The sequence below is a fragment of the Gopherus evgoodei genome, chromosome 13 (assembly GCF_007399415.2).
Source record: "Gopherus evgoodei ecotype Sinaloan lineage chromosome 13, rGopEvg1_v1.p, whole genome shotgun sequence".
Taxonomy (NCBI): Eukaryota; Metazoa; Chordata; order Testudines; family Testudinidae; genus Gopherus; species Gopherus evgoodei.
The window spans coordinates 6,012,330-6,579,485 of NC_044334.1; the positions used below are offsets into that span (position 1 = coordinate 6,012,330).

The following is a 567,156-nucleotide window of genomic DNA, read 5'->3' on the forward strand; positions in this document are numbered from 1 at the left end:
GAGTTTGCTTTTTGTTGGGATCACCCGGGGCATCAGGGACCCCGGTGCGGTCCTTGCTCCTGCAGCGCGTGTCTATGGACGAGCCCCGTGCCTAGGAGAGACACGCTGCATTCCCCCGGGCTGCTGCTTGCTGGCTGCAGGGATCGTGCAGGGCACTCGGCTGGAGGCACTGCTGCCTCTCACCCCGGGGTGCATTGGGCTGTACTGCCCTGCTGGGGGCGGGAGGCGGCTAACGCACCCAAGCGGCAGCATCTCTCCGTGCAGCCGGGGGTGCTTGCACAGAGCGGATCCGGCTGGAGCTGCAGGGCTGTAACACCAGGCTAGAGGTGGCGCCTGGTCTCGAACTGGTTTGCCTTTTGCATGGGAAGACGGGCAGTTTCGATGCCAAGGCTCGTGGTGCACTGTGCCTGTTGCCAATAATCCATATGTATCCTTCAGGCGAAGGTTGGCATATCAGGCAGGCGCTGATCCTGTGCAGCACAGGGGAGAGAGCATTAGAGCTGCATCCGTTTTGTTGTGTTCTCGGAAGATCCATCATTAAAAGAAAAAAGTAGATTATTTGATGGGGAATTATATTTTAGGATCAGCCAGCGGCAGTTACATCATTCGTGCATGGGGACGATAGACCCAGGCAATGCTTACTAAAAGGATAAAGTTCATAAGAGTTATAAAGCTAACAAATTACTGATGTTTTCTATGCCCTCCTCCCTAAGCTTTATGCCCGGGTGGAAGGAGGTCTAGGTTATCACCTGTTTTTAAGCTATTTACAAAGTTTGTTAATGTCATGCAAATAAATGGTTGATCATCTCTTTGATGCTGGATTGTCTGAAGGTTTAATTCTGAATCATTCAGTCTGTATATTGATTTAATAGACAATACAAATTTTCCCCTACTAACTTTACATGCCTTTCCATGGGCAGGGCTAAAATGTCATTTATCAAGACACAGCCAGCCCTTCTTTTCAGTCGGGTTCCCTAGAATTTGCAGACAGTAATGATTTTAAACTTAGTAAGAAAATTCAAATTGCACTGGTTTTTCTAATAAAGACTATGATGGGTTGGTGCTTTTAAAAAAATTCTTAGCTCCAGCCAAGTTCACAGTTACATTTCCATCTCCCCTGGACAAAATTAATTTATGTAGGTTTCATAGATGTGTGGCATTACAATGTGTCTACTTACAAGCCTTCCTATAAGCACTTGAAATAACTGTGGCTTTTTTATAGCCCTATAAGAGACAGTTGTAAAATCTGATATGTGTATATGATCTTGCAGAGTAATTTAATTTATTTTTAAACAAATCAATGTAAAAAGGTGACTTGCTTTCGGTTAGCTGCTAAAGAGTAGACTGCTTCCAGACAAAGCTTTTTCAGACAGCCAGTAAACTTTTTCAGATTTTCAAACTGACATGTCCTGCACCTTTGACCCTAATGAGAATTACCACAGCAAACATGCTTACAGCAGAGCAGCAAGAAAAATCCAATAATTCAGATTCTTTTAAGGCTGATATTTTTAAAACACTTTAATGCAACTATTCTCTGAAGTATTCACACAACTTTAATGCCAGAAAGTGGCAGTGCAGCTAAAGCTGATACATTAAAAAAAAAAAATCAGTGTGATAGTCTGTTTTTGCTGAAACATATTAGCTTTGTTCATTGCCTTTTTTTGTTGGTGCTGTTAGAGGATTTTCAAATATCTGCTCCAGATATTTTAGTACAAACACAATTGTAGAGCAGCTTGTTGTACTGAACGATATTGCATGTGAAGAGTCTTTGAACATTACATTTCTGTTTCACTATGTGTAAATAATAAATTAAAGTTCTAGGAAAACATACCCATCTTTATACTGAAAAGATATTATTGATGGTGGTTGTGTCAGGAAGATTGTTTGCATGTGTAAAGAAAAGTGCTAAATTGTTATTTTATCAGAATATTTTTTCCCTTGACATTAACAAAAGTGAACAAGTTTTTAGTATCCAAGGGCACTAGTTTGCGCATGAGACATAGGATCTGTATCTATTTTTAAGAGAACTAACAGTGTCCACACCCACAGGTAACAATGTATGTGTAAAAGAAAGAAATCATTAAATTTAATTTAAGTTACAAAGAAAATTCAGGGCAAAAATGAAGCGTATACAGGCCAGGGAGGAGTGCTAAGGATAGAGTTAACACACATGTAGGCTTAAGTAAACATGCCTTTAGAAAATTCACAGGCTTGCACAAAGATGTTCTGAGATAATGGCAGGTCCTTAACCACAAACATAATGATATGCGAATTCCCCTGCATCAAAGGCGAAACAAAAGAAAAATGTCACCCAGGAACACTATGCAGCCCCAGACAGGCCGCCAGAAGCCTGGCTACATGATACACAACTCCAAAGCCTCCAACTGAATTCATTGTGAAGTCACAAGACCAGAATGGAAGTGTATTTTCCATACGATAACACACAGGTATGCCTCAGACAGCTGCTATCTAAAGAGGAGGTGGTGACAATTATGTATCTGATTTGGAGCAAGAAGTAGAAGCTGAAAATAAACATCACAAAGAAAGAATAGCTGCAGCCTTGTTTTGTTCTGGGATCCTTAGCCCACCCCTCCCATCAGACGGTATGCCATCCCAAATTGCACATATCTCCCACTAGGATCTGCCCTCCTCACCCCAGCGAGCTTGTAAAGTGATTATTTTTTCTAAACAGGGAAGATGCATATAGGAAGCTTCGCGTGCGTTGCTACTTCAGCATGTGGCCTCTAAGCAGCAGAACACACTTTGCACCTTAAACTACACAAAAAAAGTCTCAAAGGGCCAATTTTTGTGGCCCTTAAGCAGAATGCCCATGAAAGTCAGTGAGAATTTAACTTGCACAATGATGGAAGTTTGGCCCATATGCTTGGTTCCCACTGGGGTGATGTGATCACTAGACCAGACTACTTAGCGGTGCACAATGGCTGTAACATTTACCTATGTCCTGGTAAATTTCAGTTTAAATTATTCTGCAAAGAGAGCAGTGTTCAGAAATGGAAGCCTCCAGTGGAGGATCTCACTCCAGCCTCTGGAGTTAAGCAGCATTTGGTCTGAAGATGTCTCCTTAAGGGTTTGCATGTTGGCAGAATCAGGGCCCCAAGATATTTCCTGGTCATCCCTCACTGCAGTATATTGATGCCAAATACCTGATAGTAGAGAATTCACCTTCCCACTTTAGAACCAGCCGAGCAGCTCGATCTAGAACAGAACTCCCAGCTTTTGGAGTTTCGTGTTCCATTGGGCTCGGCAAGAAATGTGAGTTCTAGGCTGCTGTAGGATTTACAAGGATAGTTTGATTGCACTTGGTCGCTCCAGCAGCAGTGCAGGAATTACTGTCAGGCCAGAGTTGTTTTTATTTGCATTTCAAGGGGTTCTGCTTGGTGTGAAAAGCAGGATTTTTTATTACATTTCCAATGAAAAGCAGTGGTTTAAATTAAAAGGACAACTTGAAATGGAGTCCATTTTTTAAAATGGAGTTAAATGTAGTTTTAAACCTTCCACTTGCCTTCCCTCCCCCAGACCCCTGGCCAATTTTTGTGGTTTTACCATCAAGTGTTTCCTCTTTCCTGTTACACCACTTACACAAGGGAGACCAAAAATCACAAGCCTCATGATCAAGTCAGGCAAGTTGGCAACAGCACATGGGAGATTTGCCATTGACCTAATGGCGGGCAGTAACAGGCCCCAAGCCCTGATCACCCAGTGAGGTGCTTAAGTAAGGTAACTGTGACCTAAATCAGAGCATATCACACGCAAGTAATAGGTGCATCTCCATCTGAACTAATTCTAGATCCTGTTTGTGCCCCGCTTAGCCCTGAAAACTTGCAGTAAAAGTGATGGAAGTTGCACACCCAAGGTTTAGGGGAGCCTGGAAATAAACGGGGGGAGGTGGGGATGAGTGTCTGTACCATCACCCTGACGTAGAGGTTGGGGGTTTATAGGGTTTTTGTCCTTTTAAGTGTAAAAGATTTTGGTTCCATCCTCCCCCTGCAGTCATGTTCATGAGGTCAAGCTAGATGCTATGGTGCCTCCATGGCAGTGAATTGGTGCACTAGGAATATCTGACAGATGCAAGTCCATCAGTACAGCTTAGCTCTCTCCACTTCAGGGCCACTTACTCTCCTCTACACCTCCCACTGATCTCAATCCACCAGTATAACCAAATACCTTGGGGGCCAGATCCTCTGCGGCTGTAAATCAACCTACTTCTGCTGCAGCCCAAGCACCTACTCTGATTTACGCCAGCTGAGGATCTAGCACTACGTGTTTATATCGCACTCGACACCCTGGCTTTCAAATCGCATACAGCGTCAGCAACAGCTTTGCTTCCCTCCCATCCTAGCGAGCGGAGGGTAACTGGAGGCAATAGAAGTTTTGCAGGAGTAAGGCCGATGGATTCAGGCCCTACATACAAGCTAGTGCAATTAGGTTGGTTTGTTTTAACTTTTAGTCTTTTGCAAAAGTCCGTCTCCCCACAGGGACAACTTGGTGACTGGGCAGAAAAAAAAAACCTTCCATCTCTCGCCCCACAGGGCTGGTGCTGGCTCCTTCCCTCTTTGACATCCTAGCTTATGGCCAGAGCAACCAGGCACCACAAACATTAGGAATATGGCAGCTAGAGAAGAACCCAACATAGATTTCAATTGCCCCATGGTCTGTTTTCACAATGGAGAGAGATCAAGAGTTGGAGTCCCCAAGGATCTGTACTGGGACCTGTGCAATTCAACATATTCATAAGTGAGCTGGAAAAAGTGGTGAAAAGTCAGGCAGCCAAATTTGCTGACAATACAAAATGACTCAAAGATAGTGAAGGCCAAAGCTGATTACGAGGAGTCCCAAAGGGACCGCACAAAACTGGGTGACAAAATGGCAGATGAAATTCAATGTTGATAAGTGGAAAGTGATGAACATTGGAAAACATTATCCCAGTTCCACATACAAAATGACGGGGTCTAATTTAGCTATTGCCACTCAAGAAAGATCTCTGAATCATTGGGGATAGTTCTCTGAAAACATCCAGTCACTGTGCAGTGGCAGTCAGAAAAGCGACCAGTGTTGGGAACCATTAAGAAAGGGATAGATAATAAGAAAAAAAACATAATACACTATATAAATCCAGGGTACACCCCCATCTTGAGGGCTGTGTGCGGTTCTCACTCATCTAAAAAAAAAAAAAGATACATTAGAATTGGAAAAGCTGCAGAGACTGGCAATTAACATAATTAGAGATATGGAACATCTTCTATATAAGGAAAATTTGAAGACTGGGAATGTTCATCTTAGAAAAGAGACAATTAAGCGGGGGGAACATGATAGAGGTCTATCAACTCATGAATGATGTGGAGAAAAAGTGTTATTTACCCTGGCACATAACACAAGAACCAGAGGGTCACCCAATGAAATAAATAAGAGGCAGGTTTAAAAAAAAAAAAGAGGAAGTATTTTTTCACTCAACACATAGTCAACCTGTGGAACTCCTTGCCAGGGGATGTTGTGAAGGCCAAAAATATAACTGGGTTCAAAAAAATAATTAGATAAGCTCATGAAGAATAGAGCCACCAATGACTATTAGCCGAGATGGCCAGGGACACAACTCCATGCTCCAGGTGTCCCTAGATCTCCAACTGTGAGACGCTGGGACTGGACAACAGGGGATGGGTCACTTGAAATTACCATGTTTATTCCCTCTGAAGCATCTGCCACTGGCCACTGCCAGAGACAGGACACTGGGCGAGATGGACCATTGGTCTGACCCAGCATGGCCATTCTTATGTTAATAGTTTTGGTTAGGCCAAGGCTATCCCAGCCATGGCAGACCCCGGCCACATGACCCTGGGCACGTCTGACCCCCTCACCCCATGCCCTCTTTGAAACCATATAACCCCATCACTTACTATTAGGGGTTAGAATGACTCCATCTGCCTATCGCAGCGTTCTGACACCTTCCTCTGACACATCTGGAGCTGGCCACTAAGAGACACAACACTGGCCTAGGTGGGCTTTGGGTCTGGTCCAGTCTAGCAATGCCTATGCTCCTAAATAGTGCCTTCCACCATTCTACGGTCCCACATTTCCACCTAGACAGAGATTCCCTCTCCAGTGAAGCAAGGGAGATGTGTTGCTCAGGCACATGCTTCTTGATTCTGCTGTCAGATCTAGCACGCGCTCTGTAAGGGACCGGGACGCAGGCAGTCTGGCCTAGCAGTCACAGCTGGCCAGGATGGCCATGACGCAGTAGTCAATGAGCAAATATCAGAGTAATCGCTAGAGCCGGGATCAATAAGCAAGTGCCACGTTGGGGTCAGAGACCAGGCTGCAGTCAGGAGGCCAGAGTCAGGGTCAGACTCAGGCTGGGGCAGAGATTGGAGATCAGAACAAGGTCTGGAGTCATCACAAGCCAGAATTCTGTACGATGGTCCAGGAAGCTTCCTGGGCCACTCTCCAAGCTTAAATAGTGAGCATGGGCCAATCACAAGGCCACAGCGTGCTGTCACTCTGGACCCTTGGGGTGGTACTTCCTGCAGTTCCTAATCTCCACAGGGCTCCTTGAAAGTAGCTCTCCATGCCCGCCCCCTCCCAGTAGCAATGTGGGAACATCAGCTAGCCCCAACCCCACAGACCTGGGTCACAGTTCCACACATCCTTCAGCTCCCTGGGTGACTTTGGACAAGTCACTGTCCTGCTCTGGGCCTTGGGTCCCCCCACCCCAATCAGCAAAATGAAGAGAATAATTTCTCCCCCATGTCTTTAGAATGTCAGCTCTCCCCCACAGGAACTCTTACTACACCGGTGGCCAGTGCTAGCCCCCCTAGGTCTTGGCTAGGGGCACTAGGTGATACCAGACTCACTCAAATTTTTCTTGGTGCCCCCATTGAGAGGCCAGGGGGAACATATTTCCTCCCCAACCCCCATTGCTTGTATAAACCTTAAAGCCCCAGAAATGGACTATTTGCTGGAATTAGTATTCCGTTAACTTAACCTAAAATAGTTCCTAGTAAAATGGTAGCACTAGACAAGGCATAAACTCTGCCCAAGGGTTGGTGGAAGATTAGCAAGATACTGATGTTCCAACAGGCATTGCGAAGTGTCTCCCTATCCACAGCCCCTATTTTACCTGCATTAACAAGGATTTCAGAACAAAGGCCCTAATCCTGTAATCAGCCTGTATGGACAGAACCCTGGCCACACTAGGCCTGGTTGCAGGTTCAGGGCTTTGCCTATGCAGATCCAAGTGCAGGATTGGGGCTGAAGTGAGTTTCTCAGTATAGATCAGACCTTGAGTGCAGTTATGGTTAGAGAAGTGACATGTCCTAACTTGGGGTGTTCTCCATGTGCCTTCGAATCCTACATTTACCTGACTGATTAACACCAAACTGTGTTTCCTGTAGCCCCACAGAGCTGGTTCAGGCACAGGAGAGCAGGAGGGATTCTATTTGTTAGCAAGATAGTCAACAGAGTTAAAAAACAAACAGCAAAACCCGGTGGCAACTGAAGATGCAGCCAGTGCCCAGCCTGACTCTCAGATCCTAGCTGGTATTTGCAGTGCTGGCTGTCAGAAACAAACAGTGTCATCTGACAGGTAGGCAGAGCACATTTGATCCTGGCTTGTGGGCGGGGGAGAAAGCATGGAAGCCTTACAAAGGAATTGTTTTTACAGTCCCTCTTCCGAGCTGCAGCCTATGCCGATTTTTCCCTTCGATCCCGAGGGGTCTCTCACCCCACGTGGTGCAGGCCCTTAGCTACCTGGAACCCTTGGAGTCGCACACAGCAAAATTCTTTGTTCCTCCAAGTTTTCACTTTGACAAAGATCAGCAGTTCCCTCCACAAGCTGAAGGAAAACCCAGTCCTTACAGCCAGATGTTTTAGCAGAGTCACATGTGCACTGATTGCCTAGGCAGGGCAAGGCCAGCGTGCGGAGGAGCTTCTCCCCATCCTGAGTGGTCATCTCACCTGTGAAATTCAGGGAAGAGGTCTGAGTGTCACTAGATCAAGCAGAACAATGCGTGCGCCCTGTACTCTGTGGGCTGCTGGTAGATTTAGAGCCTTGGTGAGGTTTTGGATCAACTTGTGCCAGAGAAAATGAAAGACGTACACGTGGGTAGCGGAAGAAAGCACTGATGAGCAGAAAGGAGCTTGTCAAAAGCAGCAATGGACAGTCCAGCACGGGGACTGGGTCTTGGCTTTCCTGGAACTTAGGCCTTGTGGACACACAAACCAACACTAGTTCATGGGGCGGTTTGGAGTCAGTTCAGTCAAACTGATGCAGATTTGGCTGTAGACAAGGCTTCGGAGCCGAATCCTACGGCCAGGCAAGACGTCTCTTGAAGATGGCCTTTGGGATCATGCCCTGCGCTCCCACTGGCTGCTGGGGGAGCTGCATTTACCCCAGAGAGCCCTGCAGGATGTGGTATTTAGTCTGTGGCAGGGAGTGGGGAGGGAAGAAAGTCCCCCCAGGAGATCCATCGGCAGCATTGCAATTGGATATGAGCCAGTGGGAAATCCTCCCATGTTCCAGTTAAGAACCAAATCAGTCCTGTATAAGTAAACCGTCTCCCCAGTATCCCAAACACTCCAGGCTCATTCTGGGAATGAGAGACACTGTCGCCGCATGCCAATCACAACCGTCTAACTACCTGGCCTTCTCGGTGCATGCAGAGGAATGTTTGTTTGGCCGAGTCACAGTAAATCAGCAGTCGCCATAAGGCGTAGGGCTGATGGTACTTTAGAGGCCATGGGAGAGGGCTGTAGAACTGGGAAGCAAGAGGCTTGAGTTCCGTTCCCCACTCCACCAGCGAAAGTGCACAGAAACACTCGTTTCAGACCAGGCAGGTTCTAACCCTGCTCAAAAGAATGCTGCAACATGCAAGTTAATAAATCAGTTTGTCTCCAGACTGATGCTCTTTGTGTGACTGACAATGGCCCATTGTAACTGGCAACCCTTTGCCTTCTCTTTTGAAAGGCTTTTTATTAAAATATGGAAGGGACTTTTCTGCCTGATTTAAACAAATGTTCCCTGCTCCCATGTACGGCATTAATTTATTCTCCCTTCCCTGCTACTGGAGATCCACCTGATAACTCCTCCTTTGGAGAATGATCAAAGTGCCTTCCTATGACATGGAGGGGAGCAGTTTGTAGGAAGTGCCTAAAAAGCCAGGGACAGACCTCCCCCTGCAACTTATAAATGCCTACTGTCATAAACAGATAGCTAAGGGTTAATGTCTCTTTCACCTGAAACACCTGACCAGAGAACCAATCAGGAAACCGGATTTTTTCAACCTTGGGTGGAGGGAAGTGTGTCTCTGAGTCTTTTGTCTGCCTGCCTGCTTCTCTGAGCTTTGGAGAAGTACTTCCTACTTTCTAGTCTTCTGTTTCTAAGAGTAAGGACAAAGAGATCAGATAGTAAGTTATATGGTTTCTTTTCTTTGGTATTTGCATGAATATAAGTGCTGGGTGCTTTGATTTGTATTCTTTTTGAATAAGGCTGTTTATTCAATATTCTTTTAAGCAATTGACCCTGTGTTGTATCATCTTAATTCAGAGAGAACATTTGTATTTTTTCTTTCGTTTTTATATAAAGTTTTCTTTTAAGACCTGTTGGAGTTTTTCTTTACTTCAGGGAAATTAAGTCTGTACTCACCAGGGAATTGGTGGGAGGAAGAAATCAGGGGAAAGCTGTGTGTTGGATTGCTAGCCTGATTTTGCATTTCCTCTGGGTGAAGAGGAAAGTGCTTTTGTTCCAGGATTGGGAACGGAGAGGGGACTCACTCTGCGTAGTTTCACAGAGCTTGTGTCTGTGTATCTCTCCAGGAGCACCTGGAGGGGGGAAGGGAATCAGGATTATTTCCCTTTGTTGTGAGACTCAAGGGATTTGGGTCTTGTGGTCCCCAGGGAAGGTTTTTCAGGGGGACCAGAGTGCCCCAAAACACTCTAAATTTTTGGGTGGTGGCAGCAGTACCAGGTCCAAGCTGGTAACTAAGCTTGGAGGTTTTCATGCTAACCCCCAAATTTTGGACGCTAAGGTCCAGAATCTGGGAATAAGGTTATGTCATGGTGGCAGTGGCGGGATATAGACAGAATCCAGAAGCCAGTAGGAATATTATATTTTTCTTTTCTCTGCTAAGGGCTTTTTAGCAGAGAGAAACAGTTTGGTTTTAAAAGGGAACCAGAGAGAATTTTTTTTTTTCTCTGCTCTCTCTAGCAGTTTGTGGCTTGCATAGTAAGCAAGAAGCCATTAGCAGACTATTGACAGTCTATTGTCACACAATAGCACTCCCATTGAGAGTCATACCAGCACTCTATATGCATGCAAATAAAGTGGTTTTTCTGGTTTCCCTTCATTGAACATTAGCTAGAGAGAAAAGGAAAAAAGCACTGTTGCTAGGCAGACTTCAGGAGGCAACAGAGAGCCTGCAGTTCAGAAAATAAACACCGGAGGGCACCCCAACACAAGAAAACAGGAACCATGACTTCTAAGGCAAAGATTGACGCCGAAGAACAAATCAAAGACGCTGAACACAGGCGACAGATGGAGATGAAAGAAAAGGAAGAAAGCCTCAAACTGGCAGCCTTCCAAAGAGAACAGGCAGCCCAAGAGGCAGCACACAAAAGAAAACTAGAAGAAGAAGAGGTGGCCCACCGAAGGAAGCAAGAAGAAGAAGAGGTGGCCCACCGCCGAGAAATGGAAAAACAACAAAAAGAAAATGAAGAGAAGGAAAAACAGAGAAAACATGAACTGGAGATGGCAAAAGCTGGGCTGCATGTGCCAGCCAACCCTAACAACCCGGCGCCAATTATTGCTCCACAGCACAGGAAATTTCCCACCTACAAGGCAGGTGATGACACCGAGGCCTTCTTGGAAAATTTTGAAAGAGCCTGTCTTGGGTACAGCATCCCCGAAGACCAGTACATGGTAGAATTAAGGCCACACCTCAGTGGACCTTTAGCAGAGGTGGCAGCTGAAATGCCCAAGCCGCAAATGAATGACTATAAACTTTTTCAAACCAAGGCCAGATACAGGATGGGGATAACCCCAGATCATGCCCGTCGGCGCTTCAGAACCCAAAAATGGAAACCAGAGGTGTCATTTCCCAAACACGCCTACTACATTGCAAAAAACTATGAGGCCTGGTTAACAGGAAACAACATTCAAACCTTGGAAGAAGTGAACCTCCTCATACAAATGGAGCAGTTCTTGGATGGTGTTCCTGAAGACATCACACGGTACATACAAAATAGAAATCCCAAAACTATCGCTGAGGCGGGGGAGATTGGAGCCAAATGGATGGAACTGGCAGAAAGCAAAAAAGCTACTGTCAAGGGGAACAATTACCCCAGGGGGCACACAGACCATAAACCCTACAACCGAGGACAGCCAAAGACCCTCCATACCACCCAAGTAAAGCCACAGATACCCTACTCTTCAACCTCACCAGTCTCCAGTAACTCCCCTCGGCCCAGTGAACCATCAGATGGAAGATGCTTTAAGTGTAATGAACCGGGACATATCAAGGCCAACTGTCCCAAGAACACCATGCGAGTGCAATTCATTACACCACCATCACACCAAAGATCCCCAGGCCCAGATGCCTCTCAAATACCCTTGGAGCGAAAGGAAAATTTGAGAGTGGGCGGAAAGAAGGTTACTGCGTGGAGAGACACGGGGGCACAAGTGTCAGCTATCCACCAATCCTTCGTTGACCCCAAATTCATCAACCCAAAGGCCAAAGTTACAATTTACCCCTTCATGTCACAAGCTGTAGACTTGCCTACAGCTCAACTGCCTGTCCAGTACAAAGGCTGGTCAGCAATGTGGACTTTTGCAGTCTATGACAATTATCCTATCCCCATGCTACTGGGGGAAGACTTGGCCAACCAGGTGAGGCGGGCCAAGAGAGTGGGAATGGTTACCCGTAGCCAAACCAGGCAAGCTTCCAGACCCATTCCTGTTCCTGAGCCGTCCACAGAGGCCCCGTCTGTGTTACCAGAGACCCAGACAGAGGTAGTGGACCCGGATTCCATGCCTACCACTGAAACAGCCACAGCATCTCCAGTCCCAGGCCCGGAACTGGAACAGCAACCAGCACCAGCAAGTGCAACCACATCTTCAAACTCAACGCCAGAGGGCGCCAGCGAGCCAGAACTGGCAGAAGCAAAAGACAGCCATACCCAAAAGGCTCAGCCAGAGCCTGAAATACCCTCAGGTGCACCAGCGGAGAGCGGTTCACCAGCAACGGAAACAACCCCATCACCTACATCGCTTCCAGAGGGACCAAGCCCAAGTCCACAGTCTGAGGAAGAACTGGTGACCCCAGCCTCAAGGGAACAGTTCCAGGCTGAGCAGGAAGCAGATGACAGCCTTCAGGAAGCGTGGGCGGCGGCACGGAGCACCCCACCGCCTCTCAGCTCTTCTAATCGATCCCGGTTTGTTATAGACCAAGGACTTTTATACAAGGAAATTCTTTCTGGTGGACACCGGGAAGAATGGCAGCCGCAAAAACAGTTGGTGGTTCCAACTAAGTACCGGGAGAAGCTCTTAAGCTTAGCCCATGATCATCCCAGTGGCCATGCTGGGGTGAACAGAACCAAGGACCGGTTGGGGAAGTCCTTCCACTGGGAGGGGATGGGCAAGGATGTTGCCAAGTATGTCCGGTCTTGTGAGGTATGCCAAAGAGTGGGTAAGCCTCAAGACCAGGTCAAGGCCCCTCTCCAGCCACTCCCCATAATTGAGGTCCCATTTCAGCGAGTAGCTGTGGATATTCTGGGCCCTTTCCCAAAAAAGACGCCCAGAGGAAAGCAGTACGTACTGACTTTAGTGGACTTTGCTACCCGATGGCCAGAAGCAGTAGCTCTAGGCAACACCAGGGCTAACACTGTGTGCCTGGCCCTAACAGACATTTTTGCCAGGGTAGGTTGGCCCTCTGACATCCTTACAGATTCAGGGTCTAATTTCCTGGCAGGGACCATGGAAAAACTGTGGGAAACTCATGGAGTGAATCACTTGGTTGCCACCCCGTACCACCATCAAACCAATGGCCTGGTGCAAAGGTTCAATGGAACTTTGGGGGCCATGATACGAAAATTCATCAATGAATTCTCCAATAATTGGGACCTAGTGTTGCAGCAGTTGCTGTTTGCCTACAGGGCTGTACCACATCCCATTTTAGTGTTTTCACCATTTGAACTTGTGTATGGTCACGAGGTTAAGGGGCCATTACAGTTGGTGAAGCAGCAATGGGAGGGGTTTACGCCTTCTCCAGGAACTAACATTCTGGACTTTGTAAGCAACCTACAAAGCACCCTCCGACACTCTTTAGCCCTTGCTAGAGAGAACCTAAAGGATGCTCAAGAAGAGCAAAAGGCCTGGTATGACAGACATGCCAGAGAACGTTCCTTCAAGGTAGGAGACCAGGTTATGGTCTTGAAGGCGCAACAGGCCCATAAGATGGAAGCATCATGGGAAGGGCCATTCACGGTCCAAGAGCGCCTGGGAGCTGTAAACTACCTCATAGCATTTCCCAATTCCTCACTAAAGCCTAAAGTGTACCATGTTAATTCTCTCAAGCCTTTCTATTCCAGAGACTTACAGGTTTGTCAGTTTACAGTCCAGGGAGATGATGCTGAGTGGCCTGACGGTGTCTACTACGATGGAAAAAAAGACGGTGGCGTGGAAGAGGTGAACCTCTCAACCACCCTGGAACGTCTGCAGCGGCAACAAATCAAGGAGCTGTGCACTAGCTTCGCCCCATTGTTCTCAGCCACCCCAGGACGGACTGAACGGGCATACCACTCCATTGATACAGGTAACGCTCACCCAATCAGAACCCCACCCTACCGGGTGTCTCCTCATGCCCAAGCTGCTATAGAACGGAAGATCCAAAACATGCTACAGATGGGTATAATCCGCCCATCTACCAGTGCATGGGCATCTCCAGTGGTTCTGGTACCCAAACCAGATGGGGAAATACGCTTTTGCGTGGACTACCGTAAGCTAAATGCTGTAACTCGTCCGGACAACTATCCAATGCCACGTACCGATGAGCTATTGCAAAAGTTGGGACGTGCCCAGTTCATCTCTACAATAGACTTAACCAAGGGGTACTGGCAAGTACCGCTAGATGAACCTGCCAAGGAGAGGTCAGCATTCGTCACCCATGCGGGGGTGTATGAATTCAATGTCCTTCCTTTCGGCCTTCGAAATGCACCCGCCACCTTCCAGAGGCTGGTAGATGGTCTACTAGCTGGACTGGGAGAATTCGCAGTTGCCTACCTCGATGATGTGGCCATTTTTTCAGACTCCTGGCCCGAACACCTACTACACCTGGAAAAGGTCTTTGAGCGCATCAGGCAGGCAGGACTAACTGTTAAGGCCAAAAAGTGTCAAATAGGCCAAAACAGAGTGACGTACCTGGGGCACCAGGTGGGTCGAGGAACCATAAACCCCCTACAGGCCAAGGTGGATGCTATCCAAAAGTGGCCTGTCCCAAGGTCAAAGAAACAAGTCCAATCCTTCTTAGGCTTGGCCGGATACTACAGGCGATTTGTACCACACTACAGCCAAATCGCTGCCCCATTGACCGACCTGACCAAAAAGACCCAGCCAAATGCCGTTAAGTGGACTGATGAGTGTCAAAAAGCCTTTACCCAGCTTAAGGCAACGCTCATGTCGGACCCTGTGCTCAGGGCCCCGGACTTTGACAAGCCATTCCTAGTAACCACAGATGCATCTGAGCGTGGTATAGGAGCAGTGCTCATGCAGGAAGCAACAGATCACAACTTCCATCCTGTCGTGTTTCTCAGCAAGAAACTGTCTGAGAGGGAAAGTCACTGGTCACTCAGTGAAAAGGAATGCTATGCCATTGTGTACGCCCTGGAAAAGCTACGCCCATATGTTTGGGGACGGCGGTTCCAACTACAAACTGACCATGCTGCACTAAAGTGGCTTCATACTGCCAAGGGGAACAACAAGAAACTTCTTCGGTGGAGTTTAGCTCTCCAAGATTTTGATTTTGAAATTCAACACATCACAGGAGCTTCTAACAAAGTTGCTGATGCACTCTCCCGTGAGAGTTTCCCAGAATCCAGTAGTTAAAAAGTGTTCTTAACATGTAAAAGTCTGTTAGTTATATACTTAGTAGTATATGTAAAGGTGCATGTGTTGTATTAATCTGTTTATTTTCAAGTTCTAGAAGGAAATTGCCGCCAGTGAGCTTCCCCACTGCCTGCAATTTGGGGGGCGTGTCATAAACAGATAGCTAAGGGTTAATGTCTCTTTCACCTGAAACACCTGACCAGAGAACCAATCAGGAAACCGGATTTTTTCAACCTTGGGTGGAGGGAAGTGTGTCTCTGAGTCTTTTGTCTGCCTGCCTGCTTCTCTGAGCTTTGGAGAAGTACTTCCTACTTTCTAGTCTTCTGTTTCTAAGAGTAAGGACAAAGAGATCAGATAGTAAGTTATATGGTTTCTTTTCTTTGGTATTTGCATGAATATAAGTGCTGGGTGCTTTGATTTGTATTCTTTTTGAATAAGGCTGTTTATTCAATATTCTTTTAAGCAATTGACCCTGTGTTGTATCATCTTAATTCAGAGAGAACATTTGTATTTTTTCTTTCGTTTTTATATAAAGTTTTCTTTTAAGACCTGTTGGAGTTTTTCTTTACTTCAGGGAAATTAAGTCTGTACTCACCAGGGAATTGGTGGGAGGAAGAAATCAGGGGAAAGCTGTGTGTTGGATTGCTAGCCTGATTTTGCATTTCCTCTGGGTGAAGAGGAAAGTGCTTTTGTTCCAGGATTGGGAACGGAGAGGGGGACTCACTCTGCGTAGTTTCACAGAGCTTGTGTCTGTGTATCTCTCCAGGAGCACCTGGAGGGGGGAAGGGAATCAGGATTATTTCCCTTTGTTGTGAGACTCAAGGGATTTGGGTCTTGTGGTCCCCAGGGAAGGTTTTTCAGGGGGACCAGAGTGCCCCAAAACACTCTAAATTTTTGGGTGGTGGCAGCAGTACCAGGTCCAAGCTGGTAACTAAGCTTGGAGGTTTTCATGCTAACCCCCAAATTTTGGACGCTAAGGTCCAGAATCTGGGAATAAGGTTATGTCACCTACGTGCCCCTCAGGTAGAACTCTGTGGGAGGCATCTGGAACAGTGTCGCGTGGTGCTGCATGAAGTGTGAGCATGAGCAGGGTGGGCAATGTCAGCCAGCCGGAGCCGTGGGATGTACGCCACATGCACCCTGCCCAAACCGTATGGGATCTACGTAAGGGGAAGGTGTGAAATGGACCCATCCTGGCAAAGATTGAATGGCAGCCCAGCAAGGGATCAAACCGCAGTGTTGGCACCAGGACAGAGTACAGAGGACAACACCCCACTGCTATCCACACCACAGCACCCATTCACACCAAGAGCTGACTGTGGAACCCATTAGGTCTGCGCTCCCCAGGGTGTCCCTACGGCTTTTATACAATGGTGCAGCCTTCACATGAACACTGCTTCTTCCTCTTACTGGTACGTTCAGCCCATGGATTGATCTGATGCCAAATCTCTCCTTCCCCTTCTGCTGGTACATACATGGACAGTCATCCCTGAGTGTACTTCTCAGGCTAGAGCTCATAGCACAGGGCTGGGAGTCAGATCAGCTGCTTCCTGGGCCCAGCTTTGTCCCTGATTGGCGAGATGCCCTTGGGCAAGTCATGTCCCTGCGGTGTGCCTCAGTTTCCCCATCAGAACAAAGGTGTCTGAGGGTGCTGTGAGGCCAAATTGCTTGGTGTCTGAAGAGCACTTTGAGAGAGGCTGGGGAAGAGCAGAGAATGTTACTGTGCTTTTGTCCTTCACACCTGCCGACTTCATTAAATAATTAAATAAGCTCCTTGCTAGGACATCACAGGCGCTTGCCTGGCGGTGAATTAAGATTTCCCAATGGGTTGTGCCCTAACCCAATGAACCACGCAGGGGGGAAGGTTGCCTGCAACTTGGGCACTTTCTGCATGGCAACAAGCACCTGCGATCAGCAACGGTGGGAACTCAGGGTATGGCTACACTTACAGTTGTACAGCGCTGGGAGTTACAGCTGTCTTCGTACAGCTGTGTAGGGAAAGCGCTGCAGTGTGGCCACACTGACAGCTACCAGCACTGCAGTGTGGCCACATTTGCAGCGCTGTTGGGAGTGGTGCACTGTGGGCAGCTACCCCAGCATTCAAGTGGCTGCAACGTGCTTTTCAAAACGGGGGTGGGGTGGAGTGTGACAGGGAGTGTGGGGGAGACAGAGAGAGTGGATTTTTGGAGCTGACACTGTTCTCAGCTCCCTGCCTTGCAAGTTCTAAGGACTGGAAGATACACAGCACCTACCTTGAATCATTTTAAAAGTTTTGACCCCTTCCCCCACCCATCTCTTATTCACTAAATGCAAATTATGCACTCCTAAATAGCCTTCAGACCACATAAGCAGCTGCTCAACACGGACTCCCCTCTCTCCTCAAGCAAACAGCTGTGAACGTTCCAAAGCAATTCCCCTGCCTCCGCTCGTCGCTCACTGGAGCAAAGAGCAGCTGTGTTTGTTTTTTAGAGAAGCAGCTCAGGGGAGCTCGGAGTTCAGCCATTCTTCCGGTTTGTTGTGGACAGGAATTCTGGGATACCTCCTAATACCCTGGAGGCCAATAACAGGACTTTGGTGGCCACACTTGACGAGCAGCACTGCATCACCAGCGCTGCAATCGTTACACCCCAAGCAGACCAGGTGTACAGCCAGCGCTGCAGCCAGGGAGTTGCAGTGCTGGATGTGCCTTGCAGGTGTGGACAGTTACTAAGTTGCAGCGCTGTAAACCCACCACCAGCGCTGCAACTCTCCAGTGTAGCCAAGCCCACAGGCGAGGAGAGCAGGCCAAGAGGAGGAGATGGGCAGAGCATGCTCAGTTGAGGGGATCCAGCTCTAGAACAACCTGGAGAAGATCAGGTGGATCCAGTCTGACCGGCGTTAGGGACCGTCGCAAAACCTTCCTCTGAGAACGCCTTTCCAACGTAAGCAATGCACCGTCCAGTCCCAAACCTCTGCCAACCCCCCATAACAAACACCCAAACCCTACCCCAAACAGAGTTTTGGGCCCCAGGAACGGAGATGTGCCAGAGCTTCCTTGCCCTGCACGTTACACAGAAAGCACTTTGCCCCTGCAGTGATCGGCAGCAGTATAAAACTGAGCCAGCAGCATGATCACCCAGAAGTTTATAGTGCAAGAGGGCCTGTGTCATGTTGCCGGCAGGGCCGGCGCTTCCATTTAGGCAACCTTGGCAGTTGCCTAGGGCATCAGGATTTGGGAGGGTGGCAGATTGCTCCGGTGGACCTCCCGCAGGCATGCCTGTGGACGGTCCGCTGGTCCCGCGGCTCCAGTGGACCTCCCGCAGGCGTTCCTGCAGACTGTCCGCTGGTCCCCAGCCGCCGCGGGACCAGCGGACCGTCCACAGGCACGCCTGCGGGAGGTCCACCTGAGCCGTGGGACCGGTGAGCCGGCCCTGCACCTAGGGCGCCAAAAACCCTGGCACTGCTCCTGGTTGCCGGTGCTCCCACAAGGACTGCTGGCTCTATCTCCACCAGCCTGCAGTAAATCCTGGAGATTCCTGGGGTAGGCCCTGCAGAGGAGAGGGTAAGAAGGGCCATGGGCATCTGGTCTTTTGCTTTCCCAGGTAAACAGCACCTGCTTTCTCAGAGCCCAGGAAAGAGGCAGCACCACTTGCTAAACAAACAGCTGGGAGGGGCTGTGTACGGGAATTGTGTGCTTTGGGCCTGGAACTTGTCTGGAGCCCATGCAATAGCACAGAAGGAACCTTTTGTCAATTGCGGGGGGGAGGAGGAGAGATCCTACTGGGGGATTCTATGAAAATACTGGTCATTGGGTGCAATCTGCTTGTGCCCAAGACAAAAATATTTAGAGCCAATTTCTCAGCTGGTGTAAAGTCAGTTTGCTCCCGCTGAGAATCTGAGACCAGCTCGTCATTGTCCTAAATGACAATGGAATAGACCCAGCTTTGCTGGCCAGAAGGAGTTTTTGGCATCTTCTCGGGCAGGGCTGATTTAGCTGAATCTAGAGAATCAGGAATGTGAGATCACCCCAAACTCCTATTCACTTGGGGGCAGAATTTTACTCAGGAGCACCTAAGCTAGCTGCCTCCAGCACATCACTGCCCCCGCTAGAGGAGACTGCAAACTATTTAAAGGACAGTGGGCCTGACTTTTCTCTCCCAGCCTGCTCCCTGTGCTGACTTCACTGGAAGGACTCTGATTGACTCAGCTAGAGGGCAGGAAGGACATGGATCTAAAGGGAGCAGGCTGCCACTTTGGAGACCTGCTCTGCTATAGAGCATGTGACTAACATTTCCCAAGCTGGGTTTCTCACCTAAAGTGCCTTGATGTTCAAAGTCAAGGGCAGTGTCCAGTGCACCATGCCACTGGGTGTAAAAAAACCCACCACCACGCACCTACACATATACACATCCTTCATCTAGCAGGCTAAATTACAGAGTTAAGGGACTGTTTGCAAACATTGGCATAAGTCAATTTCAACTGCAGCCCATTTAATTTCCCCATCCTAATCTCATCTCTAGCAACTTCCTTGCAATCCTGTCAACTTTTCCTGCTTCTATTTCACTAAGGGGACAAGCATTCAAGGGGACTTTCTCTCTTTTTTTGAAGGAGCAGGGCAAAGTTGGGCTCCATCTGAAAGACTGCCTGGGATTCAATGACATCAGATATCCCAGGAAAACACAAACCATTTCCCTGTGAGCGTTATTAAATGATTTAAATCTGTTTTTCACGTTCTCATTAATGATTTAAATTGTTGCTTGTTAACGTCTAAACCTATTACAGCAGGTGATTTAGTTTACATCTTCGGACTCCACTCATCTCTGCAAGTTGAGTTCCCCCCACACAAATTCATAACTTCAAGAACTACACAAATAATTGAATACAGGTGCTTGCCTTCCTCGGTATTATTACAACTAATGTGGCACATTGGACAAAGACACCATCTGGTGGAAATCATGGGGAATTACAGTGAGTGCACAGCACACAACTGTTAACTCATTACAGCAAAAGGGCGAAATTCTGCAGCACTCCATTGTCAGTTTTCTGGGATCCTGGAGTCCTATGAACTTTTACTGGGTGGGTGCTTTGCTCCGAAGGCATGCAGGGCTCATGTAAAAGGTACTCCTCAAATCAGGCATTTTCTATTACAGCAGAGTCCTGCTGATTCCATAGTTTTCCAACACAGAAGATAGTTCTTAAAAGGTGCCTCTCTTTGTTTTTCCATTGTATTATAAATGTACAAAGAATTTAATAGACTCTAAAGCCTGAGGGACCAGACAGGATGCCTGGTCTCAGATTCAAAGATTGGAGAATCTTCTTTTCTTCCTGAGTCAGTGGATTGGGTATCAGATGCTAGATGTTTACATGGTATGCATCCCTCCAGGCAGGGAGAATTGAGTCACTGCTTTCCTGTCCAGTATGGATGAGGCAATTCCAACACAATAAAACATTTGTGGGATATACAATCAGCTGCCCATTTACTAGAAAAAAAATGGAGACAGAGAAGCAAACCCAGCTGTTTCCATAGGCCCTTCCTACTGGATCCTGGGTAGCTAAGAGAAGTGTCTTCTATACAGTCCCTAGGCAGTTGGAGTCTAACTAGGACACACAAGAAGCTGCCCCTAGACTGCAGGCCAGGGGGCTTGGTTCAAGGTATAGTTAGTGGCAGGTACTGGTTTGGATTCACTCCCTTCCTGCAGTCTGACAAAGGCAGAGTTTGTTAACTGCGAGGTACGCTGCAAGCTGTCACTGCAGTTCAGGGGCAACTGATACTGCTCCTTTTTATGAATTATTGTGTTCCAGAGCCAACAGTCAGTGCCTGCATCAACCAGATACAATAATACAGCGCTTGCATCTTGTAGGGCCAAGAGCAGAACAGTGTCGCCAGCGCAGTGTCCTCACTCATACTACTGCCATCCTACAACGACAATCCATGAACAGAACTAGCTCATGTTCCTTGTCCTCCACCAACTGGGCCTCTAACCAGAAGGGTCCAGTTCCAAGAGGAGACAAGTGATGCCCCCACCACCACTTGGCAGGCAAGAAAACACCCACCCAAAGAGGAGAGAGCCTTGCCTTGGGTGCTGAAGGTCGCCAGGGCCTTTCCCCGCAATCTGCCCAAGAAAGCTGAAAGGTCCCTGACTGAGTGTCACCTGCTCTCAGGTTACTGGGCAAACATTCTGTCCAGCTCCACTCGCTAACCATGGGCATGTCTCACCTAATTACTGCAGGGGCCTGGAGCGTGGGTAGCACATTGGTCATGCCTGGAGCACATGATGGTTGAGTCTCCTGAGGAATGAAATGCTGAAGTCTCTGGGCTCAATGTAAGGGCCTCTGGATGACATTTAAGGTAGGTTGTCACTGCAATTAAGACACTCGTGGCTGGCCCGTGCCAGCTGACTCAGGCTCAGGCCACGGGGCTGGTTAACTGCCATGTAGACATTCTAAGCTGCAGCCAGAGCTCTGGGACTCTCCCACCTCACAGGGTCCTCGAGTCTGGACTCCAGGCCGAACCCGGATGCCTACACTGCAATTAAAGAGCCCTGCAGCCCAAGCCAGCTGTCACAGGCCAGCCACGGGTGTCTAATTGCAGGAGACATGCCCTTACGGGCCTGTTCTATTCAGGAGGTCAGACTGGATGATCCAATAGTCCCTTCTGGTCTTATTAAAAATAAAAATAAAAATAAAAATCTATGGAAGCATTTGCTTCCAGATCCAATGTGGAATGGACGTGATCTTCCACTGGCGTCCGCATAACCCTCAGCCCCTCCACTTGCTGTCCTGCCCCAGCTGCTGCTGGCCTGGCGGATCCCAGCACCTTCCTGCCCTTTACCAGCATTGGGCAGATGCAATTTCTCTTTATGTCACAGGGCTTCCCTGCTACCATTAGCACATGCTCTTTAATTCGTTTTATTCTTTTACTGTGTTGGGGATTATCTGAGCTATGGAGCGCTTCAACACGTGCACGGCCCCCTCACTTATGGCTTCCTCACACGGACACACGCACCCCTCCCCCTGCCACTTGAGGAGCCCAGATCTAAAAATTTTATTGAAGTAAATGTTTGAAATTAAATATACACAGGCTGAGAGGGAAGGGACTGTACATCTGGGGTCAGGCTTGGGTTATGGGGGGTTACAGATATCGTTTGCAAGGATGAAAAGATACATACATATCGCATAACCGTACTGCAGCAGGCCCCGATCCTGTGTGGCATCGTCAATAGGAGCGGAGAGCATTCAGCCCTCTCTTCGAGGGGCCCGATGCTGCATTCCTGCCACAGCCCAAACTCCTAGCACCAGACTCAGCCCTGTGGGAAGTGGACTCAACTCCCTCAATAGCAGAGGAAGTACATCCACCTGCAGAAAATCTGAACTTGGGTCCAGCCATGCAGGAATGGGCCTTTCCTGACTCAGGCCATGTCTACATCTAAAATTTTGCAGCGCTGGTTGTTACAGCTGTATTAGTACAGCTGTATAGGGCCAGCGCTGCAGAGTGGCCACACTTACAGCAACCAGCGCTGCAAGTGGTGTTAGATGTGGCCACACTGCAGCGCTGTTGGGCGGCTTCAAGGGGGGTTCCGGGACGAGAGAGCAAACCGGGAAAGGAAACCAGCTTCCCCGCGGTTTGCTCTCTCGGTCCCGGAGCCAGCCAGCAAACCGCAGGGAAGGAGACCTGCTTGCTCGGGGTTCCGGGACCGAGAGAGCAAACCGGGAACGCCGCGGTTTGCTCTCTCGGTCCCGGAGCCAGCCAGCAAACCGCAGGGAAGGAGACCTGCTTGCTCGGGGTTCCGGGACCGAGAGAGCAAACCGGGAACGCCGCGGTTTGCTCTCTCGGTCCCGGAGCCAGCCAGCAAACCGCAGGGAAGGAGACCTGCTTGCTCGGGGTTCCGGGACCGAGAGAGCAAACCGGGAACGCCGCGGTTTGCTCTCTCGGTCCCGGAGCCAGCCAGCAAACCGCAGGGAAGGAGACCTGCTTGCTCGGGGTTCCGGGACCGAGAGAGCAAACCGGGAACGCCGCGGTTTGCTCTCTCGGTCCCGGAGCCAGCCAGCAAACCGCAGGGAAGGAGACCTGCTTGCTCGGGGTTCCGGGACCGAGAGAGCAAACCGCGGCGAAGCTGGTTTCCTTTCCCGGTTTGCTCTCTCGGTCCCGGAACCCCGAGCAAGCAGGTCTCCTTCCCTGCGGTTTGCTGGCTGGCTCCGGGAACGCGAGAGCAAACCGCGGCGAAGCGGGTCTCCTTTCCCGGTTTGCTCTCTCGGTCCCGGAACCCCGAGCAAGCAGGTCTCCTTCCCTGCGGTTTGCTGGGTGGCTCCGGGACCGAGAGAGCAAACCGGGAAAGGAAACCAGCTTGATTACCAGAGGCTTCCTCCTTCCACGGAGGTCAAGAAAAGCGCTGGTAACTGTCTACATTGGATTACCAGCGCTGGATCACTAGCGCTGGATCCTCTACACCCGAGACAAAACGGGAGTACGGCCAGCGCTGCAAACAGGGAGTTGCAGCGCTGGTGATGCCCTGCAGATGTGGACACTCTCAAAGTTGCAGCGCTGTAACTCCCTCACCAGCGCTGCAACTTTCTGATGTAGACAAGCCCTGACTGTGGAGAGCAGTTAGGATTTGTGCAGAAGATGCCTAGGGAGATGCAAATATTCCTTTTCACTGCAAAGTGATCTTCGTTTGCATGACAATGGAACTCAGCCAGGTGTAGCTCAGGCACTAGACTCAGCCCTCAGGTGTTAACACTGCCACCTCATGGAAATGGACTGAAAAACCCATTTTACATTGCATGGGACAATGGCTGGGCCTAAACGGGACCTTTATTCCCCAAGAGGCAGGTGGGGTCCAAACTAACATGTCAGGGATCCAGAAAAACCCAGCACTTCTGAGCAAAAGCCACCTGCCCCTTAGCCAGCAGCAACTTGCCCATGCCAGGCCTGAGAGCCTACAGCAATCAAGGCATTCATTTTCAGGGGAAAATATGTTTAGCAGCCCTGCTCCTCTTCATCACAGAATCTCAAGGCTGGAAGGGATCTCAGGAGACCATCTTGTAACCCCCTACTCAAAGCAGGACAAATTCCCAGGCAGATTTTTTTCTACCCCAGTTCCCAAAATGATCCCCTCAAGGATTGAACTCACAACTCTAGGTTTAGCAGGCCACTGTTCAAAGCACTAAGCTATCCCTCCCCCCATCAGCTCCAAACTCAGGAGAATGAGTTTAGAATTCGGTCTGCAAAACACAGCTCTGTACTAAACTATGCAGAGATTCACAAGTATTTCCATGCAAGCACTCAACGCTCATTTTGCACTGGCTCCAAAGCCAGCTACGTCAGTCTCATGGACTCCAGAGGGCTTTGAGATCAGGCCTTGTATGTGTAAACTGCTTCAGACTCACAGAGCTCTCTGGGTAAGTGTGTTACGTCAGGCTCGTGTGGTGGGGTGGATGGTCGTAGGCAGCTGGCACACATCCAGCCTGGGGTTTGCACGACTGAACTGGGCCTGCTCAATAGTGTACGTGCATTTGGTGCAAACAAGCGTTGTGAATTGGGATGAGGGGTTAAAGTCTAGGTTGCAGATACTGCAGAGCAGCATTTGGGCCGCCATAATGCTATTAAAGCTGGTATATAAGCTGAGAGAGGAAGAGTTAAAGAAAAGATCCACTTGGAAGCAAAAGCTGTGAAGAGCACAGTCAAGGGGAGCGTTACCTCCTGTCAGTGCATGTGCCATCAGACCCTAGAAAAAACAACATGGACTGCTAGTAAAACAGAGCGAGGGCCCAAGCCTGGGGGCCTTCCAGAGGCAGAACTTCCAGGGCAGTTGCTGGGGTTTCTGCGCACGGAATTGTGCAGAGGAGCCTGAAAAATCCTACTGGGGCCTAACGAGGTGTCACAGGCAATGCAAGAGCAGGTGGAATAAGAAATTAAATAAGGAAGCAAAGACAAGCGCCGGGGCAGGGGGATTTTGCCAGCTCTTTGTCTGTGTTTAGAAACAGGTTCAGATGGAGTTTTAAAAACGATACGTGAACTGTCCCCAGCAACCAAGGCCCCTTCCCTTGCTCCGGAGAGAGCCACTCTCCTGTGTTCTAGTTTTGTGCTTCCCCAAGGGGGTCTGTAAGCAGGTGGGGTCTCCGCTCACCTGGCAGCGGCCTGGTTTGCCCTGGAGAGAACTCCCCTACTCATTGGAGCGGGAGCCAGGAGCCCAGAGTAGATGTAGTTTCCCTCTGCAGCTTTGGGAGTGTCGTTAGCTGGAAGAACAGAGGCTCCTATTAAGAACTATTAATGCTAGAAGCAATAACTAGCTAATGCAGCACAGACCAAGTCTATTTCTTCCACAATTCAGCTCGGAAGCAGCATGTGGCGATCCAGCATTGGCCCCTCCCAGGAGTGTCCCAGTACCAGGGAGCCGGGTACCCTTGACCACAAGCTCCCACCAGCACCAGCTGCTGCAGCAAGTCTCTAAATGAAGCTGCCATAAACAGAGTAAAGACAAAATCCTGAAAGGAATAAACCAGGGGGCTTGTTAATGCCCTTGCCCTGCAGGCATGTCGTCCACCCACATCCGCAATGGAAGTTAACTCTCACCTTCTTGGAGGCTGATCAGTTTTGGCCTGTAAAGTGTTCTCCAGCTTTTCTCTTGGAAAGATGAGACTTAATCGGGGTGCCGAAACGGGGGTGGGGGGAGAAGGGGGCCATGACCCCCCATCACTTTATACCAGCCATAAGGGCGAGTGACAGGGGGAAGGAGGCTGAGAGGAGTGACGGGGGGTGGGGCCTTAGGGGAAGAGGTGGTCTGGATGAGCAGGGCCATTATTTGGGTACTAATGGCCCTCACACTTTTAGGGACCTTCTGCTACTCCTGGACCTCATCCCCCTGTGGGAGCTCCTGCTCAATGCCTGTCTCTAAAGCAGAGGTCCCCAAACTGTGGGGTGTGCCCCCTTAGTGGGGAGTGGAGGAAAGTTGGGTGGGGTGCAGCTGGGGCCCAGGCCAGCCCCCAGGTAGAGCAGGGAGGGAGTGCCACTCAGCTCCATGCCTGTGACCCTGCTCTCCCTGCTCCTGGCCCTGCCCCCCCCACAGCCTCAGCCCCCTTACTCCTGTCCATGTACCACCCTCCTGGCCCTGGGGGTGGGCATGGACAGGGGTAAGCGGGGCACAAGGTAAAGTATTTTGGGACCACTGCTCTAGAGAGACCTGGTGATCATGATCTCACATTCACTGCGTTCTCTCTCTGGTCGTCTGTACTAGATAGATGGAGAGTGAGCAGCAGACAATGAGCTGGAAGGATGGCAACCGAATCCAATCTGATGTGAAGCCTGGTCTCCTATTGCTGTAGTGCCCAGTGGTTCCACTTAGTACCAGGACCCCAGTGATTCCACCCACCCCACTCTCTCTCTGCCCCCAGAGAGCTTCCTGCCCAATCAGGATGAGATCCAGGTCTCTTGTGAAGTCCACAGCTGTGGGAAGACTGGCTAGGCCCCCCCGCAGCAACTTTCAGACTTGGATTTCTTCATATTCCCCCCTCCCCCAACACAGAGGTGCTCAGAACCACAGGACACTGCTTGAGACACCATCACTTACATGGCATCCCACATCCATTGAATTCAAAGTGCTTCACCAAGAAAGGCAACTATTGTAATGTTAGTCCCAATGTATAGAGGGCGCCAAGCGGCAACTGGACCTGGTCAAAGTAACACAGCAGTTCAGCGCCGGTCAGGTATAGAACCCAGCTCCTAACTCCCAATCCAGTATTCTACCCACTGGATCTCGCTGCCTCTACCACCGCTAGCAAGTGGGAATTCTCTCTTTTTAATACAGTTTAAGGGCCAAATTCTGCTCTCGGGTACAGTGGAGGAAATCCAGAGTAATTCTATAAAAATCTCTAACCCCAGGGGTAGGGTGGGGAGGTTACGAGAGACCCAGCCATAACCAGCACTCAGATCACAAGAGCAGCACGCAATACAGTATAGAAATCCATCTTTGCAGCAGCTTTTTCCTTTTAAAAATCATTACCAATAAAAAACAAAATATACCAGCCACGGTATATAAGCACCAAATTAAGTAGCTACATGCATTTGTTATATTTGCTGTAGCTTGGTTAACTGAAAATCCTGGGTTTGGAATATGTATTGATTTCAGCAAACATTTTATTGTAAGTACCAGCATCTGTTGTAGTTAATATACAATTGTTTAATTTTAAATGCATGAAGTTTTTTTAAAAAATGCATTGAATAGAATTGCATTAGCTTCAATAAAAACATTCAATTTCATAAATATTATCCAGTGTTAAAATGCATTAATTTCCAGGGAAAGTGCATTGGTTAAAGGTAATTTACATTAGTCTGAATGGGAATGGATAACTTTCTATATATACTTATTAGTTTAGTCAAATGTATCTGATTTAAAAAAAAACAACAACAAATAATCTATATATTGGTTAGAGCAAGATACTATTCATAAAAAGTAAAACAATAGTTTTGAACAAACACCCCATAGGCTGATTTCAGAAAAATCCTGTTGTCTCTAGTGTTAGGCCAACAAAAGGGTTAATTCTAATAAAATACATTGGGCTGAGCCTGAACCATCTGATTTCAGCTTCTGTTTAGACCCAGATGGGCCAACTTGCACCCCATTTCATGTCGCCAGCAACTCCGTTGCATTCAGCTGGTTCTCCTGGTGCTCCAGGCCCTGATCCTGCCTCCCACGGTGTTGAGAGTCTGGTTTTGCAGTTTCACATTGGCATTGTACTCGACAGATGCTCCATGCAGATGCATGGCAATTGGACGGGTCAGCTTCTGATTCCAATTACAACAGCAACAACGCAGAGAAAAGCTGGAGTGCTGGAAGCAGGTGTGGTCTCCAGCCCAGGCCAGGCTGCATGAGCAGCAGGTGAACCTGGAAACTCGGGGAGATGCTGGAAAAACTGGGCTCCTTTAAACAAAGCAAAGCTTTCAAGTAAACAGAGCCTTGAGGCCGCATGGCTGCGGCACAGCGACTGGATGGAAGGGAATAACGGAGCAGCACTGGAACTGCAGAATCCAGTATCTTCCCCCCTTATCTGCAGAGGAGCCTGTGTTTTACATGAAAAAGCCTTTCTAATTAATAGGCCGGCCCCTCTTGAGTGTGATAAAACCACAGTCAAAGGGGTTGGATTAACCTGCACTCTTGTCAATTTGGCGTGTTCTGCCTGAGTGAGACGAGTGGCCAGAAACACAGCCAAGCCCGGCTCGGCCTGGCAAGGGGCGATAACGTTCTTCCCTTTGTTACATGGCAGCTTAGCCCTCTGCCTCTGCGGAGCGAGAATCCACACCAGAGCCTGCACACACCCGCTGCAAGGGGAGCCAGCGGGGGGGCTCGCTGGGTCATTTACCCTTCTGGAATAGGAGCCCTTGCAAACCAACCCACCCTCCCCTCCAAACGTATTAATCCCCAGGCCAGGCCTGGGGCGGAATGATGGGGAAGGCAGGGCTGGGGCCTCGGGGGTCTGGTTGCCAGCAGTTAGAAAGCTGGCAGCCCCTAGCTGAGTCTCCTTAGGATCGTTTCCCAGTGAATTGTGGGAGAACATTTTCTGTCCTTCTGGGCATTGTGGGAAGGTGCTGAGGACTATCAGCGCTCGAGTGATTTCATCTGCGTCGTCACTGCACAGTGGGACCTGGGTTTAACCCACACTCCCAGCTGGGTCAGCTAGCCCGGGTTGGTAGCATCATCACTTGTGGTGAGGGGTGTGGATATAGGAGGGGGATTTAGGGGCAACACCCAACTAAGAGCCCCAGTTAACTGCAGTGAAGACAGACCCCAAGGGACTGCTGGGCTGTCTACAATGCAGCTGGATGGACGCAGACACAGACACGGACATAGACACAGACCCCTATTTGTAATGTGCTGGTTCCAGCCCTGTTAGCAAGAGCCTGTCTAACTGGCCTGAGGCTCACTCCCAGCCACAGGGTAGACTGGAATTGGTTTCACCTGGTCTGCAAGCGGCAGCTGGTTGCTGGCTCCAGGATTTGGAATGGGCTACGGAGCTGTCTGCCTCTAGGGCTGGATTTGAACAAGCCCCCAAGCCAGTGAGGACTGGAAAATTCTTCCCATCTGAGTTCCCAGGGAGCAGATTCTCACAAACCGCCGCATCAGCTCTAATGGCCACATTGCTCAGGCCCAGGACTGGATGGGCCTTGGAGACTCAAGTCACCTCTGCATAGCTTGGAGCAGGTTGTGTTGCAAGCTTGTCCCATGCTGCCCCACTCATGTCCACGCTGGAGAAGCTGAGTGGATCAGGGAAGGCCGGCACCATCCCCAACAGGAAACTCCCCTGGGCGGGACATAAGTGAAAGGCCTGTCTGCGAAGCAGAGAGGAGACCTTAGGGAACCGCGTGGGAGCACTCCAGCTGCTGTCAGAAGTACTAGTGCAGGTCTCTGTTGCAGAGACCCACCGGGACCGGTGCACACGCCTCACCCTGCTCCAGCCTCCCGAACACTTCACCAGGGAAGGACTTCTGAGCTCCCTGGCACCCAGCCTCACTTCTCCACCCGGCGTGATAACACAACACTCGGGCTGCTGTCTGACTGCTGAGAAATGAGCAACAGAGCAGATGTACTGTCTTACAAATTACCATGGAATTATACATAGCCATCTGCACCCTACCACCAGCCAGAATTGTAATGCTGCACCGGGGCTCTCCCATATGTAGTCATATGTTTTTAGGATCCGAACCATCCTGTCAACATCTTGTAATCCATCAGAGAGGACGTGAGATGCAAGGCCACAAATCTAGTGCTGCCATAGGCATCTGTTTCTGACAAGAGGGTAACAGGGTGCCCTGCACTTCGAGAGCATCTTTCATCCTCTGACTCCATGCGTTTTACAAATTCCAATTAATACAGCCTCAGAGAGAGAAACTGAAGCACAAGCCACCAACATGGCTTGCCCAGGATGTCATGGTAAGCGTGGCAGAGCAGAGGCTAGAAGTCATAGGCCTGATAGTCTCCCCAGATGCACACACGCAGCTCCCCCTGAAGTCTACTGCTCACTCATATTGCCATTAGCTGCCAGGAGTTCAGACTGCCAGTCCGCAGCTACCACCAACTCCCTGTGCAATCTTGAGCAAGTCACTTCACTTCTCTTTGCCTCAATTTCTCCATCTTTACAATGGGGAGAACAGCACTGCTCTGCCTCACAGGCTGTCACATAAGTTAATTGAAGATTGTGATGTGCTTTGAGATCTGCTGCTAAGCCATTTGTAAAGAACTAGGATTCAGAAGTATGTATAAGAGTGTCTCGGCAAGTTATCTATGGGCACTGAGCCTGGGAATCTAAGAGCATGAGCCTCTACTGCTTTATCTAGGGCACCAGGTCTGTGCCACCAGTCGGCTCTCAGTGGAAGGTGCTGCAGTCTCTCCAGAGACCTAGAACCATGGAGATTCAGCTTCCTGCTGGTGCTCCTCCCACATAGTCAAGCCCCGATGGGGGACGCTTGCACTGCCCATGCCAAGCCTAGCCTAGGGCCAGGGATTCAGCCCCAGGTTGGTCACCCCAGCAGGACATCCACCGCTCCAGTTCATGCAGCGCTACAGCCAGGCTTGGGCAGCGGCCCCAAAACCCAGGCCACACACTGCAGATTTACTGCTTGCTGGCTGCTCAGGCCACAAACCAGTCTCACCAGAGGCCATTCTCATCTGGCCCCAGAAAAATGATACAACGGACTCCAGTCGGTGCCTGGCGCAGGGCAGATGAAGGCTGGGGAGAGTCACATAAAAGCCTCACCTGTGTCACCAATCACAATCTACAATTCCTCTGGCCCTCGTTCTGCCAGCTGACCCCAGCGGGGCGATCGCTGCACCCATATGGCACAGGGCTCGACCCACTAGAGGAGGCCTTGATCATACAGCTGTGGTCACCCTTAGGAAAAGCAAAGGGGGGGCCGCGTGGGAAGACGGGCTTAAGCACTAAGAAGGGAGTGCTCACTAGGGCCTGATTTAATAGCTCACTGGTAGCTCAAGAGGCTGGGAAACCTAAAGCCCTGATGCTGCAAACCCTCAGGCCTGTGGCAGCTCCAACGGGACCACTCAACAGCATGAAGTTAAACATTTGCCCAAGTGTTGGCAAGATCGGGGCTAAAACTCCACTTGAGGGTTACGGTTACAGATTTTTAAATGGCTTTCATCAGATGCCAAGTCATTGACATTCCTGTCCACCCTAGGCACTCAGCTCCTGCAGGGTGGGACTGACCACGCTGGCGCCTCCTGCTGGCCATCTTGGGGATTGGTTCTGCAGGTTGGTATGCCCTCCCCCGATGGTGCCTGGCCCACCGTCACTTCTGCTCCTGGACCCACATCACTCCAAGGACCACGGCGTCCTCTTCATGACACAGCCCTCCATCCATGTCACAATCTGTGCTCCCCCCTTCTGGGGGCCATGCAGTCCACTGTTAATCCACTCCCCCAGTGGTGAGCGGGGGAGTGACCCAGGCCCACTCTATGATGGGTTCCCCCTGGGATGTCACCTGGAACTGGGGTATCACTGAGCCCCCCCAATCCACCAGCCTGATCTCCCTTTACACCGTACTGCTGTGACCAGCCTGCCAAGCCCTCTTCCAGGCTCCAGCACACACACAGATAGGGACACTCAGATGCAGTCACATACAGATGCTGTGATCAGCTCTGCGTGGGGAGGCTACAACTAAGGAATTACCCAAGTGCACACATCCTCCTACCCAGCAGTGTACACCCAAAATGATACCATCTTGCGCTGCACAGAGATCTGTACAGTGTAAGCTCATGAAATTCACCCCCTCCCTCAAGGGGGAGAGGAAATGGGGCAATAAGGTGTTGTCTAAGTTATGACTCCCACACACTGGTTTGTGATAAAGCAAAAACTGTATTAGTGAATAAAGATCCATATTAAGTGCTAAGGGATAGCAAGCAGATCCAAGCAGATTACCTAGCAAATAAACACAAATGCAATCTAAGCTTAATATGCTAAGAGGATTGGGTATGAGTAGCAAATTCTCACCCTAAATGATGATTTAAGCAGGCTGCAGAGATTCTGAAGAGGCCAGCTGCACTTGCTTGCAGCTTAAAAACCCCAGGTGTCCCTTTCACAAGCTAAAGATTCCTTTAGCCTGGTCCAGCACTTCCCCCAGTTCAGTCCTCGTTCCTCAGCTGTTTCCCAGAGTCTCCTTTAGGCAGGGAGTCCATGAAAAACCCCAGTTATGTCACTCCCCTGCCTTAAATAGGTTTTGCATATAGTGGGAACCCTTTGTCTCCAAGCTTGGTTGCTAGCCAGTGGAAAAACACTGGTATTCCAAGATGGAGTCCAGTACCAGGTGACCTGGTCACATAGTAGGGTACTAGCAGTCATGAGTCAGAGGCTGTTTACAGAGTCCTCAGGGAGGCTCCCTGGTGGGAGATTAGCATCTTCCTGACCTATTGTTTTCTCCTAATGGCTCATTGACCTGAATAGGCCCTTCCCAGCCAGCCATCTAGGCAGAGTGTCTTTTGCCTAGTGGGCATTCCCCAGATGTAAACACATTTGTAACAGAGACCTAGAAAATATTCCTAACTTCAGATACAAAAATGATACCTGTATACAAGTAGGATAATCATACTCAGTAAATCATAACCTTTTCAGTGATATCTGACATGACTCATCTTGCATAAAATACATCAGTTATGCCAATATCATATCATAATAATATCCCTGCCCAGGGACCCTGTAGATCAGGGGTGGGCAAACTACAGCCCACGGGCCAGATCTGGCCCATCAGGGCTCTGGATCTGGCCCACGAGATTGCCACCCCTATGGTGCTGCGGGCCCTGCACCACTCCTGGAAGTGGCCAGCACCACATCCCTACAGCCCCTGGGGGAGGGGGAGCCAGAGGGTGTGGAGTATGGTAGGGGGCTCAGGGCAGGGGGTTAGGGGCCCTGCACCACTCCTGGAAGTGGCTGGCACAATGTCGCTGTGGCTCCTGGGGTAAGGGGGTGGGCAGAAGGCTCCACGTGCTGCCCTCACCTGTGGGTACCTCCCCCATAGCTCCCATTGGCTGAGAACAGGAAACCGCGGCCAATGGGAGCTTCGGATTGAGACGTCTCATCAGCCAGTCCTCAGTCCAAGGGCAAACCAAGGCATTTCCTTGTGGCAGAACGGAGCCCAGTGCTCACACTGCATGGTATGTTTAGCCAGGTGCATGGTCACCGTGCTCAGCTCTAGAGCCCAACTTCGCCGCTGGGGGTTCTCTCTGGAACAGGCCTGATCCAGAAGTCCAAGACTGAAAACCAACCCTCCCCCATACTCTGGTGAACGCTGGTTTGGATCCGAATCAAGACTGGAACACCCCAGCTCCAGCTCCAGTTTCTATCCCAGCACCTGTTCATACTTGACTGCAAAGGGGTCTCTCACTGGCACCAGAAAAGTGGAGATCACAAGAACTAACTGCCCAGCTCAGGGAAAATCAAGCCCAGGAAAAAGAAGCCAAAACACCACTTGAGCTGCAGACAGTGGAAGCCCGGATGCTGTAGGAACTGGCAACATTCCTGAGGCTCTGGGCAGTCCGTGTGCCTGAGTCATGGTAACTTAGCTCTGAGGTAGCACTTTACAAATACCAGCACCTTCCCACCAGCGGAGGGGCACATAGCTGTGACGACGGTTTTCTGTGCACTGTGCCTCTAAATTTCTGAGGGAGCTGTCCATCTGCAAGGCAGCTGCCATTTAGCCAGGCAGAGGGGGTGCAGCATGCCGCAGGCAGCTGCACACCCTGGGCTCGCTCCTGGAGAAAGGGTTCAGCTCCTTTTTGCTGTTTCCTGTTTGCCTTATGCTAAAATCCAAGCCATTCTGAATGAAAGTCTGCAGAATGAAAGAACGTAAGCCCTCTGTGAGCCTCAGTGTTGGCCAATGGAGCCCCACAGCACCCTGTGAGGTAGAAAGAGAAGGGCTATTGGTACACCTGACAAGTGGGGAAACTGAGGCAAAGTGACTTTAAGTAGGACTTTTACCACTCACTCCGTAATGTCAGTCTAACATGGGGGCTGGGGTTTGCCCGCCTATGAAGCAGCAGAAGCTGGTCTGGAGACTGGATACCAGGCTCACTGTTAGAGTGGGGTGAGAAATGGTTTTCCTGTCCCATGAGAATTTGGAATTTTAAATTTTCCTGACCCAAATCATGACGAAAAGTTGAAATCTCAAAAATGTCCATGATCTCAAAATCTGAAGACCATTTCCGATCAGGTCAATCAAAGTGTTTTGATTCGATTTAGTCCCTTTGAACATTGCCTTAACCTTAAATTAACGTTTAATTTCTAAATGAAAAGCCATTTGGAACCAAAAGAGGGGTGGGCTGGAGAGGAGTCATGACAGGAGTTCCCAGACGGCTCTGGGAGAAGAAGACAGGACGGGTGAGAGGAAACAGGAATTAGAGCAGCGATGAGTTATTAAGAGTGCCAGGTAGCAGCTCGGCTTGAGCCCTGGTTTGTCTGATTTCAAGCCCAGATGAGGCCGTTACAGAGCTTGCAATCCAGCCAGGACAGACTGAGGAAAGCGGCAGAGGTGAGGAAAGAAGAACTGGAAAGGAAAGACACTTGCAGGGCCATCTGTATCGTGGAAAGGGCATGCACTGGGCCAGGCCTGGTTCCCTTTTGCTAGAAACACGCACAAGGGGTGTCAGGCTGCATCACCCAGTGTAGGAGGGGAGCTGAAATTCTAGGGGAGCGGCTCAAACACCAAGTACCGGTAGTTTTATGAACCCACAAGCAGTTCAACGATGTGAGAAACTCCCAATCCTTTGAGCTTCCTTCAGCCCGGACTTGACCCGCTGCTGAACAGAAGGCCCCAGCCTGAGGACTCAGCTGAAGCCGCTGCGTGCTGCCCTCTGACATTTATAGATTTTACCTAATGCTGCAAATGAAGGTGATTGCACGTGGGGCCACTTAAGGTCTCTGAACTCTGGAGGAGAGGCTGCATCAGAACTTTGATTAGATATAAAGCTTTCTGAGCTCACCCCATCCCATCTACGCCATGTGAGAGCTGCCAGGGACCTGGGTTCCAATGTCTTACCCAAAATGTGCATGCCCATCGCATCTGCAAATTTCTGCCTGGGGCACTCAAACTGAGCATTGCTCTGACGCTAAAGAATGAATGGCCCAGTCATTTCCTCCCACACCAGATAAAATCTCAATTAACCCAAAAAACTCAATTAACTTGACAGTACCTGGGATAAAACCACAGTACAGTGGAACTGGTGCAGTCTAAATATATCGGCTAATGTTGGGACTGCACTTTGAAGGCGGAAGGTTCTGTTACTAGATGAGATTGCACAGGGCTAGGAGTCAGGACTCCTGGGTTTTATTCCTGACTCTGCCACCGACTCACTGAGTGACCCTGGCCAAGAAGTCTCTGCCCCTTTCTATGCCTCTGGTTCCCCAGCTGTAAAATGGGATTAATGACCCTGGCCTCAGAGAGTCACATGGAGACTGAATTCCTTAGGCTTTGTAAATTGCATCAAGATCCTCTGCTTGGAGCTGGGCAGAGGCTGCTACCCTTGCGTGTTTCCAAGATGACTGATTCATGTCAGGGCCTGGGACACTATTTCAGAGGGGAGGGGAGCAAAACCCAGGCCGAATGGGTCAGAGGGTGCAGAACGGGGAGGGAACCAGCTACTCCCCAACATCCACAGAAGCCCCTCCATGGGTGCATGGGGACGCTTGGAGGCAGCGCGTTGGGGCTGCATCAGGAAAACAGCCTCTGAGCCTCAGCAGAAGCCTGCCTGAGAGTTAACAAGCTGAGAACTGTACCTGCTTGGAGGGAGTGGGGTGAACACGTGCTGGGGCTGGGGGAGCGTGAGCCAATGGCAGCTCATCTACCGAGGCAGCTGGATTGTCATTGGGCAAAGAAGAGAGGAGAGATCCTCCACCTCTCTGCAGGCAGCTTGGCCCCTATTCCACAGGGTCTCCAGGCTGCAATCCTTAGAAACCCTCCCCACTCAATACACCCAGGGGAAGGCCCTCTCCCCTCCTGTGGGCTGTATCATAGGCAGGGAGAGCAGGCCCTGACTGCTGAAGAGTTGCAAGGTTAACAAGCCCGGCCATGATCGAACCCTGACCGAAGACCGTTCCCCTGGGACACTGAGTCCCTGCTTGCCAGCAGCCCCCACATACTGGGAACATGCCCTCCATTCACATGGAGCCTTGGCAGACAGCTCGTGGCACACAACAATCTGGGCTGCCTTCCAGGAAGGGCCTCCATGCCCAATGGGATGGAGCTCTCATGTTTTACCAACAGAGGGCCCCCGAAGAGCAGGGATGGGATCAAGAATTTGCTTTTGCTGTCATTGTTTGCTGGGAATATAGATAGTCCTGCTGCCCTTCTGCTATCACCGCTGAGATTCATTCTAGCACTGGGATTTTAACCCTTTCCTGAACACAACGTGCAGAGCGGAGGTGGGAGTGACAGCGCGCCTTGCTCAGAGCCTTTCGTGTGTTATGCGCACGAGGGAATTACAATGTCGTGTGCCCTGGTTTGTCATAGTCAGAACCCGTCTCTGTCTCTTCTCTCTCTTTTTACGCTAAAATCCTGACAATAAATCTGAACTCCAACCTGCTTTTCACGGGAGAAGTCAGCTGTTGGTCCAAAGCTTTGAGCCAGGTGCATATGTATTAACAAGGAAAAGAGACAGAATCCAGCACCACTTTAGGAACTATTCTCCCTCCTTGAGCCAGGATGTGTCTTCACCTGATTTCTGTACTGTTGTTATTTGAAACAGCTGGGCTATGAACTGTTTTTTATGAACCTATTTCTGCTGGGGCCATCAAACACACAGACTAACTCTGAAAAGGAAAACATCAGTTCGGAAGCCTCGGAGGGCCAAAGTCACTTTAAAGGGAGGTTCTGGACATAGCAAACTGGTGACTGTCACAGTTTAAATAATTCACTTCCTTGTGTAAAGTTTCTGCACCCTGTGTTCTGACTCCTGACCTTCGCTGGCACCCCTGCCCCGGCCTGAACTATAAATGTGTTCCTGTTGACACAGAGGGGTTACTTCCCCCATGCACTAGCTGATCGGACAAGACAAGAACGTCAGTTTCTTATACCTGATGGGCAAAATGAAATCCCCACATATATGCCATGCATGCACCTGTTGGTTAGCGCTAGCGGGAAAATGGTGACATAATACTGCCCTCTCCTGGGCTTCAGGGGTAATACAGCCCGAAGGCTGGTGGGGGGGACTCCAGAGTTCCAAAAGCGAGGCAGGTTCCACGTGGCATTTTTCTACATGCCATTCACACCCTAGGTGCATGCAGGGAGGGGCCAGGCCTGGAGGCCTTTCCCCAAACCTCTCAAAGTGCAGGGGTCTGGATGAAATGGGACTCAGAGCCGAACTCCCCCAGCCTCCCCTGAAAAGTGATATCTTTGTAAAATCAATGAGATTTTTGCATCGATGGAGATTCAAACAACCCTAGAAACTTGCCCAGAGCCCACCGATCTCAGTGCAGGAGGCGCTGACAAGGCCAAGAACCACACCAGTTCCTGCAGCAACTGCAGGGCTCACCAGAAGTCACTTTCCCAAAGAGGGGAATTTAGGGATGCAGAGAGGGAGGTGAGCTGGATTGCCCTTGGAACTGTGCTAAATGCCATGGACTCCACAAGGACGGCGGAAAATGCACTTGCCAGTACCCGTGAGGAGCTGAAAATGGTTCACCGTGTTTCTCATAGGCCTTCCCTTCAGTCACCACGGGAGGGCTCTGAGCAGACGTGGGCGGGGTCCAGATCCTGAGCTCAGGCTCTGCTGCCCAGGGCATGGGCTGATTCCTGCAAAACGTGAAACCGAAACTTTATCAGCCACAAGTCCTTGGTTGGCCGTGGTATCGCCCCTTGACCAGCACAGCCCCTCTCACCACATGGGGGTATTGGTTCAGTACCAAGTCAAAGGGAAGATCGTCACCTACTGGATCCCCAGCACCACTTCCAGTAGCATTCACGCTTTTCCCTGTTGGTCTCCCAATCCTACTTAGCTTATAAAATCTCACAGATCACAGCCAATTGGTGTATGGCTGTGGCAGAAGAAGGATAGTCCGGTCATTAAGGTTCGGGATTTGAAAAAACCCAGGTTCAGTTCCCATCTCTGCCACAGACTTCCAGTGTGATCACGGGTAAATCACTTAGTCATGCTCTGCCTCAGTTTCCCCATCTATAAAATAGGGATAATAGCATTGCCCTACCTCACAGAGGTGTTGTGAGGATAAATATGTTAAAGGCTGTGAGATATTCAACTACTGCTGTAATGGTGAGCCTGACATATTTGCATGCAGGTGAGTCACATGGAAACAGATAAACTATCCTCTATATGGCAAGATTCTGCACTAGTGGCTTTGTTTGGAATGAGTGTATCTATAATAGCTGGCAAGAGTTTGTTCTTTTACAGATTCTCATCATTATCATAGCAGAGGCTGGGGGCACAGGTCTGGGGCCTGCGATAGTACATTTTCCTGACAGATTTGCTTTAATGAGGGTCCTGAATTTGCCCTGCTCCTCTGTGACTTATACAGTGCCAGCTGCAGACACTTTGTAGACTTGGCTCTTACTTCTGATCTTTCTCCCCTTCTCTTTCATCCTCATAGTCACCCCAAAAAAACAGGGCAAGTCGTTAAATCCTGACACACGATCAGACGTTGGTGGGAGTTCTGCCCAAATAAGGGCTGAATATCGACTTAAGGACTCGGCCCAAACGCCCCATTTAAGAGTTTATTCTTATACCATCTCTTTGTCTTACTTGGTTAGCCTCTTAGCTATTTAAATCTCTTTTCCAGTGCCCTGGCTCAGGGCCAGAATAGCTCCTATGTTAGTACTGCTCTTCAGTCCACAAGCCCCCTATTCCATAAACGAAAGGGGACACTGTCCATTTTGCTTTAGCCGTTTGACTTTTCTCATGGAATGCGGTTCTGTCTTCTGGTTTTCTCCCGTTCACCACGGTGGGGACCAGATTTCACCTGTACTGACCCAGCTTCTTCCCTGGGTCTTTTCTGAGCCCTTCATTATGTTCGGCTCTGTCAACTGACCATATAACAAATGCCATCTTGGAATAAGTGGAATAGCATGCAAGGCCTTTAAAGCCAATGTGCATTGTGAGCTAGCTTGCAGAGGCAGCCAGGCAGAGGAAGGTGTCATTGAGAAGCGGCTGTCAGGGTATGAAAAACGATATTCAAAGCCTTTTGGCAAACTAGGACAGTCTTGCAATCAAGAAGCTAGCTCATCTTACCACAGTCCTTGAACTCCAGGGGATCTGGTTTCTCAAGTGCTTATTAAATACTGTTCCCTTTTGTTTCCAAAAGCGTTGTAACCTTCTAGCTTCCCTGGGGGAGGAGTGTTCCCTAAGCAGTATGCCACTGGAAGGGAAGGCTGCAGTACCACCTATCGCCTCTGGAGATCTGGATGTAACTAGACTAGGTCTCCCATCAGGGTAGGTCATAAATAACATCACTGAAGTGAGTGAACTTCAACTCCATTAAGTCACCTGAAAGGTGCCGCCATTCAGCGGAATTACTGTTCTCATTAAGCGACAGTCATTGCTGACAAGACTCTTTAGGTCAGTTCCCTAGTACATACCCCAATTTAAATGCAGCCCACCATAAAAAAGTGTTCAGCTCTGTAGGCTTTCTCCCCAGAAGGCTTGACAGTATCCCATACCGTGTATCACTAATATAGACTCAATGCAAGTTCTAAAACAATAATCTGGGAAGAACATTATTCATTCTCTGGTACCACAGAGCATAGTCATGTTGTTAAAGATTTAAATGCAGAAGCTTATCCCTTCCCTCCTCCCCGCCCCTACCTCTCCCTCCCGTGTATCTGGCTGTCGGAGGGCGTGTCAGAAAATGTACAGTAAAGTTGTCACAGTGGGACACCTAGTGACACCTTATTTTAACATGACATTCAAACAGCATTTTAATCTCGAATCACGGACTAGCCACCAAAACAGCCATTTCTTACACAGTAGAAACAATTCAATTCTTCTCTGACTAGGGTGACCAGATGTCCTGATTTTATAGGGACAGTCCTGGTTTTTGGGGCTTTGTTTTATATAGGCACCTATTACCCCCTGCCCCAGTCACAGTTTTTCACACTTGCTGTCTGGTCACCCTGTCTCTGACTGCCGAAATCTTCTCTCCCATCTCCCTTCCTCTCCAGGCTGCCAAAACCTTGTAACACCAAGAACAGCCTGGGCAGCTTGCCGGAGATCCAGGGCGTCACCTGCTTTTAGACATAAATATTGATACATTATTTAATGAAAACTGAGTGCCCGTCATTGTGATAGCTGCTTGTACTTGACAGATGAAGAGAAATTGCTTGCTGGTGAGTTTCCCAAGCAATGAGACCTGCAATTGATCAGCTCTGGCCTCACTCTGAAGTTGCAGGGAAAACAGCGGGTGGGCACAGCCTGCATTTTAGTACACTACAAGCCCCATTTGGCCCTTCAGCTACACCCTGGAAGATCTCTGCCTTAACCCTGCATTTGCCAGCAGCGGAAAGAGAATTTCAGTTGCAACATTTCGCTGCAGCAATTTACATTTGTAGTACAGCTAATTGGGAAAATGTGGATTTCAGTGTATTATGCTATATTACAAAATATGTTAATTTTTAAAGGCAGGGAGCTTGTTCTCAATGTCTAGGGAGTCCTAAATCCTGAGACACCTAGAAAATTCCCTGTTAAATGTTCATAACATGAAGGAAAATAAGGAATTCCCCACACTCTGGGGAATATCTCAGAATGCAATAAAAACAGGTTTGCTAGATAGCTTTATATTCTTTCCCATGGAAAACAACAAAATCAGAGATTTGTGATGATTGTCTGAATAGATCACTCAGGTTTGGGTTTCTTAGTGAGAGAGAGAGAGAGAGAGAGAAAGTGTGCGTGCGTGTGTGTGTGTGCGTGCGTGCGTGCGCGCAGGTATCTGGATGGGAATCGTAGAATATCAGGGTTGGAAGGGACCTCAGGAGGTATCTAGTCCCACCCCCTGCTCAAAGCAGGACCAACCCCAACTAAATCATCCCAGCCTGGACTTCGCCAGGCCTGACCTTGAAAACCTCTAACGAAGGCGATTCCACCACCTCCCTGGGTAACCCATCTTTAGTTAACCTGCTGTAGTTTGCACTCCCTGGTTTCAGACAGGATGGGAAGCACACGCAGACTCGACAGGAGAGGCTGACCCCAGGAAGCCCTGGAAACCCGCGAGGAACCTCTCTCTTTACACTGGCACCCCATTCATTCAGAGACTTTTGAATGGTCTGAGCTCGGCAACCAAACAGACCTGAACCTCCATGTCTTTGAGACTGGCCAGACACTAGCTTGTGTGCTTCTCTCTTTGTGGCCCCGGACCCCACCTCGGCCCCTTTTTCACACTATAGCCATATGTTCTACATGCACCTCGAACAGCTTGGGTAAAACCACCAACCAGCTGTGAACTGCCTCCCCATGGGGACCAACGGGCCAAAGGCAGCGTTCCTCATTCAGGCAATTCCAGCCGGAGCTGGGCAAGCTTTGAGGTTCCAGCTGACTTTAGGCACTTCCCAGGGGTCTGGGAGCATGGAGAAGCACGTCCGCCCATTTCTCCAGTCCTTCCCTATTCACAATGTCTCCAACAAACCGACGAGTGTTGAAAGCAACTTTGCCAGGGTGTCTGGCGTCCAGTGGATGGCAAAGTGAAAAGCTCTGGCCTTTATATAGCCCCAGGGTCTTAGGACTCTTGACAAACAGGTTCAGCTGTAACAATGCCATTTTCACAGGGCAGCACAGGGGACACCAGAGTAGCAGCTGTTGTTTGCATCTTAGATCCTGTAAGAAAAGAATCTGCCGGGGCGGCTAAGACAGCTGAGAGCCGGGAGGGGATCTGCAGGGCATTATTTAACCAAGAGTGTCATTTCAACTCCATTGTACAAGTATGTCTGCATCACATGATGGACTTCATGGGGTGGGGAGGAGATCAAATTTACAGGCTAAATATATGAAGAGGGGAAAAAATGGTTAGCGATGAGTTCAGCTTTGTGAGTCGATGGCTCCTTGGGCTAGTGAGACCCAGACGAGATGTAGCCTGTCCAGCTGGGAGGAGGATCCATCATCTCTCACCTTCAGTAGCCTCTGCTACAGCTGTCTGTTCTTCCAGGACAAATCAATTGTAGCAGCAAAGTGCAGCCACGTCTGGGGTGAAACATAGGAACTATTCAACAGCCCACTGCAACGCTAGCTGAAAATGAACGGAAGGCAGTGGGTTAATAACTGCACTGCAGTATGCTGGAGTTAAAGTCATAGTAGGCGTGCAGCATAACTGGGTAGCAGGTGGGTGCCCATCAATAAGGATCAGTAAGAGGGCATGGAAGGGCACTGTCCCATTCATGGCTCTGAGGATCAGCGCTGCACAGCCTCGAGAGGGCTGCCCTAACCTGTGTGGGGCCAAACCAACCCCCAGCAGCTCCAGGATGGGGGAGGCATGAGCCACCTCCCCAGGGTCTTATGCCAGGCACCTGTGCAGGGCTGAATCTGGCCCAGCGGCTCTTTGGAAGTGTGGCTGCTTTGTTATGGTCCTTCACTGCAGCTGTGCCTGTTCATGGCCCACCTAGGAACATAATCCCAGCTGCACTGGCTGGGCCAGGCTCCACCCTCACTGACAGCCAAGCATTGACCTCAGCAGCTCCGAAATAGGACCATGAGATGGGGCCTATCAGGACAGTGATCCCTGGGGGCAACCGGCGGGGAAGCAGGAGGGAGCAAGCCCCCTTCCATCAGGGAGACCAGAGACAGCAGCAGCTGGAACTTGGGGTCCCTCATCACCATCAGGCAGATGGGTGGGGCAGGAGCTCCTCAGCCCCTCAGCAAGGATCCAGTTGAGAAAGCACCTACCCCTCCACCCCAAACAAAGGGCTCTGGCCCACCCCACCCTGCTGGTGCCAAGCAAAGGGCTACCTCAGCTGGCGCAATGGCAGCTCACACCGCCTGGGCCGTGGGGGCCTTTGGGCAGAGATGGATAGGGTTGTGTGATTGCTGTGCTGTGACAGCTGCCACATTCCATCCCAGAGGAGGCTGCATTTGTGTAGTGGGTGCTGAGAATCCCAACATGTGTGTGGTTGGTGAAGCACTCTGGGATCTCCCAGGTTGGAAGGTGCTATCTCAGAGGCAGATCTGGGTGAGCAGACTGATGTATCTCACTGTGCACAGAGGTCCCCCCTAGCTCTATAATGAAGCAAAACAAAACCCTCCATCTGAATACTCCTGGAGTGCAGGGAGGGGGATGAAGTTCAAACCCTGGTTCAGATCTGACATTCACTGCACAGAACCTTCTTGATCTGCAGGCCAGATCTTCAGCTGCTGTAAATCAGCACAGCTCTGTACGTCTGTATAGACAGAGATCCCTAGCTACCAGAATATATTGCTTCTAGTGTGCTTATCTCACCCCCAGCAATCCATTGACAAACACAGGTGTCACTCATTCTGCACAAGTTGCGCAGCACGACTCGTGTCAACATCTTCAAAGTGGCAGCCACACAGCCTGCTAGCATTTCGCTAACCTTGAAAACCTCTGTGTCTCACATGTCACACAGTGACAACGAGCTGTTATTCAAGATGAGGGCGAGACAAAGACAGACAGACAACAGGGCTGGGGGTGGCGGAGGTGGCAGCTAACTTACCTATTACAGCCAAAAGTGGGCATGCGTTTATTTTTAAACTGCACTGGGCTGTATTTATTGTTTCAGCGCAGAGCGGCCTGGGGGATTGTCTTTTGAATTCCTCTTGCAGGAACATCAGGGGCCGTGCAAAGCAACTCCGGTGATGGTGAGTAACGCGAGTGGGCAGCTGCGGGAATGACAGTCAGCGGTAGGATTCTTTACTAGGCGCATCTCTAGCAATCAGTGAGAGAGAGACGCTTTAGTGCCCTAATGGCACTCACGTGCTTTATAGCTCCTGGTCTAGGGGTATTTAATTCACTGGTGGCACACAAATAGCAGTAGCAGAGTGGAGGGTTTTTGTTTTCTGGGTTAACTGCTGCCCTGTCTTCAAATCAAGAATTAAACAGAGCTTGCAAGATGGGACTGAGCACCTTTTAAGGTCAAATTGGAATTCTTTCCCCTCATCCATGCACCTTCTAGGAAGTACATCTCCAGCCCTCTATTTAAATCTTGTTATTATTATTATTTGTATTTTGTAGTACCTAGGAATACCAGACACAGACTCTCTCCATGGGGTCGCTTACAAATCTGTGATTTTTATTTAAAAGACAAAGATCATAGCAGATCACGTGTGCCGCTAAGGTAGAAAGGATCAGAAGTTCTCAAGAAGGTAGAAACTGTAACACGTGTCAAAACATTTCCTGTTTAAACCACAAGAATCAGAATCAACTAAATTCTGGATTTCATCTTCTTTGATGTAGGAAAGGGCAGATTTTAGAGCGTTTTAATGAGTAGCCGTTGCAGTAACATCATTCTTAACAAAACGTGTGAAAGGGTGGTAAAGCTCAGAATAGCTACAGCCATTGCATGAAATCTCCAAGATGTGCTTAACTATCTTTTCCACTCCCAGGAGTCCTGAATGTCTATTGTTACAAGCGGAGATTTCTTTGCTTTTACTTCTCAGCCAAATGTCATTTGAACCGCGGCAGACATCACACTCTAGTGTGGCTAGTCATTTTTCATGTCGCTTCCCCACTAATCAATTTTGTGAAAAGCATGAGGAGCCCAAGAAACTGAGCTCTCCCCTACCTTGTGAGAAGAAATAATAACTCCCATCACTAAGGAACAGTATGTACTTCTTCTGAGCTGAGAAACAGCGGATCAGTTCAAGAACTAAAGTGCACCAGTAGGCAGCAGCCCTTAGCTATTCATAAAGATTTAGGAATAAATTCAGGGTAGTTTAAATTTATTCCACATTGAAAAATACAGTGAGTTAATGATAGCATGCTTGAACTCCCCAAGGCACCCAAGAAAGCTAAGAAGAGAGCAGAGGGAGCTAATTCCAATGTCTTCTCTATGTTCGAACAAACACAGATCCAGGAATTCAAAGAGGTAGGTGGCCTTTGTTGCAATGACCATGAAGGGTAAAGCCAAGAACCACCAATGGGGTGATATCATCAAACTTTTCCTAAATGCTTTTAGCTTCGGCGATGTTGGATTTGGAACAAGAGTCCTAGAAGCTCATTTAAAAGATAACTGCTTTATTGGGGGGGGGGAAACTTAATTCAACTACATAATCAAATATGGAGTCTTCTCTCAACTTCACGATACTGCACCCCCAACAGAAGAGTGAGTGACAAGACACTCAGCCAATGGCACGCAAGACAGCAGCCCTGTATAATCTGAGCAAATTCTCATTGGCTGAGCTGTGACTATGAGGCAGGGCATTCTTACCGAGAACTGGTTAACCCTTTCCTGGGTGTTACTCACATGGTTACACATTTTCAGGTCTTAAAAGTTACTCACTGAGAGTCTTTGGACATGATGATAACGTGGGGCCTTCTCTAGCTGAGTGTATCCATGTTCTTCCGAGTACGATAACCGAGGACAAGGCAGTGACCAAAACTGAACTCCTGCATGCCGGGGAGTGTGGGAGCCAGTTGGGGCAGGTGACCTCATGCAAGGGAACTCCGCAACCCCTGTGCTCCACAACGCCTTCTCCTGGCTGATTCCTTCCCCCCCAGCCCCACTCGCTGGGCTCATCTATAAGGTGCCACAGGACTCTTTGTCGCCCTACACAATGTCATCGTTACCCTAACCCTTGGCTGCCGGCAGAGTGGTTAGACAGCTCCAGGCCTACTGGGGAGGCTTCTATTAAACTAGAGAATAGCTACCATGTGGGCGAGATCATCTCTCTCCCTCCCTCCCCCACCCACACGAGGACTCCTACAGAAGGAATTCTCCTACCTCTAGTGACACCTTAGGGATAATCTCCCACCCCATGGGTCCTGCTCCCTGGCTGAGCTTTTGGACAGGGAAATCTGCTCTCTTCTAGCTGATTGGCTGCAAGGTCCATCCCCTGCTAGCATTCTCAGTGAATCTTCTAATGTCATTTTCATGAGCACAGTTGTCAGCTGGGCTCCAAAGACATTACCAATTGATCACATTAGGGTGAGGAGGTTGGGTGGAGACACCTGCTCTGGATGGGGGGCAATTTTGGGCGGTTGAGTAATGCCTCAGCCCACGTCACGCAACCACTCCCAAAGGGGCTCAGAGAGCAGCCTCCAGCCCTGCACCACTGGGGCCCCTAACAAATGTTGCTGAACAAGAGGGGCCCTTTGGGCCCAATCCTGAACGCTGCTGGAAGACCTCGCCTCTGCTCCCACTGGCGTAAATCACTGCGAGAGGCAGGTGCAGGTACAGCTGTGAACAAACAGTTAAAGTCGTGGCTTATGTCCCTTGACACACCACAGTTCCTAGCCAGAGGGAGCAATATTACACTCTGGGGGAGCTGTGGGTTATTGTTCGGCATGCTGCCATTCCCCTTCCTCCCCTTTCCAGGCATTCACCATCATGGATCAGAACCGGGACGGCTTTATTGACAAGGCAGATCTGAGAGATACGTTTGCTGCAGTGGGTAAGCCTGTACCTTAGAACACCCCTCCTTCCCCCCAGAAAAGGGTTTGATCGCGTTAGACTAATTATTAGATGAGAAATCAACGACTCTGCTTTCCATTTCATTCAATCCCTGGTTAATTGGATCTTTCCTCTGCTCAAAACCACGGGACCCAAAATCATTTCTATTACAAAGAGCAGAATGTTTTACCTTCAGAACATTTTTTATCACTGTGGATCATTTTTTAGGCTGACATTGTTAAATAATTTAGGTCCTGGCTAGAGAAAATGGTTATTAAATTAATTAGGGCCCAATTCCGCCAGCCTTACTGCTGTTGAGTAATACCTCACTCTATGAGTAATCTTGCTGGATTACGTGATTTATGAGAATTATGCACCTCCTTGGAGAAACATAAGGCCTGGTGTGACTGCATTGTAATCCAAAGAGGATCAGGCTCTGTTTTTGTAGCTCTATGGATGACAATATGCAAGCGTTTGGTTCTGTTCATTTTACTGACAAAATGTAGGTGGGAACTAATTCAACAAGTACCGTGGTGGAGTTCTGTGATGTTCCCTAGACTCATAGAAAGCAGCGCTGGAAATACCTCAGTCGGTGCAGGACTCTTCCCTATGATACATTTTCTAGTGCTTTATCTGGTCCAGTTCTCTTTCTCTCCAAGGATGGAGCGTTCACTACTTCCCTAGGGAGACTATTCCCATGGTAGAAAACGTACCTTTTCTATGTCTTTTAACTCATCCAGAGGCTCGGTTGTGCATGAAATGGGCTCATGTACCTTGAGATCTGCATAAAGTTTAATCCACGTCCCAGGTGATTTGTCTTTTTGTTTCTCGTCTAGGTCGTTTGAATGTAAAAAATGAAGAACTCGATGAAATGATAAAGGAGGCTCCTGGACCAATTAACTTTACCGTATTCCTGAGCATGTTTGGAGAAAAGCTCAAGGGTGAGATGAGGAAGGGGAACGACATGAGTGGAAGGATGGTCTGGTGGCTGTTACAGGGCTTGTAGGGGCAAGAGATCTGGGCTGTATACCTGGGCAGTGCCACAGACTCCCTGTGTGACTTGAGCAAGTCACTTAACCTTTCTGTGCCACAGTGGCCCATCTGTAAAACAGGGATAATGACCCTGCCCTGCCTCACAAGGGATGCTAAGACTTAGCGTGTTGAGATCCTCAAAATGAAGATGCTAGGAAAGGGCAATGTATATTAAAGCATAAAGCAGCTTTATTTGCAGTTGCTTCCCAAGGACCTGATTCTGTGCTCAGTGGGCACTTTTGCATGTATTTAAGGGGGCTTTGGCTCAGGACCTAGGAGTGAAATCACCCTCTCCCCCCCAGACAAGTACAGAAGGTGAAAATGTCCCAAAGCCATTCCTTGAGGTTTCTCCTGCATCCTTCCCTCAGCCTTGTGGGGCAGACAATGGCAAAGACAGGGTGATGGAGTGTTGCCAGTCAAAGGCTCATACACGGGATATCCCCAGCAATCTGTGCACCTAGGTGTAATGTACACAGCAATTGCTTCTATTAATTTTCAGCCTCCTCTACACTACACTATTCCCAGTTCTGCCCCTAGCCAAGGTTGGGTGACCTTGAGCAAGTCACCACTGCTCTGTGCCTCAGTTTCCCCATCTGTCAAATAGAGATAGCAATGCTTACATCTTTGGGAAGCACCCTGGGGCCTCCAGATGAGACATGCTCTCTAACAGCTGCCCACGCCACTCGTGCCACATGCTTTGGTGCCACAGATTCCAGGCGTGCTGATGTGAACTATTGTGGCTATTTGCTGCCTAAGTCCTGACAGGTTTTCAGGAGAGGATGTTCCCTAGAGCAGCAGCTTGTCTGTGACTCTGAGTCCCTCCCGCCCAGCAGCCATATCCCCTCACCCATTGTGCAACCCGAGCTATGTGACGTGGGTGCAGAATTCCTTCAGGCCACAGAGCCCCTTGGTCCTCTGACACTGGCATGCTATAAATACACTGGGTAGATTAGCTACATATTGAGAGTGGGGAGGGGCAACATGAATGTGCATCTGTTCCTCTCTGTGCCATGGTGGTCCTGAAAGCAGGGGGTGAGTAGAGATACATCAGTCGTTGCTGTGCATGGTGGTGGCAGGACAGGGCACACTGATCTGCAGACACCTCTCTGCAGGGAATGAGCTTTCTCGCCCACACAGCCTCTGTTTCCTGGGGGATGTCACAGGATCTGCCATCCCCTCCCCAAAGGGAATGCTACTTTCCGGTGCTGCCCGCTGCAGGGACAATCCCTGCTCCGTGCCAGCAGCGATTGCATGTGCTCCCCATTGCAGGTGCTGATCCAGAGGAGACGATCCTGAACGCGTTCAAGGTGTTTGACCCTGAGGGCAAAGGCCTGAAATCTGACTAGTAAGTGCAGAGCAGCGATAGGGGTGTGCGTGGGGCCGGGGGTGGGGGAGAACTGCTCTGGTTTCCTCACACCGTCCCTCCCTCATTCTGACAACATGCTCTTTCATTTGCAGCATTAAAGAAATGCTGATGACCCAGGGAGAGAGGTTCTCCCAGGAAGAGGTATGCATAGGGCTCCTTTTCACCTCCATCCTTATACAAGGTGCACCATTCAGCAATGTCTAGCACTGATTTGTTTACTGCACATGCACGGAAAGCAGGCTCAGGCTGTAACAGGTCGGCTTACCGTTCCAGTGTAGAGCACAGGTCCGTGCCTCAGTTTCCTTGCTGTGCCTAAGTTTCCACATTGGTCTGCAGTCTCCCTTTTGTGGTTGGGTGATCTAGTGCTTTGGGCAAGGGGATGAAGCAAGAGCCCTCCCTTATGGGGCAATCACAAGAGTTCAAATGAAACAGTCCTTCCCCTGCCCTGGACTGAACAGTGCTTCAGTGTTTCCCATAGGGGAGTCTCCTCACCTCATGGGGACAATAGGGGAGCCCATGTCCGGCCCTGGGACCCCGCTGCAACCCTAAGATCATCCTGTGGCACAATTCCCACTGCCACTTCCTACCACTACCCATACAAATTCTCTCCAGGGCTCACCAAAAAGTCTTCTACAGCCCTTTTCTTACCTTTGCTCAGGGTCCTCTCACTGTTCCCCGCAGCCCTCCTGGGTAGCCCCCCCAGCTCCCCTGCTCCGGGTCTTGCCATGTCCCTGGCCACTCCCACGCTGCCCACAGACAGTCCTTTGATTGTCTGGCCCTCACGTGATGTTTGGGCTGGGGGCACTGAGCCCAGGTCAGAGCCATGACATGGGAGTCCATCACATCAGGCCATTGCACAAAGTAACAACAATTAAACGAAGCAAATCAGTCTATTGCAACACAGCCCATCTCCCACAGCCAGCCCCACCCTACATCCTGAGGCCCAATAGCACTGGGGCTTTGGAGGAGTCTGGGAGGTAAATTTCATAGCAGGCCCCTCTTTCCATAACCGGTCAAACTCAACTCCCTGGATACAAACACCCCCAAAAGGTGAGAATTCAAACCCGGCCTGGATCCACATGTCACCATCTCTGTGATGGTCAGGACCAAGCCATCTCTGAATTGTGTCAAGCAGCACCCAGAGCTGGTCGTGGACCCAACACTGAGCTATAGTGATAAGCGATGGACTGCCATCAGAGCTTCACACGGCACCACGCGTCGCGGTATAGGAGTGGACGGGCAAGAGCCTTCAATGAAGCTGGGGGTCAGGGCACAGAATTAGTGTAGATCAGGGGCCTTGCAGTTAAGGGAGTGCTAGAGACTTTCCTTTACCTCCCACATTCCCATTGCTCGGTTAACAAGCTAGTGAAATAAGGGCCGGCAGCCACAACAGCAGCCTCCAAGTCCCATCCTGCTTCCAGTGACGCCAATGGCAGAACTTCCAGTGATTTCAAACACCTCCCAGCCCCCTCTTTCAGATCTGTGACCTGAATACCAACCATTCTCTTTAACCCTCTCCCTTCTGGGCCCGTTTACATTGCAGATCAACCAGATGTTTGCAGCTTTCCCCCCAGACATCACTGGAAATTTAGACTACAAAAACCTCGTCCACATCATCACACATGGAGAAGAGAAGGATTGAGAACCGGGGTTGCGCTAATTCCTCAGGCACAGTAACGGGGATGGTACCTTGCGACGCTTGCTTCTGCCCATGGTTCTGGCTGGGTTTGGCCTTGGTCCCATTTTTGTCTGTTTTTCTATGCAGGAAAATCTTACTGTAACTGGGGAAATGCAGACCTGAATCGTGTCCAAATTAAATGATACATTTTGCAGGAGGAAATCCAGCTTCCTATGTCAATAGTGATAAGGGTCTGTAAAATAAATGCTCTGTGTGTGTGTGTGTGTGTGTGTGTGTGTGTGTGTGTGTGTGTTAGAGAGAGAAATCTCCCCAGCTGTGGGCTGAGTCACACAAGACTCAGTGAGCCAGATCTAGACAAGGTCACCACCGAAAAATCCCTGCGACTGAATTTCTGAGGACGAGACTCGGTTACAGGGAAGGCGACGAAGGCTTGTCCGAGATGGGTTCTGCAGCTCGGGCTAGAGTGGCACATGGTGCTGCCCTCCAGTGATACCGTTCTCAGTTTGCAGACATCAAACAGCAGAAGCCCAGCATGGAGGAAATTGGATCATACTGCGTGGCTCGCTGTCAAACTGCCGCTAATCTAATGGTGCACGGTACATCACTGGCATTAGTAAACTTCTCTTACTGGCCAGCATACGCAGACCACTAAAGCTTCTCTTTCTCTCTCTGTGATGGGGATCATGCAAGGCATGGGGTGCTTAAAAGACAAAATAACTAAGGCTCAATTGTGCTTTTGATGGCAATGCAGGGCTACCGTGCCCCCTTTTCCAACAGCTACATGACTACCGCTGTTATGACAAGGTTGCTGCCTTGAGAGCACAAAGACATGCAGTGATTTTACCCTCTCAAACCCACTGGAGCAGGCTCCCTTCATTCATACCCCTCTGGAAACCCCCCCGCTTCTGCAAAGCGCACAACACTGCTGTCCCACGTGTCTACAAAACCAACACACCCAAAGTGAGAAATCTTTCCAAGCTACCGCCACCTCTCTGGATCTCCCAGGCATCTTGTCAGAGTCTCCTCTGTCCTTGGAACAGGAACTGTCAGTGAGATCTTCAAAAGCATCTAAGGGTATCAGTGTCTGTTTCACACTGGAAGATCAAGCAGTAGGTAGCAGCCAGGCTGTTTGCTTCCACTTTTGAGCTTTTTTATAGTGATAACAACGCCACATAGTTCTTATACAGAGCTTTTCATGAGTAGATCTCAAAGCACTTTACAAAGGAGGTCAGTAGCCTTATCCCCAGGGCCGGCTTTAGGAAGTGCGGGGCCCAATTTGAACAGTTTTGATGGGGCCTGGCAGGGATGACTCTAAAAAAAACAAAAAACAAAAAAACAATCCCACACATGTAAAAAAACACGTGGGGCTTGTACTCACCGGGCAGTGCTCCGAGTCTTCGGCGGCACGTCGGTGGCAGGTCCTTCACTCGCTCCAGATCTTCAGCAGCACTGAAGGACCCGCTGCCGAAGTGCTGCCGAAGACCCAGAGTGAGTGAAGGACTCGCCGCCAAAGTGCCGCTGAAGACCCGGAGTGCCGCCAGGTGAGTAAAATTAAAAAGGCACGTCTAGCCAGGGAAGGGATTCTCACTGGGCATGGGGCCCTCTTAGGCGCAGGGCCCAATTCGGAGGAATTGGTGGAATAGGCCTAAAGCTGGCCCTGCTTATCCCCATTTTACAGATGGGGAAACTGAGGCACAGAGCCATGGCCGTGAGTTGCCTAAGGTGACTCAACAGGCCAGTGGCAGAGCTAGGATTAGAGCCCAGCTGTCCAGAGTCCCGCTCAAATGCTTGATCCTCTCCTGCTCTCTAGTTTCCCCCCTCATGTCTAGTTCTCTGGGATTCTCGCCAGTGTTTGTCTACAGACAGAATATTTGTTAACTGAAAAAAAACAAAACCCACAGACATGTTAAAAACCAGGTACTAGATCCTCAGCTGGGGTAAATCAGCTCTATTGAATTCAATGGTGCTCTACTGATTTACACGAGCCGAGGAGCCAGCCTCACCTACTAAGAGGCGAGAGGCAGTCACGGTCCAACAGAAGAATCATCTCAGGTCTGAAACACCTGGAAGTGCAGCACTAACTCAGGCCTCCATCCTTTGATTTATTCTGTGGGGACTTTAAGCAGGGGCCTGCCTGCTCTGTGCAGATGTTGAAGAGCCCATGGCAATTTGCTCAGGCAGAGGAGATGGAGAAGTGAGCTCATGCCCACCTGTGGCTATTAAATGCCCATGCACTTCGTGCACCAGCATTTTGCAACACAGAGGACGTTAGTCCCAGTGCCGCGGTAAACTGTTGTGAACTATTGTTAGGTGGCTGCTGCCCTCCTTTCCACCCCAGAAATGGTTGCATTTCATTACGTGTGATGCCTGCCTATAATCTGTAGGGATTTGTTTCAAGTTTGTAAAAGGCTTTGGGATCCTGCCAGATGGCAACGGCTATTGTAAATACAAGACAGTACTCGCAATCCAGAGACTTAAAGTTAGCTGTGTTTAAATTAAGCACAGAGTCAGATTTTGATTTCTAGTGAATTAAGAACCTATTATTTATACCCAGTGTATTTGCTTTTCCCCGTCTATAAAATTATCCCTCTCTTCTTCTCTTTGTCCAGCGAGATCCCACTAGATTTTTCCTTCTCGAAGTTCTCAATAATCAGGCTGCGCAAACTGCCATGGTCCAAAGGCCCATCAACTGTTTCAAAAGAAATTAGGATTATTAGGGGGAAAAATCTCTCCAGAGCTTCAGTTAAAGTCCTAACTTGTCACTGGGCTTGCTGCAAACCCACACTTCTGGATAACTGTATCAGAAGGCTGCTAACACCATCTCATTAATAATATGCAAATCCAGGGGCCCACTCACATTTGTGTTAAATATGGCCCCAGCTCTGCTATGGCATTTCATCCCAACAGCTATCTGAGTATAACGTTTCTAAGTCCCTAGACTGTCAGAAATTTGCCCACTCTAATAAAGCAGTGAACCAAATCCTGGGTAGGCACCGAGCACATACATCTCCCATTGACTCCAGCAGGAACTGCAGGCCCTAGGGAACTCCCAGCATTTGGTCCCATCTTAGAAACGATGGGGCCTGATTCTGTGACTCCACTCCCACGCTAGAGGCAGGGGTGGAGGTGACTTTTAGCCACCTTTGCTTCCCTATATTTTAGGGCTATGAAGGATCCCGTTTTGTCCCTGGTTTAATTTAGAGCAGCCCCAGGGCTGCTCTTATGCTTCACTTCCCCTGGCCACTATGAGCCCTGGGAAGCAGAGAACAGCCAGAGTGCAGTGCACTCCAGCCATCCCATCACAGGAGCTGGGAGCAGGGCTGGCGCAGAGCCCTTATGCCCACTGGGGCAGCCCCCTCCACAGGGGATATTCTCATAGCATCCTTTCCACCCGTGTTATGGCTTCTTTATGTCAGAGCAATGTAAAAGGGCCTTGGCATAGTTGAGAACCAGGCCCAGTTAGATCTTTTAGAACAAGCTCCCACCATCACTAGAGCCATTTCAAGCCAGGCTAGATGGAACACAAGCCAAGATGGGAACATATTGGCAAGTGAGTGGGGGGAGATGGTTATAATCCCAGGAGTCTTTTCCACCTCTGACTGCTATGATCCTGCCATTTGATTCACATTCCCCATTTTGTTCCTTTTGCAGTCTCCTTGCTCTGCCCCAGCCAGGCCTCTGCGGTTCTATTCCTGTGTGTGATAGGAGGCGTTTGGATGCAAGTGAGGCTGGGTGAGAAGATGTGAGTACTTACAGTCCTCTATGTTCTCTGCCATGTGCTCTATGGTAGGGGAAGATGGGGGTAATTTCGCTGCATCTGTACTCTTAAGGAGTCCTGTGCCACCCAAAAATGGATTCAATAAAGGGAGCGAATCCTGCTCTCCCTCGACCTCCTTATAGCACAGAAAGGATTCAATGAGCAGGAGATCATTGGTTTTCTTTTCTATGATGCCTGTGGGGGACAAGTTGAAACCAATGACCCCCCCAGATTAGGCTTGCCAATTTTCTAATCACACAAAACCGAACACAGCCTGCCTTAGCCGTAGGCCCCCTCTGTACCACCGACCAGACTTTTAATAGCCCGGTCGGTGGTGCCAACCAGAGCTGCCAGGGTCCCTTTTCGACCGGGCATTCTAGTCGAAAACTGGATGCTTAGCAACCCTACCTAAGATCCAGGCTTAAGATACCATCCATTCCGAGACCACTTCTGGCAAAAGCCCCACTGGGAGGCAGGAACCTGGGTTCTACTTCAAGCTCTTGTGTGACATAGGTTATCACTGGCTACGTGAGGCCTTGGGTTTGTGGGGCCCTATACAAAACAGACTAGACCCTATGGTCCCCCCCTAGAGACAAGAACAGAACTCAAGAGTCCTGGTCCCCAGGCCGCTGCTCTAACTAGTCAGCAACACTTCTTTCCAGAGCGAAGAACAGAATCCAGGCTCCCCAGACCCACTCCAACCACTGGAGTGCTGTACAAAATAGGCCAGACCTCACATTCCCCCCCAAAGTCAAGAATAAAACTCCGCAGTCCTGATCCCCAAACCCTGCTCCAGCCCCGAGACCCCACATTCCCATCTAGAGCCAAGAAGAGAACTCAGAAGTCCAAGAGTCCTTTGGTCTAGCTACTAGACCCACGTTCACTCCCACCATAAATGTGTGAGTGACTCACTTCTCTTTCAGTGAGTTTCTCTGAAATAGTTTGGGGTTGGTTTTTTTTGGAGTGTTAGGAAAATTCAGGCAAAGGAAAAATAACTAACAACTCACCAAAATACTGCATCAGGTTCAGATCCGTGATCTCCCCACTCTCACCAAGCTGCTCCATTATCTTGGTGTCTTCGCAGTGTATTTGTTTAAACAGAAAGTCCACAGCGGATTTGAGCTGGTCCAGAACCTTGCTGCTCTCTTTACAGGTGTGCTCGTACAGGTTGGCCTCTTCAGTGGTTTTCTTCAGCTTCTCCTGTCAGCACAAAGTAAAGCCATCCCAAGAGTTATCTAAGCTACAGGGCTTGTACCATGTACAAGAGATGGGCCCAAAGCAACTCTCCCCCCGGCAAACTGTGCCCCATCTGAATACCCCAAACTCTGTTTGCAGCTCAGGCCCAATTTCAGTTTAGGGTTGGAGAAGCATCTCCACACAGAAGGTGAGTGTGAAAGACACTGAGCACAAACCAGTGTGGAAAGGTTTTGGACTGATCTCATCCCTGCTGTAATTCTACTGATGCCATGTGTCTGGGGGGACTAGCCCCCTCCTGGCAGCCCCTTGAGGATGACAGACTCATAGGACTGGAAGGGAACTTGAGAGGTCTTCTAATCCAGTCCCCTACTCTCCAGGCAGGACATCACCACCAAGTGTCCCCTGAAAGATCATGGAGCAGGAGATACTCAGCACTTTAGAGATAGGCTAACAACACCCCATTTCCCCCAAGTAATCTCAATAAGTTGGGAGGCCCCAGGTGGCTAGGAAGGGCCACTTGCGGGGAAGAATGAGCCAAGGGCTCCATGAATTGCATAGACTGGTCCTGGGGTGACTGACAGGGCTACACTCTGAGCCCATCTGACCTGCAGGGTGATCAGGGTTGGTGTGCAGTTCCCAGTCACAAGGTGAGGCCTGCACTCGCAGAGCCCGCTCCAGCATCCAGAGCCGGTGGGATTTCAGACAGGGTCTGAGAGAAAGGGCTGGCAAAAGCCAAAGCAGGGTCCTCTGCTCAGATCAGCCAACCATTGCCCCCTCGGCACACATTGGTATCAAAGCTGACAGGAGGGGAGCGAAGGGACACCCACTGTCGTCAAGGAGGGTCTAGAACTAAGGGCTCTGGAAGGGGCAAGGGCTAGATCGGAGGACCCTGAACAGTGGATCTACAGCCCTGCCCACTACAGAGCTCTGAACCCCACTGGGCAGAGGTTTTCAGGGGTGGCCTGGAGGCAAAGGGGCAGAGCAGGACCAATGGAGGGCAATGGCCATTCTCCTCCATAGAAGGGTAGCATTCAGCCTCAGAGGCTGCAGCACTGGCAGTGGAATAGCTCCTTCTGCCAATGCCTATGCAGAGAAATCCCAGTGCCTGGCCAGGCCATGCAGACAGCATCTAAGACCCAGAATCTAGCCCATACAGTACATACTGTACAGCCAGGGGGCAAGTCACGGTCTACTGAGGCTCTCCCCGCACAGCTCCTTACCTCCATCTCCTTGAGGCTGGTGTTGCTTTTGTCATCAGCAAACTTCTGTTGGGATTTTAAGTGAAGAATTTCATTCTACATAAGATATAAGCACATAAAACTAATGATTAGGGCTGCCCCTACACTGCTGAGCAAACCATATCCTGGCAGTTTGTATGTAGTAGAGTCATTGATTCAGCTGATAAAGTGTTTTCTTCTTTAGTGCCACACAAACAAGAGGCAGTATTGGGAGGTAAAGCCTTGGAACTAATTCCTTCATTCCAGGGGACAATTAACTATCAATGACAGGTAACACAGAGACTTCTATCTCTAGGTCACTGATTCACATCCAGGTCAGCAGTAACAGAAAGGTGTTACCAGCTGATGGATGTTTGGGGATATCAGTCCAAACCCCCAGGGGAACAAATGTCCATATCACCAAATTCTCTGCTAGACTGACTCCACTGTGGAAATTTCCACAGAGCAGTGAAGGACCAATTGGGCCATAAAGACAGAACATCCTTCTGCCCCGTAAGAGTGGTCCCTCCAGATCTGGGATAAGGCACAGGTAGAGCAGCTGGCACTGCCTATGCTATACCCTGTTCAGCAGGGGAACACACCTCTTCTTTACTGCCATCCTAAAAGCTTTCCCAAGCACTAAATCCTCATAGAAGATACATTTTAAAGCCCAGCTTATGTAGAGAAAGAAAGACAAAGAGATCGGTTGCTTTGCCACGGGGAGGAATTCTGCTGTGTTCAACCACAGACCATCAGCAGCCTCTCCCTACAGTCCTACTCTCTTTGGCTGTGCAGAAGATGGACCCACCAGCATCCTTCCCCTAAAGATCTCAGCAGCAGAGCCTGGTGGAATAATAATTCTAGGCCCATTCTGCTCAAATACAGGCCAGAGAGTAATAAAGTCCTCATATTTTAGGGGTCCAGCAGGTAATTGCTGGATACACTGGGCCACGTTCCTCTCGGCGGCACAGAAGTCAGTGTGGCTAAACTGAGGAGCGTTTGGCCAGCTATTCTCAGCCATGCATCTCTACTAACAGGAGAGGCTGTAGCCACTGGGGAAAACCTGAACAGCTGAGTGTTAAGGCCTATCCTGAGTCTCTGGGAGACCCCCGGCCAGCTATGTGCAGTATGGGGCTCAATTTTCTCCTGAAAACAATCCTTTGTAGCAAAGTAAAACCTTTTCTGAAAGGCTTCATGCTTCCACCCTCCCCCCACGCCTTACCTGTCCATTTAATGGGTCCCTTCCCGGCTCCCTGTCCTTGGTAGGCTAAGAGTGTCCCATGGTATCCCTCCCAGCTGATCCTGCTTTGATTTAACCAGACTGCACAAAGGCTGCAGTCCGCAACAGTAATGGACAGCAGGTAAAGCATATGAATTAGAGCATCATGCCATGGCTGCAAGGAGGCCGCGGAACACTCCATTTACCCGTCAAACAAGCCAGAGCTGTGCAGTGACGGCCACTAAAAAAATCTGGGGATCCAGGCACTAGGAGCTGAAGTGTGCTGCCTGTTCAGTTCGAGTTTGGATTTGATGAAAATGTTATGGCAGGACGGGAGCCAGGTTCCCGGGCAGGACAGAAATAGCTTTCCACTGACAGAGGTAAAAATACTGCTTTCTACCACCAAAACCTCAAACCAGGGGCCAAATCCTGAAGTCCTCCAGCACTCACCTCTCTTGCAACACGCTTGATCTCACACAGGAGAATTTTTTGCACTATTTGCTGTCACATTTCTGTGCACATTTCCAGTGACGGCCACTAAAAATAAGTGGCCAGCATCTCATGCAGCAAACACCCTCAGCTCTGCACAGTTACTGAGCAACACTCTCCTGCAGTACCTCCTCTGGGTACAAGATGGCAGCAATGAGATGATGATTCTGTCTCCTAGACTAGAGTTCTTTTTTTGGATACCCCATTTATGTTCTAAAAGTCACACGCCTGCGGTGGGATCGGCAGCTGAGGCCCTAGCGTGGGCGGCAACAGCTGCAAGAGCGGAAAGAAAAAACCCTCAGTCTAAAAGCAAAACGGAAGGGTGTAGAAAAGCAGCCAGGACTAACCTGAATGTCCTGTGTCTTCTTCTGCAGCCTCTCCATTTCGTTGTTCAACTCGGTGACATAGCTGAAATACGCAAAGTTCTTCTCCTCTTTCTCGATGAAATCTGCCACCAGCTGGCCAATGTCCCCATCCTCGCTCAGCTTCAGCAGGCGCATGTAAGCCACCTCGTAGCTCTCAAAGCTTTCGCCTTTGCTCTTTCTGGCCCGCTTGCTTGCCTTGAGGGCTGGAAGAGACCAACGGCAACGTGCAAGTGCCGGGCCAGCGAACTACCTCCATTTCTTGTCATTTCATCCATGCCCATCGCTGGGCAAACTCAAAAGAATTCACCTGAAAACACTGAGGATTAAATTCATGCCCACCTAGAGCGGGTGGGCATGGAATGCAAACTCAAGAAGGCCAACAAAATGGAGAGCAGGGTTGGAGAATGGGACATATCAGAGAGACCAAGGGAGCTGATTTATAGAGACTAAGGGTACATCAACACAGCAGCTGAGAGTTGCAATAGCACTTAAATATAGCAGCATGGTTGAGCGCCTCGTGTGAACTCCTGCCCGACACCCTGGCTACGTACCTAGGGTGGCTAGCCCAAGCCACTAGCCAGGCCGCCCTGGCCACACTGCTATGTCTTGAGCAGACCTAAAGCACGTACATCTACCCGACCTGGGATTACACCTCCCAGCTGCTGTGTAGACACAGAATAAGAAAACCCAGGGTGGTGCACGTGGCCCATAAACACCTGCAAGGAAACAGTACAAGTGGCGGATGGGAATTTCTCCCTGAGGATGGCAGGACAAATGACCTCTGCCCTCAGTCCCATCCATGCCACCTCACTGAATTCAGCTGAGGTGAAACAATAAATGATTAGCCCCCTCTAGTGTACACTGACACTAAAGCCTGTTTCCCCTCCCTCACCAACACCTCTCTTCAGGGCCTCTCCCCCTCCTGCTGCTGCAAGGTCCCATAGAATCATAGACATGTAGGCCTGGAAGGGACCCCTGACACTGGCTGCCCAGTTACACAGCTCACTGAAGGCTGCCTGGTTTAAATCAGGAGTAACACCATGGAAGTCAATGAAGTTATCCTGGAGTGAGTGGAGAATCCAGACCATGGTGTCTCCGTAGCGTGGACCATATCCTAGCGTCCCTAAAGCCAATGGGATTTTTGCCAATACTTCAGCACTAGCAGGATTTAGTCCTCTGTCCACAGATGCCCAAATGGCCTTTCACATCATCATTACTTTTATGCATAATGCCACCCATTCTGTGGGAGAGGGTAGGGGCATTCCCTGGTCCCCCATGGGCAGGGGTTAACCCCAGCTCAGCGTCCCCATCCCCTCACACCCAGATTGAGTGCTGGGTTATCGGAGTAAGAGACACAGGGGTGAGGATCATTCTGGGAAGGTCAGGACTAGGCTGGACCCCAATCTGAGAGTATTCTGTCTTCTTGTTATGAACATTCTCCTCAGAGGACAAGACCCAGCTGACTGTGACCACGAGGTTTTATGCTGAGTCACACACCAGCTTCTTCCATATGGGGGATGGGGGGCGGGGGGTTATTATCCCATATGGTACCTTCTTCCCTTTTGGCCTGTTCCTCAAAGTCTGAGCGATCCACTAATTTGATGAGCATAAAGGCTTTCAGCTTGGTCTCGTGGTCAAAGACACGCTCCAGTTCCCTGAATTCCACATTATACTGTGTGATGTCTTTGCAGCGCCTTTCCTTCATGGCGGAAATCCGTGCCAGTGCCTCCACCCTAGACCCAGCCAGAAATCACACAACATGCCCCGTTAACTAGTTAGCCTTTCCTGTGTGATAATCCACACGTATCATTCCAGACACTGGTTCAACAATTAACTAGCAGCACGGACAGACTGTGGCTCCTCAACAGCACAACTCAGGAGAATGGGGTATAGAGTATTTCCTCTTAAGGATGTTGGCTAGACTATAGCCCAGGTTAGTAGTCATCAAGTGCTGTGCCAGCTTAGCTGCTGTTTGGTGGTGCATGGGAAATGACTTGGTGTGGTTCAGTTTGCATAGGACAGAAGTTCACCACCCCATAAACCACCACAGCAATGGGCACTGATAGACCCCCTAGTCTTAGCTACGAGGCCAAGTGTTTGATTGGGCCATCCCTACACGGTCCCGTTTGAGGTCTAATGGTAGTGGGCAGTTGGGTGAAGACCACCCTACTCTGCCTGTCCTATGGATGAGCAGAGGAGCTCAGATTCTAGGCCCATCAATCAGGAATCTTTCCTGGGCACTAAAAAACCCATCTAGGCTCATGTTTTCACAGTGGATTTTAACTCTGCTTTTGGTGCCAAGTTTTGGACATTTAGGGCCTGATTTTCACAGGTGCTGAGCACCCACAGCTCCAGCTGAAGTCAATGGGAGCTGCCAAAGATCAAGCCTTCTGAAAATCAAGTCCCGAGTATTTAACGTTGAGCACCCAGAATTGGTGGGCACTTCTTAAAATCTGATCCTAGGTCGATATTTATTAATGACTAAAATGGGCATTTATGCCCTGGAAAGCAATACAAATTTACTGCCAAGAGCTAGCGCGGCCTGTGCCTTTTTCTCTCCCATTTACCGCTGTTCGTATGCTTGGCTGGACTGCTCAATTGCATTGTCCATTGTTTTCTTTTGCTGATCTAGTTTTTTATGAAGTTTTGAATAAAAGTTGTCAAAAATAGCTTTCTGACATCGCAGGTTTTCAATCTCTTCTCTGAGTGTGGCATTTGTGGTCAGGATGGTGTCGAAGTGGACAGTGACCTGGGAAAACAGGTTTCAAATGAAAAGTCTGTAAGGGAGGCAGAACAGGAAGGAGGAGCCCAGCTATTACGGGTCAAACAACACATAACAGGGCTAGGACAAACACATCCCACGGAAGTCTTAAGTGGGCCCTCTGGCCACCCTTGTTTTAATACAGCAGCACAGCCCATTGAACCTACAGGAGAGACCACTTGGATCACGATGGAGCTGGGATCTGTGGCTATTGAAGTCCACCCGCCCCGTATCAAAGATGATTGGCTGCAATCAGCTTCATTTTGCTGCAAAGTAGGTGTAGCCCTTGGAGCTCCTGGGAAATTGCAAACATTGCTCTTGGATGGACAGAACCTTGGATGTGAAATATACCGCAAGAGTGAGTGGGTCAATGAAGACAGGAAAATCCCTTTGCGTTGCTTGGGTGAACCAGCAGTGCTTGAATTTTTAAATTATCTTGATAATAGAAAAACATCTTGCAAACACTCCACATACAGGTAGCCAGCTAGTCAAGAAGCTGCAGTGCAAAACATATCAACAGCATGGTCAAGCAATTTCTTACATGGTTTAGGCGATTCTCCAGCATCTGAATCTGCTTTTGCAGCCATTTGCTATCATTCACTTGTTTCACTTTTGCTACAACCAATTTTTGGGTTTTGATCTTTTTTTCCATCTCCATTACCTAAAAAAAAAAAAAAAATCTATCTTTACATTCTGGATTTTTGTCGGTGTGTTTAGCCAATGTAAATACCCATGTGTTGACCTGAACTACAGTAATCCATGTCAGTAATAATCTTAAATTTATAGAGCAGCTTTTATTCCAACCGATCCCTCTTCATAGACAATGAAGTACAAACTACAAACAGCAGTCACTTTATTTTTATGTCACCACTGAAATACGGCTACCTCTGGGGTGTAACAGCAGCTGTTTAGGGCACAACAGACACAGCAACACTATGCAACAGAGTAGAACAGAAAATGAAGACTATTTTATCATGGTACCTTTTGTGCCATGGTCCACGAGCCACCTACGGTTGGTGGAGGACTTCCTGAAGGTGCGTATAATGAAATGTTTGGAGAAATGGGGAGTTGGAAGAAACTCTCAACACAAAGTGGTCAGAAGAGTGAAACAGTTGGAAGATCCCCTGAAACTGACTCCTACTAGCATGATGGTCAATGATTCCGTATTGACTCACAAGGGAAGGTGCCACCCACTGAGTCTCCCAAATCACTTCTGCAGCATTTGGGTGTTCCTTGGTCTCCTCTAAAAATACTGGCCAAACCCAACTCTGCTGAGCCTATAAGAGCTGAGGATATTTATATTGTGCGTATTTGGTTGTTTTACTTAAATGTCAAGTCTCAGCGCACATAAATTAATGTAACAAAAAACACTGTTTTGCCGCTTTTCCAAGAAAAACAATGAGAGCAAGCGTGGGATAGGGAATAGGGAATATTCCCCAGCAAATCCCACACTCCCTTTTCCCCATCCAGACCACCCCCTCAAACCAAACTGGTGTACAGGAACACAGGGACCAGAGTCAAACCCAAAGTCACTGGGCAAACTTCCACTGACTGGAACAGGAACAGATTAGGTGGCCCATAATGTCTTCAAATCATGTGGTCTTTTGCTCGAGAGGTGACATTATATTCCAAGGCCTGAGCTGACACATTTTATATACAAATACTTCAAACACAAGATTCCCCCGCAAACAAACTGCAGACAGGCCAGGTTTTTCCCCTTAAGATTTTAATTATTTGATTCGGGGCTTTATCCCCTTTGGCTACTTCATGCCATGATATTGCCATTGTGGTGTTCAAACTTATTAGGTCATAATCCTTTGAGTTACGTTGTCAGTTAGAGCAGAAACCTGAAAACGTATAGCCAGTTCAGGGTCTGATCCCAAGATACTTGCCTGCGTAGTCCTTACTTACGCAAGAAGTCACACTTACTTCACTGGCACTACTCAGGTAGGACTTACTCAGGTGTGTAATGGATGCAGTACCAGGAACCTTGGCAGCAATCATTGAATTGCTCTTTTGACAAGCTATGAAATGTGAAGGCACCTGAAGCTGCACAGCTGCAAAGCCAAGAAAGAGCTACCATCCCACTTGTGACAGATAGGAGGGCGTCGTTCGTTTTGTGGCTTTGCTAATGTATATCATGTTTATCCATTTAGCTGTTCAGATACTCTACCTTCTCGTCAAGTTCAGCTATCAGGGCTTTTGTTGCTCTAATCAGAGAATCATATTCCTCTTTGGTCTGTAAAAGAAATTTAAGCTCCATACAATTTCTGTCATCTAACATCATGTTTCTCTGTGACTTTGTAAGGCTCAAGAGTAATGCAATCTCTTCATGTTCCTGCTTCAGTGAACATATTTCTTTTCTGCAGAAAAATGATAAAAATAATATTTGGCACTTAGCATCTTCAAAGCGCCGTGCAAACGATTTAACCCTTGCAATTTCAGCTTCTAGTAAGGGAAAAATTAGTTTAGACAAATTATTTTAAAAGACATTCCCCCCAACCAAAAAAATTAAGAGTTTTTCCAAAAATGTATATACTTTATAGCCTAATCCAGCTGTCCTCTTGCATTTAAAACTCCCACTGATTTCAAAGGGAGTTCTGCATAAGGGAGGATCAGGACCTAAATAAAGGGTCTCTAATTATTCTAAGCAAATAGATTAATTCTGTGAAAGCAGGAAATTCAAAAGGTTATCAAGAGAATAGTATCACATAAAGAACCCAATCCTGTATTTCTTGTGCATCCAATATTCCCAGTGGACGAACCTGGCCTGGAGGATTGGGCCCAAAGCCCATAAATGTGTGCTTTTCGGAACTCCAGTATCATGTAGTATGCAAAACACAGAGGGTCATATTCCCAGCTGGTGCACTTTGGCATAGTTCTGTTGCAGTCAATGCAGCTACACTGTTTTACACTAGCTGAGGACCTGGCTCAGAGTGATTTTAATGTAACTGCTCCTGGCATAAGTAAGAGCAGACACAGGCCCACAGAGGACATGTGCGGCCCAAATTTGAAGGTGTCTTTTCTTATTCAGTCGCAGACTAGCAAAATGAAGCTGCCCTTACTCCTGGTGGTACATTTCCTGTTGAGCCTTGACACCAAAAGACTTCCGTCTTTCTACCATGATCCGAAACTGCTGCTGCAGCTTCTGGAGCTCGATCTCAGCCATCTTCTCCTTCTCCCTCTCGGTGAATTCCGAAGGGTCACTCCTGGACTGCGACTCTTTCCACCGCTGGGGAAATGGTACAGTTTTGTCAAAATCTTAATAAGTTGCTTAAGAAAGTTAAATACTAACACTTAGTGCCTATATAAAGTAACATCTTAACATTAACTAGTTTAGCCTCTTAGCCGTGCTGAGAGCTCGGGAAGTAGTCCTATCCCTGTGTTACAGAGGGGAAACTGAGGGACAGAGAGGGCTCTGTTGTGGCTTTAAAAGCCAAAACAGCATTAGACTGTGTCCTGCAGCTGACAGAGGTAGGCAAAAAGTCTGCAGGGTCTCCAGGGAAACACATGCAGGAGCAGCAATTGCTACACTCTTGTAACAGGTGCAGCATTGTCCGCATGCCTGACTTTAGAAGTTATTGTGTACAGGGGTAGGGTGTGGTCATGGCTGTGATACCCCCATGGGCTGCCGAACACCACAGGAGGCACTAACACTGCTTCACACCTGGAAGTCCACATCTCAGGAAGCTGGCAGCCCCCAGGACAGAAGCACAAAGATGTGGGGCAAGGACTTGCAGCACCTTCTTCCCCCGGTTCCACAAAGCCACCACAACAACTTGATGACAAAGGATCGTGCCACAGCACTGCCTGGCTCCCAGGCCACTGCTCTGATCACTAGATAGTCCTTCCTTTCTAAGCCAGCATTTATTCATATGAGTTGAAATCCTGGCCCCTGGGAGTTCTGCCACTGACTTCAATGAGGCCAGATTCACAACCATGATCTTCTTGACAGCCGTAGGAAACAGTTTGTGCAGTTTTGCTCATAACCTTTCCTATAGTCTCTGATGTTGGCTTTGGGGATTTTTTACCTGCGAACCCTTCATTGTTTCCTGTTGACGTCAGCCTTCAGTTCTGGGCAGATACTGCGATACGGTAAACGTAGCGAACCCGCCTCCAGAGAAGCTCTGTTCTTAAAGAAAAAACATAGAATTAACCGGCTATGTCAGCAGATTCCCTGCACTGATTCGGGATCCAGTCTGTCTCCACGCCCCAGCCCCAAACCCCCTTTATTATCTTTGGCAGATGAGCAGATAATCACAGATGGTTGCACGCTGAATAAAAGAAGAACATTTGTAGTGATGTCACTGTGAAACATGTTCCTCCTATCCAGTTTATAATTAGGGGAAGAACAGATGGTTCCAGCCTATTCCAACCCATTCAGTATCTGAGTTTCCATAGAAATCATAGAAAGAGCTCATGTCTGCAGAGCAGCTGCATGAACCATACAGCAGGCACGGGGATGAAGGGGTTAAAAGAAGATTGGGGAATCAGATTCTGCCCTCAGCTATGGGCACAGAACTCCTACTGGCTTCAGCAGGAGACGTGAAGGTGGACGTGAGGGCAGAAGTTAGCCCCAGGATTTCCAACCCCTCTTCAAATAAAGCCCGGACAGTCATTAGTCATCAGTATGGGATGAATCCTGCCATCCTTCCTCTCCCACTGGCTGCAGTGAGAGTTTGCACTGTGCCAGGACTGAAGGCCAGATTAAGCCGGACCTTTCTGCAGGGGTGCAAAGGAGCCAAGGTACAAGGGGACTTCTCTCTCTTCCCTTGCGGCATCTGCATCAGGGGCTGACCCTGCACTCTGCTCCTTCCCTACTCCTCCAGGGTCACCTGAAGGGGACAGGGATGAGGTAGGGCCATGAATCTGCGCCCCACTCCACACAACAGGGCTGCAAGTGGCCCTCTGTATAAGAGATGGCATATAAGGAACACTTCCCTGGCAAGTTCAGGTCAGGGATGCCACCTGCTTACTAGGGCTTGTGCTGAGTGGGATAGCTCTGTCTGTCCCTTCTTCTGGGCTGCTAAATTGTGCTGCTATAGAAGCCCACAGGCTTGCAATTAGGGCCAGATTTTTCAAAGAGCTCGACACATTGGATGCTGAGTGCCTCTGAAAATCTGGCCTGGATCAGGGTGCCTAAATGGGAGCTGAGCTGCTGTAGAAATCTGTTGCCATTTGTGGGTGCTGAGCACTTGAAAACCTGGCCCTGTGCTCTTTTGAAAATCTGAACCTGGCAAACAAATCATAAGTGCTTATGAGAGAACCCTGCACATCAACGGGTCAGTATCCAACCTACCCTTTCTGTCCACTACTGTCTGCTCTGTGCAAGGACTGTAAGTATATTGTGGTAACTAGAAGGCTCTGTCTATGCTTGGATCTTTTACAGATACCCAGTAACAGTTAAAACTTGACAGTTAATTCAGATTAAGGTAGATGTAAATATAGAGCACAATAGCTATTCCTGAATAACTCCATATGTAGACAAGCCTTTACACTTAACCCGTAACTTTATTGGTGGGTTTTACATTTTAAAAAAGAGTGCACCTGCTAAAGAAAATTGAAGTAATGAGAAACTATTTGTCCAATAACTTGGTAAGAACCTCAAGGAGGGTAGAACTCTCTGAGCAGTTGTGGATTAAAGTTTTTTCAGTATTTACGCACTTGTCTTTGGGATACATGCAGGAGCACACACCCATACCCACACTGACACCCTCACATCCCACTAGTAGAGGAAACTTGTCACAAATCTAAAACTCAGGCCCAGTCCTTGCAGAAAGGGTCTAAAAAACTAGCCATTAAATTAAGGGCCAGACCCAAAGCCCACAGGAGTCAATGGAAGTCTTTCTACAGACTTTCGTGGGCTTTGGATCAGATCTGAACACTTTTCTCATCGGATACCATCTTTATACAACCACAAGGCTTCAAAGCAGGTTCAACTGGGAGGAGGCGGGGGCTGTCCAGCCTCTGTAAAGGGTGCAAAGGTTTCCTGCCCCAGGAAAGCTGTTTTTAATAGATGACATTTAGAGCCTCAGGGTGTTTTCCCAAGGGGAACATCAGCTCCTGCTTTCTGAGCCGGGGCCAGCCGATTTGCCGAGGGAGGGAAAGAAAAGGGCCCCAGCCCCATCCCACCGCCCCGTGCACCTCCCCGGCCCTGCAGGGGCGGCCCCAGCTGGCAGCCAGCCGCTAGGGCAGGACCCCGCCCTGCTGCCCCCCGCCCCCGCCGGGCAGAGGCCGCCTACGCGGAGTGCGGGCTGCCGGAGCCGGGCCGGGGCGCTGCTCTCCTGCGCTCCGCAGCCCGTAACGGAACGCGCCGGGCCGGGGGTTCCCTGCACAAACGGGGCCCCTTTGTGACGCGGCCGCCTGCCATTGGCTGCCCTGGCAGTCGCACCCCGGGGAGGGGGACACACTCCAGGGTCTGCAGGCTCCTGCCCCGCTCCCCCCCTTTATTCTTTCGTTCCCCTCCTCCCCCCCATGCCCTCCGGCCGCTCGCTGCGCGGTCTGACCCCTGCTCGCCAGGGCACAGCTCGCTGCAAAGTGCCTCGTGGGAAGACAGGAGTTCCTGGAGCCCCCGGGTCACTCCGGAGCTCCTGCAGCGACCCTCAAGGCAGAGCAGTTCGCTGCTAGCCCGGGGTCCCCGGGTCTCCTCTCCTTTCTGCTTTCCACGGCCTAGGCCAGGGGTTCTCAAAGTGGGGTCAGGGGGTTCTTACATGGGGGGGTGAGCTGTCAGCCTCCAAACCCCACTTTGCCTTCAGCTTTATAACGGTGTTAAATATATAAAAAGTGTTTTTAATGTATGGCGGGGGGGGGGGTTGCACTCAGAGGCGTGCTATGTGAAAGGGGTCCCCAGTACAAAAGTTTGAGAACCACTGGCCTAGACTGAAGGGCATATTAATCAGGAGCAGTGCCAGGGTTTCTGGTGCCCTAGGCAGAATTCGGGGGGCGGCATTTTGTGCGCTCCCCATGGGGCGCAAGGGAGATTCCAGTTCTGCTCCCATCGTGCCACTGAAGGAGGACCCTATGCCGAAATGCCGCAGGCGACAGTGGCAGTCATTGAGCTGCTCAATTGCCTGCGGCTGTTTTCCGCGGCACATCGGCAGAAGGTCCTTCTTCGGCGGCGTGAGGGGAGCGGAACTGGAAGCTCCCATGGGGAGCTCATGAAATGCCGCCCCCTGAATCCTGGTGCCCTAGACGACCGCCTAGGGTCGCCTAATGGAAGCGCCGGCCCTGATATTGATGGATCCGCACGTTCTGTGATTTGAGAAGGGTTTTGAAGCGCGAGTGGGGTTTTGTCCTCGTGTGTCTCGGGCCAGTGCTCTTATTGTTCCGCAAGAGGGTTGTAAATCACGACTCCCTAGTTCCACACTGTGCTTGAAGAGATTGATGTATTTGCCTGCATCCTTTCTCCGTTAGATTTGGATGGAACGATGTTATTAGATATTTTTATTCTCAACATTCTATTTAGATCAGATTGGTATAGCTGGAAATTTGGATTTTATTTCTGAGTTCAGAAGACAGCTCCAGTTATATAATCCAGCTGATTTACACACTGTATGTGGATGGATGGATGGATGCACTGAGATAATGAGAACTTGATTACAGAGCCCAGAGGAAGACGATGCATGTTTTCCCGTTCAGATATTCACAACTAAGGGAGCCTATGATGATATCTCTGACCTAACATCTGCTTGAGTTCACTTCCCTTATTTGCAATGGTACTTTTTTGCAGAGTGGGTGAGGTCATATCTTTCGTTGAACTAACTTCTATTGGTGAAAGAGACAAGTTTTCCAGCTTACACAGAATTCTCTCACCAACAGAAGTTAGGCCAATAAAAGATATGACCTCACTCACCTTGTCTTTCTAATACCCTGGAATCAACACTGCAAACAAACTTTATGTACATTCATTTGGTTTATAGCTAATGGCATTTCAAATTTTGCATTTGAAAATGTAGTTTCAGTCTTTGTGGCGAATCCATCCCCCAAATATTAGCACAAATAACAATGTCAGACTGTTACTGCTTACTGTAGCCTTAGAAAGTAAGCAGTGAAGGACTCTGTTCTAGTGGTCGCCAGCGAGTCAAGCAAGTTTCTGGGGTCTTTTCCCAGTTCGGTCATTAACTTGCTGTGTTCTTGGGTAGGTCGCTCTGGGTATGTCTCCCAGTCTGCATCAATGGACTCACGCTAGCATGCTAAAATAGCTGTGCTGATTTTGCAGCTCTGGCGGATATTCAGGCTGGCCAAATGAGCTCAAGCCCACCCAACCCCCTAGTGACACTGACCTATCTCACAGGGGTTTTGAGAGGATCATTAATGTTTGTGAAATGTTTTGACCTCCTTGTGTGAGAGGTGCTATAAAAAGGCAAAGTACCATAATTAAATAACCTAACTGGCGAGTTACTGCAGTACCTGAACAGTACTCCAGTCCCCATGAAGTCCCTATTTTGTACTGGTTATATTGCTTACTTAGCTCTGGAATAAATGGAACTACAGGTTCATTGCTGGCAAGACAAAGGCATTTACACTCCATTTCATATGGCCAAGGTTAGCACAGCTGGTTTGAGAAAGTGAGGAAAAAAACCCACAAAAAATTCATGGCTCTTAGGCCTGGTTTGCCCAGTTACCCTAAAGACCTTAATGATCTAAAGACTCAATGATCAAGTTTCAAGCTAACGCAAAGCCAGATACACGCTGGTCATTTATTTAATTGAAGACGACTTTTGCTGAGGAAAATGGAATGTGGCAATAGATAAACGCCAGCAGAAAATAAGGAGCCTCGGGGAGGGATGATCTCAACAAAGCAGCCAAACCTGCAGCCACATTTGATCCTGGCTTGCCACCAAGGCTAATGAGAGATTTGCCGGTCTTGGTTTCAGTGCTGTGTGGTGCAGAGTCTGATCTGCATCCTACTGACTGAGAGCTCTGTGGAATTGGGCTCCCTCCTTTTTAGACACTCCTGACTGGGGCACATTGCTGTTCCCCCTTCCTCCTGTTTAACAGGCAACTTCATCCATTCTTCCCACCCATGGAAGTAGGAGCAGTACCTGCAGCTGACAGTAATGGTGCCACTGCAGTGTTTGGGCCTAACGTCTCATAAACGTTGTAGTTGGAAGACCCAATCAAATGGCTTCTAAGAGGTCCTGGATTTCCTTGGACTGTTCCTGCTCTGCAGAATACACTTCAGCTTAAAAATACTGGTCGTATTGTTCCTTGCATCCATATTCCATGGGCCTATTCTCAATTGTTTAGCAATCACCAAAGCGGTACATTAAATTGTCGAGAAGGGAATTGATTTGGTAGCGTCTGTGTCTGTCCCTCTACCGCAGAAGCATTTACATCAGCAAAAGGGACATATGTTTTTTACCCAAACAATGAACAACTGTCAGGCTTTTCTTGGATGAATGTGACTTTATTGTCTGAATGGACTCTTATGCTCCTGCTCAGCAAAATGGTAATCAGAGTGGGAAAAGATCAACAGTAACATCTGAATCCAGCAGCAGCTCTGTTTACTGGTACATCCAGAAAAGGAATTAATCTGTATAGAATTTCCATGTTATCTAGCCCTCTTGAGTGCTAGTTTTAATCCTCTTTAAAGCTATGTGCCCTGATTTAGCTGATACACATAACGCTGATTGACATGGAGGAATTATTTCAATTGCAGCTATTTAGACTAATTAAAATGACTTTTGCTCCTTCGGGACCAGATTCTGAACTTGGGAACTCTGGTGTAAATCCAGAGCAACTCACAGACTTCAACAAAATTACTCCAGCATTACACCAGTTTACCGGAGAGCACACTCTAGCCTATCTAGATGGTGTCTACAGAGGGCTGTGACCACCAGTGATACTGGGCCTGGTTCTGGTCTCATGTGCACTGGCATAACTGCACTTGCTTCAAAGGAGATTGCTTCCGATTTACATTAGTCCAAGTGAGAAGAGAATCAGGCCCATGTTTTTAATGCAAATTTAATAAATTCATGTTACTTAATCCCTATTTATAACAAATCCAAAACTTAATTCTACTTAACCAATCTTCAGTCTTTGACACATGAAATCTGTGAGTCAGAGGGCTATATATGGAACTGTCAGAAGTTTCTTTTTTGCCTGGGTTAAATCATATTCAAACTCAGATCAGCTCTCGCAGCATCACTGGGCGATCCATGAAAAGAATGACAACCAGTAAGGGATACGCTATGGTGGGAGGAATATTCCCAGTTAAGAGTCAAAAGGCAAAACCTAAAAGTCAGGTTCTGATCTCAGATATTCCTCAGGTACTGAGGTAGCCTGACAAGTCTGCTCCTGTGCTCATGCCAGAGACATGGTTCATGTAGATTTATATTTTTGGCCTATAGTCAATGGCTTAATTAGTTCTCTGGCTTGTGTGCACAAGCTGAGCTTGTCTCCATTGGACAATCTTAGTCCTGATGTAAGTGGGTGCCACTCCAAAGACATAGCTGGATTGGCATGCTTTTACAGTGGGCTGAATCTTGCCTCTTGTGGGTGCTGTGTAAAAGTCAAAACGTTGCTTTATAAAAATACCGCACAAAACCCACAAACGCTGAAAAACCCACTCCATGGAATTCCAGTGCCATTCTTCTCTCTGCCTTTCCTTGGTTAATAAAAGGTGCTAAGTAGTCCAATGGTGCAAGCAACTATTATCATTGTAATTAGTTAATATTTGTATGGCAACACCACCTTGCCACCCCAGTCAGGATATAAAGGAAGGCAGGCAGGCCTTACCCCCAAAACTTATAGGACACAAAGTAACAAACTAGTATTACCAAACCAGAAAAACAGTGCTTAACTCCCCCCTCTCTGGAGGTTTTCCTAGACAGTCTATAACAGCAGCTGACACTATGCTTTAGATATCAGAAGCGAATAGATACTTCTCTGCCAAGGAGGTTAAGTTTCACATCTTAGTAGTAATTTTTTCTAAGAACCTTTTCTGGATCTCATCTTGTGCATCAATAATTCCTTTTCACTGGAAATCTCCACTTATCTGCCTCATGTTCCCGTTCATGTTCTCTGTGTGTGTATATATATATATATATATCTTCCTACTGTATTTTCCACTGCATGCATCCGATGAAGTGGGCTATAGCCCATGAAAGCTTCTGCTCAAATAAATTTGTTAGTCTTTAAGGTGCCACAAGTACTCCTGTCCTTTTTATCTGCCTCTGAATTTCTAATTGTAAATTCCCTACAAACAGGTTTCCTCTGAATTATTAATAACCAACAACATGGAATTTCATGCAGTGGACAGACTCCTTTGGGGTCTGATGATTTTATGTGGTATTTTTAAAAGGAATATTTGGGGACTCATCCTATAGTCTTCAGATCTCTGTCAGGCAGTGTAAACCTAATGGTATAGATTAGTTTCGTCCCATTCTGCTAACTGACATGCTACTTAGGCTGTGGCAGATATTCGGCTTATGATGTTGAATTGAACTGGTGTGAGTCAGCAGGGATTTGTGAAAGGGAAATCATGTCAGGCAGACTTGATTCCTTTTTTAGGAAATAGCTGTTGGTCTAGAAAAAGGGAAGCAGTAAGATTTAATATGCCTGCACATTCAGAAAGTTAAACCAAGTGTAAGGTTTCACATGATGAATTACTGTATAAACACTGTAAATATGGATTAGGCCATTTATTTTTAAGACAGATACAGATATGGGGCGTGATCCAGAACTATTTGAAGTCAATAGAAAGATGCCCATTGACTTCAGTGGGCTTAGGATCAGGGCCCTGGTTAGATAGCAGTAGGCACTCAGACATGGCAATGATAGAGATCACATAAGTATTTAGACACTCAGAGAAACAGATAGAGAGCAGATAACTGGAATTAAAGGCAAGAACTTTTTGTGAAAGCTGTGGAGTCATGGGGTCCTGCAAGGTTGTATATTGGGATCAGTGCTTTGAAATGTTTTTCTTCATGATTTAGACAAAGCTGTAAGAACTTAACACCATCAGTGGAGGGATGATACCAAAAGAGAAAGAGTGATTAAGTCTCAGAGGGATGTAGCTGTTTTACAGGCTAAAATTGGTAGCTTAGGCAAACCAGCCCAAAGGTGGAATATGAAGTGCAATGTGTCTGAGTGTAAAGTGATGGCACTTGGCTAGAAATGTTAAAAATAAGTACAGTTTTAATAATAATAATAATTAATAATTAATATCTTACATAGCATTTGTCATAATGGAATTGAATTAGCTAATACAGCAGAGGAAGGGGTTTAGGTCTGTTGAGAGAGAATGGAAATGCTGGTCCTATCCAATGTATTGCAGCAAGAACGCCAGTGAGATGTTATCTTGTATCAGAGAAATAAACTAATTGCAATGAGTATCAGAAAGGAAAATCTCTCCCTCTACCCCTAATACACAGTTGGCTCCATGCATTAGATGAGCAGATGGAGATGGGGAATACTTCACTTTCCTTTGAAGCATCAGCAAAGATTACAGTTAGATTGACCATGGCCTGACTTGGGATGGCAACTCCGATGCTCTTATTTCCTCACAAAAATGTTTAACAGTCAGAGGGCCAAATTCATTGCTGGTGTAAGTCGGCTTAACACCATTGAAGTCAATGGAGTTGTGCCCATTTCTGCCAACACTGAATTTGACCAACGGTCTTTAAGCCTGTCATCTCCCCAAAAGTTATCTGAACACCATGAGCCAAATTCTAACCCCACATTGGTTAAACTTTTGCATGTGTGGTTCTGTTGATGCAAATGGAGTTTCTCCTGTTTTTTATTGCTGTGAGATCAGAACCAGGTCCAGACTGTGTTTACTGAATTGTTCTAACTTACAACATTGAAAGCAATACAAATATAGTGGCCAAGACTTGTTGATGCCCACCTTGCCAAGCACTTTCCTTCAGGCTTAATAGCAGTGAAACAACCACAGACAAGGGAGACTTCCCTGTGAGGCACTAAACTGCATGGCCAGGCCTGAGCAGAGCTAACCTGGGTAAGATTAACAGTGCTTTCCCCAGGTGAAAATGCAGGGCTAAGAGATTGGTTGCAGCTTGTGTATGTTGCAGCAGAAAGTCAGAGAAGCAGTGGTAACCATGACCCTGCGTAGAAGCAAAGTCAGAGCTCCTTGAATACAGAGCTTGCTAGAATGGCAGACTTGGGGATTTCTGAGCAAGGAAACTGCCTGCTGGTTTCTAGTGTGTTCAGGAAAACAGGACACTGTGTACACATTTTTTTAAACAAAGATTACACCGAAAATTCCCTTGACTCATGGCCTCAATTTCTCCTCCTAACAGAAACAACCTTGTAAAGCCCCAGTTAACCACTTGGGCCAAAGAGGAAACAATATGTAGCTAGGCCATGCACATTGTATACAGTTAATACATACAATCATTTTGACCCCACTGTGCCTGTGTGGTTCCTTCATCTTCCATTTATTGTGTAAAGAGCAAAGAACACAACAAAGCCATCAGGGAACTTAGAGATAAGTGATTCTACTGAAGTGATCAACTCACACATTTTTTTTGAGTCATCAAATAATTGGACCATCTCTACTTTGAAATTTTACTCCCGCTTCCATTTTTCTGAACAGACATTTCAGTTTTTCATTCCAAAGAACAGAAGTTTTCCCAGCCTCCTTTTAACGTTATTCCTCTCCAATAAAAGGAACAGATTGTTCAGAACATTCTGGTCCATTTGCTGTTTATGCTTGCTGGCTGGATTTGCTGTTTGTCACCACATGCTCAGCCACTGAGCTTTTGCAAGATCACAATTATTGGTCACCTCTTCTCCCATAATCCTTTGGTTTTTGCCTTCTCCTTTTGGCTGCAAGAATTTCAAGAGTGAGGTTGCTGTTTGTTGGCAATTGTCTGATGTTACTCAATAATTTATTTAAATAAAAACTTTAAAAAATTCCAAGAGTTTGAGATGCATATTTTTCTGGACAGCGTGAACCCAGTTCTGAACTAATTTATATCAGTGTAAATCAGAAATCACTCCATAGAGACAAAAATATAACTCCAGTGAAAGCGGGATTGTAATCAGGATCACTGTATGTTTTGTTTGACATGTTAGTATGCATGTTTCTGGTGGCTAGCTCAAAGGGAGGCTGCATGAGTTGAAGGAATAACACAGGTCTTGGAAGCAAAATCCTGAATTCTAATCCTGTTTTTGCTACTGATTGGCTTCATATCTATGGGTAAATCAGTTAAGTGACTTGACCAAGGTCACACAGGAAATCTGTGGCAGAGTCAGCAACAGAGACCCAATCTCCAGAGTCCCAGGGCAGTGAAGAAACCACAAGACCATTCTTTCCCTCATCAATTACATGTATTTAATATCATTAACAATCTTCTGGTTTACCTTCAGTATAGGACCTCCTGTACAAAAAATACAGATCAGGTTTTGGATCGCTGGCAGGGCGGTATGGATTGGCCACGTAGACAAGTTCAATAGGCAGCAGAACTGTAGCAGTTGCCTAGCAACTTGAATGCAAATTTTCATCCTGTCAGAAAACATTTCTTTCAGCAACTTGGACTAGATTCACAAAAGGAGGATCAGGCCTAGCTAATCAGATGGGTTACAAAAATAACACACACAACCTAGGGGTGCTCTGGATCTAATTTATCTGATCTTCAGGAAAGCTGCCATCCACAGGGCTGCACAAACAGACCAAACTAAAAAAGGCATCAGTTAGTGCTGAATGGATGGGGAGGCGAACCACTGGCAGAACTGGTTTGGAGAATGTAGACAAAAAGTGCCCTGGAGTGGGATGAGGATTACAGCCATCTCAGAGAAGTGAAAGGTCTGCCAGAATTTCATTAATTCATAAAGGCTGAGGTTGAGATTTTGTAAGTGCACTGGGGATTTTGACACAGTTCCCAGTGATGGAAGCTATGCATCTAAATCCCCTAGGTGGCTTTGAAAATCTCAGCCAAAAGGAATAACAATCCTTTGTTCTTGTGGCCATGACAACAACCCTCCTACAAGGCCCTTTCAGCAGCATTTTAGGGACCTCCAGACACTTTGAATCCACTTACTAGAGTAAAAATTGAACTGGGAGTGGTTCACTATCCTAGATTTAGGGTTGAATTGTCCCTGGATCTGCAGGGCCAGGGGCACAGAAGGGGGAGCACCACCCCGTGGCGTTGGTTCTTCCCACACACCTCATCTTCATGATAACCCATCTGTGGGTGTGCAGTGAGGCTTGAGATCTGCCTAAGGAGGGAGGCAGAGAACTCACACCACACATGGATTCCTCAACTAAGTTGATACTTCTTGGGCCAGCATTAGCAGGTGAGCTCCCTGCTGTTCTTCCAGCTCCAGGGGCAGCAGTGGGTTGGCAAATCCACAGTTTCAAAGGAAGGCTGTACATGGCCATTTTTGAATGGCTGTAGGCAGGAGGCGAAAGCCCTGTGCCTCACCACACACTGAAGGCGTGCACGCCACTAGCCTTGTAATTGACTCTCTCCTGGTTTATTTCTCTATCAGTTACAATTATTAAAAGCACACCCGTCATTTTGCATCACAGAAATGACATCCAGGGTGCGGATCGCTGGCATGGAATCACTGTCTCCGTATCTGAAAACAAACAGACATTGCCTTAGCGCTTTGGACGTAGCAGGTGACAATTATCCCACGGCTGTGGTCCGTTCCTTTGAAACAAACTCTGAAGTATACGCCATTATAACAGTTTAAACAAGGCAGAGGAGCAATACTCATGGTGACATGCCCAAAAGTACACAAGGCAGTATGGCATTTGACTTGTTTGGAATTATTTAGCCCTGATCAATATTTGTCACTTGCATGCAACGCCATGTGGCATATACAGAAGTTGGAAGAAATTACCTGATGCTTGTCCTGAAAGGAAATTTAAACTAAATCATGACTTTCTGGATGAGAGGGCTATATTTTCTAGCTGACTGGAGAAGAATAGCAAAGACTCACACTGACATAACCAGGGCCGGCTCCAGGTTTTCTGCCGCCCCAAGTGATGGGGGGGGGGGGAAAGCCAGTCGGCGGCACTTCCATGCCAGCTCAATCATGCCGTTCCATTCTTTGACAGCAGTTCAGCAGGTGGGTCCTTCACTCCCTCACCTCTTCGGCACCCCTTTGTATTGGCCGCGCCAAGCACCTGCTTCCTTAGCTGATGCCTGGAGCTGGCCGTGGACACAACCACCTTTCATCCAACAGGACTTCAACGCACTTTAGTATAGAATTAACTACAGTAACGCTTCACTTAACAGTGTAGTTATGTTCCTGAAAAATGAGACTTTAAGCGAAACGATGTTAAGCGAATCCAATTGCCCCATAAGAATTAATGTAAATGAAGGGGTTAGGTTCCAGGGAATTTTTTTTCACAAGACAAAAGACTATATTTTATACACACACACACACACACACACACACACACACGCAATACAAGTTTTAAACAAACAATTTAATACTGGTACACAGTGATGATGATTGTGAAGCTTGGTTGAGGTGGAAGAGTCAGAGGGTGGGATATTTCCCAGGGAATGCCTTACTGCTAAATGAACTAGCAAGTGACTGAACCCTCAAGGGTTAACTCTCATGACACTATACAAGGCAGCAGAAAAGGAGGGAGGGCAGACAGAAACACACACACCCTGTGTGAGAGAAAAAATGTGCATTTCCCCTTTAAGTAGCTGACCCCAGGCTTAAGTACACTGCCTTGTAATTAAATCAGCTTGCTGAGACCTGAGACCCACAGCTACTGCCTAGAAGCTCCCTCGTCCCACCCTGCTCTATGGAAGAAGGGGTAAGTGAGGTGCAGGAGCAGGGCGGAGGGGGAGACACCCTGACATTAGTCCCCCTCCCCCTGTACAGCAAGCAGGAGTCTCTGGGAGCAGCTCCAAGGCAGAGGGCAGGGGCAGCACATGGCTGTGGGGGGAGGGACAACTGCTGCACAGGGAACTTAGGAGAGTGGGAAGCTGATGGGGGGCTGCTGGTCCACCCTGGTTCCAACCACCCACCAGCCTGCTGCAATGAGCTCCTCTTCTCCCAAGCGGTGGACAAAACAGGTGGCTGCCAAAGACTTTAAAAGGAAGCATTTCACAACTTTAAACGAGCATGTTCCCTAACTGATCATCAACTTAACATAAAAACAACCGTTAACCGGGGAGGACTTTAAGTAAGGAGTTCCTGTAGCTAGTGTGTAGGTATACTGCTGCTGCCTGCTGGACACAAGCAGAACTGCTAATCTGCATGTTAGGCCCTACATGGCTCACAGCTCAGGAGATTCTCCTTTAATTCAAGGATGCTTTTGTGGAAGAGAAGCTGAGATACGACTGAGCTTTATGGAGTTATCAGGGGCCTTGGTGTGTGTCATAATGACAACCATGAAGTCCTATGTGGCCACAGATTTGTTACATTATGGGCCAGCTCCCCAGTTCGTGTAACTCCACACAACCCCATGGGTCCTCACTATTTATTTATTTATCCACTTACAGTTGAAACGTGGCCACTTCTGGGATGGAACACAGCAGCTGCTAGTGCACAGCAACACAGTACAATAGTTTAGAATGGGAAGTGTCTAATACTGGATCCAGCAGGAACTTTTGGTAATTACCCAAATGGGACTTTTGGTCAAAAGGACATAGGGGTTAATACTTTTACTCCTGGGAAAGGTGCCATAAGGCCTTTAATGATCCTAAGTGGTCATGTCTGCCATTTCCTCCTCAGAAAGTTGGCATCTCCAGAAACAGAGTGCAGCCAGCAGTGTTGATTCACTATTGATTCAGAGGACAGGTCTCCTACTTCATCAGCAGTGTTTGCAGCACCCAAAGCCTGGTCTCCCAGCCCACACGTGGCCCTGTTCAGTTTCTGGGAATCTGATAATATCATAACCTAAGCAAGTACAGCTGCAGGAGAAGAGTGATTTCTGCAAGTGAAAAATGTCTGTGCAATAGGAGTGAACCTGATGCCTTTGTGGCTTGGAAGCTGTATCAATTATCTGCCATTCTCTCTCTCTTTTTCTGTTATATCTTAATTAGGCCTGCACCGCAAGTATATGGTGGTTGTCATGGATCAGCTCTGAGTGACGCTGCTGGCAATTCAATCAAGCAGAAGTCGGAACTGGCCCATGTGTATTAACTGAAGTGCTAGCACTTTCCTGGCGAGCCTCCCTCAACCGAAGAGTGCACATTTAAACTCAGGGTTGAACTGCCTATATGTTTACAGCTGCAGCTGTGCATCAGAAAAGAAACCACATTGCCCTTGATCTGGGTGGGGAAATAGTCGACTAATATTTGTGTCTTCTGAGAAATCACCACATTTTGACTTAACTTGGGCCTGATCCAAACCCCATTGATATCAATGTCAGTCTTTCCATTGACTTCAACAGGCTTTGGATCAGGCCCTCAGTCTATATCCAGACTGTTTTATGCCTTACATTTGGGGCTGCTCTCTCATAGACACACAGGCAGATGCAGACCTGGTGTAAGCAACTGCAGCTCCATGGAGGTCTTTGGACCATTTTCAGGGAGGATGTAAACAGTGGTGGAAGTCAAATACCAGTTGGAAATTGGTCAGGAAATGACTGCAAGTGAGGATTGTTTATTTTAGCTCTTTTCTGACTAAATCCCCGGTATCCAATATCTTGTTTTACAAACACTGGGTCAGAATCTGATTTCACTCACACCACCATAAGTCTGGAGTAAGAGCTAAATCCTGGTTTAAATTAAGCTCATAGGACTTTTCCCTTCAATTAAATGGGATCAGGATTTGTAGCTGACTCCATTGACCGCAGTGGAGTTACTCTAGATTTTGGGGCAGGGATGACTCTTTGTTCTGTGTTTGTGCAGCACCTAGCACAATGGGTCTGGGCCATTGCTGGGGTTCCTAGGGTTGTGGCAATTTTAATCATGAATAATCATAATACACCACTATAACAAAGAAGATTGAAATCTGAATCTCAGTCTCATCCATTTACATGGAAAACAGAACAGGGGATATATATGGAATGGAATACTGCTGGGATCAGAACTCACTTTGATTAACCCGTCTGGGTTTGTGTAGGGTAGGTCATTGTGTACAGAAATACAGTTCAAGGAAGGGGACCAAGGAAATGCAAACTGGCTCTGTATGAACCATTCTCTAGCATTCAGCAGGTGTCTGAACACACAGTGTCTCTCTAGGTTTATGTTTCACTTGTTTCATTGCACCTTGCGTTTTCATAGCAGCACACTTGCCGATAGCAACTGATTGGCATTATGTTCTGAAATGTTTAGCTAAAAACCTGAAAGCAGTTCCTGCTGCTCCAGTAAATATCCAACGTTCCAAAGTCTCAGTTCATCAGGTTTGTTATAGGTGTGAATATTTCCAGAAGGGAAAGACAAATGAATGATCAAAAATCTCTGCTGGGCTACTGCATATTTTGCAATTAGCTGGTTTGTCAGTTAGCCAGAACTAACACTGTTCATTTTAGTTGGAGCTAATCAAGGACTGAATTTTCACCATGTCTTGATTTGTAGAAAGTGAGACATAAAGAACAGGATGACAGAGGTCTTGGCTTTTTTTCTCTAAAGATTTTTCTCAGAGGTATTGGGCAAAATTTTCCTCTGGATTACACTGATACAACCCCGTCTACCTCAGTGGGATTGCTCCAATGTGAGAGGAGAATTTGGCTCACTGATACTTTACATGAAACTTACATCAGGATAATAGTTTACTATCTGGCACTTCTAGAGAATCTTAAGGTTACTTTGCAAACATTCATTAACCTTTACAACACAGCTGTAAGAGAATGAAATATTATTGTCTCCATTTTAAAGAGAGGCAAAAACTGAGGCAGAGAGAGAATAAATGAATTTCCCAAAGTCACATAGCAAATTAGTGGGAGAGATGGAAATAGAATCCAGTGGTGCTGAAGCTAAGTCCCTCGCTCTCACATACCCTCCCAAGCGAAGCAATGCTGTAGCATCATTTTATATTAGCGCGCAATCGCTCTCTCTTTTATATTTAGCTACCAAGTACTGTAAAGAGACATTATATAACACCCCTTAAGTATGGCGTTTTATAATTTACAAGGTCTATTTGTGATGCTTCTAGAAACACTCCTTTGGAGTTTATTCCATTGCACTGCCCAAATTCCTCTGTTTCCTTTTGATCAGATACAAGTGTGCACAGGGCAGTTGTGTATCTTTCTGTACATACCAGCTATAAAACCCCCATTATTCTGTCTCTCCTGCTATTAGCACCATTGTCAGCTAAATTCTAATTGTAGAACCTTTAATATTGACAGTGCTGCAAGAGACAGGAGAGTCAATTGAACATTCTGTTCTCCCAGGGAGCTTGTCGCTTTGGCAGATAGAAAAATCCTCTTTTGGATGGGAAGCTGATCAAGTGACCTCTGAAATCAGGAAGGAGACATAAAGAGGGAAGCCCCAGGTTGGCACTTCTCAGAATCGGAAAGCCTTGTGTTAACAACATCCATATATTAGCTGGCTGCAGTCCTGGTAACTGTACATTATGCATAGCTCCATATTTCAGCCATAATTAAGCAGCTGGGTCTCCAAGTCACACATTGCTACAAACCTCTGTGCTTTCCCGAAAGGAAAGGAACTGCTGCATCATGGCACGGTGTAAGAAGTGCAGCTGTATGACTCCTGGAACTTTTTGCAAATTAAGATAAATGCCTGTTAGTCGTGGCTACAATGAAAGAACCATTCTAGCTGTCTAAATCCCAGGCATGGGGAGGAAGGGAGCAGCAAGGGGGCCCATCCCAACCTGCCCAGAGGGCAGCCATCTGACATTTGAGCACCCTGAACAAGGTCAAGGGAGTTTTCTACTCCACAGTGGCCCCTTTGCACCAGGTTAGCTTCCCTCTGCAGAGAAGACTGGGGGCTGACAAGAAGGAAGAGTGAATTAAGTACAAATTAAGGCAGCCTGTGCTGGGAGCCAAACCAGCCTCCATCAGTCCCAAAATAGGGGAGATATAAGCCACCTCTCCTCTGTCCCTGCACTGGTGCCCAGATGAATTTGGCCCATTGGCTTGGGTAGTCACAGCACCAGCAACAGTGCTAAACACTATATCCCTGCCCCAACTCTCTATGGGGTCTGGTGCTCTACCATGCAGTCATTCTGTGAAAGGGATCCCACCCTTTCAGTAAAAACTCAGTCTCCCTGCTAAGTACAATGGGTCAAATTCTACCCGAGTCTTGCTTCTGTTGACTACACTGGGGTTCACTCATGAGCATCCAAGGGAAAAATAAGCCTTGTCAGATGGAAAGCCCAATGGTACAGTATTTTGAGCAGCAGTGAGGCCGTGGAGCTTCAGCTTGGAAGGATTCTGCTGCAGAGATCAAAGCGTAATCCACCGTGTTGTAATGCTGCTAAGAAAAAAGCCCCAGCAGCAGCGCTGTGGCTTTGATGTTCAGAGCTTCTGACAGATTGTCTTGTCTGCTCTGAATCTAGTTCTGCAGTTCAGCTCTGGAGAGCAATGTATGCATTAAGGGATTTAATAGCAGAAAGTGCTTGGTGTTTTTGAAGGGCAGCATTTTACAAGAGGGGGTCCTCCCTCCTGAATACACATATCCTCTTTCTGTGACTGATGGGAGCAATTAAGCACAGATACACCTGTTTGTACAGGAACATCCTAGGGTATTGTAAAGAGTACGGTTGCATAAGAACCAGATCTAGTGCACTCCCTCTCTATGCCTCAAGCAAGTTGGGTGTTCCTGCTTCTGTAGAGTTTGCATTTACAACAACAATTTCTTCTCTGCTCTCCCAGTACAGAAATTTCTACACAGTGCACCCAGTTCAGCCTTCGTGTAACTCCACCAAAGCTAGTGAAGTTATAGCAGGACTGCACTTGGCCTAGCATCTCCAAGGTAACTCCAGCATGTGTATCTTGGTTTTTATCAGGGATTGAACCAAGGACCAATTCTTCTCTAGTCAATATAGATATTTATACCACACTTATCACCATAGCATATGACATCCAGAGCTAAACCACTAAAATACAGATTTTTCAAAAAGCTCAGATCTCATTTAGGCACCCAAATAAGTGTCCCATGTTACTAAAAGTTCTCAGCATGCTGGGTGCACGTTGGATGCTGAACACTTTTGAAAATCTGGCCGAAGTTGTGGGGGCTGGTCACTTAAAAACCTGGCCCTGAGCTCCTTTGAAAATCTGGTTTTAAGTCCTATGGCCTCTATTCATATCCTTTGTGCACGAAACACAGAGCGGATCATGTAACACCTGCTGAACAGGGGGTTCTTACATAGGCACATTCAAGGCATCTTTTGGTAGCTATCAACTTCCAGACTTCGCTGCACCGCTGGAATCCTCAACATGTGCTGGTCCTTGGGGTGGAAGCACAGAGCGGGAAGCCAGATTGACAGGTGTGTGGCTATTCTCACCTGCAGTTTGGAAAGTAAAGACGGAAGCCACATCAAAAGATGTTTGTGGAGGTGGCGGTGACAGAGAGAGAGAACACTTTCCTGAGTAACTTAATCCAAAGCTGGGCTCCTCCATGACTCAAAAAGAAGACATGGAAAAATTATATTTAAACATAGGCCAAACACAACAGCAAAGCTGAGCCTCCACTATGTTTTTCACCTTGAATTTGTATTATGTCCACACAGGGCAGCTCAACTGCGTTACAACCTGTTTGTGGAGCAACTGCATTGGAGCCATATTTAAACACAGTTCTGTGGGCATGGTTGCTAAAGCAAGCACTGGAAATTGGCCAAAGGTCTTGAACAGATAATGAGAGGCTGCTTTCTGAATAATAAACTCAGCATCAGTGAGAGGCTACCAGTGAGACGTCATATTAGTGAGCCCTTTTGTCCAAGAAAGAGAGAATGTGTGTGTGTTTGAGAATACATATGGTTCAACACTTGTTTTACAATCCCTTATATTTTTTGGACATACTTAGCCATTAATTTCTGTCAGACTTATAAGTAACCGTTTTCCATTTCCCATGAGCCTGCTGTTTATACTCTAAGGAACTGTAATGCTCTGCATGCTTTACTTGTACTGAAAAGCCCTTACAAACTCAAGCAGTTCCCATAGTTGTCAGTGTATTAGCTTGCTTTTTAGGGTCCATCTGGCCACTATGCAAAACTTTTTCAACACTGCAAAAACTGTACACTTGGGGGATTTTCACTGTATTATTTCCATTAACAATTTAATTTTGATATGTTTGCTTTCATGCTGTGTGTATGTTTTATTTGTTTTAACAAGGCTTGGCAGAATTCAATTTTTATTTTTTTCTAATTTTGACAGATAATATCAATGTTTATTTTCAAGCTTTTTTCTATTTTCACCTGTTTAAATTTTCACAGTGGCAGGAAGTTATGGAGGAAGGGGGTCAGCCAATAACTATTTAATGATAGTAGACATTGAGATTCAAAAAGTTAAAGCTTTATAACCATTAAAACACAAGTTGTCCTAATCATATTTCAAAATATGCAAAGTAACTATCCTTAAATCAAACTGTGATAAGTTCTCAAGAAACATTTTTTCTACTTTGCCCGTCTGTGCATTTTGATTATTATTGCTGGAAATATTTGTTCACCAGTTTGTGTGCGTATGGTGAAATCAATATTTACTGATAAAACTCTGATACTTCCCAGCCTATTTTTAACCTAAAATCAATAATCCTATTTATATCATATAATGACCTGGCACCTTCTTAGTAACTAATCTTCAACCCTGGCGTATGGTACCTCCCCTTGCAATGTAGCATTGTTTTAGACTTTGTTTGGATCAAAGTATCCTAGAAGTTTTGTTGTTATCTGTGACATCCAGCTTTTGGAGACCCTCAAGGCCAAAATTAGCACAACAGTCTGGTTGTGGGGTTATTTGCGTAAGCACTGCTTATTGTGAGTAAAGGCTGCAGAATCAGACATTAAATAGTGAAGGATGAAATCTAATGCAACTGGTTTTGAAATACATGACTATAAAGTTATAAAGTGGCCAGGATGACAACCTTTAATCTTGAGAAATATACAAACAAAATAGGTTTATTTAGTGATTGTTTCATTTTCCATTTAAAAGTCAAATACAAAATTCCCTGCAGGAACCTGCTAGTTCAATGCACAACAAAAATCCAAGGTTGTTTTAATCTGTGAATCCGGAAAAATAACCGCCACAAACAGTAAGTCTTGTATAAAAACTGGAAGTGCAATAAAAGTATAAATCGAACATGTTTCAATACAGGCATTTTTTATCATCCTTTGAGGTGTATTAATTTTTTTTACTAACAAGACTATAACTTTATCATCAAGAAAGGTGAAACTGAAGAGCATAGCATAAATAATCTCTTAAAGATATGGCGCTCAAAATCTTTTATCACATGAACCCAGAGCATACCAACGAGAGGCATTAAATGCTATTTTTCTGAACCACACCTGCTTTACAGATAAATTATGCTGGCTTTGTCTGAGGAATTCATCAACCTGAAGGTCAAATTCCAAAATATAATAATAGTCACATAAAAACATCTTTCCCAGACCTGCAGAAGAGCTCTGTGGAGCTCGAAAGCTCGTCTCTTTCACCAACGGGAGTCACCCACCTTGTCTCACATAAAATTATAGACATTTCAGTTGCAGATTTCAGTCACGTGTTACAATGTTTATACTAATCAACTAGTGCTGCTAAAGCACTGATGACTGAGGCAAACAGCAGTGGGCTAGTTGACTTGGTCAGCTCTTCTGCTGCATGAGAGACTGGGCGAGTTCTTGTTATCCTGGCTGCTTACACCCAAACTATTATTACAGCTCTCTCCTATTGCCCTGGTTTCAGGGTACAGCAAATAACAGCAGAGTTATTACAGTTTCACCAAGTGACTCACTACATTTGCTTTTAGATTTGATTTCCTCATCACCTCTCTGTTTCTCATGCAAATATTATGGCTGGCAGCTGCTGTATTGCAGCTGACTGGGAACATTCCTAGCCCTGCATGCAACTTTGATCAACAAAATTCTCGCTACAGTTAGAGAAAGCTTGCCCACCAAAGATGGCCTGAGCTATCTTAAATAACTATGAGTAGCAAGTGGCTGCAGTATGCATCAAACCAAAAGATACCAAAGAATTTGATATTAACATATGTTTGATATTTAGTAACTTTCATCCTAAAGAATTGCACATCTTATGTACATACAGCCTCTTTGAAATGCAGCCAGCCAGCCTTCTGGGGTGGTGGGCTGCAGCCAGAAAGCCAATACTGGAGCAGAGGAATTATTTGGCCAGTGACACCTCTTCCTAAACAAAAGGTGCTCTACATGAAGTGGGTAGGATTTAGAGGGGTTAATCTTATTCTAATGATCCCCACACATTAGACTACATGCTGCTCATTTTAGTTAATTATTTCAGGAGGATAAAGGCTAGGGTGAACCCTTCTGGAATATGATCTTGCAATACTACAAGAGCATAGGTATTCCAAGATCCAAGCAGAGATCTCTAAGCTCCGTTAGCTGTAAGGTTCAGTTCAAGTCAAATAAGCATATTTGGAAAAAGCAGTGTGCATATGACTGAATGATGAGTCATTGAACCTTCTATACCCAGTGTGTTTAAGGCAGATGGTGGGTTTTTCCAAAGTGAGACACACTGGAAAAAACAGGGAAGCCACACAGGCATCAAAGGGGGTGTTGGGACATGCAAACCAGGCTCAGAAGACAGGACGGACACTGCAGCAAAAGCACAGAGAGGACCAGGAGCCACTGGGCATGGGAGGGAAGTAGAGCAAGACCTACAAAAGGTCCTTATAGCTTCTGCAACGAAATGAGCCACAGACAAAATCATTTGGGAAAATGTATTTTTTTTCTGTATTGTCCAACTGGCACATCATGCAATTTAGTGTCAAAAAGGATTCCAAGGTAGCAAGATGATCAAACGATTCAGAAAGCATATAAGACACTAGTTCCGCAAACAGCATATATTTGAAAAGTGGGTTCTAATTTCAGTGGCCTCCCTCTTTTGAGTGGCTGCTGGAAGCTGCACTCAGCACTTCTGCATATCAGATCCTAAATGTCTCAAGTTGGTCACCCGAAAACTGGGACACCCAACATTAGAGGCCACTGTTGAAAACGGATGCATTAAGGCAGATGAGCCTGTAAAATGGGATGGTAATACCTACCTCCGTCAGAGGGGGACTGTGGGACTGTATTCACTTCTGCTACATTCTTTGAGATTTCAGAAGGAAGGAACTTGGGACATGCTAATTATTTATTTTTATTATCTTCATCTCCATATTCAGTCAGTGACAAAACCATCTCCTTACAGGTCTATTTTTACATCCCGTATGGAGTCCTCTAACCCTTTCTGAGATGTTTGTCCTTCAGCCAGTCACTTTTGTATTGCCTCGCTCTAAATTTACGTTGTCTTATATTAGCTTTAATATACATTTTATTTGTCCTATATATATTTTATTCCAAATCATTGTCTAGAGCATTGAATGACTTTCTGGGCTTGCAGGTGGAATGGCTGCCATGCCAGCAGATTCAGAAATCCATTGAGTGCAAAGCAATAACCCCTACAAGCTCATGGGCATTGACATTAACAATGGTTAATCTGTAAGGTCAAGTGGCAGACAAAGAAAAAGAGACATTTCAACTGAAAATATAGATGATCTTTTCATGAAGGAATACAGGCTCCTTAAATTTTGACTGAGCCACTCAAAAACAAATGCAACTGGGACCTTGTTGAACCTTTTTCATTTTTGTTCCTTTAAAAAATGATGCTGGCAACAATATTGTACTGGGAAAGACATTTAATTACAACCACGCAGAAGGAAGTCAGCCTTAGCTTCTACTGCCTCCAGAAAGCTTGATGCACAAACAGATTCAAAATTAAGGATTGACTGTCAGCTGGTGGGTCCCTAAGGCTGTCTGGTGACCTACATGGTACTGAGGGGGAAATAAACCCCACAGAAGTAGCCTACAGTGACAAAGGTGGATGAAATTCGTTGGCAGAATGCAGTATGTTTGTATGAGAGGTGAATACTGCAGGTATGTTGTATTCTGCTGAAGTGAAGACACCTAATTGTCCCCTTCATGCATGGCTAAAGCTGCTGTCAAAGGGATACAGCCAAGTAGCTGCAGAGCTGTAAACTGAAAAAAAAAAAAGTTTAGAGCCCTAATGTGGTCCCCTATAACAGCAGGGGTGGGGAAACATAAGGATGATTTTTACTTTTGTGTGGAGGACTAAAACAAGGTTTAGGGACCAAGTGCTATCACTTAAGCATTTCAGATAGGAATTGAGTGGTCCAGGAAACAGGAGAGGACCTAACAGGGAAAAGTCCCCTCCTTTTCACTCTAGCAACTCTGGCAAAGCCTCCAAGCCCTAACATAAACCTCAGACATTTCAGGAGCACCATCACTTGCTTTTATATATGTTACTACATTGACTTAATTGGCAATGAATTCACTCCTGTTAGGAATTTCTAGTGCAGACAAACCCTGGTAATTCTAACCTAGATAAACCCTCAGGGGCCAGAGAAAGCTGTTAGCAGAGCTTCTTCGCAGCTATTTTCTCCTCTCCTATTGGGGAGTAGCTGTAGCCAGACTGGTTCCTTTTCACGGTGCATCTTTCTAGGAGCAGCTGCAGCAAGGCTATGCCCTAGAAATTTCTTCTTCCCCATCTCCACATGAGGTAGTGGCAACTTCCTTCTCCTCTATTGCTCTGCCAAGGATCCCTTGGGAATGCAGCACACATGCCTAGTCACAATTGTTGAATTCAAAGAGCAGGGGGAGTGTCAACCCAGTGGAATCCATTTATGGCAGAGGGAGACTTCATTGGAAGTGAGAGGCAGCTTTACTGAACGGAGTGAAATCCATTGAAATGTACTGAGCTGTTTCAAAGGCTTTCACTGTAACCAAGACCACTGTAAGTACATTCCGACTATGGCTGTCGCTGCGTTAGACACTCTGGGAAATCTATCATTGCCCTAACATTGGTGCAGTCTGGCAACCCATTTTGCAGCATTATCCAGCACTGATTAGGTAAAGTTGAGATTCGCTGTCGACAATTGAAAAATGTCACCGGCAGTTGCTAACAATGGTCATTTCACCTCAGAGTATACAATATCTCCGTCTGAAACATGGGTGTCAAAGTCCTAAAAACCTCTTTGTCAGGATTTCCTCATATCTTTTACTGCCCCTTTTCCTTTGCTGTTAGTACAAATAACCCATTGGAAATGTAATGCTTAAACCTGTTTACAAAGGAATTTTAATTTCATGTAGGCACCTGGCTATTTTATTATCAGCTGCCGTGTTAAAATAGATGCTCTACTCATTGTGCGTTTTGCCTTGGATTTTTTGATTACGTTCCCCTTTTAGGAGGCCCAGTCCTGCTCCTATTGAAATCAATGGGACACTTGCCTGAGTATAGTCTGGGGGTCACGTTCACGGCTACGCTGAGGGCCTAAACCAGCGCTATCCCATTTAGGCCCTCCAGTGAGGATGTAAGTGGTGTTGGGGATTTGTGTTGTCTCTGTGCACAGGAGTGTATTCCACCTGGAATAAACACGTGTTGAAGGCTTTGAGATGGGGCCTGTAGCGTCAATGACAGTTACATCGCAGCTTTCCCTCAGAAGGATCCTGAAGTCCTTGTCTTTATGTGGCGGAGCAGATCCCACACCTCAGTCAGGAAGGCGTTAAAGAGCTCGTCTCTGCTCTGTGCCCCTGTAAGCGTTGTCAAGCCTGGAGATGGGCAGGTCCTGGAAAAGGAGGATCCCGGCCAAGTACAGGGTGGCAGGATTGTAAATCAGCCTTCCCTGTAGTAATGCCAATTCAGATATTTCAGGGGAGGAAATTCTGGTCCCCACCTCTGCCAGCTGGGACCCCAATCTGGTCCCCACTCGTCTCCCCTCCTGGGTCTCAATCAGCCCGGGAGTCTCCCCTCTCTCTAACCTACACAATGCATGAGACAATGCTGCTAGGAATTTACTTCTCAGTGGTCTCCCCTGTGCTCTGCTGTGTAGGAACAGACTCCCCACGCAGCAGGTTGTGACACCATTTGGCCTGGACATCCTTCCACCCGCACAGAGGGGCAGTCAGGTCAATTTCAGTGGCTTTGTGACCCCGTGCACCGGGTTGCAACATCACTCACGGAAATTTGGCCCTGCTGCCCCCGTCAGTAGGGAGGGGTGGCCAGATCAAATTTCAGTGGCATTGTGACCACACAGCTGGGGGTTGCTGACTGGAGAAACAGCCTGAGCCCCTTGGCTGCCCAGGGCCTCTCAGAAGGGAGAAGGGCTGGTACGTTTCTCTCTTTTCTGGCTTCCCAAAGGCCCACGACTGCTTTTTGTGGGTGAGAGAAGCATCCTAACTTCTGGTGTGGGCTACTTTAACTCCACCCTGATGGGTGCAGACGCCCTGAATAGCCCAGCTGGAGGGCTGTGCCCAGAACTGCCTGCCCTCTCCCCAAGGGGGCACTAGAGAAGTATAGCCAACTGTCTCCATGCATCTGAAGAAGTGGGGTTTTTTACCCACAAAAGCTTATGCCCAAATAAATCTGTTAGTCTTGAAGGTGCTACCAGACTCCTTGTTGTTTTTGTAACCTACTGCAGCTTACCTAACTCAAATGAAGCCACCTCAGGGGTGAAGTGGCCTGTTTGGTAATACCACCCGCGGGATCACAGCAGGATTTATCGTTCTGCAACGACCAGGCAAGCTGATAGGACCCTTATTCAGATGGAAGAGTGTGGCCTACTGAGTCACCTGCCATTTCCCTGGAGATTTTTTCATTTTTCTCCTCTGTCAGTGGGATGCAGAGATGCTTCCTTTTGTAAATAACTGTATTAGAGAGATCCAACTCTCTTAATCTGGGGTGAAGTAGGTGGTTGCTGAGCATGGCAGCTCTCTCAGGAGACAGATACAGCACATGTTGCACTTGATGAATACTTCTGACAGCCTGATCCTACAAAAGGCAAGATCCAAAATCTGAAAGACGTCATCCTATGGCATTACTGCTGGATTCCAGGCAATTCCAGGGCAAAGAAACAGCCTGCAATGGCATGTCCAAGGCATCTGAATGAATTCAGAGGGCTCAGTGATTCAAAATTGGCTTGAGCCACCCATTCCTCTGAATTCATTCATATACCTTTTGGTGTAACATTATGTAATAACAGCTTAGCTCCCGAAAATCTGCCAGTTTACACTAAGAGAAGAGCTGAAAGGAGGAGGTGAGAATGAAAACAAACAAACACGCATAAACAAAATAAAGGCAGCTACCTACATAAGGCCAGGTTCTAAGATCATGTATGGTAGTGGAAATCCAAGGTAACTGATTGAAGTCAATAGAGTGACTATGGACTGACACCAGTATGAGTGAGATCAGAATCTGGTCCACAGACAGGAAAGCAGGGAAAGGGAACAGTGATTTCACATCCCCTTAACTATGGTCATCTAACTTCAGCATGGGGAATAGCTTGACTGTATTGAGATTCCTGCCTTCAGTAGCTCAGTGAGCGCTCATGCAGTCCCATCTTGCATTTCATTGGAGCCAGTGCTAATTTTGGATGCATATAAATGGATGGTCAGGCCCCTTTCAATTGTCTTTTTGGCAGCCTAAACGCATGACTGTGTCTCTGGCTGGCATTGCACTTACTGTACTCACAAATTGTTATGCCCCTTTGTTCAATGTTTAGGGATTTCCCCCTCACCTCGATGTTTTGTTGCCCCAGTTTTGGTCTCTGGTTTCTTGTAACTCATTGTTTTGTTCTTTCAAGTGCCTCAGCTGGCTTGTTCCAGACTGACTTTTTTCATTCTTGTGCAAGGCTGCCCAGAGGGGGAGGCAAGTGGGGCAATCTGCCCCAGGCCCCAGGCCCTGCAGGGGCCCCCACAAGAATATAGTATTCTATAGTATTGCAACTTTTTTTTATGGAAGGGAAATTGCTTTGCCCCAGGCCCCCTGAATCCTCTGGGTGGCCCTGTTCTTGTGCCTCCTCTTGTTCCATGGTGTTTTTTCCACTGTAGAGTACAAAGGAGCTCTGCCCCCCTTGAAACCAGGAGAACAAAACTCAAGGTAAAATGTACCTTCATCCTAACTCTATACATTGCTCTTCTTCATAGCCCTTCCAGACAAATGTCCAGAGAGCCTGATTTTCCTCTCACACTGGTGTGAATCAGGAATAAATCCACTGAAGTTAGTTGTTTTCACTGGTGTAAAATCAGTGTGAGTGGAGAAACGGGTCATGTTTCAGGACAGCCACTCTATTGTCCCAGTTGCATAGTGCACATTTCATTGGGGGGCTGCAAAGCAACTGCACGGTTTTCCTGAACAACCAGGCCACAGCATTAAGACATCTAGGAGCACTTCATTAAGTGCTTTCATCAATTCATATGAAACTAATGCAACATACAGTGCCACACCTACATTTTTGAGCTAGAGCTGCCACTGCGCCTGTTTCAGCATATGATCTGGGCTTTTCACTGGGGGAAATCAGTTCCCTATGCTACAAAGCACATAAGTTCATATGTTGAGAAGTTCTTGGATGCAAAATGATCACTGACTGACCAACTTGTTAAAGTGAAGGTGTGTGCTTAAAATGCTTTCCTTTGCGACCAACAGCGTGAGCAGAATTGGTCAGAAATTTTCCAGTGGGATGCTTTTCTGTCAGAAAATACTGGTTCATTGAAACAAACTTCCTGTGGGAACATGTCAATTTTTACAAAATTTAATTTAGAGAAAATATCGAAAAAAGCGTTTTGATTAGATCAAAATCTTCCTCTGAGATTTTCAGAATAGAACATTTCACTTTTTTCGTTTTGAAACAACATTTTGTTTTTAAATTTCTTGTATTTGATATTGGTAAAAAAATGTTGAATTTGAAACAAAATGTTTCAACTGACCTGAAGTAAATAGTTTTCAAACATGTCACATTGTGGGAAATTTCAAAATAATAACAAATGTCAAAACCGTGGCATTTCATACAACGTGAAAATTCTGATTCCTGCACAGCGCTAGACAGGAACAGCTCAGCCCCGTCTAGTGCAAAACAACTGCATGCAAAGGAAAGGGCTGATGCCTCAACCCAGTATGAGACCTTTTCAGTTCAGAAGGAAAATGTGGCGCTTATGTGCTTTCCTAGGTTTCCTACATAGGGGCTGAGGGCTCAAACAGAACTATGTATTAAGCATTAGGAGAGAGAACTTAGTGTGGTTTCTGGAAGGAAGCAGACTACACATGTTTGACTATGGACTCATCTACATTCATTTTTTGCACCAATTAAATGGAGGGGGCAGAGGCTCAAGCTAGTTGGTTCTAGGAACAGGGCAGTGGTTTCTTACTTTGGATTTCTGCACAGGGAGCTAGATTGTAAATTCAGTCCTTGAGGGGGCCATGTAGGGCTCTGGGGCAAAATCAGTACCTGGTCCTGCTAGTGAAGACAGGGGGTTGGACTCAATGACCTTTTGGGGTCCCTTCTAGTTCCAGGAGATAGGTATATCTCCATATATTATTTATTTTAAACATCTGAGGCTTCTGGGTCAGCAAACTTCTTTCAGACATCAAGATTGAATAAAATGTGGGGAAATTTTCCCTAGATGGAAATGGCAGGATAACTAGCTGTAAACAATAGGAGCCATGGAAACACACAAGCCATGTTTGAAAGTCTAGCTTGGGAAAGCCAACACTGTTTTATTTTTAGAATGTTTGCAAAATCCAGGCAATTCTTCATTTAAAACACATGGAATTTCGTAGATTTAGCAAATATGTAACCTAAGTCAATGGGGACTGTGGATAATTCACATTTCTTATGATCGACCTATTCATGGCAATAAAAAAGAGCATTCATTAAAAACAATTAGCCCCAACAGCCCAGATTTAGACAGTCTGCTACAAATAATGCAGTTTATATGCTTGTAATGGAGGAGAAAAATGTGTAGGAAAAGGCATTTCATATTCAGGCTTCCAAGGAGTTCTAAACCAGTGATTTATTTATGGGATAAATAAATCACTGGTTTAGTTCCTAGAGGAGAGGGAGGAAGCAACCCAAAGGTCTTGAAGCTGTGGAGCGAGACAAATAGCATGTCATCATGTATTTAACAAACTATAATGAAAACCTCAGAAAAATAGAGAGGAGGGGAGATGTATGTTCTCTAGGCTGGAAAGTTATTGAATACTTGAAACCAGCAAGCTGAGAGTTTAAAGGATGGAGGAATTTCCCTGCCTCTTTCTCCTGCAAACACCCTGAAGCAAATAACGGGGAAATAAATTAAAACTATTAAAAATACTTTGGCTGTGCCCTTTTTTTAAAGCAACGACGTTGTTGCCAAGTGATACCTGCTATTTTCTGCAAAGAACAATTAGTAGATTTCAGAAAAATTCATTTTAAGATGTCACAGTAATAACTGTGGTTTGCAAACAATGTATTTTATGGATATGAATTGTTAATTAGGGTTAGAACAGTCAGCGTATACGTAGCACGGTCAGTGTACATAGTGCTTTGCAAAAAAGGGCCTGATCCTAAATAGGGTGCAGAGCACTCTCAACCCCTGAGGAGGCCACTGAGAATTGTTAGTCCTCTGCAGTTTGCATGATCAGATTCAGAGCAAGGCATATTCCCTGCCCAGAAGAGTTTATGTTCTAAAAACCAGTCCTGCTTCATGCAAGTAACTTCACACAGGTAAGTGGTCCCACTGATATCTTTGCTGTCAAGATTGAACCCTAAAGGCCTGATTCTGCAAGGTGCTGAGCCCTTCCAACTCCTACAGAAATCAACAGAAGTTTAAAGTACTCAGCACCTCACAGGAGATGCTTTGGACCTTGCAGGATTAGGCCTCTAAGAGAAACAAGATGTGGAACAGCAGTTGAAATATGAGAGCGGATGGAGACCTTATTGGCAAGGAGAACAAGACATGAAAGATTCCTTGGAAACGGGGCCAGATTCTCTGCTGATGTAACTCTACTGAGTTCAATGGAGTCAGCTGGCAGAGAAGTTGACCCATGGAATTAAAGGAGAAATTTAAAAGAGAGAAAGGGTGTTCGGTGGGCAAGAACTGGGAAATTGTTCCAAGGGAAGAGGCAGCATGAAAACAGATGCAAAGCTGTAGATGGAAGATGGAGACAAACAGAGCACTAAGAAGAAGGACGAAGTGTAGGGAGTGAAGGAGGAGTAGGTGGAAATGAGGTTTGAATTTAAACACACACCTTTGGAAGATACAAAAGTTGAGTTTCTCATAGCAACTCATTGCACGTGGCTGGCCAGATCCTGATCTCAGTCACATTGAAGACAATAAAGTTACTCCTGATTTACATCAGTGGGGGGTTACTTTGGATTTACACTGGTGTTCTGAGATTAGCATTTGACTCTGGGGTATCTGGGGTATCCATTAGGAGAGACATTCACTCCAGAGCTAAATTTTGAAGGTGCATTTTGTAATCAGCAAATGCCTGTGGTTAGCTATGGTCTCTACATCTATCTCCTTTCAACTGCTTCTCCGCTATTGGCTCTAAAATGTACTGAGATTGCAAGTTTCTTCCTTCATCACCATGATCACCCTGAACTCTGCTGTGGCCCCACCATGATAATGAGTTGTTATGATTACACTGCTCTACAGCCAAAATGCTTCTGAAATAAATGTAGTCCAACTTTACTAATTCTGGGTCACTGAGAAAGAAAATGCTTAAAATTGTTGATTGGCTCTAGTTTTCAAGATATGCTATTGGGTCAGTATATATGACCCTTTAATTGGGAATGACGGAGGATAAGTGAGTTATAAAGGGAAGGGATCTCAATTTAAACCAGAAATGACTAAAATACATCTTTGACTGGATCTATGAATAAATCTATGACTGGGTTTGGACAGTACTTGCTTTTTAGGCAAAACAATGAATGATGCAATCTGAAGCTGGTATTGCGTCATACATGATATGAATTGCATCATGTTATTCCTAGAAGTCATGGATGGTGCAATCATAACGAAGCTTACATCACTCTGCTGAACAAATTGCCCTATATCAGCTCTAGAAATCATACAGTGTCCTGCTCTCTTATTTGTCAGTGTTTGATTTTGCAAAGGGACACATTTCTGTTTAGCCAAAGTGAGCAGAGATGCCTCGTACTTGTGTGAACAGTGCAGACAACTTCTGCTATGTTTGTGGTGAAGTGACTTTTGCATCACAAAAGCGCAGTATAACCACTATGGTTAAGAAAGCCTATCACCTTTATTTTGGCTCCAAAATTGGAGATCAGGACAAGAGGTGGGCCCCACACATATGCTGCAACACTTGTGCAACAAATCTTCGCCAGTGGTTGAACAGGAAAAGGAAATCTATGCCTTTTGCAGTGCCAATGATTTGGAGAGAGCCAACAGATCATACCAGCAATTGTTACTTCTGCATGATGCCTCCAGTTGGGAAAGGTGTGTCAAAGAAGAAAAAGTGGACTGTGCATTATCCAAACATTCTATCAGCTATACGCCCAGTACCCCACGGAGAAGGACTGCTGGTTCCTGATGCACCAGAATCATTCTCACTTGAGTCAGACGAGGAAGAGGAAGAGGATGAAACTTCTGGTCCTGAACCATCAATGTCACAGGACCCACATTTTCTCCCATCCTCCTCCTCTGAACCACACCTCATAACACAAGGTGAACTGAATGACCTTGTTAGGGATTTGGAACTACCCAAGAGTAAGGCAGAGCTGTTGGGCTCCAGACTACAGCAGTGGAATCTCCTGGCAGGTGATGTTAGGGTTTCCATGTTCCATGACTGTCAAAAGGATCTTGTCTCATTCTTCTTCATGGAAGGTGATCTTGTAGCCTGCAACAACATCGATGGTGTGATGGCAGCCCTCAACATCGTTCACAATCCAGATGAGTGGAGACTGTTCATTGATTCATCGAAGACGAATCTTAAAGCTGTTTTGCGGCATAATGGCAATGTTTTGCCATCAATTCCAGTTGGTCATGCAGTCCATATGAAGGAAACCTATGACAATATGAAACAACTTTTGAGGTGCATAAATTATGACCAACATCAGTGGCAACTTTGTGGCGATTTGAAGGTTGTTGCTCTCTTGCTTGGTCTGCAGACTGGATACACAAAGTACTGCTGTTTTCTCTGCGAATGGGATAGTCGTGCAAGAGATTCCCACTACATCAAGAAAGATTGGCCACTCCGACAGTCATTGGAGCCTGGGAGGAAAAGTGTTCAGCATCCACCACTTGTTGAATCAAGGAAGATTTTGTTACCACCCTTACGCATCAAGCTGGGTCTGATGAAGAGCTTTGTCAAGGCCATTGACAAAACACAAGCAGCTTTCAAGTACCTCCATGGAAAATTTCCAAGGTTAAGTGAAGCTAAGATAAAGGAAGGTGTCTTTGTTGGTCCTCAGATTCGTGAACTTCTTCGAGATGATGCATTTGACCATGCACTGCGTGGCAAGGAAAAGACGGCATGGAATGCCTACCAGTTAGTGGCAATAAGTTTTCTCGGAAACAACAAGGCAGACAACTACAGGTTGTTGGTGGAAAACCTCCTAAAGGCATACAAAAGCCTTGGTTGCAACATGTCATTAAAGATACATTTTTTGCACTCTCATCTAGATTTTTTTCCACCAAACTGCGGAGCAGTGAGTGACGAGCAGGGCGAGCGATTTCACCAGGACATTGCAATAATGGAGAAACGCTATCAGGGCAAATGGAGCCCATCAATGCTTGCAGACTATTGCTGGACAGTGCCAAGAGATCCTCCATTTAATGAATACAAGAGACAAGCCAAGAAGCGCCGAGTAGACACTGAATAGGACTAAACTATGTACATAATAGTTTTTTGCCTTTTGTTTCATAATAAATTTTATTTATATAACCCTTTTGCTGATTTTTAAAGTGTTACATAAACAGGACAGGTGAAATATTATCATGTAAAGCAACCATAAACACATGAAAAGACCTAGGTTTACAATTTATGATTGAAACTGTACTATCTACACAATATACATAGACATAAAATGTAAAAACTTAAATATCTTAGAAACAGTAGCCAATCAGTTGTTTTAATTGTCATATTTGAATTCAGCACATCAAAATACATAATAAATAGCACATTTTATCTCTGAAGCAGACGACTTCTCAAAAATTGTAGCCCAGTGTTATTATATAACTGCTGTGTGAAGAATGGAGCATATGTACAGTGGAAGCAATTTATCTTGGAGAGGGGAGGAGGAAACTGGATTGGCAGAGATATCCCTGCAAATTAAACTAGGAGTAAATAAACCCATTAAACAATATTCAATCATACATGCAAAGCAGTGAGCAATAGTAAAGGCCAGCACAGACCAGCTCACTGCCAAAGCAATTTAATTTGTCAGAAACTCAGCTGATTTTAATTGTTTTTGACTTTCCCTCGAATGTGTTTCTACTACATATAGAATAAAATAGTTTTAAATATGGATTAAAATAAAATATTTTTAAAAGGATATGCTAATGTCTTGTGACTTCCTACAAGAATTTCAAAGCACTTAACAAACATCCTGGAAATAACTACAGGCACACGGAGACTCGCATGCATAGTTACTCATCTGCAGAAGCATTGGCAGGATTGAGGCCATTACTGAATTAAGTTTCAGATCACCTCTGGGAGGTAGGTCAGTATGATTTACCCCATTTTATTGATGGAGCAACTGAGACCCCAACCATGCCATGGGAGCCCCATGGCCACACCCCTACACCCTTATAGAGTTCATTGGAGGATAAGGGTTTGAGAAACAGAGAAATTGACTTCCCCAACACTACACTGTGAGTCATTGCCAAAGCCAGGATTAGAATCTGTGGACCCAATTGTTCAATATGCTCTGCACAGTCAGAGCCCTGCACCCATGCAGAGCCCTGCTGAAGACACAGGAGCTCCATTTGGGGTTCATTCATGTTGGGCACCTTGCAGGACCAGGACTTTAATCTCTTGAGGCTCTAGTCTGTGCTCTAACCAGCTAGGGCGGCCAGACAGCAAATGTGAAAAATTGTGATGGGGTGGGGGCTGGGGGGCGTAATAGGAGCCTATATAAGAAAAAGACCCAAAAATCGGGAGTGTCCCTATAAAATCGGGACATCTGGTCACCCTATAACCAACATACCAGGTTTCTTACACAAACTTCCCACGTCTGTGGTTGTCAGACAGCTGTTTTCCAGGGTAAACCCAGATGTTCTAAGTGGTTGGGCAGGTCTGTTTAAAAGAAAAAAGTGGGAACCTTTAAGCAACAGAGCAAATAGTCTCAAAATCTGATGTACAAATAACAGCACTTAATAATCACTTGACATAGTTATCGATCATTTTTCAGTTAGCATTGTTATCAATGGCAAATTACAATTGATATTAATGTTATATGTATTATACTGATGGATTGTTAATTATTATTGGTTCTATTAATTATGCAGGATTGACAGTAATAATGATCTTCGCTCTTACTGGCTTCATCTAGTCGATTAGGAAGTAGATTTGCACGCCTGGGGACTCTGGCTGCGAGGGGGCTTTCCGAGCACGGGCACATGCTGGCTTTAAAACTCAGGTCGGATCTATTTCCCTGCTCCCGCCCCCTCGCGGCGGAAGGATTCCGTGAGTGCGGGACGCTGGTAAAGCGAACCCGCTCTCGGTGCTCTGTGTGTAAAGAGTTCCCGGCTGCCGCGCCGTCGCACTTAGTGTTCATGCGCCACCAAAGCTTCCTGAGAGGGGACGGCGGCGGCCATTTTGTGCGGTGCTGGGTCGCTGCTGAGAGCGGCGGGCGGGAGGCAGGCGAGCGCCGGGCCGGCGGGCGACTCGGGTGCGGGTCCGCATTGCCGCTGAGAGGCGATGGCGGATATAGACAAGCTCAACATCGACAGCATCATCCAACGGCTGCTGGAGGGTGAGGGAGCGGGGGGACCCTGACGGGAGCGCGGGGCCTGGGGGTAAGCACGGCGGGGTCCCCGAGGGGATGCGCTCGGCCCCGCCGGCTGCAGCAGAGGGAGGGTCCGGTGGGGCTGGAGCCTGTGGGAGGCGAGGCGCGAGGCGGGGACGCCGGGGCCGGCGCGGTGTGTGTGGGGCCTCTGGTGTGCGCCCCGCTCGCCCGTGCCCGTGCCCGGCCCTGCTCGAACAGGGCTGGCCGCAGCGGAGAGGCGCTTTGTGTGCCCCGGTGACCCCCGGGCTTTGCCTGGCCGGCCTCCGCGTGTTAACGCCGGGTTTTCCTTCAGCGCCTGCCCGAGGGAAAACCAGGCTCCTGGATGGAGCTGCTGGGTGCCTTCCCCTCCCCCCACCCTCTTTGCAAGCGGGGGGCGATTTTGGGGGCGTGGGGGAGCAGAGAGAGGTTGAGAGGCTGGGTGTCCGGCAGCCTGCCCGCCGCGCACATGCGCAGTGGGTGAATGCTTGGCAAGGGGGGGTGTGGAAGTGCCGCTTGTCTCTGTATAAAGCCCTGGTTCTCGACCAGGGCTCTGCTGTCCCTTGGGGGGCCACGAGCAGGTTTCAGGGGATCTGCCGAGCAGGGCCGACATTAGACTTGCTCAGTCACGGGCAGAAAGCCGAAACCCGAAACCCAACCGTATGGGGTAGAAACCCAGGCCCCAAGACCCGCCATCCAGGGCTGAAGCCGAAGTAACGTAGCTTTGTGGGGTCCCCTGTGGCATGAGACCCATGGCAGTTGCCCCGCTTGCTACCCACTAATGCATCCCTTTGCTTTTGTATGCAGAAAAACGGTGGTTGTGGCACAAGTGGGCCGTTAAGTGTTTATTGCCTTTTTTGAGGGGGGGATTTGCTCAGAAAGAAAAAGGTTGAAAACCCCCGGTCTAAAGGACAGAGACTGAGTCTGTTGTGGCAGCCTTTTTTAGCATAATCTGGGAGATCTGTTCAGGTGGGAAAGGTTATAATTTTTAATTAAAACATTGTCATCAGTTGCTTGTAGGAATACAAGCCTCTGATGATGGGTGTGTAATTATAAGTTTCACTTAAAAAAATCAGATATGAGGCTTTATAAACTGTAAGTGGGCTGGTTTTGCACTTTTCAATAAAATGGCATTTATTTGGTTTGTCTTACTGTCCATCTGTATTCCATTAGAGGGTAGGCAATAGGGAGGTGCATCCAGTGTCTAGTCTTTCCTAAATAAATACAGGGGTTGTGGTGGGTTTAATTTTTTTATTTGGTCAGCATCTGATTAAAATGGTTTATTAATCTTTGACTAGGGTACAAGGTTGCAAAGTAGCCAGTGGATATTCTCTTTGGAATAGAAAGCAAAATAATTGGTTAAAGAAGAAAACTGGATTTATCTAGCCTGTCTCAGGTCTGTCCATGCACTCATATGTATGGACTTACCCTGGAAGAGCTTAGCCAGGATTTTATTTTTTTTTCCCATTTGGGACAAAGTAATCTAAGACTTTGCTTAGCCAGATGCTAGATAAATGCCTTTCATCTCTTCCTTATTGTAAGATATCTTTGACCTGGATAATGAAAGGCCAGGGCAAAGAGACAGTTGTGCTGCTATAGAAACTTAGGATTTACAAATCCAATGGATTTGGTTTGTGATTGTGCTGCGTGTGTGTGTGTGTGTATATATATATAAATGAATGAGAGAGAGAGAGATTGTCATCTCTTGTTTTTTCTCTCCCTAATATAATTGGGGACTAGATAGATATAGAGATATAGATATATACACACTTGCAGAAGTGTTCCTGAAACATCGTTGCTTTTTTGCAGGTGTCAGCTCCTTCTTTCAGTGCATTTGGTGTTTAAAAGTTGTTTGTATCGTGGCTACTTACTGTTGTTCTTGTTTGCCTTGCTATAGCATAACTATCAGTAGTTTTTTTCCAGGAAAAGAACGTAAATATGTCAAAGTTCTTAACAAGAAAAAGTACACCTCTGCCTCGATATAACGCTGTCCTCGAGAGCCAAAAAATCTTAACTGCGTTGTAGGTGAAACCACATTATACCAAATTGATTTGATCCGCTGGAGCACACAGTTCCCCCCAAGCATTGGTTTACCGCATTATATCCTAATTTGTGTTATAGCAGGTACCAAGTATCAGAGGGTAGCCGTGTTAGTCTGGATCTGTAAAAGCAGCAAAGAATCCTGTGGCACCTTATAGACTAACAGACGTTTTGGAGCATGAGCTTTCGTGGGTGAATACCCACTTCCTCAGATGCATGTAATGGAAATATCCAGGGGCAGGTATATATATGTGTGCTAGCAAGCAAGCTAGAGATAACGAGGTCAGTTCAATCAGGGAGGATGAGGCCCTGTTCTAGCAGTTGAGGTGTGAAAACCAAGAGAGGAGAAACTGGTTCTGTAATTGGCAAGCCATTCACAGTCTTTGTTCAATCCTGAGCTGATGGTGTCAAATTTGCAGATGAACTGAAGCTCAGCAGTTTCTCTTTGAAGTCTGGTCCTGAAGTTTTTTTGCTGTAGCATGGCCACCTTAAGGTCTGCTATAGTGTGGCCAGGGAGGTTGAAGTGCTCTCCTACAGGTTTTTGTATATTGCCATTCCTAATGTCTGATTTGTGTCCATTTATCCTTTTCCGTAGAGACTGTCCAGTTTGGCCGATGTACATAGCAGAGGGGCATTGCTGGCATATGATGGCGTATATTACATTGGTGGATGTGCAGGTGAATGAACCAGTGATGGTGTGGCTGATCTGGTTAGGTCCTGTGACGGTGTCGCTGGTGTAGATATGTGGGCAGAGTTGGCATCGAGGTTTGTTGCATGGATTGGTTCCTGAGCAAGAGTTATTATGATGTGGTGTGCAGTTACTGGTGAGAATATGTTTCAGGTTGGCAGGTTGTCTGTGGGCAAGGATTGGCCTGCCACCCAAGGCCTGTGAAAGTGTGGGATCATTGTCCAGGATGGGTTGTAGATCCTTGATGATGCGTTGGAGAGGTTTTAGCTGGGGGCTGTATGTGATGGCCAGTGGAGTCCTGTTGGTTTCTCTCTTGGGTTTGTCTTGCAGTAGGAGGCTTCTGGGTACACGTCTGGCTCTGTTGATCTGTTTCCTTATTTCCTCGTGCGGGTATTGTAGTTTTGAGAATGCTTGGTGGAGATTTTGTAGGTGTTGGTCTCTGTCTGAGGGGTTAGAGCAGATGCGGTTGTAGCGTTATAGCGGGTACCGTTATATAAGGGTAGAGGAGTATGTAGTTCAAATGTTAATAAGTAAAACAAGTAGTAAGATTTATTTGATATTTTATATAATGTTTGTTTGCTGTCTAAGACTTTTGGGGATTGGATGGAAATGTGAAGGTTGCTATCTTGAAATTAGGGCTGTCAAGCGATTAAAAAAAATAATCATGATTAATTGCATTGTTAAACAATAACAGAATACCATTTAAATGTTTTTGGATGTTTTCTGCATTTTCAAATATATTGATTTCAATTAAAACTCAGACTCAAAGTGTACAGGGATCACTTTATATTTTTTTTATAAATATTTGCACTGTAAAAAAAAAATATTTTTCAGTTCACCTACTACAAGTATAGTATTGCGGTCTCTTTATCATAAAAGTTGAGCTTACAAATGTAGAATTGTGTACAAAAAATAACTGTTTTATTTTTGAATGCAATGTAAAACTTTAGAGCAGGGGTAGGCAAACTATGGCATGTGTGCCGAAGGCGGCATGCAAGCTGATTTTCGGTGGCATTCACACTGTCCAGGTCCTGGCCACGAGTCTGAGGGGCTCTGCATTTTAACTTAATTTTAAATGAAGCTTCTTAAAAATTTAAAAAACCTTATTTACTTTACATACGACAATAGTTCAGTTATATATTATAGACTTCTAAAAGAGACCTTCTAAAAACGTTAAAATGTATTAGTGGCACCCAAAACCTTAAATCAGAATGAATAAATGAAGACTCAACACACCATTTCTGAAAGGTTGCTGACCCCTGTTTTAGAACCTTCCAGTCCACTAAGTCCTATTTCTTGTTCAGCCAGTTGCTTCGACAAACAAGTTTTTTTACGTTTGCAGGTGATAATGCTGTCTGCTTCTTGTTTACAATGTCACCTGGAAATGAGAACAGGTGTTCACATGGCACTCTTGCAGTCAGAATCGCAAGATATTTACATGCCAGATGTGCTAAAGATTCATATGTCCCTTCGTGTTTCATCCACCATTCCAGAAGACTTGCATCCATGCTGATGACAGGTTCTGCTTGATAATAGTCCAAAGCAGAGCGGACTGACACGTGTTCATGTTCATAATCTGTGTCAAGATGCCACCAGCAGAATTGATTTTCATTTTTGGTGGTTTGGGTTCTGTAGTTTCTGCATCAGAGTGGTCCTCTTAAGACTTCTGAAAGCATCCTCCACACCTCATCCCTCTCAGGTTTTGGAAGGCACTTGAGATTCTTAAACCTTGGGTCAATAGCCGTGGCTGTCTTTAGAAATCTCACATTGGTACCTTTTGCGTTTTGTCAAATCTGCAATGAAAATTTTCTTAAAATTAACAACATGTGCTGAGTCACTTGAGACTTCTATAACATGAAATATATGGCAGAATGCAGGTAAAACGGCCAGAGACATACAGTTCTCCCCCGAGGAGTTCAGTCACAAATTTAATTAATGCATTATTTTTTTTAATGAGCATCAGCAGCATGGAAGCATGTCCTCTGACATGGTGGCCGAATCATGAAGGGGCATATGAATGTTTAGCATATCTGGCATGTAAATTTTTGAATTAATCGCGAGTTAACTGCAATTAATTGACAAACCTACTTGAAATACTACATAAATAGTACTTCGAAGAACTCACCAACAAGATACTCAAAGGATATGGCCAAGTCACTGTACTTATCACTACAAAAATTAGCAGTATTAACTAGTGTTGCATTGATTAAATGCCAAAGCTTTAACATTGAAACTTTTATATAAAATCAAGAAATTAAAGAGAGGATTTTAAACTGCTGGGGGCAGGTATTATTTTTCTAGATTTAAATAACATATAACACTGTTTACAAATATTAACAGTTGTTCCCACAACAGCTAGTTCTGCCCCTTTATATATATTTAGTGTATTATATATTTACTCCTATTTTCAATATGAGCTATAGCAGTCAGTTGCTATATGGAGTAAAAACTTAATTTTGTTATAAATCTCAGTGATACTGGATTAATGTAGCCTTCTGTATTTAATACCATTTTTAATAAACTAAGGCCAAAGACTCATTTTTACATTCAAGTAAATAGCTATATTTTGAATAGAAGTGTTAAGTTGTGATTGTATATCTTTAAAGGGAAATAACATGTAAAACCCACTGTATTATTTTAGTTTTTACAACTTCCCAACCCTTTTTTCCAAACTTGGGAATGCCGACATCTCCATTAACTATGCAGGTAACATTTTAAAAGTTAACTTGAACAGATGCATTTGATCTAAATACAAAAATATCTTTATGCTCAAATTCTCTTAAAGTGTATTTCATCCCAAAAGCCTCATCACCATTCTTTTCTTCTTCCACTCAGTAAATGTTCTTTGGGCTTTGCTGAGCAAACTTGAGAGAGTGAAACCCAAATGATGATTTCTGGATTATAACTCTTCTAAAAAGAGGCCCTGGATAAAGCTCCTTCTCAACCATTACTACAGCAGCACTGGTAGCATGACCAAATTTTACTTCCATGAAAATGTGCTAATATTTAGGTGTGCGCACATGCATATATCTGAAACTATTGCATAATTTTCATATAATTATATCTCAATCAAATTCCCCTCAAATGAATAACACTTCAGACTGGGTTCTCCATTGATTAAAAGTTTGTTCCGATGGATTACCACATCTCTCAAACTTAATCCTAAAACCCTTTAGTGAAGGCTTAATCTTTCGAGTTATCTTGTATTTCAGTACACCTGTCCTTAGAAACTACATACTCCTGCATTTTGTAGGTAATAGTCATTCTAAATGTTTTGCTAATAAAATTAAAGCATCCGGACAGGTAATTAGGTTTTGTTAGCTCCAAATATCAATGGAAATATCTTTGTGAAACACTTCAAATCAATGAGAAGGTGTTGGGGTTTAAACATTGCTTCATTATTTATAACACAGTTTTTAGTCTTGTGCTCTTTGCGGAAGACTCAAAGTGAAAATCTGTTTTCATTGTCCACTCAGAATGAAGTGATTTAATGGTAAAGAGTAAATTACTTTGTTTTAATAATAGAAGGTTAATGTAATTGAATTTTCATAAAAAGGATAAAAGTTATGTTAAAAATTCAGTGTAGAAATTTAATATAGTGATTGTGCAGTTACCTGTAACTTTTAATGTCAGATTATAGTCACACATTCAAAATATAAAGGAAAAGACTGCGGTTGACAAAACATGGATTCACATGTAAAACAGAAATATACTTTAGTCTTGAGTATCCAACTCTTAATACTCATTTGAAGCATCACATTAATATGGTACCTAGGAAAGATTCAGTGTGAAATGTGTTAAACTCAAATCTAAACAGATTATGGTTAATTTCAGTTAAAATTTGTAGTTCTTGAGCTGAAATTTTTAAAGACCAGTTAAAAAAAAAAAAGTTACTGTTATACCACCTCCCCCTTTTTTTTTAAATGTAATCTAGCCCATGTTTTTCAAACCATAGAAATGTAGTGATGGAAGGGACCTCAGAGTCATCAAGTCCAGCCCTCTGTGTTGAGGCAGCACCAAGTAAACCTGACTGATTTATGTCTAAGCTCTTCTTACAAACCTCCAGTGATGGGGATTCCCCAACCTCCCTTGGAAGTTTATTGCAGAGCTTGACTACTCATACAGTTAGAAAAATTTTCCTAATATCTAACCTAAATCTCCCTTGCTGCAGATTAAGGCCATACTACTTGTTTTACCTTCAGTGAACTTGGAGAACAATTGATCAGTCCTCTTTAAAACAGCCCTTAACATATTTGAAGACACTTATTGATTCCATTCCCATCCTCTTTCTTTTCTCAAGAATTAAACATGCCCCAGACTTTTTAACCTTCCTCATAGTGCCAGTTTTCTAAATCTTTTATCATTGTTGCTACCTTCTGGAGTCACTCCAGTTTGTCCACATCTTTCCTAGAGTGTGGTACCCAGAACTGGACACGATACACCAGCTGAGACTTCTCCAGTGTTGAACAGAGTGGGATGAATGCTACCTGTGTTTTACATACAGCACTTCTATTGATACACTTTGGAATATTAACCTTTTTTGCATCTGCATGACACTGACTCGTATTCAATTTGTGATCCAGTATAACCCCCAGATCCTTTTAAGCAGTCCTACTACTTATTCCCCATTTAGTAGTTTGATATTTCCTTCCTACGTGCAAAGTAGTTCACTTGTCTGTCTGAAATTTTCTTACTGATTTCAGACCAATTCTCCAGATTGTCAAGTTCTTTTTGAATTGTAATCCTGTCCTCCAAAGTGCATGCAAACCCTCCCATCTTGTGTCATCCACAGGTTTTATAAGCATACTCTCCACTCTATTATCCAAGCTATTAATTAAAATATTGAATAGTGCTGGACCCAGAACTGACCCCTGTAGTGCCCTACTAGATTGAAGAAACCATTGATAACTACTTGAGTACAAAGTTTAACAAGTTGTACACCCACAGTATAGTAGAGTTTCATGGAGACCACATTTCAAAGTAGCTGACACTTTAAAAAATGAATCTGTATGATTGGATTTTAAAGACTTGCACAAGCACTTTAAACTTTCTTCTCATTGTAGTGTAAATATTTGATGCTTCCTTTATTCCTCCAAACATGTATAGTGCAAAGCCATTTGACTGGTCAGAACCTTAAAGAACAATTCAATGAAAACATAATACCTATTTTATAGATAATTCTGCCTGTAATCTACTCTTTATTTCTCTTCCCTTGTTCTGAGGGCACTTAGAGTTTATATACTGTTGCTGCTTATTCTCTTTTGCAGAATGTTTCAGTAACTTTCACAGCATACATATACAGATGGACAGTAAGACAAACCAAATAAATGCCATTTTATTGAAAAGTGCAAAACCAGCCCACTTACAGTTTATAAAGCCTCATATCTGATTTTTTTAAGTGAAACTTATAATTACACACCCATCATCAGAGGCTTGTATTCCTACAAGCAACTGATGACAATGTTTTAATTAAAAATTATAACCTTTCCCACCTGAACAGATCTCCCAGATTATGCTAAAAAAGGCTGCCACAACAGACTCAGTCTCTGTCCTTTAGACCGGGGGTTTTCAACCTTTTTCTTTCTGAGCAAATCCCCCCCTCAAAAAAGGCAATACATTGAGACTTGAAGTGGGGAGTAACAGGAACACTGTATGGAAGAAAAGTTTCTTAAAATTCCCCTTAGTAATAGAATGAGATGTACAAAAATATGGTCAGCAATACCTGAGCATATACCCGCTTTATAAGAATAAGAAAGGAGATTTAGTCAGCTTCTGAAATTGCCACTTCAAGGTTGCAGTTACCTGTCTGTAAAATTAAAAGGGCTAGTTACAAGAACGTTGCTAGGAAAGATGCCTCTGAGAGAATGACCTCTACACTGGGTTGTCAGTACTGATCAAACAGCCATGAAAAGGGGTTTTAGGAAATGCCTAAACTGCCATTCTCAAGGCCAGAGATTTTTAATCAAGACCTTCCAGGGTTTTTAAAGCTGAAGCATGGCTTTGAAATACCAGTCTTCGTGCACTTCTGATATTGTTTTTATAACTTTAGCCTTCTAACTGCTTTCTGCATTTAGTGCACATCACTAACCTTACTACATACAATATAAAAGTAGATGCTGATCAAAAAGGCAACTTCATAGTTTGTGTTGACAGTTTCTAAATCAAATACAATATTTTTTTGATTCAAAATGGCTTTGTTTCAAATGTACTTGCTTTATTTTAAAAAACCGAACACCTTAAAGATTAAATGAAACTGCTTTTTTGAACAGAACATTTCATTTGACCTGGAACAAATCTTTTTACTCTTACATTTGCTGAGAAATCCAAACATTGCTTTGGGTTGACTTAGAATGAGTTTTAAATTTTATGGAATGGTCAGCGAACTGAGAGATTGGTTATTCATGCAGCTGGACTCCACAATAAGAGAATGTCTTGAAAATGAGATTGAAACTTGCTCAGCTTACTGAGGTGGCAAAAGAAAATAAAACAATCAGAGGAAAAAGGAGTAACTGACACGTTAAAACAGCTGACTAAGATCTTAAATGGGTGCCTAAAGGTAGGCTCCTAAACCTATTATAAACCATTTGTTTCTTAAAATCTTGGTCCTCTCTGTGCTAGAGCTTCCACAGCTACTACCAAAAGGGAGCTATAAATTATGCATCCCAACTTTGCCAGTGTAGGTGCAGCCAATGAAAGCTAGAACTGTATTTTTTTTGGTTTTAGAGAGTGCTGAGATCCCGGCTAATACATGAAAGACTCCAAATCATATATGCACATTTACTACACCCAGACTTCTGTTCCTAGTAATGCCTCTTACATGTTGGTTTGAGGAGACATCCATTTATCTCTGTAAATGGGGAAAGAGGATTTCCTGGGCCTTAGAAAGGGAGGCTTTAGGTGAGAGGAAATATGGATAAACTTAAATAGGCAGTGTTTATAAAGTTTTGCCTTTTTCCTGAAGCAAATAATTTGATTTTGTACATTTTTGTTGGTTTTTTTTTTTTTTCTTCTCCCTCTTTAACACTGCATCTGCTCATTCCTTAAACTTCTGGTTAGGTAGGAAGCATTTTCTAGTGGTTTGTGCATTGAGCTGGGACTTAGAGCCAGGAATTCAACCCAGCCTCCTATTACATCCTGTGTGACCTTGGGCAAGTCATTTTCCCTCTGTGCCTTGTTTCCAGCCTTCTGCTTGAATATATAATACTGCACTCCCATGTTTTGTCAATTTAGAATAAAAAGGTGTTCAGGGCATGGACTGTTTCTTGCTGTGTTTGTACAGTACCTAGCACAATATGGCCCTGGTGCTGGTTGGAGCCTCCAGGAGCTACTGTAATACATATAATAACTTACTAATTGATGTTTTAGCCTTACAAAGCACTCTAAGGTGTCTGTCTTTGGGAAGAAAACTTTTTGTGGGAAAGGAAAAGTATTAAATGGAATTCTTATTTCCTTACTCGTCCTTAGGTTAAAAAAAGGCCTTCATTTTCTAGAAGTAAGTGCAAATATTTTTCATAGTTTTTCAAAAAATTGAGTTCTAAATACTTTTGCATCTAATATTTCAAGAATTTCATTGTTTTTTGTGAAGATCCTTATAGAGTTCATGTAGTTGTGGAAATGAAAGTACAGTCTTCCTCAAAACATGCCACCAAGTTCAATCATTGTTGTATTTCACAAATACAGCCACTCCACCATGTTCTTGTAAGGAGAACCACTGCCCATGTGCTCCTGTAGCTGGTCATAATGCTAGGGATACAAGTTGAGATGGTTAGTGGTGATCACTGAAACAGGAACAGTGTTTGTGTGGAGGTGTCTCCATGTTTGCTCCATAGTCAGTCTTGTTTCACAAAGGAGCTAGCGTGGTGAAGTTGTTGAAGATGAGCTCGGAGACGTATTCTTGCCAACTAATCTTGTATTTGTAGCATTTAGGTCAGCTGCATGGAGCGCACAGGTGTTGACTTCTGAATATGAACTCATCTGTCTTTTTAAAAGTTCACTGCACTCAGATCTGGCAACTTGTTCTGAGACTTCTGGCTTTCTTTAAAATCCCATGCTGCTGACAGAATTGTAGGAGCATTTAATTAATCAAGCTATTTAAATAACCCTATTTCAAAGCTCATTGGGCAAGCCTGGTGCATGTGGTACACGTGGTGTCCCTAATTAACAAGGAGTGCTCACTAGTTTGGAAACCTGGTTTGGAATGGGTCATACCCTTTAGTGGACTACATTCTGCAGGGATGCAGCAGTGTCTAATAGAATTAGGTACTTAAAAGTTAGAAGACCTGGATTCTATTTCTACCGCTATCACTGATATGTATGGACAAGTCACTTAACCTCTACTCTGTGAATGCACATTACTACTTATAACAGTCTGAGTAAATATGACACAAAATGCTATTTTGTTTTGCCAGTCGTAGGCAAAGTACACATTTTCAATTTAGCGGTGCTACGGTGAGCTTTAGTCTTATCAAAGTTAATAGCTCTAGAATCTTCTCTCTTGGGGTATGTATACACTGCAGTGTAAGCCCAGGGTTCAAACCCGGACTCAAACCTAACCCCCTTTTTGTCTACACACAAATTGCTCAGACAAAGGGTCCCAGGACCCCATGGGGGAGGAGGGTCTGGGCCTGAGTCAGGCCAGAACCCAGAGTTCAAGCCTTCCTGTTTTGCAGTGTAGATGCTGCTCTACTGGACTCATGCTCTGGAGTCTGCCAGAAGTATTCCACAAATCTCACAAGGTGACACTTTGTCCTCTGGACAGTCAAGTTTGTTGAGCAGTTAAGTTTTCCCACATTGCACCATGAACAGAGGGCTAGAGCAGCCACATTTTTTGGGATTGTACTAGGAAGTCTGGGATATGGATGGTTGGACTTGGGCCTGCATAATGTGGTGTAGATGCTGGAGCCTCAGGTTGGGATCCACAGTTAAACAGTCCCTAACATAGGGTTATAAATGAGCATAGATGCTCATGCCCTTGGTTAACAAACCCAAGGTCTGCTAACTTGAGTTCTGCTAATCCTGGGCTTATGTTGCAGTATAGACATACCCTTAGGTTGCCTACACTGCAGTTAAAAACCCACAACTGGCCTGTGCCAGCTGATTTGGGCTCTAAGACCCTGTGAGGTGGGAGGATCCCAAAACTTGGACTGCACCCCAATTCAGAATATCTACACTACAGTTAAATAGCTATTTAGCCCAAGCTCCGTGAGCCTGAGTCATCTGGTGTCTAATTGCTGTGTATACATACCCATAGAGGCTCAAGCATCTAGGAGTAGCTTTTCAGTTCCAGTTCTGAATCTGAAATAGCCAACTCAGCAGGAGTCAGGAAGTACCTTTCCAACACATCAAGACAGAATTATCATATTGCCATCAGCAATTCAAGCAGATTATCCATATTTGCTAGTTTAGGAAGCATTAAGACTACAGAGAACTAAAATTTCCATTCTCTGGCCTGCTTTCACCTTTGGACCAAAGCATTTCAAAGGTCATGCAAAAAAAAAGTACCTCACTGAATTTCAAGAGATTTTCCCACTTCTCTCTTTCCGTCTATCATTTTATGGCAATGAGTTTAATGTGCACTGGCAACAGTATGATCAGTTTCTATTGTCAAGACAGTCAGCATCCAAAGGACTAGAAATTGCTTGTTCTTACATGAAAACAAAAGATTCTGGCATTTCAGTGGAGAGAAAAATCCCTGAAAATTTAATTCTGATTTCTGTTTCAAATTATCACCGTAACATCTAGCAAAAATAGACTCATGCCATCTTTGTTTGGTCTAGTTACAAATATAATTGAGTGCCTGTGGACAGCATATTTATTGCTCTTTCTAAGCCTTTTTAATCTCCTTACTTTTTTAGAATGTGGGATGCAGGGTTTCAGTGTAGTAGTAGTAGTACCTATAAGACTGACTAATGCAAGGTTAAATCTGTTTCCTCTCTACAGAAATTACAGACAAGACCAGACACTTGTTAAGCTTTTTAAAGCAAAGTTTAACTTTAATATTTAAATGTTAATTTTGCTCTCTTTTATAATGCAATTAACTTTGATCGCTTTTTCTATAGATTTCTGTTAACTGCTGCTGGATATTTGGCATTTTGGACAACTTGCTCAGATCAGAAAGTGTTTAGAAAATTGCTATATGGCTGAGTAGCTTCATGCTCAGTAAACTATTATGAAATAAAGATTTAACTTTCATTTCCATGCTTCATGACTTTTAACATTTTAATGGAACACTTGAAATTTAGTGTCAATTCCAGTAATGCCATATAATGTCAATGATGTATGATAATATTATAGATATGCAGTGTTATAGCCATGTTGGTGCCAGGATATTAGTGACACTGTGGGTGAGGTCAGATCTTCTGTTGGATCAATTTTGTTGGTGAGAGAGACGTGCTTTCAAGCTTAGGTAGAGCTACTCCTGGGGGAATTCTGTGCCTAAAAAATAAGCACACAATATTTTAAAATTCTACGTATTTCATTTGTCAAAATAACACCACATAATCACATCAGTTTCAATTATTTTTGGTCATTTATTTCAAAATACCTGGCAGCAAGTATGTCTGTAACAGTACAGACAACAGAAAAGATTCAGGAAATGTTTTTTTGACAAATAGATTCCTTACTAGGCATACAGAACTCTGAGTAATAATTCATTTAAACTACAATACAGAACCATTTCCCTCGCACCCCTCAGAAGCAGTGCCAAGGCTTGGGGGAGTCGGGGGTAACAGAGGAGCTATGGGAGAAGGAAGTAAATTGCTGGGAAGGAACCTGGATGTGAACTTGGAGGGTTGTTGGGTATGGGTGGGAAAAGTACAGAACATTTTTTTGTGGGGGTGGGAAGGGATTGTTAGGAAGTTTCCTCCATGCAGACCCTGGCTGACCCCTAGCCTCTCCTATTCAGTCAGGCACATCTGCCCCTGTTCCCATGTATTCCTGCACCCCCCATGTGTCTTTGCACCACCTGTCCAGATATGTTCCTTTGCTCCCACTCAGACATCCATCCCCATGTGACTCTGTCCCCCTCCCAGCTACTCCCTTGTTCTTACGTAGCTCTGCACCCCCCTGCGGCCCTGTGCCTCCACTCCCATTCAGCCTCTGCCCCAGTCTGTCCTCACTCACTAGCCCTTATGAGCCCCTGTGACCAGCACCCCATAGCTCATGTCTCCTAACCTGGCATGACAGGCGCTGTGAAGAAGGCACTACAGGCTCTTTCTCTTCCCTTGCTGGCTGGGAGCAGCTGTGTGGTTCTATTGCTGCTTTGCCCTCTGGTGGGAAAAAGGAAGAACTGTAGCAAAATTTCAGCAGAAGCTTTTTTCTACGCAAAAAAATAAAAATAGGTACACCTCTTTAATTATGTGCATATGGAGTAGCACAGAATTCCGCTGGGAGTGATAGCTCTTCTTCAGGTCTGGAAAACATGCTCAGGCCTAGTCTACTCTGGTATTGCTAAAGCGCTGCTGTGGCAGCGCTCTAATGTGGCTTGTGTGGGTGTGACGCTCTTTTAAAAACCTCCATAAGGGCATAGCTACCAGTGCTGGGAGCACTGTCTACACTGGCACTTTATAGTGCTGAAACTTGCTGCACTGTAAATTGCCAGTGTAGACAAGCCCTCAGTGTCACAGCTAAACACCAGAGTGTATCAGTTGTTTATCATACTAGCTAACGCATTTCAAAGGGCAATTCCAGGTGAAGTGGCCTGTTAGTACTGCCCATGAGGGAGAAAGGAAGATGGGCAAGGCAGCTAGGGTGGGCAGTGTGTGTGTTATAGATTGTTGTAAAATAAGCCATACATCCAGTGTGTCTATTTGGTCCATATTGTTTAGTTTCCAGCAAAGTTATGAATTTAAGCTACCAATCTCATCTTTTGAAAATGTTGTCTGGGTTTCCTTTTGAGGATGAGGACTGATAAGTCAGATACAGAGTGATGTCTTTCACCATCTGGTGATGTGGTGTTTTTGTCTTTTATCATTTTCCTGTGAGTTCATTCAAGATGTAGTGATTGTCTGGTTTCACCCACATAGTTGTTGGGACATTTAGTGCACTGGATGCGGTACACCATGTGTTGTGATAGGCATGTGTAGAACCCATGGATCTTGAAGGCTATGTTACGGGGGCTGTTGATCATTGTAGCAGTGGAGATATGTCTGCAGCTTTTGCATCTGTTCTGGCAGGGTCTGGTGCTGATTTGAGCAGATGTCTAGGTCTGTGGGGAGCTGGCTTCTGATGATGAGCTTTGAGAGGTTGGGGGGGATGTTTGAATGCCAGAAGAAAGGGTTAAGGAAAACTTTATTTCAGGATGGGGCCCTCATTGATTATAGGGAAAGCTAAGACTTTGTCATAAATATTTTTAGTAAAAGTCACAAGCGGGTCCCTGGTATACGTCTCCCCATTATCTATCGTTTCACGTATCCCATCGCTCATCAGTAGGGGAATGTATTATGATTCACATCAGTCCTGATTTGCATATTCATCGCTTCACCTCTTGCATGACTTTTCTTTGAGCCCTTTGCCCAGCATTCAGGAGGCACTGGGAAGGAGAGGGAAGAGTGGGAACACGGCATGCTTGGAGGAGGGGGCGGAACTGGGCAGGAAGAGGCGACCCAGGCCACTATTTCTTATGGGGAAAAATTCCCCGGTATCTGTCGTTTCAGTATCAAGTCATCCTTTTCAGAACGCAACCCCAACGTATACTGGGGATCCCGTGTAAAGAAAATTTCATGGAAGCCCATGACCTGTCCCAGACTTTTACTGAAAATGATAAAATGAGAAGGGACTAGGCAACTATGGCGTGGCTGGGAGCTCTGGGGCCCCCACCACCTGTTCAATTTCAGAACTTCAAAAAACTCTATTTGTGATTCTGCAGCCTTGTCTACACTAGGAAAAATTAGTACCTGTGACATCAACTGATACTACTAAACCACAAGTGTAGGCAAACCTTGTATGCTGGAATTCTGTCTACACTAGTGGTTAGGTCATTGCTACTACCATTGCGACTGTACCTGGTATGACAGTTGATGTCACACAGATGCTAATTTTTCTAGGATAGGCAAGGCTGCAGAATCACAAGTAACATACTTTAAAAGGTGTTCCGGAAAGGAATTGGGCAAGTTAGTTTTTTAAAGTTCTGAAACTGAACTTCACTATAAAATTTACAAGTCGGGTGGGGGCGCTAGGGTCAAAGAATGATATGTTTTAGTCCATTAAGAGTTAAACAGGCTGTATGTGTCTGTATAGAAAAGTGAGTATCCATATTATGCTTGCTGGCTGCTATAATATGAGTATGCTTTTCTGGTATAGGCACCTTGACTAGACTAAAAACTAAACCTTTTTTTAAATTCTTGACTTGTGCTACTTGTTTTCAAATTGGAAAACATCACACCTAAAGACTAAGCACTGTCAAATTTATTTATTAAACTTTCTGTGTTATGACACTCTAGTTCTTGGATAGTAGTTCCAATTTTAGCTTCAGTAAAAATTAATTTAAAAGTTATCTTTGTGAATACAAGGGGTTCAACAAAGCAGATTTTTTTTCTTTGCCTCTAGGTCACCATTGATGAAATAATAACCTTGTTATACTTGGATGCTTATTTGCTCTTCTATTTAAAATGTGTATATATATGGATACAGATTGGCATGCATTATTCTTTACTTGTTAATCTTATCCAACCTGTTTAAGGTGTTTGAAACTGATTTACAACTTCTCACTAAATGTTCAGGCAATGTCTAATTTGCACAAGTAGACTGCAGGATAGGTGTAATCTTACTTCAATAGTCAGAAGGAACTTTTCACTTAACTCTTGCCAAAAAGTGTACCCGCTACTTTGAGCAGTTCAGTTGAACCATGGTTATAGAACGTTTGCTACCACACTACAAGTACATGGTCTAAAACGGGACAGTGTTAAGCTCATTCAGAGGAAAGGATTTAATTCAGTTTTTAACTATAGTTGTCTGTGGTATAAATCTAGGGCTGAATACTCCCCTCAGTCACAGCAGAATGCCCAGAAATGTCACTGGGAGGCTTGCACAAAGATTATAGGTATGTACTTCTGTGTATTAATGAAACTATTGTTGGTGTGGTCCCTTTATTGTGAGACAGTATCACCTAGTAGTAAAATATGCTCATCTTTAGGCCCTCGACTGTTTCTGCATTTTGTTTCTCTTGTTCTTCCATCTGCATTTACTTTCCTACCGCAACTTCTTATCTCCCATCAGTTCTCCATTTCCTGCACTACAGTAGTCAGCAATGAGAGAGTTGATTTTCGTATCGTTGTTGGCCTTTAGAGGGAGTAGAGGAGTTTAACATCTGAGTCGCTATCTCAGGGTATGGCTACACTTGCCGGCAGTGCTTTGAAGTTTTGAGTATGGTCGCAGCGCCAGCGCTGGGAGAGAGCTCTCCCAGCGCTGCATGTACTCCGCATCCTCTACGGGTATAGCTTGCAGCGCTGGGAGCCATGCTCCCAGCGCTGCGGCACTGTTTACACCGAGGCTTTACAGTGCTGTATCTTGCAGTGCTCGGGGTGTGTTTTTTTCACACCCCTGAGCGCGAAAGTTGCAGCCCTGTAAAGCACCGGTGTAGCCATGGCCTCAGGCTGTCTGCAGTCTCGGACAATATTTGTATCAGTTTTCACTAGGTTCATGTTTGGAAGATTCCTTGCAACTGAGGGCAAAAAACTTTTAAAGAAGAACTTTACACTCTGCATAAGCTGAATGCCATGTGGGCCACAGGTGCATCAAGTGGCCTGGGTAGTTGATACCACTGATCTAGTATGTTTTGTTTAAATATTACTTCATAGTCCAATATATTAATGTCCTATTATATACAGTTGGGGACTGCATCTCAAAGTGTGTCCTCTAGTTGCTTCAGGCTCCAGTTTCTGCTACAATACTCAGTGTTGCATTGTTGAAGACAAACGTCAACAGGCACCGCTTGTTCACTAAAGACTCAGATGCTATAGGACAGCAACTCAGTCTCTTGTAAGGATTGCCTTACATACAACTTGGGCGATTTGCCAGCTGATGCATTTTTCTGCAGACTATCAGAGCTCCTAGCTACTTCCTTCTCTATGTAATGGAGGTAGATTACTACTAAGTGCCTCTCTGATTGCTCAGAAACATCACTGACATCTAGTGTTTGATCAGAGATGCTCTCACAGATGCTCTCACAGGAGAGTAGCATTTGAAGACTACTAGAGCCTTCTTCACAACTGACTACACTTGAAATTTCGCAGCGCTTTGAAGTGTGAGTGTGGTCAGAGCGCCAGCGCTGGGAGAGAGCTCTCCCAGCGCTGCACGTAAACCACATCCCTTACGGGTGTAGCTTGCAGCGCTGGGAGCCGCGCTCCCAGCGCTGCGGCACTAATTACACTGAGGCTTTACAGCGCTGTACCTTGCAGCGCTCGGGGGGGGGGGGGTTCACACCCCTGAGCGCAAAAGTTGCAGCGCTGTAAAGTGCCAGTGTAGCCAAGCCCTCAGGATTGTAATTAGTCTTTTGATGTCCATTGCTAAAAACCCACTTCTCTGTGGCCACGCTGCAGCCTAGATGAAGACGCTCTTCTATGCAAACTCTCTCTCTGCACAGATACAAATTTATATCCATGGTTATAAATCGGTATCTGTGGAACTTTGGCAGCAAAAGGAACAGAACATGGAGCCAGTGCCCCACACTGTCAGCTCCTCCAGTGTGGCTGTACTGCCCCCAACCCAGCCTGTTGGGCAGGCACCAGGCTCACTGGCAACTGTCCCTGGTCACATTCTTGTGTTCGTGCAGTGCGTGTGCCGCTGGACAGGACACTCAGACAGCTGTGTGGAAGGGATGGAGGCAGGGCTGGGGCAGGTACAGCCAGGCTGGACGAGCTGCTGGCATGGGGCACCGGCTTCTGGGAGCAGTGACCCCACGTTCTGTTCCTTTCACTGCTGCGGTTCCCAGGAGAGCCCTGCGGTTCCACAGATACTTATTTATGTCCGCAGATATAAATTTGTATCCGTGCAGGGCTGTAATTATGGTGGACAAGTTACTTCTTTGAGTTCCCTCTAATACAATTCTAGCCCCTGATAGTAGCTTTTAATTTACTGAAATTTAGGCTTTAAAAGTTTAGTCCCCATTGAGAAACTAATCCATGAAGGTTAGACTTCTTTGCCTTGATTATGTTTGGGGGTTGATCCTAACTGTGTTCACTGGTTCAGCTGAACTAGGGAAGCAATAATGTAGACAAGTTCTAATGGCGGCTTATGTTTTAGCTAAACCTACTGACTAACATAGTGATTAAAAAATTTAGAAACCATCTGAGCTTTGTCGACACTATGGAGCTGGTTTGAATGGTGGATAGGATTTTTTTTTTGGTAAACTTCTCTTTTGAAGACACAGCCTTGGATACTGCCGCTGTTAGACTTAAGGTATTTAAATCCCCAGGATACTCTGGAATGCCATTTGAGATCTGGAGGGATGGGCCTGTAATGAGTCAACTGTTGAGGTAAAACACTTTGCCTAAGGGATATTTACAGCAACACATCCTTTTTTTTCTATTTAACAGGGCAAGGAGGAGACAAATATTGTCTCCACTTTGCTGTTATTGCACAGGGCATATCCTTAGCAGGAGCTATCTTACTATCATAGTGTTATTTTAATGTTTATTTTCAAAGAGCACTGGGAGGCAGTAAAACTGAAGGGAAAGCTGAACTGGTGGCATAGTTATTCAGAACAGAATTGGACTGAGTTGAGGTTCTTACTGTTGTTAAATTAGCAAAGGTTGGGGACACCTTTTCTTTTTAACTCAACACCCTTCAATAACTGAAATATTATTTACAGACTGGGGAGGGAGCCAGTTGGGGTAGTGCAGAAATGTTGGGATTCAAGGGATGAGGAGAATATTGTTGATTACTGGAAGCTTGTAACAGAAGGGGTGGAGGATGAGGGAAAAAGCAGGAAAAGAACTGAGGATGGGATATGTGGAGCCGGTGGTAAGAAATAAGATAGTGAGAAACCCAAATCCAAAAGGGTTAGGGTGGAAGCTAGGAAAAATAATGGTATGTTATATTTTTTGTTGGTTTTTGTGTTACAGAGACGATTTTAAGAGTTTGTCTGGGCTATCAATCGTGTAGCCAAGAAGCTCAAATGGGAAGTCTAGAAAATCTGCTGTCTAAAAGAGTAGAGTAGATTCCCTCTCAAATTTAAATTGAATTCTTTGTAATCTTGAGTCTATCAGTCTTGTTCAGAATGAAACTAAGGTTTTTCAAAGTGATCATCAAAATTGTTGCCAGAATGCGTAAAATGGAGGGGGGGGGAAATGCACTGGAGGGATGCAGAGCTCTCCCTGCAGCATCGACTACAAAGGCTTCAATCCCGCAGGGCTGGGCTCTCTGCTCTGGGCATTGTGCCATGCTGCACAGGGTGACAGTGCTGCTCAGGTTTGGCCAGCCACCTCTGTCATAATGACAAGGCTAGTTGGGCCAAATCTGAGAGAGCGGTGCTGCAGTCCCATAAACCTAGTCACAATGCCACTCTGATTTGGCCTGGATGGCTCCCTCCTTAATGGGAACAGACTTAACTTGAGCAGCACTGCAGCCTTGGAGGTTAGGAGTAGGTTGGCACTTAGCAAGTCATTTGATTCATTTAACCAGTTTTTAACTTCGTCCCACAGTGAGGGGTTCAAAACCAGGTAAAAACGTCCAACTTCAAGAGAATGAAATTAGAGGACTGTGCTTGAAATCCAGAGAAATCTTTCTCAGTCAGCCTATTCTACTAGAACTTGAAGCCCCACTTAAAATATGTGGTAAGTATTGTGACTTACTGTGTATTGGTCAGTTGACACTTGGTTTTCAGTGAACAGGCATTAACTTGCAATATTTTGTTTATTACCTACTTGTCGATAGGTGTCTTAAATCTAAATACAGTACAACTAATATAAAACATCAATTGTAATCAGCCGATCTGAACAAAAGGCTATAGCACAAGGGCATGAACAAACCAATATCTGGTTAATATAAAGAATAGTAATGAAGAGGGTAGCAAATACAGAAGTAAAAAAGTGGGGGATGAGGAGCAGAAACCCCAATGACAAAGATAAGCTTGCTGAAACTAGACTACCAAAAAAGGATGGGCTACTTCTGGGTTGAGGGTCCGGGGGAGTCCCAGAACAGAAGACCTTGTGTGAAGAAAGCCCTGCCCTCAGCAGCGCCCTGATTGAATCTAGGGGTAGAACAGAGACCCATAATAGTTCTAGGCAAGGTATATGGGGCATACATTCCAAGCCTAACTAAGTAATTTATATTGTGATGAAAGGCAAAATAGAAACCACTCCAGTAAGAATATGTAACTACAGCTCTTGAATTAGGTTGTTCTTATTAAATCCTTTTCTAAAACTGAAGATTACCTCAATTTAGAGTAGAGTAATTTGTCCATTATCTCTTAACTGCACATCTGATTTAAAATCTAATAGTCTTTATGATTGTTGAGCATGCTCTGTTTTAAGAAAAAATTCTAGACCAGAAGTGAAAGTAGCATTCACTTCCAAGCCAACTTTGCAGCTAGGATTTGAATAATCTTGTTACGTTCTTGAGTGCCATTTATGGATGTGTTAAGATTTATATCTAGGAGGGATCTTCTAATACTTACATATGCAGCATTCTGAAATGCAAAGCTGCAGATGGATGCCATCGGGAGACATTAAGACCAAAATAAAGGGTCTTGATCATAGAATCTTTTCTCAGGCAAAACTCACAGTGGAGTCGAATGGGAGTTTACCTGAGTAAAGACTATAGGACTGGGCACAAAGAGCTTTAACTTTTGGGTTGAGGTATTAAAAAATATATATGGATATTCTTAAATAACAGTTCATTGGTCATTCAGCACAACTTGCTGGGTTATGTAACTTCAGCCACTCTGTATACTGCTGAATGTGCATAATTTTCATACTAATAGATGAGACCATTTGGTTCTTCAGACATCTATGGTGGGCAGCATGTAGCTTTACATGAGATATCAGAAATAGATGTAACTTTTTCTCAAGTTTTATTTGGCTAGCAAGTCAATCAGTGATTGTAGTGAAGGTCTCGCTTATGTACCACCGCTTATGAATGCTTTTGTTTTTAAGGTGACATCCATGGACAATACTATGACTTACTTCGACTCTTTGAATATGGAGGCTTTCCACCAGAAAGCAACTATCTATTTCTTGGTGACTATGTTGATAGAGGAAAACAGTCTTTAGAAACAATTTGTCTCTTGTTGGCCTACAAAATCAAATATCCTGAGAATTTTTTCCTTCTTAGAGGGAACCATGAATGTGCCAGCATTAATAGAATTTATGGATTTTATGATGAATGTAAGTAACATTTTTTTTTTTGGTGGATGGAAGGAGGAGGGTTGTTATGCACTAAATTATGCTAGGTTACAAAAATTCTCTCCCAGTCTGGTTTTATTTGAACTGTGTACTAACTTACAGCTTCTCTCTTGCATAGCTCAGGTGGCCTCTTGGAAATTTGTACCCTCAATGATCTAATTATGGTCTGATCAGCAAAATGGAAAATACTGTGTAGAATGACTGGTATAATTTTATTCCTATTTGATCACAGCTCTCAGTGCTGTACACTGTTAAAGTTCAAATTGTAAGCCTATCTAATCTTGTATTAGATAGAAATTCTAAATTGCAGCACAAAAATATTTACCTTTTCTCTGAAGTATAAAACTTGTGTGTAATTACATTGTAAATCCTTTAGCGAATAAATGGTCCTTTATCTTATACTGGTGGTCCCCAAACTTTTCGTCTGGTGGGCGCCAGACAAAGGACCGTGGCAGTGGTCGAGCATCTGCCAAAATGCAGCCAAATTTCTGCGGTATTTTGGTAGTGACGCCTCTCGATGATGCCGCTTGTCAGCAGCAAGCGGCGTCATCGAGAGGCGTTGCCACCAAAATTCGTTGGCATTTCGGTGGATGCTTGACCACCGGGCAGGATGTGGGCGCATTTAGATGCCCCCGTGGGCGCCATGGCTCTCACGGGCACCGCCTTGGGGACCCCTGTCTTATGCCCTGGATATAATAAATACAAGATTTGACTTTTTACAAAACTGTTTATATTAGAAATAGCTGATCCTTATTTCTGCTTTTCAGGAGGACCTGAATAGTGATACAGCATGATATGCAAATGGTTGGGTTTTCTTTGGTAACCATTTGTAACTAAACATAGCCTTTACACTAAATGTGATGCTTCCTTTCATGAACTAGTAGGGTATGTTATATCTATAAAAATGTATTTAAGCAATGATATAACTTAACATACATGGTGATGGTGCTGCCCACCTAATAACTTTTAGACCAGAGTACTAGCCTGGGATGAGGGAAACCCAGGTTCAATTCTCCCCCCACCATGCTCCGGAGACACTTTTGTTGTTTATCTACAGTGGAATAGAATGACTGCGGGAGCCCCACATCAGAATATCTCATAACTCACTGGTTAAAGAATTCTCCTGAGAGGTGGGAGACCCCTGTTCAAATCCTCTATCTCCTGGCAGAGAATGGGGGAATTGAATCTGGGTTTTCCACAACCCAGGCAAGTGCACTAATTATTTAGCTAAAACTTGCAAGATAGGTGCCACCTCCGTTGGCTGGATTTTTTCCTCCATCTGGATTTCGAACGAGTCCCAATCCTGTAAACAGCCTCTGAGCATGCCTACCAGATTGGGCCGTATACACGATTTAGGTGGCCAAATACCTGTCTTTACCTGGTTCAGCAATCGCTTTGGGAATTTGGCAGGCACTAGGACTCGACACCTAGAACGAGGCAGTAGTGGGCATTCCCAGAGACAGAAACAGTAAGCTCCTAGGGAACTCTTACAGCAGAAACCTAGGAGTCAAATGAATGTAGGCATCTACAGGGTTCAGCAGGAGTTTTGTGGATTGTAGTGGAGCTAAAACATACTGGGTCCAATCCTATCCTGTGTTTTTTGAGATTCAGCCTAGTAGATCTCATCCTCGCACCTATTTTTTTCATAGATTGGAAGACAAAAACAAGCTTCCCAGCTTTTTCAACTTCCAGTTGGTTTCTTAACTTCAAATGAACTAGTCATAAAACTCAATTAACAGAATAAACTGAAATGAAGGGAAAAATCTTTCTGCACCTGTAGAAGTGGCTACTGCTGTCTAAAAGCTGGTTTAGCACTTCAGTGGTATCTGGTTCCAGTTGCTTAGTCAGTGACTTCCAGCACTTTAGTGGTCTGACTTTCTTTAAAACTTGGCAGCAAATACTTAATATTTTTTGTATTTAATTTTAATAGATTATTAAATTCAAAGGTAATTTTTTTTTAAATGAACTTGTATTTAATTCAAATAAGTCCACTTTTTTAAAGTCATCAGATTTTACCCACCCTCTGCTGCCCCTCTTTTTAGAGGAGACAGAGAGGCAGCTCAGATTACGGGATTGACATGTTTCATCTCTTCCCTTTGTTGGAAGACCTTGATGTGATCTTTGGAAGACATTAAGGATCTCATACATTTCAAATATTGTATATATTTTGGAGGCAGTGGGAGAATTGAAGCTATGTTTGTGCATCCTAATGGAACAATAAATACTAAAATTGACTTGTCTTTGGCTTGCAGTTTTACTTCTAAACTAAAATTGTAACTGGCTTTCTTGTCTCCTGGTAAAAATAATCTTGCTGACAAGTGTTTATGGGAAATCTGATTGGAAAGGTTTTGATTTCACTTCACTACTGGCTTATTAAAAGAAAACTCTTAAGATTTAAATATTCATAGATTGGTAATAGAATGTAGAATCTTTCATGTCTTGTTCAGATCTATCAAACTGGCAAGTTTGATCTTGGTGGTAAATTTGGCAACCAGCAACAATACTCTTAAAAAGAATGTTCATGGAAACTACTTGAAAGTAGGATAGAAACGGTGATGTGCTTGTTGCTTTAACATTTTTCAAGTAGAACATAATCAGTAATTACACAGCCTTTCAAATGGAATTGATGAAATGAGTGCAGCTTTCCTAGTTATTGTGCCTTGTGACCTTAACTGTTGGCTGTGTGTGGACTAAAAGCACGCATAAAGATAATTTTTTTCATCTGTGCTGTCCACAATATACACATTTTATTTTTAAAGTGATATGCTATTTCAAAATATAAACTTTGCTTGGAGAACCATTACCTCCAAGTTTTAAAATCCCTTAGCCCTTTTTATACTATGAGGAGAGTAAGGATACAAATTGTGCAGAAAAGAGGGTTTTTTTTAATTTCGCCCCGCTTCATAGAGCTGGCTTCATAACTTAGATTCTTCATTATTAAAACACTTAAAGTCAAAAGAACCCCCTACTTTTGATACAATTGAGGCTTACTGGTGTCCTCTGAACTCGGAAAAAGATAATTTAGGTTTATATACCAAAATATTAGTATGACGGGAGTACCTTGTCCTATATTGTGCTGTGATCTGATTTGATATTGCATGCTGAGCAGTTTAGACAGTAAGTGTATGAATAAAAAATCTATGTGCCCCATGAAATTAGATTGCTAATTCAATAGGCGGCCTTTCTCCCTAAGTGTTGGTGTGGACCCAGTATCTCACCATGGTGTTGAGGGTAGCTTTTGGTAAACTCTGAACCACATACAGTATTGCTGTATACTGTTATCACTTGCCACTGGGAGAAAGTGTTGATTCTTATATTAATTAGGCTCTTAGGACAAAGACTATGTAAGTATACAATGTAAATATTAACATAATTCCATACACAAGTTGCCCAGCTTTAGGGGGTCAGCAAGCAAAATAAATTCTGAATATATTTGGTCTGTGCTAAGAATGTCTCTAAACAAGTGCTTGGTTAATCATAACTTTAATGTACTTAAAGTTACATTTAAAAGGCTTCTGGGGTGTAATTAAAAAAACAAAACAAAAAAACCTAACAGGCTGGATAACTTCACCTTTTTAAAGGGTTGAATGAAAATATGGGGAGAACATGTTATCTTGCCCTAAATTTGTTTGTGTTGTGGCTCATTTGCTTTGCTAGTTGCTTACGTGATACTTTTAATGCAAAATACAATAGACTTCATATGAGAGTGAGGGTCTCTTCCAACTTTAATTCATCCAAAGAATGTTCTGGATGAATCAATGAGACTTTTAAATCTTCTACATACTCACTTTGGACAGCATAGATTAGTCTTAGGTGTTTTTATATAAAACAGCATGCACCTCTATGGTGCTGCTTAGGATAACTTGTATAAACACAACTTTTTGTTGTTTTTTATGTGCTTAAATTTTAGGTCCAGGTTTTCTACTAAGCTTAGCTTCAACTGGGTACAGTAGAGTAGAGGGGTGTTATGGAGACAGTTGCAACTCTCTGATTCTCTTGGTTGTTTTGGTCAGGTACAGTCCCTGACCTGCTAGTTTAGAGTAGTCTCAAGTCTGCTCTGAACACTAGTCAACAATGGTTTCCAAGGGACAGTCTTTCAGTTATGTATTTCCAGAGTGCAGCATACTCCCTATACTGGGGCTGCATGGGGGTGGGGAGTAGGAGTTGGTTGAACTGGCCCTGTGCCTGTTTAAGAAGGTATGAGCAATGCAATGGAAGTGGAACAAGCCATAGAATCTGATTCTAATCTGTAAAAGGTCAGTCTCGTTCTACACATGGAAACTCCTACTGCTCCAAAAGAAACCTTTAAGAGCCACTTGGCTTTTCTGAATTCGCTACAGTCTGAGACCCCTTAAAACTTTTTTTCATCAGCAGTGAAATCCATTGTGTCTAAGAGGAGCTAAGAGTGTGTGTGTGTGTGTGTGTGTAGGCTTCATTTCTACACCGTGGCAAAGTTAAGACAGCAATAGTAGTATTGTAATGTTGTTGGATCCTTTCTAGTTCTCATTCGGAGACCATATTAATTGGGTTTTTTCCCCCTAAAACTTTGGTAGGTAAAAGAAGATATAATATTAAGCTGTGGAAAACATTTACAGACTGTTTCAACTGTTTACCAATTGCAGCCATTGTGGATGAGAAAATATTCTGCTGCCATGGAGGTATGTAGGGCTTCTCTAGTGGTTACTCAAGTGATTGCTAATCCCTTACCTCTAGGTGTGCTAGTTCCATGTTTGTGTTTATGCATTTTGCATAGTTGGAAAATGACTCCCTGTTGGTTTAATCCTCGTTACTGAAATTCTGGAACACCTGTTCTCCTGGGGGGAATATGGGAGGCTCAATTCATGGACTGAGCTGGATATTGAAGGGTAAGTTAAGTAAATCAACCCTAAATAGGTTGTCATGCAGGAAGTTCCAGAGCGCTTATTTTTAGGCATTGAAATACTTAATTGAGCAAGTAGTTTAGTACCATAGGGGATATATGGCTGTCTGCTTTTCCTGTTCTATAGAAGTTCATCTGTACTCACCTCTCCTTTCAAATAGAGAATCTATGTAATTTGCCAAATAGATGGACTCAGAGTCCTATATAGATTGTACAAAGGACAATAAATTCCTGGTCATTGAGGGGACCCCCAGGACATGCCAAGGAGTTAGTCGACACCTAAAAGTCAGTCTTACCCTTTCTGAAGTGTACTTAGGCTAGGTTTTTTTACAGCTGTTTATACCATTTCAATAACTGAATGGGTCTAATGTGTAAAACAGTCCCAAGTATTTCAGCAGTGACATGTGGCCTATTGCAACTCTTGGTATCTGTCTATAATTTGCAGCAATTATAGCTTACCTTGACACTACAGTGAAAAATAGTATGACTATTACTTAGTGTTACAGTAACTTAGTATATCTCCCCATCTTAGTATTTCATGTTACTATGCATGAACAATCTGACAAGTACAGTATTAGTTCTACTGTTTAAATATCTTTCAGTTTGTGTCTTAAATGCACACTTTGTAGGCATTCACAAATATTAAGCAATGAGAATGAAGTTTTGTTCTGTAAAATGTGGAAGTGACCTTTCTCATCCTTATACTTAAATATGTGAACATGCACGATAGGCCACTGTTTCTGCTAAATCATAAAGCTGTGAAAACATGTCACTTAAACCTCTTTGTGGCATGGTGTGGCCCTTCAAAGTACCCTACACTCAGTTCCCTTCCTGATTTTTTTCCCAATAATTCATTTAAAGCCTGGGATACATAAAGTAATGTCCCCCTCCTTGGAGTCTAATTTATTAAGTTGTTATACAATAGTGTATCTCTTAGCCCTTCAGACCCAACCTGTCCAGCTTGAGACTTCCAGTTCATGCTTATAGGCCACTCAGTTCCTTCCCCATAGTTAAGAAATTTTAGCCTTCCTTGTTGGGTTGTGCTGTATTTCAATAGTCAGGCTTCTCCTCACCAGGCTTTTCAACCTCTTCTTCTCTTGTTTCCCTGCCCCCCAGCAGTTGGGCTTTGTCATGTTCAAGAGTTAGTTACCTGTATAACACTTGGTGGTCATTTGCTGGCTTGCATGCCACTCTTTTGAATTTTTTTCCTTAATGAGGCCATGTCATGGAATAGGGTTGGCTGGCCCTGCACCCCACTGCTTCTTGATGGTGACAAACCACCCTGTTACAGAAAGCTTTTAAAATTGGATAAAAATCAAGAGTCACCATAAAACTTTATAGATACTAATCGCCACCAGTAAATCAACAGGATGGACTTTAAGGCTTTTTGTATCTTAATAGGTGAGTCAAAATGTTTATTAATGTGTGGAACATACTTTGAGTAAAACACTAACCATTTACACATCTTAAAACTCCTAACAGGCCTGTCGCCAGACCTTCAGTCAATGGAACAGATTCGGCGAATTATGCGCCCCACTGATGTACCAGATCAGGGTCTTCTTTGTGATCTATTATGGTCTGACCCTGACAAAGACGTCTTAGGATGGGGTGAAAATGACAGAGGAGTGTCCTTCACATTTGGTGCTGAAGTGGTTGCAAAGTTTCTCCATAAACATGATTTGGATCTTATATGTAGAGCTCATCAGGTATTTTAATTTTACAAGTACAGTCCATGGCCCTGTTCTCCCAGTGGGATCCTAGTGCCTCAGCAGAGTCCCATAATTTCATTGCTAATAGATCACACCCCAGGAGTGGGTCCTGTATCATTCCTAATTCTGTTTTGATCTACTTAGTTTAAAACTTCTGTTGTCTACGCTAGACAGTCATACCATCTTGCAGCTTTATGTGGGCTAACTTAGATGCATGTCATCTGAGAAATAATTACATGACTGCGGTAAGAAATTATTCTACTCTAATAGAGCTCATTTTCTATTAAAGGTGGTTGAAGATGGGTATGAGTTCTTTGCAAAAAGGCAATTGGTAACTCTGTTTTCTGCTCCAAATTACTGTGGAGAATTTGACAATGCTGGTGCCATGATGAGTGTGGATGAAACTCTAATGTGCTCTTTTCAGGTACAGTATCTTAAGATTTTGCCCTTTAACGAATTTGCTTTTTTATTTAAAAAAGAAAAAACACAAAAAAAACCCACTATTATAGAAATAGTTCTCACTGCAAATAGATTTTTTACAAAAGTGAGAGGTGACTGGAAAGGCTACATTCAGTTCAGTCACCCTTTCTCTTCTCAGAAAGGATTTAGGTTCTGTCCACATTGGCATAAAGTAGAGCACACTTCTCACCGTGAATTAGATTTTCCAACTGAAGTCTCGTCTGTTTCCTGACTCTTACTGTCACGTGATTCTAGATTGTCTGGTCTAGTACTAGCATAACTGTTAGGTGGGCAGGGAGCACGCTACTCCTAGCATTGAGCATGCAAAGCTGCTGGCTGACTTTACTCATCATGAATGATGTTTTTAAAAACAAATTAGCAGATGGGTTAGTTATTTGCTGGCTAAAGCACCATAGTAAATGGCTGAATTGTCTTTTCAGATTTTGAAACCTGCAGAGAAAAAGAAACCTAATGCTAGCAGACCTGTAACGCCACCAAGGGGTATGATCACAAAACAAGCGAAGAAATAGTAAATTTGGTACTGCCAAGTTGGGACTTGTATATAACCTCCATTTTTAAAACTGTAATGTGTACTGTTCGGCTTGCTCAAAATAGATAACGTGTTTGTGGTTTTTCATTTTGATTTAATGAATGGCATTTGCTGGTTGTAACAGCAAATGAAAGACTTTTCTCCCTTCCCAAGAAGAGTTTTTAAAACTTCCCTTATGTCGGTGTTACAGCTGTACACTCCACAGCATCTTATCCTGTCATTATGGGTAATTGTACAACTGACTTTTTTGAATCTGTACAATGAGTAGTGTAAATGCTTGTTTTCTTCTTTAGGAACTAAAGAGGGCACTAGTGTGCTGTGAGATTAGAAATTTGTTACTGTCTGAAGTTACATACTGTTTATACAAACCACTGTGAACTTTTTTTACTTTAAAAATTTGTTTTAAAGGGATTGTTTTTCTTTTAATGTCTTGTCATGTACACATTTAGTTTTATTGCTGTCAACATAAGAAATAACCCTCAACCTGACCAGCATCACTGGTATGATGTATATTTAATTAAAGCACACTTCCCCTCCAATATGCTTTAAATGAAAATTAAAGCCATTATTTTAAATGTTTGTGTCTCTTTCCTGAAGCCAAAGTTTCTGTTTAAAAAGCTGTGTCTACACAACACATCAAGATGAATTGGCAGGACTTTACATTCATGCCTTTCTCTTGGAGATAAAAGGAAGTTTTGACTTTCAGTAGCAAGCTGTAATGCTGTGCTGTTTGTGCTATTAATGGTAAAGGTAAAGACATTTTGTACAATTTCAATATATTCTACTGAGTGAACCTTCTTACAGTTGCAGCTGTCCTGGGGCAGCCGATTCCAGAAAGCAGTGATGTGTGGAAATGGTTCTAGATCTGCCTGAGAATTTGTCCATTTCTGGCCTAAAGACTTGCTTCTGCAAAGAAGCGTAGAAAATAACTTGCTAACCAGCCAAGCACAGGAGTTATTTCTTTTCACCAGTTTATACAAATCTGTGTCTCTCGTTTTTAAGAACAAAACTGTTTAATCTTTTTTTGAACAGATGACAGTGTACAATACCATGTAGTGAAAATAATTCACTTATTAAATGAAGAAATTGTTAAATCTTCTCAGTGTCTATTTATCAGCACAATACACCAGTGTTATCAGAAGATTTGGCTAAATTAGATCAATAAATTGATCTGGAAACCCACAAACTCAACTTGGAATTATGTCTGAACTTCACACACCTGTGATATGTTTCTAAAGGGAAGGTCTTGATATAGAGCCATCGTGCTTACATGTAAAACTTGAGTGCCTCCCAATTAAAAGTGAGATGGGAGAGTTGTGCTGTCAGACTAACTTGCTAGACACTCCTGTAGATCCAGTATAGTATAAAAGTAAATCTTAAGTTCTAAATTTGTCACTAAAAATACAGGCATCTTAAACATTTTTAATGTCTTCCATAGATCAGGATAGCTGCAACACAACTCTTAGACAGTTTTGTTCGCCTTCCACTGGAATGGGGAAAGAATGTGCTGTAAGATCTTCCTGCAGCCTTGAACTGTGCTATTTTGCTTTCCTCTCAAACTTTGATACTCTGCCCCCAGTTTCACCTTTGCAACCCAAAACTTGGCCTCATATCTTCAGTAGGCTTTACTAGTATAGTGTATTTCCATTTAGTAGCAGTATAATCTGAGAGGGAGTGGAGGTTTATAGTTAAAGCCCAAAGCTTTAAATGATAGTAAATTCCTGGCAATGAAGTTCCCAGAGAAGAATGCTAATGGGGAAAATACACCACACATTTTTTCTGAAAGACCTTGCAGAGTAGGATTTTAAAAGTAGAATAAACTAGTTTTATCCAGTACCACCAGCCTTCTTTCAAACAGCTTTGTCAGGAATAACTCTTAGCTCCTATATAAGTCTATGGTTATCTGGTTGTGTAATTACAGAACAAGTCTCCATCACTGTGAATGTTAGATTCATAGATGTTAAGGACAGAAGGCACCATTAGATCATTAGCCTGTGTTATACAAGAGTGAGACTGAAGAACTTTATTGTTACTCCAATCTGAAAGGGATTATGAGTGGGGTTGGCTGTGATAGCAGGGGACTGGGCTCAGCAGATAGGACTGAAAGGGTCCATGAACCCAATAACTTGCATTTGAGCAAAGCATATCTTTGAGAAAATCCTCTAATCTTGATTTGAAGACTCCAATAGATTGAGAATCCATCACTTCCTTCGTGGCTTGTTCCAATAGCTCATCACCCTAGCTGTTCGCAATAAGGCAAAAAATGTTAACTTTAATTTGTCTGGTTCTAACTTCTAGCCATTGACTCTTGTTCTGCCTTACAGATAGGTTAAAAATCCCTTTAGTACCAGATACTGTCTCCATATGAAGGGGAATAAAGAAGCAGTAGTGACGGTTTTTTTTTTCCCTGATCAATTTTGTATAAGAACATGCAGCAAGGCACGGTTCTTATGCCATGCCCATCATGGTACGTCTCTGCATCTGCTGAGGCACCTCTTCTCCCTGTTATGCCCATCTAAGGGGATACAGTGCAAATACTGGAGTATTATGGTGAGCACTAACTAGCTAATACAGTTAAAATATAGTCTTAAATATTGCATGTCCCTGTTGAGTATTACTCAGACTAGAGCTTGTCTCTTACTAGAGCATATGGGAACCAGGAATGGAGGCTTCTTGCTCCTATCAGACACAGCCTTACTACATCACAGATGGGAACCATTTGCCTGATATTTCCTCCAGTAGAGTTGGGTCATGTAACCCTGGCTTAATGTAAGTCAGAATGGAGGGATATCATACCATATGTGTTTTAACCTTGTAATATTTACAACTTATTTTCTACTTGCATCAAATAGGGGAGTAGAAAATAAATCCATTTTGTCTCTTTGGACAAAATTACAACTCTGATAAAGGCAGTTACGTTGATATATACATGGACGTCTTGAAGGCCTGTGACAGCATTTGTAAGACTGCTACAGGAAGACTGCAAGAATGTGGAAATAGTGGAAAAAGTTCAAAGGAGGATAACAAATGTTATCCAAGAACTGGAAAACGAGTCTTAGGAGGTGAGGCTTAAGGAGCTCAATTTATGCAGTTTACCAAAGAGAAGGTTAAGAGGTGCCTTAAGTACTGTAGGTACTGACACACGCAAGATACGTAATGGGGGGAGCTCTTCACTTGTGTTGACAGACATAACCAGGCCTACTGGCTGGGAGTTGAAGTTAGCCTTGAAATAAGACAATGTCCTAGCAGTGAGGATAATTAAACAATGGAATATTTTACAGCAGAGGTGGAGTCATCACCATCACTAGAGAGTTTTTAAAATTAGATGTACTTTCCTACAGCTTGTATGTGCAGGGGCGTGTGCTAGTCCTGCGTGTCCTTTCAGGCCATGAGGTCCTCCCCATCACCTTTCCTTCATGACCCATGGGGAAAACAGGATTGCCTGCATTGCCCTCAGTACACTTACAACACTGGCAATTCTGCATTGACAATCCCTATAATCAAAACTTAGGCTTCAGCTGGTTACCTGCAGCAGTCTTGAAAGATTTTTATTTTTTATGCATAATTGGCAACATGTATCCAGGGTGTGTGTTACGTTCCTTGAAAGAAACACATTCTCCACGGATAAAGATGTGGTGGGCCTTGCCCTGAGGTGGGTACAACAATCTTATCCTTTTATGTAGATGCTTGCCTGATGAGTCTTGCTCAGGGTGTGACCAACCTCCCCCCCCCGCCCCCCAGGGGTACTCCTAGGCAACTGTTCAAAGACTGGGGTATAGCACTGACTCTGCAAATCTGTGACAGCTCCTAAATAGTCTCTGTCTTAAACTGACTGCCAGATTTTGATTCTGGAAGAAATTTTCCCCCCATGTCAGACATAGATGTTGGCAGTTGCTTGTCTCCCTCTGGAGCATGAATTGACTGCTAGGATCATCTGGGCATATTTCACCTAATCAGTTTTCTCTGATATTGCAGGGGCCTAAGGCAATGGTGCTACCTTGGTATGAATTAGGGAACTATAACTACTGGAAACTCCAGTCCCCAAACAGTAACTTCCTGTATCTCCTGGAAATTACATTTTTTCTACTATGAACTGTTCTGTAACACCATCTGCCTGGAACTTGTCACTTGGCTCATGTTTAGTGTCTAGGCTGACTGATTGGTACTGCCACCAACAAGGAAGATAAATTATTCTTTACTACTGAAAATGAGCGAGGTGAAGAGGGAAGAAATAACCTATAAACCAGGATATATGTCAAAGCAGCAAAGAATCCTGCCCACCTTGTAGACTAACACGTTTTGGAGCATGAGCTTTCGTGGGTGAATACCCACTTCGTCAGATGCATGTAGGATATATGATGCCTAATAAGGGAATTAAAATAAGTAACAATGCTGCTTACCACATAGAGGAACAGTTTCTCCTAAAGTTCATCTTAAAGAGCAAGTATATCTGTAATGATCTAGAATGTGAGACAATCCATGTATTCTAAACATCAGTAAATGAATTTTAAAATCCTAAATTAGTTGGAGATTAAAAATACAGATTTTCTGTTCTTTGACAATGAGGGTACATGATAATGTCATTTTGTATTAAAAGTTTTTAAATGTACTTAAAGATACATATTACCACTGTTTGTGTGGGAGTTTCCTTCATCTTGGGACATTTGTGATTTCAGTGGCCCTAATTATTACAAAGTTAATTATTTCAGGATTTGCAGGTCACACTAGTGGCTTGTAATACTTACTTCCATCTACATATGCTCTAAAGGTTACCTCCTATCCAGACCTTACTATAGTTCATGCTTTTGTCAACTCCAGGCTCAATTCGTATGATTCATTCTAGTCCCAGGTGCTCTTGAAAGTTTATTTTATGCAGACTGCTATAGTCAGCTTAATCTTTGCTATTAGACTGGCTCCTGATTGTTTCTAAGAGTAGGTCAGAGTGCTGATTATCTGTAAAGCCCTGCATTTTCTGGGCATGGGAAAAGCTTCCCCTTGTATCTTGTTAATGACAGTTAAGAGTAGCTTGCAGGTTTGTGCTGTCAATTCCTGATTAAAAACTGCACTGTCTTCACTTCCTCTCGTGAAGAGGCAGTCACCAGACCAAGTGTGTTTCTACTTGACTCCTAAGCAGTTTAAGTAGCTTTGAAGTAGCAAAATAGGGAAGTTAGATGAGATACCTGCATTTGATTTCACTTGTGTACTTTCTAAAACTGTACTGTTTTGAAATAGGTCCGAAAGAAGCACTAGCATAATAATACCAAGCTCTGTCATAGCACTTTTTGTCTTTAGAGCTCAAAGCACTTTATAAGGAAGTTCTGCAACATTACCTGCATTTTACAGATGGGGTGACAGTCTTGCTTTCGTTAGTAGCAGGAGATCAGAACTGAGTCAATTTTATGACAGTTTTTATATTAGAAATTTGCATCAAAGTGCTACCTCTTCTTTCTGGAAATTTTGTAGAAGTTACTTAGTTAACTAAGAGCTGGGCTTTTTCTCCATTTCTAAGCATAATATAATAATTCCTTGCTCTTATACAGAGCTTTTCAGCAGTAGCTCTCAAGATGCTTTACAAAGAAGGTCAATATCATTATCCTCATTTTACAGATGGAGAAACTGAGGCACAGAGAGGTGACATGACTTGCGCAAGGCCTGTGGCAGAGCTGTAAATAGAACCCAGATCCTTAGTCCCCATCTAGTGCTCTATCTACTAGGTAACACTGCCTAAGTCTAATAAGGCTATTAATTTGAATAAGTTGTTATCCAGTCTAATGTTCTGTGAGAACATTTTAATCAATTCTTTGGGGTACTGTTTTGGACAATGGTGCATCATGTTTAACTTATCTGAACAAACAACAAGATGGGGTCTCTTCGTTTACACCTCATTCCAGAAATCACATTCTCTACAATGAAGCACCTTTCATTTCCTGTTTCTCTTCACCCAGACTCCTACTAAGCTATTAACAGCAGCAGGGCCTTGAATCTCAGGTTGATAATATCCTGTAACAGTTTCAAACCAAGAACTTTGCCCTTAGATATATTGTGTGCAGTGCACCTGAGGGCAGAATTTGGCCATCTGAACAATACTAAGTATAGCTGGAAATAAGGGCATTCTGGAGGCAATATCAAAAACCCTATTTGGATCTGGACTTGACTACCCAGATTGCACCTCTCCCTGAACACTACTACTGTAGCTGTGGTGCTTGAGGCATGGATACAAGGTGTTCTCATTGGAAGATCCCCAGATAGGAAACTGCTGCTTGTTTAAACTGCAGATGCAGGATGGGTAGAGACCTTGTCTTTAGAGTATCATGTACTCCTGGAATACTGTGTAAGTAACTACACATGCTGGAGGTATGCCTAGTTCAAACTTCTCTGTTCTGTTCATCCCCTCTGGGGCACCTGGCACTGGCCACTGTTGGAAGATGGGATACTGGGCTAGATGGACCTTTGGTCTGATCCAGTAGGCTGGTCTTATGTAAACTTGCTGACCCCATGATGTACGGTTTATCATTTTCTCCAAGGATTTGCTTGACCTGAGACTAAGACTAACAATTGTTCCCTGTCTTGTGAGGCTGAGAGGTTAGTACTATTACTGCCATTGCGGGGACAGTATTGGGACATATTTTGTTTTTAATGACTATGGTGTGCCTAGAGACCATGGAAATAGACATGTAGTAAATTGTTGAAAAATAGAACATACAATGTTCTGTCTAATACTTAGTGGATCTAGATAGTTCTTTTATTTTAACTGGACCAGATTTTATTTTAACTGTGTAGTAACTGAATGTGGTCTTCCTGTTCTGGTTTGGGAAAGTAAAGGTATGTATGTACCTTTAAAGGTCTAGTCTCATGGATTGAATGCAGTGGTGGGGTCAGAATCATAAGGTCAAATTCTGGCTCTGCCTCAGCTCTCTCTCTGGATTTTGGCAAGTCACTTAACTTCTCACTGCATCAGTTTCTGCATCTGTAAAATTATTATAATCATGCATATTTGCCTACTTCATAAGGGCGACATTGGGATTAATAAATGACCATGCTCTGAAAAAGTAAAGTGGTATTTTCATCAGTAGAACTGTTGATTAAGTGCAGCTAAGTCTCACATGATTAACTCCAAAAAATTAATTGCAGTTTTAATCGCACTGTTAAACAATACCAATTGAAATGTATTAAATATTTTTTGATGTTTTCTACATTTTTAAATGTATTTTTCAGTTACACAGTATAGAAAGTATACAGTGCTCGCTTTATATTTATTACAAATATTTGCACTGTAAAAATAAGAAATAGAATTTGTCAGTTACACAGTATAGAAAGTATACAGTGCTCGCTTTATATTTATTACAAATATTTGCACTGTAAAAATAAGAAATAGAATTTGTCAGTTCATCTCATACCAGTACTGCAGTGCAATCTCTTTATCATGAAAGTGCAACTTACAAATGTAGATGTTTATTACATAATTGCATTCAAAAACAAAACAATATAAAACTTTAGAGCCTACAAGTCCACTCAGTCCTACTTCTTGTTCAGCCAACTGCTAAGACAAACAAGTTTGTTTACATTTACGGGAGATAATGCTGTCCACTTCTTATTTACACTGTCACCTGAAATGAGAACAGGCATTCGCATGGCATTTTTGTAGCCGTCATCGCAAGGTATTTACATGTCAGATATGCTAAACGTTCATATGCCCCTTCATGCTTCCGCACCATTCCAGAGAACATGCTTCCATGCTGATGACGCTCTTTAAAAAAGAAATGCATTAATTAAATTTTTGACTGAACTCCTTTGGGGAGATTTGTATGTTTCCTGCTGTTTTACCCACATTCTGCCATATATTTCATGTTATAGCAGTCTCAGGTGATGACTCAGCACATTTTTATTTTAAGAACACTTTCACTGCAGATTTGATGAAATGCAAAGATGATACTAATGTGAAATTTCTAAAGATAGCTACAGCACTCGAACCAAGATTTAAGAATCGGAAGTACCTTCTAAAATCTGAGAGGGACAATGTGTGGCACATGCTTTCAGAAGTCTTAAAAGCTCAAAACACTGATGCAGAAACTACAGAACTCGAACCACGAAAAAGGAAAATCAACCTGCTGCTGCTGGCATCTGACTCAGATGATGAAAATGAACATGCGTCGGTCTGCACTGCTTTGGATTCTTATCTAGCAGAACCCATCATTAGCATGGATGCATGTCCTCTGGAATGGTGCTTGAAGCATGAAGGGACACATGAATCTTTAGCACATCTGGCATGTAAATATCTTGCAATGCCGGCTATAACAGTGCCATATGAATTCCAGTTCTCACTTTCAGGTGACATTATAAACAAGAAGTGGGCAGCATAATCTCCTGCAAAGGTAAACAAATTTGTCTGAGCCATTGGCTGAACAAGAAGTAGGACTGAGTAGACTTTCTAGGCTCTAAAATGTAACTTTGTTTTATTTTTGAATGCAGTTGTTTTTTGTACATAATTTTACATTTGTAAGTTCAACTTCCATGATAAAGGGATTGTACAACAGTACTCTTATTAGGTGAATTGAAAAATACTATCTTGTTTTTCACAGTGCAATATCTGTAATAAAAAATGAGCACTGTACACTTTGTATTCTGTGTTGTGATTGAAGTAAAAATATTTGAAAGTAGAAAACATTCAAAAATATTTAAACGGTTTTCTATTGTTTAGTAGCACAATTAATCGCAATTAATTTTTTTAATCACGGTTAGTTTTTTAATCACTTGCCAGCCCTAATTCACCAGGTGATGATAAAAGTCCAGCAGTGAATTTCCACTCTAGCAACATCTCTAAAGTGGCTCCAAATGCAGTGAATAGATTAAAAAATAAAATGCCAGCAAAAGGGATACACGTGGAAGCAAGGATTTATATACTGGCAGTTCGGTTTAAAACCAGTTAATACTGGAGACTTGTTCTCATACTTCCCCAGAAGAGAGAGGAACTGAGGAATGTCTTGCAGCAAGAAAATGTACAGTTAATGAACTTTTTATTAACAATAAGAGTTTGGATGAAGATTCCCTGCTGCATCAAAGACTTCATTTACTCCATGTGGGAGTTTAAACTGCAGGCAATATAGATGCTGGAAAAATGTTTACGATTGATTGGCTTTAGGATATGGTAGATACACTGTTAGGCTGTTGTGCTTCAGAGGCTCCAGTTTGGTTGCTATGTTTTTTTCATCTTCCATGCTCAATTATTTATGGCCTCCTTTAGCTGTCTACCCTCACTGGGGGTCTCTCATCACAAGTGTGATGGCTCTGTTCCTCCCCAGGGTTAGGATACAAATGGTCTCACTGCTCTGCTTGATGGTGCTATAAAGTTTAACAGTCAGTGGTTTGAGCACTGGCTGCTAAACCCAGGGTTGTGAGTTCAGCCCTTAAGGGGCCACTTAGGGATCTGGGGCAAAATCAGTACTTGGTCCTGCTAGTGAAGATAGGGGGATGGACTCAATGACCTTTTATGGGGGGAGGGATAGCTCAGTGGTTTGAGCATTTGCCTGCTAAACCCAGGGTTGTAAATTCAATAATTGAAGGGGCCATTTAGGGATCTGGGGCAAAAATCTGGGGATTGGTTTTGCTTTGAGCAGGGGGTTGGACTAGATGACCTCCTGAGGTCCCTTCCAACCCTGATCTTCTATGAAGACTCACACTTCATGCTCTTTCATGGACATATGGATCATGGGGTTATTCATTTATTGCATCTTCTGAAAATGGAGCCTGGGGTGTGTAATCACCCTGATAAGCTCATCACCTCAACACCTGTGCTAATAAGTGCTAGGGCCTTGTCAAATAAATCCACTCTAATTCATGATTACCCAGCTGACCCTGGACTAGATTTATCCTGTATTATAAAGACCTCTTTTAGCTCAGATCACTGTAGTGCTATCCCAGTGTTCTCATAGAGAAAAAGAAAAGGAACTGGTTAGCTGCAATTGACAGGGAGTCAGTCTTTTTCATCTCCAACTTCTGAGATTCCTTTATAAGTGTGTGGCACTCTGCACTTTGCTGTTCATAGCAGCAAAACAATAGAGCTTCCTTTCTGCACACAAGTGGGGTAAAAATGCCTAGATGGATGGAAATTCCCAGGGTGAAATCCTGTCCCATGGATTTCAGTACAGCTAGAATTTCAGCCTCAGTCTCTTCTACCCCTCCTCAGAGCTTTCTTTGTGCAAGTTGATGGTTGTGGGGCAAGGTACTACCACTCCTACCTTCTGTTGGATGGAATAATAGATTGACCCCATCACCTGGAAATAATAAGTTCTAAAACTGTTACAACTAACAGAGTCTCCTTCATCTTAAGAGGGCAGAGGCCTGTGTTTTTGGAACTGAAAGGAACTATTTTGAAACTGTAAACTAAATATTAAAATTATTTGGCAGCAAGCACTGTTTGAACATTTGTTGAACAATATTTCCAAGGAGAGGGTGAGTTTGATTTTTTCATTAGAAGTTAACTTTGTGGAGGTTTTATTTAATTTGACTAGAGAACAGCTAGAACAAAATGTGGGGAGATTTATTTTCCTTCAGTGAGACCATTTCAGATTTATTCCAATAAAGAACAGTAGACACATTCCCTTGATACCTTTCAGAGCTCAGCTGCTGCTATTCCAAAATCAGGCTGGGGGAGGGGGGTAGGACGCTCTAAGAAGAGGATTCTTCAAGACTTCTGCTGAAGCATGGGGTCTGTGAAGTGAGGTGGGTTAATCATCTCCTAATTTTATAAGGCTTACACTTGTGTAATCCTTTTGACCCCCCTCCACACCTTGGACTACTTTGTGGAATTAATCTGCACACGTTGTCTGCAGCTGAATTCTGATCGCTGCATAGACTCATGCTTTACTGTCATGCCTTGTGTGAATGTCAGTGGCATTTATGGGTTAAAGCTTGTTATCAAATCAATAAATGCCACTTAAAAGAAACAGGTGTGTTTGCATGGTACACTGTTCCACCAAATGCATGTCTGCTTAGCTAGGCTCCTTTTAATATGAAGTGATTCTTGGAGTAAAACATTTTGTGCTATGGAACTGTAGAGCCTGAAAATGAAAAATGTCAGTGATAAAAAATAAGAAAAAAGTTGGGTTGAGGGGAATGATACAGATGGTGTGATACTTAAAGACCATGGGGGAAGGAAAGAGCTAATATTTATTCAGCAGTAGAACGAAAGCTAAAGGAATCAAACTTATCTCAGCTGTTACAGACTTTCACAATAGAACTCCACTCTCCTTATCCATCCTATTACCATGAGACCAGCTTCTGCCTTAACTCTGCTAATATGGTCACCTGCTTCTTCCACACTCATCTATGTGCTGTCTCCCATGCTGACCCTTCAGTGTGCAAAGAGCTTTTGGCTGGGAGTTACCACCTTACCCTCCAGGTCAGTTGGCCTCCTCCATAATTCATATAGAAAACCCTCCTCTCAGACTGGTTAGGCAAGTGGTGAGTTGTGATTATTGCTACTGATTGACTAGAATTTGCATCTGTAAATCTTTGATGCAAACCAATCTCATTTTCTTTATTCCATCTTCCTGACTTCCTACATACCTGTTTGTCTCAGCCAACAATATAGTTGATCATTGTTCCACAGTAGAATCTAAAATGCTAGTGTAGACAAGACTAGCGGGAGCTCCGGTGACAGAGATTGTAGCTTCTATATTTGGCTCATCCCCTTTTCTGAGTGCCTTCCAGGAGTCAGTGGTTCTCAACCTTTCCTGATTACTGAACCTCTTTCAGGAGTCGGGTTTATCTTGCGCACCCCCAAGTTACACCTCACTTAAAAACTACTTGCTTACAAAATCAGAGATAAAAATGCAAAAGGGTCACAGCACATCATTACTGAAAAACTGCTGACGTTCTCATTTTTACCATATAATTATAAATCAGTTGGAATATAAATATACTTACATTTCAGTGTATAGGACATGGAGCAGTATAAGTAAGTCATAGTACAAAATTTTAGTTTGTACTGACTTTGCTGGAGCTTTTTATGTGGCCTGTTGTAAAACTTTGCAAATATCTAGATGAGTAGATGTACCCCTGGTTTTGAACCACTGCATTGAGTGACCTGATCAACATTATCATGTGTTGTTTGGTCGCTCATCCTATCCCAAGAGGGGAAACTTGAGGATCCTTTGTGGCTTATTAATTTAAAAGCTTGAACTCAGTAGCATTCATCAATTTCTAAATCGGATAGTTACCTTGACTAGCCGGTGTTCAGACAGGGAGCTCTACCAGGATTTAAATAAGAGGCGCTGGGAGTCGGAGGTAACAGATACAGTAGCTGCGGTTAGTGAATCAGCGCAGGGCAGGGAATACTGCAAATACTCCGATGTATTTATTTGCAGCTAACGTGAAGGATAGGGCACAAAAACTGGAACGGAACCGAAAAGAAGGTCGTTTTTCCTCCCACACTGGCCATAGTGACCCAACTTTTCCTCCCACGCTGGGCGTAGTCCTGATCAGTGACCAAGAATTGCGGGGAAAGTGTCAGGGATAAATTAAAAGCCATTAAAATAAATCACAAGACTATCAATGATGTTTGTATCTAAATGAAAACAGGATTTCCTTCCCCTGAACCGGCTGCAGCCCAAACAGGGCAGGGGAAGCAGCCAGTGAACCTGGCCTGGAACAGACAAGATCCTAGTCCCTGTCCTGCAGCAGGGTAAAGCGCAGACGAAGGAAGCAAACTGCATCGGGGTGAGTAATAACGGGCTAGGCACGTTCAGGTTCCCCCAGCTGCTGGCAGCGGCAGGCTGGGGACACGGTAACCCGCACAGACGCGGCACGAAGTCTCGGGGAAGTTCCCCACCTGGCTGGGGAAGGCAGAATCCACCGCAGCCGGCGGGGGTTGATGTTCCACGAGCATTAGGGACGTGGCCAGTGGCTGAGTTCCCGTGCGCCACGTGGGGAGAGGCGGGCTGCAGGATGCCAGGGGCCGAGGCAAAGTTTGCAGGGAGAATCCCCCTTCCAGGAACCGGATAACGGGAAACCGAGTCCACCCCTCAAACTTCTCTTTTCTTCGCTCTCTTGCTTGCACCAATGAGGGGGAAGGGGTGGAGGGAGGCCACGCATCCGGTGGAGGGACACTGCCAGCCCCTGGGGCGGGGGAGAGCTCAGCTCAGCTCGCTGCGGAGCCCGGCGGACGCAGGCAGCCCGCCCGGAGACACGGTACCGCTCTGCCTGGCGGGGGACTGGCTTTTCCTGGCGCTCCGCGGGCGGCCCCTGGTTCCGCTGCGCCGGCCCGGGGCTCCGCTTTGTAGGGCAGCGGGCGGGCAGGCGGTCGAGATGCCCCCGGCCCGGCAGCGGGGCTCAGCCCTCCGGCCGGGCCGGAGCCTCCCGCACCGCGGCTGGGGCATGGGGCGGGGAACGCGGGTCTCTGAGCTGGCGGACGCCGGGGCTGCTGCTTCCCCTGGCCTGGGCCAGGAGCCGAGAGACTTAATGAGTCCAGCAGACCAGCCCCGGCTCCGTGGGCACCGGCCGGGGAGGCGCTGCGCAGGCTGCCTGGGGGGCACTGTCCCAGCCTCCCCTCTGGGTCTCTGCTTAGGGCAAACGGCCTCCCCTTGTGCGCTACCCCCTGGTGCCCTCGGAGCTCCTGGGCTAACGCGGGGGGAGCAGAACCCGCGCTCCGGTGCCATGTGCAGACGGTCCCCGTGGTGTCTGTTCAGGGGGCCCATCACCATCGCCTCTGGTCTCTGAACCACACACAAACCACCAGCCGCTGCACAGCGCCCCCTGGGGGCGGGAAGCCGGAGAAATGTCTCCAAGCGGCAGAGGCTCTGCCCTGGCCACCGATGGCATCTGTATCAATACAGCCTGCTCCCTGCTAGACAGCCCCTTCCCAGGCCACCGACAATGGACTGAACAAAAGCCACCGAGTTATGCCCCTGCTCCTTATTGTCATTGATTTATATGTAGATTTAAAATAATAACGAAGCCCGTCCAAGGCTCCAGGTGCCTGTATGTAGCTAATTGTAAATATCATTAAATAGAAGCATTAAAATAAGTTCCAGGGGCACTCAGCCAGTCACCAGTCCCCTTCACCGTCTAGGCAGCGCACCCTGCACTTTCTCCAGAGATCACCTCAAACTGGCCTTCTGCACTGGGCCTGGACAGTGGGCAAAACTAGGTTATTTTGAACCAAGGAAGGAAGCAAGTTGCAGAGTCTTGGAGCCCACCCAGAGGAGGCCCCCCCAGTCACCCCTTCCCCTGTATAACAAGAGGGAACCAGCTTGAGTGCAGGTATGGTGTGGAGCCGGAAGGCTGGTCCTAGGCAGTTTGGGGCTTTAAAGGTCGTAACCAGTAGGCAGCCAGTGTACATCGTGGAACCCTGGTGTTATTTGCTCCTGTTAGAAGCCCCTCACAGCAAGCAAGCTGCTGCCTTTTGCATCAGCTTCGCTCTCCAGGGGTACATCTATGCAGCGCAGGGAACATGCCTCCCAACCCTGGTAGACAGACTGGTACTAGCTCTGCTCGCAGCGTCCATACTGCTAGTTTTAGCATGCCAGCTCAAGCAGACCCAGTGTGAATCTGTCTGCCCAGGCTGGGAGGCACAACCCCAAGTGGTTGCAAGGTGCAGCTCCACATCAATCACGTTGCAAGTCTAATCTTGAGGTGACAAAAGCATGGACAACCGTGGCCATGTGCCTTATCTTAAAGAAAAGGCACCTCCTCCTAGCCAGGTGCAGAGAGTAAAAAGGTGATGGGGAGACTGCTGTAATGTGCAGTGTAATATAATATTTAATGCTTGATCTTCATGCAGGGGCTGGCAGCAACCTCTTTGGAAGCACCTCTCACAAACTTTCAAGGATGTTTTTCTTTCAATCCATTTTAATCAATCCTGAGTTGTGATCTGTGTACAAATAAGTGTGTGGGGGTGGTGGTGGTGGAGGTAGAGTCTCAATCCTAAGAGGGATGGTGGACAGGAAGAGGTTATTGCTAACTGTTGAGCAATTTTACTAGTTAGTGGGTAAACTAGACTTGGATCTCCTGTTTATTTTACATCACTGCCAGTGATTCATGCTGAATTTAGTGCACGTTTGAAGAATATTTCAGAGTTTGCACTGTATTTATTGTAACAATTTGAGACTTGATTTTTTTTATATGTCATCTGACAACATTTTGCATTTGTTTTGTTACTGTGGCTTTATGGAGCAGTTTTTGGCATAGCATTACTTTCATTTCTTCAACACTTCCTAATTTGGCAGCTGGGTGTAAATATCTAACTTCTCTTAATGTCATGTAACGTCTGAGCATGTCTGTATAAGACATGGGGTTGAACCAGTCGCCTCAGGGCTTTGGGGAAGTTTGGACCAGCGTGAATCTAAACCACATGTCCTGTGTTTCTGGAGAAGTTTAGACCAGGATTTGATCTTTCCATGTGGACCCATCTGCTTCATACGGGCTTCACTAAAGTCAATGGAAAGACACCGCACTGGGTTCAGGCCCATGTAGAGTAATTGAGTCCAGGAAGTACAGAATAAGCAACTAACGAGGCAGATTTCTAATTGGACTTCTATTGATGAAAGTGAAGCTAAGCGAAGGATGTGCATTTAGCGATAGGGGTGGAAATGGTCCAGTAGATACAGCAGTAGACTGCTACTTGGGAAGCTGTGTTCTGTCCCTGCCCTGCCGTAGACTCCCTGTGTGATCTTTGACTAATCCCATAGTGCCTCTATGCTTGCTCTTTATAAATATATCAGAGGGATAAATATTAGGGAGGGAGAGGAATTATTTAAGCTTAGTACCAATGTGGATACAAGAACAAATGGGTATAAACTGGACACTAGGAAGTTTAGACTTGAAATTAGATGAAGGTTTCTAACCATTAGAGGAGTGAAGTTCTGGAACAGCCTTCCAAGGGGAGTAGTGGGGGCAAAAGACATATCTGGCTTCAAGACTAAGCTTGATAAGTTTATGGAAGGGATGGTATGATGAGAGCCTAATTTTGGCCACTGATTTTTGATTATCAGCAGGTGAGTATGCCCAGTGGTCTGTGATGGGATGTTAGATGGGTTGGGATCTGAGTTACTACAGAGAATTCTTTCCTGGGTGTCTGGCTGGTGAGTCTTGCCCACATGCTCGCCATATTTGGGGTCGGGAAGTAATTTTTCTCTAGGGCAGATTGGCAGAGGCCCTGGAGGTTTTTCGCCCTCCTCTGCAGCATGGGGCACGGGTCACTTGCTGGAGGATTGTCTGCAGCTTGAGGTCTTCAAAGCACAATTTGAGGACTTCAATAACTCAGACATGGGTTAGGGGATTGTTACAGGAGTGGATGGGTGAGATTATGTGGCCTGCGTTGTGCAGGAGGTCAGACTAGATGAACCCAATGACCCCTTCTGACCTTAAAGTCTACGAGTCTGTGAGTCTCTGGCTCAGTTCCCCATGTGTGAAATGGAATGGGGTGATAGCACTGCTGTACCTCACAGAAGCGCTGGGAAAATAAGTCCTATCAGCTCTTCATGGTGGGGATCAGATAAGTGTCTAACATTATGTGGAGACTAATAAAACAATGTCAGAGTGGTAGCCGTGTTAGTCTGTATCCACAAAAACAACAAGGAGTCTGGTGGCACCTTAAAGACTAGCAGATTTATTTGGGGATAAGCTTTTATGGGTAAAAAAGCCAGAGCCCTTCATGCATCTGAAGAAGTGGGGTTTTTTACCCGTGAAAGCTTATGCCCAAATAAATCTGTTAGTCTTTATGGGGCCACCAGACTCCTCGTTGATTTAATAAAACAGTGACTCCCCGACCCACCCCAGGCTGTATAACCCCCAGGACAGGCTCCTGGCTCCAGGCACCAGGGAAGGAAGCAGGTGCCTGGGGCGGCCAATGGAAAAGGGCAGCACGTCCAGGTCTGCAATGGCACTTCGGCAGTGGGTCCTTCACTCTCTCTTCCTCTTTGGCGGCCGCTCAATCGAGTTTTCCCTTTTTTTTTCCTCCTTCACCCCTTGGGGCGGCAAAAAAGCTGGAGCCGGCCCTGATAACCCCCTGACCAAAGAACAAACATTGAACTGCAGCCATCTTGCATTTTAATCTGAAAACTCCAGTGATCTCAGCACTGCCATATTTCAGGAGCTGTCTTCTTGTGAACGTCTGAAGCTGAAATGGTAAATGTTTGACTAAGGGAATTCTGACTTCTGTAAGAGGAATCTTGTTCTTCTTGTTTTAGTATTGGAAATAAAAGATTTTTCTTTTGTTTATGGGTGCAGATCTCAGCCCATTTGGTAAGATGCAAGATCAGCTAAAGAGATGGAACAAAAAACAACAAATAATAAAGTCAGGGAAATTTCTTTTCTTGCCTCTTGGAGCCACAGGGCTGTCTTTGTAGCTGCTGTTCAGAGGAGCTGGGGAGAGTCTTTGAGAAGGGTAAAGTCCTCCAAGACGTGATTTCAACTGCAATTCACGGAGCTATTTATTCCCAGCCAAAGGGGAGTCAGATGCTACAGGTTATTGCAAGGCAGGGCAGAAGATGTTTTGTAGCAGCAGAGTTGACAAAGTAACACCAGATGCAGCATCCCCATCTTATTCCATCACAGACTGGTCTAGCTGGTATTCTAGCCCAGGTTAGGGCCTGTCCCAAGTCCACGGAAGGCAATAGAAAGACTCCCTTTGACTTCAGCGGCTCTGGATTAGATCCTTAACCTGAGTTAGTTTTAGGCTTCCCTTCCTGCAGCTACAGAATCACTAGTGTTTACCTTGAACTTTCTCCTATAGCTTTTCAGCTTTTGATGGATTCTTGCAGAAGCAGGATTATCCCTAAAGCCATAACTCTGAAGTTTGCTCAGTACAATATGGAGGCCTTAGCCCTGGTGAAAATAAAATATCATCCTAGTGACAGTTTCACACAATGCACAATTAACCTGTGGAACTTACTGCCACAGGATGTTGTGAAGGCCAAAAGTATAATTGGTTTCAAAAAGTACAAGAGAGCCCCATCAATTGGTATTAGTCATGATGGTCAGGGATGTAACCCCATGCTCAGGGCGACCCTAAGCATCTGACTGCCAGAAGCCAGGAGGGGAAGACAGGTGGATCTCTCCAAAATTGCCATTCTGTTCACCCCCCACAGAAGCTCTGGCACTGGGCTAACTGAACCACTGGTCTGTCCCAGGATGGCAGTTCTTCATTCCCAGCACTAAATCTGCCTGTGTTGCTGGAATCATAGACGCTGTCCGCTCCCCCATTTATTTTAGGATAGGTTGTGCTGCTCATGGTTTTTTTTTTTTCTCCCTTCATCCTCATAGATCAGGGGTGGGCAAACTACAGCCTGGGGGCTCCATCCGGCCCACCAAATGTTTTAATATGTTCTTTGAGCTCCCGCCAAGGAGCAGGGTCCAGGGTTTGCCGTACTCCTTGTGTCTCCTGGAAGCAGCAGCATGTCCCCCCTCTGGCTCCGACACATAGGGGCAGCCAAGGGGCTCTGCATGCTGCCCCTGCCCCAAGCTCCCATTGGCTAGGAACTGCGACTAGTGGGAGCTGCAGGGGCAGCGCCTGCGGACAGGGCAGTGTGCAGAACTGCCTGGCTGCACCTCCACATAGGAGCCAGAGGGGAGGACATGCCACTACTTCCAGGAGCTGCTTGAGGTAAGCACTGCCCAGAGCCTGCACCCCAACTCCCTGCCCCAGCCCTGATCCCCCTCCCGCCCTCTGAACCCAGCCTGGAGCACCCTCCTGCACCCTTAACTCCTCATCCACAGCCCCACCCCAGAGCCATTACCCCCAGCCAGAGCCCTCATTCTCCCCACACCCCAACTCCCAATTTTGTGAGCATTCATGGCCTGCCATACCCAGATGTGGACCTCGGGCCAAAAAGTTTGTCCACCCCGTCATAGATAATGCTGTAAACCAGGAGACTTGAAAAAAACATGAGCTGTGCAACTTTTCGCTTTAGATTTTGTTGAGAAAAGTTTGACAGCCATGATTAGATCTTCCTGCACTTCTGTTTCTGATCCACTGTTACCATTCAACAAGCATGTTGTGGTCAGAGGCCTCAGTCAGGTAAAGAGTCCATTGTGGTAGGCACTGCACCAGCACAATTTTCAATTAAATTCAGTGAGACTCTTTGGCATGACATAAGCATTGCCAAAGCATAGGGAGATGACCAGACCCCCCTCAGCCATCTATCACAGGTGGGTACAACCCACCCAGGTACACACTGTGGGGGTTTGATCCCTTGTGGCCATTAGTCATTGCTGTCAGGTCTGATCAGGTGACTGATTGCTACATCGTGTGATGCCCTCTCTCCTTTCTCACAGCTCTTCTGTGTCACTTTTTGAAGAGACGTCTCTTATAGTTCCTGATTGTTTGACGAAATATTTTTCTGGCACTTCCCCATATTTGGGAGATTGAAATAGAAAATGTTTCTCTGTCTCAGTCTTTCCCTCTATCACAGTCACTTCATCCAGGACCATAGTAAATGACAGTCCCTGCTCCAAACACGTCTAGTTGTTTCTATCCTTATATGTTCTCTATGGGTTAGGTACATTCGAATTTCTACCTTTCCGGTGTTACACCGTAGCCCACCTTCTTAAAAACAAACACACTCTATTGCTCAACTGTGAGGATAGCAACGTTTGTCACAAGTGGAATGATGTCCATACCCATTCAGTGCGTGGTGGTATTAGAGAACCCTAATCAAGTTTAACTTCTAAGAGCCAATCTCCTGGTACACATAAATTAATGATAAACAATACTTATTGGAACCCTACAGAAAGCTCATCTAACATCCATGTGTTACATGTTTTACTAATTTTCCATTGTTGGTCATAGTAACTTGGTGTCTGATGGAAATGCCTCCTTTTGATGTATGAGAAGGTCAATTGGGCCTTTTATTTTTCACCACGAGGTTGTGGGTAAGTGTTGGTGTTTCATCTCTAATTTTATTATTTGTTTTTAGACATTTTGAAGTATCTAGTTAGTCTCCCTGCTGTTTGGCAATACACAAGGAACAATTCTCAGACAAGTAGTATAAACAGATTAGCTGGGCCAGGTACCTCGCCCTCTTCAGGGGAAGGGACTTCCTGGCTCTAAAAACTTCCTTAAATCCCTCGTTACCTATAGTGTTATATCAAGGGTGGTGGAGAGGCAAAGGGGTGTACAGTACCCTAGCCATGGTGGTGGAAGGGCAGGGGGGTGTACAGTCCCCTGGCCATGATGGTGGAGGGGGTGCGGTACCCTGGCCGTCATGGTGGAGGGACGGGGGGGAGGGTGCGGTACCTCGGCTGTGGTGGTGGTGGTGCGGTACCCTAGCTGTGGTGGTGAAGGGGTGGGGGAGTGCAGTAGCTATGGGTATATCTACACTACGGGATTATTCCGATTTTACATAAACTGGTTTTGTAAAACAGATTGTATAAAGTTGAGTGCACACGGCCATACTAAGCACGTTAGTTCAGTGTTGTGCGTCCATGGTCCGAGGCTAGCGTCGATTTCCGGAGCGTTGCACTGTGGGTAGCTATCCTGTAGCTATCTCATAGTTCCCACAGTCTCCCCCGCCCATTGGAATTCTGGGTTGAGATCCCAATGCAAAAACAGTGTCGCGGGTGATTCTAGGTAAATGTCGTCACTCAATCCTTCCTCCATGAAAGCAATGGCAGACAATCATTTCGCGCCCTTTTTCCCTGGATTGCCCTGGCAGATGCCATAGCACGGCAACCATGGAGCCCGTTTTGCCTTGTCACTGTCACCGTTTGTGTACTGGATGCTGCTGACAGAGGCAGTACTGCAGTGCTACACAGCAGCATTCGTTTGCCTTTGCAAGGTAGCAGAGACGGTTACCATCCCTATTGCACCGTCTGCCATTGTAAATTGGCGATGAGATGACGGTTATCAGTCATTCTGTACTGTCTGCTGCTGTCATGGGTGCTCCTGGCTGGCCTCGCTGAGGTCGGCCGGGGGCACATGGACAAAAATGGAAATAACTCCCCGGGTCATTCCCTTCTTCATGTTTTGTCTAAAAATAGTCAGTCCTGCCTAGAATATGGGGCAAGTGAACTAGAGAACCAGAGAGCACAGCTGCTCCGGGTCAGAGCCCCAGAGATCCCGCAGAAATGATGAGCTGCATCCCATTCTAGGGGGTGCCCTTGCAACAACCCCACCCGTTGCTTCCCTCCTCCCCCAACCCTCCTGGGCTACCGTGGCAGTGTACCCCCATTTGTGTGATGAAGTAATAAAGAATGCAGGAATAAGAAACACTGACTTTTTAGTGAGATAAAATGAGGGGGAGGAAGCCTCCAGCCGCTTTGATAGTCCAGGCAGGACATTAGAGGAGCCCAGCCTCCCACTGCTATGATAGTCCAGGCAGTACAGAATCATTTCTTTAGACATGAAACAGGGGGGCTGATGGAGCTCAGCCCCTAGTTGCTATGATGAGGACGGTTACCAGCCATTCTGTACCATCTGCCAGGAATGACCGGGAGTCATTCCCATTTTTACCCAGGCACCCCCGGCCGACCTCACCGAGGCCAGCCAGGAGCACTCACGGGCTGATGATGACAATGGATAGTAGTCATATTGTACTGTCTGCCACCAGGAAGGGAATGCTGGTGTGGCATGCTGCTGGTAGATGGGGTGGGCAGCACCCCGTCTACCAGCAGCATGCAGTAGACATAGAGTGACATTGAAAAAAGGCGAGAAACGTTTTTTGACAACATATACCCTGAAACACCCAGGAAAATGTTTTTGACCCTTCAGGCATTGGGAGCTCAGCCAAGAATGCAAATGCTTTTCGGAGACTGCGGGGACTGTGGGATAACTGGAGTCCTCAGTCCCCCCTCCCTCCCTCCATGAGCGTCTGTTTGATTCTTTGGCTTTCCGTTACACTTGTCACACAGCACTGTGCTGTGGACTCTGTATCACAGCCTGGAGATTTTTTCAAATGCTTTGTCATTTCGTCTTCTGTAACGGAGCTCTGATAGAACAGATTTGTCTCCCCATACAGCGATCAGATCCAGTATCTCCCATACGGTCCGTGCTGGAGCTCTTTTTGGATTTGGGACTGCATCGCCACCCGTGCTGATTAGAGCTCCACACTGGGCAAACAGGAAATGAAATTCAAAAGTTTGCGGGGCTTTTCCTGTTTACCTGGCCAGTGCATCTGAGTTCAGATTGCTTTCCAAAGCGGTCACAACGGTGCACTGTGGGATACCGCCCGGAGGCCAATACCGTCGATTTGCGGCCACACTAACCCTAATCCAACATGGCAATATTGATTTCAGCGCTACTCTCGTCAGGGAGGAGTACAGAAACCGGTTTAAAGAGCCCTTTATATCGATATAAAGGGCCTCGTTGTGTGGACGGGTGCAGGGTTAAATCAGTTTAACGCTGCTAAACTTGGTTTAAACACAGTGTAGTCCAGGTCAGTAAGTCATGTGGGTAGCTGCAGAATGGAACCATCCAGGCTGTCAAATCAGCTGCTAAAATCTTGAGATGATTCCCCCATAACCTGTGCACGCTGCTGTGCCACCACAGTAGGCAGCAACGCTCTGATCCTGCAAACGGTTCCAGCAGCGCACCGTGCTAGCGGGGGTGTTTGCCAAACAGTTACTTATAACATCAGAGCCTGAGTGCCTGGACTTCATACTCCAGTTCCTGCAGGGGGGTGGAGAGGATCTTTGCAATGATTCAGAAAGGGAGTTAATTTAACCCCTTCCCTCCTATGGCCTAGATCCTACAGTGGGTCTGCTAACTCAGACTCTCTTTCCTGTGCAGATTCCTGATCCCCCTCATCCCTTAAAGAGAGCAGAGCACTATGGAGTAGCCCTTTGGCTGCCAAGTTCTCTTGTAAGGGATTAGCTCAAGGGCTGAAAGGTTACATTCCACTGAGGTGTGTGGTAAAGGTGGGTCACACCCACAACAAACAGACATGCAATGATGATGATTATTTTAACTGTAATCTCAGTTAAAATGCTTCTCCATGTTGCATCAACAGCCAGCCCTAGGGCACTGGGTGCTGGGAAGGATATGGCAGGAAGGGAAGGAGTGGATGGATGCCCCCTATTGCAACAGAGACCTTTGATACAAAACATACTGGGGAAAGGAAAATGCACAAATTGGTCACCTTTCTTCCGTATTCTCCTGAAAAGACCCAGACAAGCAGGTACAGGGTTAAACCCACCACCTGGTAAAGCAGCCAGGTCCAGGTCAGTTAACAGAACTCTGGGAGCTGAAAGCGAATATGTCCTGGGGCACTGTCAGTGCTGTGGGAGAGGCCAGAGAACCAGACTTGCCTGTGAAGGGCAGGGAGAAAGAAGACTGCACTAGAAGCAGCAAAGCACAGAGACCAGAGCCAGAGCAATTGGGAAAAATGTGCCCCAGAAGTGAGAGGCAGAAACTTAAGTTACTGAAATAGACTGAGGCATGAAGGATACATCTGTTCCTGAAAACACGCATAAAGCCTTGGTTAAATAACCATTTGGTTCCATGGCATAATCCTAAATAGACATGAGAGCTGTTTCCACTAAAACCTGTGCTGCTTGGAGACAGATGTAAATAAAGCATTTAAATTGACTACTTTTTCTTGCACCATTTGTCCTGCTTATCTGTCCACATGCAAAAATATTTGATTTCCCTCAACCTATGACAACATGCAGGTTATGTTAAGCAAAGCAAATGACAATGTCTGTAAGCAATTTTTGATCAACAAGGTCAATCTCACGCCAGCCTACAAACTACTTGCTATCTTCTAAAAATAAGACAACACTCATGTGAACCACCCTTGTTGGGGAACTTATTTGCAAAGTATCCCTAATGGCTCACAGAGGACTATGACAAATTTGAAAACCTAGATACAATATATGTGATACCTGTAGTAAAGCATCTGTTAGATGGGAAAGCGGACCTGGGTGTTAACCAGCTGATCTTCGTAGTGTGGTTAAGAATTTGTCAAGATTTGATATTGGAATAAATCAAGCAGGAAACAGACATAAGTTTCCAATGAGTTGAGCCTCACACCCAGAGATCTGAATGTCAGTGTGGTTCTGAAACCTGAGTTGTAAGTAGATACAACATGCAAGTGTTCAAAAGGCTGTTGTTGCCCTTCCATTTCAAAGCATTGCTGAGCTGTGTTTTGGGAGGAATTCAGATTCCTGGGATGTTTCAGGGCAGTGGTTTACATTGCTGAACTAATGTTCTGACTGTGTATTCCCATAGTGTGTTTCTGCAGAGTAATGTTTGTTTAACCAAGAGCCATGTCGCTGTATCTGAAACACTTCACTGTTGTGGGAGATGACCCTGCACAGTGGGGCAATGACTACAAGAAATGGGAGGAAGAGCAGATGGAGGAGGAAGGTGGGCAGAAGCCGGAAGATTCAACGATTAACATGAATTCCTCAGTCAGACCTCGTTCCTTCCACGATGTGATGAAAAAACTCTTCAGCTCCCACAAATTTCAGGTAGGGTTACAAGCAGCCAAGAGAAACCCTGACTCACCCAAGTAGGCCTGTTGAAACAACTGCATTACAAATTCATGGGAATTAGAATTTATTATTTATTTTACATCTATTCTAACATTGAAGGGGGCCTGGGCAGAGAAGAACTCTAAAAGACTCATAATCTCCTATGTGAAAATCAGCAAATAATCTGCTGAACTAGTATATTCTTTCTAAAATCCACGACTAAGTTTGAAATGAGTCACAGCATTTCCTGAGATGCTGAGCAATGTAAAGCTCTCCTAATGCTGAGCTTTCTGTGAGGTGGAGGCTGAGTGGGAACTCACCTTGAGTTCCTATGTGAGCAGGGATTTCCTAATGAACTCCCATTGCTGAGTAAGGAGAAATCTTTGCTTGATCTGGAGGGACTTCGGCTTATTTTCAGGACTAAACGAGGTCATGTGTAAATGAAGCAATTTCATACGTTTAAACAAGACTTTGCAAATTTAGTTATAAACTACTTATTGTGGGCAGTCATCTAAACTGGAAAATCAAAGGCCAGATCCTGCAACCCTTACTAAAGCGAGTAATCCACATGATATTAATGAGATTGCTTCCATAAGTAAGGAATTACAGCACTGAGACCAGTTAAGTGTTCCTTTCTCTATCGGCGTTAGTGATGAGGGCACCTAGGGTCTCAGGCACAAATGGAAACTAATCTAAATACAATAAACCCAATCAGCCTTCCAGGGCAGCTTTTGTAACTCTGCTAGTTTTCAGGGTGAATGTCCTGATAAGATTGTACATATGCAGGCTGGATAATTTTAGCATGAATTTGTTTGTCAGTTGCTCTAAATAGTGCAAACATTAAACACAAGGGAGTATTTATTATCCTGCTGTTGTTTTCCTCTCCTCAGATATTGGTTGTTTGCATGGTCATTTTGGATGCTTTGTTGGTGCTCGCTGAATTGCTTCTGGACTTGAAAATCATCCACCCAGACAAACATGAAATAGCACCAAAGGTAAAATGCAGACAAATCTCTGAGTGAACCAGTCTCTCTCCTCCATGGCAGTTATGTCACGGAGTGTGGGGGAGTCCGACCCTGCACCCCTCTTCCTGGGACCTATAGTGACTCTTAGCCAGCCAGTAAAACAGAAGATTTATTGGACAACAGGAACACAGGTTACAGCCGAGCTTGCAGGCACAGTCAGGACCCCTCCACCGAGTCCTTCTGGGCTTTCAGGGTGCTTGGATCCTAGCTAGGATACCCTGAATTCCGCCCATCCAGCCCCAAGCCCAAACTCAAACTGCTTCCCTCTTGCCACTCCCTTCCTTTGTCCCCTTCCCGGGCAAAGGTGTTGACCTTTCCCCTCCCTTACCTGGCTCAGGTTACAGGCCCTGGCATCGTCCATCCCCTAAAGTCCTCCCCTGCTCTCCCACTCCCCACACAGACAGTCCCTACTGCATCACAGTTCAAAGCCAGGTAGCAAGATAGGGAGGCAAACAGACAGAAATCTCCTTTCTGGCAGCCACTGGGATCGGGCTATACTTATACTTAAATATGGGATTGATCTATCAAAGTGGTAGAAGTTGGAGGCCACAAAAGATGGAGATCCCTTGCAGGGCCTAAGGATGGCACCCTGGCTTCTGCAATTGAGACTGGACTAATCTTCCCTTCCCCACTCTCTGGTCTGGGTCTTGCTCTGTAGCATTTGTCTCTACAGGTACCCGAAGCTTTCCCGAGTGGTCTAGTGAAATTACTGTGATCCGTTCGTTTTATGACTGCCCACAGAGTTCTGAAAGGCGGCAGTGAAAATAGACAAGATTTTGCTCTTGGGACTGCTCAATGCAGCACAGGTCTTGTAGCTGTTTGTCTGCAGATGAAGGAAGATGACACTTAGGCCTGGTCTACGCTAGAAAATTAGGTTGGTTTAACTGTGTTGATCACGGATGTGAAAAATCCACACTCCAACCAGTGTTGTTAAGCTGACTTAAGTTCTCGTGTAGATGTCAATGGAAGAATTCTGCTGTCAACCAAGCTACTGCCTCTCGGGGAGGTGGATTACCTACACCAACAGAGGAACCCTTCCTATCCGTATATTCTCACGGAAGTGCTACATCAGCGCAGTTGTGTTTTAAGTGTAGACAAGCCCTTAGTTATCCACTGTTGTTCTCTTAGGAAATACGTGTATTTTTAATTGGTGTTAAAATAAGCAGTGTTACAATCCTAGTGAAGACAAGGCAGTTGTAGTTTTAACCCATGTTAGTGGTTGAAGTAAACTCTAGGAGGGACCTCATTTAGTATGTGTTTAAAGGCCTTGTCTACACTAGACTTTTAAAACATGTTAGCTAATGTGCTGACATCACCCCTTACATCCTAGTTTAGGTAAGGCCTTAGACCGTCCACAGATACTATGCAAACATTTGGTGGCTTCTCTTCTGTTCAGCAAGATCCTTTTGTTCCACACATTTAATCACTTTGCCTATTCGCTATTCAACCAAAGGTGCAGGAGTACGTCTAATATAATGAAGGACATGCATCAGGCTAATTTGCTAATGTTAATAGTTGTTCGGCTTCTACTTACTACCTGGCACTGTCTTTTTCCAGGTATTTCACTACCTGAGCCTTTCTATTGTAACCCTCTTTTTGGTGGAAGTTGGGTTTAAAATATTTATCTATCGCCTGGAATTCTTTCACCACAAGTTTGAAGTCCTGGATGGAATAGTGGTGGTGGTTTCGTTTATCATCGATGTCGTCCTTCTGTTTCGGGAACATGAATTTCAAGGGGCTGGACTATTGATTCTACTCCGACTGTGGCGAGTGGCCAGAATTATAAATGGTAAGTTTATGTCAGATAGTCAGTTTGTTAGTTTCAGGGAATTTGCTGGCTATTTTACTTGCTGAACCGTGTGGGGGGTGGGGGGATTTCCAAAGACGTACGCAAGAGACACATTTGCTAACCTGTGTCCTGATTTTGCAGCAAGTGCCATCTGGACACAGGTGTCTCGCCTATGCAGATTTTGTTGCAGGAGTTTAGCCTGAGTTAGTTTGTAAGATCTTTGGGATAGGGATCATCTGTTTGTTGGGGTAGCACAGCTCCTACACAGTAGGGACCTGATTTGTGGCAGAACCCAGATGCCCTAACCAAATAATACCCACATATCCAGCACGTTACTCTTAAAACATTCTTAGATTACTTACTCTTGAAGAGGGATAACATATGCTTTGGTTTTGTATTATGTGAGTGTCTTAATAACATGTCAGGGGGAATAGTGTAGTCTCTCTGTTCTTCTGGGATTCCAGTTCACTAGTAAAATATGCATTTTGCCACTTCAGCACTTCCTCTTGTCACTGTGTTTTCCAGACTGCTGCTGCTGGTGATCTGGATAACAGTCCTTGTGCTACTTAGGATCTTTTCCCAGTTGATTCTGGTTTAATTGTACAGTACTATGAAAATATGTACAAGCCTACCTCCCTGCCCTAAATATGTCACTCACAAAAAAGGATTTAGAATTGTTTACATTTTTCCTTGAGATCAGCAAAGAAAAAAATACAAGGCTGGCAGTGATATTTCTCCTCCTCCCTCCTTTCCAGCCTTTGCTGGTACTGTAACAAAACAGTACATATAAAAAACCACATACCCAGTAGCTGGAACCATTTCCTTCCTGCATCACAAAAGACCTCTTTTGGCATTAAATATGTGAAATCCTGATCTTCCCCCATTCAAGGCTAAAACCTCAGACCTACACCTGTACTGTAGCCCATGTACCCAACACCTACAAATTCACTTTACACAACTGCCCATTAGTTGACACAGTTGTAAATCACCATTTATTTAGGACAAAGTGAAGATATTTCTGTATCCATAACGTGTGGCTTGCACAGATTTAAATATAAAATGGCCAACTCAAGGAAAAAGGAAGAATAAATGAACTTTGGGAGTAGAAACAGACACTGACCTTAATCTGGAGTGAAGGTTAGAGACTATCAGTGGTCTAGAGTGAGTCTCTAATGATGCATATGTAAGTCACTGTTATCTCAGTCTTAAGATGTAATCTTAGTTGAAGCTAAACTTTTAGTCCTGTCTCAAATATTTACAAGGAAGGGGAGTTCTTATCTTTGGGGTTTTGCTTTCTCTTCGATCCAGATCTCCCTAATGGTCATAACAGGAGTCTGTTGTACAATTAAATAAATGAAGCCAGATTGCTCACATTTCCTGAATTGCTGGAGATTGTTCCTGCAACAATGCAGTCGCTGGAAGGAACAAGCTTAGACAGGGTGGGGACAGATTCTGGCTTTATCAGGATTCCATAGCTTTCAGGTTGTGTTCAGGCCAGGTGGTTGCAGTGATCAGGTGCACACACATGCCCTGGGAGGAGATGGAATCTATGCAAAAAAGCAGTGTAGATGTTTCCAGTCTCCTTTAGAGAGGCAAGAACTTGAAAATCAGGGCCGTGAAGTATGTAGAACTGGCTCCAGTACTACAGCCTGTAGCAGCAGGCATACAAAGCACAGGATGCCAACTTTTTGATTACACTGCACTGTCACCCAACAGGAGGCTCTAGAGGCTAGGAAGAATTTGGTGATGCAGTTCTTTGTAAAGAAAAGGGTGGTAAGGTAATTCTTGCCTCAGTTATGGGGGAGAAATTATATGCAATGGCTTTAGTAAAGGAAAGACACTTGTATCATGAAGGGAAATGGAATGTCCTTCTTCCAGAGGCATTTAAAGAGAAGTTAAAAGCTTTAAAGAACAATTGAAACCCTGGTCAAGGCAGCACCCCAGCCTGTGGATCTAGACTGGATGGTCAGCGTTTTATCTTCCTGTTTTAGTGGGTTCAAAGAGAGTACTTGTCTCCTTAGTTGTGCTTTAAGCTAGGTTAGGATAAGGCCAAGGCCATAACAATGGACAATCTGTGTTTAAAATAGAGGTACAAATTGTTACTCAACCACACATCCCCTTGAGTTCTGCTGAAGGACTACATTCAAAGTAGAGATTTGAATGACCAGGACCTGGTCAATGGAGGCAGAGTACCACTTCCCAGCAAGATGTTGGTGTTTGAAGTCCCTGTGGGGCTAATTTGAGAACCGTAGTACAAAAAGCACGACTTGGGGGCAGAAGCAGGGATTGAGAGGCTACATGGATATAAAACAAAAGACTTGAGCACAAACCACAGATGCTATTAACTTCCTACTGTCTGCTGCTTTACATCATAAAGCTAATCCTTGCTGCCTTGTTTCCTAGGAATAATTTTATCAGTAAAGACACGCTCTGAACAACGGGTGTTGAAGCTGAAGCAAGCAAATCTGCAACTTGCTACAAAAGTCGAACAACTTGAATACAGCTGCACAGAGAAGGTAAGAAGAGTCATAAAAATTTAAACAGCTGCATGAGCTGGACTAGTCCTTTCTAGGAGACCAATGGCCAGGTGATGCTCTGGGCTCTGTTTTGTCCCAGCAGCACGATTTGAGATGTTGCACCTTGGCCACGAAATCTACCCAGCTCCTATGCAGTAGGTACGAGCATCTTGGGGCGTCCTATAAACAAACAAAAGGTCCTATTCAAACAAGGGTAATATTTCCAGTTCCCTCTACCACTTCTTTGATGTAGGGTAGGCACATATTTGATTAGCAATGCCTTGCTGAAGAGCTGGGCTGTTTCCCTTGTCAGCAATGGGAGAAGAGCTCTCTGGTTATAGTTTGGAAAGTGTTTTAGGATATGAGCTACATTAATAAGATTTTGTTTCCAACAGGAGCAAGAAATCGAAAGGCTCAACAAGCTGTTACAACAGCATGGACTTGTCCCCCAGCCACAATAAAGGACTTGCTGTCTAGGGTGAGGGAAATCCTTCCCTGAAGAAGTTCCAGTGCAAAAAATGCTAGTTTGACCATCCCTTGTTGATCTCTATGATACTTTATATACCTCCATGCTCTCTTGTATAGTATTGTCTAGATGTAGTTTCTACTTTACTACTCGAGATTTAATCAAGAGTCTGGTTAAGGTGTTGCAAAGCTCCTGTAGTATCCAGGTAGTCTTACAACAGATTATTGACAAATTAAACAAGCATTCTCCCTTAAACAATGTAGTGCATAAATCTTGAATTGTACAGCTGTGCAGTTAATGCTGCAACACATTAAATAAAGTCGGATATTTACAAAGCTGTGAATATTGGGGGCACAACTTATTTCAAGGAGTTACTGGTTTTTGCTGCGTGTTCTTCATCTGCAATACCCAGTAGGAGTTTGCAATTCAAGAAGCCAGCTCAGCATTATTCTGTCTCTAAATCACCACCTACTCTATTCCCATTTGTCTTTGTCCGAGTAGCTTCCTTGCTAATCTTTGCTCTGGCCGTTTCATCCTGTTGCTGGGTAGCATTCACTTCCGGAGGTGCTGTTGAACTTAACTGTGCAATTAGTCCCAGGACGTGCAATTTTGAACAAGAGCAGAACCACATCAGCTACATCCAGATAAGGTAGGCGTCCTCAGCAGCAGGCTTGAATGCTTTGCAGTATATTATTTCTTCAGTTCTTGCTCTTCATTTTCATTTGTATGTGGGCTGGGGAAAAAGGGAACTGTGTAACTGAAGCTCTTAAAATAAAACATTGAAGTAGTGGTGTGTGTAAAAGTTAGTGTGCTACTGAAGAGGATTATGCTCCAAAACAACCTATCATAACAGATCATTCCAGCTAGCAGGATTGTTCTTTAGACTCAATGCAAACTTGACTAGGGTGCTGGAAAAGGCCCACTCAGTGAGTACACTCTTATTACATGTGCAGGCACAGTTTTGAAGTGTGGAAACGGATGGGTGGGATTTCAAGAGTACTTGGTGTTGGCAGAACTGCTCTCATTGATTCCTATGCAAGCAGATCAGCCAATACCAAGGACACTGGAAAATCCCCACCCTGTCTGTTTAGCTTTCTTAAAGAGTTTAATTTCAGCCTTCAGAGTCATAAGAAGCGTATTTCCTACTATCTTTAAAAGCAGGTGAGGCTGAGGGCTTTGTTCATCTAATGCTTAGTGATTACTTAGTTTAAGAAATAGAACTTGAATGGGATTTGGATGTATACTTACTTTAAACAAATGGAAAAAAAAAATCAAAGGGTAACTTGGCATCAATGGTTGGTTGAGCTTTATAGCCTGGCTCTGCTGGTGTAGAAACATCAATGAAAGTAACAGAACTTCCTATCTGAATAGTTTTTTCACTTCCAAAATTAGTCTGCAATAAAGATACAGATAAGTGTTAGGCTCACCCTGGTTTTATACAGCTGATTTTTCACTAGGAGTTAAATATTTAGCTGTCACTGGTAACATAGGTACTTGGACATCATGGAATTTCCTTTTTGAGACGTGTACAATTTCACTGGAAACTTGTTTGTAGCAAGGAGTCCACGGTTATGTTTGAATTGCAGTGAAAACTGACAGATACATTCTAACAAAGTTTTATCTTGATCTCTTTCTGACAAACTAACGCTTGTCTACACTGGCACTTTACAGCACTGCAACTTTCTCACTCAGGGGTGTGGAACCCCCCCCACCCCCAAGCGCTGTAATGTGCCAGTATAGACAGTGCACCAGTGCTGGGAGCTACGCCCCTCATGGAGGTGTTTTTTAGAGCTCTCTCCCAGCACAGTGCTGCGACTACACAAGTCACATTAAAGCACTGCTGCGGCTTTACTGCGGCCACTGAAGAACTGCCCTAAGGGAAACATAAGAGCAACAATGTTTATATAACAAGGCCTCTGTCATGCACAACTTATAGATAATGTATAATAAACTGCCACCTTTAGTGTTCTAAATAAAACACATTCTTCCACTCTTAAATCAAGCAAGTTTACCACATACCTGGGCCAGTATGGTGGTAATGACCATTGCTGAGACGTTCACGATTTTAGCTTGTGGGTTCACCAAAGATCCATATTTACTCCATTTCACTTCTATTTCAAATGATACTGGGATTTGGCATAGACCCTGAAAACATTACAAATTAGCTTATATTGATTTTTGCTTCATTCATTTTATTAAACATGTACAATAGCCAACAGCTCAATGTGGGAGTTTTGTAAATTACCAGAGTAACTCCATAGTTCCCCTCAATAGACAATGCTGCTATCCATGTGCTGTGGTACACTATTCATGCAAGTGTAAAAGCACTTGGGTCCTCACCTGATGTTAATCACTGTGGCTTCACTGACTTTACTGTGGACTTCAGTGTCCATTTACAGCAGCTGAGGACTCAAGTGTGTGGGGTGTTAAAAGAAAAATGAGTTATTTTCACCTGTTCTGAAGACTGGATGTGAGTGATTGGCACCCAATCCAATACATCTTGGGCCTGAGAATTTCCAAATGAAGCTACATATTCTGGAAAATTTTGTCCTTTCAGTACATTCAGGATGATATTGGCCAAGGGTTGACATTCTGTACTTGCAGTGATTCTTTCAGAAAAGAAAAGATCAATTTAAGTGAAATCTTGTGGGTTAGCATAGCAATTATTTCCCCTTGCTCTCATACAGTGCTGACTATAGCTGGCAATATATATACAGCTATTCCAAGACAATTCAGTTACAATACTTTTAAACTAAGTATTCAACACCCATCTCCACTACCGGTACATTGTACAAAAATTATAGCATCTGAACAGATTCTAATAGGGTAAATGGAACTATTACTAGTGGATTATAGCTTGTGAATAGATAGATAAATGCTCAATGGAAAGTTACCCTCTTACCTTAGTTTACAGCCAGATATCATATTATAACCAAATAATACTGGGGTTCTGACTCCTTCTACTGCAAGACAGTCCTGATTCGATGAGCTTTGCAAAATAGTAAGTTGACCGTATGTATTAGTACTCTGAATAATGCCAGATGTAATAGAGTGTTAAGGCACAATATTAAATATTCAGACTGTTATGAAGTAGGAATCCTTAGTAAAATCCTCAAAATGCAAGTGAAAATGCTACAATAATACAAGATACTCTGTAGGTAGTTTAGAAATGTTACTAGAATACATAATCAGAGCCTGATCCTGTTTCCTTGGAAGTCAATGGCAAAGCTCCCACTGATTATAGTGGTACAGGATGAGCCAGTGGATATTTCTGAAACATAGGCTAGCAGGAATGCATAATTTTGGGAAAAAATAATGCTATAAGCCATCCTTGACAAATAATCATAAAGATATATTAACCCAGGCACAACATCTGCTTACCTACCTTTTACTATGAAGACAGTGAATGCTTATATTTCATTCATTGATCTGAAGTACTTGCCCTAGTCAAGAAGCGCTCTCAAAGCTGCTATAAGCCACATTTAGATGTTAAAAGGATATCCAGGAGGTCTAAATCCTGCCCTCAGAGGCAATCCAATAACATAACCAGGATTTCCACTAAGCGGGACTGGCTTTGTGTTTAGCTGTAACACAAATTACACTACATTAGTTCTTATGCCTTACTTAAATATTTGGAAGACAGAGACAGTCAATTCATTTAGGATAAGCTGTCTTGAATAGTCTGAAATATCAATCCACACAAGACTTCTGCCTAAGACTACAAGAGTGTTTACTGAAATCAGAGCAACACTTTGCCTTAATTACACACAGGTGTACAGTCACCTGCTGAGCCTTCAAAAGGAAAAACATCAAAACATTTGGAGGATGTGAACATACAGCTCTGAAATTCTGCCTTGCTCATCCATCTAGTGTAAGCTGTGTTCTACTTTACTGGTAATTAGCTCTGATGAAAGTTTAATAAGGTTTGTTATTAAATTATCTTTCAGCAAATCCTCTACAATATCTTTAGACTTTACCTGAGTAAAAGTAATTTCAAAGCTTTGCTGTATTGGAAGCCTTGTATTGTTAATTGTCCCCAGGACAAAAGAAACAGCTGCAGCTGTTATTTCTCCTGCATCGGTGTATGTAATAGAATAACTCACCTGAAAACAGAGTTTTCCATATTAATTAGAACAAGTAAAAAATGAGCTCAAAACCAGACTATATAAGGAATCTTTCCACACTTCTCCCCTTCTTTAGGGATAAATGTGCTGGAAGATCACAACCACCATCATCTAGAAACTTGCACCTTCTCAGTTGCAATACCCATGTAAAGTCCCATGGCTGTAGAAAGGCAGGATTTGAATCACTAATCAATACATGGCTGATCATTTTATAGTGGCCACATATTAGAAGTCAGACATACCTACATATGGTTTTATAAAATTTTAATGGATAGGGACTGATGGAGTCTGGGGGGGAAATAACCTCTGTATTCTGGCTTTTCCCTTCATCAGGAAGGAACTTTGGGGAAAAGAGAATAAGTAGGCACTCTCTATCTTCCCATTCATCAATCGACTACAGAAGTGACCTTCAAGGAAGTAGTTGTGGTCTAGCCTAAGAGAAAAATGTGATCCTTACAAAGATGCAAAGAGAGATCAGTATCCCTCTCAATAGATGTAGGAGATAAAGGACACAAATGTAACAAATCAATACATTTGTTATCAGTGTATAGGAATAATTTAATGCTTCCCAGTTTCCTCAAAACTGATTTCCTGACACCATCTCTCCTACTCACTGTCCTATACCAACCCTCAAGTTTAGTTATTTTCAAAAAATATATAGACATGAACTAATATGCATTGTACCAACCTAACCAGCAGTTTAATCTTATTTTGTGTATTTCTTCTTCCCCCAAGCATCCTGTCTCAGATTCATCTTCGATTCTAAGCTACTGGAGACAGAGACTGTATCTTGTCTATGTAAACTGCCACACACAAATAGTAAATATTAAGTAGTAATAGATGGATTTTATCCTACGTCTACATATTGCATTAGTGTGCATTTCCAATCCAATTGCAGGATACCATGCTGTATATTGTAAGGCTCTGTTCTCTCAAAGATAAAGTTACTCTTCACCACATTTTAGCTGGAAGTGTCATGATTTGCAATAGTTTGAGAAGTAGGAGTGAAATAGGAATGATCTCATACATACATGTCTTTAATTTAGTACAAAGAGGAAAAACAATGTGTACCTACCCCAAGAACTACATTTATGCACACTTGATCATCCAAATACTTGGGGAGCAAAAGGACATCACTACTGTTAAGCAGAGTACGTGTTCCACTCAAAGACTGGATAGTTATGGTCTGGACAGTAACGTTAACCTGAAACATAAACAAGTGTCATTTCTTAATACTGGGTATAACTGAACTGTTAGGCACATGATCCTGCCTGGATAACTGATACCTTTTCTTGTTTAAAAGAAATCCAAGTGTTATAATTCAGAAATCTTAGAACAGTGGTTTCATAGAAAGTAGTAGTTTGTTTCTTACAGACAGCTACATTAGCCAGGAGCTACAAGCATTTGTCTGTACCCTTGAAGGGCATGCTCTAAAACCCTCAAGAGCTAGCCTGAGGTTTCTGTTCCAGAGGGACAGAACAATGGTCATGTTACATGAATTGCTGAATACCATCAGATGTTCTATTTTTAATAGCAAACATGAGCTAACCTAGACTCTACAATTATATTTGGGTGGGGATTCAATCACCAGAATTAATAAATCATCTCAGGCAGTAGCTCCAAGTTCTTGAGCACCCTTTCACTTATTAACTGTACCACTGCTGACAGAAGACATGCTAACTGGTTTAAAGTGCATATTTTGCTTGGATTAAACAGCAAGAGAGTGAAATCCTGGCCTCGCTGAAGGCAATGACAAAACTCCCATTGACGTCAATGAAGCAAGGATTCCATCCCAAGCCTGTCTCATCTAAGAAATAATGTTACTTACCATCTGACTTGACTTAGGTACCTAGGGGAGGGAACAAAAACAAGCTATTTCAAACAACAGCTAAATCATTAGCTAAAAAGAGCAAATAAATAAAAAGGTAAGTGGTTAAGACTTCATTGCTTTGGTATTTCTTCTCTACCAACAATTATCTAATATTACAATGGCTTTCACATCAGAGAAGTAACTAGAATACCATATATTATCCTCACTGCCAAAATTAGCTGCTACTCATGACTCAAGAGCAAAATCGTGTAGTTCTTATGGTCTGCTCCAGGGCCCGTTGAAATCAGTGGAAAAATTCCTAGATTTCAATGGGTTTTGCATCAGGCCCTAACTTTGGCTAAACTCCCACAGATAATTAATAATAATTAATAAATTCAGCAAGGAATAGGCAGATCTAAGATTTTCTTAAAAGGTTACCAACACTTGGTGTCTGCTCTTATTTTCCAGTCTTGCCTGCCTTTTTGCAACACAAACTCTGAAGATAAAGTGAGCAGGATATATCTAGGCTCCTGGCAATCGGCTCATTATGAAAGCCTAGGCATGCACATTGAAAGCAGAAACCCATGCCTCTACAGTAAGTCCACTAGCTCAGCAACAGCAATCCTAGAATCATTTACAAACTCACATCTTCCAGGCTGTCTTTTGGTTATCTAAGCCCCCAGCAAATAAGTGCTTCTCCTTTGTGAGCTTGAAAGGGGGGGGGGAGGGAATGGCTATTTCTACAAGGTATGATGGAGAAGATCTTTTCCAAATCCCTTTTAAACTCCTATATAAAAGGAAACAGTCATCATCCCACTTCCCTTAGGAAGTGGAAATTATGTAATTCTAAAGATGTGAAGAGGAGATAGGAAATAAATACCAAATGTCAACCAGCAGCTGTGTTTCAAAAGCCTACTTACTGCTAAAATGCTGGAGTTGGCGTAGAACAGCATACTAAGTGCTTGAGTGGTGTTACAATTTCCCACATTTATCATTCTACTGCATTTCACAGCCTGGTTTACTAGAAAACCTGTAAAAAAGTATTACTGAGAGAACTAAAGAAAATACCATTTATGAAAAGCAAAAGACATAAAAATCTCAAGTAAATGCAACACTGAAAGTGAATGTGAAGTAATTCTTAGACAGCTCTCAATTAAAAGATTGTCTATTAACACCTCTATACAAGCATATGACCATATCTCAGAATCAGTGCCTACTATGTGGCCTATGGTACAACTGTAGCTAAAAAGCTTTATCGCTTTTATAGTGAAAATCCTGATGTTTCAAGTTAAATTCAAAACTAAGAGTTACCTTTTCATTAAAATTTTAACGGTCATGGAGGGCAAAAAAAATAGGGAATTTGTTTTTCATTTCTTTGACATTTTGATTTTTGTTGAGAGACAGAAAAGAGAGCCACACTATTTCACATAAAGAGGATTTTCATGATTTTATTGTAGATCATTAGTTATATGCACATATGCTCATTTAGGACATGATCACATTCTTACTAAACATTATTTCCTAAAAATAGAAATTTACAACAAAATCTAGTATTAGACTTATGTCTGCATTTAGGGTTCTCAAAAGCTTATCTTTCTTCCTTTAACGAGGGAATTATCAGTTTCTTGTCCCCCATTATCTACCTTATGTCAATACTTTTATTTGCCATCTAGTATCTTCTGTAACATACACTGTCTTGTATTTATCTCTGAAGCATTTTAGGATATTGTTGGTATGAAAGATAGAAATCCAGGGCCCAACCCTACAACTCTTACTCAAGCAAGCAGAGCTTACTCATGTGAGGAACTTCCTTGGCTTCAGTGGGGACACCTTCCAAGCGTTGCAGGATTGGGCCTTGTTTCATGTAACCCCATCCCACCTTGCATTATCACCTTCACACTAGTTCTATTGCAGCCGTAAGGCCAAAGGGGCTCAGTTTCAGAAACAGAAAAGCGACCCATTAGTGGGACTCAGTGATTTATATGTGTGACTCTGAATGGCTCTGTCTACATGGAACACAGTTTCTTGTCTATGACCAAAAGGAACTAAAATAGCTAAGTACCCTTTTTATAAATGAAATTATCCAGATTTGGACAGGTAAGTGTGCTAGTTCATTTGAATCACCTACAAATTGGAGTGGCAGGAGAACAAAAGCACACACTAAAAAGAGGATAAACAGGAATTAGAATGCATTTTCCAACCTGCAGGATTAGCATCAGAGCACTGAGAGGAGACAAGAGGAGCAGGCCATCTCAGAAATGCATCAGCCGTCTGTACAGGAACACCATACTGCCAAATAGAGGGGCAAACCCAAGCTTGTAGATTTTCAGTACACAGAAAGATTAATAAAATATACAACAAATTTAACCAGAACTATTAACGTTTTGTTTGCTTCTACCATGGCTCCCAATATACCAAACTTCTCCACCCACCAATAACTCAAGCCAAGATCATGTTACCATTGTAAATTGACTGCTAAATTAAAGATCTGCTACAATCACTGGAAATTCTCCAGCTCATCTGCTGTTACAAAAATAAAACAAATCTTCTCAAAGACTATAAAGTCTATATTTTAAAAATTTGCACTGACAACTGGCTACATAAACCCTACTTGCTATATTTTAATAGTATCTTGCCATTTTCTTTTTTTCTTGCCAATAGCAGAAGTAGCATAAGGAAGCTGCATGTTTCCCAGATGTTAAAAATTCACTTCGATTTTGGAGAAGACTGAAGCCAAATGCTGCACTTTAATCTTTTGCTCTGAAATGTTTATATTTAATGAAGGACTATAATGAAGTCTGTATTTGTCAGAAAAGTAACTTTAAGTTGATGCAAACAATATTTATTCAATTATATACGGAAAGATTCGTTAGCGAGAAAGTGTTTTATGATCAAAGAAAGTACATTTAAAATATTGCAAATATAAAAAGAATCAGATTATTTTTACCTCATATCTAGCAGTTTCATTTGCATCAGAGGAATTCTGAGCATCTGATTCAGTATTCAAGAGAACATCAGATTCAGCACTGAAGGTAACACCTTCAAACTGTTTAAGCAAACTATCAAAATTTTGTGAAGTAGGCATTTCAGGAGGAATAAAGGACAGTGTTTGTTTATCTGTGAAAAAATATTTTATAAGTGAGAAAGTTTAGATAAAAGTTATAAAAATTGTGTCTAGTAACATACATTTCCATTGTGGAGACAGGAACATACCCTTAGAATTTAAAAATGGGAAGGAAAATACCAGAATAGAATGAATATTTCTCAAAGTTTTCTAGGAGGTACCAGCCGGTAGCCATAATTTGGCCCCAATTCAAAAAAGCACTTAAGCCTGTGCTCAAAATTAAGCACAGGATAAAATGCATTCCTAAATTTGGGACCTTTTAAACCAAAGTCTCTGATTTGATCATACATTCCCAGATATAACAATTAATGGATAGTGCTTAAATTACTATTTCACAGTCATGATGAGATGAAAAAATTACAGCATGAACTCTATTTCATTTATGTGAAAGCCCCCACAAGACTGACACTGGAAGAGCTGGAAAAAATTTCAACAGTTACAGCTGGAGCTAGTTAGTTCCCCCTGCAGAAAATATTGACTTTTCATCTAAAAATGTAAACAGTTTTAGTTTTCTGATTAAAAATTTTAAATTTGAGAAGCAAACATTGTCCACAATAATCTTCATTTAGTCAAAAGCCCAATTTCCCACTGAAAAAAAGTTTTGATGGAAATCTTCAACCAGCCCTAATTAGATCCCAATCCCATTCTCTCTATAGAGAGGCTCTGTATGAGGGCAAAACTCCTTTGATAAACCTGTTCGTGTTTTGTCAGGGCAAGGAGTATGACACCAGACCCCTCAGCACACAGGGATAACCAGTCTTCTTGCAAGTGTGGTTACTTGCAATTTTAGTCTTTATTTTTGCCCCAAAGAGTTTTGAAGATGACATTACATTGCTCAGCATCAGTTACAGATCTACTTACAGTTTGTAGCATGAATGCAGAAAATACTTGGATTGTTCTGATCAACTAACTTAAATATCCTTTCAGGTGGATGTGCTGCAACATTGATTGAATATATAGCTGCTTCCTGACTGCAAAGCTGGCTGTCACCTCTGCAAACAAATATACAGATCCAACAAAGTCAATCTTGACAGTGTTATTTTAAAATCTTTATATACATGTATTGTTGTAACAGAAAGAAGGCAACAGTGGGGATGGATAGCTGTAGTAAAGATTTGAAGATCATTTATGCATCCTTACAAGGTTTAACATTTTATACCGTTTATCCCAGGAACAAACAACAACAATTTGCCATTCACCAATATCTTTTCTTCATGGATTTCAAAACAGAGGGATGTGATAATAGCCACAGTTCAAAGTATGACAGCATTTGATGACAATGATATAAAAGATGACAACTCAGATGGGATCCAGTTGGCTTCAGACACCACAATGGCAGGTGTGTTAAAGACTGGGCATTCAGAAAGTGCTTTTATTCATACCAGAGAGAAGGTAGGGGATGGGTCGGAACAAGGTTGAATGTAGAGAAAGCTGCAAGAGGATCAGGAGAAAATTAGATGCATGGCCTTGAGATAGCACAGAATCATATCACTCATCTTCATAAAAAGAATATAATGAACTTCTCACAACACATAGGATATAAGGGATGGAATGAGAAACATCAAAGAAGGGAAATACTGAGTCAGTTTAGGATAGGTACAATGCGTTACCAGCATCCTCAATGAAAATCAACAAGAGAATTTGGTTTTGCAGCAGTATGGTCAATAGTGAGTGGGGTTTTCCATGCACCTCAGTGGATGGTAGATGTCACACTCTGAAGAGTACCAATCCTCCCTACATTGGCTGGTGGACTTGAATATGAGACTGTGGTTCCTCATGTGCTAGAGTGTGTGGATACTACAGACTGGTCAAAAGCAGTGCAAGGACATCATCAAAAGTAAAAGAAATTGCATATATAGAATTTACATAATCCTGAATCCTATATTTCTCTTTTATTAAGTGATGCTAGTTAGACATAATCCATTAGGTAGAGAGTTGTAAACTATTTCATAAGGTGAACCACAACTTAATAGGCCCACATCATGGACAGTATTCCTGCTCCCTCAGGATCCCACAGACTACCTCCCCTCCCATTCATAATTATAACACACCTGTAGCAACCACAGCAATTGCTTACATGAAAGTTACCATCTTTAAAATGAGATGTAAAAGTGAGATGTAAAACTTGTGGTCATTGACAGTCCCCTGACATGTCACAAGACAGCTTGAGAAAAAAAGTACAGCTTGATTCTATGCATTTCTAGTTGACAAGAATAAAATATTCATAGCAGAGGATTCAACTGTCATTCAAAACAGCTTTGATTACACCTTTCTGATAATATATATAAAAAATACCTATAAATGGGTGGCAATATGCATTGTGGCAAGAACAAAGAAATAGCAGTCCCAGGTGGCTGAATGATTCAAATTTCAAAGCACTGAGAATAAACTCTGTTATTCACATTGGGCTAATTTATGCAGGAAGTGGGTTGAAGAGCTATGCTTATTGTTCTGAGAGGTCACATTGAGCTATTTTAAATTAAGACTCTAAAATGAGCTTGCTTAACTCCTCTTTGAGAGGCTGAAGCCAATGCAAAGCTACACACTGAAACAGGTTGTAAACAGCAACAAAAAAACAATAATCCAGCATTATTACAATCATGTTATATTTTAACATGTTACTTTAGAAAGGCAAATTCCCAATGAGATGAAGAGATTCTATGCTTGTTCCTAAAAGAGAGATCAGAGGAAAGCTCCCATTATCTAATGATGACCATGATGCTGTCACGTTCCTAGTTAACATGACCAGGACTCCTTACAGCAAAGGGTTCCCAAATTAACACTGATGGACTACTGGTGGTCCATGGAAAGAGCCACCTGCTCACCTAGTGCTAACGTTCCTAAATTTCCAGCTTCTAAATTGTATTGATAGGAAGCTGCAAATATTTTACTCTTTCTCTTAAAAACAATGCCCTTAATGTCATGATAAGGCATTGAGTCAGTACTGACACAGAGGGAAAGGTGTAACCTACATCACTCCCTGCAAAACCTGTATTTTTGTTCAAGATCTCCTATCCAAGCAACAGACAGACATGGCCTTGCTTAGTTTGACAGGTCTGATGAGATTACAGTCCAAGGCACAGCACAGTGAAATTAATGTAGAAGTTCAAACATCTGTTCCAAATAGCCACTCAGTGCTATAATAAATAGATACTAAATTACCTTTGCATCTCCATGTCAAGATGTAGGCTGAAGTCATTCCTGAAGTATTAATAAGAATTTAAGTGCTGGCACTATTCTTGATGTCAGAACAATTAGAGGTTCAGCTCCACTCAAAAGTGATCTTTTACAAACTTCCAGCTCCCTTTTTTACTCCAGAAACAGTTCAGTGCAAACAGACACAGATACCATTATCAACCTCCCTTGGGACTTCTCTTCAGCTGTAAAGAGATCTCACTAAAACTAACTCCAGGCTGTGACGGGGGTATACAGACCCCACATTGGACGGGAAGGGGTTAAAAAGCAGGCATAAACTGAAGCCTCCCTGCCCTACCACGGCTGTGAGGCATTTCAAGCCTGGATGAAGAGCCTTACAAAGAAGGAAGCCCAGGCCTGTTTGGGGAGAAGCGTAAATGAGGACAAAAACTCCTCCATGACCACAGCCAGTCTGAGCAGAACTGGGCATACCTTGAAGGTCTAGTTCAGAGCTTCTGTCAGTGATTTACCTGTGAGCTTTGAACCCTTATACAGATTGCTGGAGGTCCCTTGTTTGAAGGCAGGCCTGCTGCTGTCTTTCACTAGTTTCTTTATGATAGTCCCAGAAAGGGAAGACTCTCATGGGATTCAGGTGAAGGCCTAAGTCTCCTAGGCCCTGTAGATCTGTGCTGATGACTGGATGGTGGGTGAATGCAGTGCCCTGTCACACGGCAAGGGAGTTCTGTGGGAAAACAAGCCCACGACACAGACCCTAGCCTGTATCCATTGAATTCAACAAAACTGTCAGGAACAGTACTTGGTCCTGCTAGTGAAGGCAGGGGACTGGACTCAATGGCCTTTCAAGGTCCCTTCCAGTTCTATGAGATAGGTATATCTCCATATATTTATTTAATTTTGTTACTGAATTCAGTGAGAATATGATGGGACTCCGCATCTTCAAGCTGAAAAAATAAAGTTATTCATGAACTTACGTGACAATGTGAACTGAACATGTAGTAAAGAGACTGAAATCTGCGGCACTGCAGTCTGGGTCACAGCAGCAATTTACATCACACTGTGCCACCAAGAGGTCACAGACACACAACGCAGCAACTGGAAAGAAGAAGATTTAAAATAAAATTAGGAATGATTTTTTATGCATAATAAAACTTTCTTTATATTTTTTTTCACAGTGTCCTTCTTTAACTGCAGTTAAATGTTTGTATCTAAATCCTAAGGTATTGTTGTTTTTAAAACAATGAATTAAGATACACATTTTCTCAAGCAGTGACCGTATGATGAGCAATTAACAAAATCAAGGGCATACTAGAGACCTGATTCTGCATTCCTTAGGAATCTAAAACTCCTAGTGAAATCAACAGGAATTTTGAAGATGTCAACAAAATATGATCACTACCCAATATTGATATAGAAAAAGTCATATTAATAAATGTTGTTTTATATTTATGTTAGAATCTAAATAAATAGATCATTTTGTTATAACTCCCACACAATTCCAAGGACAAGACATGCTCCGGGTATAGTAATATCATATTTTCCTGATGTTTCAATATGAGTTGATTTTTTTCAAGATGGGCATTTATTTTCTCTCTTTCCTCCTGTTTCCATATAATCTTTGCAGTTTCATGTTAAAAATTCTTCTAGTTTCAATTAATCCCCTAAAGGCTGCACCTGGAGGAAAGACAGGGTATGCTAAGGCCTAATTTGCTGATGAAGTCCAGCTTGGAGAGGAGTTGGGCTGGGCTTATAAAGCCGGGATGCTGGCAACAGAGAGTCTGGCTGTAGCACTCCTAGAGAGAAGGGAGGTGAGTTTGAGGCTATTGGGCAGAGGTTCTCAAACTGAGGGATAAGACTCCTCAGGGGGTCATGAGCTGTTAGCCTCCACCCCAAGCCCTGCTTTGCCTACAGCATTTATAATGTTGTTAAATATATATATAAAAAATTACTTATTGGGAAGGGGGGTTGCACTCAAAGGCTTGCTATGTGAAAGGGGTCACTAGTACAAAAGTTTGAGAACCACTACTATAGGGCTCTGCAGTTACTCCCTGTGAGCAGGGAGTTTGAGCTGGTACACATGGGGGAGGACCAGATGATCTAGGAAGAAGCAACAGGATCTGAGTCAGAGACCTACAGTTTGCAGGTACAAGGTCTCTCCACTGGAACAGTGGGCAGGCCCAGGTTCCCCTACTGGCCACAAGGGAAAGGGCACAATCAGGGCAATGCTGGATAAGATTCCCTGAGACCAGTTGTGCAGAAGAACTTTGGCACCTGGCTGGAAGGCTGAGTCACGAAGACAAGGCAGTAGCCCCTGAAGGAAGAGAGGAGCTACAGCTGGCAAGAGTGTGGTGGAGTGCAACCACAGAAAGGGGTGTTAGCCATTCTGAGGATTGCTTCTGTACAGCTAGGAGGGGGTGCCATCTGTGGTGTGTAGTGCACCCCATCACCTATCAATAAGATTAGTTGCTTTTTCTTTTAATTCCCATAATTTAGTGTTTCAATTAGGGCAAAACCAAAACATTCTTTGGAATATCACATTTGGAAGTGAGGGATTTTGACTGACAATATGAAATTGTCAAGTCCAGTTAGTAGTAAAATGGCCATTATTTGCACATCCATAGTAGCTTTAACAGGATTTCAAGGTGTCTAATCATTTAAGCTTTAGACATAAGCAAGCATTACTACTCTAATTTTAAAGGCAGGGAAAGCCAAGGCTTGAACGAGTCTCCAGAGAGTCGGTTGCAAAGCAAGGCATACAACTCAATAGTGTTAGCACCCAGGCCACTGCTCACTGTTGTTGTTTTTTTGCTATTTGCTGTTGTGAGTAAATGTAGACTGGAGGGAGGCACTAGAGATTTTGAGTCTGAAGCCTCTGGAATTTGGATCAGGGATGTATTTACCAATGGATTGGAAGGGCCAAAGCCTAGAACAGTAAGGGATAACAGCTGTCAGTCAGGAGACAGATGACTTCATAATCCTTTATAATTTCAATTTGTAAATTTTAAATTTCACTATGGCCCACTGGATGCTCTCTGATCACCGACACAGTGTCCAACATGCCCTCATTAATGCCTGAAGAGCTCTGTCTGCTTCAAAGTCTGTCTTACCAACAGAAGTTGTCCAATAAGATATTACCTCATCCACTGTCTCTCTCAGAAGTTCTAATAGCTGAATTTGGCACCAGACTCCTGAATTGGCTATGTAAAACAGGGATCAATTTTGAGGGACTTCTAAGTCCTCTGACATTTGGAAAGGAGTGCACAGGGGCAAACTTCTTAATCCCTCAAGTGATGTGGGGTGAGGATGGGACAGTAGTAGCTGTCAAGAGAGAGAAATCAGGAGTGAAATGCAAAACACAGCGACTAGTTGAAAGACATTGTCAGGAGAAGCCTCTCTCAGCATAAAATATTTGTACTGTAGTAGTGTCTAGGAGCCCTAGTCACGGTCCTCAACTCCATCACACTAAGTGCTGTACAAACACAAAACCAAAACACAGCCACTTCTTCAAAGAGCTTTCAGTCTAAGGAAATCCTGAACCCCCTCACAACAACCTTTAGGTGCTTCAGGGGGAAAGCAAACTCTAAAATACGTGTTTCCAGTTCCTTATAGGAAAGTGTGTGTTTGTTCTCTATGCAACACCATAAATGTAAACAGGGCTTTACGGAACATGTTAAAATAGCAGGATCCCTGACCTGGAGAATTTATAATGTACTCCTAAAAAGCAGGATGCAAGGCACAAAAGTGAAGGCAAAGGTGGTATGGGGGTTATTGCTAGCACGAAGACCTTGGATGAAGCCTTGCCCACAGAAGTGGGGCTTCACAGAAAGGATTTCCAGGATGACTAGGAGGGCAACTGGCCAGCAAGTGATTGTTCCAAGTCATAGGCAGGCATGAAGCCAGAAGAGGAGAAGAAACTGAAGGGCGTAGTTAAAAGGCAAAAACCATTTAAAATATTTTTAAATACACTCAGCAGCCCAATGCTCTAAGTGAGGATCCCTAGGAGCCACCCTGAGGGCACCCCCATGGAAATGCCACCTGGGATTTCAGAGAATTAGAGAGAGAGAAGCTACAGGTGCTGGGAGGCTTCTCCCCTCTCCTCTCTCTCCCACCCGACAGTCCTCCCCTCCGATTTTCCCCATCCCTAGCCAGCTCTCCCCCCATCGCTAGCCAGAGCCTGCAGCCCCTCTCAGCCGCGCCCCCAGCCCTAGCCTGACCCAGCTCCCATCGCCCGTCCTGAGCCGCTCGCCGGGCGGTACCCACCCTCGGTGACTGGGGCAGGCCCGCGCCCAGCCCGGGCCTCCGGAGCCGCTGCCGCAGGGGAGGCGGCGGGCGGAGCGGGGGCTTCTGGCGGCGGCGACGCCGGGGCTGGGGAGGAGCCCAGGCCGAGCCCGGGAGCTGTGGGGCTGGCGGCGGGGCGGTCCGGAGTCTCTGGAACAGAGGGGGCGGCCGGGGGCGGCGGCCCGGCAGTGGCGGAGCGGCTCTGCCCCGAGACCCCCTTAACGGCCGGGAGCGGCGGCGGCGGCGGCGGCAGCAGCAGGAGGAGGAGGATCCCGACCCCGAGTCTCAGCGCCACTGCCGCCATTCCCCCTCCTCCGGGCCCGGCTCGCTCGCGCCAGCGCCTCGGTAACCAAGGAGACGCCGCGGGGCATCATGGGAGAGGCCAAGCTGCAGCCCCGGGGCATCATGGGAAAAAGGCCAATCCCCAGTCCCGGGGCATCATGGGGGAAGTTGGAGGGAGCAGGGCCCCCAGTGTCGGACCAGTGTTTATCTCCGCACTGGAAGAAGGGAGGGTGAGATGGGGTCAGTCTGTCCATATCGTATCCTTTATTATTTGTGTTGCTGTAGGAGCTAGAAGCCCTCGCCCTGGACCCCGTTGTGCTAGGTGCTGTACACCTCAAAACCATAACAAGCTCCCAGCCCCACATAGGTGCCCAGGCCCAGAAATTCTTTAGTCTCTATAGCACCTTCCTTAGTAGGTGCTTGGGCTGTTGAGTCCTGCAGTTCACACACAGGCTAAATTCCCACTGACTTCAGCGTGGACAGGTAGATTTGGGCATATTGTACTCTTGAGGTTTTGTCTACTGGCGATATTAGCATTTCCCACCCTTGCTGCTCTATCAATGGTAATAGCTGTATTGGGCTCTCCAGTGTAGATTAGCCACTGGTATTTTAATCACCTTATCATGTACTCTACTCAGCGGGTCTACGGGACACATCAGTTAAAAAGGTGGTGACCAAGGCTGGCTCTGCCTTTTTTGCCGCCCCAAGCAAAAAAAACAAAAACCTGCGGGCCGACCTGGCACCACTCCCAGCAGGGCGCTCCCCTCCTCCGTGCTGCTGCCCCCTCCAGGGCAACCGGAGCAAAGGGGGGGAAAAACTGCAGAAATGTGGCCCCTTGGAATCTGCCACCCCAAGCACGAGCTTGCTCAGCTGGTGCTTGGAGCCGGCCCTGGTGGTGACCCATTGACACTAGCACTCCCATCACTTCTGCCACCAACAGGCTTATATCAGTGGTAGGGCAACCAGGGAAGGTCTTAAAACATAAGAATGACCATACTGGGTGAGACCAAAGGTCCATCTAGCCCAGTATCCTGTCTTCTGACAGTGGCCAATGCCAGGTGCCCCAAAGGGAATGAACAGAACAGGGAATCATCAAGTGATCCATCCCCTATCACCTGTTCCCAGCCTCCGGCAAACAGAGGCAAGTGACACCTGCCCATCCTGGCTAATAGCCATTGATGGACCTATCCTCCATGAACTTATCTAGTTCTTTTTTGAACCCTGTTGTAGTCTTGGCCTTCACAACATCCTCTGGCAAAGAGTTCCACAGACTGACTGTGTGCTGTGTGAAGACATACTTCCTTTTGTTTGTTTTAACCCTGCTGCCTATTAATTTCATTTGGTAACCCCTAGTTCTTGTGTTATGAGAAGGAGTAAATAACACTTCCTTATTTACTATCTCCACACCAGTCGTGATTTTATAGACCTCAATCATATCCCTCCTTATTCTTCTCTTTTCCAAGATGAAAAGTCCCAGTCTTATTGTTCTCTCCTCATACGTAAGCCATTCCATATCCCTAATAATTTTTGTTGCCCTTTTCTGAACCTTTTCCAAGTCCAGTATATCTTTTTTGAGATGGGGTGATCACATCTGCACGCAGTATTTAAGATGTGGGCGTACTATGAATTAATATAGAGGCAATCTGATATTTTCTGTCTTACTATCTATCCCTTTCTTAATGATTCTCAATAAGAACATTGCTAGGGTAAACGTAACTTCAGTGTTTGTGCAAAACTCCAGTGACTTCAATGGAGAACAACATACAAAATGAGGGTTGAATTTGGCCCTAAATTTGATCAAATCTCTTGATTCATAAACTGATACAAGTATTTGATGCTATCTTGAACTAAGTAATACTGAATAACTACTAAATAAACACTTAATGCATTATTGCAATTGTATTTTTTAAACTATAATTAAATATCTTTTTTTCTTAGGAAGAACTCTATGGCTTTTGGGACACTTTAATTGAATGTTTGTAATTAATTTTAACTTCACTGCATCTCTGAGATATACAAGCATTATACCCATTTTATAGTAGGGGAAACTGAGGCAAACTGGTTAATGGCTTACTGAAGTCTCAAATATCAGAGGGTCTCAAAAATATCATGAAGTCTCAAAGTTAGTTGCATAGGTCAGGAGTTGTTCTAGACCTATGTTCTGACCAATAGAAAACATTACTTTCCCAGTTAAAAGGCCGTTAATTACCACAGGCACATGATCAGTGCATATCAGCCACTCTCAAGTTTATTAAGGTAGCTATACAAACAAAGCTCCTGCAAAAAGATTCTCACTTCTGTGCATGAGTCATTAGTGGCCACTTTTCCTAGTCCCCTACGGTATGCTGCATAACTGAGGTTAGGCTGCAGGATATTTTGAAAGGTCTGAAACTTCCTCTTACTCCGTTTTGTCATAATCTGAAGATTAATGTTTTTGCAACTATTATTTTCTGCTTGTGACCTGACCCTGCATCATTATACAGTGCTTTCTTCTTTTTCTGATCAAGTTCATTCCTGTTACAGTAGAACCTCAAGAAACAAACACCAAAGTTACGAACTGACCAGTCAACCACACACCTCATTTTGAACTGGAAGTATGCAATCAGGCTGCAGAGACAAAATACAGTACAGCATAGTACTTTGTTAAATGTAAACTACTAAAAACAGGGAAAGTTTAAACAAAATTGACAAGGTAAGGAAACTGTTTCTGTGCTTGTTTAATTTAAATTAAGATGGTTAAAAGCAGCATTTTTTTCTGCATAGTAAAGTTTTAAAGCTGTATTAAGTCAATACTCAATTGTAAACTTTTGAAAGAACAACCATAATGCTTTGTTCAGAGTTATGAACATTTCACAGTTACAAACAACCTCCATTCCCGGGGGGTGTTGCAGTGTTTCTCATATGTGGCCACCAGGGGCATTTCTTCTAGCCACAGTCTCCTGGGCTGTGATTTGGGGAGGGGGGAATAGTACCCCCTCCCCCTTCCTGTTTCTCCTGGATGCACTGCACTGGTATTTGGTTGCTGGGTCCACCAGCAGTGGTTGGGCCCTACCCCCATCTGGAGTCAGCTGGGGAACAAAGCTGTAGGTGCAGGGAGCTGGTGAGTTCCCTGCCTTCCCACAGGTGGTGGGGCTCAGGCTTTGGGCTTCACTGCTGGGGTGGTGGGGTAGCAAACTCTGGTTCCAGGGCTTTGGGATCCAGCTCTGGGCTCTGGCTGCATTACTGAAGACCCCACAGTCCAGTCACTCAGCTTCGGGCTCTGTCCCTGGGCCCTGTCCTCTGGCCATGGGGTTTCAGACTCTGGCTGCAGGGCTTCAGGCTCCAGTCCCCTGCTGCCTCCCCCAGCCAACCACTCCCATCTCCCCTGGCCCCAACTGCCTCCCCTGACCTTCCATCCAGCTTAATTTGTCCCCAGGCTTGCCAGGGCAGAGTAAGTCTGCTATGAAAAGTGGTACTTGTATGTTTGTTAATATCACTTTTCACAACAGACTTAGTAGCTAGCAATAAATAAATTATAATGATTTGGATGTGTTTGTGTGTGTGTGTATTTATTTGGTTTTCCTAAAACTAATTAAATATTTTAGGAGAAAGTATGAGAGCAGCCACCAGCAAGAGTTGGTGGCCCCACACTCAGGCCATCAAACAAATTTGTCCTGAAAACCCCTGCTATCTTTATGACCACCAGAGGGCGCATTGAATTCTGTAAATAGCACATCAGAATGCTTACAGTGCCATTAACAATATCTGAATAACATAACTTCCAGGTGTAACTTTTGTGTGCAAATTCTTACATTTTGGAGAGGCTTCAGCTGTCATACTGGAGACTGAAATATTTCCATAGACTAGGTACAGCATGGGCAGCAGCAGTGCCAACTTCTTCACATTGTCCTTTGTTGACATGCTTCACACCTCATCTGGACAGACCACATGTAAAGTACCTATGGTCTGGTCAGGTTTTGACTTCTCTGCTGAGACTGCCAGCAAGAGGACTAACTCTCTTTTAAAAACAGCCCTCTATTGGTAACAACGGTCAGTCACTACTAATTTAGGCTGGATTTGAATTTACTTCTTATCATGTGACAGTTTCCTTCAGTCCTGCTCCCTAGAAATTCATGATTCTGTTAAGGACAGGATGTCTTCAATGCACTGCACTCTACCTCAAACCCCAGAGCAGCTTACTTGCTACAACTGTATCACTTGGTTAGCCCTCTAATACGGTGTTCTATTAAAATGTGTATCATCCTACTTTATTTCCTTCTATAAGCAGAGGGAGGAAAGTTAATAGACACATTTTTGGTTTTTTTGGTACTTTCATCGTTCTGGGTTTTTCTGAGTTTGATTCAATTGGTAACAAGTCTCTGCATTTCCTTTAAATTAAGTCTAAGGAAAAATCATGCTTCTTTTTATGCTTAGTCTTCACATATGGGAAAGAATGACTTAAGATATGGTGCTACTTTGGAAAGTGACTGTAAAAACTACATTAGGGGGACAACATTCTTTTTACCTCTCAGTGATTCTATACTGCATGTGCTCATTTTACAATCACTTTCGAATGGCAGCTTTCTAAGTCAGCTTTGGATCTAAATTAAATCTGTGGTTTTGTTGTTTCCCTCCACCTCCCTTCTTGTGTGTATAATAGTTGTGTGTATAATAGAAATTTGCCCTCCTTCTTTGAAGCCAATCTGGTTGCACAGGTGATCTTCACTGATACCAATGCACTCCACTCATTGGATTTACATATGTCTAATGCATTGGCACTTAGTGAACAAATCTGATGATGCACAAAGAGAAATAGAATTCAACCAATGCTCCGATAGCTGTGTTGACTCTGCAGAGTTAACCTGAGCAAAAAGCAATCACATCCTTGGTGAAATCCTGGCCCTAGTGAAGTCGATAGGAGTTGTGCCATTGAGTTCAATGAAGCCAGGATTTGTCACCTTACTTACTGGTAGTTCCTAGAGCACGTGGAACTCGGAAGACGTGCATGGAGCAGGTCTGATTAGTAAAAAGTGCCATTTTTACAGCGTCACTTTTCAGAAGAGAATCACACTTGAAAAATCTCATCAGGATGACCTTGCTGCGGAAGCAATATCTAGCTTTATTTTTATTTTTCAGTTCAATTCCTAGATTGATTATATGGAATTAGCATCTATATGTGCTTCACAGGGGGAAGCAGTCTTTATGACCTATGTATGTGACATATTAAGTAAAGGATTGTCTTATTTTCACATTTTCTGTAGACATTAATGCTCACACTGGTATTCTATATAATAGTGGATGTTGAGAAATGTGGCTGTCCAGCTGAACAATGTAATTTTGGAGGTTTTAAAGACAGTTCTTCTTCCATACATCAGAGGGGTAGCCGTGTTAGTCTGGATCTGTAAAAGCAGAAGAGAGTCCTGTGGCACCTTATAGACGAACAGACGTTTTGGAGCATGAGCTTTCGTGGGTGAATACCCACTTCATCGGATGCAAGCTCATGCTCCTATACGTCTGTTAGTCTATAAGGTGTCACAGGACTCTCTTCTGCTTCTTCCATACATAACTCTGAAACACTGTTCTGCACCTTTTCTGTTTGAAATACTGAAGACATCTATCATCACTTGTGCTGTAATGATAAAGACTTACATTTACATAGCACATTTCATCTGGAAGGATCCTAAAGTGCTTTATATTCTTTTTTATTCATCTCTATCATTGAAATGCTGCCACTTCTGAAGAGAAAATAGGGAGCTGTCTAGCACATCATGTTATACTGTGTTATCAGCTCTCTCATGATTAATATTTTCTTAAGTGTTTTACCGAGGTTTCTCTGAACCTATAGGAACTGTGACACTGACAGGCCTCTTTTTTTTTTTTAATCAAGTTGCTTTTTTTAAATCAAGCTGCTTTTTAGACCTCATTAGGTATTGGCTAAAGTGAGCAGCACTGTCCTACTAAGTGTGGGACCAGACAATTTAGTAAACTATGATATTTTTTCCCAAAGATGTATACATACATCCAATCCACAAGTAAACCATATACAGAACTAAAGATAAACACAAAGAATACAAAAAAATAAAACTTCCTCCTACACAAAACAAAGGCAAAGTCTCCCCAGACTGTAAGAGGAACAAAAATTAAAAAACCCAGCACATGTTAGACTTGAAAAGCAGGTTCCAAAAAGCATGTTTCAGAGTATATAGCAAAGACAAACCAGGCACAATAATAATATTTAGCTCCTTCACAGATGTGCTGGTAGATTAAATTATGTAATGATTATGAAGTGATCCTCACATGGAAGGTAATATAACATGCAAAATCACTGTAGATTTCAACAAATATTTTATAAAACTTGATCAAAATAAAAAACATCAAATTTAAAAATCACTTTTTTATGTGCATTTAAACATTAATTTGCAATATTTACAACCTAAACACTGCAGCATTGAGCAAGTCACATCAAAAACACTGCAACCGGAAAGTCAAACTGGCTACAGTATAAACAAAAGTTAAACTGACATCTGTTGTGTCTGCCTATGTGACCTTGGGAAAGTCACTTAGCCTGTAAAATGGGGATGATGATAGAGCTTTCCTGATGAACTGACGAAAAGTGCTATATAAGAGCTAAGTGATAGTATTAGTACCTGAAAGAAGTACAAAAAGAAAATAGCATTACTTAAAAAAATACTTCAGTTCTACCAATTTAATCTCTTATTTAATAGCATAACTAACTGTTTCATTTTTAATAATATGATTTGTAACTTAAATGTCCTTGTAAAAATATTTCTATGCATCAGAGCAAAAGATACTAAGATTCCATCAAGAGCCATTCAGTAGCACTGTTACTTAAGAGTAAATCTTGGCCTCGCTCTATGTGTTTTGGCAAAGTCAACACATTTCTTTATGCTAGGGTGAAATTGAGGAATCTTGTTAGATGGGTCAAACACTTTCCTGGCTACATCTTTAAAATTTTTTAAGGCACTTGCACTAAATTTAGAACTGGATAAGATTTATACTGATATCCATAATTTTGAGGAAGACATTAATGTGAGATAATCTTCCTATTGAATATGCCACATGAAGGACTCTTAACTAGCCTGCTAAATGTCTAGTATCCTTTTATTAGGTAAAACTTCCAGCCAGTAAGATCTACTACCATGGAATAGCCTCCCAAGGGAAGTGATGGAAGACCCATTATGGCAGACTTTTAAAATCAGAATAGACTAAACCCTAAAAAAAAAATAAAAATCAAAATAATGCAATCCTGTATTTGCATAATTCTATCTCAAACATCTATAATTCTGTTTTCACACAAGTCATGATTCCAAGTGATTCTAATGTTGACCAAAACATACTCCACCTGTGTTAAACCACCAGTTGTCCTCATTTTACAGGCAAGAAAACTGAAAGAGAAATTGTGATATGCTTAAGATCACACTGCAAGTCTATGAAGAAGCTGCAAACTGAACCTAGATCTCCTGAATGCTTTGTCCTGTGGCTTCACCAAGTCAGGTAAGTAATAATATCCCATATAACTGGTGGAGTAACTGACACCTACCAAAATTAAGTGACTTTCCCAAGGCTTCATTGAGATCTGGTAGCTGGGCTGGAATTAGAATTCAGAGATCCTGGCTCTTGGTCCAGACCATTAGACTGTGATGCCTTCCTAAATACTTCTCCAATGGAGGGGGGGGGGCTAATCCTGTTGCCATTACTCATATGAGTTTCCTCCTTGATTTAGCTACAGATAAAGATTAGATTTTTGTCTTTAACAAACTTATTTTAAACCAAACATTGTTCCCACTCTGTAATAGAAAAGTTTAACAACTCAGGTAGACAGATGGTTTTTATGCTAAATAAAAACAAGTAAAATAAACCTAAAATAAACTAAATTCTGGTCTAGCACAACATTAGCCTTTCAATAAATAGTAAGGAGCCTGGGAATGTCAGTCCCTTTCTCTGTACAGTGGATGGCATTACAGGTTATATTTATCAAACTCAAATCCCTAAAATAGCAGGGAAGCAGGATAGTGATGTCAGCTGTTCTTCAGACACAAATCAGGTTATTTTAATAGTCTGAGCTGAAAAACTACTTGCGTGTCTGACAGTTTTACACTGCATAATACCTCAGCTCTTAATTCACTGCTCAGTTTATTAATCAGGTAGAGAAAACTTCATTTTGTTTTGCAGCTTTAAATGAATGGATATGAATGAGTCTTGGACTTTGAGGTGGGAGGATTCAATCGAGCCACAGTAACCATGGGTGATATACTTTGCTCCAGTTTTTGTGCCAATTTTGTGCATTTTAGAATTGTAAGCAAATATTATTTAGTAAGGATCTAACCTTCCCTCGAGAGTAAAATTGTAGGACAGCAGGGGGCGCATTTGCCAGTACAATCAGGACATTTACTTGGAGCACCACCAGCAGGAACACTGATCAGCAGAGATCCTAATTTTTTTCCATGATTTAAAAAACCAAAATTCTCTGATTTAACAAACAAACCATAATCTGCATTTCTCTGCAATTAAAATTAAATGTTGAACTTTAGTTTCCTTAGCCAAAATATATATAGGTATCAATTTAACATGATATTTTATTGACCATATTTACAATTTTTAAGCAAGTTCAAAGCCTACCAGTTCCAGCAATCATTATAATAAAATAAAATTAATAGAATGATCCATTCGCAGTGCATTGTTTCTTTGCAGTTGTCAATAGCCCTGCTGTTTCAGCCTCTTGTTTTAGTTAATTTTCATTCAGTTTTATGTTTAGCACTTTCCATGTATTCTACAATTGTCTGCCTTTGAATGTAATCTAAAGCCTTGTTGCATACAGTAAGAACAGCACATTATCATCAATGTGAAATTTGTCCTTGCCAAACTCAGTGACATGGTATTTAGGGGTCATTTTTAAAGTTTTCAGCATCTTTCCATAACTGTAGTTATGTCAGCCCAGCCAAAGACACTTCCGGCCTGGGGTGCTGGCCAGGAGAAGCCGAGCTCTGCATGCACCAGAGCCCTGCACAGCGCTGCCACAGGGAAGCCTTTCTGCCCCTTCGCTAAGCTCTGGAGTGGTGGGGTAGGAACGGGGAGGGCGATTTCCAGCCTGTCCACAGAAGCCCTCTGGGCAGGGGCTTAGCACCCTCCTCACCTGCCCCCACTGCCTACCTTGGTCCCTGGCCCCAGGAGGTGTAGGGCTGCTATGTTCGCTAGGCGGCACCCTCAGCTGAGCCATTTCTTTGGGGGGGTTCACTGAAGCCCCTGCAGGTTCCCTGGGCCCTGGTGCACAATGCATCCTTAAGGCTTAACCCCTTCCTGCCCACACTGTAGCTGGAGGCAGCTGGGTTATGTTGGTGGCCAGCAGCAGCTTGGAGGTGTTAGTTGCCTTTTGACACTGTGCAGGCAGGAAGGGACAAGCTGCTTCTAGCCACACTGGGGAAGGGGGTAGTGGGAGAAGAGAGGAGCTCTGCAAAGATGGGCCAGGTCACCCCTCTTCGCCCCACCCCTGGAAGCAGCTCCTGTCCCTTCCCTCCCACACAGTGCTAAAAGGCTCCTGCTGGCCACATTCTAGTGTGAACCCTGGCAGAAATCTGGGGAGGGAGAGCGGGCAAGTGACCCTGCGTTGTTCTCTCCAACATGTTGTCTTGGGAAGATGTGGCACAAGGTACCGGGAGAAGTGGGTCCATCCCCGGGTCCTAGCTAGGCATGGAGTGTGGAGAGCACCAGGCAGGGATGGTCGCATAGGTCAGTCACTGCCACTATGTGAAGGAGGCGTACAGGAGTTTGTGTATGTCATCTCTCCCTGTGGGGGGGGGGGTAGGAGTGTGTGTCACCCTTCCCCATGTGAACTCTAAAGCCTTAAAGGTAAGCAGGTAAATAAAGAAGAATCCAGCTAAGCACTATTTCTTTTTAACAAGGGCTCAGTCAATTTGATGTTGATTTGAATGTTATCCCTGCATAGTTCTGACTGATTACCCTTGAACTCACTTGAATATGAGTAATTTTACAAGGTGTCCCACAGTCAGCATAAGGTCACCCTATTAATGGGCCACAACTATGGAATTACAACCTGCAGCTGCCTCCCACTTGACGCGGGGGGGGGGAGGCAGAGGGGGATGACGCCAATAAAGGTCTTAATCTGGGGGGACTACAAGATCCATCATGCCACGCTCCAGCAAGTCTCAAACAGCTACCCGTCGTTGCCTCAGAGGTGCACTTTTTTCCCGCATTGCACCTTGGGAACTGTAGTCCTAAGCCTGTTGCATACTGGGACTAGAAATCACCTTTAGAAATAGAGGTGACGGCAGCGGCAGACATATTTTTTCTTTTTATGCAAATGAGTTGAGGCCGGTAGCTAATGAGGCTGCAGCCGGGCGCCCGCCCGTGACCAGGGGTTGTGGCGAGGCCCCGGATGTTGGGGGCGTGTCCCCAGCCGGCGAGGCGGGCTTGACCTCACTCTCTCCCCGTAGTCGCGGTTGCCGTCCGGGCCTGAACCCTGCAGCACGCGAGCTGAAGATGGCGGCGGCGCGCAGCTGGGTGCGGAGGCGGCGCAGCGACCAGTGCCGGCTCTGACCGACCCACCGACTGCGAGCGGCCTCCGAGGCGGCAGAGCGGCCAGCGGGGGGGCAGGCCCCGCGGGGGGAGGAGCGGAGGCGCTGAGGGGGAAGCCTGGCTTGGCCGTGGGCAGGGCCGGCGGGGGAAGCCGGGGCGGGCTGCTGCAGCTGAGGTTCCCCTCGTGCCGGCTGCCGGGCGGCCCGCGCCATGTTCTCGGTGCTGTCCTATGGCAGGCTGGTGGCCCGGGCAGTCCTGGGCGGGCTCTCGCAGACGGACTCCCGCGATTACAGCCTGGTGACCGCCAGCTGCGGCTTCGGCAAAGACTTCCGCAAGGGCATCCTCAAGAAAGGCATGTGCTACGGGGATGACGCCTGCTTCGTGGCCAGGCACCGGTCCGCCGACGTGCTCGGTAAGTGCTCACGCTGCGCCCGGCCTCCCTCCCCACTGCCTGCAATGGGCCGCCTTTGGCACAGCCCAGGTGGGGGTCACTTGCACCATAGACACCGAAACAGCCCCCCGGCCAACCCCGTAAATGCCAAAAGAAAAGGCCTTTGCCAACCCCGCTTCCATGGGGCTGCTCCAAGCCCAGGCAAGGCCTTGGAGAAGTGGTGGACTGACTGCTGGGTGGTTAGGCCCAGCCTTTGGTATCTTACCTGTAATTGCAAGGCCTAATGTGTGTGAAAAGCAGAAAGACAACAGTTCATGCAGTGGTCTTTGCTTAAGTGGTTAAAACTTAACAGTGTTGTAAATAACTTTAACAGAAAAGGTCATTGAAACAGACACTTCCTATTTTCAATGCACAGGATGCCCTTGTCAGTTGAAAGGCAAAGTGACATTGAGACTGGTTTCGAATGTCAGATTTCACTTTCAGCACCCAGTTTACCTTGGTTACGCAGGGCAGTTTTGATTTATACATAGGACTGCTCTGATTCAAATGTCATCACCAGCAGTGAGTAAGTCTGGATAATTATCTATACACTGACAACAGTCATATTGTGGGGGGGCATGACTTTTTCCGACATTGTTGAGATTGAATTTTAATCAAAGTTCAGGGGTTCAGCTTCCCAGCAATTGAACCAACTTTGCACCATAACTTTATCGTAATGAAAAGATCTTAATGGAGTTCCAGCCTTTTTTGATTAGACCATAACAAGTGGGCTTGTGTTGGAATATATCATGGCTTTGTGATATTGGCAGTACTTCAGAATGTGGAGCTTCTGTGGTAACTTGAATACAGTGGAGACATTATTTCAGAAAAATATATAACTCGGTGATAGGAAACAATGTTGCTGTTCACCTTTAAGGGAGCTGTGGAGATGCTGTGACTGTCCAGGAGACATGGAAATCTGATCCATGTGTTCAGTACTCTGCATCTTTTCCACTGGGTCTGAGTCTTTCCCTTTTCTTTTTTTTTTTTTTTTTTTTGGTACCATAATTAGTAGCCATATCATATTTGTGTGCTGCTCTTTTCCCAGCCCATCTTGCCTTTCTGCTGAACTCAGCAGAGAATTACAATACGGAGTTTGTCTTTGTCGTCATGTTGCTATGAAAATTAATGCAAACACAAGATTGTAACTTGGATGCAGGGTCAGGCAGAAGGAGAGTTATTATTCAAATTCAGATATACTAAATAGGAAAGAGAAACAGAAAATTACTGGCAGACTAATAGAATTTATAGAAGAAGCCATCTTGATTGGCTTTTTATTGCTTTTCTAACATTAAAATGTACTAATAACTTTAAATAAATTACTTTATGCTCTGTGGACATCAGAACCCAATATAATTCTCGATAACATAAAAATTCATCCTAATATTGCAATCCATATTGCTTTAAATCATGGAAATATAGGACTAGAAGGGACCTTGATAGAGCATCTGCCCTGAGGCAAAACTAAATATTATCTAGACCATCCCTGGCAGGTGTTTGTCTAACCTGTCCTTAAAAAGCTGCAATGACAGAGATTTTATGACCTCCCTAGACAATTTGTTCCGGAGCTTAACTACCTTTATAGTTAGGAAGTTTGATTTTAAGCCTGTTACTACTTGTCCTGTCCTCAGTGGTTAAGGAGAACAATTTATCACCCTTTTCTTTATAACAATATTTTTCTTGCTTGAAGACCATTTTCATGTCCCCTCTTGATGTTCTCTTCTCCAGCCTAAACAAACCCAATTCTTTTCAATCTTTCTTTGTAGGTCATGTTTTCTAGACCTTTAATAATTTTTGTTACTGTCCTCTGGATTTTGTCCAATTTGTTCACATCTTTCCTGAAGTGTAATGCCCAGAACTATACACAGTACTCCAGTTGAGGCCTTATCAATGCTGAGTAAAATGGAAGAACTGCTTCTTGGGTCCTGTTTACAACACTCCTGCTAACACATCCCAGAATGTTATTTACTTTTTTTTTTTGCAGCAGTATTATATTAACTCATATTTAGTTTGTGATCCACCATAATCCCCAGATCCTTTCCTATGGTGGTACTTCCTAGGTAGTCATTTTGTATTTGTGTGATTGATTGATTGTACTTTGTACAGAGTGTAGTACTTTGCAGTTGTCTGTATTGAATTTCATCCTATTTAGACCATTTCTCCAGTTTGTCAAGATCATTTTGAATTCCAGTTCTGTCTTTAAAAACACTTGCAGTCCCTTCCAGTTCAGTATCATCTTCAAACTTTACAAGTGTACTCTTTATGCTGTTATCTAAATCACATATGAAGATATTGAATAGACCAGATCCAGGACAGATCTCTGCAGGACTGTATTTGATATGCCCTTCCAGCTTGATTATGAATCATTGATAACTCCTTTCCAGCTAGTTGTGCTCCACCTTATAGTAGTATCATCTAAGCTATATTTTTCTAGTTTGAGACAGTAATGTGAGACAGTATAAAAAGCTTTTAAAATAGAGATGTATCGCTTCTACTACTTTGCCCCATCCACGGGGATTGTTACGCTGTCAAAGAAGGATGGTAGGTTGGTTTGACATGATTTGTTCTTCACAAATCCATGTTGACTGTCACTTTTTAATTTATTTGCTTCTAAGCACTTACAGATTTGATTGTCTTGTTATTTGCTTTATTATCTTTCTGAGTATGAAGTTAGCTGATTGGTTTACAATTCCCTGGGTTGTCCTTATTTGCCTTTTTATAGATAGATGCAATATTTTCCCTTTTCCAGTCCTCTGGTGTATCTCCTGTCTTCAGTGAGTTCTCTGAGGTAATTACTAATGGCTCAGAAATCTCTTCAGCCAGTTCCGTAAGTATTTTAGGATGTTTTAGGCCCTGCTGACTTGAAGACATGTAACTTGTCCAAGGAATTCTTAACTTGTTCTTTTCCTATTTTAGCCTCAAATCCAATGCCATTTACACTGATGTTCACTATATTAGTTGTCTGATCGCTGTTCACTTTTTTGGTGAAAACTGAAATAAACAAGGCTTTTAATGCTTCAGCCATTGCTTCATGGATAGATATGGATTTCGTCTTTGTCTTATTTTAGCTACTGTAATCACCATCTCTAGCTCCCTTCTTCCCTATCCCTCTATCTGGTTCCAATATTGATGCTGAAATTCCCTTGCTGTTCTGATGACATTCCATCCTCAAATATCCCCTCCCTTTTTTAAGAGTGTTAAGCTGAAGCTCTTCACCCCTGCTTTCTGTGCCCTTTGTAACTTTGTATTGACCTACTCTCTTCCTCCCGTGCTCCTCCCAACCCGGTCTCCTTTTCTGTCTTGGTCTCCCACCTCTTGTCCACTTGGCATCTTTTCTTTCCTTAAAATTCTCTTCTGTAAACTCTTCCTATGTCTCCAACCCCTCTTGCATTTGAAGTGTTGCTTTGTTTTTTTTTGTGTTGTTTTTTTATTTTGGTCTCCTGTTTTCAAAATCTTTAGGGCTAGTTTCTCATTAATTTGTTTAATGAAGAGCCTTGTACATTTAGTGTTATAGTAGATGGAATACTAGCACTTTGGTTGGTAAAACTTTTGGTGGTCAGGGGTTTGGGATAAAAAACACACCTATGATCGACATAAGTTTCACTGACACCAGCGCTTGTTGGGGGTGGTTTAATTATGCCAATGGGGGAGCTCTCTTGTCATCATAGAGTGGCTACGCAGGAGACCTTACAGCGGCGCAGCGGTATAGCTGTGCTGCTCTAAGGTCTGTCGTGTAGACATAACCTATATAGATATATTTGGACTGTTTACATTTTTCCTTCAACTGCAAAGTCTTTTTAAATTTAGATTTGATTTTTCCTATTAGTTGCTCAGTGACAAAAGTCTGCCAGATACTATTTAAAACTACTCCGCCAAAGTATCAGAGGGGTAGCTGTGTTAGTCTGGATCTGTAAAAGCAGCAAAGAATCCTGTGGCACCTTATAGACTAACAGACGTTTTGGAGCATGAGCTTTCGTGGGTGAATACCCACTTCATAACCCACGTCTGTTAGTCTATAAGATGCCACAGGATTCTTTGCTAGTTTTAAATAAACTCTAGATTCAGTTTATGAAGAGCAAGCCTGAGTGGGCTGAATTTGAGTGTGGAGCCACTCCCATTTAGTGGAAAATGTGCATGGGTACTGGGGATTTATGCTTTCTTGTATCAAAAAATTGTTGACTAACATCGGAGGCTACACATTTTTTCCTCTTTTTAATAACTAAAAGGTCAGGAAGTTTTGTTTTGTAGCATAGAACTGTTCAAATAGTAGCATTGCCAGCAGATTGAGGGACGTGATCGTTCCCCTCTGTTCGGCTCTGGTGAGGCCTCCTCTGGAGACTATGTCCAGTTTTGGTCCCCACGCTACAAGAAGAATGTGGAAAAGTTGGAAGGAGTCCAGCGGAGGTTAACAAAAATGACTGGGGAGCTGGAGCACATGACTTATGAGGAGAGGCTGAGGGAACTGGGATTGTTTAGTCTGCAGAAGAGACGTATGAGGGGAGATTTGATAGCTGCTTTCAACTACCTGAAAGGGGGTTGCAAAGAGGATGGATCTAGACTGTTTGTTTTTAGTGGTACCAGATGATAGAACAAGGAGTAATGGTCTCAAGCTGCAGTGGGGGAGATTTAGGTTGGATATTAGGAAAAACTTTTTCACTAGGAGGGTGGTGAAGCACTGGAATGGGTTACCTAGGGAGGTGGTGGAATCTCTTTCCTTAGAGGTTTTTAAGGTCAGGCTTGACAAAGCCCTGGCTGGGATGATTTAGTTGGGGATTAGGTCCTGCTTTGAGCAGGGGGTTGGACTAGATGACCTCCTGAGGTCCCTTCCCACCCTGATATTCTATGAAATACAAAAATGCTGGTCACTCTGTTTCATATGTGCTGTGTAGTTCAAAGCTTGAAAAAATTACTAGTTACCTAGAAGTCAGAGACTACTAAAGTATATACCAGTCGTTCATAGCAAGATCTAGGACAAAAGTGTTTGGGAGAATGTACTATAGTTAGAACTTTAGTGAATAGTATTGTATTTGAAACAGAATGTGGCAGCAGTCTGTCTAGTAACAAGGTAGTCCTGCTTTTCATTTTCTTTTTTACACTGTAACATATTACTGTAGGTAGGTAGGGTTAAAAAAAACAACCACCCACTTAGTGTCAGTCACTTTACTGGGCAGGCAAAAGGCCTCAGGGAAAGCACACAATGGAGGATCTGCGGAAATGATCAAGATAGCGTCAAAGCTATTTTGGTAGATGAGTATGGGAATATGTTCTGTATCTGATGCCAGAAGGGCATAGAAGGCAATGTTAAAGAATTATTTTGTTTCTGAAGACATTGTTCAGAGGAACTTGTGCTAGATCAGACCAATGGCATGCCTAGTTCAGTACATTGAGTGTCATCCAGGGAGGTTAGTGCTGTGTTTAAAATAAATAAATAAATAGTTGTAGACCCATGAATTAGATGTAACATTTTTACTTAATATATGAAGAATGAGCTAAACAGATACTGTCTTATCAATAAGATAAGTTTCTTTGTACGTATTTCAGGGAATATCGCTTCTAGCAGATGGTTTTTCTCTGATGGGGATAATGGATATGTTGACAGAACTCTTAAATACCGCTTGAATGTTGCCTTTTGGAAACATGATGCATACATCTTCAGCAAAAAAAGCTTTTATTTGGTCTTTTTCTTAACCGCAGTTTCTGTAACGGTGTTGAACATGATTTGTTGGCCTGCGCTTACAGTTAGACACATGTTCAGCCACACCCACTATTGACACTCATGAACAATATGTAACTTTCCTTGCATACCCAAGGCATGAGTGTGCCTCCCTGAAGGGAGAACACTGTTCTGTCAACTCTGTGCACGAAAACAAGAAGCAAAACTGAACACAGGCAAAGATCAAGCCTTATCTATGCTGGTAAAACTTCAAAAATATCCCACTGTTGCTTACACTAGTTCATCTGCACTTGTTAGCAATATTGGGAGCCTTAGTGTAGACAGGCGACAGCATTTTAAATACCGGGTCAGTTAGCTCTGTTCTGTGCAGGGATAGATGACATGGCTTACAATACCAGCAGCAGCTGGCAGTCCAGGTACACAAGAACTCCCAATATTGCCCAACACTGTGATGCTGAACTAGTGTTAGCTATGCTGGGAAACTGTCTTGCAGAACTTCCCTAGTGTAGACAAGATTTCACTGTGTTCCTGTAACTCCTAAATCTGTTGATAAGCAGTTCCTCAAATGACAAGTTTGTCTTAAGCATTTGGAAAGTCCCACTCTCTCCTGTCCCACCCCCCAAAAAATGGCCACCTACTTGGCTATTACACTGATCCCAGCTCTGCTGTTGAAGTTAGTAAAACTGTTGCCACTCAGTTTGAGCGCTAGATCTGGCCTTGTGTGGAAAATTGATCTAACTGGGATATAAATTCACCTCAGTTCCCCTGTCCAGTTTGACGCACCCTGCCACTACTTGCCCTTAGCATGAAGCAGTCTTTTCTGTGCCTGATGTTGTGTCAGGGAGCTGAATCCCTAGCCTTTGGCCCTGCATGCACTGACTTCCAGGTCCCCCCACACCTCACCCTCTCTGTACAGGTAAGTGCTAGGTACACATTAACCATTGAGTCTTTAAAATACTCCCTGCAGTATCAGCTCTTGTCACTGGACATTCACAATAATTACCAACTAAGTTTTCTGCAAAGTGATAAGTGTATCCACAGTTTGACTAGTACAACTGTGGATCAGGTCCTTTACAACATCACAGCACTGAGAGAGAATGAGTAGAAACAACAACTGGTTACACATAAAACAAAACATAAAATGCAATTGTAGATCTATGCTTAATTAACGGTTACATTTCCTATTATAGAAAATAGATTTTCTCCCAAGGATTCAATCTTTGACAAAGCTGCTGGTTTTCAGTAAAACCAGGATTCAAGTTTTCATGAATATCCCTGTACCCTACAAGGAGTTTCCTCAGCAAATGGATACCAGAAGGTTGTGTTTTTGCTTCTTCTTTTCCCAAACTCATTGTTTTGACCCCAGACTCAGGATGGCTCCTGTTGTTTGTTCTCCAGTGTGCTGGCTCCAAGTTGTCTTCCTATCCTTGGATTGACTTGAATGAAAATGTAGCTGCCATTGTGTTTGACTTACAAAGCTTAATCTACATAGGAACCTAGACAAACGTGAATATACATTTCTTTGTCTGATAAAACCCATTCCTCACTTCTGCTGGGGAATAACACATGGATGTAATCTATAAAGACATATTTTCAGTATATAGACATACTTTTCAAAATCTGTACATACATTTCACAATGATAGTGATAGGCTTCAGAGTGGTAGCCGTGTTAGTCTATATCAGCAAAAACAACATGGAGTCCTTGTGGCACCTTAGACTAACAAATTTATTTGGGCATGAGCTTTCGTGGGCTAGAACCCACTTCATCAGATGCATGGAGTGGAAAATACAGTAGCAGGTATAAAGAAAGGAAAAAACCTGCTCCGGTTGGGCCAGTGTTCATGACAGAGGGACATTGGCCAAACCGGGCAGTCTCAATGCAAAAGAATAAATGGACACACGTCTGACATCAGGAATTATAACATTCAAACACTAGTAGGAGAACACTTCAGTCTCCCTGGTCACTCAATAACAGATCTAAAAGTGGCAATTCTTCAACAAAAAAACCTTCAGAAACAGACTCCAATGTGAAACTGCAGAACTGGGATTAATATGCAAACGACACCATTAAATTAGGCCTGAATAAAGACTGGGAGTGGTTGTGTCCTTACAAAACCTAATTTCCCCCATACTAATTTTCCCCTACTGTTACCCACACCTTCTTATCAGCTGTTTGAAATGGGCCACTCTCATTACTACTACAAAAGTGATTTTTTTCCTCCCTTGGTATCCTACTGTTAATTGAATTGTCTTGTTAGACTGACCTCCCACTTGGTAAGGCAACTCCCATCTTTTCATGTGCTGTGCATTTATACGTGCTACTGTATTTTCCACTCCATGTATCTGATGAGGTGGGTTCCAGCCCACGAAAGCTTATGCTCTAATAAATTTGTTAGTCTCTAAGGTGCCACTATGATATTAATGACTAGTGCGATCCTGGTTTTAATTTGAGCTCACACAAGATTCCGTATAGATAAATACTGTGACAACAATATGTTGGGTTTGGTGAATTTGTCAGGCCTGACAGCAGTTGCTGTTACAGAACAGAGAACTGTTGTCGTAATTTGGGATGTCAATGGTTTTTAAAGTATCTTTTATATGTTGGCTAAGTATGTGGAGGGGAGGAATGTGCAGAACTAACCCATCTGTTGTTAGCTGTGTATGTTTGTTGTTTTTCCCTCCAGTTAATTTATAACTACTGCTGAAGTTCGTTATCCAGTATGCTGAAAATATAACAACTTCAAGTGGTATTTGCCACATCTTGATTCCCTTGGGTTTAGCACTGCAGCCTTATTTGCTTCATTCTTTGCTCTGAGACTTCTGAGGGTCCTTGATGTACTCATTAAGAGGTTGGATGAAGCCAGCTTCACAGTAACTGATGCACGCACAGTCTGTAATTTGGCAGTAATTCTAGATTAGCAGGATAACTCCCATTTATGAATGCTGTAGGAGAAGCTGTAATCCAGGGAATCTTGCCCTTCAGATGTTTTTCTTTAAAATGTATTCAGCTGCTTTACCTGCTGACATTATTCGTTTTTGCCATGATTTATGATCTCCTATACAGAAGCCCTGACTTAACCTTTTGCATGCTTTTGAACATAGAGTAATACATATGTCCAAGGAAATGTGCTTCTGTAGGAGTTCTGACTTTGACTTTGTCAGTATATTCAGTAAAAGGTTTCAAACAACTTCAGTTCAGTAATTCTTCTGTCACTTAAGCAACATTTTAAACTTAACCAGTTACTGTGTGTTATGGGTGTTCAGGGTTTGAGGACATTGCATGTTATAAAATATGATAGAAGTAGTAATTAAACTGAAGTTTAACAATGCTGTTAACTCAAGACAACTATTGTTTTGATTATCTTTTTGTATTGATGATCTGTGTCCAAGGTGAAAGCAAGGGAAACAAGGATAGTATAAATTAGTACAGCACATTCTAATTCCTCAACAGCAACATAAGTACCAGTAGTTTAGTTTTAAATTTTATTTCAGTGAAATCTGCTATTATACAGACAAGGCTTACTTGTAGGAATATATTGGTAGCATCTGAAGTTGTCTTAAATTCTTCCTTTTTACTGATCTTGGAGTGTCAATTTTTCAGTCTGTTGTTCAACGTATTGAAAAATATTCAAAATTTCTTTGAACTTCAACCTCATTGGCCGTTGAAGAAAAGAGAGAAGATAAAGTAACTCTTTAATCTGAAGCTATGTCACGTTCCTTTTCTGTAAAATAACATACTTTACCCTGACAAGTTACATGTAACTTTTTTTAATTAAAAAAACCTGCAGACTGGTTGGACTGGATGGCTCGGGACTGGGAATTAAGAACCTTCTAGTGTAGGTCAGAAACTGCTCAGGTTGTTACAGTGCATTGCAGATGATACTATATAATGGCTCTTTAACTTGCATTAAATGAGCTGATGATCTGTCTGTGTTCCCTGGAAAAAAAAAGATGTCCACTGCCCAAAAAACCACTGCTGCATTCGGTCCCCTTGCTAGCCGTCTTAGGAGAGAGAGGCAAAGAACTAAATGAGATTGAGGGGGCGGGGGCATGAGTTATCCTCATTCCTAATAGTTCTTGTAGGGCAAAGTTGAGGCACACGGGTGGTCAGGTTTCAGAAGCTTGTGCTATCAGGATCTTGACAAGCACTAAAATAACTGCACTTAAACAACAGAGCCAAATCAGTGGTCATTGATTCTGGAATAATAAACTAAATGTCTTGATAAATCTGTGGCTGGTCAGAATTTTAAGTTGGATGCCATCACCTTTAAGGAAACTGATCTATTGATATCCTCAACCCTCTCCCCCATAGGAATATTTCAGAGTATTTCACTAGAGTCTTTAGGGTTGACTTGTTTAACTGGCATCAGAAACAAAAGGGTTAATCTATTCTTAACCTGAATTTATGCCTTTTAATGAGAGGTGTAGTTTTTGAAGGAGCTAGAAATGGGGTTTCCTGGGATTCTTTCTGGTGAGCTCTGCTCCAAGATCTTATACAGATGATCTTCTGTATTTCTTCTGTTCAGAGATTTTAAGAGTGGGGTTTTGGCTACTGCATAGTGTACTTAAAAAACCACCACCACAAAACAAACACACAACCACCCCACAAAGCAGGTGTCTAAAAGGTTGTGCGCTCTTTGGGGGAAAAATCTGATTAATGTTGATGAGCTATACAGAATCTGGCTCTAACCTGCTGTTGGATTATGTAGTTCATGCCAAGGTCAACTTTAAATCTTCCACTTTGATTTCAAATGGCATCCTATGTGAAGAGCATTTGTAGATGAACAGATTTGCATTTTACTGTTTACATTTTCACTCAATTAGAGAGAGGTTAGTTCTGTCCTTTTTCCAAAATACATCTTTTCCTTAAGTGTGCTCTGAAAGTGACTCATCATGCTGTATCATGAATAATAGCTTCATTTTTTCCAAAAAATACAATACAGAATATTCCTTCAGATTATGACTTACATGCTGAAGATCAGACAGATCATTAACCAAATTAAATAATGGAAACATTTTCAAATAGGATTATTTTTCTTATTGGGTGTCTGCAATCTATCTTAATATGGCCCTCGGACGATATTTGAATGCAGTAGTGTTAGCATTAAGAACAGACTATGAAAGAATGTAAAAATATTTTAGCCGAACAGACAGCACTTTAGCATTAGCTGTTAACAAACCATCGCATTGCTATAATTTAAAAGCTTTAAAATCACTATGTGGCCAGATGAGCCAGTCATATCTTTTTGTAGTAGTTTAATTCTGTAACTTCTGCTTTGATTGTAATTGATCTTAATTTTTTACTGCCCTATCACTTTAAAACAAGTCTTGAAATGTTTTTGCTCAGCACTTACAGGGTGGCTGGTAGCCTTGGATAGTAATTTGAAGGAGTAAATCAATTGTGTTGTAATGTTGTCAATTCGCTATTTAGTTTTTACTTTTTTTTTTTTAAAGTCTCCCTTCTACCTGTCCCTTCTGGGCTTCACTTTTTTCATTCTCTCCCTCACCACTTATATCCCCTTGTTTCCTTACCACGAATACCTTATCGGCTCCCTTTATATTTTTCTCTCCCACTCCCCTTGCAAAATAAACAACCCTCCCTACCCTACTTTTGGTCAATATCTTCTCCACTGCCACTCTCCATGCACCCCTTCTGCCATAGGAATTGTAAACTTACTGTGCACCTAATGGCCAAAGGACTAAACCTACCAGTCAAAGATCATACAGAAAAGGGGAGAAGTGTGGCACTGTCAGGAAATGCACAGCCCCGCAGACTTTGGAATGGTGGGGTCTTTATTAGTCCTCATTGGGCTCAGTTCAGAGGTTCATCTCTTGTAGCCTCTGGCTAATAGGTGCCTTGAATTTTCCTCCCCCTACTTCCCATTCCTACTATGAGAGAGAAAAGGAACATTCTCTTTCATATCCCAGAGACTCCAGACTGCTGCTAGTAGTGAGGGACTCTCCGAATTCCCTCCCCTCCAGCCTCCTGCTCCACTGTGCTATAGCTTTAGCACTTGCTGCTGCTCAAAGCTTGAAAGCTTTATCAGAGTGAAACTGACCTGATTCACGTTAGTCAATGCTGTTCTGAATAGCTACAGTGAGCCCTAGTGAGTTTTAACTCTCTTGCTTGGTTAAAGGTGTAAGCAACAGCAGAGGCTCTGGAGTGCTCCTAGAGCACAAAATTGCATTGATTTGAATAGTTCACGTTTGGAAGCCTTTCTTCAAACACTGTTTGTTTTTTTTTAAATGGAAACTTACTTTCTACAAAAATTGCCAGTCACAGGAAAGGGACCACTTCACTATGAATGAGCAGTACAAGAACACCTATCTGGAGATGCTGGATGGGAAGGGAGTTTCCCTGCATTATCTTCATTTCTGTTCTATTTAAAATCTTTACGCTTTTTCTTCCCGCAACACTTTCATTAGCCCACACAGAGGAAGGGATGGAAGTGTAATTTGTATCCCCGAAAAGCTACTTAACTTGCCAAGAAATCTATCATATAGCAAAGTCAGTCTCTTCACAGAACATCATTCTAAGCAGTTTTTTAGTTTGACTTTTTAAATCTGTTTTACTAGCTGCCTGATGTGTCTGGACCTTTACCCCACAGCTAACATTGGAAGTTCACTTAAATATGTGTACTTTCCATAGTGTATAGTTTCTTTAAAACCAAAAATTCCCTTCCAGGTCTCTCTCTTCTGTTAGAATATCTCTGTGCTGTTCTCATGTCATAGTAAAATTGTAAATAACTATTTGGGAAAAAATGTTTAATACAGAAATATGGTTAGCAAACTGGTGTTTGTGTGTTAGCTATTGGACCTTCTATGTATATACGCTAGAATGAAATGAATATCAAAGGGTTTTGAAACTTTTGTTTTGTTAACAGTAAATTTGTGGTTGTTTTTTTTTTCTCTCTTTAGGGGTAGCAGATGGTGTAGGTGGCTGGAGAGACTATGGGGTTGATCCTTCTCAGTTCTCAGGGACTCTAATGCGAACATGCGAACGCTTAGTAAAAGAAGGACGGTTCGTACCTAGCAATCCTGTTGGAATTCTTACCACAAGTTATTGTGAGCTGCTACAGAACAAAGTACCTTTGCTTGGTAAGAGCAGCAAATATTGTTCATTGTGCGTGTCCTCTAGACACAGACTTGTAGATTCTAAATTGTTTTAATGTTTAAACTTAGTCCACCAGCATGACAAACCAGGGCCAGCCTTTTAATTTAAAAAGGAAAACCTGAAATGAAATTGCAGGTCTGTAACCCAGTATGTCTTGTGAGAATCTTGCAGAATGGATTCAAAATAAGTTCCTACTGAAGTCAGCTACTTGCTATATATTCAACAACTCATTCTCAATTTGAAACCTTTTAGGAGTTTGTAGTTTTGTGACTAAACTCAGCCTGAACCCGTATTTTTCTGAAGATAGTAACAGGATACTCTGGTTACTGGGTCTCCTTGCCTTACTGCTACTTTTGAGCTTCCTGTGCACTGTGGGTTTTAGACTTCACTGAATGTCATTTAAAGGCTTGTGCTGTACAATTATTGGTATCCTCCTGTATGTCGTTTTCTTTGTGGGAAGAGATTATGTGAAGCACAGCTAAAGAAATATGCTACAACGAATGGCTTGTTAAATGTTATGCACCTAGTATGCCTTTGGATATGTACACTAACTCCCTTGGAAAGCAATGGGAATTATGAGTGGACATGAAGGCAGAATTTGGCTCTGAATGGGCAACCTTGAAAACTGAACACTAAGGGGACACTTACAAGCTTTCAGACCAAGAGCGAGTTACTCTGCCTGACTCACATGCTTCTCACCTGACTTTAAACTTCTTTGCCAAAAGACCTCTGTGTAAACTATATTTAGCTAAAGTTTGCTGAGCTCAGAAACAGATGTTCACTTTTTATTATACATGTAAAGAATGGATACAAACCCCAGAAATGACCTTGTCACTTTAGAATAGCACTGTTTAGTAGTTCCTTCGGTGGGTTTAAGTGTTTAACTATACTGGTGCTGTTTTTTGTACAAAACAGTCCAAGTAAACAAGTGATCTACAAGGTGGACCACCGGTAATGAGTTCTAGCAGCCCTTTTACAGAGGGAGGCAACTTTGCTTGACCTTTCAAATTCTCAAGAGCAGCATATGTTGTCACAAGATCTGCATTCCACACATGGATTTCTAGTTACAGTACCTGTTAAGTTAGAATATGAAACTAATGAACTTCGGTCTTTTCCTGCTCTTTCTTCCCTTCAAAGCACTGGAAAGAGTCACTTGTGGTGGGAGTTATTCTCCATGTATTTATTCTTTAACAACCCTCCTTCTCTCCCCCCCCGCCCCCGGATCTTTTTATGTCGTATTTTGCAGTAGTTCCTCTGCTTAAGAACAACAAAGTATGAACTATCTTTCCTTGCTTGTGCTTGTGGCCTGATGGTGGTTTCCTCAGTGCAGAATCCTGCAAATACTTGGACTTGAAATAATAAGGAAGAGGGAGGAAAACTGAAATTATTCCAGGCACAATATTTGTGTTGCAGTGCTATTTTGTCCATTCTGTTTGGGACTCCCATTCGTTTATTAATTCTGGAGTCTAATAGTTTATTAATTCTGGAGTCTAACAGTCTACTTTTTGCAAGTGTAAAGTGACTTTTTGCTGATATGATTTTTACTTGTCCTTCTCTCAGGCTTGCTGGGGGATCAGGGTCCTATATGACTATATTGACTTCTTATAAATATTTGAAAGTATTGTGGATAAAATAGTTGACCACAGTTTAGTGGCAGATTTACTAGGTATTTGAAAAGAAGAGAGCATACACTCCTATGACTAAACATTAAGTAGGATCCTTGAAATATATATCCTTCCTTTCTTCCTGCAATGAGTTAGGACTTCGTTGCTCTTCAGTTGCAACAAAGATCTCTGTCAAAGGTGCTAAATAAAAGGTCTAGATCCTGAGTCTAGCTCAGTGTAAACACCATGGTCTATCAGAAACACAGCTGTGCTTTGAAACATTTTCCAGTGGAAAATCTAGATTTTTCTCTGTCTGGTATCAAAACGTCTAATAGTGTGAGAGAACTCTTTAGATTCAGTTGTACTTCACATTCTTTAGGAAAGATTTGATTTTTTTAGTTAGAATTACCACCTTCTTTAAGGAAGTCAGTGTATTTCCTTCTCTGTGAAGGACCTGGACAGTGTTGGCCCTTTTCCAATATAATATTTGCTGTGGTTTATCTACTGTTGCCATGAGCAACCAGTCGCAGATGCTACATTGGAATGAATGAAAACTCTACAATGCCCTCAGCATGAGTGGAATAATTTCAGAAATATCAGGGATGTTTCTATTCCTTCCCTTCTTATTCTATATTTTAATCCATCTAGAATGGTAATTACAAAAGTTTCACAAAAGGAAATTTAGTAGGAAGTTAGTATACCAAAAACAAGACAAGAACTTTAAGACCCCCCAGAGATAAATACTGAAGACGATTGCAAAACTATCAGTTACAGAACAAGTGATAATGTTTGAATGAATTTCTGGATAGTCCTAGTTAAAAACTTGGCATATGCTGTTGTAAATGTTACAGAAACTTTCCCAGTTGTCAGGATGTTGATCAGCCAGCTATAAAGTGTCTAAGCAGCTAACAGTGCCTTCTCGCACTTGTTTAAATATTGGAGCTAATTTCTTGATTTAAAGCAATGCACTTATTTCTGAATAAATTATATTAATATACCATACATTCCTCTTAAAACCTAGACCTCTTTTGGAGCCAGTCTTACACAGTTTTTTGTCTTAAAAGGAAAAAGGAGCACATTCGTTGCTCTGCCACCAATACTGGAACGATGTCTACTGACCACTTCCATTAATCTATTTACTGTATACAAATTATTTGTAGTTGTGAATGAAAGCATGTGGACAACACCTAGCATAGTGTAAGTGCTACAGAATCCTGCTACTAATACCTTCACACTAATGGTAGTTTCATGATTTAGTTTCAGAGTGGTACTTTCTGTAAAACAAGCCTCTTATAGGAGACTCTGCTGACATAGCAACACCTAAATATTTTCCAATAGGAAATGTATTGGAATGTATCAGCACAATGTAATGAGACAAATCTGTAGCTGGGGTTGGAAATGATTGCAGTTCCTACTCTTAATGCATATTCACTTTGTTTTGTATTTAATGGATATTTATGTCTGATTTTTGCCAACAATGATAGGTAATCTAACAGCTGGCCTAAGAAGAAAATCTGTTGAACAGATAGATCCTGTAATGTAAGTGCTGCTACTTTATCTCCAGTTGATCAAATTAATTTATTTTTTCCCCCTAGGGAGCAGTACGGCTTGCATAGTAGTTTTGGACAGAACAAGTCATCGTTTACATACAGCAAATTTAGGAGATTCTGGATTTTTAGTAGTCAGAGGAGGAGAAGTAGTACATCGATCTGATGAGCAGCAACATTACTTCAACACTCCATTCCAGCTGTCAATAGCTCCACCAGAAGCAGAGGGAGTCGTCTTAAGTGATAGGTGAGATGGGGAATTAATCAGAAACATGGATCAAGAACTTGAGATTTTCATCCCAAGGGCTCACAGTTCTGGTCTTTGTACTGAAACTTAACACATAAGCTTTTAATAATGTTCCATTTGAAAGGTGAATCCCCTTCCCCACCTGCTTTTCTTCAAGGTAGTGTAAGCATTTCTCAGGCTTGAATTTATCAAATCTTATAGGCCGTTGCCATGGTCTAATCTCTGCTCGTGGTAGCAATGATCTGCTTTCATGCAAGTGATGACTTTCTGTAAAGTTAGGCGCACACTGAATATAAAGCGTTTCTGATATCCTCAAAGGGACTTGTGTATCATGGAACTGTTCTGTTGAAAATACAAATATACCTGTTTCTGTACATTATACACCATTAATGTGTCCACTTTGTCTAGTTCCTAGAAATGACTTCACCTGTCATGTGCTGCAATATCTGGACACAACAGGAAAATTCAGGTTGTAGTAACCTTCATGATAAATTCAATTGCTTCTGCAATTTAAGTTGAGGTCTTAACATTATTGCAATTGCCAATAGCTTTTGGCTAGTGCTTCTTTATTTAGCAGCATTTGTAGGAGCCTCAAATGCTAGTTAATATTGGCCTACTAATGGTTCAGTATTTGGTGCATTTTCTTTTTTAAATATTCTGAACAAAGTTAAAACTGAATTTTTTTTTTGTAGCCCATCTAGGGTCAGGGAATATGGTATAAAATACTTTATGCTATAGTAAGCTTTATTTTAAACTAAACTAGGAGAATTACTTTATGGAACTTATGTAAAGTACATATTATGCCATTATCTGGAAGAATATTGAAGCATGGAAAAGTGACTGCCAGGCATCTGTCTGCAACATACTGCAGTGAGATGCAAATAAAGATTGACAGTTATAACACAGTGCACAACTAGCTAGCAAATCTGGCCTAATGCAGAACACTTCCCCCCCCTCCCATTTGCCTTAAGTCACATATAGTGTGTTCAGGTTATTGTATACTGCGATAGTGCCTCATCTTATTGTGGGTTTTCCTTCACAATCCCCATGCATCATTTGGGACTGATTGGGAATACACTGATTTACATAGCCAGGCAGTGAGGTAGTGAATACTTGAGGAACAGAGCAGGGAAGCATGTGACTGCAGCTTGCATTTCAGTACAGTTAAGTTTCCAGCAGCACACTCTGTTCAATCAAAATGAGCAAAACTCCATTTTGGCAGAACTCCGAGCTCAGAGATGGGAATGTTACAGCAGTACACTCTGTCCAATAGAAACTAAGTCACTTCAAAACAGAGGACTAGCAGAGGACATGATTTCAAAGCAATTTGTATTTCAGTGCTGGCTAATAATTTTTCTAAACTAATGAAACTTCACTAGTGAAATCTAAAACATGAAAAGCAAGACATACCTTCTTGTCTAATGTCTGTCTGTTCTTGGGCTATTTTTGTAATAGAGTAAAGGAAGTGCTTTTTCTTGGATTATTTGGTAATTATTTTATTTAAACATTGTACAAGTTACATTTCTTAAATCAAAGATTATAGACTCTTTAAAATGCGTTGTTGTTTTTTTTTTTTTTTAATCCTGAATATAGAAAGTGATAGAGCTGTGTCCAGGGAATGCAGTATGAATCTGAAGTTCTTGTTCTGAGGTTGTAGACTCCAAATTGGGCAAGGTTTGGGCTTTATAATTAATACCAAAAAAGTTCTGTTGAGGATGTTTGGAAATAGTTCCAACTACTGATTGTTCTTTGTGTATGGCTTTAATTATAGGAAAGTATACAAAGAGTGAAGAGAGGAGAGCTGTCATAGGAATTTGAAATTTGTGCACTTTAAAAGTCCTCTTTAGTGCACAATAACTGTAAATTGTTCTAATAGTTCTTGAGTGAAATCTAGGTATCTTCAAAAGTACAGTCCATTATATGAAAAGACAAAAATAGCTATCAAGAATAACGTTCTTGGAAATTAGAAAAAACAAAGACTGAGTCGTCATGGAATAAGGAAAGTGTGAGATGAATCAGCTTTTAAGATGCCCGCACTTCCACTCTGACTCATGGTTATATAAAGTCACCTAGTCTGTTGCACTCTTAACATTAATTGCAAAGGTAATTAAAAGTCAGAGTAAATGTCAGTATTTTACTTCTATCGACTAAGCTTAGTGTTAAACTGGTTCTATCCAGGTGAGAGTCAAGTAACCTAAAACTCTAATTTTGAAATGCTAACCTTTCTGAAACGATAAGTTTCAGTCACAACCCTGCATCCTTCTATGGTGTGCTATGCATTTTTAATCCAAAAATCTCTTGGCAGGATCTTGTCTATGCCAAAATAAATACTTTCTCCTGTGTATTATGCACCAGTGGAATATCTGGCTACTGCCCACTGTTGGTGGTGATGTACCTAAACAGTCTGAAATACTTTGGGATCCTTCATGATAAGATGTATCCAGTAAGCAGGCTTGCCATTTCAATCTTAAATTAGCCTTTCGGTTATAGCCCTGTTCTACATATTTAAGTGGGAATGAGATGGAAACTTTGAACTGCAATACCACCTAATGGTTACAATGGAGATATACTTGCAAAATATATTAGACTGAAGAACTGTCCCAATCAATCATTTTCAGTGCAATTTTCTGGTGTAGTGTTTCAGATGCCACCTATTTGTGATTATACTTCCGTTATACTGGCTTTCATGACAAACTACACTGCAGTATCTTTCCAGAAAACAGTGAATTGCAAAACCTATTGATGCTGTAATTGAACAGGATTTGGTACCATTCGCATAAGCTAATGTCTATTTCTTTGACGTGGTGATGGTCTCTTCACAGCCCAGATGCTGCGGACAGTACTACTTTTGATGTTCAGCTAGGAGACATTATTCTGACAGCAACAGATGGACTTTTTGACAACATGCCTGACTATATGATTCTTCAGGAGCTAAAAAAGCTGAAGGTAACTGAAAATGAAGTGTGTGCAGTTGAATTTCGATATTAAACTCATCTATAATAGGAATAATGGGCAAAAGTTGTTACTTCCTCTTAAATGTTCCAAGAATGGCTTTTTTAGGTAACAAATGAATCAGAACACCATTGTATTAAACAACTTTATCTAGGGTGACAGGATTGTTAGGCTTGAAAATACAATACAATACAATTCAACTGTAAAAGCTGAAAATGGAATATAAGAACTAGTGTGAATCTGTGTAATATCCTTGAGTAAGCTATTTTGATAGTTTTCCTGTATATTAACTTTTCAGTGGCCTTTCATTTTGTGGTTTCAAAAGAGGCTTGTCTGCTGATATGATCTTATCCCTGAGATACTTTCTGTCTACCAACACCTTTCAGTAATTTAAGTGGCTGCCTTGTAGACAAAGTGAGTTGGAGATGCTCTAGGAATTGTCTTAAATGCTTACTTGAAATTTTGCTCTTTTGTGGGTAACGGGAGAAATTCTCATCTTCCATGAGAAATCTCTCATCTTTCATCCTTTTTTTTTCCAAACAACATTCAAACCTGAAAGGCTCCATTTCACTCTAAAGCTATGGCTAGGTTAGGTATTGGGTGCTTTGTGTTGTTGTTTTTTTTTAAAAAGGTGTAGTAGACAGGGTTCAACACCTTGAAAAATGTGTTGGAGGGGAGCCTAGGATTGACCATTATCTGCTAACACTTTTAAAACAACATATTCTTAGTCTGGAATGGATATACATGGCTCTAGTGTTGCAGGGGAAACATAGTGCCACCTATTGACACATTTGGGTAAGACCGCAAATAGAAACATGGGTTATGATAGAAAGTTTGAGCCAAGAATTGTCAAAGCCTGTTCAGTCCCCAACCTGTTACGGAAATTCAGATATGCATGTAAAAGCATGTATGAATTAGAGGCGATCAAAATGGTTACATGTGAAAATACCTGTTTTGTCACCTATCTTGCTCAACATGGAAAGGAATCTGTTCCTGAGTAAAGCAGCAGGCACCGAAAATGTACAGAGGATTGGAACTCTTGGAGGAAATGTATTATACAGAGAGCTTGTATCCTCATTGGATTTTATCACTGACTTTGAAAAAACTAAACTAGATAGTTAGGGGACAGCTTATTGGCTCCCTCTTCTCTAAAAATCATTCAAGTGAAGAGTTTTTTATGGGGGCGGTAACTTACATTGTTAGGCACAAGCTGCCTGTGCTGGGGATCCAAACTTCTTGTATCCCACAAAAAAAGTAGTTTATAAAGTTTTATTCTGATTTGATCCATCACCCAGTGTAGGGTATTTAAAAAAAATTTTATTGGCAAAACTTATATTTTTAAACATTTTTACGTTGCATGGTAATATAAAGCCTTTGTTCCACACATACCCTTATTACTAAAAGTAACTTTATTTTTCCATTCCTTGGTCTAGGATGGTGCTTTGGTGCTGTGATTGAGCACTCTGCATTTTATGGAGGCAATATTTTTGAGTGAACACTTCTTTGGTTTAGCATTCCCTTTGCAAAGATTGGGTGTCGGGCTATCCAGCAGAAAGGAGCTGGATGAATGAGGGGTGCTCTGGGTAGTCAAAATAAGCAAAGGGAAAGCCTAGTTTCTCAGCAAGATTCACCTTTGACACTTAACATATAGGGAAGCGCAGTCTTCTGCTTTCTCCCTTCCTAAGATAAGTGGTTTCATAAAACTTGGGCACAAATTATTATAGTGGCAGATAGAGGTTGAGACTTAATTTCCTGCACAAACATTCTTAAAGTACACTGATTTTAATTCAAGGTATAACTGAGATTCCCTTGAAATAGGAAATGATACCTACTATCAATGGGGGGTGGGGAGGAGGTGGTTGAGGGATAGCTCAGTGGTTTGAGCATTGGCCTGCTAAACCCAGGGTTCAATCCTTGGGGGGCCACTTAGGGATCTGAGGCAAAATCAGTACTTGGTCCTGCTAGCAAAGGCAGGGGGCTGGACTCAATGACCTTTCAGGGTCCCTTCCAGTTCTATGAGATAGGTACAAATAATATATGGAGATATACCTGCTATCTAACTTGCAACAGAAAGATGCTAATATTCACATCATGTTAATTGTATCAATATTCCAATAATATGTATGTGCCTGAATAAAATTCCTGTGGTGGGTTGCTCTTGTAAGAATAACTTGTTCTTCCATCAATTTAGAATTCTAATTATGAGAGTATACAACAGACAGCAAGAAGCATTGCTGAGCAAGCTCACGAACTGGCATATGACCCCACTTACATGTCACCTTTTGCACAGTTTGCATGTGACAATGGATTGAATGTGAGAGGTAAGATTTCCTTCTCTTGGGTAACATAAATCTGATGGTGTCAGATGAAATTCCTTTGTTGGATGCATGCCAGAGTTCCTGAATAGTAAGTGATCTTAGGTATGTTCTGGGATAGAAGGATGCCTGTCATAATTGGGAGGTAGTGTGATCCAGTGTGTAGGACATGGATGAAATAGTCAGACCTGTTCTATTTTTGGCTCTACCATTGACCTGTTGGGTGGCCTTGGGTGTAGTAGCATGTCTCCCCTCTTTATTTTCCCTTCCATCCTCTATCTGGTCTGATGAGATTGTAAACTCCTGTGATAGGCATTACCAGAGTACATATAACTCTTGTTTTTATTTTAGTAGTCTGTTTTGCAGAATGCTTCCCGTTCATCTGACATTATTCAGTCCCTTTGCACTCCGTGATCTTCCTCTTCCATCCTCTGGAGAGGTCTCTAGTACACCCAGCAGAGTCCTGAGGGTTCTATTTAATAATTCACTTTTAAAGAAAGGAAAAAGTGTTCCTAACATAGTGGGCAAGGCTGCCTGCAAGGCCCATTTAAACCCCCTCCTCTTGCTGCTAGCCTGTGTGCGTCTCTCATCATTCCATCTGCCTTGTGGGTGTGACTCTCTAATCTTCTTAACTCCTGCCAGCCAGAGAATCTATTGCTAGCTGTGGAGAGCACAATCATTAGCTGCTTCCCTTGTGCTGGTCTTTGTATCCACAGGCTTAATGGGAGGTTGTGTAACAAAATACCACTTCACGGAGTACTTCACCAGAACTGTACACAGCATTCTTACAGCACCACAACGCGCAATCCTTTTTAATGGGTTTTGCAGTTGAAGAGTTTGGTAATATCTTGCATTAGCAGAATAGACCAGTAGCCCTCTGAGATCCTTGCAATAGATCATGTGGGTCTGTATACATCTGCATTTTGTATAATACAAGTCATTTTGTTACTGCAAATACATTAACTACAAAATTATACAAGTTTTTTCAAAGACTATTAAACCCACTCAGCTGCTTTTCAAATGTGAATAACAATCTTCTTTAAATAAGGGGAGGAATCTAAATACATTCCTTATTTTTGAGTGATTTACTAGGTCTGAGTTCAGTGATGTACTGAATTAGATTTTAACATATGTCCAGACTTGGAGGGGGGAAGAGAATTCTTTTGAAAGATAATTTGAAAATAGGCTTTCCACTTACCTTTTAAAAACAATACTGAAGGTTCTCACTAATGCTTAAAATAGTATATAGGAAAGTGCTTTTCTTACAGGTCTCTCTGATGCTATCAGTTACTTTGGAAAAGGCATTAGAGGCTTTCAGATGCATGTGTCTAAACATACATTACTAATTTTGAATCTTGACTAGTTTCTTAATAACCCCCCCCCCCAAAAAAAAAACCTCCATGTAGAATGGTTTAATCATACTATACATGCCTTTTTTTCATTGTGTAGTTTCCTGATCTGCTCTTCAGATTAACACATTTGATTTTTCTTGCATTACAGGGGGAAAGCCAGATGACATCACCGTCCTTCTTTCTATTGTAGCTGAATATACAGACTGATTTACCTAAAATGTCAGTGTCTGTTCTTTATTCTGGAGTTTCTAGCTTCGTGTGTACTGTTTCCTGCTGGCAGGATCGCTTTCTTTCTTTGCAGCTGATCTCAATGGCCAGTTACTCAAGCTTGTTGCCTCTTAGGACACAATTGAGATCCTTTAAGAACCACTATTGTAGTACACTGGTCTTTGTCTGCCAGCAAGAAATGAAGAAACTTAAGGCATGAAGCTTGTCTCTCAAAACTAAGTAATCATTCACAAGGTGGGGGAAACTAGATCCATATGGTTACTACTTTTAAAATGTGACTAGTTTCAAATGATCAATATTGATTGGTTTCAATTCAAAACTAGATTTAATAAATAAAATTGATAAACCCTCCACAAGAGGGTGTATTACTATTCTGCTAGAATCAGCCATTCAACAAAGGAGATGTTACAAAGCATACTTTCATAAACATAGTCTTGTTACAGTAATAGGTGAGGGTTTGTTTATATATAAACTCCAATTTTCAAGGGGTTTATAGCTGTTGTAAACATTTTGCTCTTGGCATACATGGTGTCAGCCTTAGCCTTTTTCTAGTACAAAATTTGAAAAAACAAAATTAGTTTGAGCTGTGTGGATGCACAAGTGTTCTGTGATTTCAGGTGCTTAATTGTGATCTTATGAAAGTTTTTTTGCAAATAATTCGTCCATAATGGAGCCTCATATCTCTGGATGTTTTTTGCAGAGGGGAACCTTTTTTTGTTTAAAAAAGGTTTATTAATATTTTAAGTTGTAACTCAAATTCACAAAAGCCAGAATATTCAAAGTTGAGGTTTAGCGTAATATCCTTAATCTGTGTCTGATCAGCATGTGGTGACATGCCATGTATGCTGCAGTATCTAAGAATGATGGGTTGCATTAAGAAGAGATAATCCTCAGCTCTGAAGTGTCTTGCTTTTGTTTGCAGAGAACTTTACTGTTAACTAGGCATAGTTTGTGTTAATATTGCCATTCTTGCTTTGTATAACATAGAATCTGTACCAAATTACTTTGATTGTCATGCTGACTCATGTGCACCTCTGCTTATGCTGTGGCAGCAGCAGTAAGTATACAAATGGAAAATAGTTAACTAATAACTAGCAAAATTTACATTTCAGTAACTGATATTAGGGTTTTCAGAATGAACCTTCATGATGTTTACAATTATTTAATAGCCACTTTGCAATATAGCTTTTCCTTATGAATTTTAGTAGCTCACAATTGTTTCCCCAATTTCTGCAAGCTCTCTTTCTGAGCTGCATAAAAGCTGATAGCTATAAAGATCATACATATTTTTGGTCAGATTTTCATTAACTTTTTTTGCTGGTAGAAAAGTACTTAGAAATAAATTAAAGCCATGTTTTATATAAAAGTCAGGTAACGATGTTTAGATGAGTGCAGTTAAACTTGGTCAGTAAGGAATCTCTCCTTGTCTGAAAGGAGATTTTACTACCTGGTTCATTGTATTAAAACTGTTAAGTTTGAGGAAATCTCAAATGTTTAAAGAATTTTTTTTGGTGGAGTTGTACTGTATATTTGCATAATTGTATGTCAAGCTTTTATTTTATTTAAAATCACTTAACATGTACCATGTACATGTCATTTTACTATATTTTAATGCATCATGCTTGTAACAGGCATTTCATTTATGAGAATGAGTGATTAATTTGGAAGCTGTTCAGTAATTTATCTGCTAGTCATAAATTGGCCTAATGTTAGATATATTTTAAATCACCTTTAACTACTTGTCAAAATGCCTTAACTACCCTAACTTGGCCAAAATAGTAGTAGTTTGGTGGGGATATGGGAAGGATTATACTAATGAAGAAAATCTTAGTGTTACTTTTTTTTATTGTGTATACAAAAAAGTAACAGTGATTGGCAGACAACTTAGCACAAACTGTTTGCAGTCCCTTTAATTTTTAAAATTTGAGCAAGCTGTATCTAGGTACACTTTGTTGGAAGGAATGTATTCATGCTGCGGTACAGGGCTTCATTTCTAGTGTTAGAGGAATGTCTCTCAAATCTGGACATTCTCTACACTAAATTCTCCAGTATTTGCTGTCACAATTCCTTGTTAGAGCAGACTTGATCAATTACTGTCTTTCCTTATTCTTGAGCTTACTCTATTATGTCCCTGTAGAGCTGAACTGTTTCCTCACTTTATAATCCTGCTCAACCCTCCCTGTTCACTATTTTCTGTAACTACAAATTAGGGTATGTATGTGAATCAGATATGTGAGTGGCAAAGGTGCTTTTTTTCTCCCTTGAGCTCAGTTGTCACTGTGCTCTGCCTCTACTGATCCAGGGTCTGGAATCCTAGATCATAGAAATTCAGCTGTCCTGTTAATGGCTGAACTGTCTCACCTGATGGGTCTGATTCTAAATCTTGTTTTTATGTTAATGCAGTTTTTAGTCAAATAGTATATATAAAGCCATTTGCATCATAGATCATGATTTTTTAAATAAAGAACAAATTTGGATTTTAATTTACAATTTGTAAATTTATCCCTCACTGGACACACCAAAGACCAGCAAAGCTTATAGCTTTTTCCATCTGTTAAAGCAATACTGTATTATAAAGAGTTAATATTTTTATCACATGCTTGAGAATTGTTTTTCTGTTTTAAGATGTGCACTCTAAACATATCAGAACCTAATTTCTTCCTATGAATTCTTATAAGCTGTCTGCGCACAATAAATATTTACAGAAAAGGAGATGACAGGACCCGTGTATTTAAAGTAACCTTAAAAAGATGCATGAAGCAGTAATCCTTCCTAGGAATTAATTATTGTAATTTTATCATGAGGGACATGCAGGAAAGACATTTCAGGTGTATTCATCTGAGTTGGAAACATGAAAGGTGAACAAGCTTTCACCAGCTGGAGGGGGTTTGCTCTGTATCAACAGCTGTTTGGTGGGGAACAGTAATCTGAAAAGATGGAACAGCTTTGTATACCAGTAGCCTATCATACCAAGTAATGCAACAGCAGCTGCAGGAGCTGGTTGTCTGCAGGTGAGAGGCGCCTAGGATAATACTCTTTTGGAGGGATTGAAATGTTCCTGGTTCCTTGTCCCATTAATAGCTATCTTTGGGAGAGCTGCAACATCCAGTTTCTCTTAAGAGTTGCTACCTTTGCATCCAATAAAGAAGGAATGGGAAAAACTGTAGAATTTGGGACCAGACTGGATAATAAGAAAACTATCTGAAGGGGGGTGTGAAAGTGTAACAAAGATGATGTAAGTATTTGGTAATTGGAATTCATCTCTCTTGGCAATAGGTAACTTCTCAGTGGAAAACCAGACTATGAATGTGTAGAAGTTGACTGTTTGTAGTAGTTTCTGACAAAGATAGCTGAGATAATGAAACAAATCTGAGTCTGTATCTAATGAGGATGCTTTTGTGTTAGACTATCATTTTACCTATACTTACCTAAGAGGCAATTATGTGAAGTGGATGTCTGAAGTATGCAGGAATAGTTCTGTAAATACATTTAAATGAACTGTAAAGATATTTAATAAATATAGTATTTATACTAACATGGTTTTAAAGTAATTGACTTCAAACTTATTTTCCATTTATGCAATAAGAGCCCTATTGTGTGTTGCAGAGGAGCTCAGCCACTGAGTCTCAGCTTTGGAGTGTGTCTATAAGATGTTTTATTTTTCACATGTTCCATTGTTCTAGACTTTTTATTTTCAATTTATTAAATCCTCTTCAGTAGTGAGACACCTATGCAAGCAATAGCAATCCTATAGTCCAGAGACGTCAGCCTTCTGAAGATCATGCTAGTTTGCATTACATACTGATAGACAAGTTCAAAGAACGCATTCCTTACATTGTTGAGAGCCTAACCTTTGCAATATCTGTACCTTAAAGAACTACCACCTAATAATCATTCCAATATAGTTGTGAACAGCCCTCTATCCAGCCATTTGGGTTACCTAAAAGCCAACTGTTTAAAACTGTTTCATATGTGCATAAAAGAGCTGTTTGTTCCAAAGTCTCCTCAGTCCTGTATTAGAACATAAACTACAATGCTCTGTTCTCTCACTCAGATGAATGGCACCAGACATTTCCCTTAGAGTGACTAAATTAACCATATTTATGGTAATACAGAAGAGGTCCACTCAGCTTTGCCAAACAGTCCCAGAGTACCAATTTTATTCCAAAATGTGTACATAAGGACTGTATAATGGCAAACGTTCATTACTTTTGGCATTTGGTAAAGATGCATTCTAAGAGAGTACACAAACCCCCACCCTCGATCAAAGTACAAGTCAAATGGAGTTGTTCTTTTGAGTTATTGAAAAGGCAGTCCTATGCCTGTTCTCATTCAGTGAAGCAATCTTGAGCAAAGAATGACAATGGTGAAGTCTGACTACTGTTTAATAGGTTGCTGTGGGTAACAGGCAGTTACCAGGATCAAACAACCAAACTCGTTCGGATTTCTTTGGTTTTTGGCAGATGAAGAATTACTAAGTTCTAAAATGAAACTTTTCTAATTCACCGCATCTTGTTCTATACTTCACAAAATGTGTCCTACAATATACAGGTCAATTAAATTAAAATACTTCTAATTTTAAAAAGATCTATTGAAAGGTGCTGTGGAAATGCAGACTGCAACCAGTTTTAAACCTAAATGCCAGTCTTGCAAATGTTACTGGCCATTTATTATAGCAATAAATGTCAGACTGTGCTAGAATTAGGGCTGTCGAGCAATTAAAAAAAATCACAATTAATCACACTGTTAATAGAAAACCATTTATTTAAATAGTTTTGGATGTTTTCTACCTTTTGTGGCAAATTGCCGATACTGTAATGCTGGGTCTCACGCTTTCTCTTCTTTGGGGAAGGTTCAGGGCGCCATTGCTTGCCTCTGAACTGATATTTTAATTACCCCTCTAGTGTCCTTGAGGAGGGGAGTGGAGAGGGAGGGACCTGGGCCCTGAGGTTTGTGGTGAACCACTTGAACTAGCGGCTACTTCCCTCTCCTGCCCTTCAGCTTGGGAAGGGGCTTCTTGCCCTCCTTTTACACAAGCCAGGTGCCCCTTACCTAGGGTTTCTTTTGGATTTCTCAGCCCACCACAACACTCCTCCAAACTTTCCTTTTGTCTCTCTTCTCAAACTGCTTCCTGCTCCAACTCCCACACTATCTGACTGAAGCAGGGGTTTTTATCGCATGACTGACTGCTGGTGCTCTAGTTAATCTATAGCAAACCTTCCTCCCCTTGCAGGGAATAAGGCTCCCTGCTAACACTCTCCTGCTGCCCTCTGGCCATGCTGTATTGCTCTTTTCAAATATTGATTTCAATTACAACACAGAACACAAAGTGTACAGTGCTCACTTTATTTTTATTACAAATATTTGCACTGTAAAAACCAAAAGAGAGTAATTTTCAATTCACCTAATGAGTACTGTAGTGCAATCTCTTTATCATGTGAAAATTGAACTTACAAATCTAGAATTATGTACAAAAAAACTACATTCAAAAATAAAACCATGTAAATCTTTAGAGCCTACTAGTCCACTCAATCCTACTTCTTGTTCAACCAATTGCTCAAACAAGTTTGTTTACATTTACAAGAAATAATGCTGCCCGCTTCTTATTTACAATGTCACCTGAAAGGTGGGAACAGGCATTCGCAAAGCACTGTTGTAGCTGGCATCGCAAGACATTTATGTACCAGATGCACTAGATTTGTATGTCCCTTCATGCTTCAACCACAGGACATGCGTCCATACTGATAATGGGTTCTTTCTGATAACCACCCAAAGCAGTGTAGATCGACGCATGTTCATTTTCATCATCAGTCAGATGCCACCAGCAGAAGGTTGATTTTCTTTTTTGGTGGTTTGTGTTCTGTAGTTTCTGCATTAGAGTATTGATCTTTTAAGACTTCTGAAAGCATGCTCCACACCTCATCCCTCTCAGATTTTGGAAAGCACTTCAGATTCTTAAACCTTGGGTTGAGTGAAGCTATCTCTAGAAATCTCACATTGGTATCTTCTGTGTTTTGTCAAATCTGCAGTTAAAGTGTTCTTAAAATGAACAACGTGCTGGGTCATCTGAGACTACTATAACATGAAATATATGGCAACATGTGGGTAAAACAGTAGGAAACATACAATTCTCCCCCAAGGAGTTCAGTCACAAATTTAATTCATTATTTTTTTAACGAGCATCATCTGCATGAAAGCATGTCCTCTGGAAGGGTGGCAGAAGCATAAAGGGGCATATGAATGTTTAGCATAACTGACACACAGATACCTTGTAACGCTGGCAACATAAGTGCCATGTGAACGCCTGTTCTCACTTTTAGGTGACAGTGTAAATAAGAAGCAGGCAGCATTATCTCCTGTAAATGTAAACAAACTTGTTTGTCTTAGCAATTTGTTGAACAAGAAAGTAGGACTGAGTGGACTAGTAGGCTCTATAAAGTTTTACATTGTTTTGTTTTTGAATGCAGTTATGTAACAAAAAATAATTTGAGTTGCACTTACATGATAAAAAGATTGCACTACAATACCTGTATGAGGTGAACTGAAAAATACGATTTCTTTTGTTTGCCATTTTAGTGTAAATATTTGTAATAAAAATAATAGAGTACTATCAACTTTGTGTACTGTGTAATTCAATATATTTGAAAATGTAGAAACATCCAAAAATATTTAATAAAATTCAATTGGACTTCAACTTTTTTGTTAGGGTTAGGGTTAATCGACAGCCCTAGCTAGAATGCATGGGTTTGCTCCCCCAGTACTTTGAATGTCACATGTCTATCCTTAATTCTCCTGGAGCAGTGTACACAGTAGTTCAAGTGACCTGTAACAGCTATGGTGCCTCTAGAACAGTGATTCTCAAACTGGGCTGAGACCCCAAATAGGACATAACACTGTTTTAATGGGGTTGCCAGGGCTGGTTTAGACTTGTTGGGGTTGGGGCCAAAGCCGGAGGGCTTCTGCCCTAGGTGGTGGAGCTCAGGTTACAAGCTCCCTGCCTGGGGCTGAAGCTCTTGGGGGTTTGGCTTTGCCCCTCCCACCCTGGGGTGGTAGGGCTCTGGCTTTGGGCCCCTGCCAATTGGGGCAGTGGGGCTCAGGCAGGTTCAGACTTCAGTCCCCTCTTCGGGGCTTGTGTAGTAATTTTTGTTGTCAGAAGGGGGTTGTGGTGCAATGAAGTTTGAGAACCCCTGCTCTAAAATACCACCCCTAACCCATTTTAGGGCTATCCTGTGTACCTGACAATCTAAGATTCTTAATCCAGCACTACACCAGTACTGAATTATGAAAATGAAAATTTCAACAACCGTTTCAAGATGACACATCCATACAACTGGCTGACATAGAATGGTTATGACAGAGAGTAAAACACTTGTGCTTAAAGCTTTATGGATGCATATTACATATTTGTTAAACTTCCACATAAGTTGGAATATAAAATATTTACATGTTTAACCTGTGACTATAACAGGAAATGATAAAACACCGGATCACTGAAGAGTTTTAACCAGTACCTTCGTGTATTTTTATTGCAGAAGAGGGAAACTGCACAATCAAACAAGCTCTGTTCACTTGAGAGCTTGAACCTCTAGCCGCCTTAGGTGTTAAACTCAAAATCACTAACACTAGTAGAAGGCTAGAAGATAAAATACAAATATCAACAGCAGTTTCTATTTACTGTTCTAATTTCTATGTAGTCTAAAAATAGTAGAAAACCCTAGGAAATTTCCATTACGGAAACGTTGCAACAAGTTTGTAAAATAGCCTGTAGCCATTTGTTATGCATGTAAAATACACTTTAATACCTAAAGAGAATGTAAACATCTGTGCAAACGTTGTACAGGCACTAGATATCCCTAGACAACTTGGGAGAGCTGCTCATTGTCAAAATCGTCTTCGGCATCACTAGCTGTGGCCAAACTATGGAGTGTGTGGCTGATGACATCTTGCTCCTTAAGTGAAACTGCTCCAAAGAAAAGTGAATGAAACTGGAAAATGCAATATTTAATAAAGTGAGTTTCTGTACATACAAAATATTCCTGGGATTTTTTTTACTGCTGATTAAGTCTTTTTGCAAGCACATTATTTAATGGGAAAAAAAAAAAGGAACCAATGTAGACTAACGAACACCTTTGGCATCTACATATATTTCCAGCTGTCATTAGGTGTACCAGTGTATGGTAATTTGCCAACTGATTTAATTGCAATCACTGTAATTCTGTATTTAAAGCAAATTTGAAAGTCTAGATATGGGAAAACAGTTAGACCTATACATAAGGCTGCCTCAGAGGTTTGAATTTAACAGGAAAGATGTAAATATTTAAATCCTAAATATTTAAAATATTACTACATAAATGAAACAGCAGAGATTATGCTTATCTGCAGCTATGGTATGCCTAGGACAGTTTTTGAATATACAGCACTCCTACATATACACTTTATGTACGGTAGATGGAAATGAAGAAGCCATTGCCAGACCTGGTCTTCCCAACCCTCTGGAAACAGGTTGGAAGCAGCTACTGCTAAACCTTTTTAGAAGGGTAGAAAGGAAAGGATCAGATGGAAGAAGAAATAACTGACAAGCCGCCACTCCTCAACAAGAGGAGAGAAGCAGCTCATACTATAAGCAAGCACATCTGCCATTTTTTTAAAAGACATCTGCTGATGCCCTGGATTTTACTGCTGCATCTTCAGACACTACTTTAACAGGTAGTGATAATCGTGGAGCCTTCTACTGCCCTAAAGTAGACACTGAAAAGGCTCTGTGGGCAGGTGTTTGCTGGCTTGTATGTGTTCCTGTGTGGGTTCTCTGGGGGGGAGGGGGCAGGGCAAACAGGTCAGAGCATGAGGTGGGGGTAATAGGAAGCAAACAGGTGTCCTCTAAGGGGTGGAGGAGGAAGAATTGGGCTCAAATCCTGGTCTGAGTAGGAAGGGAGGAAAATAACTAATAAATCCAAGAGGAAACATGGACTTTTAATTTTAAATTTTTTTCATATTCATGTCTCAATACATACCTATTCAACTTGATTAAATAGTCACTCAAACAACAGTAAGATTGCTCAAAAGCACTGAACTGTGACCATGTTGGTCCATGGAAACCAGCAAGCACCCACATGCACAAATTTACTTAAGTGTGGGAGTTGGAGGAAAACTAAAGAAGGAAGGATTATGGCTCAGGAGCAAGCATAGAGCTGGAAATACTGGTTTCTAATACCAGTTCAACTATAGAGAGGCTCTGGACAAGTCACGTTCCCTCTGTAAAATGGGGACAATACCAGGTGTTAGTGGCTGTTCAGCAATAAGTATTACAAGAGAAAAATTTGATTTGAAAAGACTTTGGATTTTATGTTTAAGATAATAGAGATAAAGCTAGTTTAAAAATACAATAGTTAAAATATTCCTTTACAGATTAAGCTCTTTTTAGAACTTGACCAGATATGAAATGACTTTTTAGGAGATTCAGTCTCCAGCCAGTTAGATTTATTTGTGCTGGTTTCCAATGTAGCTTTTACTTTACTGTCACCTTAACTAAAGCATACTCTCAAATCCATAAAGCAATAGGCATCACACAAAACTCACTATTTCTCAAGATAGCTATAGGTAAGACTTGGTGGATTGCATAGGAATGTACCTGTTACAGGAAGAAAAAATTCTAGTTCTTTATGACGGAAGAACCTCAAAAAGTGAATCAAGCATAAACTGAGCCAGTGATATCAGATGTACTCTATGTAAAACCTGAAATATCCCATTCATCAAAAGCAGGGCTCTGTTGAATTCCACAACTCCATAGCTGTGACATCTATAATTTTTCCATGATGATATGGAGGTCAGTGTTTTGCTGCAAAATTTGCAATTTTGCTGAAACCTATAGTCTGTTATCTTGTTCTGTCTTCTTGCTTTACCAGGGCTGCCTGTTGCTCTTTAGCTTTCCTCACAAGAGGAGTTAATTGGTTTATAGTGCTTGCTGTCTGTAGGATTGTATAGACCGTTGGGGGTGGGGTGGAGTGGTCCTCTAGTAGCCAGAACTGGAGTTCAGTTTGCAACTACGGCATGGAGGCAGCCACAGAATAGCCCCACTTAGCTGCTTATATCTGGAGAACAGCACAACAGCTAAGGTCTGAGGAATCAGGCAGATACGCCACTGATGCAGTTACAAGCCAACCCACCTCTGCCGCAACTCCCTGGCACACAATGGAAGGAAAGATGCTGACCTGGACTCCTACAGCACAGAATGGGAACTTGGGAAGTACAGCATAGCAAAAAATCCTCACTCCAAAAAAATCCTGGTAAAAATAATTCTGTGGTGGATGAACTTTAGGTAGGTGTGAAGGGAAGGAGAATAAAGGGCATTGTGGGGCAGTAGACTGAAATAACATGGCCACGGAATTTGGGTCCATTGTACTGCAAAGTACATGGGGACCAGTCTATAGGGGAACTGTTTAATTGTAGATTCCACAAATATTGAAAATCATACTGTTGCACTGAACTTGACTGACAGCAATTTATATAGAACTGAACACTGCTGTGGTAAATGAAGCTACATTTAGTAACTAAACAATACTAGTTTAAAGTATTATTTTGCTGTCTGGGCAAAACTCATTTTTCTTTAGCTTACAATGTAGATTTGATTTGGAATTATTCTTACCTTGCACTGATCAGAATATGAGGGTACTACTTCCTCCACAATTTTAATGTCACCTGCTGCACTCATGTCCAATACTTCTATGTTGTTCATGTCTTTTTTTGAGATTATGGGAATAATATCATCTCCTTTTGATAGAGGTTTCCTACACTCTACAGGTAACTTTGTGTTGCTATGTGCTCTTTCAGTCCAACAAGGCTTTTTTGAAGCTATTGTTTCTGTATTACTATTATTATCTGCAGAGTTGTTTGAGACATTTTCAACATTATCTGCATGGGCCTTCATCAAGGTAGGCCTGAGGGATTAACAGACACGTTAGTAACCTGACTTTGGATGTCTTACTAGATAAATAATAAAACCATATAAATAAATAGATATTACAAATGGCTAATGAAAAGCATGATGACTCTAGAACTAGGCTTTCATCTAGTGTGATCTTTCTCCCTAGCTAAGCTTCATGGATTCCAGGCAAAACTGACAGTAGTAAGAGTGCCCCTGTTTGTTCTGCTGAAAATCCCTGATGCTGGCTCCTCTTGTACTCCTAAGGAAAGGGTATTGCACCAGTCCATTTCATGAACCTGAAGCATGTGTTTGAGAAGGTAATGTAAATCTACAAAAAGCCATTCCCACAAACTAGAAATAGGGAGAGATCTGAAAAGGCAATGAGAAAGATGAAACAGGCAACTCAAACAATCTTTTATACACATATTGGCTGTCAGAAATTCTGGTGACAAGTGCCACTATAGTGTAGGAAAGATAGATATGTACTCTGGATAGGAGAGGCAGCAAGTAGGAAAGAGTGTGTCCTACCCTCATAATTGGTGCACTGTCTTGGGTCTCAAGTTGTCATACCAGCTCTTCATCTTGTGATCAGGCTCCTTAATCTGAACCTGATCGTCCTTTTAACCGAGTAAAACATCTCACTTGGGTGCAGATGCCCTAATATGAGTTTTCATAGCAATGAATGCTGTAGAAGAACCAGTACATCTTTTCCCTCCCACCTCAAATCTAACATAATTGGAAATTGCAAAAAAGGACAATGGATGTTCAACATTTAGGAGCAGCATATCAAAACAATCCTAAATCCTGCATTACCTTTTCTGTCTTTGTGAAAGGCATAGAGATTGCTGAGAGGATTCCCTATTTTCAATGTCAGCTAATGTAGCCAAAACAAAGCTGGCTTCTACCATCATGTCCTCAATACTGAAAGCAATTGGTCTAAAAATGTAAAATCAGAGACTGAATTGTATGCGTAAACATATATCTGTGGGGGGGGAGGAAGGAGGCTAGTTCACATACTTCTACAGATATATATAGAGAGAGAGAGAGGGAGAGAGACACACACACATAAAGATGCTTGGTATAGAGAATATTTCTATTCACTACTTATTTAAGAAACATGAGAAACTTCTTTGTTTCCCATTACAGCTTTATATACTGCAGTGAGTACATACTATGGAATTTTGTGCTTAAAATAATTTAGTACCAAAGGTGCTTTCACACTTGTGGACAAGTGCTCAAAGTTCAGATTTAAATAAATTGTTTCCCTAACTGTTCCCAGAAAAGGAAACTGATAGCCTGATATTCAGAGGTGTACTGAGCACCTGAAGTTTCCCTTGAGTTCAGTGGGATGTGTGGGTGCTCAGCAATCCAGAAAAATCAGACAAATTATGTTTTGCATAAGGTCTATCATATAAAAGTAAGCTCCTTTAAATCTGTTAACAAACTATTCAACTTTTGTATTACCGTGGTTAATTACAAATCCAGCTCTTAATAAGTGAATGCTATTGGTTATTTTAAAGGGGAACCACTTTATTGATATACAGTAGAACCTCAAAGTTATGAACACCAGAGTTACGAACTGACCAGTTAACTAAACACCTTGTTTGGAACCGGAAGTATGCAAACAGGTAGCAGCAGATACAAAAAAAGCAAATACAGTACAGTATTGTGATAAGCATAAACTACTGAAAAATAAAGGGAAAGTTTAAAATAAAGATTTGACAAGGTAAAGAAACTGTTTTTGGTGCTTGTTTCATTTAAATTAAGATGGTTAAAAGCAGCATTTTTCTTCTGCATAGTAAAGTTTCAAAGCTATATTAAGTCAATGTTCAGTTATAAACTTTTGAAAGAACATCATTTTGTTTAGAGTTATGAACATTTCAGAGTTACAAACAACCTCCATTCCCGAGGTGTTCATAAATCTGAGGTTCCACTGTAATGGCTAAATATTACTCATAAACCAGACTGCAGATGAAAATTGAATGCGGAGCTGTTACTAAAATACTACTATACAGTTAGGTTCCCAAAAACTTACTTTCCAGACACATCAAAATGAATTGAGACACTAGCGCTAGTAGCCTCTGCAAATCCTAGTAGACCCTACAAATGGAAGAGAAAGGATTATTAAAGTATCTTAAAACACAAATATTAAACACTACATTTTCCTTTACATTATTCCCATGGATTAATCTTCATGGATTAGGGATACCAATCTACTGTTACATGTATACATTCTTGCCTTCTATGCCATGAGATTTTCCCAGAGATAATATTTTCCACATCTAGTATGAGATGCATTATTATAGCTATAGATTATAAAATCTTAAATACATGTATAATAAATTAATTTTTACTCAAACCTCAAGCTTTTACTAACAAAATCCTCACTTCCCTGTTCCCCACCATACTGTCAGAAGGTAAAGCTCCAGTGCTAAAAGGAAGCCTGCTTTTATGGCTAAAACTCACTCAGGTAGTAAATACCACTGTGCATGTCAGACATGTAAAACAGCTGCCTCAGTGAGAGTCCTGCAGCGCCATAGTTAAACATTATATATACTACACAAATATCCTATTATCAAGAACATTTTATATGTATCTTTACCCTCAGTTCTTTAAGGCAAAATGTTACTTCAGAGTCTACTCCAATTTGAAAGTAGTCAAATTCATCTGGATTAAGATGTATTTTAGTGTGCATTGCCTTTGAAAAATCTGTTAAAAAATTACAAGAAAGGCAAGGATTAAAAACAGAGGGTGAAATTCTAGCCCCAGTAAGTCAGTGGGGCCATGACTGCATTCACAGGCCCTGAAACTAGATGTCTTTTGAACCAGCAATTGTAAAAGTCTAACAAATAACTTATAAATATGTATACGAGTATTTATTGTAAATATACAGGAAATCCTCACTCAAGTCCTCCCGATTAACGTTGTGTTGATGTTAAATTGCTGATCAATTAGGGAACATGCTCATTTAAAGTTGTGAGAAATGCTCCCTTCTAACGTCTTTGGCAGCCACTTGTTTTATCCACTGCTTGCAGGAAGAGCAGCCCATTGCAGCTAGCTGGTGGGTGGTTGGAACCAGGGTGGACCAGCAGCCCCCCATCAGCTCCCCATTCTCCTAAGTTCCCTGTGCAGCAGCTTCCCAGCAGGTTAGCAAGCGCAGCTGTCCCTCCCCGCCACTGCCATGTGCTGCTCCTGCCCTTTGCTTCCGAGCTGCTCCCTGAGCCTCCTGCTTGCTGTATGACTGGAGGAGGGCTAATGTCAGGGTGTCTCCCCCTCCCCCCTGCTCCTGCACCCTGCTTACCCCTTCTTCCATAGACCAGAGGGGGGATGAGGGAGCTTGTAGGCAGTAGATATGGGCTCAGGTCTCAGCAAGCTGATTTAATTAACAAGGCAGTGTACTTAAGCCTGGGGTCAGCTACTTAAAGGGAAAATGCACATTTTTTCTTTCACACACAGGGTGTGGGTCTCTGCCCTCCCTCCTTTCCTGCTGCCTTGTATAGCGTCGTGAGAGTTAACCCTTGAGGGCTCAGTCAATTGCTAGTTCATTTAGCAGTAAGGCATTCCCTGGGAAATATCCCACCCTCTGACTCTTCCACCTCAACCAAGCTTCACAATCATCATCACTGTGTACCAGTATTAAATTGTTTGTTTAAAACATACTCTGTGTGTGTGTGTGTGTGTGTGTGTGTGTGTGTGTGTGTGTGTGTGTGTGTGTGTGTGTGTGTGTGTGTACACACACACACACACACACACACACATAGTCTTTTGTCTGGTGAAAAAATTTCCCTGGAACCTAAACCCCTCATTTACATTAATTCTTTTTTTCAGGAACATAACTACAACATTAAGTGAGGAGTTACTGCATACTGATTCTGATATTGATAATTATGAAATAATATCAGTCAAAATATTTACAACTGTTATCTTCCAAGAGTAACCCTACTATCACAATTACAGTGGAAAACAGTATATTAGAAAAAAATAGAATAATTCCATCTAATCACAAAGAAGAGTAAATCACTTTTTAAACTAATTTTAAGTTTATCAAACAACTAAAAATAATTAACAATCAAACTGGAAGTTACTGTCTTGACAATGTCATGAGGAAGACTGGAATCCAGAAAATTAAGTCTCATTTAAGAGAGCTGTAAATCAGATGTCAAAGTTCTTTTAGGTAAAATATTCTTGAAATGATTTAGTTAATGTAATGGTTTCTCTAACCATTTTTTAAAACTATTTAAATTCTAGCATTTACCCTGTAACCTAGAAGTTAAAGACAAATATTTTTGATTATTTAAGTTAGCTTAAGATGACTATTACATTAAATAAAGCATTTAAAAATATTACTTAGAACAACTTCTAATGGTGATTTCCAATTATTTTTAATACACCCTACATTTTTTTCATCCGATGGTTTCACCATGAAGTCCCTTGTGCAAGTCCCACTGATTTCAGTGTTGATAAGGTGTTCAGTATTCAGCAGCTGTATTCAGCAGCTTTTATTTAAGAGTTTATTTTAAAATGTAAACATTCATATGGAGGCAATTTTTATGGTGCATTTTTTTTAAATAGCTGTCAACTATGATTAAGTCTATCTGAAGTATAAAAGGCCAAAAAGTTAGATTTTTGTTTAGATTCTGTTTCCTAATTTTTTTAACAAAATAGTCTTTCACTGACATTGTACAATTGATATAAACAAGGAAAAATATTATGCAGTTCATTTTTAAGCATTATATCATTTATAATGAACACTGCAATTCTCTTAGTTTCTGTAAGAATGAAATGTTCTTCACTCATGGGTGCACATCTTTGAAGAGGTGCAGAAAGAAAATATAAAGACATTTTTATTATGTGTGTGTGAGAGTCTCAGAGAGGTGCAGAACATATTAAAGCAGTATGAATAGTGAACTCCTGTGGAAACCAAACTCTTTCAAAGTTAACTGGCTAACAGAACAGTACTATAAATTACTCCCAGTCTCAAGTCTTTTAGTCTTCCTGTTGGAATTTTCTTCTCTTAACCTCCATCCATGCACAGTTGAACATGCAACAATAACCCTGTAGTGTTCTATAAGGTAGAAGAACCACAATTAGATTGCCAACTCACAAAATGTAGGACCTATACTAAGCAAATGAAGGCTGGTCTAGGGAGGAGGTGTCATCCCTTCCTTCTCCGTCTCCAACACCAGGCCACTTTTCAGGGTTTATTTTTTCTATAGACATCCAAACCACCACTAAATCACATATTCAAAGGTATAAATATTGCTTTGGTTGCACAAGTTTATATATAGAATGTGGCTTAATATGTTCTATTAAGCAAATGTTTTATAATACCAACAAAAAAAAAAAGTACTACGTCTCCTTTGTCCCTCCCTTCTTTCTCTTCCTACTCTCCTCTTTTAGTTCTGTTTCTTGATGAATCTTTATGCAGTTTTTTTCTCAAATTACTCATCCTCTTTAAATGTATGCGTGTTTCTAAAAATGTCTCCTTCTTGAAGATGTAATCTGTTTTCTCTTCTCTGTTTCACACTCTGCTCCATTTCTACTACTTGAGCCTCTCTGCCCTCCCTTTCTATAGCCTTTCCTCACACCAGTCCATACACCCCCCCCCACCTGCTTGCAAAAGCATCTTTTTCCTTAACTGAACTACCATCAAACTGGACCACTTCAGGAAGGATGCAAAAGCGTGGGGTCTTACTCTTCAAATGTAGTGGCAAGTGTTTCACATGAGGCAACCGGTGACAAAGTACATTTATAGGTGTCTCCCTCAAAATGTGTATGAGTTGATTACACCATTGTAAAACTGTATTATAGCATCACTTTCTGGTGCCGTGCACAAAAACACTATCCTTTAGAAACAGAGTTATATCTTCAAAATACTTCCAAATCAGATGTCAGGAAAACACTCTCTCCATCTTATAGTCTCATACATTAGTGCACAACATAACACTACTAGATCAGCTAAAATGTAATATTGCTGTCATACATTAACTTTTAGAAATATGCTCACTGCTGATGATGGCCATTACAATGATGTTATTTATGTTTAAATATTTATCTCCTTTTTAAATACAAAATTCTCCTCCTCTCCCAGTTTGTTGCTGTTTCTTTACAGCTATCGCAGAATAACGATCTCAGTTCAAGCCTGCAGCAAATTGCATAATTTTAGCTCAATGTACTGCTCTGGCTGGCATCTACTATTGATACCAAAAAAGTCTAACTGATGCACCAGTACAGGTTTCCTCAAAAACTTTTAAGGGTTACAGTTCTATTTTTAATTTTCTATTCTGGCATGTTCTTTGACCTGAAACCCTATGCACACCTTTAGCTTCATTTAAGATATCTAAATAATCAGTTTAACTTTCAGCCATGTGATATCTTTTCCCACCATGATGCAAAGTTATTTATTTCAATGGTTTTAAAGCACCCTTATCCTTCAAAAATATTGTGAATTAATTCTTACCAATTTCTTCCTCAGTGTAACTCTTGAAACAAACTTTCATTGGTGTAACAGCTACAGTTACTTCCTCTTGATAGGTTGGAAAATGAATCATTATATCAGTCAGCAGCCTAAGAAATTTTGTATAGCATGTTAAGATTAATTTAGACAACAAATTACTATCTATTCACATTAGTAACAAAAATTAGTGTCACTTTGCCATAAGAGCTGGAAACGTTTAAAGAGAAAATACAGATTGTTGTGTATTATCCCCCCTTTTAAATGTGATTTAAGTGTATTTTCTTTTCTTTTAGTATATGATTATGATTTTATATATTATGCTTCAATAATGTATAATAATTGTATTTTAATCTAACAGTACCGTTAAACAGTTAATATCTAATTATCATGATAATTATGACAATCTTAATGTGGTTCTGTCTTCCTTTTAGTATTAATATATCAAGAGCCAAATAAACATTTTAGATACATTTGCCATTATAATTTACATTTATGCATCACAAATTTCAGTAGACTCCAGCAGCATTATTTTTACTTTGTTCATAAATTTCAGGTGATGGAAAAGCAAAATTATTGCATTAAATGTTGTTTACTACAGACAAACAGGTTCAATTGATGGCTGTCTTTCAACTGATGGCTGTCTTTCCATATACTGATTGCCAAAAGAAATACATTGATCATTCTTTTCCCAAGGAATCCTGTCATATCTGCTCCAACAACCAAAAGGCTTTGTGTTGTAGTTGTGGCAACTCTCTCTCCAGAAGAGGAAGGCTGGGACAGAGCTCTCTCCAAAACCCCTCAACATTGCTTCCTGAGTTGATGTGTTGTGAGTAATCTCATTAAGTTGAACAATAGAATGTAAGTACTTCAGAGCAATTACCCTCTTTTTACTGAATATCTGTATAGTCTATATAACAATGGAGCACGGAGCCTTGACTAGTGTCCCTAGGACCTACTGCAATATAGAAACTAAGGCCATGGCTACACTGGCACTTTACAGCACTGCAACTTTTGCGCTCAGGGGTGTGAAAAAACACCCCCCTGAGCGCTGCAAGATACAGCGCTGTAAAGCCTCAGGCCATGTCTACATCTAAAATTTTGCAGCGCTGGTTGTTACAGCTGTATTAGTACAGCTGTATAGGGCCAGCGCTGCAGAGTGGCCACACTTACAGCAACCAGCGCTGCAAGTGGTGTTAGATGTGGCCACACTGCAGCGCTGTTGGGCGGCTTCAAGGGGGGTTCCGGGAACGCGAGAGCAAACCGGGGAAGGAGACCAGCTTCGCCGCGGTTTGCTCTCGCGTTCCCGGAGCCACCCTGCAAACCGCAGGGAAGGAGACCTGCTTGCTCGGGGTTCCGGGAACGAGAGAGCAAGCCGGGGAAGGAGACCAGCTTCGCCGCGGTTTGCTCTCTCGTTCCCGGAATCCCGAGCAAGCAGGTCTCCTTCCCTGCGGTTTGCAGGGTGGCTCCGGGAACGAGAGAGCAAACCGCGGCGAAGCTGGTCTCCTTTCCCGGTTTGCTCTCTCGTTCCCCGAACCGCCGAGCAAGCAGGTCTCCTTCCCTGCGGTTTGCAGGGTGGCTCCGGGAACGCGAGAGCAAACCGCGGCGAAGCTGGTCTCCTTTCCCGGTTTGCTCTCTCGTTCCCCGAACCGCCGAGCAAGCGGTTCTCCTTCCCTGCGGTTTGCAGGGTGGCTCCGGGAACGAGAGAGCAAACCGGGAAAGGAGACCAGCTTCGCCGCGGTTTGCTCTCGCGTTCCCGGAGCCACCCTGCAAACCGCAGGGAAGGAGACCTGCTTGCTCGGGGTTCCGGGAACGAGAGAGCAAACCGGGAAAGGAGACCAGCTTGATTACCAGAGGCTTCCTCCTTCCACGGAGGTCAAGAAAAGCGCTGGTAAGTGTCTACATTGGATTACCAGCGCTGGATCACCAGCGCTGGATCCTCTACACCCGAGACAAAACGGGAGTACGGCCAGCGCTGCAAACAGGGAGTTGCAGCGCTGGTGATGCCCTGCAGATGTGTACACCTTCAAAGTTGCAGCGCTGTAACTCCCTCACCAGCGCTGCAACTTTCTGATGTAGACAAGCCCTCAGTGTAATCAGTGCTGCAGCGCTGGGAGCACGGCTCCCAGTGCTGCAAGCTACACCCGTAAGGGATGTGGTTTACATGCAGCGCTGGGAGAGCTCTCTCCCAGCGCTGGCGCTCTGACTACACTCACACTTCAAAGCGCTGCGGCAGTGCCTTGAAATTTCAACTGTAGCCATACCCTAAGTGGGCAAAAATCCAAGACCACTTCTGTCATGGTATAATTCCCCACTCTGAACCTTAGCCTCCAAAAGATGGGGTACCAGCATGAATTCCTCTAAGCTCAATTACCAGCTTAGTACTCGTAGCGCTGCCACCAACCAGGAATTCCATGCCTGGTACACTCCGGTCCCCAAATACACATTTGAACTCCTTCCAGCCAAATACACATTTGCAAATAAAGAAAACAACCATAAGCCTAACTCGTTTTATCTACCTAGTACTCACTATTCTGAACTTATAAGAGCCTGTATTGGAGAGATTGGAGAGAAACCTGGTTGCACGTCTGGTCCCTCTGAGCCCCCAGAGTGAACAACAACCAAATTCTAACAGCACACACAAAACTTCCCTCCCTCAAGATGTGAAAGTATCCTGTCCCCTGATTGGTCCTCTGGTCAGGTGACAGCCAGGCTCACAGATCTTGTTAATCCTTTACAGGCAAAAGAAATATGAAGTACTTCTGTTCTATTAACTCTTACTTATCTGTTTATGACAACTCCCCTTTCTCCTTTTTTTACATTGAGAATGATTGCTCCCAAATCATAAGTAAAAAAAAAAAAAAGATCCATGATAGAAGATATTTTATGCAAGGCAGAGAATTATTAAGACCCTTAAAAGTATTCCTTATTGTGTAGCCTATCATGACAGTATCAACTTCTTGATATTTAAAAAAAAGATGACCTCTTACTTTACATCCTTGTTACTGTTCTTTTTTTAAAAAAGTAAAGTGTGACAGTTTTTCCAGCTTGGCAAAAACATATCTCTTTTACATCATGAACTGCTTCAATTTTTAAAAATAGGTTAATGACAAATTTCATGGATGTTTACCAATTTGTCAACTCTATTGAATTAATGTTTAATTTAAAAAAAAGTCTACTCTGCACATACTGGTGTTCAGAGTCATGCTATAGGTAAAATTATAAATATTTATAAATAGTTGGCTTTCACATGATGTGTACCCAGTCACTTCCTACTGTGAGCTTTGCACGAAGTCTTTAAAAATACTTATTTCAATTATAAAAACAATATAAGGTAAAGTCTGTTTTGTGGCTTTACAGACTTCTATTTCTATAAAACAATGAAACTGAGATAGGGAAAACAGGGAATTTAGACACATTATCTATTAAAATTAATGGAAGATATGGACCTAAATCCCCTAGACTGTTTTTGAAATGCTATTAACTTAAATATTTAAAAATACTGGAAGAACTGTAGCTGTTTATGTCAAGCATTCAAAATGGTAGTGATGTGCTTTTATCACAAATGATATTAAGGAGGATCTTCCAACCTGCTTATGCAGCTGTTGTCTTGTTACCAAATTAAAAGATGATAATATCATCTTGTTTTCCTACAGCATTTTCAATCTGAAGATCTGAAAGCTCTTTACAAATAGTAATTAATTAATACTTTTAAGAATGCTATGTGTTGGGTAAATATTATTACCCTCATTTTACAGATGAGGAAACTGAGGAACAAAGATACAGGATCCTATTCAGTGTACACTGCAGTCAGTGGAAAGACTCTCAATGACTTTGATGGATATTGGATCAAGACAGAGCTTGCTACAAAACTCAGTTTGTCTGTCTTCAAGTCCTGTATTTAAGCACACTAAGAAGCAGCTAATACGTTCCAGAATGTCACTGGCATGATCTCTGAAAAACAGCAATTTTGTCAATATAAGACCAATCGAGATATAACTTTGTCAGGCTAATATTATTTTGTATAGGTAAATACTTTTAAAACCCATATATACTTTTAATGGCTACAGGAACAGACTGCTTTTGTTCACTGTTCTAGAATTTGCTTTTCACAAAACTAGCTAAAATCTTTCTATATATGTTCAGTTGTCATGGCACGTTTAAGAACTGTACTTTTAGCACCTTCACAATGCTTGTTCCAAACTTCACTGTCCCACTGGTAAAAATATTTAGCTTTTTTCTACTTATGCTAATGTGATCATTGGATTTTTTTCCTGACTTGTGCTAAAACCAACTATACACAAAAAGCCAATGAACAATTTAAAACCTTTCTATCTTCATACCACAACAAAGGCCTAATTCAAAGCCCAATAAAGTAAATGAAAGGACTTCTATTGACTTCAGTGCACTTTGGATCATGCTTTAAATCTCTGAGGTATCTTCTCAAGACATATTCTCCCTGACTGCAGCTCTTGGTTCTGACCAAGTAACTGGGATATCTTCCATGTATCTTAGCTCCCTTTGTACACTAGAAAATATGCCTGCCTGATGTACAAATATGTATTAGACAAAGACTATTAGATATTAAATAATCCTTTAATTATAGCATTTGCACCTGCAGCAACTGACCTGTTGTTGCTAACCTCAGTTTGAAAACTATATCTTTTGCGAATTAACAATTAAACTGCTGAAAGCAGGGAGCACTTAAAAAAAAAATCCTAAAAAGAGAGCAATGTTTCAGCGAACAGCGTAGAAAGGTTTGGCATATATATGTTTGTGATACTACTGCTGTTTTTACTAAATGTCCAAATACTTCCTAACTAATGATGACTTCTCCCAAAAGCAATATTAAACAAAAGATTTCAAACTTCAGAAGAGTGGCTTTAAAAAAAACCTACAGATAAGAACTATTTCTTTATTTGGAAGAATTGACTGAGACAAGTAAGATGGCATGTCAAAATCCCTGATATTTTCAAGTGCATAGTATAATTACTTCTGTGCAGTAACCAATGTATATTATAGCACGCAGTGTTGTTGATATTACCTCAACCACCTCGTCCCTCTAATGGGTATTATAGAAAGGTTGATATTTAATTTTGAATTGGTAACCATTATATAAATATGTTTTTGCTATAACATTCTACTGCTTATATTCTTAATGGTAATTTTCAATAATAAGGTCTTTGCAAACAAGACTTTGTGAGAGAAAATCAGTGTACTCTGCTGTTTGGTAACTTTTTTGTTATTTTTCCTGTTTCAAAATATGAAATGCAAGTGCTTTGCTATCATTTAGTGTTACTGTAGCACCATGATTAAATATTTCATATCTTCTCCTGAACAGGGGGAGTAGTGTAGCTGCCACAATCAGGATTTTAATTGCCAAGAGTAATACTCAGAATATGACATATACCTCAGTTCCCTTCACCAGAAGTAGTGGTAAAAGAACACCTGTTTCACAAAAGTTCCAGTAATCTCTCCCCTATGCCAATATTTAATGTATTTACTGTGAATATATAACATATAATATACAATTATCAATAATGCTAAAGGATGGTTAAGGTGAGAGAAGTTTACTATGTAAACATTAAACCTTCTTACTCAACAGCAATGTTGAATATATACAGTCAAAGCTTATTTTTTGTACAAAAATTAATTTTTACTATCTTTTACCTTTGTTAATGCTGCCACCAGGGAAGAAGAACGTGATTCGTATCTAACACATTCATCATCACCAACAAAATTGTCAACTAAGTTCAGTTTTAGAATCTTTATAATAGCAATAATGCAGGAGCCAAAATAACCAGCTCAATTTTCAGACTTCAGGTGGAGTTTGCAACAATGACAGTCAGACAATCATAATTTTCTTTGTTAAATTGAGCAAATTTAGTCTAGAAGTCATGGAGAGACAATAAATGTTGAATCCCATGCTTATTGCAGAAAGCCACTTTTCAGAGTAGAACTGCACTGTAAGTAGCTATTATAAATGTTGTAATTTTACCTTTAGATCCCTTTGTCTAAGCACAACTTCAGTATTTATTATATTCTGTAGGAGCTTCTGAAAGCTGCTAGTTATACATTATCAACTTTACTCAAAGCTGGATTAATGGCAGGGCTGATGCAGCCATGACCTAAGGTCCCCAAGATGTTGTATTATTTAGTATAGTAGTGTGAAACTAATCAAACATTGGTTATTGCTATGTGACATTTAGGTGCCCAAAATATGTTCTGTTCATTCCTGATTCTCTTAATTGGACTCTGAGTGCACTACTTTCTCCTATATTTTTTCTAAAACAAAGAATATATTTAATTAATTACCTTGATTGGATCTTCAGTACATTAGGACACATATGCCTTGAAAAAACAGCTTGTAAAGGTTCACTTTCATGAAAAGCCAGGTTATAAGTTTTTACAATACCTAAAGATATAGCATAGGTGTAGAAATTAACATATGTTTGCATGTTATCTTAAACTTAACAAATTTAAATTAACATTTTCATTAATCTCTGTAAAAAAAAAACACAACAACCCAACAAAGGTCTCATTCTGCCCTGTGTGGGAATAGCTTGCCTAAGTATAGGAAACTTCATGAATTTTAACTCAGTTTCCTAGGAATACTTTCATCATGAAAAAAGCTGAAGGTTCCACTTCCAAAACTTGTGGTTCTCAAGAGTTCTCTGCGAATCTCAGGTGACCCGTAAGAACATAGGGTCAGGCATGTTAGTTCCCAGAAAGTACATTTGGTGTTTGGGGTGTAAAAGAAAGGCAGAGTGGTTGGCTGGTATAATAATAATGAAAAAAAAATCTATAAACATTTACTGAATAGCTATCTTAATTACCATCTACTATGGCATACAAGTATACCAAATACTCTGAGGCTTAGGTTTTATGAAAGATGGTGTTTAATGCTCTGTGGTGGATATGGAGAGATGTCACAGGCTATCAATGTATGTGTCAGGTTCTCTTTACTCCACTATTCAAATTAATAATTTGTATTAATAAAAACATGAAAGTTTATCAAATTAATAACCTTTTGCTCTCAGGTCCTCTGTACATATATAGCAAGTTTAAAAAAATACAAACAAAATTTAAAACAAATTTTAAAAAGGGAAAATTATATACTATTACATTTTTCCAAATACACCTCTAAAATGCAAACTTTCAAAATTAAATGTAACCCAAACAACAAATGGCAAAAAAATCTGTTATTTCAGGGGAGCACACACATTAAGCTAGCACTAAATCAAACTTGTTGCCTTGAGCCTTAATACATTGTTTCCGCTTATTAATACAAAAAAGTATGTTTCAAATATTAGAAAATGCATTATGTACCATACTGGCAGAAATAATTACAATGGTACTTTAAGGGTTTATTTTCCAGCAGAAAGTGATTGTGCATCACTGTCTTCTACTGGACAGAATATGTCAGACCTGTTATAAATTCACAGAACCATATAACTTAGAGATGGAAAAGACTGATTAGATCTAGTCCATCTAACTGCCAAAACAGGTGTTTTCCCCTATAATACATTTTCAGTATTTTTTCCCACTTAGTTTTTAAATGTGCATGCAGTAAAGCATTCACTACTTCCCTGAGGAAACTATTCCACTATTATACAGTAGCTCCTCGCTTAACGTTGTAGTTATGTTCCTGAAAAATGCAACTTTAAGCGAAACAATGTTAAGCAAATCCAATTTCCCCATCAGAATTAATGTAAATGGGGGTGTTAGGTTCTAGGGAATTTTTTTCACCAGACAAAATCTCTCTCTCTCTCTCTCTCTCTGTATATATATGTATACAGACACACACACACAGTATAAGCTTTAAACAAACAATTTAATACTGTATACAGCAATGATTCTGAAGCTTGGTTGAAGTGAAGTTAGAGGGTGGGATATTTCCCAGGGAATGCCTTACTGCTAAATGAACTAGCATTCCACTAAGCCCTCAAGGGTTAACCCGTTGTTAATGTAGCCTCACACTCTACAAGGCAGCACTAATGGAGGGAGGGGAGACAGCATGTCAGACAGACACACATACACCCTGTGTGTGGGAGAGAGGGAGAGATGTGCGTTGCCCCTTTAAAAATGCTGATACCACATTCTAAGTGCATTGCTGTTTTAACCTTATTCCCAGATTCTGGACCTTAGCGTCCAAAATATGGGGGTTAGCATGAAAACCTCCAAGCTTAGTTACCAGCTTGGACCTGGTACTGCTGCCACCACCCAAAAAATTAGAGTGTTTTGGGGCACTCTGGTCCCACTGAAAAACCTTCCCTGGGGACCCCAAGACCCAAATCCCTTGAGTCTCACAACAAAGGGAAATAATCCTTTTTCCCTTCCCCCCTCCAGATGCTCCTGGAGAGATACACAGACACAAGCTCTGTGAAACTACGCAGAGTGATTCCCCCTCTCCGTTCCCAATCCTGGAACAAAAGTACTTTCCTATTCCCCCAGAGGGAATGCAAAATCAGGCTAGCAATCCAACACACAGAACTCCCCTGATTTCTTCCTCCCACCAATTCCCTGGTGAGTACAGACTCAATTTCCCTGAAGTAAAGAAAAACTCCAACAGGTCTTAAAAGAAAGCTTTATATAAAAAGAAAGAAAAATACATACAAATGTGCTCTCTGTATTTAGATGATACAACACAGGGTCAATTGCTTAAAAGAAGATTGAATAAACAGCCTTATTCAAAAAGAATACAAATCAAAGCACTCCAGCACTTATATTCATGCAAATACCAAAGAAAAGAAACCATAGAACTTACTATCTGATCTCTTTGTCCTTACACTTAGAAACAGAAGACTAGAAAATAGAACTACTTCTCCAAAGCTCAGAGGAAACAGGCAGACAGACAAAAGACTCAGACACACACTTCCCTCCACCCAAAGTTGAAAAAATCCGGTTTCCTGATTGGTTTTCTGGTCAGGTGTTTCAGGTGAAAGAGACATTAACCCTTAGCTATCTGTCTATGACAATTGCCTTTAAAAAGATCAGGAAGTTGAGACAGCAGCTGTGGCCAGCTCTCTCCCTCCTAAGCCCTATTGTATCTCCCCCCGCTCTATACGGAGAAGGCGTAAGTAGCGGGTAGGGGTTGAGGGACACCCTGACACAGCAAGCAGGAGGCTCCTGAGAGCAGCTCCAAGGCAGAGTGCAGGAGCAGCACATGGCAGTGGGGGGAGGGAAAGCTGAACTGCCTGCAACTGATAGCCTGCTGGGCAGCTGCTGCACAGGGAACTTAAGAGGAGCGGGAAGCTGATAGAGGGACTGCTGGTCTATCCTGGTTCCAAGCCCCCACCAACTAGCTCCAACAGGCTGCTCTTCCTGCAAGCAGTGGACAAAGCAGGCGACTGCCAAACAACATTATAAGGGAGCACTGCGCAACTTTAAACGAGCATGTTCCCTAATTGATTAGCAACTTAACAACAAAACAATGTTTACCGGGATTACTTTAAGTGAGGAGTTACTGTACCAGATTTCATTATCCAAGTTTTCCCCTGATATTTCTCCTACATTTTCCCTTTCTTAACGTCATCCAATTACTCCTAGGTACATCTCCTTGTACTATCCCAAGACCTCTTCAAATGTATCAGTTTCTTCTACTGGCAGTTCGTGGAGCAGCTCCTTTATCTCAGTGTGGTAGTATCCTATGTTTTGGGAATTGAATTTGAGTTCTATTCCCCGTGCCACATGCATTTCTTTGGACGATGAACACAGTACAGCATATACCACCATGGATCGTTCAAAGAATTTGAGGCATAAAATAAATCTTGTTATAGTCACCATGTTTACTGTACAGGACCAGGTGCATGAAAACAAACATCATTAATGATTATGATGTGAAACTGCTATTCCATCTACTAAATGCCTGTTTTGTACAACACAACTGTTATGACAAGTTCCCCTAAATAACTATCAACAAACATCAACCTTTTATAAAAGTAATAATATTACATACTGTGAGGAAATTAACAAAAATTAATCATCTATCATATGAGTAATTGCAGCCCAAAGAGAAAATCAGTCTGTAACAGTAGATGAGAACTGAATACACTACTGTCTATATATTATACAAAACCACTTTAGATTTCATTAGGTTACAAAGCTTTTTAGTTTACAAAGTCAAGCACCCAAAAGATAGGAAATGGTTACAAGAATCTTTTATAATGGAAAATGTTAGGCATAACAGTCTGCCAATGACAGAAAATAAGTTTAATAATAAAAAATACAAAGGTGACAAAATATTTACAAGCTTAAACTACTTAATGTTTCTATAAAGTCATATTACATTTAACCTACCATGTTTGCAGAAGAGCTTAAAAGTTATATGACAATCATTAACATTTGTATAAATGTTGCACTTCTCTACATTCCTTTCTAGCGTGTTTAGCCATCTAAACACAGGGAGGACTGACTGTAAGAAAAAGTGCATTAATAGTGTGCACCCTAAGAGCAACACAAAGAATGCTAAATAACAGCATGTGAATCACAAATGGAAACATAAAAAGAAAAGCAATGATAGCAACAGGCAAGCAAATCTACAATTAGAATGAATTAAATGAGCAAAAGCACAGGAAAAAGATGGATCCATGAGTTAGTTCTGTACATACAAATATATTTGTTTTTTTATTTCCAAGAATAGTATTTAGTGCACATCAGCAGCATCAATTTTTTCTAACCTGAGGACCAGATATATTATTTCAAAAGGTCAAAAACCCCAAATCAATATTTTGTGGCAGAGTCTCTGCCATGTTCTGTTTCCTTTGGAAAGCTCAGGCAGTGTAGAGATTAAAAATAGGGTTTCTGGAGACTCCTGGATAGCTGTAAAGCTAACATAGCTAGCTCCTCCCCCTTTCTTCCCACAGCCCATGGTGCAGGGGTGGGGGGCATGTCGGGGGGGATAGGGATAGGGAAAGTGGCTGGAGTGTGTGTTTCACTCTGGATAACCCCAGCTGGGCCATGACTAAAGACTGCTGTAACCTAGGCTGGGGTAGAGAATCAAGGAGTCCTATCTAGTTGTTGATTTCCAGCTTTGTTTTTTTCCCCTCTCCTGGGCTGACCTAGATGGCTGTGTAGTAGAAGTGAGACACCTTTTACTACCTGCTGCTCTCTTAGTCTCACGCAGACCCTCTGAAGCTCCTGTCCTTATATCCTTATAGCTTCCACAGACAAGCAAGAAAGCAGGAAATGAAGCAACCAGAGTGCCCTTTGGGGGGGAGGGAGTGAAGGGAAGGATAGCTCAGTGGTTTGAGCATTGGCCTGCTAAACGCAAGCTTGTGAGCTCAATCTCTGAGGGGCCATTTAGGGAACCGGAGTAAAGATCTGTCTGGGGATTGGTCCTGCTTTGAGCAGGGGGTTGGACTAAATGACCTCCTAAAGTCCCTTCCAACCCTGATATTCTATGATTCCTCCCACCCCTACAATATAACAGGTGCCCAACAGGGCAGCTAATGAAATAGCTGAAAGAGGGATGGGACAGTGTTCCTGGCTCACAGCTCTTGGGACAGCAGGGTAAATGGTCAGAGGCAAATTAGAAACATGATGCCTCCTACTGCCTCTCTGTAGTGATGAAGCTATTTCAAACACTTCAGTTTAGATGAAACTGCAGGGCATAGCTCAGGGAACACGTCTAATCATAAATACAAATGTTGTTCCTACCTCAGTTGTCTTGAGGGCTACAAGTTAGAGCTTTAAAGGCCACAAATGGTCCCCAGTTCCACAAAGGATGAATTCTACTCAAGTAGAGTAATACATCATTCTGTCCCCTACAACACTCACAATTCCATTGGAAAGTTGAATTGTCTTGCTGTTTAAAAAGTCATCTTTACTATTCCATTAAGATTTACCTTCATTACTAATTTACACGTAAGAGGTAACTGTCTTTTTTTCTGACACAGTTCAGGTTCAGCTGTCCAGCAGTAATATTGAAAAAACATAGATGAAAAGAAGACACATGCATATGCTGACCTAGAAGAATTCACTGATCTTAAAGCAAGCTAAAAATATAATTAAAAATTAATATTTTATTATCTTGAAACTATAAACAAAAATTGATGAAATATATATTTTTATTTAAACCTATACTCCAATATCATATATAAGAACAAAACACATGATATATGTATGTATACATCTAATAATAAATACAGCAGATGGTTGGTTGGATGCATATACATACATCATCATTATGTTTAAACAAATCAGTTTTACTCCTCCTACTAGTCAGAACTGGTTGATAAAATCTAGCAAAATGAATGCATGTGAATAGTTCCACTTTACCCTACTGGGACTATTTATATGCTTAAAATTAAGCTTGTGCTTAAGAGCATTGATGGATCAGAGCCTGTGATAGCAAAATCTAATAGTTCCTTTCCCTCATCCAAGTGGGTGTGCATAGGTCTATTAATGCCTATATGAGAAGGTTGGTTTACATTACAAATTAAAAACAGAATATCTTCATATTTTATCTGATGGCCTGCAATCATCCCAACTTAAGCTATGATCTTTGCACAAGTTAAGTAGGATTGGACCTGGTCAGTACGTGTCTGAATGAGACCACCACAGACATGCCAAATTCTGCAGGAAGTGGTGTTGACGATTCTGCAGGAGTCAGAAATGAAGAAATGCTGGAATATGGTCTTAAGAGGTAATTTTAAATTAGATGTAAAACTGAGACCCTGACCACTTATTGTTATTAAAAATCTGTGGCAGTGATCCTACTGTCATAGACAAATTCTAGTTTGGCAACTATGAAAAAGCAGGAAAACTATAAAAAGCAGGAACAGAGGTTCTATGATATCATTTGCATAATTAAGATGATACCCCCAAAATGGAGTGTGGCAATGCCAAAAATGAGAGACGGTAAGGAAGATAATTTGAATTATGCTGTAAGGCATGTATAGAAAAATTTTAAAAAAGCTACCTAAATTAATGTTGAGACTGTATTTCCCCATAAAAAGCCATTTAAATTATTAAAAAAACCCAAAATGCACTTACACCTTTTTCATTTGGGTCAAACCAAAACTCATCACTAATTCGTGCTATGGCATGTATTGCTCGTCCAAACACTGCAAGAGAAGACAAAATAAATGTGCTATTTGCATTTTGTATTTGGTTAAATAATAAAAAAAAAAATGATATAACATTGTCTCCAGATTAATGGAGCAGAAATGTACCACAGGTTGAAAAGTTGCCACCAGTGCTGGGTACCTCAGTTTCAGGAGCCCAACCTGAGATAATATGGGAGGGCATATTTTCAGAATTGCTAAGCACCCACAAACCCAGCTGCTCAGCCCCAAGGTACATTAGATTGGTCACTTAAAAACTGAGACACATAAAACCAGTGGTCACAGCTGAAAAATCTGGCCACGGAGCCTTGAAGCCATTAACTAAAAATGAAAAAGCACAACGCCAAATTAAAGGATAATTTCCACTGAGTAGGACTCCAGTATTTGACCTATTGAGTCCCTACCTCCATACTTAACACAAACTTGAAATTACCAAGATGTATTTGCTTGTATTTTGTGCACCAGCTCAGCAATGGTGCACTACTCAGTTAACAGAGTTAGTTCTTAAAATACTGTTACAAAGCCGTCAGGAAGCACAAGAGCAATGGTTTTGGTCTAGATCTTATACTGAAATTTGCCATTAGGACTACTAGCTTTTAGGCATAAAAACAGCTAACGTATTTAAAGATTATTGCTGTATATATATTGAAAGAAACTTTAAGGTTGTATGGTTGAAATAGTTTTTTAAACAATACAGGAGTACCTTGATATTTTACAGTAATGACTGGGAAACCCACCATAATGATCTTAAAATAACATCACATCAAAGATGATCACCAGAATAATGTTTCCCAAAGACTGGCTTTCTTTAAAATACAATTTAAATAAGTAGGGATAATCTTGTATCCAAAGAATTACTACTACTAATAGTTTGAACTTGTATCACACTTTCTTTCATAGATTGATTTTATACGCGAGTAAGAACCAGTATGCCCATTTTATAGATGGGGTAACTGAGGCACAGAGAAGTTATGTGCCTTGCTCAAGATCACACAGCAAATCAATAGCAATCAGAATTAGAGGCCAGATTTTCTGATTCTCCCTCTCCTTCCATCTATGCACCCCAGAATCCTTGGCACTGGCAGCTGCAGCACTTCGTTTGAAACACCACTGAAACAAATGTACAGAAATAGTCCTCCTCTTTCTAATAACATTTGAAGGTCCACCAAATCACACTTTGTCTTAAATTACATGGCAACACCTGTTTAAAGTATATTTTGTATGACAGAAATAGACAGGTCTTAAAACCCAAATTCCAGAGGCCTTTGATAGAAAGAACTCTGTAAGGAGCAGTACTTTCCATCGTGTGGCACGAGGGTCTGCGTGTTGTGCATGCATGTGAGGAGCCACTGAGCCCTGCTCTGGTTTTAACAGAGCTCCCACCAGGTGCTCTCAGGGAGACCTTTCGCGGCTCCCTATTTCATGGTCCCAGTGATGTGCTCCCCTGGGTGTAGCCCCCTTGCCCTGCCCCGAGCAGCCCTACATATCCCCCTGCCGCAGCGGGTGCTACCTCTGAGGTGGGTCCCTGCAATCACACACTTCATGGTTCGGGGACTGGCCGACTGCTCCTCAGTCAGCCCTCCCCAACCCAGCCTCGCCCCTCACACAGCAAAAGGGCGGGAAACCAGCCAGTTGCTTGAGGGGCGGGGCCAACTGCTCCTCCGGAGCCTGGATGATGCTCCTCCCTCGCGGTCTGACAGTGACGGGTGACGCGCGAGGCCTGACTGTTAAGGAACGCGCTCTCGTGTGTACCGACTTGGAGCGATCCCTTCTAGCTGCCGTAGGCCGTAACCGCCCTTGGCTTCCGGAATCTGTAACGGCCCGTTGCTCCTTGGCCCTTCGGAGCGGAGCGGGAGGGAAGGAGGTGACGAGTGGACGGGAGCAGGATGGTGAGCCACCCCGGGGAGTGTGGGCGGCGAGAGGGAACTGCTGACCCGCACCCTACGCTGGAGACGGCCCGGCTCCGGGGCCCTGCTGCCCTTCCCACCCTCAGGGCGTTGTTGCCCCAAGGCCCCCGGCCCCCATCCCCATCGCGCTCCTGCTCCCCTGGGATCCGAGCTACGTTAGCCTCGGCGATATAGCGGAAGCGTGCTAATCCCCCCGGTCTCGTGACGCTCACCGAAAACGGACTCCTCGTCCCAAAGCTTTAATTGTAGGGACAGTTCCGTATTGGGGCCTTGCTGTTCTTTAGACTTAACTTGACACAACATATAGACTAACCCGCTTACTGCAAAGTAACAGAGTAACTAAAACTAAGCAGCTGTTTATAAAACAATCCCTGGCTTTTTATCTCTGGTTCACGTGCATCTTAATGCCAAGTTCAGAAATTCATACTGGGTCCCCCAGGCATTTAGGCAAATTAGCAAGGTTCCTCTATATTTCTTTTGAATGCTGTTTTGCATTAACCATGTAATTTTCAGCATTGTTTGCTTTAATAGTATTCATTTATATGAATAATATTTTTCAGAAATATGTGACCAATTTCTTGGAAGAATAGAAATCCATGAAATTGGCATCAATGGAGATTCTTGTTGGGGGGGGGGGATTCTGATCAGTCACTGTTTACTAAGTCAGTCTAACGTAAAATTCAAAAAGATTGGGTTAGAAGAAAAATATTCAAAAGAATAACTGGTTCACTGAAAAATTACAACAGGTGGTATGAATATTTTGTGAAGTGGCAGCTTGAAAAAGTGTTCCAATATTGTTTCTGACTGTTTCAGGAAAGCTGATTTTTTTAACACTTTCTTTCATAACATTAAAAAAAAATCATTATTTGGCTATTCATATGTCTTTTTTTTTCTTTTCTGTTGCTTTCTTTTAACATTGTTCATGTTTCATCCTGTTTTTTCATTCCCCCTGTCTGCAATCAACTTCTTCATTCCAATAAGGCTGGGCACAGAGTAAGTTTACTCCTCTTGGCTCTTGCTAACACGGGTGGTAGATGATTTGTCAATGTTACGAGATGTTAAAATAAGTATGAATTATAGAATAGCCGCTAGCCAATCCATAGTCAAGACTGCAGCTAAATTTCTGTTGAAAGCCAAATTCTTGTGTGCTTTTTGTCATGATTGTTGTGTCTATCAGAGATGTGATACAGTTAGTACAGCAGAAAATGCTGCTTGTTGTAGTTTACCAAGCTATTTTGATAGATGGAAACTTGAATCAAATTAGGGTCTAAATGGTTTCTCTCAATTCATCAGCACATATTTGATTCAGTGAGATTGAGTGTCTCTAACTGAGAGCATAATTTGGGGGCAGGCATTACATATGGAACTGACTAGTGTTGTGTGTAAATCTTGTAAGACTTGATTAAAGACCTCACATATTGTTTTGTTGCCATCAAAATCAGTTATGCTAAAAAATCAGCCATATTAGAAAATTGTTTTAAAACTGTTTCAGTTAACATGGTTATGCTATCAATGTATAGAGGATATAACATTGTTACAATGTAACTTTTAAAAATTTTCTAACAATATGGGAGCTCAAGTATGTTAGCTCACTTTTTTTAAGTTTGTAGCACAAGAAGGCTAGCATTTAAGTTTCTTCCTCCCTTGTCCTATCCAATTTTTAATATAAACAAAGTGCTGGTGAAAAGCCTAACAGCCCACTGAACAGGTACAACACTGGCACTAGCCCAGCAAACTTCACTGTCTTGCCACTGTGCTTCCTTTTTGAGCTGGAAGGATCATCTTTAGGAGTAATAGGACATCTGTCCACTGGGAACTAGTGGAAGGCCTTACTACTTCTGGTAGTCTAAGAAATAAGAAGTGCTTTATATCACTACTGACTTGGACTTGAACCGGTGGCTCACAAGTTAAAGATTCTGTCTCACTTTACCAATTCTTTGAGTTATAATATTCCCAACTCTTGCATAGTTTGAATACTTAGACTGAGCAGGCTTTCACAACACGGGTAAAAATGCCCAAGCCATCTGCACTTCTGTTAATATTGTTGAGTGATGCTGCATGGTTACTGGAATAAAATGCAAAGGACAAAATTTATAATGTAGACAAGGTTATGGTTCATTCATTGTATATTTGTCTGGAGAGCAGTTTATATGTTTATTTACAATGGACTTGTTTACACTGGCAATTTATAGTGCTGCAACTTTCTTGCTCGGGGTGTGAAAAAAGAGTCACCCAGCAAGTTACACTGGTGCTTTACAGTACTGAAAACAGTGCACCAGCACTGGGAGCTGTGCTCCCACCACTGGTAGCTATGCCCCTCATGGAGGTGGTTTGTTAGAGGGCCGGGAGAGCTGTCTCCCAGCGCTCTGCTGCAGCTACATAAACCATGTTAAAGCATTGCCAGTGTAAACTAGCCCAATGTTATCACATTTTGGGTATTATCATATATCAACAACACTACACTTGGAAGAAAACAAGTAGTATATTGACTTATTTATCAGAATAATAGGAATGCATGCTTTTTATCCAATGTTCATGTGGCCTGTAACAATTTTTTCTTTACAACCCTTTTCACACAGTTGTTGAATAATCAAATTAAGCTTGGCTTATTGATACTTTGTCTGCATTAATTTTGTTTCCTAAATAACAAGTTTAAAAAGTCTATGACATTACATTGTAGGCTACCTTCATAATCAATTATTCAAATTAAAGGTGTGATGATAGTACAGGTGATTTATTTAATAATGGTGACATCCTAGATTTGAGATATAGACTGACAGATATTACTTGTTGGTTGATTCCTGACAGAATACAAGTGATGCACTTAACATACTTCATAGAGCGTTTCCTTTAATAGTTTTATGTATTCATAGTTCTGTTCTGGTCTTTGTTCAGCTTGCAATGGTCTATTAAAATCAACTTTTTGACAAAGATGTACTTGATACAGTCCAATGGAAGCTAAGATGTTTTATTATTTTGTCTTTTGACAAACTTTTTATTCAGTTTAAACATTGAGACACGCTGCAAGCTCATTTTAGGAAAACAAAATGAAGATTAAATACTGAAGTAAAGGGAAACTTGAAATAGTGAAAGGGAAGTAGCCATAACTTAGGCCTGGTCTAAACTTAAATTTTACCACTTGAGCTATGTCTGACAGGAATGTCTTTTTTACTAACAGCCAATATAAGGTGGACTGTAGATGCAGTTACACCAGTATAACTGTGCTTGTACTGGTATAGGTTATGCCATTTCCCCAAACCAGCATAAATTATACAAGTACAAGGACTTTCATAATAAGTGCATCTGTTGCTAGAGGGTTTTAATGCCATACCTATATTGACAAAACCCTTGTAGTGTAGACGAGGCATCAGTCTGTACCACTCTATCTTAGTGAGACATCACTCACTTTGAGACCCACATCCCAATCATAAGCTCAATTTTACATCAGAAATGCAGAATTGTGAAACTGAAGATAACCAAGCTTGCAAATTTCTTGCTTCTTGATTTTTATTGGCTCCGGTTAGGTTCTGTAATTCTTCTCTTTTTTTTCCTGTCCTTGACACCTGATAAGCTGGTATTAGTATTAGGTGACCTTCACATCCCACATCGATGCAACAACCTCCCAGCTAAGTTCAAAAAACTGCTGGTCCCAGGAAAGATCCAGCACATCCTCTGCACCGGAAACCTCTGCACCAAGGAGAGCTATGACTACCTCAAGACTTTGGCTGGGGATGTTCACATTGTAAGAGGAGACTTTGATGAGGTAATGACCTCTCTACAAAGACTTTTAAAAAACAGTCTGACACTTGAGTTATTTATAACTCCCTTTACACCATTTAAGGAAATGGACAAAATTGAGACAGTTATAGTTAGTTAATAAAGAACAGGGTAAAATGACTTAAGCCTAGTTCTTACCTCATGCCCAACAAGGCCAAAGCTGACTCTTGAATTCATGTTATTTGGTTTATTTAATTGTATTTGATTAAGCACTGTAATAAAATAGCTGAACTTATTTGCCAGCGAATAGCTGCTGTTGTCAAGATGTTGAAGTTCTTTGGTCATGCAGTTTTGTAATTCTAAATTTATTTTGAAACTGTAAATAATAAACTTATTATTTCAATATTTCTATAAGCTTTTCAGTCTTGGTGCCACCTTTAAGGCAACATATTTGGCTTTGATGCAGTTGATTTCTGGCTGGGTGTGGTATTCCTGCTAGACGTTTCTGCATTCTTCAGTGAAGAAAAACTTAAGTTGAAGAGGGTCTCTAGCTTATTCTCAGGAGTAGCAGGTTTTTCTGTTATATGAATACATAGCAAATGACTTAATTCCTTTTGAAGATGGAGTCTGTTTCAGTATATGTAATCTGTATGTTGTATATTTGTTTTTAATTTTTAGAACCTGAATTATCCAGAACAGAAAGTTGTAACCGTTGGGCAGTTCAAAATTGGGCTGATCCATGGCCATCAAGTTATACCATGGGGAGATATGGCCAGCCTGGCACTGCTACAAAGGCAGTTTGATGTGGACATTTTAATTTCAGGGCATACACACAAATTTGAGGCATTTGAGCATGAAAACAAGTTCTACGTCAACCCTGGGTCAGCCACAGGAGCTTATAGTGCCTTGGAGAAGTGAGTTAAAATAAGTTGGACAGTTGTCTATTTACCTAGGTTTTTATACCACACCCATCATTGTTCATCAGCACTAATTTTACAGTAATAACTGTTCTAATACCCAATTATCATGACACATGTTTATCTTCAAGCCTTATACATACTAACAGGCCTAATACACACTAACATTAATTTTGTTTTTTGAAACATCAGTATTGCATTTCTGTATCACTTCTCAAAGGTTTGGATCTAGAAAAGAAAAGGTTGAAAACAGCTGCTCAGCATGTGTGTGTATTGTTGCTGCCTATTTCCTGTGCACACAGACTAGAAAGTAATAACTAGAGCCTTCCTAATCTTTGTCAGGTTGAATAGATAATCCCCAGCAGTGATGTTGCCTATCAGAGGAAACAGCTGCTGTGCAATGAGTTAATTTTTAGGGTTATTTGCTAGATAACCTTACACTGTGTTGCTGGTGTCCGGGATTTTCCTATAATACCTTCTAAATCCATTTGCTTAAGATGAGTTTGTTGAAATATCTAGTCTTGTTTTCCAACTTTTTGTTAAATCATGCTTATAAAATTCAAATTCCTTGGAGCAACTCATATTAAGAAATCTAGCTTTGAGAAATACCAGATGTTGGAGTTTTATAATTACCTGATATTAACAATCAGTTTTTCTTTCCAGCAACATCATTCCTTCATTTGTGCTGATGGATATCCAAGCTTCCACAGTAGTTACCTATGTGTATCAACTAATTGGAGATGATGTGAAAGTAGAAAGAATTGAGTACAAAAAACCCTAAAATGAATCTTCTGGTGCTCTTTACCATCTCATTCCCTCTTGTTCTAGTCAAGTAACTGAGCATTCAAGAACCACAAATTGTCTGCAATATTTGATTGTTTGCAGTATTAAATACTTGCTAACTGCTTGTAGCCAATAGCAGGGTAACTAGTTTATAATACATAGCTTCCAGACAATGGCACCCTCTTGCTTTGTTTTCTATGTATGGTTCAGCTTGTAAAATATCCTGTTATGGTGCAAAATGCCTTAGGTGTATAATCAGTCTTGTTATATAACTACCTTTAATGTTGTAATAAACTTGTTTTTCAATCAGTTAGGTTTTATTTATATAAAACTTATTTTGAGTGACAAACCATTAAGGCGAAAGTTATGTGTAACAGTTGAAATTGTTTTGAAATATACTGAATTATTCATAAGCTTGTGACAGTATTCTACTTTTGGTAATAGCATTTACAGAACCTGCACATTTAGTGCAATTTAGTAATTTATCAATTTTTGGAAAAAAATTAGCTTAAGCCTCTTGATACCAAAAGACTTGTCTAAGCCATGAAACTTAAACTGAATTAAAGTAGGGTGTGAATTTAGAGTGCAGTTGCTATTCTGAAATATGCCCTATGTGGTGGAATATGAGTTTGTTTGTAATTCATTTAATCCACTTTGGAACTGGCACTTTTAGTCCAGAGTAAGTGGCTGCACAAAATTATTCTGGAATAGCTAAAATGAAGCATGGTGTGAACAAACCATAAGAAGTGAGCTATATAACATGTTTTGTTTTAAACCATATTTAATATTTTTCACTCAGATTAGTGTCTAAGCCAAGAGTAAAATGATTTAATACTGTTCCTGAAACTACCAGGATAAAACTAAATAATGTTAAGGTTCTGTTACTTAAAGTACAACTTCTGTATGAAATCAAACTAGTTCTAATGCACTGCATGACCAGTTTTGGAGCATACACAAACTATGTTCAATAACTTGTGCCAGTTTAACCAATGACCATCTGATTACCTTTGCCTTACTTACTCCAGATTTAAAGAAAAATAAATTAAGATAAAATGTTAAACTGAAGTTATATAGAAGTGGTCCCGTCAGTATACAAGAGTTTAGACAGTTTAGTTTCACTTGACTTACTCAGCTTTAGAAAGCTGAAGACCATAGTTCATTTATTTAGACCTCAAAAATTGGTTTTGAAATACTAGGACCTGTGGATTTCCTATTCTCAGCTGAAAACACTCAACCCAAGCTCCACATGGTAGGGTAGCTTCTGTTGCTCATGCCTGCCATTTTGTACTAATTATCCTACTAAGAAAGGGAGCCATAGCCTTGCAGAGTATTATTGGTGTTTGTTTCATAAAGAACAGCAAGCATCTTTTTCTCTGCATTCTGAGAGTGGTTTGCTATGCTAGAATAGCTCAGTTTTTACAAGAAACTGCTTCTCCACCAAAGAGAGAGATTCTCCTTTCAAGTGCTGAGAGTATTTATTGTAGGATTGAAGGTGTATCTTCTTATAACTCAATTTGTTAGACAACTTAGTATGATGCAAGCACAAAATTTTTCTAATTTTCTTCTCCTTACTCAGCTGGTATAACACTTAAGGAACCAAGTTGAATATCTGTTTTACTGTGTTATTCAGTCTGCATTAGCTGACGGCTGTTTTAATTAATCTAGCAATAGTTCTGTTTTTCAGCTATCTGGTTATTACTTTTGTTAGTACAATATTACTAGAATAGATACATGGGTTTTAAAGATACAACCACCCTGGGCATTTATATCTATTTTGCATCTATTTTAAGTGTGCTCAGTTTATTGGCATGTTTCCACTCAGTTTTCAGAAGGTACTCAGTTTCCTTTGGAGGAATTCATCCATATACTTTTGTCTCAAAGAAGGAATAGTGTCACAATAAAACAATGGCAGTTAAATTGTTTGTTTATATGCACAGTTGGTTTTAGAGAAGTTATCTCAAATCTTAATTTCACTGAAATGAGTATAAACTTACCCTATTCAAGTAGCATGTATAGAAAGTCTGGGGAGAATGTCTTAGTTGGTTTACATTACAAACATTAGTATTTTCTAAGTTAAGTTCAAAATTTGAGCTTGTCTGTTTTATTTGTGCCCATCCTTGAATGAAAACCAAGTCTACAAAATATTTTACATAAGATACATGAACATTTACAATCTTGTTTAGAAATTCTTATCACACAGTTTACAAAGTGAATTTTATCTTAATAGGATTTGACATGGAAAGGTTGTTTAAAAAACAAAGCAAAAAAGCCTGACATTGAGGAGAAATTAGAAAGCCACAGCACTGACTTCATATAACTCTTGAAAGAAAGTGAAGTTTAAAATTCTCACTTAATTATTTCCAGTATTGAAGTGCTGAGATTACACCAAGTTGTATGGGAGGGGGAAGTGGAAGAGAAGAAAGAGTTCATACAATGTAAATGAAGCCTTTAACTCTTTCACGTGGGACAGCACACTTAAACTAATGTGAGTGTCTGTTAGCCAGGAGCAATAAAAAAAAATGTGAATGGTAACTTTTGTTGAAAGGGTAGGTAGGAGGTTTCAACTTAGTTCCCCTTTAAACACAATGCATGTGACCAATACAGTTTGAAACAATCTTGCCCCTGGAAGAGAAGGGATATAGATCAAGTTACATGCTCCTCTGGGTAGCAGTTTCCAGTAAGAAAATGCAGAAGTCTACTCTGGTCCACTCAGAAACATCTGGATGGGAAGAAAAGAGGAACACACAAGAGTTCAGTAACTTTTTACAGGAATAGAAGTGTTCCAAAAGGATAAGTTTATAGGAAAATGGAATAGGAGCATTGAAATAGGCATAAAGTTCCCTTTTTATATAAGAAATATTGCATAGATTTTATTTACATATTTGAAACTTAGAATTCTACCATGAAATGGTACTAAAATAGAAAAATAACTAATATAGGAGAGTCTTTAACTGGTCCAAGAGCATCTTGTTCTTTAGTCTGAATGAATGTCTTAGGTTTCAGTATTTTCTCTTTAAACCAAGATAGGTTGGATAACTAGAGCCTTTTACCTTCAAAATATCACAAGATGATTTATCTGCCAGAATGGGACTTCCACATTGTTTCTGATATTCTACTATTAGGGCTGCTGCATCATCCATGCTGTAAAGGACAAAATAAAGTTTGTTTTACAGCTGACAAAACTAATCTCCCTCAATTCCCATAATACTCTACAATGCAGAGAATTTAGACAATGTGCATTTAACTATAAAACAATTCATATAAACAAAGTTTTTGTGATTTCTCTTCTTCTTTTCCAATTTCCTAAAGCAGGGGTGGCCAACCTGAGCCTGAGAAGGAGCCAGAATTTACCAATGTACATTGCCAAAGAGCTACAGTAATATCACCAACCCCTGCCCCCAGCGCTTCCTGCCCCACCAGCAGCCCCACCAATCAGCACCTCCCCTTCCTCCCAATCAGCTGTTTTGTGGTGTGCAGGAGGCTTGGGGGATTAGGGGGTGGGAGGGCATGACAGGCTCAGAGGAAGGGGTGGAATGGGGGCATAGACTGTGGCCGAGCCAGGGGTTGAGCAGTGAGCACCCCCTGGCACATTGGAAAGTTGGCGCCTGTAGCTCCAGTCCCAGAGTCGGTGCCTATACAAGGAGCTGCATGTGGCTCTGAAGCTACAGGTTGGCCACCCCTGCCCTAAAGGCCTAACAGGAGTTCTGACTATTTTTCTCTACCCCTTTTCAGTAGATAATCCTGGAAGGGAAAAAGGTCTCCCTAAAACCTAGCTATTTATGTAAAGCCAACAACTACTATACCCTATTCCAGTAGTTTAGACTTACAGTGGATTTCTATCCATGTGTAATGCTAAGTTTTAGTCATGGGTATTTTTAGTAAGTCATGGACAAGTTACAGGCAGAAAACAAAAATTCACAGCTCGTGTCCATGTACAATTGTCCATGACTGGTACTATATAGCCCTAACTAAAACTTGGGCCCTGGGGTGGTGGCCCGGGATAACCGCCTTAGGCTCTGGGGTGGTGACCCGGGACCCCTGCTGGTGCTGGGGGAGACAGGAGGGTTGGTGGGGCTGGCAAGCTCCCTACCTGGCTCTGCGCAGTTCCCTGGAAGCGGCCGACGTGTCTCTGCAGGTCCTAGGGGGAGGGAAGGCCGGAGGGGTGTGTGTGTGTGTGTGTGTGTGTGTGTGTGGCTTGATACGCTGCCCCCTCCCACAAGTGCAAGCAGGCAGAGGCAGTGTGCAGAACCCCCTGGCTCCTCCACCTAGGAGCTGCAGGGACATGCTTGCCGCTTCCAGGAAGCTCCCCTGAAGTAAGTGCCGCCCCACACCATAACCCTCTGCCCCAGCCCTGAGCTCCCTCCCACACCTAAACTGCTGCTGAGGGGGAGGGTTCATGGTGGCCTGAGACTGGCCCTGGGGCTGCTTGGGCAGTTTCGGAGCCAGCCGCTGTGGAAGTCACAGAAAGTCACGGAATCCATGACAGACACGCAGCCGTATCGATTTGTGATCACAAAACAACATAGTGGCAAGTACAGTTGCTCATCCGGGAGAGTAAATATTTGTTTACCGCTGCTAAATTCCATAAAAAAACTCCTAGAAAGCCAGTCCCATGTGACCAGTCAGCTCAATATGCTGTTTCATAGTCCACAATTTGAAAACTGCTGCTCTGTGGAACTTTCAGTAAGCTTACTCTTTCCATCCCAATAGAATACCTGTCCAAGTCTTACTGAGTCAAGGAGCAAAAGCCAACTCCTGAAGTTTGGTAACAAATAACTTTACCAAATAACTGATCCATTACTTTCAAACAAAGCCCCCAGCACTGTAAGTAGCTTGCCAGGGACCATGGAGGATTTCTTAGTCACCTTAAAGAAAAAACATTTCATTGTCAGTGCTTGAAAAACTCTTGGATACTGTGTGCTGGTAAGTCACTAGAGTCCTAGTAAATGAAAAAGCTACAGTAAATACTGTAAGATTCTAACTTCCATAGGAGTTTTTTCTAATTGTATCTACCGTGCACCACCATACTACATCTTGTTAACCTACCAGCTCTTGTTGGCAAGGTAATCCACTAATTCTTTCACTCTGTGAGTGTTCATCACTTGTAGCTTCAGTAACGGGAAGTATTTTGTTTTAAAAAATCGTTCATATTGTTTCTCGTTTATGATGTTGTCCAGAATTAAACACCTAATCTGAAAGTGGCAGAAGAGTTATTTAAATATTGTAGATACAATTAAATTAATTTTCCTATACTGAGCTCTTATTTGTTTGTCAAGGGTCTAGCTTACTAGCATTTTCCCACTTGAGTCTCATATAAGGTGATTAGGGTTAATGTTTTTACAGCACTTTGAAAATATAAGCTCTCTTATAAAGAAGGTAGGATGATTTGAGGATTAAAAATTCTTCTCTCTCAGATAGGGAAATTAAGTAAACTCATCCACAGTGAGTCAGACAGAGCCAGAAAAACAGTTACAGAGCTCTTCTTAGCAGTTTTGTTTGGTTAGAGTCTTGCTGTGTTTAGTTAGTACCATACAACTGATTTGACAGTTAGCTATTCTTCAAACAATGTTGCCCTCCATACATGAAGTGTGCTACAGAACAGCATTGTGTAATCATAGTCATCAGTGAGTCAATTACAGAATAATTAACAGACTGCAAAAATTTATTTCCTTACAACTACTACTGACTTATTTTAGTAACTGACAAAGTGTACTAACAGTGCATCAAATTTGTGTTTTTCTTTGTCACCATCTTATCAAGGATAACTTGCTGAACGGTGGCAAAAAGGGTTGGTAAAATTCTTGGATGTGTAAATGAGGGAGAAATAAGTAGGGAGGTGATCTTTCTGTATGGCATTGGTGTGACTGCTTCTGGAATAATGCATAAAGTTCTGGCGTCTACTTCTTAAAAAAACCCACAAACAATTGGACAGGGTGCAGAAGAACTGCAAAAATGATTCCAGGGCTGGAGAAAATGAGCATTAAAGAGCTCAGTCTGGTCAGTTTATCAAAGAAAAATTGAGGTGACTTGATTAGTATATAAATCCCTTCACAAGGTAAGAATACTGGGTACTAAAGGGCTCTTTAATCTGGCAGAGAAAGGCATAACCAAAACCAGTGGCTAGAAGCTGAAGTCAGACAAATTCAACCTAGAAATAGGGCACAAGTTTAACAGAGTGACTAACCACTGGAACAAACTCACAGTGGAAGTGGTGGGATTTTCCATCTCTTGCTGTCTTCAAAATCAAAACTGGATACCTTTCTAGAAAATAGGCTTTAGCCAAACACGTTTTTGGGCTCAACATAGGAGTAACTGGGTGAAAGTTAATAGCCTGAGATACACAGGTCAGACTAGATGGTCTAATGGTCCCTTCTCCTCTTAAAGTTTATGAATAAGGAGATTACATTAGTTTATTTACCTGTGATGCAAAGCCTGCTACTTCACCAGTGTTCATATGTTCATCTACTTGCTGTAGGACAGTCTCTGGGTTACATGAAGATAGGAAGCCCTTGGAAAAATTAGTTTGACATATGCAGAATTTTATAGTCTAAAAATTCTCAGAGGAACAAATGTTTTGAAACTTCTTGCATAAATGAGAAATTGTTTGGTTTCAGTGCATACTATTTGCTTAAAAGCTTTTGTTTTGATTAATTTCTGCAACATGTTCTACAGCTGAATTTATTATACACTTGCGGTCAACAGTTGAGATTTACTCCATTGTGGGAAACTGAGCTAAGGAATTTCTCTCTCCACAAAAGAAAAAAAAAATTGCATAAAGAAATACAATTTAAAAATTTGTGAACTAAAAATAGACAAGCATTTGTAAAATGTAGACAAACTAAACTTTGTAGATGTATTCACAAATTAGTATTGTGCCATATCAATAGATAAATTAAAAATGCATGTATTAGTACTGCCAGTGCTATCTTGGTAGTTGTAGGAGTAGCATATACGGCCCCATGAAGCTTTCACTCCATCCTCCTCCTTTACTCCATAGGAGCAAATGCTGAGAGAAGGGAAAGGGAATAGTGAAGATACAAATTGGCAGCTGGGACACAGCTTTAATGCAAAGAAAGGTATGGGTGACAACATGTGAGATGCTCACATCAAATGTTCATTCTAAAGAGAGACAAAGGTGTCAAGTGTCTCATATTAAGGAAAACTAACTAAACTATTAGGCAGATTACAAGTTTTAAAAATAATGGCAAACAAATTTGTCTGAACTAAGGCTTCACAGCACTATTTTATATCTTATATGGGACTAATCTCACTATAATCACACTGAACATTTTCACAGTAGCATCAATTTTAATTGCTTCTGCACATGGGTTACTTTTCTTCACATTCTGTTCACCGTAAGCAGGTGTTGAAATCTAACATTTAGTTTTGGTTAATGTAAATTCTCAGTACTGATGCAAGAAGCAGATTAATATGTATTTCCCATGAGCAATAAGCTCCATGCCTTCCTTTTGTGAGCCTTTTTGCCAGCTCAGGTGCATAGAAATGTAAACCACTGCTTACCTGAATGTGTTGCTCTCTCTTCTCAGTCTGGGGAATCAGCAGCAAGCATCCCAGAGCAAAAGCTGTAAGGTCCAACTGTGCATATTGCCTTGCAATTCCAATTATATCTAGATCAGCTAGAACAGGACACCTTCAGATGGGGAGGTGTCTTAATTAATATACTTATCCTTTTCTTCAGATTTTTGAGAGAAAGCTTATATTAATTCCAGGGTTGCATGGCTTTATACCTACATTATTTACTAGTTGCTTAAAAAGGGTATTTTTATATTAGCAATTAACAATTGCATTTAATGTTTGTTGTTTCATTCAGCTCTGATGAACCCCATACAACCAGATGAAGGGAGTACACAGTCCATGCTAATGTGCCCCACTACCCCCCATTTCTCCAGTGAATTAACAGAAATAGGTTGTTAAATAGCATCTGCTGCTTCAGTCAGGTATTATTAGATCAATAACATGCTGCAAATTCAGAAATTAATGGGGGCAAATTAGGGAAGTTACCAAAACTGCAGATGTATGTAATAAATAATCTCTCTGTCAGGTAAGAATGCTTTTTAAAAAAATGTCTGCAAGGGGGAAAAAGCCAAACACACATTTCCGTCCCCTTCCTTATGTCACTTTTTGCTTTTATCCCTCAAATACTAATCCACATAATTAAAAATGCAGTCACACCAATATTTATTGTATACATTGACCTCCATACATTATATAATATTGCTTTTTTAAAAACTGTTAAAAGAACATTAAGGTTGCAAAGTCAAACATAGTTCATGTGTAATGGATTAAAAAAAAAACCCCAAAATCTATGCTATCATGTGACTCTATTCTGACCCCCAACATGGGTCATCAGTAGAAGTCAGAACATTAGTTCCATGGCACAGACCGGTAATACATGAGCTAGTGGGAGTAACTAGTAAAAGCAGTAGGCTGATACTCTCTATGTGGACCACTCACTAAGTGGGGATGAAACATTTTGCCAGTGGATTTCATAGCTATTTGCTGACAGCAGGGGAACGTGGAGACTGAGGACTTCTGCTTTCAATTCCAGATTCTACAAAGCAGCGTATTCTAGTGGTTATAGGCCCTCCTGCCATTTCTCACCCCTCTGCTCTCCCAGCTGCTCAGCCCCTCACTCCAGGAGCAGTTCCCCTTGCTGATTGGCTCGTGCCCAAAAAACAGCTCAACAGCAAGCACTTGCACTCCCCTAGCTAGCTACCCTCCTGCCCTCATCCCTGCTGAACAGCCGATGGCTCATGGGCCCCCACAGGCAGGGCCAGCTTTAGGAAGTGCGGGGCCCAATTCAAACATTTTCTGCGGGGCCCTGGCAGGGATGACTTAAAAAAAGTGGAAAAAAAAGCCTCTCATTTCTTTCATGTATTATTTACTTTCCATAACTATATGAATAATAAAATTCCAGTGTGGCTGCTTCTTTATCCTCCTCCACAATGCCTTAGCACCAGAAAACTGGCAGAGCATACGAGAGTCTTCCTGCTCTCAGGTCAGGTGCTTTGGCAGCTGGGAGGAGCAACTGTCAGGGAAAAAAGTCCTGCTGAGCTCTAGCACCTCTGTTCTGAAGCATGCTCAGTGCAGATAGAATCTTTACAGAATTTAACTGCCAAACAAATCTGAGTTTGTGCGATCTAGGATTTTTTCCAGGGGATTATAACTTGTGCAAATCTGGACAGATGTTCACAGAGAGGGCAAAAGGCACATACCTGACGCTAGGATGACTACTTTCCTCCTAAATTTGAAGTCCCAGCACCAAAGCATGGAAGCACTAGAGCATTTTAAAAACGTTTGAACATGGGCAAACAATGCATTTTCCCCATATCATACTCTCAGAAATAGCTGAACCATTTTGGCTGAGGTTTTAAGGCATACACTCAGCATGGGAAATTTCAGCCTGAATGGTTAAAGTTTGGCAGAGTTAAAGCAAATGAAAACAGGATCTGACAATGGGAACTGTCAGGCAACCTTAAGTGTAAATTAAGCAGCAGTATTAGCTCTGCCTAGAATATTGTTCTAATATAGTATAACTACATATACCAGTTCTCTAATTTAGAACCATGGCTTGAATCTCCTTTCTTTTCTGCTGCTATTGCAGTCACACCAATATTTATTGTAAATATTGCTGTTGCAGTGCTTTGCAGATCCTTAGGGGCCCACCAGTACAATCAAGGAGGTCTGTGAACTGATTGGTCCCTACCAGAGGCAACATGTGTCGGGGTATGGGGGGTCATGCCTCGAGCACCCTCTAAATACCTCTATATATCACCTAGCATTGCTGTATTTTATCATTAGTATCAGGTAAGCTGTCAGTATTTTAATTTGCTGTGTTTTTTGTTGATCTGTTCAAATAATTTATCTACAGTAATATTTGTGATAACTATTAAAGAAAGAAACTAATGAGGGAGGAGTTGTGGATCTGCAGGTTTGTCTATTTAAGTTTAGGGGTCCCGGGGTAAAATAAAGTTGAGAACCACTGTGCTATTCTATCTTCTTCAAATGCAAGACAGAATTACTACCGAGCATAAGCAAGCACACTTCCATAAGTAAACATAGTGCTTTTAAAAAGAGCTAGGTACTATTTTGTTGAAGTCGCCACAAGAATTTCTACAACTAGCTGTGGCAAAATTGTAGGACTTCATTAGAATGTAGACTGATACAAATGAGGGAGAATGAACCATTTATGCATACACAACTCGATTTTGGATAGATTAACTTTGTGTGTATACATCTGTGTTTGATTTTTAGTGCTAATACTTAAAATGTCATGTTTATTCTCTATAAGAAGATACATCAACATGATCTTTCTATTTAACATTTTTCTTGTGTTATAAACTAATGGCCTGGGAAGTTTCTCATGCACTTTATGCTCATAAACACTTTTTATGATTGATTGCACTTTTAGAGTGAGATTCTATGATGCGCCTCTAAAGGCAGCACAGAAAGCACAACCCAGTGGAAGGGACAGGGTGGCTAAGTAGCTTTAAGTGAGCTTTGGATTGTCCAGACACCGGGCTTCTCCAGGGGCTGGAGCAGGCCCTGGTGTAATTTAGATGCTGTGAGTGGCTGTCTAACTTTTGGTACGTGTCCCTGGCTGCCTATGGACTGCTGTGCTGTCAAGAATCTACAGCACTGTGCACTGGGCCCTGCCCCCTAAAAATCTGCAGAGAAGGGGGCTGTCTGTCTTAGTTCCTGCACCACAGGGATTTCCCCCAGTCAGATCCAGGGCTTTTAGAGTTTCTTTACACTGATTCAGCCTTTTACTGGGTGCAAAGTGTTGGAGGAGGGGTGTGAATCTCTCACACAGTATTTTCCACCTCCAATCTTCCAACCAAATGCAGGATGCAACATTTACTTACTTCAGTAGAACCACAAAACATTCACAGCATGCCTCTAACTGCTTAGGACTTGGCGGACAAGAAGCTGAGAAAAAAAGAAAGGCGATATTGACAAACTAAAATACAGTACTGCCATATTATTACACAACCATGAAAGAGAGCTAAGGATAAACCTACCTGCAAGAAATGGTGCCAGAATTACACTTCTCCAAGCTCGGCTAAAATTAGGAATCTATTGAAAATAAATATATTTTTAAAACAACACCTATAACATTCACAAACCAGCACAATATGGAATTTTGGAAACTGACAATCATTTTTTTGAACAACTCAACTTTGGACTAAGGTAATATCCATTATTATATTCTATATTATAGAATTTAAGCTGTAAGATTTTGAACATTGGGTTCTTGGGTGTTTGCCTTCTAAGTCCTATATTTTTTTTTCAAACTCCATGGCTCCCAGAGGCAATGGCATCAAACACTAAATAAATCTCAGACCTCCTAGTTAGTCTTTACCATACTCGTGACTTTGCAGGATTGACCTAGACAAAATAACATTACCACCAATTTACAAATCCCTCAAAATAAGGGTCTAATAAAGGAAGCAATGACACAATCTTACACTACAGTAGAAAACAACTATTACATCTAATGGCAATAAAATTTGGTACCATTTATTATGGAGTATTTGTGTCTAGCACTTTCCATGAACAGTTGACAAAATTGTTTACAAAAAGGAAAGTATCATTATACCATTTTAGATGAGGAACTGAGGCGCAGAGCAAATTCATAAGAGATTTACATACCTGCCATAATGAAGGAACCCCAGTAATTGCTATCAAAACTTTCCTGAGATAATGAATCTGAAAAACAATTATTCCATTACAAAATGTCTTAGTATTTTGTAGATTTATACAAGAACCTACAGGATTAAATTATACTTATGCTCTTAACATTAAATTGTGAATTTGCAGTTCCTAAATTGGATAACCCTAGCAAACATTAATATTTTGTATTACAAAATTAAGAATGTTATCAATGTATCCTGCATCTCAATAAGTTGAATGTAGCATTTCATTAATTATGTCTGTATTTGGTGGTGTGTAACAAAATACACTCCTACAACTAACTTTGAAAGGAGTCATTTTCCAAAATTCATAATGTAGATCTTGAATGGTTCTGCTCAAGTTTTCACACGATAAATTAAAAAACAAATACAAAACCCCTTGAAGCTTTAAAAATTCTCACTAACAGCACAAAAAATCAGTCACAGCTAAGACAGCAATAACTCAGTGATAAACTGTGTAGCATGCTGAGATGTAAATCTACAGCAGCTACATGCTAGCTAGCTGTGTTGCCCCTACCACTGTGCACTAAAAAGTTTCTTAGTGCACTCTGATGTATTCCACTTTGAAATAAGCATATATCAAAGAGCACTAGGGAACTTTTAGAGCACAGTAGCGGGGTCCACATGGAAAGTTAGGGTGCAGCATGTTAGCGTGTAAATTTATACCCCAGCTGGCAGCATGCCAACTGTTCCCTACACAAGCCCAGTAAGTTTGTGTAACATGGATTTTAATTTCACTGTTTAGCAATCAGAGGCTGATATGCCTAGTGTGTATTTGTTTTGCATTTGCTTGCATACAGAGTTTCCCCAATGTAGCATCTCTTTAATGTTGCTACGGAACAGTATGTTTCAAATATTTCCTAAAAGTTCCTTACCATATTGAAACAAAGTAGCTTCTGCAGTAAGCCACTCCAGAGTTGAGGATCATACACTTTATATTCTAAGCTAAGTTCAGTCACTAGTCTGGCAGCCTAAAGCAAAACAAAACAAACTGAATTATTTCATTAAATTACATTATCTTAGAAGTCTCTGTAGTTTTCTAGATGATATATCCCCAAAGTTGGTTTAGACACACAAACAGAATGTTAGCATGTTTAAAAATCCCCACGTTTTATTCGATGTGTTGGTGTTTCTTCCATTACCCCATTTGCTCTCTTATTTCCATATTTTGAACTATGCCCCTCTGCTGAAGATCTGACCATTTCCATCTTATGGATATAAAAACAGAAGTACTGTAACTGAAACTTTCCTCCGTAGGATAGTGTCCTTTCTGCACATGTAATAATTTCTCCGCAAAAACTTGCCTCTCTGTCTTATCCTCACTTATTCATTAACTTGACTTTTTAAAGTTATAAATGCAGCACTGGATATTTTAACGCAACAAATCGCTGGATGTCAAACAAAAAATTAAAAATGAAGTGTAACAGGTTATAGCTAAGGATCCACTGCCAATTTAGCATAGTGAGATAACTAACAGTCGCTCAAAAGGTATATACACCTGTCATCCTTTGATATTTGTACCATTAAAATAGAATAGATTTTTACACTGTGAAATTATGTATATTTTTCAAGGCCTCTTAAAAAAATATCAGCAGGCAACTGAAGTCTAAAAATATACAAAACACACAGTATGTAGGCATGCGCGCACACAAAATGTATAATATGATTATTCACACACATACACCATCAAATTTACTCTCTCAATCATACCGTGGGTTCGTGGCTATGGTTTTTCCACAGTCCCTTAATCATTCCTTCTTTAGGACTCCTGTGAAAGGATTCATAGGTGTATGGAATGTTCAGTCTTTCCAACTCTGCCAGATAAATGAAGCATTGTAGAAAATACCTGCAAAAACAGAAGAGTTGTGATACTTACAGTGACAGCTGTTTTATAGTCCATGTAGTTCTTACCGGTTAGGATGAAACTAATTTAATGTACTATTGGTTAAAAAAGAAGAGAGAATACCAATATCAACTATAGTCTTATGAAAGCAAATTTATTGGACACAACATTTTTCTAGTAATTATTCAGATACTGTGCAATGATAAGGTGTGATGCTCTGTACCTCAGGAGAGCACCCTACGAACCTAGGTTCATCTTTATAAAATGATTGTGTGGTATCCAATGCAAAGTTTGTCATGTTAGGTGTCTTCAGAAGGTTCATCATGCACTGAGCATGGTTGTTATAGTGATGTTATAGGTTATAATTTCATGCCTCAGAGGAACAAAGGACGCTGACCTAGGCAGCAACAAAAGAATGTTAGACTCTCGAGGGAGTCACCCCCTCTTCCTTTGGTCAGTTTGGAATGGCAGTGAGGCCTGACTCTGAAGGGGGAAAGAGGAAAAGCCAAAAGGGAAGAAAGAATATGATAAAAGGGAGAGACTTTGCCATGCTCACTCTCACTCTTCCACCTACATCTACAGACACCACATCAAGCAACTGAAGTGCTGATCAAAGGAAAGAACCTGGCTGAAGAGCAACCAGCCAGCCTGTGGTGAGAAGCGTCTAAGTTTGTAAGGACATTGAAAGTGTTTAGATCAGCTTAGAATGTGTTTTGCTTTTATTTCACTTGTCCAAATCTGACTTATGTTTTGACTTATAATCACTTAAAATCTATCTTTATAGTTAATAAAGGTGTTTGTTTATTCTACCTGAAGCAGTGTGTTTGGTCTGAAGCGTGTCAGAGGCTCCCCTTGGGATAACAAGCCTGGTACATATCAATTTCTTTATTAAAATGACAAACTCATATAAGCTTGCAGCGTCCAGCGGGCATAACTGGGCACTGAAGACAGAGGTTCCTAGGGTTGTGTCTGGGACCGGAGATACTGGCTAGTGTCATTCGGTTGCACAATTCAAGGAGCAGCTTACATGCCAGAGGCTGTGTGTGAACAGCCTAGGAGTGGGGGTTCTCACAGCAGAGCAGGGTAAGGCTAGCTCCCAGAGTCAAGGATTGGAGTGACCTAGCAGATTGCTGGGCACCAGAGGGGAACATCACAGAAGGATGGGTAGTTCAAAATATCACTAGTGACTAAAAACTTACTGTAACTCTTACATGAGAATCACACTCTCACACAGAGATGAATAGAATTACAGACACGTAGGTACACAGCATTATGCATTCTAGACATAAGTTTCTATGGATAAAATGGGCTCTTGCCCCAGATTAATTATAAAATCCACAATCCAAATTCTCAAGAGGAGTTGGAGAGGGTGGCTCTACAGGAGATAATACCTTAAAAGAATTACAATTACTCATAATTTTTCTGCAGAGGCAAATATACTGCCAAAATACCCAAATTTAGTGTCTATTGACTAAGGAGAAGGTGTGTACCCAAGACAAGACTCCTAAAGGGACTGAACATAAGGCCCATAGATGGTGAGAGAAAATGCTTCAAATATTACAGAAATAACCCTAATCACTGCAAATAAAGTAGTTAAAAATCGGCTTCATGCCCTAGCACAGACATCATAGAAATTTATAAGTCACTTTCAGAGTAAAAAATGGGCACTAATATTATGCAGTATTGTATGATACATACAAGAAGATACAGTGTGTGCTTTTGAAATAAGTTAAAAAATGGAGGAGAAAAAGGAAAGCAAATTAATTAAAAAAATCAGCAAAAGTGCTGTTCTAAGAGGTTTATGGACGCATAGTTGGATTTCACTGGAATACATTTCATTGGAAAAATATTCAGCTTACTTTACTTTCTCAATGGGTTTCTTAAACAGTGATTCAACCATATCTGCATCTGCTAAGTAGATCAGACACTTAAGAGCTCTGCTTCTCTGGGCAAATGTCAACTGGTTTACACCAATAGGCTGAAAGATAAAAGATGGTTATTGGTAAAGTACATCTATTTGCTGAACAGTAACAAAAACAGGATTTTTTTTTTTTAAATAACTTACATATTCAGTCTACCATTCGTGGGCTCGGTTTAGCACAAATGTTGTGCAGATTAACTTGGACAGGTTTCCTTTCAATCTATAAGAATTTGTTGTCCAGTTAAACTATTTGTTGAACTTCAATGCACACTGCTGGGCCCACCTGATTTTCCAGGCTTTTAGAATGTTACAGTAGAGATGAAATAGTTATGGCCTGTTGTATTGTTTTTTTGTTTTTTTTTTTTTAATTTGCATGGACTGCTGGTTCTTGTAAAGTGGAGAGGGAACCGCAGTTGTTTTAACTGTCGGGTTGGAGTTCCCTTCCCCCACTAAGAAAACGTGAGCCAATAGCTTAGTGCACTATAAAGCTACCTAATCAAGTGCTCTTAAAGTTAGTCCTGATACCACCCAAAGGCAAGATCAATCAGCAATAGTTCAAAGTCCTAGAGTTTAAGGGTGAACTTCTGGCCACAATGAAGTTAGTGGCAAAACTCCCATTGACTTCAATGAAGTCAGGATTTCACACCAAAAGAGAAAAATCATTAAGTATAAAACTGAATAATTTATGTGCATATGCTAAAGCAGGGGTTCACAGACTTTTGTACTGGGGACCTCTTTCACATAGCAAGCCTCTGAGTGTGACCCCCCTTATACATTAAAAACACTTTTTTATACATTTAACACCATTATAAATGCTGGAAGCAAAGAGGGGCTTGGAGTGGAGCCTGACAGCTCACGACCCTCCATGTAATAACCTCACGACCTCCTGAGGGGTCCCGACCCCCAGTTTGAGAACCCCTGTGCTAAAGCAAGTTACAAAGCCTCATATTTAACACAAATTCCTTTAAACAGATTCATTAAAGTATAATAAAGATGGGAAATCTCTATTAAGTGTTTTTTTAAAGTAGTCTCTAAACTTACAGATGTGGCAGATGTTGTAATTGCAAAAAGCATTCTTGAGCTGTAATCCATTGGGCGTGGTTGAAGTAGATATACAACTCTGTAAAATATCATTTGTTTTTAATAGAAGTACAGTGTTGCATAGACTTTGCATTATAATACAGCATATTCATTTTATTCCAGACATAAATATATTCAATATGAGATATGGATTAACCCTAGATTATGGATATGGCCTACAGCATATATGATGACAAAACTATGGGCCCAGTCATGGAAACCCTTACTTCCATGCATAGTGCTTAATCTCACATGTAGTTTCATTACGAATGAGACTACCTGAGGGAATAAGTATCTGAAGATTCAAGCCTTGCGTTGAGAGAAAATACAGATGGGATAATACAAGATGTGCAACATAGTGCTTTTCCATTTCCCTGGTGTTAGAGAATGATGACTGCCCACTCTGATTTTGCACTATGTGGCAGTCTTACAAACTAGTTTTGAGAAGGTTTTAAAGAGGCAACAATCTAGCTTCTGTAACTTGTAATGAAGTAACTATATGAAAGTGCCATCTGTTCAGCCAAATCCAACATACAGCCCATTTCCGCACGTTATCAGCAGGGCAGCAGGATCATGTTTAAAAACACAACAGTACTGTGGGCTCAATACTACATCCCTTGCCTAAGCCAGTGTCCCATTATAGCCAATGGGAGTTTTGCCTGATTAGGGGCTACAATATTGTGTTTTATCTGCTGGGAAGCCAAAGATCTTTAAAAACTTAAGTTAACAAAAGCTGACTATATATCATAAGACAAATATACCTCCTGAGTTCTTCATCTTCCTGTATGTCCCCAAAGCTCTGAGTTTTCTATAAAGCAGAAGTGGATAAAAGTAGTTACGGAATTATTTGAACTTGCAGGTTTTGAATGGAAAAAATCATTCAAAGGCTAGATTGAGCCTTTATTCAAATCCTGTGTAAAGGGCTGTGCACAGCTGTGCCACCCCAGACGGAGCACTGGAAATAAAATTTTGCCTGTGTCACAATTCCTATTCGGCTCTACTCCTTGTTGCTCCAAAATATATGCTATCGCTTCATTAAGTGCTAATTACTCCTCATTTTGCTGGCCAGTGTTTTGAGGACAAGGGATGCTGAAGCTAAGGGTTCACCATTCCTTCTCCCTGTCCATCCATTTGCTTGGGAAGGACATGCAGTACAAAGTATTGGACAATCAACCCCAACACTGCTCTAACGTGCACTGAGAGCTGTATTACGCCCAAGATGGCTCTAAGCTCAAGGATGTGTAAAGCCATCTTTACTATTCCCTACCTTTCCTGGGATCTGCACTAAAGAGAACTAACAACCAGATGAGAGAATGAGGATTCTGATCTCTATACAGAGTACAAGGAAAGACATTTCAAATTGTTCTCATCAGGCATAATTGACTGGAAAGACCTAAAAAGACATTGAAATGAAGTTGGTCTGAAGTCTGTTTTAGATGCATTGCACAGCTCTCTCTTCTCAAATGCTCACAACCCTGGTTTGTGAAGAGCTGAGAATAACAGTTTTCTATAAAATATAAAGCTCATTCCCTACTTACTTCATCTGTTGGTATATTTGGACACAGCCATTTTTCAAGCAATTTATCCCAGATTTTGTTCATATCCAAGTTGTTAATTTCAGCTATTTCCTTAGCTGCTGCATGAATATCTACATATATAGAAAATGCAAATTTATTTTAAAAACCCTCAGGCAAGATTCATTTGTAAATTATATCCATTTTGCCCCTCAGAAATTTACTAGAGAAAGTTTACTAACCTGGATAATCTCTGTTCATTGGATTTTGAATCCTTTGGTTTATGCTGCTGTGCTCATAGAGTAAAACGATAAGATTTGCTGGCTTTCCAGTAAGTTTCAGATGCTCTGCGGTGCTTAATTTGTGGGTTATTAGCACAGTTTCTGTGGCTGATCTCTGATACTGCATACGTAACTTCTTCAGCAGTACTTCAGCTTTTTCGTGTGATTCATCCTTTATCAAAATAGTGACATTTGTAAACTTCCTTCCATTTAGAGACTTTTAAAAAAATGTTGACTATTCACTATAACATTCAGTCTGATGTAACAGTTGAACATTTAACTAGTGTGTAAAGCCTATTGCTTTTGTAATATTTCCTTTTGAGTTTCTAGACCTTTATGTGCCAAGCAGAGAGACAGCTCTCTGGAGCAGCTGCTAGGGATGTAACAGTAGTTTAATAATTTGAGTGATATTATTCATTGCCAGTGTCCTTGGACAATAATGAGCACTGTGGAAACACCAGCAAAAGTGGTATGTCTATATGTAATAGTAGATAAGAAACCTTATGGGAAAGAGTTTGGATAAAGCTGAAGAAAACTTGGGTTCAGCTATAAGCCTAGCAAGCAAAATAAACCTTCAATTTAAGAGTGGCTCTAATCTAATTTGAATCTCTGAAAAATCTCACTGTAATGTTTTATGTTCATTGTCTCACTGACTCCACAGCAAGTTTTCCCCTCCCTCCTCTGTCCCCACCTGCCAGCCCAGAAATTCAGCCTGGAATCTGAGAGTCGAGTTAGGGATGTGCATGCTAGAAAGAATCTATCAGCAGTAAAGGTTCTGTATTGGAACCAAATTAATAATAGGAAATGCAGTTAAATAGGAAAGTATGAGAATCCTCCCCCCACCCCCCAACAGACAAAAACCCAACCCATAACCCATATTTGTTAGGAAATGACAGATAAATGACAATTGGACAGAGAGTAATTCTGTTGTGGATGCCATTTTTTCCAGTCACTTTCCATTGGTGCACTTTATATAAAAAGGGTTTTATTCTTTATATTGTGGGAGTTTTTTTTATTTGAATGATATGGTTTGCTTTGATATGATGCACACTTTATCATCCAAATTACAACAAAACAAAAAAACATAAAAATTATCATCTCTATATATTCAGGTATGTCCTGTGGATCTGGTGTCATTACCTTGGTTGTAGTATTTGTTAGCCATTTCTCAGCTAAATAGAGACAGAATTTCAATGCCTGAATCTGGTCAGGCCCTTAAAAAGAAAACAGTAAAGAATAATAAATATGTTTTCACAAATCCCTTCTATGGTACATAGAGTAACCCGTTTAAAATGTTTTGCTACCTTCTCTTGGGGTTCAAAAGCATCTAGTTTAGAATATTAAGAAAATGTTTACAAGGTTCTCTTGATCGAGTTTTCAATCAGTTTTCCTTAGCAAGAAAAGATGGAAAATTATCTTACATGTATAGCTAAAACATAAATGAGACGCAAGTTCATTGGTTTAAATACTTTAGGCCTGCTGGAATATTTACTTTCAAGACTCTAAAAACTAGGACTTACAATTATTCTGGTAAGTAATCAGTACCAGATTTTAGCTTTTTAGCCTTATACTTGTTTAAATCCTATGAACAACCCTAATCTAATAGAAATTTAATAGCAAGATAAGTCTCTAACTCTTCCCAAAATGTAACTTTTCACTTTGCTTTCCACCACTGACTTCCACTTCTGCATTTGCCACTCCACCTCTGTCTTGACTTCAAAATATCAGAACATAAAGAAGACTCACAGTGATTTGTGTAACCCTTGTCCCTTTTTTCTCTACCCCTTTTCTTTGTCTAGTCTCATTTATGTTGAGGACTCTTAGGGTCAGAGGTCACTCTATGACATCCTGCCTCTGTTTCACTCCTTCAGGGCCCCTTACACAGACTACTTTTTCTGTGGTCAAAATACCCCTCCTGGGAGCCTGGGTTTATTTACAGAAAATAAACTCAAATGAAAACTCAAAGTCCCAAATTACAGCTCACAAATAGATGTTCCTCTTCCTACTCCTACGCTTTTCTGCCTGGAGAGCTGTCATTCCCCTGCTTGTTCAGGGTCTCTCCTCCTTAGCAGATTACTCCCACCCCTTCCTAGCTGCAGTCTCAGTGCCAGATCCCAGGACTCTGCTCATTCCTAGTAGTCTCTGCTCTCCCTAATCATCTCCCAGCATAGTCTGAACAGTACATAAAATGTACAACCCTGGTCTCTCTCACCACAACCCAACTCTCCACCACAGCTCTGAAATTCGTAAGTTTTCTCCCGTCCTTATACCAAGACAGCCACCCTAGCCCTTCCAGCTGGAGTATACTCCTGCTCTTCCCAGCGGGAACCCTCACAACATCCCTTCTGGGAAGCATCTTTGTGGAACCCTGGTGTCTTCTGCCACACTTAAGTGGCCTTGTCCATTCATTTCCTTCCCACTTTCAGGACAACCTTCCTAGCCCTTCCAGATGAAACACAAAAAACGGTTACTCACATTTGTAACTGTTGTTCTTCGAGATGTGTTGCTCATATCCATTCCAGGTAGGTGTACGCGCCAAGCATGCACGTCTGCCGGAAACTTTTTACCCTAGCAACCCCAGTGGGCTGGCAGGTTGCCCCCTAGGGTGGCGCCAGTATGGCACCTGATATATACCCCTGCCGGCCCGCCCGCTCCTCAGTTCCTTCTTGCCGGCTACTCCGACAGTGGGGAAGGAGGGCGGGTGTGGAATGGATATGAGCAACACATCTCGAAGAACAACAGTTACAAAAGTGAGTAACCGTCTTTTCTTCTTCGAGTGATTGCTCATATCCATTCCAGGTAGGTGATTCCCAAGCCTTACCTAGGCGGTGGGGTCGGAGTGAGAGGTCGCGGCCTGGAGTACTGCAGAGCCAAAGGCCGCATCATCTCTGGACTGCTGAACCAGGGCGTAATGGGAAGCAAATGTGTGGACCGATGACCAGGTCGCCGCCCTACAAATCTCTTGGATTGGCACGTGGGCAAGGAAAGCCAGCGATTATGCTTGTGCTCTGGTGGAGTGAGCAGTCACACGGCCCGTCGGAACGTGGGCCAGGTCGTAGCAAGTCCTGATGCAGGAGGTAACCCAAAAAGATAACCTTTGGGAGGAAATCGGCAGCCCCTTGACCCGGTCTGCTACCACCACAGATAACTGGGGGGACTTGGGGAAGGGTTTGGTCCTGTCCACATAAAATGCTAGCGCCCGACGGACATCTAGCGAGTGGAGCTGTTGCTCCCTGCGGGACGAATGGGGCTTTGGGAAAAAGACTGGGAGGAAAATCTCTTGGTTAACATGGAAAGCTGAGACCACCTTGGGAAGAAAGGCAGGGTGAGGCCTCAGCTGTACCTTGTCTTTATGGAAGATGGTATACGGTGGGTCCACTGTGAGGGCCCTCAGCTCGGACACTCGTCTAGCTGAGGTAGTGGCCACTAGGAAGGCTGTCTTCCACGAGAGGTAGAGCAGGGAGCAAGTAGCTAATGGCTCGAATGGAGGGCCCATGAGCCGAGTTAGGACCAGGTTGAGGTCCCATGAAGGAGCCGGAGGGCGGATTTGTGGATAGAGCCGCTCCAGTCCCTTCAGGAATCTCGCCACCATAGGGTGGGAGAAGACAGAACATCTGTCCATTCCAGGATGAAACGCGGAGATGGCCGCTAGGTGGACCCAGAGGGATGACAACGCCAGACCCTGGGTCTTGAGGGACCAGATGTAGTCTAAAATAGTGGTGACGGGAGTCTCCATAGGGCGAAGAGCTTTCTCTGAACACCAGCAGGAGAAACGCTTCCACTTAGCTGAGTAAGTCGCCCTGGTGGAAGGCTTTCTACTGCCCATGAGAACCTCCCAAACCGGGGTAGAACAGCGCAACTCGGAGCCTGTCAACCACGCAGGAGCCATGCCGTAAGGTGTAGAGACGGAAGGTCCGGGTGACAGAGCCCGCCGTGGTCCTGGGTGATCAGGTCCCGATGCAGGGGCAGGGTAACTGGGTTGGCTACTGAGAGGTCCAGCAACATGGGGTACCAATGCTGTTTGGCCCATGCTGGAGCTATGAGAATCACCCGGGCTCTGTCTCTGCGCACCTTGAGGAGAACCCTGTGTATCAGCGGAACGGGAGGGAATGCGTAACACAGGTGGGCTGTCCATGGGATCAGGAATGCATCTGCTAGAGACCCTGGTTCCTGACCCTGGAAGGAGCAGAATGCTCGACACTTCCTGTTCTGCCTGGACGCGAAGAGGTCCATCCGGGGACGACCCCACCTCTGGAAGAGTGAAAGGGCGACATCCGGACGGAGGGACCACTCGTGCGAACGGAAGGATCTGCTCAGCCGATCCGCTAGTGTTCCGCACTCCCGGGAGATAGGAGGCGGAAAGGTGAACCGAATGGGCTATGCAAAACTCCCAGAGGCGCATTGCCTCGAGACACAGGGGAGAGGACATGGTGCCGCCCTGCTAGTTGATGTAAAACATGGTCGTCGTGTTGTCGGTGAACACCGCGACACAACGACCTTGAAGGAGATGGACAAACGCTTGACAAGCAAGGCGGACCGCTCTCAACTCTCGTATGTTGATACGGAGGTTGATCTCTTGAGGTGTCCACAAGCCCTGAGTTCTCTGGGTGCCGCAGTGTGCCCCCCAGTCCAGATCTGAGGCGTCCGTGGTCAGGGATACCGAGGGCTGGGGCGGATGGAACGGGAGCCCCGCACAGACTACGGACTGGTCCAGCCACCAGCGAAGGGAGTCCAGCCACCAGCGAAGGGAGTCCTCTGAGGAACGGTGACGACTGTGTCCAACGAATGTCTGGCCGGCCGATACTGCGCAATGAGCCATGATTGAAGAGGCCTCATGCGGAGTCGGGCATATGCCGTTACGAACGTACAGGCTGCCATGTGGCCTAGAAGGGCCAGACATGTTCGTAGAGAGGTCAGCGAGGCCGCCTGTAAACATAGAATGATGGCCACCAGCGACTGGAACCTGGGCAAGGGTAGCAAGGCCCTGGCCAGGGTAGAGTCCAGAACGGCCCCGATGAACTCTATCTGCTGCGTGGGGAGCAGAGTAGACTTGTCCACATTGATGACGAGGCCCAAGGCAGCAAAGAGGGTGCTGATCCTGTCGACATGGTCGCGGACCTGCAGCTCCGATGTGCCTCGGATCAGCCAGTCATCCAGGTAGGGGAAGACGTGAATGCGGCAACGTCGAAGGTGTGCGATGACGACTACCATCCATTTTGTAAACACCCTTGAGGCCGTAGAGAGGCCAAACGGAAGGACCGCAAATTGATAATGTTGGTGGTCGACCACAAAGCGGAGGAAACGTCTGTGTTGGGGGGCAATGGAGATGTGAAAGTAAGCGTCCTGCATGTCGAGGGCGGCGTACCAGTCTCCGGGATCCAGGGATGGGATGATGGTTCCAAGGGATACCATGCGAAACTTCAACTTCACGATATACTTGTTGAGTTCCCGCAGGTCGAGGATGGGCCTGAGGCTGCCCTTGGATTTGGGGATTAGAAAGTAGCGGGAATAAAACCCCTTGCCCTTCTCGTTTTCCGGAACCACCTCTATGGCTCCCTTGACAAGGAGCGCGTGCACCTCCTGATGGAGGAATTGCTCATGAGAGGGGTCCCTGAAGAGGGACGGGGATGGTGGGGGGGGGGGGCGAAGAAAACTGCAGGCGATAACCGGCCTGCACCGTACGCAAGACCCATCGGTCTGACGTTATTCGGGTCCACGCCGGGAGGAAAAAAGAAAGGCGGCTGGAAAACTGCGGGGAGGGATCCGGAGGGAAAACCGGAGGGGAAATGAAGGCTTAGGCCCTGGAGGGGCCTTGGCGGAGCCTTGGTTCTGCCCCGTTTGGCCACCGGACTGCCTGCGGCGGTTGTTCCTGCCGCGGCGCCTAGAGAGGTCCTGCCGCGGGCGGAACTGAGGGTACAGCCGCCGCTGCTGGTTCTGCTGCCGGAATGGCCTGCGCTGTGTCGCAGGCGTATGCATTCCCAGCGACCGTATTATGACCCTGTTGTCCTTGAGGTCTTTTAGTCTAGGGTATGTTTTATCAGAAAACAGGCCCTGGTCTTCAAAGGGGAGGTCCTGGATTGTATGTTGGAGCTCCGGTGGAAGGCCAGAGACCTGCAGCCAAGAAATTCAGTGCATCGTGAGCCCCAAGGCCAGGGTCCAAGCGGCCGAGTCGGCAGCATCAAGGGAGGCCTGTAGCGATGTTCTTGCTACTTTCTTGCCCTCGTCCAGGATGGTGGAAAACTCCTGGCGGGCGTCCTGAGGCAAGAGCTCCGCGAACTTCCCCGCCGCTACCCACGAGTTGAAGGAGTAGCGGCTGAGGAGGGCCTGCTGGTTTGAGACCCGGAGCTGTAGCGCCCCCGCTGAATAGACCTTGCGGCCCAGGAGGTCCATTCGTCTCGCCTCCTTCGACTTGGGCGCTGAGGCCTCTTGCCTGTGGCGCTCTCTGTCGTTCACCGACTGGACCACCAACGAGCAGGGTGTCGGGTGAACGTATAGATATTCATAGCCCTTCAAGGGGGCCATGTACTTTCGTTCCACCCCTCGAGCGGTCGGAGGGATGGAGGCCGGTGACTGCCAGATGTTAGTGGCATTGGCCTGGATTGTCTTTATAAAGGGCAGGGCCACTCTGGTGGGCGCATCGGCGGAAAGGATGCTCACCACCGGGTCCTCAATTTCAGACACCTCCTCCGCCTGCAAGTCCAAGTTCTGTGCCACCCTGCGGAGGAGGTCTTGGTGTGCCCTAAGATCCAGCGGGGGAGGACTGGAGGACAAGGTACCCGCCACTGCCTCATCTGGAGAAGAGGACGAGGAAACCCCCGGCAACAAAGTGCCCACGGGGGGGTCCGTGTGGGGCTGCACCTCCGTCCCTGGAGGGAGCTCTGGGTCCCGGTGACTGGACCTGCCATCTGCTTCCGGGGAGTGAGAGGGTCTAGATACCGTCGCCTCTGGTGGTCTGCATTCCCCCGTAGGGCGGGGGGTAATGTGTTGCGGACCCTGGGCTTGGGAATACGCCCATGGGGTCCAAAACCCCCACTGTTGAGGCCCTCGCTCTTGTGGTGGAGGGTCCTGGAACAGGGCCGAGTGTCTGTCCTGGCCCATGGCATAGGCGCTGTCAGTCTGGGAAGAGACCGATGGCTCCCTAGAAGGCCACAGAGGCGCTGAGCCTGATTGGTATGCGACTCTGTGCGCCGAGACCGACGCTCCCCTCGGTGCCGAGGCTCGGTACCGCGACCCACATCGGTGCCGGGATCGGGATCGGGAACGGCGTGATGACCGGGTGCCGGGATCCGGATCGGGATCGATGTCGGTGCCGGGAGCGGGACCGCGACCTTCGATGAGCGCGGTGCCGGGACGGCGGCGGAGACCGGGACCTACCACCGGCGCGGTGCCGGGAGGTCGACCAGGATCGGGACCTACCACCGGTTCGGTGCCGGGAGGTCGACTGAGGAGCCGAACGCCAGGGTGAACGGCTCCTGGAGTCTCGGTGCCGGCGGTGAGACGAGCCCGACCGGGACCGTGAAGATGGCGATCGGTGCCGCGAGTACGACCGGTACCGCCTGGGAGAACGGTGCTGGGACTCCGAGCGGCGCCCCGAGCGCGAGCGTTCACGCCTCCGGGGTGATCGGTGCCGGGACTCGGGAGACAGCGCTTGAAGCATCGGTTTACCCCTGGAGGTTACCCGTCCCGGGGGTGCCGGCTGAGGCTGCAATGGCTCCGTCATTGCGATCAAGTCCCGAGCCGAGGCAAAGGTCTCCGGTGTAGACGGTACCCGTAGCTCGACCCCTGATCTTAAGGGGGAGCTAGGAGGGGCTGGACTCGACGGATCTTCTGGGCCCGGAGTCGACAGCAGCACTGCAGGTGGTGCCGCAGCCAGGGTAGGTGCCGGGCGCTCCACTCGGGCCTGCCTGGATGTTGTTGCAGACGCCGAGGGACGTGAGTCTCCTCCCGGTGCCGGAGATGGTCAGTGCCAGGAGACTTGCCGGTGCCGGCGCAGTCCGGTGCCGGAGTAGAACTGGCTGACTGTGCCGCCGGTGCCAGAGACAGAGCTGCTTCCATAAGGAGAGCGCGGAGTCTTTGGTCTCTCTCCTTCTTCGTGCGAGGCTTAAAAGCCTTGCAAATGCAGCACTTCTCGCTGATGTGCGATTCCCCCAGGCACTTAAGGCACGCGTCGTGGGGATCGCTCGTAGGCATCGGCTTCTTGCATGCCGAGCACTGCTTGAAGCCCGGCGAGCCAGGCATGGGCCGGGTGCCGGGGAGGGCAACGGCCCACCCGCAAGCGATGTTAGACAACTATATACAAGATTCTAACTAACTACTATGCTAACAGTCTATCTATTACTTAACTATGAACTATTTACAACTAAAAACGACAAACAAGTACAGGAGAGCTAGGGCCTCCTCCACAAGTACAGGAGAGCTAGAGCCGCACTCCACAGTTCCAGCAACCGACACGGCGGTAAGAGGGAACTGAGGAGCGGGCGGGCCGGCAGGGGTATATATCAGGTGCCATACTGGCGCCACCCTAGGGGGCGACCTGCCGGCCCACTGGGGTTGCTAGGGTAAAAAGTTTTCGGCAGACGTGCATGCGCGACGCATACACCTACCTGGAATGGATATGAGCAATCACTCGAAGAAGAACCCTGCTCCTCCATGCAAGAAGCCCCTTAGGCTCTCTGCTGGGAGATCATCTTTACCAGGAGAGCATCCCTCACTCCTCTGGCCCTCTCATGGGTCCTCTGGGTCCAGCTCTCCAATGCTGGAGAGGTCAGCAGGTAGGCTCCTCCACTACTCCCCTGGCTCTCCAGCTTGGGGATGCCAGCCAACAAATCCCTCTTGCTGCTCTCCTGACTTCAGCCTTTCACCCAGAAACACTTTCTACTTCCTTCCGGTACCTTTCAGTCTCCTGGTAGCAATCATCAGCCCTTTCTGTCTGAACTAGTCAGAACTGACTCACTAGGATTCCATCTCCTGACTTCCTTCAGGGACGTCCCCTCATTGGCTCTCTCCCTGATCCTTTACAACCGCCAGGTATTGCCTGCCCTCTCAATTGACCAAACGGGGACACCTACTCTGGCAGAGGGGAGCTGGACCTACTTCATTCAGTGGGGTCAGTTACATTCTGACAGGTCTGAAACATGGTTAGATAACAAACAAAACAAAAAAAACTTTGAAGTGCCATGCAAAGTTATGGCATGACAACATAAATGTTTATTAACAAATAAATAACATGTAAAACATTACCTCCACCTATATTCAGCAACTGGCATCTTTCCATTTTGCCCAAACTGGGTTTAGGAACAAATATGGCAAATTATTTGGGGAGGCTAGATGTAGGTTAGTCTCAAAAAATGCTACACAGAAAACTAGAAAGTTGCCCATCTCACCCCCCAACCAAAAAACCCTATCAAACTTAAAACAAAAAACCCCCCAAGCACATGCACACCATACCTGTTGGAAGTTCTTGTGCAATCTTGTGAGCAATAGCTACAGCCCATTCTGGATTAACTATAGATAGCAGATAGGATTGAATGGTTTGCACAGTTTTAGTAGTTTCCTTGTTAATCACTGTTGAACATCCAGCTTTTGTTAGTTCAAATACTTTTGGCTTCAATTTTTTTTCAAAGACATGCCTGGCCGCAGACATGTATAGGGTATCCAGCGAAACCTAGAAGAGTATCGGGTGCAGATTAAAATTTGATTAAGTCTGACATGTATAGAGTGAGGCCAACAACACTCAAAAGGAAAAAAATGCATTTTTCTCCCAGGAAAAAAATGAATGATTCTGAAATAAAAATCCCCCTAGACAGAGGCACAGCCTTACCTTCATTAGTTTGGAAATCAAGAGAAGAGTTGGGAAGGACTCCTCAGTAAGCTCTGCAGCTGTAAGAAAATCAGACAATAAATTAGAAAAAGTCACACTGTCCCAATATAATTTCCCCCTAAGAAATGAAGTAATTTAAGTTTTTTGCTAAATGAAGAAATGTATTGAGACGAAGGATGGTTCTCTGATTAGGGTGTAAATTCCATCCTCCTTTATACACTCCCTGTGTAACCTTGGATAGGTCACTTGTGCGCTGGTCCTCAGTTGGTATAAATTGTCATAGCCCCACTGCAATCAAATGACCCTTAGTTTCTCTGTGCTACAGCTTCCCCCTCTGTAAAATGGGGGCAACAATGCTTCCTAGGTGTTGGAAGGATAAATACATTAAAGGTTGCACATTTGTGAGGCTCACAGATAGTACAATGAGTACAATATACACACAGATAGCTAGAATACTGATCGTACATATAATACTCCAGAAACACTGCGTGGTTCTAAAGAATATCAAATGAAAAGGCAGCCTGGTTTGAGCAGCTGGAGACAGAGAAATCACATGCTCTAAAATATATTGGTGTTCCAGATCCACAGGAGGGGAAGTTCTTTTATAGGATTCCAGGTGTTTCAATAAGCTCAAAGCCTAGAAGAAAAAAACAGGAAGAAAAGTTACATAACTACTTATTTTTCTGAAGTAAAAAACCAGTCTCAACATCTGCCCACAAGTTTTGGGTATATTTTTTGCCAGGATTACTGTATAGCTATAGTGTTTTTTCCCTCTTGTGAGAAACAGCTACACTTCACTATTTAGTTGAATCCATTTTGCCCTCTGTACAAACATGCAACTCCAGCTGATACCAGTGGAATTAGGCAAATGGAGTAATGCAAGAATCTATGTTTGAATTAGTTTAAAACTATACAGATAAACAAAGAATGAGCTAGAGGCTATAAAGAAAGTACCAGCTGCTTATTTTTAACTGTACCTGGTTAAGCTGGATACTTGTGCTATTTTCATCAGCTCTTTGTATCACTCTCAGTACATTTTCTATAGTTTCATAGTCATATGGATCAAGCTGTCCAAAGAAATAAAACAAGAAAAGAACGGATTCAAATTTGGTCTTCATGGTTTTTCAAATTTTATTTTCAATTAAATAGGCATAACAATGAAGAACCTGAGTGCTTCAAAGCACCTTCTTATTTACTTCTGGCATTTATTACTTCCATTCTGGAAAATTAGATCACTACTCATACCACAATCTCAAAACTCATAGAATATCAGGGTTTGAAGGGATCTCAGGAAGTCATTTAGTCCAACCCCCTGCTCAAAGCAGACCAATCCGCAGACAGATCTTTACCTCAGTTCCCTAAATGGCGCCCTCAAGGACTGAACTCACAACCTTGGGTTTAGCAGGCCAATGCTCGAACCACTGAGCTATCCCTCCCCGCAAAACCTCACAAAGTGGTCATGGCATTCCAGAGAGGCCAAATTATGTCAGTAATGAACAAACAGAAAGAAGAGGAAAGAGTAAGCTCCCAGGATACACTCAAGTAGATGTATATTTTTAATTGAAACTTTTGAAGAATTTCCAGTCTTTTTTATTTTCAAACAATAAGGAGAAGCGGGGGAGAGAGAGAAAAAAAAGAGGAAACTAACACATTGTCTCTGGTAGTATTTTCTTAATTAAACTGACAACACATTAACAGTAGTAACAAAGATCTAAATGTAGTTCTTAAGATTCCTTTATAGCTCTCTAATAAACGATAGCCACGTTCATCTGAGTGAGAGGATAGCTATGAAAGTAGTGTTTGAAGTGACATGCATGCTTTGTAACTGTTTTACCTTGTGCAGTATTCCACTGAGGCTAATGACCAGGTCTTTTGTGCTTCTCAGTAAAGGAATTATTTTTACTGATTTGGCCAGTAATGTGGAATGAGGCTGCTTCACAGTATCCTCTGCAGAGTCTCCTTCAACTTGATTTGCATTAGCGCTCTGGAGAAGGAGTGTTTCGACGCAAAGCTGCAGTGCTGCATCGCTGTCCAACATGAAAGTTCTGAAAAGGAAGAACATGTTTTCATTTTAAATCAATATGATTAGGGTGTGGATTTCATTATGAGTAAATTCACAACAGCCAGAATTACTCGTACTGCATTTTACGAAGGTGGACAGTTATTTTTTGAGTTTGTTTATTCATAAACAGCCGATATTTAAACTGAAACAGAATAATATAAACACATTACTTATTATGCCAGCAACAACACAATTTTGACTTGCTTCAGATATTACCTGCAGTATTTCAATATAAGGTCTGTGTCTACATTTGGATTCTTTACCAGGGTTCTTATGAGTTCTTTCTTTCTTATTGATGGCTGCCTAAATACAGTCTGGAAAGAAATCTGCAGATACAAAAAAAGGGTAGTCTAGTAATGATGCTTCAAATATTCTTTCACAATCAAGGAATTATTTTCAATATGCTTGGTATTACTCATTTGCACTCTTCTATTCCAACCGTTTACTTCTGTTCTCCCTCTATAACATAGGGATGTTTGTTTGAGCTCCATAAGAAGTGGTGCTAGAACCTCATTACTATGGGCCCCATTCAGCAAAGTATTTAAGCAAGATTCTTGCATGGATGCTTCAAAGTGGTAAATTCACCACAAATTTAAGTTCAGTGCACATCCTGAATGATGTGTGTGTCCGTGAAAAGCAGTAAATTAAAATAAATTTTTTTTTTTAAATTTAACTGTCAAGAAACTGCTCTTAAGTGAACTCCAACAAACATGAAACAAACTGTCTCATATTAAACCACACTGGCATTTTAAATTAAGAATGTAACTGGTTAAAACATTTAAAAGTATACTCACACCAAGTTTACCAAGCTGGATACCCCACTCTGCATCAGTAATTAATTCCTTGAATTTTTGTCTCTCTCCTGCTTCATCATAGTGACTAGCAAGCTGCGCTCCGACCAGAGCTACTGCCTTAAAAACAAACAAACAAATGTGTGAATGAAAAAGCATGGTCTACGGGCTAGAAAACTGGAAATCATGAAATCCAGGTCACTGCATGACCTTGTGGAAGCCATAACTTCTGTGTTTCAATTTTCCAATCTAGAAAATGAGAATAATCCTTACTTCCTCTTCTTCACATTAAGAACAGCGTTCAGATAGAATGAGATGTCACTAGAAACTCCTAAAACGTAACTGCTTTTTTTAAAATACACATTCTCTGCCACTCTCCTCCTTTTTCCCCATTGCTTTGTTATCTTTTAATCCTTCCCTTCTTCCTTACCTCAAGGCCCATTCCATTCTTTAAATTACTGCCTGAAAGACTTTTTCCCTTTAAATTATTGCAGGTGCAAGTTCAGTTCAAATTTCTCCAGAACACTTTCAAATCTTAACGAGGGCAACTCTAATGCACTGCTACACTATGTAGTTAACATCTCCGAGCAGCACTTTAATAGTATTATATGCTAAGATAAGTATACTGCCTTTTCAGGCTTACCAGAATTTTGTTGTAATTTTGCCTTGTGTTGTTTATGACATTCCAGAGTTTTTCAAACATATCTTCCCTGGGCAAAATTGTGCAGTAACCCAATGCCAGGTTATGATCTATCAGACGACAGTTGAAAACCTATAGACATTAAATCCACAATAAGCATACTTTAGAAACTGCCAGTTAAATAAATGTCCAGTTGTTATACATATCAAGTGTCCAGTTATACAAAGGCCTATTGGGCCTTTCAGTTAAGTTAGAAAATAAGATTTTTATAATTTAGAAGAGAAGATAGGAATAAACTTGGAAGGCACTAAAACACAAAAAGGATCATTACTTAAGTAAATGTAATAAAATGCTGGTTACTAGTCTTAAAGGCCCAACAGACTTTTGTATAACTGGACACTGTTGTATAACTGTACATTACTGGATTCACAGGTAGCCTTTTAAAACCTCGATTCAATTTAAGACGGTTTTTAGAAATAAGAGAAAAAGATCACTTAAAACGAAAAGTACAGTAAATAGGGATACAGAATGCATATAAATCATACATGCCATTATTCTTTTATTTCAATAGCACCTGGGCTCCAAATGAGATCAGATCCCATTGTACTAATCACTGTACATACACAGAGTAAGAGACAGGCCTCCCACTTACAATCTAAATAGACAGGCAGCCAAATAATGGGAATACTAATTCTCCCTCTTTACAGATAGGGAACTGAGGTGGAAATATTAAGTGACTTGCCCAAGGTAACATTAGATGCCTGTGGCAGAACTGGAAACTGAAACCAAGTCTCCAGGTCTCCTGATTCCCAGTCAAGTGCCTTAACCACTAGACCAACCTCATCATTTAAAGCTGATACTATGCTCAGTTGGGGTCCGTACAGCCTACATGTGGGAATGGGGAAGTAATTAAAGAATGCAATAATGAGGCTCTGGAGTGAGCCCTCTAGTATTCTTCAGAAGAGAGGGACATGGAGTCATGAAAATGGGCTAGAGGAGGTTTCTCAGAACTCAAATCAGAGACAGGAAGGCCCCATGCAATGGTTCTTTCTGTATACATAAGAACTGCCATACTGGGTCAGACCAAAGGTCAATCTACCCCAGTATCCTGTCTTCCAACAGTGGCCAATGCCAGGTGCCCCAGAGGGAATGAACAGAACAGGGAATCATCAAGCGATTCATCCTCTGTCACACCTTCCCAGCTTCTGGCAAAGAGAGGCTAGAGACATCATCCCTGCCCATCCTGACTAATAGCCATTGATGGACCTATCCTCTATGAATTTATGTAGTTCTTTTTTTAACCCTGTTATAGTCTTGGCCTTCACAACATCCTCTGGCAAGGAGTTCCACAGATTGACTGTGTGTTGTGTGAAAAAAATATTTCCTTTTGTTTTAAGCCTGCTGCCTATTAATTTCATTTGGTGACCCCTAGTTCTTGTGTTATGAGGAGTAAATAACACTTCCTTATTTACTTTCTTCACACCAGTCATGATTTTATAGACATCTGTCATATCCCCCCTTAGTCGTCTGTTTTCCAAGCTGAAAAGTGCCAGTCTTATTAATCTCTCCTCATACAGCAGCCGTTCCATACCCCTAATCATTTTTGTTGCCCTTTTCTGAACCTTTCCCAAGTCCAGTATATATTTTTTGAGATGGGACAATCACATCTGCATGCAATATTCAAGATGTGGATGTACCATGGATTTATACAGAGACAATATGATATTTTCTGTCTTATTATCTATCCCTTTCTTAATGATTCCCAACATTCTGTTTGCTTTTTTGACTGCCGCTGCACAATGAGTGGATATTTTCAGAGAACTATTCACAATGACTCTAAGATCTCGTTTTTGAGTGGTAACAGCTAATTTAGACCCCATCTTTTTATATGTAAAGTTGGGATTATGTTTTCCAATGTGCATTATTTTGCATTTATCAACACTGAATTTCATCTGCCATTTTGTTGCCCAATCACCCAGTTTTAAGAGATCCTTTTGTAGCTTTTCGCACTCTGCCTGGGACTTAACTATCTTGCGTAGTTTTGTATCATCTGCAAATTTTGCCACTTCACTGTTTACTCCTTTTTCCAGATCATTTAATATGGAGATATACCTATCTCATAGAATTGGAAGGGACCCCGAAAGGTCAGAGTCCAGCTCCCAGCCTTCACTAGCAGGACCAAGTACTGATTTTGCCCCAGATCCCTAAGTGGCCCCCTCAAGGATTGAACTCACAACCCTGGGGTTAGCAGGCTATCCCTCCCAACCAGTGATAGTAGGTATCATTTCTTATTTCAAATATGTTAAATAGGACTGGGCCCAGTACAGACCTTTTAGGGATACCGCTATTTACTTCTCTCCAGTCCGAAAACTGACCATTTATTCCTTCTTTTTGTTTTCTATCTTTTAACCAGTTACCAATCCATAAGAGACCCTTCCCTCTTATCCTTTGACTGCATATTTTGCTTAAGAGCCTTTGGTGAGGGACCCTGTCAAAGGCTTTCTGAAAATTTAAGTACACTATATCCACTGGATCCCCCTTGTCCACATGCTTGTTGACCCCCTCAAAGAATTCTAGTAGATTGGTGAGGCATGATTTCCCTTTTACAAAAACCATGTTGACTATTCCCCAACAAATTATGTTCATCTATATGTCTAACGATTTTGTTCTTTATTATAGTTTCAACCAGTTTGCCCGGTATGCTTACCTTACAGGATGCTTACCTTGTGTAATAAGGCAAGGACAGCAGTGACAATCACTGAAGTGGACTTTTGTTTCATAGCAATAAGAAAGCTTTTGGCATCAGCTAGCATTTTGTCATCATGTAACTATTGAAAATAAACAAACAAACAGACAGCAAAGTAACTGTTAAGGGTTAAAAAAAATCACTTTTACAAATAACTACTTTTTTTGTCACTTAAGAGACATCGACTAACACGGCTTCCACTCTGACACCTGTCATCTTGCAAGTAAATAGTTATATTTTCAGAGTGAATTAAATGCTTGAGAAACATTTCAGACAGAGTACTGGACACAAAAGTCCTCTGTTTATCCAGAAGAAGGATGTAGTTTGGATAGTGTAACCTGCAATGTTCCCCTCACCATCCTATGACAATATCCCTCAACCCTGATGGAAAAGAGAAGCCACCTCAGAAGAGGGAAGATAGTGGCAGGGTATGTTTGTTATCAACACCCATTCAACCCCTGGTCTCCCTAAAGAGTCTCTCAAGAGTCCCAGTTAGGATCGTGGTTTTGCAATGTGAAACCATTGTCCACTAGAAGGGGAAGACCACCAGCTTGTTTCACACAGGCAACTAAACAGCTCATCAGATGGTGATGAGATGAACTTCTAGCGAGAGGATGTGTATCACAATACCTATTCCTCAGCCATATTTGGTAAATTTACTTTCAGTGAAATTCAGCATAGGTTTTCTCCATACCTTCTCACCCAGGCACATATCCATGTTGTTTGATACACAGTGCTGAAGACAGGATCCAAACAGACAGACTATTAGTCGCAAGGCTAACTCACACTGACTGCTTTCCATTAGGTTCTGAAGCAGTGCACAGATGGGCGTTTTGACTGGCAACAGGAGGTTCTGTCCTATGGAATGTTTCACCAGAAAGAAAATGATTAGCTTATATATTAAGGAAGCTTGTATGCCAAGTCTAATTAAATTCTTGAAATTTACAATGAAAGCTGATTTCTCTCTCTACATTAAGGTATTCTTTGTTAAAAAGTAATAATGGTGCAGATAATATTGGTAGGTCAATTTTAGCCTCCTTTACAAACTTGATGTTCAGAAGTTAATGCCTTAATAAAAAAAATCCTCTTTAGTTTAACGATCAGATGTTGTTTGTTAGCTGTGGATTCTTGCAGAGATAATCAGTCTTTTCTGAGCAGTTCTCTTCTCTATGAAAGGACCTACAGGGTATTATTATTACTAATTAGCTGGTCATCTATATCTCAAAAGTGCTTTAGAAAGGAAGATTAGTAACATTTTCTCCATTTTACAAATGAGGAAACACGGGCGCATAAGTGTAAAAATTATCTGCCCAAGGCATGCACATGAGTGGCTGATACAGGTCTCTTGACTCCCAATCAAGTGCCCTATCCACTGGACCATGTTGCTTCCTTAGTATAGTATTAGACGATTGCTTTTCTGTTTCAAGAACACTCTTGTGTGGGTTAACATAGAGTTGTATTATGTCAATCTTCTTGTTCAGTCTGTATGTGAGGTGCATTTTTGGACAGTTATATTCATTTTAGATATATACAAATGGGCCTGTCCAAAAGTGCTAGACACATACAGTAGAGCCTCAGAGTTACGAACACCTCGGGAATGGAGGTTCTTCTGAAATGTTCTTAACTTTGATAAAAATATTATAGTTGTTCTTTTGAAAGTTTACAACTGAATATTGAATAAATACAGCTTTGAAACTTTACTATGCAGAAGAAAAATGCTGCTTTCCTTTTTTTTTTTTTTTAGTTTACATTTAACACAGTACTATTTGCTTTTTTATGTGTGTGCATCCCTCTGCTGCTGCCTGATTGTATACTTCCGGTTTCAAATGAGGTGTGTGGCTCACTGGTCAGCTGGTAACTCTGGTGTTCGTAACTCTGAGGTTCAACTATACAAATAAAACCCTTCCATCTTCAATCCACTCATCCGCATTCAACCCATCCCTGGGGAAGTGCATAGCTTTGTAACGTGCCCCATAAGATAACTGAGGAAAGCAGGGTACAATTCATATTCAAGAATGAGAGATGAAGGATCATCTTGTGGTTGAAGTACTGGACTGGAACTCAGGATAGGTTGGGTTCAATTCACAGTTCTGTTACAAATTTCCTACATGCTAAACAAGTTGCTTAGGCTGTCTGTACTGCAGTTTCCAATCTTCTACTTGTATGTTATACCTCTTTCTCACCTTTTGCCTGTCTTGTCCATTTAGAATGTAAACTCTTCAGAGCAGGCAAGTGTGTTTGTACAGTGCCTGCAACAAGGCCCTGAGGCACTATGTAATGCATAATAATAATAATAATAATTAATAATGGACCTTCCACTAAGAACACCCTGTCCCCAGATAAAAACTATCTAAAGATAGACAGCTCAAGCACCCAAGTTGATCAGCTGCTGGAATAAGACATGAAGTGATGGGTTCTCCAAGATGCAGAGAATTGTCTACTATGCGGAGCTCTATAGGTCAAAACTAACACCCAGCAATAAAACAAAAGAAATGGCAATCTCTAGAGCCCAGGTACAATATAGTCCCTGTAGGCAGTACTGGTAACTAAATTAAAAGTTGTCTTGTGCACTGTTTTTAAGTGGTCCTCAGCTGTACTTTATAACAGAGTGTTGTGGTGATGTATGGGCATAAAAATTCCATATTAGTGGGAAGTCTTAACCAATTATTTAGCATTAAATGGGTATGTTCTAGCTTTTGTGGGATTAAATTAAACACTTAATAACATTTTAGAGTATTTTACTCTTGTCCTGTTAATATGTCTTCATAGTACCTTTAATAAATGGACAGTTTGCCAAGCTTACAGAGTCCAAAGGATACATCTTGTTATCTGCAGATAAGATAAATATTTGTGAGCAGTGCACTAAGATCTTAGCAAAGTTATAAACATTGGAAATTACTATTAAAATATTATACTTTGAAACCAATACAAAAATAAAGCTAGATAATAAAGCTAGATAAAGAATTATGTTCTGGTATAATTAAATTAATGCCCCATTCTGACTGTGAGAGCTAGGATCTTTTCTGTGATTTTCTTGTGTACAGCTGGACGTTACTTCATAACAGGGGAACCATTTTCTCATCTCTGCCTGAAGAAATATAAACTCTCTCTATTAACCCTGCAGGAGCTATATGTAAATTCCTTTGCCCGGATGGGGCTATAGATCTCATACATTTTCCCATGTGAGGGAAAAAACAAAAACAAAAACCACCATAGCCAAATACAATTTCCTTCATACTCAGATTTTTAGCTTACTAGTCAATTAGCATATCATTTATAAATAGATCTGACCTTTTCCAAGAATGCTTATAGATAAAAAATGAAATATTTAGAATACCATGAAGTATTTATAAAATGAAATATTAAGAAAATGAAAGTGTATATTTACCATGCTACACAATAAATAGTTTTACAATATTCAGTGTTTCTGATGCATAACTGAAAATGTAAGTCTCTTGACAAAATCTAATACAATGCAAATGTCTATTCATAATTGCTGAAGTTATCAAAAAACTATGTGAGGGGGAAGATTGGGGAATGATATCGGTTTCAAAAAAATTGTGTACTGAATTATTTATATTCCTACCTAAAACAGTTTAATATGAAATGGGATAAAGACTGTACACTAACTAATAACATTAAGGAAAAAAAGGTTACCAGCAATAGGCACAAGGGAAGAAATAGTTTCATATGCAACTGGGAGCACCATCTGTGGATCAAGAACTATCCCATCTTCACTAAAGAAATCATCATAGGTCCATTCTTCATAAGGATCCTTATCAGCTCCAAAAGATGCTGCCTAAATTAACACATTGCAAAAAATATGAACAGGAAATAAAATGCTCATGAAGTTCCATAAAGGGATCAGCTAAAAAGTATGTATAATTGTAAAACTAATAAACTGCATGACATTACAGATCAGGTTTCCAAATTCAGGAAGAAAAGATGCTCATGTTTGAAAATGTGTCCTCAAGATATTTGTTTTTGCTGGGCACTGGGAATGAAAGACATTTCCTACTTCTTATGTGGGCATAACGCACACTAATGTTGAAAGGGAGATATTTTTTAATTTGGCTTTTAAAAACAGTGCATTAAAGTGTATTCATTTATTTATTGTTAGCATTCCAGAGAACATCTGCATTTTCTAATATCAGTTTTCACAAGAACTAAATGGAACTGAAAATTACCCATTTAAGATTGGACTCTCGAGTCTCAAATCAGGAGCTAATCAAAAGTTCATTAAAGTCAGTGGAAAGATTCCCATTGACTTCAGTGAGTTTTGCACCAGGCCGTAAATGCCTTTATTTGTTCCACCTGTTTGGTCTATGCTAGTTAGATTGTAAGATCCTTACATTTTTCACAGCCCAAACTGCTGTTGGCTATCAACAAACAACAAAAATCAGTAACAAAGGGATAAGTCAAACTCTTGAATGGTATCTTAAAGTTGTTAACTGATGGGAGTGTCTCCAAATTCTACATGTATTTATCAAAAAACCCACCGCCCACACACATACATAGATATCATTGTAAAACCTCACCACTTTTTGTAAAAGCTTTTTCAGAATCAGTGTTCTGTGATTTCAAGCTGTCTTGGCAAAAGAAATTAATAGACATGACATTAAGAGTATTAATAACGGTACACAGATGTTCTGGGAACACAAGATACAAAATATAACCTACAATAGCTTTTGTTCTGAGATATAGGAGACAAGAGACAGAGGAGTTGATAATATTTTGGTCTGGATGGCAGTAGCTAATTAGCACCTATCATTAGGTATTCCTCGGCAAGTTGACAAAGATGCACAACCTGAATATTTCATAAACCACTGTAAAAGAAAAAATTAAGCTTCAAATTTGAAGACGTTACCTTTGCCATAAATCCATAGTTTTCTATTTGGCATTGTCCGTAAATTTCCTTAGCAGCCAATGTATATTTACATAGCTCCAGAGAATCTAATAACAGATCTGTGAGAAATTAAAGTCATTGTCATTCTTTTATGTAAGTCATATATTCTCTATTACAAAGAAAATCACCATTTGTGTCACCTATTTTTACAGCGGTATGCGTGCACAGAAATTCACTTTTTGTTTTCATACATCATAGAAGAGTGATTTGTTTGAAATCTACTTTCCAACATGAACAGAAATAAGAAACTATGATACTGGATTACCTGGACTGCATATTGTAGCTGCTTGGCATGCCATCTCATTTATCACTGCTGGAAAGTTCAGTCCTTTAGGTGTGATCATTGGAACATCAGCTCCCAACATATGACAAAGCTTCTGACAAGCTAAAAATAGCAACTTCCCTGTTTGTTCATTACAGTGATGTTCATATAAATCTCTTTAATGAAACAAAGGGGAAATTTATGTTAGATTTTTATTTAAGATAAAAATCATAACTTGTCTTTCTTTTGAGGTATAATATTAGTCCAACAACATTTAAGTAAATTAGCTCACCAATAGGGTGGGCCTGAAATCTGAATAAACTGATATGCAAGAAAAAGGACAACTAGTGCTTACCTTGTATATAACTACTGACCGTTGTGAAATTAGTTATTGGTTATAAATTATTTTACAATAGTTTAACTTCCATTTTGTGCCACTTTCAGGAAGATAACTGAAAAGTAGCTGAAGGCCCTAACTAAACAGGTATGCTGACCAAAAAGTTTCAGCTACCGAAGGCAGGATAGCTTAGGGTTTGGATGGTTTTCATGTGTTCCTGGGACTCAAGAAGCTCAGCTATATATAGTGGCTGGCTAATATTGTCTACTTGAATGATTCTTCATCCAGTACAACAGTATTAAATTGCTAGAATTAAAATACACACTCTTGCTCATCTGTGTTACTTCGATCCTTTACTTAGGCTATCTTCACCAGAAAAGGTGCAGCGGCACAGCTGCAGTGCTCTAGCTGAGCTGCTGTAGGGCTTCAGTGTAGACACTCCCTACCGCGAGGAAAGGAGTTTCCTGTTGCTGCAGTTAATTCACTTCCCCAAGAGGTGGTAGCTAGGTTGACGGAAGAATTCTTCTGTTGACCTAGCATTGTCTATGCTGGGGGTTAGGTCAACTTAACAATGTCGCTCAGGGGTGTGAATTTTTCACATCCCCAGGTCAACTCACCTACATCGTTTAACTTTTTAGTGTAGACTTAGCCTTAGTAAAGAGGATGGCATTAATAACCAAGTTATGGAAAAACACACTGGGAGATGCCAAACAATCCAAGGTGAACCTACTCTTGCAGTCTTCTATGCAACAGTATATTGCTTAAGTGGATCTGCTGTGTGGCTCCTCTTCCCTCTAGTCAATCTTGCCTTTGCATTACAGCTACCAGCTATTGCAGAGTACCAGAAATAGTTTACTGCATACTTCTTCTTACTTTAATGCTAACCAGTCCTAAACTCTTATGAAATTTTACCTGCATATCTTTAGTGCCTCTTCAATTTTTCCAGCATCTAATGACCTCAGTGCCAGCATTGCCCCCAGCTCTTGCTCTGTCCTTTGCAGAAGTAAAGCTAGTCTGTAAAGTCTTGATTCAGTGGAACGGTTCTTTGTTTTACTATCATCTTTGGAATTCGTTGCTTGCACTTTTCTAGATTTTGCCAAGGATTGGATACTTTCATAGGCTTTTATGTGCTCTTCAAGGAGCTGAGACATCAACAAATAATTCCCATAATCCTTGACTGAAATAAAGATATCAAAATCCTCCTGCAACAAGAAGTCAAATAATAGAACAGAACCTTCTTATTCACGTGACTTACTTTAGAAATTTGTCTTGTTTAAGTTTTACACTCATTCTCTCATTCACAGATGAATTTTATCACAAAATTGAGTTTACTAGTTCAGATTGGTCACTAGAAAACCCACTGTAGATTAAAGAATATAGTTAATTAGTATGAAACAAAACTAAACAAAATAAAAGATATTGCATCAAAAAGTGTTTTAACTATGTAATACTTCCTAATAGATCAAATATACTGCAGTCTACTATGCAAAAGGTAATCAATTCTTGGTAATATGCAACATTACAGCACTATTAGAAAACCTTTGCTGAGAAATTGGTGGAATTATTAGGATTTTGGATCAGTGAAGTGAGAACTGGCAAGATGATACTGTTTCTTGACAGTTTAAATATATTCCTAGTGTTGCCTGATTTAGGAGGTTAATTAATTTAGGAGGCTCGCCAATTAATCTAATCAGAAGATAATAAAGTTCTTGTCCCAGAATCAGGCTACACAGAGTATGCAAAAGACAGGAGTATGACAGGACGCTCACACTGGGACCAATATTTCTTAAAGACTTTTATTGAGATAAACAGAATTATAATTAAATAGTAATTAAATGGTAAAATAATTAGAGTTATAAATGCAGTACTATTATTCTAAAAATACATATGATATACTATAAAGCTTTTGATTAATATACTTACACCCTTTCTTGATGACCTGGTGATAAGAGACAAAGGACCAGCCTTGTCTCAGGTTTCTCATTTTTGGGTGGGAGATACAGAGCTTACAAGAAGCTAGAGAGCAAAAGCTATTGAAGCTAACTTAAAATTTGACTTAACTGACTTAAAACTTAAAATTAAAACTAACAGACTAATAAGCTAAGAATGAAGAAGCTTGGAGCTTAGAAAACTTAGTAAACAAGCTTTGAAGCTCCGAAAAACAAAACTTAGAAGCAGCAGCAGCTTAGACGCTTAGATGCCTCCTTGGCATTGTGGGTCACTCCTCTTATAGGGCGTGGGTGCTTGAGCCCTTCTTCCATGTCCAAACTTAGTTTTCTTACCTACTGAAATGTTAGGGTACACTTATTTTATAGGCAGGTATGTTTGTACGTATTAATAACATATACATACATATTAATAATATTAAATTATTTTTACATTTGTTATTTTTGCTTTTCCGGTTATTTTGGTTCTTTCCTTGTGATGTACCTGTTTTGTGTACCTTGTGGTGTAGCTGCGATTTACAGAGGACATGAACTTTGGAAAGTCCCCTATGCCAACTTGCATATCTATTTTAGTTAAAGATTACAGCATATATGAACCTTATGCTTAAACTTATTACTATTTACATAGTCCGAAACCTATGTATGCTAACTTTGCCTTAGCTCAACATACAGGATATGGCCTGTAGGTCCCTTGTGTTACAGCCAAACTACTTTAATATAAACCTATAATAATAAAAACAATTAAACCCATAAAAATATAAAAAACCTATATATAGAGAGGCAAGGAAGCAGGCTAGCCCTATAAGCTACACTAGAAGGGGATGGGAACAGAGCACATTAACAGAAAACAGGAAAAGATTTCTGAGTTTTAATCCCAACTCTGCAAATGACTTACTGTATGGCTTTGGGCAAGTCAGTGCTAACAAGGTAGTGACTAGCTTGGAGCATGCCACAAAAGTAACGGTGAACATCAACACCACTAAGGGCTTGTCTATGCAACATGGTAATGCGCATTATGGAAGTGTGATTTCTAAAACACATTAATGTGTTGTACATGTAGACCCTGCAACCCTGCTGGTGCACAATAAAAATTCCCTGATGTTCTTTAATGTAGGACCATTTCAAATTGTACCATTAATGTGCTCTGTTCATTAGACCTCAGTTCCTGTCTAGTAAGAATCACACTCCTAGTATGTGTCTTCCTGCACCGTGTGGATATGCCCTAACTCAAAATTAAGTGGTATGAATTTTTTTTCAGTCACCAACAACACATGGCCTGGGAACTTTATACCAGGATGGACTGATTTAAATCAGCAAACAGGAGGCCTTGATTTAAATCCATTTTAATTTTGTTTTCTTGTGCTTTTTAGTTAGTTATTTTCCCAAAGAAAGGTTCATTCTCATTGATTTGCAACTAAATATAGTTTTTACATTAAGTTTCACACTTCGCTTTTTGCTAACCAGGAGAATACACTATAGCTATACATATTTATTTAAGCAGTTATAAAGCTCAACATACATTTATTCAAATTCTTAATTTTTACATTTTTTATTATGTTAGAAATGGGAGTCACATTTCTTATTTACTATGTTAATTTTTTATTACACAACTTCGGTCAAGCTGCATTTCGATGGAAATTGGAATTAAATTAAAAGTGTTCTCTCTGCACCTGCTAGCTAAACTGCAACGAAAAGTAATTAAGGCAAAGTCATTTCTGCACAACAGAAACTGGAAATATTCACATTTGAAAAAATGTAAATACCAACATCATTGGAAAGACTGAAAATAATATAGATACTGAATATAGTACCTGACATTTGTGACATTTAATAAAATTTGAGCTGATATTTTCCCCCTTATTCTGTATATAATTAAATAAGCAGACCTCTTTAACTCATAAAAATTTGAGAAGGGCTCACTGATGCAGCACATTAGGTTTATTTATTTAAATTATACTAAGTTTAGGCCTTAACATAAATTGTCATAATTACAAATTAAAAATAAACCTGTTTAAAAGTAAAAAATAGAAAAATATATTTAATGTAAATAAAATCAGAGTTAATTTATACATTTTTTAAAATATATATATTTATTTTTATCCACTATGCTTTATATTCCCTAAAATGCTAGCATGGAAATAATGTTTTAAATGACAAAATCTGTTGATCAATCTTCATCATCCATAGCCATTTGAACATTTTTAATTTATTTGTAAGCTACTATTATACACACAGAACATAGTAAAATTGTAGCTAAAATTACATTTTAATAGGATTCATTTTTAAAAATGCATCATTTAATAACATTACTCAGGATAATTTCAAACCTATTTTAATTTCCTGTAATTATAAAATACTTACCTGCAAGCTAGCAAGTGTTTCAAACATTTTTAAGTTTGCTTTACATTCATCTTCCTTCAGAGGATTTTCTGTAAAATAGGAAAAAATAGTTACTTACTGAGCTACTTACTCGGCCAATACATGAAGGGGTAAGTTACAACTTACCTTTCTGAATGCTAAGCAGGAATTTAAGAACCTCCACAAGTGTCTTTGTTATACACATTTGCGTTATGCGCTGAAAAAAAAAAAAAGTGATAAATTAATCTTTCATTTGGTCTTCGGTGGGTAAATAGTCTTAGGTACACAGCTCAGATTATCGAAGTGCGGCTTGAGAAAGACTATAGGTAAGTAAATGGGTTTATTGAGGTGGAAGAGGGAGGTGACCTTGGGTATGAATTTAGGGTGTGGGCCATAGCACTTCTCTGTGCCTGAGGTTTGTTCGGTTCCCTCGGAGCCAAACTAGGAGGCTTAGTTTTACTCCTGTGAGAGCTAGACTGCACCGGGTCTTTTGTTCCTTGGGACGTCTTGGTACCAGACAGCCCTGGTGCCTCACAGTCCAGCGCTCTCGGTGCCATCGGTACTGGGGCAGTTTTTGCGGGCAGACATCGCTTTTTAGGAGGTGAATCATGGTGTGGTGAAGCATGAGACCACTTTTTTGGGGCTTTTTTAGGACCAGGGTCCTTAGCAGCCATTTTTGAAGAGGACCCCATAACTGAGGCAGCTGCAGGTAAGGACTGGCGAGGAGGTATCCTGGACTTGGGGTTGGAGGCAGGTCAGAAGGATCTCTCCATCATTAAAAGTTTTAGTTAGAGGTCCCTCGCCTTCCTTGTCCTCACTGTGAGTTTCTTGCAGGGGGGGACACTTTTGGTAAATGCGTCTCTCCCCTAGGCAACAGATACACTGCATGTGGCTGTCTGCCACTGGTACTGAAAGTCTGCAGGTCAGACAGCGTTTGAAACCTGGAGAGCCTGGCTAATGCCTCTTCGGCGACTGCCCGCCTGAGGTGGTGAGAAAAAAAGGGGGAAAGTTTTTTGTTTTTTTTTAAATGGTAAACAGAACAAAAATGAAAGGAGAAATCAATAACGAGGGAAATAACTAAGGAAGGGGAAGAAATTAGAGGAATATGAGAGCTGTTAAGGGTGCTGCTATCATTCCAACCAAAACCAAAGGTGGCAGAGAAGGAACTGGGTAACGGTTGGTTGCCTGTGCGGAGTAACCACTCCGAGCAGTGTGAGACAGCTGCTGCGCATGCACGGCCAACCAGGGTGCTGCTACCACAAGTCTCCGACTAGAAGTGCAGGGTGCCAAGATACCTAAATTGGAGCACCCACGAGGACACTCCTCAAAGAAGAACTTTATGTAATTTTGTCACAAGTCAGTGCTATACCATTTACAAACTTTTTTTAGATCTTAGACAAAATTTATTTTAAAATGATTTGAGCTATATTTGTTTGTTAAATCCTGAATTTACAACTGGGTAAAATTAGTCGTAATGCATTAGGATTTACATTTGTAATTTAATTAATACTCATGGGAGTCAAATATGCAAGTCTCTGTACCAAGATGAAAATGTGCCTCAAAAATACAGGAAACATTTCTGACACAGTGGTTTTACCTTACATGATTTGCTCTTTTACAAATGGATGAATGGATACAGAAAGCAAGAGATATGCACCTTTATACCTTGGAAAGGTACATTAGTTTTTATCAGTTCTCCATTAATCACTCCCTTCTTTTACGCGTGTTGAAAGCAGCATTGAGAATGATCAATGTACATGTAATTTATTAAGTGAAAGTAGTTAGTACCTCTTCAGAATTATCTGCTTCTTTCTGCAATACCAATCTTGCCCATATAGACAATCTCTCTGCAACTTTCTCTGCTTCAGAAACAGGCAGAGATTTTAATAAGTTTAGAGATTCCTCTCCCTGAAAACAAAAAGTTATAAGGCGTAAGTCAAAAATAGTTTGATAAGAATGAGTATTTGTTGTTGAAAGAACTTTAATTTTCTTGTCAGTTATCTTATCATCTTATCTCTTTACTGTCTGACATTATAATGGTGCTCCACCAGATGACAGACTTTTTAAGTTCAATTTACAACTTGGGGAGTTTATTAACTCTCCCCTTTTATAGAGCACACAGTTTGCCATAACATACAAACTCTCTAATATCCCAAAATAGTTTTTAGCATGTGTAGATCCTTTGATTCAGAGAGCTGAGGGCAGCTAAACTACAAGTTTATTTGTTGATAATTATAATAGGTAAAGAAAAAAGCAATTTCTTTAAAAGTTCTTGCAAAACAATTGATTAGATAGCATTTGTAAGCAGGACTATGGCAAGCATGACTACTTTTATTACAACATGCTGGTAAGAGAGTGGAATAGCAGAAGTTGGTTAGTGTTGAAAAAGGACTTTCTGATTTTTAGGGTGGGAAACTGTACTTCAGAGGGGGCCTGTCTAGTTCCTTTCCTCAGTTAGAGGAGCCTACCACACTGCAGGTCCATTACAGGGAGGAATATTCTAGATCCAGATCCTGATATGCAAGAATAATCATAGATAAGGCTACCTTTATGTCACAGAGATCATGGAAGTCACGGAATCCATGACATGCAGAAAGACCTCCCTGACATTCTTCGGTCAGCTCCAGGGGCTGTGGGACTTGAGCTGGCAGCCAGCGGGGCCCTGGCAGGGTTCTAGTGACAGCAGTGCCAGGCAGCCCCCTGCAAGGTTCCAGTGATAGGTGACAGACTCCTGAGGGGGCCCTCCTCAGGGTTCCAGTGACAGGCGACAGCCTTGTGCGGGGGGGAGGGGTCGCCTCCAGCAAGTGGCTGGGGGTGTCCTGTTTTCTCTTTGGGAAATATGGTCACCCTGCAGCTTCCAGCTGCCACAGGTAGAAGGGGAACCTCACAACTCCCAGTTGCTACGGTGGCAGAGGAAACAGCAAAAAAACTTTTGTAGCGGCAAAAGTCACAGACAGGTCATGGCTTCCATGAATTTTTGTTTATTGCCCATGACCTGTCTGTGACTTTTACTAAAAATAACCATGACAAAATCTTAGCCTTAAGTCATAGACAAAAGGTGACCAGCAATTCAATGACTGAACAGTCTCCTCTCATAATGCGACAGTGCTAAATCATTTAATTCCCCGCTTACGCATGCTGAAGGTTCAGCACATTCCTGAGTCCCACTAACATCAGTAGGACTTAAGGATATGCTTAAGTGCTTTGGTGAACTGTGACCTAAATTGTCCAGTCAGAAAGCTCTGCAGAAGAGGAAACCACCTGCTAGTCATAGGGATGCAGAAGGCGGGTGTTTGTGCCAGTAAAGAGTTGCTCAATAGCCCTTCTCACAAAAAATGGTTTGTGACATACTTCAACTCTTAGGTCCTCTTTACAACATGGAAACTGACATGTTTTGACACCCTGTGTCAAATATGGCAATGCTGCCAAGCCAGAAATGGACTCTTTTCTTGCTGGCTTGGAGAAAGTCAACCACACGCAACAGCAATTGCAGAAAAGTTTATCAGAAGATTTCTAGCATATTTTATTTTAGCATACACTGTTTTCATTCTTTTTGGCAGTGAATGAAGGAGGATTTACTATGTTTTTCACTTTATATCAAAATATGGTAGGTTCTGTAGTGTACACATGCTTTCAATGACTATGCATTAGTTTATGGAAAACCATGATAAATTTAACTTACTCATATCTTAGTCTATATATATAGGCTTGATTTTCAATACTATAATATTGGCTACAACCAGTGTTAGTAGTAGGATTGCACAAATTGCATACACAGATGTTTGTCAAACTGCAGTAACTGTGCAATTCTGAAAAATAGGACCCAAGTATTTTTTAATGTAGATATCATATGACTACGAAAACTTTCATACCCGATCTCGATCAATCAGGTCCACCATCCTCAAAATATAGACTTCCACACTTGGCAACATATATGCTGCTACAATTTTCAAAGCATCTTCCAGAGAAGTAGGGGTATCTTGTTTAAGAATGTATTTCACCAATCTCTGAAACAAGAAAACAGACATGGATACTAAATCTTGCTGGAAACGTTTAGAAGCAGAACTGCCAGAGCGTTTCCTCCCTGCCAGATCTTTTCCACAATGCTGTAGCCTTTCATTATGGCAGGGAAAAGCTCTGGCAGCAGGGAGGCAGCAGTACATTATGCTGCTAAAAATAGCAATGTAAATGTAGGAGGCACTGCTTGGGCATGTAAAGAGCCATGGAGGGTACATACTGTAAAGTTCTAGTGCATCTGGATTTTACTTGCCTAAGCAGTGCCTCACCAACTACATTGCTGTTTATACCTATGTTAGCTGGGCTGTGACGCTGAGCCAGCAAGGGTTAAAACAACCAGCAGGCTGCATGACCAAAAAATAACTTTTAAGGACGTATTAGAAGAGTACTGAAATGGTAAACAGGGCCAATTCCTTTTAGATAGCTAACAAAGCCATGTTAAACAGACCAATGCTTCTCAAAGTCGGGCCGCCACTTGTTCAGGGAAAGCCTCTGGCGGTTCGGGCCTGTTTGGTTCGGCCGATCGCAGCTCCCACTGGCCGCGGTTCACTGTCCCAGGCCAATAGGGGCTGTGGGAAAGGCGGCCAGTACATCCCTCGGCCTGCGCCACTTCCTGCAGCCCCCATTGGCCTGGGACGGCAAACTGCGGCCAGTGTGAGCCGCGATTAGCCAAACCTGAGGACGCGGCAGGTAAACAAACCGTCCTAGACTACCAGGGGCTTTCCCTGAACAAGCAGTGGCCTGACTTTGAGAAGCACTGAAATAGACTACATTCCTTGAAATGTAGGCCTGAATTGTTAGAGAATTAAGAACAGATACAAATTGTATTTGTCTGTGTTTATCTATATCTTGTTAGAAGTTTAACAATGTGATCTAATTAGCCTGTAGGTGCTAAACTTCTGTTCCTGTCAATGTTTCATGACTATATTCTATTGATTCAGAAATCAAAAGAGGATATTAATATTTAGATGGAATGTATGGTGTAATATTATTGTCTTCATTTGTCTTTGAAATTTGTAGTGGACTACCTGTGAACTGCCTGATGGTTAATTACCTTATGCTAATGAATGCAACTAGTTTCCGGTGTAAACCTAGCAAATAGGGATTAGCTTCAAAGCAACAATATACATTACCTATTCTTCAGCCAAGGAAGCCCTGCTGTGACCATAGTTTGCTTCCACTGTAAAGAAAGTCGTACCTGATTCTGTTTTATCTCAGATCTGCTTAAACGTTGTCAGGGAAAGTCTAAGTCACAAAACTGAGGTCTCCCGGTCTACTCTGGATTATCCCTGCAATTTCTCATGGAAGAATTTGAATAAACTCTGCACAGGGATAGCCTATTGGACTATAACCTTTTAAACTGATTCTAGAAGGATTTTTACAAACCCGCAACCTCACCATTTCTGCTATGAAACTGACCTAAGAAGTATATTAATATCTGTATATATAAAGAGCTTTAACCATAGCAATGCTTTTTATTAATAAATCTTAGATTTAGTTAAAAAGGATTAGCTGTAAGCATGTACTTGGGTTAAGATCTGAAATAGTCATTGACTTGATGGGTAATGTATCTGGTCTCTTGGGATTGGTAGAACTTCATATACGGTGAATAAGGTTTTCAGTAACCCTCACTATATTACACTTGACTGTCTAGAGGGGAGCCAAAGGGAACTGTATTAACTGCTTAAAGGGAACTGTATTTTGGCTTCTTGATAATCAGTATGGCATTACAGAAGCTATTTAGTTACTGGGTTGGTGAAATTTAATTACAGATAGGGCCCTATCAAATTCATGGTCCATTTTGGTCAATTTCACGGTCATAGGATTTTAAAAATAATAAAGTTCATGATTTCAGTTATTTAAATCTGAATTGTCATGGTGTTGTAATTGTAGGGGTCCTGATACAAACAGGAAATGTGTGTGTGTGTGGGAGGTTAAGTTTGTCATTGGGGTGGGGGTTTGCGGTACTGCTACCCTTACTCCTGCACTGCTGCTGGTGGCAGCACTGCCTTCAGAGCTGGGCAGCTGAAGAGCAGTGATTGATGGCTGGGATCCCAGCTCTGAAAGCAGAGCCACTGTCGGCAGCAGCAGGGCAGAAGTAAGGATGGCATGGTATGGTATTGCCACCCTTAGTTCTTCACTGCTGCCTGCAGAGCTGGACTCTCAGTCAGCAGCCGCCACTCTCTGGCCGCCCAGCTCTGAAGGGAGCAGCACAAAGTAAGGGTGGTGTGGTATGGTATTGCCACCCTTATTTCAGTGCTGCTGCTGGTGGGGTGCTGCCTTCAGAGTTGGGTGCCTAGCCAACAGCTGCTGCTCTGCAGCTGCCCAGCTCTGAAGGCAGAGCAAAAGTAAGGGTGGCAATACCACAACCTCCATAAAATAACTTTGCGACCCCCTTGCAACTCCCTTTTGGTCAGACCTCCAATTTTAGAAATGCTAGTCTTCTCCGTGAAATCTTTATAGTATAGGGGAAACGCACACAAAAGACCAGATTTTACAGGAGGAGGCCAGATTTCATGGTCCGTGACACATTTTTCATGGCTGTGAGTTTGGTAGGGCCCTAATTATAAACTACACCACCAGCCTTGAGGTTGTCTGCCTTGTTCTTTGCAGTCTGCCTGATTGAGCATTCTCAGTATAGGCCCTCCAGCGACTATGGCCACATGGGTGTTCAGTGTCTGTATTCTATACCTAGCCATAAGTGTAGACAGAGTCCAACGGACATGAGAAATGCTAGAGATCTAATCTCTAAATTTGTCTGAGAATTGCCACTGATGCATTGCGGTGGATGGGGGCTGGGAAGCAGACTAAGACTGCTTTTCAAATACTTTACAGAGATCTGTATTGAATAGTGTTTTTCTTTACCAGGTATCTCATTAAGAAAAAGGACAGTGCACCAATCCCATTTGGATTAGAAAATGCAGGACTACATTTTCTCTCTTTTGTAATCATTTCATCCATACAATTTGTGTTTGGTTCCTTTGTACAGGATAATAGCCCTGGTAGCATTTACAATGGAAGAACTAATAAGCACCTTTCTGAACATGTCTCAACAGTAGACTACAAATGCTTACTTCTAATCCAGCCAACTAGCCATTTTAGTATTTCTTAAATTTTCCTGTCTCCCAAAAGCAGGAGAATGAGGATTAAAAGTTACATTTGTTTTGCTAATTTTATTTTTACTTGTTCTGGATTGTCTTTGTGTGGTCTGATTTTTTTCCAGTAGAGCTTGGCTCTCATTTAGGCATCTAAAAGGAAGTGGCCAGACTTTTCAAAAGAAATAATAGAACAATGGGAGCTGCTGGGTTCTAAGATCTTTTAAAAATCTGGCTCCTAAAGTCTTGTTAAAATACTCAAAACCTTGTTTAGTAATCTTTATTTGAATATATATCATAGAAGAAAAGTAAAAATATAAATAAAAGTAGTATCTCGTCACTTACCATTATCATCTGTTTGTCCTTTAAAAGATTAGTATCTCTTATCCCATAGCCCCGTAACAGCTTCTTCATCTCCATCAGTCTGGAACTTTCCTGCAATAACTTCACTCTACAAATAGATATGTCACTATTATTAATAGCTTTGCTTCTTCTAACTGCATAATTTTTTAAAAATAAAGGTAGAGTTGAACCCTGAATTCTAATTGAAAGAAAAAACAAAAAAAAGAGATTAAAATATCTTAAAAGATTTTGAAGATATAGGTGTTAGGAGTTAAGTAATGTTCCCTTACTTGACATGTTTCATTTCCAAATGCTGCTTCACCAGCTGCTCCACAGCTCCACTCCAAGGCACCACAGCACCATGCATTATCTGCAGTACTGCATCAAATATCAGCTGCAAAGAAATCCAAATTTCTCTGAAAACAAAGCTCTACATTACATAATTCCTTCAAGTATAGTTTACCCATAACTCTGTTAGACATGGAAGGTTTCTCCCTTCCCAAACTCCAGTTATACAAGGGGGTATCCCACAGACACACACTGAAAGCCTTCAAACTATCAGAATAATTTATAGCCCAATTCTGTTAGAGTTTTACATGCAGAATTCCCATTGATGTTAGTAGCTCTGTTTTATATTTGTAATGTTTTCCTAAGATGTATGATTTATTTTTTTCTAAGTTTCTATCTTTTGGCAACCTTATTAAAAGCGATTAGAGAACTTCTTCCAAAAATTTTAAATAAAATATTAAATCATGCAAGGTGTGCTACAAGGTTGTATAAAGTTCTTGAAGGTAGGTCTAATTGTTATTAAATGACTAAAAGACTCAGGAAGTTGCCCTTGCAATGCTTCCAAAAATTTATATGTACCTTAACATAATATTATGTGAGAAAAAGAACTACTGATAATGAAACAACTCTTCTAGAAGATAAACCTACAACTACAAAGCCATGACGACGACAGAGGTAATCCTGGTGGCTCAATGATAATGAAATGCACAACCACATTGGCCTCTCTCCCAAATGGCACCACAGTGATCCCCCACCCCCGAAATCATGAGGGCAGGATAGCTGGAAAGCAGAAACAAAACAGCCTTAAGTAAAGGAAAAGGTAAAAGGCACTAGACCAAGCAAAGAATCCTCCTAGGATTGACTGAAATGCAGGACAGTATTTGGCCCATCTCTTACTCCTAACATGCAATGTATTCTGTTCTTGAATACAAACGTAATTTTTTCATTCATAACACAACAAAGAAGCATAAGATCCATTTGTACATTTATTTAATGTACTTACATCTATATCAGATATGCAGCCAATGACAGCTATTGCCTTTGCCTCCCATGCAGTTTCAAACACTGATGTAGATCGTGTACGACAGCGCTCTAGCAAGTCCTGAGTATTTCGATAAATAAAGTTTAATATTAAACATTCAGAATTATGGCAGGAGCATTCGATAATTTAAACAACACTAAGGACCAGATTTTATCATTCAAATCAATGGGATTGTACACAAGAGTAAGGATATCAGAAGCTGGCCCTAAATCGTAAGAGTAAATAGCAAACAATCATACTTGATTTCTTGTCTAAAATAATGTCCTTTTAAAAAGAGAGGGAAAATGGATACCTTTATATACTGCAAGAGAAGTTCATCCTGCTGTAGATTATGTTTATGTATGTATGGCTTTATAAACTTCTCCAAAATGGATGGAATGAGCTCTGGTGCCAAAACTTTATCAAACATGCGGAATACTATTGTACTTGCATTCTCCTAGGGGGCAGAAAAACAGTTACAGAAACACAAGCTCCACAGCATGTTAGAACAGCACAACAAACAGCATTCTTCCTTCGTTTCACTAAGGGCCTTATCCAATGCCCAGTGAAGTCAAAGGAAAAACTTCAGACCCTAACATTCATTGCCCAGCCCAAAGAAAACCATCCCCCCTACAGACTTCTTCCACAAAGCCTTCTTGTGTTGAGCCAAACATTTGATTTCTCCTCCACTACAAGCTTATACTGTCATCCAATAGACACTATCAGAAACTAAACTAATAGGGGAAGGGACCATGCCTAATCACATTTATATAGCAGTTTATATCTTGAAAACATTTCCATGCAATAAACATACTTCATGACACCCTTTTGTGGTGGTTTAATATTATTATTCCTGTGGAACTCTCTGCCAGATGATGTTGTGAAGGCCAAGACTATACCAGGGTTCAAAAAAGAACTAGAGAAATTCATGGAGGATAGGTCCATCAATGGGTATTCACTCGGATGGGCAAGGATGGTGTCCCTAGCCTCAGTTTTCCAGAAGTTGGGAATGAACAACAGAGGATGGATCACTTGATGATTACCTGTTCTGTTCGTTCCCTCTGAAGAACCTAGCATGGGCCACTATCTGAAGACAGGATACTGGGCTAGATGGACCTTTGGTTTGACCTAGTATGGCCATTCTTATGTATAGGGAAAGTAAGGCACAGCAAGAGTAAACGATCTACCCAAAGTCAAAGGCCTTGTCTACACTTGCAGCCGCATGGAGGGTACATGTAGCTACTTGATATGGACACAGTGGCAAAATGAGGACAGACACATGCATGGAATTAAGCAGTAGGTCACAGCTTTAACACAATGGAGGGGTGCGACCTGCCCATCACCCATATTCTCTTATACCAGGCATTTAATTGGTTCCAGTGCAGGGGTTACAGGGCTCCTTACCACATAACCCATAACACAGGGTAGGCTCTACTTAGCCAACCCCCAGCTCTCAGCTCCAAGTCTCATCACCCTCCCCACCATAAGGGAGACAGAGGGTGTAGCAGGGTGAGGACCTCGGCCCACAAGGATCACAAGGTCTGACCTTGGCCCACAAAGGCCACAAAGTCTCACCCTATCACTTGAGTTCAAGGCCCAGTACCAAAATCCCAGGTCTTTTACCTCTGGGAACTGTTCATGGTATTCTCTTAACTGTACTGGAAACCTGACGCAAGTTACAATGAGTAAACAACTCCACCCCAATACCTGTTAGGTCCTGTAGCAGGGCGAGCATCTCACTCTGGGGAGAATGGCTCCTCGGGGAAGCCCTATCAGACGAAGGCATGTAGCAGCCAATCCAGGCCCGGTAGGGTTGGTATAAAAAGGGCTGTGAGCTAGGAGACAGGCAGTCTCACTCCAGCCTTGGGGTGGGAAGGACTGGGCTGTGTGGGAGCATAGGGTACCTTCAACAGAGCAGTGCTGGGGAAGGGGCTGGCTGAGCTGGGGAGCTCAGGCCTGGCAACCTCCCTGGCTGAGACCTGTCAGGAAGGCCAAAGGAGGTACTGGGGCTGCAGGTCAACCCTCCAGTCAATGACGAGTGGCCATGGCAGACTGCAGTTTAGCCCCTGAGTAAAGGGGCTAGATGAGGACTGGCAGTGGGTCACTGAGGTGAGTGGGGTTCCCTGGGTGAGGGGCAGCACCCCAAGGTAAGGGACACTGTGGTCCAGGAGGCACGTGGGGCCTATACCTGGTGGAGATAAAGGGACTGCAGAGAGGCAGGTAAGGGCAGGGAGAAACCGGCCAGAGGAGGTGCTCCTGAGCTGGATATGCTAATTCCAGGACTGACCAGCAGGAGATGCTGCACCGGTGAGTCAGCAGCTATCGCCTACAGGTACTAAGTGTGTACCTACTCAACCCACTGTGGTTTGAAAGTGCTGGGAGGAAAACAAAATACTCCTTGATCCTCTGCCAATTGGTACATGGGAAAAACCTCATTCCTGACCCCCTAAACAGGTGATTGGCTAGACCCACAGCATCTGTCAGGCTGGGTTCTTATTCCTAGTTTGGGTGGGTAGTGCGCTGCTGGCAAAGAGCCAAAAGAGGCTCCACATGGCCTCTGAACTGGCCTAAATTCTGAGAGCTGGGAAATGTTGGCCAATCAGCACCTCTCCCCCAGCTGGCCAATGGGTGCCTGAGATGCCCAGGGGGAAGCACTACCTATTGTTGTTTGGGGAGTGTCTCTCTCCCTTGCTCCTGAGACTGTCTCCTTTTCACTGCAGGCCCCAACAAGTTCGCTCACCCATTGATGCAAGAGGGTGGCAAATACTGCAGTTAAAAGTGGGCTACATCCACACTGTGGTGTGATGTTACATGCGGCAGTGAAAAGTTCTGGGGGATGGGAGGCTGTGGGACTCTAGACTGCTAAAAATAGCACTGTAAATGTGGGAGGCAGTGTTTGGGTTTGTAGAAAGGTTTGGCATATTTGTGCTCTACTCACTTAAGCAGTGCCTCATCATCTACATTGGTATTGATACCCATGCTAGCTGAGTGTACTCTATATGCCATTAAGTGAATATGAAACCAAAAGGTTGGTGTGAGAGCAGCGATTATTACCATGTAGTTCTTGGCTCGAAATCCTATAGTCAATAATTCACAGAACTATTCTGTTTCAGTGATTTTTATGAAGTGTCAACAATACAGACAGTACTCAGATATTATTTTTTAATATGCCTGCAATATTACCTTTTCAAAATCACAGAGCGCTAGTTTGCAGCTGTACTTTCTGTAGAGATCTACCAATTCTTGTAAATCATTCACTAACTTCTTTAACTGATGCACCTCTTCACAATCATCACACTTCTGAAACATAATAGAGAAATTTCCTGAGGAGCTTATCGATAATTGTCTGAAGTTTGCATACTTTGCAGGACTGCTATTGTTTTCATAAAAAACATACAATAATAAAAGTCAGCCCATAGTCTGAAAATGGGACATATCAGGAGTGGGAAGAGACAACTCATCTGCTTTTTACTGAGCGTTTAACGTGTAGGACTCAGAGGGTTTAAAGACCGTAGCTCTGACAATTACTTTGCTCTACTGATAGAGTTTCCATATTTTCAGCTTTTGCAATGAACAGTTGGTTTGCTTTGTTTTGCACTTTATTTCTTGTCACCTCTGTCCCACCCTATCTACAGGTGCTACTGTATCTATAGAATACATATTACTATAACCTACATAAATTTACTTCTATTTTGCATGGACTAATCCAAGACTTGGAAAAAGCTACTTGTGCCTACACTCCCGTGGCCTGGGGAGGAGTGGAAGTCCTATTTCTGTGGAATTTAAGCTTTCATTAAAACAAACAAAACAAAATCTACTAAGCTGCAGGTGTTACTTCTGTGGAGATACTTTCAGTTCACATTTGAAAGAGTAAGCCAATTCAGTGTTGTTTTCCTGCCCCTACAAATAAGCATGTTCATTGCCTTTGGCAAACAGCAACAAGTTAAACAAGACTGATTAGTTTCATCATTTCTATTCAGTAGTGACACTGTCAAGAATCATGTCAATTTCATGCTGCTGCTAAGAAAAGCTGATTAATAGACACCAGAGTTATTCATGTAGGAGGATTAAAAAAAAAATTGAGGCTGGTGAGAGGTAGAGTGGCAGACACCATTTTGCCCCTCTTCACTGCAACCAGAAGGCTCTAAGAAACAAAGGGAGTTCTATCTTAGTTTTGTATTGCTGTTCATCATTAATATCTGTGTGCCTGAGCTGGACCCTGAACCTAACTGGTGGGCACTCCCCATATGGTAGCCTTTTAGTGTCTTGCTAATAGGTTTATGTCTTCCTGATGTGTCTTTTCTTTAAAGCCATAAATCGTCCTGTAATATTGTTATATTGCAGGTGCTACACAAAATTGTACTATAGTATAGGTATTACCTTCATATATAGGGATTTATGGCAAGACTTGAGATTCTCAACTTAACTGAATACAAGAATCTACTAAGTGTTTTATTGTGTTGTGACAAATCAAACGAGACTGAAACTGCAAAAACATATCATGTTGTATTGCTGAAGAGACAGCAATAAACAGACTGTCTGATAGAGCTACCATAATTGATTTGGTTTGTATAATCACTGAAACGAGTTCAGCATTTCACAAAAGATTTCTTGTAAACATCATTGAGAAGAGCAGTCAGGAACTTTCTGACATGCTATAAGTAATTCTCCCCCCCCCACACCCTTTTTGGGCTAGGGAGAGACATGTCACATTCCATTTCAGAACTGCAAATACTTTAAGGGTAGCAAAAAGGACATTTGTTAACATGGCTAAAAGATAAGAAAGGAAGATAGGAACTTAATTTCTTATTCCCCTGAAATGAGTCTTCCCTCACCGAAAGAATATGTATTTTATTGCTATTGCTGGGTTTTAGCAATCAGATAATAAAAAGACTACATGTTAAGATCTCTCCCAGTAACGTAAATATTTAACATAGTGTTATCAATTAATTATACTCCTTACCAAGGGAATCCAACGCCAGGAAGATGCCAGTCCCAGTTCACCTGGATTTTTACTTGTAAAGAACACCTCTGCCATTTGAAGTCCATTTTCTGGCCAATTTGCCTAGCCAAAATATTAGAAATTAGTGAGACTATCAGTACAAGTGTATAAATAAAACCTTGTATTTCTACATATGTTGTTGCAGCATAAATGTACTTTACCTTATCAGTTAATTCAAGATTTCGAGCTCCTTGTTCCAGCCATTTTGCTAATATTTTCTGGAATACAAAAAATGATTAAAATGTTCTGTGTGCTAAAGCAAAACACTTACAATAATATGAAGTAAAATTATTAATTTTTGAAACAAATTGCAGAAAGTCACAATACAAAAGAAATGTCTTTTCTGAGTATAAAAAATACCATTTCTGCAACAGGCTTGCATATAACAGCGTACCTTAAACTGAAAAAAATATTTTACATAAATGTCATCTGCATGGATGTTTCTTTTAATAGTTTTACCTGTCCTTTTGGCACAACCCTCCTTACAAAAGGAATCACAACATTTTTAAACCACAGACACAGTTCTTCTACAGGAACGGTGGCACAGATTGTGTTAAGCAGGTCCTCCAGCATTTTCACATCAAAGCTGCTTTCAAAATCTGCCTAAGATATAAAAGCAAAAAAATTATGTTTTTATTATCATGTATATGATATTATATAATATCAGATAAAGATACTTCTCTTGCTAACTTGTCTCTTTATATTAGTGAAGAGTTTGGCCATTCACAGATATGAAATCAAGAAAAAAATCTCATGTTAAAGAGAGTGTAGTCAAGTTAAACAAAACTTAAGTGAAGTGAATTTATCACAACATATAGAACACAATCTTGCTGCCACAAACTTCAGTGGAAGCAGAAATGGGCTTACAATGCCATTGCTTTAGAAAAACAAAAAGTTATGGATCTCTAGCTCTCTCCCGCAAGACAGTGGGAAATTCAATAGCTTGTGGCCACCATTTTGGATTTGTTACATCTCAGTTCACATAGCTGTTTTTAAAGCATTTTCAAGGCAGCAGTCAAACGAGTCTTAAGCAAGCCTTAAAAATTCTGTTAGTGAGTAAGGTCCATGGCTCCTGAGAAGGTAAACACAAGATGGCAAGCCTGACGGGGTCCCAAAAATATCATCTTTCATGGTTCTGGCATCCCTTCAAAAGGACTTATCTGTAATGTTACAACAGAAATTAATTTGTTAAACCAGTAACAAGTTCCGAATGCAAACGAAATAGGATAATGTAATCAGCCTCATCAAAGATGGGAACCTCTTAGACTTTTTACTTGTTAAGGAGGTGTGTAATACTGGTCTTTCTAGAACAACAGAGATTTAAAAAAACACCTGAGTCTTCATACCTGATGCCTAAGCCAGAGGTACTGTGCACAAGGAAGATTGCCTTCTTGTAGCTGAAAAAGGATATTCTTGAAAATATCTTCATTATTCAAGAATTCAGTCCAAGCAATTCCACTAGGAGTGTGATGAGGAAAAGTGATTAGGCTTTCATGTACAGTATTTAAAATATATATTACACATACATACACACATTCCAACAAGTTTTTATAGACTAGAGATAGTGGTAAAGCGAATATAGATTTTGAAAAATCTTATCCCTCTTATGGCACACATCTACAAATACAAATTTTCTGCTAAATAATGCTTAAAATAAAGCATCTGCAACAGAAAAATCTAGGTTACATATTTTCACCATGTAGGCTTGACTTAACTTCTCTTCTGGTTCAAATGGCCAGGGTTCTCTTTATGTGGTCCTTTCTGGCCTTGTCAGTTTTTGTTTTGCAAGGAGGCACAATGCAGCTACTTGATGGCATATCATGAGCTCAATGCAGGAATGAATACTAATGCCCCAAAAAAGGCACTGTGGTGTAGTTCCCCCTCTGTGTGTGGCAGAACTACCACCAACCTAATGATTGCGTACAGGCATAGAGGGAAAATTAGACCCCCATGAAAGGAAGATGCACATTTTTCTCTGCTTAATTTGCTTGTACTAAAGAAAGAAAGAAAGAAAGAAAGAAAGAAAGAAAGAAAGAAAGAAAGAAAGAAAACAGCAGAGCAGGCTGGCATCTTATGCAGATAGGAAATTAAAAAACAAGACCATAGAAGGAAAAGGAAAAAGCCTGACGTACTAGATTGAGCCTTTGGCTAACACCATGAGCAGCTCTGGGGAAAAATTGAGATTCATAGTAAAGGAACTATGACTGATGGTCAGAATTCCTTTCTTTCTCCCACCATGTTCCTGGGGCAGAAGTAGCTTCCTGTAGCCCACTGGAACCAGGTTACTTCGCTCTTCCCTGTGCTAGCTCAGCTGCCATGTTAGGTACAGAAGTGGAGCTCTGCCCCTTTCCCACTACCTGCTCTGGGGGCAGGGGGAGAATAAAAGTAGGAGCGAAGGAGGAGACACCAAGTGGAAAGCCCCAACATTTAAAAAAAAATTTTTTTTTTTTAAATGGAAACCTGAATTTCTCTGGTCCAAAGGCTCCATAGAAAGTAGTTAGCCTTGCTTGAGCTCTCAGTACCTGTCCAGAGATAAAGGAGTTATTTTAGTTGAAGGGAAACCTCTAGACATTCAGAGAGTGATGTTAAAATGGTTAAGAAAAAACAATGTAAAAATAAGTACAGGTGGTTTCCAAAATCTCTAACCAATTAGTCAAGCAGGACAATTTACTTAGTACGAATTATTCCAAAAATTCAAGACTATAAATGGCTTATACTCCACTTCCTGTACACTGTAAGAATACCATCTTAGCTACAACAGGGCTAAATAAACACAAAAACATTTTATAGTTGTTTAAAAGCTCCTTAACAACATTAAATCCAAGAGACAAACATCAGATTGATCTCTCTGGTTTCCAGAGAACTCAAGAAGCATTCATTTCTATAGCAAGAGGAAACATTTCATGCTAAAAGGAATATCAACATCAGGATCTCGTCACGTGTTTTTAGATTAAATTTTTAAGACGTATAGACATTAATCCAATTTTTAAAATTGCCTAACTGTTTAAAAGAAGTTAACCATTTTTTAAAATAGAGGCAATTTTCATTTGTTCTCTTACTTCTGTTATGGACACTTGAACCCCATCAGATAAGGAAGCAATCATTTTGTCATCTCTCTTCAAGATCTGAAATGAATGTATTAACACACAATAGTTGGCAATACCGTTGATGCATAATGTATCAGATACTGCACAGCACTATAGAATTTTAATGTAAACACTAACAAAAAACTAGTATCTTCATAAATCAAGGACTTGATCCTGCAAGTTCTCAATCTTTCCACGGGATCTTTGCATGTATGTAAAGCTCCGCAAATCTGTAGGTATCCACTTTATATCCGTGGACCATTTCTGCAGATAGCAGCATGGATGTGAATACAAATTTTGTATCCGCAAAGGGAGGGGGCTCCGAGCTGCAACCTGGCCATGGTAAGAGCTGGATAGACAGCTGTGGGGAGCCGCAGCGGACCCTCCACCTGCCCTGGGCAGGGGGCCCGAGCAGCCCCTGGGCTGCTCCACAGGTCTCCCCCATCCCCCATCCCCAGGACTCGCCACCTGCCTGTGGTGTCTGTGTGTTGGGGGACTGGTGGAGTGGGCTGAGAGCAGACCCGGCCAGATCCCTGGCCTCCAGGCTCTCCGCCCAGCCGAGGACAGGTGGAAGGTCCGTGACTCCATGCAGACTCCCCACAACTGCCCATACGGCTCTCCACGACTGGGCTCCGGTGGGCAGGAGGGGAGGATGCCTCGGAGCCTCAGCCCAGTCCCCAGTGTAGAGCCCTGCAAATCTGTTGGTATCAGTGGATATCCGCAGATAATTTTTGTGGATCGGATGCAGGGCTCTACATGTATGCAGTGTTTGCAGGATCAGGGCCATAATACATCTACCTGGTTCTTTTAAATAAGGCAGGAAAGTCTGGAATGTGAAAAGAATGAAAAATTCAAATGTTTAGTTTTCAGTCTCTGCAAAGGGCTTGGTAGGCCTGCTGCCCAGGACTAAATCCTGGTGTCCAATGTGCAAACAAAACCCTGTCCTGCTCTTTGCATAGGGGAAAAGAATCCCTTCACAACACTCAAGAGCACAAGGAAAGTCATCTAGAAAACGAGCCCACACACCACATCTACGAGCAGAAATGATTTTCATGTTAGGCAATGTGTCTGGCATGCTTGCTGTTGACAGTAAGCATTAACTGGAAATAGGCTTTATCCTAGCGTAGAGCAGTAACAACAAAGTGTACTCAACAGCATCTCTCCTTTTGCTTAGGCCTTAGTTTGTGTAATTTTTTGGACAGCCCTCCAAAACAGTATCATTCTTTGTTGAGCTGCAACATCCCTTGGAGAGTGACAGTCATTCAAGTCAAGTGGGAAAACAGAGCAGAAATCTACTGGTATGAGCAATTTCATATAAAAACTTACTCTGATTTTAGCATAGTTTAACATTTCCTGAGTTGTTTCATACGTTGGCCATGGGGCATTTATACAGTAATCCACGACAAAATGGTTATCCTGTTTGATTAAAGAAACAGTTTACAATTCTTAACTCTCAGCTCTCTTTCAGCTTGGTTGAATGTGTACAATAAGAGTCAAGCAACATATAAAGCATTTACCTGTGTTTTATGCAGATTTTCTTTAGCTTCATTCACAAGGTCTAACCAAACTGTTTGACCATAACTCCCAATGGAAGATGAAGCCAATTTCTCTAAAATAGCACTTGCTTTTACTTTGTAAACAAGCTGTTTTAAAAAACAAAGGCAGACACTTTTAAAATTAGCATCCTACTTCTTTAAAGAGATAATCTCTCTCTGTAGTTGAAAGGTCATCACATGGTCAGATCGCAATATTATTCTGGAGGAAACTAGGTCCAAATAAGGTGCATGTCCTCATTTAAGAAGTACTTCACTATCACGGTACTTTTTGGCTTATTAAACGACATGTTTACACGGGAGTGCAGGGTGGATGATGGAAAAGGCCTGAAGGACACTATATGATGTTTTATAAAGTTGTGTTAAGTTTTATAAACTCCTATTTATGTTCAGGATTCTGGAAAGATTATTATTATTATTATTTTTTAAAGAGCCTATGGCTATTTTAACTCTTCATTAAAGAACTATAAAGTGAACTAATCAAAACATGCTGCTAATCCCATCTATCTTGATCACCCATTAACTCACTCTCTTTCTAAGTAAAATTATTTGTTGATAAATTCTAATCTTGTCTTGCTCAATTTCAGAAAATATGATTAATCAAATTTTCTAGTGCACATAAACAATTAGCATTTAGCGTCTAAGGCAAGTGCTACAGTCCTGCTTCCATTCGAGACAAATGGCAAAACTCCCATGAATTGCCATAGAAAAAGCTAGCGCAGCATTGTCCCTAACATGATTTTTTGCCAACTGAGAAGGGTCTGTCTATAAAAGAAATAGTTCAATTTCAGAATAAGGCCAAGAGAGCTTCCACTGAGAGGAGTTGAGGTCTCTAATAGGAACCGAGGGAGCTCAGGACCCTGCAGGATTACATCCAATACCCCAAGGAAGTTCTAAAAATAATGCAATGAGGCAAGCCAACCAGTCTTATTATTGTTAATCAACATACATTAAGTGCTGCTCTTCAAGCAGTGCTACACTGCCTGATACTTATATGGGTAACCTCCATCAGAAGGCATACAGTACTTATGCACAATGGTTCAGAGGTATATTAGTTACGTCAGATGAAAATTTACTTCTTTCACACACAACTGCTTATCTTAAATCAGTTTATTTTAAAAGCTAATTCACAATTTGAATGTTTTATATCCTATTAAGAAATTAAGAGACAGAAACTTGGTTCATAAATTCAATCTCACAAATTAATCTCTTAATTTATTGCCAAGTATGAGTCATTTACCTCAACATCCAGTCCAAACTGAATCGCAAAATTCTCAGCTTCAGTAAACTTGTGTTTGTGAAGTAAGCGACTTAATCTAGGGAGCAAAATTAAATAAAGCGTAATAAGGTATCAAAGTTACTTAAAGAGAAAGCAAAATTTCAAAGCAGAAAATATACCTGTTTTCTGGCAAGGCTTCTGTTAAACTTCTCAATACTAAAACAGACACCGGGCCTTCAGGGGACCTGAAAGTGATTAGGGAATTATGACAGTGTATGGATATAAAACAATTGGACACATCTCCATATAACAGTAATCTAATTAAATGTATATGACTTACTTTTGGTGATTTTCATTAATTCCTTCCAAAAAATATATTGTATCCTGCAGTAGACAATTATTAGAAACTAAAGTTACAAAAAAATTAATCTCAAGGAGTACAAAGCAACTAGCAATAATGAAAAGGTTATTAATTTGGAATATAGATATTTCTTTTCTCTTACCCAATATCTCATCTATTGCTGTCTCACTAATATTTTGTCCAGGATGGCTGCCATCATCTAAAACTTAAGATGGCCCAAACTGAACTCTGTCATTCTACCCAAAATCCCCCGTTATCTCATCTCAATTACTGTTGACACTTCCATTCTGACACTCAAGCCCTCAACAGTAGTGTCATTTTCTGACCTCTCCCTCACCTTCTTCCCCCCCCCATCCAGGTCATATCACCCTGACAGATATGGCTATTTCCTGCAGTATCCTTGGGAGGCATTATTGAATTAAGTTTAAATATTTTTGAGGTCCAATGTATTAAATTAATGGTTTGTGTGTTACTTTAGGCCAGGATTGTATGTAATCTCTTTGGGGGAAATGGAATGCCAGGCCTGGATGATCAAAAGGAATATACTGAACAATATGCCTAAGAAGTGTGTAGTTTCCTTTATTATTTTTAAATGTTTTCTCTGTAATGTTTTCACCTTAAAAATAAATGTACTTGCTTACAAAAGAGCTGTGTGGTCAGTTGTGACTGCCGGTAATTACAGCTATTCATAGCCTCTGGAAAGAAAAGTGAAGCACAGATGCTGGCCTGTTTAGGCAGTCTGGCTCGCTGGGAATATCCGTGTAGGCAGGAACTGTGCAGCCTGGAAAATACCCGGTCAGGAGGGAGAGTCACACAGGTGTCTACCCAAGAGCCAGGAGTCTAAAGTGGAGGCCCTAAGGGACCATGGAGGGGCATACAGATGGAGTGGCCCTGAACTTTGACAGTCACTTCTTCCTTCATGTCTTTAAAAGTCAACCTTTCCTCTTCATCTAGAAAGCCAACATTTCTGTCCTGACCCCTTACTATCTTGACTATCATCATCTCCTCTTCTTTGGTCTTTGATATTGTAGTAAGATGAGGCCCTGAAACAAACTCTTGTGTCAGAGGCCCAGTGTGAGGCCTGAACCAAAGTACTTCTAGGCATTCCTAAGCAAAAGCTGGGCTGTGAGCCAGAGGCAGGCCTCACCTCACAGAAGTTGGCGAGAAGAGGGTTGTTAGAAGCAGGTGCCTTCACATATAAGTGCTAATAAGAGGAACTTGTGCCAAGATGGCACCTGGACAGCCTGTTACAAGGACCCTCCATAGACATAACAAGGAACAGGCAGGTGCATCCTAAAGACAGGACAGCATGATGGATAGATTTGTTTGTCTGAAACAACATGATCAAAGGGGAGATAGCACCCTAATGAGCCAAAGGGCTGTACCTCAATATGTCAGTAGGGATGTGTAAGATGTCCTGTAACTGTATAAAAGTAGGTCCCGGAGTGTGCATTTTTGTCCAGCCTAGGGGGCAGTGGAGTGTCCCGCCACTGACTGAGCTGTGTCCATTGCCAGGGGGTACATATTTGTAGTATGTCCTGTAGAGTCTATAGGAAACTATTACTGTGCTTCGTTTGACAAATAAACCTGGCTCGGGTTCCTTCGTACCTTACTAGAGTCTGTGGTCTTTGGGGGTTCTCTCGGGGTTTGCTGTGTCAGTTATCTGTGCAGAGCTGGGACAGCACAAAGAGGGAACACGCATGCAGCTGACTGTTATCATCGAACAAGAGCAGAGCACCACACCAGTAGCTACTGACAACAGATATTAGCCTCTATTGTCTCCAAGTGCCATTGCCCAAAAAAAAAGTATCTTTCTTGCCCAGTGCTTCAAACATATTACACTCCTGAGTCATTTCACCAGCTCTGCACTGTGCTGCACAGCTAATCTAGAATTTATTTAGCACCTTGAAAATGAGGGCAGTAATGCACAGCTACCTACACCTCTGTCTTGGTTTCCATTCACATTTCCCAAAACCCGCTCCACTCTACCAATGACACAAGCCTTGATAACTCTTTGGCTCTCTCTCAGCTCCTTCTTCCAAACTGCCCGTTGTGTTTGGAATATCTCTCCAAAAACCCATTTGCCAAGATGTCACCTCATCAATTAAATCTAGCATAAAAACCTATCTCAGCAGCATCACCTAAAAAAAAAAATTGTTTACGCTAAGAAAACAAAACCACGCAAACCATAAATCTAACAGCAAGATTTATTGGCAGCTGTCAATAATATAAAAATATTAAACTAACAAGACATGGGCTCAGCACCGCCCTGATAACTGTTTGTATAATTTATCTCTTTTCTCCGTCCTTTGGATTATTTTTAGGGGTTTGTTTTGTTTTTTTTTAATTTAGATTGTAAGATCATCAAGGGAAGGAATCGTTCTAATATGCATGTATAGTTCTTAACCACTTTTTGGGCTCTAAACTAAAAGAAATAACAAACATAGCAACTACTTTAGAAGTTATACATATTAAAACACTTAATTAACTTTTTAAAAAATATATAAACATACTGTGCTGATTCCACTTTGAATCAGTGAAGAAACATCAGATACTTCCAAAGAATAGAGCAGGTGCATTGCAGGGAGTGAAAAAACCATGAGGTTTCTTATCTATAAAATAAGGGAAAAAACAAAAAGGTAAAATGTAGAACTCATAAAATTTGGTGCTGCCTGATAAAATAAATTAATCCCCACAGTTATTTGCAGGATTCTTTCTGGAATGTTTCTACAGAATGAGGTAGAAAATTTATTGAGCACTTTTTGGAGCCTCCCCAGAGGACAAACGCCAAAAATTTGAGAAAGTTGAACACTGTTCTAGATGTCATCTATATTTATTATATTTTTAAAAACAAGCACGTCTGCTAATTTCACGCCAACATACTGTTTCAGTTATCTTAACTCCAATGCCTGTTCACATTGGGTAACTATTAGAAAGCAAAGTAATTGTTGCTTTTTATACCAGTTTGGGGTTTCTTTAGTGCAAACACTCAGAAAAAGGAAACTATTGACTACATGCACAATCCACCGTCTCATATCTTCATGCTTTTCAACTTCTGTGTAATCAAAATAAAACAGAATATAGATAAATAGATTTGTACCTGTTTGTTAACAGGTACTGTCAAGGTTATTAGTTTAAGGCTGGAAATCCCTTGTCTATAAAGAAAGAAAAAAAAAACCAAAACACTGGATCAATCTTATGTTAAATTATGAAGTTTATAAAAAGATACTGAAACAATTTGTAAAATGTAGGTATTCTATGAAAATTGAGATATTGTACTACTACAATATATGGCCTTAGAGTAGCACAGTATGTTACCATACATAGGATAGGAGTTCAATTTCCAAGCTTGAAACCATGCATGTGGTGGCAAACTGGGAAGAAAAGTATGGTCTAATGGCAAGAGCTAGAATTCTTGTGTTCTGATCTCTGCTCTGTTACCAATTTCTTTTATAGTTGTAGGCAATTCACCTAAACTCTGTGCCTCGATTTCTCAACCTGCAAAATGAGATACCACTTATTTTCCTACTTTGAAGATAAATGCTATATAAATTCTAGTTATTATGGATGTTATTATCTCACATAGTCTTGAGAGCAATACTCCAGTGCTCAATCCAGCAGATGAGTTTTGCCAAAATGATGCTTGCAACTCTAGGGGGAGTGTTCTAAACTGCTTTAACAGTAATAAGGAGAGTCACTCTGCAGGAGGCCTCATTTTTACCCTCTCTGGAAGGAAGTCAAGGATACCTGGGCTGCAGGTCGAGTATTGTGCTTTACTGCGCTAGAAAAATGTCAGTGGAATGCTGCGAGAAGCAAAAATGAGATCTGTCATACCATGCAGCTCAATCCTTAGATGCCCCGATGGTTAAATCTCAGCTTTAATTCCTGTCCTTGCCAACTGGGGATTACCTCAAGACCCACAGGAAGTCAAATGAGGGTTGGACAGTTCCTGCAGTAACAGACCCTTCATATTCTAAAGACGGTACTATAATTCTTCATTTACCTTATGACTGAAGAAGAATCTGATTCTGTAGTTAGAAGAAATTCTTCAATATGAACTAAAGGCCAATCCCAAATCAAGGTAAGAGAATAAACATCCCACATGCTCAAAATGTTCTAGAAGAAAACAAAAAGTCAGGTATCCATTTTCTTGACACAATCAAGACATGTTTTATTGGATTGGCAGGTCCAAAAAGGAGGATACCAATATATTTACAATACAGTAAATAAGTGTACCAAGTCTTGAAGTGTTTCTGTCAAAAGAATAAAGCACATTGGAAAATCAACTCCTTTATAAGGAAAGGCATATTTCTGCCTTATGAAAGTTTTTTTTAAATCATTAGATAAAAAAATCATTGTAAAAGCAATTTCAGACACATCAGTGAAATTATACTTACTTCCTTATCCAAGACAAACAACAAGTTGTCTATGACCTGAAATTGCACTGCATCTAGGAAAGAAAACAGCAAAATGTATGTGAAGTTACATATTTGCCTGGGAATAACGTATTTGAATTGCAAATATTTTGTAGAAATACCCATTTACAAATCAGTTTATTTAGAGTTTTTAAAATGGATCTTACACAGTCAGTCAGTCATCCTAGTGGCACACTTAGGCCCCAGTCCTGAAAACACTTAAGTTTTTATCTGTTGAACTGCTTTGTTGGATTCAAACCAGAGTGGTCAGCAGCTTTTAGGAGTAAGGCCAGGAGGAAGAACAATAACATTATTTAAACAATGCTCCCATTCACTCCTCATCTAGAGACAAATATTTGAAAGCAGATTAAGGGAAAAAGTTTATTCAACCCTGTCAAAAATGGAAGTCCAGCTGTAGGTCATACATCTTGTATTACTTCACTGAAGAAAAATCTGTTTCAAAAAGTTAACTTTGAAGCATAGATTTAGGCTTGCAGTATATACTCAACAAAATAAAGTCTCCTTTTTCAATACTACATGCATTAATAAAACAAACTAACAATTACAAAAATTAGTTCAAGATATTTTCAGTTATATTCCTGTCTATTTATATAAATAGACTTCTTAATTTACAGGCAAATTTCTTAAGTTTTACCTTTAATCATACTTGAATCAGCAAAACTTTGAACAGACACCAGATTTTTACTAGGATCCACCTCCCATTTGGAGAGCACACAGTCACCTTTACCCTGTTTAAAAAAAAACAACCCCCCCCCCAAATTTGGTTGTATATTAGAAATGCTGCTAGTTGTCAAGTTTGTCTCATTCACTGTAGTTTAATAGAAAAAGGCTTCTAGGAAGTTGCAAGTCATACTGGAGTATCCTACACAGCCTCTTAATAGTTAAGATAAACACACTTCAAAAAATCAAAGTAGCTTTTTTCCCTTTCCTATTTTCAGGAACTGACTATATCACAATATTTAAATCATTCATTCTTGCTCACTAAAATAGATTTTTTTTTTTTTGCTCTTCCAAAACCATAGAACATTTACAAACAAACAATTTGCATCCAAGTAAGACCTGGTGCCTGATCCAAAGCCTGTCAATGGAAAGACCTGCAATGAAGTTAATGGGTTTTGGATCAAGACCATGGGTAGTATGTATCTATCGGACCACATCGAGCCCTAGTCCATAATTTATCTCCTTAAAATCAATAGGATTATGCACGTGCTTAAGCACTTCGGCCAACTGGGACTTTATACTGTACTTTGGCAAAAGTCTGTTGAAAGTGGGCTTGATAAAATGGCTGTCATTGATTTAGGCTGACATTAGATTGGGCCTCCGAGAACAAGGATTAGATTAGAAATTCAAGAGCACATGCAGATGAACTAAAATCCCACAATTTAGTATAGTCACTAGTAAAGCTCCACACATTTACCATCAACCGTCATAGCACTATGCCCAATTTTAAAATGACAAATTGTCCCTTTAAAACTAAAATCTTGATATAGTCTGCAATATCAGTAATCTTTTGCTAGATTAAAAGACAATCATTACATTTACAGACATCTTAATGCATCAGATAATTGTAATAATTTGTCTCCATAATGTTTTTTTCACTAAAATATCAGTATGTAAATTTACCCCAATTATCAGGAGGATGTTGTTCATCAAGTCACGAGTCACAAAATTCAGACAACCAAGGGTGTGATAATCCTTTGTAGAAATATAAGCAGTCTTGATCATTCCTTGTAACTGGAAAAATGAAAACAGAGTTATTTATGGAATAATAAATAAGTTCGTTAAAACTTAAATGCTAACTTCAGGATGTAAAGAAAACTTCAGTTTACCCATTTATCAGTTAGCTTTACAGCAATTAAAAAATTTTCAGACAAAAAGTGTTTAATAAGCTATACAAATCAAAGTTTTGTAAACTGGAAATTTGTAACAGATACACCAGGTGGCACACTAGCAGATACTGCTATTTACCTTCTTTGCTGTAATCATGTCCATCTTGTCAATTGCTACATAAAAATAATAAAAAAAATGTTAAAAAGAAAATATGGTTTCATAATTTCATAGAGTTTCATATTGGATAGCTGTAACACCAACCTGACAGCTCTGTACAGCACTAAAACACTATAATCAAAGTTCACATATGTTTCCATTGGTCATTCTATGGCGGTATAGAAAATTAACTTTTTGTAAATCCAGGATGATCCTGTAATGTTGGTGACCTCATTAAAGTAAAGTAATTTCTAATATTCTTCAGTATAACTAACACAGTAATACTATGACTATTCCTGTCACAAGCAATACTCTCAATAAGAAACAGAATTAGTGAAGGGAATGTACACTATAAGTAATTTGGGGGGGGGGAAGAATGGATAATATACAAAATTAGGTTTTTTTTGTTTGTTTTAGACTAAACTAAAATCTTGCATCATTCACAATTATTTCACCCTGTCTTAAAAACAAAAGCACTACGAATGATTAAGACCATTTCCTGGAAGTTGCTGAACATTTTCAGTTCCCTCTGAAGCCAATGGGAGTTGAGATCACTCAGCACTTCACAGGACTGGACTCTTAGCCACTACAGAAAGCAGCACACAAAAGTATTTTAGTTGTTATAGGTTAATACACAGCAATCCAGAATTTTATTTTAAACATGAGTTGTATTATCATACCTTCCTGAATTTTTGCAAGCGGGAGGCACATAATGCAAAAGAATCCATTGCTTGTGAGAATGAATATATGATAGATTCCTATAAAAATAAACACAAATACAACAAACTTAAGTTTCTAAAAGTGTAAAATTTAGATCAAACTTTTCACCAGATTAGAATTTTAAAATAGGCCAAACTAGTTACTTAAACAAATAAAATGTAAGAACATTACCAAGCACAGAAAGATAAAAAAACAAAACAGAACCAATACGTGGGACCAAAATTAAGAACAACATACATAGCACAGCCTGAGATTACTCCATGCAACTCTAACAGCAGCTGAATAACATCATTCATAGAATGTCACTAAGTACATACACACCATTAAAGGCCAAATCATGAGGTTCTGAAGTCAATAGGCATTCATATATGTAAAAATAAAGTAAAGTTCTCAGAACTGGTTATAAGTCAACCAAAAAGATGCTACCCGCTAAAAATAAACTAACAACATAAATTTAAAATCTCACACTAGTGTCCTGAGAGAATAGATCCTAAATTCATCCCCTTAATTCCTACCGATCAATGCTGTCAGACTAGCAAAGGAAAGGATGTCTGAAGATACAGTCTCTCCAATGAAAATGTATCACCCCAGACATTCATATCTAGGTACTATTTTAAAAGATGCCTCAGCAAAGACAGGCAGTGCATAAAGAAAGAAATAACCAGAACCAGATTTGTTTCAGAGGCAACATATGCCAAACAGAGAAAAAATGAATATGGATGTCAAACTTCTAAATAACAAAAAAAACTCAAAGTGTTTTCACATAAAAGCCAGTACTTGTAAAAAGACATGCATATGAATTTCTTTTTAAGCATCCACCAGGCATTATAACATTAAATTGAGCTGTCAAAAAAAATTGTTTTTTCCAAAAAAATCAATAAGAGGTTCAATATATAAATTAGTACCACAAAATGTAGTTACAAACAATGCAATTTGGCTTCTTCAATTAGATTAGTAGTCATTAATTTCACTTCTGTTAAAGACTCAATGTACTTTCAATGTACAAGGGTGAAATCCTTCACCACTAAAGTTAATGGGAGTTTTGATCTTGACTTCACAGAAGTCAAGATTTCACCACAAGATTAATCAGATGCTCAGGACGGGCTTGATGCTATGTCAATAGGAGTCTTTCCACTGCTTTCAGGCCCTGTTGCCTGTGCCACCTGTCAAGTGGGGCATAATAATTAATTAAAACTATATATAGGAAACCTGAGCAGCTTTCCTAGGACAGTAGCTGTGGAAAATGAAAAGTTCTGGAGTACAGTCATCCCAAATAACATGCTTATCTCCCAATATTTTATAAATAAAAAAAAATTAAATATCTGAAATTAAATTTAACCAAAACACTTTAGTAAGTGATTGTGGTCTGGATTCTGCAAACACTTATCCATGTGCTTAACCGCACACATACAAGAAGTTCCACTGAAGTGAATGGAAATGCTCACGTGTACAGTTAAGTACATGTATGTTTCCAGGCTCTGGCCTTAAAGGAGCAATGAGACAGCCTCTTAAACAATATCCTTAATACATGTGAATATCCACTTTTAAATATTAACACACAGCAAGAAGAGATGTACAGAAAAATATAACCTACACAAACTGTTACTAAGTAGCACACTTCTCCTTGTTTTCCTGAAGTTGTCAGACATGAGTTCAGTCAAGAGTTCAACTCTGGAAGGTGCAGAGCACCCTGGCCCTGATCCACCAAAGTATCTAAGCATGTGCTAAACTTTAAGAATGCAGTTCAATGGGACTCCTCCTATGCTTAAAGTTAGGCATGTGCTGATGTGCTCTGTCAGATCAGGGCAGGAGTGCTCCACACTTGCAGGGTTGAGCCCTAAGGGGTTAAGTCCAGCTATCACAACACATACATTTTTCTTACAGATAAATTACTCACAGTTAAGATCTCATACATCTTATTCTGAAAGTTAAGACCAGGCTATTTTTAGGAAGAATTATAAGAAAAAAACTTACCTCCATCTGCATTATCTTTTTCTATAATAAGGTTTAGATAAGTCTTTTCATTTGCAGATTTCTGAACCAAAACCTAAAATACAAGTCAACATAAAGACAAATTTTATTCCATGTTGGATTAAAATTATGTGCTTATTAAGAAATAATGCATATTAATATTAACCTATATTTTTTTCCCTCCAGAAATTCTGCATTTAACGTGCAATTTTGAATAATAAGGAATTACTTTAGGGATCAGTCCTGCACACTCTTAAATAAATAGTCCTTATCCTCTTACAAAATGGGGCTGGGTTTTGTTTTTTGTATTTAAATAAAGTTCACTAGATCTGTTACTCACAGGACATTTTATGGGGGTGGAAAAAATGTTCCTTATAACCTAAAATGCATAGTCAGCCAAAGCAAGAGTCACCTTCAAGATACTCAGTTTATTAATATTTTGATATTTCACACAAATAAAAATGCATGCAAGCAACTGAGAATGGAGCAAAAAAGTAAGTTCCGTACATTAGTTAGCAAAGTTTGCTTTGATGGTACATGAATAAGATGTAGGTTACCACTTCTCTCACCGACCACAAGAAACTGTCCTTTTTGACACAAACCAACCACATCCACTTCAGTATCTGAAAATTCCAAACCAAAATTTCAAATAATAGATTGTCATAAACAATGCAGTTCAAGCATGAATAAGTTAGTAGTGCAGCATCTCAGATTCCTTCAAATATTTATTTTGATTCATAGAAGTGCTAAGAAAGGAGCATTCTTCCACATGCTCTAAGCCAGGGGTTCTCACAACAAAATTTTTGGTGGCCTCAGAATGCGGCCATCAACTCTTGCTGGTGGCCACACTGACACTTTTCTCTAAAATACTTAATTAACTTTAGGAAAAACAAATAAATATGCATGTATACACATCCAGATCATTGCAATTTATTTATGTATTTATTTTTTTGCAGACTCAATAATAAAAATAATGCTGTGAAAAGTGGTATGTGTATGTTTAATATCACTTTTCACAGCAAGTCCTGGCAAGTTGAGACTGAGTGGAGGGGTGAGACATCAGATGCCGAGGTGATGGCTGGGAGGGGGTCACCACTGAATGGTCGGAGGTGTGGGTCAGAGCCTTGGGCTGGAGGTTGGCGTCCTGGGCCAGCACCCACCGGAGCCCAGGGTCGGTGCCCACTGCCACACAACTGGGGGTCGGAACCCTGAGCTGGCACCTGCTGCTGTGCAACTGGGGGTAGCAGTCAGTATCCTGGGCCAGCACTCGACAGAGCCTGCTGCTGCATGACCCGAGGTCGGTGTCCAGGGCCAGCACCTGCCAGAGCCTGGGGTTGGTGCCTGCTTCCGCATCACCGAGGCTGGTGCCTGGGGATCAGCACCCATGGCCAACTCCTGCCAGAACCGAGGGTCAACATCCAGGAGCAGTGCTCAGGGTCAGCAGCCAGGGCTGGGGGTCAGAGCACATGGCTGGGGATTGGCTGTCACTAGGGTTTGGGCCTGGTGCCTGGGGTTTGCGCCTGCTGCCACATGGCCAGGAGTAGGGGGTGGCATCCAGAGCCAGCACCCGCGGAAGCTCAAGGCCAGCACCAGGGCTCTGCACTCAGGGCCAGCAGCCACTGGAGCTCAGGGTCGGCACCTGGGGCCAGCACCTGGGATCAGTGACTAGGGCTGGGGGTCAATGCACACGGATGGGAGTCAGTGCCTGGAGCCAGCGGCCACTGGCAGGATTAGGGGTCAACATCACATGGCCAGAACCGGGATTGAAGCCTGCTGCCGTGCGGCCAGGGGCTGGAGGCTGGAACTCCATGGCTGGAGCCCTAGTCTGCAGCCAGGCTCCCTAAGTCCCCACTGCCTAACCACCCCAGGGCTGAAGTCCGATCCCCACTAAGACCCCCCCATCCCCTCCCAGGTAGAGAACTCACCTTGCTCCTTCAGCATTATGCCCCACCTGTCTCTGGAGACCTGCTTTGCTGCCCCTGCTCCCTATCACCACCCAAGAAGCTGCTGTGGCCGCATTTGAGAAACGGTGCTCTAAGCACCCTTGATACAAGTTAAAAATACAAGTACAGCAATTTATAATAGCCCAGCACAAACTTCCCAAAATCAGGCTTGAGACTAATATAATGATTCTAAAAATTGTCCACAATTCATTTTGTGTGAAGAGCTGGTAAATCACTGTTCTAATATCAACAGGGTTTTGTATTCTATGATATAAATGGTTCTGTTTAACTTTTGTGTTAATATAAATCTTTTTCAACTAAAAGCACTACTAGTTGGTCATGTTTCTTTCTCACATATTACATACTTTTAAGATAATAAAAATAGCAGATATAGTTTGTCTCCATGGTTATATAGATTTGATCTCTTCCCAGTTTGCATCTTGAGTGAAAATTGGGAGTCTTTGGATCATATCTGTAGTTTCACTTTTTTAACCCAATCCTGCAAATACACACACATCTTCATTCATGTGAGTAGTCCCACAGAAGCCATTAGGATTCCCCATATATTAAGCTCACCCATAAATGTTTCCAGAATTGAGACTTCAAGCCTCAATCCTGCAAAGAGCTTCACTCAGACCCATCCCCAATAAAGTTAATAGGAGCTTTGTTAATGACCTCTAGGGGCAACAGAGGTGCTGTATTGTTTATACAAATGATCTGTTATAATGGTGGGGTTTTTTTTAAATCTAGGATATATTGATGAAGGATACTTCCTGTATTTTCAGTTTAAAAAATAATTAAAATAATAAAGCCGTTTTCAATTAACTGAATCCATAGGCAAAACAATAAACTCACCAAACTGAATGTGCATCTGAAAAGACTGGCAAATGCTATCAAGAAGCGCCACTGATCTGTCAGCCACAATAATACAGCCATCACTTGAGTTGCACGCATATAGTTTTGGATTACACAAGACCTTAGAAATAAAAAGAAGAGCTATGAAATAAGCAACTAAAAGTACCTTTAAAAATATAGATAAGAGTAATGCTTTTCAACAATTCCAATAAATTCCAGCATAATAAGCTCTGATCCTGATAAATTCTACCTTTTCAGAGGAAGTTATTTTAACTAGAGTATCCTCTTGGTACAATGCAGTTCCACATTCTTGTCTCGAACCTATGTTCAGTCGTCCACTTCCTGTGTCATCGTTTGTCAGAAGTTCAATATCATTCCACATGTTGAAGAAATTCTCTCTCTCTGATAAACAGATAGAAATTATAGTAGCAAAAGCTAAACGGCATTAAAGCAAAGTGACATTTAAACAATTGGTATCACATAAAACCCACTGACTTTGTCATGATACTTTGATTCTATATTTAAAAAGAATGGCACAATAAGCTGTGTGTACCCAAAGTTAAAGGACACTATGATGGGGTAATCACACCATACAAGGCCTGAGTAAGAAAAAAGGATCAATCAACCATGTGACAGGCTGCACCTGGAGGAGAGTCAGAACTGATAAGATCTAACTGATGATGAAGCTCAGCTGGGCAGGCTGGTCTGGTATATAACCAAGAAATGGCCCACAAGAAGTGTTTGTGGGAAAGAACTCTATGGTCACCCTCTAAAGAGGAGGTGAATTAGCAAGAATCAAGGAAGTAGTCTAGGGGCAGAAAGCCCTGGGATCCTGCTATTGACTGTAGATTCTAGCAAGAACAAGAGACATGGTAAAGTAGTTATAGGGAGCAGAGGAAACTCCAATGGCAACCCAGGGTAGGTTGGAAGAGAAGGGAAAAACAGCAAAGAGCCTAGGGAAACAGAAACCTGGTCTGGGATTGCTTGGACCATAGTTACTAAAACATAGGGTCCCTCAGCTAGAACCCAGAGTAGTAAGTGGGTCCTCTTATTAGCCACTGGGGAAATAGCATAGCCTGGGCAGAGGAATGGAAGACTGCCTGAGATAGATCATCCAGTGGGACTTCTCAGTCTGAGAAGGGGAAAACTAGTGACCTGGCCAAACCATGAAAAGGGAGCCCCCTGAGTTACAAAGCAGGAGCAACTGAGTCCAGGGTACAGAGATGTCCTGAGCAATCAAAGGAAGAAATGTTAGACTGGTTGAGAGCTAATCCCCAGATCTGCCCAGAAAGAGGTGCTCCAGTGGTGAGTAGTAAAGCCTGTGACAGATACCGTTTTAAATTATTTAAATTTCAGGTTAACAATCTGTTTAGTTCAAAGTATAACACTTTCCTCAAAATTTTCTCACCAATTTTGCCACCAGGCTCTATTTCTAGGTGAGCCTAGAAGCCACAGTTACATCAGTTTGTCCTGGGATAGTGGCATGAGATTGCATGAAAATTCCACTGTGGCCTGTCACAACTTAGTCCAGTCCCAATCTCAAAAGATACTTGTCTGTTGTGATCGGATCCAACAGCTGAATCCTACATGCTTCTAAAGCTCCTAGGTATAGATAGTGAGTACTTCTCCAGATTTGGGGTCACTGAGGTCACTTCCCCAGTGCAGATCCTGTGTTTGATCACCTTCTGATAATGGGACTCGTCTGGCTACCTCAAACCAGTGCAGCAGTCTTCCTGAGCCTCCAATAGTTTAGTTACTTTCCCTACAGGGTCCATCTGGTTGCATGAGCTCTGATTTTCCTAGTTACATTCTTTGGGGGCAACATGGCAGTAATGCAAGAACTTACGCTCTACTCTTAAAGCACAAGAGTTACAGATTTATGGAAGATAACTTCTGAACACAATCCTCTTCAGTCTGATCTTGCCCCTTTTGTGAGTTCCTGATATTAGCCCAGCTCTTAAGGGAGAAAATCCCTGCTATTTCCACTTTCTCCTGCTGGGTCTTCTGTTCCTCATGGTGAATGGCTCCCTTTGCTGGAGAAGGACACGCTCTATAAGACTGCAGCTCTCCCAGGCAGGTGTGTAGCTGAGATGGACTGCCAGTCCCCAAACCCTCCCGCCCTGCCCCCTCAGCAGGTTTTTGTAAAGGAAGTCCATGTGGCAGATATGATAATATCCTAGACAAACCTTATTTACTTAATTACTGAATTAAGTTTAAGTATTTTAGGAATTCATTGATTAACAATGCAAGAGTTTATGTACTATTTAGGTCCGGGGTAGGCAATCTATGGCACACATGCCGAAGGCGGCACATAAGCTGATTTTCAATGGCACTCATACTTCCCGGGTCCTGGCCACTGATCTGGTGGGCTCTGCATTTTAATTTAATTTTAAATGAAGCTTCTAAAACATTTTAAAAACCTTATTTACTTAACTAAACTACTGTATGTAATATATTGTAGACTTATAGAAAGACCTTCTAAAAATGTTAAAATGTATTACTGGTATGCAAATCCTTAAATCAGAGTGAATAAATGAAGACTCAGCACACCACTTCTGAAAGGTTGCGGACCTCTGGACTAGTATATGCAAGCATCTCTCCTGGTGGTGGTGGTGGTGGTGGTGGTACAACCTGATTGAGTTTGCCTAATCATGACCCCTTGCTCTTATCATGACCCATTGCTCTTAGCTCCTGGAGAGCTGTGGTCTCTCTTCCCCATAGAAATATCCTACATGAGGGATTGTATAAAAATGTAAAATTAAAGAATTAAAAAAAATTTAGCTTAAGTCTAGTTAAGGAAATACGTTTTTAAGAGAGTCTCTGACTAGCAAGTAGAAGGAAGGCCTTGAAAATAAGTGATAAGGCCAGAAGGAATAAAGTAGGAAGGATGTCTGGCTCAAAGAATAAACTAATGAGATAAGGGATAGTTTCTAAAAAGAAGGCCTCTGACCGATAGGGGTGACTGCAGATAGTTTTAAATTTAAAACAAAAAAACCCCTCTTAAAATGAGCCAACATGGACCTTCCCACCCCACATAGTGTTCTCCTATGTGACACTTTGAACAAAAAGGCTGTTGGATAGGAGGAAACGCCTTGGGAGGAAATAATGTTGTAAATCTTATTTGAATTAAGACTGGAAATAAGGGTGAATTGGTAATGGCATTACTTGTTTGTTAAAGAGTATTAAAAAGTCAGCTCTTACAGGGTTCATCGTCAATACCCACCTGCCCATGTTGGAACCAATCAAGGTGGGTCTAAGTGCCCCTGGATCAAGTATATTGATCAAATACTTATGTTTTGTTAGTGTTCAGATGTAGTAAATTAATTATCTGGGCTTTTGGGGGATGTTCAGAGCAGCCTTTGGATTTAATACAAGAATTTGATTAAACTGGTGTTTGATAATTTCCCATATTAATCTTTCCAAATATTAATTCCAACACCTAAATCAGGGGTCAGCAACCTTCCAGAAGTGGTGTGCTGAGTCTTCATTTATTCACTCTGATTTAAGGTTTCGCGTGCCAGTAATACATTAACATTTTTAGAAGGTCTTTCTATAAATTAATAATATATTAACTAAACTATTGTTGCATGTAATGTTTAAGAAGCTTCACTTAAAATTAAATTAAAATGCAGAGCCTCCTGGACTGGTGGCCAGGACCCGGGCACTGTGAGTGCCACTGAAAATCAGCTCGTGTGCCACCTTTGGCAAGCGTGCCATAGGTTGCCTACCCCTGTACTAGCCAAACTAGATATTCTAGGGACCAACAGACAAAGAATTTTTGGTTATATACCCTGTGTTAAAAGTGATTCAAGGTCATCTTTTTGATCCAGCAAACAGACAGAACCTCTGGTCCAAGCGGGGCCCAATCTTTAGGGAGGGTTTGGAAGGGCTTTGGCCACAGAGGCTCTGATTAAACAAGAGAAAACCCATATGGGGTTTTAAGGACTAATTATCAACCAGAGCCCCTGCTGGAGTGAGGGGTGATCCCTGGTAAGTTTGTCATATGTGTAGGTTCTTTTATTGCAGTGGTCCCCAACCTTTTTGGCTGATGGGCGCCAGCCGAAGGACCACTGCAGTGGTGGAGCACCCGCTGAAATGCTGCTGAATTTCAGCGGTAATGCTTCTCGATGATGTCGCTTGTCGATGGCAAGCGATATCAATCGAGAGGCGTCCTTGCCGAAATTCAGGGTGATGCCTCTCAATGACATCACTTGTCAACAGCAAGCAGTGTCATCAAGAGGCGTCCCCACCGAAATGCCACAGCAGCATTTCGGCGTGTGCTCTCCTGGGGGCCAGGATGTGGGCGCATTAAGATGCCCCCATGAGTGCCCACGGGCACTGCGTTGGGGACCCGTTTTATTGGCTCTTAATGTATTCTGTAATGCTTTTATGTTAAAAATGAGTGCCTGCTAAGAAAGAACTATGTAGCAATTTGTAATTGTTGGCAATTACATTGTCTGCCATTTCTGAGGAGAGAAGCAAAGAAGGCCTGCTTAGGCAGTCTGTCATTTGGGGAATAATACAGTACAGACAGGGAACTGTTTAGCCTGGAAATACCTGCCTCTCTGCCCCTTCTGAGCAAGGTATCTAACCAAGACAGGTGATGGCTGGAGTCAAGAGTATGTGCCCTTGCTGGACCACAGAGGAGGAATACAGGTGCAGTTGCCCTGAAACCTACTTAATTGGCTGCTCTTCCCCAGGTAGTAAGGCAGGGGAAAACAGTGAATCAGAGCTTCTCCAGGAGGCAGCCTTTGTGTTATCCTGTTGACTTAGTGATTGTAAGAGTACAACCCTGGCGCTTCAGAGCATAAACCACATCCATAGTCAATATGGTCTCTTGCTTGGCATGCTCAGAGCTTATGGGTCAGCATCACAGATCATATTCTCCAACACCTTCAGCTCTCTAAGGGTATCTTCATAGACAGAGGTGAAAGTAAGCCGGTATGGCGTACCGGCAAGAGCCAGTATGCCATGCCGGACCGCACAAGCTTCCATGCCGGGGATTTAAAGGCTCTTGCCTCCTCGCTGCAAGCTCCAAGCCCTTTAAATCCCACCTGCAGCTCAGCACCCAGGCTTGGGGCCAGGATTTAAAGGGCTTGGAGCTCCCCATCGCTGCAGGGAGCCCTGAGCCCTTTCTTTAAATCCCTCCACAGCTCCAGCAGCTGGGCTGGGGCTGGGATTTAAAGGGCCTGGAGCTCTGCAGTGGCTGGAGCCCTGGGCCCTTTAATTTGCCCCGGGGACTCCCAGCCACTTCTGCAGCTGGGAGCCCTGGCTTGATATAAAGGTTCTGGGGCTCCCAACCACAGTCAGTGCCCCAGGGCCTCTAAATCTTGGGGCCCTGCCTCTTTCAGTTGAGGCCACACCCCCTCAGGACTCCTGCAGTACTGGTAAGTCGTGTAAGTTACTTTCACCCCCTGTTCATATTTCAAACCTGAAATACATTTCACCCCACATTGAGCCAAGTGATGAACAGCTGGCTTGGTAATACCTTGGATGTTAATCTGAGGCACTTTTTGATGGTGCTTAGTGCCTCTTTACTTTAATCCTTTATGGCCCATACCACGCCCAGCCAGGGTGACTGAAATCACACACCAACAGCACTCCAGGAGCCAGGCAGAGCTCTTTCCATGCAGGGGGAGCTGAGCCTACATCATTCTGAGAAAAGGAAAGAAGAAACGGCTCACCTTACCCTCCATGCAACAGCCAGCATTGGATGGGGTAGAGGAGCCAAAAAGCCGCTCCCTAGTCCTGGAAGACCAACTGCCCTGCCGAGCCTGGGAGAGGCAGATGGAGAGTCCCAGAGGAGGCTGGGTGCAGAACTGACGGGGGGTGGTGGTGTGGAAATAATTGTTAGGCAGGGATGGGGCAGATGTGGACGGAGAGTTCCCGCAACAGGGGCCCGAATAACCTTAAGCGAGGGGAGCACTGACAATATATACGACCACACAAACACGGGAGTGTTGTCCAAAAATTAAGACAAAGCCTCAACATAATCTCTAAAAGAAATCCTCATGAGGGTGGGACCAATCTCATAATTTTAGAGGATCTGACTCATGATTTGTGAACCTTTGAGGTTGACAACAATACACTTTGCATAAACTTCAGCTCAGGCCAAGCATCCCACCCTCTCCTCAGTACCTTGTTTGCAGGCCCCCCCCGAGTGCCTTATCAACCCCCTCCCAGCTCAGGGGTGTTTTATCAGTACCACACCTCCCCCCAGCATTACCTCAGCTTGGCATCCAGTAGCAACGCCTCAGCCCAGAGGCACTGTGTCAAGGTCTCTCTCACCTCAGTCACAGGAGGGAAGTAGCGAGCTGGGCATGGGGCATAAAGCTCTGTAACAGCAGCTGCAGCACAGTCCGAGATTCAAATTGGCGGGAACTTCCCCGTTCCGTCTCAGGCAGCTACAGGATGCAGTAAGGGTCAAACGCAAAGGCGCTCCGGAGGAACTAACTAGAGTGCCTATCGCTCCCCCGCCCACTAGGCTAGGCCCGTCGCTGCCGTTGCTAAGGTAACAAGTTCCTCCTTCATCCCCAGAATGCACTGCGGTCATCCTCCCTCGGCCATTGTTACATCCGGGTACCCGATAGGGGGTGCTGGAGCAAGCGGGCGGGGTCTGTCTCCTGAGTCAGTGAGCTCTAGAGCCGCCCGCAGCCGCCGAGGGAGGCTGGGTCCCTCTGAGGAGCTTGTGAGGGGAGCGGAACCCGCAGCACTCGAGTATGGCGGTAGGTGCTTCTCATCATGGGGTATTTTAAGGCGCGGGGAAGCGAGAGGAACGGGAGGATCTGAGTCGGGAACCGGGTACGCGCGTAGACAAAATGGCGTCCACCTCCTCCCCTTGCCGGCGCCATAATAGGCGTGAGTGTGGGGGAGGGGAGGCTACTTGCCACCTTCACTCTTCTTCCAAAAGTTCCCCTCACCCCCGCCCCTGGTTTTGCGAGAAAAGCAAAGAGTCTTGGGACGTCAGCTTTGGGCTTAGCTGCTTGCTGGCCCTGAGGGGTGAGTGCTGTTGCGAAGGGGGAAAGGGCGCCTTGGAGTCCAGACTCTCCATAGCTCACGTTCCGGCGGATCCTTCTGTTGCTCCCCGCCCCTTTATACCTTTCTCCATGTTTGGGAATAGATCTAATATCGGAAACTATCTTCTAACACGCAGCATTTAAACGCACTCAGAAACTGTCCCGATTGGAAGTTTTAATGGGAGATTCCCTTGCTATAGTTAGACTTATTTATCGCCCTTTCGCCTTTATATATGCGACTCTAAGGGAAGGGGGGTTTGCCTTTTTTGGTAAATTATTGGTTAAGCTTGTGGTTTTAATCTTGTACTTTATTCTCGATTAAAAATTCGTTTATGTAAAATTTTAAGATGTCAGTCAAACATAACTCTCATTTTGCATTTATAAAATTATTTTATATTTGACACATGTCAGATTATGTGAATCATTTAGTCTGTCACATATAGGAAGGAAATTGTCAAATAACTATGGGAGTAGAAAGAATCTTAGATCTACTAAAAGAACAGGAGTACTTGTGACACCTTAGAGACTAACAAATTTATTTCAGCATAAGCTTTCGTGGGCTACAGCCCACTTCTTCAGATGCATACAATGGAACACACAGACAGGACATATTTGTACATACAGAGAACATGAAAAGGTGGAAGTATGCATACCGACAGGAAGAGTCTAATCAATTTGTTAGTCTCTAAGGTGCCACAAGTACTCCTGTTCCTTTTGCGGATACAGACTAACACAGCTGCTACTCTGAAACCTTAGGTTTGCTGTCGACCCTAGAGCTGCATTGTGATGGTTCTCAGGGTACCCAGAACTAGGGGTTACCTTGTCACTGGCTGGAGCAAGCTTGAGGCAGTCTTGCTTGTACTTAACTTGGTGTCAGCTTCCTAATATGCAGCAGTCTGTTAACCACTTGTCTTGACCATCCCAGGCCTTACTTTTCCTTGCAGTTTAACAACGCCTGTACTCAGTGCCTCTGAAGTGTTCCCCTGTGATAGCCAGCCCCTGACTCAGGTTACACACAGACTTACAGATCCCCTATTCCTAAGGGAATAGAACATCCCAGCTCGTAAAATTCAACTCAGGATCAAGACTTGGCTTAACATTAAGCCCTTAGATATGTTTACATTGAAAACAAGAATATATTTATTATCAAAGATTCAAGGTAAGAGAGAATATTGGAAGCAAATACTTTGTATATAAAACAATATAACACGCTTTCTAGAGACTATATTTAACTACCAGGTTAATCTCCTATCTAAGGAACTTTATCTCACCTAAAGTTCTCTGTAGCATTTTCAGCCAAGGTTGGCTGAGGTACTGTTTTCATGAATGTAAATGCACTGTCCCTTTGCTTTCTAGATGCAGGATGAGGGAATGTCATCGTTGCTTCATTGTCTTTGCTCATATACAGAAAAACCACTCTTGGCTTGTTTTTACTGTGTGCTACTTCCCTGTTAATTTCACATCACTTCATTAACATTAATCTTGTATGTAAATGGATATCTCTTGTGTTTAGTTTATAAGGCTTAATCTACATCGAGAGAGAGAGAGAGACACTTATTACCTCCTGTCTGGAGGAAAACCTGTTTTTCACCTTTGCTGGTGATTAATACCTTGATACTGACTTTAGAAACATAGCTCCTTACATAGTTTGTCTGTGTCTACGTTTCACAGACTGGTGTGATAGCAGCTTTCATTTGAGACCTCAGATTATATTCTTTAGTGAACTTAATGTATGCACCAGACTCATGACATTTCTGTAACCCCTTACCTGTTGGAATTAAGAGGTCCATGGGTTACATACATGAAGTTAAGCCTGTACCTAAGTTTCTGCAGAATTCAGGCCTTTCTGTGTAGTGTAGAAGTGTCCTTACTTTGCTGAGTGGTGGACGAGTAATTTTGGACATGAATAATGTCTTTTTTGAACTGGAGAACAGTGTTGTAATAGGCTTGCAGTAGAACCTCAGAGTCATGAACGTCTCTGGAATGGAGGTTCTTCATAACTCTGAAATGTTCATAACTCTGAACAAAATGTTACGATTATTCTTTCAAAAGTTTACAGATGGAAATTGACGTAATACAGCTTTGAAACTTTAAAAAAATTCTGCTTTCCCTTTTTTTTAGTAGTTTACGTTTAACACAACTTTTTTTTGGTTTCTGCTGCTGCCTGATTGTGTCCTCCTGGTTCCAAATGAGGTGTGTGGTTGATGGGTCAATGGATAACTCTGGTGTTTGAAACTCTGAGGTTCTACTGTATTTTCTGCTGGACATAGTATGTGGACAGCAAAAAAGACAGCTAATAAAAATTTTTTAACGTTTGTCTGGTACTTCAGCCCCTCATCTCTATTCTCCAAAGAAAATGGGTTTAAAATTTAATGTCAGCTTTTTAAAATACTTCTTAAAAATATACTCCAGTTGAAGAAATAACAGACACTGGTTGGGTTGCTGAAAATAAAACATGTCAGAAATTTTGTCACCGTAATATAAATCATCCTGTGAAACTCATTAGTTGTGGGCATCTGCAAATATCCCACATGATCACTGTACTAACAGCACTCTGAAGGACTCCCTCTTTCTAAAAAGTATGAGAAACTAGTTAGAGAACTTTAGAATGCTAAGGACTGATGGAATGACAAATGTGGAGTTGTTTATGCTCCATTATCTATAAAGGTCTACCATGGTTTCCTGTGGGCGGGGAACTTTAGAGTTAAATAAGACTAGACAAGCAAAAGTCAAGATACTCAGTCTGGGGACTAACTGTTAATTTAAGTATATTAGCAGTCTAAAACCAGAATCTCTAAATATCAAATTTTGAAAAGACTAATACACAAACATTTATTTTGGATACATAAGTGGAGGATGCTATATATCTTGAAAATTATGTGCTTTAACTTCTTTTGATTTTTTCAAGATTTATAAGTATCCAAAATACATTTTTGTGTTCTACACGTTTATAATAAATGCTATATGAGAGGTACGTGTTATTATCCTGATAATAGAAAAATAATTGTTTGCTTGCTTTCTCACCCCAGGCGAGTGTTTGAGTAGAATTTTGCAAAGATGCTGGTGTGGAAGGAAGGGAACAGTAAAAAAAGATTAGCTGCCTGAACAACTTGGAGTGGGTGGGCTAAAACATGTGAACTGTGAATATTGAGGAGATGTGAAAGGACCTTGTAATGTCACAGATGAAAAAGCCCACCGTTAGTACACTATGTCCAGTAAAAGCTTTTTTTAACTGACATGCTGACGGAATGGGGGCTGCTGGTAAATTAAAAATGCTGGTTAATTCAGAGGAAGAGGTTTAGAGTGCGGGTGAGGGACTGCTGGCACAGGCTCTGGGAGGGGGTTTGGGGTGCTGGATGGGGTGGGGCACTTACCTCTGGCATCTCCCACCCCCTGCTGCTCCGGGCAGATGTGCGGCCAAGCGACTCTGCAAGCAGGCACACTGTCTCTGTCTGCAGGCGCTGCCCGGTCCAATGGGCTGTGAGCCATGGAGGCAGCAGAGCTGCCTGGTCGCACCTCCTCCAGCAACCGCAGGGACAGGGAGCTGCTTATAGGAAGCAGCTGGAGGTGAGCAACCCCCCCCTCCACATCCGGCATCCCAAGCCTCCACCTCCCTGCCCCAAGCCCCCTCCTGGACCCAAACTCCCTCGCAGAGCATAGCCCACTGGCTTCGCACCAACTGAACTTTCAGTGCAGATCAGAAATGCTGGTTTATAGAGCTTGCCGGTTGGTGAAGTGCTAGATAAAAGAGCTTTTACTGTAGCATTGTTTTTATCTGAATAATCAGAAGAATAACTAAAGTAGCAGGGTGCATTGATTTAAATTAAGTCAATTTAAATAATTATTTAAATCACAAGTGCAAAACCTGGATTCTAATAAACTTTTCCGTTTGTGCTCCTTTATTTTCTAAAGATTGTTTGATATAACTGCTAAAACATGTTGATTTACAACAAAATAGAGCTTTTATACTAGATTTGGCACATCTTTTTGCAAACTAGGAGGGTACCGTATAACTGTGTACATCTATTTAAGCAATTACATAGCTTAATATTTTCAGATTATTATTAATTGTACATTTTAGTATATTAGAAAATGTTGAATGATATATTGCTTATTTACTAAATTATAAACCTTTTAGTTATGATTTGTGTCAAGCTGCAGTAGGGTGGTGACTGGAATTTAATTAAATACATACAACATAATATCAAAATAAATTGTAATCAACAAAACCTTTTTTGTTTTGGATACATAAACTTCTTATCAAAGCATGTTTCACATTTACAACTAAATGATTTATTAAACAGAGGGATTAATTAGTGAATTAAACAGATTATTTCAGGTTCTCCTGGGAAAATTTTCAGATCTACCTAATGATGGGATCTTATGTTACTAGTCTTATTTAAGTCTCTTGAAAATGACACAGTCTCCTAAATTATTTACAGCAAGAACAGAAATACTTGTGACACCTTAGAGACTAGCAAATTTATTTGAGCATAAGCTTTCGTGGGGTACAGCCCACTTTGGATGCATCCGAAGAAGTGGGCCGTACCCCACGAAAGCTTATGCTCAAATAAATTTGTTAGTCTCTAAGGTGCCACAAGTACTCCTGTTCTTTTTGCGGGTATAGACTAACACGGCTGCTACTCTGAAACCTAAATTATTTAGGCTGACCTATTGTGCCATATTTAAAAAGCTTGGCTTCAAAAGTAAGATTTTTTCCCAATTCTTTCTTCGTATAGAAAAATAGCCTTTAATTCATAGTTTTTGATAGAGGCTCATGTATTCAGCAGATTAATTTTTTTTATTTAAATGTTGTAAGACTGTGGTTATCAAACTTTTGTACTGGTGACCCCTTTCATATAGCTTCTGAGTGTGACCCCCCACCCCTTATAAATTAAAAAACACATTTTTCTATATTTAACACTATTACAAATGCTGGAGGAAAAGCAGAGTTTGGGGTGAAGGCTGACAGCTTGCAACCCTCCATGTAATAACCTCATGACCCCCTGTCTGAGAACCCCTGTTGTAAGACAAAATAATGGATGTAGGCCTTGATATATTTTTTGTTGAATTCAGATTTCATTTCAAATAGGTTTATTTAAAAAAAAGAAAATCTTACTATAGTTTACAATGGGGGGGGGGGGGAAGGATTTAAATCTCTTTTCTTGATTTCTCCCCTTCCCCTCTCCCCCTTTAAATCATTAAGTTTTTTAATTCTCCCTGTTAAAATCTGGTTCTATCCTGAAATTGATGCTGTTTAAAAAAAAAAAAAAATCAAGGTAGTGTTCCATATTTACTATCTAACTGATTTCTACATCTGTTTTGCTCAGTTTGCCAGTAAAAGCATGGCTTTTCTGTCAGCCATACAAACTCACCTGGGCTTAGTCAAACTGGATTCTGTCCCTCATGTCACCAGTAATGCATTCTTCAGGCCAAATTATACCCTCAGTGAAATCTCTGCCACTGGGTCCCTCCACAGGTTTGATTATGCCTTCATTTCACCTGTTCAGAATCTCAGAAATCACTTAGAGTGCATAGGTGCAAACAAAAGCATAATCTGGCTTTGTAGAATGTCTGGTGATACATGAAACAGAAAGAATTTGTCTTAAATGTCAGATACCAAGGTGAGTTTGTGGAGCTGAGAGCAAAACTGGGGAAGAGTGGAGAAAGCATGTTCTTGCAAACTGAGCAGATTTGATACAGAAATCATTGAGACACAATGTGTATGGATCCCTACGATTCTTGCAAACGCATTTCACACAGAATGATATTTTAATAATAGCACTCCTGTATGTCTGATTATCGTTTAACACTTAGTAGCTTGGAGCTCTGTAAATATATATTTTAATTTCATGTCTCTTCCAGGCCAGTTCTTCACTGCAGACTTTGATGCTTAGAGCACCATGATTTATCTCTGTGCCCTTATTCATAACATGATTTAAACTGGCCTGTTTGTACAGCATTGTACACCAGAAGTAACCTTAATGATATGAATTTATAAAAGCAGCATTAGGATGCACAGCTAAATAACATAATTTGGAGAAATACAATGTGAGCTTTAAGTGGTACAGAAATTAAATGTGTACCAAACAATTCAGAAGGTGGCAATTTTATACTACAAGTTTAAAAAAAAAAAATTTATGAAAGTCCAATATTCTCCTTTAAAAGTGTTGTTGTTCTTTTATGGTTAAGCTGGTTTTGAGTGATGCTCTTAGTAATTCTGTTCACACCAGACTGGATGCAGCATGTCTTGATAACAGTGCAGGAAGCAACTGTCATTTTAGTACACAGACATTAAGACAAAATGATTATGTATCCATAACATTCACTTGATAGAAAATCAAGTCATCCTAGAATGTTCTATTAAAAGATGTCTGATTTAGTTGAACACTTTAAATAAGATCCAAGGTGAAAAGAGCAGCTTTATGTGCTAGTGTATATCATTATCTTCTCTTTGAATTTAAAAAGAAAAAAATCTTTGATCTTAAGTTTTAAATATTTTTATCTGTCCATGTAGGGTAGTGATACAGAACGAGATGGAATAGCCACAGAAAAATCATCCCCAGAGAGAGAGAAGAAAAAGGAACAGTCAGATGCGTCTAATTCTCCTAGAACCTCAAAACATCATTACTCAAGATCGCGTTCACGATCAAGAGAAAGAAAACGGAAGTCAGGTATGGTCAATCTCAAAGTGATGTTGCTTTACCTGTATAGGTATTTATTATGACAGTTTGTAAAATCCTGTCATAGGCCATGTCTACATCTAAAATTTTGCAGCGCTGGTTGTTACAGCTGTATTAGTACAGCTGTATAGGGCCAGCGCTGCAGAGTGGCCACACTTACAGCAACCAGCGCTGCAAGTGGTGTTAGATGTGGCCACACTGCAGCGCTAGCGCTGTTGGGCGGCTTCAAGGGGGGCTCGGGGAACGCGAGAGCAAACCGGGAAAGGAGACCAGCTTCGCCGCGGTTTGCTCTCGCGTTCCCCGAACCCCCCTGAAAACCGCAGGGAAGGAGACCTGCTTGCTCGGGGAACGCGAGAGCAAACCGCGGCGAAGCTGGTCTCCTTTCCCGGTTTGCTCTCGCATTCCCCGAACCCCCCTGCAAACCGCAGGGAAGGAGACCTGCTTGCTCGGGGGTTCGGGGAACGAGAGAGCAAACCGCGGGGAAGGAGACCAGCTTCGCCGCGGTTTGCTCTCGCGTTCCCCGAACCACCCTGCAAACCGCAGGGAAGGAGAACTGCTTGCTCGGGGAACGCGAGAGCAAACCGCGGCGAAGCTGGTCTCCTTTCCCGGTTTGCTCTCGCGTTCCCCGAACCACCCTGCAAACCGCAGGGAACGAGACCTGCTTGCTCGGGGGTTCGGGGAACGAGAGAGCAAACCGGGAAAGGAGACCAGCTTCGCGGTGGTTTGCTCTCGCGTTCCCCGAACCACCCTGCAAACCACAGGGAACGAGACCTGCTTGCTCGGGGTTCCGGGAACGCGAGAGCAAGCCGGGGAAGGAGACCAGCTTGATTACCAGAGGCTTCCTCCTTCCACGGAGGTCAAGAAAAGCGCTGGTAAGTGTCTACATTGGATTACCAGCGCTGGATCCTCTACACCCGAGACAAAACGGGAGTACGGCCAGCGCTGCAAACAGGGAGTTGCAGCGCTGGTGATGCCCTGCAGATGTGTACACCTTCAAAGTTGCAGCGCTGTAACTCCCTCACCAGCGCTGCAACTTTCTGATGTAGACAAGCCCATAGTGTATAAACTTGATCCTGGCTCAGAAAGTTCTGGAGATAACATATTTTGTATCTGGGTAATGTGCAAATAATTTAATGAAGCAAGTTATAAATTATCTCTGATAGAGAACAAAATTCTTGATTCCTGTGGATTCACTGCCAGCCAAAATATGTAAATTTCATCCTGGCTGTGTTACTGTGCAAGTCCTTTTGAAGAAAACTGACGTATTAGTCATATCTGCCTGAACTTAATTTCTTATGGTAGAATACAATGTTTAAAAATACTCCAAAGTAGAAACATGCACACTTGCAGAACTTAAATCTCTATTTTTAAAATATAGCTTTGGAAAAAGTTGCTCTCAGAAGTCTGGTGCCGGTGACTTAAGACTGAGAAGCTGAAAGTTTAGAACTCTACTAATTTTGAGCCTTAAACTGTTTTTGAAATACTTTATACTGAGACTTACTAACTTTTTAAAATGATTCATGTGCTGAAAATAAAAATTGAATATTTTTCCAAAATCCAATGGATATTTTTCGTGGCGACACATGAGACTTAGAAAACCTGATGTGTAAATGTCTTCTGTTAGATGTGTTTGGATTAAGACACTTTACTCCACGGTTTATATCCTAAATACAACAATTATGTTCTAGATAATCAGGAGGTGAGTATGAAACAAACTAGTCAGGCAAAAGTAAATAGCATAAATGGTGAAAATAAATTACCGTATATACTCATTCATAAGCCAGATATTTTTGGTAAAAAAAAGTGATGCATCAGAGAGCAGGAGTCAGCTTATAAATGGGTCTACACCAAAATTTGATGATTTTAAACTCTATGGAGTCATTGAATTGAATATCTAATACATTGTCGTTTTGTTTACTTGGAGCGTCTGCAGGCATGGAGCCCTTCAGCTCCCTGTGGCTGCGGTTTGTTATTCCCAGCCAATGGGAGCCACGCGAAGTTCCAGCGGCTTACCCTGATGGCCGGGAGCCAAAGTTTGCCAACACCTGAAATACAGGGTCGGCTTATGAAAGCGTCATACAGTTTTTGCTATTTTTACCTAACCATCTTGGGGGATCGGCTTATAAAGGAACAGGCTAATGAATGAGTATATATATGATAATTTAAAAAAATCTCTTATTATTGACTCTAGGGTAGAAAAGCTGAATGTAACTTACATGAGTATAAACTAATAAAACTTGACAAGAAAGTTCATATTTACTTGATAAATAACAAATATTTTCTTCTTCAGATAACGAAGGAAGAAAACACAGAAGCCGGAGCAGAAGCAAAGAGGTAATTAACACTTTGTAGTGCTTAGGTAATTGTACAATACATCTTTAAAAGTATCTTGTAGTCATGTGCGTGTGTGTAAAACTATATATAAATGACTTTATGGTAAGTACAAAAAAAACATTGGAAACTCAAAAACGTAAATGAGTATGGAGTACCTATCATAGTGAAGCATGATTGAAGCCATCATTTTGACAAGAAGGTAATAGTTTATAGCAAAATTGTGTTCAGAAACTGGTAACTTAAATTTTTTTGTGAAAACAGCCAAATTAAAATTTCATATGGAGAAGTAGAATTGGTGTTCTTGGTGACTATCTCACAGAGCTTCCATTAACCAGAAGCCTTACGTCTTCTAAGGCTCAGGGGTCTCAATGTTGAATACCCATCTACCTCAGGATATTTCTTAAAAAAAAAATCAAAAAAAAAAATCCCCACGGACTAAACTCTGATGATTGCAACTTCGAATTTTAAGGAATGCTGCAGCATTACATATGTAGCAATGTCAGCAAGAGTCAGCTGGAAGTATTGCTGTAACAGCAGAGCTCATAGAGGGCTTCTTTAAAAATCGAAGGCAAGGGGAACGAGAAGAGGCAGTAGCAATGGTACATTGGAGATAACTGGCTTACCTACCAGAGAAGAGGTGAAAGGAGCAAACAAGGAGCAGCAGAAGTAGCCAGGAGGGAGGCTGTCACGTGGGGCAGTAATAGGCTGGGTAGATGGGGAACTCCTAAAATTTTAATGTGGGACAGGAACTTTCCCTTTCCCCCATCCCAATGGAAGCTCTGTAAAAATTAATTTAGGAGTTTTTGTGAAATTGACTATATTGTTTAGATCACATGATAACATTTCTATAATAAATCATACTCAGCGTGCTAATGCGCGAAGAGACTGAACTGAAGACGCTCCAGACTCAGATAGCAAAATTATAAGCCTACTTCATGATAAGGTAACTATTAGTCATTCAAACTCATATTTCCCTTAAAAATATCTTAAATCGGTTATGGGATGTAATGGTGTTTTATTACTGAGTGTATATCTAGAAGACTGAAATTTAAAAACAAAAATTCTCATTACACTTAATGTGCAGAAAGTTTTTCTTCACTTATAAAAAATTCCAGCGTTTTACTATACTATTAGGTCCCAGTGAAGCTCTTACATCTTGCAAGTTGATTTAAATGATTAGCAAGTTTTTCATGAATAGGTTACCTGGATAGTGTCTCATGGTACATCTTAGCTTTCAGATTGTTTGTTTTTGCTGGGAATTGAGGTTCTTAAAGTTGTTTAATGGCCACAGACTAAAAACCATCAGTAGCTGTTTTTGAATATATAAGTCAAAATGTATTGTATTGTATTCATGGATGTGAATAGTATTAAGTAGCTGACATCTAAAAATAGACTTCTGTTTAACTCAACTATATTTCCATATATTCTAGTTATTTTATGAGTTAAAACTATAATAATAGATTAAAAATAGCCAAGATATTTCCAGTTTGTTAAAAATGTTTTTGAAATGAAGGATCTAGTACATGTCTAAAATTTGAAATTTACCAGCAGAAGTTTAGTTTAAAGGATTTGGGTGAAAACATCTTAAAAGTTTATTGTTGGTATTATCTAATTATGACAAGTCTGTTCCAGGCATGACTCTTTTTTAAGTGATAAATAGGTAGTTGGGGGGAAAGGATATTTAAATATTCAGTATTACTTTAGAGCAGACTTAGCTGAACCTATAAATGACTGTTTTTCAAAAACATAGGATTTGCGCTGATGCTGCTATATGATGATTATAGTTTCATTTTTAGAATCCTTTTTTAAAAACAACTTAAATGGTCTACAGTATTTTGTATTGGAAACAACTAGTAAATAAGTTGAATATATTAAGAAGAAAATTGTTTGCCATCGTTTAGTCTCCAATGAAAACACTATTAAAAATCAGAACTGACCTTGCCAAAGTACTTTTGGCACTGCAGCTATAGAAGGAAGAGGAGCGTGCTTTAAAAAGAGGCAATGCAGAAAAAAATTGCAGTGCAGGATATCTCCATTTTAAACTAAAGTGTGAGGCCTCAAGATTAACTTTAATTTTTTAAATACCTTAATTTAAGTCATCAATACTTATTTAATCATGGGTAGAAGAATTTGTTAAACTTCAAATAAAAAGTTGTCATACATATGTCTAAAGCTATATATGAGTTTATAAATATGCTTGTGTACCTGGTATGTCTCTAGACAAATATGAAATGTATTTTATTTACAAATATGTATGTATGTGTGTATATACATGCTTAGACACTGGTAGAGACAGAAATGTGTTAGGTTTTTAACGTTGCTCCATTATAGATGGAGTAACCAGTAACTGAGGATGAACACCGTTTTCATTGTAATGCTTTGAACTGTCATGTCAGGAGACAGTGTAATAATATAGTAGAACCCCTTTTATTGGCCCCTCCATTATCTGTCCTTTTGTATTAACCAAACAACCAACGTGCACAGGTCCGGAAGTGGGTGGTCTCTCATGTGGCCGCAAGATGGTGCTGCCTTGCACTTTCCCATTCTTTGGATTATCTAATTTGGCCCCGGTCCTAGTTAGATCGGATAAGTGGGGTTCTGCTGTACGCTGATGGGTGCTTTAGAAATACGTAAGATAGGTGGTGGGGGAAATGATAGTCTGTATTTGCAACATTGGATAGATGATGGTATTAAGTAAAATAGCCATCACTCTTGACTGAGCCACACTCCTAAGGTTACTAATGTTGCATCACAACATATCATTTTTATCTTCTGATACCATACTAACTCTTTTTGTTGCACTATCTTCCTGAAAGAACCAACTTCTTCTTAAAACAGGCAAGAAGACACGAGTCCAAAGAAAAGTCCTCTAAGAAACACAGATCTGATGACCACAATGACAAAGAACACTCTTCTGACAAGGGAAGAGAGAGCCTGAATTCATCTGAAAACGGTGAGGACAGACACAAACGCAAAGAAAGGAAATCATCAAGAGGCAAAAGTCATTCAAGATCCAGGTCCCGTGAAAGGTAAGTTCTCTATAAATGATCATTGAATAATCATATTTTTTCTCCTTCAAGTGCTTGACAAAAATTGAGTGCTTTGGAGTTTTATTAGAGTTCCTATATAGAACTGAATTGTGTCTAACTCTGGGTTTTAAAAAAAAACCAAACGATTTCTTGCAGAATGTTAACTCTAAAGTAGCAAAGATTCCCCTTTTATTATGCAGTGCATTTAATGCTGGTCCAGATTTTTTTGTCCTGAGTTGATGATAAAGTTATTGAGCCTCTTTAAGGCTTGATATAGATAGTGTCTAAAATTAATCCAACATATGCATATTAATTTATGTAATGAATGTATATTGCATAAATATTTAATCCCTTAGCACCAATGACAGTACATTTTCTCCTTCTACCGTCAGACTGTTACTTTTCCTTTTTCTGTGTATTGCCTTTAAAGTCCGTACCTCCTAAGTGAAGAGTTTCCTTTAAGGTATTAGAGTTCTACTGTCTTAGATAAGAAACTCAAGTTAGCTCTGTAAATTAGGACCCCTGCATTGGAATGCTCTTTTCATGTTGTTTGGTTAACGCACTAATATATTGTGTATCAGTATTAATGAGTAACATTGCTTAATGAACTAATGGCTTTCTTATAGTGGTAGTCTTTTTTTGGTTTTTTTTTCCTCTTTCATACCCCTCACTTAAATTGTTCAAGATGTTAACTTTATTACTGGAATGTATGTTTTCAGGCGTCATCGTAGTAGAAGCCGTGATAGAAAAAAGTCACGGTCCCGAAGCAGAGAGAGAAAACGCCGTATAAGATCTCGTTCTAGATCAAAATCTAGACACAGACATAGAAGTAGAAGCAGAAGTAGGACTCGGAGCAGAAGCCGGTAAGTATTATGTTCTTAATTTGTGATTTGTGTAAATGCTATTACTGGACCACAGAGACTTTGTCACCACTCAAATGTAGCATGTTTTAAAATCTATTCAGATTAACTGAAATGGCATAATTAATGGAAATAGCTTTCTATTGCATTAATATATAGAGGCTCCATTGTGCTTGTCACTGTACAAATGCCCCAAAGAGCTTACCATCTAAGAGTTGGGTTCTCACCCTTTTTTTTAGTAGAATGACTTCATGGTATATCTTAAAAAAAAAAAAAAAAAAATGTCTTGGGACCCCACAAATTAAAGAATGTTGGGGGGATCCTATGATCTGAGACAGTATAGATTATAGGATTTTGAAAAACGATATCAACCCACAGAATGAGAGTACAAATGGCTTTGTTAAAAGTGCAGAACTAGGAGTCCAAAGTTATGGCTTCTATTCCCATCTCTTCCCCAGTCTTGCTGTGTGTCCTTGGAGAAATTGCATGATGGTTTTTAGACTTCAGCTCCCATGGCTATAAAATGGAATTACTGAAGTACAGAACTATTGAGAATAACTTGTAAATCACTTTTGAGATCCTCGGATGGTGGTATAGAATACAAAGTATAATTTGTTACTGAAAGACAGATGTGTAATTCCATTTAAACTACTTTTGACCGAATTATTTCTTGTCAAGCTCACTTTATATTTCAGTCTAACCTGTTCATGGCACACTTTCAGTTTAATCAACTTTGAGTATAAAGTTCTCAAAAAAAGAACAGTGCACAATGAAAAAGAGGCAACAAAATCTGTTGTTTGATGTTACTAGAGTGGTGAGATTGCCAAAGTGCTTGTTAAAAATAACTTTACTGTATCTGCATCTTGTTGTTTCCAGATGGTGCTTCTCTGTAAAACACACTTCAGGAAAGGGGAGCTACCCACCTTGAAAATACTAGCTATCAAAGATATTGACCCTCAGTATATCTGGTGCACTTCACTCCACAGCTTTGTTTGACAGATCTGGAGCCTTTTGTGGTTCTTGGGGTGTTTTTTAGCTTGTATCGAGATAGTGCACTTGTATTCTTAGTAGTGTTTTTAATATGCTAACTGATCCAAAACAGGTGGTAGATACTTATTATGTTCAACAAACTTGGGTAAAAAACACGTGAATCCTAGATGTGAAAGTGATACACCCTCAGAGCCCTCTGAGATCCTCTGAAATATTCAAATTCCCATCCTTATAACATAATCCAAATATTTCAAGTAATGTCTTTAGTTTGGAAATCTGTAGTGACTATTTAGCATTAAATCGGTTTAGTGTCCCAGTATGTTCCACTATGAAAATCAGGGTTCTGGTGTAATATTACGACGACACTTGTGAAATATTCAGCAAACTTAATCTGATCAGCCACAGAATTCAGTAGTATGGTTTTTCTCACAAAAATACATTCTTTCAACATGCTCTTCTCAAAAGATAGCTGAGGGGACGTATGTGACATAATGAACATGCTCCTACCGATATTTAATGTAGGATTTTAAACTGTTTTTTTGGGGGTGGGGGGGTGGGGAGGGGAATATGGAGAATGGAATGTGTCAGTTCTCTTTAGAGTTCTAAAACTATAGACTGCATATATTTAACATAACAATTCAGTATCATTTAAAAGCTGTCTTTCATATATTTTAATGATCCTATATGCACTCCCATGCATGTATTCTTGCTTCCTCTTCAAGAACTGAATTCAAAAATAACTGAAACTGAGCAGCAAGTGTGCAGGAAAAATAAAGAGCTTTCAGTTTAGTCATGACCTTGCCAACCAAAAATATGCAGTATGTTGGTTTGCAATCAGTTATGACAGTAATCCACTTTTTTCATGATTGCTGTATTCACACCTAATCAAAATCCTGGAAAAATGAATCATTAATATTTGAAGTAAAGTGTATGTGGGTCACACGACTCTTGTGCTTTTTCTGGCAGCAGCTGGGCCTTCGTATCACATCTGAGCTCAGTTAAAGTCTTTTGAGGTAAAACCACCGGACTGAGCTCCAACAAAATATACTTATACTTCCACCACAAAATGAAGCCTCCTATTCATGAAATACTGCATTCACCATGATACAGCGCAGCATTTATAGTTGTCAAAGCCTGAGTTACTGGTGACCGTTTCCAAGAAACTCCCCAGTCTGTTTTCCAAGTGAGCTTTCTTTATTGGCGCTTAGATCAGTCTGAAGTCTCTTTCTTTGGTATTTATAACTTTCTGGCAGTTCTGCCATTGTCTTGCTCAGATTCAGAGCTGAATGGGGTGCATGAAGCATACAGCAACCATTTTTCAACTCTAAACTAAAATACTCAGATACAGAAGTTAAAATTCTTTAATTTTCTTGATGCCTTAGTTGGGCACATGATTGATCAATCCCTGATAACTGGTGCTATGACAGGTATGCAGGTGTCTCTGAAACTCATGTTGTGGATTAACTCAGTTCTGATGAACAATGCAGTTCTGTGCCGAGTTTCACAGTGCCTGAGTCAATATTCTGACTGTGATCTCTTCTAATGAGGGAGTAAACTGACCTCTTTTGTTCTCCATCAGGTTTTTAATGAAAACTGAGCTTTTTTGTAACTTTACTGTGGTAGTTAGTTCACTGCAAATTGTTTGCAGTCAGTGCAGCTTCGAAAAAAAGGAGCAGAATATTTAAAATAACTACTCTGTCTCCAGCCAGCCATATTCCTTATCACAGCTTGTATTTATGCTTCATCAAATGTCAAATTGCAAAAGCTTCGGTCACTGTACATCTTAAAATACTTTCCCTCTGTGGTCTTATGTAAGAGCTACGTGGGGTGCTGTCTCTTGCAATTTGCTGTTTTGTCAAGCACTTTCAGAAATTTAAGATATGGTGGTTCTATTGTTCCTCTTGCTGGAAGCCTTGCAATCGAAAAATCTTTGATATCTTGTTCGAGTGATCAGTGATGTTGGATGAGAGGATTGGTGGTAGTTGTGCTTCACATCATTGTGTCTGAGCAGCCATTGGATAGCAGCAATATATTTTTACAGTCAACCAAGTGATCATACTTTATATCAGGAATTATGCTGCTGGGGAGGAAGGAGCTTATCAGACAAACTGGTGTCCAATTTCTAATATTTTTCTTTAATGCCCAAATAGTCTATAATTGAAATTAGTTTCTTTTCAGTTTACTAGCCTTCAGAAAATCCATGCTTCAGAGTTCTCTGCACTGGATGAAATTCCAAATAAGCAGTGTTCCCTTTCAGTGGTATTAGTATGAGCTTCTGAATTCCTGGGTTCAAGGTGCTCTTCTAACTTAATCTTAATTTTACAGCTCTTAGTTTTAGCAGGACTACTTGCCAAAAAACATCTATGCAGTTATTTTTCTCATTTATGTCTAGAGATTCAGAAGGAAAGTCTATTAGGGTTTTAAATCATCCAGTCAGAACACAACATCTTCAAAGCAACGGGTGATAGGTGACTACCCAATCTTGGGTCTCTGTTAGCAATTTTGAAATCTTGCCGATTTATTATTCTTGTACCAAGACCAGTATTTTTCCTATGTATGTAAAATCATTTCTCGTATAGAGGGCTATGCATTTTTCAGAGCTAAACTTGCTTTTTGACCTTTTTTAATCAAGGTTTTTTTTCCTACTTCATTTTAAGATGTAGTAATATCTAGTATTTGACATAATGGTGAACTAGTCATAAAATTATTAGATGATTACTGTAAATTACTCCTTCAAACTTTTCCTCATCAAAAACAATATTTTTAGGACAGATATCCACCTGTTAGTGTTGGGTGGAGTATAGAACTCTTCCCCAATCATTTTATTGAATTTTACACCATTACTTTGTGTGGCTCTGGTAATCTTAAGGTATTGGTTCAAAAAGGAAGGCTCCCATGGCCGTCTGTTATGTCATATTTAAAATTTTGAATTTCATAGCGTGTAAGAACTCTAAATTGTAGATTTTAGTCAAAGATGAATAAGGAGGGACTTTAATTCTTAGAACTGGGTGTTCTAACATTCCCTATTACAGAATTATGTCCTCTGGTATTTTCATTTATTCACTCTCCCGCCTCCCCCCGATGTATTGTTTTATATTTGTAATTGTGCTTCCCACATTTTAACCCTCCACTGTCTCCTTGGAAAGCAGTTGAAGGATTTTAATGTTAAATTACTTGTGGAATATTAAAATACATGTGGATTTATTTCAGTGACTAATGTCTCTTTTTATTAATGTGGTCACAGAGAAAGAAAGAAGAGAATTGAAAAACCTCGAAAGTTCAGCAGGAGTCACAGCCGAAGTCCAAGTCCACCACCTTTTAGGGGGCGAAACACAGCAATGGATGCACAAGAAGCATTAGCCAGAAGGTACTCAATTTTATTTAAAAAAACCTAACATACTATAGACTGAAATACTTTCCCTACCTAATAAGGACAGTGCAAATAGTTACAGTACAAGATTCTTTACAGTACTTTGCCAAACGTATGTGTCTGATCTGGAGGAATCAGCCAGTTAATGCCAGTTGTGGTGGCTTTTGGAATTTGAACAGCAAACCCACTTAGGACTGGATCAAGACCACCAGTTCACTATTGGTGCATGTGTGTGGTGTTGCATTTTACTTAGTTTTCCTTACTGCTAAGCATCTATTTACTATTACCTGTAAGCTTTTTTTTTAATGTTTACAATTTAGTTTTCCCCTTTTGAGCATCAAGATTTCTGTGTAAATAATGGTAAAATTCATGTGCATTCTGACTTTACTTAAATAAATAATAGACATTTGTATGGAAGCTGACCAGTATTGCTAATCTTTTGCATATTAATGTGTTTAAATTACTTTTTTATTATGTAAATCACTTGTAGATTGGAAAGAGCAAAGAAATTGCAAGAACAGAGAGAAAAAGAAATGGTTGAAAAACAGAAACAACAGGAAATCGTTGCTGGTAAAAAAAAAAATTATTTTTTTTTAACTAAAGTATACGTACAGAACAGTAATGGGAGGAAAAATAGGACGTAGCTTCGTAAGATCTTGGACTTAAACAGTTCTGCAGATCCAGCTGAAATACCCGTAACTGTTTTTTCCTTGCTCAGTAGCTAATGATGGTATCTTGAAACATATGGTGTTCTATTGCATGAGAAAATGTTTGAAAGTTTCCTGTTGGGGTTTTTATTGTTCCTATCAGTGCCCAGCACCACAATCACCATCTTGAGAATGACTTGATAACAAGAACTCTGCATGTTAATTGTTAGGAGGGGGGACACTTCCCACACCCTATGCCTAAAAAAGCACCCCAGAACATTCTTGAGCCCCTGTTGGCTGAGGAAATGAGAATTGTATTTAAGAATAGAGCTCTAGTTTCCCATATGGTATTCAGTCAAGTACTATATTACATATTATACTTATTCCAAAAAGAATGCATCACTATCTTCTGGCTTTTAGTTGTTCATTGCTTGAAAGTGATGAAGGATGTGCAGTTCTACTTTTTTGGCTGTTGGTTCAGAAACAAATTTGTGAACTTGTTGTACCTATTTCCATTTTCTAATAATGCAAGGTAGAAAACAATTACTAAATTTATATTGGAGTGTTGCTCTAACAGGTTTTTCCATGTGTTGAAAGTTTATTCAAAACTTTAACATTGACTTTCATTTCCCCCCCCCCCCCAATACTTTTTTCTCTTCAGCAGCTGCTGCCACTGGGGGTTCTGTCATCAATGTTGCTGCTCTTCTGGCATCAGGAACACAAGTAACTCCTCAAATAGCTATGGCAGCTCAAATGGCAGCACTGCAAGCAAAAGCACTGGCAGAGACTGGAATAGCAGTACCTAGCTATTATAACCCAGCAGCAGTGAACCCAATGAAGTTTGCTGAGCAGGAGAAAAAGCGGAAAATGCTCTGGCAAGGGAAGAAAGAAGGGGTAATTCTCTTCTTTCTACTTCTAGTTGAAAACATCTTAATGTTGCTTTCTGTGTGACAAGATTAAACTAAGAAGAATGAAATTGCTTGTTGACACTGACGATCTCTGTTAGCAACAGCACAACATTAAATTTGGAGTGTAGGAAATAAGAAATGACCTAGTCCTTGAATGTCAGATGTTACAGTGATGGGGACTATATAAGAACCCAGATAGCCATAAGGCATAATTAAATTTTAAAATAAATTTCTTGGGTTGCTTAAAGGTTGCAACTAAATATCAATTGCAAGATGGCCTCTGCTTTGGGATATACAGTCTGTTTTAAGCCTGAAGAAACAAAGTAGAAGCTCTTGGTTTCCATGAAGTGATGTTCCGACAAATTAAAATATAATGCTTATGCAGCTTGTTATCCTGCTTTGACCCCCATAACATTATTTCTGTCATACCATCACTGTGAAAGTTGGATCATTTATTTTGGGTAAGCTGTTTTTCTGACACGCTGCAGGCTTACAGTAAGCGAATTCTGCAGCCTAGCAAACAATGTCTCGGGTATAAAGCAGCATATTAACATGATAATTTTGTGCCTATAAAATTGCTAATTTGTAGTCTTTAAATCCTTCTAAGTTTTAGGCTGTCAGATTTATAATAGTATTAACAGAAATATAGATCTTGGAATTAATTAAAAAAAAGGAGGGTTTTGAGGGTAGTTGAATTTATAGAAAGCAAGTCAGGATTTGAGTAGAGTTTCATCTTTCCACCCCTCAATGCCAAAGATTTGGTGTTAGTGTTTAGTGGCTGTAAACATCATATGCTGATATAAAGAGTTTGTGGTATATCAGATTAATTGCCACCAAATTACCTTAATAAACAAGTTCAGGTTACTTTTTAGATTTGGATTTTTCAAATTTCACTTTTGTGTTATAGAGTGAAAGATTGAAAAACAGCGAAAGCTTCAAACTGTGCTGTTGGACAAAATAGGACACACTACCAACCAAAAAAACCTCCAGTGTCCCATAAAGTATAATAGTAAAGATAAACTATACGTGTTAGCTCATCCCATCAGCTCTACTGCAGTGAAGAAGTTCAGGGGGACTCAGTCTGTCACCACCAATATGTTCAAAGTATGCATTATCTGGAAAGGATAATCATGAACCAGCCTCCTTTCTGGAGCTCATCAGAACTCCTGCTTAGTTGTAAGAAGTGTTGCTTCTGAGCAGTTTATAATGAGGGTCTAGTGTTTCAACAGCACTCCCACCTTTTGTTGACCTACAACACCAGACCTGGACTGAAAGTTTGAACTGGGAACTTCTATACACCGATAGAGAATAATACCACCAAAGTAGGCCATTGTCTAGACCCTTAGTGTCAATCTTTTTAAGGCATCTATCTGTCTTACTACTTGAGTTGTAGTTTTATTGGAAATGTTCTGAAAAACTTTTAAATTTGTGTAATTGTTTCCTACTCTTGTAGGATAAATCACAGTCTGCGGAAATATGGGAGAAATTGAATTTTGGAAACAAGGACCAAAATGTCAAATTCAGAAAACTAATGGGCATTAAGGTATGGAGTTGTGAATTTCTTTGTGTTTGGGTCTATAATCTTAATCTTCCTTAAGAGTGTGTTTATATCCATTTAAATTGCTTACAAATAACTGAAACCACATTTTGGGATGTTCCAAAATTAAAAACTTGAATTCATATTAAGATGATGTTTGTGAATTTAAATGAGAAATATTTCCCAATTGAAGCAGAAATTCTTGAACTTGCTTTGAGGAGATTCTGACTAAATTTTCTGTCAAGGCTTGGAACAGAAACCATTGTAATTTCTTAACTTGATAATCACAGTCTAGTAGTTAGCTGCACAGGGTTATTAAACATACTATTTAGTAATTACAGATATGTATATAAATTTAATTCAATTATTCTTTTGTACTAGGGCTGTCAAGCAATTAAAAAAATTACTCGCAATTAAACAAGAATAGAATACCATTATTTAAATATTTTTGGATGTTTTCTACATTTGAGAGTTAGCTGCAATTAATCGACAGCCCTACTTTGTACTAATAAAAAAATCCATAAACATCTTTTATTATTTGGGAGTGAAGTGATGATCAGACTAGTAAATTAGAAAAAACAATTCCAGTTGTGGTTGGATTTCGCATCCAATTTTAAATTGTTCTACCTTACTGTTTAAATAGCCAAATGTTGTTTTCAGTCTAGCTTTTTTTAAAGCTGAGCAAATGTTTAATGTAATTCAATATTAATGTTTTTCATAGGTGAGGGGAACTTACTTACAATTAATCAGTTTTGCTAAGTGTCATTACACTTGAATGCCCTTTCTGGCACATAGTTCATATTATTGATAATCATTATTGCCAGCTGCTACAAACAGCCAAGTAAAAGGTCTTGTAGAAGCTTAAAAAAACAGCTATAATTAATGCTTTGACTGTTCAATAATAATGATTTAACCTTTTTTCTATAAATCACTTTCTAATTTCTAGAGTGAGGATGAAGCTGGTTGTAGTTCAGTTGATGAAGAAAGTTATAAAACCCTGAAGCAACAGGAAGAAGTATTCAGAAATCTGGATGCACAGTATGAGATGGCACGATCACAAACTCACACACAAAGAGGAATGGGATTGGGGTTTACATCTTCAATGCGAGGAATGGATGCAATTTGAAAAAACATGATTTTAAAGTCTGGGACTTTGTGGATGATTCCCGTTCTGAGGTTGGGTCCTTGTTCACCAAAAAGCTAGCATTCTAGCTTGCATGGGTGTTGCATTGACTTTAATTTATTGAAAAAGTACAAATTTTCTGTAAATATGAGATCAGTGATACTGGTGTTAGTGTTGTAATCAGGTTATACCCACTTCCATTAAACTTGACAGAACTATAGAAGGACAGTATTTTTAGTTAAAGTTCTACTTTTTCAAACAAAGCAGCAGCTGGGGTAAACTCATACATGGATATTTCGTGTCCACCGTCTTGTGTACTTTTGTACTTTAACCTTGTACAGTTATTTTCAACTCTTGAAACATGAAAGAAACATTGTGTAGATGTTATCTAGCAGATTGGCCTATTGGCACATTAATCCAGTGCAACAACCTGGTTAATAAATATGTTTTTCTCTAAACTGGTATTTTTAAGCTTACTTAAAAGTTTGCTTTAATCAGTTTCTTTTAAGCTATCCCACCCATAAGTAATTTTTAAAGGTTATGTTGAATTTCCAGCTATTACTTTACCACAGGGAGCTCTGTAGTAGAATAAGAAAAAAAAGGGAATGTCAGAGGGGTGGTATTCAAATAACAGTAATGGGTACTGAACATTTGTTTTTTAACCTGGCTTCTGCTTGACTGTTACTATGGTGTATATAATATGTGCCAATATATTAGCAGGTCTTGAAAAACCCAGCACCCACTAAGCAAGGGATTAGCCTTCTCATGAGGGTGAAATACACCACTTCCCTGAGCTACTCCTTCATCCCTAGCCAAACCTACCTCCTCCCTAGTCTCCTGTTAGCTAGGTGCTCTCCATTGCTTGGATTCAAAGACACTACCACTGGCTAAATTTTGTACCCTAATTAATTCCACCCTTACACCAAAAAAAAAAAAATCTGCGTTTTTTCTGTGACCACAACATAAATTAATGCCCCATACAGTGCATTCAACTTATGCTGGACCTACAAGCAGAGCCCTCCATTTGGTGGCAGAGAGGCATAACTTTCCCTCTCCCTCTTGGGCCAAAAGAGGGAGCAACAAGCTGAGGAGCAGGAAGGCCTTGATCAGCTGGAGGACAAGGAGCTACAGGCCCCCGTCTGCTGCCTCCCATCAGAGGGATCTGAGGCAAGAGTCTGTTCTACCACTTCAAAGAGGGCTTGGGATGGGGGTGGAATGAAATGCAGAACCCTGCTGCTGCTGCCACAACCCCACCCAAGCCCTCTGCTAAAATGATCAAGTAGCTCACACATTGCCATATCAGTTCGTTAGTCTGAGTTCTAGATGACTACTCATGCTTCTGTAAGGTGCGTGAGGCATATCTTGGTGATTCTCATGGTTGGTCTAACCCTTGGCCTATCTGGAGATGACTGGCTGAGGTGTGGTTGTTTTTTTATTTGGTGTTACTGTAAAGTGATATAAAACTTCATGAATAAAACTGACAACACAAAATTGGTTTTCTTTCTCAAACAGATACAGTGGAAACATTTCAACGTATAAAGAAAGAAAGCAAAGGTATTGAGGGGATTAAATATAGGGAAACAGGAGAAGAAGTGGATAAATTAAACTTTCCTCCTGTGTTTTCTCTTAAGTGAGCACTCCAATTTAGTCCTTTTTCCTAAAATAACTTGAAAAAATGCTACAGGCACAAATCTGGATGCCTTCTCATAATATCCTGTGTAGATTTGCATGGTTGCAAGTTTCTAGGCAAGTGGAAGAAGTTTTCCATCTCCAACAAATAAGCAAAAGTTGAATTAACATCCTGTTATGTCACATTCTTGAAAGTACCCAAAGACCAAAATTCTGGAGTGCTTGGCAATGAAAGGCAAGTGTGTTTTTTTTTCATTGTGATTAAAAAATTGACTAATGGAGAAATCTGTCACAGAAGACTTACTAATGTTAGTGTCCAGTAGTATGGTGTTGTGATCTTGTGTTTTAATTTAAACTCTAATACAATGATTTTTCTCAATCTTTTTTCATTTGTGGAACATAAAAAAAAAATGTCAAATGGATGTGTGGACCCTTTGAGAAATCTTAGACATAGTCTGCAGATCCTAAGGGGTCTACAACCACAGGTTGAAAAACGCTGCTCTGATAGATTTGCTGAAACAGAAGAAATGTATTTATCACAGACATATGGAATCATGAAACTTAAGTATTGAAAATGGAGAAATTGCTCTGCATCATCTTGTCCACAACTTTCCTAAGTTCCTAAACAGGATTTGCTCATAAAGAAATTGCTCCAAATACTAGTCATTTTGACTTCAAGCAGACTAAGAAATGGTATGTTCCATTTGTGTGTCAGTTGTGAGAGAGTAATTTCACTGTTGAAAAAGTTGGAAGTTTATCAAATGAAACGCATATTTTTTTTCAACCAATTAGCAGGAACAAAGTGAGTATTAGATTAAATGTGTGTAAAAGAGAGAGTTACTTCTCACTTAATTTTTATTTTAAGTAAGTGCTCAAGCTATTTGGGAGTAGGAGGAAAGGAGCATTTGAATATAAAGATTTATGCTTGTCAATCCATAGAAGTTGTAAAAGATTTTCCCATACTGAAGAATGTGCTATTTTCAGTCAGTGACTGACAGGAGAACCTTATTTCCAAGCCAGTTTGGTTCTTCTGTCTAGGGCCCTAACAAATTCGTGGCCATGAAAAATGTCATGAACTGTGATATCTGGTCTCCCCCGAAGAAAGCTGGTCTTTTGTGTGCTTTTACCCTATACTACACAGATTTCACATGGGAGACCAAGGTATCTCAAATTTGGGGTCCTGACCAAAAAGGGAGCTGTGGGGGAGTCATGGTATTGCCACCCTTCTGCGCTGCCTTCAGAACTGGATGACTGGAGAGCAGCAGATGGCCTGGCACCCAGCTCTGAAGCAGCACCCACCAGCAGCAACACGGAACTAAGGGTGGCAATACCATTACCATAACGTACCACCCTTACTTCTGCGCTGATGCCTTCAGAACTGGGCAGCCAGAGAGTGATGGTTGCTGACTGAGGGCTCAGCTCTGCAGGCAGCAGCCGAGAAGTAAGGGGACACTACCATACCATGTCATCCTGCGCTGATGCTGGCAGCAGTTCTGGCTTCAGAGCTGGGCTCCTAGCCAGAGCCACTGCTCTACCGCTGCCCAGCTCTAAAGCAGCGCCGCCGCTGCCAGCAGCAGTGCAGAAGTGAGGGTAGCAGTACTACAACTCCCCCTACAATAACCTTGTGACTCCCACAACTCCTTTTTGGGTCAGGACCCCTACAATTACACCACCACGAAATTTCAAATTTAAATAGGTGAAATTTGTGATTTTAAAAATCCTATGACTATGACTGATCAAAATGGACTGAATTTGGTAGGGTCCTGCTTGTATCCTTTAAGGGCAATCTGCCATGTATGATATAAGCAAAAATGATGAGCTTTGTGGAGTACCTTTCCCCACCCCTGTTAAAACTAGTGATATTTGCCTTCTGAAGAAGTAAGCCATAGGCTGAAAACTGAAAGTAACATTTTCAAGAAATCACTGGCCAAAGGGGGAGAGAGCTCTGCTGTGCCTGCTACCTAGGCATTTAGTAAAAGTATAACCGTAGCTTTTTGGTGGTCTGTTCTCAGTTCCTACCTTTCTACCAGACGGGGCAAGGTAGCTATACAAGTTCTTCTAGCTAATTTCTGAGCACAGGCTATGGGTAGAGATTTGCAGTTTTATTATGTGTAATAAATATCAATAAACAATGCTACATACAGGCACTGTCATCTGAAATATGGGTTTTATTTCTCATACCAGTTGGAAAGTCCTATATTTGCTTCTTTAAGAACTACTGTTAATATTTTGTATTTCTAGAGTGTCCTTAGAAGATCTTGAACAGCTTTTGGGAGCCTTTTCACCACAGGAGAGTAAAATTAGCCTCAGACCCCATGCATATATGTACATTATTGGGGCCTCATTTTCATGGGCACTGGACAAAGACACAATAACACAATTCCTGTTTAAAGAGGTTACATTTTGAAAACAGGAAAAGCAGAACACAAGTAAACTGATCAAAGCATGAAATGAGTCTCATTAGTTCCACTGGTGTTATTTTGCAAAATAAAATATGGCCCCTGCCCTTCTATTAAATCAGTTGTGGGCAACCTGTGGCCTATGGGCTTCATAGATTCATAGACTCTAGGACTGGAAGGGACCTCGAGAGGTCATCAAGTCCAGTCCCCTGCCCTCATGGCAGTACCAAATATTGTCTAGACCATCCCTAATAGACATTTATCTAACATGCAGCCTGTTATGGTAATCCACTGGGGTTGCCACAGTTTGTTTACATTTACACACCTGCTCACAGCTCCCAGTGGCTGTGGTTCCCCGTTCCTGGCCAATGGGAGCTGCGGGAAGTGGCATGGGCTGCAGGGATGTGCTGGCCGCTGCTTCCTGCAGCTCCTATTGGCCGGGAATGGCAAACCATGGCCATTGGGAGCTGTGGGCGGCCTTGCAAATGTAAACAAACTCTGGTGGCCTGACAGCAGATTACCTTGATGGGTCTGCCTGTGGCCTGCAGGTTGTCCTCTACTGTATTAAACCCCACATCTATACTGCTTCCTGCCACTTCCTTTAGAGCAGGGTTAGAAGCAAGTTTGGCCGATTTATGTGTGTCGTACTAGAAAAAGAAATTTAAGACATCATGCATCATGCACAGGGGAAAGTTGGATCTGAGAGCCTTTATTAAGTTCTTACATTTGTTATGCCAAAAACACTAGAAGGGTTATTTTTATTTATCATCTGCCAGAGATGTACACAGTACTTCTCAGAGAAATAGGACTGTTCCTTGCCCATGAACCTGCCAATCTACATGAGGGACAAGACAGACAAGTCAGATTATAAAATACAGGATGCAAATTAAGAAAATTGTGTTGCACTGTTTCACAGGTTTGTCACAGTAGTGCAAATTTTAACATTTCCTTCTCTGTGCCCCTCTAGGTTTTCCCTTTACTCATGCTTACAGCCAGTTAGTTGTTGCCCAGTGCATGGGGTTCCAACGTTTTATCCAAAAGAGAGACACCTCCTGTGGTTCTTGCCTCCACTTTGGAGGTTGCTGTGAGCTGCACGTCTCAGGGAATCTTCAAATCCAACCCAAATCATCCCCTCTGGACTACAAATCCCAGCATACAATGCGCCTCCGGGACCCTAGTATGGAGGGGGGCTAGAAATCCCAACATGCAACGCTCCTTTTTGCTTTTAACCCCCCAGGGTCTCTAATACTACACTGGAAAGCGCCGTTGGCCTATAAGCCGCAATGATTAAGTTGTGCTGTTGCATGCCGGGATTTGCAGTCTTTGCAGGCCACCGCCACTCTACGGCGACGAGTCCGTTCCGGTTGGAGATCCCGCTTTGCCTCCCCTCCCCCACCCTCCCTTCGCGCTGTGAGTGGCTGAGGTGGCCGTTACCTCTGCCCTTTGCCCCTTGACCGACCTCCCCCGCTTCCTGCCGCAGCCTAAGATGGCGGCTGAGGTGGACTTCGGGGATCGCGAGCTCTTCGAGCAGCTAGACGGTGACGAGGCGGCCGCCCCGACGGCGCAGCCGCTCCACACCCGCTTCGAGGAGGATGAGGAGCTGGAGGAGGCCGGGGAGGCGCTGCGAGAGCGGCTGAGGGACTCGGAGGAGATGGTGCGGCAGCTGCGGTCCGAGAATATCCTGACTGGAGGGATCTGGGCCTGGGCAGGGAATAGCCCCAACCGCGGTCTACTTTCGCCCATGACGTTGAGTCCCTTCCGGCGCAGCCTCGGTTCCTGCTTCTCCGGGGCCAGGACTGCTGGGTTGAGGAGTCTCTCAGGCCCATGAGGCACGAAACCTTTCAGCTCTTCTACTGCCTCCCGAATAGGGTGACCAGACAGGAAGTGTGAAAAATGGGGATGAGGGTGGAGGTGGGGGGATAATAGGCTCCTATATAAGACATAACCCCAAATATCAGGACTGTGCCTCTAAAATCGGGACATCTGGTCACCCTACCTCTTACCTACTGCTGGGGTGGTGGCAGGGGTCTCTCCCTCTTCCCCCCCCCCCGATGAACGTGGTCTCTGCTTCACTGGGGTGGGAGGCTTGCTACTCAGTGATCACTGAGTCTAGTTTGGGTTTTGCATGTGAGTTCTGCCACCCCAGTCAGGTTGTGGTGATTTTTGTATGGATGGGTCTGTCATCTGGGCAATAACATAAAGTGTGGCTTGATGAACTGTTTAAAAATCTCCTTTAAAAAAAAAGTGATCCTAACTCAGATCATCATAGTTTGAAATAAGTCTATTTCCAAGGATATTGGATGTTAGAGTAAAGAAAAGTCACTGACTGGTCTGAAGAATGAGGAGTACTTGTGGCACCTTAGAGACTAACAAATTTATTTGGGCATAAGCTTTTGTGGATTAGAACCCCCTTCATCAGATGCGTGGAGTGGAAAATATAGGAGCAGGTATAAATACATGAAAGGATGGGGGTTGTCTTACGAAGTGTGAGGTCAGTCTAATGAGAAGTCAATTAACAGCAGGGTACCAAAGGAGGAAAAATAACTTTTGAAGTGGTAATGAGAGTGGCCTACGATTTTGAGGCTGTTTCAAGCTTTGACCATGTAAAAGATTGTTTTTAGTTTGAAGGGATGGATGCAATGCTCTCCTTGTTCTGATTTTTGTTTTTTTAATGTGTGTTTGGGTTTTTTTTTTTACACTTTCTAACTTTATGTAAGCCCAAAAAATGGTAAGCCAGTAACTTGAAGAGCAATTATTTTTAGATGTATTTTAAATGAAATAGTTTTTGTGCAATCCTTTCATCATATGAGGGTGAAAGATGGGGGGTTTGTTTTTTGGTTAGTTAAAAATTGTTTAACTATCTAAAATGAGAAGGCTCTCATTCATCAAATGAAACAGGGTTGGCAGGTCTGACTTCTTCATCCTCTCTGCCTTTGAGTTTTCAGTTTTTGCTTTTCCTGGTGGAAAGATTTGGATTCTTGATCATCTTGTGTTACCACTAAAAATGTGTAAATGAGATGGAAAGTGTATTTAAAAAACAACTTTTCTCTTCAACCTATTTGTTTTCCAGAATAAAGGAAAGCACCAGTAAGCATTCCATAGTTCAGAGTTTAAAAATCCATTTTTATGTTGAATTTTAAACCAGAATAAAACCCGAGTCTTGCACTGCATCCCATGTTACCAGTGTCTCAGATGTTAATTTGTTTTTAAGCACGGTGACAACAAAGTGGACTTGGAAATGCTCTTTGTAGCTAAAGTTTTATTCTCATGTTTTGTTTAGTCTAGCTACGAAGTGTTTTTTGACACTTTCAAACTGTGAAACTGCTGGACTGAGTATAGTGTTTGGCGTTTCCTTTTAAATTATTATTTTTTTCCTTTTGTGCGGATGAAGGTGTTTGTGGAAGAAATAAGTGTACCTGAGCCAAATGTGACTGTTAGTCCTATTTGTATTTCTTAATTTATTCAGTGCATTTGTCTTTGTATGGTGGGTTTTTTAATGATGATCCCTTTTTGGTTCTTTAAATTTCTTTTTGTAAGTTATAGTTTTAGACTTGAACTTGTCCATATCTTAGTTCTCCATTTAGTTCTGACTTTCCCTGCATTGCTTTTTCTCCCTATAATGCTGGCTTTGGTCAGTTTTGTTTGAGTAATTTTAACTATAGGTTCTGCCATGGGAGTGCTGTGTCATCCAGAGTAGATGCCTACCAAGTAGGGACAAAATACCATCAGTAACAGAACCTTTCTGTAGTGCATACTGCGAGTTACTGTTTGTAAAGAGACAGTTTTCCCTCTTTTATCCTGCTTTTCATGCTCACTTTGTTCTAGCCCTCTAAATTCATTTTTTTTTGGTTGGTGAGTTTATGAATGGTTTTATGCAGTGTGGTAAAGTAAGTGAAAGAGCCTAAAATCCTGTTTGCTGTTCAGGACAACTATTATAAGAGTTGATTCTTTCTTAAAGTGGTATACTTTGATTCTAAAGATTAATATATAGAGGAAACCAGTATTCCTTGACAAATAATTAACATCAAGAACTTAGAAGAAAACTGAAGATTCTGACACGACCAAGGTATGTTAATATTGGCTTTCCAAGTTGGAACATTAAGACAATTGTGTATTCTGGACATAAAATCAAACCATTAGGCCAACTTACAGCCACTGCAGCAATTACTGCAGTTTTTCATGTTCACACTACCCTCCTCCTATCGGTGGTACACGTCTTTGCCAGGCGTGCTTACACCAGGGGTGAAAGTAAGTTAAAGGACTTACTGGTGCGCCGGAGTCCTGAGCAGGGTTGTAGCCTCAACCGGAAGAGACAGGGCCTTTGAATCACCCCTGGAGTTACCAGCTGCAGAGGCGGCTGGGAGCCCCAGGGCTCAGATGCGATTTAAAGGGCCTAGGGCTCTGGCTTCTGCTACCACAATGCAATTCTGGGCTGTTTAAATCACCAATGGAACCCTGCGGCTGCTACCCTGGCATCTGGACTAGGGCACGGATTTAAAGGGCCTGGGGCTCCGATCACTGACGGGAGCCCCAGGCCTTTTAAATTGGCAGCCTGGGGAAGCTGGTCCAGTCCGGACTGGCTTACTTTCACCTTTGGCTTACACTGACTTAAGAGGGGTGTGTGAGGGGAAATGGGGGTTTGAGAGCTCAGGTTCTCAGCTCCCAGCAGCAGCCAGGCTCCAGGTGGAAGCTTGAGCTGAGAGCCCAGGATAGCAGCTGGAGTCCAGCTGGGAACTCTGCAGGATGCCCACAGCTCAAGCTCTTAGCACTGGGCAGCAAGGTTCCAGCTTTCAGCACTGCTGGGGCTCACAGCTGGAACACCCCCTCCTGGTCACGGAGTTGTCAGCCAGCCTGACAGCCAACAGGCAATGCAAGTAACACAGTGTCTATACAGGCACTGCATCACCTGAACTATGTTGACCTAAGCCTTATGTCTCTAGTCAATGTGGATTTACTATGTCAACATAGCGGGTGAGTTACAGCAGCAGGAGGAATGCTGTAGTGTGTACGCTTACATAGTTAGGTCGATGTAAGCTGCCTTAACATTTACTTGACTTTGTAGTGTAGACATGCCCTTAGTAATACAAGATCTAATCAATGAGTATATTTAACATAGACCCTTTCAGAGCACAGGTACTTGCCTAATCACCGTCTTATATACGAGCACCATGAACATATAAAATTCTCTTTTTTCTAGAAAAGGTTTCAGTTATTGTTTGTCTTTAAAATTATTGGGTTTCTGAATTGCCTGAGCACTCTGGACACTATCTTTGTGCATTCAGACTTCAATATATAGTATTTAAAGAAGTTTTATCTTTTTATATAAAAACTGTTGACATAGCCTTTAGGAAAATAGATTTCTTTGAAATTGAGTAGCAAGAATTATCAGATCTGATAATCACTTTGACCTGTTAGTATTTATTCAGTGAGAAATTTCTAATTTAATACATATATTTGTGATGTTCTGTCAATTTTGAGTTAAACTGCAGCCTGTTGTACCCAATGGAATGGGTGAAAAGCAAATGGCATTTGTTTTGGCCAAGCCTACCTGTGTCGCCGCCTTGGGGAAAGAGAGTCCCCTTGACTAGTGGCATTGCTGTGATAAAATGAGTGGGCTGCTGCACACACTGTTCCTGCAGAAAGGGGAGGAAAAATAATTGCACAGTAACTTTTCAGTATCTTTTTTTCTCCTAGTGGACTTTCAGTGGACAGTTCTAAGTTAGATGGACCTTTGTTACAGATTTTATTTATGAACAACATTATTTCAAAGTAAGTAACTTCCCATGCTAATAAAGTGTAAGTCCAATTCCCTTATAAGATTGCTGCTGTTTGGGATTTGTTAGTGTGCAACTGTGACATGTATTAACCAATCTCTGGCTGCGTTACAACAGCCTAATATAAACCTATTGTACCCTGGTTACTTATTCGGTTATAGCAAAATGTCTTTAATATCCTGATTCCAACTGGTATATTACTTTCATGTAAGCCTTTTTCTAAATATAATTTTCTCAAACACACACATACTGAGGTATGTTAATTAAATGGACACTGACAACTTGATGTTTTAAATTAATTTTTTTTAAAGGTGTTTGACAGAACATCCTTTAAGTTCTGAAATGAATGTTTAGCGCTTACATTTAGAAGGATCTCTTTTAGGTGGGCACAAGGTTGGCAATACAAAATATGCTCAAGCATACTTCTCCTTCCCTTCCTTTTTATGTACGTACCTGTCTGTTGCCCTTTTTTGTTTTCAGTTTCAGCTCTGCTGCTGCTTTAGTAATCACCATTTCGTAGGACCCAAGGAAAATGAGTCTAAGTTCCCCAGACCTCTGTGTTTGTGATAAGCTCATCTGTGAAACAGACTACGTACAAAGTGCTTTCAAATGCACAAAATGAACAAACTGAAAACTTTTCCCTCTAATTTCAAGTATAACAAGGGTTACTTTTAACAGTTGTATGTACATTTTCAGATAGAAATGTCACTTATTTAAAAGTTGTTTGTGTCCCTTTTAAATATAGCTGCTATTGTTTTGCAGTACTATAAATAACAGAAGGGTTAGATAAAAGTATAAAGCCATCAGGCATTTGGTTGTAAATAGGTACCAAAGGCTGAAATTTAGCATGCAGTCTAATATTACTAACTTCTTTGTTACTAGTATTGAAAAATTTTGAATGTTCTTTTTAATGTAACTTTGAAAAGGAATATTTTGAGATGTCACTAACTTATTTCTCATTTAAAACCATCATTAGACTTTTTCTCCTGTTCATATATATCACCTTTAAAAAGAAAACATATTTGGAAGAATCCATGAACTGATGCTTATCGTTTCTCTGTCAGTTTTAGAACAGCCAAATGAGTGGGAAAAGAAGTGTGAAGTATTGTAAAATCAGAAAAAGTTGTAGGGGAATAACTGTTGGGTCTATAGTATATTTCTGTTGTTTTGTTTTCCTTGTCCTATATCCTACTTGGAATCAGTTTTTGTAGTATTTTTATCCAGTTTAGTTTAAGCATTCTAAGCAGTGGGACTTGTACCACTTTCCTTGAGAAACTGGACTGTGGAATAGTTTCTCAAGTATAAAGTCTTTCCTGATGTTTAGCCAACATTTTACATTACTTATGCAAGTGTCTTTGGTAGTTACTTACATTGATTTATTATAAAATCAGATTTTTTTTTTGTTCTAATCTTGATCTACCTATGTGGCTGGATATGTGGCATCCAGTTCCATTTGCCTATGTTTAATTTCTACTTGTACTTCTACTTGGCTTTTTAATCTAGTTCTGAAATCCGCAATAACTATATTAAATAGCATAATACATTTGTATGTCTGTCTTTTCCAATTTATAGATGTGATATGTTGCTTGCTTTGGGGCAGCATGAAATTTAGATTTACAAGCTGTACCTTAAGATGTACACATCTAGCAATAAAAAGTTCAAGAATAAAATTCTTATCCTGAAGATTGAACAATTATACAGTGTTAATTATACAGTGTTCAAAATTTATAATTTCCATTTCAGGAATCCTTAAATACAAACATGCAGTCTGTTGTATTCTCTTATTTCTACCTTTTGCAGGCAGTATCATCAAGAAATTGAGGATTTTATTTCTAGTTTAGTTCAAAAATATGAGGAGCAGCAGAAAGCTGAACCAGAAAGAACCCACTTCAATGTTAAGCCTCAGGTATACAAGTTCAAAGAATATAGATCTTATCTGGACTACTGTGTGTAATTCTGGTCTCCTATGTTTAAGAAAGATTAATTCAAACTTGAACAGGTGCAGAGAAGGGCTACTAGGATTGTCAGAGGACTGGAAACCCTAATTTATGAGACAAGACTCAAAGACCTTGGCTTTTTTTAGCCTAGCCAAAAAGAAGGCTGAGGGAAGATATGATTGCTCTCTATAAATACATCAGAGGGATAAATACCAGGGAGGAGGAGGAGGGGTTATTTAAATTAAGCACCAATGTGGAAATAAGAACAAATAGTTATAAACTGGCTATCATCCAGTTTATGCCTGAAATTAGGCAAGGATTTCTAACCATCAGAGGAGTGAAGTTCTGGAACAGCCTTCTAAGGGAAATAGTGGGGTAAAACTTAACTGACTTAAAGAGTGAACTTAAGTTTATGGAGAATATGGTATGATGAGACTGCCTACATTAGCACATAGCTAATCTGCGACTGCTAGCGGCAAATATCTCCAATGGCTGGTGATGGCACACTAGATGGGGAAGGCTCTAAGTTACTATAGAGAATTCTTTCCCAGGTGTGTTTCTGGTGGATCTTGCCCACATCTTCTGGGTCTAACTGATCTCCATATATGTCATTGGGAAGGAATTTCCTCGGGGTCAGATTGGCAGAGATCCTGGGTTTTTTTTGCCTTCCTCTGCAGCATGGGGTATGGTCACTTGCAGGTTTAAACTAGTGTAAATGGTGGATTCTCTGTAACTTGAAATCTTTAAATCACATTTTGAGGACTTTGGTAACTCAGCCAGAGGTTATGGGTCTATCACAGGAGTTGGGTGGATGAGGTTCTGTGGCCTGCAATGTTCAGGAGTTCAGACTAGATGGTTGTGATGGACCATTCTGATCTTAAAGTATGAGTTTATAGAAACATAATGGTTTGGGTTTTTTTCCCCCAGTTTTTTTTGGTTGCAATATCACACTGCTAGTTTATCTGAATTACAGAAAGTTTTTTCCTACTATTTAAAAATGGTATATTTTTCTCAAATGTTTGGAAGGAGAATTCTTTGTGTCATGCAGATAGTTGATTAACTACCACTTCCTTTGGACTTTGAAGTGAAACAAGGCATTTCTCTTCACCTTCTCCTCCCAGCCATCCCAGAGGCTGAGCATGTTTCCTCCACAGCGTTCTCAGCCCATGACACCAAGGTTCTGGATACTAGAAATCAAAGCCATTTCACCTCTTGGGTTGTATACAGTATTACCACTGGCCTACAAGTCTCATACTTCATATACTAGCATGTGGTTAGTTTGTGTGTACATGGCAATAAAAAGCTGGAACCAGCAGTTGTAGCATCTGTGTTTCATTTGCAGCAATTAAGGAGTTTTTTATGTTTTGTTTTGTTTTTTGGTTTTTCATATTAGCCATCCAGTATTCTGTTGGAAGAGGACCATAAAGTGACAAGTTCTAATACAATAAAAAAAATTAAGGAAGCTTTCAGTGTAAGTTAAACTTTATATTCTTCACTGGTAGTTCCAAATAGTTCCAAAGTTCTATTCTTACTTTTAGTCCAAAATGTCGTCATAAAACGATATGCAAGGTTTTAGCAATGTAATTGATTGACTTTATTGGACTTCATGATGCTTTAGCTTCATACTTGAAAAATTTACCTATATGTACATTCAGAAGGCATGGAGGGATGTTTTGGTTATGTTTAAATCCTTTAATAGGTAATAAACTATTTTAACTAATTTTCGTACAACTAATTACAACATTTTGAAATATTAAAATACTGTGCTTTTCTAATATCAGTTAATCTGATTGAAATACTGACAATTTTCTGGCTCTTTCAACAGGTTGTAGGAAGTGTTCTATATTTTACCAATTTTTGTCTTGATAAACTGGGACAACCTATATTAAATGAAAATCCACAGCTGACAGAAGGATGGGAAATACCCAAGTATCCTGTTTAGTACAATGGAGTTCCTTTTTCTGATTATATAACCAAATAACACAATCAGACACAAAGTTGAGGTTAAAACTTTTTCTGCAATTTTTTTTTAAACTTCTAACTATGACAGTCTGCTGGGTCATAAGTGTTGTCTGAAATCAACTGAACTATTATTATTATTATTTCAAAGTTTTAAAGTAGTTGGATGATAGATGTCTCATATGGTTGATTTGTTCATTGAAGGAATCATGTTCTGTATGTATGAATGAATGAATGTTGCATTCCCGTAAACATGCTCTGCTGTCAATCCAAGAATTGTATTGGGACCACATGTCACAGGATCTGGAATGACTGCTTACTCCAGAAATCCTGGCTATTTGCTTCTATAAAGCAATTTATTTAAAGTGGTTTGGAGGGAGAGCTAACAAATCCTAAATGTACTCTGTGGTGTTTTGACTACATTTTTAACTACATCTTGAATTTTTTTCCGAGAAAATGAGTCATATTTAAACAGAGAATATTTTAGTCCATTTTTCCAGTTGCTCTCCAGTATTTGAGAGCCGGAACTTCTAGACTCTAAAGTTTTACATTGTTTTGTTTTTGAGTGCAGTTATGTAACAAAACCCCCTATGCTTGTAAATTACACTTTCATGATAGAGATTGCACTACAGTACTCATGAGGTGAATTGAAAAATACTATTTATTTTGTTTAATGTTTTTGTGCAAATATTTGGTATTTAAAAAATTACGAAGTGAGCACCGCACACTTTGTATTTTGTGTTGTAATAAAATCAATATACTGAAAATGTAGAAAAACATCCAAAAATATTTAATAAATTTCAATTGATACTCTGTTTAACAGTGCGGTTAATCGTGATTGGTTTTTTTAATCAGTTAATTTTTTTGAGTTAATCATGTGAGTTAATTGTGATTAATCGACAGCCTTACTTGAAACTTATTAGTGAGGATGCTCTTGTAGCTTAACCCCTGGGGACATTCTTCTGTATAAAGTACTATCACTGTCAATTAAAACAAGATTGAAATTCTGCTTTGTACAGTAGCAGTTCCTTATTGAAATCTAAGATACCAGCAAGTTTTCAGCCAGATTCTCTCTCTGGATGGGCAAGAAATACAAGTAAAAGCAAAAAGGTTTGTATTTATCTTAACTATGAAGTTTTTCAGATTAAAAATTTTAAAATGTGCATTGTGACTATTAAAGGGTCCAGTATGTGGGGGAATAAATTGCTTTTTATGGTCCTAAATTAAGTTAACAATATTGAATTTTGCACTAGAAAAGGTTTAGAGGTTGTTTGTTTGGAATACAGGATGCTCAAAAAAAGGCAGTCAAATTAATTTGTAAGAAAAATCTGTTTCTGAACTAAGTGGTTTTGTGCTTTGCTCTCTTTTTATAGCTAACATATTTTTAAATAATTTGCATTGATGTGCTATCACGTAGCCTTTGTTCTATGCAGAATTTTTTATTTGGTCTGTGTCTTCTCTGCATTTAGTAGAAAATGATCTTGGAGTAGTTTGTGTAGCCATTGTGAGGAAAAGTAGAATTACAGAAGAGTGGTCATTTTGGAAATTCTGGATAACCCTAGTCTGCCTAGTTTTTCCAGCATCTGAAATACCTTATTTCAAATGCAAATAGTAGGCATGGAGGCAAGTTCAGTTAAGCTTTTCTATAATCTACTGCATACTCAAGTGAAATATTACATTTTGAAAGAAAAGCGGAATTGCAACCGTGCTTCACTGTGGATACTTCTAGATGGTGAATAAAGTATTCTGAGAGAACAATTTGCATCAAATCTGTTTGAATCATACCTTCTGAGAAAACAAATATGCCTCCCACTTCTCCTTCAAGTCAGTCATTAAAAATGAACCCCTTTTAAGAGACTTTAAAACGTAAGTTGTCCTTAGGGTTGCCAGTTTTGGTTGGACATGTTCCTGGAGGTTTCATCACATGACGGTCTTTAATTTGAAGATTAATTCCTGAAGACTCCAGGACAATTGTAGAGGGTTGGCAGCCATGGTTGTCCTCTTTATTCACTCTCCCTTATCCTATTGGTAAAAGTGACTGCGTGCACATAGTGAATTAACTAATCATGTGCTTAAAGGGACACACAATTTAAACTTGGCCCAAATATTAAATCTTTTGAAAACCAGCCTTTTAAAAAATAAATATCAATAGAAACACTTCTGTGATTTAAAAAAAAAAATTCCAAGAACTGTTGTCTTTTAGACAAGTTAGTATTATCTTGTAGCATTTCAAACCCAAACACTGAAACACTAAGAATCTGAAAGTGAATCTGTGACAACAAACCAAATTTAAACTGGCTTCAAACTTAATTTTCGTAGATGAGAGAAATTCAAACCGTGAATTGAGCATATTAATAAGTAAATGAGATTTCTAAAATGTTCTCTTATAATAATAATCCAGAGTGGTGGTACGGCATCTGAAAATAATGGTTTACAGCATATCTATGAAGTTGATAGTGTCCTTTTAACTGAATCCTTCAACTACATCCCTTCTCTCCCTTCTCTTTCCCACCAGCCTTTGTGTTGCCCACAGGGAGTGTGGAAACTCCTTGTAAGTGGGGGATCAGAGGAGAGGTACTGAGACATGGCAGGTGGGGAGCTGGCTCCAGGCTGGGAAGGAGGACTCCAGGGTTCCCACTAGATCCATTCCAGCCCCTCCAGGTCCTGGTCCCCCACTTGATCCCAGGTGTCACCACAGCCTCTCCATCCACTCCAGGTCCTGCTCCCATCCCTTCAGCTGCCTCTCTAGTCCCAGGAAGTCCCATTCCCACCTCCGTGCCTCTTCCCCTCCCCCTGACATACATGAGTTCACATCGGGGCAGAACCCCCACAATACTTCCTTGCAGGGTTGATAGCCCCCTACACTCTGGTTGTCTAGATTGTAACATCTGTGGGGCAGAAACCTGACCTTACCTTGCAAGCTATTTGCAAAGCAGCTAGCACACTATTGACATTATACAAATAAGTCTATATAACTTTCGTTAAAAATACTTCAGGCAAAGGAAAGAGTTCTTTCATAGTCGCTATCTTCCTATGGGAACATAATCTAATTTCTGTCTGGAAATATTACTTACTTCAACTTTATCTTTTCAGTTTGTTTATTTTCTGCATTTGACAGTGCTTTGTGTGTCTTTCTCCATAATTAGTTTCTCGTTTTTCACCTGACCGCAACAAACATTTTTTTTAAATAGGAAAATGTGGTTTTTTGTTCTTGTTTTTGTTTTTAACTACAAAAATTGGGAGGAAGATGCATGTTTAGGTATAGTACACAGGTTACTTTACAGATTTCTTAGAACTGAATATATTTCAAGTTAATGTAAATCTCTGCATCTAATAGAATAAAGAAGAATAAATATGCACTTCAAAAGTACATTTTAAAGGGATAAACTTAGAATATAAATTTATTTTAGTGCTTTCCTTTAACAGGCCAAAACCTCATTGTTTCAATTGTGGTTCTGAAGAACATCAAATGAAAGAGTGTCCAAAGGTAAACTTTTCCTCAATATCCGAAAGATTGCCTCTGAGTTACCCAAAATGTATTTCAGTGCAACAGGACATTTGTGGAATCATGTTGGTCATGATCTTTTATTAAAGATCAATAACTGTGTGTATCTCAATCATACTTGTAACTTCACGGATTTAAATCAGTATTTTAAATGAACCTGTCATAGCATAATAGTTTGATCCCTTCTTTTTAAAGAAAAGTCTCTTTATATGTTTCTAGCTTTCCCTCTGAAGCTGGCAGATTTCTAAAGTACACTGGTTTCATTTTTATTATAACTTCCATTCAGTGGAATGATGAGCTGGCCTTGGTCTTGTGACATAAGATGTGTTCCATGCCCTTGATGTGTAACTTTCAGGCAGCTTTTAATAATTTGGTTTGGGTTGAGTGACTTGTGTGCTTAAATTGCAAGTTGCATCATGGTGAGTCTCTCAACTGTATTTAAGCCACGGAATGCTACCCGTATAAGTGAGAAAAGAAGAGAGTTCATGGAAGCCTGCGGTGAAGCAAGTAACCAGAACTTTCAGCAACGTTATCATGCGGACGAAGTAGAAGAGAGGTTTGGGAAGTTTAAACCAGGAATAATAAGGTATCTTCCCCCCTGTGACTCCCCCCTCTACACACGTTGATTGGATCACTGTACTTCTCTCACACATCAAATAACTTTTCTGCCATTTGTGATGTATAAAAGTTATCACTTACCGTATAATAATTCTCTTGGTAACTATATCTTCAGTTGCATTAAGACCCATTTTTGTAAATGTCTTAATGTGTTGATAAATTCCTCAAGTTTTCTTTTCATGCTTAACCATTAATCCTACCCTGTCCAACATTTCCCTGATCTAGCACCCTGTAGTGAAATGTACTGAGTCCTCAGGTTAGTCTTTTAATGAGGGAGACTATAAATATTTCTGTAGTTCCTGTGACCCTTTTTAAGGGTCATTTACAGTTCATGCTGGATTCAGGAAATTTTAAGCTTTTCATTTAAAAAAAAATATTTTTTCCATATAAAATATGGTTATCCCATTTAACAAGAAGACAGCACTTCAGTTTAATCTAGCTTTACAGGAAGGATGCCTTTTCCTATGCAGATTACCTTAAAGGTTATGAATTTCATCTCTCAAATCCAGAAATGAATTGTGGCTCTCGTAGTAGAAGTAGCTTTCTAAGATATAGATTTAGTCATACATCCATTTATTTGCATTGTACAGGCAAGTTAATGTTAGAATGTGAACTTTAGCGTTCTAATTTTCTGATTTGTCATTTAACTTTGTAATCTTTAACATTAATGTAGTTCTGCATCTAATATAATAATTCAAATAGATATTGTAAGGGATTAACTGTACAAGGTATACAAATGAAACAACTTTAATTTTTGTTCTCTAGAAGGTGACTCTTTTATAACTAGAAACTTTTGTAACTGAGTATCTTAATTTTAAATCAACTAAAAGTCTTAAAATATATGACAGTGTTTATAGAGGAAAAAAATCAAAAATAATCTTCCTATCTAGTGAAGAACTTCAAGATGCGCTTGGTGTCACAGATAAGAGTCTTCCTCCATTTATATATCGCATGCGCCAGTTGGGTTACCCCCCAGGTTGGCTCAAAGAGGCTGAACTGGAAGATTCAGGACTTGCACTTTATGATGGAAAAGGTAAGTAGTATGCAGCTAGGAAAGCCTAGCTGACTGTAGAGGTAACACATTCCCTTCCTACTTAAAGGAAGAATGAAACTACTGAATTCTTAAATATACAAGTTTGCCAGTTGCTTGACACTGACTGTGGGTTATAATTAAGGCTAAGATTTTTGTCATAGTTATTTTTAGTTAAAATTCATGGACAGGTCATAAGCTATAAACAAAAATTCACAGAAGCAGTGACCTGTCTGTGACTCTTGCTGCTGCGGCTCCATAGTGCTGGGAGCTGCAGGGTTCCCTCTCTCTCCCTCCCACCCTAAATTGTCCAATTCTGAATGTGTTAAAAGCAGATGGAGGATATTCCTAGTTTATAAGGATTTTAGTTGGTTTTAAAATTTCAAACTGTGGTGCTTCCTGATGAAATTTCATGAGAAAATGTCCATTTTAGTACTAGTTTTAATTCAGTGGCTGGCAGCAGAAAAACTATAATTTCTGTATAGATATTCTGAAAATACTAATATTATTCTCCTTCCCCTCTTTCCTTGTTCAACTTTCTTGTTGCGGAGAAACACTCTTTTTCCACATAAGGAAACCCAAGACTATTAGTGGGGTGGTTAAGTATCTCACTATTAAGGAGATAGCCCAAAGAGAACAGTATTGGAACATTACCAGGGTAAATTGAAATAGGAAAGTTGAATAAGCAAAGCTGATTCTTAACCCTCTTGTGTAGCGCGCCACTCTTCTTCTCTCATCTGCCCTAGCTATGCCAGTTCCTTGAGGTAATGAAGACAGACTCCCACAGCCGAAAAAAAGCAACAATTTCCAGACCTATCTTAAGTCCATGAGTTTAAAGAACACAAGCTGGTGACACAGAACATAGGATCAAACAGCAGATGTAATGTTCCAGAGCCAAATTCTGCAAGGATACCAAAAGTAGAGTTGCAATACTGCTCCGGCTTTAGTTGGGACTTCAGTGGAAGCTATGCACACATCTAATGAGAGAATTTGCCACTGTATTCCTGCTACATTGGTTGCAAGCCTTTTCTCTAGACTGTGTTTCAACTTTGCAGCCTGTTGTCTTTCTGCTGCAATGTTTTCTGTAACTTTCTTCCTCAGGAGCAATATTAACATTTATGATACTTTGTTATAGATGCTACTGGTGGTGATACAGAAGATGAAAGACCCTATCAACAAAACAAATGTGTCACTTATGATGTCTCTAAGTTAATAAACTATCCAGGCTTTAATATGTCTACTCCAAGTGGGATCTCAGATGTAAGTGTATATGCTACACACGGTGTGTTATTCTAAGACAAAAACATTAACTACTTGTAGATTATTTAAACCTTGATGGTCAGCTGCAAATAAGTTTGATTTCAATCATCCATGATATCGGGGGTGAGGAGGGAATAAGTATTTAAAAGTTAATTAAGATCTCTGAAGAAACCTGTGCAATAAAGAGTCTATCTGGACTTTTGCTGATTCTAGTAAACCTCCAGGAGGCTGCTATTAATGTGTAATGCTGCTTATTTCCACTATGAGATCGGAGCATATGATACTGTACCTATGCTGATATTCAGATTTTCACTTAAATCCCAATATTTTTCAAAATAAAGCTGAATGCACATTCATATGAATCTAAATTTTCCAAATGTAAGAAGTGTTCTCGAAATATGAATGTTACCATAGCCGTGCTGTACCATATAATATTTATCTTTGCTAAACAAAAACTACATCAAAAGCATGTCTCAGGAATTGAGATGCACAAGTTCAGTAATGCATCTTTTTTAACACTTGAACAAAATGGGATAGATTAAAAAACCAGTTAAATAGGCACCTGTTGAGCCTTGGTATTGGAAGGTGCCTTCAAGAATTTTCTATTCCTTACACTGTTTTCTGTCTGGTGGTTAGTGGCCTCTTAATGTAGCTTTTCCTCAGTTTTCTTTGTTTTGAATGTATTGTCATAGATTTTAGCGTAACTATTACTAATAATTTGGAAGACTTTTTATTCAAGTTGTAGCTCTTTATGTTCACTTTTTCCTCCTGAGGTAAATTTTAATAGCTGCACTACAAAGTTTGAATAAGAAGTTTGCAACAAAATGGCTAATAAATCTCATTAAAGTGGTGCTGTGGTTTCTTGCCCAATGTAGCTCTTTGCAGCAGACATTTATATTCGCAAGTTGGAATGGAGCTCATATTTTTGCTAAAAATTCATATTTAGGGTTCTTCCTCCTTCCCAGTTAAATAAATTTCTGACTGGAACATTTACTAATCTGTCCATATCGTGTGTTATAGTTGCGTGTGTTATAGTTGCATGTGCATTGTTAGCCACAGCTTACTGAATGCCCAGCTTTATTGATGGTGTTTTTTTTTTCCCTATAGGAATGGAGGATATTTGGTTCCATACCCATGCAGCCATCTCAACAGAAGGACATTTTTGCTAGCTACCTTTCTAATTTTCGAGCGGTGAATATATTTGTGTTATGTTTGGATACAAAAAATTGGAGAAATCATGTATTTCTGTTTTGGTGTTACCAGTTGTCAGTGGTCTCTTGTATACACCTCCAACTTTGGCCAAAAATGGCTAATAGAGGGTATTGGGTTTTGGTGTGAAATCTTGAGGTTTTCATCAGTACAATAGCTAAAAACAGGTTGTGAGACCAGAGGGTAGCCCTCTGAATAAACCATTACTTTTGTCCATATCCTTTTTAAATCTTTTGGGCCACTTGTTTGATGTCAAAAACCACCATCTAATAAAACAACTTAGACTCTTTCTCTTGTCTGAGCATCTACTGAACCCAGTGCAAAAAAACTCTAGTTCATAGTTTGTAGGAACAGTTAGCTAATTCCATTTGGATATATGCCTTAATTTAAATTTTGTGCAGACTATGTCCAAGTTATCTAAAAGTCCACTTTATAGTTAATTAACACAGGCATGGTTTCAGATATTTCATGGTTGAAGAGCTTAATACTATGTTTGCAGGACATGTGTGGCAACCTTGTTACATAGCTTTCTCTGATACCTTAATGTAAATGTTTAATTCCAATCTAGTGTTTCTTGCTTCAAGCAAGAAACAGTATGTTTAATTTCAAGTTTCAGTTTCGTATTTCTTAAGCTGGAAGTACGTTACAATTGACAAGACTTTTTTTATGGGGATTGAGAGTAAAGCATTGAGTTGTTCTACAGGTAATTAAAGAACAGTTTCTGTGAGATTGCTACAAAGGAAATGTCCCGTTCATATGACATGGTGGCTTCAAGAGATCTGGGTGGGTAAGCATGGAGAAAAGGGGTATCCTTGAGGCTCTTACAGGGATGCAGACAAAATCCATTTCTCCTTCACCACTGAAACTAAACACGATTGCTTTTTTTTCATTCCATTACATTAAACCTCTCAAGTTTCTCTGACACCTGAGTGTTTTGCTTACAAAATGGACCCTCTCAAATTGAGATCACTGAGGACTGTAATTAGTATTTTTGTAGCAGGGAATATTGCCGCCTTATATCACATAATAGTACCTTTTATAATACTAATTTATATTCTATTTTCCTGGCTAACTTTTCCTCAGCCAAGTCCAAAATCTAGCAATAAAAGGTCTGCATATCCATCAAGTTCTCACAATTCAAAGAAGGTAAAAGGAGACAATTCAGCAGTATCAGTAGCTGACATGGACATGGATTCTGGTATAGTTTTTCTTTTTTTGCAATTATGATTTTATACTTTCAGAATAACTCACTCCTTACTCTGTAGTGAAGTGTGGACTTCAATTACAATACATGGTTATCAGTATTTCAGTTTGTATTACATTATATTTTAACTGTACTGCTAAAATAGAGAGCTAACTGTATTTGTCAAATGCTTGTATTATTTTGGATTATAATTGGGCTTTCTGTAATTTACCAATATTCTTCGTCAGAGTATTTTATTCTGTGTTGTAACAGAGAGGGCTATAGCTCAGCCCAAGAGAAGTGGACTCTTTAGGTTGCCACTCTCAATCTAGACCAGGTCAATAGTGACAATTATTACTTGGGTCACAGAATAACCCACAGAAACATGAGTTGATACCATCCAAATTTTGGTGGACAAGTATTCTCGCTACAGCTGATGCCCTTGTTGGTATTTTCAGAAGAGACCAACTGTCAAGTGGGCATATAAATTGAATTGCCTTTCACCCTTCAAAGTGAGAGAAGGCACAGGAATCGTCCAGTGATCTGGACATTTAGTTTAGGGCTTGGGAGATCTGGGGTCAAGTCTTTCCTCTACCATAGATTTCCAGTGTGATCTTGGGCAAGTCACTTCTCTTTTTTGTACCTCAGTTACTCATCTTTAAAATTAGGATTATAATATTTCTACCTCAGAGTGATGTTGTGATGATAAATACATTAGTGAGAGGTTGTTAGGTACCTCTTTGGACCCCCATTACTGTAGTCTAAGGTAGGCAGAAATGGCACAAATTGGGAACGAGGGCCAAGGAACCTTGTACTGCAGCTACCTGCTCTGTGGATAAACTGTTTAGTCTTAGGGCTGTCACTCTTGCACTCTTCTAAATCCACCTCTTAGAATTAGGGGGTGGGAAATTACACATTATTTTAAAATAAATGTGTATTACCTGATTATAAGTTAGTTTGAACAAAGAAAATTCCCATAATAGAAACAGGATTAAAAATATACTCTCCAAGCTAACATGTTTTTTGTGTTGTACATCAATATACCATATAAGAAAGCTGGGAGGCAAAATCTAAATCAGTGAAACAATTTGTTTTCCTAGTTGTCCCGAGATTTTTATGGCAGACTTAATCAACTGGGTTTCCCATCCAGGGAATTCTCTAACTTACTATTTACAGATATTTTATATTTACTAAAATAATAAATTTGAAGGGCTAATGTTTAAAAACAAGAATACTGTTTGTATATCACCAACAGCGTGTTTGACCCCGAATAAGCCCCAAAGAGAGTTACCTGATCTGAAGACTTAACAGTTTTTAAAAGAAGCAAAAATAAACTGTAGTAGAAAATTCAGAGGAAGGAGCTAAATTCAAATTTTTATTATTAATTGTTCCATTCTTACAACTTGTGGGCATTGCAACAGAAGTGATATTTTTCAGAGGAATTAGAATGAGGAAAGCTTTAATGGCTGTTAAAAAGACCAGAAAACTTTCTTCTTTAAATATTCTAAAGTCAAATTTGAGAATGATCTTCTATAGCAGTTCTCCCAGCTGCCCTTCTGGATTCCCTTGAACTGAAGAGGGAATTTCCATACACCTTGGAAATCTTTAAGGTTTGGCTTCGAACTTTGTTCAGTATTATCCATATTTAAGAGCATTTAAAAATGCAGCTTTTAAAGCAGCCATCATCGTTCCCTCTGGAATCCAAAATGACAGATTTAGTATGGCAAGTTTCAAGGATACTGGGACATGCAGAAATTTGTTAAGCATCAGGATAGGCTTTTCAGCTGATATGGCTGTATTTCTCCATAAGCTGATGCTTGGGTTCAAAAGGCTGAGAACATAAGTTTACTGTCTTTAACCAAATAATACATTTTAGATTTGAAAACTGATTAAAAGTAGGGTAAGGTAGGAATTCAGGCCTCAGTACTACTAATGGAGATTTATTTAATCTTCTAATTTTAGATTTGGAAATGCCACACAGTTCTCTAGCTTATGACAGTTTTCAGTTCCAACCTCCACTGCCACCTGGGTCTCCATCGATTGCAACTCCACCCCCATTGCCACGAGGAACTCCTCCATGTACTCCACCCAACTTCACATCCCCTCTGCCTCCAGCGCCTACTGCCTCTCTTTACAGGAATAGTCCAGCATCAACGCCTTCCAGTGACTCTGCTCAGCCAGGAGTGGGGGATTCAGCCATGGATGAAGATACTTTGACCCTAGAAGAGCTTGAGGAGCAGCAGCGATTGATTTGGGCTGCACTAGAGCAGGCAGACAGTACAAACAGTGACTCGGATATACCTGCTGAGACACCTTTAACTGGAAACTCTGTTACATCATCCCCATCTAGGAATGAACTGGACATTGTTCCAGAAGGAAGAACATCTGAGAAGCTGGTTGGAATGGAAATTGGGATTTCAGACACTAGTATGCAGATATCCAGAAATGAACATTCTAAAAGTGATCCTAATTCAGGGGATGGATTGCTTGACCTAAAGGAAGGTGACACTGATCATGTGGATTCTGAAGGCATTCTGGAGAACAGCATTATAGGCTCAAAATGTGAGGTTAACAATGGAGGAAATGAAGGTGTTACTCATGTGATCACTAGTACTGAATCGTCTCCAAAAAATTCAAATCCTGTTCCTGACATGAGCAAGTTTGCGGCAGGAATAACACCATTTGAGTTTGAAAATATGGCAGAATCAACTGGTGTTTATCTTCGAATACGAAGTGTATTAAAGAATTCCCCAAGAAACCAGCAAAAAAACAAAAAGGCTTCAGATTAACTTGTCTTCCTTTAAGGTTTTATGGTGCCCCTAAAAGAAACTTAAAGTATCCACCAAATTGGATAATCTCGTGCCCTTTTTGTGAAAAACTTTTTAGTAGTTAAGAGTGGACTAATAATTCTTCTGCATTCTTCCCTAGAGGGTTTTTTTATTTTATTTTATTTTTTTAAGTTCATGCAGGGCTTCCATTTGACCAGGACCAATGTTGACCATTCAGTATATGAGAACTTGACTAAATGAAAACCTTCCACTAAGGGATGTAAGGACTATTGATTTATTTGTTCAGCATATTTTACACTCTTATATACATGAAACTCTTAAAACAGTGAGTCATTGGTTGCTGTTTAATATTTAGGTTAAGATTTATACTATCGTTAATAGTGAGTTTCAGGTGGATTGGTGGTTTTTATCTGTTTGTACATTAGTCTGCTCTTTCTACATTTTGCTAATTATCCTGTAGATAAGTTTAATATATTACAGTTTTTAAAAATTCCAATATTTTAAAATGTTCCACATGAAAAGTCCTGGCAATCAAATGGGAATAATCAGGGATGACCAGCATTATCCTCACCACTTCGGATTTTTTTATAAATTAACTATGGGTCAATTTTTAAGCACCACTTCTACCTTTTGTAACATCATTCTTTATGTAAACTTGCTGTACATACCTGTTCATTTGTGTGTACAGAGGTTTAATAAATGAGTTTTCATATAAATATTTTCAAAAATGGTTGATTCTCAAGCATCAAAGTTCCAGTAAGAAACTTGTTATTACAGCTGCTTGTCTGATTTAATTTGTCAAGTATGTAAATTATTATACATACTTAGAAAAATATGTTGAAATATGAGAATTAATATAGTTTAGAAAATCTCTGAACTTGTGCTTTTGCCATAAAATACATTTTTAGTTGTTTAAGTAATTACTTAAAATCATAGCGTTAGAAGGAACTGCAAGGGTCAGCTACTCTAACCCCCTGCCAAGATGCAGGGTTTGTTGTATCTAAACCTGAAGAGGGCAAACTACTGCCCACAGGCCACATCCGGCCCGTGGGACCATCCTGCCTAGCCCCCGAGCTCCTAGCTCAGGAGGCTAGCCCCCGGCCCCTACCCCGCAGCCTCAGCTCACTCGCTCCAACACAGTGCTCTGGGCCGCGGGGCTGTGAGCTTCTGGGGCAGCACAACTGCAGAAACTCCCCTGACCTGGTGCTCTGAGCTGCGTGGTGGCGGCGGCGGCGGCGGCGTGGCCCGGCTCCAGCCGGATGGCAGGGCTGTAGTGCAGCCAGCCACCAGTGCTACAGGTAGCGTGGTAAGGGGGCAGGGAGCGGGAGAGTTGGATAGAGGACAGGGGAGTTCGGGATGGTGGTCAGAGGGTGAGAGTGTGGATATGGGTCAGGGGAGGAACGGGGCTCCAAGGGGGCAGTCAGGAAGGGGGGCGGAATTGGATGGGGTGGCAGGATGGGGTGGCAGGGGGCTGTCAGGGGACAGGGAGAAGGGGTGGTTGGATGGGGCAGGGATCTGGGGTTGGCCATCAGGAATGAGAGGAGGGGTTGGATCTGGGGGCGGTCAGGGGACAGAGCAGGGGTATGTGGATGGGGCAGGGGTCCCAGAAGGGCCATCAGGGAACAAAGTGGGTTGGATGGGGCAGGAGTCCAGGGGCAGATAGGAGGTGGGGGCTAGCCCACAACCCCCTCCCCTAACTGGCCCTTCATACAATTTACAAAACCCAGTCTGGCCCTCAGGCCAGAAAGTTTGCCCGCCCGTGGTCTAAACTATCCAAACCAGATGGTTATCCAGGCTCCTTTTGAAAACTTCCAATGAAGAAGCTTCCACAATTTCCTGAGGCAGTCTGTTCCATTGTCCTACTGTTCTTACAGTTAGGAAGTTTTTCTTGATATTTAATCTAAATCTGCTATGCTGTAGTTGTGAACCCATTGCCTCTTGTCCTGCCTTCTGTGGCTAAAACTACTTAAATAGTTTAGGTGTAAAATTGTCATAATTTTTAGGAATGTCTTCTGGATTATAAGTAACTCTAAATTCTCTTTAATCTACTGTTTATCACTAAGATCTTTTTTTTTTTTTTAATCCTTTTTATGAAGGATCTATGGATGGATTGGCTGGGCCTTATTGCAGTACTGCCAGTAGAAGGAGCCCTTAGATAGCTAGCCAAAGCTTTTGTTAACAGTTCATCAGTGCTGGCAGTGGGTTTGTTCTATTTAAATGCAGGATAGAAAAATAAGTTGCCAAGTAAGAAAGATGAACAGAGGAAGCAACTTTTTATTTTCAAGACTCTTTGAAGCTATTTCAAAAAGAGGAAGAAGAATGCAACTTGGATACTAATATTAATGATTTTGTTTTAACAAATACTAATCAAAGGTGCTGACAGGAGCTTTGGAGCCCACAGTCCTCCACCCACAGAACAGGTACAGAATAAGCAGTAGCAGTGCAAGATTTCCAGACCACCCTTTGAAGTGTGAAATAGCTTTTCAGTTTGAAACACTTCTAAATATTTTTACAGTCAAAGATTTTTAAAATCCAAAAAAAATGGGCTGAGTTAGTATTCCTGTATAGAAATACAATGCCCTTCTGGAAGATTTTCTTTACTAGGGAGGACACAATAGGAAGAAGTTTGTTTGGACTTATCAGTGCTATGATTGGGCTTGTTTAGCTGTGGAAAGAAATAATAAGTTAGCATTTGCACTACGTTAAAATGTTTGAAACTCAGTGATTTATTTCTGAACTTTTGACCTTGCCGGGGGAGGGTGGCTGGGTGGGTTATAGAACAAGAGAGACTTTATGCTCATATCCTTTCCTAAATAGATAGTTCCTTACTGAGGGCTGGATTCTGCCTGACTCACATGCAAATAATGCAGCACAAGGTATGAGGTAATCGAGACGTGTAATGTCCACACCTTGGGTGTGTTGAGGCACTTATGCCTTTGAACATTCACTTGCCATTTTTTAATCCCTCCCCACACCTGAAAGGCATTTTATAGCACTTGTGAAATTATTTTACTTTAACATGTGTGGCCTAATTTTACAGGCATATGTATTTTATTTACTGAAACTTGAAGTGTTTTTTAAAATTGTTTGAACTATACTTAAACAACCCTTGAACACTATTTAGCCTTTTAACTATATATACTGTATGTCCACAATAAATCCATTGTTCCATTTTTTAACAGCTCAGAATAGAAAATTATTCCATAAAAGATAAGTTGAATTGGGAAGAAAGTGGAATACAACTGTTAATTCTGCCTCTTGTTTTTAAGGGCGTTGAAAAAACCATTTTGAGGCTAAAGTTAAAACACATTTTTTTACACAAGCTAACCTAGGAGTAAAGCTTCAGAATCTTATGAATAATCTCTTCTACAGGATTTATTAATTCAAAAAGAAAATAGTTAATTTATCTTTTTTAAAAACTACTTAAAATATGAAAAGGCAGCTTGTGTAGTTTAACACTTTTCTATCCACTGCAAAGAAGCGTGTTTGATAGACTGAAATTGCTCTTCATAGGTTTTATTTGTTTTTCAAAAGCTTTTCTTAAACTCATTACAAACCTCTAGTTATTCAGGCTGAGTTTACTACATTCACTCCAACTAGCAGGGTTTTTTCCATCTTCTCTGATAGTTGAAGTATATGGCAAGTGATGTCAAAATTGAATACACACTTAGATTAAAACCCACACCATCTGATTAACTCAATTTTTAATATCGCTGACTTTATAAATGTTTAAAAGCTTCCACATAGCCACAAATGTAGAAATGTACATAATGTTTGCAGCACCTTTACCGCTTTTGCCACAGGGAGTTAAGTCTGGAAATTGAACTCGGGTATCATAGATATTGCTTCATCTTTCCCAAAACTGCAGTATTGGCAGATTATTATTATTATTATTATTATTTATTATTTAATATTTATTTTAGTATTATAACAACTCTAGTTCTAATGGTATCCCAATCATGCATTAATAAACTGGTTTCAGAGTAGCAGCTGTGTTAGCCTGTATCCGCAAAAAGAACAAGAGTACTTGTGGCACCTTAGAGACTAACGAATTTATTTCAGCATGAGCTTTCGTGAGCTACAGCTCACTTCTTCAGATGCACCTGTTTACATTATTTAATCTGGCACTATTCGTTGTATATCTTAGCTTAAATAGAGCAAAGAAGACCCAAGCCATAAATGTGAGAAAATTACTGCTCTCTCCAGTCAGTCAGATTTGCAGTATATAGTGGATATCATTAACTCTACTAAGATTTAGTATAGTCATTACTACTTTATGCTCAGAGTTCTAATAAATCTGTACAGAAAAACCATTTTTTCACTCCATTTAAATTAACTTCATTTTCTTATTCTATCCATATAATTGAATACCTACGAACATGATTTCTCTTTACAAAGTAGGCTGCTAGATTCCAATCTTTATCTCCAATGATCTTTAAAATCAAACTGTTTAACTTTTCATTAGCCTGTAAGTCTCAATGCCTGATCTGTCCAAAAACAAAATTAGAAATCTGTGTTTTGTGGTCCAGGCCTGGCTTGGATGAATGTGCTTTAAAAATGGCAGAGGGGTGCGGGGGTGGGGGGGGGAAAACAAAAAAAATAGCAAGTTAACATAGATTTTTTTTTTTTAATAGCAAGTTAACATAGATTTTTTTTTATCAAACTCAAAATGACAGGGAGACAGTGGGCATGTATGCCAGTCTCAGCACAGCTAATAAATCTTCAACCATAGCTTAATATTTTTTTTCATGCTAATGGTCACTTCTTGCCTTAAATTGCATAATTTTATGGGTAATATGTTCAGCATTTTACTCCTTTTGAGAAGGCTCCTTTGCATTACTGTGTCAGAGCAAAAGCAGTGAGCTAAATTAATGTTTGCCCACTTCCACCTGAAGTTAGTAGAGGTGTGCTAAGGTTGGATTTGGTCAATTAAGTTTTGACAGTAACAGATGTTCTCACTGCTGCCAGCACAGGTATGACTGAGAATCTTAATTTCCAAATAACTTTTGGGTTGACTGTAGTCAAACTTTATACAAAAGTCAATATGTTGTTAGACTAGACCCTTTTAAAGACACATGCATCTATGTATTGAATCTTTCTAGCTTTGTTTTCCATGCCTGCTCAACATTTAAGTAGTTTCAAGGCTTTGAAATAATTTTTGATATCTCTACTTGAGTCTATCTGCAAGATGGGCTTTTTATCCCAGAAATCACCTTTCATTTCAGTTGCTCAGTTTTGCTGAGAATGTATTTTCTTGATTATTTTAAAAATTCTATTCATATTATGGTGATGGGTGTGGTGTAGGAACCTAGATTGCTCATTCATTTTAATAAGATCTAATAACACTTGGTATGAGATAGGTATGGTGTGAACAGACACTGATCAAGTTTTCCCACATCCCTCTGCCAGTATGATTCAGTTCTGACTTGCATCACTTCTGCTATTCTAGTCTTGATGCTCTTTTCAACAGAAATTCTATAAACATTGGGTATGATTACCAGTAGGTAGTAGGAGAATCCATACTAATTTTTACCTCAAATTACTACATAGGAGCCCAAGTCTTAAAAACTAAATACCATGTATTACCCCTTCTCCCCCTCTTCCCACACAGAACAGTTGAAAAGTTGCATTAGAAAACATATCAGTAGTGTGGCATTCAAAAACTAGTAGCAGTCAAAAGGGAGTAATTTAAAAATGCAAATGGAATACTTTTGAATTAGAACAAATTTGAATTGACAGGTTAACACTAACTAAACAAGTAATCTCTGCTCAGCCTCATTTGTTTTTTGTTTGGTCTGTTTTTTGTATTGTATGTTTTGTTTTTTGTTTTGTTTTTTTATTGAGGAGAGACCATTGCATTTATTACAATATCAATAGATCAGTCAGACCAGTAGCTTGGTTTCAAGAGTAACTAGTACTTGCTGTTTTAGAAGAGAAAGATAATACTGTAGCCAGTATGAGTTTGCTGCTGTGCAGGTTATCTGGCATCGGGAAGCTTGCTCTTCTGTTATCTTAAGTGACAAATGTATTGTTCATAAATGTGATATTGGATTTGTCAAGTCTGTGAGCAGCTGTTTTACTGTCTCAGAACTCTCAAACTATAGAGTTTAAGTATGTTTAATATCCTCTGTTAGGGAAAAGGATCCCTCAGATCCCTGCCAATGGGATACACAACTTTTAATCTTTTAGTCACTAGCTCAAATCCAGGTCAAGTAACAAGCAATGAAAATGGATTGTCAGCTGTTTAGTGGTCTGCATGTCAAATGTTGGTGTGTGTGTTGTGATCATCTTTTGACTAAAACTGCACTGAAACAGTCATCACAACTAGTCCCCTTCTGGCTCCTGCTGAGATATTGTATTGCTGGATTATCCTCTTGCCCCGAGAAGTGATCACTCTAGAACAGGTCAATGGATGCTGGTGCAGGGGAATGTAGAGAAGTTTGGACTGCTGCTGCCTGTGCTGTATTTGATCTGTTGATGAACAGGGTACTTCAGTCTCCAGGGCTGTCAATTTGGCAGTTTTTGCAAGCACTGAATTCATCTCAGGAAGGAGAACATCTGACACATGACCTGTAATTGGGGATGCAAATCTTTTCTGAGTTTGCTCCCATTTTTGGAACCGTATATTTGGAGCATTTAGTATAGTGAAATGCAATCAGTATTAATAAGACTATTATTCTTAAATATGCTTACTTGAAATTTTAAATGAAACCTCTGCAGTACATTCAGTGCATCAGTTGGGATGTAACTGCTATCCCGTAGTTATTTGTGTAATCTAAGTTGGTTGTAATATGAAGGTATTAATAGAATACCAAGTGCTTTAAATATGAAAATGAACCACAGCTAAAATTTTATCAGATATTTGCAAGACACACAGTAACTTTACTGAAAGAAAATATATATTACAACATAAACTCTGGAGGGTGGGATATCTATTAGATAAGTCCAAAAGGAACAAAAACCATATTAAATTGAGTCAGTGTGTCAGGCTAAATAGGAGTCCTATGCTACTGTGTACCACCCGAATCATGTACCAAGATTGTGTTGTCTTTAGACAGAAAGATTTGTAATTGAAAGTGAATGACTTTGCAGACTGATTGACCTTCCTGAGAGCATATTTTTGTGTTACAGGGAGATAAATTAATCATAAGAAAAAGACTAGCAATTTAGTCATCAAAAAGCAGTTTACTAATAGGGTGGATTTAATGGCATTAAAATTAACATGTTGTGTACATGACTATTGTTTGCTCACTAACCCTAAAATGCTTCAAATAATATAACATTGCAAAGTAATCTATAGTGAAGCCTGTCTTGTGTTTTTTCCCCTCAGGACTCAATAGAAAGGGTTGCCTACCCAGCGGTTCTCAAACTTTTTGTTTGGTGACCCCTTTCACATAGCAAGCCTCTGAGTGTGACCCTCCCCTTCTACATTAAAAGTGGAGGGGGGGAGTTAATTTAATTTTAGATAATTTTAGATAAACAGCCTCAGCCTCAGGCGGTCAGCCTTGCGGCTGGTGTTAGCCCCCACCAGCCATGGGGCTGAAAGCTCACAACCCCCAGGTAGTAATCTTGTGATCCCCTGAGGTGTTGTGATCCCCAATTTGAGAGCCCCTAAAAACCCAAACACAAGTATTTTAAAGTGATCACTAAAGACTGACAGTTGCCTATTGTAGGTGGGACTTTAGTGCAGCTTTCACTGTAATACATTGTAGTTGGAAAAACTTTTTTGAGCAAGGATGTAAATCCTTTTAATTACCACTCTTTTTTTTTTTTTTTCCCTATTGCAGGACACTGCAGCAGAAGAAAATACACTTTTGGGTCACATCAAGATGAGAATTATATTGAAGTTAAAATTAGTCTAAAATGAGGTAAGCAAACAAAGGGAGGGATCATTTAATAGCATCTGTTTTTCACCCAAAATGTTGCTGTCTCAAGTACTGTGCAAAACTTGGTAGACTTTGCTTGCTGTAGACCTGCAATAAGGGAGGCATTGCTTTGGATTGACTTTTACCGGTCAGCTGAAGCAGGAAAGGAATCATTTTAGGCAAGTGATGAATGGGGAATTGTTTTTCAAAGGATAACTCCCCCTTTGTAATTTTTGATCTAGCTTAGCTGTGAGAGTGGCTCTTGATTCTGGACTGGCTTACCAAGGTCACTAGTTCTGGGAGCGCGCTTTGTTACTGTTGTTTACCCAATCCAATGAATGGTACTTTACAAAACATGTTAGAGGAAGTCCCGGACTCACGTGGCCTAACTTCAGTGTGGTGTCTGCCCCAAATAGTTTATTATTCCAGACAAATTATATGTGAAACAACAGTTACAATACAACAAGTACTGGAGAGATCATTGATGCCTAATGTAGGAAAGCTTATTGAAAACAATTCTGTAATCTTTCACTCACCTTTGCTGAGATTAGATTCCCAAAGTCTATTAGCTTATTGCAGGAGCCTCTTTCACAAATAAAATGTTTATCTGTCTGCTTTACATGCCAGCATATTTTACACAAGTCCCACTTTTTCTCTCCCTCCTGTTTTGTCAACTGTTCATTGGACTTTATACCACATAATTACACACACAAACTGTGGTCCTGTTACTTGTTTGCAAGATTACATAACACAGTATTCAGCTGGATCAGTCAAAAGATATCACATGTACATGTCATGGAGAATTCAAGGAGGCAATTAAATACAAATGAGAGCCAGAACAAAAGTAAAATGGAAACAAATGCAGTTGTCATTCTTTAATTAGTGTATGTAGTAACTTGATAAAATAATATTTATTGGATAATTAAGCAATTTTGCTTGAGAGCCTCCCTTCACTGAACAGAGTCCTGCAATGTACAGGAGGAGGCAACAATAGGAATCCCAGTCAGTGCACAGATGAAACTGAAATATATAAGAAGAGCCATAAACGGAGTGCAAACTGGGAACAAGCAACTGAAGAAGTGAATAGAAGCATAAAGGCCAAATAGATTCCCTGTGTTACATATAGCAAGCGTAGCTATTTTTCTGCTTGACAGAATATTTTCTCTTGCGTGCATCCATGCTGCTGCTTACTGATGAAAGTCTGTGGGGACTGAGATCTTCATCTTGCTGGAAGGCCATTCTCTGTGTTCATTCCCTAGTGCAATAAAAGTCAAATTTTGGCATGTGTTCTATACACTGCAACTTCTAGAAGAGAAAATGGGCATTTGGCATAAAGTAACACTATCCTTTCTACACTAGACGAATATTGCACTTTGTTTTTGCATAAGGTCACTTGTAAACTGACTTTGTATTTTATTTATAAATCACTTCACGTTTGTTATATCAGTGAGATCCTATAGGATGTTTATCATAAGAGCCTCAGTACAAGTAAACTCTACTTATATGTCTATTTGGTACCAAGTGGGGAGGAAAAACATTAAGAATGCAAAAATAGAAGGGTGAACACACACCAGTCATGTTTGGATTGATTGTGATGATAATTGAAAACTTAGCAACTAAGCTTTACAATGAAATATGATAGCTTGGGTCAGATGCACTGTTTATTACATTCCTAGCCATAACCAAGGCTGTGAGATCTTTGGGAGTGCCTGTCTCTTAATACCTGTGCAACATCTAGCACATTGTAGCCTGTAGGTACTACTAGATATAAGTAGCAACAATAGGGCTTATTCCCTACCTTTTTGTACACTAAAACCTGTAAGGGGAAGGGAGAGAATCTTTCACTGCATGCTAGAAGGGCAGTACGGAAATGCACAGAAAGGGTAGACAGTTGGCAAAATTTAGATATACTACTTTTTTATAATTTAAAAATTAATCTAATTAAACTGAGGACTGGGTTTCTAAGGAGAGTATTCCCAAAAATGTGTTTAAAAAAGAATAAAATGTTTTCTGCTATTTTGAAAGCTCTCATTGGTTTAGAGATTGTACAAAGATGAGAAAATGGAAGGAAGAGCAGTGAGTCATTTTTCCACATTCACTGAAGGAAAAGATTCTCTAGGACTGAAATAGGCCTAACTTATTAACACACATTAACTATATGGTTATGATACCGGAAGTTGTGTTCTAACTGCATGTCTGTGGGATGTCCAGTGATTCACAGTGTTAAGGGGGTAGGAAAAAGTGCACAGAGTATGCCTCAGATCATGAAGCTAAACTATAGTAGACCTATTATTAAAATCTAGGAGTTCCTCATTTCCAGTCCTGTGTCTAGTCCACTACTGTACCATTTGGCCACTGTTGCCAATGCTTTGCAAGTCAGAACAAAGTCCATAGCTAGAGACTGGATATGTCTGCTTGCAATAAATGCATATGTAATTTATTTAAGGCCAGAAAGTGATGCATAGAAATTGACTCAATAGTAGCTATTAATATATATATATATTTCTATATATAATGTAAAATGCTATGCTATCGTTTGATTGATGGCAGAGTGGTCCCTCCTACCTCTCCATTCTGTTCTCCAGCTATTCTTTCTTCAGGGGTGTACAATAAAGCTGTTAATGGAATGAGAGTTTAACTAGAACTACATTTAAAAATTATTGCCCATTTTGTTATAGTTGGAGGCTTTTTAAACTGTGCTTTACCCAATTCTTGTTTCAGGAGCTAGGGATTACCATTTTAGCTTGCTTTCTTTTCCTACGAATATTAAGCTATTCTATATCATTTACTTGTATAGATTTCATCATTTAATGCTGTTTTATTAATTTTGGCCAGTAAACCTTCAAATAAAGCAACATACCTTCCAATCACTTCTCACTTTCTAGTTCCTATGCATTAGTACAGTGCTGTTTTTTGGTGTGGTTTTTTTTTGTTTGTTTACTTCGTAGAGCTGCACCGTATGTATTTGAATGTGACTTAAAACACACAGAAAACCACAGTAGTTGTACATAGAATAAGAACTACTGAATGACTGACCTAGTCTTCCTCCATCTTTATGATGTAGGGAAAAGCCACTTACCCAAATCAACAGATTTTTTTTCCACTGATTGGAAGCAGCAATCCTTACTCTTAATCTTAGATATTAAACTGATTTATGTTCATTAAATTTTTATATAGTTTGTGTGTTTAAAAGGCCCCTTGAAACATATTAGAACTGTTCATGTAGAATGTTAAAAAAAATTACTGTATACTATTAGTGTACTCTACAACAGGAACTCATATTTATCAGGAAAAACAAATGCTTAGTACTTACAGAGGGCAGGAAAAATACTTTGGTTCAGTGCTGATATAAACTTCAGTGTGAAAAGCACTCAATAGAGACATGCCATCTTTGATCTGGTCTAGATGCTATTCCACTACAGTGGGGTCTGAGTCCATGACTAGGACTCCTAGGCACTACCATAAAACAAAGAAATTTACACTGCTCTTTACAAATTAACACGTGGTGGGGGTCTGATTCTGCAGCCCTTACTCTCACTCATGAGTAGAGCCCTGCAAATCTGCAGGTATCCACCGACCATTTCTGTGGAACAGATAGAAATTTTGTGTCCACATAGGGCTCTATTCATGTGTGTCAGTGGAAATACTTGTGTGAGTATTTTTACATACATTAGTAAGGTTTGCGGGATCAAACCCTTATGCCATAAGCACAGGATTGATCTGTCACTGTATTTTTTAAATTAAACACAATGCACTAGTTAAAGCATTATTTTTATGATATCCTTCCTCAACTAAAATTTATTGGGGGAGGATGGGGGAAATCAAAGACTGAGGATGGGCATCAGTATTTGGTTCAATAACATGTAACAATTAGAATAAAAGCTCATACTTAACACTTAGGGATTGAAATTCTATCAGACATTGCTAAACACTGATCAGTTTATTTTAAACCAGTTATTTAGAGTCTCTGTTGCCCTCTTTTTCTTTTGTGCTTTCACAGGCTGTGCTGCCAAAAGGCTGGGCTCATGCCAAGGGTTGAGGCAAAAATTAAATACAAATCCCAGTTAGATTTAATTCAGCAGCTAGCACAACTGATTTTTTGTCTCCCTTTTGTTTGGACAGTATCTCTCATAAACCAACTGATCTCTGAGACTGCAAACTCAGGTCTGCTTCAGGACTAATACAGCAGAGGCCTAGGACAATATTGTCTGGAAATTGCACACCAGGCAAGAGGTGGTAACTTGGAAGTGAAACAGAGTCCTTTGTATCAGGCTTAAGAATTTATCTAAAACAGCTGGTGCCACTGGCATTAACAGGCAAATAATTTTATAAGGTTAGTAATAGGATAAGTCCTCATACAGATTACTTTATAAATGTATTAGAAATTAAAATAGTTTGTGTTTTGGGGTTGTGAAGGGAAGATAAATTTGTGGGTATTAAGACAAAAGGAAAGGCAGATAAAAGCAGCAAACAGTTAAGTGATTTGCCTGTTAAGATCTAGGCTTATTTGTATTGCCCCTGTCTCCTATCCTTTTCTCCTCTTCCATTCATTCTTATTTGCCAGAACAGCTCATTACTAAAACGGGCAACAGCAGGGTTAGCTACATTCCCTTCCTATTGTCTCTTCCCCCCCTCTCCCCTTGTGGGGACAAAGCCTTTTGTGAAGAGGAAGGCCCTGGTGTAGCACTTCTATTTCTCTAAACTCTTGCTTTTTCTTATGTCTGAACATTCCTTAGGGGAGCACCAGCCGTGCGGCTGTTGCCACGGTCCTTGGGAGCTCCAGAGCTGTCGGCTTTCCAGTGGGCTGTCTGTGTCTTGTCAATTTCAAAGCCAAAGCCCTGGGAGGAACGTGAGATACTGACAGGTCGGGTCCTTGTGCCTGGGAATGACAAGCTTTCCCTTCACCAGTGAAGGGGGACGATCCGGGGATTTGAAGGGATGGGGCATTCCTAGCAAAGGCTGACTCTAAAATTGTCCTTTCCGTCCTGGAAAACCTTTTCCCTCCTAGTCTCCAATGCTGCCCCTCCTTCCATTGACAGGGACGGGTCTTAGCCCCCTCTAGCAGCAGGAGAGGGGCGGGGGAGTGGAGAGAAATTCACCCCCCTGCTCCCCGGGGCAAGGGCCTTCTGACATTTCCTGCACCCGGAGGAGCAGGCGAAGGATCCCCGACCCGCCGGCCTCCCGGCGTGTGAACGAACAAAGGCGGAGAGGGAAGGAATGGGAGGCGGGGAGACAAAGGGACGGAGGAACAGGGGAGGGCCCCCTCCGCTGCAGTCTCCGCCTTGAAGTGCCTGAGGCCGGGTTGGGCGCAGACGTTGTCTGTCTACCCCGCCCCCTCTGAGCCGGAGAGGCGCCGCCGCCGCAGAGGGGCCGGAGCCGCAGCGAGGAGGAGACACCGACGGTGAGTGGGGCCCGCTGGGGCCTGGGCTCGCCGGGAAGGGGTCTGGCTCGGGGGAGGGGGCAGCTGGAGCCGTCTCCGGCGCGCGGGCCTTGGCTGCCCTCCTTGTTGCGGCTTCCCGCCCCCGGCGGCTCCTCTGGGCTCGGCGCGCGCCCTGCCCGAGGGGGCGGTGGGACCCGCCTCAGGCTGGGGGGAGCGGGAGCCCGCGGCCGGGGGTTTGTCCGTGTCCCGCCTAGGCGGGCGGCTGGGTGAGGGGCGGGGGCCCCTCGGCGGCCTAGTGATTCCCCCCCCTCCCGCTCTGGCGTTGCCGAGGTGACAGCGAGCGGGCAGCGTGCCCGAGTGGCGTGTGCCATGGCTCCGCCTGACCCTCTTCCCCGCGGGGGCCGGAGCCAGGGCTGCGGTGCGTTTCCACAGCCCCGCTCGGGCCCAGAGCGCTGGCCGCACTCCGCGAACTGCGGGGGGGCGAGAGCCGCACCGGGCGGCGAGCGGGAGTCAACTGGTGTGTGGGGAGGGAGCGCGTCGGCCCGGGAGATCAGAGCCGGTCTCGTCCCCGCCAGGAAGTGTTACGGGATCTTACAGCCCCTGCAGAGCCGAGGGGGGTTTCCACGGTGCCCGCGGAAAGGCCTGCGCCTAGGAAACTGTCAAACTTTGTCTCGGGCTTGGAAGGCGCAGCCCTGTCTTCAGCCCTTTGTGATCTGAATCGTTGTTTTTTTTCTGGGGTGTCTAGGTGTTGGCACATGCCCCTCATGATTATTTGCTAGATGTTGATACATGGCTTATTTATCAGTCGTCTGATTTTCTTTAAAAAGGCTACCCTGAGTTTCATGTTTTAAGCCAGGGGTTGGCAACCTTTCAGAAGTGGGGTGCCGAGTCTTCATTTATTCGTTCTCAATTTAAGGTTTCGTGTGCCAGTAATACATTTTAACGTTTTTAGAAGGTCTGTTTCTATAAATCTATAATATATAACTAACCAATTGTTGTATGTAAAGTAAATAAGGCTTTAAAAATGTTTTAAGAAGCTTAATTTAAAACTGAATTAAAATGCAGAGCCCCCCGGACTGGTGGCCAGGACCCGGGCAATGTGAGTGCTACTGGAAGTCGGCACATGTGCCATAGGTTGCCTACCTCTGTTTTAAGCTTTGTTCCCTATGTTTCCATTATTTCTGAAAATTACTTATCTGCAGATGACATCCACATGTGCCACCTCACCAGCTAGGGAACTTGTGCCACTATCAATTATTGTGTTAGAATCAAAAGTGGGTCTAGCAGCTTCTTAGTGGCTGTGGTATTTGGGGATTTTTTTTTTTTTTTTGGTCTCTCCCTAAACCAGACAAGGGGAAGAAGCATTGCCTAGTGGTTAAACATAGTACAGCACCAGGAGAATTGAGTTATTTTCCTTTCCTAACTCTGGGCAGGCCACACAAACTGTGCCATGCCTTATCTTTCTACCCCCATTTTACAGCTGAGGTAACTAAGGGCATTCAGAAATTGCTCTGAGATCATTGGGGGTGAAGAGTTAAAGTGTGGTGTATGTGTTGTAAAAACAAGGATAGGAGGTAATGTTATAAATACCTTTTAGGGAAAGTAAACACAAAGAGAGGAGGACTGCAGGAGAGGAAATACAGGGAGAGAACCTTAATGGCTGGTGTTCTGTTGTGTATTTTAGTTAAAGAACTCATGTATACAATCTTAACTTTTCTGTTGAAACTGTCAATGCCGGAGAGTAAATTCTCTTTTCTTCCTGATACAACATGAAATGGAATTGCAAATGAAGAGAAATTGAGCAACATATTTGGTTATTTTTCTTTAACAACAAGGGATCTTGGGCCTTGTCTATACCACAATGTTTTGTCGTCAAAAGTTAGCTTTCGTCGACAAAGCAGAGGAATACACAGAACAGTGCTCCTCCCGCCAATTTAACTCCCCTGCTATGCTGACAGAATAAAACTACCTTGCTAAGTGGCACAGAGCTCTTTGTGACATAATTAAAGCAACACAGTGCACTGTCTACATTGACACTTACTTATGTCACCCCAACTGGCCTCCAGGAGGTGTCCCACAGTGCCCATCATGACTGCTCTGGTCAGCAGTTTGAACTCCACTGCCCTGCAGATATGCAGGCATGTGCCCTTCCCCAGCTTAAAGGCTCAGGAATTTTAGAAGTTCCTCTTCCTATTTGATCATGATCAGCGTGGACTGTTCACATAGCATCTTCCCAACTGACCAGATGCTGGCTTTCCACATCAGACGCATTCCTGCAGGGAGTACACTGGAGCTGTTGGGTCTGTGGGGAGAGCTTTGCTCAAGCTGTAGGAACTTTTGATATCTATGAGCAGATTGCTTGTGGTGTGCAGAAGAGACACGAAAGGGACATGCAGCAGTGCTGTGCTAAGATCAAGGAGCTGAAGCAGGCCTACCAGAAGGCAAGCGACAGCAACAATGACTCTCGTGCAGTGCTGGAGACATGCCATTTCTACAAAGAGCAGTGTGTCATTTATGACAATGACCACACCAACAAGAGCCCCATGGATACTTCACGGGGACTGGAGGCTGCGGCCAGCAAAGTCATCCATGAGGACAAAGTGGTGGATGAGGCAGTGGAGTTGGAGGAGGATGTAGAACATGCAACAGGGTCATCTGGTGGCATGGGAAACCAGGACTGACTTTTGATTCTAGAGGTGTATAGCCAGTCCTATCAGCCTGGCTCCTGTGCTCATGAAGCAGGAGATGGAAGCTCTGGTAAGCATGCATTTTGCTTTGATACTACACAGTGTTAGCCATTGAGATCTCACTTACTTTATTATATGGTAAAGGAGGGATAAGGGATAGAAATTAACCACAGAGTCTATGCAGTGGGGGCCTAGGGGAAAAGTTTGTTAGTGTACACAGGGATGTCCTGAGAATCTTCCATAGAGATTGCTAGGAAACATTTGTGTAGGTACTCTACAATCCTGTGCTGAAGGCTCCTTGGCAGAGCTATTTGTTTCTCCCCCCGCTGTAGGAAACTTTTCTGTGCTAACTGGCAATTATTTCTGCAGGGACCAAAGCGGCAAACAGGTGAGCAGCATACAGACCCAGTCTGAAGCTGCATGCATACAGGAAATGCACCCTTGCATCCTGGGTTACCCTCAGGAGTGAGATATCGGGTTCGATTACCTCAGCCTATGGAAAAGGGTGCCAGTATTCAGAATACTCTCCCTACACGCATGTAATGATCCTCTTCGCAAACCACCTAGACCCTTTGTCCTTTCTTGCCCTTTTCCCCCTTCCCAACCCCACCCTCCCCACAGAACGTACCATATTTGGGACACTCTTTTTGGCTTATGCAAATGTGCCCTTGAGGACTATCTCCTGCACGCTGGCGGAGCACCTCCATCAGCTAAACAGGCGAACCAGAAGGAGTAAGGAGGATAAGTTTAGAGAGGTGCTGCAGTCAACAGATTGAGCACGTAGTGAAACAAGAGCATGGAGGGAGCCACTTAATGAAAAACTCAGGCTGGATATCTTGGAAAGTAGACATGGGCAGGAGCGGATTATAGATGAATAGGAACGGATAATAACACTACTGGAGAGTCAGAGAGCACCCCTTGTAATCCACACCTAGAGAATGGTTTCATGATGAAAGCTGAAGTTACACACAGCTGTGAGAGCATGAACCAAGAGACTGCTCCTCATTGCTATGTCACCTGTTTGAAAAACAATACACTTTATCCTTTTTTTAAAGTCTAGTCTTTGAAACAAAATGAGTCTTTATTTGTGTCATGCACATGGTAGTTGCTGCTAAAATTCAAGCACAGTGGCTATAGGCAAAAGCATTTGCTCACTACAATGAAAGCTCAGAAAGCAAGCATTACGAGGATCATTTTAGGTGGTTAAGTAAACATTGCCTGACCAAATGCATCACATAAAGACACATTACTGGTGCTTGTTGTCAAAATGCTCCTTCACATTTTCACCGATTCTGATAGCACCCCACCCCACCCCCCGGAGCTGCTTTAATTGCCCTTGTATCTGGCTGCTCGAAATCAGCAGCCAGATAATCCACGTAGAGCTCTCCCCATGGGGAAACATTTCCTCTTTTGCTTCGCAGATGTTATGCAGAGCATAGCAGGCTGCTGTGACCATCGGAATATTTTCCTCACTGAGGGCTAACCTCCCAAAAAGGCATCATCAGCAACATTTTAATCTGCCAAAGGCACATTCAGTGGTCATTTGGCACCTGCTGAGCCTGTTGTTGAAGTGCTCCTTGCTGCTGTCTAGGTTCCTGGTGTAAGGATTCATGAGCAACAGGAGCAAGGGATTGGCAGGGTCTCTCTTGATCACTATGGGCCTTTATACATCCCCCATTGGAACGTTCTGGTCTGGAAAGAAAGTCCCAGTGTGCAACTTTCTATACTGTCCAGTATTCCAATAGCATCCATGCATCATGAACTTTCTCTGACCAACTGAAACTGATGTCAATAAAACAGTCCCAGTGATCCACCAGCACCCTGCAAGACCATGGAGTAGTAGCCGTTTCGGTTGATGTACTCTGTTGCAAGATGGTCTGGGGCCAAAATTTGGATATGGATATGCTTGTCATCTATCATCCTGCTGCAGCTAGGGAATCCCATTGCAGCAAAGTCATCAGCTGTTTCCTGCACATTACCCAGCGTCATAATCCTTTATAGCAGTATGTGTTTAATGGCCCTGCACACTTGCATCACTGCAACCCCCATAGTGGACTTTCCAACTCCAAACTAATTCACGACTGACTGGTAGCAGTCTGGATTTGCCAGCTTCCACACAGCGATCTTCACTCACTCTGAAGGCAGCTCTCATTCTGGTTTCTCTGCATCACAAGGCAGGGGCGAGCTCTGCACACAGTTCCAGGAATGTGGCTTTGCGCATCTGAAAGTTCTGCAGTCACTGCTTGTCATCCCATACACCCATTATGATGCGATCCCACCACTCAGTGCTTGTTTCCCGACCCCAGTACCAAGGGTCCACTCTGGCAAGCTGTTCCGTGAATGCCAGCACCAGTCTTGAATTATTTATTTCCCTGGCAGACAGCAGGTCAGGCATCTCTGTTTCACAGCTCATGAAATACAGCAGGACCATCTGCATTGTGCTCATAACACTCATCAGCAGAATGGTCAGCAGCTCAGGATCCATGATGTCAAGCAGAGATAGCGGGCACACAGTTTACAGAGGTCGTTAAAAAATGGTACACATCAGAATGGGAAGCCTGCGGAATTATGGGATGGAAAAAATTGCATGATGGGATGGTGAGCATGCCCCCATGATGCACTGTGATCCGTTCCCAGATCTCCCAGCGGCAGAGGGTGGCAAGTTGCACAGTAGGATACCCACAATGCAACACTCTGTCGATGCAAGAACTCCGACTGTGGATGCGCTCTGCAGGCACAAGGAACGTTGTATGGATGTGCACAGACAATGTAATTTAAAGCAGCATATGGTCATTGACTTAACTCTGTTGTGTACACAGGGCTTTAGTCTTCGCCATGTGTAAGTGTTTAGTTACTGGCAAGTCTGTGGTTCTTTGCATACTTAAAATACATGATAGTCATAAAGTGCTAGTGGAAACAACAGTGTGATTGGGTTATTAGTCCTTCTGTAATTTAAAATAGCAACATTGCAGTCTATCTTTGTTTCACTCAATACGTAATAAAGGCTTTATTGTATTGTTGGGTCTGCATTAAACTTCAGTGTGTGTGATATATTTTCCCCTTTAATATAGAGTTGTGGGTATAAATTCTTTTTGAATTGTAGATCACCACTAGGGTCAGCTTTGCTGATTGTTGTATGGTTATATTGAGTATGTGTGTTTTGTCCCTTTCATAGAGTCCTTTATAATCGGAATTTTTTCTGTTCCTGGAGGTTTGTCTTAGAGTGAGTCAGTGAGGTGAGGTAGGGCATAGTTAGGGAAAAGTGCAAAGTTCTCTAGTTTTTTAGATTATTAGGTCTTTGGAACTGGAGGGCTAAATCCATTTGAACTGAATCAGTATAAAATACTGCATTTCATATTAACAAAAACTAGTTTGAAGTAGTGTCACTGATACATCCCTGTTCCTGTAGCACTCATGTATGGTTTTTTGTTTAGCTGAATGTGGCTAATGCCAATTAACACTTAATTACTGTAGTTGCAACTTTTTTTTGTTAAATTTTGCATGACATTCCTGCATAATAGAAATTAGAGGAAGAGAAGCTGTCTTTGGTACGATCTAGTCTATCCCCTTCTCATCCAAGTGCAGGATTGTTCTGTGCACTATGCTCTCCAGACTGATTTGGGCCTTGGTCCTGCAAGTGTGCACTACCTTAAGCTCATACACGCAAGTAGTGCTGTTGATGTCAATAGGATTACTCATGTATGTAAAGTTAAACATGTCTTTGTTGGATCCGGTCCTTAAAATCTACTTAAAATGGGGCTTTCAACTCTTCTTTCAGGAGATCATTCCATTGCCCTCAATCTCTCTCTCAATTTTTTCCTGATATTTAGCCTAAATTTTCCCTTGCTTAAAAAGATGTTGCCCACTTAAAAATCATGTGTTTAAAAACAACTTTCTTTATTCATGTTACCAACAACTGTATATTAAAGATGAAATAATTTATTGATTAAATTTACTTGTCACTGGTTATGCTATTTCTTTACTTTTTGCATTTCAGCTTGAAAAGTCAAGTAACTTTCAATTGTAGGCTTTTGCTTCATAATGTTACCAGCTCTTGTGATTTTTTTTCAATTTTTTTTTTTTTTTTAATCATGTCTTGTGATATTTGGTGCTTTTCTTAAAGCCCCACCTCCTGGAGTGAGGTGATTACTTGTGAATCTCAGTTTTCTTTTTTAAAGAAAAGTATATTTTTTAGCCCTTATGGTTGTGGAGAAAAGCTTGAAAACATGAACCCCAAAGGTTCAGTGACAAGAAGGCAACTAATATTTTTTTATTTTTAAAAATCATAGGATTTTCAAGTCCATCACATTGTGGGAAATAGAATCATGATTTTTGAACGTATAGGGTCAGCAGTATTGTGTTCTGAGTGCCGTGATGTTTTGGGTTTCAAATACTACAAAGGATTGTGCTGGTTTAAATAAAAAATATAAGAGAAAACAGTTCTTAACGTATGGAAACGCTTATACTGATCTTAACTTAACTTGCTTGCTTACGTTTTAAAAGGGGAAGTACTTATGTATGTGGGGGAAAAAATACAGACTGCCTTGTTTACACTACCATGTTATATCACGTAGTAAAATAAACACCTTTTTTCCTAGTGCAGATGCAACTTTAAGTGGAAGATTGACTAGCACCACTTCCTGGGAGGCTTGAGTGTTAATTGGGGATCTTCTATCCAAGTTCTGACCTAGCCCAAATCTACTTAGCATATGATTAATGGTGATGGATGTCAACACCTAGGGCGGCTTGACTTTTCTTCCTTGTAGTTTAATGTTCTTTTCTTTGTTCCTTTAGTTATGTCAAGGTTTTTCTTGAAATTAATTGAGAATATTTCACCTTAGATCTTTGTCAAGAAAAACTCATGTCATCTGTCTCCTCAGTATAATTTTTCAAATTCTCCTTTCTTCATCTGTCTAAAAGATTCAGGTCAAATGTTAACTCGGTACCTTAAATGCAAGCTTTTGGATGTTTGAATGAATGCAGTGGTTTTCAAACTGGGGTAGATGAGTTTTCGTCAGGGTATGTGAGAAAAATCCTGTAGTGGTGGACAACGCACTCTACTTAGTAAGACTTGGCAATCAAGCAGAGGTATATTATGACCCTATCTCAGATGGAGGAATGCAGTAGACTGCATAATTTGGAAAGGGACATGCAGCCTAATAGTTTGAAAACCACTGAATTAATGTAAGCTTTGTTTAGGCTTTTGACATTCCTTTAGAGTCTCTTGGCATTGCTGACATGTAGAAAACTGTTGGGATCCTCATTGGTTACTTCATTGAGTGTGTTAGCATGTCCAGAAATGCCTCTGTTGGATGCAGTTTTGTTGTTTATAATGCTTTGGTGATGATCTCAGCTGCCTAAGCTAGGTGCCAGTTCCCGGTGGAGTAGGTGAGGCACCACTCCTCTCTTTTTGATCAACAGTATCAGAACCAGCCCTGCAGGTCACGTAATGTCTGCCTTCTGAAGTAGATCTTGATTTCGGGGTTTTGCTGGTAGAGAGAGAAGTAAGGGAGGAAAATAGTGGAATGTGAGCATATCACATTTCTTCTCTCATCCTTCCCCCGCTGCCAACCTCATGTCACCCCCCAATTAATAGCTTAAAATTATGATTAACTTTATTCCTTGCTCTGTACTCTGAGCAATTCCTCACATGTTCTAGGTTCTTCCAAAATGACTGCTGGGGAATATTAAATTGGACACAGAAATTACGGATTTTAAGGACTCTTAAGTGTTGGAAGGAAAAATTCTCTAGATAACCAGTTTTACTTAATAGTGATTGGGTGATAGGTCCCATTTGTGGAAACATGAAGAGTTTAACTGAGAAATATTAACTTTCACCTTCGTTTATAACACACAGAACTTCTCAGCAGCCAGAAAATATTCTAATAAAATTCAATATTGACTATGGAGAGGACTAGCAATTCTTAAATAGATTGATCTACAGTCTCCTTGAGTTACTACTGTCTTGCCAGCAGCCTTTCAAGGCATGTGGTTCTCCCACAGCACTTGTCAAAGTTACTGGGCTAAATGCATCTCTGACTCTTTCTAGTCTTAGACCGTCACCTCTCTTGGTAATCACATGATTCTCACACTGGACCTTTAGCCAGACAGGACAGAGTTGAGCTGGAGCCAGGCCGGAGCCATTGGGTGGGAGCTCCAGCTGCATTGTCACCTACCAGCTGAAGCCCACATCAGTGGGCCCCCCCAACTGCCTTCCCCTTTAATTCCTCAGCCGTGGAGGAATTGTTCTAACTGCTCCCTCCACTCCCAGAGCCATCTAAGTATCAAAATTAATGTTTATTCTGGAAAGTGGCCTCCGTGCTTCAGCTCCTTCACTTACAATTACATCAATCAGTTAGAAGCCTGAGGTGCTGGATGTCCTTGTTTATATGCATTCAGTTTTTGAGAAAAACAGGAGCTGGTGGTATTATGACCAGATCCTACCTTTTGTGCCTTAACTACTTTCACTCCCAAACTTCCATCAGAACGGCACATTTTTAACAATTTAGACACTCTGCTCAAATTGATGCACACTAAAATTTCAGTCTGCATCACAAACTGCATTTATTTAGCAAGGGGTATATATATTTCAGTGCCAGGAGAATATCTGCAGTGGTTGTATCTACGCTGTTTGTATCTACACACACTTTTAAAGGTAGGGGTGACAGCAAATCCTTGTCTTTTAGGGGATCTATACAATCAAAATTTCCATGCTGTTCACCTTTCCCATGAGGGTTAAGAGATTTCAGGATCCATCTAACTAAGGGTAGAAATTGGTTGTTTTGTAAGCTAATGGGACCAAAGATTTCCCAGTGACCAATCGTATCCCTTCCTTTTGTTCTCTTGTCAGCATTCTGCTCATTAAATTAATATTTTTCCCAGCAGGACTTAATCTCCTTATGTTGAAAGGAAATTGTTTTAGTGACTCCACCTAGTTACAGGTAGGAGGAAGGAACCTTTTTATCACACAGTACCTAGATGCAAGGCTGTTGAGATTCCTTCTTTGGTTCCCCTTGAAAAGTTCAGAAGGAAAAAGTAGATATTAAGGAATGACTAATTTAAAAGGGATAAGATGAGTGAAAAGTTCTTCTGTTTCCTAATCCTAGAGCCTCAGTCAGGACAGACTCATGTATGCTTAAGATAAGGGACTCTCTACTCTTTCAATAAATTACAGCAGCTGTAGATTTTATAATGTATGTAGGACTTTAAATAACAGAATATACACTAACAACTGAACCAGGGTATTACACCTTAGCACTGTACATTCTGCAAATTTAGGCTTTTTATCAGCTATTTCCCTCTGTTAATTAAAGGTGGGAAAATTTAGCAACTGTGTGTTGAAATGGCAACATAGCTTTACAAAGAATTACTCATAATGCCCTGACCCAAAGTCTATAACAGTTCAAAATGGCCTCTTATTTATCTTTCTAATACTTGACTGTGGAAAGTGAAGTGCATAGTTCTTCATGGTTCTCTGGTGCATTCCATCTAGGGATCTTAGAGCACGTCGGAATTTGAATTAATTAAGCGCTTAGTTAAGTAACCATCCCTCTTTTACAGATGGGTAAACTGAGGTACAGAGGTGAAGTGACAGTCGTATAGGAAGTATGTGGCAGAGCCAGGAATAGAACTCAGATCTCTACATAGAATTTAAGCCTTTCTGGGATGCTCGGATAGATAATTCATGTCTGAAAAGTGATTTGAGATCTTGGGCCTTCTACTGCATCCTCCATCCAAAGCATCTCCTGGCGCCTTTACTGTGCCTTAGCCTATACTTCCTCCCGGCAAGCCTCTACTTCCTCCCACAACTCCCCCCACCCCCCGCCCCAAACAAATCCTTGTTGTATACCCAGTTTTAAATGAGATGATGTACTATGCAGGGTGAAGAGAAAAGAATACAAAAAATGGGTACAGGATGATCAAGAGGTCTCATTAATATGTTTCAAGTTTACAAACTCAATGAGTGGTACAGAAAGAGCTAAAGATGAAATATATAGAGACAATATGCATAATTTGTAACATTTTGTTAATATTAGATGTGACAGTGAGGTGTAGAATCTATTAAACTCTCAGATATGAAAATCTATGTAGATTGTTAGTTAATAAGTAACATTGTGTTTGTTCACGACTTTGAAGCTGGTCAGACCAAGATTGTGGTGCTTATATATTAGTTCCAAGGAAGATGGGTTAATCCCTGTAAATCCCTGATGACTGTGTAATATTGGCAAGGGAGACAGTAGAACTGGAGAACAAATTGCAACAATTGCAAACACTTTCATGTGATAGTGGTTTGGAAGTGAACACATCTAAGATGAACTGGATGTGGAATGAGCATTGTGCAGCAGGAATCATCACTCTAAATGGGAAAGTAATTGAGGAGGTTGACAAATATATTTAGCTGGGTCAGCAGCTCAACAGAGACTACTCATCCAAAGGGGAATGCAGTAGGAGGAGAAAGGTGGGGTAGGCAAGTTTCAACAAAAGAAAGACATCGTTAACAGATGATAAACTGCCCAAGAAGAAGAGGAAAGAACTGTTTACTACTGTTCTACCAGCAATGATATACGGACCGGAAGGCTGGTCAATGACAAAAGTGGAGGAAGAAAAATTTGCAGTCACCAGAGAGCAGTGGAAAGGCGAATGTGTAAGATATCACCCCATGATCACATACTGAATGAGGAGATCAGAAGTATACAGAGGTGACCGATGTAGTGCAGGCGATGTACAACACAAAGTGGACATGGGTGGGTCCTGTAGTCTGCGGGCAAGACAATAAGTGGACAACCCGCATCAGTGACTCAATCCCCAGTGACCACAAGCAACTGCTGGGCAGACCAAAAAAGTGCTGGGCTGATCCCATGACAAAACTCTTTGCCCAGAAATGGCAAGAACGTGCTGGCAACAAAACGGAATGGTGTGGCATCGATTTGTATTCGTAGAGGGATGGACAGGGACAAGCTGGACAAAGGTGAAATTTTATATCTGTTTAAACAAGAGATTCTCAGCTCCTGGCTCTGGAGCTTCAAAAGGCATGTGGCAGCCTTGCCGACAGCACTCATTGTGTTCATGAGTCTGATCAGCACGCTCTTTGTTCTCTGTCTCTGGTGAGACTGTAGGGGGAGTGTTTAAAAAACGGGACTGCTGTTGCTTTGACCTATCCTTCATGGTTCCAAAGAGGAGAGGTGGGAGAGGAGGGAAGCAACATTACTTCCCCTTTCAGAATCCAGGAAGACCGTAACAGGTGAGGGAGAGAGAACTCCTTCCCTCTTATCTCCCTTCTTCTCAGGAACTATAAGGGTACGTCTACACTACGGTATTAATACAATTTTACATAAATCGGTTTTCTAAAACAGATTGTATAAAGTCGAGTGCACGCGTCCACACTAAGCACGTTAATTTGGCGGTGTGCGTCCATGGTCCGAGGCTAGCGTTGATTTCCGGAGCGTTGCACTGTGGGTAGCTATTCCATAGCTATCCCATAGTTCCCGCAGTCTCCCCCACCCCTTGGAATTCTGGAGTGAGATCCCAGTGCCTGATGGGGCAAAAATCATTGTCGCGGGTGGTTCTGGGTAAATGTCGTCAGTTATTCCTTCCTCCGGGAAAGCAACGCCAGATAATCATTTCACGCCTTTTTCCCTGGATTGCCCTGGCAGACGCCATAGCACGGCAACCATGGAGCTCGTTCAGCTTTTTTTTTTTTTACAGTCACCGTATGTGTACTGGATGCCGCTGACAGAGGCGATACTCCAGCGCTACACAGTGGCATTCCTTTGCTTTTGCATGATAGCAGAGACGGTTATCAGTCGGTCTGTACCGTCTGCTGCCATTGTAAATTGGCAATAAAATGACAGTTATCTGTCGTTCTGTACTGTCTGCTGCTATCATGGGTGCCTGTGGCTGAGGTCAGATGGGGGTGCAAAGGCAAAAATGGCAATGACTCCCCGAGTCAATCCCTCCTTTATGGTTTCTAAAAATAGTCCTGCCTAGAATATGGGGCAAGTGTACTAGAGAACCAGTGTATCAGAGAGTACAGCTGCTCCGTGTCAGATCCCGCAGAAATGATGAGCTGCATGCCATTCACGGGGGGGGTGCGCCTGCAACACCACCACACATTGCTTCCCTTCTCCCCCAACCTTCCTGGGCTACCGTGGCAGTGTCCCCCCATTTGTGTCATGAAGTTATAAAGAATGCAGGAATAAGAAACAGTGACTTGTTAGTGAGATAAAATGAGGGGGAGGCAGCCTCCCCATGCTATGACAGTCCAGGCAGGATATTAAGCGGTGCAGGGGAGAGGAGCCCAGCATCCCGCTGCTATGACAGTCCAGGCAGTACAGAATCTTTTCTTTACACATGAAAGGGAGGGGGCTGATGGAGCTCAGCCCCCAGTTGCTATGATGAGGACAGTTACTAGCCGTTCTGTCCCATTTACTGGGAATGACCAGGAATCATTTCTATTTTTACCCAGGCGCCCCCAGCCAGCCTCACCTGAGGCCAGCCAGGAGCACTCACGGGCTGATGGTGGCAATGGATAGCAGTCATATTGTACCATCTGCCGCCGGGGAAGGGAGAAGAGCGGATACTGCTCTTCAGTGCTGCAGCATCACGTCTACCAGCAGCATTCAGTAGACACAGGGTGACATTGGGAAAAAAAGTCAAGAAACGATTTCTTTCCCTTTTCTTTCATCTGGTGGGGGGAGGGAGTAAATTGACGAGCTATACCCTGAACCACGCCGGACAATGTGTTTGAACCTACAGGCACTGGGAGCTCAGCCAAGAATGCAAATAGTTTTCGGAGACTGCTGTGGACTGTGGGATAGCTGGAGTTCTCAGTACCCCCTTCCTCCCTCCATGAGTGTCCATTTGATTCTTTGGCTTTCTGTTAACGCTTGTCACGCAGCACTGTGTAGCCTGGAGATTTTTTTCAAACGCTTTGGCATTTCGTCTTCTGGAACGGAGCTGTGATAGAACAGATTTGTCTCCCCATGCAGCGATCAGATCCAGTATCTCCCGTATGGCCCATGCTGGAGCTCTTTTTGTATTTGGGACTGCATCGCCACCCGTGCTGATCAGAGCTCCACACTGGGCAAACAGGAAATGTAATTCAAAAGTTCACGGGGCTTTTCCTGTTTACCTGGCCACTGCATCCGAGTTCAGATTGCTGTCCGGAGTGGTCACAGTGGAGCACTGTGGGATACCGCCCGGAGGCCAATACCATCGATTTGCAGCCACACTAACCCTAATGTGATATGATAATACCGATTTTAGCGCTACTCCTCTCGTTGGGGAGGAGTACAGAAACCAATTTAAAGAGCCTTTCATATCGATATAAAGGGCTTCGTAGTGTGGATGGGTGTGCCGTTAAATCGGTTTAACGCTGCTAAAATCGATTTAAATGGGTAGTGTAGACCAGGCCTAAGACTCCCTCAGTTACAGAGAACCAACAAATACTCATGGTGCAGTATGCTAATATGCTTTGTGATGATGTGGGATCAGTCGTGACAAAGCAACATGATGTGACTGTTATGTGTGTGTCTACAATTCATTTGGTGAAGTGGCTCTTTAAAGTTGATTAACAGATCAAAACCAGTGCCCAGTGGACATTACTTGAAGATGTATTATAATACAATTTATAGCTTTAAACCTTGGTGAGCATAATCCTTAACTAGCATTATCAAGGTCACCCTAACTAGTAGTATTTATCTGTCAAGATGTGCTGTGTAGGCAGATAAATACCTTTTAAGGAGAAACTTCTTAACTTAATAGTGAGAATCTTTTGGTTTATATTTTTTAGACAGTTTGAAATGCAATTTACCATGTTAGTCTGTGCATTTACTAAAAATCTTATGCAGTAAATGAGTTTCCTGCAATGGTCTTAATAGTTTCCAGTCTTCTGAAGGCAGGTCAGAAGTGCAAAAGATTGAAACAAATTTCATTCAATTTACTTTAAAGAGACATAACTATTAAAATATCAGAGGTGTGCATATCCAGAAATATGTCCCTAAAGAGAGAATACAGAGAGTATATTTTATAAAATATAGAATGACTCATAATGCTAATCTGGCCTGAACTTTACAAAAATTTCAAGAGAAAAATCATGCTTTGTGATTCAAACAGGGTAAATATGCTCTGCATGAAGACAGAATTCTTCTTTTCATGCTACGGATAGTGTAGTTCTGGTTGGAATATGTTGAAGTGCAATTATAATTAGAAAAGTAGCTATGATAACTCATAGAAAAGTGAAAATGGCAACAGCAGATCTTTCTTATCTGAGAAAAGTGTTTAGTTTACTGATGAAATTAGGGTTTTATTCCTTGTGGCTCTGCAAAGTCAACATTGTTATGGAAGAGTGAGCTGAACCCTATTCTACCTTGTCCATCATCAATTGAATTGTTAAGCAGGTTTCAAATGCAAAATATTTACTGTTGATACATGAACTGCAAATAGCACAATCACGTAGCAGGCTGGATTTTTTGTGCTGGCAGTTACCAAAACATTCTTGTAAGCTGAGCAAATGTGATCTGGTGTTAGTAAGAAATAATAAACATAGAACTGTACAATGCAGATGTTTTAGTGTAGCTTTTTTATATCAGAACTGCTTTTTAAGAACATGTCTCAAATCAACAGGTTAAAAAAAATTAGGACGATTCATAGTACCAGCATTAAATGACATACGTGGTATGTAGGGAGACAAAACAATATTGATGTAACCTTCTAAACTTTGGGCTACTCATTACTGTACTATCTTGACTTATCCTATGTTGACTACAAGTAGCCAAACATGGACTCCAAAATGCCAGCCTATATAATGTGGTCTGAAATTTTATTCATTTATTTTGATTTAAGTAATAACTAAAGAAATCTGTCTCAAGTTTTGTGTCCTAATACATCACTAACAATACAGTTACCATTTTAATCCTGCTGAGATGTTAACAGTTGATTAATTTAGTTTAAAATGACCCTCATACAAAGGCTGTTGCATCAATGCTGGCTGTTGCATTTTGCTTTATTATTTGAGATGCTTACAGCTTTTTTCCTGGCTAGCATCCACCTTACACTTGTTACTGTTTCAATAAAAGTTTGCAGCTAAAAATACAGATTGATTCTTGCACTCAGTCACATGTCAAGTTCAGCAAAGCATCTAATTGCCAAGTAGCTAATTATCTTAAGTGGGTATGTACATGGAGAGATTTCATAGTACCAAAATGGTTGTATTTTAAATAGTAAGTGGGTAAGAACATAAAGTGCATTGTGGATTACATAGGAACAATTCTGTAAAATGAATGTATGCAGACTTTCAGATTCATCTTTTGGTTTAATTATTGTAATACTAGCACTGACTTTGACGCTTAGTGGGATATTGTATACCAAAGTATTCTTTCATTGAAAATGTGTAGGCCAACATTTTCAAAAGTGTTTAGTGATTTTGTGTGTCAGTTTTTGGGTTCTCAACTTGACACCTTAGTATGAGAGGGAAAGGAGGCCAGGCGAGCTGGCTGTATTTTAAAGAAGCCTCATTGAGGGCATAGGAACAAACCATCCTGATGTGCAGAAAGAATAGCAAATATGGCAGATGACCAGCTTGGCTTAACAGAGAAATCTTCGGTGAGTTTAAACACAAAAAGGAAGCTTACAAGAAGTGGAAACTTGGACAGATGACTAGAGAGGCATATAAAAATATTGCTAGAGCATGCAGGGGTGTAATCAGGAAGATCAAAGCCCAATTGGAGTTGCAGCTAGCAAGATATGTAAAGGGTAACAAGAATGTCAGGGAAAGTGTAGGACACTTACTGAATGGAGGAGGCAACCTAGTGACATGATGATGTGGAAAAAGATGAAGTTCTCAATGCTTTTTTGCCTCAGTCTTCACAGACAAGGTCAGCTCCCAGACTGCTGCACTGGGCAGCACAGTACGGGGAGGATGTGAGCAGCCCTCAGTGGTGAAAGAACTGATTGGGGACTATTTAGAAAAGCTGGACATGCACAAGTCCATGGGCCTGGAAGCAATGCATCCGAGGGTGCTGAGGGAGTTGGCTGATGTGATTGCAGAGTCATTGGCCATTATCTTTGAAAACTCATGGCGATTGGGGAGGTCCCGGACGATTGGAAAAAGGCAAATATAGTGCCCATCTTTAAAAAAGGGAAGAAGGAGAATCCGAGGAACTACACAGCCTCATCTCAGTCCCTGGAAAAATCATGGAGCAGGTCCTCAAGGAATCCATTTTGAATTACTTGTAGGAGAAGAAGGTGATCAGGAACGGTCAGCATGGATTTACCAAGGACAAGTCATGCCTGACCAACCTGATTGCCTTCTATGAGATAACTGGCTCTATGGATATGGGGAAAGCAGTGGATACACCTGGATGTTAACAAAGCTTTTGATATGATCTCCCACAGTATTCTTGCCAGGAAGTTGAAAAAGTATGGATTGGATGAATGGATTATAAGGTGGATACAAAGCTGGCTAAATCGTTGGGCTCAATAGGTAGTGATCAATGGCTTGATGTCTAGTTGGCAGCTGGTATCAAATGGAGTGCCTCGAGGTTGGTCCTAGGGCCAGTTTTGTTCAACATCTTCATTAATGATCTGGATGATGGAATGGATTGCACCATCAGCAAGTTTGCTGATGACACTAAGCTGGGGGGAGAGGTAGATACGCTGGAGGGTAGGAATAGAGTCCAGAGTGACCTAGACAAATTGGAGGATTGGGCCAAAAGAAATCTGATGAGGTTCAATAAGGACAAGTACACAGTCCTGCACTTAGGATGGAAAAATCCCCTGCACTACTGCAGGCTGGGGACTGACTAACTAAGCCGCAGTCCTACAGAAATGGACCTGGGGATTACAGTGGACGAGAAGCTGGATATGAGTCAGCAGTGTGCCCTTGTTGCCAAGAAGGCTAATGGCAGATTGGGCTGCCTTAATAGGAGCATTGCCAGCAGATTGAGGGAAGTGATTATTCCCCTCAATTTGGCATTGATGAGGCCACATCTGGAGTATTGCGTCCAGTTTTGGGCCCCCCACTACAGAAAGTATGTGGACAAATTGGAGAGAGTCCAGCTGAGGTAACTGGGCTTATTTAGTCTGCGGAAGAGAAGAGGGGGATTTAATAGCAGCCTTCAACTACCTGACCAGGGGTTCCAGAGAGGATGGAGCTAGACTGTTCTCATTGGTGGCAGATGACAGAACAAGGAGTAATGGTCTCAAGTTGCAGTGGGGGAGGTCTAGGTTGGATATAAGGAAACACTGTTTCACTAGGAGGGTGATGAAGCGGTGGAATCTGCATCCTTGGAGGTTTTTAAGGCCCAGATTGACAAAGCCCTGGCTGGGATGATTTAGTTGGGGTTGGGGTTTGGGTCCTGCTTTGAGCAAGGAGTTGGACTAGATGACCTCCTGAGGTCTCTTCGAACTCTAATCTTCTATGATTCTAAAGGGGCCTAATATAAAATGATGGGGTCTAAATTAGCTGTTACCACTCAAGAAAGAGATCTCGGGGTCACTGTGGATAGTTCTCTGAAAACATCCACTCAGTGTGCAGCAGCAGTCAAAAAAGCGAACAGAATGTTGGGAATCATTAAGAAAGGGATAGTTAATAAGACAGAGAATATCATATTGTCTCTATATAAATCCATGGTACACCCACATCTTGAATACTGCATGCAGATGTGGTCGCCTTATCTCAAAAAAGATATATTGGGATTGAAAAAGGTTCAGAAAAGGGCAGCAAAAATTAGTAGGGGTATGGAACGGCTTCCATATGAGGAGTGATAAATAAGACTGGGACTTTTCAGCTTAGAAAAGAGACGACTAAGGGTGAATATGGTAGAGGTTTATAAAATTGTGACTGGTATAGAGAAAGTAAATAAGGAAGTGTTAGTTACTCCTTCTCATAGCACAAGAACTAGGGGTCACCAAATGAAATTAATAGGCAGCAGATTTAAAACAAACAAGTATTTTTTTCGCACAACACACAGTCAACACGTGGAACTCCTTCCCAGAGGATGTTGTAAAGGCCAAGACTATAACAGGGTTAAAAAAAAAAACTAGATAAATTCATGGCCCATAGGTCCGTCCTGGCTATTAGGGATGGCGTCCCTAGCCTCTGTTGCCAGAAGCTGGGAATGGGGGATGGATCACTTGTTGATTACCTGTTCTGTTCATTCCCTCTGAGGCACCTGGCATTGGCTACTGTCAGAAGACTGGATACTGGGCTAGATGGATCTTTGATCTAACCCTGTATGACTATTCCTATGTTTTACAGGGAGGGTGCTTTCTTAAAATCAGGCCCCTCTAACGTGTCTCAAGTGGGGTGCCTTAAAGAGCAATTACAGAAAGAAGTCAAATTATGACTTTATGCAACTCAAAATTGCCACTGCCAAGCATTCAAAAATGAGCCAGACCCAAAAAAATTCACGAGAATTATACAATAATAAATATGGCTGCATTTTATTTACCTTTTGGTTCTGGAGTGTAGGTTTCACATTTTCAAGCTTTTCTCTGAAACCATGTGGGTTAGAAACTTATTTCTTTACAGAACCTGGGTCTCTAAGGAGAACACCAAATATTGTGAGAGCTGGAAATACAGGTACCTATAAGTGACCGAGGCTGGTCTCAGGAAATAGCAGCAGTATACAATTGCAAAGTAAAACACAGAGATGCAAAGGGGAAACATTTTCACTGAATTTAGTTCCTAACAAAGTAGTTATTGCAAGAAGCAAATACTAAAGCAATGGCAAGAAATATATTTTGTTTAGAATTAAAGTTTGATGGCAGTTTTAAATTATGGGAAACATTTTCAAAAAGCCAAAATCCCGTGGACTTTTAGATATTAAAATCACTCGGGGTCAAGTATCTGCCTTTGGAATTTTATTTTGTGATGTTGTAAATGTATGTAATTGTACAAAGTACTGCTTTGCTGCAAGGGTTTGAGCTCTGTGTAATACTTGTGAATCAAAAGGCAGCTCCTCGCTCTTCCCCCTAATTTTTAGTCTTTAAACCAATCTCATGATTATTTGAGGTATGAATTTTATTTTATTTTTTATTTAATGCCTAGGGTTGGTAATACTGGTGTAAAACTAGTGTTATAGAAAGCACCACAGATGTGAAACAAAGTTAAGAAATTACTTTCAGGCTGATGTTTTAAACAACTCTTCCTATGCTGAACCATTTTAACTCAAGAAAAATGAATTTTCTAGTTTTTGATGGGCTGTGTTGAAACTCATTTTCTGTAATTTTTTTTTACCAGTTTACACCAAATGAAATTCTTAATTATGGCTTCTTCACAGTAAGCTCAGGTTTTCCTTTTAGATATTTGCCGTGCAACCAGCACCCTAGTTGAGTCTTACATTGTAGAATTACATATTTATGTGCCCAATCTGTTAAAAACTCTAAAAAGATTGTGTAAAGTAGGTTGCTTTGTAGGCAGCGGTCCTTAACATTCATATAACTTCTGCAAAGGATCAGTATATTTAACAAAATCAACACACTGAAATTATTTCTTCTTTAGAATTTGGAAATTTGTTCGCATTGAAAAGCATATGCCAGGGGCGTTTAATCTCTTAAATTAGTTAATTATGAGTTTAATTTTGATCTTCTTAATGAATCTTTTGAATAACTCATGCATGACTTGCGGTGGATGAATGTACACAAAATAATTGTTTCACACTAGTTATTCTACATGTACACCTAGTATGAGAAATAATGTTCTAGCAGGAAAGCATGACACAGGCGGTCAAGGTGTGTATGTTTAGATATATAATATATTGCGAATAGGAGTTTTGGGTTAGGCAGTGTTGATTTAAGTAGCAGACTACTTCATTCTAGATTGTGAAATTGATAATATGTGGCTAGGGCATTCTCCATGTCAACTCTGCATTTATCCTTTGGCTTAGTTGGTGAGCTGAAACATTGGCCAAAGAAGATACTACTTTGAACTGTAACAAAGCCATAGGTGCAAACACAATAATTATCAGTTAAAACGATATACGACTGTGATAATACTGTCTGTAAGGAGGGAGAGTCTAGAAGTAGAGCATTGTACTGCCTTTCAGGTGATGCCAACTAAGTTTGTTTAAAAAATTATCTATTCTTATCTCTCTTCTTGACATGATTGTATGGGTCTTAAATGGACTCACTGAGGGTGTAGCTTTTTAAACCAAGTGTTGTACACTTGATTATGGTGACTGTAATGGCTGTTAATTTAGAAGTATTTATAATATTTAAGAAGACCATGATGAACAGCCCGTTTTACCCACAGAACATTTCTTCCTTTGATTGTTTCAAACAGTTTGCTTTGAGCCAATGTGAACAGAAGCAGAAATGTTTCTAAATGTCATACTGTGGCATACATACTGTCTGAGACAATTGAGAGAGCCTGACCACAATAGCTATAAAGTGTCAGGGTAAAATTAATATTCTGAATTTAATTAATTAACATCTTGTATGATTGGCTGGAGCTAAATGTGCTTCATCTTTCTCTTTCTTCCTGGTATATTGTTAGGGTTCCAACTTTCTGCTTGCACAAAACCAAACACTCTTGCCCCGCCCCCTTCTCCCAGGCCCCATCCCTCCTGAGGCCCTGCCCCCACTCACTCCATCCCCTTCCTCCCTCTGTCACTTGCTCTCACCACCCTCACTCACTTATTTTCACCAGGCTGGCTCAGGGGGTTGGGGTGTGGGAGGGATTGAGGGCTCTGGCTGGAGGTGCAGGCTCTGGGGTGGGGCTGCGGATGAGGGGTTTGAGGTGCAGGAGGTTGCTCTGGGCTGAGATTGAGGGGTTGGGAGGGCGGCAGGGGGTTGGGGTGCTGGTGGGGGCTCGGATGCAGGCTCCGAGCGGCGCTTACCTCAAGCAGCTCCTGGAAGCAGAGGCATGTCCCCTCTCTGGCTCCTACATGGAGGCGCAGCCAAGTGGCTCTGTGCACTGCCACTGCCCCCACAACTCCCATTGGCCATGGTTCCCAGGCAATGGGAGCTGCGAAGCCAGCACTTGGGGCAGGGCAGTGTGCCGAGCCGGAAGGGAGACATGCCACTGCTTCCAGAAGCTGCACAGAGGCACAACAGGCAGGGAAGCCTGCCTTATCCCTGCTGCACTGCCAACCAGACTTTTAACGGCCTGGTCAGAGGTACTGACCAGAGCCACCTGTGTCCCTTTTCAACCGGGTGTTCCAATCGAAAAACAGACACTTGGCAACTCTATATACTCCGACTGAAATTTTCAAAAATTACTACAGAGTTTAGATGCCTCAGTTTTTGAATGCCCAACTTGAGATGCCCTAAAGAAGCTGGATTTTCAGAAAGTACAGTAGAACCTCTGAGTTCTGAATACCTAGGGAATGGAGGTTGTTTGGAACTCTGAAATGTTTGTAACTCTGGACAAAAAGTTATGATTCTTTCAAAAGTTTACAGCTGAACTTTTGACTTAATGCAGCTTTGAAACTTTACTATTCAGAAGAAAAATGCTGCTTTTAACCTTCTTAATTTGAATGAAACCAGCACAGAAACCGTTTCTTAGATTGTCACATTTTTTTTTAAAACTTTCCCTTTATTTTTTTTAAAGTAGGTTACATTTAACACAGTACTATGTCCTGTGTGCTTCTTATAAGCATAACAACTATACTGTACAGTATTTGCATATTGTTGTGGGGTTTTTTTCTGGTCTATGCTGCCTGATTGCGTACTTCCGATTCCAAATGAGATGTGTGGTTGACCGGTCAGTTCATAACTCCGGTGTTTCTAACTCTGAGGTTCTACTGTAATGTGCATGTGCCCTCTGAAATGTAAGTTACTTTTAAGGTGACTCAAGTAGAACACTCAAAATTTGACCATCTTAATCACTAGTCATGTTTGAAAATGTAGGCCTCTAAAAATATGGTTAAACTCAAAGTAATCCTGCTAGATTCAACAGCATAAGAATGCTTGATGTTATTGAAAACTGAAATTTTAGAAAACATCATGTTGTCTGTTACCTAATTTAGTTCTGTGTGTCCAAAGAGAAATCACAAAGTCTTAAAGTGTTAATATAGTAGTATTTATTCTCTCAAACACTATTTTTTTGCTGTCCGATACTATACATTACAAATGAAGCTGGTATCAACAAAGCAATGACAAACTCTGTTTCCTTTGGTGGCTGGTATTGCAAACTCTGGGTTTCCTGGGACAGACAAAAAGTTAAATTGCACAAGAGAAGCTAGAGATCAAATTAGCAGTGACACCAACTGAGTCCCAAGGAAAGCTGCTTTGTGTTAATTTAAAATGTGCAGCTGTATAATAAAGTGATATACTTAAATCTAATTAGCAGACACTGCAGCTTGAGACCATGACTCCTTGTTCTGTCATCTGGTACTACTCAGAACAGTCTAGCTCCATCCTCTTTGGAACCCCCTTCAGGTAGTGGAGAGCAGCTTTCAAATCCCTCCTCATTCTTCTCTTCTGCAGACTAAACAATCACAGTTCCCTTAGCCTCTCCCTATAAGTCATGTGCTCCATGCCCCTAATAATTTTCTTTGCCCTACACTGGACACTCTCCAATTTTTCCACATCCTTCTTGGAGTGTGAGGCCCAAAACTGGACACAGTACTCAAGATGAGGCCTTACCAATATCAAATAGAGGGGAATGATCATGTCCCTTGATCTGCTGGCAATGCCCCTACTTATACAGCCCAAAATGCTGTTAGCCTTCTTGGCAACAAGGGTACACTGTTAACTCATATCCAGCTTCTCGTCCACTGTAGGACCCTAGGTCCTCTTCTGCAGAACTGCTGCCTAGCCATTCGGTCCCTAGTCTATAGCAGTGCATGGGATTCTTCCGTCCTAAGTGCAGGACTCTGCACTTGTCCTTGTTAAACCTCATCAGCTTTCTTTTGGCCCAATCCTCTCATTTGTCTAGGTCCCTCTGTATCCTATCCCTACCCTCCAGCATATCTACTGCTCCTCCCAGTTTAATGTCATCTGCAAACTTGCTGAAGGTGCAGTCCACACCATACTCTCAGACTCTCTGCAAGCTAAGGCAGACGTCGTTGTTGGTTTACATTTGGTTCACATTTTAAGAGTTTCTTCACAATCCTGAGGGCTAGAAATATTTGGTTTTGCTTTTTTATCAGAACTGAAATTTAGCATATATCATGTGGGTCACATCAATATGTCATGCAAGCTGGATCTAGTTTGCAGGACATATATTTGACACCCCTGCCATAAGTCCTTTGGACATCTCATGTCCTTTAATGTTGTGTTCTTTAATGCTGATGGGAATCTCAGGCATATTTGATAAGAATGTACAGGACATTGTAATTTTATGCTGGATCACATCTTGGTGTCTTGTGTGTGTATTCTAGACCATCTCCTTTAAGCGCAGTTCATTTGTACTGATGCCTGTAGTAATTTCCATCAATAACACAAATGGAAGGTCCGTGTTGACTGGAAGTCACTGTTTGAGCGCAGTTATGTAAGACCATAGGAATGGCCATACTGGGTCAGACCAATGGTCAGTTTAGCCCAGTGTCCTGTCATCCAACAGTTGCCAGTGCCAGATGCTTCAGAGGGAATGAACAGAGCAGAATAGTTATTGATTGATCCATCCCATCATCCAGTCCTAGCTTCTGACAGTCAGAGGGACATATGGAGCTTGGGATTGCATCCCTGACCATCTTGACTAATATCCATTGCAGTTTCAATGGGATACATGGCTTCATAAAGACTTAGGATTGGTATATATTTGACTGTCTCCCTCTGAGCATTCTCCCACCTTCTTGTATGATCTTTGGGAAACCTGCAGTTGAGTTACTATGCATTGCTAGTAGAGATTTGTTTGCACAGAAGCAGAGAGAAATAAAGGAAAGTGTCCAAATCAAGGAAACTATTACATCATATTAGCTATCACAAGAGGAGATGGTGTCAAACTAGGGAATTGTCTAGGTCCTAACAGGAAATATTATAATGCAGAACAGCTTAAAGTCAATTTGTGCAAAGCAAAACAAAAAAAAAAAATATTTCCATGTTCCTCAACTCTGCTAGGAGATACTAGTGTGAAAAGGAAGGTGCTGAGCTCTTTCTAAATGTAGAATCTGCACTTTAGCTGTGAAGATAACACATTTTAGTCAATTGCAGCTTGTTAAATTTTTGTGTAGTTTGTTGCATTAAGCTATAATTTCGGTAAAGTTACATTACATGGACTTAAGTGTACAGGTGATTGTGTTACTTTTGACTTGGTTGGAAGTTTATATATTAAAGAAAAGAAATGACACAGCAGATGTATAACCAGTGACTGCAGAGAATGAGATTAAATATGAATGAGCACCCTGAGCCAAGAAATACAATATTAGAATGTTCTCGCTTCTTGTCTTCTGAGTGTTTGCCAAACTTTATTTGAAAATCAACCTTGGGAGCTGCCTGTGCAAAAACAAAATGCAATCTCTTAGGATATTTTATATAAATTGCTAAAATAAGATTTTTAGTCCTTTCTTGGCAGAAAATAGATGACTGCTACGAAGAGTAGAAATATAATGAAATTAGTTCTTGCTAGGAGTAAGCGTGGTTGCTGGAAGCTTAGCCCCTGTCAGTTTGCAAGGAAGTAAGAGCTCAGTAACCAGTAGGAAGCAAAGGAGGTTTATGCTTCTGTCAGTCCTTCTGTCTTCTTCCTGCTGTTTCGGTGCACCCTGCTCTGGCAGAGAGAGAAGGAAGTGTAGGATTAGTTGATACCAAAGGATACCCTCTCTTCCAAGGTATCAAAGTGTGGGTACATCTCTCTGTATTTTTAAATTCCCCTGCATTTCAAATCTAGCTACAATCTGTTTTATTATATTTCCTTAATAGGTTGTCCACTATTGCAGTTTCCTGCATGGTGAACACTAGAAAAGCAACACAGATATTTACAGAAGTTAAGTAGTCCTCTAGGAACTCTTCCCCTCAAACAAAAAAACAAAACACCAAACAAACCCCTGATATGAAGGATGCTGCAGAGCAGCTGTAGTTTGTGGCATTAACATATTCTAATTTTAATCTATAATATAATCCGCATAAAAATAGTAATAAGTATCCTCTGCAAATGAACATGTATGTGGATTTTTATAGATGGATAGCGGAGCCACAGAATGTATTCTTGCTAATATCTGCTTAGTTTTATTAGGAAGGAGTGAAGTAATTCTCCTCCCTATAACCTACATGTCAAATGGTAGCTAAGATCTATCTTTAGAGGCTCAACAATAAATTGTTGCTTTTCAGGATTACATATGTTTATTTTAACAAATATTTCAGATTTCAGCCAACCCTATTATAGTATGACTGCAATGGACAGGCAAATGCTGCTCTTTATTGGAGAAGATCAGCTGATAGGGTAACCCACAAAGCTAACATGGACCTTCATATAGTTCCAAGAGTTGTTCTAACAGACATTCTGGCAACCGGGCTGTTTACTTGTGACATCACAGCCAGTGAGGTCACAGTACAAAGAGTGGGGGAAATACACATTCTTAACTTACATGTTGATACTGTCTGCATCCTAAGAGCCCAAGTTCAGGGATTTTCTGCTTGCAAAAGTTGATGCTGTCACAAGCAGTACAAGGATCTATACACTTGGATCTGTTCTAGGGATTAGTGTTGTGACACATGGGTCTTGGAAAGACACATCTCAGCTCTTTGCAGGTGAGAGGTGGTGGATCAGATTTTCATCTTTTAAAAATATATTTATAATTTTGTGTCTATGTATCTTTGGTTAGTGTCTTGCACTTTTTTCCCTTTTTAAAAGAAAACCTCACTTTTAACCACTCACACCTGTTGTATCTCTAAACCTTAATATAATTATTACAACTTCAGATTTCAAGTAATTTTCCTAAATGTGATACCCACAAGAAATTGGACAACTAATTATGGAAAGACTGGCGGTTAGTCATATATAGTTGATGTATATTGAAGAGGAAATATATATTTAAAATGTAGAGTATGTGGTTTGACTGTGTCCCTTTTCCCTAACCCTTTATATGTTGCTTGCTCTCTTAGGCCATGATCTTGCAATCAGATACGCTAGTATGGACTTCTGCACCTCTGGAGAGCCCCCGTGACTTCAAGGAACTTCTGCACAGGTGCATGGGTCCTTGCTAGTGGGTTGGATTCCTGGATTGGAGCCAAAGATTGCAGCCTTCTTGGGGCAGGGATTATGTCTTCATGCAATGTCTGGGCATTGCTGCAATACAATAAAATATAGCAGCTATATTCCACAACAGAATTTCTCTACAGAACCACTGCACACAAAGCACCAAAAAAACAAATATAATGACCGTTAAAGGAAAAACAGTTTTTGAAAATTCCAAATAACGTGTGTTAAATACACTATTAAATACATCCATTTTCAAGAAAGCCGGTTAATGAAATTGAACTGGATTGTATAGTCACCTCTATAGATTTCACAGCCTTCCCATGGGTTAGTATTTCCCTGCTAACAATCAACCTCTGACAAAGGGTAGATTTAGTTAGCCGAAGAGGGGAAGACCTTAGAATTCTGAAAATATCCTGTCTTAGGCTGTATTTATGGAATACATATTTTGTCAAAGAATATTGATAACTGCAAGTGCAAAGTTCACATGGTTTAAGGACTATAACCACAAAGATAGTTAGTTATGACCTAGGTTGTGTTTTTATCAGCATTAGTAGTCTTAACACTAAGGGTACGTCTATACTACGGGATAATTCCGATTTTACATAAACCAGTTTTATAAAACAGATTCTATGAAGTCGAGTGCACACGGCCACACTAAGCACATTAATTCGGCGGTGTGCGTCCATGGTCGAGGCTAGCGTTGGTTTCCAGAGCGTTGCACTGTGGATAGCTATTCCATAGCTATCCCATAGTCCCCGCAGTCTCCCCTGCCCCTTGGAATTCTGGGTTGAGAGCCCAGTGGCTGATGGGGCAAAAATCATTGTCCCGGGTGGTTCTGGGTAAATGTCGTGAGTCAATCCTTTCTCCGGGAAAGCAACGGCAGACAATCATTTCGCGCCCTTTTTCCCTGGATTGTCCTGGCAGACGCCATACCATGGCCACCATGGAGCCCGTTCAGCTTTTTTTTTTTTTTTTTTTTTAACAGTCACCATATGTGTACTGGATGCCGCGGAGGCGATACTCCAGCACTACATACCAGCACATTCATTTGCTTTTGCATGATAGCAGAGATGGTTACCAGTCGTTCTGTACCATCTGCTGCCAGGGTAATTTGGCAATAAGATGACGGTTATCTGTCCTTCTGTGCTGTCTGCTGCTATCATGGGTGCTCCTGGCTGAGGTCGTCCGGGGGTGCAAAAGCAAAACTGGGAATGACTCCCCGAGTGAATCCCTCCTTTATGGTTTCTAAAAATAGTCAGTCCTGCCTAGAATTTGGGGCAAGTGTACTAGAGAAGCAGCATATCAGAGAGCACAGCTGCTCCGTGTCAGATCCTGCAGAAATGATGAGCTGCATGCCATTCACAGGGGCTGCCCCTGCAACAACCCCACCCATTGCTTCCCTCCTCCCCCAACATTCCTGGGCTACCATGGCAGTGTCCCCCCTCCCCATTTATGTCATGAAGTTATAAAGAATGCAGGAATAAGAAACAATGACTTGTTAGTGAGATAAAATGAGGGGGAGGCAGCCTCCCGCTGCTATGACAGTCCAGGCAGGACATTAAGCGGTGCAGGGGAGAGGAGCCCAGCATCCCGCTGCTATGATAGTCCAGGCAGTACAGAATCTTTTCTTTACACAGGAAAGGGAGGGGGCTGATGGAGCTCAGCCCCCAGTTGCTATGATGAGGACGGTTACCAGCCGTTCTGTCCCATCTACTGGGAATGACCGGGAGTCATTCCTATTTTTACCCAGGCGGCCCCAGCCAACCTCACCTGAGGCCAGCCAGGAGCACTCACAGGCTGATAGTGACGACGGATAGCAGTCATATTGTACCGTCTGCCACCAGGGAGGGGAGAAGAGCGGATACTGCTCTTCACTGCTGCAGCATCGCGTCTACCAGCAGCATTCAGTAGACACAGGGTGACATTGAAAAAAGTCAAGAAATGATTTCTTTCCCTTTTCTTTCACGTGGTGGGGGGAGGGAGTAAATTGACGAGCTATACCCTGAACCACGCCGGACAATGTGTTTGACCCTACAGGCACTGGGAGCTCAGCCAAGAATGCAAATAGTTTTCGGAGACTGCTGTGGACTGTGGGATAGCTGGAGTCCTCAGTACCCCCTCCCTCCCTCCATGAGCATCCGTTTCAGTCTCTGGCTTCCCGTTACGCTTGTCACGCAGCACTGTGTAGCCTGTAGTTTTTTTTTCAAACGCTTTGGCATTTCATCTTCTGGAACGGAGCTGTGATAGAACAGATTTGTTTCCCCATACAGCAATCAGATTCAGTAGCTCCCGTACAGTCCATTGCTGGAGCTCTTTTTGGATTTGGGACTGCATCGCCACCCGTGCTGATCAGAGCTCCACGCTGGGCAAACAGGAAATGAAAATCAAAAGTTCGTGGGGCTTTTCCTGTTTACCTGGCCACTGCATCCGAGCTGAGATTGCTGTCCAGAGCGGTCACAGTGGAGCACTGTGGGATACCGCCTGGAGGCCAATACCATCGATTTGCCGCCACACAAACCCTAATCCGATATGATAATACCGATTTTAGCGCTACTCCTCTCTTTAGGAAGGAGTACAGAAACTGGTTTAAAGAGCCCTTTATATTGATATAAAGGGCCTCGTAGTGTGGACAGGTACAACGTTAAATTGGTTTAACGCTGCTAAAATCGGTTTAAACGCATAGTGTAGACCAGGCCTAAGAAATCAAGAGACAGGTTTGCTGTTTCAAACATTCTGTTCCAGCTGCTGGCTCAGTGACTTCTGATGTCGTACAGCATGTTGAATAAAACTACTACACAATATCTAAACTAAGCTGCTCCACATTGTCTATTTTGAGGAGCTTCCTTTTGGACAAAGAGGGCAGTTCAGTCTTCATACATGTCAGTTCTGTGACCCATGTACTGGGACTAAATAAGGTGCTACTTGCAGGGTATAAACAATAGGGAATCCAGATCCAAAGGCTTTACAGACTATGCTATCCTCCTCTCAGCTATCCCCATAAGGGATAGCTCAGTGGTTTGAGCATTGGCCTGCTAAACCCAGGGTTGTGAGCTCAGTCCTTGAGGGGGCCACTTAGGGATCTGGGGCAAAAATCAGTAATTGGTCCTGCTAATGAAGGCAGGGGGCTGGACCTGATGACCTTTTGAGGTCTCTTCCAGTTCTAGGAGATTGGTGTATCTCCAATTATTATTATTTTTTATTATAACTCAATTATACTTCTCCCCCCTGAGTTCAGATAAAGTCAAAAGTGACTCTGTCACTAATCTCAGGCACTGTTCATTGGTTCAGGCAAAATGATAAGTTAGTGAGCTCAGTTCAGACCATCTCTGAGGTTGGAACAAACCACAATGAGGGCCCAGGCTTGTTTTGGGGTGTTTATGATTCAGGAGAGGTTCTACAGTGTTGTGTGTGCCTTCCATTTTGACTTGCCTCGTCTACAGCAGCTGGAGTCCAGTAGCTTAAATTAGAAAGCATATGGTGACTTGCACTTACCAGGCTAGTGAGCAAAGGGCTGAGAGGCTACATTGCTCACATTCTAGATTTGGACAAGGCCATTGTCTATCTCTGGTTGTATGTATAGACCAGGGGTAGGCAACCTATGGCACGGGTGCCGAAGGAGGCACACGAGCTGCTTTTCAGTGGCACTCACGCTGCCCGGGTCCTGGCCACAGATTCGGGGGGTTCTGCATTTTAATTTAATTTTAAATGAAGTTTCTTAAACATCTTAAAAGCTTTGTTTACTTTTTCATACAACAATAGTTTAGTTATATATTAAAGACTTATAGAAAGAGACCTTCTAAAATATTAAAATGTATTACCAGCATGCAAAACCTTAAATTAGAGTGAATAAATGAAGATTCAGCACACCACTTCTGAAAGGTTGCCGATCCCTGGTATAGATAATATTTTAATACAAATAAGGCTTTGGCTACACTGGCGCTTTACAGCACTGCAACTTTCTTGCTCAGGGGTGTGGAAAAAACACCCCCCGGAGCACTGCAAGATACAGCGCTGTAAAGCCTCAGTGTAAACGGTGCTGCAGCGCTGGGAGCGCGGCTCCCAGCGCTGCAAGCTAAACCTCATGAGGAGATGGAGTATGTGCAGCGCTGGGAGAGGTCTCTTCCAGTGCTGGCGCTGCGACTACACTCACACTTCAAAGCGCTCCCATGGCAGCGCTTTGAAGTTTCGAGTGTAGCCATACCCAAAGGGTGTAGGGGGAAGGGGACTACTGTCCTTTAAAGAGCTTGCTGCAGTAATTTCTCAGCTTGTCTTGTGTTTAAAGAAATGCAATAGTGATGCATCCCTAACTCCTTCCACATGCTTTCACCTGTTTAATTCCTCCCAGAGTAAAATTTATTTTTCACTGCTGAAATTGACTCCCTGGAGTTTTGGGGCTTTTTCTTTAGAGACTTTCTCCAAAACAGATTGAAAATGAGACTACAGTGCTGCTACTTTTAGCCTTGATTTATTAACAGTGCAGGTTATCAGACACATGTTGTGTTTGCATTATCTCAGTAGAAAATAACCCGATTGTACACTAGCAAGGCAAAGAACTACAGTTTATTTTGCCAGCATGAAAATGAACTAAATTTTGACTATGAAATGGGCGTTGACAGGTCTGCAAAGCTTGCCTGACTCCAGGTCAGACCAGGAATAGCTTCAGTCTGTAGAGTGTGTTCATAAATTTCCTGCCCTAAAAGTTATGGGTTTGCTGCTTTGTTAATTGTCCCCTTGGGAGGAAGGCAGTGAACAGCATCATACTATTTAGCCATTGAGCCAGCTATTGAATCAACATCTAGTGAAGCACTTTGATGTAGAAAGGAAGGGGGTGGGGAATGTTTTAAATATCTGCCTTTGTGGGTGGGATTGCTTCTGAAGTTAAGGAGACAAGGAAGGCATTTTAAAAATGTAACTTTCATTGTGAAGAAATCGATGTATTAAGAATGTGTCACTGACACTGAAAAAGCTACAGAATTCCCAGGACCCTGATTATAGAGCACACCTGCTAACATTTAAATACTATAAATAGGGACATTTGAGCTCAAGCTCCTCTAAAAGGTTGCCTATGTCTTGAGATTGTTTTCAAGATCAGATGTTGCATTTAATTTAGCATGGCTATGCCATGCTATCTGTGTGTGTGTTTGTGCGTATGTCTGTCTGTACTCCATTGACACAGGCTGGCATAGCTGTATGTTACTTGACATGGTTTTTAACAAGTGAAAAGAGTTAACAGTTTAAAAAGATGAGTAAGCTTGTAGTATAAATCCCACCTTGGGAAGAAAAATAGGTGCTGTTTTAAACTTAAACGAAGGAAAGTGCTCCAAAGCTTTTTGGAGATTGGAAAAAAAATTCTTTGAGACCATTCACTCCTTAGTGAGGATAATTGATATGTTTGTATTTTTGTTACAAACTTTCCTCTTAAGTAGACAAACAATATTTTCATTAAATACAAACAAAACAGCAGAACACCATTTCAATGAGTTGAAGATCGAAGCACAAACCAACAAAGGGAAGGAATGTCAAAATCTCCAAAAGAGATTCAGTAAATAACTCTCTGTGCTTCTGACTTGATTTTTCCCTCTTAGGGCATGGTTACACTGCAGTTAAAAACCCACAACTGATCTGTCTAAGCTGACTCAGGCTCACAGGGCTCAGGATAAGGGGCTATTTAATTGAGGTGTAGATGTTTGGGCATGGCTGGGACACAGGCTCTGGGACTCTGTGAGGCAAGAGGATCCCAGAGCATGGGCTCCAGCCTGAGCCTGAGGGCAGGTCTACACTACTGCTGGTAGCCAATCTAATTGAAGCGATTTGAGCTACGTTAGTAGCATAACTCAAGTCAACGTAGTTTAGATCTACTTGCCACGGGGTCCACACTACGCCATGTTGACAGGAGATGCTCTCCTGCCGACTTTGCTTTCGCCTCTCATTGAGGTGGAATACAGAAATTGATGGAAGAGTGCTCACCTATCGATTGAGCATGTCTTCACTAGACCTACTAAACTGATGCCGCTGCATCAATTGCAACAGTACCGATTTAGCTCCATAGTGAAGACAAGCCATGAATGTCTATACTGCAATTAAACCCATAGCCCAAGCCTCTTAGTCAGATGGCACAGGTCAGCCGCGAGTGTCTAACTGCAGTGTAGGCATACCCTTAGTTGTGTCTTTTCCTTGATGACTGTGTGTTTGCCTTTCACCTCTGTTATTGGGTCCAGTGCTGCTGCTGCTTCTCTGGCTCAGCACAATAAAACTGGTTCAAGTTTGTTTTTATCACTGACTTCAGAGGCATGTCTGCCTTGTTCCCTGGTCCTAAGATTTATTTTTAAAATATTTGCTCATCCATCATCACCTCTATAGGTTTCACAGCAGCAAAATTTTTAACCCTCTACACTTGGCCTCTCCCTTCTGCCTGCCATTATTTCTTGTAGCAAATCTCTCCAAATAATCATCCTGAGGATTTTCAGATGTGTTTTAGATCAGGGATTTAGACCACTGGCATTACATTAATTAGATTATGGCTTTTAAATGAATACAGGATACTGAGGCATTGAAAAGACACAATAAAATATGTCTTTATTCCTTGCCTGTTTACCCTACTTTCCCCACCCAAAGGGGAAGTGCTTATCTCATCTCTTCTCTCTGCATGTCTAGTTAATCACATAGTAAGTCTTTTTTTTTTTTTTTTTTTTAATGATGGACACCTGATAAAGAGCAGAAATATAGGGTTTGGAGATGAGTGATGAAAATGTAGAGAGAGAGTAAAAAGATTAAGGCTGTTAATTTAGTCAGGGGATGTGAAAGGCATGTATGAAATAATAAATGACAAAGAAAAAGTAAATCAGGCAGTCCCATTTATTATAATGCAATAAGGGGGCATTCAGTATAAATTGAAAGGCAGCAAATTTAAAACAAATACAAGGAAATAGCCTTTTCTATACAAATGTTTAACTAACCTGCAGAACTCTCTGCCATAAGATAGCATTGAGTCAAAGTGTTTAGGGGGATTCTGGGAAACCATTATATCCATTTGGATTTCGCAGGAAAGAATAGTATAAAACACCATGCTTGAGGTCATAAATCAGCTTTTAACTGCCAGAATTTAGGAAGCAGTCTCTTTATGGCCAGGTTATTCCATAATTCTCCACTATGGGGTTCTGCACTTTCTTCTTAAAACTTTTTTACTGGCCAGTGCCTGAGAGGACACAGGACTAATGGACGACTGATCTGATCTGGTACGTCAAGTTCTGTGTTCCTGACTTCATACTGAATCCTCATTTATTGCAAACTTGGACTTGAACCAGCAGAGTCAAAGTGGCCACGGATGGGTAGAGCGAGAGAAGGAAATTCCGGATTACAACAGTTCTGTTAGTTCTCTGCACTCCTTATTGCTGCCTTTCTGCCCTGTCTAGGTTAATTGGTAGGGCTACTGCATGCCCTGAAAAGGGATAAACATGCAGCGTATTGCAGGTGGGACATGCTTCAGAAGAAGTGCTGTAGAATTCCTTGTTCGCTCCATGAGGTGTTAGTAATGAGAATCATTATGCAGAGTTAAATCTAGTACAGAAGTTCTCAAACTTCATTGCACCACGACCTGCTTCTGACAACAAAAATTACTACATGACCCCAGGAGTGGGGATTGAAGCCTGAGCCCGCCGGAGGCTACCACCCAGGGTGGAGGGGCCAAAGCCCCACCGCCCTGGACAGGGAGTGCAAAGCCAAAGTCCAGGGGCTTCAGCCCTAGGCAGGAGGCCTGTAATCTGAGCCCTGTGCCCAGGGCTGAAGCCCTCAGGCTTGGGCCTCAGGCAATGGGGCTTTGACTTCAGCCTTGGTCCCCAGCAAGTCTAAGCCAGCCTGGGCGACCACATTAAAACAGGGTCACGACCCACCTTGGGGTCCTGACTCACAGTTCAAGAACTGCTGATCTAGTATATCAATTTCAAGATACAATATCTCACAACTCTGTGCCTTTGTCAGACACTGGTATTTCCTCTTTCTCCTCCTTTTGTAACCCTTCCTTGGTCTCCAAGACCTCTTTACCTAAAGTGTGATGATCTCCTTGGCTGAGGACTATGTAAGATTCTCTTTCAAGCTAGTTTCTGGTACTTGGTCAGAAAGATGGGTTCAAACTGCTTATTAAGTTGAATTGCTTAGTTTAGTACTGTCTGGTCCTTTTACTCTTCTTCACCTCCCCCCATGGGTTTTGGCTTTGAGTTTAGATTTTGGTAAGATCATGTGACAAAATCCAGGTAGCAATTTGTAGCTTTTCCCAAAAATATCTTTAAATCACAAATTCTTTAGGGAGAAGAAAATGGAGGCAGAAAAGCCTATGAGCTGGCTTATTACAGCTAGTCTTGGAACGAGCTACAGTCATGAATCTTGATTTTTAAATGTTTTGTTTTTAGTGATGAGCCAGCTTCCTTCACTTTGGACTCAACAGTAAGCTGTCTTATTCAGCGTTGATGGGACTTTCTGAGAATACTGAAATGGGCTATGATTTTACTAATACAGCTGAGGTCAATGAAGACTCTTGCAGTTGTAACCTGAAACTTTTGAGAGCAAGCATTGCGATGTTGGTGTTCACAATTCTTGTATTGCTGACATTGGCTACAAACCTAATCGCAGATGAATTGAACTACCAGCCTTTATTTAATAACTATAACTATCTTTGAAAAATTTAAATGAGCAGGTATTCTAGTTGTTCAAAATGGACCGAAGATGAGTCAGTTGTACTGATGGATAATACAAACTAGATTTAGCAACTGTCTTGTTTCAGTATGAGAAAAGTGCTAAATTATGTTCAAATTATTTCTGAATCTTTCTTGAAACTTTTAACGTCAGTGGAATTAAAAGTTGAGAACTACCTGATTAGCCCCTGGTGTCAGAGGAAAGGCAGAATGGGGCTGCACGCAAACCCTGGCATGGGGGGGAAGGAGATAGATGGGGCAATGGGTGGTATACAGAACCCTTGGGATGAGGGTGGGGTGGAAGTGGGGCTGCAGGGAGCCCTTGAAATATAGAGGGGGATGGGAAGATAGAGAGAGAGCTTGTGGGGGGAATGTTGGATGCAAGGACACTGGTATATGGTGTGTATTTGGCTTTCAAAAGCAACAAAGTGGTGTGCAACCCTCTAGTTCAGAGGTGGGCAAACTACGGCCCATGGGCCACATCCTGCCTGCAGGACCATCCTGCCCAGCCCCTGAGCTCCTGGCCCGGGAGGCTAGCCCCCTGCTATTCACCCTCCCCCACAGCCTCCGCTCATGGTGCCCCCAGCGCAATACGCTGGGCTGCCGCAGCCTGACCCAGTGTTCTGTGCTGCGCAGTGGTGTGGCTGGCTCCAGCTGGGTGGCACGGCTGCCTGTCCTGGTGCTCTGGGGGGCATTGCTGTAGGGCTGCTAGCCACCAGTGTGCGAAGCAGCTCGATAAGAGGACAGGGAGCAGGGGGGGTTGGATAGAGGGCAGGGGAGTTCGGGGTGGTGGTCAGGTGGCGGGGGTGTGGATAGGGGATGGGGTGGACAGAGGATGGGGAACAGGGGGGTTGAATGGGGGCAGGGGTGATTTATGCATGCCTCACTAAAAGAAGAACTCCAGTGACTTTCTCTTCATTTAGTCATAACTCTAGCAAAGGGGTTGCAGACATATTTCTAGGATCACTTGATGAAGAAATATTCAGCAATCTGTACAATGTTACTTCTAGCAACCTCAGAATTTTCTTATTTATGTGTATAATGTACACGCCAAACATCAGAGGTGGTAATTACAGCTTGTTAGTAAAGTGTAAATTGTTAGCATAGCTATTAGAACATGGTTTGAATTTGGCACGGCTGACCTTGAAATAGTGCAAGAATGCTTCACTTCTTAGTCACTAAGTCTGCGAGGCAGCATGACTGATACTTTTTTGTTACACAGCGAATTGATTTTCAGCAGCTCTAGCATGCTGTCCATTAATAATACATGAAGAGTAAAATTTACTTTGGTAGGTAAAATACATTGATGTTGTCCCTCTTTAGTCTTCATTACTGTAGAATGAGTTTCTTTCCTTCATTACTGCTTCAGGATTTATCATATGCCAAAATTGCAGGCCCGGGAGTTGGTAGTATTGAACTGGGGGAACTAAAAGCTGCAAGCGTCCCGGCTGAGTACATGCACAGGTTGGTGCCAAGGCACTAAGGCTATGGCTACACTACAGAGCTTACAATGGCACAGCTGCACTGATGCAGCCGTGCCGCTCTAGTGCTGCTAGTGCAGACGTGCTAAGCCGATGGCAGAAGCTCTCCCACCAACATTGTGCTGTCCACACTGGTACATCACTCGGGGTGGGCGGGTTTGGCTTATTCACACCTCTGAGTGACGTACCTTATGGACAGTAACTGTAGTGTGTACATAGCCTAAGTAAAGAGTAGGGTCAGGACCCGCCTTTCAGTTCCTGCTTGTCATGCTCTGAGAAAATAGTTACGCAAGTAGAGTGTGATTTCTTCATATTTAAATTTCTTCTAACCTTTCCCCAAGCTTTTGTTCGGCTCCCTAGTGCGATTTTTAATAGTCATTTGTCACCACTGCTCTGTCAGTGTTTCTTTAACCAAAATGCTATTAACTTAAATGCTGCCTTTGTAAAATTCAGTATATATCCAAGGCATATTGACTGTAGACCTGTGTAGTTTTAAAGAAGAGAACAACCCAAACACTAGCTTTAAATTCAAATCTATATTTGAAGGAAGCAAATTCTAAAGCTTTTGTAGTCAGGAGAAAATGCCTGCCTGCCTTCTCTTTTGAGCAAAAATCTCATGGCATATCTCCCTAGAAAACCTATAGCTGGTCTCTGAATCAGAACTGCTCTCTAGCCTAGCAACCTAATTCCTCTTCCGCCTAACTCTGGTTCCAAAGGATTGGAGCTGGGGCACTGTATTGGGGACTTCTATGATGAGCTAATGGGTCTCATGATCCTAAATGCTGGATTCCAAGAGAACTGAGGTGGATGTTTACTTGTTAGCTCTCTGGGTCTAACAGACTCTGCTGATCCATCTTAGCTTTTCAGTTCAGATCATTTTAAAAAGCTTTCTGTTTGTCCTAAGTCCCAAGTGGCTTTACTGACTTGCAGTCAGCCCTCTTGCTAGTCTAAATTTGTTTTCACTGGGCTGTTGCAACACTTTAAAAATACTTAACTTAAAGCTGTATGGTGCATAAAATGATTACATCTGTGCATGGTGGTGGTAGTAATGCTGCTAAAGGCTTTGTTTTTCATTCTTAAAATAACTCTTTAGTTTAAAGCTCAAGCTGAAGACAGCAGTGTTTTAATGTCATGAATTGTCTCAATGCTTTAGCTTCAGACTCAAGATTTCTTTCAGTAGAAAAGTCTTCTAAAACATGGGAAATGCCTTATTCCCTCTGAGAATATTTGTTGTGTTGTTGTACGAGGCTGTACTTTCTGTACAGCAGTTTCTTTACAAATTCTTTATTCTATAGGATTTAAAATATGTATTTTATTTTATCTCTAACACTTTTATATACAGGCTTAACCCAAAGGCAGAAAACATAGAAGCACATACTGCATCCATGTTTGGGAAAAGATAGTTACTACGGACAACAGGGATAAACATCGACGACATAAGAAAGATGAGTATGTTAAAACCAAGTGGGCTTAAGGCTCCTACCAAGATCAGCAAGCCTGGAAGTACAGCATTGAAAACAGCTGCATCTGTTGCTGCTGGTAATGAAGATTTTAATATCTTAACACTTTTTTCTTAAGTATCCTTTCTTCTAACAAAAACTAATCTGAAGGTTGTGGTTGAATTCTCATATCTAATCTAACTGAACTAGTGTGTTCAGTACACAGTAAAATCTGAATTTACAAACTGGGCATAATTCTGAGTTCATAAGAAAAGGGCATTTTAAAAAATTGAAAGGGTTATTTTATTTCCTTGAATGTTACTCCATTTACCTAGTGATATAATTTAAAGAATTGGTCATTCTAAGAAAGAGCATTCTATCTCGGAGTGTGCCATGCTTCCAGACTTGTGAATTGTGAGCTGGTCACTCATAACAAATTAAAGTCAGCCGCATTCCAGGTGTCATGTCATTATGTGGCATATTATTGGTCATGTGGGGTCTGAGGTAGGTGCTTGCCAGTATAGCCAACTGCTGCTTGTTTACTCCTCAGTACAGTAATCTCTTAAAGTGATCATACCATAATACAAGGCTTCAAGCTTTTCTGACAGTAATATACAATTTTACCTTCTAGCTAGTAAATTTAAATTTAGTGCCATAGTATTATGTGTTTTTATTTTTGATCCTTCAGAATGTGCCGGCTATTGAGTAAAAATATGCTGGTACTTTAGAGTCTTAGAAACAAATATTAATTTCTGTATAGATACAAATATTGTAAAGGCTTGAGGCCCAAAGCTCTCGTCTTCTCAAAACAGCAGTTTTTGCCAAATTGACCATGTAGTCAGGCAGCTCAGAAATGAAGCTGATGATTATTAAATGTATCCCATTTTTAAATGGACAAAGGAGAGTAATGAGCATATGGTTAAAACATGGGCCTGGGAGTCAGACTCTCTGGATTCTAGGCCTGACTCTATGGACTTCCTTTAGGTTCAAGCTCTTTTGGACTTCTGTTTTCTCACCTATCATCTTTGGCTAATACTACCTCAGTGGAGGATTAGACTTAACTTGCTAAAGAGTGTAAAGCATCTTGAGATATATTAAATTCACAGTAGAAATACAGACTGGGATCTTCAAAGGCACCTGAGGAAGTCAGGCATCCAAGTTCTGCTGGAAGTCGGCTCTTAGACATCTTGGACAATCCCAGCCCCAAAATGCAATTCTCAGTTATCCAATTCTGATACGTTTATAATGAACAATTTGGTACATAGTCAAAATATGCTTAAGCCCAATTCAGAGTTCTGGGGCAAGCAATTTTTCTTGAAGAGTAAGTCTAACATTTTTTCATCATAATGGTAAAGGTGGGCAAGTGGATTTTGTGCAGGGTTGGTAAATTTTCATTAAAACGTTGCAAGACTGGATCAAAGGCTGTTTAGCTATTAATTTCTTAAACTGGTTAAGGAAATGTGAGAATACTGCAATCTCAATATAGCAGTAAGAAAATACATGTTTACTTTCTTCCTTCAGAGTTACTTTCTAAATGGAAACAAGCTCATGATGCATACTGGAATATAAATGTGTTTTAACTGATATTGCTTCCTTACTGTGTTTGGCTCCAGCTCCAGCAGAAAAAGCAGTGTCCAGTGAAAAGCCGTCAAGCACCCCCACCTCGGAGGCACATGATGACTTTGTGGATGACTTCAGAGTTGGGGAGCGTGTTTGGGTCAATGGAAACAAACCTGGCTTTATTCAGTTTCTTGGAGAAACACAGTTTGCTCCAGGACAGTGGGCAGGGATTGTTCTAGATGAACCCATTGGCAAGAATGATGGCTCTGTAGCTGGAGTTCGCTATTTCCAGTGTGAACCTTCACGGGGAATATTTACAAGGCCATCAAAGCTGACAAGAAAAGTGCTGGCAGAAGATGAAGCCAATGGTACACAGACAGCTAATGCTTCTAGAGCTACTTCACCAACCTCGACATCAGCTGTTAGTATTGTGTCTTCTCCCCCTGCAGCAGCTCCCCCTACAGGAATTCCTCAAAAGACTTCACCACCAGCTGGCAGGGAACCCTCTACTCCTACTCAAATTAGCAATCTGTCAAAAACTGCAAGTGAATCTATATCAAACCTCTCTGAAGCTGGGTCTGTAAAAAAAGGAGAAAGAGAACTCAAAATTGGAGATCGAGTTTTGGTAAGTTTCCCCCATCCCCATATCTCATTTCAGTCTAATAACCTATAACTTTTTTGATATTGTTTAAATCTATTTTTTTTTAATTAGTAAATAACCCAGATTCAAATACAGGCTTTCTGCTCTGTTGAGTTGTACAGGCTGGGAAGTAAGAAAGTTGTAATGAGGTGGTCCATGCTGGTGGGGTGGGGTTGATCATTGTCCACTACTGCATGGAATCAGAATCTGGGTGTCATATGGGCCCTACACTACTAACAGATATTGGATATTCTCCTTAGCTTGTACAGTTCGGGACTGTGCTATTGGAGCAGGAGGACCACAATTCTACCTTGCCAGGGATGTATGATTCAGATGGCTGTGCTCTGTAGCACAATGTCAGCGGTAAAGCTCTAGTAGCTGCAGATTTGTTATATTTTGTGGCTTGGGTAATACAGATACTAGTCTCCAGTTTCCATTTTTGTTTAACAATCAGATTAATAGCTGTAATTTGCTACTGTTGTCTTTTTATGGCCTAGCAAATCAATTTCCATGTTGCTTTCATATTGATTTATAATCATACATTAGATTCCTATGCTGCTGCTGTTACATAATGATGCCACTTGTCAGAAATACTGATTTTTAACTGAAATCTTCAGAATTAACATTCATTTCACTGTTGTTTTTTCTCTTTTGACTACTGGGCTAAGTAAAGCTGCTTACAGCTCTGTACTTTACCTCATCTCATTGTGCCAGAGTATCACAGAACATATGGTGTAGAATTTCTGCACCCTGTGTGGAGATCTCTGAAATACTAAAGCAGAACAGAGGCTGGTTTTGCAGCTTTCAGTCTATTGTGCTTTGCCAGCATTCAGTAAAATCTTTAATCGTGCTTTAACAAGCTATTTATATTTTCACCATCTTGCTTTAATTTTAAGCAGTACAATAGTGCTAAATACAAATTGCAGACTTGTCAGAGATTTCCATCCAATCTTTCTTTTAGTCATTCAGGGCTCAATGTCTCCAGCAAGCTTCTCAACAGTAGAATGCTTAATGGCTCCCATTAGTTATGACAGGCAGCAACAGAGCAGTCTTTTAAGACCAGTAATCACCTCGGGATTAGCTGTTCTGCCACTGATCTGTGAGTTTAGTTGGATGTCCTTCATAAGCCTCAGAACAGAAAACTTTGTATCACAGTTGTGATTTTTATTTTTTAAAATAGTTTCAAGTTCTCTTATCTGAAATGACCATTTTAAAGCTTTAAAAAGCTGTGTATTGATTTTTGGCCTTCGCTTAGTCCAGTGCAATAGAACATGGTACCTTTTTTGATGTGCATCTGCATCATAGAAGACTCCTGGAGAAAGATGTTCAGAGCTGTGGAAGTGGTGTTCAGCTGCTGGATGTGAGCACCAAACTTTGGTTGTGGGAAGCCCCACAAAACGAATTATGTTCTTGCAGGACATTTTTAAAGGCTTGCAAGCACCAAAGTGGTGGATTTAAAATAAAACTGAATTAATATTTGAAGGGTAAATCCCACCAGAGTTGCAACCGTTTGACCATAGGTCAGATTTTGGGTCTGAACTATTGTGTGTCCCTTGTATTAATCACTCTTAGAGCAGGCGGTATAGCTTGCTGTAACTTTTTAGTATTTAAGATATTGCAAATGAAGAGGCATCTTATGTTTACATTTCTGTTAGTAAGACAGGGCAGGAATTTGTACTACTGGCACATACAGCATCTCAGAACATGCTGTGAAAATCTTGTCAAGAAAATTGCATGGATGTTATTGTTTTATTTGTGGTGATACTATACAGGTAATGATTCTGTGGTGAAAAGGTGAGTTGAAAAACTGGGATACAATTTCTAGGAGATTATTGAATGTGTCAAGTGAATGGTGAGCTACTGGTCCAATTCCCCAAAGTTTACTAGTGTCTGAAAAGGAATTAGGGGTATCTTTATTGTCTCATGCATTTTTTGTGTGTGTGTGTGTGTGTGTGTGTGTGTGTGTGTGTGTGTGTGTGTGTGTGTGTGTGTGTGTGTGTGTGTGTGTGTGTGTGTGTGTGTGTGTGTGTGTGTGAGAGAGAGAGAGAGAGAATAAAAGGGGTAGAGAGTTCTTCATAAAGAATATCTCCCTGCTAGTCTTAGCTACTTAAACACCAACAGTCTAGTTAGTTGGTGCTGTAAGTCATTGCCTGAGGAGCTTGCAGACTGATCACACAGGATCTTCCTCTGTATTCCTCTATGTTTTATCTTGAAAATATGATGGGATGGTGATAGCATTTTGCAGACAAGGATTAACATGTCTGCACTTCATGGAGGGGGGAGAGTGAGTTTTCAGGGGGAATTTGACAGGAGAGGGTGCTTGTTAGGCATGCCAGAATAGAGAGGGAGATCCAAGCATAGGGGCAGCGTGGAAGAAGGTACAAAAGAGTAATGTGAAGTGAGAGGTGAGGCTTGATTCACTGGCAGAGTGAAGCTGAGGAGATTTTGTTTCTGCTGTGTCAATAAAAATTAAAGATCCATCATTTAACCCACCCTCCCCATCTGTCGGCGCTGACTTTATCAGGAGGTTGACTGCTGCCTTTGCTCCTCCAACACTGTCAGACTTCATTGCCCATTCGTTAGTCCAGTGGTTCTCAACCAAGGGTACATGTACCCCTGTGGGTACACAGAGCTCTTCCAGGGGGTACATCAACTCATCTAGACGTGCCAAGTTTTACAACAGGTTATATAAAAAGCATTAATTTAAGTCAGTACAAACTAAAAATTTTTACAATGACTTGTTTATACTGCTCTATATACTATACACTAAAATGTAAGTACAATATTTATATTCCAAGTGACACATTTAATTGGTAAAAATGAGAAAGTAAGCAATTTTTTAGTAACGTCGTGCTATGACACTTGGACTCATAGACTTTAGGGTCAGAAGGGACCAATATGATCATCGAATCTGACCTCCTGCACAAAGCAGGCCACAGAACCCTACCCATTCACTTCTATAACAAACCCCTAACCTATGTCCGAGTTATTGAAGTCTTCAAATTGTGGTTTGAAGACCTCAAGCTGCAGAGAATCCACCAGCAAGTGACCCATGTCCCACGCTGCAGAAGAGGCGAAAAACCTCCAGGGCCTCTGCCAGTCTGCCCCGGAGGAAAATTCCTTCCCGACCCCAAATATGGCGATCAGCTAAACCCTGAGCATGCAGGCAAGACTCACCAGCCAGCAAGTAAGCAAGTAGTTTTTAAAGTAAGGTGAAACGTAGAGGTACGCAAGACAAATGAGACTCCTGAAAAGGGGTATGGTAATCTGGAAAGGTTGAGAGCCACTGCATTAGTCCTCTTCTCTCTCAAGAACCTTTCTGACTTCCCCTATGCTGCCCCAATGCATGGGAGAAAAACTTCTTATCAAAATCTTGTCCTCCTCAAGATTCTCCTCTGCCATTATAAATACTGAACACTGCAATCTGACAGTGAGTAGGCAGGTGGCAAGCTGAGACTGCTTCTTATGCTCATTTTACCACTACCTCATCCTCCCTGATCCTTGGTTTGCCTGTTGTCTTGTCAGACTTCTAGACTGTGAGTTCTCTGTGGCAGTGACTTTGTTTTGTACAATGCCAAGCACATTGGGACCGTGATTTTTGATTGGGCCACACAGAGTACTGTAATGCAAATAATTAATAAACTACAACATAGTACATCATGCAAGGGTAAAATATAGAAGTTAAATTATCAATACATTTTTCTTTTTTTCTTTTTTTTTTTAATGTGTGTGGGTCTTTTGTAGCTGAGCTTCAACATTTGCATCAGTGTGTGTTAGATTTAAAAATAAAACTTCTTGGACTAATCTGTGTTCTCCAGTGTTCTAGATGCTAGATTGTACTCTGCTGATGTCATCCCAAACAATACATTTAAATCTCCAGAGTTGATTTCTTTAGTACAAAAATAAGTAAACTTAGCTGAACGTTGCAGCTGCATAAGCCTATCTGGTTTTAAAGGCACTTTCCCCTGCCTCGCCCAAACTGTGCTCCACTATCCATAACTTCAGAGTTGAAAGTCACTGACCAAGTGCTGGAGGCAGACTTTAGAACTGTCGGTCAGCATCAGTTGCTAGGAAAGACCTGCTCTTAACTACTTTAACATGCCTGTATGTTCAGTCTCTATTGGGTGGTTTAAATGCAGTCAGACCACTTCAATTTGAGGATAGAGCATTGTTGTCTTACCCACAGCAGGGAGGTTACACTGACTTTTTTGTAATATTTATTATTATACAGTAAGACAAGTTCTGTGGCACAAACAGTTTGTACTCCTGTACTCACCACAGGAATAGTGGTTCTTCCTCCAGGGGACAATTTAACCTCCCAGACCTACTGAACACCTACTGACACTCTCTGACACTCTAGTTCGACTATGCCATCACAACATCTAAAATTGAAATGCCAGCTGCATTCTTCTCAGTTCCTGGCCTGATTGATAGCTACTAGAAACTTTTTGTAAATGTCGGAATAGTCATGACCTACTGAAAATTATTAGGAATATGTCCTGTGCCCGTTCTTGAATGGGCAAACATTCAGAATTACAGAACAAAAATGGTGAGCCTTCAGGAGTTTAGGTTTGTAAAGCACAGGAGCAGTAGAGTTCCATTGTAAACAGTTGCTTGCTTGGGAGTCTTTATGGATACCTTACAAAGGAAATCCAGTTCTTGGAGGGAAATTCAAAATGGCAATCTTACTTTGTAGAGGTGTGGGTTGCAGCTGCTTAGTTAAGATTGCATTCTGAAATGGATTTAATATGGGGCTTACATTTCTGTTTACATGCAGGTGGCCCTTCACTGTGAAATTTGTTACTTTTTATGTTTGCATTTTCTATGTAATGTTTGGGTTTTTTTAAATACATATTTAGTGGGCATTGTTTGAAATTGGTCTGTCAGCAATTCATCCTTGACAGACTGACCTTTTTGTTGACTATTTTTTTACACACACACACACACACACACACACACACACACACACACACACACACACACACACACACGAGCTTTCACAAAAAATGGTAAAGAGGTGAGTTTTTAGTAGATTGGTACACTGAGAAAACTGTTTAGGATTAAGGATATTTTTGTGCTTTCATAACTGAAAATGTAAGCAGAACCAGTAGCTGACATTTAAACGTTCTCTTTCATGCACACAGCTTTCTCCATCAGCTGCTATGCTCCTCTATCGGATTTTTCTCCTACAATGGAGAAGGCTTTATATGCAGCTGCTGAGATGTTGTGTATGCCAGAGAAGTCCAGCCATAGGTCTGTTTCCCATGTCTAAATCATTTACGTATTAAATACACTAAGAAATTAATATACCACTTTTTGTTGTGAGACAGTTGAGCTCTTTCAACAGTGGTTCTCGAAACTGGTCCACTGCTTGTTCAGAGTAAGCACTCTGGTGGGCTGGGCCGGTTTGTTTACCTGCTGCATCTGCAGGTTTGGCCAATCACGGCTCCCACTGGCCGCAGTTCGCCGCTCCAGGCCAATGGGGGCTGCGGGAAACAGCGCGGGCCGAGGGATGTGCTGGCCGCCCTTCCTGCAGCTCCCATTGGCCTGGAGCGGCGAACTGCGGCCAGTCGGAGCCGTGATTGGCTGAACCTGTGGACACTGCAGGTAAACAGTCCGGCCTGCCAGGAGCTTTCCCTGAACAAGCAGCGGACCAGCTTTGAGAACCACTGCCCTATAACATACCTAAAACGAAAGCAAGAAAATTAAAAGTTTAACTCATTTTCTGATACCTACTGTTTGTTCCTTCATTGCCACTACTACATACCACTGACTCACTGCATAACCTTAACTCTGCCCTCTAGCATTACTAGCCTTCCAACACCAGTTTGTGGTTGGAAGAATGGCTTATAAGTTAGTTTCCTTTCTTCTGTGGACTTGTTTCAAGTATGTAATTGTTTCACAACAGTTATTTTTTGTGTATTAACTTTGGAGTAGAACTTCATAATGCTGCATGTTGCCATATTCAGCTCTCCCAAATACTTTTGCCAGGAAACTAATCTTGGTCCAAAACCGATATAGATATAGTTCTAGCTTCCATCGTACATCAGTCACACAGAGAAAGGAGCCCTGAAAGATCTTATCTTATCTCAGGGTATGTCTACATCTACAATTTTGCAGCGCTGGTTGTTACAGCTGTATTAGTACAGCTGTATAGGGCCAGCACTGCAGAGTGGCCACACTTACAGCAACCAGCGCTGCAAGTGGTGTTAGATGTGGCCACACTGCAGCGCTGTTGGGCGGCTTCAAGGGGGGTTCGGGGAACGCGAGAGCAAACCGCGGGGAAGGAGACCTGCTTCCCCGCGGTTTGCTCTCGCGTTCCCCGAACCCCCGAGCAAGCAGGTCTCCTTCCCCGCGGTTTGCTCTCGCATTCCCCGAACCCCCCTGCAAACCGCAGGGAAGGAGACCTGCTTGCTCGGGGATTCGGGGAACGCGAGAGCAAACCGGGGAAGGAGACCTGCTTGCTCGGGGGTTCGGGGAATGCGAGAGCAAACCGCGGGGAAGGAGACCTGCTTGCTCGGGGGTTCGGGGAACGCGAGAGCAAACCGCGGGGAAGCAGGTCTCCTTCCCCGCGGTTTGCTCTCGCGTTCCCCGAACCCCCCTTGAAGCCGCCCAACAGCGCTGCAGTGTGGCCACATCTAACACCACTTGCAGCGCTGGTTGCTGTAAGTGTGGCCACTCTGCAGTGCTGGCCCTATACAGGTTTGCAGGGGGGTTCGGGGAACGCGAGAGCAAACCGGGGAAGGAGACCTGCTTGCACGGGGGTTCGGGGAACGCGAGAGCAAACCGGGGAAAGAGACCTGCTTCCCCGCGGTTTGCTCTTGCGTTCCCCGAACCCCCCTGCAAACCGTGGGGAAGGAAACCCGCTTGGGGGGGGGGGATTCGGAGAACACCGGAGCAAACCGCGGGGAAGGAGACCTGCTTGATTACCAGAGAGGCTTCCTCAGGTATGCTGGGATATCTGCTTATTCAACGGAGGTCAAGAAAAGCGCTGGTAAGTGTCTACACTTGATTACCAGCGCTGGATCACCAGCGCTGGATCCTCTACACCCGAGACAAAACGGGAATACGGCCAGCGCTGCAAATAGGGAGTTGCAGCGCTGGTGATGCCCTGCAGATGTGTACACCTCCTAAGTTGCAGCGCTGTAACCCCCTCACCAGCCCTGCAACTTTGTGATGTAGACAAGCCCTTAGTGTCTATTAAGAAGGATAGTGATGACCGGAGCGTAAGTGGGGCATGTACTCAGAGACACTGCTTGTCAAAGGAAGAGAAATACTACTGAATCCGTCTGGTAGAATTCAAAGAAGATGGTCTAGTTATGTTGACAGTGCAAGCTCACCTGAGAGACCTCACATCAAGTACACAATATAACTGTGGCTTACCTGTATGAACAAGGAGCACAAGAAGCAAAACTGAACTGAAAAGAACTGGAGGCTTGCTTTTTTTCAAAGGGCAGATAACATCGTGTCCTCACATAAAAGGTTCCATGAATATCAAAACAGACAGACAGTACTTCAGGGCATGCAAAGTCTCAGACAAGTTGTGTTCTCATTAGTTGCCTGGTTGTCTTAAGGAAATTGCAATAATTGTCCAAATTTCTAGCCAGCCAAAGGAAATAAAACATACTAGTATATGGGTATTTTATAAACATCACTTTAGTTTTTCAGTATTTAACAAAGTTAATGATTTTGGTATGACTCCTTTTAATTCTGATCTTATTTATTGTACTAGTGTCTAATTTATCAATAAAAAATAGTTAAGGAACCAAATGGAGCCTTTAATTCAGGTAGAATGAGAATTAACATAATCAAGACAACATTTTACATCTAAAGTAAATGCCAGAATCTGGATGTGAATTAGCAGTGGTATTCAAAGAGGAAAAAGTAATAACCATAGGCAGTCCATATTTTGGGATTATTGCAAAATAGCAAATCTGAGTATTTGCCATTTGAAAAGCTAATTAGCGTCAGCTTCTTCTGTTTCATTGGACCACAACACCATAATTGCATTGTTGGTACAGCGTAGCTCTTTTCTAAGAGTAGGAAGGCTGTGAAACCAACTGAAAACGAGAGATTATTTGCTGTGGTACTGCAGGCACTTTCTATTTGATCCATAAGAGATCACTTATTTTATGTATTTTATCCATGAAGGTATCTTGTTGAAATAACAGTATTAATGAGAAAATAATTTTGGAGATTCCTCTCTTGAGGAATATTGCACTTTCCAGGCAGATAAAATGAATTAATGTGATCACATTTTTGGAAATAATCCCTCTATCCTTTTCCCAAAAGGTAAATGCAACACCAGCAATATGGTTTGAGCAAGATGGATGTGTTTAAAAGTCTTTCTAAATTCAGATACATCCATTTCACTTTTTCTTATCCTTCCAAAACTCAGAGAAAAATGAATATCTAAGTCTGGCCTGTTCCTGGATGGGTTAGACGCTCTATTTAACAATCTCTTGTCAAACTAACCTTCTCAAGGGATTAAAGTTCCTTCATTCATTTAACCAGAGTTACAGCTTTATTATGGTGTAACAAATCTGGTGCTTCTGCAGATGAATGGTAAAGCTGCAACTTGTCCATATGGTCAAAAAATATTACAATCTAGATTAGCAGGCATATGCTGATGTGGCCTTTTTATAAGAGGGTGTTCACCTTGTGTGGACTCAGTGAAAACTAATCTCTCATTCTATCTTATTGCTCACTGTAAGTTGTTTGTTGAAAGTTACTTCCTCACATTGAGATAATGGACGTGAATTCATAAGAGAACATGCTTGCTTGTCAATTTTGTCCCTTGAAATCTGTGTTCCAAGGTGAACCTGTCAGAGAACTATGGGCAAGCCCCCTCCCCACCCATTGAGGTCTCTGCCAATCCCGACCCCACTTATGGTGACCAGTTAGACCCTGAGCAAGATCCAGCCAGCCTAGCACCTGAGAGAGAGAGAGAGAGAGAATGAGAATGCTGGTGCCTCCTCAGACCTAATTAGGGATTTATTTATTTTTTAATGAAAACATAGATCTTGCAGACTTCCGATTGTTAAAGATGTGTGGGCAGGGTTCTTAGCCAAATTAAACTGTTTTGGTGTGAAGGATATTGTGCTATATCAACTCTGTTATCCAAGGGCCAAATTTTACTATGACATTCACAGCATAGTTCTCAGATTTGTATCGCTATATAAGCATTGTGCTGTAAATACATGTGTTTCCATTATTCTTCTCATTTTCAGCTAATTATGTTCTTCTGAACTATGGTACCTTATATAAGAGGTGGCTTGACTCCCCCCAAAATATTTTTAGCACATTGCATCACTAATACAGATTCTTCTCTTTGGCTGTTTAGAGCTGCATCTGTAGCTTGCTTAACTGCAGCATGAATCCATATTTCCTACTTCTTGGCATTCTACGCTAGTTTTGACAACCAAAGGCTTGTTAGAAGAAATAATAGTATGGAAAAAAGTTAACTGCCTTATGTACAGATTGCAAGAACTGAATTTGGAGCGATTACAGTGGTTTTACAATGGTTAAATTTTATAACTATACCCCATGTATTTACTAGATTTTTAAAAACACGAGAACATTGCAATCAGCAAGTCAGATGACATTCAGTTGGGAATAAACAAAGCTAAACTTGACTTTGCCCATAACCCTGGTGATTGTGTATGTAAAATATCATTGTACTTTTAATGTTGCCTGTGAATAAACATTAGGGCAAGATGTCTTTCTTCTAATTTGCTTAAAGATAAGCCCATATATTTACTTTGCCGTTTTAATTACTGGCACAGCAAGGTGATTGGTTAATTTTAAATTAAATGTGAGACACCAGGATGGAATAACATTTAAGACACATAAGCAATTAATCTCTTATATCTACCTATTGATACTTTAAATTTGTTTCTGTATAGAGCACTACACTTTTTTTTTTTAGTGAGGATGGGAGAGGTGGATTTTTTTCTCCAAGGGGAAGAATGTCCAGGGAACAGTCAGAACAACTTGGACTTAGTTTTGCTAGTTTACATGTTGGATGGCTCAGAAAGCAATTCTTTGTTTCACTGGAGCTTTGTGCTTTTGCAGTTGTAAATTTGTATGAGTCTTTTGCACCATGGAATTAGTCCAAACATTTTCCAAATAGTTTCCTCTTCTGCAATTCTATGGAATGTCTTCAGTTACTGACATTTGGATTCCCATATAGTTTTACACATTGATGAAAGCCACGCTATCAGGAGTTTTTGTTTTTTAGTTTTTTAAGCAAGCTCAACTATGGGTTCAGGTTCTTTAGCGGATGCTTCAGGCAACTAATCAAGCAAAAAGTGTTAGTGTTGTGCCAATATTCAAAAAAGGGCAAGCAGGATCACCTGGTTAACTATAGGCCAGTTAGTCTGACATCAATCTGGGCAAAACAATGGAACAGTTGATATGGAATTCAGTTGAAAAAGTCTTAAAGGATAGGAATATTATTAATGGTGGTCAACATAGTTTTATGGAAAATAGGTCTGGTCAAATCTGATTTTGTCTCTGATGAGATTACAAGTTTGATAGGTAAAGGTAATGGCATCAGTGTGATATATTTAGATTTTTATAAGGTGTTTCACTTAATACTGTACAACCGTCTGATTACAATATTATCACTATACAATATCAATAAAGCACATGTTAAATGGATTAAGAATGGCCTAACTGACCTTTCAAAAAGTAGTTGTCATGGAGAATTATCGAAGGGGGTGTTTGGCAGGGTTGGTATTAGGACCAATTCTGTTCGACTCTTTCAGTAATGACTGGAAGTAAATACAAAATTACTGCTGATAACATTGTCAGATGACACAAAGATCGACAGAGTGGTTAGTCATGATGACAGGGCAGTCAGAAAGAGAGATCTGGATTGCTGGCTATACCTACAGAATGGGAGAACTGTATCTTGGAAAGCAGTGACTCTGAAAAGGATATTGAAGTCATGGTAGACAAGCTACTGAACATCAGCTCCCAATGTGATGTTGGGGTAAAAAGGATGAATGTGATCCTTGAATGTAGCCACTGCGGTAGTATACTACCACACTCCACTCCTCTCCCTGTTTAGAAATGCGGAATTATATAAAGATGCCTATTCACATAATTTGGTTAATTCACACCCACCTGGTTTCTTCAGGAAGTTTTTTAAATGAATGCTTGTAAACTAGAGACGAACATCTTTCATTCCTTAACATCATGTTGGGGTAAATGTATGTAGTCTTAGAATTTATGACCAGTTCTATTTGATCACTGTGTTTTCCCACTTTTTCAATGAAACCCCAGCTGGGACCCTAAACTGAATTTCTCTATCCCACAAAGGCCAGAAGTCTCTATTAACCACATTGGTTCGTTATTATTTGATGTTATCCATCTTGAATATGTTGAGTGTGATGATCAGCTAAAAATATTTGGCAGGCCTTCTCTTTGCTGTTCAGTTATTTAGTGGCCTGCCTCAGTGTGAGTGAAGGTCACAGAGTAGCTGTCTTCATCACGTTGTAATGTTGCCCTATTATTCATTTAACTTTTTTAAACTCTTGTACAAGGCTTTTTTTACTTGTTAATTTATGCTCCATTCTGAAATAAGCATGCCTCCAAATACAACAAATCGTGGATGTTGCGCAGCTTTTTGATATACTTCTCCAGCAACTTCTTTTCCATATTTTAAGGGCTGTAGTAAATTGCATTCAGTGATACTATTGGCAAGGAGTATTTTAGTAGCAGGATGACTTGCACTTTAGCCATATGAGACTAAGGCCTGGTCTGTATTTGAAAAATTTTATCTGTATAGCCATTTTGGTTAGGGGAGTGTGATTTTTTTTTTTTTAAACTGAAATAGTTATACCAGTAAAAGCCCCATTGTGGACCCAGTTATACCAATATAAGCTGCACTGGTATAAAAGTGCTTATGCTGGTATAATTACATCCACAGTAGAAGGTTTCTGGCACTTTAATTTTATAGGCATAGTTGAAGTGTTACAACTTTAGCAGTTGGCTGTTCCTCTGCATTTCGTTTTCTTCGTACCTATTTTAAAATTGTTCATACATTTCAGTAAGTCTGAGCACTTAACATATGATATCTAACGATCTAACTTTAAATTTTTATTTCAGGCAGATCTATAGCTTCTGTGCAAGAGTAGAAAGCTGCAATTAAATCAGATTTATAGTAGAGATTTAGGGCCAGTATTTCTGTAAAATCAAAGATTTGGTGAAATCTGAGATATTGCAGTGGGGTTAGAAATAGATGGATGGATATTTGACAAGAGCTCAAAGGCAAATTTTTTAGTTCTCTAACACTCTTGGTTGCTTCCTCGTTTAAAGTACACAGGGTGTGGGATGAGGGCAGTGTAATGAGTCTGGCATTGACTTTGCAGCTTCATTTTCTGTTGGGGTTTTTTTTTGTTGTTTTTTTTTTTTCCCCCTTTAGATTTTATTTTGAGATGTGTGTTTGCTGTTTAGCCCTGGGAGAAAAGTTGGATGATTTGAGGGAGGAGGGAACACATTTGGATTCAGGGAATAGTTCTTTCAGGGAAATACTGAATATGAAGCATGCTAGTTATACTGGAATGTAAAAAGGTGTTGGGATCCCATGTGACTTCCGGTCTGTCAACTTAGATTTTTTTTTCTTGTTGCTCTTTTACGAATGAGGATAAACACTGTCTTTTCCATGCCAGAAGCACCAGGTACCAAACATTTTCCTAGTACTATATTTACCTGTGTTTTGTTAATCGTAAATATAAAGTGTTTGTTCCCCCCCCGAGCAAAAATGACTTACTATACCAGCATAAAAACAAAGACATAAAGATACTCTGTAGATTAAATGTGCAGGGGAAAAACACAGATCTGCCTCGTTTAGCAGGTACACCTCTACCCTGATATAACGCTGTCTTCAGGAGCCAAAAAATCTTACACTGTTATAGGTGAAACTGCATTATATCGAACTTGCTTTGAGCCGCTGGAGTGCGCAACCCTGCCTCCACCCTAAGCACTGCTTTACCGCATTATATCCAAATTCGTGTTATATCAGGTCGTGTTGTATCTGGGTAGAGGTGTATAAAGACCACCAGAAAGGCACTTTCCTGCTTGTTTTTTCACTTTAGAAATAGGAGAGAAAATTCTGAACTTCCCTGTTTTTTGGAGGTTCCTGATATGCATATTCGAAGCTTTCTCTGTCATTAATGGAAGGAGTGTTGATTCTTTAATGAGAATTCAGGCTTCTCAAATAAATAGGTGTAAATAAAAATAAAACCGTTTAAATAAAAATCACCCCCCCTCCCAGTCAGGTTTCGTTTCCTTCATATCTATGATGAAACAAAGCTATTAGTGCTCTAGTCATCCAGAGAGTTTCTCAGGAAAATGGAGTGAACGAGGCCTGAATTGCTAATGTAAAAAAGCAGTATTTTAAAATCTAGATCAGGCTTTGAACGTGATAAATAAGAGAAGTGATACAAACCCATTTTATTGTCTTGGCAGGTCACTTTAAGTTTCTTGTCCAAGGTATAGATTCCTTTTCACTGCAGGGTGTGCTGAGAATTGCAAATACCAAAAAGAAGTGCCAAAAATGCCCTTGGTGTATGAGGGAACCTCTTGAAAAAGTAGTTTTGATTGACATTTGGTGCATATGAAACTTATAGTGCTAGATGCAGAAGCTGCACAGATTTTCTCACAGGGAGGCCACAACACACCGTTACCCTGACCTGCAAGACTCCTGCCATGCTGGGCTTGTTCCAGTAGTAGATGGTCAGTCACACTGAACCCCTCCTTTCCTCTCTTAGTGGTGAAGCTGTATCTTGCACGGATGTGCTGTAAGTGAGCAGAGCACCATCTTGGTTTCTGGAAAGGTCTCCCAACACTTCTAAGCGAAGAGAATGATTTAGGATGCACTGGTCAGGAGTACACGCTGAGAAAAAGCACTTTCTGGGCCTTTTCTTCCCTACAAAACCCATTCAAATAAGTGCTTCCTTTTGCAAGCCTGCCAACGCTTGTGCTTTATATTTCCTTTAAATGTATGAATAATTATAGTATTTAGCTAATCTGAATTAGTCCAATGAGGAAGCTAAAGTGCTGTGGGGTCTTCTCCTTCCCTCACAAACTTACAATAATAAACCATTCTAAATAGGTGCAGGAAAAACTTAATTTAGAGTAATGGAGTTTAAGGCTAGAAGGGACCATCAGATCATCTGAAATTGGCTACAACCCAGGTTCCAATGCTGTCAGTTCCCCACATCTGCACTGGGTAGTGGTAAATATATTTTTAGTCTTATTCAGTCATGATTGTGGTTCTGGAGACACACTCAACATGTTAAAATAGAAGCAGTGGTAAAGTTAGAGTAAATATTTCTAAATACTTACTGGATGAATCACATTTAATCCTTAATTTGCAGTGTGTTTATGAAATTGCTAAATATTTTTACATCTGATTTGATGTTTTAGTTTGGAAACTCAGTAAAAATTATTACACTTTTCCCCCCTCTTCAGGTTGGTGGCACCAAAGCTGGAGTAGTACGTTTTCTGGGGGAAACTGACTTTGCTAAAGGAGAGTGGTGTGGAGTAGAATTAGATGAGCCTCTGGGAAAGAATGACGGAGCAGTGGCTGGAACAAGGTTAGTTTATAATCCTATAATAATAACTTTCAGTAACACAAAATTGCTTGGGGTTTTATGTATCTTCCAAACCTCATGATGCCCTGATCCCTGACAGCAGTCTCTAGGTGTTACACAATACAAATAATGATAATTAATTTAATGCAGCTAGCAGAAGGTCTTGAAAGATTTCCTTTTCTCAAAGAGGTGCCCCCGTTTGCTTGGAAGAATGCATGTGACAGAAGGGAAATGGAGATTTAATTCTGCTAAACCTGAATTGAATTTCTATAGGCCAAGAGCTTTCTAACTGCTGAGTTTTCTGCAAGTGAAGTGCTAGAGCTTCTCAGTAAAGAGGCTGTAAGAATTTTATAATGGAAATTGCTAAGCAGCCTTAATACCAGCAACCTCTTCCCCTTGTTTAGACTGTTGATGTGGAATTCCTTAGAAGTTGCCATACTGTACATGAAAAGGTAATTCTCTGCAGTCTTAATCTATTCAATGCCCTCATCTGTTTTTGTTTTTTTTTAAAGGTATTTTCAGTGTCAGCCAAAATATGGCTTGTTTGCACCAGTCCACAAAGTTACCAAGATTGGATTTCCATCAACCACACCAGCTAAAGCCAAGGCAACTGTGAGAAAAGTGGTTGCAACGCCGTCAGCTCTGAAACGCAGTCCAAGTGCATCTTCCCTGAGTTCTCTCAGTTCTGTGGCATCATCAGTAAGCAGCAAGCCAAGCCGTACAGGACTAGTAAGGTTCTTTTTCTATTGCATGCTTTACATTTCCAAGCAGGAACCCATATGGCACATGCCTGTGGTTTGCTTATGTAAACTGAGGATAGACCAATTCTTGTGAAGAGCATAATATGTTTCATTGTGCTCTTTTTGTGTTTCACTCAAAGCATGCATGTAGGAAATCTTAGCTAGCCCTGAGGAATGGATAAATGTTTATACATTTACCTTTATATATTTAACAGTTAACTCAAACTAACTGACGTTTTTGCAATAAGGAAGGGGCTTATGCAGTCAGCAAAATGAAGGGCATCAATGTATTCCGGGATCCACGTTGTAGAGAGTTGTCCATTTTTCCAGGGCTGCTTCTCTGCTAAAGCTCCATTAACGTTTGCAGACTTGGCTCACATTAAAGTTTCCAGAGATGAACTTGTGTCTGACTAAGCGTAATATTAGAAGCCTCAGCTAGACCAAAATGCAATATCTTTTTCTTTTTCCATAGGAGAAATGGTTGTGTGTAATGGATCAGTAAAGAAATGTAATGTGGAAATCCAACATCTGCCTTTGCTGATAAGAAGCCTCTTTCTTTTCCTAATTGATTTTAATTCTGCGAGCTTTTAAGGAGTAGACGCTGCAAAGTATGGTGTTGAGATTAATTTTAACATAGTACTAATTTATGACCTAATATATTTTATATTTATGTTCATTTTTTAAAGTTTGGTATAAAATGTCATAGTCTTGGGTCATGTGTAATAAAAAGGAAACTTAGGAATCCTCTGGGAAAGCTTGATATCAAACTTGGGAAAGCTTGATATCTTCCTTAACAACTAGGCAATTAAGAGTGTAGGAGTAATTTTCTATTGCACCATTCATCCCCAGAAGATTCCAGAGCTTTTTTTATAATCCCCAGAAATTAATATACAGATGACTATGTAGGGACCATGTCAACTGCTACTGAAATTCAGCCACCTCTGGAATGAAACTGAGCCGCTAGCATACAGCTCCACTGAACAGCTGGTTTAAGACAAGGAAGATGATATTGTTACCATATTCATTTGAAACGGAAGCAGATTTCACATGGGCAGGAGTAGTTACCCAAGTCAACACTTGGCCAGGACAATAGGACTAACACCTTATTATAAAAAGCACATGGATCTTTATTCGCCACAAGTGAATGGCACCTTTTTTCTTCTCAGTCTTTTCTGAAATATCCACTTCCAGCAGCACAGTGCCCCCTAAACATATATAGGTGCATTGGTTCAGTACTGACTCATATGGACGAAGACCGTTCTTCTGCAGCACCTGCTTACTCATTGGAGGGCTCCCATCATGTACTGACCTGGATCAATCCAGCTTAGTTTAGTATTCTTAACAGGATCGTAGCATAAGAGGGAATGTAATTATAGGCTCTAATAGTCTTTGGAGAGTTACTTATTTTGTCACAGTAATGCTCCAGTCCCCTTTCTTATACTCCATTCTGATTGAGGATGAATGCTTAAGGGTCCAGTGGCAGAAGAGATTCTGCTTGTCAAAATAATCTTTTGACATTTTCTTCTCTCAGAGGAAAATGCTGTTTATTGCAAGAAGCCCCAAGTTTCTTTGATCGTGTTCACATTTTAGTCACAGCAAATCTCTACTACTCTGAAAGTCCAAATAGAATGTTTTCTGGTAATTTTATATCTTGTCTGGAATTTACCAGGCTTCCATCCATTCTTCTAATTTATCCAAGGCTTCTGTTCTTTTCGCTTGCATATGCAATGAGTCACCAGCACCAAGGTATATGAGCCTGTAATATAGAAAAGCTGTCTGTGGCTATTTGAGTCTGTCCCCTAATGTGAATTCTTTTTTGTCTAGTACTGAAACGTTTTAGTTTTTAGACCATTAATGAAATGAAGTGCTTTGAAAATCTGCAGAATTGAAGAGACATGAGCTGAGTTTTTGTCATGCTCCTGGGATGGAGGAGCTAAAGTAATTCTCCCTAGTACTTTTTGAATCACTTGAGAAGTACAGTGTTTGCAGACTTTCTTGGAAAGCTAGGTTATTCGTAGCCAATTTGGAAATGTTAGAATCTGTAGCGATTCCTAGTGGTCAAAAGAGAGAGAAGATGCATTCTCCCCCCCCCCCCCCCCAAATGCAAGATAATGGCAAAAACCATTCTTTTTAATTTAGAACATAGAAAGGGAAGTCTGGACTGATGTTCTCCAATGCCAGCATTCCCCACTGGATATGGCAGTATTGTTCAATTGTCCAGTCTTTGGAAAGACCATGAAAGAGACACGTTCCCACTCTTGGTCACAAACTACTGTGATACTGTTTAAAACTAATCTACCCAGGGAGCAAGGTTGTGATTTTGAATAATTGAGATTTTGATAAGAACTAGGATCAAAAATGCTATCTATAGTTTAAGACCTGGGAAGAAAGTTTGGATTACTAGGTTTCAGGTCAATTGTTTCATATTATAACAAATTTACTATCTCAATACTTGCTGCACCCGCAACTTGTTCAATAACTATTACTCAGTAGTAGAAATTCTTGTACTTTCAGTTCTGCCACTGTCCCGCCCAGTGCAATAATTTTTGACAAAATGGAGGATAAGGACACACTAAATTCTCACTAATCATTGTAAGAGCCAATTCTATTAAGTGGAACAGTGGGCACACTTGATCAAGCAAAGCTTTAGTCTCATTTGAGAGAGATTACATTTTGAAGATAGATTCGTTTATATTTATACCCTTAATTTTAGTCATTCCAAAGCAGTTCTTTCCAAAAACTATTAGTTTGACTCAAATCCTCAGAGTGATTCCTATCAGATATCAATTATACTTCTTCAGAATGTACTGATAGTGACAAGGATTGAAGAACTTTCCCTTTTAGTCAAGGAAAATTCCCATTGGCTTCAGTGGGAGATTGTCTCAAATGAAGACAGCAGAATTTTACTCTCAATATTTATCCATCCTTCATAGACACAAAAGGTGGTAATGAGACTTCCTGGGGAAGGCTTTTCACAATCCATTTGGAAACCTAAAATGTTCTTACTTTGCAGAAAGTGACCCAAGATTATGATTCCATATATAAGGGAAGAATGTCTAATTTTACTATGAGGACATGTTTATATCTAGCCAGGGCTCATGGAAAAAAAGGTGCTTAGCAGCAACCTAACAAGCTAGCCTTCGACTGAGTCTACAGTACCCATCTTAGATTAAGGCCAGCCTTTTTTCATTTGAACTCTTCGGTCTGATTTACAACACCTGCTGATTGCCATGTAACAATTTTGCTGCACAATCATGTCCCTTATTAACTTCTGGAGCAACTAATTTGAAATTAATTTTCAAATCAGGAAATAATTTATCTTCCCCTCTCATTGCTTTTGATATATAAAGTGTGGGAGAAGCTGCAGTCAGGTATAAACATCTGCTTAGCTAGCACCCAGAATGCTTGTACAATAAGATTATATCCTTCCTTTTTATTTGATAATGAGGTTTTTAACATATTTGCTTTTTTGAAGTTAACAGAAACATCTTCCAGATATGCAAGAAAAATTTCTGGCACCACTGCTCTCCAGGAGGCTCTGAAGGAGAAGCAGCAGCATATTGAACAGCTTCTGGCAGAGAGGGACCTGGAGAGGGCTGAGGTTGCTAAAGCAACAAGTCATGTAGGGGAAATAGAGCAGGAACTGGCATTGGCTCGAGATGGACATGATCAGGTGAGAAATAATGCTGCTCTTGACATGATGCTTGTAGGACAGCCAACTTCTTTCAACTTCACACTAGGTTTTATTATTTGATTGGACAAGTTTGGGAGTAATGGGCACTATTTTAAAATTGAGTCTAGTTTGCAGCCACTGCTCTTCTTAGAGGTTCCTGGAATGGTGAAGTTGAGACTTTTTAAGAAGTTATGTTTATAGTTCATTCTGAATTTTAAGAGGTGGTATTTTAAAAACACTGTTAAATGTTGTACAGTGCCCTGAGCAGTTGGGTAGGGGGCATTCTAACATTTGTTGTTAAACTTACTCATTGGAAACAAGCTCTCTTAGGCAATAATAACTTAATTAAGAAGCTCACAATAAATATTGTTAACAATCATTTCCAGATTGTAGACTAAAGACAGAAGCTAACTATTTGGTGCTATCTAGTCCATTCCCTAAGTGGCCATTGCAGGATTATTATCTGTAATGTATAAATTCTATTCCTTCAGCCAGTCTATTTTTACACATCCCAAATGCTTATGCATCCCCGACATTCCTTGAGAGACCATTCCATATGGAATGAAATGAAATTCAACATTGATAAATGCTAAGTAATGCATATTGGAAGAAAAATAATCCCAGCTATATTTATACTGCAGTGGGCTCTCAATTAGCTGTTACCACCCAAGAAAGAGATTGTGGAGTCACTGTGGATAGTTCTCTGAAAACTTCCACTCAGTGCTTAGCAGCAGTCAAAAAGGCTAACAGAATGTTAGGAACTATTAGGAGAGGGATAGAAAATAAGACAGAAAATATCATACTGTCACTATATAAATCCATGATCTGCTAACATCTTGAATACTGTGTCCAGTTCTTGTTGCCCTATCTCAAAAAGTATATAGAGAAACTGGAAAAGGTGCAGAGAATGGCAACAATGATGATCAGGGGTATGGAACTGCTTCCATACAAGGAGAGACCAAAAAGATTAGGACAGTTCATTTTAGAAAAGAGATGACTAAGAGGGGGTGGGGGGGATATGATAGAGAATCGTGATGTGGAAGATATGAATAAAAGTATTATTTACTCTTTCACACAATACAAAAACCTGGGGTCATCTGATGAAATTTAATGCACAGTGGGTTTGATACAAGAGGAAGTACTTTACACAACTAACCTGTGAAGCTCATTGCTATGGGATGTTGTAATGACCAGAAGTATAACTGGGTTCAAAAAAGAACTGGACACGTTAATGGAAGAATGGTCCATCAGTGGCTATTAGCTCAGATGATCAGGGATTCTACCCCATGCTCAGCGCAACACTAAACCTCTGACTGCCAGAAGATGGGACTGGAAGACCGTGGTGAATTACTCCTTAATTACTTTGTTCTATACAGTGGCCTTGAAACCCTGGTACATGCCACTGTCGGAGACAGGATACTGGGCAAAATGAACAGTGGTCTGACCCAGTATGATATCTCTTACATGATAGAGCTCGCTTCAGGAAGCCTTAGTCTGATATTTAGCCTAGATTTTGCTTTTCATATTTCATCCAGTTCTTTCTAATTAATGCCCATTATACCACACCTCCCCTTGCTGCTTATACCATTGGTATATTGGTAAATGGTTATCGTGCGCCTGTCCCCTGGGTTATCATTTTTACCAAGCTGTAAGTATTTGTTCTTAATCTTTCCATTTACTCCTCCATGTGGAATAGTTGACTGTCCATTTAGATTTTCTGCAAACCATATGGCTTTCTTCACCCTTAAATAGAACCCTGTTTAAACTTCTTCAAGTAAATATTGACTTGCCTAATCTTTTTACTTTCTAAATTCTATGTCATTGCTGCTAATTAGCATGTACTGGAAATGGAAGCAAAAATGGACCAGTTGCGGGCCATGGTCGAAGCTGCTGATAGGGAGAAAGTGGAGCTTCTCAACCAGCTTGAGGAAGAGAAAAGGTGAACCAAAAACTTTATTGAGGATTTCTCTCCATCACAAACAAGGTTTGGTGTTTCAGATGTGGTGGTTTGCCAGTAACAGACTAATTCCAAATGGGACAAATATAGGGTGTTGTGGCTATTTGAAGTGATTTGAATAGTTCATGCTTTGGAATTGCTTAGACCAATAGTTTGCAACCTGCAGAGGTGGTGGTATTGAGGCAGCTTCTGCAAGTTGCATCATACAGGGCTTAAAATAAAAGCTCCTTCTATAATAAATGCTATGAGCCTGTTTTCACCGGCTGCTAGGGCAGCGAGGGACTACTTTAACTCTGGTCCTCGTTGGCCTTGAGCTCACCTTCAGCATGTTGCCAAGCAACATAGCTGTTGCTGTACATGACTGATACACATTAACTGAAGTGGTATTTTGCAGCTTGGGAAAGTTCACAGCTTCAGCAGTGTAGTATTTCTCCCTCTTCCTCCTAAATGCTCCAGGTTTATTTCTTTGAAAGTTCTCTGGACTGTTAGATATAATCTCATGCAGGAACTTGAAATCTAACCACGTTAAATCCTTCACTCCCAAAAGCAGAGAGTTGTTGTGTAGACAGCGTTGTAATTACTGTTAAGATAAATACTAAAATTCTTATTGTTCCTTTTCTTTACCCTAATTGTCTGAAAGACCCTGTATCCCTACAAGCTCTGCCTTTGACTGAGAAGACTTGACATGGTCATCTTCAGAGTCAGTCAACTAAGTTTCAGCCAGTGCGTGTCATTCACGGGATATGAGGCACCCTTTCTCTCCTCTCTACATTTCTTGCGGGATTGAGAGAACTGTGGAGCCAGTGTAGGTTGCTCAGAATCTAACTTCAGAGCCCTCTTCCACAGGAACACACCATCTGGTCCATCTCAGTCCACTTAAAGTTTGACTAGCATAAAAAGTAGGGGCGGGGGGAAAGAGAGTTTGAGATCTTGTTCAGGAATAAGTTCTACCTATTGTTCTGAAATTCTAGTGTAGATGAGGCAAGTTGTGCTTTAGCACATATCAGTTCCTCCCCCGCAGGCTTCCTCTCCACCAGCCAGCATGGGTATAGATCAATTTGCTTTACTTATACTAGAGTTTTAGAATGTGCATTTCTAAAAAAAAAAAAAAAAACTCACCCCAACTTCTTAATTTTTTTAATACATTTTCTAATTTCTTATTCATTTTTAGATGAATCATAGAAATTAGTGATGGCAACTGGATCAAGTCTTTTAATCAGGTCATTGTTTGAGAGTCTAAAAAAGAAACGAATGAGATGGTGACTAGTTAATTTAAATATTTTTTTTTAATTTAAACTACTTTCTTAGTTAATACTGTGTCTTCCAATCTTTAAAGAACTTCAGGAAGGATTTTGATGTCATACTTTATTTTTAGTGAATTTTTCTGTGTTCTCTTATTTAAAATCAGGGTTGAACTTTTTCCCTTCTCCCCCTTTCTGGTAACTTGATTAAGTAATTTAAAATATAGTGTTGCTGTAGCTTTTAATTTCTAATGAAAAGTAAGTACGAAAAACAATCTCTCTTTGAAAACTGTCTCTTAATTTATGACTCCTAGGAAGGTGGAGGATCTTCAGTTCCGTGTAGAGGAAGAGTCCATTACCAAAGGAGACCTAGAGGTAAAACAGTGCCAACTTTGTAAAAGTCACATTTGGTAGGATATTGAAGTGCAAACAGTTATAGACATTATATTGCTACCAGTGTGAAGACAATGAAAGGAAGAGTTAAAACTGCATGTTGATGTTCCAGGAGTACACAGAACAAATGGAAGGGGATCACTAAACCTTCAAGTACCCAATCCTGCACTCTTTGTGTAAGCTTAAATGGTCAAGACTGGGCCCTTCAGTAAATTGTATTCTTCAGCATGGCTTCTATAGCTGAGTGGCTGCGGTTGTGGCAGAATAATTTAGTTTAGCCCTTGGTAAAATTTCATCCTTTTTGCAAGTTTATAATCCTAACATTTTTCAAATTATTTAAAAGAAACCAACAACTAGAAATCAGTTTTAAAGTTATAAAACTGGCAGTTAATAGTCATGTCTCTGTTGAAGTGAGTGCTGAAGATTTAACCACCTCAGTCTTCTGGGTGATTCATACCAAAAAATGACCATCCCTGCACATCTCTCAACAAAGACTTAACATCAGTGTGCCTGCTTTAGCGAGAGCTCAGAATTAAGCACACCAGTGAAATACAAAGTATGTACTCTAATCACAGTTTACCTTCCTACTTTGTCTAGCTGGTATGATGTACTGAACTCTAGTCTAACGTTCTTCAATAATTCTATACACAATGTTTTTATTGTTAATAAGAAAGAAATAAATTGAGACCATTTCAACACTGCCAGTTTTTTAATCCAAATTTTAAATAAAAATGTTGGACGTCTTCTAGTTTTTTAACATATTTAATCTGAAAAAAGAACAATAGAAATTTAAATTGACTTGTAACCCTGTGAACCATTAATGATGAAAGTGCTAGCTTTGTGGTCCATTTCATGTGACATTTCCTTAAGTTCTACTTTGTGTCAGTCTTCCATCCATTTTAAAGTACCTATCTATACTCTGCTCTATTAGTTGTTGAGTCCATGGAAGTGTTTTTTTGATTTGTTTTATTAAATCAATAATTAAAATTGAGTTTAAAATCATGGCAAACTGTTTTAAGGACTCTGGTTGGTTGTTTGACAAGATGCATATCTTCAGGAGCGTAAGCTGAATTTAAATGAATGAAATGCCTCCTGTTGTATTGGAGTGATAGTGTTAAGCATTTAGGTGAAATATATTTTTTGTTTTTTTAATTTTTACTGATAGCAAAAGAGGCAGATTTCTGAAGATCCTGAAAATGTAAGAGGGCATTTAAGCGTGTGGAGACATCCCATGTTAACAGATTGTATACAGATAAAATGCTTATTTATAGATTTTAATCACTAACTTCATAATCTGCTATTGAAACATTGACTCTAGTATTTGTGTGCATGTTGCTTTCAGAGCAATTACAACACTTATCACAAGGAATGTATGTAATGACTAAGCACCTGTAAAAATCCCCTTTAATTGAAGATAGGGAGAATGTCATCATTAGTTTTTAAAATAAAACTGCAAACTTAATACAGTGCAATGAACTGAAAAGCAACAGGAGCTTACAGGAAACTACAGTCTTGAGTCCTGAAAAGTCTTCTCTATAAAAGCAGGCCTCAACCTGCATTCATCACAAAATCCTGTGTGCTTTCCCATGAGCTCCCACTACTGTTCAATGGATGGCACTGTACATCATTTCATGAAATTTCCTAGAGAACAAATTGCATAGCCCTACCTCTCCTTACTGATTACTCTTTTTTGTTATGAAATGCTGAAGAGAAAGCATTATGCAAGGAAAAGTTATGAAAAATACGAGAATGAACTCTTTATTTACAATGTACAAAACTATTGTATGGATTTTTTCATTGTAGTGTAACAGGATTTCTTCCTGAAACACACAGAGAAATTGTTTTAGGATTGGCTAGAAGAAATGTATTGCTTTGCAAGTCATTAAAATAAATCCCTTTTACATTGTCCACAGTACAAAGCAGATGGAATTCAAAAAAATCCTCTGCTTTTGATTTGGATCAAGAAAATCTTATAACAGGCTGCCTCCTGCAACCCCTCTTCCCCCACCAAAATAGAAAGCTCTCAAGACTAAAACTGATTTCCTACTATGCATTCTTAGGTGTTCCTTTTGTGAAGCTACTTCCGTGATCTGGGTCTCCTCTATTCTTCCAAATCAAGCACACGGTGTGTTAGAAGTAAATCTGCATGTGTCTTTCCTATTTTGTGCACTCCTCATTCCCCTCTGTCTTTATTCCGGATCTCTCTCTTCTAATTTCTCCCTGAACAGGCTTATTTCCCAAGAAAAACCCTTGTTGCTCTGCTTTTGAGTGGAGAGTCATGTTGGATTATTTAATGGAACGCTAGACAAGAAACTGTCCAGACCATGTTCTGTGGTGAACATGCCAATACAGGAGACTGAAGACTTGCTGCCCCCGTCAAAGAATCATTAGTCAGCATTATAGCATCAGCATAGTCGTACAGATGGATCAGTAGGTAGATACAGGTGCAAAACTAAACGGAATTTCATTTCAAAGAGTGAGAGCAGGCACGGTGTGCAATTGCTGTGCATTGTTGATAAATGATGGCCCCGCATTTGGGACATAACGACTTTGGGTACATCTACCCAGCAAAAAAAAAAACCCATGGCACTTGGGTTTATGCTGCAGGGCTAAAAATAGCAGTGTAGACCCTCTCGCTGGGGCTGGAGCCTGGGCTCTGAAATCCTGCATGGGCGGAGGTCTCGGAGCCTCAGCTCCAACCCAAGCAGGATTGTCTACATTGCTATTTTTGGTGCCATAGCATGAGCACAAGTCAGTTGACTGGGTTTTGAGATTCGCTGCCACGGGATTTTTTTGCAGAGTAGATCTATCCTTAGTGGAGTTGCAGAGGATTTAAGTCAGGGCAGGATTTGTCTCACTCCTCATCATCTAATTGTAATTCCCCAGAACAGATAGTCTTCCCTGTCATTATTACATCTGAATCAAGCTTTCCTTTGTTACCCAAAATAAATCTGGAGTAACTTCATTGAATCTTCCAAATTGATTCTAGTGTAACTAAGAGGAGAATTTGTCCCTTAGACTTATCTCTTTGGATGATTGGAAGGGAGCTCAGACTGAGCCACAATTCCTCAGTGGATATCCCTATTTGGAATTGTAGCCTTTCCTTTGGAAATCACTTATTTATTTTTGTTTTTGTTTGTTTGCTCTTTAAGTGAGCAAAAGTGGTGTTTGGAGTGGTATCTTTTAGATTGCACCTCTCTATTTAGCTGAGCATCTTTATTTATTTTTGTTTTAGTGCAGATAATATTTGCATGGTGGGATATTTTTGAATAAGTTCTGTTAACTCTGATCTCTGAAGGTTTTAGTATAATTGGACATCACCTAGATATGTTTGTTATAGCTGCTATATAAGTAAGGGATTAAAAAAAGGCTTTGTATGTGATGAGTTCTGTAGAAAGCTTTAAGATAGTACGTATTTTAGTAGAGATTCATGATGTAAGGAGAATTCTGGATATGCCTTTCTGTATAACTCCACCTCAGGGAATGTGACAAAGTATGTATGTTGGTTTATTCCAAACCACTAGTTAAAAAACCTCAAGACATTTCTAGAGCTGTTTAGTGGCTTGGGTTTTTTTGGTTTGCTCGATCTGAAGTCACACTAACTAGTCCCACAAAGGCTCTGAATTAAAGCTATTGCATTTAAAACTTTTGGACATTTTAAAAGTTCTCTTAACATCTCTAATTCCCATCAGAATATCGAACCACATAATGGAAAGCTGTTGGTAAAAGGACAATCCTTATTCTTCTGGCAAACTGGCAGTCTTGTCAAGCCCTCTGAAGATCTCCAGGAACAAAGGAGACATAGAATCACATAAAAACTTTATTAGCCCAAGGAACTGCTGAAAGTTTAGCCTCTGAAGCACGTTTAATACTTTTGGATCCCTGTGTTTTGGGGGCTATTGAATTATGTTGGTAGAATTGGCTTATCATTTTCATCATGATGGATACAGAACTATTTTGGTTCAGAACCAGTCAACTTCCAGCTTTTGACACAGATAGAGAAATAACTTGATGCGATCAGAATGAAAGGCTAAGGTGACGCCATCTTTTTTATTAATTGATGGGTGGTGGAGAACACACCTGAAGCAAAACAAAGGCTTTCCCCCCATCTCACTTCCTCTTCAGAGAGAACTTACGATCTTTGATTGTTGGGGCTGTTTTGAAGATCGTCACAATCAGCTTACCACTATTTATACATAACACTGCTTTACAGGATTTCAAAATATCTTACTACAGACACTGGCAGTGGAGACTTAGGTCTACATTACCTATGCCGGTGCACAGTGCATGTAGAGTGCCCATGTATACACAGATCTCCTGCCAACTCTGGAAACACTACAGTACGGACACTGGGATGGTGGTAGATGGAGTAGGGCCTTGATGGGATCCCACATATCTTCACATTACTCTCTTCTTCATATTCTACATCTGGCTTTGCAAGCTGAAGACCTGTTTCTTCTAGTTAATATTTCTTAGGTTAATTAATCCAGCCACTCTACTTCACACTAAATTAACAGCTACACCTCAATCACATAGAAGAACGTTGCTCCAGTCTGGCATAGGTAACTTCTCAGGATGAGAAGCGTGTCTTGCCATAGACAGACAAAATAATATTCAGCTTCTGTCATGTGGTCACCCTGTTGTTGGGATGGTCATGCCTCTTTCTGGGAAAGGACATTTAAGCCAACTGGCATGAATATTGCTTTTTAAAAGATGGCATCTTTTAGGTTAATGATGATGTGTGTTAAGATTGACACAATGTACTAAACTCTGCAGTTCAGAGCTGAGTGTGACATACAGTTCTTAACTCTGGATGTGCTTTTCTTTTTCCCTCCCATAGTGGTGCAAGTCAAGAAGGGAGTAACTGCTAGACTCTTCCCATCTCTCTCAAACCCCATGCTTTCTCTCAGACTCTTGGCACAGTGTCTCTGCCTCTTTGTTGAATATTCAGGAGCTGCATCCTGATATTCCACAGTTCTTTATAAAACCTACTCCTTTGTGAGCAAAGGGCAGAGGGTACTTGGCTCCGCTTTGTGTGGTTTCTTTTTCTCTCTTGGAACACAATGCCTTTTAGAAGTACAAAGGTACTTCCTCTTCTTGGCCTAACCAGTTTAGACTTGAGTGATGTACCATGGTCAAATCGGCATTTTAGTTACAGCGCAACCACTCTAAATCAGTCACATTTGCTCCCCTTCGGAAAGGTGGGGAAAAGATGTTCTGTAGTTTTGAGTAACTGTATATTCACACCATTCATATGATAGCAACAGATGAATCTTGACATCCTCAGGACTTGCCGGGAAGATTTTGATGGCACTATAGAGAAATTAAAAATAGTATTCTACAGAAGCCTTAATCAGTATCTACAGCCAAATTCAGACCTGCTGTGTGCTGGTCCTGTTCCACGGTGTTATTTCACCCATGTACACCACGTCTGAATTTTGATCCCCTAGTTCATAATTAAAAATCTAACTCAGCTAAAGCCAAATAAATATACAGTGTTAGTTGGGGGTGATAGGAGGAAGGGGCTTATAGTTCTTTAAAAAGTATTAACTATTCTAATTTGTGCTGGTAAACTTCACATACTGATAAATAACTTCTACTTGGCTGCATGAATCTACCTTACTTTTTGTCCGTATTTCTTCTTGTTTGTGGTTTGTTTATTTTACACATCAGACCATTTACACTTTCAGTCCATCTCTCTCATCCATAGAGTTTCCCTGTTCATTTTACCCACTGCATCTTCTCTGCTCATCCTTGATAGAAGATACTGGCAGCACGGCCTGCATGTGGCTCCCTCCTTTTGTGCTGGCATGTGATGGTGGCACTGTTGTGTTCTCTTCCTTTCCCTTTTTACTAACAGACGCAGACCAAACTGGAGCATGCCCGCATTAAGGAGCTTGAACAGAGCCTGCTCTTTGAAAAGACCAAAGCTGATAAACTCCAGAGGGAGTTAGAAGACACTAGGGTAATGGTTTTCACTATTTAAATGAACGAGACCTATTTGTAACGGCGAAGATTTCTGATCACGCAGTATGATGCAAGGTATAATGGATATTGAAGAGAGTGCCTGTCTTCTGCCATATACTTTATAGAAAGTAGCCAAGAAGGACTCTACTAAAACAACTATTAGAGTTTGACTTTTTGTAACATTTTTATTATATATAGTTCTACAAAGGAATCCAGGTAAGATACCTTTCCATTTTGAAGAGATCACTTGACTACAGGTGCAAAGCAGCAAACAAAGTTGTGGATCCATTCGTGAAAGTATTCAGCAGTTCACTTGTAGCAGATAGTGAGGTTCTTTATGTTCCAAAGAAATGCTGACTTGCTGCAAATAGATAAATGTTCTTTCTCATTTAATTTACTCTAATTCTTCCAGTCTGAAGGTTTTGGGGGGATGGAGCAATCTGGACCTTGTGTACTGATTGTAACATTAGATGCTTATTTTGCTGACCAGTGTGTACTGTGGCCATACAGTTGTTTGGTTTTTTTTTCTCCATTGGGTATGGTCCTTCCATAGGGAACCCAGTGGCACTAGTTACATAGTCTGCTTACACCTCTGATTATTTTTTTAATGCCCTTGTTAGAAAGGTGAAGAAGTTCTACATCTGCAGAGACTTGAAACAATGTTAGTATCTTTCTACCAAGAACCATATTAATCTCTTTCTAGAAAGATGCTAACCGTGTGTCTAATTTCAGCTGAGACAGGTCCTATATGACTAAATTAGTTGACCCCAATATTCCCTTTCAGGTGTGTTTAGCAGAGTGTAATAGTACATTATCAGACCGATGTGCTCTCAGAGGTCCGGAACCATGAAGAATGGAAATGACTTCCAAGTTCCTTATTTGGATGCCTTTGCACATATGAAAAAAATGACATTTTTTATTTTTGCTTGAAGGAATGAATTGTTTATGGTTTCCAAGCCTAAAGCATTCCGGTAATTTGAAATGACTCTGGTCAGCCTACAGTTCTGATTACTCCCCATTGATTTAGATTATTTTAAATAACAGTGCATAAAATGCATTGTAATAAATGTCAAATTACTGACATTCGTTTTTCTCAATGTGCTTGCAGGTGATCCAATCAGCTTTCTTCTATGACAATATAAAGCATGTTGATTTCATTTAAACTGATCATTTTCTCCACACCAGAAAGTGCCACATGTAATTAAAACAGAATGACAGGCAAACAGTAACCACACCATTAATGACAATGTTCTGTTTACTAGTTATTTTTGTCAGTTAAAGGAATTTGAGTCGGAAGAACATAGATGTGGATGGCTGTTAGCTCTCTGCCGTACATTTAATAGGACCCTATGTAATCCCTGCACTTGCCTAGCAAAAAATAGTTTGTTTTTGCGTGCTAAAGATTAATAAAATGACTTTCTACTATCAATCTGAAGTTTTAACTTAACTGTTTGCAGAAGTCCAGTAACGTCTCTGTTTTTTGACAGGAAGTATATTCTATAGATTCCCACTCTTGGTTTATAAAGCTGTAGGGATGCAGGAAGCAATCTTTAAATGTATAGTAATCCAATAACTTTTATTTGGATGGGAGTAATGGATCCAAATTCTCATGATTTAGAGACACTTGGGAATAGGAGGAATCTTAGAACTCCCACAGATGAATTACAGTCAGTATTACCTGCAGCATGTACGTGGTATCATAGCATTCAAATACCTTGCACGGAGAGGGATTCTTCAAAATTTGCTTACAAATTAGGCTCAGGTTTAGCATCTTGGCACCTCTGGTTAACTGACCATCAGTTAGCAGATGCAACACAAGCCAGTTGCTTTTTCTTGGTGCGGGGGGCAGGGAAAAACCTCTCTACAGGGAATGAATTCTGCTTGGCTGGAGAGCTTTCTATTGATTGAGGTTTTTTTCCCACCAGAAAGGTCCTTACTATTCTCAAAGAAACTGAGGAACTTCAGCTCTTTTCCAGACCCCAGGAACAGGGCCGCCCGCGGGGAGGGGCACAAGTGGGGCAATTTGCCCCAGGCCCGACAGGGGCCCCCAGGAGAGTTTTCGGCGAGTCTTCGATGTCAGGCAGGGCCGGTGCAAGGATGTTTCGTGCCCTAGGCGAAACTTCCACCTTGCATCCTCCCGCCCCTGCCCTGAGATGCCCCCCCCCGCGCCAGCTCCCCACCCTCTGCACTGAGGCGTCCCCCCTTCCCCAGCTCATCCCTGCTACGAGCACCCTGAGCACGCCGTCGCTGCTTCACTTCTCCTGCCTCCTCCCTGAGCACGCCGTCGCTGCTTCACTTCTCCCTCCTCCTCCCCGAGCACGCTGTCGCTGTTTCACTTCTCCCGCCTCCCAGGCTTGCAGCGCCAATCAGCGTAGGCGCCACAGGCCTGGGAGGCGAGAGAAGTGAAGCGGCCACAGTGTGCTCGGGGAGAAGGCGGGGCAAGGGTGAGCTGGGGTGGGGAGTTCCCCTCCTCCCCTTGCTGCGGGTGACCCTCCCCGCACTCCCCGGCCCCAGCTCCTTCCGCCTAAATGCTGTCGGCAACCGGGGTGGCCGAAGATCCGGCCGCTGCGGTCACTGCTGAAGAAAATGGCGCCCCCCAAATCCTAGCACAGTTGCCTAAATGGTTGCACCGGCCTTGGTGGCAGTTCCTTCAGTGCCGCAGAACACAGCGAAAGCGAGTGAAGGAGCCGCTGCTGAAGACCCAGAGCTTCTTCTGCTCCGAGTCTTCGGCAGCAATTTGGTGGCGAGGGCTCCCTCTGCTCTGGGTCTTTGGTGGCGGGGGTCCTTCACTTGCTCTGGGACCCGCTGCCGAAGTGCCCCGAAGATCCGGGGCCCCTGAACCCTCTGGGCAGCCCTGCCCAGGAAGGCAAAAGTGAAACTACGCAAAAGAGAAAGAGGTGTCTCTGGTTCATTTTTGTCATTCTGCATCAATATGATGATGGACCAGACTAGCACAGGTGCATACAACTATGCTTTCCTTTAACATGAGATTCAGTAGAGACTGAGCAACTCCCAGTACCTAAAGGGCCTTCGGGGCCAGGGTTCATGTAATGCTACAGGGTGACTTCATCTGTGCACAGTCCATTGCTGGGGTCCATGCTAGTGGATCCCAGACCAGATTTGGGACTTGTTTGTGGGGAGAAGAGGGTGCTTTTTTTTTTTTTTTTACAAATATAGTAGTTGCTCCACTCCAGCAAACTGCCCATATAGGGCCTAAAACCTCAGACTAGCCCCGCTGTGCTGCTGACCTAACTTTTAGCAACCTAAATCTCCCAGATTGGCTTCAGTGGCCTCTGGGAGATCGAGCCTGATTTCAGGAGACTCCTGGCCAAACGGGGAGGCTTGGCAACCCTAGCAAGGAGTGATGGTTTGTTTTTTCCTTGTCTCGTCTATTTGGCCATCTTTGCCTTTGACAAAGTGAGCTTTGGTCTTAAAGAGTCCTTGAAACAGTTATCTAATATGTTGTACATTTTCTTCATTGTTCATGGGGCAGGATGTGGTTGATTAGATTCTGCAATGATACATATCAGCTTTAATAGGATATGTGAAAGCAAGTCATTTAACTTATTAATAACACTTCCACAAAATATTACTGCCTTAATAAAATAGCCTAGGTAGACTGCAAGATTATTAGTTGTTCCATCAAGACGACAACTTCCAAATATCCTTGCTTATTCCACTTGCTGTTTTATAGTAAGCAGTTCTTCTTCATTAGCTTTCAAAGTTCTTTCTGACCTGTGTACCAGTACATACTGCAAAATGTATTGCTGTTGATTGGACATGTGGGAGAAGTTTAAAACACATTATGGTTTTGTTCTTGAGGTCATAGATGGACTAATGTAAAACAAAGAGTGGGATCTGTAGAAAATACTTAAAAAGAACAATTTCAGGTAAGTAATATCTTTAATCTTGATGTTGATAATACAAGGAGGAGCAGACACAGTAATTTCCTGATCAGGAACAATGGTTGGTTTTGTGATGCTTTTGCATGTCACAGGCCTAATTAATTCTTTAATCCTTTTTTGGCATTCTGAGAGAGGCCTTGGGTAGTGTCAGAATAATTTTTAAAGACAGTTTGGGGATAGATGTAATGGGAGTTTCACCTATTGGTACATCTAGACCAAATAAATATATTTGCATTTCTCTGTCAGTTTCAAAGCCAATATGAATAGTATAAGGAAGCAATTATCTGGAAAAATGAAGACTGTGATCTCTCCGCCCTTCATCATTCCGCTTTAAATTCATTCTTAGAAGCATTTTGCTAACCCTTGCTAACCTATATACAAGCTACAATTGTAAGCTTTTGCTTAACAATTTTTTTTCTTTTCACTAACTTCAAAAAGGGAGTTTTTAAAAACATTCCATCTTAAATAAAAAGTTATAAGGGTGTAACACAGGTATTGGTACTTTTATTTTAAAAGAGAGGAAATAATTTAAAAAATAAATAAAACCAAGTATTTTAGGTTGTCTTGGTTCATAGATTTCCATGTATTTACTCTTATTTATGCTCCATTAGTTAGCTCAGTAGGAATAGGAATTTGCATTAGACTAGATCTGATTTTGGCCAATTATTGCCAAAAAGGTTGGTATGGATATACTAAGAGGTTAATTTGTAATAATTGAAGATTTTTCTTAAGACTTCAAAATCTCTTCATGCTTATATACGTGGTGTAACTATTTCTCTTTCTAAATGCTGTTGATCATAGGTGGCCACAGTATCAGAAAAATCTCGCATCATGGAACTAGAAAGAGATCTAGCATTGCGGGTGAAGGAAGTAGCTGAGCTCCGACGGAGATTAGAGTCTAGTAAGCCAGTCAGTGATGTGGACAGTTCTCTCTCGCTGCTACAAGAAATAAGTTCTTTGCAAGAAAAAGTGGCAGAAATTAGCAAAGAACATCAAAATGAAATAAATTCAGTAAAAGAGAAGTTTGGAATCAGTGAAGAATCTTATCAAAAGGAGATCAAAGCACTTTCAGCCTCACATGAAAGAATTGCAAAAGAAAACGAACTGTTGAAAACTAAGCTTGATCGTGCCAACAAGGAGAATTCAGATGTGATAGAGCTGTGGAAATCAAAGCTGGAATCTGCTATTGCTTCACATCAGCAAGCAATGGAAGAACTAAAGGTTTCATTCAGCAAAGGTGTTGGGGCTCAGACTGCTGAATTCGCAGACCTAAAGACCAAGGTTGAGAAAATGAGATTAGAGCATCAAAATGAAACATCAAATTTAAAACTAAAACAAGAAAACGAAAGATCTCAGCATATGAAAGAGATTGAAGGTCTGAAAGCGAAGCTATTGGAAATCACTGAGGAGAGAGAGCGAAGCCTGGAAAACCTGAAGACCAAACTAGAAAATGCAGAAGATCAACATTTAGTAGAAATGGAAGACGCTTTAAACAAATTACAGGAAGCAGAAATAAAGGTAAAGGAGCTAGAGGTACTGCAAGCCAAGTGCAATGAACAAACCAAGGTTATTGATAGTTTAACAACACAGATCAAAGTTACTGAAGAAAAGATTTTGGACCTTGATGTGCTTCAAAAAGCCAATTCTGAAGGTAAATTGGAAATCCAGAAACTTAGCAAGCAGCTTGAGGCAGCTGAGAAACTGATACAAAACCTAGAGACTGAAAAGATTGATGGGTGTAGCAAGGTTTGTATTAACATCCATCTTTTTACTTTAATTTGTTTTATTTTAATTTACATTTATACCTTTTATCCACAATCATGAGCTCATCACAGAGAGGAAGGTAGTCTTGAGAGAAAGTATTTTTTAATCATCTGAAGAGGTTTAGAGAAACTGTCCACCGCATCTAACCTGGAAGGCTGTATCTTGTCTTGCAGGGTGGTGGTTTGGGTAGAGATGTGTGGGTCATGCCCCATAGAAGTTCTTTCTTGCTGTGAACTTATGAGCCCTATAACCTCTGCTCTGAGAGCTGTGTTGGGGCACTCGTGGTCCTAGTAAGCAAGAAGAATCCACATATTTATTGATGTGTAATAAGTTAAATAGTGGATGTACTGAGATTAAATAATGTGTGACTCTAAGAAAATCTCTTGCCTCTCTGATAAGCATATTGAGTTGCACTGAGGTTTCCTCACATTCCTCATCCTCTTTCAAAAAGCCTAGGAAGAGCCGTGTACCGCTTTGAAGGGGGTGGTATTGTGGTTAAGGCACAGGACATGGAATCAGGAGATGTGAGTTCTGTTCCTAGGCTTACCACAAACTTCCTGTGTGATCTTGGGCAAGTCACTTCACCTCTGTGTCTTGAGTTCTGTCTGGGGCACAGGCAGAATAAGTGGAGCGTTTAATGCCTGTGAGACTAGTGCAGTCAGGGGTGGGCAAACTTTTTGGCCTGAGGGCCGCGTCGGGTTTTCAAAATTGTATGGAGGGCCTGTTAGTGGAGGCTGTGCCTCCCCAAACAGACAGGCGTGGCCCGGCCCCCACCTCTTGTCTGATGCCCCCTGACAGCCCCCTCTCCCCCTGGGACTCCTGCCCCATCCAACACCCCCTGTTCCCTGACGGCCGCCCCAGGACTCCTGCCCTATCCACCCTCCCATCTCCCCCGATTCCCTGTCCCCTGACTGCCTCCTGAACCCCTGCCCCTGACTGCCCCCTGCTGCCCCATCCAACCTCCCCTGGGACCTCTATCGCCGTTGAACCCCCCCCCCCATTCCCTGTCTTCTGATCATCCCAATCCCTATCCACAACCCTGCCCCTGACCACCACCCTGAACTCCCATGCCCCTTTACCGCACTGCCTGGAGCACCAGTGGCTAGCAGCGCTACAGCCACACTGCCCAGAGCAGCAGGACAGGCAGTCCCACTGCCCAGCGGGAGCCAGCTCCGCCACTGTGCAGCACAGAGCACCGGGTCAGGCCAGGCTCTGCAGCTGCGCTGCCCCCAGAGCTTACAGCCTCACTGCCCAGACCATTGCGCCGGTAGTGCAGTTAGCTGAGGCTGCGGGGGAAAGGGAACAGTAGGGGAGGGCAGGGCCAGCCCCAGCGCGTGCTTGGGGCGGCGTGCCACAGGGGGCGCTCTGCCAGTTGCGGGGGGGGGCGGCAGGCAGCTCCGGTGGACTTCCCGCAGGCTTCCCTGCGGAGGGACCGCTGGTCTCGCGGCTCCGGTGGAGCATCCGCAGGAACGCCTGTGGGAGGTCCACCGGAGCCGCAGGAGCGGCAGAGCGCCCCCTGCAGCATGCCGCTGTGCTTGGGGCAGCGAAATGGCTAGAGCCGGCCTTGGGGGAGGGGCCAGGGGCTAGCCTCCCAGGCCAGAAGCTCAGGGGCCAGGCAGGAGGGTCTCTCGGGCCGGATGTGGCCCACGTGCCATCGTTTGCCCACCTCTGCTCTAGGTAGTGAGAGGAGGGATGAAGGAGAGACTCCTTAACCTTTAATTATCCAGGAGTGGAAAACTGATTGGATGAATAACCGTTTTCCCCTTTTCTCTCCTAGTAGCTGGGAAGGGGGAAGAGGCAAGGGAAAAGGTGCTGTACTTAATAGGCCAGGGAAAGCCATAAAATCACAGTGAGACAAGCTGATGGGGCATCTGTACATGATAGTGGTGTTGAGTGAAATAGCATCATATGAAATGTCTTGAAGCAAAGATTGCCACACTGTGTGTGTGTCAGTGATTTTTCTGGTGCTCGTGAGGGTATGGCTACACTTGAAAGCGCTTTGAAGTGTGAGTGTGGTTGGAGCGCCAGCACTGGGAGAGAGCTCTCCCAGCGCAGCACGTAAACCACATCCTCTACGGGTGTAGCTTGCAGCGCTGGGAGCCGCACTCCCAGCGCTGCTGCCCTGATTACACTGACGCTTTACAGTGCTGTATCTTGCAGCGCTCAGGGGGGTGTTTTTTCACACCCCTGAGCGCAAAAGTTGCAGCGCTGTAAAGTGCCAGTGTAGCCATGGCCTACAAAATGGCTTTGTAGTTGAATATCGCTATATTATATAGGTGGGAGATTATTCTGCTACTGTAGTGTCTATAGTGTCTGGGCTCTTTCCCCTTCACACAAGATCTGTCAAGTCAGCTCTGTGATCATAAAGAAAAAGTAATGAGGCCACTTTCCTAAACCTCGCCACAAATGGTGCCAAAAAATTGGACTGACATGGACTTTTGGCATCATTTTCAGAGATCATGTTGAGCATCCACCATTCCTATTAAAGTCAGTGGGTGGTGCGGGTACTCAATATGACTGAAAATCATGCCAGCAATATGTAATGTTCAATACCGTCAGTTACAAGGTGCTTACTAAATATTCCAGTAAGAAACATTCTATTGATGCAATAAGCACAATTTAAAACACTTGAATATACCCAAAATGTCTAGCATTAAAAAATATTTGTAGCATAATTCTGAGAGAACTAAATTTAGACTACTTTCAAATTACAAAGATTGTCTCAAACTTATTCTGAGATGCAGTTTAATACTGTGGTGCAGCCTCCAGTGGAAATCGGCTATATTCAGTTAACACACAACATTTTTCCTTCAGCTTTTGTTCATTTTTTTTTAAATTTTTGACATATGATGGTTTGAACATTCTAGTTATTTCCTTGAAGTTCAAGATTTTATGTTCTTTATGTTTTCATTCATGTTTGTAATTTTTGTTTTACTCCATTTAATCCATCCTGCCAGGCTAGTAATCTGGCCAAAGAACTTCAGGGCAAAGAGCAAAAGCTTCTTGACTTGGACAAAGACTTGGGTGCAGTAAATCAAGTTAAAGATTTTTTGGAAAAGGAGCTTCAACTTTTGGTGAGTAATTCTCAGAAATCTTGTCTCTATCCATTGGGATCTCTTTGATCTTTTTAGGGGGAAATCGTCACTGTTATCCAAGGGTCAGATGTTACAATCCTTACTCCAGCAAAAATCTTAGTAATTTCAAATGGACTTTTGTCCAAGTAAGGAATGCAGACTTTGAGTCCAAGTGCTTTGTATATCTGATTTTCAAAATGAAAAGTACAATAAAATTAACTTTTACCTTATCAAGTTGTTGCCTAAGCAGAGCTCCGCTGTTACTGGTTTACAGTTAAAACATTGAGCCAGATCAAATACATCATATAACACATTTTTAAGAATAGTCATTAAGGTAGGTGTAGTCCTTTTTCATTGTAAGTGCTGTATGAGTTAACACTACTTCACTGTGTTATTTACAAGCAGCTTTTGAATAACAAATTTTCACTTCCTGCTTGTTTTGCAATACAATAGTTAAATTTCTCAGTGTTCTACATTTGGGCTAGCTCCTCCTGAGATTATCCCAGATTTAGGAGGAAGCAAGGTGTGTGTGTCTGTCTTTCCATGTGGTCTTTCTAAGGCCATTGCTGTGTTTTATGATGTTGATTAAGGAGCTCCAGTATTTTATCTATCTTTGTATCCTGGCCTTTCGTCAGATGTCCCTAACTTTACATCTCTTCCTGCCATTGTGGCTGGAAAAGACTAATATGAGATTGACCACAAGACTGCATGGGGCCATTCAAACAGCAAGTCGTCCACAGCCTCTGAGGTAAAGTTTATAACTTTGTTAAAGTGAGGTCCAGGCCTGCTAACCTTGCGAGACCGGTGAACCATGTCTGCCACACAGAGCTGTGCTGCTGCTGTACCACTATCCTCCTTTACAAAGATGTTGTAAGGGACCTCCTTTCAAACTAAGATGGGGAGATTTTTTTTCTTTTACTTTTCTGTGTTACCAAGTTCAAAAGAGACTATAAATTACAAGTCGAAAATGTCTAATACACTTATGACAGTAGTGGGTCTTCATCAAATCAGGAAATTAAATAATAGTAACACTACTTTTAATAAAGTTTTATATTTGAATAATAGCGTGTCATTACCAAATGGTTAAAACTTGTCTTGGGTTTTCATTCCCTTCTAGAAAGGAAAGTTCACTAGTGCTGCTGAAGAGGCGGAAAGTGTTCAAAAGTCTATGCAAGGTATGTGTCCCTAGAATCGAAATGCATCCCCTCAAAACCTGCTGGAAAAAAATGGTGCAGAAAAAAATTACTTCAAGAGCCTAAAGGTTCTATTTGTTAATTTAGCAGGATTTGTCTTGGCAACTAGGACTAAAACAGGATTTTTTGTCTCCTCCTTGTTTGATTTGAGAGTAATTAATATGCATTCTTTGTAAATTAAGTTTGCTTTAACAAGATGAATTATGGGGAATTAACTGGGGAATTAACTTTATCTTTTAAATGTGATTTTATTTCCATAGAAACCATTAAAAAACTAAACCAAAAAGAAGAGCAATTTGCACTCATGTCTTCAGAACTGGATCAGTTAAAATCTAATTTGACAGGTAAGGAAATGACAAAATTGAAGGGTTTGGAATGTGCCATCAACTTTATGCTTTCATGTCACTTGCTGTTCTTATCACTTGGTGATGACTAATACCCACATAGTGGCAGACATTGTGTCTGCAAACTAGCTTTGGGAAGCTAGAAGGTCAAATTCCTGTTAGAGCCAAGCCCAGTGCCTAGTTCCAAGCTAAAACAAACCACATCATTAGTGTAAGCACAACTGAAAAACTGTATATAGGGATGCTGCAAAGTGACCATGGCAAGGAAGTAATGGAAAAGTATTTCCTGGCTCAGCTTGCTTCCTGGTTGAAGCTTTGGTGCTTAAGTCCATTCCAAAGAACTGGTTAAAGCTTTGCATTAGGTATTTATCTGCTTTAATGGCACAAACACACATACAAAAATGTGTTAATATTGCAACGGATCTAAGTTGATTATTAGTGGAGATGCTCCAGGGTGAAGGCTGGGGAAAAAGGATGACACACTCAGGGTACCGCAGAGAGTAGGATACGTGTAGCTATATGCCCCAGTGAAAACCAGGATGTGCCCACTCTGCAGTACGTAGCTACATGCATCAGTGAAAGGCTCTGGCAGTGGGATACTGTGACAGTCTGTATCCCTATGTTCACCCGATGGTGTGAGCAGGTAAGCAACCGAAGCCATGCCTTTTTAACAGAAAGTTAAGGGTCACCATTGATCTGTTTGAACAGAACTAAGGGCTCAAATTCCAAACTGCTACTCTGGAGTCTCATACTACCAGAATTTTATATGGAAATTGTTCACATAAAAGGAAGAAAATATGGTGACAGATGCCATGTCCAGGAAAGAGGGCCTTGACTTACTGCCTACAGGTCAGCCAGTGGGTAACCCTCCTGCAGCTTTGTAAGGAGGGAGGTGTGACAGTCTATATCCTTATATTCACCCTTTTTACAAAACTATAATGGTTTTCATACAAAATATGCCTTGTGAGGTATCATTTGAAAACTCATAATGTGCTGATCATCATTGTCCTGGGAAAATGTGTGGCAACACTGTGTGTAAAGTTATAAGATTCTACTGTATTACATTACTGAGACATATTCCAAGTTCAGAAAAACAGGCATCCCAGCTTGGAAAATTGATGGGACAGTGTCCATCACTCCAGATTGTACCCTGGGTAATGCTACAAATATAACACTGGTCAAATATCAGTGGAGATGGGGAAAGCACAGCTTGGTCGTGCAGAGAGCTCTGTAGGGTACATAGCCTACAGGTTCAGGCATGTGTTTACTTCCCTAAAGAGTGGCTCACCAGCTACACTGCTACATATAGCCATGTTAGGGGGTGCATATAGTATATGCACACTACACACTGCCATAAGGAGCATGCAGTGTAGGGATACCCAGTGGGACTCTGCTTTTTTTTTCTTCTCTCTCTCTCTCTCTCTCTCTCCTCTCTCTGCCAGTGGGGTTTTGGTTTTTTGCTCTCCCAGCGGAACTCCGGGTTTTTTTTATTTTTTCCCCTTCCCCTCTGCTGGCGGGACACCGGGGTTTTTTTTGTTTCTCTCTCCTGGCGGAACTCCATTTTTTTCTTTCTTTCCTCCCCCGCCGCCAGCGGGACTCCGGGACTCTGTTATTTTTTCTCTCTCTCTCTGCCTCCAGGACTCCGCACTTTTTTTTTTTGTGCTTTGCTGGCAGGAGTCCCCCTCTCTATCTCCCATATGTCCCGATATTTTCTTCATCCCATCTGGTCCCCCTACCATCCCGTCACATAACGTGTAGTACCATTTTGTGCCGTACACATCCACCTAATCTCTTTTTACAGCAATCTAAACTGACCATATGTATATAAAAGAAAACCTACTAAACCCAGTGACTTGATGTAGCTCTCATTGATCCTTGTGTTTACACTGCTCTAAAGATCTAATATTCTTCCCTTGATAGCTGCATGTAACTTCAGTTAAGTGAGTGAGTATGCCCAAATGTGCCTGCTGGATTTCTCTCCTAATGGTAGACCCCAGCCTGATACCTATAGTTAAGTGAAGCATTGACTGAAAGTTGTATTCTTGATTGATTGTTTTTCCTGTCTCTCTCCATGTACAATGTTATACTTCTCTATTGGGAGTTTTACACCTTTCCATTACTCCAGAGCCTACAATTTACAGTCCAAACCCAAACACGACTTTTAGTTTTGGAAGTTCAACGTGCTGATTTTATGGCACCAGGCTAACTCTGATGTTTACAGTCTCTTGTTAGCGTCTAGATGCCTTGTGCCTGGTCTGTGGATTAAATTTACTAGAATTTTAACTTTTTTATGTTCAGTTATGGAGAAAAAGTTGAAAGAGAGGGAAGAAAAAGAACAGCAGTTGACTGAAGCTAAAGCCAAACTCGAGAATGATATAGCAGAAATAATGAAGTCCTCGGGTGATAGTTCTTCTCAGCTTACAAAGATGAATGATGAGCTGCGGTCAAAAGAAAGGTATCTCATTGCTATCGGAGCATTTTCCTGCCATTTGTTTCTACATTTTTTGTCCTTTTTTAAGTAGCTATGAAAGGTCATCTTGAAACAAATCTGTTTCACGTTGATGTGACAACAGAGCTTGTGCCATCAAATTCATTCTGTCTTAAATACTCTGTACATATATCAAAGAGCCACTTGGTTTAAAAATTATTTAATAACTTGCTTATTTATGTAACATCATGTGGCACTTTTGAAACTGAATAGACTTTTTCATGGTTTGATTATCATTGCATATCTTTTAGCTTAGACACAGAAAGTAAACTATACAATTTCTGGTTCTCATGCACGAGTACAATGCATGTAACCCAAACAGTGCAAGGGAATGTGTGTTTGTTTTAAACATAAATTTAATGCAAACATTTCTGTTTTTGCAAAATCCTGAACTTTGGGGTCAGATTTACCCTGACACTGGTACTTTTGTGTGCATTCAATCTTGTTGTTGGTGCATTGAATTTGATAGAACATTCTGCACACTTCTTAGTGATTTGAACAAATCTTTTTTGAAACTTTTGATCTCTATTAAAGATTTAATAGACGCATGCTGCAACTCTGAGAGAGCTATGTGTCTGTACGTTAGTTGCATTTTTGGCAAAAAGTCATTTTGCTAATTTCTGATTTATTTTTTTATTTATTTATTTTAGGAAGCTAGAGGAACTACAAATTCAGCTTACAAAATCAAATGAAAAGGCAGCTCAGCTGCAGGAAAATGTGGAACAGACAACACGTAACGCTGAACAGAACCAGCAGGAAACACTTAAGAATCATCAGGCTGAACTGAAGAAAATGCAAGATAAATTAGTAGACCTGGTAAGAACAACTATAGAAAAGGCTTACTAGTTGTGTTGGAAAGAGTATTAAAAAAACTAGATTTCTGATTGTATTCAAATTGCTCTAAAATCTGACAGGAAAAGCAAATTGAGAAAAGTCAAAATCAGTATAAGGATCTGCAGATGACGCATGAAAAAACCAATTCTGAGATGATCGCTGAGCACAATGCAGCCATCAAAGAGCTTAAACAGAATCTGCTGGACACAGAAGAGATGCTGAAAAGGGCAAAAAAGAAAAACAGCGACTTGGAAAAACAGGCTGAGGAGCTGAAAAAACAAGCAGAACTTGCCAAAGTACGTATGTCTTTTAAGCAAGTAATTGCTCTATTATCTCTCTCCTTACAATGACTCACTCCTTTACCATTTAACCTAACCCATTTGTTTTAACTTTGTTTTTTGGTATTCACTCAGTGAAAATGTATCCAGACTAGATGAAGTATTAAGGAAAGGAAACCTATGCCGTTGACTATTAGATAATCTTTATATCCATATTTTAGTTTAATATAAAGTATAGTACTTAGCAATTAACTTTATATCCTCATAGATTTCTGTTCCAGTCAGAATCAGTTGGAATTAAATTTTATTTCTCTTTAATAAGGGATGTTAAGCATCTGGATTTTAAATAATTAGGTGTACTTAGAAATATTTTATTTACAGGCACCTTGTTACTGACATTTTCTTTTGTAAATCAGTTCCATGTTGTGTATAATTATTTTGCCTTTAGCTTGATTTAAATAACTTTCACTGATTTTTCTGTTTCCTGGATATTGTTGCTTGCTTTCATCTCTCATTCATTGTTTATTTGCCTTAAGCTTTGTGTTATGTTATGCTTTAGCAGAATATTCAGTGTATAAATTGACACACGAAAGTTAAAGTATCCAACATATTTCTGATGTAGTATTTGAACAAATTAACCTTTTTGTGATACGGTATCATGGGTACATTACCCATGTAGTATAAACACTGTATAAAGTAACTAGAAGTCAGCATCTGGTATAGCTCCCTAGATTAACTATAATCCAACTCATCCAAGTATTGACTGAGGGTATGTCTACACTACGAAATTAGGTCAAATTTATAGAAGTCAATTTTTTAGAAATCGATTTTATACAATCAATTGTGTGTGTCCCCACTTAAGACCATTAAGACCTATAACTCGGCAGAGTGTGTCCACAGTACCGAGGCTAGTGTCGCTATCTGGAGCATTGCACTGTGGGTAGCTATCCCACAGTTCCCGCAGTTTCCACCGCCCATTGGAATTCTGGGTTGAGCTTCCAGTGCCTGGTGGTTCTGAGTAAATGTCATCAGCTTCCCACCCCCCTTCCCTCCATGAAAGCAACGGCAATAAATCATTTCTCACCTTTTTTCCTGGGTTACCCATGCAGGTCCCATACCATGGCAAACATGGAGCCCGCTCAGCTCACCATCCCCATATGTCTCCTGGGTGCTGCCAGACATGGCACTGGATTGCTACACAGCAGCAGCTCATTGCCTTTTGGCAGCAAATGGTGCATTACGACTGGTAGCCGTTGTCGTCGTCTCCTGGGTGCTCTTTTAGCCGACTTTGGTGAGGTTGGTCGGGGGCGCCTGAGCAGATATGTGTGCTCCTGGCCAGCCGTGGTGAGGTCAGCCGGGGGCGCCTGGACATAAATGGGAGACGACGATGGCCAGCAGTTGTACTGCACCATCTGCTGCCAGTCTAAGATGTATAAGAGAGATGGAGTGGATCAGAACAATAAAGAGACCAGATTTGTTTTGTATTCATTTGCTCCCCACTCCCCCCGTGAATAGTAGGGGGAGGGATAGGTCAGTGGTTTGAGCATTGGCCTGCTAAACCCTGGGTTGTGAGTTCAGTCTTTATGGGGGCCATTCTGTGTGACAACCCTGTAAGCCATGTCATCAATCGCCCCTCCTTCAGTCACATCAACAGCAGACAATCGTTTCGCGCCTTTTTTCAGCGTAGACGCCATAGCACGGCAAGCATGGAGCCCGCTCAGATCACCGCCATAATTATGAGCACTGTAAACACCACATGCATTATCCTGCAGTATATGCAGAACCTGCAAAAGCAAAACCAGGCGAGGAGGCAACGGCAGCGTGTGATGAGTGCTGAGGACATGGACACCAACTTCTCTCAAAGTACAGGCCCTGGCAGTGTGGACATCATGGTGTTAATGGGGCAAGTTGATGCCGTGGAACGCCAATTCTGGGCCCAGGAAACAAGCACAGACTGGTTGGACCGCGTAGTGTTGCATGTCTGGGATGATTCCCAGTGGCTGCAAAACTTTTGCATGCATAAGGGCACTTACATGGAACTTTGTGACTTGCTTTCCCCTGCCTTGAAGTGCAAGAATACCAAGATGAGAGCAGCCCTCACAGTTCACAAGTGAGTGGCGATAGCCCTGTGGAAGCTTGCAACGCCAGACAGCTACTGGTCAGTCGGGCATCAGTTTGGAGTGGGCAAATCTACTGTGGGGGCTGCTGTGATCCAAGTAGTCAGCGCAATCAAAGAGCTTATGATATCAAGGGTAGTGACTCTGGGAAATGTGCAGGTCATAGTGGATGGCTTTGCTGCAATGGGATTCCCTAACCGTAGTGGGGCGATAGACAGATCCCATATCCCTATCTTGGCAGCAGCGCACCAAGCCAGCGAGTACATAAACCGCAAGGGGTACTTTTCAGTGGTGCTGCAAGCACTGGTGGTTCACAAGGGATGTTTCACCAACATGAATGTGGGATGGCTGGGAAAGGTACATGGTGCTCGTATCTTCAGGAACTCTGGTCTGTTTCAAAAGCTGCAGCAGGGGACTTTCTTCCCAGACCAGAAAATAACCTTTGGACCCAGCCTACCCCTTAATGCCCTGGCTCATGAAGTCGTACACAGGCAGCCTGGACAGTAGTCAGGAGCTGTTCAACTATAGGCTGAGCAAGTGCAGAATGGTGGTAGAATGTGCATTTGGATGTTTAAAAGCGCGCTGGCGCATTTACTGACTTGGATAGACCTCAGCGAAACCAATATTCCCATTGTTATTACTGCTTGCTGTGCGCTCCACAATATCTGTGAGAGTAAGGGGGAGACGTTTATGGTGGGATGGGAGGTTGAGGCAAATCGCCTGTCCACTGATTATGCACAGTCAGACACCAGGCTGGTTAGCAGAGTACAGGAGGGTGCGGTGCACATCAGAGAATCTTTGAAAACCAGTTTCATGACTGGCCAAGCTACGGTGTGAAAGTTCTCTTCTCTTTGTTTCTCCTTGATTGAACCCGTGCCCCTTGGTTCACTCTACTTCCCTGTAAGCTAACCACCCTCCCCTCCCCTTTTGATCACCACTTGCAGAGGCAATAAAGTCATTGTTGCTTCACATTCATGCATTCTTTATTAATTCATCACACAAATAGGGAGATAACTGCCAAGGTAGCCCAGGAGGGGTGGGGCAGGAGGGAAGCACTGGGTGTGGTGGGGGAAGAGGGAAGGACAAGGCCACACTGCACTTCAAAACTTATTGAATGCCAGCTTTCTGTTGCTTGGGCAGTCTGTGGGGTGGAGTGGTTGGGTGCCCGGAGGCCCCCCCACCGCATTCTTGGGCATCTGGGTGAGGAGGCTATGGAACCTGGGAAGGATGCTGGTTGGTTACGCAGGGGCTGTAGTGTCGGTCTGTGCTCAAGCTGCCTTTCCTGAACCTCAGCCATACGTCTGAGCATATCAATTTGTTCCTCCAGTAGCCTCAGCATTGCCTCTTGCCTTATGTCACCAAGCTGACGCACCTATCATCTTCAGCCTGCCACTTACTATCTTCAGCCCGCTGTCTGTCCTTACGTTCATATTGTGCTTTCCTGGACTCTGACATTGTCTGCCTCCATGCATTCTGCTGGGCTCTTTCAGTGTGGGAGGACTGCATGAACTCAGAAAACATTTCATCACGAGTGCGGTTTTTTTGCCTTCTAATCTTCGCTAGCCTCTGGGAAGGAGAAGATAGTGTGAGCGTTGAAACATTTGCAGCTGGTGGAGGAAAAAAAGGAGAGAGTGGTAGTTAAAAAGACACATTTTAGAGAACAATGGGTAGACTCACGGTAAACCTTGCTGTTAACATTACATAGCACATGTGCCTTCAGTACAAGGTTGCATTTTGGCTCTTATTGAGGGTATGCCGGTTTGGTGTGAGAGATCTTTCACGCAGGGCTGGGCAACAGAATTTGGCTTGCAGGCAGCCATGGTAAGACAGTCTTTTGGCTTCTTTAACCTTCATAACATGTGGGAATGGTTTCAAACAGCAGTGCCCTCACTTCCCATACCAAGCAGCTGTTGGGTTGGCCATTTAAAATGGGTTGGCAGTTTAAAAGGAGGAGGGGCTGCGGTTTTCGGATTAACGTGCAGCACAAACCCAACTAACACAACACCAACCCCCCCAACACACACACACAATTCTCTGGGATGATCACTTCGCCTCTCCCCCCCACCGCGTGGCTAACAGCGGGGAACATTTCTGTTCAGCTGCAAGCAAACAGCCCAGCAGGAACGAGCACCTCCGAATGTCCCCTTAATAAAATCACCCTATTTCAACCAGGTGACCGGGAATGATATCACTCTCCAGAGGATAACACAGAGAGATAAAGAACGGATGCTGTTTGAATGCCAGCAAACACGGGGACCATACACTGCCATGCTTTTTATGCAGTGATTCCAGACTACGTGCTACTGTCATGGCATGGTAAAGTGTCCTACCATGGAGGACGGAATAAGACTGTCCTCCCCAGAAACCTTTTGCAAAGGTTTTGGGAGTACATCCAGGAGAGCTTTATGGAGATGTCCCTGGAGGATTTCCGCTCCATCCCCAGACATGTTAACAGACTTTTCCAGTAACTGTACTGGCCACAAATGCCAGAGCAAATTAATCATTAAACACACTTGCTTTTAAACCATGTATAATATTTACAAAGGTACACTCACCAGAGGTCCCTTCTTTGCCTGGTGGGTCCAGGAGGCAGCCTTGGGTGGGTTCGGGAGGTGCTGACTCCAGGTCCAGGGTGAGAAACAGTTCCTGGCTGTCGGGGAAAACGATTTCTCCACTTCCTTGCCATGAGCTATCTTCAACCTCCTCACCTTCCTCATCCCCAAAACCCGCATCCCTGTTGCATGCTACTCCATTGACGGAGTCAAAGCACAGGGGTAGGGTAGTGGTGGCTGCACCACCTAGAATGGCATGCAGCTCATCATACAAGCTGCATGTCTGGGGCTCTGACCCAGGGCTCCATAAGTTTCTCAGCTCCATAAGTTTCACGCGGCACTGCTGCGGGTCCCTGTTGTAGCCTCTGTCCTTCATGCCCTTTGAGATTTTTTTCAAATGTTTGGGCATTTTGTCTGTTTTGGAATGGAATTCTGATAGCATGGATTCATCTCCCCATACAGCAATCAGATCCCATACCTCCCATTCGGTCCATGCTGGAGCTCTTTTGCAATTCTGGGACTCTATCATGGTCACCTTTGCTGATGAGATCTGCACTCACCTGCAGATCGCCATGCTGGCCAAACAGGAAATGAGATTCAAAAGTTTGTGGGCCTTTTCCTGTCTACCTGGCCAGTGCATCGGAGTTTAGAGCGCTGTCCAGAGCAGTCACAATGGAGCACTCTGCGACAGCTCCCAGAGGCCAATACTGTCAAATTGTGACCACGCTACCCCAAATTCGACTTGGCAAGGTCGATGTCAGTGCTAATCCCCTCATCGGGGGAGGAGTACCAAAATCGATTTTAACAGCCCTTTAAGTCGAAAATAACGGCTTAGTCATGTGGACAGGTGCAGGATTAAATCGATCTACCTGCTGCTAAATTTGAACTAAACTTGTAGTGTAGACCAGGGCTGAATCTTGCTGGTTTTTCTTGTCTTCACAGTAGCTTTTTTTAAAATCACTCCATGCTTAATCTATGTAGATGGTACCATTTAAATCACTTTTGGGGGGCAGGGGGCAGTACTGGAGCAGATTTAATAAAAAGCCAAACTCCTCTAGTATGGATGAACACACAACTAGTACATCTTTTAACATAACTATCATTAATTAGTTCCACTAAGTCGTCTCACTAGCTAGTCATTGTTTTGTAATAAAAATGGCTGTAACGTTTTTCAGCAGTTGATATTACACAGAGGCTTGTGTGTCAGTATATACACTTTAATTTTAAACTATAATAGCTTTATTTGTCCTTAATCCATACTTCTCATTTGTCTGTTTGACTTCATTTTTGTTTCCCTTCTCCCCAACTTTATTTCTTTAGTCTTTAACTTCTGTGTTAGCATCAGCCAAAAAAGAGATTGAACTAATGTCAGACGAGATGAGGGGTTTGATATCCGAGAAGGAGATTCTGGCACAGGAGGGAAATGCTTTAAAGTTAGAGAAGGGTTCACTATTATCAAAACTACTAGAGTTGGAATCCAAGCTTATGTTGTTGCAACAAGATCAGGAAAAGCTTTGGACAATAAATGAAGAACTTGATTCAGAAAATAAAAAGATCTTAAAAGAAAAGCAAGAAGCTGAAACTAAAAGTCAACAGGATAGCACAGAAAAGGCAGCATTAATTTCTGAGAAACAAAAGCTATTTATTGAAATAGGGACAACACAGAAAGATCTTCTAAAAATAAGTAGAGAAAATGATGCTCTACGCTCTTCAGAATCAGCTCTGCTCCAACAGCTGGAAGAACTTCAGACCAGCAAAGATGCTTTGGTTCTGGAATCTCGAAAGCACATTAAGGAAAGAGAAGAACTGGAGGATAATCAGAAAAAACTTTCTGAGGAGAATGCTACTCTTCTTAAAGACAAGGATGATGTCATCCAGAAGTTGAAAAGCTCTTATGAAGACCTGGCCAGAGATCAAAAGGATCTCCTGCAAGAAATATCTGCTCTAGCTGCAGAGAGAAATTCAGTCTTGGATAAAATTTTGACTCTTGAAAGCACATATGTGGCCTTAAAAAATGAAAGGGATGATCTGTTGCAAAAAAGTCAAGACGTGCAATCCGAAAAGGAAGCACTTCTTAAAAGTCAGGAAGAGCTGCATGTGAGCTTAGAAACTGCTCTAAATGAGGAAAAGACCTTAAATATGAAAACTGAAGGACTGCAAACAGAGCTAGATGCTGTGATTAAAGAACTTAAAAAAGCTACCAAAGACAATGTAGAGTTGCAGGCCTCCTATGCTAGTCTCTCTAAACTGCTTGAAGAGATAAAAGCCAGTAGGGCGTCAACAGACTCCGAATGTATCCAGTTACTACAAGAGAAGGAAGCTCTCTCTTCATCTGAGCGGAGACTTTTGTCTGAGAGGGAGGAACTTTTAAATGAAAATAAGGCAATTGCAGAAAAGCTTGCCAAGACCTCAGAAGATGCCGCCCTTGCTGAGAAAGCTCTAAATGAGAAAATAAGTCAACTGAGTAGAGAGAAGGAATTGGCTTCTCAGAAGTCAGTGAAACTTAAAAAGCAGAATGATGTTCTTCTCAAAGAAAAGGACATGTTAGAAACCAAATGTGCAGAGCTGCTCACTGAAAAACAGTCTTCTGCAAATGCACTGTGTGACTTGAAAAGAAAACATGAGCTGGACATCTCAGCCAAGAAAGCACTTGGTCAAGAGAAGGCAAAGCTCCAGAGTGCCATTGAAAGCCTCAAGAGAGAACTGGACAAGAAAACCCAAGAAAATCAAGATCTAGTAGCCTATAACTGTGAACTTTCAAAGTGTCTGAAAGAGGCTCAGAGTGCCAAAACACTGCTAGGAAATGAACTTTCTGCTGTTTCGCAAGCCAAGCAAGTTCTGATGTCGTCCTTCAAAACCTGTTCTTCCAGTAAGGAAATGCTAGCCAAAGAGAGGACTGAACTGCAAGAAGAATGTCAAAAATTAAATGAAGAGGTCAAAATTATGCAGGAGAATTTAACAATAGAAAGGGAAGCTAGAAAGCTGGAAAAGGATTCATTCTTATTGGGACATGCAGAACTTCAGAACACCATCAGCTTCTTAGAGAGGGAGAAGGAGCAGCTAACAGTTAAAAATAAAGAATTGCTGTCTGAGAAACAACTGCTGGTTCAGGAGAAACAAAAATCTGAATCCAAACTAGAGGAAATCATTAAAGAAAAGGAGGTTCTCAGCACAGAGACTGATCAACTTGCCTCCAATATTGAAAACCTAAAGAGTGATTTTGCTTCATTGACTAAATCGAAGGCGGAGCTCCAGGACTTGCATGCCTGTCTCTCCAATATCCTAGAAGATCTTCGGCATAGCCATGAGGTGACTGAATTGGAGCGAATGAAGCTGCTCCAGGAAAATGAGAGCCTTCTTGTGGAACAGAAGAATCTGATCATGATAAAGGAAGAAATACTGAAAGAGAAGGAGAAGTTTTCTGAGGACTATTACAAACTGCATGAGGAAGTAATGCTTTTAGCACAAACTAATGGTGACCTTTCAGCCAACCTACTGGTGTTGCAGAACAAAAATCAGATGCTACTGGTGGAGAAGGACAAACTTGCTTTGAAACTAAAAGAAACTGAGGCTCTTCAGTCACATACAGTAACGCAAAAATCTGAGGTATTGAAACGTTGTTAAACCAGTCAAGTACAGTTACTAACACAGAGCACTAACTTCAATAGTTTTGATGTCAGCACTTTAATTGCATGACCAGCATTTCATCTTAATGTAGACAGACTGGAATTCTCTTCCCTCTTGGTATAGTACCCTGTTTGTCTCAAGTTGTCTGTAAGGATGAGTGTGAAAGATCTTTTAACACCCATAATATAAAACAATTTTATGCTTAATCATAAGGAACTATGTTGTTGCTGAATGCTGTAAGAAAACAATTTTGAAACTGTGAATAAAAAGGAAAAAAAATTCCAAATCCTACAGGAGAAATTTAACATTAGTAGAAAAAGTACTTTCTGGCTAACAGTAAATAGGTACAAATGAATATGATTTTAGACTTGGTGCTCACCATAACTTTTTATTTAAAAAAATTTAATTAAAAGAATATTAGTTTAAATTTACATGGTGATATAAAACAAAATTTTACTCTTCTTAGAACTTTCAAAACATGTTGTAATAAATTGGCAGCTGAGTGTGTTCTTTTTATTCACAGTAGTGTTTATATTCACCACCAACAAAGCAGTAAATAGAACTTTGAGCCAGACGTTGCTTGACTTAGAAACTGCAAAACCACTTAAAGTGTGAATTTTGTGGGGTGTTTTTTAATTCCAATTACTTCAGAATATTTTACTCCAATCTAAAGCTTTGTGTATGATCTTCAAAGATTTAATTTCACAAGGGCAAGTCATCATTAACAATGTTAAAGTAACATGTAACATTAACTTGATAGCTGAATCTTTTTGTCCTCCTATTTTAACGTTCAGGATCCTCTCAAAGCAAATGCAACATAACTCCTCTTTATAATTCCACATCTATCTAAAAGATCAGTCTGTTGGTAGTGAATATATATTGCACAACTATGATTATAAGATGTTTGGGTCGTTTAAGGGTAATCACAGTGGATATAATTAGGGCCATTCAGGGATTTAATTAAAAAAAAATCAACCTCAATGAGGACACAAGCATGGGATTGTAATTCATTTCTGCATGGAATTTGACTTTTTAAGATCTATTTTATACTTTATGCAGCTTCAGAAATGCAGATACATTTCCAGTTTTAGTTATGAAAATGAAGCTATTTAATATATTTGATTCAATATGGAAAAAAGTTGGCAGGTAACTGAGTTCTGCATAAAGTATACAAAATATAATATAATGGTTGGTCTGCATTGAAGTGTTCCGTCCAGTAATAATTCTTTTTTATATTTAGGCTGCTAAAATGGCAGAAGATGCTTTGCAGGTAGTGGAGCAGGTGACCAAAGAGAAGGATGCCCTTCATCAAGAAAAGATGGATACACTGGCCTCCTTGGAGGACTCTAGACAGACAAATCAGAAACTGCAAAATGAAGTAACCACTTTTAAATGTTTATATATGAAACTAATCACAAAGTTCTTGAGACTTACTGGTATTCCTTAAAATGTCCCTGTATTGTAATGTGAAATCTACATCCAAATAGTCAAAAACACCACAATTTATCAGTGAACATGTGCTCTCTGAGATACCTACACTTCCCATACAACTTTAGTTATATGTTGAACTGGACATGCGTTCACTTCCTTCTGCTAGTCTGATCTGGTCTTTGCAAGTGAGAGGTTGTTTAAATCCTATTTTTCTGTTTATAACAAATGACCTAAAAAGAAAAAAACTTAAGGACAGGTTTAGTTTTTACTCTGCAGTCCAGAAGTGGGTTTTTTAAGTGCTTAAACCAATAGGATCACAGCACAGGGGACAAGAGAAGGGGAAGGGAATATTGGTTGTGTGGGGAAAAGGAGAAGAATGGGTTGAATAACCTTTGTCACTGTCTCACCACAGATCTCATCACGGCCATCTTGGCATGAGCTACTAGATAGTACCCACAGCTGCTCTATGTATTACACTAATACAGCCTTGTAGATTACATGCTTCTACAGCTCTAATGTGCTGTAATTACAAATACTCTGTTACCTTTATGCTCGAGCAGCATTTATCCCCTGTGATGTGAGATGCAGCATGGTACAGTAGACGGGGCACAGATACAGAAGATCTGTGTTCTAAGCCTGGCTTCATCAGTGACTCACTGTGTGGCCTTGGGCAAGTTGTTTACAATAACGTCTGTGCCTCAGTTTCCTCATCTTAAGTGGATAGTCCTTACACTCCAATAAAAAGCACTACAGAAGTGCTAACTAATAGTAACATTAATAACCCACAAAAGTTCTCCCATCCTAATCTAGCCTACAAAAACTTTTGAGCTTCTGTGCATGGTTATTAAAGGATCCTCTGCGTGACCTGAAGTTTCATGGCAGCATCTTAATTTCTCCTCCTCTGATCTATGTATTATTATTTATCATTTACTATTTATTATGTCAGGACATAGAGGTCACTCTCAAGATTAAGGCCTTACTATGCTAGGTGTTGTACAAACACACATGAAGTTGCAATTCCTGTCCCCAAAAAGCTTGCAACCTAAGAAATACCACAGTACTTTCCATGATGATGCTGGGTCAAGGACCCCCTCCTACCCTTGTTTTTCCCTTTTGTAACACTGCACTTTTTTTTTTTTTGGTAGTGGTGTCTTCACTAGCACCCTAATCTCTTTTTTCCCCACAAGTTGCCTCCAGGCTGCAGAGATGCAAATATAAACTGACTGTTTGAAACAGAAAGATGTGGGGAAACATACTTGAGCACACTGACTGCTACAGGCTGTGCAGATGATTCTCTAGAATTTTCTGATGTCTTTAAGATAATGAGCATTTTGAATGGGAAATGCCAGGATAACCTAATGCCATAGGCTTCTATTGAAACACAATTCTCAATGATTTTGAGGCAATGTTGATTGCTTAAGAGAGATGACATTATTAATGCCAGAAGTGGAATTTCTGGGCTGTTTAAAATAAAAATCCACTGTTCTGTACTGCCATCGAAGTAGCTGGAGATTATCTGTTACATAATATAATGTATTACTGAGTGCTTGTGAGCAGATGAGGTTTACAATCTGATCAGTGCTTACATGATAGATGCACGCACAGTAAATATTAGAAGGCTTTCTACAATTTGTGCCAAAACAAGATCTCTCAAAAGAATGGATTTCCTATTATTGCAAACACAACATCCAGCCTACTATTTCTCGCTGATTAAGGTACAGTAAAGCTTAATCATATGGTTAATTATGTATGTTTTTACCTAAGATCAGGGGGAAAAAACCTCTATACATATAGCACTCAATTATATCAAATCATACTACATTAATTTTGCTAAAGATGTTGAGTTGTAGGTACAGTGCTTAGACAGGTAGGTGTTCTGTGTGAAATGTGGATAGATTTCTAATGTTCATCTACTTATATTATCAGTTAGTCTTAAATTAACCTTTAACTTGCTATGCTGCTGGAATTGCATTGAACACAGTTGGGTTTGTTACACTTTTGTTAGTCAAATATTTCTCAGTGCAGACAGACTAATTTAACTCTTCACTTACCGAGACTTTTTAAAATAAAAAAGTGCAACCGTTCAAAACGTTAGGCCTCCATTTTCACAAATGCTTGACTATTTACAAACAATTTGTTTGAAAATTATATGATTCCGTGAATTTTTAACAAGATTTCCTTCCCTCCCCCAAGCTGGACAAACTTAAACACAACAGCCTGAAAAACGAAGAGGAACTTAACAAGTCAAAAGAGCTTCTAAATCTGGAGAACAAGAAAATGGAAGAATTTAGAAAAGAAGTGTAAGTATTTACATGTTTGTTGAGCCTTCAAACTCTTCCATAGTTATTCTATGTGAGTATGTAGCAATTATGTTTCATAAATGAGTCTTCTTACCAGCTCATCTACAGTATCCTCATTTATAAAACAGAGGTACTGTACTTCTTTACAATTCACTACTAACTTAGCTTCTGAAATATGTAAAACATGGAAACAGAGCACTGCCATGGCTCTCTGAAGGTTATTGAATTATTTGTGGAGATGTTTAAATTATGGTACATTAATTGAATTAGTTTGAAGTGGCATACAGTTCTGCCACATGGGGGCACCAATTTATTTCAAAAGCATCAATCCAAACAAATCTTGCAACATGTTTAAAATATATTTTTAGTTAAAGTGTTAGTGGTTCAAATGATTTTGTACATATTATATCTTAGATATTTTTTTTTTATCAATGGATCATTTAACAAATTTGCACATACTGCCAGGCAAAGAATGTTTTTTCTAACTTGCATCAGAGCAAACTCATCCTGGTATGTGTAAATCAAGTTGTCTGTCTGCTGGCTCCTCTCAGACCTTGTCTAGCATAGGAAAATATGTGGTGTTTTAAAATGTCAGCTACCGTGTTGTTAAACACCACTTAGCCTCTAGTGTAGATGGAGCTCAATGTGATAAGCCGATCATGGTCCACTCCTAATCTAGACAGCCTCAGCCTAGATTCTGAAATTGGAATGTAGCTGGCAATGGGTGAAGCAGAGTGTGCTGCTGTTTGGGCTCACATTTACCTGGACTCTACGGTGTTAATACAGTCATTTATTTTGTCAATAAACCTAACCAGTAGGACTCCAAAGAAAATGTAGGGAGTAACTATACATGTAGTAACACAGTGCCTTAGCCGAGTGCCATTCCTGGGCAGTACTAAATGAAACACACACACAGTGTCTCTGGTTTAAAGCCCTCTAGCCGCAATTTGATTAGTGCATGTTAGCCTCTGAATAAAACTATTAGCTCGTAACTGGTATCCAGCAGCCTAAAACTGTGTTCCTCCCTGAACAAAGACACAGTATGGCTACTGGCTCCTCAGTGTCCCAAGCTTTAGAGACTTGGCACACTGAACCTCAAGTCTTCAATCCCACCATCTCTGTGTGGAGAGAATTTGGTGACCTGTTGGGGAGATTCAGAACCTGGAATTTGGACTGCAGGGCTGAGATGATTGCTTGAGATTTTCAAAACGGTGTAGGGGATTTTTGCCCCACCCTTGACCGGTGCCCTGAGATCAAGGCAGTCCAGGCAAGGAGAGACAGGGTTTCTTGCAGAACACACAACATTAATGCTATGTTCCAGCACCTGCACCGCAATATTGATTTTTCTGTCCTTTTAAAAACCGAGATGGCTGTCAGAGAGAGGCCCCTTCTGGTGTGACAGGATTTCATTCCGTCAGTAATTCCCATCTGCTTTGGCGCTTGTAGAAAATGCCAAGGCAAAGTAATTATTTCCAGACTAGTTGCTCTAGTCTTAGAACCCCAGGAAGTGTGCAGATCCCATTTTTTATTAAAAATTCTTCTTCTGCAACTTGTCAGGAAAAATTATTTGTAGAAATTGCTGTTTAGGCTTCAGTAAAGGGGACTTCTAGATGAAGGAGATTGGTTTCCTCTCACTTGGTCCTCTTATGATTCTGTTTAAGGCAAACCTTAACCATAGCCAATTGCTGAACAGGGTCTCTAATTACCTGTGATTTTGGACTTCATGGATGGGGGGTAACTAATCTAATTTGACAGGTAATTGTAATACTGATTTAAGATTATTACATTATAAATACTTTGACATGTAAACAAAGTAATTAACATTGGTAAAGGATGGAGCTGAATTTGGCAGCTGCAGCTTTCCTTGAACTCCTCAGCAGTCTGTGTTGCCAGAATGCCTTTGGGATGCCCAGTAGGTGATGGTAAACTCTTGTAATTGTGGAGGGGAATAATGCAGGAGAGCCCTTTCAATAGGCAGCTGTGGCTCTGTAGGCAGGGAAGTCTTTCAATGGAAGTGGTAACCATTTTTGCAAAAGAGCTTAACATATAAAACTGGGCACCAGAGAAGCAGTGATACTGATTGGATTTTACTTTCCTGGTTAATAAACACCCTGTCAAATGCTCTTTTTGACATCAATTAAAATTCTCAGATACAAATGAATTACAATGGAATTCTGCAGTTTCACACAAGTCCACGCCACTATTTGTGTGCCTTTAACATCAGGAATCTGACTTCCTGACACACTAGTGCCAAAATCAAAAGTCAAAGCACTGATATGGACTGCAGCACAGCAAACAAGTGAGGTTAAAATTAGATGTGTTCCTGCATTAGCAAACAGATTCATACCAAGATAATTTGATTCAGTGATGTGACCCAGCACATTAAATCCAGTTTAACTAGGCCTTTATTAATAGAGCATGAAAAACTGCACCAAAAGTTGTTTACACCAGAGCCTGATCTTTAATATCTAATGTAGCTATGGCATAAGATCTAGGGAAAAGCGCTGGAAAATGTTAGCGTTAAGTTTAATACACACAATGCCGGATTACTTTTAATGCTGCTTGATAAAATGTTCATCATATAATATGAAATACTTTTGTTTAAACTGTAATTTAGTGAGTTAGAGGATAATGCTCCTGTTTTGTGAATCCTGTTACATAAATGTGTCCCTCCGGGGCACATCAGCCATGGGTGGTCATAACATATTTTAGTATTCTAGTCAGTGTTGGACTGTGAAATATTGGCGCACATGACCATTGAGCCTCCCTTTAGGAAAGCAAAATACAATGGTAAAAAAACTGCCTAGATTAAATAAAATGCAACTTTTTTTTTTTTTAAATCCTGCTATCTTCTGGAGGAACTTATTAAATGACGTATACACAGAATATGTAACAGGCATTTGTTTCATTTTGTTTTAAATACATCAGTTAAAAATAAAATTGGATTTTTTTTAGAATTATCAACAGCAACATGGATTAACGAAATTTGAAAATCCTAATTTGTTTTTTTTGCTATTGGTGTTTGTTTATTTTGTGCATTTCACTGTAAGGACAACAAAAATAGACTAGTCATCTTTATGTTTTGGCTCGCCTGACTTCATCTGTTCTTCAGCGTTTGGGTTGCAAACCATTCCAGAGAATATTTAAATCTGAACAAATGCGGTTTCCTTGATAATTTTAATTTCATAAACATTTCTGTTTGTGTTAGATTTGGTTAAAACTCTGTGGGTGTGTTTATGTGCCTGTACGGGGGGGGGGGATGTTAGAACTACCTGACTGTCTCTTCAAACATAAATAACATACTTCAAACAAATACTGTATCATACTTCAAACAAAATTTAATACCACAAATTAGCATATTTTTCAATCCAAGTTTTTTTAACTCTTGAAGCCATGTAGAACTCGTAATAGGACGCTGAATAGACTTTTCCTTGCAGTGGTATCAGATGCATTTAAAGGAAAAGGAAGTAATTGTGTGTCGTGCTCCCAATGCTCTCTCTTTCAGGGTTAACACTATCAATGTGCATTTAAGGTGTAGATTGTCACCTTTATTATAGATCCTATTAGACACGTGACCTAGATGTATTTTCCCAAGCTGTGAAGCAGATTCTCTCCCACAGTCTTTTCTTGCCTGTCTTGTTCCTATGGTAACCATGCACTCCCTGTCCTTGCAGAGAAGCGCTGAGACTGACGGCTGCTCAGAAGTCCCAGCAGCTCACAGCCCTGCAAGAAGAGAACATTAAACTTGCTGAGGAGCTGGGCAGGAGCAGGGACGAAGTCACAACTCATCAGAAGGTAGGATGGCTAAACACTTACTGTTTGGTGCTTAGAGGATGCTGCGGTTTGATTGTTTAAAATAATCCATACTATTTTCATGGATGCCTGTGTGACCCTGTAATGCATGTTTGTGATTTAAAGGGATAGTTCATTTCAGAAGTGTTCAAATACATTTGCAATCACCTCCATTAGAAGGTTAGAATCCTAGGATGGTGGAGGGTGGTATGACCCATAACAAATCTTTACAAGAGAGATGTCTATTTGAAGGCTTCAGGTAAGTGTGAATGAAATGTGCTGTAGCCAACCCCATATCCAAGGGGCTACTAAAGAGACACTCTAGTGGGAGTATTTTTATTTTCCAAACAACTCACTTTTCACATCCTTTCCCCCCATATTAAGAGAAACTGTAGTTCTTTTTAAAAACCCATCCTTCCAGAGAGAAAATTTTAAGGTGGTTTGGAGAATACTGTTCAAAATCCCTTTACTGAACTCTATGAAAATGGTAGTGGAAATGTGCATATGTGTGCGCTTCTGTATCGTGTGTAGATGGTGGATATTAGAGGATTGGAGCTGGTATAAGTTTTCTGGTGACAGTGTAAAGTCTGTAAAGCTCTTTACCTTATACATGTTAAAATACATTTATTGTGGATGGAGCTTATTACATTGGTACTTGCAAATAAAGATTTAGAACTTGAATATTAAGTGACTTAACTGAAATTCTAGATCTCATATAGAATAATTCGGGTTATGTTAAGAACCTCTTCCTCATTCAAATGATTTTTTCGAAGTTTGCATTTGAACTGTGACACCGTGTCCTTTGACCGTAGTGTCTCTTATTCTAGGACATGATGTGCAGTGTAAAAAATAAGGCTAAGAGCAGTATGTGAGCCACTGTCAGACACACGTCGCCATTGCACACAGTATGTGCCTTTGTGACAGCACTTAATGTGTTCTCTGATTTCAAGCTTTACTGGAAGTCTCTCTTCCAGTCCTGCTGCAGAACCTCATGCTCCACCAAGATTTGAGGGGGCAGACTTTCTCCAAAGCACCTCTTAGAGCTGAAGCCTGAGCAATTTCTGACTCCTGGGTGCTGTGAGAGGAATAGTTCATGGAATCCTTTACTCTACAAAGTGCTTTGAAAAATGACTGAGGAATGTCCCTGGCATACAGGCTCTCACCCTCTTCCTGAGTAGTGGCATGATAACAGGATGCTGTCGTCTTAAACAACCAATGGGAGCCTTTTTTGTCCCTTTTAAATTATGTCCGAGCCTTTGGGGGCAGCCAGCTCCTTTCTTCAGACCAACCACAACTGGAAAAGGCTTCCTTGGCAGCAGGGCCATCCATTGAATCAAACCTGGCCTTCAGTGCATGGTCCAAGTAACCAGGCTTTGGGAGGTCTGAGGGAAAACGCTGGAGTAGCCCATGCAGCTCCTGGACTATCTTCCCAGGGGATAATAGCTGTCTGGATCACCTAGTTATGGATCTGCCAGCTTTGGCTCTCCCCAGCCTGCCCGACTCCCAGTTCCCCCACAAACAGACATGCTCTTTGACTGACAGCCAGAAGCCCTTCTGGAGCTGTTCTTTGTTGTTGCACAGAGGAATGGACCTCCTGCCAGGCTCGTCTAATCCTACCATCCTGCACAGTGTAAATGTATCAGTTCCGTTGCATCCAGGACTCTCTTCCCATGAGTGGAGGGCAGGATTTGTCCCACGAGTCTAGTATCAAGGAGTTCTCCAAGGGCTTGGAGGGGAAACTGCTTAAATGCTTACTGTAGCCATTCGTATCACATGAAATTATCCTTGGTGAGGAAGGAATCTTAGTAATAATCTGAGCCCTTGAAACACTGAAATGCTGGCTGCTGGGTTTGCTCCATCTGCTAGTCAATCCACATTGCTGCAAACCATGTAATTCACAGTGCTTATTAGAATACTAGGGAAATGACTTCACGGGTAATCCTGCCGTGGTACAAAGGAGCAAATATGAATTGAAAATGCAGATTGTCGTGCCACATAACTGTTCAGTGCAGCTCCTCTCAGCCCAGTTTTGGTTAGCTCAAGATTGTATAACGTGCTAGACCTCTGCTTAGCAAAACTTTTATCTGTTTCTTGCTTCGGATGGAGTTTGGCTGTTTAGAATGAAGTCTAGAGATTCATAAACTAATAGCAAGCCTTCAGTGAGATAAAAGGACCAATATCCTTCCCTTAAAAATAGTCCTTTGCACACCATTCCTGAGCACCTCTCAGAGCTATGAGAACAGAATTAGACATATCTGATTCTCATAATGAAATGGCTGTGAAGTCAGCTTGCCTTCTGTGAGGATTCTAGTTCCTGAAACTCTGCCCTGTCCTAACACAATCCCACCAAATCCCATCACCTTCTCCCTTTTACTATCACTTGGGTAAATGTACTTTCTTCTTCGAGTGATTGCTCATATCCATTCCTGTTAGGTGTGTGCGCCGCGCGTGCACATTCGTCGGAAAACTTTTACCCTAGCAACTCAGTGGGCCGGCAGGTCGCCCCCTAGAGTGGCGCCGTCATGGTGCTCGATATATAACCCTGCCGGCCCACCCACTCCTCAGTTCCTTCTTACCGCCCGTGTCGGTCGTTGGAACAGTGGGGCGCGGCTTAGCTGACCTCCACTTCCCTAGCTACTCGTAGTTCTCGTGTATAGTTATGCAGTTATAATCCTTTTATATATATTTGTATAGTTATACGTTTTTTCTTTGCTAACATAGTTAGTTTAGTAATAGTTAGCGGGGTTCAGGAAGTAGTCCCTTTCCTGCACCCGGTGCCGGAGCCCATGCACGGCTCACCGGGTTTTAAAATGGGCTCGGCCTGCCAGAAGCCGATGCCGAAGGGAGATCCACACGACTCCTGTTTGAAGTGCCTCAGGGAATCACACTTGACAGCTAAGTGCCCCATTTGCAAGGCTTTTAAGCCGAGAACAAAAAGGAGCGGGACTTTCACTTACCCCTCCACCTTTGGCACCGAGCGATGATCAAGCGGCTGGCAGAAGCGCCTCCTCGGCACCGGACCCCGCCGGTACTGCCAAGGTCTTTCGGCACCGGCCGTTGCCGGCACCGAAGTCGACTCGGCACCGCTCCCTTCCTCCGAGGTCGAGAGAGCCTACAATTCCTGCTGGTGCCTGACAGCTCCCCGGCACGCGCCGTGGTTGAGCCCCCTGCTCCTGCTGCTTCCGTGCCACCTGCATCGCAGCCAGAGAGCTCGTCTAAGTCGGATTGCCTGGCACCGACACCTGCAGAGGCACCGATGACATCGGCACTGTCAATTCCAGTCCCCCAGGGCCATTGAATCCAGTGCCTGACAGCTCCCCGGCACGTGCCGTGGTAGAGCTTACTGCTCCCGCTGCTTCTGTGCCAACTGCACCACAGCCAGAGAGCTCGTCTAAGTCGGATCGCCCGGCACCGACACCTGCTGAGGCACAAACAACGTCGGCACCGTCGATCCCGGTCCCACAAGGCCCGTCGAATCCGGTGCCTGACGGCTCCCCGGCATGCGCTGTGGTTGAGCTTACTGCTCCTGCTGCTTCCGTGCCAACTGCACCGCAGCCAGAGAGCTCGTCTAAGTCGGATCGCCCGGCACCGACATCTACCGAAGCTCTGACGACCTCGGTACCGTCGATCCTGGTCCCACGAGAGCCGTCAAATCCGGTGCCTGACAGCTCCCCAGTATGCACTGTGGTTGAGCCTGCTGTTCCCTCCACGCCGGAGACATTACTAACGGCGAGAGATCTCATTGCCATGACAGAGTCGATGCTGCCTGACCCCGGCACCGCCGGTGCGGGTAATACAGTCTCTTCATATGACCCTCCTCTGTCAGCACAGCAGAGCGGCACCGTTCATGATCACGGTCCCGCAGACGCTCCAGGTCCCGTCGGCACACTGACACCACTTGCAGTCCCGGTGCTGTTTTCCTCATTGGTACTGGTCGCACTCGCCGCACCGGTCGGTATCCCGTTCGCCGACCCGCTACTATCGGCACCGTTCCGACTCCCGGCACCGCGACAGGTACCGTGACTCCCGTAGCCTCTCCCCGAGCCTCGAGATCTCGGTCGACCTCCCAGCACCGTTCTGGTTGCAGGTCTGGATCTCGTTCCAGGTACCGGTACGCCTCCCGGTGCCGGTCCCCAGTGCCGAGTTGGGCAAGGTCCGATAGAGTCAGAGACTCTGCCCTTGCCTTTTTTTAGTACCTCCATGGCCATCCAGACACGCATCCGTGTCATCCCACATGCGCAGATCTTATGCTCAGGGCCACGATTCTGATACGCCCCCCGACAACCTGAGGTGGAGGAGGTCCCAGAGGTAGAGGATCCGGTATGGTGCCCTCTAAGGGGTACGACTACTCGTCTGTCCGCTCTCCTCTCTGCTCACTAGTCTTTCAGTCTGTTAAGGAGAGGTATTGGTATGGCCAGCGGGCGCCAGCCCCGAAACCAAAGGAGGCTTGGCAAATGAACCTACTTGGCCGCCAGGTGTACTCTGCAGAGGCCCTGCAGTTCTGGGTAGCAAAGCAACAAGCCTTGCTTAGCTGCTATAATTATAGCACCTGGGTGAAGGTAGTTTAGTTTATGGAGTTTCTCCCTCAAAACTCCCGCCAAGAGTTCGCTGCCGTCTTGGAGGACGGGGGAAAAAGGTACCCAGAGCGTCCCTCCAGGCCTCGTTGGACGCAGCAGACTCAGCAGCCAGGACTCTGGCCTTTGGTGTCGCCATGAGGTGCATCTCATGGCTTCAGGTTTCAAACCTCCAGCCGGAGCTGCAGTATGCCATTCAGGACTTACCCTTTGTTGGTAAAGGCCTCTTCGCAGCAAAGACAGCCCCAGGCTGCGAAGCCTGATGGACAATAGGGTCCTAATGCGCTCTCTCAGCATGCATATGCCAGCAACCAAACGCAGGCCTTTCTGTCCCCAGCCGCCATACTCTGTGCCTAGCCAGAGACAGGACTTTGGCAAACGGCGAGGCCAAGGTGGTCGCAGACAAACGTCAGGACCCCTAAAGAGCCAAGGTCAAGGTCCCTCGCAATTACCACTGGGACCAAAGACGAACCTTCCAAGGTGCACCTGAGGGCGGTGTTCCAGTCACAGGCTGGGATCCCAATCCCGGTTTCTCCTGGCGTGGCCCCAGTTAATTTCAGATCGCTGGGTCCTGCGCACGGTGGGGCATGAGTACCACCTCTAATTTGTTCCAACCCTGTCCCCCTTCAGGGACGAGCAATTCCTCGTACAAGAGGTGCAGATGCCGACGGACGAAAGGGGCAAGGGGGTTTACTCCCGTTATGCCCTAGTCCCCCACTCGAACGGAGGTCTCAGACCTTCCTAGTCCTGCGCAGACTCAACCAGTTTAGGATAAGGTTGAAGTTCCGCATGGTATCCCTGGGAACCATTATCCCATCCTTGCCTCCTGGGGACTGCTATGCCGCCCTCGATATGAAGGACGCGTACTTTCACAACGCCATCTTCCCTCCGCACAGGAGATATCTCCACTTTCTAGCCAACCGTCAGTACTTCTGGTTTACGGTCCTACTGTTTGGCCTTTCTGCCGCTCCACAGGTGTTGACCAAGTATATGGCCATAGTCGCCACCTACCTTCGCTGATGTCGGATATGTGTTTTTCCATATCTGGACGATTCGGTTATCCGAGGAGACTCCGAGACACAAACCACTCAGCACGTGGGCATCGTCACGGTCTTATTCACAGGTCTAGGCCTGATGATTACTATAGAGCAATCCACTCTGGTTCCCATGCAGAGGTTGGACTTCCTAGGGGCTATCCTGGTCTCCGACCTAGCCGGAGCCTGCTTATCACAGCCGTGGTTTTAGGCGATGGCAACAATCATCCGAGGTCTGCAGACTTTCCCAACGACCTCGGCTCGCACTTGTCTCAGTCTCCTGGGTCCATGGCTGCCCGCAAGTTTGTAACCAAACACGCCAAGCTCCGCCTCCGTCCTCTCCAAGTCCGGCTCACCTCGGCGTACCGCCCGGACAGGGAGCCAATGGTCATGGTAATCACCATTCCGAGCACCTTAAGCTCCCTAGAGTGGTGGCTAACTCCCTCCCTGGTGTGGGCAGGGATGCGGTTCCATCCGCCCCAGCCCTCACTGCCCCTGACGACGGACGCGTCATCTCTCTGCTCGAGTGCTCGTGGTCACCTCCGAGCTTAAGGCCTTTGGTCTTCTTGGGAGCTGGCATTCCACATCAATGCCCCAAAAATGAGAGTAGTCCACCTGGCGTGCCAGGGGTTCCAGCGGCAGCTGCGAGGCTGTGGTATCTCGATGTTTACAGCCAACACAACGGCCATGTGCTTCATAAATAACCAGGGAGGGACATGGTCCTCCCCCCTTTTGTCAGGAGGCCATCCATTTCTGGGACTTTTGCATGGCCCACTCGATGGAGCTGGTGACGTCCTTTCTCCCAGGCATTCGGAATGCCTTGGGGCTTTGACTCAGCAGGTCTTTCCAGTCTTACGAGTGGTCACTCTGCCCCATGTGAGGCGTTCTGCTTTCCAGAAGTGGAGATTTTTCCTCACATAGACCTGTTCGCTCACCGCGAGAGCAGAAAATGCCAGAGGTTCTGCTCCTTCCAAGGTCTCTCCTCGGGATCGATCTTGGACGCATTCCTGATGCCTGTAAGGGGCTGGATGCTGCTCAGCTTGGAGTGAGAATGTTTTTAACTGAACGAGCATGTCAGGATAAGACCTATCCTTTCAGTCCATATGGGGCCCAAGCAGAAGGTGTAGGAAAGCCCTCAGAGTGAGTAACATTGTAAAGTGAATCCATGGAGAAGGAATCTTAATGTATAGTGTTGCTACATTGGGGACACTTTAGAGTACAAAGTAAAATTCCATCTTAACCAGGAGAAACAGGTTTCACGTAGAGTTGGCCATAGACCGAGTCTGCCTCTTTGTACAGTGGATATTATTAGAAAAATAAGGAAAGAACTAAAATGTAGCAATTTTTTGCTCTTTGATTTTTGTGTATTTTTAAAATACAGTAAGACAGGTATCAAACATATGTTGCAAGTATTTTGAGCAGTCACTATGGTAACCATATAAATTCTAGCAAGAATGTTAGTCAACTGGGTTAGTGAATCTGTGGACACATGACATATTTTGCAAAATTAATTAATGCAGTGTCATGAATGATTTATCCTGACATCTAAAGGTTAAAGTAGCTTATGCTGCAGACACTGAGGGGGTTTTATCTATATTGATCCATAAATAATTAGCTATTTGTAATTAGCTAAAGGATTCCCATTCAGATGAATACTGAGCTTGGGGAGCTTTTCTGGCTTGCAGTGTTTTTATGTTGGTGTTCTCAGGCTTCAGACCAACACATGAGTTTTAACTTTAATGGAGAAATTGTGGAAAGATCTGTTAGCTCAACTTATCCACCGCTCTCTAACCCTGCTCAGTAAGGTAGGTGGTGTTTGCTTGGGACCGACTTATTAAAAAATGTGCAGTGGAGTAGATGCATCTGTCATGACACTGGCCTCAGACACCTGCTGCCACCACCAAGCTTCTCATTTGGAAATTTTACCTCAGGGCACTGCTCCCTCTGCTTCCTTGTTACAAGAACATTGTCCCCAGGAGCGGAAGTCCCTTACAGGGATGGTAGATGCTTCTCAAAGGCCACTGCAGAAATCCCCAGTCACCACAGTTCCACTCCAGACTGAATTAACAAAGTTGTAATGTATTCTTTACAACTGAAATCTATGCTTGAACTACGTACTGAACAGCTGGATGTGCTCACTGTCCTTTTCAAGCTCCAGAATGTCTTATTTCATACTTCAGTTCAGGTTTCCTGTTTGTAAGCCATGGACTCCAGTGTGCTTCCTGTGTGGTCTCACCACTGTCTTCTTAGCATTCTGGATCTGTCAGCCCAGGTGGAAAAGTTCTAGGAGAGACCCTTCTTAGCAATTTCAGCAAGCCCAGACAACCCCACCTCCCACTGGCCAGTCTCCACAGTCACTCTCCCGACAGTCCTCCACCAACTACAGACTTTCAAATGAAGATTCCAGGGAGATGCTGGCAACTCAGTGGGCCCTTGCAGAGTCCCTGAGATTCAAACCCCTATCTCACTTCCTCCCACATATTTTACCTTTCACACACTTCGTACCTAAAATAATATCAACCTAAAACATACCCTAATATTCTCCACAATAATCTTTCCATCTCCCTTTCTACCAACAAGCTGCACCTTGTGAGTTGGTCCATACAGCAGACTCCATTGGCTCACCATCCCCAGGCAGGTAACGAAGAGGGAGGCTTAAGTTCCCTTCTTGATTTGAAACCCACAACGTCACTGATGTTTTCTTTTCTGTTTCCATCCTTCGTAAATGCTGTGGAATTTGCAAAGCTAGACAGGAGCAAGGGAAACTTCTGCACCCATGGAACTGTTCAAAAGGCAGCTGACCTGACAGCAAGGTGGCAGTGTGACTTGGGGAAAGGGTGCATATTTGGGGGGCATTATGACCATGGCTGTGGACAAGGTGGTATGCAGGGATTTTCAAAGTCTGAAGAGAGTAGAGTGCAAAAGGAATTAAGCACTGAAAAATTAGGCCATCCCAGAAGAAACCCAAGCAACTGGATGCTGGACTGTGTTGCTTGTTGGTGCCAGGTTAATGCTGCACAGGTGGCCTATTGGGAGCTGCAAACAATGCCTACTGATGACGGAAAGCAGGTTGATTACTCCAAGAAAAGGCAGCCAAAGGGGTGTGATCCACGAGTGTCTTATCTGAGGATGAGGGAAGGATATAGAAGAGGGCAAGAGATTTTTAAAAATATCTCGGAGGAAAGTGACTAGCTGGGTGAATGGTGGTCTTGGAAAGAGCTGAGATTCTGGACATAGGAGGACAATGGGAGGAGGTGGATTCCATGTGATACCTATATACGTGGTGCCCTACTTATGTGAACCCTGGTTAAATATGTATCTTTTTAAGGACACCATTTCTTTCAGGACTTTTAAATTAAACCCTTCTCCCTTCAGAATTTCACCACTTCCCTACTAGCTTCTACAGAAGCACAGAATTCAAGGAGGCAATATAGCCTGCTTGTGTTTAGGAGGCAGACAACAAATCCTCAGAAGCAGGGGTATGCTTTGTTCTGTCAGTGAAATTTGCTATTTTTAACTTCCAGCATGCTCACAGGAATATGATGGCATATAATCCAAAGCTCCTTGCTATTGAGGTCATGTAACAGGGTCTTGCACAGCTGCTGACCATATGATCAGTCTCCTATAGAAAGATTTTGTTATCTTCTAAGCCTTTAGATAATTCAGTAGCCTTAGTTCTCTCTCTTGGTTCTACTGCTGTTCAAATGAGTACATGAACAAAGTCATGTAACATTGTACCCCAGCAATAAGAGAACAACCAGTCCTAAAGAGGGAGCCTTACAGTACTAGAGGATGGGCAATGAAAATTCACATCCTTGTGACCTGAACTTATCCTCAGACCTGGGGATGACAGACATACCTTCACTCCCACTATAATTTACTTTGCTCTGGAAGCCCAAAGTGCACAATCTCTTTAGACACCCTTATGTGCCACTGGCATTCCCAGGAGTAATTTAATTTGATGGTATTCCACATCTGGCCTGCGCTGCACACTGAATAATGATTATTTGGTATAAAACAAGGGCTCACTGAAATGACAAAGAATTTCATCAGCCTGAAAATGACCTACTTGCTATCTTTCTAATAAGGTCTCATTTAATCCATGTACCTTCTCTGTTGATCATTGCTTTCACACCTTGTTTATATTAAGTTTTTCCTGATACTATGTGTGGATGATGGGTTGCCAGTTTATATCAGCCATCATTGGTGGAGTAGATGATGTATTGGTATAAAGGTGCCTGAACTCTTGCAAACTAGTTTGCAAATTTGTACTCCTGGACCCAGGCCACTGGAATCTGTAGAGGCAGTTGTCTGTGCAGTGAGTCCTGGTTATACCTACAAGTGCTAGCTAACATCCCTGTTCATTGAACAATCTGTGATTATTTATGTTGACTCTGGAGAAAACTAATTACTTTGCCAAAAATGTTCCATGCTTCAGTAGCCTCTGCAAATGTGGGGAAACTAGGATATGTTAAACTGAAGAAACCATTTGATTCTTGGTGTATTCACTAAATGCTCGCTTTTGATGTTTGTGTTTTAGCTGGAAGAGGAGAGATCTGTACTTAATAACCAGTTGTTAGAGATGAAAAAGAGGTAAGCTTTCCCAGGTGTGTGTGTGTTGAAGTATACAGTTCTATGGAAACCATAACACAATGTAATACAAAGCTAGTAGTACAGAAAAATATGGTTCTTTCTTCCTATTCTTCAGTACTGAAATGTACTGGGACTGTGCACAATTTGGCATTGAAATAATTTTGCATATGGAAAACTAAAAATACTTGCAAACAATATTTTTACTATTTTCCACACTAAAAGTTGGGTGAAAATGTAATTGGTTTAATATTAGGACACATTCAGCAGAACTTAATCTAGTATTTAGCAGCTTCTGTTATTCAGTTAACTGTCTCCTACCTTTTTACTGATGCTAAATTCTCCTAATTTCAGTAACCAAATAGTTTAGTGATATTTTTAGTCTTTGCTGAAGTATTAGATCACTTACACATCTGACAAATGCACATAAGGCAACCCCCACTTCTTTCACCACTGTTTTTACATATTATGAGATTGTTCTGGGTTGCTGAGACTCCTCCAGTGAATGCTGCCAAAGTACAAACTTTACTCTGGTCCCACTTAATGTAGTGTTTGTAAAGGAAAACTGTAAAGCTCAGTTGGACAGGTACCATCGTGTGAGCTGTATGTAGGAAAATCTGTAGATTTGTCTTGGAGAAATTGTATGATTCTTGGGGAAGGATCCTGCTCTTCATAAAACTGATTCCTCTGGCTAATAAAGGGATCATTAAGCTGAACTCTTATCAAATAAAACAGTAAAATTACATTGGGGGGGTATCAGATGTCATCTTAATATTCATGCAAAGGTTCTTAGTTATCCGTTTAATGCGTTGACCCCATTTTTGTTCCCTAACAACTTGATTTCCTTTGGATGTGCCATGCTCTATTACATTTTGCACTTTTCCAAAGAACAGTATGTACACAGTATATTACACAAGTAAAAGCTATGGATCTGATCATTATAATAATGCACAGATGCAAGATCATAGAGTATCATAGAACACTGAGACCTTAACTATCCTGTTACTAGGATCACCCAGCAACTAGATCAGCAGTTCTCAAACTGTCGGTCGGGACCCCAAAGTGGGTCGCACCCCCATTTTAATGGGGTTGCCAGGGATGACTTGGACTTGGTGGGACTCAGGGCCGAAGCCTGACGGATTCAGCGCTGGGTGGCGGGGTTCAGGTTACAGGCCCCCTGGTTGGGACTGAAGCCCTTGGGCTTCAGCTTTGACCCCTTACCTGCCCAGGGCAGTCGGGCTCAGGCTTTGGCTCTGACTCCTCCTCCTGGGGCAGTGGGAATCAGGCAGACTCGGGCTTCGGTCCCCCTCCTGGGGTCATGTAGTAATTTTTGTTGTCAGAAGGGGGTCGCGGTGCAATGAAGTTTGAGAAACCCCAATCTAGATACATACTCTAGTTTAAGTGCCTTTTTAAATAAAGGGCTGGGAATGAGAAGAGAGAACCTGAAAATATAGAGGGGGGGCAGACCCTCAGCTAGTGTAAATTGTCATAGCTCAGCAGGATCAATCAAACTGTGATAATTTACCCCAGCTGGGGATCTGCTCCAGAATGTCTGATATAGAAGAAATGAGAAGGTGTAGGATGTGTTGGCTTCTTTGAGCTTGACCTCAACCAGGAACCATAAAATGTAAAACTATTTAAAGCTACAGTTACATTTAGACTCTTTTTGCAAAGCTTCACAAGCAAGGACAATATCATTACGTCCATTACAGTAAAAAAATAAATCATTCCCCTCAGACATTTAATGATGCATTTTTACATTTGTGGATACTCTTTGTATGGCAGCTGCCAGAGATAAACACTGACACTTGTACAATGATTGCCAGATCTGTCCATCCTTATATACCTTCAGCCACTTGTCCTAAAAGTCTATATGCAACACCAGTGTTTTAATGGCATATTTGACAAACATGATTATTCTGTTTTATGAAATAGACTGTGATATGAAGGCCAAAATAAGCACTAGAACAGTGGTTCTAAAACTTTTGTACTGATGACCCCTTTCACATAGCAAGCCTCTGAATGCAACCCCCCTCCCCATATAAATTACAAACACTTTTTTATATATTTAACAATATTATAAATGCTGGAGGCAAAGCAGGGTTTGGAGTGGAGGCTGACAGCTTATGATCCCCCATGTAATAACCTCGTGACCCCCTGAGGGGTCCTGACCCCGTCTGAGTAGAACAAGTCAGCCTGATTCAAGCAGGCTAACAGACACTGATGCTAAAATTTGCTGAAACGTGACATTAATTTTATGTTTAAAAAATATAGGAGTTAGGCTAACCATGCCTAATTAAATAAAAAGTCTCTTTACACACACATACACACACACACACACACACACACACACACACACACACACACACACACACAGTTGATGTTGTCCCCCCCCCGCCTTCCTTAGACTTTCAGGATGCAGAAGCTGAGCCATCTTTTATTTTAATTTGGCCAAACGTCCACCTAGCAGCAGATTCCCCACCTTCCTTCACCCACAGAAATTCCTTTTAGTATCAGTGGACTATGAAATATTCCAGTCAGGAATGACAAATGGTTGAGATTTATGAATCTGAAACTAAGAGAGGATTCTCTGTTACTTCAGCTCATTAGATTCATTGTGGATTGCTAACTGTCTTACTGTCTTTGAGCTTGCGCTATTTATCAATACTCATTTCACTCCTCTCTCTTCCCTTTCCTACCCTTGCTTCCTTTGCTATATCTGTGTGTCTTTAATGGTAAGACTCAAGAAAGTCTATCCACGTTACAATAAATAATTATTTTTTTAAGTAAAGTTGTTGTACATATTTTTGGCTGCCTTTGTCCCTCAGTGTCTTGCTTTTGTTTTGTAAAATACTCAGCAGTACATATATATTTCTATTTTTTACAACAAAAAAAGTCAGTGCAAATTTAGTTCTTCTTTACTGTATTTTGCATTTCTCTCTCATGTTTCTAACATGTGGTTCTTGTTATCTTGCATTTTTAAAGCTTGCCCAGTAACACTTTAAGGTACTTGCTTCATTATTGGAATTTCTTATTTTTGTAGTAAGGGAAGAATCTGGGTACTTCGATGTGAAAAGGAACCCATATCTCACATGACTTTTATATACTCTGCACAGAGTGTAATTTAACTTCTTATACAGGTGTTTTCTTTACAGCATTTGGAATTGTTGAGCAAAACTAATACAATCCAACATCTATGTGCTACCTAAATTATTGGAGACTTGTTAGTAAATAGGCATTTGTGGTATGAAGGGATGAATTTTGAATAACAGCACCCATCTTATTACCAGATGATCATGAGTATTTTCCAGCTGCTTTCTCTTGTAAGTCATTATATAAAGCTAATTCCAACTCAACATGCATCCTTCAAGTGTAACTCACCCTAATACTAACTCATATTGCAGATGATATTGAAGATTTAGAATATCAGATGAATGGATTATCTGGTGATGCTGATAGGTGAATGTGATTCAGGCCTCAGTGAAAAGACTGCTTAAAGCAATACACCTACAGTATTTGTAGGTTTTCCTTTTTGCACTTTTTAGAATACCTGAGTGGGTCCATGACACGTCAAGATTTTCTTCCTAAAGATACTGCCTTCTAAATGATAAGGCAATGGTACATGAAAGGGATCTTTCTCTCCTCCTCTTCTTTCTCCTTTGTGTTTGTATAATAAATAGTTATATACACACACACATAGTAGTTATAAATGCATGCAATCTCTCCCCCTCTAAGTACAGTGTAATTTGCCCTCCTTTAAGTATCAGACTTCCCCAGTGCCCACATTGTATCTCCCCCTTATACCAATATTAAAAAATGGTCAGCCATCAAGTCCTTTACTGATTTTTGTACAAAACATTTGTGTGACACTTCGTGATAAAGATTTGTCAAAGTTGAATCAAGATATTGTCCAACATTTCAAGTCCCCAAGGGCTCCCATCTTCCCTTTCACCACTGCCTTCTGAGGAAAAACAAACCCCATGATACTGGGTCCCTGTACATGAAGGGTTTGGGAGCAGTAACTCCACAACACATTTTCCCTTCTTCCAAGTGTACTGTGTGGTCTGGGCTCTGGGGTAAGATCCGTGCAATGTGTCAGCCCCCTCTGGCTACTCCCAAAAAAAAGTGGGGGTTTCTCTGCAGACCTTGCTTTGTCTATCCGGTCTCACCACTCTGCACAGCGTCCCCAGTTCAGCAAAGCATTTAAGCATGTGTTTAATTTAGAGCAGTGAGTAATCCCATTGAAAATCCATGACATTGCTCCCATGCTTAAAGTTAAGCACAGGCTTAAGTGCTTTGCTGAATCAGTGCCAGTGAAAGCACCTGACCGGAGACTCATTAAATGCTTTTTGTTAATGAAAGCCTAGGTTTGTATTAGTAGGAGAGATTCTTTACTCAACACTTCAATTTTGTGTTTCCATGATATTTACTTTCATTGTAAAAACAGGAACCTGAATGTTGTGAGGTGTGTACATCACTCTCCATAAACCCCAGATTCTCCACTTACTGCTTCCATTCATGAGTATAAGCATAATCTTAACAATGGAAGAATTACTTGTACTGTCATTGTTGCTTGAGTTTTCTATTAATCCTGAGTCACTGACAGTATTGTATGTCATGGGCTGGATATCATGGGTCTCACTAACTGTAGATATTAAAAATCTCCCAACTTGGGCCTATCAGTTATCCTATATCTAGTGTGCATTGTTCTGTAAGGATATACTGTAATATTGATCACTTGGACAGTCTTAATATATTTTAGTTTCATTTGATTACTCGGCTGACAATCATTATGACATTCAATCTTCTTAAAGAATCTGTTCCTTCATGATTAAAACTTAAGTACTCCTCTAGCTAAATTAAGTGGTCAGTTTTCTCAAAAGTGTGTATATATATAAAAAAGACAGTTAAGAACTTGGAAAAGATGGCCATGATTTTCAAAATGGAGGTGCTTAATGTTAGGCTCCTAATTCCATATTTAGACAGCTAGAAAAGTGGTCTGATTTTTCAAAAGCGTGGTGCTCCTAACAGTTCCTGTTGAAGGGGATCAGTGTAAGCTGATGGAGCATGCATGCTTATGAAAATCAGGCCACTTTTCTAGGTGCTTAAATGTTGGGTGTAAGAGTCTAACTCTGAGCACTCAATTTTGAAAATCATGGTTTGTCATGCAACTCTGTTACTTTCAAAACTAAAAGGTATTTTTGCAGCAGTAGTCCTCAGAGCACGTTCTCATTATGTGGGTACATAAACTCATTAGGACACTTATGAATGTTATGATACAAGACTTTATCATATCCCTTAACATTTTGGGATGTTATTCCTATTCTGGTCTGTTGTTATTGGCACTCTCTTTTCCCTTGCTATTGAGACGATAAACTATTTCGTCAATGCTCAATCCACATGCTCAATTGGTTATGCTCTGAGGCCTCACCACTGTGGGGTTAATGTTAAATATGGTGCCCATTGCACCACCTGCTAACCCATTGGACTTTTTACGTCATTTACTCAATGCATGAAAACAAATAGGAATGAAGTGCTTTTCAGACAGCCTATTCATTTATTAACTGTGCAGTTTGCCATGTTGGAGTTTTAAAAGTCTACTTCTGTGTCGTAAAATAACAAATTCTAAATGGTCTTCTGCTAAGACAGTAGCTATTGTTAAGGCCCAATAGTTCTCAAAATATATCTCTACGGAGAACATGACATTACTGAAATAAGTGAGGACCAGCTGATATTTCCACCATCATCCATGCTTTGCATGACAATTATATAATGAGCTTTGCATGTACTTTTTGTTGCTTGTTAATAGTTATTCCAAGAAGTAACACAACTCTGAAGTTAGGTTTTTGTGGATCATTCTGTGCAACACGTTTTTTTGATTCTATATCTCCCCAATTTATTAACTTTTTTCTTTAAATTCAAATGGATGCGATGATATGCAGATTCTGGCATGTATCTACATAGGTAAACATTTTGCTTTGTTTCCACAGTAGTAAAATCCAAAATGATTTTGCAAATATAAAATCTCAGTGAAATATAGAACCGAAACATGCTTTTAAGAAAATTTTCTAATGATAGTCTAATATTTTAAATTAACTATGAAACCTAATTTTCTTGGTTGATTTAAGCAATGTTAACTGAACTACTCTTCAGATGATTTCTGGAACTCTTTAACTTTCTTTTAGAGAATCCGTATTAAAAAAAGAAATAGATGAAGAGAGAGCTTCTTTACAGAAATCCATCAGTGTTACTAGTGCCTTGATCACAGAGAAAGATGAAGAACTGGAAAAACTCAGAAATGAGGTATCTTTTTAGAACCATAGTAGTCAAACTGTAAGGTGTCATTGGCTTTTTTAAAACATTTTATTAATGACTTCTGGAACATACAGATTTGTCCAAAACTGCTCCCTACAGTTGACCTTCTAAAACATTCCTTCGGTGTCCAAATAGGTGGCTGATATTCAGAGGAGCTCAGCATCCACTGGCTTAGGAGCTGTGGGTACTCCCAGCACTTCTGAAAATTAGGCCACTTGTTTACGTAGGTGTCTAAATAGGGATATAAAATCATGCTTTGAGCACTCACTTTTGAAGAGCTTGTTGCTATTTCTGTCTTTACTTTTTTTCAAATCAAAGTAGGCTCCAAACATTGTTTTTTTGTTTGTCATATGTTTACTGGCTTATCTTTTTGGTGGTAATCTAGCATTTATTCTACTATAATAACATTCCCTTATTGCTTTTGGTTTCACTCCAAACTGCCTAAGCATTCCCAATTAATTATTGCAGATCACAGTGCTCCGTGGAGAAAATGCCTCTGCAAAAACCTTGCAGTCAGTAGTTCAGTCACTGGAGTCCGAGAAGTTGAAACTTGAGCAAAAGGTGAAGAACCTGGAGCAGAAACTGAAAGAGAACAAGAGACAGCCTTCTTCAATCACTAGCTCCTCAGGTAACACACAGACTGTCCGTTTACTGTATCAGTGCTCCCACTCGGGGCGACTTGAGCATTGTCGTACCTTGCTGTTAACTAATCAATATTGTGTACTGTAACCCAGACCATTAGCAGAGATCTTAGTACGTTGAACTTCATCTACTGAGATGGCTCTACCATTGTTCAATAGTCAAGTGTAAGACTTTGAATGAAGGAAATAGGACTAAATTAAAATCTGATAATGTTATTGATGTCACTGGTTACTCCCACTTACATCAGTGTTGACCTGAAATATCTCTGTGAATCCATTTAAAATTCCTATCCCTATAAATGGTGTATTTTTCCTGTGCAAAAGAGCATTTCTTAATGAAGTCTATTATGACTCCTGGAAACCTGTTCTCTCTCACCAGGAAAAGAAATCAGACCTGGTTTTAGCACAGGACTGGGAACCAGGACCTTGTGAGTTCTAATCCCAGATTTTGTGTGGACTCCCTCTACCTTTTTCCAAGTCACTTACAGTTTCTGCCTTAGTTTCTCCATCTGTAAAATGGAGAGAATATGTACCTCATAGGGAATTTGTAAGGGTTAGTTATTGCTTGTATATCCACTTGAACATGTAATTTATGATATTGAAAGTACTTATGTATAACATACTAGTGCTAAATGTCAGATATATCAACGTAAGTCATTTTATTGATGGCTTCTACTGACTGGTTTAGAAATATATGGACAAGAGGGTAGAGAACTTACATGGTTTGTTGTTGTATGTTTCATAATAAGGTTGCAGGATTTTTACATCTTGCTTTTTTCTTTAAAAGGTGACACTGCTACTAATCCACTCCAAGAAGAAAAAGCAAAGGAGAGCCAGGTATTGGATCTGAAATATCCACACTCTATAGTAGTAACATACCTTTACCAGCCTGGGCTTGAGTAAAATGTCTTCCCAAAGAGAGCTTACTAGATCCTATCTAAATAGTGTTGTAATGGATTGATTTGTAACCCCTTCATTCCTGATTCACAGAGTAGATGGAGAATATGAATGGCAGAAGGAAGAGAATGATGGAGGTGTGTAGGGCTACCAGACAGCAAGTTTGAAAAATTGGGATGGGGGTAGGGTGTAATAGAAGCCTATATAAGAAAGAGACCCCAAAATTGGGACTGTCCCTATAAAATCAGGACATCTGGTCACCCTAGAGGTGTGTGGCAGCTGTGGAAGTGGCCTTGGGGATGTGTAGCCAGGAAGGAACCAGGGCAAGAGGGTAGAGGCAGAAGAACAGGATACTTTATGGTAAGTAGGGGGCCCAGAGAGAGTCCGGACCAGCTGGCTGGTCACAGGCCACAGCAACTGATCAGCCAGCTGAGAAGAACTGGTGGGAAGGGACATAGCTGGGTGGGAGAAGCTGTCAGAAGGGTTGTTGCTTATTGAGTACACCCAGTTGATCAAGGAAGCTGTTTCTGATGGGCCACATTAATGGCATGACTGATTAAGTGAGTCAGTTAAAAGCTACGGCCAGAATTTTCAATCCTAGGTGCTAAAGCTAAGTATTTTTAATCCAATGAGAATTGTGATGCTTGCTACCTCAGAAAAGCAGGTACCTATCTTCAGGCTCATGCATTTGAAAACATTGGTCTTTCGTTAACCTAACTGCAGAATTTCTCTCAAACTGGGGGGATGGGGGGAATTGCTCAGGTATAATGGAATATTCTTGGTAAAAGGCTTATGAAAAACGTACACAAATGATACAATTATTATTACTTTAGCTAAGAACCTGTGAAGTTATTTATGCTACTTAACATGCTATCCAGTTTACCATCCATGAGGGTAGATGCTGCAGGAAACAAAAAATAGCGTGCATAACCATGAACAGTTTCACCTGTTTAAAGATGAGTAGAGTGTAATATGTAACATGCGCAAGTCCATGGAACCAGATCTAATGCATCCAAGGGTGCTGAGGGAATTGGCTGATGTGATTTCAGAGCCATTGGCTATTATCTTTGAAAACTCATGGTGATCAGGAGAGGTCTCAGACAATTGAAAAAGGCAAATATAGTGCCCTTCTTTTAAAAAGGGAAGAAGGAAAACCTGGGGAACTACAGCCTCAACTCAGTTTTGGAAGCATTTGGAGGAGAGGAAGGTGATCAGGAATAGACAGCATGGATTCACCAAGGGCAAGTCATGCCTGACCAACTTGATTGCCTTCTATGATGAGATAACTGGCTCTGTGGATATGGGGAAAGCAGTGGATGTGATATATCTTGACTTTAGCAAAGCTTTTGGTATGGTCTCCCACAGTATTCTTGCCAGCAAGTTAAAAAAGTATGGATTCGATGAATGGACTATAAGGTGGATACAAAGCTGGCTAGATTGTCAGGCTCAATGGGTAGTAATCAATGGCTCAATGTCTAGTTGGCAGCCAATATCAAGAGGAGTGCCCCAGGGGTCGGTCCTGGGGCTAGTTTTGCTCAACATCTTTATTTAATGATATGGATGATGGGATGGATTGCACCCTCAGCAAGTTTGAGGATATTAAGCTAGGGGGCGAGGGAGATATTCTGGAGGGTACGGATAGCGTTCAGAGTGACCTAGACAAATTGGAAGATTGGACCAAAAGAAATCTGATGAGGTTCAACACGGACAAGTGCAGAGTCCTGCACTTAGGACGGAAGAATCCCATGCAGCGGTACAGGCTGGGGAACGACTGGCTAAGCAGCAGTTCTGCAGAAAAGGACCTGGGGATTACAGTGGACAATAGGGTGACTAGATGTCCTGATTTTATAAGGACAGTCCCAATTTTGGGGTCTTTTTCTTATATAGGCTCCTATTACCCCCCCACCCCGTCCCAATTTTTCACATTTGCTGTCTGGACACCCTAGTGGACAAGAAGCTGGATATGAGTCAGCAGTGTGCCCTTGTTGTCAAGAAGGTTAATGGCATATTGGGCTGCATTAGGAAAAGCATTGCCAGCAGATTGAGGGAAGTGATTATTCCTCTATTCAGCACTGGTGAGGCCACATCTGGAGTATTGCATCCAGTTTTGGGCCCCCCAATACAGAAAGAATGTGGACAAATTGGAGAGAGTCCAGTGGAGAGCAATGAAAATTATCAGGGGGCTGGGGCACATGACTTACAAGGAGAGGCTGAGGGAACGGGGCTTGTTTAGTCTGCAGGAGAGAAGAGCAAGGGGGGATTTAATAACAGCCTTCAACTACCTGAAGGGAGGTTCCAAAGAGGATGGAGCTAAGTTGTTCTCAGTGGTGGCAGCTGACAGAACAAGGAGCAATGGGGGAGATCTAGGTTGGATATTAGGAAAAACCTATTTCATTAGGAGGGTGGTGAAGCACTGGAATGAGTTACCTAGGGAGATGGTGGAATCTCCATCCTTAAAGGTTTTTAAGGCCCAGATTGACAAAGCACTGGCTGGGATGATATAGTTGGTGTTCGTCCTGCTTTGAGCATGGGGTTGGACTAGATGATCTCCTGAGGTCTCTTCCAACCCTAATCTTCTATGATTCTATGTTTATTTTGGGTACAAGTTCAAGTCCTGGAATGGGGAATACCAATCTGTTTCCTGGTAACATAGTGTGTGTATAGATTAGAAGCAGTGTCATTTAACATTCTAACCTCTGGTTTCTTTTTCTGTTTTTTTCTCGTGTCCCTTGCTTTCATCTGTTGCTGGCAACGTTCTCCTCCAATCAGCATATGGTTTGTTTCTGCTTTCTATGCTTTTTTATTCTCTGCATTAATTTGCTGTGTGTTGCTTAGCTCATTTAGCTGCTTTCTATTCAGCTATGGGAAAACTCATATGGTCTTTTATCAGAATGCTGTAAATGTCTGCAATCTGGTCTGGAGGGTCAGACTACCTTTGGGAGGCCCAAGTTCAGAGATAATGCATGCCCTGTATTATTCCATTGCTCCTTTAGGGCCCATTCACTTGTTATATCCATGGTGCCTCACTGATAAGTCAGGTTCAGAGAAAAAGATGAGATTGATACACTATATGCAGCCAAGCTGCATAATACTTATCAAAATCTTAAATTTTCTTCATAAAAATACATTAAAGGAATGATTGTAACATTGTCTGAGTAGCTGTCCCCCTGTCCTCACAGATGAACGCTAATAGATACAGCATTAGTTTCTCACACTGTTACATAATTAGGAGATAATGTACAGTTCCATTTAATGAAGGGGTGAATAGGGACATGTTGGGTGGTTTGGTGGGTGAGAATGGAAAACAAATACCATTCATGTTTCCATTATGTTTATGGTCAAAGACCTCCTTGCTTCAATCCACAGTGAGATTATCAAATGTAGAGCAGAGTGCCATGTTCTGATCCAGTTTACATTTTTTTCCTGGATTGTCAATGGTGAATTTGTTCCTTTCCTCAATCTTCTCCTCAGATTCTGAGGGACAACACTGGAAACTGATGTTCTGTTTTAGCCACCGAACAGATACAGCACAGGCCTATGTAGTGCAGGCTTCCTTGAGTTGCTCCCCTGTCCCTGCCAATACATTTAGGACACCTTCTGGAGGGGATTGATCTAGGGACAAGTCCTTTGGGACACTGCTGAAGCTGTCAGCAAGAACGCCTGATGTGGTAATAGTCACTTATCCCCTGGAAACTAAGCTGAGACCCACCATCGTGTTTCAGACTGGCCAGCTGTTGGGTGAACCATTGTTAGTTGCTGGTCAGAATTCACACGACTCAGAGATGCTTGAAATATTTTCTTGGTTTGAAAGCCCTCCATCCCTTAATGTGTTTTTCGTAACATGACTGTTTTAATGGTAGAAGCTAACAGCTCCTTTCTGTGCTGCATATTGGCAATGCAGTCTAGTTTTTGCTGATGTTTTCTGTAGAAGTGTAATCCTAAAGCTTCAGAATGTCTTTTTGTTCTAAATATGTTACTCTTTGTTCTAAATCTCCCAGATTGACTTCCTGAATTCAGTAATAGTGGATCTTCAAAGGAAAAATGAAGAATTAAAGTTGAAGGTGGAAATGATGTCTGAAGCAGCTCTCAATGGCAATGAGGAGATAAACAATTATGACAGGTATTAATATTAAAGGAAAAGGCGTTTGGTTTATGTTGTGCTGATTCCACTATAAATCACTTCTGTCAGCCTGTGCAGCTGCAGCAGGTCAGCCTGACTGCTGACAGAGACCTGAGCCATGAAGTGCAAACATGACTTGCCCAAATCTGTGGGGTGGCTGGATCCAGACTTTTTCTGGTCCATCTCTAATTTCTAGCTGGTAGCACAAGCTGTTTCTCTGCAGCTCCTCTGCATGTCCTAGTTATCTATTCCCAACAGTGACCCTGGCCCTCTACAAATTAGGAAAACACTCTCTACTCCTAGAAGCTGGTATCAGAGTGCAAATGTGCAGGAAACAGTACAGAGCTCAGTGGGTTTTTTTTTAAATAATGGTGGTGGTGTATCCCCTGCATCAAGGAAAAAAGAAACTATTTTTACCAGTTCATACAAATGCTTTTGAAATAGTGGATGTGTATTTGTATAGATTTAAAAAATGTAATGAATAAATTTGTTTAATGGCTAGAGTGGGTATTATCACCATGTGAGGAATCTGAGCAACTGCAGAGCTATGGGGGAAATCCAGAAGCTTTGCTGCCTTTCCCCTCCATATCCCCTCCAACGATTCTCTTCACTGCGTATGATCCACCAATATATGCCTTGGTTTTAACAGTACTGGATGTTATAAACTTTTATTTTAAAAACAGTGGGGTTTTTGTGGAAGTTTATAATAATGTCTTTTGGGTTTGTTCTCCTTTAAGAGAATATCCAGCCTAACCTATACCAATTTTGCTCTTGCAGCGAGGATGAAAATCAGTCAAAGAAAAAACCTCGCCTCTTCTGTGATATTTGCGACTGCTTTGATCTCCATGAAACTGAAGACTGTCCAACTCAGGCACAGGCATCAGATGACCCTCCCCATTCGACTTATCATGGCAGCAGAAAAGAAGAGCGCCCCTATTGTGAAATCTGTGAGGTGTTCGGGCACTGGACAACCAATTGTAATGACGACGAGACCTACTAATGCAATACAAGGCCAGGAAAACAAACTTTATTTGTATGCACTAACTGGACAGTTTACCCCACCAGCATTTGTGTGTACAGACATCAGGAAAAGGGACAGTGATTCTTGACACACACATCCTTGGTTTCAAACCTATAGATATTTTTAACTTCCATTCATAAAGATCTTATCCCCCCCCTTAATAAACTAAAGTGAAGTATAAATAAATGTAATAATTACTTTTTGTCATTTATTCCCAACTTCTGGGTTTGAACAATTTCTAACAAGAAATGTCCCCTATGTCATTAAATTTATCTATAGGAAAAATTTATAGGAACAAAGTATTATAGTCATATTATAGCTTATTTAAATACCTTAAAATTATGCTGTTAATTTTCATATTTGCACTAAGACATTTTAAGGCTGCATTTGTATATTTAGATTTTTTTAAGCTTTTGACACTGGAATGAGTTGAGAAATATTTCATCCTTATTTTCATCTACTTGTTAACTGTTTTACTGTGCTTTTGATCAAAAACATGAGCTCTGTGCACTACATATACACGTAGTGCCTTTCTTTCCATTGGACTACAGTATGAAATTTATAAAATCATGAAGCAGCTAAGAAAACAAGCTACTATGGGGAATTTTTAAAAACCTCTATGCTGTGCACACTTACTGCCATTTGTGTGACATTCATTTTTTTGCATTATTTCAGCTCCTATAGAGTGTGTGTATATATACATATATATATTAAAAATTATATTTTGGAAAAACGTCTTCTCATTCACGTTTTTAAATTATATTGGAAGTCATCACAGGACCTGTTTATGGGATAAACAGTACAACATGACTACTTCATTTGTTGACTTAAAAACATAAAACCACCTCAGTATTGGGAGATTTTTATTATTGTGTTTCCTGTGAAAAAAATCTTCCAGCACACTTGTATCCTCTAGCAGGTTTCAGTAAAGTCTATAGGAAACTAAATATTTATGCTAACTATTTCATGATACAGTTTCCCTGATTTTTATTTTATTTTCAGATGAATGTAACATGGAAAATTCAACATTAATAATTGTGGATTTTCTTAAGCAAAAACATAACAAGGAATGAAGAAATCTAAACCATCAGAACACAGTGTGGTCTAGCTTATGTCACTTGTTCTAATGTTGAGATGTACCTTATTACATGGACAGTTAAATTAGTTTTAGAGGAGCTGCTCATATAGTAAGAAAACACTCAACATGAGCCAGGGTGGACCCATCAGGCCCTAAATAATTTATTCAGATGGTTTAAATCGATCTTCTTTTGAATGTCTTCTAGCATATGTAAAAAGGACTGAAACTATACTGCATCTTCCCTGCTACCTGTACAATATACAGTATAGGGTTTACTCTTTTATATAACTGTATATAAGCCTTTGATGTATTTTTCTCAAGATTATCAACCAAGTATCTGGCACATGATATAAAGTAAATCTGTAATCATTTTAAATTTGGGGTAACGAATGTACTATAGTAATAGGAACAAAAGCAGGGAAATCAGTATTAATTTGAAGAATTGAGTGTACTGTATCTCCTTTAATAAATGGTTATTCTCGTCACCTTTGTCTTGTATTCTTGCTATTTCTCAGAGACTGTTCAGGTGCCCTTATTATTTAAAAATCAAAAAGAAATAGATAAATGGAAGAACTTTTCTAGTGACTGAGAGTGATGTGTGATGTTCCCGGAGCCCTAGCCACATCCCTGTACCTCCAAATCGCACAGGGAAAGAGCCCATCCATTATGGATTGTGTGGGATTATTCTACTAGAAAGGAAGTGATTGGATAAGAAAGTTTCCATTTGGGTTGCTGGGGCCCCAAACAACATATGTTCTAGAACCTATTTATTTGTAATGTAAAAAGGCTGTCTGAGATTTACTTGTCATTCAAGGAAGATGTTTTGGAATGTCAAGAGGTGGCAGTGAAGCTTCTAAAACGTATAGTGGATTTACATTCAAATGGATACTCAGGTCTATTTAGAATCAGATTATTAGGGTTGGAAGGGACCTCAGGAGATCTAGTCCAACCCCCTGCTCAAATCTAGGCAACGCTCTCAGCTGGAACCACTCACCTCCTCCAGATACCTGCCCTATGAGGAAGGGTTAAAAAAATGACGTTTAATCTTCAGAAAAGACGACTGAGGGGAGACCTGATAAGTCTAAGAACTGCTTTAAAGAGGATGGTGCTCAATTGTTCTTCATGTCCAATGAAGTTAACCTCCAGCAATGGAAATTTAGGTTAGGTATTGGGAAACATTTTCTAACTATAAGGATAGTTAAGCCCTGGAGTAGGCTTACAAGGGAGGTTGTGGAATCCTGATCATTGGAGCTTTTTAAGAACAGGTTAGCCAAACACCTGTCAGGGATGATCTAGGTTTACTTGGTCCTACCACAGTGCAGGGGGGATGGACTAGATGACCTCTTGATGTCCTTTCCAGCCCTACATTTCTGAGTCTATGGCTGGAACGTGCCAATCAGACAGATTTATTATTTATGGATCACAAGGCCACTGCTAAAACAGCTTTTTCCACATTATCAGCAATGCTGGAGGTAACACACTACAAGGCTTTTAGTTCTGTCTCCAACATTTACTGAAATGCAACGCATACCCAGCTTTATCAACTCATACTCTAGTGCAAAACTTTAACTCTATAAGGGCTAGAGACTTATACTAGTAATAAAATAAGGCATAGCAGCATGACTGGCACTTGAGGTGGGATTTTTTTTTTAAATGTTAACAAGACCTTGTCTTCATTGAAATGGGTTTGCTGGTATAACTGTCTTTGTGCAGACACAGTTTATACAGGCAATACAGTAACACCTCTCTTAAAGTCATCCCGCTTAACCTTTCATTGTTACGTTGCTAATCAATTAGAGAACATGCTCGTTTAAAGTTGCACAATGCTCCCTTAGTAGTTTGACAGCTGCCTGCTTTGTACATTGCTTACAAAAAGAGCAGCCCATTGGAGCTAGCTGGTGGGGGCTTGGAAGCAGGGTGGATGGTATCCCCCCTATCAACTCCCCGCTCCCCTAAGTTTCCTGTGGGGCAGCTGCCCAGCAGGCTATCAATTGCTAAGCAGTTCAGCTGTCCCTCCCCACACTGCCATATGCTGCTCCTTCCCCCTGCCTTGGAGCTGCTCCTGGGAACTTCCTGCTTGCTGTGCGGGGTGGGGGAGGAGGGAGGCTAATGTCAGGGTGTCCCCCTTGTTAGGGGGCTTATTCCTTCACCCTCTCACTTCCCTGGTCCTCCTTGCATGAACAGAGAGCAAGGATATCCGAAGTCTAAAGGTGCAAACAATTGGATATTTACTGGGGTGAACTTCCAGCAAGCATGAGTCCAGTTTCCTTCCTAGCTCTGACACCACAGAGCCTTGCCTGTGTCCCTGTTCCCATTCCCCACCCCTTAGCAAAACATGATTCCAGTTCCCCCTTTCCATTCCCTCCTTACTTCCTGATTGACTGCAGACTATATAGTAAAACTTGAGTTCTGCTTAGCTATACCTTAACCAATCATTTTACTAACCAATCCTAGCATATTGTAATGATTAACTAATTATATCCCACCACCTTAATTAGTTTACACCCAACAAAATTAATTATACAGCAGACAGAAACAATCACAGAACCAGACAGAGATTATACAAACAATAGGGAAGTGGAGACTACAGTGATAGAACAATACAGAAATGAGGATTTCACATCCCAGCTGTTGATAAGTGAGTTCTTGCCAGACAGGATGCTATCAAATTAAGCTTCCTTTTACATCTTTTAGGCTCTTCCCTTTCTCTAGAGGTGATAGGAATACAATCCTGTCCTGATATTCCTAATAGCCCAATAGCACTGTATTTCAATGTGACTAGTTTGGAATGTAAGGTGTGATCATACACTTCCCAGTGTATCTGCCTCTGCTGCTTAGCTGAAGGCCTTAACCTAAGAACAGGGCCCCAGACTACCACAGTGAAGAGAAGGCCCTTACACAGACAGGTTTCAGAGTAGCAGCAGTGTTAGTCTGGATCCGTAAAAAGAACAGGAGTACTTGTGGCACCTTAGAGACTAACATTTATTTGAGCATAAGCTTTTGTGGGCTACAGCCTGCTTCATTGGATGCATAGAATGGAACATATAAGAGTGTGTGTGTGTGTGTATGTATGTATATATATACACACACACACATACATACATACACACACACAGAGAAGATGCCATATCAGCTCTAAGAGGCTAATTACTTACAATGACCTGTTATCAGCAGGAAAAAAACTTTTGTAGTGATAATCAAGATGGTCAATTACAGACAGTTGACGAGATGTAAGGACAGTTATAGAGGTATACAAGAAAATCAAAATCACTGTCTGTCCTTATAACTAGCTTAGTGATAAGAATACACCTACATTCTTAAAGTATAGATCTTTGCAGACAGACCTGAATATCTATATCCTAACACCTGTCTCCCCTGCACCTGCCCCCTGCTCACCCCATTGTCATTGGGGGGGGGGGACACAACAGGGCTCAGGATGGAGGGAACTTGCTGATCTACTTAAAAAGGCAATGTACTTAGAGTGGGGTCAGCAAGCTTAAAGGGGCAATGCGCATCACTCTCACACACACAGGGTGTGTCTCTCTGTCTGCCATGCTGTCTCCCCTCCCTCCATTTGTGCTGCCTTGTAGAGTGTGAGGCTACATTAACAACGTGTTAACCCTTGAGGGCTCAGACAAATGCTAGTTCATCATTTAGCAGCAAGGCATTCCCCGGGAAATATCCCTCCCTCTTCCACCCTCTGACTTCACCACCACAACCAAGCTTCACAATCATCATTGCTGTGTACAGTATTAAATTGTTTGTTTAAAACTTATACTCTGTGTGTGTGTGTGTATATATATAGTCTTTTGTCTGGTGAAACAAATTTCCCTGGAACCTAATCCCCCTCATTTACACTAATTCTTATGGGGAAATTGGATTTGCTTAACATCATTTCACTTAAAGTTGCATTTTTCAGGAACATAACTACACTGTTAAGTGGGGAGTTACTGTAATTAATTTGGTGGTATAGCTTTTACCAATTCTCCAAACAAAAGAATGTTTCTCTAGTATAACTGCGTATTTCTACACTAGAAATTCTTCAGTCGACCTAGCGATGGTGACAGTGGGGTTTAGGGCACCTTAATTACACAACATAAGCAGTGACATTTTTACAGCCCTGACCTACCTTTGTAGCAGGGACCAGCCCCGTGTCTACAATTTTTTTGCCAGCCATAACTATGTAGGCTCGGGCTGCGATTTTACTCACTCTTAGCTGACATGGCCATCGTGGCAACATATTTAAGTATAGACCAGCCCTAAGACAGAGATTGCAGTAACAACGCTTCCCCCCATGGGTGCTTTTACCCCAGTATCTCTCCCTCCTCAATGCAGGTGCTGTTACCCCAGTACCCCAACCCCCTGGGGAGGTGACATTAGCACCCTCTGGGGGAAGAGGCCAGTACCCCCTGGGGGCAGAGGCCATTACCCCAATATCCCCCTCTGAGGCCATTACCCCAGTGCCTCCCAGGGGCAGATGCCCTTACCCCAGTGCCCCACTCCCCTGGGGGCGATGACATTACCCAGTACCTCCAGGGGCAGCGGCCATTACCCCAGTGCCCCCCGGGGCAGGTGCTGTTACCCCAGTACCCCACCCCCCAGGGCAGGCACTGTTATCCCAGTAGCTCCTGGAGCAGGTGCTCTTACTCCAGTACCCCACTCCCCTGCGGGAGGTGACATTACCCAGTACCCTCAGGGGCAGTGGCCGTTACCCCAATATCCCCCTCTAGGGCCATTACCTCAGTTCCCCCCAGGGCAGGTGCTGTTACCCCAGTACCCCACTGCCCTGGGGGAGGTGATGTTAGCCAGTACCCCCGGGGGGGCAGAGGCCATTACCCTAGTGCCCTGCGGGGCAGGCGCTGTTACCCCAGTACCCCACCCCCCGGGGGCAGGTGCCGTTATAACAGTATCTCTCCGCCAGGGGAAGGTGACTTTACCCCAGTACCCCCCCGGGGGCAGGCGCTGTTACCCCAGTACCCCACCCCCCGGGGGCAGGTGCCGTTATAACAGTCTCTCTCCCCCAGGGGAAGGTGACTTTACCCCAGTACCCCCCCAGGGCAGGCGCTGTTACCCCAGTACCCCGCCCCCCAGGGGCAGGGGCCGTTATAACAGTATCCCCCCCCCAGGGCAGGCGCTGTTACCCCAGTACCCCGCCCCCCAGGGCAGGCGCTGTTACCCCAGTACCCCGCCCCCCAGGGGCTGTTATAACAGTATCCCCCCCCGGGGCAGCGGCCCTTACCCCAGTACCCCACCCCCCGGGGGCCGTTATAACAGTATCCCCCCCCGGCGCAGCGGCCCTTACCCCAGTACCCCGCCCCCCAGGGCAGGCGCTGTTACCCCAGTACCCCGCCCCCCGGGGGCCGTTATAACAGTACCCCCCCCCCCGCGGCAGCGGCCCTTACCCCAGTAGCCAGCTGCCCTCTCGTCACGGCTCATTGACTGTCCCGGGACAGAACACGCTCCGCGGATAACGGTCCCACAGGGGTCACGTGACTGCGCTCCCGCCCCCCGGCCGCGTGCAGCAGCCGTTATAGCCGGGGCCGCCGGTGGGGGGAGGGGGCGGCTGCTGGGATCCTCCTGGGGCTCCAGGAGGCGGGTCGGGCGCGCGCGGAGATGGCGAGCGAGAGCTTCGCCGAGTCACGTGATCGGGGCTGTCATGTGATCGGCCGGGCCTGGCGGGGGATGGCGGCGCACCTGAGCTCGGGCCGCGTGAACCTGACGGCGTTGCGGGAGGCCGGGCGCAGGGAGCTGCGCGAGTTCCTGGACAAGTGCGCGGGCTCCAAGGTGAGGGGCCCGGCCAAGCGCCCCTCCCCCCGGCGGGACTGAGTTACTGCCTCTGGGACACCCCCCCCGGCTCCTCCCCATTAACTGCCCCCCCCCCCGTCCAGCTCCGAGACCCCTGGCAGCCGGGACTGCCCCCCCGCCTCTCCGACCTGCCCGGCTGCAGGGGCCGCCCCCTCTCCCTGCCCGGCTCCGAGACCCCTGGCTGCCGGGACTGCCCCCCCCGCCTCTCCGACCTGCCCGCTGCAGGGGCCGCCCCCTATCCCTGCCCGGCTCCGAGACCCCTGGCTGCCGGGACTGCCCCCCACCCCGCCTCTCCGACCTGCCCGCTGCAGGGGCCGCCCCCTATCCCTGCCCGGCTCCGAGACCCCTGGCTGCCGGGACTGCCTCTCCGACCTGCCCGGCTGCAGGGGCCGCCCCCTCTCCCTGCCCGGCTCCGAGACCCTGCTTTGCCTCCTCTCAATTTGCAGCTCTGACTCCACGACTCGCGGGGGTGTTTCTCCTGCTGGGGGGCGGGTGTCATGTCTCTCTGCTGGGCTGTAGTTTTGAGAACATTATGTGGTGCTCGGGTCTCTTTTTCCCCATCCTGATCTGCAGCTGTATTATCCTTCTGGGGCTCTTATCAGGAGATGGGGAACTGACTCCTTTTCTCATCCCGGTCCAGATCTGTAGTTCTGACAGCCTGCAAGGGGGTGGCCCTGCCCTGAGATGCCAAACGGGCATTCCTGGTCTGCAGATATTTTCCCAGATAAACAGCCTAGCAATAACCGTTGATACCCTGTCCAGGCCCTTCTATCTCAGCATCTCCAGGCACTTTAGACTTCCAGTAAATGCACCTTGTCTCATGGGCTCTAGACCTGAGCTAACCTCATCCAAACATCCCATATGGAAACGCATCCAAACTAAAATAAGGAACATTCCTTTCTCTGTCACTCAGTGTCACTCGCATTCACATAGGACTAACACTTAAATTCAGAGGAAGAGATGTTAGGAAAAGCCCAGCTGCTTCTTTGAAACCCTGTGCGTTCTAGGAACCCCTGGAGTAAAGAGCCTCAGGAGCCTGTTGCAACATCACTGCTCATGCCCACTCAAGGGTAGTAATAAATTATCCCAAAACACTTTGCAAACTCAGACTAGAAACTGAGCCATTTTGTAAGCCTGGCCCTGGTGCTGGGCTGTCCAGTGGTCAGAATGGGCCAAGCAAATGAGTCCTTGCCCTATAGGCCTCAAGTATAGTCAGAAAACAGTGCAGGGTGTGTGGTTGTGGCATCTTGACTGCTCTGCAGGCCAGATGAGTTTAGGAAGTTCTGGGAGAGAGTGGCAGGTGGAGTTAGTGGAGGACAGACAGGGAGAGGCAGAGGGAGGAGGTGGCCATGAGGGTAGAGTCAGGTAAGAGTGGAGTTGTGGTACGTGAAGAACAGGAGTTTAGTGAAACGCAGCCATGCTGGGGAGTGGCTGAAGAGGTCATGACAAATGATTACAAGAGCTTGGACTGCTGACTCCTGGCAGCTTCGCAGACTATGTCCATGCTGTGCACCATCATTAAAATGTAGCCACCTCTGTTGGATATGGCAGGCAGAGCCCAGCATGTCCCAGTCACTGCTCAAGAAGTTTTGCCTTTGATGTGTCTTCACTAGGGCAAGTAGAAAGCTCACTTAATGCTCTTACCAGGTGCCCCGCTAAAGTGGCTGACCATGACACTGGGTCAGGTTTTGTACTTGCACCTAGTCGAACTCCACCATCTTCAGGATAGTCAATGCAACTGCACCAAATTTTTCGCAGAGTCCAGCAACCCCAATTCTGTGTCATTTTCCCCTTTGCTGGGCTCACTGATGCAAAGGTGTATGGTTTCCCTAGTCAGTAAAAATCTCTTGGGAGGTTTAATTAGCATATTTGAAGCATGTTGGGCTCCTCCGATGAAAGAAACTAGAGATGAGCAAAGGGTTGTTGAAATTTACCCATTAATTCATTACTGTCTTTTAAAATTGGCACTACCTCGGTGAGCTTCTCAGGGCAGCTTACCTTCAAGAGGGTTTTCTTTCCTCCTTTTCTCAGTGGCTTTTTTTCTTCCTAGGCAATAGTGTGGGATGAGTACCTCACAGGACCCTTTGGATTAATTGCACAATACTCACTTTTAAAGGTAAGCCCTACATGGCATTCATGTTGTGCTTATTAATACTCAGACTCTCAAAAGGCTATTTGGACCCTCAGTCTCATAATGGCATCTAGAGACTGTTAGCACAATTTCTATAAATTGTCCTGGTTTTTGCCTTTCAAACCCTAATTCTTACTATCCAATGCTGTCACCATGGTTTACCAGTCTTAGATTGTTGCCTTATAGCAGAGAAATAAAAATGTGTTTCAAGAACAGACTCTGTCTTTTGGAATATCACTTACTGCTCTTCTGCCAACTCGCCTCCCACAGACCAGATGTGCAGAACCTCTGTCTTTAATGGTGGTGTGAGGCAGTAAACTTATAATTTACATAATCAGCATACGGAAATTGAAGATGAAATCCATGTTGCTATCCTTGGATAAGGCAGCACAGTAACAACTAGTGCATCAATTTCAGCTGATGCGTCCCTTTCTGAAACCAGTTTCCAAAAAAACAGGAGTTGAGTTGAATACCTTGATTGAATACCATTTTTGTCTCCTCATAGGAACATGAGGTGGAGAAGATGTTCACCCTCAAGGCGGGCCGTCTGCCCCCAGCCGATGTCAAGAATATTATTTTCTTGGTCAGGCCCAGACTAGAGTTAATGGATATAATTGCTGAAAATGTGCTCAGGTACAGTTAGTGTTTAAGTGGAAAGACAGCAGCTGCATCTCAGAGCTGTGGTGGTGCAGTGGGGTTAATGTTTTCTTTTCCCCCCTCTTCCGCCCCAGGTTCATACCAGATGTAAGTTATGAGTGAAATAAATTGGGCGGACTTCAGCCCACTCACTAATAATCTTTCACTTCAGTGTGAAACTGCTAAATAGCTTGGCATAAAAGGGATTAGAATCGGCCTATACATACAGCATCATTGAAATGCTGTCATTTCTGGGGTTGGAGGATGGGAAGCAGCTACATAGCAATAGGATGGAGAGGGAGAAATTTTTGGTTAAGGACACCAGGGAAAATCTCTACTTGTTTTTTGTTAAATTGCCCTGGAACCGTTCGTGTTCATCAGAGCAGATAGCTCTTGTTTGAAAGACCCACCCACAGTCAACTGCAAAAGTAAAGGCCAAGACAGCCCTGCTTGGGATTTGAACCTGTAGTTCTGGGCAGCATAAGTATTGCCGAGCTGCATAGCCCACAGACGGACTGCTTAACCATTGAGCCATCCCCTTCACCGTCAGGGTGTCGATTTGTACAAAATATTCCGAAATAAAAGGCTGTGAGTAGAGTTGCCTTTATTTATAAGGAACTAGAAAGTATCAGTCAGGAACTTTGTCTTGTTCCATTCAGTGCCCCTTTGTCTTCTGTATTGCTGATCTGAGTAACCAAGGTCAGTATATATTGTTACTATACTCATTCTTCTGACAACTTAAGCTGACTCTCTTCCAGTGAAGACAGAGTTCGCTCTCCGCTGAGGGACTTCCACATCTTGTTTGTGCCCCGTCGCAGCCTGTTGTGCGAGCAACGGCTGAAGGATCAGGGTGTTCTGGGATCCTTCATTCATAGAGAGCAGTACAGTTTGGACCTCATTCCATTTGATGGAGACTTGCTATCCATGGAGTCTGAAAGTGCATTTAAAGTAAGTGCTGATTTATGCCTTGAGGAAAAAGATACTTTGCATGTTTGTGTTGCATCCATCATCCAAGGATCTCAAAGCACTTTTCAGACCGATTAGCCACAGGACAGTGAAAGGAGTTACAGAGCAAATGTGGTCGGACTCTAGTAGAACTGTGGACTGGGAGTCCGAATTCCTGGGGTTTGTTTCTGAATGCCACGATGCACCCGAGGACTGATCACTTCACCAGGCTGTGCCAGCTTTCCCATCTGTATAATGGGATAATACTTGTGTGAACAGGATTTGTGAGGCTTAAATAACTAATCTTTATAAAGAACTTGAAGCTTCCTGTGTCAAATATGCTACAGAAAGGATAAATTGTAATTGTTAGGGTGTGTCACCCTAGAGCAGTGCAAAGATTTAACACTTCTCTTAAGATGTGCAACAGTGCTGTGTATATATCCTGCATTGCCAGCATATCACACGTGGTGCCATTAAGTCCGTGTGAGGCTTTCTTTAGCCATCTCCCCTTGTTAGTGTATTGAATCTAGCCCTGTGTGAGCAGCAGAGAGGATGTCAGGACATGATAAAACTTGCCAGCTTGGCGACACATTTTCTAATTGACCAAGTCACAGGAAAGAGATTTGTTGTTTCAGTTCTGTTACTCTGCTGCATTAAATTAGGAGCAACACATAGGCTAGAGACTTCTAAAATAACGGGTTTGATCTCATACCAGTTCCTGAATAGTCATTATTAACTCTAATCGCTCTGAGCAGATAAAGCCCCCAGGATGCCAAGTTGTGCTGCTTGTGAATCCAGCTCCCCTTGTTGCTGGCACAAATGAAAGTTGCTGCTTTGCAGTCCTGTTGCTGGACTGCCGGCTGGTGTGTCACAGCAGCAGTTTTTCCAGGAGGAGTAATCAGACTACTCATAGCTCCTGGCACCAGCTATAATCGTCCCCCTCCTCTTGAATTCTTCTCAAAGTTAAGGTCTCTCTCCTCTGTGGAGGAGGTTGCTGGGCTTAATCTCAGGGTCATTTTTTCTCACAAATTGAATTTTTGTTTGTTCTGTGCATGTCTCTAAACAACCAGCCTGCACTGCCATGCTGTATGTGGACTGTAAGGATGGTAAAATAGCATGGTGAGCTGTAACAATCACTTTCATGTTCTGACTCACTTTTTAAAGTGAGTTTAATGCTGGAAACATCCCTCATTGGCATTGCTGGAGATCACTGTCCTATTTAACCACAGAACATGTACCAGGGGGTGGGGGGGAAGATTCCTCGACCCTAACCACATGTGGAAGGGCTAGCTTAGTCTCCACAGTCCATTCACTCCTAGAACGTCGTCTGCGGGCTTGTATATACAAACAATTGGTGCAGGGCAAGCTGGGGAATAAATCTTCTGCACACTAGCTTTGAAAGTGGGGTAGATCAAAGCTCACTGGGGAACTGTTAGTGCATGGTAACAGGGTCCTTATGGACAGTTGGTGCGCAGCAGGTTAGTGTGGGGTAGATTTATACCCCAGCTTGTTGTGCACTCACTGTTCATACAAACCCTTCAGTCTGACAGCTAATGCTAACTGTAACGATGGTTTTGTGACCTGCATGCTTGTCCACTGGGGCCTGCACTGACGCACCAGATGGGATCCCAGTGCTCACTGAGCAGCCATTAGCAATAGCAAGTAATGACTTTGGATCCCTGGGCCAGATTTGAACTAGTGACCTGGAGGTGAAAGGCCCTGTATCCTTTCAGCAATCCCTCAAGTCATCCAGTTCAGCCAGGTTTTACTTTTAAGATGATCAGGCTAATTAAATATCCTCCGTTTCTGTAACTTTCCTTTCCCTGTCATTTAGGAGTGTTACTTGGAGAATGACCAGACAAGTCTGTACCAAGCAGCCAAGGGACTGATGACCTTACAGGCGCTCTATGGAACTATCCCACAGATCTTCGGGAAGGGGGATTGTGCACGGGTAAAACAAATTTAAAACATCTAAGACGATAAATCCTTTTTGCTTTTGGTAGTGGTTTGTTTTTGTAGCTGCTGCTAAGGCGTGTTGGGTTTATTGATACTGTGGGTCATGAGCTGCATTTTGCGGCTTGGGCTCCTGTCGGTTGAAACAATTCTCAGTCCATCTGTCACTCTCACGAGCTCCACACCCCTAAAGGAACGTATTTATAAGTATGTTCCCTACAGTTCTTTTTGCCTGCCCAAATGTCTTCTCCTCTTCCCCAGTGAAAGTCAGCTGGTTGCTGAGAGGCTGACACATGGTGGTGTTATGTGTGTCTGTATTTCACTGGAGTTTGGCCTGTTCACTTGGTTTTCATGAACACTATGGTTTTGGAATCCCAGCAATTTGTGGGTGAAGTTCTGCGGCCTGCAGTGTGCAGGTCAGACTAGATCACGATGGTCCCTTCAGACTTAAAGTCCACGAATCTAGGAGTAAGTTAGAGTTGATAAAGACCTACTTACCCCGACCAATGCATGAATGTTGTCTGCTGTACCTCTTTAGTGCTTTGCGTAATTTAATGTAAATATCCCGAGCAGTCGGGCTTGTGTGCCTTCCCGTGGGAGACTGTTCCATGGACAAATAGATTTCACTGTCAAGAAGATTCCTTGATATTTGACCTAACTTCATCCCTTTCTCCTAGTCAGACTCCTTTAACCACTCTAAATAATTCCCCTCCCACCTTGGAGTTAACCGACTGCTGATAGCTGAAGGGTTTATGTACCTTCATCTTTATTCATAACTTAGTCAAGTTACATGTGTCGCGTCCTTTTGCTCTCTCCCCATAATTCAGTCCCTTTTACCAGATCATTTTTGTTCTTATTCTCTGAACTCCGTGCAGTTCATAAATATCTCTTTTGGTAAGGAGGCATCTGGAACTGAATGCAGAGTTCTGGTTCTGTGACCATTGTGTCAGACTAAACTAGCAAGTTTTGTCATAGAATAGTTTGGTTTGTTTCTTAATGGTCTTTCCTCCATTTGTACCAGTTACATAGCTTGCCTCTCCTTCCATTCGCTTCTTATATATGCACTTTGTTCCCTGTCTTTGTACATGCATATGTCTCTAAAGCTGATTATCATAGCCACCCTTCATGGTCTGAGCCATAACGAACCAAATATTTTATTTCCAGCATGTGGCTAACATGATGATCAGGATGAAGCGAGAGTTCCCTGGAGGCCAGAACTCAATATTTCCCATCTTTGATACCCTCTTGTTGCTTGACCGCAATGTAGACCTGTTGTCGCCTCTAGCTACTCAGCTTACATATGAAGGCCTTATTGATGAAATATATGGAATTCAAAATAGTAAGTGCAGCTAAACGTGGACAGTGAAACTAGTGGAGTAGAATAAAATTCCTGAGTGCTAGAATAAAGTGCAGGTGCCCAGTGGAATTTGGGATGAAGTCGAGAATAATTTCGCTGAACCTGCAGAGGGGTGGCTGAGTTGCTTGATGTAATTAGAAACCCTGGTTTCAATCCCAGCAAGGTGACCTCAGTGCTTCATCCTGCCCAAGAAGATGAATTGAGCACAATGCTCTCTGCTACGTGAGAGTCCGTGGGATGTCAAGTGTACATAGACATTAGTAATCCCATGGCACTTTTCATGGCATCATGAAAACTGTAGGGCCAGAAGCTTGTGGAGCTGGTAACTTCCACCTAATGTATTGATGAGGGTGAGCAGATGGCATCTCTCTGGTACTGTATAGATCTCTATATAGGCCTCTTTGTTTACATATAGCTAGTAGGAATTTTTACCCTTTCAAATAAGAGGAAATCATCTTATATGTAGTAACATTTCTTCCAAGTTGCAGTATGCGTGTTTACACTAAGCTAGAGCTGCCTCTTGCTTGGGGAAAGATGTTGGTTGGTTGGTCAGTTTAAGTACTGGAGTTCGAGCTCTAATTTGTCATTTCTTTTCTTGCTGTGTTGGTAGCTTATGTGAAACTCCCTCCTGAAAAGTTTGCTCCTAAGAAACAGGGTGAGGGTGGCAAGGATCTCCCCACAGAACCGAAGAAGCTTCAGCTGAATTCTGCTGAGGAGCTGTATGCTGAAATTCGAGACAAGAACTTCAACGCTGTGGGGTCGGTGCTAAGCAAGAAAGCCAAAATCATATCTGCAGCCTTTGAGGTAAAAGACACATACACTGTTGTACCACCCAGTAGAACGTCATCTGAGCAGTCTGCTCCTCCTAGGTGAAGAGTTTGGGTCTGACCACTCTGCAGATTTGAGCATGAAACAAGGTTAAGATCCACTAATACCCCTTCCAATGCCTAACCTTAATATTACATGAATGTAGCCTTCGGCATTTTATTTCCCTAGTAGCTTTCAGTAAACTGATCACATGGGATTGTTACAGATTGTCCCATAGTTAGTGGTGGTTCAGATTCCAGGTTTTGGCTTGAGCTCATCTCCACTTTAAAACTCTTTTGGGTCTTAAAGTAGCTTAAGCATCTTAATAATGAGGCTTTAGATTAGTTTAACTTTATAGCACCACCCAGCATGCTAGGTGTTTCATGAAAATACCAGAAATAAAGACTTGTCCCTGCCCAAATGAGCTTACAATCTAAATCAGATTTAATATTTATATTATGCTTATTATCATAGTATTTGCACCCTCAAAATCTGGAGTGTGTTTATCCTCACAGCATCCTTGTGAAGTAGGAGAATGCTGTTATCCCCATTGTGCAGATGGGGAACTGAGCCAAAAAGAGTGAAATTCTGGCCCTACTGAAGTCGCTGATCAAACTTCCTTTGACTTCAGTGGCAACAGGATTTCACCCTAAGTGACTTGGGGAACGTCACAGTGACTTTTGGCAAGGTGCAATCTGAACCACTGCACTGCTGTGTCCCCGTAGCTCTCCAGCCTGGGATGCTTTTTATACTACTTTCCTGATGAACAGCAGCCTGTCCACACTTTGCTAACTCTGCCACCAGCAAGCAAAGTCACTCCCAGCTGAACATGACTGCTGTGCCCAACCATCCGTGAATTACACAGCCACATGTGCATATCCCTCAGCCCAAACCTTGTTCCCCAGACATGTCCGTCATGTACCCATGTAGCCCACTGGACAGGACATGCTCATAGATAGTTCATCACTCCAACAATGGGTAATGATTATGCACCAGGCTTGTTGACGTAAGTGAAGATTCCCAAGTAATTCAACAAAACACACTGGTTTAAATAAAACTGTAAAACAAGTTTATTAACTAGAGGAAGATAGATGACAAGTGATAAGACCTAGAAGTCAAAATTGGTTACAAAAGAAATAAAAGGATAAACACACAAGTTAATTCTTAAACTTTACCAAGGCTAATAGGCTTAAAAGGAAAAGATTTGTCTCACTATGTGCTGCAATACATTTCACAGGTTGGCCTGAGACCACCCCCCCCCGCTTTGTTCAGTTCTTTCAGAGTCATTGCTCTTGTCAGCAGAGAGGTGGAAAGGGAGGCTAGGGACACTTTTCTCCCCTTCTTATACCCCTAACCCTTTGTACTGAAAAAATCCTTGCTGAGTCATGGGGCCAGGCAGTTCCATTGCATATGTGAGATCCAAACTGTCCTTCAGATGAATTGTAAATTTCTTGTTTACAACTCCCCCACCACCACCACTGGAGAATGTCCCATTAAGCCGGTAATGGCTCCTTAGCACTTTGCTGGCGTGCCAGGGTGTCTTTGTCTCTGAGAAATTGGTTTGTGGATGTTACTGAAACATTTTGTGGTTCTGGGTAACAATCATATCGCAAAATTTCATAATTTTACGTGCCATGTTTGTTTCACACATTGCAACAGGATGAGGCATACTTCGTACAAAAGATATCCTAGCCATATCCAAGTGGTGAATACGGGTACAGGTGTCACAGTCGCGCAGAAAGTCAGAGACACAGCAGGGAATTGAATCTGAATGACTGGATCATCCTCCCTCTTTTAGGAAAACCAAAGAAATAGCAATTGGAGGAGTGGGGCACAAAACCAGTGGAGGGCTGGCTGGAGAATGGGAGGCGCTTATGCTAGTTTAAGGATTTCTTCAACTGCAAGCTCTTTGGGACTGAGCCATCTCTTTATGCTAGATTTTGTACACACAACAATGGGATCCTGACAGCTTCTAGCTGCTGCCACAGTCAAATATGCAATAATAAGAGTGTACAGGGCTAAGGACTAATAGACAGTAGTTGCCTTTTAGCGAATTGGCACCTATTACAGGTGTGCAGTTTACCAACAGTGAGACTCCAGTTGGCCTGTCAGCTGTTGCTCATTAGCTGTAGAATTGAACACTCTTCTTCCCTCCCTCTGCCCCCTGCTTTTAAAAGCAAATACACATGCAAAATGAGGAAACAAAAGAAGTCAAGCCATGCTTAACCATGTGACCTGCTGTGCTGACAGTGTGTTAATAGTTTTGTGTTCCTTCCCTCTGCTTTTAATCACTTCTGCCAATCTTAAGGCCAGTTAGATGGACCGTATATCAATCTAAATTGTGCATTCAGGTTTGACTTGCAGGAATAGACCCTTACTGGGGTATTTGTGTTGGAAGCTCCCAAAGATTAAAATACTTCATGCTGGAAGGGAGGAAAGACATGTGCGAGAATGTCAGACGTAATAGGTGATAATGAAACAGCAGTACTTTGGCAGCGAAGGGCTTGTCAATTGCAGACTTCATTATCGCTCTCCTGCCTGTACTTGCTCATTTGTATAGTTTACATTTTAGTCAAGATAACTTTTTAGAAAGCTTGCTTTTGTATTTGTTGTTGTGACAAGATGGGAATAGGTTGCCTGGGTGAAACACAAATGTCTGGATTTTTCTGACTGAGAATTCATAGATGTCTATGCTTCATCAGACGAAGTTTTCTAGATTGTTTGGGGCAGACTTTAACGATTGGGACTTATTTTAAAAGTTGTTTCAAAATAAATAGGTGGCTGTTCAGTTTTGGAATGAGGGAAAATGCTCTCTATTCCCCTCCCTCAGGGTGCACCAAACACTTCACACTTCTCTGACAGCTTTCATCTGAGAAGCTGAGAGCTTCACAAATGCTAGTTAAGTCTTACACCCTGCGAGAGAGGTGTGTGTTCTCCCTGTTTTGCAGGTGTGGAAACTGAAGCATGGTGAAGCTGGATAACATGCTTAACCGTCAGTCAGACAACTAGTTAGTGGCAGTACCAGCACCAGAATGCCCCATATTTCTGACCCAGTCCCTGCTTTAACCATTAAACCTGCTTCCTTACGCCATCTTGTCCAGCTCTCTAATGGGCGTGAAGTTTTGTACTCTCTACTACCTATTGATAGAATGTTGTAATATCTTTCAACCCGGGCTCCATCTTTGTGGTTTCCTTTGCCTCGTCTCTTTACAGCCCTTCAGGTGTAGCTTTTAAAATGTTTAAGGCAACACTTTGCAATTAGCAGATCCCTGAAATGTTGCATAAGATTTTCAGTCTCTTCTAAACCAGAACTAAGGCGGGAGAGAGCAGTGAGACATCTGCAATCTCTTTTTCTTTCTGCTTTCCCCAAGGATTCTCCTTATATTTGACAGAAATAACTATAAGAATTTAAGCTAATATTTTGCATGCTTGTCAAAAAGACCCACCCGAGTAAGTGGGTCAGAATTGTGTAACATTGATTTAATATCTACTGTATGTTACCTTATCCTCCTAGGGATTTAACTCCTTAGCGGCAGAGCAGCTACAGTGTCTGTGCTCTTGAAATAGTATGTCACAGTGACTGCATCTCAAGTCTAGTGACACTTAATGATAAGATCTTGAATCTCATCATACTACTAGATGTATTTGTGTGGAGGATCAGCAGCCACTCCTCTCATCTACCAAAGGAAATAAGACTTCACTTTTGTGGGCCTCAGACTCACTATCCCCATTTCACAGATAGGAATACTTTCCAGACTCAGAGGGCAATTGAGGCTTGCTTAACGAACATTTGAGAAGTGCTTTGGGATCCTTGGATGGAAGGCACAATAGGAGTGCAAGATGCTGTACTATTTTAATATAATTGCACAGAGAAACATGGTTAGCAGCCTCTGTTGTAAAATAAGATATCACTGTGATGCCAGTGGTGCTTTTCTCATGGTGCACTTACACAACAGCTTTATAAACTGATGAAACAACAGTTCTGTTCTAGGAAACAATATATCTTTGTAAATGCTGTCTGTCTGAAAGGTCAGATGTCACTGAAGGTAACTGATCAGTGTTGCAAAATTACAGTATTGTGTAATGAAGCTCACGACTTTCCATTTTTCTTAAAGCAATGAACATAGTACAGAACTAAGCAGACAAAAACACACCTTTTGATTAAATGATTTAGCAGACATTTATTATTGTAACGAATAAGCTCTAAAGTCTAATTGCTGTGTTTTTAGGAAAGACACCATGCTAAAACAGTTGGGGAGATCAAGCAGTTCGTTTCACAACTGCCACACATGCAAGCAGCAAGAAGTTCTCTAGCAAACCATACCTCGATTGCAGAGCTAATCAAAGACATTACTAGTAAGTACCCTTTTCAGTATTCCACCTACGGTTGATCTTGTGTTATGTCTTTGCTGATTTTCATAAAAAATTCAGACAGCAGGAGCAAAATACTGGCCTTATTTATACTTGGGCAACTCCGCTGATGCCACTTAACACAGATAAACTGGCCCTTATTTTTAAGTACCAATTTACTAATTTATTTAATTTTTTTTTTTAGCATCAGAAGATTTCTTCGATAATTTAACAGTGGAACAAGAGTTCATGTCAGGAATAGACACTGACAAGGTGGGTGGAGAGCAAGATCTTGCCTTTGTGATTTTTATCTTCCAGCTATAGTCTCCTGGAACACCTATCAGAAAGGTTGGTGGGGGTGTGTTAATACAGAGAAACCTAGACAATGGCTGACTCTTGAAAACTTTTAGTGTGTTCCTGGTGCCTTTTGGAGACGTTCTTTCCACGTAGGATGCAGTGGGCACAATTTAAGTAGGCTTTTTATAAGTGTGTCTTGGTCTGGTGAGTTGGACAAAAAGGGGCTTTGCCCCTTTAAGGGCTCCGTTATAACAGGGCCAAAAAGGAGGCAAGCTTTCAGCGATGGACAGGAAGGGCAGGCTCCAGTTGGTGCCATGCCAAGATTAGTGTATTGCCCTTCCTGCTGACTGGGAGAGGTATTTATACCCCACATAGCCAAGACAAGGGCCACATTATGAGGATCTGGCTGGAAACTCCCACCTACCTACCTATCAATGTACTTTGGATAGGACCAGGTTTGCTTTTGACAAACTGTGGCCATTACTCTAGTTGCCTCTTTTCTGGGGGGCTGGTAAGGAATTTCCCCTCACTGCTAGATTTTTTTTTCCCCCCCACCTTCCACACAGCTGATCAGAGGACCGAGGAGGTGGAATAGAGGGTTAGGTTATCATGTTGCAACTTATATGTAAAACTTGTAGCAGATGTCCAGTGCAGGTACTCACTATGGAAGGGATATGCATATCAGATCAATTGGATTGGGAAAGGATCAGAAGGAAAATATCCTTTTTATATGGAGATATACCTATCTCATAGAGCTGGAAGGGGCCTTGAAAGGCCATCGAGTCCACTCTCCTGCCTTCACAGCAGGACCAAGTACTATCCCTGAGATTTTTGCCCCAGATCCCAAAATGGCCCCCTCAAGGACTGAACTCTCAACCCTGGGTTTAGCAGGCCAATGCTCAAACCACTGAGCTATCCTTCCCCCATGGGAGCTGAGTATAGGGGGCTCCTACATCTGCATCAGCGGGGAGCCCATCCCCTCCTCCCTGCACTGTACAATTTGTCAGATTCTCCTAGACATTAAAGTGAATAAAGTTGCAACCTAATTAAACTGCGCCCGTGGCCTCCTTATCTGTCTGCTGGTATGGATGGGCAGTAGTTGCTGTGCTGCACTTTCCATCAGGCACAGGGAGACTAAGGTCACCATTACAATGCTTTGGTTCTGCTGCACATAGTGCAGCACGAGCAACTGTTGACACCGCTTCTGTGCTTTGACTTGCATAGTGCTCTAATAATATGGGGGTGGGTGGGGAGTCAAGGATCAGAGTTTGCAAAACACTTCCAGTGTATCAGATAGGATCATAGATATCAATTGTTAACACCATTTACAAAGCATGTTAATTGGAACAACCAATGCTACAAAGCTATTTTGCAAATATCTAAGCTGCTTATGTAGCTGCTGTGATCCCTTGCCATAGTGATGGACAAGGAGGTAAAAGCATCTTCCGAGAACATTATCTTTGCTTTGCCATTAAAAGCAAAACCAGAGCTTTTCTTTTCAGCTCTGTTAAAATCCTAACCTAGGTTTTTGGTTGACCGCTTGGATGTCTGTTTCTTTATAGGTCAACAATTACACTGAAGATTGCATTGCTCAAAAACATCCACTGATCAAGATATTAAGGCTAGTTTGCCTGCAGTCAGTGTGTAATAGTGGACTCAAGCAGAAGGTTTTGGACCATTATAAAAGAGAGATTCTCCAGGTCAGGCTAGAATTGTTTAACTAACAATGTGGATATTCCTTGCACATTAAGGCCCCAGTCTTGGAAAGATTTGCACACCATACATATCTGTTCTTACCTGTGTGATCCTATTGCATTAAATAGGACCGTTCACATGTGTAAAACTTCGCAAGATCAAGGCCTTCACGTGTTTAATCACTATCCTCTGGTTTTTTAATTTTTTAACAATGTGAAATATATTTACACATATTTAAAACATGCATATAAATTTGTTTTGGCCCACTGTCATGCTTTCTGTTGCATACTGCAAAAAGACATTTGTAAATGTTCATTTTAACTTTTACACATTCACTTGTTCCCCTATGAATTGTTTTGAAAACATGTCCCTAAAATCAGTGTTTAATTGAATTCACTATTTAAAATGTCTGTCATTGTCTTGCAAACCTTGATGGTGTCTTGTCTATAAATTTCAAACTTCATTAAGTTGTTTGGTTAGAGTCTAGTGTTAGAAATAAAATCAGGTGATTTTTAAGTACTTGCTCTTGACACATAAATGACAGTACTACATTAAAGGCAAAATCTTCATGTCACAGACTTACGGCTATGAACATATATTGACCTTAAACAATCTGGAAAAGGCTGGACTCTTAAAACTTCAGACAAGCAGTAGAAACAACTACCCAACAATCCGGAAAACCATGCGGCTATGGATGGATGATGTTAATGAACAGGTAAACTGAATACTTCTGTCAGTAGGCAGACCAGTGGGAAGATGGACACAGATGGGGGTGGGGACAGCTTGTACATTTGCATTATTTTAATATGCTGAAGTGTCACTCTTCAGTAGAAAACTCTACTGCTGTTCATTTCCCTCTCCTGCAGAATCCAAATGATATTTCATACGTGTACAGTGGTTATGCTCCATTAAGTGTGCGTCTGGCACAGCTGCTTGCTCGCCCAGGGTGGCGTAGCATAGAAGAAGTTTTAAAGATGCTCCCAGGACCCCACTTTGAAGAGAGGCAGCAGTTACCTACTGGCCTTCAAAAAAAGCGTAAGCTTCTTTGGAGTAACTTGATTGGTCTGGGACAGTTCTACTGTTAAATTCACTTAGAGTCTGATGTAGTGACTGACAGCATCCATTTGATTAGTAATTCTTGGTATATTCCCAACTTCAGTACAGTGAGCTGCCTTTGATCGTTGCCCTAAGGTGGTAGAAATAATTCCTAGCTCTGGTAATGTATTGGCCTTTTCATCAGTAAATCTCATAGTATTTGCAAAGGAGGTATTATCTCCATTTTACAATAGGGAAACTGAGCCACAGAGAGGTAGTGACTTGCCTACGGTCGCTGGCAGAGCCAGAAATAAACCCTATTCAGTGCTCTATCCACAGCTCCCTAGCACTTCAGTAATTTGACTGACATCTGTGCTTCAGTTTGGCCCTAGGGTAAATTCAGAATAAAACTGTCCTTTCCATACCAATCCCGTTTGTAACTCTCTCTCTAAATGTTCAGGTCAACAGGGAGAAAACAGAGTAACTTTGGTGTTCTTTCTGGGAGGCGTGACGTATGCTGAAATTGCTGCACTGAGGTTTCTTTCTCAGATGGAAGACGGAGGCACAGAATATGTCATTGCCACCACTAAACTAATCAATGGCACAAACTGGATCAAATCCCTGATGGAGAAACTGGAGCCCCCACCTTTTTAGAAGCTATGTCAAGATCCAGTAAAAGGCTTCAGGCTGGCATGGGGCCTTCAGAAATGACTGCAGCTAGAGAACATGAAATCATGTTTGCACCAGTGCATGCAGTGGCTGCACTCTGCTCTCTGTTCTGTTCCTGCTACATACAGAACTTCCCTAATAATTGCGTGACTCTGACAGAGAGAGGAAGGAGGAAATAAAAATAAGTATTAGAGCTGTTCCTGTCTGAACTATACAATCATAGAACTTAGCCTAGCAACAAATGTGCCTTTGTCAGATCTGTCCCACTGACAATTTTTCTAGTGTCTTTTAAATCACCAAAGCTCTGCGAATCTTCACCCTCAACCAAGGGAGACTATCCCATAATCGAATTGATCTCCAGGCCAGGAAGTCTTTCCTGCTGCCTTTAGTTCTCCCTTTCTTAATGTCTTGCTATTATTCCTACTCTCACCGCTTTCCTCTAGCTTTGGGAAGCAGGCATGGATGTAAGTCACCCTTGCGGCTGCTGTCAATACTTGTAACTTTCCTCTCTCTTCAGTATCTGTTGAAGGGTGGGGGCTCAGCAATAAAGGTAGTGCAGCTGTGCTTGGTTCTATGGGAGGGGGAGAGATAGACACGATCTGTTATGACTATTCCCACTACAACCTCATTTGCTGTCTATCCACCTTTATCACAGGGGGTTGGAACCCCTCAAGAGGTTGTGAGGTTATTACAAGGGGACATGAGGTGTCAACCTTCACCCCAAACCCTGCTTTGCCTTCAGCATTTATAATGGTGTTAAATATATAAAGTGTTTTGTAAGGGGGGGACACACTCAGAGGCTAGCTATGGGAAAGGGGTCACCAGTAGAAAAAGGTTTGAGAGCTACTGCTTTACAGGGAATGATACTCTCTGGTTTCTTTCATCCAGTGCATAGGTCCCTTTCCCTAGCTATTGCAGTAGCTTGCACTGTACAAGCTGAAGCTGTTTTTTCTGGCTATGTCACTGATGACCTGCTAGGATTAAACAGCTGGGTTTGTAAACTACTAATAAAAACACAGGGAGAGCTTCAGGGGTAGAAGCCACTTACATTCCTCAAATACAGCCTCTTTTTCCCTTTAGTTTGTCCTTACGTTCAAGGTTCCAAAAAGGTCACTATTACCTGAAGAGCCATTGCATGCCCAGAGCAATGTATGTAAATCCTCAGTAAATAATGACAAAGGGGCTGCTGGAAGCCTCCAGCCCGTGAGCAGTAAAGGAGAAAAATATACACCATCGTTGTATGCAATGATTCTGTACTGTCTAGGACTGTATATCTGCTTAAACAACAGAAAAGGTTAGAGGCCAGCTGGTGCTTACACTACAGCTTCATTTGTTACCTCCGAACCACCAATGATTGATTAACAAGGAGAAGCTGACAAACTCATGCTCCTTTAGAGCCCTTGTAATGGACTAGGCCAGGGGTTCTCACAATAAAATTTTTGGTGGCCTCAAAGCAAAGCCACCAACTCCTGCTGGTGGCCACACTGACAAATTTTTCCTAAACTATTTAATTAAGGTGATTTATTTTTCCTAAACAGGCACAGGCACATACACATATCCAAATCATTGTAATGCACTGAATCTTTTTGCAGACTCAATAGTAAAAATAACATAGTTGTTGCTATTCTTTACCGGCCCTAAACAGAATAGAAACACAATAAGGTGCGCTGCAGGTTCTTGGCTTTTTTGTTTGCTTTTTTAAAAAGACTTGCTAGCTATCAAGTCTGCTGCTGTGAAAAGTGTTATTAACCAACATACCAATGTCACTTTTCACAGCAGCAGACTTAACTCAGGCCTGGCAAGCTTGGGGACAAATTAAGCCTCAGATGGGGAGGTCAGCAGGGGGCAAGTGCTGGACTAGGGGGTGGATGGGACATGATGGGCCAGCAGGGCTGATAGGGATGTGAGCCCCACAGCTAGGGGTTAGAGCCCCATGGCAAGAGCCTGCTGCCCTGGAGCTGGACCCTAACCCTACCATCCCCAGCAGTGGTAGGCAACCTGCACGTAGCCCATCAGGGCAATCTGCTGCTGGGCCGTGAGACCATCTGAGCTGGATTCCATTCTGCCTCGTGCATCATTGCCAGAGCTGGCTACTCTACTTCAACTCTGTGAAAGGGCTGCATTGTCTGAGGGAGGACTAGGGCCACTGGAAGCTGTGCCTGCAGACGGTCAGTGTAAACCAACGGCCTTGCAGCCTGCCAGGGGATTAGCCTGAGGGGCCATAGGCAGGCCGCAGGTTGCCCACCACTGGTCCCCAGGAAGGTGGGGAACTCACTAGCTGTCTCCTCCAGCATTTGTCTCTCCAGAGGGGATCAGGGTCCAACCCCTGCTGATGGCCCTGTGAGAGGGATCACTGCTTTGCGCCCCCCCCCCCCCCACATCACTGCCCAGGAGGCTGTGACCACAAGACAAGCCCATAGTGGCCGCACTAGGCATCGAAGTGCTGAGTATCATCAGCCCCTATTTCAAGCCGAGAGGTGCTTGACAGCCACTGAGTTTAGGGGAGCTGGATTAATTACTCTCAGATATTCACCAAGCGTCCCTGAATTCATAATGAGCTGTAGTCCAGTGTTACTAATGCAGCTGGAGGTCACGTTCAAACCACTCTAAAATGTTTGTCTCTTAAGAAAGAAAATCCAGGTGTTTTTTTTTCAAGCTCACCATCATACGCAGCTAGATTTCCTGCTGCTTTAACTGGAAAAATAGCAGAACATTTTACTGGAAATTCATTCAGATTTGGAGTAATTGTAATAGCTTGGGCCCAGAAACCTGGGCAAACATGCAGCACTTTAGACCAGACAGTCCCACCAGGTACTGAGCACATTTGCTTGACACTGCAAAGAACTTTAACCATGTACTTAGTCTCATTGATTTCAGTGGTACCACAACCTGTGCCTAAAATTAGGTACATGCCTGCGTGCTTTGCTGGAGATGGCACCTTGCAGGCTCAAACCCAGGATGTGGTCCAGTTCAAGAGAGGGGAGGCTCTTGCCCTTTGAAAGAGCGGGCTGGTAAATAAACCTTGTAAAATAAATATCAGAAGACTGTTTAAAATCAACCTCGCTTAACTCTTCTGAAAATTCCAAACTATTAAAATGAACAAAAACCAGGAGACATTTTCAGAAGAAACTCTCGCCTTAACAAACGTCTCCTGCTTTAGAATTCACCCTCTTTCGTGGGGCATATAACCTGTCCCCAACCCCATAGTTATAGACTTGTTAATCCTTTAAGTAGTCTTGTTGCATTGGGATCTAATCACAAACCTCTTTTAGATGAACATTCTATGTTCTGCTACATTTGCTTATTTTAAATTGAAGTTCAGTGAACATTTTTGAAACAAACCCTAATATTTAACCAAATCCTCCCTTTAGTGCATGTATTCTTCAGGCAGAAACAGAAGACTTTACTAAGGGAAGGTTTATACTACAGCTGGGATCAACACTCTGAGATCAATCCACCGGCGGTCGATTTAGCAGGTCTAGTAAAGACCCACCAAATTGAATGCAGATTGCTCTGACCCCGTCCGTACGCTACCCCTGACGAGAATAGTCAGGTAAGTCAATGGGAGATTTTTCTCCCGTCAGCCCCCCGGGGTGGAGACCCCAAGGTAACTCGACCTATGGTACGTTGACTCCAGCTACGTTATTCACGTAGCTTGACTACTGCGGTAAGTTGAGATACGTGAATAATGTAGCTGGAGTCAACGTACCGTAGGTTAAGTTACCATGGGGTCTACACCGCTGGGGGCTAACGGGAGAAAAATCTGTGAAACTGCTTAGCTAATATCTAAGCTATGTCTACACTACCGCAGTAAGTTGACCTACTTTATGCAACTCCAGCTACATCAATAATGTAGCTGGAGTCGATGTACCTTAGGTCGAGTTACCATGGGGTCTACAGCACAGGGAGCAGATGGGAGAAAATCTCCCATTGACTTACCTTACTCTTCTCGTCGGGGGTAGAGTAGAGGGTCGACTGGAGAGCGATCTGCAGTCAATTTGGTGGCTCTTTACTAGACCCACTAAATCGACCACCAGTGGATCAATCTCAGAGCGTCAATCCCGGCTGTACTGTAGACCTGCCCCTAGCTTTCTACCATACTAGTAATATTGTTAGCGGGGCTGCTAACTGTTACATTTCGGTATCAATATGGTATACTTCTATTTAACATTTTTATTTCTTTGGTAAGTATTTAATTTAAAGGAACATTTAACTTTTTTAAGTATGTAAACAAAACTGAATGGGAAACTTATCACTTGATTGTTCTTACCTTAGGTATGCGTGAGCTCCCCAACAATAAAGCAGCTGTCACACTGACGCCTTATATCTTATTATAGAATAGTGGGCTGATTTCCCAAATTATTGGAATCAATACTCAGCACCTTTGAAGATCAAGCCATAACGAATTACATATTGCACCACTGCAGAGTTCTTTGCCTTACACTTTTAACCATATACAAACACATTTATAGTTTATACGCAAATATACTAGCAAAGATAAAGTGACAACAATGAGTTTAGGTTTAGTGTTTAAAAACAAATCCAATTGCCAGTCCCTCAGCAGACTTCCATCATTTTATTATTTAAATAGATTTTTCTTTAATTTGGACATAGATTTTTCTCCTGTAACACTGCATCATTTTGATACTGCCTGAGACTGAGAGAACAAAACTGAGGAGAGAAAAGAGGAAAACCGCCTAATCTGGTTTTACTAGCCAAGCTAAGTGAAATGTAAAAGGTAATAGCATAAATAGTTAAGCAAGAAGTGCTGGATTATTTACCTTTTTCATTTGTACTAAGTTGTTAGTAACTGGACTTGAAATAATTTTAACTTGCACAGCAAATTACACTTAATCTTTGGCCAGAAAGAGCAGTGTGTGTCAGCACAGCATTTCTGAATGGACATCACAACTAGCAGCTAGATTGACAGTGACACAGACCCATCAGGTACAGGGTCTCTTCCAAGAAATAACAAGAAACAAAGCCCGGAGTTGACCAAATCTCCTGGGGAGCAATTACTACTTAACAAGCTTCCTGAGCTTGTTTATGTTCCCTCCTAGCTAAGGTCTTTCTGACCACAGGGTAATAATTTGATAATAAGAGATCCTGATTAAATTAAGAGGCCATTTGCTAGAGCATAATGTCTCAGTAGGTAAGAGATTTGATTTGCAGTAGATGCTCTTGCTTCTCAGTGCTGCATATATGTCTGGTTGTTTAAAAGCCAGACCAAATAACCTTTACCTTTTAAATAGGATTATTAGTAACCAATTCACTGAGACTAGACTGACATCTTGACATTTTTTCTGTCACTTAAAAAAACCCAAACAGTCACTCTCCCGGAAGCAGAGATTCTGTGGTGTGGATATGTGACATATAGTATGTACAGATCTGGACTGGTGATAGTGCAGAGGTAAGCCTACCTTCATCCATCACGTTCAATAACAGGGCCTAACTAGATCTACAGGCATCCATCTGGTCGTGTCCTGTTGATCTTAAGAGATTCCCCAGTTCCACTCCAGTATCATCCTCCTCCTTCTTTAATGGTCCCTCTGTAAGAACAAGGCTGTTAAGAGCAGAAAATTATACAAAAAGCAGAATATGCACAATAAAGTCTCCAGAAACATAGGAAACTGTCTGGTGAAACAAGAGGAAAGAGATGAGCCTAAGATCTGATGTAGAAAAAATAAAGGATATTTACAAAAACACAGTGTTAGATGACATAACAGGGAGACGGGGAGTTTAACCCATTTAAAAATATACAATATATTGTTCACATCAAAAATCTCCCTAGGATTTATGGCAATGCCAATGGTTGGATTGTTCTGTACTGTTATGCTGTCAGCACAGAGAAAGCAAAGGGTCTATGTCATATATAATAATTGGTCTCTGACCACACCTAGTCCATTAGTACTGGTGCAGGCTGTAAATACAACCTCATTACTTCTGACTCTTCGGATTAGCAGACGAGAAGGGGATCAAACTACAGCACCAACCTTTTAGAAGCCAGAAATTCAAGAGAAAGCTGCAGAACAAAAGCAGATAAAACCAGAAACTTTAAGAAGTAAATACAGTCATCTAGCCCACGGTAAGCAGTTTATTTAGCTCTTTGTCAACATAGATTTTGTTCTATAATGAGAATGATGTAAAACATTGGTTAGTAAATAACTTCCATACTCTGAAAAACTACATCTAACAGATTTTTTGTAGATTGCAGTATTTTCCATAACACATTAATACACCTGAGCATAGGCGGAGTGTGGGGAGTTTTAAAAAAAAACATTAAAACAAAATATATGTTTTTTAAAGCTGCTGTTTAGATTTAACTTCATGTTTCTAATTAATCACTCTTTCGTTAAGTGGTAGGATGGAATTCAGTTTGCTCCAACTGGAGGTATACCATTTGGAAGAAAAATGATCCTTTTTGGTTAGTATTATCCTAAACCTAGTTTCATTTTCCTTTTGGTCATGCATACAAAGGTACAAATATTTTTGCTCTGGTAATTTTCTGATCAAGGGTCAATGAACATGCAACTGGAGCTGGGGACAGGATTCCTTACATATCTGTCCTTACATCTTAAAAGCCTAAGTACCAAACAGCTATTGCAATTATGTTGAGATTTGACACAAAGTTCACTAACTGGTGGCAACTGACTGGGCAATGCACAAATATATATTTAACTGGGAAGGAAAGACGTTTAAAACATCTTATCCCTTCCCCTTTAATAAAAGGTTATTTTAACAGAAGTTATGAAGCTTTCAGATAAATCAATTTATCTTTAATCCCAAATCTTCCCCTGATCCGAAACAAAAAGCCTGCTCTGTGCCTGTCTGTCCATTAGAAGCAATTATAACATTAAATATTAACAGTGGCTTCTCTGGAGAAATTGACCACTTTGATTAGAACTTTTTGTTGGTACTAATGCACCACTGGCAAATGCTCTAAATACAAAGCTCGCCAGCCACATATCAATTGACGGAAGGGAATAATTCCAGGAACTGACTGGGACCTCAAATGCCTGCCCCTTCCCTAGTCCACGCACACATATTTTTAACCTTGCTTGGTTCTTTCCTTCTCTCACCCCACCCCAATCTTAACCTGATTTGTGATCAGCTCCTGCAGCCCCTTTCAGCACTACACATCCTGAAAACTCTGAAAAAGACTTTCCAAATACACAACCACTGTCCCGGCCTGACACTCTCCCTTGGCAATTAAAAAGCTTCTAACAAACCATAGTGTCTGCAGATTTTGTTTATACACCACCACCAGAAGCTCTGAATCCAGACTATTCTACATGCAATTAGCAGGCTCTCCCTCAGCTCTGCAACTGCCTGCTCAGAATGGCTCATCCTCCCCTTTATTTCTCTTCCTTTCAGATCAGGAGACTTTAGTGGGGAGCAGAGTGTGAGACAACCACAGAAATCCCATCTGGCTTGTGGTGCTTGGACGAACCATGCAGGAGTCCTTTGCTGTCCACTTCCTGAAAGTGCTGAAGGAGCTCCTGGCCTTTGTGCTGTTCAGTTACACGGTGCTGATTGGGGCACTGCTCCTGGCTGGCTGGACAACTTATTTTTTGGTGCTTAAGTGACAGTCCCCCTCTAACTTCTCTGGCCACAGACTAGTCCAGAATGTGCAGCAGTAACCACCAAGTACCCTGCAACTGGCGTCTGCTCAACAAATAGTATGTCAGTTCCTTTTGGCTCCACAAACTTTGCAAGTCTTTGTTTTATTATTGGCTAAATACAATCTTATTTTCTTATGTAAATCAAAAAAATTATTAAAAAACACCTTGATGACCCCCAGTGGCTCTTCCAGACTCAATCTTTGGGATCAACTCTGCCCCATGCCTGAAGGATCAGAAAGATTGCTGCCAATTTTGTCTTCTGATCAATCTGCTCCTCTTTGACATCACTCCTGAGAATAGCAGCTTGTTGAGGGTGGCAATGAAAGGGAGGGAGAAAGCCCAGAAGTGGTGCAGAACCATTAGAGTGTGAGCTGGCTTCTGAGCAATCAAGTCCAGACATGTCTGCTTCAATCAGCCTTGTTATGGAGATGAAGGCAGAGAGATGCTTAACTTTTTATTTCTGATCCTCTTATTCAGTTCTGGACGTGCTTCCCTCAAATCAGCATAACCCACATGTCTCCTCTCTTTTTGTTTCCACATTTTTATCTGATGGTGTCCAGTTTGGGGTTAAGTTTCCCAGCCTTTCCCACCAGACTGTGATATTAGCATATTTGGAAGAGTTGAAACCAGCAAGGCAAGAGTTTTACTGGAACCATGCTGTACAAGAAAGCACTCAAAATATCCTGTGCAACTAACCTGTTCCCAGGAGAGAGGGAATAAAATGATCTGCTAGGATTTTCTGTAATTTCTATAAAAGCAGCAAAGAATCCTGTGGCACCTTATAGACTAACAGACGTTTTGGAGCATGAGCTTTCGTGGGCTTGCATCCGACAAAGTGGGTATTCACCCACGAAAGCTCATGCACCAAAACATCTGTTAGTCAATAAGGTGCCACAGGATTCTTTGCTGCTTTTACAGATCCAGACTAACATGGCAACCCCTCTGATACTTGTAATTTCTATGGGTCAGAACCATTCATCTTAAAATAGTGGTAAGTCTAAACAGCGGTAACTGGTAAATCAGCATAGCTCCATTGAAGTCAGTATAAATCAACCCTAAATCTCAAACATGCTGAATTGATTTCTTATGCTTTTATTTAAGAAAACAGAAGTGTAAAAAGGACAAGTGTCCATGGGAGTTTGTTCAAATAATTCTGTGATTTTTAGAAAGAAAAACCAAACCTCTCTTTTAACTTCCATGACCTACATGGCATGTTTCCAACATCTAACATAAACACTTTAATAATTGCAAACTACTGGGTTGAAAATGACCCTACAGAATGGTTAAAAATATGTATGACAAGTAAAATGTGAGCAACTACATGGTGTTCTTCTGGATACCGAAGTTTACACCAATTGCAATGTTACAACAAAACACAGATGTTGTTTCAACATCATGGTCTCAGGCCTGCAAAGGCTTAGATGTTTTACACTGTGAATAGACCCACTGACTTCAAAGGGAGTCTGAGACTAGTCACGGTGCATAAACTTTAGCATGTACATAAGTCTGCAGGATCAGGGTCCTAGTGCGCAAGTGATTCTCTCTTGGTTTGTGTCACAAGGCAGTCCACTGAGCTGATGTCATGTTAGCGAAATCTGCTTTTAGCTCATTCAAGCCTTGTTTTATGCCACTTAAAATGTACTTCTGTACAAAAATGCTAGAAAAATTAAAGTGAGTAAAAAATGTAATTCGAATTAAAGAAATTACCCACACATCTGTTTCACAGTCCCTACTCTTTTTAATGTAATCAGAAGTCTGTGGATCTTTGGTCATACACTGACACTTGCATGTTGTGCCCTATAACTAAGAATATTTTTGACAGAGGGAAAAATTATTTTCCCTTCAGAATATATTTATACGACCCCCTTCTAAAAGAGTGATCACTGTGTCACCTATTGATGCACATGACAATAACTGAATACAAAATAAATAGAACATTTTAACACAAACAGAAAACTTTTTGAAGACAATAGTTAAAAGTTTGTCCAGCTAATTTACAAAGTTTCATGCCTATCTTTGATTTCTGCTCATTCAAATTGTTCATTACTTAAAGACTAGCAGCTTCACTTCCAAGAACAAATGTAGTTACTTGACTTTATAAATAGCTAAGTAGACCCATTAAAATCAATAGGTATTTGTGTGGGATAATTATAGATTAAGTGTCAGAAAGGAACAAGAAAAGCTGCTCATTGTAGAGTGAGTTTTAAAATGGAAAAACCCTCAAAGGATACAGCTGTGCCTATAATGTAAAGAAACTAAGGAAGTTATTAGAAAGAGCCCCATTAAGAAATTACCAGGAAAAATTCACACTAATGCCCTAAGTCTGCAAGCCCTTATGTGGTACAGAGAAGTGAGTTCAAGATCATTATACTCCAGCATGTGTGTATTGACCCTGTGAATGAGTACACGTAAGATTAAGCAATAAGAGACTGAGCCAAAGCCCACTGAAGACACTGGGAGGCTTTGCATCAGGTGCTAAGCATAGTCCACTGAACTGCATTAAACAGAGTCAAAGAATGGTCACGTCTAAGGAGACAGGCTTAAATATAACCCTCACCATGCTAATAGAATGTTTATCTACTTTCTTAGGGCTCAGTTCTGCTACAAACCTGGTGGTCACAGAAAAAAATCTGATGTAGGAGCACAGTCTCCTCCTGCAGTTCCTGTCACTACTTTTTACTTGTACAGACAAGATTCCACATTTGTGCTATCCAGTTCAACCTCTAAATTCTCTTTACATATAAGTATACTTTAAATCAGAAGAGCAAGACAAAGTTATTTCCCTTTTGAAAGAAAGATGGCCTCTTGTTTGTGTTGATGCCTACTAACTCATTTGTATGGCATTAATCCAGCTTGACAACAAAGAAAAGGGGGGGAAAAAAAGATCTATTTGCCAGAATACCAAGAGGGCAGAACAGACAAGAGAAATAGTAGTTATCAAACCAAACCATAAGGGAAAAAGTTCAGACGCGTTGACAATTTCTCGATGAGACAATATTAAAGGCACAACGGCAAACTATCCCAATGTGAAGGACAGCTAGGCAGACTAGTTAAGAGGCCATCAGTTCTTTAACGACCTAAAAATCAAAACGGCATCCTACAAAAGGTGAAAACATGGCCAAATTGCTGAGAACAAATCAACAGCACAAATACGTACTGGCAAAGTCAGAACGGCTAAGGCACAAATTAGTTACACCTAGCAAGAGACATAAATGCCAGGAAGAAGAGGGTGTCTACATACATTAGGCACAAGGAAAAGTGTAGGTGCTCTACTAAGCAGGAAAGAAGAGCAAATAACAGACCCCATCAAGAAGGTTGAGGAGTTTAGTGCCTCTTTTGCTTCAGTCTTCACTAAAAACATTAATTGTGACCAGATATTTACCATGATTAAGATAAGTTAGAGCTACTGAAGACAGCTAAGTACTTACGACACTAGCTGAAGCAATCTGGGAGCACGTATCTTTGAAAACTCATGCAGGAAGAGTGAGGTCCCAGCAGGGCCAGCTCCCGCACCAGCTTGTCAAGCAGGTGCTTGGGGCGGCCACTCCGGTGCGGGGCGGCACTTCCAGGTCTTCGGCGGCAATTCGGTGGAGGGTCCCTCACTCCCACTCGGAGCGAAGGACTTCCCGCTGAATTTTTTTGTGGGGCGGGGGGCTGCTTGGGGCGGCAAAACCCCTGGAGCCGGCCTTGGGTCCCAGAGACCTGGAGGCGGCCAGAGTACCGATTTTTAGAAACCGGGACGACGACGACCTCGGGGACGGTAGCCCTGACAGGCGAGTTTCGGTACCTGGCACACCCCTGGCACGACCAGTGTGTAAGCCCCTGTCAGATAAAAGGGTGTATTTAACAAGAACAAAGCACGACCAACCACCCCTCCCTCTGTGAGTGGCTGGGGGGGCTGTACAGGGAGAGGTCTGGGTCTGGGAGCAAGGCCCGTCTGAGCGCACCTCGCGCCACCTGCTCTAGGTGAAACGACTGTGAGGCGAGGGCCGAACGGCTCGACAGGGCCTGACTCAGCACAACAATCGGCGCTCGAGCCCCCGGCCCCGCCCCATTCCCCAAGGCCCCGCCCCCGCCCTGCCTCTTCTCCGCCTCCGGGCCCCCGCTCCTCCCCCTCCCTCCGAGGGGCGGGGCTGGACTCTGGAGACACCCCCTCCCCGCTATTCGCAGCGCGGCCCGCGCACTCAGCGGCTCCGCCCCCACCCACCCCCGCGCTGGCCAGAGCACTGCGGCTGCGCGGGTCAGGGTAGGGAGCGTCTCCAGGAGGCGGAGCCCCACGCCTTTGGCGGCGGGCGTCACGTCACTTCCGGCGCGCCGCCGCCCTGCTCTAGTCCCGAGGAGATGGCGGCCGCTGTGCGTAGCCGGTGGTTCCGGTGCTGCTCCGCCCTGCTCAGGTATCGCCTGGCACCCGCCCCCCCCGTGAGAGCTCCGCCCTTCGACCCCGCCCCTGAGACTCCGGTGTAACCTCCCGGCGGGCCGCCGCCGCCTCCTCTCTGCCCCGCTCCCCCCCGTGAGCGCGAGCGTCCCCCCCCGCCACCGCGACACAGCCCTGAACTCCTAACCCGTGAGACCGCTGCGTAGCTCCTCGGGCCATTGACCGCACCCCTCGGTGCCTCAGTTTCCCCTCAGTAAGGCGGGGTTGAGCCCCTGGCGCACCAGGGCTACGGGAATTAAAGAGTCGTTGGAAAGGCCTGACCTTTGGGACTCCCCCATTTTGACTGGGCTGCTCTTTACAGTGGCTACAAAGGAACTTTGGGCTGCTCCATTTTTTGCGTGATACACACCCTCAGTTTGAAAATAAGATTATTTGACACACACACCCCTCCCCCGTGTCCCTGCAGGACTTATTTTCACAGTTCGTGCATTGGTCAAGTCTGGCAGTTGGTCTAAACCAAATGAAAACTGTTTCTAAGATTATCTGTTGTACCAGCCTGTTAAAATGTGTTACTTTGACAAGAGCCAAGTTAACAGATTAGGCTCCTTATTTAGTTTATTTAATACCATGAACCTCCAAACACCTCTGCATGTACTTAACGGTAAGCACATGAGCAGTCCCCTCTAAGTAAAAATATGGGGGAAATTAATTTTAAAATCTCAGTTTTCACTATTTGTTTACATGTTCATAATTCCCTCAATTTACATAGTGAAATTAGGCTGTTCTCAATTTTGCTGAGAGTCGGTCTCATGTATTGGTTTCCATGAACTAGTGCAGTGTTCGAGTTGTAAATTGTTTTGGAGAATGTTTAAATCTAAAACAGTTTTTGTTTGGATAATAAATAAAAGTAATAAAATCACTTCTATTATTATTTTTAAAATTTATGCTAAAACTATCTGGCAGGGTCCCTGTAAGTCTGTAAAGTGCTGAAGACATTAAAGTGAGCAAACATTGTTTGCTTTATACAAAGTTTCATTGACTTCTGTGTGGGAACTTGAGTGAGGGAGGTGAGGTGGCTTAGCTCATACATTTAGTTCTCACTGCACTGTTCATTTAGTTGAATATTTTGTATTTTAATATGAAGATGGTATTCTCACTCTTCTTTTCAGCTACGTGGACCACTTCATTTGTGATCACATAACATGGCTGTTGTAACTACAGCAATTGCTTATCAGGAGAAGTGATATTAAGACAATGTAACTTGTTTTAGTTGTCTTTTAATGCCATTTAGCTGCTGCCAATGATAAACTAGCCTTCCACAAACCACCAGTGTTCCACTGGTCACAATTTGAGAATGAGTTACAAAATGAACTGATGGTGCATTCTCAGAAATCTGACGTGGAAACTATCTAAATGTAGTGAGGGAGAGAATAGGTGCTTTTCACTTTCAATTCGATACACTACCATACCATTTTATTTCAACAATAATGCTCTGATGCTGCACGCATTTACACTGACATAACCCCATTGACTACAGTAGGACTGACTACCTGTATATGATGTTAAACATGCCTAAGTATTGGTTTCAGGCTCTCTGATTATAAACCTGCTGTTCTGCTTACTTGACCCTGTTAGTGTATTTTATTATTAATCTGAATGCTTTGTATCCATGTTAATTTTATTAATTGCTGACAGTAAGCTTATTACTGGAGTTACAATACCCAAATTGTTTAGCTTGTATCTTTCCTTGAGACTGTGATTAGGTAATTAACTTTTAAACATTTGAATTTATTATTTGTATTGTGGTAGTGCATAGGAAACCCAGTCATGGGTAGGACTCTGTGCTAGGCAAACACATAGCACGTAAAAAAAAAAAAGTCTCTGACCTCAAAGTGTTCTGCTCCTCCAGAATATTTATTTCCCAGTGTGCAGCTGTCTGCATGCTTATCTTTGTTTCTCATTCCCAGGCAAGGTTTTCCTGTTCTGGCTAATGCTAGGAGACGCTGTTTCTCAGGACTGAGTGGCCAATGGAACAAAATGGTGGGAGTGGGTTTTGGAGTAGCCCTGTGTGCAGTCCCTATCGTACAGGTAAATGAACATTACAAGGATTTTAATATTCTATGGTGTTTGGAAGTGTGTGCTTGTGGCAAATAGACCAATTTCTTGTATTAATTAAAACAACCACCCCGTTATTGTATGATGTTATTAGTATGCATATTGCAGTTTGCCCACTGAGCTTTCTGGGACATAGTTGGACATCTAGAAATTCTCTGCATCTTAGCTGACTTTAGCACAAAGTTAAAGTGATTCCACTATAACGAGTATGATTTAAATCCACTTAGCAAGAAACCATCCTTCACTTTTAAAGCGGCAACGTAAAATAGAGTTGCCCTAGTTTCAGTTGTTCCATAACTAAAATACTATTTTATAATAAAATTATTGAAAATTACTTGCTGTTACTTTGTGACGCCGCAAGCTGCCATGGCACATCAGTCAGGAATCCCACTATTAACAGAGCAAACCCCACAATCCATAGGGAGAAATTTACTTGTGGTCCTGGTATGTCATTAACAGAGTTTCAGCTCTTGCACGTTGCCTAATGTGCCTGAGCTTTTACAACCCACTGATAACCATCAGACAGGAAACAAGATAAGAATATGTTCTGCATATATATTAAAATATCCCGACTCAGGCAAATATTGGGAAATAAAAATATGAAAACTGGTTCTAAAAAAAAAGAAAACAAAACTTGCGGGAAAAGATGTTTTGGTGAGCTACTTCCTGAAATTTGGGCCCTTCAGAGAAGCCGTTACAGGATATGAATAGAAGAGAATGGAACTATGGGAGTAAAATTTTGTTCTACTTTTTAGAAGTTAGTTATTTAAGAGTTAAGGCAGACCAGCAATTTATTTTTAGCAATGGCTCCTGTGGTTTTTTTTGCTTACCGGAAAAGACGTTTTTATCATTAAAAGTTGTCTGTCTTTGAAAACCAGTGTAAAGACTGTGAAAATCTTTTGTCTTTCAGAAACACGAGCCCACTTTTCTCAGTCATGAAGCCTTGATTAGAAGGGCAATTTCTCTGGTAACAGACAGTACTTGTACTCTTCTCTCTCAAACAACATATGCGTTAATTGAAGCATTAACAGAGTATACAAAGGTAAGATGTGTGACTGCCTATGTTAGTACAAAGTTTATACTGCAACAGCTGGAGTATTTAACTCTCCCAAAGACAAGCTCTAACTGTACCTATTAAATCAGCTGTTATACCTAAAATGGACTTTGACTTCACAAATCAATGTAACAGATGTAGAGCTTCTGGGGTAGCAGTTCAGCTTGAATTGGTGCATCAGACATTTCAAAATAAGTGAACTGAACATGTCCCTGGTGGACAATAAAGGAGGTGTTGCTGCTGTTTTGGAGTGTTCGTGATCCAAGGCACGAACCATTTTTAGAGGTTTGCAAAACTCTCTTCAGGAAAACCCCAGGCACAAACTACTTCCTGAAATGTGGGCCCTTCACATGAGGAGTGAGGCTAAACTTTGCAAATAGTAGGCTAATATCTAGACAGAAAAAAACAAAGCCAGATATCAACCATTCTTTAAAAATACATCCATTACCTTCCTGACTTCTTTTCTAGGCAAGAAAAATATATAGGTTTCATCAGAAACAGACATTTTTCCAATCTGAGTTTGAAACTCTAGAAAGGCCTATTTGAAATGTGCCAAATGTGAAATTTGAGGAGTGCCAAATTAAGCAGAATAGTTGTCCATATTAAATTAACTACTGATTAGCATTGCCTTTAATCTATCACTGTAGATAAGCAAATGCAGAAATTGACGACTTACATGCATACAGAGAATTTATCTGTTACGTGTCATTCCTGCCAAGATTTTCAATAAAAAATAAGCAGTTTGGCAATATTTCAGTTCTAAAATGTGTAATGAACTGGCTAGTTTTTGTGTATATGTACTACTGCCCTCTGCTAGATAGAATCAAAGTGTTTGTGTATTACGGGTCCATATTTCAAGGGAGGTTCTCTTCTAGCTCAAGTGCTAACAGACTTGCTTTTTCAGCAGGAGAATCCGAGTTCTCTGTGCTGTTAGTATTACATTCCTAGGATATCAAAAAACTTGTTTTACAATATTAAACTGTCAATTTCTAATTTTTCTAGACTTCAGTTACAATGAAGTCTTTCCATTTTCACCACATAGTTTCAGATAAATTAATGAACACTAATACAATATCAGCAAAAGCAAAGTTCAAAAAGCACTTCTGAGACTATCCAGAAATGACTTCCTCACTAAATATTATAGGAGATTAAAACAAGGAAAGTGTTAGATCATTTCCCTTTGTTGTCTACTGTGTAACATAAGACAATAATGTGAGTGCATAAGCAAATGCAAAATTAGTTTGAAAGTAAGGAGCACTTGCATATTTTGAGTTATTTTATCAAGTAGCTGTGCTAGACTTACACTGTTTTGCAGGCAGTTTACACACTGGTGTCTCTCTACCGGCAATATACAAATCATCTTGGGAAAATGAATTCCAAAGAGGAAGATGCAGTATGGCAGGTGATCATAGGAGCAAGAGTTGAGGTAAAGAATTAACTAACTTCTGCAGTCATCAATCAGTCTCCTTTTTGTTATTTAAGAAATATTTCTCCATTCATTAATTTAACATGGCTGTAAGAGTGTATTACAAAAAGTGGGTTCAGATAGTGTTAAACAGTGTTACATGGCATTTTGTTTTTAATTATAGATGACTACAAAGCAGCAAGAATTCCTGAAGTTAGAATCCAGTTGGATGACCGCTTTACATCTTTCAGAGATGGCAGCAGAAGCTGCATATCAATCAGGTATTCGGGCATTACTGTAACACGCTCCTCGGTATCAGCTGGAATTTGTAATTTTTAGCAAAACTTTCCCCTGGCTCATAGGCAGTATTTATTATTAAAAAGGTGCAGGCAAGATTGACACTAAATCTAAATATGCTTAGTTAGTGTGCAGACTGAGAATCACATGGTCTGATTTTCAGAGCTGCCGAATACCTCTGTCTTCCACAGAGGACACAGCTGCTCAGTTCCTCTGTATCTTCAGTTGAAGTGCTTAGTACTTCTGAAAACCAGGCCCATAATTTAATATTTTAAATTTAAATTAGATAATTGTAATAACAAACATCTGATTATTTCATTTAAGGAAATAAGGAAAAACTGCATTATAAATTTGACTAAGAAATATTCTTGAAACTAAATGTATTAATGAAATGGTGAGAAGACTAGGTTGTTCAAGTACTGTAATATAGTCATTCACATAAACTGCAGGTTCAAATCTAGAACAGACCACTAGTGACTGAAAATTGCCACCATATGATGATTGTTCAGTCTTGGTTTATTTCTCACAGAGCATGTGGCCACATCACAGAAAATCACAACCTAATTTTGCACTAATTGGCAACCCAAACTTCGTTGGCAGGAATGTTCTGGGAAAAAATTCCGTTTCTATCATATGATGATACAGTCTAAAACTATCTACTACATCTAGTTATTAATCTACAAAAAAGAGGAGTAATCTATGTGTTTTGAAAACTGATTTGCTTAGAACATGAACAGTTTAGTAAAACATGATATTTCATTACTTCATCTCTGCCTTCATTGATGGTGTTTTATCATAAGGGCTGTTTCTGAATGAATTTACTTAAATTACTGTGTTTTTTCAGGTGCAGATCAAGCTTCAGTGACAGCTCGTAACCATATTCAGCTGGTGAAAACACAGGTGCAAGAGGTACGACAGCTGTCACAGAAAGCAGAGACCAAATTAGCTGAAGCTCAGACAGAAGAGCTCATTAACACAAAAGTTGAAGAATCATCACAGCCATGCAGTATCTCAGAAACCACAGAGGAAGTCGAAGAGTCTTATCTTCGTGAAGACTGAAAAAAAAACAAAAATCTTCTAAATATCACCTTTGGAGTATTTGATAGCATACCACTAATTCCAGGGCCTTGAGTTTCCCACATCATTAAGAAATAGATGTTGGATAAGGAAAAGGCATTAAAGACAGGCATGCTATCTGTTGATAATTGGTGGTAGTGGGCAATAATTCTCTCCCCCGCAAGTTTGCTATACCCAACTACCAGCCAGATTCAGGTGTTTGAAACGTCTTTATTTTTTAAGTTCCCATTATTATAATATGCATTGCTAGTAAATTTGTATTTAAGTGTACAACTATGCAAATGTGAAATTAGCTGTTAAAGATACTTTGTTGATGAGTGTTTGGGTCTGTTGCCATGAGGGTCTAATTCAGATGATTTAATACTAAACCCTTGGAAATTCCCAGTGTCTAAAACTAATTGTAGATTGCAGCCAAAGAGGGACACTTAAAAATAATTTCTAGTCTGTGAAGCAAGTTAATCTTAGCGGGTATTATATCTCCAGTCGAACAATAGAATTACATTTCACTGTCAAAGTCCGATTGGTTAACAATGTTGATTTTTTTGTGCTGTTTTCTAATTATTTTGACTTGTGACAATTCATAATGGATAGCTCATTGTTTAATAAAACACAAATTACTGTAGTCTAATTGCACTTAATTGTATCAAAAGAAGACAACCAATAGAATTGCTACAAATCTTGGAAATCTGTAGGATCTACACTCAGTGATCACTGTAGTATAGAGTATGGCAGATGTGTTTATGTAGACTTGCTTGTAATCTAATAGGAACACAACCAGCAAGATGCAATACAACTGGTTTTTCATGGTAGTTAAGGAAGGATTTTGTTGCTGTGCCACATTTAAAACTGTCTTTCTCAATAGGGAACATAGTGTTGCAAAGGCAGACACTACAAATAGCGGTAAATGCTGTTTGATCACAGAACACAGTGTTCCAAATGTGAATTTTCAAGTAGCGTAGCTGCAGTCTGCTCCAAACTGCAGGAAAAATGTAGCTTCCTCCTTGATAGTCAAATGACTGTTTCACTGGGTTTTCAAACTACATTTCAACAGTTCATGAGTATCATTTCTTTCCCTTTGTCATTTAAGCAGTTTGTTAATTTCATATTGAATGTATGGTTGTATTTTCCCAAATTAATGTGTTTTACTATCTGTACTGTAGAACTGTGGCGACTAGATTTTTACGAAGAGCTCCCTTTAATATTTGTGTAATGCTCAATAACAAGACAGCTGAGTATTGGTAATATATAATTTAGCCAATAGGTATGGTTTAGAGAAACAGGCTTCTGTGTATTAGTAATTGTTAAATTTGTTTAAAGTGCCATTTTGTACAGGACCCCAGTCCATGTGAAAGTTCCGGCCCCAAGATTTCATGATATTCTTATAAATGCCAAAACAAGTGTGTGTCTGGAAGTCTTCCAGCCCAGTACCACCCTTCCCTTGGGAATATCTTTTTAACAAGGGGATCAGATCCCTGTAGCACGGTGTGACTGCAGCTAAACTAAACTAAAGTTGGATTAAACTACACAAGAAAAGAGTGCAGAGTAATCTTGGGTAATTGTAACTCTCCTGCATTAGTAAGAAAAAAAATATTTCCTTGCTGATATTTGCTTTGTTGCATTCAAATGTTTGGGCAAAGTGCATTGGTATCAAATGAAAAGATGTAACAGAAAATATTTTCACAGCCCCTAGCCAGAAGAAATCTTACAGGTGGCGGGTGAATACTTTTGTAACACTAAGTTAGAGGTTAAATTAAAGCCTATGTTTACCAGTGAGTCTCTTCCAAAAACAACAAAAAATTTACACTTTGGCAATGGTCATAGCAGCCGTTAAGGACCCCTGAATACCATTCTAGGATGAAGGATTATCGGAACCACCCCAACGGAGGGGAGGGAGGGGGGAATTATTTGCAGTTGCACTGTTGGCACAGGGCTCTGAGCAAGCAACAGTGCCACATAGGGTCAACCTTCCTCTGTAACTGCACTGTGTGAACAAAGCTGAGCAGCTGCAGATTAGCTGGCAGGCAGTTCTGGTGCCAAGCCATTTATATTTATCATCCAAAATTGCATGTACTAGCATTGTTGGATATACGTGTCATTGGTACAGCCTTCTTGTGCCTGCCACGGTGCCAGTGTAGCTCTGTCACATGTTTGTGTGGCACAGACTATCAAGAAAAGATTGGATCCTATTTATGTAGTACCCTGGAAAGCAGAACAACATTCCCTGTCTGAGTCAGGCTTCCCCCCACCCAAACCAACTTCTGTTTCCTTCTCTGCTGTGGTCGCAGTTGTAATGTGTCACTATTCTGCTAAGACAGCACACAGCCACTTTAAGAATAGAATGAAGTTGCATGGGGGGAAAAAGGTAATTTTTTCAATCCAGTACTGTTACAATATGCTGGTAGCCCATGTTAAGAGGAATGATTCACCTTCCTGATGAAACCATGGAAGCAGCTTAGACAACTTGCTTGTTACTGATAATAACCAATACCTTTGCACCTGTAAACTCAGTCCTGTAACGTGTCATTAACACCCAAACCAGTCTGTCTACTTTGCCATTGGAGAGAGGCATATTAGAAATCTTAGTTAAACATGAATGGAAGATAAGCCCCTTTCAAATGCATCCTTCTGTGAACCACATTTGAGATGACAAGAATTAGGGTTGGTCTTTATTTTTCCAACACTAGTTGGAATACATTCAAAGCTCTTAAAATTAGTCAGCTCATATATGTTCGAGCCTTTCACTGACTCAAAGTCCTTTCCAGTCCTATCTACTGATAAGCATGTGGCGATAAACTGCTAAAGTTAATTTGTACAGTGCTTGGAGAGTCACACTAATCATTTCTTACTGTATCCCACTGAGTTTGTATCTGAGATTGTCCAGGGTAACAAAGAAATGATACAGTGGTATTTCATAAAAGGTACCAACCCCTATCCTAGATAGCAGCACTGACGCACACACAAGTGACACACACAGCTCTCTGGCAATGGATGAAAAGTGCCCACCCACAATATCAGTGTCCTGTGAACAAGCTTCCTCTCCCCTAAAAATCCAAGCATTAAGTTTTACTACCCTACCTTATTCCTACGTTACAAATAGAGCAACACAAACACTTTTCAGAATTAAACACCTTCCTAATTATGTTTTAAACCCCTACATCAGGAATTACTACCCCCGAATAGAAAGGTGGAAGGGTACAGTAGTATTCATTAGGGACTTACATTGTTCTTAATAAAAAATAATCTGTGACCTGAAAGTTAAATTTAGGTAAAGATGAACCCAGATTATGGGCTAGTCTCTAAATGGCAGTTCTGCTTTCATACATGCTCCTCTTCAACTGCTTTATCTATTTCTATTATCTCTTCCTAGATTCTTACACAGGAATCACTTATTCCAGGGCAGAGTCCACTAGAGGAACAGTGAGCAAATATGTCATACAAGTGACAAGTGGAATAGTATCCAAGGTTACAATCCCTGGTGCCTTCAGACAACTACAACCCTAAGTAAAATGGTGAGACCCTCCAACACTAAAGGAATTGACAAGAACATCAGAAGTAACTAGAAAGGCAGTTCAGGTTAAGCGCTAATAAAAGCAAGCAGAGTAGTGACAGCGAAAGCATAATACACTGGCAAACAGGAACCCACAACATCAGAATCCATTGATTTGATGTAGTTTAAACAGTCTTGTCACAAACTTAGACAGAGAAGCAGAAATTTCTTGCTTCTAGTACCAGCTCTGTCAAACTCCCCTCTCTCTGGCCTTGTGGAAGGACATAACTTGCCCTCTCCATCCTTCAGTTTCTCTTGATAAGAGACCGCCCTGCACTGGATCGCAAAGCACTTTACAAACATAAAGGACCATCTCACATCTGTGTGGTAGTATTGCCCGTCCAGGTGCCAAGGTCACAGCAATCAGACTAAAACTGAGGTCTCTCTCCTCCAAGAGCAGCACTTTACTACCACTTCGAGGCCTCCTCCCCTCACCTGCAACACAGCAGTGAAAGGATGGATTATTTCATGAAGTTGAAACGCTCCATATGAGTACCAAGGAGGATGGATCTTCTTGAACTTTACTCAAGGGATTGACTCAGATAGCACCAAGGTGACACAGGACCTGTGTAGGGATTTATACCACTCTCCGCCACAAGGCCAATTAATTAGCAAGTCCCACTTCCCACAAAGCCATACAGATATATTTTCCATTTGCAGCTGTGTAATCTCTGATGGAGGTAGCTGTCAGCTAACCCTGGATTTTGTTTTGATATTCTCATCTCAGTTGTACTTCCAACAGAACAAGAATACTCAATGTAAACACTTTCAAAACTGTATTTATTTATACCTGCTGTTTAAAAAAGCCATTGTTATTATAGTGGTTAATAGCAATTTGTTTCTTCTCCCAATCCCACTGTAAAGTATTTTTGTGCAAAAATTCCAGTGCAAATAATCTAATGTAAGTAGATAAAAATCGAAAGAAAAAGAGCTGGTTAGAAGTCAGTGCTATTAGAACTAAGTACCTTGCAGTGTCGTGGCTGTGTTAAGAACAGACAACTGAAAGGTTTCTAGACCATCTTCTCTGTGTTCTTTCCCCCACATCCCCATTAAGTAAATTTAGTGCTGGTGACATCTGGTGGATTGCTAACCGTGGACAGTGAAGTCCTTGACAGGAGATGCGCAGACCCAGCAGCATAAGCTTGTCCACACACTTCTTGTGCCTTAGCCCTGATTTCAAGGGTTAATGGGTGAGTTCAGGCTCTACTGCCTGTTTAGCAGGAAGGCCAGTAACTAGAGGCTGCTAGTAAGGTTGGTAGTTGTAACTTGGACACCATCAGAACTGGCACTAAGACCACCACCGCACTTTGCAAAGAGCCACTCAGAACCACCCAGCTGGGCTGAATTCAAATCAGTGATCTACAGAGGAAGCAATCCCAATCCCAAGTCCCTGAGCTATCCCCCCTATGTGTTTTCAGTTCAACCTCATGATGCTTCAGTAACCCAACAATATATTTTCAGAGGCTCATTGCAGAACATTACCTTACTGTAAACTACAGTCTGTTAATAAAAATGTATCATCTACTACGACTTTCTTTTGTTTCTGTTTTTAATGTCAGTTTAAGCAATCTGGAGTAACCACCACCATCATTCTGTTCCCTGCACTTAGCATCAGCAGTCTCATTTTGTGAGTTACTGAGTTAATGATACAGCACACCTAATATGGTCATCCTTTACCAGCGTCCACATGATCCACATCTCGGTGGGGTTCAGCTTGTGCACTATCATCAGTTCTTTGTATAGACATGGATCAAAAGGATTAAAAGGCCTCTGGATTCCAAAGGTCTTAAAGCCAGCATGGTTCAATGGAGTCACTGCCATCTTTGCCAGACACATTCCCACAAAGACATCATCTATTGGGAAGAGTTCAGTGTCTTCAGCAGTGCTCTGGAGTCGCTGCACTGTCGTTCTGGACATCACATAGCCACCGCCACCAGCATAGAGAGGATAGTAGGGCGCTTTGTACATAGACTCCGGGATGAAATATTTGACTTTGGTGTTTCTTATAGGACGGGCCTGGCTGATGACATCCCCAACAAAGAGATCTTCCCCAGGTTCCAATTCTTTGAGGAACTCAACAATATTGTAGGTGTTGACAAAAACGTCATCATCGCCCTTCAGCACAAACCTGGCGTGGGGACAGTCCGCCATGAACCACCGGAGGAAGTGCAGCTCCTTCAGTGTCAAGTTGAAGAAGTTGTCGGTGAAATCCCACTGGACAATGTCATCGAACTCTTGGCTCTCATAAACCAGCAGCTGATGGAGGGAGTGAGCCTGGATTTTGGCCTCTGAGCGCCCAAGCAAGAATACCAGTTTGATTGGCTTGCTGCCGATGGCCACTTCTTTCCCCCATGTGTTCCTGATAGCAACCCTACGGTCTATGTTGATCGGGAGAGACTTGATTGCCAGCAAGAGGAATGTTTCCTCACTGCATCTCGTGGGCTTCAGCAGTGTTGAAAAGTTCCTGCAGTGCTTGTACATTAAGAAGGTGCGGTGAAGCTCTGGGAGTGCAAGAGAGGAATTGACAATTGTCAGGTCTGGCAAACATTTGCTGGGTTCAGTCTGCTCCGGGGCCCAGAACGTATGGCTGGGATTTGGTGCAGCTATCTTCCTGGCTGCTGGGGAGACAGCCAACTTAGTCTCTTTCCTTATATAAATAAGGAATGCAATCAACGTGATTGAGACGGTATATAGTGCAACCATTCTTATCCTGGGATACATCTCAAACACTGGAGCAGGAGCCAATCCCTGCACAGTTAAAGGAACACACACAACATTTATTAAAGGAGCATTCAGGCTTCTTGTCTCATTGCTAAACAATTATCACAGGAGTCTAAAGGCCAAATTTATGAAGATATTTAGGGGCTTAAAGATGCAGATAGGGATCCAGCGGGATGTACAAAAGCACCTAAGCAGCTTACACACCTAATTCCCATAGACTTCAATAGCAAAGTTTTTATTGAATTTAATGGGATTGGGAGCTGTCCCATTACTCCACTTAAACAAGGCAGGACACAGGTTTGTCCCTGCCCAGCCCAGAGTACTGGTGTCAGGGCTGCTCACAGGAGCCCTTTGAGAGCTGCCAAAGTGCTCAGATTTGGGGAGTGGAAAGGGGGGGAGGGAGGCAGATTCTAATGTTGGACTGTGAGCTCATTAGCCTATGAATTGAGTCACAGCTCAATTTGGGCCCAATCCTGCAAGGTGCCGCGTGCTCTCAATTTCCATCCTCTCCTTTGGGAAAGGAGGGTACTCAGCCCAAGATCAGCTCACAAAGCCCAATATGTATTACGAGAAGGTCTCAGGAAGCACAGAGAACCATCACACGGGCACATAGGCCAAGTGCTGCAGCTCACACAAGCTCTTGCAAGGACAGAGCTAGCTTGATGCAAGCTATTCAGACTGCTCTTCCCATTAGAGTCAAAGCCCTATTTGCATCATCTAGTGTCAGCCTGTTTTAGGAACATTGGGAGCAACAGGGAGGCTCCAGCAGGGATGCTTGGATAGCATGGTAGTTTGGTCTGAGGGCCTAGATGGGAGTACAGGTGGCCCACAAGTTTCTGGGGTTCCTTCCCCACTCACTCACCCCATCTAGTTCTCTCTGGGGTTGCATGCTGTTTGAAAAGTCGAGGCCTCAGGGTGCTTCACATCTGCCAAGTTAGTGTAATATAGCCATTTGTTTGGCAGCTGAAGCTTATCGTTCTGTTCTAAGTTTTGCAGGGGGTTCCAGGTACAGTATGCAAACCTGGAATCCCATTTCTGAGAGAGTACAATAGCTTTTTCAGTGTCCTCATGTCTGCCAGCCGAAGCAGCCAATGCTGCGTAGCTTCTATGCTCGGTATTGTTCTAAAGGCAGCCTTAAAAAGAATGGCATGGCGTTCACTCATAGACATCTTTAATTCTATGCAGGCAGTAGACCACGGAACAAGCCAGCAAGTTTCTATTAGTCACACCAGAGGCAGTATTCTGTCCCTCCAGCTACCAAGCTTGCAAATTAGGTCAGCTACAAATATTAATCTAAGTGAACAGCTTGTCCAAAGCACAATCCTAACACTTTGGTGTTGGATATAGGCTCTTACCTGAGAGAGCTTTTTAACAAGTCATACAGCAAATGGGTTTTACAACACCCTACTTCCTTTCAGCATCTTTGTGTCACAGCTGGGATCAGAAACTACATCACAAGGCATCACACTCACCCTTGTGCTTTGACCACAAAACATTTTTTTCTTTTTAGCACATCTGTGTACCAACCACACTTGCTTGACAGGCGACAACCTTCCCTCTTCCCTTTAAGAAAAGAAAAGCACTGACTGCTAGGCCCCATTCCCCACCCAACTCCAGTTCTGCCACAGAATTCTAACAGGCCATTAAAGGTAGAAGGAATAAACCTCGTTTTCCCCTCACCAAACATTCCCATTTAGAACTTTAAAGTGTCAGAGAGGCACACTGGTGCTGCACTGGCAATGACCCCACATTTCAGTTGAAGGGCACTGAGTGCCCGAATCCAACATTAGAAGCCTTAAAGGGATCCTGACTTTACACAGGGATGACACATCCTTTTTAAGAGCTAGAGAAGCTGAAGAGGCAGATACTGCTCCCAACTTGAAAGTGTTTAAAGGGCTTGGCTACACTGGAGAGTTGCAGCGCTGGTGGTGGGTTTACAGCACTGCAACTTAGCAACTGTCCACACCTGCAAAGCACATCCAGCGCTGCAACTCCCTGGCTGCAGCACTGGCTGTACACCTGGTCTGCTTGGGTTGTAACGATTGCAATGCTGGTGATGCAGCACTGCTCATCAAGTGTGGCCACCAAAAGCGCTGTTATTGGCCTCCAGGGTATTAGGAGGTATCCCAGAATGCCTGCTCACAACAAACCGGAAGAATGGCTGAACTCCAAGCTCCCCCAAGCTGCTTATCTAAAAAACAAACAGCTCCTATTTGCTCCAGCGAGCAGAGGCAGGCAGGGAATTGCTTTGGAAGGTTCACAGCTGTTTGCTTGAAGACAGAAGTCACACGGCAGAGGGGGCGGGGGGAGTCTGTGTTGAGCAGCTGCTTATGTGGTCTGAAGGCTATTTAGGAGTGCATAATTTACATTTAGTGAATAAGAGAGGGGTGGGGGAAGGGCTCGAAACTTTTAAATTGATTGCAGGTTGGTGATGTGTATGTTCCAGTTCTTAGAACTTGCAAGGCAGGGAGTTGACAGATCCAAAAATCCACTCTCTCTCTATCCCCCCACCCCCCTCTTTTGAAAAGCACATTGCAGCCATTTGAATGCTGGGATAGCTGCCCACAATGCACCAGTCCCAACAGTGCTGCAAAAGTGGCCACACTGCAGCACTGGTAGCTGTCAGTGTGGCCACACTGCAGCGCTTTCCCTACACAGCTGTACCTCCCAGCGCTGTACAACTGTAAGTGTAGCCATACTCTAAGTTTATAATGTTTAACTGTTAGTAAGATCTTTGGCCTAGGAACCCAGCGACAGTCAGATTTCAATGCTGCCTTACAAAACAGTGTTTATAGTTACTCACATTTTTTGCATTTAGGGTGGAATTTATCATGACATGATAAGAAGCCCACACTCATACTGCGACAATACTAATGCCTGCGGGGTACACCAGACGGAGGAGAACTGGTTTAAAAGCTGTAACCAAACCATAGGGGTTAATTTTGGGTAAGTGGTTCTCCACGTGGGCCAGTTTCTCGATGATCCATCATGCATGTGAAATTGCAACATTCCCAAGGTATCTAGCATCCAATCAACGGAGAGACTGAACTTTTTGCTGTCCTAGGCAAAATGTATCACATTTATGCCACTCCCAACCCTGTAACATTTTGTCGCCCTTTAATACACAGACATTATTTGTAGCCGCCTGGTCGCTGCTATACTGAATCCACTGGTCAATAACTGAAGTAAATCAGAGGTCTGACTTTAGACTCACTGTTACACTCAGTTAAGTCCTTAGTTATTAAAGGACCCAAACATCCCACCAAAGCCTAATCAGTAACGTTCCCAAACCTCACAAAGCTGGGCAGTCATTTATGTAAAGGAGCTGGCGTGCAGAAAAAAAAGCGCTAGTCTCCCAGCAAAGCTTTGAAGGGAGTTTTGCAACCCCTTTCCAGGATACAGCATCTTCTGCAGAACCCCGCAAGTCCAGGCAACGATCGGTGCAAACCATTCCTCCGAGTTTTACAAGGCTCTTCCTCCCCTCTTACCTTTCCTGCAGCACCGACTTCTCCTCAGGGGCTGCTGCTCTGCAAGGAGCGTTCCTTAAATGCACCATGCAAGCCCTCGCCTGCTGCTTTCACCAGGCTTCAGTTTAAACAGGGGGAGGCAGGGGTGGTGCATGGAGGCCTGAACCCCCTTCCTGCCCCCTCTTTCTGTTGTGCGCGTGCATCTGACTCTGGGAGCCGCTCGCTCCCGGTTCCTGCTGCAGTTAAAGCCGAAGCCGCATCCAATGGGGCTCGCGCTGCTCTGGAGCCCGGCCGGGGTCGCCATAGAAACGACAGGCAGGCTCGTGCGGACGTGAAATCAACCGGCTACAGCAGCAGATGCTCCGGGGTTTGGGGGCAGGAGGGCGCGAGGCGGAGCGACTGGCGCCAGCGGCCGGTGAATGGGTCAGCTGCGGCAGAGCCCGCCGCCCCCAATTAGGGGATTATTTTAATGAGGGAGGCATTTACTCTCATGCAACTAGAGCCTGGATGCATTCAAATCCCCCTGCCCCCGAAAGCTGCTGAGCAAGGGGAAAGGTGCAGCCGGGGGCTCGGGCGCCGAGCGGAGCTGCGGGGAACGCTAAGGGCTGCAGGGTTACAGCGCAGTGACCCCGCTGTGCGTCCAGGGCACTGTGGTTTGACTGACTGCTTCCCGGCTGTTGGGGGAGGGGAATGCAAGGGTCTGACCCCCGCAATCCTCTGCTCACCCACCTGCTCCCTGATTTCCTTTTTGGCCTCAAGGGCTGGAGTCAGGCTGTGCTTGGGGCTGGCCCCCGAGGATCAAGATTGAAGGAGGGGGAGGGGAAACTCTGCTTTAAATAGAGCACAAACTCACTCCCATGAAAACTTAATTCCTAGGAGTAAAGAGTGGAAGTGGTTGTCAGCCTGCTGCGGTAGGCCTGGACCCAGCCCTAAGGGCCTTCCTCCTGCCCAGCCATAGTTGCAGCATTTAAGATTTGTTTTTGTTTTGCGTTTCTCTTTCCAAGGAAAATCTTTTAGGTCGGACCCGCTGCTGGGCTGCCTGCTGTGACTCTTCAGAGAACCTGAAACAGTAGCTAGGTCTGAGGAGTGTGAATTGTCTTAGAATGAATCTCAGCTGGTGTTAATTCAGGAACCCCAGGGCCCAGGTTAAATGTTAGCCGTGTTAACTGTTTCACCACTGATCCCTTTGAGAAACAACCAGTTAGAGGGGGATTGTAGAGCCCGGATTGTCTGGCTCTAATCATTTAACACCAGACCATCTTAAAGGAATATATTTGACAGGATCCCTCTGGCCCTTTTCTATAGCATCCGGCATCATTTGCTGAAACATATTACAACGTGTGTGGATCTGGGGGACTTCCTCACTTTATGTCATACCTTCCAGTGACTTCCCTTTGCCTTGGGGAACATCACCAATAAATCCTTAGGGAGTTTTGTTTATAACAAATACATGCTGCACTTTTCAACAGCTGCGCTGTTGTGTGAGGAGAGAATGTCCAGGTCACCCAAGCCTCTTATTATCGTTATCCAACCATCTCTTCTTACAAGCTCCTGAAGTGTAAATAGGCCTCCACTTCTCCTCTAGCAGACCCACACGGGCCATGCAAGCTGCTCTCTCCTGATCTGTCTTGTCAAGTTCTCCTGGAAGGGCAGCTATGCAAGTTATTGTTTTCTAGCCCAGCAGTACAGTATCTCAGGTGTGCGGCTCTGGTGACACCATCTGGCTGAGAAGGCAAATAGACCCGCCAGCTTAGGACTCTGCCTTGGCCAAGATTTCTCCCTGGAGAGTCCCTGGAGGTACAGCGCGACAGGGAGTGAGTTACAGCGCTGTGGGTGGCTTTACTGCCTGGAGAAAGCAGAACATTGAAGACAGCTTATCCTCACCTCTCAACTACTCTTAAAGATGCCACAGGACAGCATCCCATGAACAAATGTGCCAGAGATTCTGAAAATGAACTGATGCCAGAGATGACACACAGCTGTTGAGAGTGGGGGCCGGGGGGGAAGGACACAATTTAAAGGTTCTGGTGGTATGCAGCAGGGTTCAGGGCAGGGCATATAAAACATTTCAGAAATCTGGGGGCATGTGACTCTGCTTGTTCCCCCATGTGTCACCTCTGATTCACACCCCAGTGACAAGAGTTCAGACAACACTAGGAGCTTGACCTGCTGATGAATAATCTTCAACCACTACAGAAAGCATGAGTTAGTGGGAAGGCTGGGAATAAAACGCCAGGAGTGCTGAGCATGGACACCACCATCTTGTATTTGCCAATCCAAACTCCATCAAACAGAACTGGAAAGGCAGCTCCCACTGAGACTCCTGCTGCTACATTTCAGGTCACTGCCATCAGTGACTTCTGGTTTTAAGAACTTCTCTATGGTCATGAGGCTTGCTTCTGCTCCTGATGGGACTGCTGGCCTATCTCCCCAGCCTAGAAGGGACCAACTCCATTCCCAAAGGCCATTCAGGCCCTATCTTCTGGGTACCGTTTTATTCTTCTGTCACAAAACTCACAAAGTTATTCCCCTAGCGAAACAGGAACCCAAAAGCCTTTCCCTTTCTTCCCCACAGCTCCAGGTCCAGCCTCAGCAGACAGTGTCCTTCCCACAGCTCTTTTGTCAACCCTGCTGTTTCAGCCTGACTCCTTCCCAGCTGGG

At 42.1% G+C, this 567,156-nt stretch overlaps 15 protein-coding genes and 2 long non-coding RNA genes across 49 annotated transcripts; 11 read left to right on the forward strand and 6 right to left on the reverse strand.

Moving 5' to 3' along the window:
- The first annotated feature begins 43,774 nt into the window (after positions 1 to 43,774).
- MYL2 (myosin light chain 2) lies at positions 43,775 to 50,869 on the forward strand. The gene is made up of 7 exons (XM_030583356.1): positions 43,775 to 43,881; positions 45,018 to 45,107; positions 46,557 to 46,632; positions 47,468 to 47,572; positions 48,933 to 49,008; positions 49,122 to 49,170; positions 50,573 to 50,869. Exons 1-7 carry the CDS (start codon positions 43,879 to 43,881, stop codon positions 50,669 to 50,671), a joined length of 498 nt encoding a protein of 165 aa, XP_030439216.1. The 5' UTR covers positions 43,775 to 43,878; the 3' UTR covers positions 50,672 to 50,869.
- Positions 50,870 to 53,232: 2,363 nt separating this feature from the next.
- On the reverse strand, positions 53,233 to 64,812 carry CCDC63 (coiled-coil domain containing 63). Its single transcript, XM_030583158.1, has 10 exons — positions 64,739 to 64,812; positions 63,847 to 64,036; positions 62,215 to 62,334; positions 61,480 to 61,661; positions 60,464 to 60,645; positions 58,895 to 59,115; positions 56,843 to 56,917; positions 55,433 to 55,625; positions 54,423 to 54,620; positions 53,233 to 53,357 (listed from the first exon to the last, which is right to left on the reverse strand). The coding sequence occupies exons 1-10, from the start codon at positions 64,795 to 64,797 to the stop codon at positions 53,242 to 53,244; spliced, it is 1,536 nt and encodes a 511-aa protein (XP_030439018.1). The 5' UTR covers positions 64,798 to 64,812; the 3' UTR covers positions 53,233 to 53,241.
- Positions 64,813 to 100,301: 35,489 nt separating this feature from the next.
- Positions 100,302 to 131,221, forward strand: PPP1CC (protein phosphatase 1 catalytic subunit gamma). Its single transcript, XM_030582774.1, has 7 exons — positions 100,302 to 100,453; positions 120,830 to 120,961; positions 122,282 to 122,512; positions 127,084 to 127,188; positions 128,892 to 129,115; positions 129,408 to 129,542; positions 130,018 to 131,221. Exons 1-7 carry the CDS (start codon positions 100,399 to 100,401, stop codon positions 130,105 to 130,107), a joined length of 972 nt encoding a protein of 323 aa, XP_030438634.1. The 5' UTR covers positions 100,302 to 100,398; the 3' UTR covers positions 130,108 to 131,221.
- Positions 131,222 to 142,674: 11,453 nt separating this feature from the next.
- Positions 142,675 to 160,476, forward strand: HVCN1 (hydrogen voltage gated channel 1). Of its 3 annotated transcripts, none has more exons than XM_030583006.1 (6): positions 142,675 to 142,844; positions 154,291 to 154,532; positions 155,426 to 155,530; positions 157,118 to 157,349; positions 159,753 to 159,865; positions 160,261 to 160,476. In XM_030583006.1, the coding sequence occupies exons 2-6, from the start codon at positions 154,329 to 154,331 to the stop codon at positions 160,324 to 160,326; spliced, it is 720 nt and encodes a 239-aa protein (XP_030438866.1). In that variant the 5' UTR covers positions 142,675 to 142,844; positions 154,291 to 154,328; the 3' UTR covers positions 160,327 to 160,476. The 3 variants fall into 3 exon arrangements, with proteins under 3 accessions (XP_030438866.1, XP_030438865.1, XP_030438867.1); XM_030583005.1 differs by lacking the exon at positions 142,675 to 142,844 and adding an exon at positions 143,236 to 143,315; XM_030583007.1 differs by lacking the exon at positions 142,675 to 142,844 and adding an exon at positions 149,905 to 149,996.
- Positions 160,477 to 160,577: 101 nt separating this feature from the next.
- TCTN1 (tectonic family member 1) lies at positions 160,578 to 177,124 on the reverse strand. The gene is made up of 15 exons (XM_030583172.1): positions 176,803 to 177,124; positions 173,517 to 173,637; positions 170,251 to 170,381; positions 169,213 to 169,382; positions 168,467 to 168,554; positions 167,186 to 167,295; positions 166,284 to 166,304; positions 165,531 to 165,659; positions 164,309 to 164,434; positions 163,833 to 163,915; positions 163,234 to 163,374; positions 162,784 to 162,940; positions 162,351 to 162,476; positions 161,580 to 161,724; positions 160,578 to 161,064 (listed from the first exon to the last, which is right to left on the reverse strand). Exons 1-14 carry the CDS (start codon positions 177,122 to 177,124, stop codon positions 161,581 to 161,583), a joined length of 1,869 nt encoding a protein of 622 aa, XP_030439032.1. The 3' UTR covers positions 160,578 to 161,064; position 161,580.
- Positions 177,125 to 187,757: 10,633 nt separating this feature from the next.
- PPTC7 (PTC7 protein phosphatase homolog) lies at positions 187,758 to 214,635 on the forward strand. Its single transcript, XM_030583014.1, has 6 exons — positions 187,758 to 188,047; positions 200,660 to 200,839; positions 204,055 to 204,253; positions 207,076 to 207,199; positions 209,397 to 209,526; positions 211,021 to 214,635. The coding sequence occupies exons 1-6, from the start codon at positions 187,846 to 187,848 to the stop codon at positions 211,077 to 211,079; spliced, it is 894 nt and encodes a 297-aa protein (XP_030438874.1). The 5' UTR covers positions 187,758 to 187,845; the 3' UTR covers positions 211,080 to 214,635.
- A 3,054-nt stretch (positions 214,636 to 217,689) lies between these two features.
- Positions 217,690 to 243,086, reverse strand: RAD9B (RAD9 checkpoint clamp component B). Its single transcript, XM_030583174.1, has 12 exons — positions 243,053 to 243,086; positions 241,472 to 241,542; positions 240,322 to 240,471; positions 238,775 to 238,889; positions 234,791 to 234,890; positions 228,482 to 228,588; positions 224,624 to 224,730; positions 224,057 to 224,121; positions 222,835 to 222,957; positions 221,743 to 222,034; positions 220,677 to 220,728; positions 217,690 to 219,117 (listed from the first exon to the last, which is right to left on the reverse strand). The coding sequence occupies exons 1-12, from the start codon at positions 243,084 to 243,086 to the stop codon at positions 218,954 to 218,956; spliced, it is 1,380 nt and encodes a 459-aa protein (XP_030439034.1). The 3' UTR covers positions 217,690 to 218,953.
- A 149-nt stretch (positions 243,087 to 243,235) lies between these two features.
- Positions 243,236 to 249,276, forward strand: VPS29 (VPS29 retromer complex component). Of its 2 annotated transcripts, XM_030582424.1 has the most exons (5): positions 243,236 to 243,431; positions 244,431 to 244,442; positions 247,021 to 247,212; positions 247,845 to 248,080; positions 248,747 to 249,276. In XM_030582424.1, exons 1-5 carry the CDS (start codon positions 243,429 to 243,431, stop codon positions 248,862 to 248,864), a joined length of 561 nt encoding a protein of 186 aa, XP_030438284.1. In that variant the 5' UTR covers positions 243,236 to 243,428; the 3' UTR covers positions 248,865 to 249,276. The 2 variants fall into 2 exon arrangements, with proteins under 2 accessions (XP_030438284.1, XP_030438285.1); XM_030582425.1 differs by lacking the exon at positions 244,431 to 244,442.
- A 1,040-nt stretch (positions 249,277 to 250,316) lies between these two features.
- Positions 250,317 to 331,449, reverse strand: KNTC1 (kinetochore associated 1). Of its 5 annotated transcripts, none has more exons than XM_030582422.1 (64): positions 331,209 to 331,449; positions 325,233 to 325,384; positions 324,983 to 325,103; positions 322,692 to 322,807; positions 322,188 to 322,260; positions 320,174 to 320,251; positions 319,476 to 319,510; positions 319,131 to 319,241; positions 318,142 to 318,235; positions 317,469 to 317,521; positions 317,075 to 317,187; positions 316,172 to 316,226; positions 315,585 to 315,683; positions 313,051 to 313,094; positions 312,890 to 312,955; positions 312,732 to 312,807; positions 311,456 to 311,581; positions 311,265 to 311,354; positions 309,912 to 309,977; positions 309,313 to 309,374; positions 308,199 to 308,310; positions 307,312 to 307,455; positions 307,014 to 307,070; positions 306,814 to 306,915; positions 305,034 to 305,150; positions 302,164 to 302,307; positions 301,833 to 301,931; positions 300,832 to 300,935; positions 300,545 to 300,650; positions 296,960 to 297,094; positions 294,876 to 294,995; positions 293,235 to 293,304; positions 293,091 to 293,158; positions 289,696 to 289,985; positions 288,450 to 288,622; positions 288,146 to 288,243; positions 286,936 to 287,077; positions 286,051 to 286,107; positions 283,973 to 284,136; positions 283,256 to 283,360; positions 280,536 to 280,664; positions 279,896 to 280,012; positions 279,318 to 279,427; positions 278,874 to 279,084; positions 278,017 to 278,106; positions 277,505 to 277,676; positions 277,040 to 277,098; positions 276,667 to 276,883; positions 268,360 to 268,433; positions 267,181 to 267,391; positions 266,963 to 267,072; positions 266,186 to 266,232; positions 265,386 to 265,464; positions 264,283 to 264,401; positions 262,291 to 262,426; positions 261,456 to 261,551; positions 260,540 to 260,596; positions 259,909 to 259,963; positions 259,753 to 259,816; positions 256,388 to 256,517; positions 255,285 to 255,374; positions 253,913 to 254,058; positions 251,917 to 252,007; positions 250,317 to 251,585 (listed from the first exon to the last, which is right to left on the reverse strand). In XM_030582422.1, the coding sequence occupies exons 2-64, from the start codon at positions 325,362 to 325,364 to the stop codon at positions 251,562 to 251,564; spliced, it is 6,651 nt and encodes a 2,216-aa protein (XP_030438282.1). In that variant the 5' UTR covers positions 325,365 to 325,384; positions 331,209 to 331,449; the 3' UTR covers positions 250,317 to 251,561. The 5 variants fall into 5 exon arrangements, with proteins under 5 accessions (XP_030438282.1, XP_030438280.1, XP_030438281.1 ...); XM_030582420.1 differs by adding an exon at positions 330,471 to 330,637 and having other exon boundaries at positions 250,317 to 252,007; XM_030582421.1 differs by having other exon boundaries at positions 250,317 to 252,007; positions 331,271 to 331,449.
- Positions 331,450 to 331,556: 107 nt separating this feature from the next.
- RSRC2 (arginine and serine rich coiled-coil 2) lies at positions 331,557 to 353,937 on the forward strand. 6 transcript variants are annotated; one of them, XM_030582713.1, is made up of 10 exons: positions 331,557 to 331,707; positions 338,516 to 338,672; positions 340,972 to 341,015; positions 343,832 to 344,044; positions 344,764 to 344,907; positions 349,139 to 349,261; positions 349,755 to 349,834; positions 350,573 to 350,805; positions 352,273 to 352,362; positions 353,303 to 353,937. In XM_030582713.1, exons 2-10 carry the CDS (start codon positions 338,592 to 338,594, stop codon positions 353,480 to 353,482), a joined length of 1,188 nt encoding a protein of 395 aa, XP_030438573.1. In that variant the 5' UTR covers positions 331,557 to 331,707; positions 338,516 to 338,591; the 3' UTR covers positions 353,483 to 353,937. The 6 variants fall into 6 exon arrangements, with proteins under 6 accessions (XP_030438573.1, XP_030438576.1, XP_030438571.1 ...); XM_030582716.1 differs by having other exon boundaries at positions 350,576 to 350,805; XM_030582711.1 differs by having other exon boundaries at positions 343,854 to 344,044.
- A 5,015-nt stretch (positions 353,938 to 358,952) lies between these two features.
- Positions 358,953 to 379,491, forward strand: ZCCHC8 (zinc finger CCHC-type containing 8). The gene is made up of 14 exons (XM_030582570.1): positions 358,953 to 359,183; positions 361,531 to 361,573; positions 363,202 to 363,276; positions 365,082 to 365,187; positions 366,612 to 366,689; positions 367,044 to 367,147; positions 368,222 to 368,287; positions 370,604 to 370,664; positions 371,126 to 371,268; positions 372,191 to 372,333; positions 373,466 to 373,590; positions 374,698 to 374,781; positions 375,883 to 375,997; positions 377,945 to 379,491. Exons 1-14 carry the CDS (start codon positions 358,994 to 358,996, stop codon positions 378,769 to 378,771), a joined length of 2,160 nt encoding a protein of 719 aa, XP_030438430.1. The 5' UTR covers positions 358,953 to 358,993; the 3' UTR covers positions 378,772 to 379,491.
- A 12,338-nt stretch (positions 379,492 to 391,829) lies between these two features.
- CLIP1 (CAP-Gly domain containing linker protein 1) lies at positions 391,830 to 515,620 on the forward strand. Of its 20 annotated transcripts, none has more exons than XM_030583045.1 (29): positions 391,838 to 392,037; positions 430,296 to 430,492; positions 432,006 to 432,577; positions 447,074 to 447,198; positions 447,708 to 447,924; positions 451,411 to 451,608; positions 453,444 to 453,547; positions 455,121 to 455,181; positions 456,365 to 456,397; positions 461,060 to 461,164; positions 465,873 to 466,589; positions 469,793 to 469,909; positions 471,027 to 471,084; positions 471,363 to 471,446; positions 473,745 to 473,901; positions 474,585 to 474,750; positions 474,849 to 475,064; positions 481,036 to 483,321; positions 484,583 to 484,720; positions 486,967 to 487,073; positions 490,748 to 490,868; positions 501,014 to 501,066; positions 504,049 to 504,069; positions 507,249 to 507,366; positions 507,847 to 508,006; positions 508,807 to 508,856; positions 511,686 to 511,691; positions 512,915 to 513,036; positions 513,814 to 515,620. In XM_030583045.1, the coding sequence occupies exons 2-29, from the start codon at positions 430,399 to 430,401 to the stop codon at positions 514,034 to 514,036; spliced, it is 6,429 nt and encodes a 2,142-aa protein (XP_030438905.1). In that variant the 5' UTR covers positions 391,838 to 392,037; positions 430,296 to 430,398; the 3' UTR covers positions 514,037 to 515,620. The 20 variants fall into 20 exon arrangements, with proteins under 20 accessions (XP_030438908.1, XP_030438909.1, XP_030438906.1 ...); XM_030583041.1 differs by having other exon boundaries at positions 447,708 to 447,894; positions 465,873 to 466,817; XM_030583036.1 differs by having other exon boundaries at positions 391,839 to 392,037; positions 465,873 to 466,817.
- LOC115660995 lies at positions 507,408 to 520,751 on the reverse strand. The gene is made up of 2 exons (XR_004002988.1): positions 520,538 to 520,751; positions 507,408 to 507,960 (listed from the first exon to the last, which is right to left on the reverse strand). It is a non-coding gene; the product is annotated as an uncharacterized LOC115660995 (long non-coding RNA).
- Positions 520,752 to 520,783: 32 nt separating this feature from the next.
- Positions 520,784 to 537,008, forward strand: VPS33A (VPS33A core subunit of CORVET and HOPS complexes). Its single transcript, XM_030583058.1, has 13 exons — positions 520,784 to 520,919; positions 522,991 to 523,056; positions 523,577 to 523,704; positions 524,466 to 524,655; positions 526,487 to 526,603; positions 527,770 to 527,944; positions 528,573 to 528,766; positions 532,999 to 533,125; positions 533,325 to 533,392; positions 534,979 to 535,116; positions 535,689 to 535,826; positions 535,978 to 536,146; positions 536,607 to 537,008. The coding sequence occupies exons 1-13, from the start codon at positions 520,818 to 520,820 to the stop codon at positions 536,798 to 536,800; spliced, it is 1,806 nt and encodes a 601-aa protein (XP_030438918.1). The 5' UTR covers positions 520,784 to 520,817; the 3' UTR covers positions 536,801 to 537,008.
- A 4,173-nt stretch (positions 537,009 to 541,181) lies between these two features.
- Positions 541,182 to 545,242, forward strand: LOC115660996. 2 transcript variants are annotated; one of them, XR_004002990.1, is made up of 4 exons: positions 541,182 to 541,553; positions 542,144 to 542,900; positions 543,173 to 543,239; positions 544,190 to 545,242. It is a non-coding gene; the product is annotated as an uncharacterized LOC115660996 (long non-coding RNA). The 2 variants fall into 2 exon arrangements; XR_004002989.1 differs by having other exon boundaries at positions 541,182 to 542,900.
- Positions 545,243 to 548,724: 3,482 nt separating this feature from the next.
- DIABLO (diablo IAP-binding mitochondrial protein) lies at positions 548,725 to 555,382 on the forward strand. Its single transcript, XM_030582886.1, has 6 exons — positions 548,725 to 548,831; positions 550,780 to 550,900; positions 551,838 to 551,969; positions 553,297 to 553,407; positions 553,571 to 553,667; positions 554,528 to 555,382. Exons 1-6 carry the CDS (start codon positions 548,779 to 548,781, stop codon positions 554,740 to 554,742), a joined length of 729 nt encoding a protein of 242 aa, XP_030438746.1. The 5' UTR covers positions 548,725 to 548,778; the 3' UTR covers positions 554,743 to 555,382.
- Positions 554,680 to 564,719, reverse strand: B3GNT4 (UDP-GlcNAc:betaGal beta-1,3-N-acetylglucosaminyltransferase 4). Its single transcript, XM_030582885.1, has 2 exons — positions 564,517 to 564,719; positions 554,680 to 561,055 (listed from the first exon to the last, which is right to left on the reverse strand). The coding sequence occupies exon 2, from the start codon at positions 561,026 to 561,028 to the stop codon at positions 559,940 to 559,942; it is 1,089 nt and encodes a 362-aa protein (XP_030438745.1). The 5' UTR covers positions 561,029 to 561,055; positions 564,517 to 564,719; the 3' UTR covers positions 554,680 to 559,939.
- Between the last annotated feature and the right edge of the window lie 2,437 nt (positions 564,720 to 567,156).

Coding starts and splice junctions, on each gene's coding strand:
- PPP1CC (XM_030582774.1), top strand. CDS start 100,399: ATGGCGGATATAGACAAGCTCAACATCGACAGCATCATCCAACGGCTG. Junction 120,962..122,281: donor AGCCCCACTTAAAATATGTG/GTAAGTATTGTG, acceptor TTTGTTTTTAAG/GTGACATCCATGGACAATAC. Junction 129,543..130,017: donor CTCTAATGTGCTCTTTTCAG/GTACAGTATCTT, acceptor TTGTCTTTTCAG/ATTTTGAAACCTGCAGAGAA.
- TCTN1 (XM_030583172.1), bottom strand. CDS start 177,124: ATGGCGGCAGTGGCGCTGAGACTCGGGGTCGGGATCCTCCTCCTCCTG. Junction 166,305..167,185: donor CCAACTCCAGCATTTTAGCA/GTAAGTAGGCTT, acceptor TCCCTCCCCTAG/GTACCTAAGTCAAGTCAGAT. Junction 165,660..166,283: donor TACCTAAGTCAAGTCAGATG/GTAAGTAACATT, acceptor TTTATGTTTCAG/GTTAACGTTACTGTCCAGAC.
- MYL2 (XM_030583356.1), top strand. Junction 49,009..49,121: donor AAAGGCCTGAAATCTGACTA/GTAAGTGCAGAG, acceptor TTTCATTTGCAG/CATTAAAGAAATGCTGATGA. Junction 49,171..50,572: donor AGAGGTTCTCCCAGGAAGAG/GTATGCATAGGG, acceptor TTTACATTGCAG/ATCAACCAGATGTTTGCAGC.
- HVCN1 (XM_030583006.1), top strand. CDS start 154,329: ATGTCGCTGTATCTGAAACACTTCACTGTTGTGGGAGATGACCCTGCA. Junction 154,533..155,425: donor TCAGCTCCCACAAATTTCAG/GTAGGGTTACAA, acceptor TCCTCTCCTCAG/ATATTGGTTGTTTGCATGGT. Junction 155,531..157,117: donor AACATGAAATAGCACCAAAG/GTAAAATGCAGA, acceptor GTCTTTTTCCAG/GTATTTCACTACCTGAGCCT.
- ZCCHC8 (XM_030582570.1), top strand. CDS start 358,994: ATGGCGGCTGAGGTGGACTTCGGGGATCGCGAGCTCTTCGAGCAGCTA. Junction 366,690..367,043: donor AAATTAAGGAAGCTTTCAGT/GTAAGTTAAACT, acceptor CTCTTTCAACAG/GTTGTAGGAAGTGTTCTATA. Junction 370,665..371,125: donor AAATGAAAGAGTGTCCAAAG/GTAAACTTTTCC, acceptor ACTGTATTTAAG/CCACGGAATGCTACCCGTAT.
- CLIP1 (XM_030583036.1), top strand. CDS start 430,399: ATGAGTATGTTAAAACCAAGTGGGCTTAAGGCTCCTACCAAGATCAGC. Junction 461,165..465,872: donor GGGAGTTAGAAGACACTAGG/GTAATGGTTTTC, acceptor TGTTGATCATAG/GTGGCCACAGTATCAGAAAA. Junction 484,721..486,966: donor ATCAGAAACTGCAAAATGAA/GTAACCACTTTT, acceptor CCCTCCCCCAAG/CTGGACAAACTTAAACACAA.
- B3GNT4 (XM_030582885.1), bottom strand. CDS start 561,028: ATGTATCCCAGGATAAGAATGGTTGCACTATATACCGTCTCAATCACG.
- KNTC1 (XM_030582421.1), bottom strand. CDS start 325,364: ATGTGGAATGATATTGAACTTCTGACAAACGATGACACAGGAAGTGGA. Junction 293,159..293,234: donor CCTGCTTAGCATTCAGAAAG/GTAAGTTGTAAC, acceptor CCTATTTTACAG/AAAATCCTCTGAAGGAAGAT. Junction 287,078..288,145: donor ACTATGGATTTATGGCAAAG/GTAACGTCTTCA, acceptor GTGTTAATTTAG/GCAGCATCTTTTGGAGCTGA.
- VPS33A (XM_030583058.1), top strand. CDS start 520,818: ATGGCGGCGCACCTGAGCTCGGGCCGCGTGAACCTGACGGCGTTGCGG. Junction 523,705..524,465: donor ATTGCTGAAAATGTGCTCAG/GTACAGTTAGTG, acceptor ACTCTCTTCCAG/TGAAGACAGAGTTCGCTCTC. Junction 524,656..526,486: donor AGTCTGAAAGTGCATTTAAA/GTAAGTGCTGAT, acceptor CCTGTCATTTAG/GAGTGTTACTTGGAGAATGA.
- CCDC63 (XM_030583158.1), bottom strand. CDS start 64,797: ATGGTAGAAAGACGGAAGTCTTTTGGTGTCAAGGCTCAACAGGAAATG. Junction 64,037..64,738: donor CAGGAAATGTACCACCAGGA/GTAAGGGCAGCT, acceptor ATTTTTCTGCAG/AAAAGAAATATGTTCACTGA. Junction 56,918..58,894: donor AGAAGACACAGGACATTCAG/GTTAGTCCTGGC, acceptor TATCTTATGTAG/AATGAAATTCTTCACTTAAA.
- DIABLO (XM_030582886.1), top strand. CDS start 548,779: ATGGCGGCCGCTGTGCGTAGCCGGTGGTTCCGGTGCTGCTCCGCCCTG. Junction 550,901..551,837: donor GTGCAGTCCCTATCGTACAG/GTAAATGAACAT, acceptor TTTGTCTTTCAG/AAACACGAGCCCACTTTTCT. Junction 553,408..553,570: donor TCATAGGAGCAAGAGTTGAG/GTAAAGAATTAA, acceptor TTTTAATTATAG/ATGACTACAAAGCAGCAAGA.
- VPS29 (XM_030582424.1), top strand. Junction 247,213..247,844: donor TAAGAGGAGACTTTGATGAG/GTAATGACCTCT, acceptor TTTAATTTTTAG/AACCTGAATTATCCAGAACA. Junction 248,081..248,746: donor GCTTATAGTGCCTTGGAGAA/GTGAGTTAAAAT, acceptor TTTTCTTTCCAG/CAACATCATTCCTTCATTTG.
- RSRC2 (XM_030582711.1), top strand. Junction 344,908..349,138: donor AGGACTCGGAGCAGAAGCCG/GTAAGTATTATG, acceptor ATGTGGTCACAG/AGAAAGAAAGAAGAGAATTG. Junction 352,363..353,302: donor GAAAACTAATGGGCATTAAG/GTATGGAGTTGT, acceptor TCTAATTTCTAG/AGTGAGGATGAAGCTGGTTG.
- RAD9B (XM_030583174.1), bottom strand. CDS start 243,086: ATGAAGTGTGTGATTGCAGGGACCCACCTCAGAG. Junction 222,958..224,056: donor CATTTTGATGTGTCTGGAAA/GTAAGTTTTTGG, acceptor TTACATTTTTAG/ACCAATTGCTTTCAGTATTG. Junction 222,035..222,834: donor CTTTCACAAAGACAGAAAAG/GTAATGCAGGAT, acceptor TTAATCCCTCAG/GCCTACCTTGATGAAGGCCC.
- PPTC7 (XM_030583014.1), top strand. CDS start 187,846: ATGTTCTCGGTGCTGTCCTATGGCAGGCTGGTGGCCCGGGCAGTCCTG. Junction 188,048..200,659: donor CCGGTCCGCCGACGTGCTCG/GTAAGTGCTCAC, acceptor TTCTCTCTTTAG/GGGTAGCAGATGGTGTAGGT. Junction 200,840..204,054: donor GAACAAAGTACCTTTGCTTG/GTAAGAGCAGCA, acceptor TTTTCCCCCTAG/GGAGCAGTACGGCTTGCATA.